Here is a 576,716-nt window from a genome sequence, read left to right as displayed (position 1 = left end):
GATGTGGGGGTCTGTGAGAAACCCCAGAATAGTCTGAGATTGAGGAGAAAGAGCTTTCATGTGGTGAGAATGGATTTTTGTTTCAATTGTCATTTCAGTGCTTTCTTTCCACTAAAAAAGTAACCATTTCATTCTTGGGTAAAAATAGGAGACTTTCACCCTAAACATGGCAGTGGGTACTGACAGTTCCAAAACCTGGCTTCACCCTGCCAACTGAAATCCCTTGGGCCAGCTGGGCCCATCTAGCTTTCCCCTAGAAGACCTTTGTCACTGTTTGCCAGACACAGGGGATTTGTACTGTTGACCTAAATTAGACTCTTCTCTACCTAACTTCCTCTTCCCCGGTCTGCTCACCTGTAACCTTTGCAGGTTTTCCCTCGGACACTGATTTCCATCTTTGAGGTGTCCGAGGACACTTGATCCAATTCTCATTTCTGCAACAGACAAAAAGAGAAATGTCCGTCAGCCAGGGGAGCAAACAGGACGCTGAAGCTGCACATCCTCTGCCCCAAATAAAGTGCTTCTGTCTGGATTTTCTCCCAGAATCCTTGGGAGAAGAGGCTGCTGCCAATGGGGTGTGCTTTCCAACATGGAGTTTGGCAAGTCAGAGATGGTCTCACTTCCCTCTGTGCGGTGGGAACACACAGGCTGGATTATAGGAAGCAGCCTCTCTGGGGTTTGCCCTCCAAACGCCTGGAGCACCTGGGGCTGGCGCTTTAATGTCTTATCTGCCCAGGGCTGGAGACAGCCAGGCTCCAGGCAGCTGAGGCCTGCCACTCAGCACTTTGCTTGCAAAGTCTTTGCAACCTGGCCCCCCTATGTTGACAGAGACAACCTATTTCTTTCTAAATGAATAGAAACTTGAGTTTATTTCCAGGGCACTTTTCCAAGACTTTTTCTCTGGTCTTGGGCCTAGAGAAATGATGCACTTGCTATTAATTGGAAATCTTTATATTCGTCTGTGTTTTGTTTTTGAAGGAAATAAGCATGGATTCTAATTTTTCTAACCACACTCTGGATACACTCACTTTATACCCACTTTGAAGAATTACAGCACAGGGATTCCTAATACAGCAAAGTAGAAAAATCTTGTTAAAATGCATACCTGATTGTGTTACTAGTGGGGTAGAAACAAAGACGACAGACTTCAACTTCTTTTTCTTTTTTCTTTTTATTCTTAAATCATAGCTGTGTACATTAATGTGATCATGGGGCACCATACACTGGTTTTATAGACTGTTTGATACATTTTCATCACACCAGTTAACATAGCCTTCCTGGCATTTTCTTAGTTATGACTTCAACTTCTAAATTGGTTCTCTGCTATCGTCAAACAGGTAGACAAAATGGGAGAGACGCACACAGCAGTGACTCCACATCCCCATCTGTTTGATGTTTGAGTTCTATCTCTAGTTCTGTTTGCTCTTTTGTGCAGAAGGCTTAGAAGTCTAAGCAAATGGTCAGGGTTTTTAATACAATAGCTGTCATTTTTTGTTGTTAGTGGTCTTCTTTAAGAATAGCGTTTTAAAAAAAACTTAGGTAAAAGGTAAAAGTATTTTTTGACATGGAAATTTGGGGTTTATTAAATTATAGGGAGGCTTTTAGGCAGAGCTTCTGTTTCCTTACAGGGTGGGGGTCTGTGAGCATTGCTGGAAGAGGAAGGGCAAAAGGGAACATCGTCCTGAGTCCGTGCTCCTACGTGTTGCTGTCAAAGATTTGACTCAACATAGCTCAAGCAATCAGAAGGCTGATGGGAAGGGAGGCTCAGGGCCAAGGAAATCCTTCAAGAAGCACATTTTACCATTGAGAAGGTAGGACACACCTCAGAGCCTTAAAGGAAGGCTTTGAAATTTGTCATAATTCTTTCTTTTTTCCCCATGTTCCTGCTTCTGTAATTCTAAAGCTTGCATCTTCAAAACAGTTTGTATGGGAACAATGTTTATAAATCAGACAGCAGTAATTGCAGAGCAAGCCTCAACATTGCATTCAAATTAATCAAGCTATACCTAGTCACTGATCTGCTTGGGGTAGAGGGGCAGTGGTTAGAATAGCTGAAAGATGGAGTACTATTCAGCCATAAGAAAAAGTAAGAGACTTTACATCTTTTGTCTTTATCTGGAAGGAGCTGAGACACATTGTTCTTAGTAAAGTATCTTAAGAATGAGGAAAAAAGTATGCAATGTACTCAATACTAATATGAAACCAACATATAAACAAGTACACGCCCACACTAAAGGAAAAACACAAGTATAGTCTATTGAGGGAGAGGGGAGAGAGGGAGGGCGTTTGGTGGGATCTCACCTCATGTGCACAATGTGACAGTGTTCAGTACACCTGCTGGGTGAAGAGCTCAACTCAACTGGAACTTTACCTTAGAAATGTAAACAATGTAAGCTATACATTCGCACCCTCATAGTAACCTGAAATAAAAAGGAATAGTTGAAAGATATAATTGCGGATAAGACAATCACAGGATTCCAGACAGAGGAAAAGATGCCTTTTGCATTTTCCGGGACAGTTATGTTTTTAAACATTCTGTCTCCTTGTCTCCTTAAGCATACTTAAGTTTCTGTTAGATTGTGGTTCTGATACCTAGGTAGGAAAATATGGCAATGATATGTAAAATTAACCTTTATAGTTGCTAGTAGAAAAGAGGCAGGAAAGGCAAGGTACAAAGGGACCGAATAGAATGATTAAGGATTTCTCCTAATTGAACTTTTCACTCTAGTGGAATAGTCTGGTGATATAAGGAAAAGAGATGATGTTTCAATCTAATTTTAACATTTAAGGACACAACATTAGGGTATAACATTTTATTAAGGAACTTGTTACCGTAAATAAATGTTCATTCTCATGAAGAAAAACCTATTATTTCTCTCTCACTATTTTTACCAGACTTATGAGAAGCTTGGCTCCTAAATCAAAGAATTAACTCTTACATGTTGATAATAATTTTTTAATTTTAGGGAAAAATAAAACTTCAAACAAAGGTTCTCAATTCTAGAGGAACTTTTAGATCTACTGCAGGGATACTCTTCCCTCATCCTTGATCCTCTCCTTTTGCTAGATTCTGGCTCTAAATAGTTTTTTAAGAAAAAAAAAAAGTTCAGATTTAAAGGATTGAGTTTGTAAACTAGTGTTTCTCCAGATATGGTCCTGGTTACCCCAATCTGAGTCCCTCCAGTGATTAAGAAAAAGGCTGATTCTTGTAATCCCAGCTACTCGGGAGACTGAGGCAAGAGAATTGCTTAAGCCCTAGAGTTGGAGGTTGCTGTGAGCTTTGATGCCCCAGCTTTCTATAGAGGGTAACATAATGTTTGATGCCACAGCTTTCGACAGAGGGTAACATAATGAGACTCTGTCTCAAAAAAAAAAAAAAAAAAAAAAAAAGAAAGAAAGAAAAAGGCTGATTCTTAGGCTCTGGATAAAGTCTGTGTAATTAGAGCCTCTGAGTGAAAAGTTCAAGAATCGGAGGCGGAGCAAGATGGTGGCTGAGTAACAGCTTCCTTGCATCTGGGCACCGTGAGTCTGGGGAGATAGGACTCCAGGCATCTCTGGCTGGTGGGAACTGCCTATCATCACTCCTATGAGGATACAGGGAGTCAGCGAGAGACTTCTGGACCCCAAGAGGAGGACTAAAACAGTGGAAAACCGGCAAGTGGTCGCGTGTGTTCAATCCGTCTAAACCCGCCCACAACTTCAGTAGCAGCGAGACTGCAAACCAGAAAGGCCTTACCTGTGAACTGTTTTGGTGTCCTTGGACTTGGCACTGAGTTGAACTGCCTAGGGGAGGGCCTGAGCCGGAGTGCGGAGAACTTTGGCCATTGTCTAGGGCCCCAGTCTGAGCCGCTGAGCCAGACGGAGCTAATAGTGTTTGGCAGTGGGTCACACGGAACCATTGTCAGTGATCTGCCTCCGCAAGCTCTGCCCTCAGGGTCGCAGAGCTAGAAACGGGTGGGAGCTGGTAACCCAGCAACCAAGTACCCTAAGGGTGGGGTCTGAGCCGCCTTGCAGCCCTAACCCTCAGGGGCAGAGTGAGACCGGTTTTGGCACACTGGGTAAGTGGATAGCCACTTCAGCAGTGATTCCAGCGAGAAAGCTGGGAAAGCTTCTGCTCAGCAAGTTTACAAGTTCAAAGTGCCTTTTAAGTGGGCTGAAGAGACATTTAGGGTGTCTACCTGCTGGGGTTTGAGAAATCAGCAGCCTCCAGTCGTATCAGAACTGTGATTAACATCTCATACCCCAGAAGACCACGTGTTGCTCAGACAATATTCAATAACATATAAAAACTGCTTTGTTTTTGGTTGTGTATTTTTTTTTTGTTTGGTTGTTTTTTTTTTGTTTATTTTGACGTTGTTGATGTTCTTTTGTTTTTTAATTTCAATCTTTTCCATACAGATCCCTTTTTCTTTCTCAATTTTTCTAGTTTAATTATAATTTCCCATTGCTGCCTTTTTTAATAACTAGAACTTCATTTTTGCTAGTGTTTCTACCGCTATCATTTGGTTTTTCACCCAATTTTATCCCCATAAAGTTTTCTGTTTGCTTGTTTTGGTTTGATTTATAGCATTTTTGTCTTTCCTCTCTACTTGGTGGAGGTGGGGTACTGTGTCTGATCAGGTTAGCAAAGAGCTGCCAACCTCAAGGGAACCACCCAACTGGGCACCCCCAGAAGGTGGGGGTTTTTAAGGTTGTGTCAAAGTAGCCTACTGTACACCTATATTTTCCTGTCTCCCTCTTTCTGTGCCTCTCTTCTTTTTGTCAATATTCCTTATACCCAGCCCCTTTCCTTTCTCTATCTTTCTTTTTTTTCTTATCACTCGGTCCTCCTTTCTTTCATCCCTATTTTGCTCTTGAACCTTCTCACCCTTCTGGTCCTGTAACCCTTAGTTCACAGGCACAAGAACTTAAAGAGCAAGAGGAAGTGAAAGGAAAATTAGGGCAAGGAAACAGATAAAAGAAATCACTCATGAGGAAGAATCAGCAGAAAACTCCAGGCAACATGAAGAACCAGTCTGGAACAACCCCACCAAGGGACCATGAGATAGCTACTTCAGATGATTCCACCTGTAAAGAAATGTTAGGAATGACAGAAAGGGAATTTAGAATACACATGATGAAAATAATGAAAGAAATGATGGAAACAATGAAGGAAATTACTAATAAAGTAGAAAATAACCAAAAGGAAAACCAAAAACAGAAGCAAATAAGAGATGAACGATATGAAGAATATAAAAAGGATATAGCAGACCTGAAGGAATTGAAACAGTCAATCAGGGAACTTAAAGATGCAATGGAAAGTATCAGCAACAGGTTAGACCATGCATAAGAAAGAATTTCAGAGGTAGAAGACAAAGTTCTTGAGATAACTCAGACAGTAAAAGAGGCAGAAAAGAAGAGAGAGAAAGCAGAACGTTCACTGTCAGAATTATGGGACTTTATGAAGCGTTCCAACATACGAGTTATAGGAATTCCAGAAGGAGAAGAAGAATGTCCCGGAGGAATGGAAGCCATACTAGAGAATATTATAAAAGAAAATTTCCCAAACATCACCAAAGATTCTGACACACTGCTTTCAGAGGGATATCGAACCCCAGGTCGCCTCAACTCTAACCGAGCTTCTCCAAGACACATTGTGATGAACCTGTCCAAAGTCAAGACAAAAGAAAAGATTCTGCAAGCTGCCAGGAGTAAGTGCCAGTTGACCTACAGGGGCAAATCCATCAGAGTGACCGCAGACTTCTCTAACGAAACTTTCCAAGCAAGAAGACAATGGTCATCTACCTTTAATCTACTTAAACAGAACAATTACCAGCCCAGAATTCTGTACCCTGCTAAGCTAAGCTTCAAAATTGATGGAGAAATCAAATCATTTACGGATATACAAACATTGAGAAAATTCGCCACAACAAGACCAGCTCTACAGGAAATACTTCAACCTGTTCTGCACACTGACCACCACAATGGATCAGCAGCAAAGTAAGAACTCAGAAATTAAAGGACAGAACCAAACCTCCACACTGATGCAAAAGATAAAACTAAGCAATGGACTCTCACAAAATAAGACGAATAGAATATTACCACACTTATCAATTATCTCAATAAATGTTAATGGCTTGAATTCCCCACTGAAGAGACATAGATTGGCTGACTGGATTAAAAAACACAAGCCATCCATTTGCTGTCTGCAAGAAACACACCTGGCTTCAAAAGACAAATTAAAGCTCCGAGTCAAGGGTTGGAAGACAATTTTTCAGGCAATGGAATTCAGAAGAAAAGAGGAGTTGCAATCTTATTTTCAGATACATGTGGATTTAAAGCAACTAAAGTCAAAAAAGACAAAGATGGTCACTTTATATTGGTCAAGGGAAAACTACAACAAGAAGACATTTCAATTCTAAATATTTATGCACCCAATTTAAATGCTCCCAGATTCTTCAAGCAGACCTTACTCAGTCTGAGCAATATGATATCTGATAATACCATCATAACAGGGGACTTTAACACTCCTCTTACAGAGCTGGACAGATCCTCTAAACAGAAATTAAACAAAGATATAAGAGATTTAAATGAGACCCTAGAACAACTATGCTTGATAGACGCATATAGAAAACTCCATCCCAAAGATAAAGAATATACATTCTTCTCATCACCCCATGGAACATTCTCCAAAATTGATCATATCCTGGGACACAAAACAAATATCAACAGAATCAAAAGAATTGAAATTTTACCTTGTATCTTTTCAGACCATAAGGCACTAAAGGTGGAGCTCAACTCTAACAAAAATGCTCAACCCCACCCAAAGGCATGGAAATTACACAATCTTCTGTTGAATAACAGTTGGGTGCAGGAAGAAATAAAACAGGAAATCATTAACTTCATTGAGCATAACAACAATGAAGACACAAGCTACCAAAACCTGTGGGATACTGCAAAAGCAGTTTTGAGAGGAAAATTCATCGCTTTAGATGCCTACATTTGAAAAACAGAAAGAGAGCACATCAAAAATCTCACAAGAGATCTTATGGAATTGGAAAAAGAAGAACAATCTAAGCCTAAACTCAGTAGAAGAAAAGAAATATCCAAAATCAAATCAGAGATCAATGAAATTGAAAACAAAAGAATCATTCAGAAAATTAATGAAACAAGGAGTTGGTTTTCTGAAAAAATAATAAAATAGATAAACCATTGGCCAGACTAACTAGAAATAGAAAAGTAAAATCTCTAGTAACCTCAAGCAGAAACGATAAAGGGGAAATAACAACTGATTCCACAGAGATACAAGAGATCATCTCTGAATACTACCAGAAACTCTATGCCCAGAAATTTGACAATGTGAAGGAAATGGATCAATATTTGGAATCACACCCTCTCCCTAGACTTAGCCAGGAAGAAATAGACCTCCTGAAAAGACCAATTTCAAGCACTGAGATCACAGAAACAATAAAAAGCTTCCAACTAAAAAATGCCCTGGTCCAGATGGCTTCACTCCAGAATTCTATCAAACCTTCAAGGAAGAGCTTATTCCTGTACTGCAGAAATTATTCCAAAAAACTGAGGAAGAAGGAATCTTCCCCAACACATTCTATGAAACAAACATCACCCTTATACCAAAAACAGGAAAAGACCCAAACAAAAAGGAGAATTTCAGAGCAATCTCACTCATGAATATAGATGCAAAAATTCTCAACAAATTCCTAGCCCATAGATTACAGCTTATCATCAAAAAAGTCATTCATCATGATCAAGTAGGCTTCATCCCAGGGATCCAAGGCTGGTTTAACATACGCAAGTCCATAAACGTTATCCACCATATTAACAGAGGCAAAAATAAAGATCACATGATCCTCTCAATAGATGCAGAAAAAGCATTTGATAAAATCCAGCATCCTTTTCTAATTAGAACTGAAGAGTATAGGCATAGGTGGCACATTTCTAAAACTGATTGAAGCTATCTATGACAAACCCACAGCCAATATTTTACTGAATGGAGTAAAACTGAAAGCTTTTCCTCTTAGAACTGGAACCAGACAAGGTCGTCCTCTGTCACCTTTACTATTCAACATAGTGCTGGAATTTCTAGCCAATACAATTAGGCAAGACAAGGAAATAAAGGGAATCCAAATGGGAGCAGAGGAGGTCAAACTCTCCCTCTTTGCTGACGACCTGATCTTATACTTAGAGAACCCCAAAGACTCAACCACAAGACTCCTAGAAGTCATCAAAAAATACAGTAATGTTTCAGGATATAAAATCAATGTCTACAAGTCAGTAGCCTTTGTATACACCAATAAGAGTCAAGATGAGAAGCTAATTAAGGACACAACTCCCTTCACCGTAGTCTCAAAGAAAATGAAATACCTAGGAGTATACCTAACGAAGGAGGTGAAGGACCTCTATAAAGAAAACTATGAAATCCTCAGAAAGGAAATAGCAGAGGATATTAACAAATGGAAGAACATACCATGCTCATGGATGGGAAGAATCAACATTGTTAAAATGTCTATACTTCCCAAAGCAATCTACCTATTCAATGCTATTCCTATCAAAGTACCTACATCGTACTTTCAAGATTTGGAAAAAATGATTCTGCGTTTTGTATGGAACCGGAAAAAACCCCGTATAGCTAAGGCAGTTCTCTGTAATAAAAATAAAGCTGGGGGCATCAGCATACCAGATTTTAGTCTGTACTACAAAGCCATAGTGCTCAAGACAGCATGGTACTGGCACAAAAACAGAGACATAGACACTTGGAATTTAATTGAAAACCAAGAAATGAAACTAACATCTTACAACCACCTAATCTTCGATAAACCAAACAAGAACATACCTTGGGGGAAAGACTCCCTATTCAATAAATGGTGTTGGGAGAACTGGATGTCTACATGTAAAAGACTGAAACTGGACCCATACCTTTCCCCACTCACAAAAATTGATTCAAGATGGATAAAGGACTTAAATTTAAGGCATGAAACAATAAAAATCGTCAAAGAAAACATAGGAAAAACACTGGAAGATATTGGCCTGGGGGAAGACTTCATGAAGAAGACTGCCATGGCAATTGCAACAACAACAAAAATAAACAAATGGGACTTCATTAAACTGAAAAGCTTCTGTACAGCTAAGGAGACAATAACCAAAGCAAAGAGACAACCTACACAATGGGAAAGGATATTTGCATATTTTCAATCCGACAAAAGCTTGATAACTAGGATCTATATAGAACTCAAATTAATCCATATGAAAAAAGCCAACAATCCCATATATCAATGGGCGAGAGACATGAATAGAACTTTCTCTAAAGATGACAGACGAATGGCTAACAAACACATGAAAAAATGTTCATCATCTCTATATATTAGAGAAATGCAAATCAAAACAACCCTGAGATATCATCTAATCCCAGTGAGAATGGCCCACATCACAAAATCTCAAAACTGTAGATGCTGGCATGGATGTGGAGAGAAGGGAACACTTTTACACTGCTGGTGGGACTGCAAACTAGTACAACCTTTCTGGAAGGAAGTATGGAGAAACCTCAAAGCACTCAAGCTAGACCTCCCATTTGATCCTGCAATCCCATTACTGGGCATCTACCCAGAAGGAAAAAAATCCTTTTATCATAAGGACACTTGTACTAGACTGTTTATTGCAGCTCAATTTACAATCGCCAAAATGTGGAAACAGCCTAAATGCCCACCAACCCAGGAATGGATTAACAAGCTGTGGTATATGTATACCATGGAATACTATTCAGACATTAAAAAAAATGGAGACTTTACATCCTTCGTATTAACCTGGATGGACATGGAAGACATTATTCTTAGTAAAGCATCACAAGAATGGAGAAGCATGAATCCTATGTACTCAATCTTGATATGAGGACAATTAATGACAATTAAGGTTATGGGGGGGGAAGCAGAAAGAGGGATGGAGGGAGGGGGTGGGGCCTTAGTGTGTGTCACACTTTATGGGGGCAAGACATGATTGCAAGAGGGACTTTACCTAACAATTGCAATCAGTGTAACTGGCTTATTGTACTCTCAATGAATCCCCAACAATAAAAAAAAAAAAAAAGAAAAGTTCAAGATTCTGCACATTAAATATGTTCCTAGGTGATTCTCAGGCACATATTCTCAGGTACAGTATTTGAACCATAGTAATATGTTTCTGACTTAGAATTAATAATTGTTGATGACTGCCAACGTCTACCTTGTAATGTATCTGTAGTAATATCTTGTTTAACCAGTATATTCAGAGAATTGAGATTTCTGGTTAGATTATTTTTATGGCATATGTGTCCTCAGTTGAACTAGGAGAGCTCTTATCATAAATTACGAAATTTCCAGAAAACTGATATTACAAACCCATCACAGTTTTCTTTGCACACAGGACCCATGAGCCTCCTGGGAAAGACCACGCTCAGAGAAGAGAATCTATACAGTCTCCACGTGGCCCAAAAGCAATGGGCTGATGTCGGGAGGGAGGGCAACCAGAGAGAGGGAGGTAGTAAAAATTAAACTTTATCCACCGAAAATGAAACCAGTAAAACTTGCCTAATATTCAGGTTCCTGATGTATATCACAGACTAAGCGCAAAGGGGATGAGGAGTGTTGACGGGGCTGGTTAAGTCACACTGTAAAACAGAAAAAAGTGATTTCTGCTCACCGTTTTCGCTGAGATGGAGAAGTGGGTGGGGAGACACGTAGACTCACTAAGGTGGTAAGAAGAAAGTCCACTGTGTCTAGAGCTTGAGGGGAAGAACTAGTGATACCTGCCTGATACTGAAAAGACAGCATTCTTCCCAGTGCATGGGAAGCAAACGCTGAGCACTTCCTGAAATAATTTCATTTTTAAATAATTTTAATTTTCTTGCATTTATGCTTCATGCAATTGAAGAAATACTCCTTTCCTTCTGTTTTCATGAAATTTCTAATGCTTAAGGAAACAGGAAAAGTATATGGTTCCCTCACTGGAAATTGTTCTAAAATGCCACGTTACTAACATCTGATTAGAGTCGACAGATTAATCTACGGCCAAGCTGAGAGCGAGCACTGGACTGGAAGTGAGAAGCCTCGTATCTACCAGCTAGTGTTCTACAATGCTTAAACTAAATAATAGATGGAAAATGCTACACAAATGTAAGTTGGGCTGACTTTAATTGAATTTGCTCTTCATTGAGGAGCTTTGGTGATTCCCTACAGCAATTGCTCTAGGGGTTGTAGCTAAGAGCCTGTAGAGCAAAATATGTGTTAAAAACATAACATATACTTGGTCGCTGGATATTCTGATAAAGGGGAGGGAAGGCACTTACATATATATTTAAAATTCTCTAGGTGGTTCGGAGCAAGATGGCAGCCGAGTAACAGCTTCCTTGCATCTGTGCACCGTGAGTCTGGGGAGATAGGACTCCAGGCATCTCTGGCTGGTGGGAACTGCCTATCATCACTCCTATGAGGATACAGGGAGTCAGCGAGAGACTTCTGGACCCCAAGAGGAGGACTAAAACAGTGGAAAACCGGCAAGTGGTCGCGTGTGTTCAACCCGTCTAAACCCGCCCACAACTGTAAGTTCAGTAGCAGCGAGACTGCAAACCAGAAAGGCCTTACCTGTGAACTCTTTTGATGTCCTTGGACTTGGCACTGAGTTGAACTGCCTTGGGGAAGGCCTGAGTGGGAGTGCGGAGAACTTTGGCCGTTGTCTAGGGCCCCAGTCTGAGCCGCTGAGCCAGACGGAGCTAATAGTGTTTGGCGGTGGGTCACACGGATCCATTGTCAGTGATCTGCCCCGGCAAGCTCCGCCCTCAGGGTCGCAGAGCTAGAAACGGGTGGGAGCTGGTAACCCACCAAGGGTTAGCCGCCTTGCAGCCCTAACCCTCAGGGGCAGAGTGAGACCGGTTTTGGCACACTGAGTAAGTGGATAGCCACTTCAGCAGTGATTTCAGCAAGAAAGCTGGGAAAGCTTCTGCTCAGCAAGTTTACAAGTTCAAAGTGCCTTTTAAGTGGGCTGAAGAGAGATTTAGGGTGTCTACCTGCTGGGGTTTGAGAAATCAGCAGCCTCCAGTCGTATCAGAACTGTGACTAACATCTCATACCCCAAAAGACCACGTGTTGCCCAGACAATATTCAACAACATATACAAACTGCTTTGTTTTTGGTTGTGTATTTTTTTTTTCTTTTTTTTTTTGTTTGGTTGGGTTTTTTTGTTTGTTTATTTTGACGTTGTTGATGTTCTTTTGTTTCTTAATTTCAATCTTTTCCATACAGATCCCTTTTCCTTTCTCAATTTTTCTAGTTTAATTATAATTTCCCATTGCTGCCTTTTTTAATAACTACAACTTCATTTTTGCTAGTGTTTCTACCGCTATCACTTGGTTTTTCACCCAATTTTATCGCCATAAAGTTTTCTGTTTGCTTGTTTTGGTTTGATTTATAGCATTTTTGTCTTTCCTCTCTACTTGGTGGAGGTGGGGTACTGTGTCTGACCAGGTTAGCAAAGAGCTGCTGACCTCAAGGGAACCACCCAACTGGGCACCCAACCCCCAGAAGGTGGGGTTTTTTAAGGTTGTGTCAAAGTACCCTACTGTACACCTATATTGCCCTGTCTCCCTCTTTCTGTGCCTCTCTTCTTTTTGTCAATATTCCTTATCCCTACCCCCTCTCCTTTCTCTATCTTTCTTTTTTTTCTTGTCACTCGGTCCTCCTTTCTTTCATCCCTTTTTTGCTCTTTAACCTTCTCAGCTTTCTGGTCCTGTAACCCTTAGTCCACAGGCACGAGAACTTAAAGAGCAAGAGGAAGTGAAAGGAAAATTAGGGCAAGGAAACAGATAAAAGAAATCACTCATGAGGAAGAATCAGCAGAAAACTCCAGGCAACATGAAGAACCAGTCCAGAACAACCCCGCCAAGGGACCATGAGGTAGCTACTGCAGAGGATTCCACCTATACAGAAATGTTAGGAATGACAGAAAGGGAATTTAGAATACACATGTTGAAAACAATGAAAGAAATGATGGAAACAATGAAGGAAACTGCTAATAAAGTGGAAAATAACCAAAAGGAAATCCAAAAACAGAATCAAATCAGAGATGAACGATATGAAGAATATAAAAAGGATATAGCAGAGCTGAAGGAAATGAAACAGTCAATCAGGGAACTTAAAGATGCAATGGAAAGTATCAGCAACAGGTTAGACCATGCAGAAGAAAGAATTTCAGAGGTAGAAGACAAAGTTTTTGAGATAACTCAGATAGTAAAAGAGGCAGAAAAGAAGAGAGAGAAAGCAGAACGTTCACTGTCAGAATTATGGGACTTTATGAAGCGTTCCAACATACGAGTTATAGGAATTCCAGAAGGGGAAGAAGAATGCCCCAGAGGAATGGAAGCCATACTAGAGAATATTATAAAAGAAAATTTCCCAAATATCACCAAAGATTCTGACACGCTGCTTTCAGAGGGATATCGGACCCCGGGTCGCCTCAACTCTAACCGAGCTTCTCCAAGACACATTGTGATGAACCTGTCCAAAGTCAAGACAAAAGAAAAGATTCTGCAAGCTGCCAGGAGTAAGCGCCAGTTGACCTACAGGGGCAAATCCATCAGAGTGACCGCAGACTTCTCTAATGAAACTTTCCAAGCAAGAAGACAATGGTCATCTACCTTTAATCTACTTAAACAGAACAATTTTCAGCCCAGAATTCTGTACCCTGCTAAGCTAAGCTTCAAAATTGACGGAGAAATCAAATCATTTACGGATATACAAACATTGAGGAAATTTGCCACAACAAGACCAGCTCTACAGGGAATACTTCAACCTGTTCTGCACACTGACCACCACAATGGATCAGCAGCAAAGTAAGAACTCAGAAATCAAAGGACAGAACCTAACCTCCACACTGATGCAAAAGATAAAACTAAGCAATGGACTCTCACCAAATAAGACGAATAGAATACTACCACACTTATCAATTATCTCCATAAATGTTAATGGCTTGAATTCCCCACTGAAGAGACATAGATTGGCTGACTGGATTAAAAAACACAAGCCATCCATTTGCTGTCTGCAAGAAACACACCTGGCTTCAAAAGACAAATTAAAGCTCCGAGTCAAGGGTTGGAAGACAATTTTTCAGGCAAATGGAATTCAGAAGAAAAGAGGAGTTGCAATCTTATTTTCAGATACATGTGGATTTAAAGCAACTAAAGTCAAAAAAGACAAAGATGGTCACTTTATATTGGTCAAGGGAAAACTACAACAAGAAGACATTTCAATTCTAAATATCTATGCACCAAATTTAAATGCTCCCAGATTCTTGAAACAGACCTTACTCAGTCTGAGCAATATGATATCTGATAATACCATCATAACAGGGGACTTTAACACACCTCTTACAGAGCTGGACAGATCCTCTAAACAGAAATTAAACAAAGATATAAGAGATTTAAATGAGACCCTAGAACAATTATGCTTGATAGACGCATATAGAACACTCCACCCCAAAGATAAAGAATATACATTCTTCTCATCACCCCATGGAACATTCTCCAAAATTGATCATATCCTGGGACACAAAACAAATATCAACAGAATCAAAAGAATTGAAATTTTACCTTGTATCTTTTCAGACCATAAGGCACTAAAGGTGGAACTCAACTCTAACAAAAATGCTCGACCCCATCCAAAGGCATGGAAATTAAACAATCTTCTGTTGAATAACAGATGGGTGCAGGAAGAAATCAAACAGGAAATCACTAACTTCCTTAAGCATAACAACAATGAAGACACAAGCTACCAAAACCTGTGGGATACTGCAAAAGCAGTTTTGAGAGGAAAATTCATCGCTTTAGATGCCTACATTCGAAAAACAGACAGAGAGCACATCAACAATCTCACAAGAGACCTTATGGAATTGGAAAAAGAAGAACAATCTAAGCCTAAACTCAGTAGAAGAAAAGAAATCTCCAAAATCAAATCAGAGATCAATGAAATTGAAAACAAAAGAATCATTCAGAATATTAATGAAACAAGGAGTTGGTTTTTTGAAAAAATAAATAAAATAGATAAACCATTGGCCAGACTAACTAGAAATAGAAAAGTAAAATCTCTAGTAACCTCAATCAGAAATGATAAAGGGGAAATAACAACTGATCCCACAGAGATACAAGAGATCATCTATGAATACTACCAGAAACTGTATGCCCAGAAATTTGACAATGTGAAGGAAATGGATCAATATTTGGAATCACACCCTCTCCCTAGACTTGGCCAGGAAGAAACAGACCTCCTCAACAGACCAATTTCAAGCACTGAGATCAAAGAAACAATAAAAAAGCTTCCAACTAAAAAATGCCCTGGTCCAGATGGCTTCACTCCAGAATTCTATCAAACCTTCAAGGAAGAGCTTATTCCTGTACTGCAGAAATTATTCCAAAAAATTGAGGAAGAAGGAATCTTCCCCAACACATTCTATGATGCAAACATCACCCTGATACCAAAACCAGGAAAAGACCCAAACAAAAAGGAGAATTTCAGACCAATCTCACTCATGAATATAGATGGAAAAATTCTCAACAAAATCCTAGCCAATAGATTACAGCTTATCATCAAAAAAGTCATTCATCATGATCAAGCAGGCTTCATCCCAGGGATGCAAGGCTGGTTCAACATACGCAAGTCCATAAACGTTATCCACCATATTAACAGAGGCAAAAATAAAGATCACATGATCCTCTCAATAGATGCAGAAAAAGCATTTGATAAAATCCAGCATCCTTTTCTAATTAGAACACTGAAGAGTATAGGCATAGGTGGCACATTTCTAAAACTGATTGAAGCTATCTATGACAAACCCACAGCCAATATTTTACTGAATGGAGTAAAACTCAAAGCTTTTCCTCTTAGAACTGGAACCAGACAAGGTTGTCCTCTGTCACCTTTACTATTCAACATAGTGCTGGAAGTTCTAGCCAATACAATTAGGCAAGACAAGGAAATAAAGGGAATCCAAATGGGAGCAGAGGAGGTCAAACTCTCCCTCTTTGCTGACGACATGATCTTATACTTAGAGAACCCCAAAGACTCAACCACAAGACTCCTAGAAGTCATCAAAAAATACAGTAATGTTTCAGGATATAAAATCAATGTCCACAAGTCAGTAGCCTTTGTATACACCAATAACAGTCAAGAGGAGAAGCTAATTAAGGACACAACTCCCTTCACCATAGTTTCAAAGAAAATGAAATACCTAGGAATATACCTAACGAAGGAGGTGAAGGACCTCTATAAAGAAAACTATGAACTCCTCAGAAAGGAAATAGCAGAGGATATTAACAAATGGAAGAACATACCATGCTCATGGATGGGAAGAATCAACATTGTTAAAATGTCTATACTTCCCAAAGCAATCTACCTATTCAATGCCATTCCTATCAAAGTACCTACATCGTACTTTCAAGATTTGGAAAAAATGATTCTGCGTTTTGTATGGAACCGGAAAAAACCCCGTATAGCTAAGGCAGTTCTCAGTAACAAAAATAAAGCTGGGGGCATCAGCATACCAGATTTTAGTCTGTACTACAAAGCCATAGTGCTCAAGACAGCATGGTACTGGCACAAAAACAGAGACATAGACACTTGGAATCGAATTGAACACCAAGAAATGAAACTAACATCTTACAACCACCTAATCTTCGATAAACCAAACAAGAACTTACCTTGGGGGAAAGACTCCCTATTCAATAAATGGTGTTGGGAGAATTGGATGTCTGCGTGTAAAAGACTGAAACTGGACCCACACCTTTCCCCACTCACAAAAATTGACTCAAGATGGATAAAGGACTTAAATTTAAGGCACGAAACAATAAAAATCCTCAAAGAAAGCATAGGAAAAACACTGGAAGATATTGGCCTGGGGGAAGACTTCATGAAGAAGACTGCCATGGCAATTGCAACAACAACAAAAATAAACAAATGGGACTTCATTAAACTGAAAAGCTTCTGTACAGCTAAGGTGACGATAACCAAAGCAAAGAGACAACCCACACAATGGGAAAGGATATTTGCATATTTTCAATCAGACAAAAGCTTGATAACCAGGATCTATAGAGAACTCAAATTAATCCACATGAAAAAAGCCAACAATCCCTTATATCAATGGGCAAGTGACATGAATAGAACTTTCTCTAAAGACGACAGACGAATGGCTAACAAACACATGAAAAAATGTTCATCATCTCTATATACTAGAGAAATGCAGATCAAAACATCCCTGAGATATCATCTAACCCCAGAGAGAATGGCCCACATCACAAAATCTCAGGACTGCAGATGCTGGCGTGGATGTGGAGAGAAGGGAACACTTTTACACTGCTGGTGGGACTGCAAACTAGTACAACCTTTCTGGAAGGAAGTATGGAGAAACCTCAAAGCACTTAACCTAGACCTCCCATTTGATCCTGCAATCCCATTACTGGGCATCTACCCAGAAGGAAAAAAATCCTTTTATCATAGGGACACTTGTACTAGACTGTTTATTGCAGCTCAATTTACAATCGCCAAAATGTGGAAACAGCCTAAATGCCCACCAACCCAGGAATGGATTAACAAGCTGTGGTATATGTATACCATGGAATACTATTCAGCCATTAAAAAAAATGGAGACTTTACATCCTTCGTATTAACCTGGATGGAAGTGGAAGACATTATTCTTAGTAAAGCATCACAAGAATGGAGAAGCATGAATCCTATGTACTCAATCTTGATATGAGGACAATTAATGACAATTAAGGTTATGGGGGGGGAAGCAGAAAGAGAGAGGGAGGGAGGGGGGTGGGGCCTTAGTGTGTGTCACACTTTATGGGGGCAAGACATGATTGCAAGAGGGACTTTACCTAACAATTGCAATCAGTGTAACTGGCTTATTGTACCCTCAATGAATCCCCAACAATAAAAAAAAAGAAAAAAAAAAAAAATAAATAAAAAAAATAAAATTCTCTAGGTGATGTTTAGGGACAGTAGAGGCAGAGAGTTTTAGTGTGGAGGCTGGTGGTGAGTGGACACAGCCTTGGCAACTGAAGTCCTGGCTCTGTCTCCAACAAACATTTTTGGGCTGTGGGAGGAAGCTCAGCAGATCTTGAAAGTGTGACTAAATTCTTTGTGCTTCATTTTCTCCATTTGTCAAATGCAGAGCTGGACTAATCAGTGAACATCTATCCTTTTGAAGCCACAGACTTCTTTATTCAATGAGAATTTTACTTGGAACATGTGAAACAGAACAAAGCAGCATTGCTTTGATTTCTGCTCAGTCGTCTCCCACATGGGACTTCAAAAACCTGGCCTGGATGGTCGATAACATCTCCTCTAGCACAGAACATTTGCCTGAATTTGTATTAGCTTTACTTGAGAAGTTAGAAGGTTCATGGTACTATATATATATACGCAAACACTGAAACTGCGAATGAAGGAGAGGAGGCAGACAAAGCTGGATTTTTACCTGTGTGTTTTCTTGTCTTTTCCCTGACCTTGTGCTCTGCTCTGTTTTCCAAATGTTCTTGCCAGCTGGATTCCAGACAGATTTGGAGAAAAGTCTATACTGGTAGGTATTGGAGGCTAGGAGAAAATGTAAACCAGAGTATCGGCACTTCTTTCTCTGAGTTGGTTGATGTCATGTGCTTTACCTATTGCCTGCTATAGCTTTTCTCAGGGGAATGTTTTTTTCTATCACATTGGGAGAATTCTGCCATCAAATGTATCTTGGCTACTGGATCCATCATGCTTTTTGACTTTGATTTTCCAAAGGATGAGTCAGATGGCATGTAAGAGTGGCCTGGGTCACCATGTTAAATTCCATGGTAAAGGAAGTGAGGGGAGACTTAAGAAAAACAATTTCACTCCTAGGTATCTACTGAAGAAAAATGAAAACGTATATCCACACCAAGACTTGCACACCAGAGTTTTTAGTGGCACTATTCATAGTAGTCAAAACCTGAAAACAACATAGAGGACCATCAACTGGTGAATGAAGGGACAAAACATGTTTATCAATACATTAGAATACTATTGAGCAACAGAGAGGGATGAAATGTGAATATATTCTGTAAATATATCCCGCAGCGTTGATAAACTTCAAAAACATTATGATAGGTGAAATATGCCAGGAGAGACCACATGTTGTATAAGTCCTTTTATATGAAATGTCCATAAAGACAAATCAATATAGAGAGAAAGTAGGTAAGTGGTTGCCTGGGCTGGAGTGGAGATGGGGAATCACCCATAAAATGGGCATGAAGAGTCCTACTGGGGTGATGGAAATGTTCTAAGACTGATTTATGGTGATGAATGCCCAACTTGGGAAATGTACTAAGAAGTCCTTGAATTGTACACTTGATGTGAGTGAATTTTATGAGAAGTAATATACGCGTCAACAGAGTTATTTTAAAAAGGAGGAGATAACAGACAGTAGCACCGTCATTAATCCAGGCCTTTTAAGAAAACTGTCAGGTAGTTACTGCGACCCTTTTAGCTCTATTATCTACATAGTTATGTCATTTTCATGGACTGTCATCACAAAGTGGTGTTGAGAGCACTGTGGAAGTCTAGATAGGCTATCATTACTCTGGTAGTCCTGCATACCCATGCAGTTCCAACCAAAGAGATGATATGGTCTGATGTAGTTTAAGCTATTACAAATGTGTACTGATTAGGGTGGTGCCTGTGGCTCAAAGGAGTAGGGTGCCAGCCCCATATGCGGGAGGTGGTGGATTCAAACCCAGCCCTGGCCAAAAACTGCAAAACATAAAAAACAAACAAACAACAACAACGAAAAACGTGTACTGATTTAAAAACAGAAAAGGAAAAAAAAAAACAAACAAACAGAAAAGGATCACTTACTTGGCAGCTCAGAACTTTAAACTCCCACCATACTCTAATCCCCCAGTGTTCCAGAAGCCAGTGGCTCTAATACTAATTCCTACTAGAGGCCTGAAGAAATATTAACTGGTGCTGGATAGTCTACCCTCAGAGGTTTGAGAGGGAACGCTCGCTTTTGTTCTCAGCACCTAATAGCTGGGAGATAGGTGATAAACAAGTGCTTTTAAAATTAATTTCTGCCCACATGGTAATAACTTTATTCCCTATGATCTGAAGAACAAGAAGCCCTCTTTGTCTTGCTGTGCTGTGGCACTAAGATGCTTGCTGTGAAAGACTGTTGCTCATAATAATGCCCAATGACTCACATAAGAATCTATTGATTCTCCCCACACTGGGTTTGTCATTACCTCCAGATTAAAGCTACCTTTTCTGATGTCAGTATTCCCAGATCTGCCAGCCCACTGAGTATTACACCATAATCTTTGAAACGGCTGAGCTGGATATTTAGTTTCTTAGTTTTATTATTCTTTCATGCTTTCTGTCTGGGAGGGAAAATAATAGGTCTCCACCTCTTCATGCTCAGCATGGCTAGACAAGGGGAGATTGCTCACTCAGCCATAGGTCTGTCATCGTTAATTGAGGTACCTAGGAAAATGACTGGACCTTAGATTCTTCATCTACAAAACTGAGACTTCTTACAGTGCCTGTCTCCTTCACAGCATGCTCGTGAAGAAGAAATGGAATAGATGCAAACATCTTTTAAAGATATTTGCTGGAGGAGAGGATCTGAGACATTTTGATTCTAGGCTGAAATCAAGCTGATTTTAGACCTTTAGGGGGATATAGGAGGAAATCAGACTATAGAATTAACCTGAAATTTTTGAAGAACTGCATCACTTTCAGACTCTGAAAGCTCTGTGCTAGGTGTTTCTCCCTCCAGATTCTTTGCAGCTGATCTGAGTAAAGGAAAGACAAGCTGCAAGTCCTACGGTAAGAGAATCTGAAGGGAACTAACTGATAACAGAGGACACTACACACCCCGCTTCAGCCACACATTCATCTCACTAGCAATCCTGTCCTCTGCACTCTTCTCATCTCCCCTTAATAGTTGTCTAAATGGCTGACGTGTGACAGCAACGACTGTTCCCATGGAGTCGCTGCTTCCAAGAAAGCTCAAAACAAAGAACAAGGCAGAAATGGCCTTGTCACTGGAGATGAAAAGAAGATGCTCTGATGAGAAAATCCGTTCCCAGCTCCTGCCACCAAGAGGCTCCTCTTCTGCCTCTGGTTGTCTTTATTGTACCCCCCCACAAGCGATGGCTCTGTCACAATAAAGTATTAATGCTCTAACCTGATTTTGGTAAATGTGACCACAGTGGAAAGAATGATCTGTACAAGGACAGGGCCTCCTGATTCAGACACTGAGATTACTTCCTCTTGTTATGTCTTTATAATGTTGGAAGAACTTGAAAGGTCAAAGCTATACTTTAGGGTATTTAGAAGAAAACAGCCTTCCTCGGTGTGTGTATCAGCTTGTGCAGATGTATCACATGGCTGTGTCTGTATCAGTTTGTGACATCAATGCATTTTTGAAGACTTAAAACATGTCAGATAAAAGTCTGGGCACCAAAGAAACAAAGTGACCCGGCCCCTACCTTCCAACCTACCTTCCAGGAGTACACACATTATAAAGACAGGTATAGGAATAGCTGTCTATATAACATTGTATTATTTAGAAAATGCAATAGGAGCTCAGATGTAGTACCCTGTTTTCCCGAAAATAAGACAGTGTCTTATTTTAAGGTATGCTCCCAAAGATGCGCTAGGTCTTATTTTCAGGGGACATCTTATCTTTCCTGTAAGTAGGTCTTATTTTTGGAGGATGTCTTATTTTTGGGGAAACAGGGTAGTGAAGAACAGGGGTAAATAGGAGAGAGTGCAGAGAAAGACCATTCATGTTGGGGTTTAAATGGTGGATTGAAATTTCAATTTTCATCCTTAGACAAGAACAGGAAGGGCATTTCTGCAGAGGCAAATTGAATAAAGGCCTTGAGATGGGGACATGCATGATACCTCAAAAAAAAAAAAAAACGTAAACTTAAAATGTTGGAGAGCTAGGCAATAATAATTCACTACACTTGGTCATCAAAATCATCATCATTTGGGGGGCATTTGTTATCTTTCCTGCTTCCTAAGCTCTAGCCCAAACCCACTGAATCAAAATATCTGAATGTGGGACCAGAAACTCAGCTTCCTCACACCTTCCATCGAAAGAGTGTGATGAACAAAGGCTGAGGACCATCTGTTTTAGGTTGTTTAGGTAAGTTGGGAAATGTAGAACACAAAATAAGTCTGTGACTCTAAGCTGCACTGCAGTTATGCGCCTGTACACTGTCAGACAGACTTGTCAGTTCAGTTCCAAACATGCTCAATCAAATAAGCAGAACTGTTAGCAAATTGTAAATTTATTATAAGCTGTAATACTTCTTCAAACTGCTTATTATAAATGGAAAGGGTCAAAAGGCAAAGGTGCAACTGAGCCTTTTTGAATTGGTAAAATGTTTTCTAGATCATTCTCAGCTCCAAGGAGAATCATCTTCTCATGTAACACAGGGCATCTTGATTAAAATCTCCCACTGCTCAGAGCAAAACTCTCTCAAGGAGTCTTAAAAAAGAGTCATCTCAGAGTTGCTTACAGTAGTCCTCCCACCCTCAAGCTTAGTTGTATGTCTGTCCAGGCGGACAGGAAAGCAGAGACACTGTGAGGGAGACTGGGTGGAGAGCAAGCTGGGAAGTTGATGGACTCCTTCTCTGACACACGAAGCCTGAACTGGATGTTTCAGAGAGATGGGCCTCTCCTCAACAGTCCTATCAGCATCAGTACAAATGGATGATTCCAGTTACATGCAAACACCACCAGTCAGACAGAGCAGCATAAAAAGGCCCTGAAGAGGCAATGTCTTGGTAGCCTCCCAGAGCTATGCACTTTCCCTTCCTGTCCTTGGGGTGATTCATTACTGATTGCAGAGCCCTATAGTGATTCTACCTATTACCCCAATACACCAACATGCACAATTTAGTTACTAGTTTACAAGCAATAAGCTGTAATTTATCCATACTGTTGACTTAACGTTTCTCAACGAAACCTATCCCCCCAGTAAGGTTACATTTTTCATATAATGGCCAAGGGACCCCTCTATCAGATCTTAGCTGAGATTGTTAAAATGCGGACTTTGCTGTCACCCAAGACTCCAAGGTTAGAGCTGAGGAATCTTCATTTTCACACACTCACTCAGAGTGTCATCCTTCATAAGGACCTTCAGTGAACTCCTGTTACACCAGTACTGAGTCATGTTCTGGTATTTTGGTTTTCCATTAGAATTTTGCTAGTGAGGCTTTGGTAGGCAATCTCATATGGTTGAAGGAGCGTAGGGATTTTAGCCTACATTGTTACCTAACTGCCTGGGTCCCCTGTGACATATGTCACAGGCATCTCTAGCTCAGTGACTGTCCTTCCCTCAATCTACCCAACCCCATTACCCTACATTAAAATCAATGAAGCCCTGCTCTGAACCTGCAAACAGCCTTCTTCAGGTACTGTGGAAATAAGATAACTGAACCAGGTGCCCTCACTGGGACTTGGGTAGGACTGGTATGAAAATCAAATGGAATTGGCACCTAAACAGGTACAGGTATACTCAGGTGAGCTGGGAAACTATTTGTATATTTAGCTGATTGAATTAAAATAATCACTGAGTTATTCTGACATTGTGGAAATACAGTTAAAATGCAGCTCTTTACAATGCTTTTGCATCACTAGAGCTGAGTGCATTGGGGAGACTAATAAATCAAGTATGGCTCATAAAGACCAAGAGGGAACCATAAAATAATAGAGCTGAAAAGGACCTTAAAGATGACCTAGTCTGGAGTTTTATTTTATAAGTGAAGAAACCAGAGCCTGAGGAAGCCTAGTGATCAAGGTCATATAGCTCATTAGTGGCTGAGAACCACAGTGTCCTAACTTCTTATGATTCCTCCCTGATACTAAAATAAATCTCTAGTATTAAAAAGGTAAAATGCTCTTTTTTTTTCCTTAAAAGTGTCCTCATCTTTTCATCGAAGGACAAAAAAAAAAAAAAAAAAAAAGCACTAAAATAATGTATAAACAGAGATGCTGATGCATGGACCAAAAGGAAACTTTAATGATTTGATGGTCCCAGTAAGCACTCAAGAAACATTATGGAATGATAGTTGTCCTCGTCTCCAGAGAGAGCAGGAACTGCCCTCAAGAGGTAAGCAGTGCCACTGGGTGGGAAGACGCTGCAGAAAGCTTGCTGTTTGGCTCTTGAGACCTTCATCACCCTATCGTCATCTGCCCCATCCAGTCTTCCCTTTCCCTGTTTCTCAGATTGACCTGTTCACCCCAGAAGGCCAGGCTCAGGCTCCTTCTACACCTTTCCTCCTGCTGCGTCCCAACCTGCTATTCCTAACTTCCCTCTGGTTCTCCAAATTCTGTCATTCAAAGACCTACCTCAAGAGTCTTTTCCTCATTCTTTAAAACTTCTCTTTCCTATTGTTTCACAGGAAACTTCCCTTCAGTGAACCCCTGTTATACTCTGTACTGAATCATATACTGATATTTTTGTTTTTCACTAGAATTTTTCTAGTGAGGGTTTGGTAGGCAATAGGATGTGACTGAAAAATTATCAGGATTATAGCCTACATTGCTATCTAACAGTCCAGGTTCCCTGTGATATGCGTCACAGGTATTCCTGGCTCAGCAACTTTTCTACATGCACCCAACCCCCATTTCCCACTCTCTCACCCTTGTCAAACCCATTCCTCTTTCTTTGTTCCCTATCTCACCAAATTTTGTGCCACCATCTAGCCAGAAAGTGGAGGAGATTTCTTACCATTACCTTAAGAATCATACAGTATAATTTTCCCTCCTGAACATCTCCAGAATCTTCCCAGTTCTCTTCACTACCCTCCCTGCTACCATCCTCAGGACTGCCACCCACTTCCCTAGACTGTTATAACTTCCAAACTCTAACCTTCCCTCCTTCAGTTGTTGCTCCATTCTTCAGCAAGGATAATCTTTCTTAAATTCTCATATTGTCACTTCTCTTGATAGTCTCACTTCTTTTGGTTCTCAGGATAAAGTGGCAACCCATTCAAAGCCCTTTCATGATCAAATCTTTTCCATGCCTCCAGCCCCATCTTTTCCTTCTTTTCCACTGTGTTATTAGTCAGAGTTCTTCAGAAAAGCAGGACCAATTGGGTATATAGAGAGAAATAAAAGGAGCTTATTATAGAAATTAGCTCATGCAATTATAGATGCCAAGAATTCCCACACTTTGCTGTCTACAAGCTGGAGAGCCAGAAAAGCTGGTGCTGTCCTTCCGTCCAAATTCCAAGGCCTGAGAATGAAGGAGCTGATGGTATAACTCCAGATTTAGTGTTGAAGTCTCGAGAACTGGTGAAGGCTGAGAACTTAGGGCCAGGGGAACAGTGCTATTGTTGTAATACGACCTGGAATCTGAATGTCCAAGGACCAGGAGCTACAATGTCCACAAGCAGGAACAGATGAATGTCAAGAAAAAAGAAAGAGAATTCAGCTTCCTCTACCTTTTTGTTGTATTTGAACCCTCAGTGGAGTGAATGATGCCCACCACATTGGTGAGGTAGATCTGCTTTACTCAATGTGCTGATTCAAATGCTTATTTCTTCCAAAAGCACTTTTACAGACTCACACAGAAAAAAAAAAAATGTTTTACCAGCCATCTGGGCATCCCTTAGCCCAATCATGTTGACACACCCTGAACTTCATCTCCAGCCAGGCTGACCTGTTTGCACAGTGCAGCAGACTCTACTGCTGCTGGCCATGTGCACATGCTTTTCCCTCTACCTGGAATGTCTTTCTTTCATGATTTCACTTGATTTCTTACTCCTGTTTTTGGGGGACTTAGCTTAGGAATTTCCTACCTTAGGAAATTTCTTTGACCCAGATGTCACTTCTGTGCACTTTCTAATATTCTGGGCTTGCTGCTTCTTTATATGGATTAAATTATGCTTCCTAAAAGATATGTTTAAGTTATAACCCCTGGTAACTGTGAACATGGCCTTATTTGGAAATAGGGCCTTTGCAGACGTCATCAAGTTCAGATGAGGTTATTAGGGTGAGCTCCAATCTAATATTCTGGTATCCTTATAAGAGAAAGATACCATGTGAAGGCAGAGATGCACAGGGTGAATTTTTTGTGATGACAGAGGTAGAGACCAGAATGATGTGGTTCAAGGCAAGGAACATCAGAGATTAACAGCCAGCACTAGAACCCAGGAAGAGGCAAGGAAAGATTCTACCCAGAGTCTCAAAGGACACATGGCCTTGCTGACACCTTAATTTCAGATTTCTAACTTTAAGAACTGTGAAAAAATGCAAATTCTGTTGTTTTAAGCCACCCAGTTTGTGGTACTTTTTCATAGAAGCCCTGGAAAACTCATAGATTCTTATTGTGATATTTATCACATTATATGGTATTGGCTAGTCAGTTTTTCTTATCTTCTTCCTTTCTCCTTGAAAGGTGGTATCGGGTCTTACAAATCTTTGAAATCCAGTGCACTTCTCAGTCTCTAGGAAATGGTAGTTGCTTCATGATTAGGTGTGGATGATAAATGCAGTGTTATATAAATGAACCGAAATGTTATAGAAGCCCTACCCAAGTACCTGTCGTGGAGAAGTTGTTGCTGAATGCCAGTGACCTTCCTTTCACCACCCTCATAGATTAAAGTCTTCTCTTTTTAAAACATTTTAGAATATCAGAGGGGTAAAAATGTTTTGGTTAAAAACTTCCCAGGGGCAGGATTCAGATTTCTTCTCACCTACGTCTCACCTCAGCACTTGGCTGTGCAATAGAAACAACTGGGGCCTCCAGGCCACCCACATGCTCCTTCATATCCTTCAGTCTTCCTGGCATTGGGTTAGCGTAATGTACTGGATTCTGGTCAGTATGCTATGAATAGAAATGGGATTAGGCACATCCATCCTGCTTAACCCTCTAGAGACTGTGTCCATGCCTGGCAACTTTGGGAGCCCCCATCCTAGACTGAGCAGCATGAGATAAAGAACAGTGACCCAACCTGCACAAGACTCTGCATGACAGGAAGTAAACCTTTACTGTGTTACCCTCCGAAATAAATGGGATTATTTATGACCATGACAGAGCCCAGTCTATCTCCACCAATATAAAAAAATATTCTCCAAAAATAAATACATAAATAACAGCGTTGACACATGGGAGATGCGTAGATGAGCCTGTTAGTTGGCTAATTAAATCATCACAGCAAATCAAGATATCAGGGAGTCCTGACTGAATAAAGACTATTTGAGAAATACAGGCATCTTTATGTTTCCTCTTGGCACACTTTGCCAGTTTTAAAGAAGTGTCTGGGGCTTGAATGTTTGGATTGAGACGAAGCTGCCCGGGCAAGACAGCTGCTGCAGTGAGGATGTCTCATCGTGACACTGAGGACTGGTCCACGTGCCTAGGCTTTAAAAGAAATTAGTTCAGTGGGACCAAAATTAATTGAATGCCACTTGCTTGGCCTTTCTCTTCTCTCTGCAGGTGAAAGGGGTATAATATTTTTATCATCAAGCATGTTTTTGTAAGAAATGATTGTTATGCTGCAGCTCTTGCCATAAAGTTAATAAGGATAGTTAATTAGGACATTAAAATCTAAGTCACAGTAATTAGCTGGAAGTAAAGTAAATGTCTAGCAAGCTAGGAAACAGAACATCACCAATAAAAAAACACAAATTGAACAGCCATTCTCTAGTAATGCAATTAAAATTTCACAATGCAAACAGAATAGCCACTTGTTACTAAAATGTAAATCTAAAGCTTTATTTGCACAGACACAACCTCTCAGAACATTTGGGCAAAAGTGCCGGGTGTAATTGGTGAATTAGACCCACCTGATTTGACTGTGTACTCCACATCCCCAGGGTGGGAAGGGAGACTTGTGGCCACAGTGGTTCATTAATGCTCAGAGGGCAAGAGTCACCAGCATTCATTTATGGTGACTGACTCATTAAGGGCAAGTGTGAGTACATCCTGCTAAGAGTCCTCTCTCTTAGTAAGAACTAGGACTGTAATAAGGCCCATCAATTCAACTACTTTTCTCTAGTGCATTCTCTCTCCTGTGCCCATGATTATTCTAACCTTTTCATCTCTTTAACCTCCAACCCACCTTGCAGCCCCTTGCTCAGCTAATGACAGTGCTTCTTTCACAGAGGAAACAAAAGCAATGGTAAGAAAATGTCCTCACACTGCCAGAAATGTAGTACTCACCTACTGGCCTCCATTTCCATTTACTCTGCCTGAGATCATATTCCTGGGCACCAGATCCTACTCCCTCTTGCCTACTCAAGGCATTGCTCTAGAAATCCTTCTTCTTCCTTCCTCTGTAATACTTTTTTCTCCTCTACTAGATGGTTTTTACCAATATACAAGTATCATGAACTGTGAAGGCTCTGGGATTACTTGCAAGACACAAGGTAGCCTTCCAGTTTCATGGCTGCTGGGAGAAGCCACCAAACTCTTGGGTCATTGACAAAAGACTTTATTGCTGACAGCAGTGGGAGTAACCAGAGGATAATAAGCATTTTATTGTGTTGGTTACCTGGGCCCCAATTCCCACAGTGTGATGCAAAAAGGGCCAGGTAGCACTTGCACATACAGTGAACTATAGTATAACAGAGGAACCCTGAGCTTAGGGAACCTGAATTATTTATTATACTGTTCAGTAAACATGCCTGCCCTTTGTTCTGGAGACAGACATCCTCTCTGTCTTCAAAAGGTATTCACTATACAAATACTCTTTTCAAGAAAGTTTGGAACCAAAGCAAAAATCAGTGTCTTTTATTACAAGACATGTAGAATGCAGGAGACCCATGGAAAACTGCCTTCTAAGAGTGAGTATGCTATAATTTCTCCCCCCATTAACAAAAAACCTCTTTCCTGACCCTCATATCCTGTGTACCACCTCATTTCTCTGTTCCTCTTTGATGGCTATAATCCTAACAGACTTGTCTATAATTGCTGTCTCAAATGTATCCCCTCTTGTTCTCTCTTAAATACACTTCCTTTAAGCTTTCATCCCTATACTTCTATTTTTTTTTAAATATTTAAATGTATTTTTTTAATTAATTTATTTTTATTGTTAAATCATAGCAGTGTACATTAAGATGCACCATAGATGTGGCCCCACCCATTACCCTCCCTCCACCAAAACCTCCCCCCTCCCTTCCCCTTCCTTGGCCCTTTCCCCATATTCTTGTGCTATAATAGAGCTTCATAGTAGAGCTGAGTACATTGGATACTTTTTCTTCCATTCCTGAGATACTTTGCTAAGAAGAATATGTTCCAGCTCCATCCATGTAAACATGAAAGAGGTAAAGTCTCCATCTTTCTTTAAGGCTGCATAATATTCCATGGTATACATGTACCACAATTTGCTAGTCCATTTGTGGGTCGATGGGCACTTGGGCTTCTTCCGTGATTTAGCAATTATGAATTGGGCTACAATAAACATTCTGGTACAGATGTCTTTGTTATATTGTGATTTTTGGTCTTCTGGGTATAAACCTAGTAAAGGAATTATAGGATCGAATGGCAGGTCTATTTTTAGGTCTCTAAGTATTCTCCAAACATCCTTCCAGAAGGAACGTATTAGTGTGCATTCCCGCCAGCAGTGTAGAAGTGTGCCCTTTTCTCCACATCCACACCAACATCTCTGGTTTTGGGATTTTGTTATGTGGGCTACTCTTACTGCGGTTAGGTGATATCTCAAAGTAGTTTTGATTTGCATTTCTCTGATGATTAAGGATGATGAGCATGTTTTCATGTGTTTGTAGATTGTGTGTCTGTCTTCTTTGGAGAAGTTTCTCTTAAAGTCCCTGGCCCACCCTGAGATGGGGTCATGTGTTCTTTTCTTGCTAACGCGTTTGAGTTCTCTGTGGATTCTGGTTATTAGACCTTTATCGGAGGCATAACCTGCAAATATTTTCTCCCATTCTGAGGGCTTTCTGCTTGCTTTACTTAGTATGTTCTTGGCTGTCAGAAGCTTTTTAGTTTGATCAGGTCCCAGTAGTGTATTTTTGACACTGCTTCAATTGCCTGGGGAGTTCTTATAAAATATTATAAGGACTTTCTTCAAGTATTTTTATAGTTTCATGTCTTAAGTTTGAATCTTTTATCCAGTGAGAGTCTATCTTAGTGAATGGTGAAAGGTGTGGGTCCAGTTTCAATCTTCTACAGGTTGCCAGCCAGTTCACCCAGCACCATTTGTTAAATAGGGAATCTTTTCTCCACTAAATGTTTTTAATTGGCTTGTCAAAGATCAAATAATGGTAAGTAGCTGGATTCATCTCTTGGTTCTCTATTCTGTTCCAGACATTTACTTCTCTGCTTTTGTGCCAGTACCATGCTGTTTTGATCACTATCGATTTATAGTACAGTCTCAGGTCTGGTAGTGGGATTCCTCCTGCTTTGTTTTTATTGCTGAGTAATGTCTTGGCTATTCAAGGTTTTTTCTGATTCCATATAAAACGAAGTATTATTTTTTCAAGATCTTTGAAATATGACAATGCAGCTTTAATCGGAATTGCATTAAAATTATATATTGTTTTGGGTAATATGGACATTTTAACAATGTTGATTCTTCCCAGCCATGAGCATGGTATGTTTTTCCATTTGTTAACATCTTCAGCTATTTCTTTTCTTAAAGTTTCATAGTTCTCTTTGTAGAGATCTTTCACATCCTTTGTTAGGTATACTCCCAAATATTTCATCTTCTTTGGCAGTACTGTGAAAGGAATAGAGTCTTTGACTGTTTTTTCAGCTTGGTTATTGTTGGTATATATAGAGGCTACAGATTTATGGGTGTTGATTTTGTAGCCTGAGACATTGCTGTATTCCTTGATCACTTCTAAAAGTTTTGTAGTAGAATCCCTAGTGTTTTCCAGATATACGATCATATCCTCTGTGAAGAGTGAAAGTTTGATCTATTCTGACCCTATGTGGATACCCTTGATCGCCTTTTCTTCCCTTATTGCAAAGGCTAAAACTTCCATTACAATGTTAAAGAGCAATAGAGACAATGGGCAACCTTGCCTGGTTCCTGATATAAGTGGAAATGATTTCAGTTTAACTCCATTCAATACGATATTGGCTGTGGGTTTGCTGTAGATGGCCTCTATTAGTTTAAGAAATATCCGTTCTATATCAATTATCTTAAGTGTTCTGATCATGAAGGGATGCTGGATATTATCAAAGCTCTTTCTGCATCAATTGAAAAAATAATATGGTCCTTATTCTTTAGTTTGTTTATGTGTTGAATTACATTTATAGATTTACATATATTGAACCAGCCTTGAGACCCTGGAATAAATCCCACTTGGTCATGGTGCATAATTTTTTTGATGTGTTGTTGGATTCTGTTTGTTAATTGAGTATTTTAGCATCAATATTCATTAGTGATAGTGGTCTATAATTTTCTTTGCTTGTTAGGTCTTTCCCTGGTTTGGGGCTCAAGGTGATGTTTGCTTCATAGAGTGTGTTGTGTAATATTCCTTCTTTTTCTATATTTTGGAAGAGGTTTAGTAGTATAGGTACAAGTTCTTCCTTAAAGGTTTGGTAGAGTTCTGATGTAAAGCCATCTCGTCCTGGGCTTTTCTTTTTAGGAAGATTTTGTATAGTTGATGCTATTCAAAAGCACCTACCTAAGTCTTGGTAGGTGGCATGCTTCCAGGTATTGGTCGATTTCTTTCAGATTTTCATATTTCTGAGAGTAGAGTTTCTTGTAATATTCATTAAGGATTTTTTGAATTTCTAAGGGGTCTGTTGTTATTTCATCTTTACCATTTCTGGTTGATGAAATTAGAGATTTTACTCTTTTTTTCCTGGTTAGGTTGGCCAAAGGTTTACCAATTTTATTGATCTTTTCAAAAAACCAACTTTTGGATTTATTGATCTGTTGTATAATTCTTTTGTTTTCAATTTCATTTAGTTCTGCTCTGATTTTGGTTATTTCTTTTCTTCTGCTGGGTTTGGGGTTTGAGTGTTCTTCCTTCTCCAGTTGCTTGAGATGTCCCATTAAGTTATTAACTTCCTCTCTTTCCGTTTTCTTGAGGAAGGCTTGCAGTGCTATAAACTTCCCTCTTAGGGCTGCCTTTGCAGTATCCCAGAGGTTCTGGTAGTTTGTGTCTTGTTGTTTTATTCCAAAAATTTGGTGATTTCCTTCTTAATCTCATCTATAACCCACCTATCCTTCAGCATAAGGTTGTTTAGCTTCCATGTTCTTGTATGGTTATGCGGGTTCCTGTTTTTATTGAGTTCAACTTTTACTCCATGATAGTCTAAGAAGATGCAAGGAATAATTTCTATTTTTTTAAATTTGCTGAGGTTATATTTGTGGCCTAGGATGTGTTCGATTTTGGAGTATGTTCCATGGGTGATGAGAAGAATGTGTATTCAGTTTTGTTGGGATGAAATGTTCTGTAGATGTCTGTTAAGTCCAGATGTTGAATGGTTGAGTTTAAATCTGAAATTTCTTTGCTTAGCTTCTTTTTGGAGGATCTATCCAGCACTGCTAAGGGGTGTTCAAATCTCCAACTACTGGGGGCGGCGCCTGTGGCTCAGTGAGTAGGGCGCCGGCCCCATATGCCGAGGGTGGCAGGTTCAAAGCCATCCCCAGCCAAACTGCAACAAAAAAATAGCCGGGTGTTGTGGCGGGCACCTGTAGTCCCAGCTGCTTGGGAGGCTGAGGCAAGAGAATCACGTAAGCCCAAGAGTTAGAGGTTGCCTTGAGCCGTGTGAAGCCATGGTACTCTACCCGAGGGTGGTACAGTGAGACTCTGTCTCTACAAAAAAAAAAAAAAAAAATCTCCAACTACTATGGAAGTGGAGGAAATTGAGTTGCTCATGTCTGTTAGAGTTTCTCTTATAAATTGAGGTGTGTTGTGGTTGCGTGCATAAATATTAATAATTGAAATCTCATCATATTGAGTATTACCTTTAACAAATATGAAGTGTCCATCCTTATCCTTAATTATTTTGGTTTGTTTAAAACCTATTGCGTCTGTGAACAGGATTGCAATGCCTGCTTTTTTCTGCTTTCCATTTTTCTGGAATATAGATGACCATCCCTTCACCTTGAGTCTATATTTGTCTTTTAATATGAGATGCGATTCTTGTATGCAGCAGATATCTGGATTGAGTTTTTGTATCCAGTCAGCCAACCTGTGCCTCTTTAGAGGACAGTTTAAACCATTCACATTAATTGAGAGTATTGATAAGCCTTTCAAGAGTCTGGTAGACATTTTTAATCCTTTTGCGATGGTGAAAGTTGGAATTTGATCAAAATTTTCTGGGTGAGTTTACTTTTGTGGTGGAGGATTACACTGGTCTTTATGGAGGATAGGTCTGAGAATATCCTAGAGAGCTGGTTTAGTTATGGCAAATTTCTTCAATATGTGAATGTCATTGAAGTATTTAATTTCTCCATCATAAATGAAACTCAGTTTAGCTTGGTGTAGGATCCTGGGTTGAAAGTTATTTTGTTTTAGGAGATTGAAAGTCGATGACCATCCTCTTGTGGCTTGAAAGATTTCAGCTGAGAGAGCTGCAGTTATTCTAATATTCTTCCCCTTGTAGGTAATGGTTTTCTTTCATCTGGCAGCTTTCAGAATTTTCTCCTTCATATTAACTTTAGTGAAATTGATTATGATGTGTCTGGGGGATGTCTTATTTGGGTTGAGTCGTGCTGGAGTTCTGAAACTGTCTGCTATCTGAATTTCAGAATCTCTTGGCATATCTGGAAAGTTCTCCTTTATAATCTCATGGAGAAGAGACTCTGCCTTGTGAAGCCACTTCATCGCTTTCAGGGATCCCTATAAGACAAATATTAGTTTTCTTCGCATTATCCTAGAGCTCTCTGAGAGAGTGATTTGTTTTTGCTCTCCATTTCTCATCCTCTTTGAGAGTTTGGGAGTGTTCGAAGACTTTGTCTTCAATGTCAGAAATCCTTTCTTCTGCTTGCTCCATTCTGTTACTGGGGGATTCTACTGTGTTTCTCAGATCTTTGAGGGATGCAACTTCTTGTCTCAATGTGTCAAAATCTTTGGTCATTTGGTCTTTGAATTTGTTGAATTCTTGAGATATCTTTTGGGTTACTGCTTGGAGTTCTAATTCAATCTTTTTTCCTATCCAGATTCTGAATTCGATTTCTGAGATCTCAGCTATTTGTTTGTGCATGGGATCTTGTGTTTTGTCTGCCCCATTGATCCTTGGGGGAGTTGATCTACTCTGATTATTTGTATTGCCAGAGTTTTTCTGTTGATTTTGCCTCATGATTGTTTTCACCATTGCCTCTGGCCATCCTCAGAGTTGGGGAGGTGTCTCTCCCAGATTAGACCCCAGCCGGATCACTCTATTGTTTCTGGATCTTTGTAGGGAGTGACCCTGTATAGTTCCTCTGGGGCTGCTCCAGCTAGAGAGTTCTGGTTGTGGAAGCAGCTCTGGCGTGTGACGCACCGTATCTAGCAACAGGGTGGAAGGTGGTGCACACAGTTCTGGGAGTGCCTGTCATCCAGTGACTTTGGCACAGAGAGCCCAAGGCTCCAGCAGTCTCTGGCCAGGAGAAGGGCTCTGCGCCGAGGCAGGATGGGTTTCAGAGAGCACATGGCTACCAGTATCCCTGGCCAGACAAGCGGGCCAGTGTGGAGGCTGGGAGGACACAAGAGGGAGGATGCAGGGTTGCGCAGCTCCTGCAGTTCCTGGTCAGGGCATGCGGGGGCCCGGTTGGTGTCAGGTCGTGGCGCAGATCTTATGGAGGTCCGGGTGGCGCCAAGCCCAGGGGTTTGAGGTTGCTATGAGCTGTGACACCACGGCACTCTACCCAGGGCAACAGCCCGAGCCTCCAGTGTGCCAAAACCGTCTCACTCTGCCCCTGAGGGTTAAGGCTATAAGGCAGCTCAGTCCCTGCCTTTAGGCTGCTCAGTCACTAGGTTACTAGGTCCCACCCGATCCTTGCTCTGGAACCCTGAGGGCGGAGCTTGCTGGGGCAGTTCTCTCACAATGGCTGCCTGCAGCCCAGCTCAGTGGCTCTGTCTGGGACCCCAGACAATGCCCAAAGTTCTCCGCACTACTGCTGAAGCTCTCCCCAAGGCAGTTCAACTGAGTGCCAAGTCCAAAAACACCAAAACAGTTCGCAGGTAAGGCCTTTCTGGTTTGCAGTCTCACTGCTGCTTGTACTTACAGTTGTCGGAGTGATTAGGTCAATCGAACACACACAACAACTTGCCAGTTTCCCACTGTTTTTGTCCTCCTCTTGGGGCCCATAAGTTCCTTGCTGACTCCCTGTATCCTCAAAGGGATGATTATAGGCAGATCCTGCCAGCCAGAGATGCCTGGAGTCTTATCTCCCCAGGCTCACCGTGCCTAGTTGCAGGGAAGTTGTTACTCGGCCGCCATCTTTAATCTCTCCTTCCATCCCTACACTTCTTTGTCAAGGTCATGCTGATCTTTGTGTTGCCAAATCCAAAGATAAATTCTCTTTTCATATTTCTCAACCCCTCAGGAATTGATCAATTGTGAGAATTTGACACAATTGATCACTTCCTTCTCCTTGAAATACTTTCTTCCCTGGTGGGGAAAAACCTTACTTTCCTGTTCCTGTCTTCTACTTCACCAACTGTTCCTTCTCAGTTTTCTTAGCTGTTTTCTTCCTTAAATCTTGCTGGAGTGCTTCCAAGGCCCAAAATTGGACCTCTTTTTTTTTTTTCTGTTTTTCAGGACAGATATGGCTGTCTATATTAAAATACAGATCCAGGATCAGCTATACATCACTTTTGGATATTCAGAATTATGGCTTTAAAACCATCATTGGAATGATGACTGTTCAGTCTGGGCCTATTCTCTGAAATTCAAACTAACATATGTCTTCCCAAGTGTCTCTTAGACATCTCAAAAGCAAAGAGTACAATATAGAACTTTTGTTCATAATTACCCCTAAAAACCTCTCCTTCCCACAAGTTTGTCTAGCTCATCAATTGCAACTCCAGTATTCTAGTTGCTTAAGCCTAAACCCTTGTCATCATTTTTGCTTCTTCTCTCTCTTTTATATTCCACATTTCATTAGCAGCAAATCCTGTTGGCTCTACCTTCAAAATATCTTGAGATTCCATTCCTCCTCACTACTCCCCCTGCTATCATCCAGGACTAAGCCACCACCAGTTCCTTGGATAATTGTATAAGCCTCCTAAATGGAATTCTTGCTTTCATTCTGGTTCCCTTTCCATCTGTTCTCAGCACAGAAGCTTCTGGTAAAGCATAAGTTAGATTGTATCATTTTCCAGTGTCTTTCCACTGCATTCAGAGGAAAAGCCACAGTCTTTGCAGGGTCTTTTGCTTCCTATTAAGTCTGACTTCTACTGCTTTTTTCTCTGCTCACTCCATGCCAGCTCCTCTGGCCTCCTCTGTTCCTTATTTCCATCCCCCTGACTGAGGGCCTTTGTACTTACCTTTCTATCTACTCTACTCTACTCTTCCCCCCAAAATAGTCTCATGATTTCTTCCCTCATCTCTTTTACATCTCTACTCAAATATCACCTGAACGTCTAGTTGTAAAGTGGAAGCTTACCCCCACCCTGAACATTCCCTATATCCCTTGGAACCTTATGTCTCATCCGTAACATTTACTAACATCCTCTTTTAATGTATACAGTCAGTTCTTAACATTCACTGGACTTATGTCACTGCAAACACTGAATTAGCAAATACGGAATCTTTACTTTTCCTGTAGGCCTCAGGTCTCAATGTATTTGTCAACCAATTAATACCTAATCTTGCTTTAATTTTTGTTAGGCATCTTTTTTAAAGATGCCTAACTTAGTATATATTGTTGATTCATTACCATTAAACCCATGGCCAACAGTTCTATCACTCATGCCTGAAGAAAGCTTATGTAACATGCTTATATTCTCCATAAGGGACATCACTATATTTCTGCACTACTGAACACCAAACACTACCTTATGAGTATTGGAGGCCATTTTTGCTGTTTTTAAACAGCAAAATTATTAGCCAAAAAAACCCCATGAAAATAAGAAAAATGTGGTACTAAATAAATCAAGAAAAGGACACTTGTTTTAGTCTGAGGATAGAAACAGGAAGGAAGAATATTGCCTTGTTTGACACCAGCTAGAAATAAGTAAGTTAGGCAAATCAAGTTTTTCACTGCTCTAGTATGTTTTCAGATAACCACAAAAACACTGTGAGCATTAATTTTGGGATTGCAAATAAATTTTAACAAGTAGGTGAATTTGCAAATATAGACTCTATGAATAATAAGGATTGACTCTGTTTATTACATACACTACTTATGTTTGTGTGCAAATGTAAATAGATAAGTGTGTGGATTTCTCCCTACTAAAATGTAAGCTCTATGAGCCTGGGAATTTTTGTCTGTTTTTCTCACTGATGTATTCCTGATACGTAGAATAGTATCTGACACACTCAATATTGTTGAATGAATCAATAAAAGAGTCTTTCTCTAAGTTGGGAACTGTTGTGCTACTAAGGATTTTGGAGGCCAGTAATGTGATGTTGGGGTCAGAATTCCAGGGGCACCAAAACCATTGGGACGTTTAGAGCCAAGGGGGAAATATGAGGTTCATATGCCAGAGCAGGAAGTCCAAATGGGTCACCAAACCCAAAGGAGGAAGAGCAAATATGGAGAGCGAGGGATGGAGCCAAGGAGCTGAGGGCCCACAGAGGAATGCAATGAGCACTGGGCTCAGAGACAAAATAGCAGAGCAGGTAAGTAAATGTCTGCAACTGTGGTTAGTGCCTTTGTCTAGACATTTCATGAGCATGATAGTGAGATTTCTGGGAGAGCCACCTGGGTGTAAACATCTAGCAATATGGAATATACTACTAGCTATGAGCTGTCTCAAATTAGCAGCTCATAGTCTGATCCATCTTTGTATCTCCATCTCCTGACAACACCTGGCATACAGTAGGTACTAAAATGTTTATTGTGTTGGAAAATGTCTATTACTTATTAGAGTTCTCTTGGGTCAGAGGCAAGAAGACTGGACTCAAGGTTGACCAGGACCCTAACTGGGCTTCCTCTTGCTTCCCCTTCTCACTCCCATCCTAACTCTCTGAGAGAGACTTCTCTGTATTTCCTTAGACCCTCTAAGTCCTAGAGTAGACTCTTCAAGCCAAAATATTTACTGAAGTTGATAGTCTCAGATCAACCTACCTTTGCTAGGGCACCAGTTCTTCATCTGACATATATGAATTGGCCTCAGACTGCAAACCTCCTAAAATGTAAAATATGCATATAGGCTTGAGTGAAATTTTCTAGGGAGGAGATGCATAGATTTCACTGAGGGGACCTCATTATTCAAATAATTTGAGGGCAACTCCTCAAAATGATTCTGATGGTTCCCATAGATAAGGGATAGAATTAAATAAGATCAGAGACACTGTATTTCTGATTCTGTCAATCGAGGTTAGGTTACAGTCCTGGAATTGGCCTTCTAAGTAAGTATCACAGGAGACTCTGAGATAGGTGTTTCCCAGAGCACACTTATGAATTGCTAAACTGGCCAAGTAAAGACGTCGCTCTCTTCTATCGTTTGATCAGTTGTTCAAGGAAATGGTTCCAAACCTGGATGGATGCAAGAAGTACCTGGCAAGGTGGTGGTTAGTGACGCTGGTGACAGTGGTTTTAAAATGCAGGTGCTCAGGCCATACCATAGACTCTTTTTTTTTTTTTTCTGGAGACAGAATCTCACTTTGTGCCCTGGGTAGAGGGTTGTGACATCGTCACAGCTCATAGCAACCTCAATGCCTTGGGCTCAAGCAAACATCCTGCCTCAGCCTCCTGAGTAGCTAAGACTACAGGTGCCCATCACAACTCTCAGCTAATTTTTTCTATTTTTAGTAGTTTCCATTCTTACTCAGGCTGGTCTCAAACTCCTGAGCTCAAGTGATCCACCTGCCTTGGCCTCCCGGAATGCTAGGATTATAGGAATGAGCCCCCACACGTGACTACAACACACCAGAGACTCTTATTAACTAGAGCTGCAGTGGGGGACTGAAAAGCTAGCTATGCTTTAAAAAATCTCCCAGGGGCATTCTACACAAAGCCACAGTTAGAACCCCTACAGTAAAGGCAGGACCAAGAGCATCCATGTTTAAATAATTCCTCACAGTGGAAAAAACTTTCCTCACAATACTTGTCCCAGAAACAAATTGGAAGTTTAATATTACAGACTCTGAGATAGGTGTTTAATATTACAGGCTCTGAGATAGGTGTTTCCCAGAGCACACTTTTCTGAGAAAACAGCAAAGTTCCCAAGCTTTGCTGAGAAAACATTTCCATTTTATTAACCTTCAGACCTCTCTTAAAAAGGCAAGTCGTCAAGTAACATTTTAACACTTGTTAATGTTTTACTTTTTAGAAGTTAGTGAAGGGAGACTTAGCCCATGACCTGAATTTCAAAATGGAATCTTAGCCATGTAAAGGCCAAAGTGAGGTTTATATTAGGACTGCCTATGGCATTATCATAGCTCCGAATCAAGTTCGATTAGTGAAAATGACTCAGTTAAGGACCTAAACAAAATCCCAGAAGGAACAATGGCACCAAGAACTCAAAGATTTTAGAACAGTGTGTTTTTCAAACACCAAATAAGACTTCAAATGCATCATCAAGGCTCAGAATCCCTTCCAGTTATAGACAGTTATCAGTAATTACTTTTGATTCTAATCTCAAAATTATGAAAAGAAGATACTTAATAAAGAAAAAAAACACAGCCACTACGTGCTATTTATACAAAGGCCATCGTAAACCAAAACCCTTAAAAAGGTTTTAGAATCATTTTGTGAGGCATTGAGTTCAAGTGAACTGACATGTATTCAGTGCTCCTGTACTATGATTCAAATGAGATAGTGTATATAGACCCCTTATAATGGTCTCATTGTATAGTAAGTGATTCTTCGACCTTGTGACAAGTCTGATGAGCATGAAAGCTCCCTGGTGACTTTGGACTGGACTTCATGACTGATGGCCTGGCCCCAAAATACTATGATTGAAGTTCTCAAAGCAAAGTGAGATGAAGACTGCCCTAACCTACTCCAGGAAGATAGAGATCTCTTTTCTATGGAAGAGTCAAGATACATATTCCCCACCTTAGAACACAGTTCTTGTGTTGGTAAAAAGCAAGATTCAAGTGGTTTCAGATTGTTTGTTCCAAGGCCCTAGGAAACTTGGTATAAAGTACCTGGGCAGAGAGAAATGTAAAGTGTATAAAGAAAATTAAATACCTGGGTGGCGCCTGTGGCTCAGTCGGTAAGGCGCCAGCCCCATATACTGAGGGTGGCGGGTTCAAACCCGGCCCCGGCCAAACTGCAACCAAAAAAAAAATAGCCGGGCGTTGTGGCGGGTGCCTGTAGTCCCTGCTACTAGGGCGGCTGAGGCAAGAGAATCGCTTAAGCCCAGGAGTTGGAGGTTGCTGTGAGCTGTGTGAGGCCACGGCACTCTACCGAGGGCCATAAAGCGAGACTCTGTCTCTACAAAAAAAAAAAAAAAAAGAAAGAAAGAAAATTAAATACCTGATCCCCGCTGGATTTGTCTACAAGATTTTAGTATTTGGAGGGAAAATCTCCAGTGTCTCTCTCCAAACATCTTCATCTCTTACTCCTATTTTGCACTGAGGCCCTTCATTTTTTACCCTACCTGGGATTTAATGCTTCCTTAATTTCTCATTAGCTAAGATCTTGCCATAGCTTTGCTCTGAACAACACTACTCCAGCCCTACTTAATCAGAATCAACTTTGATCAAGAGTCCCAGGGCATCCATATGTATAATAAAGTTTGAGAAACATTGGCCTAAGACATATCATTTTGTTTCTTTTTGCTTCAGGGTGCCCATGGAAAGCCTTAGATTGCCCATTAAGCAGTTTGTGGCTAATTCAGGAAATAGTGGGAAGCCATGGAAAATTTTGAGGAGAAACATGAAAAAGCACATGCTTAAAATTTGTTAATCTTGATGACCAATGATAGTCTTATTGCATTAAGGTTTCTAAATTTCTTTGGCTTGTAAGAAAATTTTACAATAGTAGATGCTGGTATTAGATATTGATATTAGAGCAAATGTGACCTATCATTTAAAAAAATTCACTGGCTTAGAACCTAATAACTGAGATCAAAATATACCTATGTCATGTTTTGTGTTCTGGTTAAACCAACATCTATCCTCTGGCAGAGGAAGTAAACTTGTGTTTAATTATTTTCTTTTCTTTTTTTTGAGACACAGTCTCACTATGTTGCCCTCGATTGAGTTCTGTGGAGTCATAGCTCACAGCAACCTCGAACTCTTGGGCTTAAGCAATTCTCTTGCCTCAGCCTCCCAAGTAGCTGGGAGGCACCTGCTATAACGCCCGGCTATTTTTGTGTTATAGTTGTCATTGTTGTTTAGTAGGCCTGGGACGGGTTTGAACACTCCAGCCTTGATGTATGTGGCCAGCGCCCTAACCACTGAGCAATGGGCACCAAGCCATGTTTAAATATTTTCAACCACAACCTGAAAAGGTCATAATAGTTATTTTTTCTGACACGCTTGTGATTTAGCCTTATGAGTCATCCTTCTTAGCAAAACAGAAATTAGATCCAAAGCCTTGGAACTGTACAGAAATAGCTGATGGTTCAGCTCCCCCGATCTCTCACTCTGCTTTGACTTTTTTTTAAAAAAAAAAAACTCCCTTAACTTTATGAGTTTTGACCCTAGAAACCATCAAATTTAGTTTTTTAACCACGGACCATATGACCTCCCAGTGAACTGATCACTCAGTTCAGAAAACAAACAAACAAAAAAGCCAAATCAACCAAATCAAAAACACCTTTAACAGCAATGGTTAGAGGCAGAATAACATGCAAGAACAATGTGAAAAATATAAAACAAGAGGTAAAGATTTAAATGATCAAGAGAAAAATGAGGATATGGAAATTCCCGGCCTAGTCAAAAGCTAGAACAGGAGAAGTTGGTATAGTATAATTTTAGCTTTGCTAAAATTATGAGCTTCTTCAATGTAAAATTAGCAGCTATAATTTGTTGCTTATGTATCAGACACTTCAAATATATTTTTTTCCTCAATTCTCCACCTACCCTGCAAGGTGGGCATGGTTATTTGCTTCTTGCAGATCAGCACACTGAGATCCAGCGTTTGCCTAACTTACTCCAAATCACAGATATACTAAGGCAGAATCAGGGTATTGTCTCAGTTGACTGTTCCTGAAACCATGACTCTACCACAAGGCCTACTTGGGAGAAAGGATCTTCTAGTTCTCTGTCTGCCAGGAGTTACCTTACTGTTGAAAAGATGAGCTCAGGGCTCCCTAAATCAGCATTTTCCAGGGTGCATTCAATGAAATATAACTCCTAAGAGATCATCTGTGCCAAAGGGATCCTAGAAGTAGAACTGGGTGAGCTAGGAAACAGGGAGTATGTAAGAGAATCCCAGGGCACATTTAAGACAGGATTGAAAATGTACTCGACATTGCAACATTTATTTTACCTATCTAGTATTTTAAAGAAAAACATATGAACCCTTACCTTAGTCTCTTTGAGGTACCTATGTCTGCTTGCTTGATAGCAAAACAAACTGAACAATCACTACTTGGCAGACAGGCCCTGTCTCATGGATGATGGGGAATCCTAGGTTAAGACGCGGGCAAGTTCCTTCACTTCTCCACACAAGCTTCAGTTTCCCAACCTGCATTTAATACTCTGATAAGATACTTTTACCTGGTAAGATATTTCAGAGTATTAAATGTGATAATGTAGGTAAAGTGCTTAGAACAAAACCTAGAACGATGTAAGTATTTACAAAAGTAAGAATTGCTATTCCTTTTTCCTTTTAATTTTTCTTAACTGTTTGCCTCCACGTGACATCATTTTAATTTCTTGTAGAAAGACTAAAGTCTCCATAAACCATCTTTTTCTTTTGGAGAAGATATCAGTCTGGAGAGCAACTTCTATCTTTGTTTTTTCTTTGACTCTCAGGGGAGCTAATGTTGAAATGGAAAGATCATAGTTTTAGGAGTTGGAAAGAACTGAATTAAAATCTTGGCTGTTCATAGTGGCCGCATACATTCCAGAATGTGTTGCCGCTCCTGCTCTATCTGTGGACTTGGGATCATCTTAACTACCTCTCGAGGTTTTCATAAGCATAAAGGGTCAGGCACACAATAGGTGCTCAGTAAATTCTGGTACTTTCCTCCACTGGAATATTCCCCTTTATCTCTATTTATATCACTGTAACCCTAGACCAAGACCTCTTTACATCCTCACCTCATCTCTTGCTGGATTTTTATAACAGCTTCTTGTTTTATTTTTTTCCTTGCTGTGTGCTTTATAACCTTCAATTAATACTAAGAATCTCTATGGAGTTTTCTAGAAACATTACTGAATTTTTTATAGCCTTTGATAATCTGGTTTCACCCTACATACGCAATCTTATTTTATGTTATTTCAAATTCTATTTTTCATGCATCCTCCATTTCCCGTCACACCAGATACCCAATTTTTGTATATTCCCTCCTCCCCAGCCATCCTGACATTTCTTCTGGACATTTTCATTTCTCTGTTCAAGCTTCCTCATCTGGAATATTTTCCCCTTTCCCTCTCAAACTCTAGCTTTCTCATTTCTCAGTTGCTACCACCTCCCTCTACTCTAGCTTAGTGTTAGGGAATTGGAACAGCAGCAAAGAATAACAACAAGGGGTCACCTGAGTAGAGGGGACCTAGAACAATTTATCCTCCCTGTCATTTCAATTTCACACAACCATCTAGTTTCATGGCAGGATTTGAAATAAGAAGTAGTTACTCACCAAGCAAACATCCTAAGGAATGTTGCCCAGGCAGAAGCATATTCCAGCAATTACTCTAATTCCACCTATACTTTTCTCAAAAGCAATTCTAAAAACTGAACAACTGTCTGTATTCATTTAATTTGCAAAGATGCTAAAGCCACAGATTTTTTTTTTTTTTTTTAAGACAGAGTTTCATTCTGTTGCCCTGGGTAGAGTGCCATGGTGTATAGCTCACAGCAACCTTGAACTCTTGGGCTAAAGCAATCCTCTTCCCTCAGTCTCCCAAGTAGCTGGGACTATAGATGCTCACCACAATACCAGGCTGCTTTTTCTATTTTTAATAGAGATGGGTCTTGCTCTTGCCCAGGTTGGTCTTGAACTTCTGAGCTCAAGGGATCTACCTGCCTCCGTCTCCAAGAGTGCTGGGATTCAGATGTGAGCTAAGGGAAAAATTTTAAATGCATGATTTTATGGCACTCTCTCCAGGCTGATGCTAGGTGACTGGGTGTGAGTGCCATCCAGGGTGCAAGTGACTTGTTTACCTAATAATATCTGCAGTAGCTTAGTGCTTTTTTATGCTCCGTCATAACCACTTTATTTTGGTGATGGGTTTGACACATATCTCAGGGAGATAACTTATAATGCCTTAAATCTTAATTCCAAATATTTATAATTCATGATCATTGCTTTATAATTTATAGTCTTCCTTCTTCCAAAAGTAATTTCAAATATCTCTCAAAAAAAATGAATATATATTCCTACATGGAGTTTCAAATCAATTAACAAATAAAAAAGGAGATCCAACATTACATAAAGGGAAGTCCCCTGTCTCCAAGAACCTCACTGAGAGGAGAGAAGTTTCCTTCACATAGTATTCTGGCCACCCTAACTATAATGGCAACTTCTGGGATCCTGGCTACGCCCAGCTTCAACCAGCTCCACAGATGATCTTTTCTTCACCCAGGCCATCTAGGAAATTAGTGAAATAAGATGAAGAAGTCGATGATTAAAGCAAGGATAAGCAAGTAGACAGTAATTAAATGCACAGTTAACTCCAAGTTCTTATTAGCCAAATCAAGAAGGAAAAAAAGAAGGCAAGTTAACAAAAGTTAGTTATAGGGCGGCACCTGTGGCTCAGTGGGTAGGGTGCTGGCCTCCTATACCGAGGGTGGTGGATTTGAACCTGGCACCGGCCAAACTGCAAGAAAAAAATAGCTGGGCATTGTGGCAGGTGCCTGTAGTCCCAGTTACTCAGGAGGCTGAGGTAAGAGAATTGCCTAAGCCCAGGAGTTGGAGGTTGCTGTAGCTGTGACCCCATGGCACTCTATTGAGGGGCGATAAAGTGAGACTCTGTCTCTAAAAAAAAAAAAAAAAAAAAAATCTGATTTTCAGATAAACTTTATTCATGATGTTGAGTTTTAGATAAATTAATTATAAGAGTAAATGTCATGAAGCCTAATAATGAGCAGTAACTTCAATAGCACTCAGCAGAGGATGAATTTTTGTGGCCACTTCTCATACAAACCCACAATTTTAAAAAACATAATATTGAATTGTGGTTGGAGAGAAACATTTCTACAGGAAGACATTTAGTGCAGATACATTTTGGTGGCACATTGAAAGTTCTTAACACATGGAAAATCAGGTTTATCTCAAATAGTTCATTTGTAGACTTGGGATCATCCTGCTCCTAATAGTTCATTGAAGGGCAGGTTGGTGGGAGCAGGATGAATAAAATATACAGATGGGCAGTAGTTGAAGAAGGCATCTCAGAACAGCAAGGAATTTTTCTCTGTGGGCTAGCAAAAAAAAAAAAAAAAAAATTATTCATAATCAAATTCTAAAACCACCAGAAGCAACACCAAAGCAAATCTGCTCCCCAATAGGATTTTTCCCCTGAAACCTGGAGTGTACTCCCTTAGGATAATTTTCTCTCTGGTTTTAATGTTGACTTTGTACTTTATCTACATAAGAATGGAGGTAAGAGATGGAGGGTGGCCATGTAGTAAAATTTTGCCTCAAATCAATATCCTTGTAGAGAATGATCTCCAGTATTTAAAAACCAAAATCCCTGGATTCCTAAGGACCCATTGCAAAATACTGTGTGAAATTTGAGTCTAGTTTTGAGAGACAATTAGCAGTGCTGGAATTTTTTTTTTTTTTTTTACAGATTCCTACAGACTTTTAAGGGGAAAGAGCTTATCTGAGGAACTCTCAACCTCGGAGTTTTTAGTCAACAGCAGAATATTAAAAATAGAGTGTGAAAGAAAGCAGTGTTGTGTGGTAGAAAAAAGCTAGTATTTGGATTCAAAAAATGTAATGTAACCTGGTTAAGGCCTGTTACCTCTTTGGACTCAATTTTCTCAAAATTCATAAAAAGCATGAATTATAGCTTCTGTAAGAGCCAGCTGTATTATGACATGATCATTCATAAATTATGGTTCTGAGTGTGGTGTGAGTCTGTGTGTGGGGTATGTTTGTGTGTGATCAGGTTACTGCACTACGTAATATCCTTTATTGGCTTTTGGGGTAGAGTCCACACTCCTTAGACTTAGCTTATAAAAATTTATCATGATCAGAATCAGTTTTATGTCTCCATCTTCTCTGGTGCCTTTCACCTTTTATATTTCATGCACACTAAGCTGTTCTAGCTCTTGTCTGTAGCCCGTCATACAAGCTATTCCTCAGACATGGTCTCCATTCTTTCCCTGACTTTCACCTACCCACCCTTCAAGTTCCAAATCATTATAAGAGTCAGAAGAACCCTAGCAATAGTATACTTGTAATAATAGTGTAAGAATAACAACAAAAGAATAACTCTGCCTTTGCAGAGCTTATTATTGCTCTATGCCAATAACGTTACACACATCATCTCACTTAACTTTTACTCCAAACATATGAAGTTACATTATTATTCCAATTTTTTTTGTTTGTTTTTTTTTTTTTGAGGAGACAGAGTGTCACTTTATGCCCTTCGGGTAGAGTGCCATGGCATCACACAGCTCACAGCAACTTCCAACTCCTAGGCTTAAGCGATTCTCTTGCCTCAGCCTCCCGAGTAGCTGGGACGACAGGAGCCTGCCACCATGCCCAGCTATTTTTGGTTGCAGTTCAGCCGGGGCCGGGTTTGAACCCGCCACCCTCGGTATGTGGGGCCGGCGCCTTACCGACTGAGCCACAGGCGCCGCCCAATTATTCCAATTTTAAAGATAAACAAAGGCCTGAAAAGGTGCCTTGCTCAAAGTTATTTCCTCCTGAAAGGCCTTCCTAATCTCTCAAACCTCCATTCATTAGTTGCTCATCCCATAGAGTCCCCTGCCACCAACAGCAATTAGCACACTAGATTATGACAGCCCCTGTGAGTCTTACTAGTGCATTCTCAAGGCCTAGCACAGTACTTTGCTATATAGCATACACTTACTAAATATTGATTTAATGGATGAATGAAATAATAAACTCAGAACCCTCCTTCTGCAAAATTGTGGATTAGGCCTCATTAAGCATCTGTGTATCCCATTGTCCTATCTCTTGCCCATCTTCCTTTCACTCGACTATTCCTAGTTAGCACCTACTTCTCATTTTTTGCTGCTCAGCATCTGAACCCTGATCAAGACTGTGTGTGTGGGATGTGGGGGTAAGGCCCTCTCATTAAAGGATTGTGAGGCCATTCCTTCAACTGTGGCTGTTCACTGCTTACTAACTACTGTAGATACAAGATGTGAAGCTGCCACCGCCTCTGCTGCTTTCCAGATTGTACTAACCTTTGTAGTTTTACTTCCTGAGCTGTGCATAAAGATCAGAGAGACACGCAAATAGAAGCCACCCACAAATACCACACAGTCCCTCTGAGTGGCCCCAGTGGGAATAGGAGAATATGAAAATTGAAGATTCAGCTTGCCTGACCCCTGGAGTGGTCCTAGGTGGGCAGGCACCCATCCCACTTGGCAGAAATTCCATATATATCAACGTAAATTATAAGTGGGATACAAAAAATTTCTCTGTTAAGGAATAAAAATAACATACCAAGGTTTGTCCCTCACTTGAGGTAGTCTTTCTGGCTAATTCCCTCTTTTCTTACAATTAGACTGCAGAGATTCCATTTGGATGATGAGGTGGTCGACCCCATTAGTCATCAGAGGCCCCAATCAGCAATCTCTAATTAAAGGTCAAGCTTCATTTAAACATTTTCTCTTTCAGAGGTACAGGTACAATAAAAAAAGAGTATTCAAGTTATGGTTTCCGAATCCACTGCTTATAAAGTATTCCCTTGTATGATCAGACTCCTCCGTGCAGGATCCTACTACAGTAGCTGCTTCAGATTATGAAATGGAAGTGAATTTCATAAATACGAAAATGTGGTGTGGTGGGATTAATGGGTGGGGTCTGAGGTCCTAAATGTAAATCTCTGATGGTTCTATAAGAATATTTTGGCCTCCACCTTTAGCACCTGTTTTCAGAAGAAACTGGGTTAGAATAAGGATCTAGGGAAATCCCTGAGAGACAAAAATTAAAAAAAATTAAATATAGTCTGAGAAGTGTGGAAGAAGGAAAGCCAGTTTCATGTCATGCCAGGTCATGGACAGGACATTCTCAGCAGTATCTGGAGTTCTGGCTGGTTCAAATATATAGTCTATGAGAATGGACTTAATCTTCCATCCCCTGGGGCAGCTCTGAGTAGGAATCAATCTGACTAGGAAAACATTTTGGCACATTATCTGAAGTAAGAAAAACACGGCTTCTGTGACGCTAAACCTTCCAACTCAAACAGGGGAATAAAGAGTCCTCAATCCAGATGTGTTGTCCATAACATTAAACAGTCAGATGTTAGGAAACAGCTGTCTCTTAGGAAGATTTGTCTCTTCCAATTTTTATCCAGATGTGTGCCAATGCTAGGATACAGCTGGAAACTCTTATTGTGATCTCCTTCCTCTTATAATTTCTCCATAAATGCTGGCAACAATACATGGTCCTGGGCGTGGGAGTGGGAGTGGGAAGCCACAGCACTAATGCTCTTTTAAAAAGTGAGGCGGAGGGAAGGATGCTGATGGCCTCTGGTCTGACGCATGACACCTTATGGGAGAGGAAAAACTTGGGAAGCCTGACTCTTCTGAGCTTTCTTGTCATAGTCAATAGCTGTTTGAGACATGTAATCTCAAGTTCAAGGTTTCTGAGACAGAATCACCTGAAATGCTAAAAATACATATTCAAGGTTCCTGCCCTTTGGAGTCTGGGCCAGCAAACATGCATTTTGAACAAGTTCCTCTACCAGCTTTTACTCCCAAATTCCAGTCTGCTATTGCCAAGCCTCACTCACATGATTCCTGGTGCCGGTCCAGGTTTCTTACCTGGTTTCCTGGCTCTGCTTAATTTCAGGAATGTAAAATCTTGAAGTGTCTGAGCTAGGGACTTTAGAGGTCAACCCTCCCAACAAACAGGTCCTGAGAGGTTAGCATTATTTTAAAGAGCTCAGTTCTGACAAGCCTGAGCCATGTTTTTCCAGAGGGAAGACTATATAAAATAAGCAATACACGGACTATCCTCTTTTTACCATTCTTCTCTTTGTGACTAGTTTTCCATGAGTATGAATTCTGAGTATTATCATCATTATAATCCCATATACAGGGTGGCCATAGAGTTCGTATGAAACTTAAAATAGTGTGCATGTGAAGTTTATGGCCACCCTGTATTTCAGTACAGGCCTGCATATTACAGGTTTATGGCAAAAGGCAGTTTAATATAAGAAAGAAGGATGGAAATAATTCTCTGACAGAATTCAGAGCTACCGTGATTTCTCATTACTGATTAGAACCCTAATTGCCTTCCACCTCAGACGTTTCCAATTCTTCTCTCAGTGCTACTGTGTGTCTCCATTGCTGGCTCCTCATAAATGTCCCACTGAACCTTCAAGGGCGCCTTTCATCAGGCCCTGGAAGTCACCCTCTAAGTCTGGTTTGCCAGTAAGTTCTTGGTACAGGTTATTTTCTTCTTTACCCACGTCAAAAATCATGGTGCGAGTGTTTATACCTCAGTTTTGGCTATCACGATCAGAGTTATTCTTTTCTTTTAAAAACGACCTTCACTAGTGTGGCTGGTAAATTCTTAACGACATGTTCTTTAAGAGAGGGGGAAGGAAAAGCCCTGATTGGTAGAGTTTGATAATCTCTGTGGTATAAATACTCCCACCATAAGCAATTTCAAGTTACCAATGTGATGTCACTGAATTCAGAATTGGGAAGAGTTGTGTGCCAGGGACTCAGGAGCCTGCGTGAGGCAGCTCCAGCACACCACTGCCTTAAAATTTAATTTGTCTCTTTCTGAAGAGCAATTACACTACATGTCACCCAGTTGCTCAAGATAAAACCCTCCTGTCTCCCAACATTTCCTGGAAAATGAACGATGCATTTTATATGAGAAAAGGTCTGAACTATTCAGAGAATGAAACTTGATGTTGGGGGCTGTGTCTGACTCTTTTTCTTCTTCACCTTTATGTTAATTGTTCACTAAATCTTAAATAGCTTGTTTCTTTAATATTTGATAAATTCATACTGTCTTCTTGTCTCCTAACATGCCATTTGGGGGCTACCTTATTTTTTTTCACCTGAATTGCTTAATTGATATTTTTGTCTTTAGCCTTGCCCCGTTTTAATCCACATATTGCTTTCTAAAATACAGTGTGGTCATACTATAACTTGGGTTAAAGTGTTTTCATAGTATCTCATTGACTATAGGAAAATATCATGCAGGGTCTCTTACAACCTTTCTTTAATCGACTTTGTCAGCTTCATCTGTCATTCTCCATCTCTTATTCTAGTTCTAGCGGAGCTGAAACACTTGAAGTTCCCCCACAAAGTTGTGTTCTCTTTGCACACGAGCCTTTACATACTGTATTCCTCTGCCTGGAATGACCTCTTCCTGCTTTTTTCATATTGCTAACATCTCTCCATTTTCCAATGGTCATTTAGACACTCCCTCCTCCTGGACGCCTCCTTGACATCCTCCAGGATGGTTTTATTTATTCATCTTCTATCCTTGTAGCACCTCATCGTGTGTGCTGATACTGACATCTGAATCTGTCAGTGTCTCAGCAGGAAACAGGTGACACTCCAACTGGGCAATTTGAGGAAAGTTTAATACAACAAAGGATAGGCAGGATTTAGGGTAACCAGCAATGGATAGTTCCATCTCCTGGTGCTAGCACATCAGCCCACCAACCTGGGCTGATGACGGACAGGGAAGAAGCAGTTACCACAATTCAGAAAGAGTATCTGAGCCTTATGCAGGTGTGGCCTTTGGTAGAAAGACCCACAGCAGCTTTACAAGGAGCCCAGGAAATGTATATTCAACCTCATATTTTTTTGTGCCCTGTAGCCCACTGCCAATGCTTCCAGTGGGCTGAATCCAACTGCAAGTCACATGTATGTAATTCATAAAGGTCAGTCTCCTCCCAAGTGATAGACTATTATTGAGAGAGGTAGACTGTGGCTCTGCAAGGACAAACACAAGGTACCCAGCACAGCCAGTGCCTATTTACTGAATGCCCACTTCACTTAACAAATGGAATCCCTGGTTTATAAATGTGCCCTCCATTATACATAAAGTTATTGCTACTTTATAAGTGGGAAAACTGAGGTTTGGTTAGTGAGACTAGATAATAGGTGGCAGAGCAAGGATTCAAATCCAGTTCTGCCTGAATCTGAAAGCTGAGTGCTTTCTGCTTTCCTATATCATCATTACTGGTGTAATATTTTGTCTCATCCACTCAGCTGTGGTCTACTCAAGTACAAGGCTAATATTTCATTTATCTTTATATGACCGGTGCCGTGTACAGTAGCTTGCCTATAATTAATAGAAAAAAGTTAATAGATATTTGTGAAACTGATTAACAAAATTAACAGAATGATTTAATATCTTAATTTATATGAGTGGGAATTGGGTAATGAGAGCATGCCAAGGACGGTTTATGAATTATATTTAAGGCACCTCTTCATAGCTCCTTATGAATAATTGCCTTCCTCTTAGAATCACAGAGAGAATGAAAGTTTGTCTGATCTCTTAGCTATAATGGAATATAACAAAAACTGACAATAAGAGGGTTCTCTGTATGCTGATCAGGTCTCACCTTCCCCTTCCTTGGCTGAAGGAAACAAACAATGGAGCTGGTTCTTGCCAGTCCTTTCCCTATGACTTCTCTTCTGAGTTGCCATGCCCCCCTTCAAATGGTTCACTTCTCTTTCCCTTTCACTTAACTTGGCTTTTATATATCTGTCCATCACTGACTCTCTAACTACCAGCTAGGATAGCCTGACTCTTTCTTAACTTTCAAAGGAAGCTGCCTGCTCTGAATGTGTGATGCTAGAAAATGGGTTTTGGTAAGGGCTTAAGAACATTTATTTATGTTATTTCAAAGGTTGCCAAGTAATAAATAGTTGTTTGAAAATGAAGGGTAAAGTGATATCTTACTACCCTGTTCTCTGCTGTTCGTGTGATAGCTCAAATCATGAAATATCATGTTTTGACCTTTCTAGGGAGATCTCACCAGCTTGGGGTTACTGAGTGGGCAGAGACAGTCACTTTCCTACTCAGTACCCTGGGCACTACTCCATCCTAGCCAGTTGGAACTCGGCTGTTTGAACCTTTGAAACTCTGAATCTGATTGAAGCTTCTGAGCCAACAAAAGAGGCAAAGGGCCTTTGTGCTTCAGCAAGGAAATGTTCCAGTTCTTTTACACTTTCATAATGAAGGCTGGTCTAGGAGCCCTGATGTCCCTGGCGCACAGAGGGGGGTTATATAAAGAACAAAGGGAACTTGACTCTTCAGGGTCACTCTTCTCTTCCCAGGGACTTTTATGAATTATTTTCTACCCATTGAGAGGTTTTATTCAGATGCCACAGGTTTGGGTTTGGATGAAATTTTTTTTTTTAAAAGAACTATCTTGTGTATTGCATCAGATAGCTATTCTGGTGTATAAATTATCATGTATACCTTGCCTTATTTACCATATCCCACCCAGTTTCACCCACTTAGGCAACCTGAGACAAGCCTTACAGGTATTTTAGTTTGTCATCTTGAATTTAATTTGTAAATTACAGTGTTATTAAATGTCAATTATTGACTAGTGTTGTTATTGTTGGATCGAGTTAAAGTGTTTCATGGTATGGATTCAGATACTAATTCTAGTACCATGCCTCTGGTAAGCTGAGTGAAGAGATGAGTCTTCTGTCCTGATACAACATTAGGAAATGTGAGATTTTTGACAACTCAGGACCCAAATTCCAAATTTCACTGTATATAAATATATAAACTATTGTGTTATATATCCGTATATGGTGATTAAGATAAATCACAGCAAGCATAAAAGAAGCTTTAGTATTTGACTCCCCAGTCTTCAATGTAATAAATTAACTATTTGGCACCCAGAGAGATTCTTGGACTTGAGTTAGTGTGTAAGGTGATAACTGTGTCCTACTGGTCACTAGAAGTCTAAAAATTTACAGAACCAATGAGACTAATTATGGGGTAGCATCTGAGTCTACAATGAAAGAATACAGTGTCCAAGACAGTTTTGATACCGCTTAGAAGAATCTGGTCTTAATCAGACTCCAATTTTAGATCTAGTCCTGCCTAAAGTGTTCTATAATTCATTACATCAGAAGACTCAAAGAGTTATTTTTATGCACAGAAAATTGGACTCAAGTAAAAGTTATTTTCATCACTTTCATCTAATTACAAAGCTGAGCACAGAACTATGACTATTCAAACATGTTGCAGATATAATAGAAGAGTGAATAGCAATGAAAGCTAATTTTGACTAACTGCCAGAGTAAGCGAAGATTGGGAAAATGACTCTGATGATTAGAAGGGAAAAGTAAAGAAGCAGTCATTTATTTTCAAAATATTCACACACTATTTAGTTAGATATTTTAAGGGTTTGGATTAATTATGATATTGATTATTTCTTAGTTGCACGTAGCTGAGCTGTGATTTTATTACAACTCGCTTCAAGGGATGCAGTCTCCTTTTGAGAAAAAGAAAGAGACAGGATTTATGGCCAAGGAATGTGAATTTGGACAAACATACATAATGAGTTTACACTTAAGCTATAGTCCACATCCCTTTGGATGATTTTTTTGCCCTTCCTTTGTGTTAGCACAAAACTACATAAATTGAGGAGGGAGTCATTAGCTTTGCAGAGAGAATATTCAGGCAAAAATAATACCCTAAAAATTTAGCATGACTAGGGAGAGATCACAAGTCACTCAACTATTTTGAGTGCTTTAAAAAAGCAAAGAATTCTCTTTGGTCCGAGCAAAGTCTTTAACTTCTTTCAACTTTAATTATCCCTGGGAAGATTAAATAGGTTATAATTTACCTAGTTTCCTCCTAATACATTGCTGCTGAAAAGCAGTTTGTACATAAGTCAGAGAAACAGGAATTAAACCTCATGGCCATGTGATGTTGAGCAAATCACAGCCTCATAAACTTCCTCATAAAATTGGATAAATAATGGCAATTTTTACAGGCAATGTGAAGGGTGAGAGCAGAAAGATAAACTTCAATAAAGTAGTTTTAGTTTCCAGTGAACAGATTGTTGTTTAAGACTCAATACTGTCAGTATACTTCCATTATCTCCGGAAGTGGCTGGAAGAGAAGCCATTGTCTTATTCATTTAGTCACTCTTACTGCCAAGAGACCAGAAAAACTTAGAATAAAAGGTGTCTGTGCTCAAGATGGTAGTTTGCACTAGCGCAAGATTAATTATTTCCCAGAAAACAGAAAGGGTGGGAAAGAGGTTGGAGCAAGTAACTTTTAGGATCCTAAGAGCTAGAGCCTTCCTATGCTTGCAGTTGGCAAATCCTCCATTTTGAGACACAGGCTTTTACCTTATTATGCAAACAGAAATGTCAGGTGGGGTGGGGGGATGTGCAATGCATCACTCCATGAGTATGGGCACCTTTATTTTGTTTTAAGTTCTTATTATTGATCATCTACTAAGTGATCAACACATTTTAGGTGCTTTATATATGCTATTTCATTGAATCCTCAAAATTATTCTATGGAATAGATATTATCTTTACTTTGCAGTTAAGGGAACTAACACTCAAAGAGATTAATGTGGATTTATTAGCAATGTCTATGTTGTAAAGTAGAAGTAGGAAGACCAGTTAGGATGCCTTTGCAGTCATCTACTTGAGAAAATTTGTTGGTCTATGGGGATAGAAAGCAAATCTCTTGGAAAGGAAAGATTCTACAATGTTGTTATTTTTGCCCAAAGTGGCACATTACAGAAGTCAACTAGCTCAGTGATCCTCTCACCTCAGCCTCCCAGAGTGGTAGGATTACAGGGATTAGCCACGGTGCCCGACCTCACCTATCTAATACTTATGGAGCAAATGATGCCCAAATTCCTCTTCAGTGAATACAATGCCTTTCTTTAATCTATATAAAATCCTAATCTTCAAGTTTTGTTTTCTCTCTGATTGTAAAAGTGAGGACATTTCACAGGTGTCATATAATCTAAGTAGATGCTCAAATTAGTATTACCTGAATGTTAAGCTCTGAATGCTTTTATGTGCAGCATGGAATGAGCTTTATCTCATTTAATCTTGACACAGCATCACAAAGAAGGTTATATGGCTATCCTTACTTTTAGTGCTTAGGAAAGCACAAAGCACTGAGGCTTAGAGAGGGTCAGCAAGCAACATGCCTAACACCACCCAGCTGTTAAACAGTAAAGTTGAGGTCTGAACTCAGGCAGGTTGGCTCTGAACCACAGGATGAGGCTGCACACATGTCTAACGCTCAGAGGATCTCAGAAGCATCGCGGATATCCTTAATGCATTTCCTCCTAAATTCTACACTTTGCCCTCCAGCTAATTAAGTTGCTTAGAATGCCTATTACCTAAATGAGGAGACCTCATCTTTGCTTCATAAAGATCCATAAGGAAATCTTCTTACAATGGCAGTTTAGTGGGTTTCTTTGTATTCAGGAGTTTTGTGCATCTATTTTTAACGATTTGATTTGGACAGCTGTGGCATACTACTAATGTGCTAGGAGCACTAACGTACTTATGTGAGGAGGCTGACTTTTTATGGTAAAGGAAGAGATGATTCTAATTTCGTTTGATTGTCAAAACTTACCACTCCCCTATAAAATACCCTAGGAGAGGAATTGCTTCTCTTTCGTTGTCTACATTAACCCACATGGAGCCAGAGGAAATTTACAAGCCATCTGGATTTAATTAGACAGTGTACCGTGTGAATATGCTAGTGGCAGCATTGCTGTAGGGAATTAGCTTTAATGGAGAGAATCTTAGATTTGGAATCAGGAATTCTGGTTTCTCTCTGGCCTCCATCACTAACTTCTCACTGTGTTATCAAAAGAAAACAATCTATCTGCTACCTCATTGGGTTTTACTTTGGAGATCAGATAATAATAAATCATTTAGGGATGATTCAAAAAGCACAACCCACTGCAGAAAGCCAAAGATTCTTTTGTTGTTATTATTATAGGACTGCAGAATTTCAACGACAGTTTTTTTAAAAGACAACTTTTACAATTATATGATAATTAACCCTCTTTGTCATTTGTGACAACTCAATTGGACCAAAGATGGGGAGTGTGGCATTTTGAAGCTCTAATTTTGGAATTCAGTCTCTGTATAGCTTTGCTCAGCTTTAAGCTCTCTATCATGCAATTAAGGCCTGGCTTTATTTGCAAACCTTCTCTGCTCTTTTTATTTCCTTCAGGTTTTAGAAGTTGAAATATTAAGGCATGATTCTTCAGGGTTGGCAAGAAGTCAGAGAGTTATTATTGATTCCATACTGGGCTGTGAATTCCAAAACAGTTCAAATGAGAGAAAAATAATTTATATAGAACTTGTAATTTGCCAGCTGTGGCGGAGGGGGAACCAGCTTCTATTAGGGGAAACTTCAGCAGGATTAAACAATAGCATTTCCCTGATTCTAGGCCCAGTTTGCAAGTGTGATGAGTCTGCACAGAGTTTACTCTTTTAAAGATATGGCCAAATATTTGAAAATTTGGGGCATGGAGTGTGTTCCTGAAAACACATCAACTACTGGGCAGCTCACAAGAGAAGCAGCAAAAAAATTCTATAAGATCCAGTTATGTTAGATTCATCACCAATCTTGCTCCTTTGGGAAGTCAGAGGGAAATGACAAAAACAAAACAAATAAACAGAAAACTAGCATGTGAGCACTGAAATCCTAGAAGTATCAAGAATTTTTTTTTAACCTAATTCACTCTTCCAAGAGTCTTAATCTGATTTTATGATGTGGAAGACAGATTTTCATTGATTTTCTTCCCCAGCATGGAATTTACTTATTTATTTTTCTAATTTCTTTATAAGATATTTTAAAATATTCTCGTAAGGGGATATGTAGTCTCTGCAGAAAACTATTATATGTATTTACAAACAAAGATGAAATGAATTGCAAAGAAAATTCATCAACATGGACAAACCCTGGAGTTAATCATCATCTTTGCTAAACTTACCTCACTGAATCACTGAAGAAGATCCGGTCACATAAATGATGTGACAGTACTTGAGAAGGTCCTTGTTGAAAATGGGCTGGTAAAAACTAAAGTCTCATTGAGAACTTACTGTGTGCTGGACACTGTTCTGACCACTATATGTGTGTCCTCCTAATAATTCCAAGTAGGTTCTTTTAACTCATTACAGAGGTAACAGATATAAAACCCAGAGATATTTAGTAATTATCGTAAGGTCACATAGCTGGTAAGTGGCAGAGAATGAATTCAAATCCAGCAGTCTTACTCCAGAGCCTATACCTTAACCAGAAGTCAAAAAATTACACCTCACAGACCAAATCTATTTTTTATAAAGTTTTATAGAGACATACACATATCAATCATAAACTTAAAACTCAGTGATTATTGGCAGATACATCCATTGTCTTCCAATTCTTTCTGATTTTTTTTTGGTGAGGGGGAAGAAAAGAGAAGATAAAAGCAAAGACTAAAGCACTTGTTAAACTTCCTTAATATTTATACCTATTCTGGACAACTACTACTCAAAGGATTTATAAGAAAAAAGTGCTCAATGCTACCTCAAGGAGTACTAAACAAGAGTTCATTAGAACTTTTGTATCAACTAGGAAGAGCTGAACTCTCATATTTTTATAACAGCCTTTCATTAGCACAGCTAGCTAAATAGGAAAGGAAAAGTAGTATCTTTTCTCCACCCATCACATGGTTCACAGCTGACATCCCTATAACAAAAGACAGATTAACAAGAGAAAAGCATAACAAGCTTACTTAACAAAAGTTTCATGTTACATAGGAGCTTTCAGAAATGAGACTCAAAAACCCTAGGGAAAACTGTTTTTACATTTTGTTTTGATGAAGAATGCACAGTCATGTAGAACTATTATTGGACAAAAAGCGTATAACCTAATGATAATAAACCAGGGATGGGAAAACTTAGCAAGACCTATTTGTTCAGATTCTTCTTGGCCTCCCTGTGTAGTATCTTTCCTCTGGGAACAGGGCAGGATACCTGTCATATGAGAATCTTCAAAACAGAGTGTGGGAGAAGGTCAGAGACATTTCTTCTGCACTTTTCTCAATTTCCTTCAGCTTAAAATAGTTAGGATGACAAGATGCTATGTTTGGGGGTAGCATTTCCTGCCTCCCGTCACTGTGTTGTTGTCATAGCTCAAGACTCAATGAAAGCACTGATTTATGTCTTGATCTTATGTGGGACTTCACTAGTTTGAGATTTGGATTTGGAAGCCAACAACTGTGTGATGTAAACTTATTTTAAAAATCTAAATATAGGTTATCCTGTAAAAACATAGACAAAATCCCAAAGGCCTGTGATTAATCAACAGGTGTTTATTAAGCCCTGCTTTGAGAACTACAAAGCAGATATTAGAAAGATACAGTCTATATGTATGCAGGAGCATAGAACCTTGCCCTAAGAAAGGTACAGTTTGTTTTCTTCATTCACATGGTTCCTGGCCAGTACATATGCATTGTTTAAAGCATATGCTTCCAAGTTATCTCATTCTATGGGCCCTGAGTCTTTGATTGCCTTTGAACTACTTTATAACTGTGTAAGTTGTAGGTAACTAATATCAGTACATAACAATTCTTGTCTATAGATATGCAAATAAATTCTGCACACTGCAAACTCAAAGATTTCCCTTTCCTACCATGGAAGCAGCCAGTTTTGTGTCCATTTGCAAATCTAATTTCTAATTTCTGTTCTTTGGATACTCTTTGGATCTGGTGGCAATATCTTAGTGGTTCCTTTATTTATTTATATATTTATTTATTTGAGACAGTCACAGTGCAAGCTTAAAGATTTCCCTTTCTCAATTTATTTATTGAGACATATGTTGCCCTCGGTAGAGTGCTATAGCGTCACAGCTCACAGCAGCCTCAAACTCTTGGGCTTAAACAATTTTCTTGCCTCAGCCTCCCAAGTAGCTTGGACTACAGTCACCTGCTACAACGCCTGGCTAGTTTGTTGTTGTTGTAGTTGTCATTGTTTAGCAGGCCCTGGCTGGGTTCAAACCCACCAGCCCCAGCATATGTGGCTGCACTGTAACCACTGAGCTACATGTGCCAAGCCTCCCTCAGGTATTTAATGAGTTAAATAAAATATTTGACATGTGTTCATTTTATATTTGTATGTGAGTCACGATTTTATGTTTGTTAAAAAAAATGATTCGTTACAAGCCCTGCATATCAGAGGCAGTGGGTTCAAGCATCACAGAGGGCTGCTTAACACAACAACAAAAAGATCCTTTAATATGAGCTTAGGTTCTAGAGTCAACCAGGCATAGATCCTAGTCCTAGTTTCTCTATTTGCCAGCTGTGTAATATTCAGCAGAGTACTTACGCTCTATATCAATAATACCTGCCTCATTGGATTGTTGTAGAAATTATGTGACATGTTACTATAAGTCTATTCTGAAATACAGAAGCACTCAATAAATATTGGAGTTTTGTTGTCTGTTCCTTTTGATTATTTTTTAAAGAATCAATACAGTCAATGTATCAAGTGGCCAACCTTATCACAATAATAAAGTTAATTCATTCAATCTACAACTCAGGAAGTACAATAAATGAGACTTCTCTTTTTTTATAACACCAAAGTTTGTGCCTTAAGGCTTAAGGCAAAAACTCTACCACCTAAATAGGTCAAAAATTTTATCCAAAGCCATATAAATGAAATAGGCTTATGACTTTCAAATTTCAGTTAGGCATATTCATCATGCAAAGGTTAATCAATGAGTAATCTTTGCAATCATATCTGTATTGGAACACACCTATAATAGTCAATTTCTTACCTTTCCTCTCTAAATAAGTTTTCTAGAAGTTCTTCCTCTAAAATGCAATTCTCATCTAGTACACTTTAACTATCAGGGTTTCCCCCCTCCCAGCAGATTAAAAACACAGGCTGTCCCCAAAAGATTAGTAACTCTTAGCCTTAATTCTAGCTCACATCATGAATATAATTAATTCCTCCTGCATTTACACTTTTACATTTAGAAATACTGAAACAATCCCATTTTTAGAAATTGGAATCAATCATGCATTATACTGTTGTAAGTGATGAAGAGTTAAATGACAAAACTTACTATCCTGTGTTATTACTGCCATTTATGCAAACAGCCATTCATTTCAATTTGAAGCCTCTGTCAAAATCCTTCAGAGATTAAGAAGCTCTCTGAATTTTAGATTTACTAACAATCTTCTTAACTTCCGGAACAAAATTATTCCACCTTCTCTACTTCAACACTCCCCACCCATCTAGTCCATTCTACTGTATATTTACATACAGGCAAGTAGTATTTCCTAGATAGGAAACATGAGAGTCTCCATATGCTCTGTGTAAAGCACAGTATCCATTGAGGAGATTCACATTAAATTATGGATAAGTCTGAGAAGGCTTATAGGAAAGAAACCTGTTTAACTTTGTTTAATCCAGTATTTATCAAATCCCAGGCCTTCCCTCATGATGCTTCTCTATGCCATCTTTGTCTACCATGCTTGGCTTCTTGCATTTCTTTGTATGTGTTACCACAGAGCCTACGTAAGTGCTATTTTCCCACTAGCTCCATCAGAGATCTCAGCTCTGGCAATTAGAATCCCATTCCCCAGACCAAAGTGCCTCAATGTATCAGTAGTTTATTGAAGTGCCCCAGGTGATCATGTTCTGCCATCATTGAGAGTACGCCCTGGGCTCTAAGCTTCCTGCAGACCTGGCCTAGTTTTGCTTACCCCTGCTATTTACATTGTAAGCACTCAATAAAAAATATTTGTCAAGTAAAAGAATGAATAGGTAAATACTAAATAGTGTCTCTTAGGAAACACTGCCTTACGCAAACATCTGCTGAGACATCACATTGCACAGGACACATTTTGTTGTAGGTAAAGAGGGGTGGTTCAATGTTAGCATTTCATAAAAGCTTAACTCATTTGAACGTCTTCTTACTGCATTAGTTCCAGATAAAAGTAATAAGGGGTTAGCCCAAAGCCTAAAACAAAGCATGATCTTGGTCATTCTCTGGAGTTAAGGGCTGATATCACAGCAGACCTTGAATGCTTTCCACATTTGAAAGCATTTGCTAGCCACAGTTGATCTAGCTTCTTTGAGGGCCTCAGAAGCCCCGAAGTTCATCTGATGAACTCCCCAAGTTTATCGTCTATCTATGTTTGAACTTCTTGTCGAGGCCAGCTAAAATCACACCAACAATGTTAAATACTTTCCTTGTTCATTACATCTCACAATATGATACTGTCTCCTCTGAACACCCACTGTTCTTTCACAATGTCCATGATATATGCTGTGGAGTCAGATTATCTGGCTTCAAATCCTTCCTGTGACATTTCTAGCTACCTAACCCTATATAAGTTACTCAGTCTTTTCATATCTTGGTTCCTTCATTTGTAAAATGAGGATAATAGGGCGGCGCCTGTGGCTCAGTCGGTAAGGCACCGGCCCCATATACCGAGGGTGGCGGGTTCGAGCGCGCCCCGGCCAAACTGCAACCAAAAAATAGCCGGGCGTTGTGGCGGGCGCCTGTAGTCCCAGCTACTCGGGAGGCTGAGGCAAGAGAATCGCTTAAGCCCAGGAGTTGGAGGTTGCTGTGAGCTGTGTGAGGCCACGGCACTCTACAGAGGGCCATAAAAAGTGAGACTCTGTCTTTACAAAAAAAAAAAATGAGGATAATAAAAAATGTCCCAGAGTCATCGAGTTCCAAGTATTAAATAGAATAATGAATGTAAACCTTGTGTTACCATGTTTAGCACATGGTAAATATCCAGTTATAAATATCCATTATCATTTCCCTATTGATGGTTGTAATGTTTGCATCTTATTTACTTGGTTTCATAGGTTTATATCATAATGTATCTTGATGGATTATAAACTCATTGAAAGTAGCATCTTGATATTGCACGCTATACATAATTGATTTTTGAAACATAATGGTTCTTTATTATATATGGCTTCTTGGTGGGGAACATATTTGAATTAGGATTTTCTTCTCACTCTCACATCTCCAAATGGACAAAACTTATAGTGTGTGAGGAAGAGTTACTTAGAGCTTTACAGGTGGTGTGACCCAAAGCAGAGACTTACGCTGGCCTGTAATCCCCATCCCAAGAGGAATGTGGCCCACTGAAGAATACTTCTAGCCAAGAATTCTTGTTTAGGGATACAAAATACGTATCTCTACAAAGTCCTGAACTGCCTAAGACATCTATATGTCTTGAGAAGTCAATGACATGTTAGAGAACTTTTAAGATTGCCAGATAATTGGTATCTGAGAACAACCTGGTCAACTTCTGGGCATGCCAGGTCGCTATGAAAACCCAGATTGCCTTCCTCGTACCACCCACCACAATTCTTTCTCTGCCCATTTTTATAGAAGAATCTCTCTTAAAAGAAAACAGGGAGCAGTGGTAGATTAAAATTAGCTGAGGAAGGTTGAGAAAATACAAATGCCCAGATTTCATCCAAGACTAAGTAAATTAGAATCACTAGAAATGGGACTGGACATGAGTATCTCATAAAATGTCTTCAGGCGAATGTAACATTCAGGCAGGTTTCACCAGCATAGAAGGAGATGCTCTCCTAAATAATATTCACCAATGTAGAAGGAAATGCTCCCCTAAATAATATTCACCAACGTAGAGGGAGATGCTCCCCTAAATAATGTTCATCAACGTAGAGGGAGATGCTCCCCTAAATAATATTCACCAACGTAGAGGGAGATGCTCCCCTAAATAATGTTCATCAACATAGAAGGAGACGCTCCCCTAAATAATGTTCACCAACATAGAAGGAGATGCTTTCCCTTACAGGAAATAAGTGAATCATCTGAGCACGACATCATGCTAGATACCAGAGGATATAAATCCAAAACTTATCTCTATCCCTAAGGAGCTGTCAGAAGCTGAAATCTACAGAAATTTAGAGGTGAAAGTCAGTGGAGGCTAGAATGATCAAGGGTTTCATGGCAGAGGAGGGCAGTGACTGAAGACGTTGATGGCTAAGAAGGCAACACAAGCTGCCCTGGACTTTTTCACATCAACTTTGGGACAAGTTTTCAGGAGCATAGGGGGCTGCCTCAGGTACTCACATGGTTATGGCCTGAATTTTCAAGACTCTACAAAAGGTTTGTGAGTACAACTTGTTGTTACTGTAAAGTTTCAATTCTCAGAACATCTCTTGAAGGTAATGTTATTGTTGTTTTCAGTTTAAGAAACGGACAGAAAAGGTTAAGTGATGGCATTAAAGATGGTATGTCTGCAGGTACACACTGGGCTTAGGAAAACAAGCAGGCAACCTCTGAGGAGCAAAGATTTAGGCCAGTTGTCAACATTTCTTAGAAACAAAAAATGCTCCTTTTGTCTTGTCAGTCTCTTCCTAGGTCATGTAGGAAGGACAGACTCCCCCATGAGTAGCTGAGCAAGGCTCTCATGGCATGATCCCCACTCTAGCAGCCTGCAGCCTCCTCCTTTGCACGTAACATTGAAATTCGTCCTTGGCAATGTGCTCCTCCTAGTAAGGACCTGGAATCTCATCTCTGCCTATTTTGACATAGTTTTCTCCCTACTGACCCTACGAGTTTTACACAGGAAAAAAATAAATAAATAAATAAGGCATGGGAATTAATGTACCTTTTGTCTTCTTTTAAGAGTACTTTTTTTTTTTTTCACATGGAGTTTGAAGTATCTAGACTTTCATTTTTCAGTATCACACCTTGGTAACACTTTAGTTTAAAGAAGCTCATTAACTTTCTCTAATGGAAAAGTTAGACGCATCTCATGCTTATTTGGAGCCAAAGTTTTATGCTAACAGAGGACACTGCACACCATATGCTGCTTGGCCTGAGATCCCTTTTGGGGGGATCTGACTGAACATTGACCCCAATTACTGGCATATTTTTGTGCTTCAGAGCTGCTGTTTCAGAACAAAAAGCAATAACTAAACTCTACAGAGAAGACTTTATAAGCTTTTCCAGTGAGTCTATAGTTCATTTCTCTTGTTTTCATGGTCACTGAATTGATTTTTCCTTGCTGCTTATACATGATGTTCAATTATAGTGAATTGCCAAAATCAGGTAACAGTCAGCTGTCAGAGAAATTCTGTGGAAATTGAGGAAAAAGTAAAAAATTTTAAGCCTTTCCATTTTAACATCTCTGCCTTTTGCTCTCTCATTAGGAGAGCTCATCATCATTTTTAGCTTGCTTTATCAGATTGTTTTGATTTTGCCATTTGTGAGAATGACCCTATTGTTACCATCAAGAGTAATGTGTAAATTGGTTTAATATTCTACTTTGAGAAATCTCTAAAATATAAATGGAGTAATTGTGTTTTAGAGATCCTTTGGAATTGATCTTAAAATCAGACTATTAAAAATGAGTTAGCCTCCACCAGAAGGAAGGAAGAAAACAAAAGAGAAGCAGCCAAGGGTCCCAGAAGAGGGATCAATGTGACTTCTAGGAAACCAGTTCAAATTGAAATGGGAAGCCCAAATTGACACTAGGAGAAAGGTCTCCAGAAAAAGTAAAAATGAGAAACTATCTTCCAAGCTGTATTTGTGGACAATTCTATTGAAATGGTGGCTGCTGGGAGAGGTAGAAAGACTTCAGAGAAAACCAAGTGAATTCCTCAGAAAGATGTAATAAATAACTCTAGGAAAAAAATATATATTCAGAAAATAAAATAAAATTGTACTATGTGACACGGCCCAGCAGCAAAACATATTGACATAAGTAAATAAAGTTAAACCTAAAATAACTTAGAAACATAGAAATAAATATTAGAAGAAACAGATAAGATATTTGAAAGTCATTGCCTTGGGAGAGTGGAGTTAATATTGCTGGAGATAGCAAGCAACTGTTCTTTTTTAGTATAAGCTACTTAGCACTTTTTAAAGTCTGTACCTGGTTTTGATAAAAATAAAAAATAACCATTTTAAAATATAAGCTTATATATTCTTTTAAATATAAGTTTATATTTGTAGCTCTTTTTAACATAAGTAGGAGCTTGGCATGATTTTCCCAGTGTTTTGTGGAGCAGTGCATGAGGCGAGAATGGCTTTTTTAAGCATTTGCATTAGGAAGGCTTTGTTGGGTTTGGCAGCACAGACAGAACCTGGTCAAATTTTATTTCAACCTCTTGGCTTTGATCCCACCCTGATAAATAAGGAAAGTGACTTTTGTAAACCTCAGAGGATTGGGTGCTGCGCTTTTAGGATGCTGAGCTTCTCCTTTCTATTATTGGCTATTGATCCTAGAATAATTCTTGTTTTGAAAAATGTTCTTTTGGGCTGGCTTGGCATGTATTGGGTTTAAAATCCTACACGTGTCAGAGGATCTTGCTGTATCTAAGACCTCTGGATGAATATAAAAACAAGAGGGGCTGAGAAATCAGAATGTACGTCCAAAAGAAAGGACAAGAATTTACCCTGGACTCTTGTCTATGAGCAGAAAGGCTCTGTGCCTTCAAATTTGTTCTTAAAGCGGTTTTTCTCATTTTGCAAAACAAAACCCACAGCAGGGTGGTAAGTATGGGTTAAAAAAATCACTTTCTTTTTACTTGAATAAGTTTCAGAATCTTACATCAGCTGGCTCTTGTACCATAGCTAATTATATCTATACCTCAATGTTTTGTCATGCCTCATTCAAAGAGCAAAAATATTTCTAGGACTGGCAACTCACCTGGTCATCTGAGTTAAGGTATGTAATTTTTTACAATCTTCAATATGTGAAATTGTTTATACCCAGGTTAATAATTAAGGGAGAAACACATTCTAGTTTAGGTTCATATTAAAAATAACATAGCATGTGTTAGGGAAAAGAAAATAACATTAATTGTCTACTCTGTACTGGTCACTTTATATACATTATTTTATTAATTCCCACCAAACTCTGTATTATTAGTCTTATTTTAAAAATAGGATATACAGAGGTCATTTGACTAGTGTAAGAAATCCTACCTAGCTAGTAAGCAGTGAAACTGGAATTTCAAGGCTTTACAGCAAAAAAAAAAAAAAAAGGAAAAAATTTGAGCAATTTTTATTAACATAAATCCACATGCAGCAAAGACTTGTGAAATTTGTTAAAAAGTAGAAATTGTGAGGCTTTACTCGTATTCACTAAATCAGAATTGTTTAGAGAAGGACCTGGGAATACCCTTTGATTCATGTATATCTCAAAATTTCAGAACCACTGCTTTAGCATAGTATTTATTTGGCAGAATGTATCATGCTATCCTGTGATTAAATGCACTTGAAGTGCAGCCTTATTTTATTACCTGCTACTTACCAATCCCTAGAGACTCAAGGAGAATTTCTGAAAAATCGGTATAAAAAATATGTCAGGTGATTAAACTTTATACTTAAATTGGGCCACAAGAACTAGCATTTTCTCCTAAGTTTAGGGGTAGTGGCACAAAAAAGGCGGAGTAAGAAGAACAAAAGTTGAGAAATAGTCTATGTGTGTGTTCAAGGCTAAATCCACAAGTGTTCTGCATCCATTTACTGTGGTTACTTAACCATTGATTCTAATGCTCAAATGATAACAGGCAGATTGTACTCCTCATTCTAATGGACTAGTAGTGGCACGAAAGTCCACCGCCACCACCTCTAGTTTTGGCAGCCCTTTTGCATAGTTTATGCCTTGAATAGCTTCAAGACGACTGAATGTTCCCAGAACATCAGAAAAGATTATTGCCCAAAATTTAATTAAAAGATATAGACAAAAATCAAGTACAGTGCAAAATGTAAAAACATAGGAAAGGTGGAGATAAGAATAGGAGAATTTGTACTGGCCCATTTATTTTTCATAAACCCAAATAGTAGGCCATGTCCTAAATATAATGGAGCAGAAATGCCAGGATGAAAAGAGAGGAGGGCAGTTTATATACTTCCCACAGTGTCCCTTTCCAAAAACAGAAACTGATTAATGTAGGAAGTCGGGGCCATGTGTGGTGGTTCATGCAAGAGGATAGCTAGATCCCAGGAGTTTGAGGTTGCTGTGAGCTATGATGACACCACGGTACTTCACCTGGCAACAGAGTGTGTCTTTGTCTCAAAATAAAAAAAAAAGAAAGAATGAATGTAGGAAATTGGAAAGTAAGGACTATTGTACCAGAGTGAACTTTTTCTTTGGTAACAACTCAGTGCATTTTATAATAAGATAAGATAAAATATGGTAAGGAATGTAATCTGGGATTATATATTTGTTCTGAGTTTACAAATACTTACTGAATAGGCTCTATATTGAAGCTCTCTGAATTTTGAAATACTGAACTTGGGCAGCGCCTGTGGCTCAAGGAGTAGGGCACTGGACCCATATACTGGGGGTGGTGGGTTCAAGTCCGGCCCCAGCCAAAACTGCAAAAAATAAAAAAATTAAAAAAAAAAGAAAGAAATACTGAATTTTAAAGCAGGCAAGTCAGGAGACACAAGTTCCAGCCCCATTTACTCACATAGCCTCAAACTGGTCACTCATTTACTCTGACATTTGACCTCTTCATCTGTAAGAGGAAGCAGCAAGCCAGATATGTTTTAGGTTCTTTCAAGCTCCAAGAGTCTGCGTCTGCATTTACAATCGTGCCACAAGGAAAATCTGAAGATTTCAAGTGAGGATATCACAAGTTTGTTTAAATTGATGAAAGATTACAATTGCACAGACAGAGTCTTAAAGCCAACATAATAGTCATCACTTTTTGACAATATATTCAGTTAGTGTGAGTCCAATCCAGGTCCCTGGTTAGCTTCTGCCTGTTTCTGAGACAGTTACCAAGTGAGTTGTTCTGCTGATAAAATAAAATGCTAACGCTCAAGGTGCAAAGCAGAGAGGAGAAACTGGTAAAACATTTGCATCCTGATCACCCTGAAGTATTGTATTCCTCTTATTTTGGAACAGCTTTACTCAGTTTAAATTGACAGACAAAAAGCCACACCTATTTAAATTATACAATTTTATGTTTTGACATTTGACATAGCCCACGTGTCCAATGGTGACCTATGAAACAATCACCACAATAAAGATAATGAACATGTACATTGTTCTGAAAAGATTCTTCATGCCTCTATGTCATTGTTTCCTTTCTCCCCCGACCATAGTACCCCTCCCACACACTCCCCTGGTGGTTTCCAAGCAACTGTTATCTGCTTTCTGTCACTATACATGGTTTGCATTTCCTAGAATGGTACATAAATAGAAATATATATATATGTACAGTATATACTCTTTTTTCTGTTTTCTTTCTAATCAAACAATTACTTTGAGATTCATCCATATTGTTGTATGTATAGAGGGTTCATTCCTTTTATTGCTAAGTAGTATTCCATTGGATGAATATAACATAATTTGTTTATCCATTCACCTATCGATGAACATTGGGATTGATTTCAGTTTGAAGCTATTACAAATATATGAGCCGGTAACTGTTATGAACCTTTGAATACAAGCTTTTGTATGGACATATGCTTAAATTTTTCTTGGGTAAATTTCAAGGAGTGGAATGGCTGGGTCATATGGCAGGTGCATGTTTAACTTTAAGAACTTCCAAACTATCTTCCAAAGGGGTTATTCCATTTTACATTTCTACCACGAGTGTGTGGCCCCTTTATAGTTATAAAATGACTTTTTGTTACTGATAATATCCTTTGCTCTGAAATCTACTTAACCTGCTTAGTCTGACACTAATATAGCCATTCCAGATTTCCTTTTTGTTAGTGTTAGCATGGCATATCTATTTCTATCTTTTTTTTTTGAGACAGTCTCACTCTGCTGCCTGGACTAGAGTGCCATGGCCTCAGCCTAGCTCATAGAAACCTTAAACTCCTAGGCTCAAGTGATCCTCCTGTCTCGGCCTCCCAAGTTTCTGGGACTACAGTCACATGCCACCATTCCCAGCTGTTTTTTGGGGTCTCATATTGCTCAGGCTGGTCTTGAACTCCTGACCTCAATCAGTCCTCCCATCTCAGGCTCCCAGGGAGCTAGGATTACAGGCATGAGCCACCACAGCCAGCTCCTTTTCCAAACTTTTAGCTTATTTGTGTTTTTATATTTGAAATGGGTCTTCATAGGCATTATATACTTGGGGGATAGGACAATGAGAAAACAAATAGAAGTTTGATTTATATCTTGCCTATTAATAATTACATGATGTGTATATAATCTAAGTACTCCCTGTAAAATGGGCAGATTATCATTTTGTATGCAAAACATCATGCTCAAGCACAAAAGGACATTACTTCTGCCAGACCTTGCAGTTTACTTCTATTTCTGCACTCTTGCTCTTTTTATTATTACCATCATAGGTTTTATTCCTATCTATCTTATAAACCTCATACTTCATTGTTATTCTTTTTGCTTATGCAGTAAATTATCTTTGAAATATATTTGAATAATAAAAAACAAATCATTATTTCCTGTGTAAAGATCCAGATTTCCAGGGGGTATCATTTTTCTTTTCCCTATAGGACTCCTAAGTACAGTAGTACAGATAAATTCATTCCACCTTTCTATGTTGGAAAAAAAACTTTAAGTCACAGTTTTTGGAAAGATGTTTTCACTGAGTATGGAAATTTAGCTTGAGAAAGAGTATTTTTTGCTAGGTTTTGTTTTTTTCTCTTTCAGTACTTTAAAAATATTGCTTTGCATTGTTTTTGACAAGATACTTACCATCATCTGTATTTGTTCCTCTATTGATGTTTAAACATTTTTCTCTGGCTGCTCATAAAACTTTCTCCTTTTGGTTATGATGTGCCTTGGTGTAGTGTACTTTACTTTTTTTGTTCTTGGGGGTTTTGACTGTCTTGAAGGTCTATAGATTTCATGAATTCAAAATAATAATTTCGAATTTTCAAATTTTTGACCACTATTTCTTCAACTGTCTTTTTCAGTTTTCTACCTTCCTTCAGTAATTCCGATAACAAACATACTACATCATGTGAGTTGCCCCACTGTCTGCTGATTTTCTGGGGTTTTTATGTTTTTGACTCATTTTCTCTTTTTCATTTGGATAATGTCTATTGTTAGGTCTTCAAATTCACCAAACTTCTGCAATGTTTAATCTGCAATTAATCCCAGAGATTTTTTTAATCTAGGTTTTATCTCTAGGATTTATTTTCTGGTTTTTTGTCTTTAGAAGTTTAATATGGGTCTTTTCAAAACTTTTTATCTCTCTTTTTAGCATGTTCAATATTTCCTGTAGCTTTTTTAGCATGAGAAACAAGTAAAGTTATAATAATTTTTTAACGTGCTTCTCTGCTAACCCTTACATCTCTTTCAGTTCTGTATTAGTGTTGCTTGATTTACTTTTCTCCCCATTATAGGAAGTATTTTCCTGCTTTTTTGCATACTTACTAATTTTTGATATAGTACAATATATTGCATATTTTAACTTGTTGGGTGTGGTATATTTTTGTATTCTAATTAACTATTCTTAAGCTTTGTTTTGGGACTGAGTTAAGTAATTTGGAATGCTTTAATCCTTTCTGCTCTTGCTTTTAAAAATTATTAGGCAAGACATAAGTAGTAGTATTTTCTCTAGGTCTAATTATTCTCCAATGTTGAGGCAAGACTATTCTGAGTACTCTATCCAATGGCCGTGAATTATAAAGTTTTCTTCTCAGGCAGGGGACTGGGCATTATTCTTGGCCCCATCTGGGATCTGAGGACCATTGCCTCTAATTTTCTTTCCCCAGCTTCGGGTAGTTCTGCACATGTATGCTCTGATCATTATTCAGCTCAATATTCCAGAAGAATCCTCTGCTGATCTCCAGATCACTCCTTCTCTCTTTACAGGAATACTGTCTTTTCAGTATTCTCCATATAAAGGCTAAGTGCTTTGTCTCCCAGGACTCTCAGTTTTGTCTCCTTAGCTCAGAGATTTCTCAGTGCTCTGCCTGTTTCTCCTCACTGCACCATGGTCTGGCAACTCTCTCAAGGCAGTGAGTTTTGGCAATCACAAGGTTCTCCTCATTTGTTTGCCATTTCTTAGGGATCACTATCCTTCAGTCCCTGATATCCAATGTATTTAAAATTATTCCTTTATTGACTTTGAGTTTTTTAGTTGTTTCAGGCAAGAGACTACATTTAATTCCTGTTTTCTTCTTATCCAGAATCAGAAGTATATTCTCCCCCTCCCCCTTTTTTGAGAGAGAGATGTCTAACAACACTAAATAGAAGAAATGGTGAGAGAACAGAAATCAATGGGGGAAAAATATTCTACAGCACTTTGGGGAAAGGAGTAACCCTATGAGTCTAGATGAACATATGTTTGAATGTATAAATGAAGTTATGATAGCCTTTCAAAATTTATCTTGCAGAAAAGTTCAAGAGTATCTTTAAGAAATGTATCATTTACAAGCATCCCTTGTAAATTTCTTTCAAGTAATCATTATTTTGTATGTTCTCAATGTGAATTATAAGAGTGAAAATACCATTCCAGGTGTAAAACTTTGTGTAGTGGTAGAACATGCAACTATTTCCTTTACCCCAGTTTGGCTGTGCTGATCCATTTACTATGGATCAGGTTACTTACACCTCAGGGAACTATTGATAGATGGCAATGAGACTTTGCATGCCTTCACATGAGACCCAAGTCACATCTTTTCTGGATGATGCAAGGGATAATTTCTGTTGATGAATTCTAAATAGAACAATCATGTTAATTGCTCTGCTGAAGTCTGACTCAGTAAAACAGCAAAAGCAGCTTTTCCATCATACAGAATCCTCAACAAACCTCAGGATTCTACCAGACATTTTCGTGAGAAAAATATGAAATATTTCTAGGGTTTCTCATAATATTACTAGGTCAGTGCAACCCCTTTTTCATTCACCATGGTATATAGGCATTAAATAGAAAGAGAATACAGAGTAATAGAGAATAACATTAGAGAGATTAAAATCAAACCTCAAATTTCGTAGTTAGCTTTTATATTCTATTTTATATTTCACTTTCTTTTCCCCTTCCCCTTTGTGAATTCCTTTTTTGAATTGTTAAAAATTATGTATTGTGTCTCAAATTCTTTTGGTAACAAAGGGACAATAATATAACCACTGTATGTAAGTGACAATCTAGTCAGTGACAGCAGGTGGCTGACCTACTTGGAGAGCAGACACTTCCCACCTTCAGCAAGTAGAGAATTGGTTATAGCCTGATATAGGAGCTGGAAAGACTTAGAAATTTTCTAGTCCATAGGATGACAAGCATGGGGCATGAGAGTCCTCATTCCTCTATCCTCTACTTATGGCTAATTTATCACAAAACAGTCTCCTATTGCACTGAGATTCATCTCAGCTGTCTCAACTCAGTACGCCAGGCAGCCACTACTAATCACTAAAAGTAGGACTGTAAAATAAATCCTATTTGCCACTGAAAATCTAGTCCATTCTCTTAATTTTATAAATATGGAAACTAAGACATCCAGTCAACTGTAGCACTAGGATTGGGACCAGGTCCCTAACTGTGTGCACAGTCATTCCAAAATATAAAATATCTCCATAGTCTTACAGGGGCCAACATTTTTGCATGACACAGAATGACAGGACTAGCCCAGAAAGAAGATTAAGAGTCTTTCATCCTGTTCTGCTCCTTGCTAGGCTGGACTCAAGTAGAAAATGAAAAATTTTACCAAAAGGAAGAAAAAGATTTTTAACTGATTTAGAAAATAAATCCTGTTGGTCAAGCAGGATACCATGACTTTTGTCTTTTTTTTTTTTTTCCTATCTAACTTCACGCAGAGCCAGGGAGGAAGAATATCCATATAAATGTATTTCAGAGTCATTGAAAGTCTGCAATACAATACTTCAAAACTTCCTTCTTTTGGTTCTTGACACCTGTAGTTCTTCTAGTACATATATAGACTATCAATACACACTGCACGATGATCCTGAAAAATAAATTTCTGCAAAGGGAAGGAACCCATTGACTAGGATGTCAACTAGTCTTAGCAGATTATTTTGTAGGACAATTTGTGATAAAGAAACATCAAAGAAAGTACATAGCAAGGGAGGGGATATGGAAAAGGAGAAAGGCACAACACAGAAACGTACATTTTTAACAATACTGAAGATAAGAGAGGATTAAGTGAATTGCCCAAGAACTTACAGGTAAAATTACGCTTTGAACCCCTACATCCCTTGATGTAATTCATGTTACACTCTATCCACTTTATACCCAGCCCTGGCCACTCGTCAGAGATCCTCTCCATTACTTGGCTAAAGTTCATAGTAACAACTGCTATTAAGTGAACACTTTTAGGTAGGCTATGTGGTAGGTGGTAGGCAATATATGTGGTAGGCTATGTGCTTACTGCTTTTCACAGGCACTACCTCACTTACACATAGAAAACTTACGAAGTACATTATTTTATTTTATCCATTTCATAGATAAAAAAATTGAATCTTAGAGAAGTTAAATAATTTGCCTAGGGACTCCTGGCTAGACAAGTAACAGTCACAGAGCAGAGATTTGAATTACAATCTAATTGCAAGCCAAACTTTCAGTTGTTGTACTAACCCACTTTCTATCTTTTCAGAACCAAATAGAAAAACCTTACCCTTGTTTTGGTATGTTCCTAAGTATTAATAATACAATTACAGGATAATGTAAGAATTACTGTGCAAAGTATTCATATTCTTTCCTCACTTTTGCTAAAAATCAACAGAAAATGTGAAAGTATAGGTAGATTTTTTAAATTCATTCATCCATTAATGGACATTTAGGTTGATTCTTTATCTTGGCTATTATGAATAATGCTATAATGAATGTGGAAGTACAAGTATTTCTTAGGCATGCTAATTTCATTTCTTTCGATTATATACCCTGCAGTAGTTTCACTGGATCATATTTTTAAGTTTTTGAGGAACCTTTCATTGTTTTCATTAATTCCCAAATATAAGCTTGCCAAATTTCTTTTTCTCCACATTCTCTGCAGAGTTTGTTATTTTTTGTCTTATTGATCATGGCCATTTTAACAAGTGTGAAGTTCTATCCCATGGTGGTATTAATTTTCATTTTTCTGATGATTAGAGATTTTGAGCATTTTTTCATATGCTTGTTGACCATTTGTATGTCTTCTTTTGAGAAATGTCTATACAGATCCTTTGCCTATTTATTTCTTTATTTTATTATTATTTTTTTTATTGTTGGGGATTCATTCAGGATACAATAAGCCAGGTTACACTGATTGCATTTTTTAGGTAAAGTCCCTCTTGCAATCGCGACTTGCCCCCAGACGATGTGGCATGCACCAAGGCCCCACTCCTCTCCCACCTTCACTCTCTCTGCTCTTCATTTCCCCACCCCTCCCTCCTTCCTTCTCTCTCTGGTCTCCCCTTCCCCCAAACCCACCATGACCTTAATTGTCATTAATTGTCCTCATATCAAAATTCAATACATAGGATTGTGATGCTTTACTAAGGATAATGTCTTCCACTTCCATCTAGGTTAATACAAAGGATGTAAAGTCTCCATTTTTTTTAATAGCTGAATAGTATTCCATGGTACACATATACCACAGCTGGTTAATCCATTCCTGGGTTGGTGGGCATTTAGGCTGTTTCCACATTTTGGCGATTGTAAATTGAGCTGCAATAAACACTCTAGTACAAGTGTCCTTATGATAAAAGGATTTTTTCCCTTCTGGGTAGATGCCCAGTAATAGGATTGCAGGATCAAATGGAAGGTCTAGCTTGAGTGCTTTGAGGTTTCTCCATACTTCCTTCCAGAAAGGCTGTACTAGTTTGCAGTCCCACCAGTAATGTAAAAGTGTTCCCTTCTCTCCACACCCACGCCAGCATCTGCAGTTTTGAGATTTTGTGATGTGGGCCATTCTTGCTGGGGTTAGATGGGATGTCAGGGTGGTTTTGATTTGCATTTCTCTAATAGATAGGGATGATGAACATTTTTTCATAGGTTTATTAGCACTTGTCTGTCATCTTTAGAGAAGGTTCTATTCATGTCTCTTGCCCATTGATATATGGGATTGTTGGCTTTTTTCATGTGGATTAATTGGAGTTCTCTATAGATCCTAGTTATCAAGCTTTTGTCTGAGTCAAAATATGCAAATATCCCTTCCCATTGTGTAGGTTGTCTCTTTGCTTTGGTTGTTGTCTCCTTGGCTGTACAGAAGCTTTTCAGTTTAATGAAGTCCCATTTGTTTATTTTTGTTGTTGTTGCAATTGCCATGGCAGTCTTCTTCATTAAGTCATTTCCCAGGCCAATATCTTCCAGTGTTTTTCCTATGCTTTCTTGGAGGATTTTTATTGTTTCATGCCTTAAATTTAAGTCCTTTATCCATCTTGAATCAATTTTTGTGAGTGGGGAAAGGTGTGTGTCCAGTTTCAGTCTTTTACATGTGGATATCCAGTTCTCCCAACACCATTTATTGAATAGGGAGTCTTTCCCCCAAGGTATGTTCTTGTTTGGTTTATTGAAGATTAGGTGGTTGTAAGATGTTAGTTTCATTTCTTGGTTTTCTATGCAATTCCAAGTGTCTACGTCTCTATTTTTGTGCCAGCACCATGCTGTCTTGACCACTATGGCTTTGTAGTACAGACTAAAATCTGCTATGCTGATGCCCCCAGCTTTATTTTTATTACTAAGAACTGCCTTAGCTATACGGGGTTTTTTCTGGTTCCATACAAAACGCAGAATCATTTTTTCCAAATCTTGAAAGTACAATGTTGGTATTTTGATAGGAATGGCATTGAATAGGTAGATTGCTTTGGGAAGTATAGACATTTTAACAATGTTGATTCTGCCCATCCATAAGCATGGTGTGTTCTTCCATTTGTTAAAATCCTCTGCTATTTCCTTTCTGAGGATTTCATAATTTTCTTTATAGAAGTCTTTCACCTCCTTCATTAGGTATATTGCTAGGTATTTCATTTTCTTTGAAACTATAGTGAAGGGAGTTGTATCCTTAATTAGCTTCTCATCTTCACTGTTACTGGCATATACAAAGGCTACTGACTTGTGGACATTGATTTTATATCCTGAAACATTACTGTATTTTTTGATGACTTCTAGAAGTCTTGTGGTTGAGTCTTTGGGATTCTCTAAGTATAAGATCATGTCATCAGCAAAGAGGGAGAGTTTGACCTCCTCTGCTCCCATTTGGATTCCCTTTATTTCCTTGTCTTGCCGAATTGTATTGTCTAGAACTTCTAGCACTATGTTGAATAGTAAAGGTGACAGAGGAAAACCTTGTCTGGTTCCAGTTCTAAGAGGAAAAGCTATCAGTTTTACTCCATTCAGTAAAATATTAGCTGTGGGTTTGTCATAGATAGCTTCAATCAGTTTTAGAAATGTGCACCTATGCCTATACTCTTCAGTGTTCTAATTAGAAAAGGATGCTGGATTTTATCAAATGCTTTTTCTGCATCTGTTGAGAGGATCATAAGATCTTTGTTTTTGACTCTCTTAATATAGTGGATAACGTATGGATTTGTGTATGTTAAACCATCCTTGCATCCCTGGGATGAAACCTACTTGATCATGATGAATGACTTTTTTGATGATAAGCTTTAATCTATTGGCTAGGATTTTGTTGAGAATTTTTGCATCTATATTTATGAGTGAAATTGGTCTGAAATTCTCCTTTTTGGTTGGGTCTTTTCCTGGTTTTGGTATCAGGGTGATGTTTACTTCATAGAACGTGTTGGGGAAGATTCCTTCTTCCTCAATTATTTGGAATAATTTCTGCAGTACAGGAATAAGCTCTTCCTTGAATGTTTGATAGAATTCTGGTGTGAAGCCATCTGGACCAGGGCATTTTTTGGTTGGAAGCTTTTTTATTATTTCTTTGATCTCAGTGCTTGAAATTGGTCTGTTCAGGAGCTCTATTTCTTCCTGGGTAAGTCTAGGGAGAGGGTGTGATTCCAAATATTGATCCATTTCCTTCACATTGTCAAATATCTGGGCATAGACTTTCTGGTAGTATTCAGAGATAATCTCTTATATCTCTGTGGGATCAGTTGTTATTTCCCCTTTATCATTTCTAGTTGAGGTTACTAGAGATTTTGCTTTTCTATTTCTCATTAGTCTGGCCAATAGTTTATCTTCAGAAAACCAACTCCTTCTTTCATCAATTTTCTGAATGATTCTTTTGTTTTCAATTTCATTGATCTCTGATCTGATTATGGAGATTTCTTTTCTTCTCCGGACATTAGGCTTAGATTGTTCTTTTCCATCTCCATAAGATGGCTTGTGAGTTTGTTGTTGCACTCTTTCTGTTTTTTGAATGTAGGCGTCTAAAGCAATTAATTTTCCTCTCAAAGCTGCTTTTGCAGTATCCCACAGGTTTTGGTAGCTTATGTCTTCATTGTTGTTATGCTCAAGGAAGTTAATGATTTCCTGTTTTATTTCTTCCTGCACCACTCTGTTATTCAACAGAAGGTTTTTTAATTTCCATGCCTTTGTGTGGGGTCGAACGTTTTTGTTAGAGTTGAGTTCCACTTTTAGTGCCTTATGGTCTGAGAAGATACAAGGTAAAATTTCAATTCTTTTGATTCTGTTGATATTTGTTTTGTGTCCCAGGATATGATCAATTTTGGAGAATGTTCCATGGGGTGATGAGAAGAATGTATATTCTTTATTTTTGGAATGGAGTGTTCTATATGTGTCTATCAAGCACAGTTGTTCTAGGGTCCCATTTAAATCTTTTATATCTTTGTTTAATTTCTGTTTAGAGGATCTGTCCATCTCTGTAAGAGGAGTGTTAAAGTCCCCTGTTATTATAATATTATCGGATATCGTATTACTCACACTGAGTAAGGTCTGTTTCAAGAATTTGGGAGCATTTAAATTGGGTGCATAAATATTTAGAATTGAAACATCTTGTTGTTGTATTTTTTCCCTTGACCAATATAAAGTGACCATCTTTGTCTTTTTTTGACCTTTGTTGCTTTAAATCCACATGAATCTGAAAATAAGATTGCAAATCCTCTTTTCTTCTGAATTCCATTTGCCTGAAAAATTGTCTTCCAATCCTTGACTCAGAGTTTTAATTTGTCTTTTGAAGCCAGGTGTGTTTCTTGCAGATAGCAAATGGATGGTTTGTGTTTTTTAATCCAGTCAGCCAATCTATGTCTTTTCAGTGGGGAATTCAAGCCATTAACATTTATTGAGATAATTGATAAGTGTGGTAGAGTTCTATTCATCTTATTTTATAAGAGTCCATTGCTTAGTTTTATCTTTTGCATCAGTGTGGAGGTTAGGTTCTCTTCTTTAATTTCTGAGTTCTTACTTTGCTGCTGATCCATTGTGATGGTCAGTGTGTAGAACAGTTTGAAGTATGTACTGTAGAGCTGGTCTTGTGGCAAATTTCCTCAATGTTTGTATATCTGTAAATGATTTGATTTCTACGTCAACTTTAAAGCTTAGCTTAGCAGGGTACAGAATTCTGGGCTGGAAATTCTTCTGTTTAAGTAGATTAAAGGTAGATGAGCATTTTCTTCTTGCTTGGAAAGTTTCATTAGAGAAGTCTGCACTCACTCGGATGGATTTGCCCCTGTAGGTCAATTGGCACTTACTCCTGGCAGCTTGTAGAATCTTTTCTTTTGTCTTGACTTTGGACAGGTTCATCACAATGTGTCTTTGAGATGCTCGGTTAGAGTTGAGGCGACCTGGGGTCCGATATCCCTCTGAAAGCAGTGTGTCAGCATCTTTGGTGATATTTGGGAAATTTTCATTTATAATATTCTCTAGTATGGCTTCCATTCCTCTGGGGCATTCTTCTTCCCCTTCTGGGATTCCTATAACTCATATGTTGGAACGTTTCATAAATTCCCATAATTCTGACAGTGAACGTTCTGCTTTCTCTCTCTTCTTTTCTGCCTCTTTAACTATTTGACTTATCTTAGGAACTTTGTCCTCTACCTCCAAAATTCTTTCTTGTGCATGGTCTAACCTGTTGCTGGTACTTTCCACTGCATCTTTAAGTTTCCTAATTGACTGCTTCAGTTCCTTCAGCTCTGCAATATCCTTTCTATATTCTTCATATTGTTCATCTTTTATTTGATCCTGTTTTGTTTTATTTCCTTTTGGTTATTTTCCACTTTATTAGCAGTTTCCTTCATTGTTTCCATCATTTCATTCATTGTTTTCATCATGTGTATTCTAAATTTTCTTTCTGTCATTCCTAACATTTCTTTATAGGTAGAATCCTCTACAGTAGCTACCATTGGTCCCTTGGAGGGGTTGCTCTTGACTGGTTCTTCTTGTTTCCTGGATTTTTCTGCTGATTCTTCCTCATGTGTGATTTCTTTTACCTGTTTCCTTGCCCTAATTTTCCTTTCACTTCCTGTTGCTCTTTAAGTTCCGGTGCCTGTGGACTAAGGTTTCGATGAGTCCTTTTGGTACAGGACCAGAAGGATGAGAAGGTTGAAGAACAAGAAGGGATAAAATAAAAAGAAAGAAAGAATGAATGAAAAGAAAATAGAGAAAGGAGAGGAGGTGGGTAAAAGGGAATATTGACAAAAAGAAGAGAGGCACAGAAAGAGGGAGTCAGAGCAATATAGGTGTACAGTAGGGTACTTTGACACAATCTTAAAAAAAAAACAACCTCTGGGGGTGCCCCATTGGGTGGTTTCCTTGAGGTCAGCAGCTCTTTGCTAACCTGATTGGACACAGTACCCTACATCCACCAAGTAGAGAGGAAAGACAAAAATGGGTTAAGGCTATAAATCAAATCAAAACAAGCAAACAGAAAACTTTATGGGATAAAATTGAGTGAAAACCCAAATAATAGGGGTAGAAACACTAGCAAAAATAACGTTGTAATTATTGAAAAAGGCGGCAATGGGAAATTGTATTTAAACTAGAAAAATGGAGAAAGAAAAGTAAGAAAAAAAAAGAAAAGAAAAAATTTGTATGGAAAAGGTTGAAATTAAAAAACAAAACAACAACAGCAAAATAAAGAAAATACAAACAAACAACAAACAACCAAAAACAAAGCAGTATATATATATCTTGTTGAATATTGTCTGGGCAACAGATGGTCTTCTGGGGTATGAGATGTTAATCACAATGCTGATACGACTGGAGGCCTCCACTGATTTCTCAAACCCCACAGGGTGAATACCCTAATCTCTCTTTAACCCTCTTAAAAGGCACTTTACATTTCTAAACGTGGCTAAGCAGAAGCTTTCCCAGGAAAGTGCTTGTCACTGGGATCACTGCTGAAGTGGCTATCCACTTACCCAGTGTGCCAAAACTGGTCTCACTCTGCCCCTGAGAGTTAAGGCTGTAAGGCGGCTCAGTCCCCACCTTTAGGCTGCTCAGTCACTAGGTTACCAGCTCCCGCCCGATCCTTGCTCTGCGACCCTAAGGGTGAAGCTTTCTGGGGCAGTTTTCTCACAATGGCTCCCTGCGGCCCACAGCCAAACACTATTAGCTCCATCCAGCTCAGCAACTCAGTCTGGGGTTCTAGACAATGCCCAAAGTTCTTTGCACTCCTGCTCAAGCTCTCCCCAAGGCAGTTCAACTGACTGCCAAGTCCAAAAACACCTAAACAGTTCACAAGTAAGGCCTTTCCAGTTTGCAGTCTTGCTGCTGCTGTACTTACAGCTGCTGGCGAGATTAGACCCATTGAAGACACACAACCACTTGCCAGTTTTCCACTGTTTTGTCCTCCTCTTGGAGTCCAGAAGTCTCTTGCTGACTCTCTGTACCTCAAAGGGATGATTATAGGCAGATCCCACCAACCAGAGATGCCTGGAGTCTTATCTCCCCAGACTCACGGTGCCCAGTTGCAGGGAAGCTGTTACTCGGCTGCCATCTTGCTCTCATGTCCTCCTTTGCCCATTTTTAAAATAGGTTATTTGTTGTCATATTATCACGTTGGATTCCCTACATGTTTTAGAATTAATCCCTTGTCAGATTTTTGTAAATGTTTGCAAAATTTTTCTCCCATCCCATGCGTTGTCTGTTCACTTTGTTTGTTTCATTGTGAAGAAACTTTTCGGTGTCATGAAATCTCATTTGTCTATTTTTGCTTTTGTTGACTGTGCCTTTGGGTTCATACCCCAAAATCCCAGACCAATGTTACAGAGCTTTTTTCCTATGCTTTCTTCTAGTGGTTTTACAGTTACAGGCATACATTTAAATCTTTAATCCATTTTAAATTAATTTTTAATATGGTGTGAGATAAAAGTCTAATTTCTTGTTTCTGTATATAGATACCCAGTTGTTCCAACACTATTTTTGAAGAGGTAGTCCTCTCCCCATTGTTGTGTTCATGGCACCTTTCTCAAAAATCAATTGAATGTAAATTCATGGATTTATTTATGGGTTCTCCATTGCTCCGTGGGTCTGTGTCTATTTTTATGCCATTTGTTTTGATTAGTATAGATTTATAGTATGTTTTGAAGTCAGATAATGTAATATATCCAGCTTTGTTCTTCTTGCTCCAGAAGTATTATTTTAACTTATCTGATGGAAGGACCAATGAATTCAGAAACTGAGAAAGAAGCATTAAAGAAAAGCTTTTGAGAAATATGCCCAGGCCTTTACTAGAAAATTGTCTTGGTGGAAAAAATTTGACACTTGATAACATTAAAATTATTTCTATTAAATCCATGGAAAGGGAATCATTTTATCTTGTAGAAAATGAGCCCCTATGAAATTCTTACATACTACTATAAGTTTTAGGATGCTTGTTTTAATTTAATGCCACAAGTCTCAAAAAAAAAAAAAAAGCACTGTTGCTTACTGTATATGCATATAATACAAATCAGATGCTTGCCCTTAAAAGCTGTAATATGTGTGTGTATGTTTATGTATACGCACACACCCATATAAAAATACCAAGCACAAATATAAAAGGATAAACATGATTAAAAAGTGTTATAATCAAAGTACCAAATGTCTAGGCCAACCAATAATGGCCACTCAGGTATCTAGGAAGAATTAGATAGGAGAATGGGCCTAGAATCCTACTCTATCTGTTTATCTGAGAGGAAACAAGATTCAGAGAGAACTTATTTGCCTAAAGCTTAAACTGCTTTAGTATTCCTTACTGAGCCCAAAGCTCCAGAATCTCCGGTCCTAAGCATTAGCCATTACATCAGACTATCAGGGAAAGACTCATCAAGTAGAAAGAATTAAACTGACCCTTTCAGGGAGAGTGAAGCATTAAAGATTTCATTGTTCTCATGGGCATTGCTTACTGCAGGTCGGTTAAATCTTGAGTCATCTGTGCCATCATCAATAGTAGATGAAATGGAAAGGATGACCAATATCTATTGCAGGACTTACATGACCTTAACCAAGTTGCAGATATATCTTTTAGTGAAGTCATTCCCTCAAAAGACACACAGTTATTCGAACATTTACTAAGTTCTAGAAATCATGCTAAGTTTTGAAGATTTAAAGGTAAAAAGTTGTGATCACTGAATTCAAGAAGTTCAGAGCCTCCCAAAGTGATAGACCCCCAAGTAATTACAATACTAAGAGTAACTGCTGTAATGGAAATAAATACATATTGCAGAGCCAGGCTCAGAAGAGGGGTTCCTAAATCTGCCAGCACAGTCTGGGAAGGCAAGAGAGAATATTCATTGAAGGTTTAGGCAGAGAATATGTGTCTGCTTTATCTGTTCTGGACAAATGCTTATAATATCCATCCTAGAGTCTTGCTTATTTCTTCTGGCTACTACTCTCTGCCACTGTTTTTTAGTTTAAAAAAAAACTGTATGATAAAATGTCAAACATGCAGATAATACACAGAATATCCACCACTCAGAATTATATCCATCACCCAAAGTCAACAAATATTAACATTTTCCTATATTTAGATTATTTCCCTCTTGGATTATTATCATAAAAAATGAAAATGAAACACACAGTTGAAGACTTTCCCCTTTTCCCCCCAAGGCAGCTTTCCTGAGGTTGTTATGCTTCCTTTCTGTAGTTCATTTCAAAATATTCACCACCCATATCTTTTCTCATAAAGTGTGTACTTTATTTTGTGAGTTTAACTTTGTTAAAAGATGATATCTTACTGCACACAGATTTTTTTCCATATTATGATTTATTCCATTTAAGATTCGTGTTGAAACATATAAATGTGTTTAATTCACTTTAACAACTGTTACTAGGCACATGACAATTATTTATCCATCCCCTATTGATGTACATATAGGTTGTTTACAAATATTTGCTATGACAAACTAGTTGGTACTGATTCTCCCTATATATGTCACCATGTGCACATTTTTATGAGTGTCTCAAAGGTACATATAAGAAATAAAATTTATAAGAAATTACCAAACCCCTCTCCAGATTTTTTGCTGTTCTCTCACATCTTCCTCTATATGTGTTACATTTTCACTTTTCAATTTTTGCTCTTCTTGGGATGAGAAATAAATCTCCTTATTTATATTTCACTGATTATTATGGGTTTGACCATCTTCTCTTAAGGTTTTTGGTCGTTCGCGTTGCTTCCTCTACAAATTTCCAATTCATGCCTTTTGCCAGTTTTCTATCTGTTGCTTTTCTTTCCTTTACCAATTTGTGAAAGTTCTTCATATTGAAGGAGCTCAGGATATTTCACTTCAAAATATGACTCCCTGCAATAAAGAATGCTTTGAATTGAAGGCCATTCAAGGTCAAGAAACATTGGAAGGGACTTTCTCTCCATCTGCATAAACTGGACTGATCTGATCAGATCAAAGGGAACTGAATTCCTTCTCTTTCCTATTATCTCAAAATATTGCAGGAGTAAAGGTCAAGATTGTAAGCAAACCTGGCCCAAATCATATAAGCCATAAATACCAGTTTATCAGGTTGATAAACAAGTCAGTCTACTTCCCCCACCCACTCATCCTCCCTTGCAACAATTTATCACCCTATATTCCTCGATTTCCCCCCTCCTTTCTAAAAGGCATGTATAAAAATATCTGAATGCCATTGGAAAATAGGATTATCACTCTGTGATTTTTCCCAATATATGTAGTAAATAAATAATTTCTCTTACTTATCTGTCTTAATTGTGAGTTGATATTTCAGTGAATGTTCAGGGTAAGAAGGAAGTTTCTCCTCACTCCTATAACATATTCTAAGTACTATTTCTATGTTTGGTTGTACATTTCCAAGTTGGAGACTTGTCTGTTAACATACCTAAAAAATATAATAAGATTTATCAATCTCTTCTTTATGGTTTTAACTTTTGCATCTTGTTTAAGAAATTTTTCCATGCCTTATCACAAAGATACTACTTTATATTTTATTAAAAATCTTGCTATTTTACTTTTTACATTCAGGTATTTATTCTTCATGGATATGGTTTGTCAATAGACCCAACTCTTTTCATGTGAATAGACAATTGGCCCAGTAACTATTACTAAATTGCCCCTTCTTTTCCAGTTTAATAAAATGTCACCTTTTACACCAAATTCTGTTTCTGCATTCTTTTTCTGTTTTATGTCTCTATTAAGTACTATAGCTATATAAAAGGTCTTGCAATCTGACAGGGGAAGTCCTCAGGCATAGGCTGGATTCCCAGGAGGAAAAAACCCTGAGATATAAGTTAGGATAAAGGAGAATTATTGGGGATTTCCTTTAGGATCAAAACTTGTGGAAGGGAGAGAAAGGAACCTGAATTGGGCAGAGGAAGAAGTTGATGTGTGATGCAATCCTAATGAAGGCCTCAGTGTCACAACCTCACAGGAAGTTCTGGATCTGAGCTAGCCTTTCAGAGTTGTCCCAAACATTAAGAGTAAAACACTCTGGATAAGGGCCACGACCTTGGGCTAGATGGCTCTTTTCACCCCAGGTAATATCCTATCTAGGGCAGCAGACATCTATGGAGGGTCTCTTGGCAGCACCATCAGGATTTGGGGCAATAAATCCTTCATTCCTAAAAAGGGATCTATGTTGTACATCAGACCCTCCTTTTTTTCCTATTCAAAATTACTTTACTGGTCTCAGTTCTTTATCGTTCACATGAATTTTACATCATTTCATAAATTTCACAGGAAACAAACCTGTTTAGGTTATAACTGAAATTTAGTTGAATGCATAAATTATCTGCTCATTTATAATACTGAGTTTACCCAATGACCATGGTCATTATTTAATTCCTCTTTTATGATCTATAACAATATTTTACTTTTCTGTAATGTTCCTGCATCATTCTTTTAGATTTATTCCTAGGTATATAGAGCATTTATTGCTATCTCAATTGTAACATTTTTTGTTATTATATTTTTATAATCACTTCTAGTGGTATGTAGGAATTCAACTTATTCTTCTGTCTTGATCTCATACATGGCAACTTTAATCAACTTATCATTTCTAACTATTGATCTGTAAATTCACTTGGGATTTTCATGCAGAGAAAAATATCACCAGTGCTATTTGTTTTTTCTTAGCTATTGTGGGAGTGAGAGAGAAACTTCCCCTTTCCCCTGAAGATTCGTTGAAAGATCATCTCACAACTAAGGCAGATTAGTAAGAGGGAAGAGGTTTATTTACTATGCACATGGAGAGAATCAAAATATTTACAAAAAATTCCCTATATGCTGGTCACCTCTTTTGTAAAATTTTGTAATGGATATTTTATAAATAAAGGTACATTTAGCTACAATTTCTCATTTTTCCTATGAATAGTGACTTAAAGGCAACTTTCGGGACACCCTATAGATAAGGTATGAATGTCCACAGTTAAAGAGCTAATCTGAGTGGGAGTCACCTCTACTTACTTGGTAAAAACAATTAAACTCCTTCAACATATATTTATTTATTTATTTGCATACATTAAAATTTACCTATTTGGGATAGTCATACCCTTGTCTCACCTGAAATCCACTCCCCAATCCCTATAGACACTGATCCATTTTCCATCACTATGGTTTTGCCTTTTCTAGACTGTTGTAGCAATACAGCATGTAAGTTTTTTAGAGACTGACTTATTCCGTTTAGTAGATATTCTTGGAATTCATCTTTATTTTTGTACATATCAATACCTTGTTCCTGTTTAATGCTGAATAATAAATATTTCATTATATGAATTTACTATAGTTTGTTTAGCCATTCACCTGTTGAAGAGAGTTTGGGTTGTTTTCAGTATCGGGTGGTTATTCATAATGCTGCTTAAATATTTTTTGTACAGGTTTTTATTTGAATGTACATGTTCATTTCTCTCTGGAGTAAAAACTTAGGAGTGGATTGCTGGGTCATATAAAAGTGTAGGTTTAACTTCACAAGAACCTGGCAAATCATTTTCTGAGTGGCCAGATCCATGAGCTTGCCCACTGAAATGTTTGAAAGCCCCAGTGGCTCCTCATCCTCACCATAACTTGATATAGCTTGTTGTGGACTGTTTTGTTGTTATTTTTTTTTTTTTAATTTAGGCATTCTGTGATCTTAGGTGTGGAGTAGTATGGATTGCAGATAAATGCACAAGAAGATGCTGAACGTCATTAATTGTTTGGAAGATGCAAATCGACCTCTTTTAAAGCTCTTTTATAAAGAAAATTAGGTTTTATGCTAAAGAGGTAAGAAGTATTTCTTTTCAGTAAGTAAATAGTGCAGTAATGTTGGAAGTATGACTCTCAACTACATATGACCTATGGGTGGAGGAAGAAAAAGGAGATGTAATAAAGATTCTGGAAGAGTGTCTGTTCCAAAAATAAGAAAATACACCCCATAGTGTTCTGAAAGTTACTTGCTGAGCATCTATAAGCTGCTGTTAAAAATCAGGTGTAGAATTGATTTGCCAATAATGGATTTTTAATAGCTATTTAAAAAGTATTATAGGCAGTCCCTGTACCTCAGTGGGTAGGGTGCCGGCCACATACATTGAGACTGGCAGGTTCGAACCCAGCCTGGGCCAGCTAAACAACAATGACAACTGCAACAAAAAATAGCCGGGTGTTGTGGCGGGTGCCTGTAGTCCTAGCTACTTGGGAGGCTGAGGCAAGACACTCACTTAAGCCCAAGAGTTTGAGGTTGCTGTGAGCTGTGATGCCCCCATAGTGAGACTCTGTCTCAAAAAATAAAAAATAAATAAAAATAAAAAGTATTATATTTGCAGCAAAAAGTATTTTTTTCTGTGGTGTCTGAAAATTCACTATATCTTCACTATAGGAAGCAATGTGTTATGTACAGATAGAGGGAAACTGAATATATGGGGCATCAGTCCCACCAAAGATTTCCATAAAGTTGAGACATTTCAATGGTTTGTGTAAGTGCCAGAAACTTGAGGTAAAATTATAGCCCTAGGCTTCAGATCTTGCCAAAAGAATTTTCCTGCATCAAGTTATCCTCCCCAGTGAGTTCCAAGAGCCTCTGTTCCCTTGGCTTTCTCTAGTTTCCCCTCAGCACTTTGGAACTGGGAACTTTTCCTTCCTGTTGATGTCTTTGTGAGCCTTGAAAGATTCAAGTCCAGACCTGCCAATCTCTGACCATCTTTGTGTCTCATCCTCCCTCTAACATTTTTCAAACCTCAGTCAAGCTCAGGCTGCTAGCAAGAGACACTTCCCACTCTTTCAGCCAGAGAGGCTTCCCCGGGTTGAAGGACCATTTTTCTCTGTGTGGTCTCTGAAGGCTCCCACAGAGCTTTTCTCATTTTGCCTTCCTACTCCCACGATTCTTTTTTCCATTTGTCAGCCCTGAGAGCACTTTCCTCTACTTTGAGCTTTGGCAGCGCTGTTAGCCAAATTCCACAGTTCACAGTGAAGTCTCACTTGACTGACTTTTCTTTTTCTCCCAGATTGCAGCGAGTTTTCAATTTGTTTCTTCCTGACTTATTTCATACCTTCTCAGCTTTCTTTGACCATTTTTGTGCTAATACACACTGCAGATTATTTATTTAAAGCTATTTAAAACTAATTCCAAATAGTGCCCCACTGTTCAACAAATAACTAGCACACTAAGCATGCATATGTTTTCCATTTGCTTCATCATAGGGCTGTTTCTATCGGGTATTGTATCAGGAAGTTACTTTGGAGTCAATTATTTTGATCTATTCATTCTGAAAATAAGAGATACTATTTTTGAAGAGGAAGGATAGCCTGAGAGAAGTAATGGTAAAAGCTTGGCACTTCAGGCACACAGAGATTCTGGTTCTTACTGTGCTGTTGACTCATGGTAGGACTTCAGGAAAGCTCATTAGAAGTGTGCTTGCCTGTCAAGTGAGGATGAACTGCCTCTCAGGTTTCAGACAAGGAAGAAACTCTAAATCAGGTTCCTAATACATTGTGCTTTCTAGTTCATCCATTCTCGGGGACCTGAGCAAAGAAAATGTAGGAATTTGGCTCTCTGCATACTGTCACCGGGTGAGTCCATTCTTTTAGTCAATAGAACTCACCCACGAAACCTAACTAGTTTTAAGCAACTCTCGAGGAATCTGTTTCTTAAGGGAATAGAATGTACACATGGAAATCAACCAAACAAGCCTTAGCCACAATTTCATATAATTTTGGGGTTAATCTAGCCTAGATTTCCCACTGTCAAAATAATTTAAGAATCTTCCTTCTTTTACCATGGAGCGGCACAGTAATTAATGAACCAATGATTTAATACCCACCAGCTGCTTATAGATTATCAGCTCCACCTGAGCAGAGATTGTATCTTATTTTGTTTAATTCATACTTGTTACGTGAATAAATAAGTGAATAAATGACTTTTTCATTAAACAGCCAAAATATAGTTGAAACATAAAACCAACATCAGGATTTTGTTGTGTCAGGTGTTCTGAGATGCTCAGGAGATGAACACTTGTCAAGGGCTGTTGACAGTTCCACTTGTCAAGTGCTGTCGGCACAGCTGAAAACTACCATTCAGTGTGTGCAGGCAGAGATCCTTACAGGGAATTATTTTAATTTTTAATGAGATGGAATGTTTCTTTCTTTTTCTCTCTCTCTTTTTTGGTGTTTAAGTCTTCTAAATAGAACATATTTACTGGCCTACAATTGTTGTCCAAAAATTACTCTATAAGCAAGTTAAATTAGAGGTTTCAATTGAGATAGGTCCACAGAATTTAATCATCAATAAAATAGACCCATTCCCACCAACTTGGCCTCTATTAAATATTGATCCTTTAAAGAGTCCTGTATATGGAAGGATCTATTTTTTTCTAATGAGTACTTGAGAGTACATAGTAACACCATTGTCTACCTACAGAATTCTGTTGTTTCTTGTGACTGGAAGTATAAAGGACTCCGTGTAGCTGCTGATTTTCCTTTGCACATAGCTGAGGTTCTTTCAGAGGTGGACATGGTAACAGCAATCCCATAACAAAACACAGTCCTTATTTTGTCGTGTGATGATTTGCAGGACCCTCTCACAGTGTTTAAAACAGCCGGCTCGGTTGTTCCCTCTGCCAGCTATCATTCCTTTCATCTTCATAATAAGTTTTGATAACTCTTCCAGCTCTCCAGTCTGAACCATCTAAATTGTAACCCCCAATTTCAAGATCAAAACTACTTGAAACTGCTTTAGATCATGAACCTCAAATTCTAGTCCATGAGTGTCATTTGTGTTGAGATGGAAAGAATAAGTAAAATTAGGTAAAAAGGAAAAATGATCCTTTTGATCACTGGGAGGACTCATCATGTCTAAATGACCAACACTGAGTGACAGAGAGTTCAAAAAATATTCAACATGACAAGGTAAAAGGTGACGGAGTAGAATCAAGGATTAAGATGCAAGAGGTATGCTGTATAGTGCAATAGAAGCCTCAGAAGCCACACTAAGACGTTTAGACTTTATCTCAAAGCTATTACAGGATTTTCCGCAGGGTTGTAACATAAAATTTACAATTTTGAAAGATCAATCTGGTTCTAGATGGGAGTAGGGATTTGAGGAAGATAAGACACATGTCCAAGAGATCTGCAGAAGGATGTTGCAAGAATATTTGAAAAACACTGTGGCCTAAACTTGAGTGTGGCAGTAGGAATAAAGAGAAATGGATGACTGGGAGGGTTTCAGGAGGGAGAATTGGCAAGTGTTGGTTACAAATAGAATCAAAGTGTGAAAGACATTTCACTCTTGCTAAAATGACTCCCAGGTATGTGGTTTAGTAACGGGATGATAGAAGAACATAGTTAGATTTTAGAGAAGTTTGAGGCATTTGTCAAAAATTCAAATAGAAATACTCATAGGACATTTAAACAGCTGTACCTCAAACACAGAATAAAGATTTTAGTTATATGTGTAGGTCAGGAACACATCTATACATAGGTGGCAGTTGAAACAAGAGGAGTAGATAACGTTGCTAAGTGAACAAACAAAAGACGGATGTTTATTTCTCAGACTTAGCTCTCTAGTAAAAACAGACCCTTAGGCAGATGCTTTTTCTTCTACAATAATTTTTAAGAGTATAATATCATGGAAGTAGAAGTAAAAAGGAGAGAATGAGGCACACACACACACACAAACCAAGCTGCTACTTAATATTAAGTAGACGTATTCTTCAAGAGACCTGAGTTCAGAACTGTAGAGGGGAGGGAGCAGAAAGGAAGAAGAGCGTATCACCCCCTAAATCCTTCATCAGTCAAAGGTTTTCTCCAATAACATTAACTTTTCTACCTTTCTCACCCTTCAACACACACATCTCCTTCACTTCTGAGTTGCTCCTGGCCTGAGTGACAAATAGAATCTGTGGTATCTTATGAATCATTGGCCATGGGTCAGCCACAGCTAGAGACAGTAGGCATGAGGCCAGGCACTGCAGGATGGACCCACAGAAAGTCAGCTGTGAAGCCACTGGCTAAGCCCATTCAAAGTTGGTCATTTTGGTAGTGGTAGGATTGAAATGAGTGGGCTAGGACTTCAGAGACAGATGAAGCCAAGAAGTACTAAACTGGTTCATACTATATAGGTCAGGTCAAGATGTCAGAAACACTAACTTAGGGGATAGGCAAGAGGAAGATAAATAATAAACAAGACTAAAGAAGGCTAATGAGAAACTTCTAGAAAGATGGAGATGAAGGAGTGGTTTCAAAGAAAGATGGGGAGTGGCTAGCAAATAGAGATAGCTATGCTATACTCCAGCAAAAAATGATTTTCCAAGTTTTTCCAGATCTGCACCATTATTAATGAAGTTCTTTCTTCATAAAGAATCTTCCCCCCTCAGTTCCACTCTTTCAAATCTTTCCTTATTATTTTACCCATTTGGCAAGTAATGAATTACTTTGTCACTCAGAAAGTTTTTCACTATTCTTCTCCATCCAAACCAGAGGTAATTTCCCCTTGTTAGAGCACTGATAGCTCTTAAAACTGAAACCTTTTCCTGTGGGCTGTTGTTTCTTATGTGTGTGTTTTAATCTGTTGGTCATCTGGAAGTCTCTTTCACTGCTTTGCCAGTCATAGGGATCCTAGGGATACTTACTGATTATAAATAATTTGAGGATGAAATTATCATCAAAAACTATGCTCAGAGGTTAATTATCTAGCTAATATTGCAAAGGGTGCAATTCCATGATGATAATTTCCTAAAGTCTAGAGACTAAGTGAGCAGTAGGTTTTCAAGGCCCCAAAGTGGAAATAAACTGGTTTTTTCTCCCTGTATCTTCTTCCGCCTCAAGTTTTGTTTCTTTTTGCCACTACCTTCTCTTATTTCCCCTTTCCCTATTTACTGATATCTCTTAATCCTTTGTGGGTATCACTTATTCTTTATCCATTCCTTTTCCTTTGCATCGCATATGCCCTTTTCCCTTCGTCTTTTGCCTCCCCATTTTAAGTGTTTATTTAGCACCTATTATGTATAAGATCCCTAAGGAAATCAAATTACTGATCTAAGTCAAATTACTGATCTGAAGGAAAAGGAAATCTAATTAAGTAAATGGAACACATACATCTTGATACAGTTTTCTACTACGAATCTGGAACTTGTCTCTCTACACCTTCTATTTCTGCTTTCCCTTCTCCCTCCTCTTGCTACCTCATCCTTGCCTCCCATTCCCAATAAAAGCATCTCATTTTCAACTGATCAATGGAGTACACGATAGCCTTAGGTTTGGGATCTTGGGCATTGCCCATAAGAAGGCTTTTGTGCAAGAGCAGTTCTACCACTCGCCAGCTAAGAAATTCAGGCCAATTTATTAATCTTCAGTTTCCTCATCATCAAAACAGTAATAACAATAGTGTATATTTCATAGTACTAATGTGACCTTTAGAGATAATGGCACAACAGTGTCTAGCTTAGAGGTACAGTTCAACAGAACTATGATAACAATAATCACTGTAATATATTATCAAGTAATATTGAGTCACATTCTGCATTTTATGTTTTAAAAAACAATTGAGATGATTATAGCTGTTAAAAATCATGGGTGACTAAACAAGGTTGCTCACATGTCATGTTTTTTGTAGCATTAGGGATGGATAGGGGAACTATCTCACTCTATGGGAATGAGTATGGGAGGCTTTTGACTGAATATCAATGGGTGAGAGGCAATATTCCAACCTCTTCATTCCCCTAACCTTCTGCCTTTCCCCTTCCAATGACTAGGTAAATTATGACTTCACAAATAAAAAGGGACAGTGTCTTCTTTATGTTTAGACATAGGTCCATGCTGTAAATTTTTAACTCACCCAAGAACACGGGCTGTTTCTGTTAAGGAGATACCACAAAAGGACCAAGCTAATGTGTTTCACAGACTTGTATCCTTGGTATGCTATCTGCACTGACAGTCTCTATGGTTACACACTCTGTTAGCAAGAGCACTTCCTTCAAGCAAGTGAGGTACAGGGAACAGAATGGAGGAGGCAGTAGGAAAATGCCCAGCAAGCATTCTTGTTGGGAAAAGTCATGGAGTTCAGAATGATGGATGAAAGAATGGCTATGAAATAGAGTCAGCCAAAGGCAGGAGGATTAATAACATGCAGAAAGGTCTCTGGAAATAAAGAGGGAAAAGAAAGAATTTACCAAAAAAAAAAAAAAAAAAGAAAGAAAGAAAGGAAAAAAGAAAAAACCATGGGTAGGAGTAGAAAATGTAATTAATGCAAAGATAAATCACCATGAACTTTTAAAGTTCCTAAATTATTACGTGGAGAAGAAATAACATTTAGTTTGTGAACTTAAAGAATTCAGAGTTATTTGAATACTCTAAATATTTTTTACACTAAAATTTAGATGTCAACACCTTCTGATGGTATAGATACCCCCACATCTCTAGCCCCAGAAAAATGGTTCTTCAGTTTTTTTTCTTTTTTGAAACCATGAGATAATTTTAAGGATTTACTGAGAGTTGTAAATCCTTTGCCCTAGAAAAAATGCACTTGTAAACAAAATATTATATGTATAATTTTAGGAGCTTATACATGTGGACATGTTAAAGCCTATTCATGGATGTCAATATTCTCTTTTAAAGAGACTGAAATGAAATAAAATCTTGTACTCTTATGTGAATGATGGCTTAGCTGAAATAAATCATTCTTTTAAGAAAAGAATAGCGACATCCTCAAATTGACCCCCAATTCTGACATTGGGAAAGACAGAAAGTTTCTACTTAATCCCAAACTCCAAGCAATATTAAGACCTTTACCCTTTTTATGTTACAATACAAATTAAATAAAACATTAACAGCGCTGTCAGATTGACTTGACAACCTCTGCTCATGTGTTTTCTCTAAGGGCCCAAATTATGTAAGGGAAAGTGAAAATTGTACATTTCAGCTGTTCTACTTTATATAGAATGCTTGTCTGGTCAGACGCACGATATTTTCAGAGAGAACAGGGAAAAGGGACGGTGGTGGCTGGAGGCGGCAGGGCAGAGAGAAACAAGGCCCATGACGGACAAGGAATTGGAGAGAGAGTTAGACACACACCTCCTGCACAGGGTGAATAAATGATGACTACAGGAAGTACAGACAATTAAATTCAGGAAATGGCTAACGCACGTAATCAACATAAGCAATTTGATATGAAGACTCAGTACAGAATAAATCTTAAGACTCAAAAGTAGAATTTAAAGGATTATGAGTTGCTAAATGTAATGTAAGACCCTAGATTAAATCCTGGAATAGAAATAGTTTATCAGTGGGAAGTCTGAATAAAGTCTATGATTAGTGCATAGTACTATTTTAGTGTTAATTTCTTAACACTAATAATTAACACTTAATTCTCATAAATGTACCATGGTTATGCAAGATGTTGACACTGGGGAAAGTTCAGTAAAGCCTGTATTGAAACTGTATATTATCTCTGCAACACTACTGTAAATCTAAAATTATTTTAAAACCACAGACTAAATATTTTTTTAAAAGAATACTGAATAGAAGAACTAAAATAGGTCTTGGAAAAAAATGATCAAATCATCAAATATGATTTCAGAAAACTAACAGTCAATCTATCTCACTTTGCAAGAAAGATTCTACCTGGTTTCTCAGTGAACCTTCCCTGGCATTTCACCTCCCTTTTGTCATAACCTACTTTACATCGAATCTGGCCCTTTTTAGGGGGCCTCATTTCATTCACAAGGAAAGGAAAATCAAATTCTTGATTAGCACTACTATTTCCTGAAGCAAATAGACTTCCCTTTAACCTTTCTCATTGATGAAATTAATACAGAAATTAACTGTTTCTATTATTTTCAAACTTTCTCCAAAATTTCAATTCCTCCTAGAATCCTATCTATGCATATTTAATTTAATTAGGTGGAAAGATATCCAATGTATACTATCAAATGGATGCCTTGGTGTGAGCATAGTAGGAAAGGACATATGGCTTTTCCAGTGCTTAAGGAAATAATTCAGCCAGCCAAAAAACAGATTGGCTGAACATTTTTATGTAACATAATACAATACATGTATTGAAAGTCTTTTATAAATCATGTGGTGGAAAAATAAGGCTAAATGAAATTCCTGACTTCAAGGAGATCTCATTCTAGAGAGGACACAGACAGGTAAAGAGACAATTTCAGTGTAAGTACTATCAGAGAAGTGTAGTATGGGGTCTTGTGGGATTGTACAAGAAAGGCACTGGGACAATAGCCAAATGCACATGTAATCATTCTTCTGCCCAGTGTTAAACATCTATAAAACAGGCTGAAGTGGTGCTTTCCCAGGGCTTTTTTAACAGATGCTTTTTTTCTTGCACACAAAGGATCTTTAAATTGCTCAACTCTGGACACAAAGCAGCTATGACATGCCATTTTCTGTGAAACACTTTGTTGCATTTTTGTCTAACATGTTATTTTCCCAATGACTATTTATCATCTGCTCTATGTTTGTCTAATGAACAAAAAGTGCAAAGCAAGGAAATAAACCTCAGTAAAACAATGAAATGGCAACCATGCTTCATCGATTTAGCAGGGAAAAAAAAGAACAAATGAAAAGAGCTGAGAGACTCAGTTGTTTCTGTCTACCAGGAAACAGCATCTGTGTTTCTCAACAAGTTAATAGAACCAACTGTGCTAACTAGTTGAAACAACTAAAAAATAAATAAATAAATAAATAAAGCCAGCTTTTAATTTGAATAAAAGAAAAAGCATTCATTTTTATGCAGGTGATCTGGCAGGATGCAATCCAGAGGCTAACAAAGCAGCAATTGTCAGATTCCACATGTCCACACACAGAAATTCTCTCACCACTACCACTACTTCAAGCAAGAGAAATATTTTAATATCTAAACTCATGTATCAGTCAGCTGAGGCTGCCGTTACAAAACACCCTAGATTGGGGAGCTTAAACAACAGAAGTCTATTTCTCACAGGGCTGATGCAAATCATCAGTAGAAAATGATATAAAACCATAGATTGAAAAATTAGTTCCTGGGTTGCGTATCTTCTAAAAGCAGTGTCAACGACAGCAGCATTTCTGGAGATGTTAGTGCCTCAGGCATTCCTTTCTGATTGTCAAAGTGAATAGAGTATCCTAGGGAACCCAGCGTATCACACATGAGAGGAAATAATGTAGTGGTTGGATTAGGGGTAGGAAAAAGGGCGTGGATGCGAAAAAGGTGCTAGTACTGAAGAATGTTCTACAGGAGAGAGGATTTAAAAACCTGAAAACTAACTTTCTAAACTTATATTCAAATTAAAATAATATGCTGATGACTTTCTGAAGTTAGCTTCAGATGAGCACATTTAAAAGCATATGAAGAGGACATGTGAGGTCAGGCATGGTGGCTCACGCCTGTAATCCTAGCAATTGGGAGGCCAAGATAGATGGACTGCTTGAGCTCAGGAGTTTGAGACAATCCTGCGCAAGTATGAGACCCCAATTTCTAAAAATAACCGGGCATTTTGCTGGGCACCTGTAATCCCAGCTACTTGAGAAGCTGAGGCAAGAGAATCACTTGAGTCCAGGAGTTTGAGGTTGCTGTGAGCTATGATGTGATAGCTCTCTACCTAGGGCAACATAGTGAAACACTGTCTCAAAAAAAAAAAAAAAAGGATTTGTGGGACTGGTGTGTGTGTATGTGTGTGTCCCTAGTTCCCTAGTTCTATCCTGAATGTATGGCATGGAGGCCTTAAGGTAGAACATTTTTGAGGTCTAGGCTCCACATTTATTATAGGGTATTAACAAATGCTTTTTTATAACTTATCAAAGTGAAATAGGGTAACACACATAATACCTTAATAATTATTTTTTTTTTAATTTGAGCAAAGGAACTCTAGCACAAACACAAAACAGCTCACACATTTGGACAATGCACTAAGTACCACTGGTCATCAGATTCCTCAATTGTAAAATAAGGACTTTAAGGGCAGTGCCTGTGGCTCAAAGGAGTGGGGCACCACCCCCATATACTGGAGGTGGCAGGTTCAAACCCGGCCCTGACCAAAAACTGCAGAAAAAAAAAATTAAAATTAAAAAATTACTTTTGTGTACCTTTTAAATTTTATAAAACTATTTCTCCCATTTTAAAATACCCTCACTACACCGTAAGAAGGATTTTAGCCACGATTTGGAAGATAAAGAAACTATAGAAAAGAGAGATGAAGTGACTTTCTTGAGGTTGTATCCCTGGCAAATGGCAGAGATGCAGATCTACCCTGGTGATGCTAAATACACTATTGTTTCTACTCTCCCTGTCCGTGCCTTGGGCATACCTTTCTGATAGGATGGTGTACTTTTCAGTCCGTGATGAATATAGTTTTTCAATGGAAAATAAAAAATTATTCTTCATTCATGTTATTCATAAGCATTTATTATATACCTATGATGAGCTTTTGGGTTATATTATTTAAATAATAATCTCTGCGGGATCTCTTCCTACAGAGCAAATATGAACTATAGACGTGTTTGTGAAACTGAAATTTTCACTTGTTCATATTTTCCACTCACACATCTTACTCATTTCTGCTCTTCGTAATTTCTACTCTTTGTATATGCTATGAGACAAAAAATGCCTTCTTTGACATTACTCAGAGTTTATCCACATATGTGCATTAAAGCCATGATAGCAGGTGCCTATAATCCCAGCTACTTGGGAGGCTGAGGTGAGAAGATTGTCTGAACCCAGGAATTCAAGATCAGACTGGACAATATAATAAGTCCCTATCTCAAAACAAAACAAATAAACAGAAACAACAACAACAACAAAAAGAAACCCATGCAATTGACTTGAAAATGTGGCCAGAGGTAAACATAAAAGGGAAATATGTGGTATTATAATTTCATTTTCTCTGTGTGGCTTTTTGCTTTTGATAGATGGAAACTGGCTACTTTGTGCTATCAGGCTAATTATGGAATAATATGTTTGGCTAAAAAATAATGTTTTATTTTCATATAAAATGATAGTGTTAAAGTCTTGATTACATTAGGAGTTATTCAAATAGGCATTCTAATGATGATGGATACCATGGAATTCTGATGAAGTAGGGAAATTTCACAAGTAAAAATAATTCACTAAAGGACTTTCCATAACATTGTACTGTCTCAATGTGATAGAAAGATCACCTGATCTTTGCAAGTTAGACAACTGGGAGTTGAACATTCAGGGTACCAGTATAATTACTGCACAGTGTGACTGCTGTTCAAAATACTATGAGTTGGGAAGCGCTTAAAATGACCCCCCTTATACTTCTCTTTATTATAAATAAATAATTGAAAAATACAAAGACTTTGAGGAAAGTGTACTAACTGGAGAGATGCAAGATACTCAAAGTAGTGTGCTGAGAAGGGAGTTGGATTTGGAAGTGAAGAAGTAAATTCTAAACTTAAACTTAACAAATTAAGGAGAGAGGAGGCTCTTTAGGGCCTGGGCTAGGCTGTGACTATAGGGTTGAAAGGAAGGGATGGCCTGGACTTGAGACAGGGTCACTGAAGAGGCTATCTAACTGGGGACTCTCATTCTTTTTCAATTAATTACTTATTAAAATTTATTGAGATCTACGTTCTGTTCAAATATCTTCATATATATAAACTGAAATTTCTAGCAAGTTTTACTTCCAAGCCTTTCCCTTCCCTTCCCTTCTTTTCCCTTCCCCAGGGAAGACAATTACATTTCTACTCATGTTAATTTGGCAGTTAAAGTCAGAGGAATAGTTCCTTGGGAATCTTGGGGTCAGAGAATATTGCTAAAAATATAATTCATTTCTGGCCCATAGAACTCTATATATTAAAATGAATTTCTTTGTTCCATTTGTAGGGAAAAACTACATTTTACATTGCTGAAACATAACTGAGAGGCATTTGTGTTAAATAGTTCTTAGGCACGACAGAAAAAGTATGAAAGTGCGCAGATTAAAAGGTAAGGGTTACTTTATTAGTATTCTTTCTTTGTAATCATTGATTTATGGAAAATTAAAAATAAAAAAATTGAAGCAAGGAAAAAGAAAATACTAGTGACTATTATGTTGTTTGTGTTTTTAACAACACTGTACGCACACTAACATCCCTAACTGTACTTAAATAATATGAGGTTATATAAAAAAAGGCCTTATAGAATAAGCCAGATCATAGTCTTACATTTACCATAGAAAGACCTATATTCTGCTCCTAAGGCTATGAAATGCTATTGTATGCCTTGAAGAAGGTAACAAATGAATAAGCTAGAAGTAAATTTTAATTTCCTTGGCATTCGTAACTAGTATTAATAATTTTCTGAATGTCCTCAAACTCCTTTGACAACAGAAAAATAGTCTTACTAAGGCAACTCCACCCACATGAAAGATATCTATTTCCTCTCTAGAATATCAACATTTAAATTTTGTTCTAGTGTATGTAACATAGATAAAATGATTCTGCATTTTAATTTCAGCATATCTATGTTTTAATTTATTGATTTATTGGTACTAATGGAACATTGAAATTTCCTTGAATATTTTATTGTACTATTTGTTTTATTTTACTGTTTGCATTTATATTTGAAAACATTTAAGCAATATGTATTTTCATTTTGCTTTTTATTATATGTATTTTGTTTTGTAACATAAATTTCGAACTATTACATTAAAAGCTAGGTAAAACAACCTACAATAATATCAATGTTTAATTAAGCTATTCTTCAGAAATGATCCTAAGAATAAGTTATTTAAGTATTACAAATTTTGGAATAGCATTCCCTGGAGATCATCAACAAGACTGCTCATGTCATAACCCAAGGAATCTAGCCATATTTAATAATAACTCAAATTTGTGAATGTGAGCTGTGATTGCAGTTGGTTATATTGCATTTCTATAATAGGATGAGTAGGATCATGTTTTTATTTTGCAATCCTGTATAAGATTTTCTAGGCACGAAAAATGAAAAGCATGGATGACAGTCCATGGGATATTTTTAGTTCACCTAATAGAACTTGGGAGTTTCAGTGTTAAAAATAAGCAAGTCATAGGCAAACTAGGATGAATTGTTCATCCTACTAGCTGTCCTTGGCTCTTCTGCCTACCTGGAAAAATGAATGTAATGCCTGGAGATATATGTTTCAACTTGAAACTATAAATGCAAAAGCTTTATTCTGATAGCAGAACAGATAGAAAAAAATAGGTCCTTAATGACCTTTGTGAGAAGCTACATCAGTTTTGAATTTTACATTAGGTAAGAAAAACAAACCCAGTTTTGTTCAAGTCACAGTAGTATTTTTCATTCAATGGAGCCAAATACATTTCCAATTTCTGGACACATCCAATTGAATCTAGATATTCAGAGAAGCTTTTGAAAAAGATGCTGATTAGGCTGAGTCTCGATTACTGACCAAGAATTAATGAGGCACAGAAAATCTTTTAGTCTGAAATCAAGTCACAATAGGCACTGTATGGAATAACCAAAACTCCAGTAGAAAACTCACAGTCTCTCTCATGAAGCAGCAGAGGTCAATGTACAGGATAAACACAGCCACTAAAATGTAAGTATGTGTGTGAGGGAAAGGAGGGAGCACTATTCCAGAAAAGAGAAATCCAGAAAATATTAAAGGTAGCCAGAAAAAAATGACCTATAAACACCAGAAAACAATAATTCAAATGACTGCTTATTTCTCTTCAGAAACAATGCAGGTCAGAAGAAAGTGAAATAAATTAGTGAAGTGCTGAAAGGAAAAATCTGTTAACCCAGAATTCTACATCATGTAAAAATAACCTTCAAAAATGAAGGCAACATAATGACATTTTCAGATAGGGGAAGATAATTCATTGTAATCTGACCTGTACTACAAGTAATTCTCAGGGAAGTTCTCGGGGTGATGAAAAATGATATTAGGCAGAAGCTCAGAACTTCAGGAAGAAATGGAGAAAAACCGAAATGATAAATATAAAAAACTATATTTTCTCTTATTTATTAAAATACATATTACTATTTTAAAAAGTATACCATTGTGTCATGGAGTTTAATTACATAGATGTAATTGATGTGACAACTATTGCATGAAAGATGAAGAGTTGCAGTAAATGGGCCTAAATAGGCATTGGTTTATGTATTTTGTATTGAGTAATATTAACCCTAAGTAGATAGTAAAAATTTATTGCGTATATTTAGGGGTACAACTAAAATATAAATAAATATGTTAAAATGAAATTCTAAAAAGATTCAAGTGATCCAAAAGAAGATAGTGAAAGAGGAACAAAGAAAAACAAAACAGAGAGTTCAAGCAAAAAATCAAATAAGGAAAACATGAGATCTAAATCTGGTCATATCAGCATTTACAATAAATGTTAATCAGCTAAAAACTTCAATTAAAAATTAGAGATCATCATGAAAGATTAACAAAAAAACTGTCAACTGCAGGCTCTCTATAAAAATGCCCGTTAACATAATAAATTTTAAAAGTACAGCCATAGATAACATTGAAAATAAATGATGGGAATGATATACTACACAAATAGTAAGCATAAGTAAGGGAAAGAGACTTCATATTAATATCAGATAAAATAAGTCTTCAAGAGAGTACAACTAGAGTTAAAAAAGGATGAAAGTTTCATTCATGTGAAATAAAATCATAAATATGTATATATTTAATAATATATCTTCAAAATATGTGAAACAAAAATTGAGAGCATGAAAAGGAGACGGAGATGATTTTAGAGTCATAGAGATATCAACACTCTTTCCTCAGCATTTGATAGAGCATCTAGGCAAAATTCATTAAAAATGTAATGGTCTAAACAACACTATGAAACACCTGGATCAAAATGGTACCCCCATCAACTATAAAAAATAAACATAATTTTTAAACATAAATAGTGCTTTCATCATCAAAGGATATAAACCACACAAACTATATTTTCTGACCACAATGGAATTAAATAAGAAATCAATAACTGTAAGATATCTAAGAATATATTGGAGACAGATCAGAAGAATATGAAAAGACAAACTCACTACGGGGTGGACTTATAAGATAGTAGTATTGAAACTTATATCCAAATTTTGTTACATTAAAAGTATTTATTAAAATAATAAAACAAAATATTATAAAATGCTCAAACTCCAAACTTCAGATAATAAAGCTTACAAAGAATACCTTAATGTGAAGATTCTTAAATAAAATATGAGAAATTCAGAAACAAGCCATTAAATAGACTAATTAGCACTGAAGGTGAGATCCACAGTTTAGAAAAGATAAACACTGGCCAATTCATTCAAAAGTCCTTGCAGAGTGTCTATACTGAGAAGAAGGACCTTTACAATTTTAGTTCCTATTCAGTTTGGGAAGCCTGAATACATGGATTGAACTCTTTGTATTTCAGTTTCCTGTTTATTCTTATCAACCTTGGCCATGGGCTTTTAAAGGGATTAGTGAATTGACTATCTGAAACTATTTGGGGTTATTTAAGAAGATGGTGTTCATTTAGGTTTTATGCCCTTAGAATAGAAATACTACTAGATGTTCAATAGTTACACTGCATGCCTTTCTTGTAGAGCAGAAATTTGTGAGTACAAATCTCGTCTGATCAGTCTCTTCTATCTGGTGGTGCATAAAGCTAACATTTACACTGAGAAGTCTAAGAAAAGGGAAACCCTAGAGACGAGAAGTACAGACTTTAATCATCTCTCAGCTGGCAGGCTGTAAGTGATATTTTCAAAGCTGGGCAAGTAGGTGGTGGTTGAATTCTCAGGTCTGGAATAGGCTTTTTTTCTCCCTAAGTGACCTTGTTAGCTAGTTCTTGACTAAAGGGTACAAAGCATAGAATCCTGATCCAATAAAGGATGGCAGTGTAGAGGCAGCCAGTTCTGCACATAAAAACAAAGTAAGGTTTTTATTTCTACCTTGGAAAACTAATTTAAAAATTGCAAGAGTGGCTTGAAAATGCTTATTGATTTCTTAATGTGCAATCATGTTTGGATGAAATATATTTATAAAACAGATTCAAATAAAGTAACTGTGCAATGTGTTTGTCAAAAAACCTGTAATCAGAACTGATTATATCAAATCCTTTTATTTCATGTTTTCATAGAAATATATGTCTTGATTTTGTTGCAGTTTTATAGTTGTTTTGTAATTTTTAATAATAATTTTCTATTCTACTAGATTATCAGTTATAAGGGCAAATGCATATTTGTTTTGCTAATAATTACATTTCTAGAACTTAGCATGGTGACTGGCACAAAATGGGCATTCAGTAAACATTTTTATACCCCATGAATATTTTCTTATTTCTATAATATGGATAATAAAACATTATTACCAAGTATTACAAAGATTAAATTAGATAACATAGGTTAAAATTCTTTATAAATAACAAATTGCTTTGCAAATCATATGCCATATTATTTTTATGATCCCCTTACTTCTCTCAATCTTTACCAACAGTCCTCATTCTTTTCTCAACTTTCTCTTCTTCCTTTGCTGTGTTCCTTTCTGTATCCTTATCCCACCAAGTTCATTACCTTCCTGAAATAGTAACGATGATGCTGATGGTGATGATGATAATCCCCACCACAGCCGAGGATGTAAGATAATGTGATATTTCATTAGGATAATCAGGGTGGGTGTACCAGAAATGAAACGTACACATAATCATGGTTCCTTAACTCTGTAGAACTGTACTTTTTTATCCTTTGCAGTTTTTCTAATTATATCATATTATTTAATACCTACATATTTTTCTCTTTGAAAAAAGAAAGAAAATAGTAATAATGCTAATGTCTCACCATTTAATCATGTCAGAAAAAGAAGGCTATTTTATAACCATCTGTCTCTTCATCTCAACTAGGTGCTATTGTACAAAACTGTATTTAACCTTACAGTTAGGGACTATCTCACTCTTTCAGACTTTTACAGAGTGTCTTTGAATTCAACAGTATGACTCTTTCCTCAATCTTTATATATTTGCAGCTAGTTGAATAGTAAAGCAAATCCTTCTTGGTCCAGTATATACATGGTGTCTATTGGTTTGTTGCCATTTGGACAGGAAAGAGGTTTAAATTAAGGTTAAATAAAAGACTTATAGTGGCCAACATCTGTTTTTTTATCCTGTGTATACTAGGTTAAATACTGATGCAGGGAAAACTGTCCCCAAATTAGTGACTTAAGGCAACAACCATTATGTTTTTTTCAGGAATTTAAATAGGATTCAGTTGAGTGGTTCTTTTTCTCCATGTGGAATTAGCCGCAGTCATTCTTGTGGTTGCACGGAACTGATGGGTCATTTGGACCCTGGGCTCAATATAGCACTGACACAGCTGGGGCTTAAATGTCCAGGATGATTTCAGTGGCACATGTAGCAGCTCAGCTCTGATGACTAATAGTTAGGGCTGGATAGGCATCTCTATCTCTTCACATGGTCTCTCTAATAAGGTAGCTGCATTTCTTTATGTGGTGGTTCAGGGCTTCAGAAGAAGGAAGAAGTTTTCTTAATACCTAGCATCAAAAGTCACACAGCCTCACTTTAGCTATATTCTATTTGTCAACATCCATCACAGGGACAGCCTAGATTCACACAGCAGAGAAATACTTCACTTCTTGAAGTGAAGTGTCAAGGACTCCTTGCAAAAGAGCATGTGGAATCAGAGATATAGTTGTGATAATCTTCAGAAACAAAATCTACCATCCTTGGGTATAGTTCTTATTGGATAGTTTTCTTTGAGTAAATCTGGAATTGTTATGTTCAAGAAGAAGGAATCTTAGAAGTTGCCTCGCCTGACATCTCAACCAATGTATAATCTCATATATGATATCTCAGTGAAGTGATACCCTTTCTATGCCCAGATACTTACTGTGACAGGACACATATCACTTCAGGTTCATTTTTGGATAACTCTAATTTCCTGCAATCTTCTTAATCAGGATTCCAAAAAAAAAAAAAAAAAATCTAAAAATTGCATTTGGTTAAAAAATGTCTCAGATATCTTTTAATCAATAACAAAACCCCTTTTTACCCACTTTCTTACTTGCTGTTTATATACTAAAGAAATTGGCTCACTGGGGGAGGAGACTAGATGGCTGACTGAAGCCAGCTTTCCACAGAGGCTCCCGTCCAGTAGGAGAGTTAAAGGACAAAAATTCAGCAAGTAACCTGGTGGATTTGAGCTGCACTAAGAGAGAAGGTTGAAGAATGCATGTCAACCCCACAGAGGTGAGCTGCGACCACAAGGATACAAACAAAAGGTACAAAATCCATCACCAAGCAGACGGGAGTCCCCTCCCCCATGAGAACGGCTCAGAGTGCCCCACAAACAATCAGGCAGAGTTCAAAGGTCCTCCCACTACACTCCACAGGAGAGACCCTCTAAAAACTGGACCTACCTCCCCTACTAGGGTGCCACGGCGTCCTCCTGCCAGGCATAAAACTGTATAAACTGTATATAGTCTCTACCTAGAATTCTGAGCTCCCAGCGCTCCCCTTTACTCACACTGAGGTCTGGAGGCCAGTCCCGGTTGGCAGAGAGGGGACCGCACTGGAGTGGCAGTTCCCTGAGGCACAGTGCGACAGCCGTCTTTTGGTGACAATATGGCCAGGCATAAAACTGTGTAAAGCTGTGTGTGTTCTCTGCCAGGAACCCCAGGCTCCCAGCGCTCCCTGCACTCCCCTCTGCTCTCACTCCAAGGTCTGGAGGCCTGTCCCCCAGGGGTCCAGACCGTTGGGCAATTGCTCAAGGGGTGTAGACAGGGCTGGGCTGCAGCTGGTCGGTGCAGACTCTGGGGTACGAGAGTGGAGAGAGGATGGTTGGCTGGAAGGGAGCTACACCAGAGCAGTGGTTGCCTGAGCCATAAAACAGCAGCCCTCTTTTGCTAGCAATATGGCTTACTACTGAATATTCTGAAGCCACACCCCCTGTCTCCCTGGGCAACCAGAGACTCTGAGTATAGGATTTGCCTGAGGCTACTCCAACTTGCAAACCGGGGAAACTCCCAGGGCGGGGCAGCGTCTCAGGTTACAAAATCAACATTCATAAATCAGTAGCCTTTATATATACCAACAATAGTCAAGTTGAAAAAACAGTTAAGGAATCTATCCCATTCACAGTAGTGCCAAAGAAGATGAAATATTTGGGAATTTATCTAACAAAGGATGTGAAAGATCTCTATAAAGAGAACTATGAAACTCTAAGAAAAGAAATAGCTGAAAATATGAACAAATGGAAAAATATACCATGCTCATGGCTGGGAAGAATCAACATTGTTAAAATGTCCATACTACCCAAAGCAATATATGATTTCAATGCAATCCCCATTAAAGCTCCACTGGTATACTTTAAACATCTTGAAAAAACAATACTTCGTTTTATATGGAATCAGAATAAACCTTGAATAGCCAAGACATTACTCAGAAATAAAAACAAAGCAGAAGGAATTACGCTACCAGACCTCAGACTATACTACAAATCGATAGTGATCAAAACAGCATCTGTATTGGCACAAAAACAGAGAAGTAGATGTCTGGAACAGAATAGAGAACCAAGAGATGAACCCAGCTACTTACCATTATTTAATCTTTGACAAGATTAATTAATTGACAAGCCAATTAAAAACATTCAGTGGGGAAAAGATTCCCTATTTAACAAATGGTGCTGGGTGAACTGGCTGGCAACCTGTAAAAGACTGAAACTGGACTCACACCTTTCACCATTAACTAAGATAGACTCTCACTGGATCAAAGATTTAAACTTAAGACATGAAACTATAAAGATACTAGAGGAGAGTGCAGGGAAAACCCTTGAAGAAATAGGTCTGGGAGAGTATTTTATGAGGAGGACCCCCCGGGCAATTGAAGCAGCTTCAAAAGTACACTACTGGGACTTGATCAAACTAAAAAGCTTCTGCACAGCCAAGAACACAGTAAGTAAAGCAAGCACACAGCCCTCAGAATGGGAGAAGGTATTTGCAGGTTATGTCTCCGACAAAGGTTTAATAACCAGAATCCACAGAGAACTCAAATGTATTAGCAAGAATAGAACAAGGGATCCCATCGCAGGCTGGGCAAGGGATTTGAAGAGAAACTTCTCTGAAGAAGACAGGCACGTGGCCTTGAGACGTATGAAAAAATGCTTATCATCTTTAATCATCAGAGAAATGCAAATCAAAACTACTTTGAGATACCATCTAACTCCAGTGAGACTAGCCTATATCACAAAATCCCAAGACCAGAGATGTTGGCGTGGATGTGGAGAAAAGGGAACACTTTTGCACTGCTGGTGGGAATGCAAATTAATACATTCCTTTTGGAAAGATATATGGAGAACACTTAGAGATCTAAAAATAGATCTGCCATTCAATCCTGTAATCCCTCTACTGGGCATATACCCAGAAGACCAAAAATCACATCATAACAAAGATATTTGTACCAGAATGTTTATTGCAGCCCAATTCATAATTGCTAAGTCATGGAAGGAGCCCAAGTGCCCATCGATCCACGAATGGATTAATAAATTGTGGTATATGTACACCATGGAATACTATGCAGCCTTAAAGAAAGACGGAGACCTCACCTCCTTCATGTTTACATGGATGGAGCTGGAACATATTCTTCTCCTTCATGTTTACATGGATGGAGCTGGAACATATTCTTCTCAGTAAAGTGTCTCAAGCATGGAAGAAAAAATATCCAATGTATTCACCCCTACTGTGAAACAAACTTAGGACCTTTATATGAAGCTATAACCAAGTTTCAACCTAAGAACAGGGGGAAGGGGGAAAGCGTGGGGAGGGACGCGGGATGTGGGTAGAGGGAGGCGGATTGAAAGGATCACACATGTGGTGCATCTTACAAAGGTACATGTGAGCCTTGGCAAATGTGGAATGTAAATGTCTTGACAAAGTAACCAGGATGATGCCAGAAGGGCTATGTCAACTAATGAGATGAAAATGTGTCAAATATTCTATGAAACAAGTGTATGATGCCCCATGATCATATTGATGTACACAGCTATGATTTAATAAAAAAAAATTAATTGTGGTATATGTACACCATGGTATATTATGCAGCCTTAAAGAAAGATGGAGACTTTACCTCTTTCATGTTTACATGGATGGAGCTGGAACATATTCTTCTTAGTAAAGTATCTCAAGAATGGAAGAAAAAGTACCGAATGTACTCAGCCTTACTATGAAACTAATTTAGGGTTTTCACATGAAAGGTATAACCCAGTTACAACCTAAGAATGGGGGAAGGGGCAAAGGGAGGGGAGGGAGGGAGGAGGTGGGTAGAGGGAAGGGGATTGGTGGGATTACACCAGCGGTGCATCTTACAAGGGTATATGTGAAACTTGGTAAACGGTCTGTGAAGCTAGTGAATGACTCCCCATGAATTTATCAATGTACACAGCTATGAGTTAATAAAAAAAAAAAAAGAAAGAAATTGGCTCATTTATAGAATTTTCCTCAGTCTGGACTTGGCTTATTGCATCCTTCACATGTTGCATAACATGTTCCTTTATCTTAAATGATAACTGATATCTAATTGAATTCAAATAAAATTTTCTTGACATGAATACATCATAGATGGTACTGAATACTTTTGATCACATTATGTCAAGAGGTATATAATGACTGGCTCTCTCCCATTTAGGGATTTAAAGTTTATCACTGGGTTCAGATCCTGTCAGCCAGTAATCCCCTAGTAAAACATTTCCCATGAATCTTTCTACTAATTGTTTCGGTGGTAAAATGTATTCTTTCAGTGGGTATTTCATCCTAATTCTGTCCTTCTGCATTTATTACCTGAAAATCTTCTAAGAATCTTTGTTAAACTTTTTGGTAACAAAGTTTGTATAGTGGGGCGGGGGGGGGGAGAATAAAGGCTTGATTTCTTTCCCTTTTATAAGTTTTGAGAATAATGATTTGGTTCCTTAACAGTCTTTAAAGGTAAACAATAAGTTCATTTCGTTTTCAATGCCTGCATTTTAATAAGCTTACTTCATTCCCTTGGAGTCATTATTCTTTAAATGCACAAGTGCTCATTTTTGGCCTGTAATAGCCCTGTCAAAGTTGTCTCCTGAGTCTTCTTGACTTAACCATGGTGGTCGTTGATTTTTTTTGTTTGTTTTGTTTTTTAGCCAGATAAGATGTCCCACGGTAATCTTCCACATTTCTTGCCAGAATATGGCACCAGCCATTTATTTCTTTATGAGCCTTAGCTCCTTGTAGTAAGAAAGGGGATTTAGAGAGCTTAGTCTGGACACAGTAATAACTGCTGCTGTGTTCACATTGTTTCCAGGAACTTTTCAGTGAATAGAGCTAGGACCTAATTATTTATTTATAGATGTACTTATTTTTAGAGATGGGGTCTATGTATGTCACCCAGACTGGATGCAAACTCCTAGACTTAAAAGATCATGGTGCCTCAGCCTCCTGAGTAGCTGGGACTACAGCATATGACATTGCACCTGGCTAATGTTTATTTTTAAAAAAGAAAAATGTATCATGAATTTATCCTGGTCTCAACAATTCAAAGTTAAGATAACCCATAAGTTAACCCATAATAGCAATATCCATATGATTACTAAGTATTTTTTATATCTTATTTTTGTCTTAAAGATATATCTCCTAGGAATGTACATTTAAATTACCAAGTTTTCAAATTGCTTGGAAGAATTTTTTTCTCTATGTGACTAAATCACCAATTTGAAATACAGTCTCATTTGTTTCACTTTGTTTATAATTTTTAAAGGAATTTCTTTTTCAGATTACTTTGACTTAGGTTGACTATACATATCTTCTTTATAAGATTATCTGGGGGGTTTGTTTGTTTGTTTGTGACAGGATTTTCTTCTGTCACCCAGGCTAGAGAGCAGTAGGGTCATCATAGCTCACTGCAACCTCATAACTTGTCCGCTCAAGCAACTTTTCTTCCTCAGCCTCCTGAGTAGCTGGGACTATAGCCACGCGCCACCATGTCCGGTAAATTTTCCTATTTTTTGTAGGCACGGTGTCTTGTTCTTGCTCAGGTTGGTCTTGAACTCCTGGGATAAAGCAATCCTCCCACCCTGGCTTCCCGAATTGCGAGGATTACAGGTGTGAGCCACCACACCTGGCTTATAAGATTATCTTTTAAAAACAGATATTTTGAGCTATAACTCACATAACATACAATTCAGCCATTTAAAGTGTAAGATAAAATGCTTTTTAGTATGTTCACACAATTATCCAACCATCACCACAATCTAAAAGAAACTCTGTGCTCATTAGCAATCACTACCTTTCCCTACCACCTTCATACTCTCAAGCACTAGGCAATCACTAATTTATTCTCCATCTTATTTATTTCAAATTGATATGAGGGTAAAAATGATTAGATCACATTTTGCCTTTGTTAGGTAAAATTCCAGTTGTAGTTTAGCCCCACCTGGGCATGTGCCTTACATTGTGCCCATTAGGTGAGAGCTTACCATCTCCCCCACCCCAACCCCCAGCTGTGCCCTCTTCCCTTCCTCTCCTCCCATTTGAATTTCATTGTTCTTTTCTCTCATACAGGGGTGTAGTTGTTTATCTATTGGTTTCATATTATTATTGCTCTTTGTCCCTATTCATCAGAGAAATGAAAATCAAAACCACCCTGAGATATCACCTAACCCCAGTGAAAACAGTCCTTATCACTAAGTCCCAAAGCTGCAGATTCTGGGACTGCTGCAGCAGCCGGATGCGGAGAAAAGGGAACACTTTTACACTGCTGGTGGGACTGCAAACTAATACAACCTATTTGGAAAGAAGTATGGAGAATCCTCAAAGAGCTAAAAGTAAACCTTCCATAGGTCCCTCAATCTCATTACTAGTATCTACCCAGAAGAAAAAAAAAAATCATTTTACCATAAGGACATTCACACTAGAACGTTCATTGTAGTTCAATGCACAATTGCCAAGATGTGGAATCAACCAAGTATTTCCCATCATTATAGATGTGCCTGTTCTGAACATTCCATATAAATGGAGTCATATGTAGCTTTTTTGACTGGTGTCTTTCACTCAATCTATTGTTTTCAACTTTCATCCAAGTTGTAGTACGTATCAGGACTGCATTTCTTTTTATGGATAAATAATTGTTCACTGTATGGCTATACTACATTTTATTTATCCATTAGTCAGTTGATAGGCATTTTGGCTGTTTCCATTTTCTGGCCTTTTCCATTTTGTGGCATACAGGTGTTTGTATGGATATATGTTTTCATTTCTTTTGGATATATATTGCTTCTCAGCCTTTTGGCTAAGATCAAGTGTAGTATCTTTTGGATATATACCTAGGAGTGATGTATATATGTAGCTATTTTTTGAGATACATTCCTTTATAAAAATAGTAGTGATGCTATTTTTTTACCATGTTATATTATATCAGACCTCGTACTGACTTAATGGGTATCATCTTACTTAATAGTTCAGAAAAATATCTTACGGAAGTTGTCTTTAGTGTCCAAAGAACAGGAGTTTCCCCCAAAAAAGAACAAAGAAAAGAAAACCCAATGTTCAGCTGTACTTTCCATGCTTCCTGGGGTTTCCTCCTGGCATCACACAGACATCAACTCAGATTGTTGACATGATTTCAGCTTTCAACTCATAGCTCTAAAATACCTTTGATAGATATTCATTTGTATTTCTTCCTGATTGATCAAAACATTAAAGGGTAGTAACTAAAATAGAGGAAATAAACAATAATGTAGCAGAAAAATAGGTGGTTGAAAGCCAGAGATCTGAGTGCAAATTATAGCTTTGCAACCCAGAGCAATTTACTTCTCTATGCCTGGGTTCCTTCTCTGTAAAATGAAGACAAAAGGATAATACAGACCTTGCTGATCTTGTGAGGATTAAATTTAAATATCATAAATCACATAATAGGATGTACACATGTTCTACATAGCTAACAAATGTTGATCAAAATTACTTGTATTGTATAATTCATTAAGAGTGTTATTAAGATTTAGGGAAAAGAGTTTATTATCCAACGGGAATCATTGGATTCTCATTCTACAGACTATATAATTTGTTATTACCAATCCAACAGAGGTTTGGAGCCGGCACAGTAATGGATTAGGAACTGAGTTGCCTTGACAAATCATTGCAGGAAATTTGTGAAGGTTCTGTTGCAAATGTTCTGCTTTCAGCAACTTGATTTCTTTCTTTCATTCACATACCATAATAAAGGATTCAAAGTGCTCAAGGGGACAAATGAGAAACAAATATTCTTTTTTTTTTTTTTTAATAGTTTTTGGCCGGGGGTGGGTTTGAACCTGCCACCTCTGACATATGGAACCGGCACCCTACTCTGTTGAGCCACAGGCGCCACCCAAGAGACAAATATTCTTAAAATTGGTTATTGATAAGACTCAGGCAAAGTGGCCCCAGAATTTCCTCATTAGTTAAGTGTAAATACATCCATTCAGTTTTCTTCATTGGGACTTAAACTTCTCCTTATAATAAAATAAAATTAATTTACCTAAGTTGAGTGCCTAGTAATATTGTAATAGACCCTTGTATTCAATCATTGAATCTAAGTTGGTCATGACCCAGTCCCATTTGTTTTAAATTATAATTATGTTTGCCAAGTTAAGTTCATTCATAAATCATCCCAGGTGTTCAAAGGTCTGCAATATGCTCATAAACTTGCTAAGAAGTGAAATGAAAATGTAAGCTTAGCATCATTTCAGATTTTATTTTCATCTATTTCCTTCAATGCTGTGCACTGCAGAGATGGCAATAAGCCAAAACATCTTTCATAATTCTGACAAAATCATTGTGTTTTGCCAAATTGCTCTCTAGTCGACATTTCCTTGTTTGCTAATGGAAGATAACACAAATTTTTTCTGAAATAAAAATTATTCTATAGCAATAAACTTGTCAGAGAACTTATCGTCACTTTTGTTTTCAAAATTATAAATGTAAACATATCCATAATACTCTGTAATGGGGGTCCATTGAACTAATCAATGTTTATCTCCTACAAATAAAATTTGTGATGTCAAATAATATTGGGCAAGATCAAATGCATAAATTTTAACTTTTTAAAAGTATATTTGACATACAATAAATGTGAAGTATACAATTTACTCCTTTGTAACCCATCCCTCTTGGTCTTCTCCCCACCCTCCCATGGCCACCTCAACCCTAGACAATAAATTTTTAAGAATGTATTCTATAAATGAAATCAGGAGGTGCTACTTTCTGTCTGTTTTCTTTCACTTTCCAGAATTATTCTGAGATTATCTCATGTTGTTATGTGTATCAATAGTTCATTCCTTATAGTGGTGAGCCCATTTTATCCATTCCCATGTTGATGAATATTGGGGTTGTTTCAGTTTGGGCTATTACACCCAATGCTACTCTGAACATTTGTTATAAGTCTTTATATGGTCCTAAGCTTTCTTTCCTCTTAGGTAAATAGAAGGAGTACAGTGGCCGCCACGCTGTTTTTCAAAGTGGTTGTACAATTGGGTTATCCCATCAGCAGTGTGTCAAAATTCCATATACTTATATGCTTTTCAACACTTGGTACAATCATTCTTTTTAATATTAGTCATTTTAATAGATGAATATTGGTAACTCACTGTGCTTTGGGTTTGCATTTTCCTAAAAACTAATGATGTCTTTTTAAGTGCTCATTTATCATCTTTATATCTTTATCTGGCCATTTGATTCCTCACTATTACATTTGGGGAGTTACTTATATATTCTGTATATAAGTCTTTTCTCAGTTACATGCCTTTCAAACTGCTGTTTTCCTCAGTGTGGTTTTTCTATTTATTTGACGAGCATAAGTTTTAAATTTTATGGTTTATTTAACCATATTTATTATTATAAAACCATATTTATTATGGTTTTAATTTTATGGTTTATTTTTTCTATTTATTTGACGAGCATAAGTTTCTTTCTCTTTCTTTTGAAGAGCATAAGTTTTTAATTTTGACAAAGATCGGTTTTTATGAATTGTGCTTTTGTGTCATGTTAAAGAAATCTTTGCTTAACACAGAATCACAAACCTTTTCTCCTATGTTTCCTTCTAGAAGGTTTATGATTTTAGGTCTTATATCTAAATTTGTGATTAATTTTGATTTAATTTTGGCATATAGTGTGAGAAAGGGATTAAAGTTCCCCTTTTATTCCTGCCTATAAATTTCAAATTGTTGCAGTTCGATTTGTTGAAAAAATTATCCTTTTTTCCCTGCATTACCTTTGAATCGTTGTTTAAAATCCATTTCCCAAATATGTGTGGGTTCATTACTGTCTGAAAATGAGACTTGCTTTTAGTCAATCTTTCAGTACATACATGTTTTATGATTTCCCACTAGGCCCTCGCTTCCCTGAGTAAACCCGCCAGTTATTTTAATTACTATTGCTATTCATAATACAATGATCAATATTTTCCCTGGCTAGAAATGGAAAGGATCAGATGAAGCAGTCTATTTATTGTGGCTTTTAATTCTGTTTTGTCTTGGTATTTTGTTGTTTTATTATTTGTTTTCTAAAAGCAACCATTTCATGATGGTTACCTCTATGTATATGATGATAACCAGGGCACTGGTTCAATTATTCAACGTCAAGCAGACACAAACTGAGGCATCAAAAGGCCTCTTATGCAGAGATGACACCTCTTTTGAAAAAATTTAGGCTGCTATGGCAGGAGGGCCCACATTTTCACAGACCTTTCTACATCAGTCTCCTACACCTGAAGTGGCCATGTCCTTTATAAGGAGAGAACAAAAATATACACAGAATTGAAAGTCTGCATAGAAACAGGAAGGAAGGTACAAAAGGGAAGATAAAGATGGTAAAAAGAGAGGCAAGGGCAAAATTGTGCCTATTCCTAACGTATGTGTTCTTATACAGTGTCTATTCCTGATGAATCAGCAATCTCTGACACCATGTGTATTTACTCAACCTTTCACGGGACAATGAAAAGATCGTGGAGCTACTGTAAAAATACAACATACCACCCATAACGCCTGTACATACCTACACACACAGACTGTTTCTGAAACAAATATTAGCTTTGACTCATAAGAAAGCTATTGAGTTGCCTAAGAGAAACAAAATTCCAGTAATGACATTGAACTGATAGCTAACTCCCTGTTTTTTCAGGGCCTTTGTAATATTCCTTTAACCTTATTTCTATATAAAAAAAGATTTCTTTCTCCCTACACTCATCTGATGGGTGATAAAGAAATATAAAAGAACTCAACAGATAAATTTTTATAAATAATTTCTTTAATTATGATTATGTCTGCTAAACACGGTGCAAGGGAAGAGTGCCATATAAATAATATAACCAACCTTTCCTTAAGTTATGCACATTTATTATATTGATTGTATTTATAGGTAAAGCCCAAACTGACTTATTGTGATTTTTCTTATATAAGGTTTTTATTATTCCAGGCATTTTTGCACCTTACCACAAAAAGTTGTCAGTTGGTGTCATTCTGCATTATCAGTAGTCAAAAATCACGATGATCACAATAATGTGATTAACACTATATGTATGAGATTCATAAATAGTATAACTTGGTAAGCAAATGTCTATAATATTAATCCTATGGTAACATCTCACCTAAAAAGCTGTATACATTCAATGCATAATTAATTATAATCTCTAAATGAGAAGAGAATAAGCTAGATTACAGTTGTAGCTAATGGGTTACTTACTAGCCTAGAACAAAAAAGTAAACAGCACATGGCCATTTTCATGAGTATTTCATAAAATGCCACTCAATTGTCCTTTACTTTATACAAGTTTTCATGTTTTTAAACTTTGGTTACATCTAAAACCTCAAATCAAATTATTCTTACCCATAATTAATTCTCAGTCACTAGATAATAGAGAAATGTTTTTTTAAAATAGGGACATCTCCATTGGGATGATATGTATTTAATTCTACAATAATTATTAAATAAAGATTCAGAGTTCTTTAATCACATTTTAAAATAGTAGTATTACACACTTTAGGACCAGTCCACTGTGCCCTTGTGTGTTTCGATCCCAAGTAAGTCATCTAAAGGGCTTTGTGAACATATGACCAAACAGCCACCTTCTTTCACAGGACGTCATTTAGTTAATTCTCTTAATAATCCACGTAGGTCACTGCACAATTGATTTCTACATAGGACATTTAGATGAATTGAATAAATTTGCCAGTTCCATTATGTTTGTCCATTTTCCAACAACAATAGCTCATGCAGTATACATAATTAAAAATTGAGGAATAGTAGTTTAGAATACTCTAGCCTCGAAGTTTAAATTTTTCAATAGAATAAGTATATGAGCTACATTAGATATTCTTAACTAAACAAAGTCTTGATGGAAAGTGTGTAACAAATGATAAACTCACCTCTTTGTTTTCAGGGAGAAAAATACCTCTTTTAAAAAGAGAGAATAACTATAAATACTTACATTTTCTGCATATTTTACATTTATTAACTCATTTACGTAGTAACTACATGAAATGAATTAAATTATTATCCCTGCACTGCAGAGGTGAAAACTATAAGGTACAGAGAGGCTAAGTAACTTGCTCAAAATCACACAGCAGTAATTGGCAAAGCTGGTATTTAGATCCTGACAGTTTTACTTCAGAGCCTGTGCCCTCATCCTCTATGTTGCCTCTCCTTATTTTAGCCTCCTGCTTCTACTCTTCCTCTTACTAAATTTAAGCTTCACTCTAGTTTCCAAAGAGACTTTTCACCTCCCTTTCCTAAAGTGGCCTTTTGTACATAGGTTACAGTGGGGTAAACCAGAATATAATTGAGTTGAGAAGAAATGAACTTAGTGATCAAAAATCATTTTTATAAATTAAAAAGCTAATAAAAAGTGAGATTTAAAAAAGCAGATATGGTAAAATCATAGGAAAATCAAAAATGGAAGTGTTATGATTAGCTTCTCCAAACAAAGGGAAAACAGTATCTCTGGATTTGAAAGAAAACAAATTGTGGTATATGTATACCATGGAATATTATGCAGCCTTAAAAAAGATGGAGACTTTACCTCCTTTACGTTTACATGGATGGAGCTGTAACATATCCTACTTAGTAAAGTATCTCAAGAATGGAAGAAAAATTATCCAATGTACTCAGTACTATTATGAAACCAATTTACAATCACTCAGACTTTCATATGAAGAATAGATCACAACTATGGCCCAGGATGAAGGAGGGAGGAGGGGCGTTAGGAGGGGAGGGAAGAGATCAGATTGATGGAGGGTAAATGGTGGGAATCACACCTATGGTGCATAATACAAGGGTACATGTCAGATGTATTAAGTATAGAGTATAAATGTCTAACACAATAATTAAGTGAGTATATATTAACCAGTGAGATGTAAATGCTCCTAATTCTATATGAAATCAGCACATTGTACCCCATAAATGCATTAATGTATACATGATCTATGTGTTCATGATTTAATAAAAAAATTATTTTGAAAAAAAAAGACAAGAAAATGGGCTATTCAATGATCTGGGACAGAGATGGCTCAGTAAGCAGTGTGAATTTTTAATAATACCAATGACTGAGAAATCAAGTTTTAAACATATTTCTGAAAGTCTACAAATGATTGTGTTAGATCACAATTACAGAATTGTAGATCACAATTACAGAAGTGTAGATCACAATCACAAAATACAGAATTCTACAGTCTGTTAATGTTCATGGGTGCATTGGTGATGGTATAACAATTAGCCAAGGATGATGTGGGGTCCCTGACTTTAGCTTCAGCTAACTTATTTCTGTGGAATAAATACTTCCATTATGACCAGGATCAAGCTGAACACAGAGTTTGGAAGAAATGCATACCAGAACACCATATATACACTTGGTCTTTTCTCCATATAGATAAAATAGATAGACATAACCTCAAGGATATAGATAACAGTAAAATGTAGAGAAATAATTAAGAAATTATGCATTCAGATTATTTATAACCTTTGTTTATACATACTTTATCTATTTTTATGTCTGCATAATTTGATTTTTAATAATGGCTACATTTAGTGTTCAGCTTGCAAAAATTCCTGAAAAATTAACAATTGCCTCTTGCAAACTGAAATGGGCTAACAGGAGCACTCCAGTGCCACCAAAAATATTTTAGATGACTTTGTAGGCCATAACAACAGAATAAAAGAAGTTCACTAAATTTTTCAGGGCTGATTTTAAGTAACTGATTCTTATATGGGTACAGCACATCTCCCAGATGTCTTACCCTGGATCCCAAAAACTTATCAATGAGAAGGTAAAACTGGAATGTTCTCCTGGACAAGAATATTCAATATAGAAGTGGCTGCTTGTACAAAACTATTTTTCCAGAATTTCATTAATTGAAATAACTCAGTGTTAAGAAATTTTATAGTTACTAAAAAAAGCTATAGATTCATTATTACAACCTAAATATATAGCTGATACCACACCATTGATTCTAAAAGAGAGATATAGCATAAGCATAGTACTGGAAACGATCAACATTAGAGTTAGGTAGCCTGGTTTTGAATCCTGGCCTTTGCACTTTGTTTTTTTCATTAGCAGTCTAGTTTCATTCCTTTTTATATTGTCTTACAGCAGTATTAACATCTGCTGTTTACGGAGCACCTACTTTTTGCGAAGGCTTTTATTTTGTGTGTGTGTTTGAGTGTGGTTGCTTATAACAACAACCAAAGTTAAGATTACATATTGCCATTCTTCACAGGTGGGGAAAATGAGGTTTAGTGAGGTAACATGACATTTATCACTGACACAGTTAGCAAGAGGTAGAGATAACACTTAAACCCAACTCTCTCTGCCTCTAACGCATAAATGTACCTTTGCCTTATTTAACACTGTTTCACTATGATTTCCCATCATTTGATGGTCTTGATCACAATTTATTTCTTAAAACATCCTATTTATGGATAGAATATTTAAATATTTAAATAGTTGTATTTAAATTGCACACAAACTTTATGGCTATATACATCGAAAAGGACAAACTAGACAGATAAAATAATAAATGTGAAGCTAAAGTGAGTATACAAAGATAAATCTGGAAGCTTCTTTTTATTTTACATGCCATATATCCTGCACACTAACAAGAAGTGAGTTGCAAATATGGAATATAATGATTTAATATTTTTGAGAACTTTCATGGCTATAAAAGTGACACATGTTTATTGCAGAAATTTTAAAAATACAAATAAGGCATTAAATCTATCCTTATTACCAGGGTGAACATTTTGAAATAGATCATCTCAGGCTATGCTATGTCAATAGATAGATACTTTTAAATTTTGAAGTTAATGTTAATTAACAATTTTATAGGCTACCTTTTTTACTTGTTATATAGTGTTATCCCATCATTCTATAGTTTATTAACATTACAAATCATAATTTATTTAACTCATGATTCAAATTTTATTGTAAATGAGTAGTTCAGAGCACTGTAATGTTTTTAGAGTTTGACTAAAGACTATAAAATTAGAAACTAGATGTTAAAACTCACTTTTCTCCAAACAGAACAGGCCGAGTTAGTTATAATTTAGCAAGATTACACTGAAAAATATAAATCACCAAAGACAGAATTTCAGCAGAATCTCATACACCAGAAGGAAACCAATAAAACCTGAAATACCCTGACCCCATTTAACTCATCAATAGTTTTCAAGACTACATTGAACAAAATTATTCAGGCATTATGTTCAGTAACTTTCTTTTTTTACATATGCCATTATATTCTGCTATTAGAACTATTTCTTATGATACCAATCCATTACTATCAAAAAGTATAAAAGGTCTGAAATATCACCCCACTTACAAACTTAAATCTATTACTGTTTCATAGATGTTGGCAAAAAGTTCAAGATTCCTGGATCAGAAACAAAGCACTTTTTCATGGCAAAGCAGTAGTCAGAGCTTCCTGTTGGTTTGCTTTGGTTCCCCATGTCCTTCTAAGTTACACAGGGGTAACACAAGTGGGCCTAAAGTAATGCCTTCATAGGCAGCAGGCTGCACTGGGAGAGGAACCACTGAGCCTTCATAGTAGAGAAAAGTAAATCTTCCACTCTTTGAGGAAAAACATCACCTTATCCCTCAAGGCTACTGGCTGTAAACACAACACTGAGGCATGGCCTAGGCAAAATTAGGTCAACATCTTGCGTTCTTGGCAAACCAAGCAAGAAAATGCAGGAACCCTCAGGGCCCATGGCAGATTGCTTTCCCAACAATTTCCATTTTATTTTTCAGTTATAAACCCAACTCACCAAGTCTTGGTATTTATGAAACTGTTTTTCCCTCTGTAGTTTAAATGTTTAATTTTTAATAGGTCTTTCAAAAAATAGGCAGTATTTTACAGGTTTTCTGTAGCCTTTATGTATATTTATCCCATCTATAAATAGTTACTGAGCACCTATTATGTCAAGCACCATGTTGCATTATGAACTCGCTTTGTTCCTGATTCTCATTTCTGCAATTTTCTCTCTCAAGAATTATTAGAGATGCAATATGATTGTTTTCCTTTAATGTTTTCAAAAAAAGTCTGATTTTGTAGTTTTTCCTCCATATGTTTCTTCCTCAAATACAATATAATTTAATTAGATTAAAAATGTAATGTATTCTCTTCTTCATCTTTTGTTGCTATTCCTTGCTTTAACAAGAATCCATCATTCTAGCATTAAAAAACTACCATGAAGAGATAAAAATCTATTTTCCAATACCATCTGCATAGACAGTTTTAACTTTTGTATCCTGCTTTGTGTGCCAAAGTTACAACCTTCAACTTGAGATCTAAATCCATCTGTGCCCCCCTTAGTTTTCCAGTTTCCCTCCCAAACCTCTAAGTCACTAAAGCCGCGTTCCAGGTTTCTTCTGGCTCCCTCATTTCTCCTATGTAAATCTGCCTCCACGGAGGAGTTGGTGGATTTTGTGTATCTTGGCAAGCTTGCTGATGTATCTTAGGTGCTTACTCCAGAAAGAGAGTACACATTTCAAATGGGAATCCAATTTCAGACCTATACATGCCTACAACCACACTCCACTTCTCGCTAAAGACGTACAAGACTATCCCATTTTTCTTTTCCTTTTTTTAACATGATGGCAAATACCCATTTTAGCTCGTGGTCTCCTATTCTTTGTAAGCAAGGAATATTGAGTTATCATCAGGATACACAGATTCACAATTAACTGTACTGAAGTCCTCTTCCTCTTTCTAGTCTGTTGGAAGTCCCACTCCATGTCAGCCTCTTGGCACTGGTTTTGTCTTTTATCATCTTAAACCCTTGTTCTTTCTGACCTGCTTCCTGATTTTTTAAACATATTTTTATCTAAAAAGCCTTCATCCTGACTCATAATCTGGGGTATTCACAGACATTCCTCAATTCAGTCAGTTTATCCACTAGCGAAAAATCTAGCTTGCATGAATGTGTTAAATAGGAAAGCAAAACCATCATATCCCTGCTAGCAATTTAAACAAATTTATACTTATGGGTTTCAAGTTGATATTAAGGTTCTTCCTGGAAGTTGTTAGAGTAATGATTTGGTGGGCCTGTTTTCTGGAGATCAAAGGGGTTCTACAAACATTGCTTTAACCTTGCCTGGTCACTCTGTTCCCCTCCCAGATTATCTCTGAAAGCATTAACAAAAAATTAATCAGTTTAGCTAATTTTACCAGATTATCAAGTTCATTTTTCTGTAGTAAAGAAATATATTTCATGATATTTACCATGTAAGGATTAAATGTTATGTGTTGGACGCTTTGTTTTATTTACCAAATTCTAGTATAAATAGCTCTTATACTATAAGTGAAAAATATATAATTCTAAGGGCTTTCAAATGTTAAAATGCCGCAACTGGGAATCAATCCCACATAGTCTGATTCCAGATCTGTGTTCTTCATCAGATACACACACACACACACACACACACACACACACACTTTGTGTGATAACTCTGGAAGGCTAATCATCTACGACTTAAAAATGAGATAACTGAGGCCCAGAGAAGTTAAATTAATTTCTCAGGGCTGTCTACTCTTAGATTCAAAGCCAGGCTTGACTAACTCTAAAGCATACACACACCACATTGCCTCTTGCATAAATTCTCTTTGCCCTAATTAAACTTTGCCAGATAATAACATCATTGTATCAGTTATCTATTGAAAAATAATCTTACATAATAAACAACCACAAAATTGCAATGAATATAATTTTTTAAATGTATTTTTTAAAATCTATGTGGCTCACACTACTTGTCTGGGCTTGGCTGACTTTAGCTGGACTTAACGTTTTTGCACTCAGCAGTAGGTCGAGTGGACATGTTTGGTGATTCTGGCTGTGTTCACTCACATATCTTGGGATTGGTGGCTGTCAACTAATTTAGGATAGTATTAGTTGCAGTGACAGGAGCAATTTGACTTTGCTTTCCCAGGTATGTTCTCCCAGCAATGGCAGAAGTCCAAGAGTAAAAATATAGAAGGTCTTTTTCAGCCTTCCACTGTGTCATGCCTGCTAACATCCTACTGGCCAAAGAAAATCAATTGGCTGGATCCAGAAAATCACTGAGAGATATTGCAAAGTTACCTGGCATAGGATGTAGATATATAAGATGTGAAGAATTGGGGCTATTAATACATCGCTCTATTGCATTCATCATCATTGTGACTAGGTAACTAAGTCACAGAGTCATAAATTCAGTTGTGTGTGAGAACTGATTACTAGATTTTCAGCAATTTTTTAAGTTGGTTATTAAACCACTGATAGCTTAAAATCAGCCCATAGTGGGAATATTTAAACCATAAAAACTTGCAAATTCTACAAATCAGGCCTTTTTAGAGTCAATTTGCCAGTATACCACGATAGGCATTTCACAACTTTCAGTCTAATGCTTCTCCTATGTATAGAAAATTCCAAGTGATTATGTAATCAAGTTACATTTCCATTTTGCATCAAAGAAAATAACATAGGCATAATGATCAGGTTGCTGTTTTGTTTTCCTTTCCTTGGTTATTTTTTATGTATGCAAATAGCCCAAAATTAATTGTTCTAAAGATAGATGGCTCATCATTTCTTAAACAGGTACAGTGAGAATAATACATAGTGATTAAGTAACCATCATCAAAGAAATTACTTGTGAAGGTAAAGATTCCAATATGCTATTTAAAGGCTATTTTCATTCTCATTCATTTTATATTTTCAGCAAATCTACATCAGGCAACCCAGAGGCAGCCTTGGATTACAGTAACTATTCATTGTTATCTTTAGACAATTGAAGCTGTAAGTTAGGTTGACCTAGAACCATAGATCATATAGGGCAGCAGTTCTCAACCTGTGGGTTGCAACCCCTTTTTAACAATGAAAATACATTGCGGCATTAAGAAGGTTGAGAACCACTGATATGGTTCTATTACTCAAACGAGGTGTGTATAGGTGTGTCTTTGCTTTATATAAAAGAAAATATAAATTCATTATATTTCAATAAAAGTAAATGCTTTTCCACATAACCCTAAGATTGATGAAGCTAGAGGTGGAGAAAATGCTAATCTTTCTAACCTTAGAGTCATTCTCCAAGTCTCTAGTCTGAAATCACTATCACAGAAAAATAAAAAATACCAACAGGCTGTGTGACTCCAAAAATTATATAACACTAAAAAGAGTTTAAAATGACTATGGATGGTGTTTTTATTTCCTCAGTAAGGAAATTGTAAAGTGATTATTCTTTGCAAAAATGTTAACTATAGTAGTGGTTGTGAAAGTGTACCCAGTATTGCTTTCTAATTAGAAATAAAAACGCTCAATTTGGATATATATATATATATATATATATATATGCTTTTTGTAGAATGTAAAGGTAAAGACTATGCCTATAGCCAAACTGAGTTCAAAGCCAAGGTCTGTGACTTTGAGCGAGTACTGAAACTCTCTGCACTCTTTTTCCTCTTCTGTAAAATGTGGATAGAAATCGTAACTACTTTGTAGACTTGTTATGAGCATTAAATGAGTTAATATGTGCAAAATACTTAGAAGAAATGTCTATTGATTCTCAATAAATGTTGCCGGTCATTTTATGCATCCCAAGCCATTTCTATTCAAGTCAGTTTTTAAAAACTAATCCATCAACACAAAAAGATTTTTCATACTAGTTGTCATTGCATTAATACGGTACTTTATTTATCCAGGACTTGTGTGTCATATTGGTACAAGTAAGGAGTAGGTAGATACAGGTTGAGGAAAGCATCAGCATCCCAGGCTTAAGGTGAAGAAAAGGACCTCTCACTCGACTTAAAAGCCAAATACAGTAGATACAGAAATACAGGTAAAAAAGATCTTAAGAAAACACATTTCTCTGTCACCTACAGTCCCATATGCCTGGGGTTATAGTCAATATATGATAGGATAGATCTGAGTGTGCTTAATACTTTTCTTTGTTCAGGTTCTTTTTTTTAACTAGAAAAAAAATCATAAATGTGTTAGAAATAATTTACTTTTTAAAAAATCTTTTCCAAACTATCTTTGACTTTACACTGGAGTCAAAGAAAAAAAGTGAGTTATATTTTGATGGTATCTGCCTAGCAAAAGTTCAGAAATCATAATGATAAAAGAGAAAAGTGGTCCTGCCACTTTATATGAATTATTATAAAAGATTACTTTACAATTTTAGCCTGGCACAGCTGCACATGCCTGTAGTCCCAGCTACTCAGGAAGCCAAGAGGGGAGGATCACTTGAGCCCAGGAATTCAAGGCTGTTGTGAGCTATGTTCATATTTAGGAATAGCTCTTGCACTTCAGCCTAAACAACACAGTGAGACTCTGTTTCTTAAGACAAAAAAAAATTATGAAACATGACTGCTTTATGATGTACTAAGCTAAGATACAAAGATTTTTATATTTTGTAAGCATGGAGCATAATTTTACAGATTAAATAACTGGAAATCTCACATATATAAATACATGCATATCTCAATTCGAAAAACCCACTAAGGTAAAAACTGGCAATTGAAAAGTTACATAATGTGGTTTCATTATATAGTGCTTATTGGTATAGCAAACTGGGTATGGACTAATGATGCTACTTGCAAATTTGGGAAGTCATGTGCTGTGTCAATGTTAGGCAGCATCTATAAAACATGTCCAGTTTATTTTTCTAGGCTTTATTTGAAGTTAACAGCAGAAAAGAGAATTATTGAAGTTATAAACATAGAAATTACTATGGTTTTGATTATTAGGAATATAATTCTTATAATTATAAAAGACAAAATAGCCTTATACACTTTTAATATAATAGTCATGGAATATATTGTAAGACAACGATACAAAATAACCAATTTTAACTATATAAAAATTAAAACATATGGTAGGGTACATAACCATTCAAAATCAACCAAACTTGAGTCCATATTCAGAAGCTCATATTTTCAAAAAATAGCACTGCCAGGCCAACCTGAGTAATTCTTACATTTAGATAAAATAAGAAAATAAAGAAGACTCTTTTTTTTTTTTTGTAGAGACAGAGTCTCACTTTATGGCCCTCGATAGAGTGCCATGGCCTCACACAGCTCACAGCAACCTCCAACTCCTGGGCTTAAGCCATTCTCTTGCCTCAGCCTCCCATGTAGCTGGGACTACAGGCACCCACCACAACGCCCGGCTATTTTTTGGTTGCAGTTTGGCCGGGGCTGGGTTTGAACCCGCCACTCTTGGTATATGGGGCCGGCGCCTTACTGACTGAGCCACAGGCGCCACCCAAGACTCTTAATTTTAGTCTTTAAAATAATATGAAGTTATTTTGCAGCATACACATGTACACATTAAATGAAATTAAAGTTGCAAATATTTGGTCTCATATTCATCATTGTTAAATAGCCATTGCATCTAGAGGAGGTATCCTCCCTGCCCATTAGAAGAACCTGATCTTTTCTGATATTACCACAGAAAAAGAAAATAAAAAGCATTTTCAGGGTTAAGATGAATGCTTTTGTGGATACCGCCACAGGTTAAAATGGGTGACTCAGCAGCACTTTCAGTGGTGCCTGAAGAAGCAACATGATGGCACTTTAGTTTATTACACTCACAGCACTCAGAACAAGTGTTTTATTCACATAAATTTCCCTTAGCCAAAATTAATTTCTCCCTTCTTACTGCTTGCACAGCACGTTTTTTTCTTGTCCTACAGCATTTGCCACATTTTGCCTTGTTCTAAGCTCTTTGTGCAAAAAGGTGAAACATCAATATTTACAAATATCTTGATAAACATTTTAATGTTTTCCTATTTCTTTCCTCCCTCTTTATTTGCCCTTCTCCTCTAAATTGATAGTCTTAAGCACCTGCTGGCTATGTAGACTGCCAAGTGTAGGGCAGCTGGTACCATTATCAAACAAACCAACAACATGGGAAATAAAAGAGAATAGTGGACGTAGAGTAAAGACACGATGTCATATTTTATACATGTTTAGTCTGGATATTGGTATGCTGGAAAACTGTCAATGTCTTTCTGTCTGACCAGAAAAGGTTTGTAATGTGTGCCATAACGTAAAAACCAAATTATTTTTGTGAAGTTGATGTTCCCTCTATAGCAGTAGTTCATATATTTTCATGGGTAAATTCACTCTAAAAAGAAAGTCTGAAACTTCTCTGTGTCCTAGTACTTACCACTTACACAGAGGAAGCACTAAAAATCTTGGTTAAATTGCATTTATCAAACCAATGGAGTTTATATTTGTTGATTCTAGTCTTTAAATAAATGATGTGGCAAATTCCTCCCTACTACCCATTATCCACAGGCCACTACCATCCAAATAAAGAAAAAGAAAGAAAAATTTTTAGTTCATTTGGGTTTAGCTGTCTTCTATGTAGTCTGGGTTGAGGGGCAGCAGATCATTTGGTCAAGGGGCCTAGGGTGAAACTGAAAGCTCTAAATTATCTTATAACTCAGATGTATAAACAATTCCACGAGTTTGCCCTTTCAAATAATTTAGGACCATTATGTTGACAAAGGCACTGAGGTTTTAGGAGTGAGAAAGAAAAGACAATAGCCTTAAAACAAGAAATTAACATATCCAAATTAAGTTCTGGCAAAAACAAACAAACAAAAAAACCCCAAAAGCAATCATAAGTGGTGGCCCATATGGATTTTGCTGCTCATTCATAGGAAGGTTAAGACCAGATTCTTTTTAGTAAAGTATCATAAGAATGGAGAAGCAAGACTCCAGTGTACTCAATTCTAATATGAAGCCAGTAGACAATCTAATACACACCCACATAAGAGAAAAACTCGTATCACTCAAGTTGGGAGCAGGGGAATGAGGGAGTGGGGAGAGGGGAGAAGGGAGAGGGATGGGAGGTATTACCGTGTATGGCACACCTCTTGGAGGTGGGACACAATTATAAGAGAGACTTTATCTAACAAATCATGTAACCTAATGTTTTGTACCCTCACTGAACCTGAAACAATAAATAAAAAGAAGAAGGTAAAACCAGTAAATATCATTTGTACCATCTGCTACTGTAAATTCACAGCCTCTTATGAATGGAACAAAGTCATCATGAGCTATGTTTTAGGAAACGCTTCAACAAGACCCTCAAAAAAATATTTAAATAATATAAAACAAATGAAATGTGCGATTTGTTTATATGACACTAGGCACATTGTTTGAATATATACTGATATTTCCTAAAGTAAACATTTGTTTGGGGTCACATTTATAAAGACACCTTTAGGAGAGAAAAAGAGATAAGCTGAGTAATGAAGGTCTGTAATAGTCATACTGAGTATCATAATTGTTTGCTTTTGCTTTCTTTTCCTGACCCTACCCATCTATCCACAAGGACATTGGGCTATTATGAAATATGAAATAAAAAAGAAAAAGATCTATAAGGAATGGTTGATCCATGTATATATGACAGTGAAATATTATTAAACATAAACCAGGGCAATAGAATGTGGGGCAAGAATGAACTGAATGTGCCTGGGCTGTGTCCAAAGCTCAGTTTTGGCAGGTGATAGCTTAGAATTTAACTTCGCATCAGTTTGGTTCCCTGCAATGTTAGGACTTTTTTTTCTGCAGTTCTCTATAGACTTAGTCTTTCTTTGGCTATGTTTAATTAAGGGCCTTTTATTCCTCAGTTTTGTGATCAGTCAAGTCACCATTTTTAGCTGTACACCATTTTAGTAAAGGAAAAATTAAATGCTGCAATAAGAGAAACACCAAATGAGAGACCAAAGAAATAATTTCTTTTATCACCACTGCAGTATTAACTACATCCATACAAGGCTGTCAGGTTTCCCCTGTGAATATCTGAAATAAGGCTTCTTGCTCCATTTCATGGACTGTCAACACCCTCTGTTCCATAGAAGATTAGCCCATGATCTATCCCACAAAATGTGTGAATCCACAAATACTTTGTGGTTATATAACACTTCTTATAAATAGGAAATCTCATCAAGCTTCATGACAAGTCCTGATGTAAAAGTCTAAAAGATCATAGAGTAACCAAAAGACTACATAAAATGTAACTACATTGTAGCAGTTATTTCATTTTTTATGTTATGCATAATTAACTTTAATATCATTCATGATTTATACAAATGAGAACTGTAATTATTTTTTAGCTTAGAAATACAAAACTTCAAGAAGGTTCTTGTAAGGAGTAACATATGAAAGTTATTATGAATGTGATGATGAATGTGAATAGCCATACATTGTCAAATAACAATCAAAGATCATTTTTGAATGTGAATAGACTGATTTGAATGTGAATAGACCAATTCAAAATATTTATTTATAATTGAATAGTTTGGATGGCTATAGAACTACTCTGTTGTGATCAGACCACCCCTTGTTTAGTTCTAGACATTATATTTTAAGAGGAAAATACATAATTTTAGAGAAAATTTAGAAGATAAGAAGGTCATAATATCTTTGAGACAGAGCTTCAGTATTTGGAAATATTTTGTCTGGAGGAAAGAACAATCAGAGATATTATGTTCTGAAGCACATATATACACAAATATATATGTATGTAGTTGTCATGTCAGAGAAAAATTAGCTGTTCTCGGTGTTGCCAAGATAAGAAAACACTAAGAGTGGAAAGTTTTTTATTCTGTATAATGAGACTAGAGCTCTCTGCAGATAGAACAAGGTTCCTCGAGAGGAAACAGTTTTATAGTTGCTAGATATATTGACATACAACTTGGCTTAGCTATTGTGGAGAAATTTCATATATGTGAAAGGCAGTGGTAAAAGAAATCGTCCAATGTTGCAAACATTTGACAACTTTATGAATATTATACAATGAATATGAACACAGATTGGAACCATAAAGTCTTGCATGTATCCTAATAATGAGGACTCTTATTATGTCATCATCTGTCAGTATCCATGGGTGATTGGTTTTAGGATCCCCCCCCCCAGTAGGTACCAAAATCCACAGATACTCAACTCCCTGATACAAAATGGCTAATATTTGCATATAACATATGTACATCCTCTTACATAGGTTAAATTATCTCTAGATTATACTTATAATACCTAATATAAATATTATATAAATACTCTTATAATGTATTGTTCAAAAAATAATGACAAGGAAAAAAAGGTCTGTACATCTTTAGTAAAGAATGAACTATTATTAAAATTTTTTTTAAATCCACAATCGGTTGAATCTACCAATTAATAACATGAAGATACTGAGAGCTGACCATACTCTTCTGTCTCTGTGGCCCTCATTATTGACACTTTCTAGTTGAATCTCTTTCTCTAAACATCTACTAAGCTAATGTTTAGGCAGATTGTCTTTCCTTACCAAGAATAGTTAACCAGAAGCAACTTAATTTATCTGAATTTTAAGAAAATAGCAATTAACTTGGGGAAGGGGGTGATGCTATCAAGGAAAGCGTTTCCTTTTGTATTGTAACAGAAAGCCCAATTGCTACTCAATAATATACATTGACTTTGTACATACATACATACACACATGCATATGTAACATTGGCTCATCATTCAGTAGATCCTATTGATGAGTAATCTCTTTAGTAAGCCTCTACCCACCCTGAAGTTTTTCTCATTTTGGACCTTGGAGCAAGCCTAGGTTGGATGAAGTCCTGAAAGTCAAACTCTAATTGAATGCAGTGTGGTAGTTTTGTTTACACAAATATTACAGAGAAAGTCCCAAGGCAAGATGTGGTTGTTAAATTAACCTTTCTTATTATACCAATGAGTGTATGGCAAATGTGATCTATATAACACCACTGATGTTACAATACAATTTGAGGAGGGTGGGGAATGTTCAGAAAAATGAAGGGGCTTTTAGAGATCCTGGAGGCATTTGTTTTAGCTTAGAAAGAACTTATGGAAACTAAAATGTGCTCCAAATTATAAAAGTCACATCCCTAATTCTACTAAGATAAAAATCCTTGAGAAAGACAAATCGGGAAATTTCTGTGGTTATATTTCAAGGGACACTAATAATTAAGGCTTCAGTGGAGCAGTTCTGAACTGTGTTCAAGGGGAATAGACTAAAGGGTATGTTTGTCAGTAATGTAAAGACCTAAGGGAATTAGTTTTAGCTTTGTGAAAAACTCAAAACTAGAAAGATAGATCTGTCAAGGCAAGAACAGCCTAGAACTTGTGCAAACTGATTGTGGCTATACACTTACGACTCTTCTGACCACCACATATAATTTATTTCCAAGATTTTCTGACCACGTATTTATGGATGGCTATGCACTTGAACACATTCTAAGAATGTTCCTTCGTAATAGGTACTGAGTAAGAGGGGCAGGATCAGAAAGAAGAAGAGAAAACTCCCTGAGTGGTTCTGTCTACAGAGTAATCCTTTGTTCTCCATCCTTCCCAAGATTTCTTCTTCCTGATACCAACGCCTTTCAAATTTTAACTAGTGTCAGCAGAGAATATTCCAAGACAGGCTATTTTGAGAGCCATTTTTCATTTAGTTTTGTTTATTCACAAATATGCAATGGCTCCAACTAAAGATTTCACTTTAGTTCTTAAGGATAATCTTCGTATCCTCAGAAAATAACTACTGGATGTTAAACACTGGGAAAGTGAATACCATATTTTTCATGGCCATATGATGCTGTATGATAGTATTAATATTCATTGTATATAAACGTCAGTATTGTGAGTGAACAATTTAATCTTTAACAGTATCATAATATTGAAGGACCTCTTTATGACTTAAAAAAATCTCAGATATCAAACAGTTTTATATCTATCTGCAAGTTTATTTCAAAATGCTTTTTTTTTTTTTTTTTATTGTTGGGGATTCATTGAGGGTAAAATAAGCCAGGTTACACTGATTGCAATTGTTAGGTAAAGTCCCTCTTGCAATCATGTCTTGCCCCCATAAAGTGTGACACACACCAAGGCCCCCCCCTCCTTCCGTCCCTCTTTCTGCTTCCCCCCCCATAACCTTAATTGTCATTAATTGTCCTCATATCAAAATTGAGTACATAGGATTCATGCTTCTCCATTCTTGTGATGCCTTACTAAGAATAATGTCTTCCACTTCCATCCAGGTTAATACAAAGGATGTAAAGTCTCCATTTTTTTTAATGGCTGAATAGTATTCCATGGTATACATATACCACAGCTTGTTAATCCATTCCTGGGTTGGTGGGCATTTAGGCTGTTTCCACATTTTGGCGATTGTAAATTGAGCTGCAATAAACAGTCTAGTACAAGTGTCCTTATGATAAAAGGATTTTTTTCCTTCTGGGTAGATGCCCAGTAATGGGATTGCAGGATCAAATGGGAGGTCTAGCTTGAGCGCTTTGAGGTTTCTCCATACTTCCTTCCAGAAAGGTTGTACTAGTTTGCAGTCCCACCGGCAGTGTAAAAGTGTTCCCTTCTCTCCACATCCACGCCAGCATCTGCAGTTTTGAGATTTTGTGATGTGGGCCATTCTCACTGGGGTTAGATGATATCTCAGGGTTGTTTTGATTTGCATTTCTCTAATATATAGAGATGATGAACATTTTTTCATGTGTTTGTTAGCCATTCGTCTGTCATCTTTAGAGAAGGTTCTATTCATGTCTCTTGCCCATTGATATATGGGATTGTTGGCTTTTTTCATGTGGATTAATTTGAGTTCTCTATAGATCCTAGTTATCAAGCTTTTGTCTGATTGAAAATATGCAAATATCCTTTCCCATGGTGTAGGTTGTCTCTTTGCTTTGGTTATTGTCTCCTTAGCTGTACAGAAGCTTTTCAGTTTAATGAAGTCCCATTTGTTTATTTTTGTTGTTGTTGCAATTGCCATGGCAGTCTACTTCATGAAGTCTTTCCCCAGGCCAATATCTTCCAGTGTTTTTCCTATGCTTCCTTGGAGGATTTTTTTTGTTTGTTTCATGCCTTAAATTTAAGTCCTTTATCCATCTTGAGTCAATTTTTGTGAGTGGGGAAAGGTGTGGGTCCAGTTTCAGTCTTTTACATGTAGACATCCAGTTCTCCCAACACCATTTATTGAATAGGGAGTCTTTCCTCCAAGATATGTTCTTGTTTGGTTTATCGAAGATTAGGTGGTTGTAAGATGTTAGTTTCATTTTTTGGTTTTCAATTCGATTCCAAGTGTCTATGTCTCTGTTTTTGTGCCAGTACCATGCTGTCTTGACCACTATGGCTTTGTAGTACAGACTAAAATCTGCTATGCTGTTGCCCCCAGCTTTATTTTTATTACTAAGAAATGCGTTAGCTATACGGGTTTTTTTCCGGTTCCATACAAAACGCAGAATCATTTTCTCCAAATCTTGAAAGTATGATGTTGGTATTTTGATAGGAATGGCATTGAATAGGTAGATTGCTTTGGGAAGTATAGACATTTTAATATTGTTGATTCTGCTCATCCATGAGCATGGTATGTTCTTCCATTTGTTAATATCCTCTGCTATTTCCTTTCTGAGGATTTCATAGTTTTCTTTACAGAGGGCCTTCACCTCCTTCGTTAGGTATATTTCTAGGTATTTCATTTTCTTTGAAACTATGGTGAAGGGAGTTGTGTCCTTAATTAGCTTCTCATCTTGACTGTTATTGGTGTATACAAAGGCTACTGACTTGTAGACATTGATTTTATATCCTGAAACATTACTGTATTTTTTGATGACTTCTAGGAGTCTTGTGGTTGAGTCTTTGGGGTTCTCTAAGTATAAGATCAGGTCGTCAGCAAAGAGGGAGAGTTTGACCTCCTCTGCTCCCATTTGGATTCCCTTTATTTCCTTGTCTTGCCTAATTGTATTGGCTAGAACTTCCAGCACTACGTTGAATAGTAAAGGTGACAGAGGACAACCTTGTCTGGTTCCAGTTTTAAGAGGAAAAGCTTTCAGTTTTACTCCATTCAGTAAAATATTGGCTGTGGGTTTGTCATAGATAGCTTCAATCAGTTTTAGAAATGTGCCACCTATGCCTATACTCTTCAGTGTTCTAATTAGAAAAGGATGCTGGATTTTATCAAATGCTTTTTCTGCATCTATTGAGAGGATCATATGATCTTTGTTTTTGCCTCTGTTAATATGGTGGATAACGTTTATGGACTTGCGTATGTTAAACCAGCCTTGCATCCCTGGGATGAAGCCTACTTGATCATGATGAATAACTCTTTTGATGATAAGCTGTAATCTATTGGCTAGGATTTTGTTGAGAATTTTTGCATCTATATTCATGAGTGAGATTGGTCTGAAATTCTCCTTTTTGGTTGGATCTTTTCCTGGTTTTGGTATCAGGTTGATGTTTGCTTCATGGAAGGTGTTGGGGAAGATTCCTTCTTCCTCAATTTTTTGGAATAATTTCTGCAGTACAGGAATAAGCTCTTCCTTGAAGGTTTGATAGAATTCTGGAGTGAAGCCATCTGGACCAGGGCATTTTTTGGTTGGAAGATTTTTTATTGTTTCTTTGATCTCAGTGCTTGAAATTGGTCTGTTCAGGAGCTCTATTTCTTCCTGGCTGAGTCTAGGGAGAGGGTGTGATTCCAAATATTGATCCATTTCCTTCACATTGTCAAATGTCTGGGTATAGAGTTTCTGGTAGTATTCAGAGATGATCTCTTGTATCTCTGTGGGATCAGTTGTTATTTTTCCTTTATCATTTCTGATTGAGGTTACTAGAGATTTTACTTTTCTATTCCTCGTTAGTCTGGCCAATGGTTTATCTATTTTATTTATTTTTTCAGAAAACCAACTCCTTGTTTCATTAATTTTCTGAATGATTCTTTTGTTTTCAATTTCATTGATCTCTGACTTGATTTTGGATATTTCTTTTCTTCTACTGAGTTTAGGCTTAGATTGTTCTTCTTTTTCCAATTCCATAAGATCTCTTGTGAGATTGTTGATGCGCTCTCTTTCTGTTTTTCAAATGTAGGCATCTAAAGCGATGAATTTTCCTCTCAAAACTGCTTTTGCAGTATCCCACAGGTTGTGGTAGCTTGTGTCTTCATTGTTGTTATGCTCAAGGAAGTTAATGATTTTCTGTTTTATTTCTTCCTGTACCCATCTGTTATTCAACAGAAGATTGTTTAATTTCCATGCCTTTGGGTGGGGTCGAGCGTTTTTGTTAGAGTTAAGTTCCACCTTTAGTGCCTTATGGTCTGAGAAGATACAAGGTAAAATTTCAATTCTTTTGATTCTGTTGATATTTGTTTTGTGTCCCAGGATATGATCAATTTTGGAGAATGTTCCATGGGGTGATGAGAAGAATGTATATTCTTTATCTTTCGGGTGGAGTGTTCTATATGCGTCTATGAAGCACAGTTGTTCTAGGGTCTCATTTAAATCTCTTATATCTTTGTTTAATTTCTATTTAGAGGATCTGTGCAGCTATGTAAGAGGAGTGTTAAAGTCCCCTGTTATTATGGTATTATCAGATATCATATTGCTCAGACTGAGTAAGGTCTGTTTCAAGAATCTGGGAGCATTTAAATTGGGTGCATAAGTATTTAGAATTGAAACGTCTTCTTGTTGTATTTTTCCCTTGACAAAGATAAAGTGACCATCTTTGCCTTTTTTGACTTTAGTTGCTTTAAATCCACATGTATCTGAAAATAAGATTGCAACTCCTCTTTTCTTCTGAATTCCATTTGCCTGAAAAATTGTCTTCCAACCCTTGACTCAGAGCTTTAATTTGTCTTTTGAAGCCAGGTGTGTTTCTTGCAGACAGCAAATGGATGGCTTGTATTTTTTAATCCAGTCAACCAATCTATGTCTCTTCAGTGGGGAATTCAAGCCATTAACATTTATTGAGATAATTGATAAGTGTGGTAGTATTCTATTCATCTTATTTTGTGAGAGTCCATTGCTTAGTTTTATCTTTTGCATCACTGTGGAGGTTAGGTTCTGTCCTTTAATTTCTGAGTTCTTACTTTGCTGCTGATCCATCGTGGTGGTCAGTGCGCAGAATAGGTTGAAGTATTTCCTGTAGAGCTGGTCTTGTTGTAGCGAATTTCCTCAATGTTTGTATATCCGTAAATGATTTGATTTTTCTGTCAATTTTGAAGCTTAGCTTAGCAGGGTACAGTCTTCTTGCTTGGAAAGTGTCATTAGAGAAGTCCGTTGTCACTCTGATGGATTTGCCCCTGTAGGTCAACTGGCGCTTACTCCTGGCAGCTTGCAGAATCTTTTCTTTTGTCTTGACTTTGGACAGGTTCATCACAATGTGTCTTGGAGAAGCTCGGTTAGAGTTGAGGCGACCTGGGGTCCGATAGCCCTCTGAAAGCAGTGTGTCAGAATTTTTGCTGATATATGGGAAATTTTCTTTTATAATATTCTCTAGTATGGCTTCCATTCCTCTGGGACATTCTTCTTCCCCTTCTGGAATTCCTATAACTCGTATGTTGGAACGCTTCATAAAGTCCCATAATTCTGACAGTGAACGTTCTGCTTTCTCTCTCTTCTTTTCTGCCTCTTTTACTATTTGAGTTATCTCAAGAACTTTGTCTTCTACCTCTGAAATTCTTTCTTCTGCATGGTCTAACCTGTTGCTGATACTTTCCATTGCATCTTTAAGTTCCCTAATTGACTGTTTCAGTTCCTTCAACTCTGCGATATCCTTTTTATATTCTTCATATCGTTCATCTCTTATTTGATTCTGTTTTTGGATTTCCTTTTGGTTATTTTCCACTTTATTAGCAGTTTCCTTCATTGTTTCCATCATTTCCCATTGTTTTCAACATGTGTATTCTAAATTCCCTTTCTGTCATTCCTAGCATTTGTTTATAGGTGGAATCATCTGCAATAGCTACCTATGTTCCCTTGGCGGGGTTGTTCTGGACTGGTTCTTCATGTTGCCTGGAGTTTTCTGCTGATTCTTCCTCCTGAGTGATTTCTTTTATCTGTTTCCTTACCCTAATTTTCCTTTCACTTCCTCTTTCTCTTTAAGTTCTCGTGCCAGTGGACTAAGGGTTACAGGACCAGAAGGGTGAGAAGGTTGAAGAGCAAAAAAGGGATGAAAGAAAGGAAGACCGAGTGATAAGAAAAAAAAAAAAAGAAAAATAGAGAAAGGAGAGGGGGTGGGTAAAAGGAATTATGACAAAAAGAAGAGAGGCACAGAAAGAGGGAGACAGAGCAATATAGGTGTACAGTAGGGTACTTTGACACAACCTTAAAAAAACCCCACCTTCTGGGGGTGCCCACTTGTGTGGTTCCCTTGAGGTCAGCAGCTCTTTGCTGACCTGATCAGACACAGTACCCCACCTCCACCAAGTACAGAGGAAAGACAAAAATGCTATAAATCAAACCAAAACAAGCAAACAGAAAACTTTACAGGATAAAATTGGGTGTAAAACCAAATAGTAGCAGTAGAAACACTAGCAAAAATGAAGTTTTAGTTATTTAAAAAGGCAGCAATGGGAAATTATAATTAAACTAGAAAAATTGAGAAAGAAAAAGTACCTGTATAGAAAAGGTTGAAATTAAAAAACAAAACAACATCAACAACATCAAAATAAACAAAAAAACAGAAAAAACAAACAAAAACACAACCAAAAACAAAGAAGTATGTATATGTTATTGAATATTGTCTGGGCAACACGTGGTCTTCTGGGGTATGAGGTGTTAATCACAGTTCTGATACGACTGGAGGCTGCTGATTTCTCAAACCCCAGCAGGTAGACACCCTAAATCTCTCTTCAGCCCACTTAAAAGACACTTTGAACTTGTATACTTGCTGAGCAGAAGCTTTCCCAGGAAAGTGCTTGTCGCTGGAATCACTGCTGAAGTGGCTATCCACTTACCCAGTGTGCCAAAAGCGGTCTCACTCTGCCCCTGAGGGTTAGGGATGCAAGGCGGCTCAGACCCCACCCTTAGGCTACTTGGTCGCTGGGTTACCAGCTCCCACCCGATTCTAGCTCTGCGACCCTGAGGGCGGAGCTTGCCGGGGCATATCACTCACAATGGCTCCCTGTGACCCACAGCCAAACACTATTAGCTCTGTCTGGCTCAGTGGCTCAGACTGGGGCCCTAGACACCGGCCAAAGTTCTCCGCACTCCCACTCAGGCTCTCCCCAAGGCAGTTCAACTGAGTGCCAAGTCCAAAGACACCAAAACAGTTCACAGGTAAGGCCTTTCTGGTTTGCAGTCTCGCTGCTACTGAACTTACAGTTGTGGGTGGGTTTAGACGGATTGAACACATGCGACCACTTGCCATTTTTCCATTGTTTTAGTCCTGCTCTTGGGGTCCAGAAGTCTCTCGCTGACTCCCTGTATCCTCTCAGGGGTGATGATAGGCAGATCTCACCAGCCAGAGATGCCTGGAGTCCTATCTCCCCAGACTCACGGTGCCCAGATGCAAGGAAGCTGTTACTCGGCCGCCATCTTCTCTCAAAGTCTATTTCAAAATTCTTTATTGGTTATATTCATGCCCATTTCTCTGAACCAGTCTTAATGTTTTACTAGTTTCTTTACTATTTATGAATTGAATGAAATCACTGACGTTTGTTCATTTTATGCTTGTATGTGGCATGTTTTTAAACTTTTAAATCTTTGCATTATGCTTTATATTTCATACTTCATCACAATAAAGACACATATAATAAAAAAAATCTGAGAAACACAATAGTGTTACAGCACTCTCTGAAATCCATTGTTTCCTTTCCTTCCACAATTATACTGTCTCAGTCTATAATACCTTATATTTTTTGGCATGTTCTAAACTATAATAATCTCCTGGTAAACTCCAGTTTACCTCAATTCCATTCAGTCTATGAAACAACGGCAGATTAATCTTCTTATAACTGCTTTGTAATTGTCATATACCTGCCTAAAATTCTTCAGCAGCTTCACATTAATTGTAGAACAAAAATAGATAGCCATTATAAATTATTGAGCAAGTTCTGATTTTACTGGGTTGGTATTCATAGTAGCATAGATTAAAGAAGAGAGGTAGGAGGACTATATACGTGGTAATTTCCATAATCTGACCAAAATTATGAAAACCTAATATGGTAGTAGTACTTCTAGTAATTCAGGAAAAGCCAAATGTCCAAGAAATAGTGCAAAATTGTAATGGTTTTGACGATAGTTTGATATGAAAAAGAAGAGAGAAAATCAAAAAGTTGAGTGATATGAGGTGACTGAAAAATAATGCTGTCAGTAACTATAATGGGGGAAATTAGAAAAGGAAATCAGTTTGGGGGAGGAGTTGATTATTAGAAATGATTACAGGAATGTAGATTAAAATGTTCATTACACAATTAGGAATGGATTTGTTTAGAGTTTTGGATTTGAAATAGGAATTTGACAATAGGGGTGAGAATTTAAACATTAAAAGAAGATTAAAATTCATAAGAATGCATGAATTCTCAGAGGAAATAGCTTTAAACAGAAAAGAACATAATGTCAAAGGTTGAACTTCAAAGAACACCTACACTCAAGGGAGCATCACAGAAGCTGGAGTTGATAAACTTAAGCACACAAGTAGGAAGAAATCCAGTAGAGTTTAACACTACAAAAGTTCAGCACGAATAAACTGCTGAAGTATCAAAGAGGGTGCAGGTAGTAAAAGGTCTTTATATTTGGTGATTTTAAAATCTTACCAAATCCAAATGACATGCTGAAAATGGATGATAAGTTGTATGAGTATTTAAAATAAATGGAAGCAATGAACAACACTTTGATAGCATTTCATATTTTACAATGAGTTTCTTAAATACATTAGGATATTAAGAAACTAGACAGCAACTATTTAGTTCAAGTAGGATAATTTTAAAAGTCAAAGCAATTTTTAAACAACGTGTAAAGACAGGAATCAGAAAAAAGAGAAAGGCTGAAGAAGAAAAACAGGAAGACAACTCTCCTGCATACAACTTCTCTCCTGAATAGGGGGCACAAGTGAGGGAACAAGTGGCATGTTTTACCTACTGAACTAAAGGAAAAAGCAAATGAGAAACTGTACTGTGCCTTCATTCCCTTATCCCCAGAAAAGAGGGGGTGAGATCATTAGAAATAATTTATGTTTTTCCAGCTCTATTGAGGTATGACCCACAAATAAAAATTATGTATATTTAGAATTTACAATGTGATATTTTGAAATATGCATACGTTGTGAAATTACCTACAAGCCAGCTAATCAACATATCTTTCAACTCATAGTTACCGTATATGTGTGTGGTGAAAACATTTGAGATCTACTACCTTAGCAAATTTCAAGTATACAACTCATTGTTATTAACTATAGCCACCATGCTGACCATTTAGGACTCCAGTACTCATTCATGTTACAGCTGAAGGTTTGTACTCTTTGACCAATTTCTTCTCTTTTCACCCAACCAGCAGGTCGTGGTAACCACTCTGGTACTATTAATTTGACTTCTTTTTAGGCTCTACATGTAAGTAAGATCATGCAGTATTTTTCTTTCTATGTCTGGTTTATTTCACTTGGCATAATTTCCTCAAGATTCATCCATGGTATTGCAAATGACTGCATCACCTTTCTTAGAGATATTTTACACACACACAAACACCCTAACTCCCACCATATTTTCCTTGTCCATTCATGCATCAACACTTAGGTTGTTTCCATATCCTGTCTATTGTGAATAATCCTGCAAGGAACTTGGGAGTACTACAAGGTACTGAATCATTCCTTTGGGGATATACCTAACAGGGGGATTGCTGGGTCATATGGTAGTCCTATTTTTAGTTTTTGAAAGAACCCTTATGCTGTTTTCTGTAAAGATTGTACTAATTTACATTCCCACCAACGATGTACAAGGGTTTCCTTTTCTCCATATCCTCTCCAACACGCATTATCTTTCATCTTATTGATAGTGGTCCTTTTACTTGCTGTGAAGTGGTATCTCATCGTCATTTTAATGTGTATTTCTCTGATGATTAATAATTTTGAGCATTTTTTCATATACTTGTTGACAATTTGTTTTCTTTTTTTTTTTTTTGGCCGGGGCTGGGCTTGAACCCGCCACCTCCGGCATATGGGACCGGCGCCCTACCCGTTGAGCCACAGGCGCCGCCCCTTGTTGACAATTTGTATGTCTTGAGAAATGTCTGTTCAGATATTACTGCCAAAAAAATTAATGTGCTCCTGGGATGAATTACAAGAGGTCTGGCACATAGAGCAAAGATGGTGATAACTTAATGTGTTTTCCCTTATATTCTTATTTTACTTCCATACCTGGTGTGTTTACCTATGGATTCTTAGAAAAATTGGAGCTATCCAGAGCAAAGTGTCCTGAGTGATAGACTCAAAACAATGTGATATTACAAATGTTTGAAAGAACTAGGAGTACCCACCCAGAGATTCGAATATAAATATGGGCAACAGGTGGAAGGATTATTGTTTTTTACCAACAGAGGGTAAAATTAAGGTCTTTGTATGCTCTTATAAGAGGCAATGTTTGGGCACAGAATGAGGAAGACTTTGGATTACTTCATGAAGACTTTAATTTACTATTTATTAATAAGTAAATAACTTGTTTTTTTTTTTTTTGGCCGGGGCTGGGTTTGAACCCACCACCTCTGGTATATGGGGCTAGCACCCTACTCCTTGAGCCACAGGAGCTTCCCATAAGAAGTAAATAACTTGTTAATGGCTTCGACACTGAATAAGGTATTTAATTAAAATATAATTAAGGTCCTTGTAAAATTTGAGTCTGATTCTTCATGTATACAAATAACTTATAAATCATAGTGGGGTTATATCTTTAAGATATATTATGGAAATAAAGCAAAATGGGTTTTAGAAGAAGAATTTTTACGTGGAATGTGCCATTTGAGTTGGGGCTTGAATGATTGATAGGATTTTGACTACAATGGTAGATACCTCAAGCTAACAATTAAGTGATGTTAAGTGTATGGTGACTATAATTACTCATACTGCAACTTAGATATAAAATGGTAGAATTTTTACTTTATCTAAAATCGATTTGGTGATCCTCATGAAATCTCATTCATGAGAAACAGAAGAGGGGAAATAATGTATTTTTACTCTAATCTAGGAACTTGGGTTCAATCAATATTTTAATCAGTTCCTTTGGTAAACTTCAACTTCATTAGTTAAGATTCTCAGTCTCTTAAGATTTCCAACTTTTCACCCACATCCTATTTTAGATGGTATCTTGGAAAATCAGAAGAAAGCTTCCATTACCCTTGAGGCATTGGGATAAAAGGTCTTTGGCTTTGAATGATGCCTTCTGCCTCCTATGGTTTCTAAGGTGACATCCCTTAGAAACCATCCCTTGTATGCCTAATTGCTTCTGGTCTTTCACTTGAAACTGGTAACTAAAGACAGTATGACTGATATGTCTCATCTCTTTGGCACTTTAGAAATACCTACTTTAGAAAGTCAACCCTACAGGCTTTGCTAAAAAACCACCTTGCTCTTTTGATATCTTGCTTCCTAGCAAGTGTGCTAGCTCTCAACTTGGCTACTTTCTGAGTACAGAGAAACTTTCATCAGTTCTGGAAATATACACTACCCTGTTTCTGCCTAATCATGGTGCTCTGTTCAAGGTTGCTTGAATGTGGTCCCTACTCAGCCTGACCAAAAGATATCCTCCCAGAGATCTGAGAACTGGGAAAGAAATTTCTTTGTCCTTGAGTTTTCCTATACCAATCTGGGTATTACTAAAGAGCCACAATTCCTTAGCCCCATCCTCAAGGTGGGAGTGAGTAAAAAATGTTTTTGGTTGCCTTTCCTGAGCTCTTCTACCCCTTTTCCATAATTCCCTGAGTGAAAGAGAGAAGGATTTTCTTCTACTTTACCTATATCATCACAACCAACTTCCTATATCAATCTCTGGCCTTAGCCTTTATAACAGACTAAATTATCTTGTCTTTGCCAAGAGGAGAAACTATCATTTGGTCCATTAGGTCTAATTTTAATAAGTTAGACTATAAACAACCTCTTGACAATGCCTTGATTTGATGCCTAAAAATCCTAACTTGGATATCAAACATTAAATATTAAACCCTTTGGGTATTTTGTATGTAATAATCCAAATACTCAGCAGAAAACTGCCTTGGATTGAAAAGGTCTGTTTCTCAAAACTTCACCCCCTTTCCAATTACACAAACATTCTAGCCTATAAATCTGATCTTGCTAATTCCCTATTTAAAGCCTTTCAATAATTGCCCATTCCCTTAATATTTTGGAGGTTTTCTTGACAATCCAAACTAGGTTATAACCCCTGTATATGCTTCCAAAAGCTCCCATACTTCCTCTTTCTTAATACCATCATACTTTTACTTTTCCAATGTCTATTTTTTCTTAGAGATTTGAACTCCAAATTTCTAACATGCAGCACATTGTCTTGTACATAGCAGGTGCTTAATACATATTGTATGAGTTACAGCTTTAATTATATGCATATTTCTCACTTATCAGTCAATTGTTATTTTAGTCTACAATTTTCAAGATTATAATTGGAGACTACTCTGCTCCAATTTACTGCTCTACTGTGATTGCACTAGCGGTATCAATTTTTAGTCCTACAGAGTCAAACTTTCAAACCCAGAAAAATCATCAATAAATATCCCCTTGCGATATTTCTTAATAGGAAATAATTTACCTTCTCCTTGGGGACACCCATACATTAACATAAGAATTCTTTGAAACTTCAAAAAGATCCATCTTCCTCACTACTAAGTTCATAATGAGGACATTTCACTTAAGGTACCTAATTATCTTTCATTTTTATTAACATGCTATTGGGCCAAATTTTTTCACAGGCTTATTTTTCAAGGCTCAAGCTGGTCATTCCATTTGCTGTGATGAATCAACTAGACTTAGTCATGTTATGGCTAACTGGAAGTGACTAGAAAGGGTAGCATATAGCAATCTATCTATATGTAAATTGTTGCTTATTAGTTAACATTTGTTCTAAATTATAAAATCAATAAAAAGTAACTTTAATTTACAACAAGCATACACTCTGAGAAAAGGAGAGGCACTATTTTTGGTCCTGAGATAGTAACAAAAATAAAAACTAGAAGCAAATGTGCACAGAGGTCAATAGTGTGTGACCACTCTGTTTATTTTTTAAAAATTTACACATCCAGTAAGTGCGCTGCAGAATCTTAAGTGTCATTAAAAGCAATGGGGGCACAAGTTTAGGGTAGCTTGAGGAAGCACAAATCAATCTTCATTTTCTATTGTAGCAAAGATTCCTTTCATGAGAGCAGGTGCTGTTTATCCTCCCTTCATTAGCGCCCACAACGATGTCTGGCACAGGGCGAGCCTTTAATAGTCATCTGCCGAATGCCGGAATGAATGAGAGCTAAGAAGGCGGGCTAAGTGGCTGTTGGCCTCGAAGCATGTCTGCTGCCTTTTTAGCAGGCTAGCTAGCATCTTCTCATGCCCTCACCTTCCCGGCGGTAATGAGTTTCCTTGTTTGCTCCTCCTTCGGGTGCCCGAAACGCTGTGCCTAACCGCCCCACCACCCCCACTCCCGGGTAATCCGCTCAGGTTGAGCTGGTAGGGTCCAGGCAGCGCACAGCCCGGGACCTTGAGAGGGGAAGGGAGCGCTCTGGCTCCAACACCGTGATACAGTCTGGGCTCTTACTTTTCATTTGCAGTCTTTGATGAACAACTAACCCGCTCGCCCTCGCCTCCTGGTTAAGACACCTCAGTGCCAACGCGGCTCCGCCTGACACTGTGAGCAAAGAGAAAACGCCAAATCGCCTTCACCAGAAAAGAAAGCGAGGCGCGCGCGCGGCCCCCACAGCCTCCCTGGCGCCAGCCCGCCGTTGCCGCGCACTCGGGCGTCGGACGCCTCACGCGCGAGGCTGCCTCAGCCTTGGCTCTGGGGCAGGCCGAGGCTCAAGCGCGCTGAAAGGGGGAGGAGAAGGGGCGCCGCGCGCCAGCAGGTGGGCGCGTCCTCCCGCGCGCGTGCGCGCGCCGCGCCTTCTCCCTCACGTTCCCCGCGCGCTGCGTCCCCTCCCCGCCGGGAACGCGCGCCTCCCGCCCTCGCGCCGGGTCCCGCTCGGTCTCTCAGAGCCGCACATTCACCGGAGCTGCTGCCCGGCAGTCGCCTTGGCCACGACTCGCTTCGAGGCTCAGCCTCGGTCCTTCAGCGCCGCGTCCCCGGCGCCCTCCCCTCCCTCCGCCACTCCTCCTCCCTTTCTCACCTTTCTTGCCCATCCGGCCCGCGGAGGGAGCCTGGATACTAAGCAGGTGGGCTTGAGAAAGGGGTTGGAAAAATGGAGGTGCCGCGCCTGGATCATGCCCTCAACAGCCCCACCAGCCCCTGTGAGGAGGTGATCAAAAACCTCAGCCTGGAGGCCATTCAGCTGTGCGACCGGGACGGTAAGAGCGGCCGGGATGGTGAGGAGAGGGACAGAGCCCGTCCGTTTGGGCGGTGGGGTCTTTTGTTGTCCCCCCTGTGCAAGTAAATGCAAGTGCGGGCTCCCCTCCGCCCACCGGCCCTACCTTTACCCTAGAAACAAAAGGACCCCGGGGCTCGCAGCTCGGTGCGGAAAGTGGCGGTGGTCGCGACCGCGGCGCCCCTCGCCGCCCTCGCCCGCCCGGCGTTCCCGCCAGTAGTTGCTGCCCCGACCGGGCGTTTCCGATCTTTGCCGCAGTCCGGATTTCCTGGGTCTCCTGGCACCGAGGGAATATGCCCTCTGGATGTTTCTAGCAGCACCTTCTCCCCGACACACTAGTTAGCAGTCTCAGTCTTGAAAGTTACCATTTCCTTTTTTAAACCGCCTATCATCAGACTCCCTCAATTAAGAAGTCATTTTATCTTCTCAAATTGGCATCAGATGACATTTTTTTAGTGAAGGAGCAGGAATAAAAGCCAGTACATTTCAGCACCAAGGACAGACACAAGGTTCTTGGTTTTGAGTCTGTCAAAAATCTGTGCAGGAATTGGCCTAATGTATCTGCGGTGGCTGGGAATGGGTGGCGAGTAAGGACCATTGTGTGTTGACGGTGTATCGTTGATTCTATTGTTAAAGTTGGCAGTCTCCTGAAGAGAGACATTGATTGAACACAGGTCTGAGTGTTACAGATACAGGCCAGTACTCCCTGCAGTGTGAGTAGTTAGCTTCTGTGTTAGTTGGACTGGTTGGAGAGTGAATGCTATTGCAGTAATGTGGAATAAAACTTCATTTGCAAAGAAGTCATCTGGTTAGTAATCGGTTGGCCAAATAATTGTAAATTTCTGCATCTGACAAAGGAAAAACAATTTGCGTGTTGTAAAGATGGCCCTGAACACTTTTGATTATAAATGCAGTTAATATTTAACTGTATGTAGAGGTAATGATTGTACAGCATTTTTTAGCCAAAGTTAGACACTGATATGCTCAGAGTAAGGTCATACATTTTATCAGTATAATCCAAATAGGGAGCAAAGGTCTCAAATGATAATAACTTGGTTAGGTATTGCTGTTCAGTACGTTTAGGTCAAGTGAGCACCCAGTTTCTGATTATTAGTAAATTTTCTATTTATACAAACTTAATAAAAACAAAATTCAAACTTGGAAAAACAAAAGCCACTTTAATCCGAAACAGACGTAGTGTGAATAAATCGATACTCTTACAGAGACAGCTTATTTATCCTGTATTCTTAAGTCTATTTTGGTCACCAGGATAGTAGGTGCACATATTTGTGCCATCTAAAAAATTCATCATTTGCTATTCCATATATAAGCTTGGGTGATTAGACCCTAAAGATTATTTTTAACATATCACATGCATCATTTAGATTTTAGTTTACATACTTTCATAAAATGATTTTCTGTGATGTTACTATTGTAAATTATAAGTATTTTTATTTTCTTAGATCGAGTCAAGAGAAAACTCAAAATCTAATAAAAGTAGATTTCATTTTTATTTACTTAATTTGTCAAAGGCTCATTTCTGTAGTAATTGGGAATGGGCACTTCTTTATTATTCTTTGGAACCCAGTAATATGTACTTAAAATTGCATTTACCGTGTGTCGCAAAGGTATTAGGGAAGTTAAAGTTCACAGAGTTAATAGATTAAAATAGTTAGATTAAATAGTTAATAAAAATTAATGCTGTGTTTGCTGTGTTTACTGTGGTCTTTTCTCCTAGAGTAGTAGCTGTTTTGTTCTGGTAATAGTTTTTAGTTCTTTCTGTTTTTGCATTATGAATCCTGCAAAATGAGTAAATTATGTAATTTTTAACTTTGGAGGGATGTTGGCACTAAGCAGTATCTGTGAAAATTAAAATCACTATTTTCAGATTTCTAGTTACTTTAACATAGACTAAATAGGATTTTATTTTGCAAAATAGTTTATGCCAATGAACATGAAGGGCTGACTCTTCTATTAGAAGATGTGGAAAAATTTGGAAATACATTTAGTGATGGTGTTACATGCTTAATATTTTGTGTGATCCTATCTTACATGTCAATTCCAAAAGTATTAAGTTGGCTTCATAGGAATAGTTTGGGGGGATAACATTTTTACGTAACAGTTTATAAAGTTTTTTATTAATCAATCAGACCTTATTTGGAATCATTTTTGATGGAGGAATTTTAAGCTTGATGCTGTTTGCTCCCTTCACTTCTTCCCTTTCACTTCCTTTCCCTTTCTTTCCTCTAATGTCTCATTTATAAATATATAGACAAGAATGTGAAAGAATATATGGCAGAAGATATGTTTATGTGCTTACTATATTTTCATAATTTTGTGATAGAAATACATTTGTCTTATTTTTAATTTTCTCACTTTATTTTTCTTTACTGTTAATTTGGTGATTTAAAAAGTGAGAGAAACAGCAATTCCTTGGCAGAATGAAATAGACTAGGGGAAAACTATATTATGGTTGTTAAGTGTGGATTTTCTTATTTCCTTTACCCTCTCCACTCATAAATGTTTTTAATTTTATGATGGTTTACATATTGTAATGACAAAGAACTATAGCTGCTGGTAAACATACCTATATGTCTCTCTTGTTTTCCTTGGGTTTTTTATGTTTTTGTCTGTTACTTGGCTATTTTCCTATAAATTGATGTTTTGCATTCTCAGTAAGAATTCACGTTTCTTTTTTTCATAGTTTCTCAAATTATTGAATAGCCTGAAGAATATGAGTTAGAGTCCACATGCTTATATAACTAGATTTTTAATTAATAAAAAGGATTCTTATGTACTCACACATTACCTCATGGATAGTATCTTCTAGGCATGTGTGTTTTGGTTACTAGGGCATGGTCCCTGCCTAGGTGTGTACTTGTAGTTCAAAATGAGGATTCTGGATAGGCTATTAGAAAACCTTCTGGAGATATAGATCTAGTAGTTTCTACTAATTCCTAATCAAGTAGAAGAGATTTCTGTTCCTCCATCTCTGCTGCACTGAAGTATACTGAAGTTGCATGCATAATGTAATTTCATTATGACTTTTCAAAAAAAATTGAAGGAGAAAAACAATTTCTCGTCTGGAAGTATCACTGATACTGGAACACGTTTCCCTTGCTGACGGGAAAGATTTGTCTACATATTGTCTTACATCTATATAAGCTCCCTTACCCTTGTTATAATGAAGAGGAAAATAGAAAATTAACTTGTTTCATAGCAATTAAATCTACCCCCAAGGCTTCCTAGCTTTCACAATTATTATTTCTATGATTAGGGCATTTTATGACTGTAGATGTGGTTTATGGGGTTTATGATACTAGTCAGCAAGAAAAATATTTTAAAGAAATTACACAGGCAGAAATTGACATTTTTTCCTGTCTTTGTCTTTAACAATAGTCCTGTGGAGAAAAAGAAAAAAGGTTTTCTCCCTTTTATATATTTAAAGTGATAGATTACTTTGAATGTGGACTTTATCATATCTATTAAAATTGTAAATCAATTGACACCTTCTTTATGCTTATTGACGTGAATTAAATAGATTTTAACTTTGGAAACAAAGTAAATACTTAGTGGCACTGAGGTATATTAAATAATTCTTAATGACATTTTCTGAAGAAAACATCTAGGAGGACTATTCATAACTATTATCTTTAATAGTCTTTATTACAAGAGTGTAAGGTAGTCATTACTCAGTCTCACTGACATGCAGTATAGTATAATGATAATACCATTTTAGATTAAACCAAACTGTTAGAACATTGATTCTTGATATTTAACCACAAATTAATTAACCTTTTTAGTTTTAAGCTTTCTTATGTAAAATGGATAAAATAATGTCAATCCTGTAGGATTGTTGAAATAAGCAAATAAAATATTTCTTATATACTATTTGTCACAAGTCTTGATATAAAAGAGTAATAATTATTATATTGAATAGAATATTATTCTCTACATATATTCTTGAGTTGAACAACTGACTTGTATTTCTTTGGGGTTTTTTGCTCTTTAGATCTTTGTTGTTTTTCATAATTTTGCTTATGTGTTGTTTAGTTAGGAAATCACTTCAATTTCATGAGTAATTAATGGAATCTGTAAATTTGAATTTTAAAAAATAGCATATTTAATAATCATTGTTTATAGTACTTTCATCTCTTGTTCTGTTTTAACATCTTATCAATAATATTCTTTTCAACCTTAGTCCAAAAAGCTATTTTCAGCTTCTAGTTGAAATCTTCTGTTTGCTGTTGAAAAACAGCAAATATAAAAATATGCCTTGTGAGCTTGATACCTACTCTGGCTTGGCATTTGCCTCACAGCCCTTCTCTGTTCTTAATTTACAATGTTTTTCTGTATTTTTTCCAAGGATAGTTCTGTATCAGGACATGTGACCTCTGGATTAATTTATTCAACCCAGATATGACTATAGAGATACTGTAAATTTTTATTAGTATGAAACAAAATAAAAAATAAAAGAAACAAAAAGCTTTAAAACCACCAGATTATGTTAAACCAGTTCATATTCTTGGTAGAAGTTCTAATGTATTCATTACCAGGGAAGACCAAGAAGTTACTCCAGTAAAAGTCACATCAAAGTTTATGTGACCAGACTCCCTCCAGTGGTAGGATGACTGATGTGTCTTAAGTAGTAACACTGGCAGTTTGCTTTGTTGGTAAAGTAGGCTGGTCATAAATTCACACTATTGATTGTTTAGAAAACTTACAAATCACTTGATATTCCCTTTTACTTTAGGCCTAATATTTCTTTTTCTTCTAATTTATGTGAATATGCTTTCCTGATTACTTTTGTGTTTTTTTTCCTGGGCTTCATTGATAATAGCAGCTGCATCACTTATTGCAGCAAGCATAATCCTCCCAGTTTCTAGTTTTCTGGTCTTATGATTTTCCTTCTCTGCCCTTAGTAGATGCACAATTCTAGTTTTGCCTTGTATAATGTGCTTCTTTCTTGGGTTTATTTTCCATTTCTTTAAATTTCTTAATATTTTTATCCTTTATTATTGAAATTCTGTTTTTACTAAAACATATGCCTTATTCTTTAACTTTTTAAAATATTTAATTATTGCTAGGTAGTAGTTAAAATTTCTTATTGAGCAAGCTATATTTTGTACACAAACATCTGAGAAGTAAAATCAGTGTGTGGGGAAGACTTCCAGCAGAAATGTGTAAAAGAGTAGGAGAGTGGGCAGAAAAAAATAGGTAGAAAGCTTCAGCATGTTTTTCATAGGTTAAGAATAGTCTCTGGAAATAGTGTAAAAGAAATCCAAACTATTCTTTGGGAGGCCAAGAAGGGAGGATCACTTGAGACCAGGAGTTTGAGACCCCTCTCCAAAAAAAAAAAAAGAAAAATGTTAGCTAGATATAATGAGACTGTAGTCCTAGCTAATTCAGAGGCTGAGGTAAGAGGATGGCTTGAGCTCAGGAGTTTGAAGTTGCCTTGAGCTGTGATCTGACCATTGCATTCCAGCCAGCCTCAAATACTGAGAGATTCTGGCTCCAAAATGAAAAAAAAAAAAAGAGAGAGAGAGATGGAGAGAAAGAAATCCAATATAATTAGTTTGTGATTTATTTTTCAGGCAAAATGGAAAGTGATCAGGACCAACTTTTCAAGACTGGTAAATCAGAAGAATAATTTACAGGAAAGAAAAACAGATAAAGGAAATAAAAAAAATGTCAGCGTAATGTTTAAATTTTAACATCTCAGATTTTAGGTCACAACAGATATCTAGGTGTGTCCTAAGCCCTTTTCCAGGGGCCCTTTTCTCTCTCATAGATACTATATTTTCAGAAGAATATTATATACTGTTTTGCCATTGTTTCAGTGTGGATCCCTGCAAGAGAACCTGCTTTTATTCTTTTTTTGACTCTTCTTTTCTTCCTTCCCATATCTCAAAAGCTACTCAAGATCTTATGATAGTACTTTGAGAATGGTAACTATGTAAAACCAATCTTTTGATAACATTAGAGAGGATGGTGAAATAGTGATTTCTATTCATCTCTGTAAAGATAGTGTTGGTATCTTAGGCGACATCTTATAAATTTGTAATAAACATCAATTCTTATGTTCTTCGAAAAAGAGTTCTAGAATGGGGAGAAGAATTGCTCATTAGAATATGTATTTCACTAAGGAGACTAGAATTTAAGTGAAAAGGAATGGTTAGGATTTGACTTCACTTTTAGAGTGACCTCTAATGAGCTTTGGATCTTATCGTTTGGAGGAAAGGAGTGATCACATCCTGGGGAAGGCTAACTTTGAACTCCAAAGATGAAATAAATACACAATCCAGGTTTGTTGTGGCAAACAAGAGCTCTGTATTTTGAAGTTGCTTGACCGATGTGAGTTAAACAATGAGCATCATAATTAGAATTGCAGTTAGTTTTGTTTGTCATATTATGACTATATGGGCCATATTTGTGGTTCATTAAAATGAGGCTGCTCTGTGGAAATTTTATATATATAAATAATATATATAAATTAGAGATTTTATATATATAAATAATATATATAGTATAAATATATAAATAATATATGTATATAGTATAAATAAATCTGTCCTTTTTTTATATAGCCTGTGGGAATGTTGCTATCTAATAATAGTATGAAAGGCTTATAGTTTCCCTAGACATATGTTATTAAAAGATAAGGCACAAAAAAGAATTTTCAGTGTATTCTGATTCTCTTGAAAAATAATGCCTCTTCCGTAAGCCTGGATGTTTACAAATTTCTCAGTTTTTAACATTTTAGAAGCTTATGATAAATAACAATAAGAATCCCGTATTTTCGAGTATCTACTATGTGATAGCTTCCTAATAAATGCATTTTAGAGTTATATCTATGATGTAGATCAGAGGTCTGGAAGTTATGATCTCTGGGTCAAATGCTGTTTTCATAAGAAAAATTTTATTGGAATACAGCTGTGCCCATTTGTTTACACATTGTCTATGGCTCCTGTCTTGCTACAGCAACAGGGCTGAGTAGCTGTGAGAAGAAAAAGTGGTTAATTCTGTCTTAAATTTGGGAAGCAACATTTATCTGGGTATTAAAAGTGATGTAAAATTTTACCAGGAGTGGGAGAAGAGCATTTCTAGCAGAAATAAGAGCATATCTAAAACCATAAAATCATGTATTTTCTGGGGATACATAGCAGTTGGTATTGCTGGGGGGAAAAAGTGTGCCTGGTGGGAAATTAAGCTGAAAAATATATCTAGGTAATAGTATGCTTGTTTGGATTTATCTTCCTACTAGATTTCAAGCCTTCTAACATGGAGAACCTTTATTTAAAAAATATTTTTTAAGAGCTCCATTTAATGAGTAAAAAGTAGTATTTGATGAGTATATTTATATCTTGTAATTTCATAATTACAGAATTTTTCAAATAAAGACAATCGGTGTTTGGAAATTTAAGTTGGCAGTTATTCTTAAAAGTTACTATTTTCTATCAAATTCACCACTTTATTTCTGTATTGTTATTGCATTGTATATAGAAAATTCTGGCTCTTACAAATAAATAGTGGCAAATTGCAATGTTATAAAGCATTTTTATTTCTTAGGATGTTTTTAGATGTAATAAATATTTCCAGATTTGCAGAGAAATAGTAAGATTTTTTTTTTCAAAGTTGAATCATGAAAGAATAAATGTTCCAGACAGAATGAAATAATAGCATAGATTAATCAGTCAGTTCATTTTATCATTATTTGATGATAAAATAGTGTATCTGTAACATTTTGAGATTCTTATTGATGACAATTTAAAAAAATACTCATGTTAATCTCTTAAAATTTCATTACAATTAATTTATTGTACTTGTATGGTGAATCTATAAGAATCAATTTCATCACTGAAAATATATTTGCATTTATAAGCTTGATAATACTGTGATTATATTCTCAAATTGACTTTTTCAGCTTATTAAAGAGCTAGATAATCAAATTGATTTGCCTAAGTTAGGAAAGATATTTATCAAAGTTTTTTTAATAAAAAATGTATTTCTTGAGGTTTTAAAAAATACTTTTACTTGGGTGGCGCCTGTGGCTCAAAGGAGTAGGGCACCAGCCCCATATGCCAGAGGTGGCAGGTTCAAGCCCAGCCCCGGCCAAAAACTGCAAAAAAAAAAAATACTTTTACTTTGCTTCAGGACACCCAGCTTAGTATGAAAATTGAATTTTGAAATCCCTATTTGTAGTATTACAATTAGTTCAGGAAAAAAGATGCAACAACTTCAATTTAATGTATAGTTTGTATGTGATCATCCAAAATGATTTTGAAATGCCTAGATATCTGATCTTTAATCCATATTAATGTTCATGTGATGAAATCTATCAACAACTTTTATAGGAGCTGTCATTCCTGAATTAAAATTTTTTTTTATTTTTTTTTTATTGTTGGGGATTCAATGAGGGTACAATAAGCCAGGTTACACTGATTGCATTTGTTAGGTAAAGTCCCTCTTGCAATCATGTCTTGCCCCCATAAGGTGTGACACACACCAAGGCCCCACCTCCCTCCTTCCGTCTCTCTTTCTGCTTTTCCTCCCCCCAATAACCTTAATTGTCATTAATTGTCCTCATATCAAAATTGAGTACATAGGATTCATGCTTCTCCATTCTTGTGATGCTTTACTAAGAATAATGTCTTCCACTTCCATCTAGGTTAATACGAAGGATGTAAAGTCTCCATTTTTTTTAATAGCTGAATAGTATTCCGTGGTATACATATACCACAGCTTGTTAATCCATTCCTGGGTTGGTGGGCATTTAGGCTGTTTCCACATTTTGGTGGTTGTAAATTGCGCTGCAGTAAACAGTCTAGTACAAGTGTCCTTATGATAAAAGGATTTTTTTCCTTCTGGGTAGATGCCCAGTAATGGGATTACAGGATCAAGTGGGAGAACATACCATGCTCATGGATGGGCAGAATCAACATTGTTAAAATGTCTATACTTCCCAAAGCAATCTACCTATTCAATGCCATTCCTATCAAAATACCAACATTGTACTTTCAAGATTTGGAAAAAATGATTCTGCGTTTTGTATGGAACCGGAAAAAACCCCGTATAGCTAAGGCAGTTCTTAGTAATAAAAATAAAGCTGGGGGCATCAGCATACCAGATTTTAGTCTGTAGTACAAAGCCATAGTGCTCAAGACAGCATGGTACTGGCACAAAAACAGAGACATAGACACTTGGAATCGAATTGAAAACCAAGAAATGAAACTAACATCTTACAACCACCTAATCTTCGATAAACCAAACAAGAACATACCTTGGGGGAAAGACTCCCTATTCAATAAATGGTGTTGGGAGAACTGGATGTCTACATGTAAAAGACTGAAACTGGACCCACACCTTTCCCCAGTCACAAAAATTGATTCAAAATGGATAAAGGACTTAAATTTAAGGCATGAAACAATAAAAATCCTCCAAGAAAGCATAGGAAAAACACTGGAAGATATTGGCCTGGGGAAAGACTTCATGAAGAAGACTGCCATGGCAATTGCAACAACAACAAAAATAAACAAATGGGACTTCATTAAACTGAAAAGCTTCTGTACAGCTAAGGAGACAATAACCAAAGCAAAGAGACAACCTACAGAATGGGAAAGGATATTCGCATATTTTGAATCAGACAAAAGCTTGATAACTAGGATCTATAGAGAACTCAAATTAATCCACATGAAAAAAGCCAACAATCCCATATATCAATGGGCAAGGGACATGAATAGAACCTTCTCTAAAGATGACACGAATGGCTAACAAACACATGAAAAAATGTTCATCATCTCTATATATTAGAGAAATGCAAATCAAAACAACCCTGAGATATCATCTAACCCCAGTGAGAATGGCCCACATCACAAAATCTCAAAACTGCAGATGCTGGCGTGGATGTGGAGAGAAGGGAACAGTTTTACACTGCTGGTGGGACTGCAAACTAGTACAACCTTTCTGGAAGGAAGTATGGATATTTAAAATTTTATCTATTTCCCTTAACGTAGTTGTTTCAACATTTTCTAACACTTTAGTTAATAGTGTGTTAAAAACTGAGTTAGAAATTAAAATTTTCTTCTCCATTGTATATTTTTTTCCTATTTCTGAATTTGCCTATTAAAAGCTTTTGCAAATGGATATGTCATATTCATATTTTCATTCAGTTAAATTGGAAATATTTTACATAATTTCAACATTTGAATTAATCAGTCAGGCGTATGTGATGAGTAATTTTTATATTCAATGTATTTTCAGAAATGTACCAAAGTTTTACTTCAGCTTTTTGACAGTGGCTTAACGTATTTGTTGTTGCAACATCAGAAATGCAGAATTTCATAAGCTTTTTTCACAATTATGTATGCTTTTCTTAGGTAATATGATGCTTTTGTTCTGAGTACATTTTAATTGTCAGATTTGTGATTATTTCAGCCCCTTCATATTTTGTTGCAAAATTATGGAACTTGTCAGATACCATATCACTATTTTGCAAAACCTTATAAAACCCAGTGAAAACTTGTCAGTGTTTATCACTGCAGTGTAAATCCTAACGACAGATGACTGTCATTGTATTTTAGCTTTGAGTGACTATATCTGGGACCTTCTAGCATATGTATTTCATCTTAAACATAGTTGCCAGAGCAGTCAATATTAGCTGAAAAGTCAACTGGTACTAATCAATAGTCAGACTTAATACATGTTGAGCCAAATTAGTCACAATACATCATGTTAATTTTTTTAATATTTCCTGTTTTAACTAGGAGTACATTGCTAGTTTATAGGTAATTATTTTGTTGCTTATATTGAGAAAAAGTATACCTTTATTCCAAAGTTAGAATAATTTCATCATAAATAGAAGAAACACAAGACTCATAGTATACTCTTAATCTAATTTGTTCTGATTCAAGAAAGGGCCAAATAGACAATTACTTGAACTCTGCATGGAAGTACATGTGTTTGTAAAATTGTACTTGAGCAAAATGTGCTGGCTTGAATTTAAACACATACACATGAAAAAGAGCCATCCTTTTTCATACATAGTGCCATTTTGGAAAGTGGCAGGCAAACTTCTATTTTGATGTTTACCAAAAATCACGTAATGTAGCATAATTTACTATGTGCTATTTGTATTACAGTTTTTCAAATAACAGTAGTTTAAAATAATTAAAAAGGAAGTTAAATGATATTTGCCAATCCCCTTAATCATCTCTCTGTTAAATAAAATCTAAATCATTGGTCAGTGGTTCTCAAAATTTATCACCTAGAGGGCTCGTTAAAACATAGATTGCTGGGCCCCATACCCTTAGATCTGATGAAACCCAAGAATTTGCATTTCTAACAACATTTCCAGGTGATGCTAATGTTAATGATCCAGGGTTCACACTTGAAGAAGTTGGGCTGTAGGTAGCATGACTGAAGAAGTGCTTAGGTAGGGGAGAGATTAGATATTTGGTGTTTAGATATAGTATTCTGGCATGCATTTGATAAATAGAACCACTGCTTTTTTAGTCATTTGATAAATGACCTGAGATACTGAGCTCAGGAAGTTTAACCACTTAAACAGCAATTATAGATAAAAGAGTTGTTAAGATATGGTAGATAAAAATTAGGGGTGGAATTGAACATTTCTGAAGCAAAAAGTTGTCTCAGACTGATAGTGTAAGATACAACAAAGGAGTTAAAGATGGCGATGTTTGCTAGATTGAGAGATTGGGTACCTTTTGACACCACCAAATAAAATAGAAATTGTTGATTGGAGGATTTGTAGGAGTAGTCTGAAAGACAAGCTATTAAAGCCGTTTCTGGACAAGTAGATTTGAAATATTTGTGTACTGTCTGGATGGAAATGTTCAGAAGGCGGTTAGAAACAACCACCTGTGTCTCTTGAGGATAAAGATGAAAACTTGGTAGTCCTTTCTGAGCTGTTTCTCAGTGGCCTGTATTTTTTAGTTATTACATATTCCTTCATTTTCTGGTGAGTCTTTGAGACTCATGTCAGGTTGTTGAACTGCTCATTAGTGTGAATAAATTAAAATGCTGGTATCATTTTAAAATTACTATTGATATAAGTACACTGGGCAAGACATTATTATTTGGGGTAGTTAACATGGAAGAAACATAATGAACATAAGCTCTGTACCTAATGTATTTGTCCCCCTTATTTTGGCTGGAAGGAAAACTAAGTGTATGGTTTTTCTGTGTTTACTATGAAATAAACTGGATTAATTTTTTCCTCCTTAGCAACTTAACCTGGAGTGCATAGATAAATGAATTCTTGGAACTCAAATCAGCAGAAAAGTAATGGTGCTAGGAGCCTAAAGAAAAACCAGTATCTTTACCAAATCTATTCCTGAGCATAGATATATACTGAGCATATATTTTCAAGATTTTCTTTTGCCTCAAATTCACTAATTATTTTTACTAAAGTGTTTGTTAAATGCTAGCCTAAATAAGGTCTGGTTTTTCTTACTTTTTTTTTTTTTTTGCAAAGCCTTTGTGTGTAAGGTTAGATGAACTTTCCATTTACTCAATACAGTTTTCTTGTGTTTTCAAGCTGTGCTAAGGCTGGTGTTTGGACCTATTTTTATGTATTTTCTTCTTGTATAATTCAGCATATCCGATGTTAATTTCTCTGGGACTTGCTAGCTTGATATGTATAGTTTTTTTGGTTGTTGTTTTTAGTGATTAAAAAAAGGAAAGCCTAGTGACTAAAAAAGCAGTGGTTCTTATATTTGCAAATAGTGTAAATAACACTATTCTGCTAAAGAACTTTACTCATTTAAATTCTAATGATAAAATTTATAGTAAGTAAATTTGAAATAATGGTAAATGTACCAAATACAATTTAACTTCTTCTGCTGTAACTTTTATTTTACACTAAGTGTTATAGAAGTCTATCTTTACCTGTATAAATACTTGTCAGGGCATTCATGTAGGGTTTCATGTAGCTCAACCAGTGAACTTTTTCTTTGGTATCCTCATTAGAGTTTGAAGAATGTTCTTTATTCTCTTTGCCTATAATATTCATACTTTTCAAATTTAACTTTCTGACATACAAAAACTACCTAGTTTCATTATTGTTTTATAACATTTTAACGAAAACCTTAAATATGTTTTTCTGGATACATTGTATAATGCTATTAACATGGGTTTTTTTTTGTGTGTGTGTGTGTGTATTTGCTTATTTTCATTACCCTTTGAAATATATATGTGCCATGCTTTAAGAAAATCTGAAATACTAAATCTAAACTTGTAAAACACATTAATCAGAGAATACTTATTTTTTCCACAATGTCTTGTGTCGGCGCTATAGTGTTCTTCATTGTTTCCTTCAGAAGGATTTGACAGACAAAATTTGTCAATAAAATTTGATACCAACTCAGTTGTCTTAAATAATAGTTTCTTAAATTATCTCTGAAATTTTTGTGAGAAGAAGTATATATTAGACTAAACATTGAAAATTCAAAGATGTAGCATTTTTAGATGCATCTATTTATAGTTCATGTCAAAGGAATCTAAATTGGACAATTTAATTGCTGACAAATTTCAGTAGCACAATAGAAGGCTGAATTTATGGCATTTACCTGTGAGTTTGCAAAGCTTATTGCCTATCATTTCTTTTTCTTTTTTTTTTTTTGGCCGGGGCTGGGTTTGAACTCACCACCTCCGGCATATGGGACCAGCACCCTACTCCTTGAGCCACAGGTGCCACCCTATTGCCTATCATTTCTATAAAGATGTCTTTATTTTTTCTTTTCTTTGAGCACACAGAACTCCCATGAAATATCAAATACTATTTTTAAGTAAAAACAAAAAGTGAGTCCTAAGAAAGTGTGGTAATGTAAGAAAAGAGAAAGGGAGAAAAATTTAACTAGAATAATTTTCATCGAATGAAAAAATACTTAGTAATATTTTTGTATTGACAAATGTTATTATAGTAATAATATAAATTAAGATATCATATAACTTATTTGGTGCCATAATTTAATTGCTTTTAAAATGACTTTTATCTTCTTAAACTATCATTAATTGTCTGAGTGCTTTATACAGGGAATGAAAAAATACCTTTTCCATCTTAGGTTCATGGCTGAAGCCTCTATAACAAAAGAGATTTATTTACTGTAAGTTATATGTGATACAAGACCCTTCATAAGGAATGAAGAGCCAAAGAAGTAGGTAACTTATGTATTTTTTTTATGCTTGGTTTGATGGAGAATGGACATCTCCATATCGAGAAGTATAATTGGAAGAAAAAGGATATGCTCTAATGGTAATAAACTGGGAGGAACTTAGCAAGGCTTGTTTGTACATATTATTTCTCTTGGTATAATATCTCTATACCCAGAGGAAAAACATGTCTATAGAAAAGAATGTTTTTCCTCTGGGTATAATATAAATTAAGATATGGCCTGCTTTAGGGGAGAAGGGTAGGAGAATGTCAGAGAATGACTTTTCTGCTTCTGTTTTATCAGATTCTTTCAGCTTAAAACATTTTAAGGCAGCATGTCCTGAAATCCATCACTTACTAATGTTTTTCTATTGTATGCTAGTAGTTGGGAAATGAATACATTTTAATTGTTTTTACGAATGTAAGAATTTTGAATAGTGTCTTTTGTAAATATTCGGGGCATATTGTAATGATCTTCAGGTGATGTATATAAGCCCTAGAGAGCATAATAGATAATCAGGCCATGAAAGAAATTAATAGATTTCCATTAATATCTATTTTTATTTATCTTATCTAAAATAAGAACAAGTAAGTTTTATGAACGTTACCTATATAGTTTAATACTTGGTATATCAAACTATCATGCATACTCTATATGCGTGGGGTGCCTTTGGGTAATTGATACACAGAATTGAGAAATGAAGAATACTGGGGTTTAATAATCACAGCCAGGAATGTTCTTTTCTAGTCCAGTGTACCCATTCTTTTTTTTTTTTTTTTTTTTTTTGTAGAGACAGAGTTTCACTTTATTGCCCTCGGTAGAGTGCCGTGGCGTCACACAGCTCACAGCAACCTCCAACTCCTGGGCTTAGGCGATTCTCCTGTCTCAGCCTCCCGAGCAGCTGGGACTATAGGCGCCCGCCACAACGCCCGGCTATTTTTTGGTTGCAGTTTGGCCGGGGCTGGGTTTGAACCCGCCACCCTCGGTATATGGGGCCGGCGCCCTGCTCACTGAGCCACAGGCGCCGCCCAGTGTACCCATTCTTACGTGTTATCTTTTTTAACTGTGGTAGCCCTTAAAACTAATTATCATTTGAATTGCTCTCTCATAAACTACTAAACCAGGATAATCAAAATAAGACCACATATTCATATGCCTTTTTTGGAAAAGGTTTTTATTCTGAAATAAATACATTATTTAAAATATCTATATTGTAAATTTCTATTTTGTCTATAGTCATTAATGGTCATAACTTACATGTTAGTATGTTATATATGTATGTTATTTATGAGAATTGGCTGTACTTTTAAGTAGATGCTCAACTTTTTTATATAAGGGTACAGGATTTTTAAAGAAGTTTTAAGGGCAAATTTTATTGTAATCCTTATATTTTTACACAGCTTGCTTTATACAGCAAGTATGACTATAATAAATAAATCCACCCAACATATTCAAAGGTGGATATTATGATTACCCTATCTATATTTGCTTTCTTTATTATCAAAAGCATTTTTTTTTTGATTGTTGGGGATTCATTGAGGGTACAGGAAACCAGGTTACACTGATTGCATTTGTTAGGTAAAGTGCCTTTTACAATCCTGTCTTGCCCCCAAAAGGTGTGGCACACACCAAGACCCCACCCCCTCCTTCCTTCCCTCTTTCTGCTTTTCCTTTCCCCACCTCTCCCTCCTTCTTTCTCTCTCTGCTCTCCCCTTCCCCCACCCCCACTGTGTCATTAATTGTCATTGATTTTCCTCATATCAAAATTGAGTACATAGGATTCATGCTTCTCCATTCTTGTGATGCTTTACTAAGAAGAAAGTGTTCCACTTCCATCCAGGTTAATACAAAGACTGTAAGGTCTCCATTTGTTTTTGTCCACTTTTTTTTTTTTATTGTTGGGGATTCATTGAGGGTACAATAAGCCAGGTTACACTGATTGCATTTGTTAGGTAAAGTCCCTCTTGCAATCATGTCTTGCCCCCAGAAGGTGTGGCACACACCAAGGCCCCACCCCTCTCCCTCCTTCCTTCTCTCTGCTTTTCCTCCCCCCCAATTAATTGTCAATTAATTAATGACAATTAATTGTCATTAACTGTCCTCATATCAAAATTGAGTACATAGGATTCATGCTTCTCCATTCTTGTGATGCTCTACTAAGAATAATGTCTTCCACTTCCATCCAGGTTAATACGAAGGATGTAAAGTCTCCATTTTTTTTAATAGCTGAATAGTATTCCATGGTATACATATACCACAGCTTGTTAATCCATTCCTGGATTGGTGGGCATTTAGGCTGTTTCCACATTTTGGCGATTGTAAATTGAGCTGCAATAAACAGTCTAGTACAAGTGTCCTTATGATAAAAGGATTTTTTTCCTTCTGGGTAGATGTCCAGTAATGGGATTGCAGGATCAAATGAGAGGTCTAGCTTGAGTTCTTTGAGGTTTCTCCATACTTCCTTCCAGAAAGGTTGTATTAGTTTGCAGTCCCACCACCAGTGTAAGAGTGTTCCCTTCTCTCCACATGCACGCCAGCATCTGCAGTTTTGAGATTTTGTGATGTGGGCCATTCTCCCTGGGGTTAGATGGTATCTCAGGGTGGTTTTCATTTGCATTTCTCTAATGTATAGGGATGATGAACATTTTTTCATATGTTTGTTAGCCATTCGTCTGTCTTCTTTAGAGAAGGTTCTATTCCTGTCTCTTGCCCATTGATATATGGGATTGTTGGCTTTTTTCATGTGGATTAATTTGAGTTCTCTATAGATCCTAGTTATCAAGCTTTTGTCTGATTCAAAATATGCAAATATCCTTTCCTTTGTGTAGGTTGTCTATTTGCTTTGGTTGTTGTCTCTTTAGCAGTAGAGAAGCTTTTCAATTTAATGAAGTCCCATTTGTTTATTTTTGTTGTTGTTGCAATTGCCATGGCAGTCTTCTTCATGAAGTCTTTCCTCAGGCCAATATCTTCCAGTGTTTTTCCTATGCTTTCTTGGAGGATTTTTATTGTTTCATGCCTTAAGTTTAAGTCCTTTATCCATTTTGAATCAATTTTTGTGAGTGGGGAAAGGTGTGGGTCCAGTTTCAGTCTTATACATGTGGATATCCAGTTCTCCCAACACCATTTATTGAATAGGGAGTCTTTCCCCCAAGGACTGTTCTTGTTTGGTTTATCAAAGATTAGGTGGTTGTAAGATGTTAGTTTCATTTCTTGGTTTCTATTTGATTCCAAGTGTCTATGTCTCTATTTTTGTGCCAGCACCATGCTGTCTTGACCACTATGGCTTTGTAGTACAGACTAAAATCTGGTATGCTGATGCCCCAGCTTTATTTTTATTACTAAGAACTGCCTTAGCTATACAGGTTTTTTTCTGGTTCCATACAAAACGCAGAATCATTTTTTCCAAATTTTGAAGGTACGATGTTGATATTTTGATAGGAATGGCATTGAATAGGTAGATTGCTTTGGGAAGTATAGACATTTTAACAATGTTGATTCTTCCCATCCATGAGCATGGTGTGTTCTTCCATTTGTTAATATCCTCTGCTATTTCCTATCTGAGGATTTCATAATTTTCTTTATAGAGGTCTTTACCTCCTTCATTAGGTATATTCCTAGGTATTTCATTTTCTTTGAAACAATGGTGAAGGGAGTTGTGTCCTTAATTAGCTTCTCATCTTCACTGTTATTGGCATATACAAAGGCTACTGACTTGTAGACATTGATTTTATATCCTGAAACATTACTGTATTTTTTGATGACTTCTAGGAGTCTTGTGGTTGAGTCTTTGGGATTCTCTAAGTATAAGATCATGTCATCAGCAAAGAGGGAGAGTTTGACCTCCTCTGCTCCCATTTGGATTCCCTTTATTTCCTTCTCTTGCTTAATTGTATTGTCTAGAACTTCCAGCACTATGTTGAATAGTAAAGGTAACAGAGGACAACCTTGTCTGGTTCCAGTTTTAAGAGGAAAAGCTTTCAGTTTTACTCCATTCAGTAAAATATTGGCTGTGGGTTTGTCATAGATAGCTTCAATCAGTTTTAGAAATGTGGCACTTATGCCTATACTCTTCAGTGTTCTAATTAGAAAAGGATGCTGGATTTTATCAAATGCTTTTTCTGCATCTATTGAGAGGATCATGTGATCTTTATTTTTGCCTCTGTTAATTTGGTGGATAATGTTTATGGATTTGTGTATGTTAAACCATCCTTGCATCCCTGGGATGAAACCTACTTGATCATGATGAATGACTTTTTTGATGATAAGCTGTAATCTACTGGCTAGGATTTTGTTGAGAATTTTTGCATCTATATTCATGAGTGAAATTGGTCTGAAATTCTCCTTTTTGTTTGGATCTTTTCCTGGTTTTGGTATCAGGGTGATGTTTGCTTCATAGAATATGTGTTGGGGAAGATTCCTTCTTCCTCATTTTTTTGGAAGAATTTCTGCAGTACAGGAATAAGCTCTTCCTTGAAGGTTTGATAGAATTCTGGTGTGAAGCCATCTGGACCAGGGCATTTTTTGGTTGGAAGATTTTTTTATTGTTTCTTTAATCTCAGTGCTCGAAATTGGTCTGTTCAGGAGCTCTGTTTCTTCCTGGCTAAGTCTAGGGAGAGGGTGTGATTCCAAATATTGATCCATTTCCTTCACATTGTCAAATTTCTGGGCATAGAGTTTCTGGTAGTATTCAGAGATGATCTCTTGTATCTCTGTGAGATCAGTTGTTATTTCCCCTTTATCATTTCTGATTGAGGTTACTAGAGATTTTACTTTTCTATTTCTCATTAGTCTGGCCAATGGTTTTTCTACTTTGTTTATTTTTTCAAAAAACCAACTCCCTGTTTCATTAATTTTCTGAATGATTCTTTTGTTTTCAATTTCATTGATCTCTGATTTGATTATGGAGATTTCTTTTCTTATCCTGACATTAGGCTTAGATTGTTCTTCTTTTTCCAACTCCATAAGATGGCTTGTGAGTTTGTTGATGCACTCTTGGTTTTTTGAATGTAGGCATCTAAAGCAATGAATTTTCCTCTCAAAACTGCTTTTGCAGTATCCCACAGGTTTTGGTAGCTTGTGTCTTCATTGTTGTTATGCTCAAGGAAGTTAATAATTTCCTGTTTTATTTCTTCCTTCACCCATCTGTTAGTCAACAGAAGATGGTTTAATTTCCATGTCTTTGTGTGGGGTTGAACGTTTTTATTAGAGTTGAGTTCCACCCTTAGTGCCTTATGGTCTGAGAAGATACAAGGTAAAATTTCAATTCTTTTGATTCTGTTGATATTTGTTTTGTGTCCCAGGATATGATCAATTTTGGAGAATGTTCCATGTGGTGATGAGAAGAATGTGTATTCTTTATCTTTGGGATGGAGTGTTCTATATGCGTCTGTCAAACACAGTTGTTCTAGGGTCTCATTTAAATCTCTTATGTCTTTGTTTAATTTCTGTTTAGAGGATCTGTCCATCTCTGTAAAAGGAGTGTTAAAGTCCCCTGTTATTATGGTATTATCAGATATCATATTGCTCAGACTGAGTAAGGTCTGTTTCAAGAATCTGGGAGCATTTAAATTGGGTGCATAAATATTTAGAATTGAAATGCCTTCTTGTTGTATTTTTCCCTTGACCAGTATAAAGTGACCATCTTTGTCTTTTTTGACTTTAGTTGCTTTAAATCCACATGTATCTGAAAATAAGATCGCGACAAATGGAACGTTTGCCTGAAAAATTGTCTTCCAACCCTTGACTCGGAGCTTTAATTTGTCTTTTGAAGCCAGGTGTGTTTCTTGCAGACAGCAAATGGATGGCTTGTGTTTTTTAATCCAGTCAGCCAATCTGTGTCTCTTCAGTGGTGGATTCAGCCTTTAACATTTATTGAGATAATTGATAAGTGTGGTAGTGTTCTATTCATCTTATTTTGTGAGAGTCCATTGCTTAGTTTTATCTTTTGCATCACTGTGGAGGTTAGGTTCTGTCCTTTAATTTCTGAGTTTTTACTTTGCTTCTGAACCATTGTGATGGTCAGTGTGTAGAACAGGTTGAAGTATTTCCTGTAGAACTGGTCTTGTTCTGGCGAATTTCCTCAATGTTTGTATATCCGTAAATGATTTGATTTCTCCGTCAATTTTAAAGCTTAGCAGGGTACAGAATTCTGGGCTGGAAATTGTTCTGTTTAAGTAGATTAAAGGTAGATGACCATTGTCTTCTTGCTTGGAAAGTTTCATTAGAGAAGTCTACAGTCACTCTGATGGATTTGCCCCTGTAGGTCAACTGGTGCTTACTTCTGGCAGCTTGTAGAATCTTTTGTCTTGACTTTGGACAGTTTCATCACAATGTATCTTTGAGAAGCTCGGTTAGAGTTGAGGCAACCTGGGGTCCGATATCCCTCTGAAAGCAGTGTGTCAGAATCTTTGGTGATATTTGGGAAATTTTCTTTTATAATATTCTCTAGTATGGCTTCTATTCTTCTGGGGCATTCTTCTTCCCCTTCTGGGATTTCTATAACTCGTATGTTGGAACGCTTCATAAAGTCCCATAATTCTGATAGTGAATGTTCTGCTTTCTTTCTCTTCTTTTCTGCCTCTTTTACTGTCTGAGTTATCTCAAGAACTTTGTCTTCTACCTCTGAAATGCTTTCTTCTGCATGGTCTAACCTGTTGCTGATACTTTCCATTGCATCTTTAAGTTCCCTAATTGACTGCTTCAGTTCCTTCAGCTCTGCTATATCCTTTCTATATTCTTCATACCATACATCTCTTATTTGATTCTGTTTTTGGATTTCCTTTTGGTTATTTTCCACTTTATTAGCAGTTTCCTTCATTTCCTTCATTGTTTTCATGATGTGTATTCTTAATTCCCTTTCTGTCATTCCTAACATTTCTTTATTGGTGGAATCCTCTGCAGTAGCTACCTCATGGTCCCTTGGAAGGGTTGTTCTGGACTGGTTCTTCATGAGTGATTTCTTTTATCTGTTTCTTTTCCTAATTTTCCTTTCACTTCCTCTTGCTCTTTAAGTTCCCGTTCCTGTGGACTAAGGTTTCAATGGGTCTTTTTGGTATAGGACCAGAAGGATGAGAAGGTTGAAAAGCAAGAAGGGATGAAAGAAAGAAGGAAAGAATGAAAAGAAAATAGAGAAAGGAGAGGGGGTGGGTAAAAGGAATATTGACAAAAAGAAGAGAAGCACAGAAAGAGGGAGACAGAGCAATATAGGTGTAGAGTTGGGTACTTTGACACAGCCTTAAAAAACCCAACCTCTGGGGGTTCCTGGTTGGGTGGTTCCCTTGAGGTCAGCAACTCTTTGCTAACCTGATCAGACACAGTACCCCTCCTCTACCAAGTAGAGAGGAAAGACAAAAATGCTATAAATCAAACCAAAACAAGTAAACAGAAAACTTTACGGAATAAAATTGGGTGAAAAATCAAAAAATAGGGGTAGAAACACTAGCAGAAATGAAGTTCTAGTTATTGAAAAAGGCAGCAATGGGAAATTGTATTTATACTAGAAAACTGGAGAAAGAAAAGAAAAAATCTGTACAGAAGAGGTTGAAATTAAAAACAAAACAATAACAAAGTAAACAAAAAACAAAACAAAACAAAAACAACCAAAAACAAAGCAGTATATATATCTTGTTGAATATTGTCTGGCAACAGGTAGTCTTCTGGGGTATGAGATATTAATTACAATGCTGATACAACTGGAGGCCTCTGCTGATTTCTCAAACCCCACAGGGTAGGCACCCTAAGTCTCTCTTCAGCCCTCTTAAAAGGCACTTTAAGCTTCTAAACTTGCTAAGCAGAAGCTTTCCCAGGAAAGTGCTTATTGCTAGAATCACTGGTGAAGTGGCTATCCACTTACCCAGTGTGCCAAAACCGGTCTCACTCTGCCCCTGAGGGTTAGGGTTGTAAGGAGGCTCAGACCCTGCCTTTAGGCTGCTCAGTCGCTGTGTTACTAGGTCCCACTCGATCCTTGCTCTGCAACCCCTAGGGTGGACCTTGTTGGGGCAGTTCTCTCACCCTGTGGCCCACAGCCAAACACTATTTGCTCCATTCGTCCAGCTCAGTGGCTCAGTCTGGGGTCTCAGACAACGCCCAAAGTTTTCTGCACTCCCGCTCAAGCTCTCCCCAAGGCAGTTCAACTGAGTTCCATGTCCAAAAACATCAAAACAGTTCACAGGTAAAGCCTTTCTGGTTTGCAGTCTCACTGCTACTGCACTTACAGGTGTTGGCAGGATTAGACCGATCAAACACATGTGATTACTTGCCAGTTTTCCACTGTTTTTGTCCTCCTCTTGAGGTCCAGAAGTCTCTTGCTGACTCCCTGTATCCTCAAAGGGATGATTATAGGCAGATCCCACCAACCAGAGATGCCTGGAGTCTTATCTCCCCAGACTCACGGTGCCCAGATGCAAGGAAGCTGTTACTCGGCTGCCATCTTGTTCTCCCCAAGTCTCCATTTTTTTTAATGGCTGAATAGTATTTCATGGTGTACATATACTACAGCTTGTTAATCAATTCCTGGGTTGGTGTGTTTAGGCTGTTTCCACATTTTGGCGATTGAGCTGCAATAAACAGTCTAGTACAAGTATCCTTATGATAAAAGGATTTTTTTCCTTCTGGGTAGAATGGAATTGCAAGATCAAATGGGATGTCTAGCTTGAGTTTTTTGAGGTTTCTCTATACTTCCAAACAAAAAGATTGTATTAGTTTGCAGTAGTGTAAAAGTGTTCCCTTCTCTCCACATCCACGCCAGCATCTTGCAGTTTTGAGATTGTGTGATGTGGGCCATTTTCGCTGGGTTTAGGTGGTATCTTAGGGTGGTTTTGATTTGCATTTCTCTAATAAATAGGGATGATGAGCATTTTTTCATATGTTTGTTAGCCATTCGTCTGTCTTCTTTTGAGAAGGTTCTATTCATGTCTCTTGCCCCTTGAGATATGGGATTATTGGCTTTTTTCATGTGGATTAATTTGAGTTCTGTATAGATCCTAGTTATCAAGCTTTTGTCTGATTCAAAATATGCAAATATACTTTCCCATTGTGTAGATTGTCTATTTGATCAAAAGCATTTCTTACATTTTTTTTTAAGTCATAGCTGTGTACATTAATGCAATCATGGGATAAAATGTGCTGGTTTTATATACAATCTGAAATATTTTCATCTAACTGGTTAAGATAGCCTTCACAGCATTTTCTTAGTTATCATGTTAAGACATTTATATTCTACATCTAGTAAGTTGCACATGTACCCTTGTAAGATGCACTGTAGGTGTGGTCCCACCAATTACCCTCGCTCCACCCATCCTTCCCCCTCCTCTCTCTTCCCTCTCCTCTTTCTACATTTTTTTTAACGTCATACTCTATGAAATAATTTAGATGAATTCCCTAGGCTCTAGAGGTAAATAAGAAAATCTGAAAGCTCAATCTAGGTGTTCATCAAAGAGCTACACCACCACCACAAATTTAGAAGCATCTTGTTATTTACTACTCCTGATGACAGTCCTCTTTTCCAAAAGTTGTTCTCATTTTCCTCCCCAATTTCCTAAGCACTGACCTTAAGGGCCATTGTTTACATAAAATCTTAAGATAAAAAATTCCTTGAATTCTTTCTCTTCATTGGTCTTATCTGATTTTATTTCTTACAACTTTAAAACTGAGAATCTTCTTGATCCCCATATCACCAGTTATATCTTCCTCTAATCATTTCTAATTCTTGACCTAGAAATTGTTTTGATGGCTCAGCACCTGTAGCTCAGTGAGCAGGGCACCGACCACATACACTGAGGCTGGTGGGTTCGAGTCCACCCCGGGCCTGCTAAACAACAACAACAAAAAATAGACAGGTGTTGTGGTGGGTGCCTGTAGTCCCAGCCACTCGGGAAGGTGAAGCAAGAGAAGTACTTAAGCCAAAGAGTTTGAGGTTACTGTGAGCTGTGACACCACAGCAGTCTACCAAGGGTGACATAGTAAAGCTGTCTCAAAAAAAAAAAAAAAATTATTTTGATGATAGGTTTTTAGTATCTGTCTGCTCTTTTAAGAAACCTTAATTCAAATGCATTATACAAGTATTTATGGACTTCCATGAATCTTACCTCAGCCTTTCCTCTTTTTGGGTCATTTAATTTTGGCACTGTCACCCTGTTGTCCACCAACTTCATGTTCCTGATGACTCAGCTGTATTCTTTTATCTCCTACATACTGTGTGTTTTCTTTATAAAATTTCATTAAATTTGAAGTGAGCTGCTATTCCATGTACAAGTTCCTGTACATTTCTGCCAGGGCCAACGTTCTTTGCTTTTCTCTCACAGATTACAAGCATATTCTTTTGTTCTGGCTGTGCTACCCTGTCTATTGTCTTTGGTTCAGCACTTTACTTTCTAATTCTCTAGGTTTGTACATGTTGTTTTCCCCAACAGTTTAAGGGCTTGTTTTCTTTTAAATTCGTCTTAAATTACTCCCTGTGTGAGTCAATTTCTATAAATGGTGAGAGGTACAGGTCTAATTTCAGTCTTTATTTATGGCTATGCAGTTGTCTCAGCACCACTTGTTAAATAGGGATTCTTTTTTTTATTTCAGATTAATATGAGGTTACAAATGATTAGGTTACAGTGTTTGTGTTTGTTAGGTAAAGTCCCTGTTATAGTTGTGTCCCACACTCAGGAGGTGTGCCATATATCCTTACATTTTACCCATTAGATAAGAGCTTACCAATTCCCTCTCCTCCCCGCCCCCCCCACTTGAATTTGTGTTTTTTTCTCATGTGGGCATCTATTTGTTCACCTACTGGTTTCATATTAGTATTGAGTACACTGGATACTTGCTTTTCTATTATTATGATACTTTTTCTTTCTTTTTTTTTGTTGTGAAATCATAGCCATGTACATTAGTGCAATCAAGGGGTACAATATGCTGGTTTCATATACAATCTGAAATATTCTCATCAAACTGTTCAACATAGCCTTCATGGCATTTTCTTAGTTATTGTATGTAAACATTTGTATTTGCATTTAGTAAGTTTCACCTGTACCCGTTCTAAGATGCACTGTAGGTGTGGCCCCACCCATTACCCTCCCTTCACCCCAACCTCCCCCCCTCCCTTGGCCTTTTCCCCATATTCTTGTGCTATGGTTGGGTTATAGCCTTCATATGAAAGCTATAAATTAGCTTCATAGTAGGGCTGAGTACATTGGATACTTTTTCTTCCATTCTTGAGATACTTTGCTAAGAAGAATATGGGAGACTAATTACTTCAATTCCATCCAGGTTAATACAAAAGATATAAAGTCTCCATCTTTTTATGGCTAAATGGTATTCCATGGTATACATATACCATAGTTTATTAATCCATGAGTTGATGGGCACTTGAAATACCACCTAACCCCAGTAAGAATAAAATCCCAATGCTGCGGATGCTTGCATGGATGTAGAGAGAAGGGAATGCTTTTACACTTTTAGTGGCTTGCCTCTATGGAAGGAAGTATGAAGAATCCTCAAAGAGCTAAAAGTAGACCTTCATTTGATGTTATAATCCTGTTACTAGAAGTAATCTAACCAGAAGTAAAAAAAGAAATCATTTAACTGCAAGGACATTTGCAGTAAAATATTTATTATAGCTCAATTCACAGTCACCAAGATGTGGAATTAAATAGGGATTCTTTTCCCCAGTATATGCTTTTGTTTGTTAATATGTCAGAGAGGGACAGGGAGAGGTAGTGTGGTAAGCTCTCTCCTATTGAGTATAACATGTACAATGTAGGAGTGTGTGGCATACCTTCTGGGTGCAGGACTCAACTGCAATTTGGACTTTACCTAATGTAAACAATGTAGCCTAATTGTATGTACCCTTATATTAATCAGAAATTAAAAAAAAAAAAAAGCTACACTTCTTTTCATTAACATTTACTCTGTTTCCAAATTATTTGTGCTCCTCTTATACATTATTTATATTCATTACTTTTTATTTTAACCTAGGTTGAATATTAAAGTTGTATTTGGGGGGTTTACAGCCAACTACTTAGGGTCTAGGGCTTGATTTGCATTTGTGTCCTGAATATAGAATGAAGTACAGAGGAAGAGTAGGCATAGGAAGGATTTTGATTTGATATCTGCTTTCTTAGTTTGGTAGGTGCCAGTACTTCTTAGATCAATGCTGCTGTGATACAATGATTTTGAAGAATTAGAACGTCATGAAGGAGTTCCCTATTCCAGTTTCAGCCATTAATTAATGAAATTTGGAATTAAACTGAAAAAGTTACAAATGATTTATCAAAATTATTAATTATAAATATTGAAGGCGAATCTAGGCCTTGATATTTTTCAAATTATAAATGTTTGAAACTTTATTTGAAGATCAGGTGTTTGTCATTTATTTTTTTATTCATCTAAGAGAGAAATCTGTTACTATGAGGGACATACTATAATTTTGAGGTGATAGTTCATAGCCATTCTGAATAGCTTAAGTGGTTATAATGTTAAATAAAGCCATGTTTTATTATATAATGAATCTAAGTGTGGTGACTTTTAACAGAAGCCTTTTTTATGGGGGCTTTAAATTTCCCTTGTCATTCAAATCAGAATTTGATTATTTAAAAAAGGATGAGAAGAATCATTAATTTCAAAGTCCTAAATTAGTACAAATTTAATTTGTTTCATTCCCATGTCAGCCAGGAAACTCAAGGACCAGATTTTCAGTTTACATTGGTTTCACTCCCTTTTGAGTATATGCTTTTTCTGTGTGTGACCTTTTAACAATGGCTTTTAATCTGAGATTTTTTTTTCTTAACATACTAAAGTAATGCCAACCTTGGTAGAAAATGCCATCTCCTATATGCTTTTAATCATGTATTTTATTTTTATGTTTTTATATTTCAATGGATTCCTACTTTGTCACTCAACAAGTATTTGTCAATGCTAGGTTATACATGGTCAGTAGAAAGGAATCTCTCAAAGTTGTTAAAAGATCATTAAACTGATAACACCTAGAGTACAATAATTTAAAATTATCCCAAGGCCAGTTGTGGTGGTTCACACCTATAATCTTAGCACCCTGGGATACTGAGGCAGGTGAATTGCTTGAGCTCAGGAGTTCAAGACAAGCTTGACAAGAGGGAGACCCCCATCTCTACTAAAAATAGAAAAAAACTAGCATTGTGGCAGGCACCTGTTGTCCTAGCTACTTGGGAGGCTGAGGCAAGAGGATCACTTGAGCCCAAGAGTTTGAGGTTGCTGTGTGCTGTGACACTGTGGAACAGGCTGACAAGAGTGAGACTCTCTCTTTAAAAAAAAATAATGATAATGATAATAAATAAAATTATTCCAATTCCTCATGGACATTTTATACATGTTATCCTGATGTAGCAGCTTTATTTCGCCCTTGTGACATTCTAGATGGGTGTCTTTCATGAGAGATTATGTATGTTGTACATGGGACCAAAAGTAATAGATCCACCTATTTCCTGTAAGATAATTTCTCTGATTTTATTTAAATCACAGCATTACTCTTCTTGCACCAACCATGAGATTTTCTAATTGTTCACATTACTAATATTGTATTCATTTTATTCTTTGAAGTCCTTAATTGTCACCTATTTTCTGAGCTCTTCAGGGAAAGTGTGTTTGTCAGTGTTCTTGTCATGTATTTTTATGTTCATGTCCCCTGCTTAAAGAATGGTATGATATGCTAATTACTAATATGCTAGAGAGTTTTATTTGTAACCTTTGTCCATAATTCTGCTTCAGCTAATTTTTCAGGCAAAAAGAGCAGTCACACTTAAAGTTTGACTTCTGGGTTGGTGGCAACAACAGTAATATTTCAATAAGTATTAAGCCGTAAGTTTTAGCCTGATAATTCTTTTGGCTTTCACAACTTAACTTTCTTGATTCTACTTGTAAGTTTAGCCTTTCTCTAATCACTGAGAGCAATTCCACATCTGAGAACAGAAACTGTAAGGAACTCAGGATTTTATGACCTTAGCACTAATTCTTGGCATTACTTTGTCCTGGTACTTTTATTCTAGTAATTAAGCTCTTGTTTATTTTGACCTCTTTAATCAAGTCACTTCTTTTTTTTTTTTTTTTTTTTTTAATCAAGTCACTTCTTATATCGATCTCTAACAATTGGATCCTTTTGTTTTCTTCTGTAAATCAATCAGCTTTATTTCTTACCCATTATCCTAGTCCTCCTAGCCTACAATGCTTTTTTGCATTTTTTATCTTTTGTGGTTCCTCGTGGGTAGAACTATACAACTTGCAGATAAGCTCCCTTGGTGCAACAACCTAATCATCTGCATGAACTTCCTATTACCTTCTATCAGACCACTTCCTCTCATTCCATGTCATTCTTTGCCCATTGAAAGGGACTTCTGCCATTTGTAGGCTGCCAAGTTTTTCTGGATTATCTCTCCCTTCCTTGCATTTAGAATTTCCCTGATTGATTTCTCTACTTCAAGGTCAGACTAATCTCTGGGTCTTTGCATTATGACACTCCATAGTGAAACTCACCCTTAATCTGAGTCTGCTTTTATCGTAACCAACTAGAAGGTAAAGATTGGCTACTTCTGGAAATTTAGTAGACCAAACAAGCCTGATGAATACAATTCATATTGTGTTCAGGTTTAGAAAAGCACTTTCAATTCAAACTTGTATGCTTTTATATAAGGGAGATAGAAAATCATAAAAGTAAGTAACTAAAAGATGCTCTGGGTTTGTTTTTTGTTTTGTTTTTTAGTAGTTCTTGGAGAACTTAAATCCAAACAGACAAGAAAAGGATAAAATCATTTGTTAATTCATGCCAAGTTATTACATTTTAAGTAATTAACTGTAAGTATAGTTTGTCTCCAGCACTAGTCATGTTTTATGACTTCCCTGAATTATGGAAAGCATGACATGATTCATTAACATTTCAAATAGGTAAAGGTGGGCTTCTTTAGTAAAACTCTACACAAGGACAAAAAAACTCTACAAAGGACAAAGAATCCTTTTCTTGATGAATGGCAGATAAAACAAAGGAGATCTTTCATTTAAAGAACAGAACATAGCTAATTTACCTTACTTAGAATATCACAAATAGATCCTTTTCTTAGTTCATTAAATATACATTTTGCTGCCTTATAGCTCAACATCTAAATAAACTAAAATGTTTAGGCTAGGTAAAGTTATTTTGGTTATAATCTATGTTTAATAACAATTGATTCCTTTCTTAAAGTGAAACTCATATTTCTGATTTCTTATTTTCCTTTCTTAGAAAAGGAATACTATGACTTGAATGTTTGCTCCCTTCAAAACTGATGTTGGAATCTTATCCCCAATGTTGTAGTATTGAGAAATGGAGCCTTTAAGAGGTGATTGGGTTCTAAGGGCTCTGATGCATGAATGGATTAAATCATTTTTGGATTAATGGGTTATCATGAAAATGGGACTGGTAGCTTTATAAGAAGGGAAGAGAAACCTGACCTAGCATTCTCAGCCCCCTCACCATATGATGCCCTCCACGGCTCTGGACTCTGCACAGCCCTCACTAGCAAGAAGTTCCTCACCCTCACCAGATACAACCCCTCAACCTTGGACTTAGCTTTCATAGATATAAGAAATTCTTATGTTATGTAAATTACCCAGTTTCAGATATTCGGTAATAAGCAACAGAAAGCAGAATAGGACAGGGCTGATTTTGTTTCTGATAATATTAAGTTTAGCCTAAAGCTGTCTCCACACATATTTTAAGTTTGTCCTTAAGCTTTCTCCGTACATAGTGACTGTAACCTAATTGGTTATCTAAACAGACTATAATTTATTCTTGTAGCAAATAGCCAAGTCTCAGCCAATCACTAGCAGATGGTCAACTGTTCAAACCATGTTCAAACAAGGTAAATGCTAGGCTGTAACCAATCTATTTCCTGTCTTGTCATTTTTATTTTTCTGTACATAAATCATCTCTGACTATGAGACAGTGCTGGAGTTAGACTTAACTATTCTGGTTCAGAAGGCTGCATGATTGTTGAATCATTCCTTGTTCAATTAAACTCTCTTTAATTTGTCTGAAGTTTTTCTTTCACTATTTTCATACAGGTACAACTGAACTGTGATTGAAGTATATATCCCCAAGTAGCTATGGCCCTTCTTATATTTAATGAAATTCACCCTGATGTAGCAGTTAAGATTATATGGTACATTACCCATATGTATTCTAAATGGTGCAATAGTTTTCCAAGTGCAGGATTTTATCTGTTTAATAAGTAGATAAAGTATAATTCATATGATTCTATTTGACTTCAGTACAGATCGTATTTGTTGCTTATGTCATTTTCAAGGTGTCATTTGGTTAGGAATCTTATATTCTCTGTCAGCTCATAATTATAAATTTTATTGTCAGCCATACTCTGATTTGGTTTCAAAGTGTGGCTTTTGATTAATAATTCACATAAGACTATTTAAAATATGTAAGAAGACCCTAAATATATTTGGATGAAAGGATTTTATTACCAAAAAAACCCCCTAATGTCATATCATCTGATATACTTTCTTCAGTGCTGCCAGAGTGATCCTCCTAACATAGAAATCCAATCATATCATTGATTTAGTTGTCTTTTGTCTGTGTTATTAAGTATTCCTTCTTTGATATTAAAAAAATTCTGTAATTTTGCCTCTACCTTCTATTGTAGCCTTATTTTCTATCATTCTTCCTGTCATTTTGTAGCCAGATCATTCTGTTTGCATTGTCCTTAACAACCCATGCTTTCTTTGAAAATTTAAGACTATTAGCGATCCGTGGGGCTTTATTCTTCCGGCGAGGCGGAGGTGGAGGCGTGAAAGTTTAAGGGAACCAGGACAGGCGCTGCCCACGTATTTTCATCCCTGGTGGCGAATTTCTCCCCCAGAGAGCAGCGGTAGAGCCACATTTAAAAAATTTTACATTTCTGAAGAAGGCACCCAAGTAACAGCTTCCTTGCATCTGCGCACCGCACGAGAACTTAAAGAGCAAGAGGAAGTGAAAGGAAAATTAGGGCAAAGAAACAGATAAAATAAATCACCCATGAGGAAGAATCAGCAGAAAACTCCAGGCAACATGAAGAACCAGTCCAGAACAGCCCCGCCAAGGGACCATGAGGTAGTTACTGCAGAGGATTCCACCTATACAGAAATGTTAGGAATGACAGAAAGGGAATTTAGAATACACATGTTGAAAATAATGAAAGAAATGATGGAAACAATGAAGGAAACTGCTAATAAAGTGGAAAATAACCAAAAGGAAATCCAAAAACAGAATCAAATCAGAGATGAACGATATGAAGAATATAAAAAGGATATAGCAGACCTGAAGGAAATGAAACAGTCAATCAGGGAACTTAAAGATGCAATGGAAAGTATCAGCAACAGGTTAGAGCATGCAGAAGAAAGAATTTCAGAGGTAGAAGACAAAGTTTTTGAGATAACTCAGATAGTAAAAGAGGCAGAAAAGAAGAGAGAGAAAGCAGAACGTTCACTGTCAGAATTATGGGACTTTATGAAGCGTTCCAACATACGAGTTATAGGAATTCCAGAAGGGGAAGAAGAATGCCCCAGAGGAATGGAAGCCATACTAGAGAATATTATAAAAGAAAATTTCCCAAATATCACCAAAGATTCTGACACATTGCTTTCAGAGGGCTATCGGACTCCAGGTCGCCTCAACTCTAACCGAGCTTCTCCAAGACACATTGTGATGAACCTGTCCAAAGTCAAGACAAAAGAAAAGATTCTGCAAGCTTCCAGGAGTAAGCGCCAGTTGACCTACAGGGGCAAATCCATCAGAGTGACCGCAGACTTCTCTAATGAAACTTTCCAAGCAAGAAGACAATGGTCATCTACCTTTAATCTATTAAAAACAGAACAATTTCCAGCCCAGAATTCTGTACCCTGCTAAGCTAAGCTTCAAAATTGACGGAGAAATCAAATCATTTACAGATATACAAACATTGAGGAAATTTGCCACAACAAGACCAGCTCTACAGGAAATACTTCAATCTGTTCTGCACACTGACCACCACAATGGATCAGCAGCAAAGTAAGAACTCAGAAATTGAAGGACAGAACCTAACCTCCACAGTGATGCAAAAGATAAAACTAAGCAATGGACTCTCACAAAATAAGACGAATGGAATTATTCGTATAATAACTTATAACTTATCAATTATCTCAATAAATGTTAATGGCTTGAATTCCCCACTGAAGAGACGTAGATTGGTTGACTGGATTAAAAAACACAAGCCATCCATTTGCTGTCTGCAAGAAACACACCTGGCTTCAAAAGACAAATTAAAGCTCCCAGTCAAGGGTTGGAAGACAATTTTTCAGGCAAATGGAATTCAGAAGAAAAGAGGAGTTGCAATCTTATTTTCAGATACATGTGGATTTAAAGCAACTAAAGTCAAAAAACACAAAGATGGTCACTTTATATTGGTCAAGGGAAAAATACAACAAGAAGACATTTCAATTGTAAATATCTATGCACCCAATTTAAATGCTCCCAGATTCTTGAAACAGACCTTACTCAGTCTGAGCAATATGATATCTGATAATACCATAATAACAGGGGACCTTAACACTCCTCTTACAGAGCTGAACAGATCCTCTAAACAGAAATTAAACAAGGATATAAGAGATTTAAATGAGACCCTAGAACAACTGTGCTTGATAGACGCATATAGAATACTCCATCCCAAAGATAAAGAATATACATTCTTCTCATCACCCCATGGAACATTCTCCAAAATTGATCATATCCTGGGACACAAAACAAATATCAACAGAATCAAAAGAATTGAAATTTTACCTTGTATCTTCTCAGACCATAAGGCACTAAAGGTGGAACTCAGCTCTAACAAAAATGCTCGACCCCACCCAAAGGCGTGGAAACTAAACAATCTTCTGTTGAATAACAGATGGGTGAAGGAAGAAATAAAACAGGAAATCATTAACTTCCTTGAGCATAACAACAATGAAGACACAAGCTACCAAAACCTGTGGGATACTGCAAAAGCAGTTTTGAGAGGAAAATTCATCACTTTAGATGCCTACATTCGAAAAACAGAAAGAGAGCACATCAACAATCTCACAAGAGATCTTATGGAATTGGAAAAAGAAGAACAATCTAAGCCTAAACTCAGTAGAAGAAAAGAAATATCCAAAATCAAATCAGAGATCAATGAAATTGAAAACAAAAGAATCATTCAGAAAATTAATGAAACAAGGAGTTGATTTTCTGAAAAAATAAATAAAATAGATAAACCATTGGCCAGACTAATGAGGAATAGAAAAGTAAAATCTCTAGTAACCTTAATCAGAAATGATAAAGGGGAAATAACAACTGATCCCACAGAGATACAAGAGATCATCTCTGAATACTACCAGAAACTCTATGCCCAGAAATTTGACAATGTGAAGGAAATGGATCAATATTTGGAATCACACCCTCTCCCTAGACTCAGCCAGGAAGAAATAGAGCTCCTGAACAGACCAATTTCAAACACTGAGATCAAAGAAACAATAAAAAATCTTCCAACCAAAAAATGCCCTGGTCCAGATGGCTTCACTCCAGAATTCTATCAAACCTTCAAGGAAGAGTTAATTCCTGTACTGCAGAAATTATTCCAAGTAATTGAGGAAGAAGGAATCTTCCCCAACACATTCTATGAAGCAAACATCACCCTGATACCAAAACCAGGAAAAGACCTAAACAAAAAGGAGAATTTCAGACCAATCTCACTCATGAACATAGACGCAAAAATTCTCAACAAAATCCTAGCCCATAGATTACAGCTTATCATCAAAAAAGTCATTCATCATGATCAAGTAGGCTTCATCCCAGGGATGCAAGGCTGGTTTAACATACGCAAGTCTATAAACGTTATCCACCATATTAACAGAGGCAAAAATAAAGATCACATGATCCTCTCAATAGATGCAGAAAAAGCATTTGATAAAATCCAGCATCCTTTTCTGATTAGAACACTGAAGAATATAGGCATAGGTGGCACATTTCTAAAACTGATTGAAGCTATCTATGACAAACCCACAGCCAATATTTTACTGAATGGAGTAAAACTGAAAGCTTTTCCTCTTAGAACTGGAACCAGACAAGGTTGTCCTCTGTCACCTTTACTATTCAACGTAGTGCTGGAAGTTCTAGCCAATACAATTAGGCAAGACAAGGAAATAAAGGGAATCCAAATGGGAGCAGAGGAGGTCAAACTCTCCCTCTTTGCTGACGACATGATCTTATACTTAGAGAACCCCAAAGACTCAACCACAAGACTCCTAGAAGTCATCAAAAAATACAGTAATGTTTCAGGATATAAAATCAATGTCCACAAGTCAGTAGCCTTTGTATACACCAATAACAGTCAAGATGAGAAGCTACTTAAGGACGCAACTCCCTTCACCATAGTCTCAAAGAAAATGAAATACCTAGGAATATACCTAACGAAGGAGGTGAAGGCCCTCTATAAAGAAAACTATGAAATCCTCAGAAAGGAAATAGCAGAGGATATTAACAAATGGAAGAACATACCATGCTCATGATGGGAAGAATCAACATTGTTAAAATGTCTATACTTCCCAAAGCAATCTACCTATTCAATGCCATTCCTATCAAAATACCAACATCGTACTTTTAAGATTTGGAAAAAATGATTCTGCATTTTATATGGAACCGGAAAAAACCCCGTATAGCTAAGGCAATTCTCTGTAACAAAAATAAAGCTGGGGGCATCAGCATACCAGATTTTAGTCTGTACTACAAAGCCATAGTGGTCAAGACAGCATGGTGCTGGCACAAAAACAGAGACATAGACACTTGGAATCGAATTGAAAACCAAGAAATGAAACTAACATTTTACAACCACCTAATCTTTGATAAACCAAACAAGAACATACCTTGGGGGAAAGACTCCCTATTCAATAAATGGTGTTGGGAGAACTGGATGTCTACATGTAAAAGACTGAAACTGGACCCACACCTTTCCCCACTCACAAAAATTGATTCAAGATGGATAAAGGACTTAAACTTAAGGCATGAAACAAAAAAATCCTCCAAGAAAGCATAGGAAAAACACTGGAAGATATTGGCCTGGGGAAAGACTTCATGAAGAAGACTGCCATGGCAATTGCAACAACAACAAAAATAAACAAATGGGACTTCATTAAACTGAAAAGCTTCTGTACAGCTAAGGAGACAATAGCCAAAGCAAAGAGACAACCTACAGAATGGGAAAGGATATTTGCATATTTTGAATCAGACAAAAGCTTGATAACTAGGATCTATAGAGAACTCAAATTAATCCACATGAAAAAAGCCAACAATCCCTTATATCAATGGGCAAGAGACATGAATAGAACTTTCTCTAAAGACGACAGACGAATGGCTAACAAACACATGAAAAAATGTTCATCATCTCTATATATTAGAGAAATGCAAATCAAAACAACCCTGAGATATCATCTAACCCCAGTGAGAATGGCCCACATCACAAAATCTCAAAACTGCAGATGCTGGCGTGGATGTGGAGAGAAGGGAACACTTTTACACTGCCGGTGGGACTGCAAACTAGTACAACCTTTCTGGAAGGAAGTATGGAGAAACCTCAAAGCACTCAAGCTTGACCTCCCATTTGATCCTGCAATCCCATTACTGGGCATCTACCCAGAAGGAAAGAAATCCTTTTATCATAAGGACACTTGTACTAGACTGTTTATTGCAGCTCAATTTATAATCGCCAAAATGTGGAAACAGCCTAAATGCCCACCAACCCAGGAATGGATTAACAAGCTGTGGTATATGTATACCATGGAATACTATTCAGCCATTAAAAAAAATGGAGACTTTACATCCTTTGTATTAACCTGGATGGACGTGGAAGACATTATTCTTAGTAAAGCATCACAAGAAAGGAGAAGCATGAATCCTATGTACTCAATTTTGATATGAGGACAATTAATGACAATTATGGTTATGGGGGGGGAAACAGAAAGAGGGAAGGAGGGAGGTGGGTGGGGCCTTGGTGTGTGTCACACTTCATGGCGGCAAGACATGATTGCAAGAGGGACTTTACCTAACAATTGCAATCAGTGTAACCTGGATTATTGTACCCTCAATGAATCCCCAACAATAAAAAAAAAAAAAAATTTTACATTTCTAATACCTAAAAAAAAAAAAGAAAGAAAACTTAAGACTATTTACAGAAAAATAATACTTACAAGATAGCTTTATATGTTAGGATAGCCAACTGAAAGTATGTTTACTTATCCTCTGAAATGAAAAATATAAAAGTAATGAGTTAATATGAGTTCATGGCTAATGATTATGTATAGAAGTCAATTCCTAGGGATGATTGTTAAAATTTTGGTAATTATAATCAGGAATATAAGTTTTAGCCACAGAATACACAGCAGAGAAAGAGCCAAGGGCTGAAGTTTTAAGAATGCCTACCATTATATTGGTGGGGGGGAGATCATATTGTATAAGTTAAGACTTTCTGGCTATTAATAGTCAAGAGTACTTTAATTAAAAAACAAAACACAATGTATTAGAAAAATTTCAAATACCTCTCAATCAGTGTTAAGGCTGAAGACTCTACATCAGGCAAAGAATGCAGCATGGCAAAGCTTTTGCCCCAAGAATAGTCTCCTTTATCTAATGCCACCAGGGGCATTGCCAGTGAATACTCTAAGCACTGACTTGTTTGCCACTGAAAACTCTAGTTATGCCTGTACACTCTTAATAAATGTTGGCGCAAATATCTAATCTCCGAGAGAAAAGGTGGATTATTTAATAAAGGATGATACTGAGACTACTGGGTAGTCATCTACATTTAAAAACATTTTTTAAACTGAAGTGGATGAGTGAATTCCTACTCCATTCTATAAATTTCACAGACAATAGTTTTAACATTTAGAGTGAAGTCATAGAAGCACAAGGAAAACAATGAATATTTAAAGGGGTGGGGCCTTGGTGTGTGCCACACCTTCTGGGGGCAAGACATGATTGCAAGAGGGACTTTACCTAACAAATGCAATCAGTGTAACCTGGCTTATTGTACCCTCAATGAATCCCCAACAATAAAAAAAAAAACATACTCTTACGTAAGAGATGTTCATGTATGATGCAAAGCCTAATATCATAACCAGAAAGGTTGATAAGTTTGAGTGAAATAAAAATAAAATTTTCTAAAATTTGATATGAAATGAATCAAATGAACCTCAAAGTTTATGTTTAATGGCATAATCACATAGAAAGGAATCATTCCAGGTGACTGGAAAACATGCACTTAGATCCCCAGTGACACATAACTTTACAGAAAAAAAAAGAACTGAAAAGGAAACTTTAAAAACTATAGTAATCATGTTGTTATAGTAATATTGGTGTTGTTATTCTGAGATTGTTAAATATGTGCTATGGGATTTAAAAAAATAAGCAAATAATAGTGTCTTAATTCTGTCATTCCTGGTCCCCTTGAAAACCATGCCTGGGAGGAAAAAAATACAAATAAGGAGGGAGGGAAGATAGCTGACTAGACACATCAGCTGCCAGATCTACCCAGAGGGAAGGAAAGGGGGAGGTGGGGAAAGGGAACAGCTCAGATGTACTTGAAAGGAAAAGGTAAAAGAACCTGCCAGAGATTTCATGAGAGGAAGTTGTGAAGCAGAAAAGGAAGAAAAAGATGTCAGCAGAGATCAACCATGGAAAAGATCTGAGCCTTGTGGAGAAGGAGAGTTTCCAGCAAAGAGAACAGGTGCCATGGATACCTAGTAGCCTAAAGCTGAGAGAAAAGGAATCAGATGATTAGGAAACAAACAAACAAAAAACAGCAAAAACCCTAGCAGCATGAAAAAATGAAACAGTTGGACAACCCCAAGGGATCACAGTGGAGCTATATTGGTGGACTCCAACCACGAGGAAATTGCCAAAATGACAGAAATGGAATTATTTAGAATATGAATGGCAAATATAAGGAATGGAATTGAAGAGAGAGTTAAAATCAAACAAAAGGAAGCCAAAAAAGATAATTCAGGAAGTCAGTGAAAAAATTTCTGAAGAGATAGACAATATCATCAATAAATCTATATTACCCCCACCACCATCCCAATGGTATAGGATATAGTATTTTGAAAACACCTCTGATCCTTTGTTAACTATTTCAATTGAAAACTGTCTTTGACAATACTGTTGTTCTTTGAATAAATTATTATTTTATTAAAATGTAAAAAAAAAAAAGAGAGACAATATAAGGAAGGCTATAATAATAGAACTTAATGAAATGAAATCATTTAGGTAATTTCAAAACATGGCAGAAAGCTTCGATGGCAGAATAAACCAAGGAGAAGAAAGAATCTCAGAACTTGAAGAAAGCCCTTTGAGCTAACTCAGTAACAAAGAGGCAAAGAAGAGAAGAAAAAAGACCGAGCAATCACTGAAGAGAGACTGTGGGACTATGCAAAGCAAACTAATATATGAATTGTGGGTATCCCAAGGGACTAGTCAAAAGCACTAAAACATGGAAAATCTACTTGAGGGAATCATTGAGGAAAACTTCTCTGGTATCACCATAGATTCATATATCCAGATAGAAGACAGTTACCAAACACCAGGAAAATTCATAGCAAATAGGTCATCTCCAAGACACATAGTAACCTGCCCAAAGTCAAAATGAAGGAGAAAATTCTGAAAGTAGCAGGACAAAAGCAACAATTACCTACAAAGGAAAACCTATCATGCTAACTGCAGAATTATCAGTGGAGACCTTATCAGCCAGAAAGGCTTGGGGCATCACCCTCAATCTTCTTAAACAGAACTGTGTGTAACACACAAACACACAGTTTGGGGGTGGGACACAATTTATAAGAGGGACTTTACCAAACGTTTGCAATCAATGTAACCTGGTTCTTCATACCCTCAATGAATCCCCAACAATTAAAAAAGAATGCACATGAAATTTATGGAAAAAAAAGAACAGAATAACAACCAGCATAGAATTTTTATATTCTGCAAAACTAAATTTAACAAATGAAGTTAAGTCTTTTACAGACAGGAAAACACTCAGGAATTTATTTAGACCTGACCTACAGGAAATACTAAGAACTACATTATATATGAATCAGAATAATGGATACCTACCAGCGTAAAATCACTCAAAATCCTAAAACTCACAACTGTTATGAAACAATAGCACAAGAAAGTAAATAAAACAATAAGGTGCCAACATGGTGAACAGATCAGCATCCCAAATATCAATTTTTTCACTCAATGTGAAAATGTTAATGGTCTGCTGCAGTCAAAGACATAGGTTGGCTGAATGTATGAAAAAAAAATCAAGTGTCTGATATTTCTAGGAAATACCTCACAAATGCATGTAGAGACTTAATATGAAAGGATAGAAAAAATATTTCATGTAGGGGCGGTGCCTGTGGCTCAAAGGAATAGGGTGCCGGCCCCATATGCTGGAGGTGGCAGGTTCAAACCCAGCCCTGGCTAAAAACTGCAAAAAAAAAAATCAACAAAGCTAAAGAAAGAAAAATATGGTCATTATATAATGGTAAAGGGACCAATACAGGAAAAAGACATAACAATACCCAAAATATATGCACCTAACACAGGAGCTCCCACAACATAAAGGAAATTTTACTAGAGCTAAGAAAAGAAATAGCATCATAGTTGCCAGAGACCTCAACACACTATTGTCAGAGCTGGGAAAATCATTGAAGCAGACAATAAATAAACAACACTGGACTTACACTGGACTCTAAATAAAATGTACATGATAGATATTTAGAAAATATGCTACCCAAAACTACTGAATATATATTCTTCTCATCAGCACAAGGGACATTCTCCAAGATTGATCATATCTTAGGACATAAAACAGATCTCAACAAATTAAAAAAAAAAATAGAAGTCACACCATGTTATCTTCTCAGAAAACAGAGCAACACTCAAGTCTGCATTAACTGGGGCAAGACATTATTGCAAGAGGGACTTTACCTAACAAATGCAATCAGTGTAACCTGGCTTATTGTACCCTCAATGAATCCCCAACAATTAAAAAAAAAGAAAGAAAGAAATTTAAAAATCTGCTGAATGATTATTGGATCAGGAATGAAGTCAAGATGGAAATCAAAAGATCTCTAATTGAAGAACAAAGGAGACACACATATCACAATCCATAGGACAGAAAAATAATTCTTTAGGAGAAAATCTATAGCTTTCAGTGCCTACATCAAAAAGACAGAAAAAAGAAAGATAAACTGACAAATGTCACATCTGAAGGAACTAGCAAAGGAAGAGCAAACTAAACCCACAGCCAGCAGAAGAAAAGAAATAACAAAGGTCCAAGCAAACTAAATGAAATGGAAAACAAACAAACAAAAATACTAATACAAAGATCAATGAAACAAAAAGTTGGTTATTTGGAGAAATAAAATCAACAGACCTCTTGCTAAATTAACCAGGAATAGAAGAGAAAGGACCCAAATAAGCTCAATAAAAAATGAAATATTACAACTGATAAAACAGAAACACAAACATTTCTGATTATTATGATTGCCAGTGGGGTCTTTTTCATAAATTCTTTCCCTAGAAAGATTAAGAGTGCTCACATTTTTTTTCTAGAGTTTTTATAGTTTCATGTCTTAGATTTAAATCTTTTATCCATCGTGAGTTATTTCTGTAAGTGGTGACAAGTGTAGGTCCAATTTCAGTCTTTTACATGTGGGTAACGAGTTCTCCCACCATTTATTGAATAGGGATTCTTTTCCCTAGTGTATGCTTTTGTTTGCTTTACCAAAGATGAGATGGTGATATGGGACTGGTTTCATCTCTAGATTCTCTGTTCTGTTCCATAGATCTATGTCTTTATTTTTATGCCAGTACAGTGCTGTTTCCATTACTACAGAATTATTGTATAACCTGGAGTCTGGTAAAGTGATGCCTCCACCTCCAGATTGGTTCTTATTTCATAGAATTGCCTTGTCTATTCAGGAATTTTCCAGTTGCGTATAAAACATAGAACGGTTCTCAAGATCTTCAAGGTATGTAATGAGTATTTTAGTGGGGAGTGCATTAAATCTGTAGATTGTTGTGGGTAGTATAGACATTTTAACAATGTGGGTTCTTCTCAACCATGAGCATGGTATGTTCTCCCACCTGTCAACATCCTCTTCTATTTCTTTTCTCAGCATAATTCTTTTTGTGGAGTTCCTTGACTTTCTTTGTTAAGTAAATTCCAAGATATTTCATTTTCTTTGGCAGTATTATGAAGGGTATTGTATCTTTGATTTGATTTCCAGTTTGCTTGTTCTTGGTGTACAAGAAGGCTACCGATTTGTGAACATTGGTTTTCTATCCCTAGATGTTGCTGTAGATCACTTCTAGGAGTCTCATGGTTGAGTCCTTGGGATTTTCTAAATGTTTTGTCAGCAAAGAGCAATAGTATGGCATCCTCTTTACCCATTTAGAAAACTTTTATATCCTCCTCTTGCCTGATTGCATTGTTTGTGACTTCCAGTGCTGTGTTGAATAGTAGTGGCAATAGTAGACATCTTTTTCTGATTCTAGTTCTAAACAGAAATGCTTTCAGTTTTTCTTCATTCAGTATGATGTTGGGTGTGGGTGTGTTGTAGATGTCTTTAGTCAGCTTACAAAATGTCTCATCTATGCAAATTTTCTTCAGTATTCTTATCAAAAAAGCATGCTGAATTTTTTCAAATGCTTTTTCAGCATCTATTGAGAGGATCATGTGGTCTTTGTTTTTACTTCTGTTTATGTAGTGAATTACATTTTTGGATTTGTGTATATTGAACCAGCTTTGCAACCCTGGAGTAAAACTGACAAAACTGACCTGATTGTGGTATCTTTTTTGATGTGTAGTTGAATAATATTTGCTAGGATTTTATTGAGTATTTTTGCATCCATATTAATAATATTTGTCTGTAGTTTGGGGGGTTTTGTTCTTGCTTTTGATTCCTTTCCTAGTTTTGATATCAGGGTGATATTTGCATCATAGAAGGAGTTGGGAGAAATCAAATCTTTTACTGACAAACAGAGATTTGATTTCTCCATCAAATATGTTAATTTTTACAGGATAACAATCTTTTGCAGGATACCAATCTTAGATACCTTCCTTATCAGTGATTTGGAAAAAAATCTGCAATATATGTACAAATTCTTAGAGGGGTTTAGTAGAATTCTGTTCTGAAGCAGTCTGGTCCTAGACTTTTTTGTTGTTAGAAGCTTTTTTATTGTTGTTTAAATTTTGATGCTTAATATTGGTCTATTCAAGAGTCTTTCCTATTTCTTCCTTTTTGAGTCTAAGGAGGAGGCATTGTGCTTCCAGGAATAGGTCCATTTTCTCCACATTTTCAAATTTCTGGGTATATAATGTTTTGTAGTATTTATGATGATCTTATGTATCTCTTGGTATCTGTTATTTCCCCTTTTTATTTCTGAATGAACTTATTTGAGATCTTTTCTGTTTTTAGTTTATCTGGCCACAGTTTATCAATTTTGTTTATCTTTTTAAAGAACCAAGTTTTTGTTTCATTAATCTTCTGAATGATTCTTTTGTTCTGGAATTCTTTTAGTTCTAATTGAATTTTGTTTTTCTCTTTTCTTCTACTAGGTTTGGGATTGCTATTCCTTTACCAATTCCTTGAGAATGATTCATTAGATTTTTAATTTGAGCTATTTAAGAGTTTTTGATGTGGGAATTAAGTGATAAATTTCCCTGTTAGAATTGCTTTTGCTGTATCCTACAAGTTTTGATAGCTTGTTGCTTCATTATCATTTTGTTTGAGAAATCTTATGATTTCTTCCTTGACCAGGCTGTTGTTCAGCATAAGGTTGTTTACTTTCCATGAATTTATGTGGGGATGAAGGTTTTTTTAGTGTTGAGTTCTACTTTTATTCCATGGCGTTCCAAAAAGATACAAGGTATAATTGCTATTTTAAATTTGTCGAGGTTTTATTTGTGTCATAGGATAATTGGTTTTGGAGAATGATACATGGACTGATGAGAAGAAAGTATATTCAATAATAGTGGGGTTAAATGTCCTATATAAGCCTGTTCATGCCATTTGTTCTAGGGTTATGTTTAAGTTCATCATTTATTTGTTTCCTGTCTACTTGGAGAATCTGGTTCTGTCAGTGGAGTGTTGAAGTGACCAATTATATGGTGTTGTAGGTTATTGTATTGTTTAAATCAAGTAGAGTTCATTTTATAAATCAAGGGACTGTTAATTTTGGGTGCATAAATATTTGGCATTGAAATGTATTCTTGTTGTATTGTTATCTAGACCAGTATATAATGCCCTTTTTTGTCTTTCTTTACTTTTGTTGCTTTAAAATCAGTTGTTTTTGCAAAAAGGATTATGATTCCTGCTTTCTTTTGATTTCCATTTGCCTGAAATATTTTCCAGCCCTTCACATTGAATTGTGATTTGTCCTTGGGAGGTAGATATGTTTCCTGAAGATCACAGGTATGTGGCTATTACTTTTTTATCCACTCAGCCAGCCTGTGCCTCTTCAGTGGAAAATTCAGGCTTATCATATTTTTTGAGAGAATTCATAAGTATGGAAGGATTCTGTTTATCTTGTTATGTGGAAATCTGTTCCTTTGTTTTATCACATTGACCATTGTGGAAAGTAGGCTTTGTTTTTTAGTTTCCAGGTGTCTTCACTTTTCTGGTTGTCCGTTGTGTTGGTCTTTGAATAGTGTGGGTATGAGTTTTTCCTGCAAAGCTGGTCTTGTAGTGGCAGATTTTCTCTTGTAATGTTTGTCAGTAAAAGATTTGATTTCTCCATCAAATATGTTGATTTTGCAGGATACCAATCTTAGGCTAGCAGTTGTTTTGTTTGAGAAGATTGAAGGTGGGAGCCCACTTTCTGCCCTAATGGTTTTGCCCTTGTAGGGCAGATGCTGCTTACACTTGGCTTCTTGCAGAATTTTCTCTTTCATTTTGACTAGGCGATGCTTTGTTCAAATTGAGTGGTCCTGGAGTTCTAGGAGATGCTTTGTTCAAATTGAGTGGTCCTGGAGTTCTAGTTCCTGCATGTCTAGGTCTTTGGCAATGCTTGGGTAATTTTCAGCCATAATGTGTTCAGTTAGAGCTTCCATGCTTTGGGGATTCTATTTTCTCCTTCAGGAATAGCTATGATTCATATATTTGTATGCTTTGCATGGTTCCAATTCTCTCCAAGAGTTTGCTGTGTTTTTCTCTCTCCTTTTCTGCCTCTTGAAATGATTGAGTAATTGCAAAAGTCTTGTTTATTATTTCTGAAATTTTTTTCTTCTGTATGGTTTAATCTGTTGCTAAAACTCTCTGCTCTGTTTTGAAACTCCCTGAATGCCTCTTTCAATTCTTTAAGCCCTGTTGAATCCTTCCTAATTATATCTAGAACCTTTGTGACTTTGTAATTTCATTGATTTCTTAAGACAATTGTTCGACTTCCAGTTTTCATTCTTCTTATTTGCCATCCATATTCTGAATTTCATTTCTGTCATTTCAACTACTTATGGATGGCATTTTCTGCTGTAACTCCATTGTAATCCTTTGGGGGAGTTAACCTGCTCTGAATTTTCATGTTTCCGGGGTTCTTTTGCTGATTCCTCCTGGTGTGTATTTTCTATTTATGTTTTTTAACTCTAAGCTAAAAGATTAGGTTGTCTGTGAATTATACATGAAACATATTCTTGTTGGGCTGTATTAGCCAGCTCACAGGAGGCAGTTAGGGGCTGGAGGGTAGAGTCTGGGCCAAGCAACTGGCACACCACCCTGCTGGCTTTAGTGTCATCCAGCAGTCTCTAGGGCTGTTTGGATGCCCAGTCAGGTGGGCTGATGTCAGGCACTAGCTACCCTGGAAGACAGAGCTCTCCATGCCCCTTCTAGGACTTGCCAAAGCAAAGTGGGAGTTCTTTGTTCCACCAGCTGCTCAACAACTTTTGGGGCTGCTTGGTTGCCAGATCTAGTAGGCTGATACCAGTTTCACAGGCCCCAGGCAGAGCTTTCCATACCAAGAAGCAAAGTGGCAACCTCCTGTTCTGATGAGGTTTAAGGTCTGTTTCGATACTAAATCCAAGGGGCTGATGTGAGTTTTAGAGGCCCCAGTATGTAGTGCTCACCACTGTCCTTCCAGGGCCTGCCAAGGCAAAGCAGCAGCTTGCTCTTCCACCAACCTGTTCAGCAGGGTTTTAGGGCTACATAGATACTAAATCTGGCAAGCGGATGGTAGCATTCACCACACGCCTTCTCTGCTTCTATTTAAGGGAGCTGCTGCTTTCTTCTGTGGCTCTTCCACTAATTGCTTGTGTTTTGGGAATATTTTTCTATTGTCTTTGTACATGAATAGTAATTTAATTAAATATAGTATTCTCTAGGTATAACATTTTTGCCTAAAAATTTTGTAGATATTGCTCTATTGCTACTTTGTCCTCCGGCATTGAAAATTGTTAAGAAATTTGAGGCTGGTCTGATTTTATTTCACCTTAACCTAAAATCTATGTGAAGAGAAGAACGAACCAGAGATATGGACAATCTCAGCAAAGAAACTTAATTCCAGTTCATTCTCTTGGTTTGGTTAATCTGCTCATCAGAGGCCAGCTTTTCACCTCTACAATTCTTTTTTTTACTTTTTCTTTTTTAGACAATGTCTCACTGGGTTGTCCTCGGTAAAGTGCTGTGGCAACACAGAGCAAACTCAAACTCTTGGGAGTAAGCAATTCTCTTGCCTCAGCCTCCCAAGTAGCTGGGACTACAGGTGCCCACCAAACACCTGGCTATTTTTAGAGATGAGGTCTCTCACTGGCTCAGGCCAGTCTCAAACTTGTAAGCTCAGGCAATCCACTCACCTCAGCTTCTCAGAGTGCTAGGAACAGACATGAGCCCCTGTGCCTGGCCTTCACTCTACTATTCTGCCTGGTCTGAATTCTTCCCCTAGTTATAATATGTAGCCAAATTTGGATTCATTCCTTGAACTACTGATTCCTATATCAGAGAAGAATCTTGCTATTTTAGAGATAAGCCTCTTTACCATTAGATGATTCTGTGGTCCCTACTAAATGATTGATAGCAACAAGGAAAACAGCTACCTATTGTGTGGTTATTATGTGGTTTTCTGTGGAGGAGGAGTTAAAATTTCTATAATGAGAACTTATTAAATTATACCAGATTGCTCAGTGTGTGTGATGTTGATGGAACTCTTACATAATTTTTATAGTAAAGGTAAGTTTTCCTTCATTTAAATTTTTAAATCTATCTTAGCCAAGGTCTTATGGAGGGGTTAGTTTGATACTATGTTCAAAAGTATCATCTTACTTGAAAGTTCTTTAATAAATTTTAAGAACAGTACCTTTTTATGAGACATTTTTTCTTATCATCCTTTTTGCTTTTTAAACTTGTCTTCTTTCTGGCAGCATTCACCAGATTACCCTTACATAGTTTATTATAATGTTAGCAGATAAAAGTAGAGTTAATATTTATATGTTACAGGTTTACACATTCCTTTTTCTTATTATGGTTTTATAGATCTAGTCAATATTTCTCAAGCTTTTTATTCAATAGACATGAGAATCTTTTTTTATGAAAAGCAAAAAAACGATATTCTGTTATAATTACAATGTAATTAAAGAAATATTTAATATCAAATATAGAAATATTTGATCTCAGAATAAAAAAGAGTTCTTTAAAATTGAATAAATTTAACTTCATGAAGGACTCACTAAATTTCCTCTGTTTATCTCATTTAACAGAAGGCTAATGAAAACTTCTTTATGGCTTGGCATTGGTTCAAAGGACAAGTATTTAAAAACCATCGATATAATTCAAATGCACTGCCTTATAGATAAGTAAGTCTGAGAAAGACTAAATGATGTGACTAAAGTTAAGGAATAGATAATGAAGAGAAACAATTATGAATTGTGTGTTTTTCCTTCAAGTCCGTGGACTTTTTCATTACCATATCATTTTCTCTCCCACTTATTTTTTTGTTGGGTTTCTATTTTGAACATTGTGTTACATGGCTGATCAGGGCAGTACAGGAAAATACGCTGGTGGTAAATATCAACTAAATTAATAACTTGGATGTTTTAGAATTTGTTTTGTGTAAAGCATAAAACAAATCAGAGCCTTTAATATCCTTGCGATCTAATTGAACAGCTTAATGATAGGTAATTCACACTCAAATTGTATAATTTCACATGGTACTGTTTCTTAGACTTTTACTTAATCACCTGTTAACTCCTAAAATCTGTAATTAAATTGAACGAGTTTCTAATAAAAAATGCAGGTTAGTATATACCTTTGCTGATTTTGATCTTCTATCCCTCACAAGGAAATCTTTTGCAATGTTTGGAAATTTTTTTTTTTTGAGATATTTTTGATTATCATAACTTAGGGAAAGAGCTGCTGATACCTAGTAGGTCTAAATTGTCATGCTTCATCTCTAAATTGGCACACTTCTGGCTGGGTGTGGTAGTTCATACCTGTAATCCTAGCACTCAGGGAGGCCGAGGTTGGTGGATTGCCTGAGCTCATGAGTTCAAGACCAGGCTGAGCCTAGAGCTAGACTGCCATCTCTAAAAAAAATTTGCATTTCATCTGTCTATGATATAAAACATCTAATCAATTCAATTAGTTATGTTAAGCTCAAATCAATTGCTTAATGTCAAGGTACATATTCTTTGGAAAATAAATAATTAAGAGGGCTAATGTTTCTGATATCATTAACTCAGTCATTGTTTTTATTTTTTATTTTACTATTTTTATTTCTATGCATTATTTGTGGTTTCTCATCCATTTGAATATGTGTTTTACAGATTACAATTTTAGATATTCAACTTTCAGAAGTAAAAAAGCTAGGGATGGTGATAAATACCTTGGGTATTGAAATAGAAAATAAGCTATAGAATTAAGGGCATGACAGAAAGTAAAGATTATGCTACTCTATGCAAGAGAGGTGGAAATAGACTTGCATATTAAGGCAGTACTCAAAAGAGAAGAGTAGATACTGGTCAGGAAGAGACAAGCCTGAATTGCAATACCAACACAGAAAGGGAAATGTGAAATAGAACACAGTTAAGGAGCAAAGTAATGGTCAGATTTCTGAGCTAATCCAAAGGCCAATCCAAATTTTTGAGTTGCATTTTCAATAAGGTAAATTGCTTTTATTTGGATAGTTCCGAATATTTTTCACAAATTACAATACCTCTGTTATGCTGATACCCAAGTTAATTTCCTATGCTCATTAGTATGTAATGCATGTGTGAATACACAACTATTAATTACAGAGTGGCTAAGAGTATGCCTATTCGTCAGGCAGACATGAACTTGAATTCTAGCTATGCTGCATGGAGTAAATCTTAATCCTCTAAGCCTGTGCTTCCTCATAGGGTAAATGAAATTAGGTTATGCAGACATGTAAAACATTTAATATAGCATCTGGCATGCACTTAACAATAAATGTTAGATGATTTGACATCATAAAAGGCAATTATTAATTCATTCTTTGTTCTAATTAATACATAACTTTTCTTTTTTTATTATTAAATCATAGCTGTGTATATTAATGTAATCATGGGGCACCATACACTGGTTTTATATACCATTTCACATGTTTTCATCACACTAGTTAACATAGCTTTCCTGGCATTTTCTTAGTTATTGTGTTAAGACATTTATATTCTACATTTACTAAGTTTCACATGTACCCTTGTAAGATGCACCATAGGTGTGATCCCACCAATCACCCACCCTCCACCCATCCTCCTCCTTTCCCTCCCCTCCCTCTCTCCCTTCCCCACATTCTTAGGTTATAACTGGGTTATAGCTTTCATATGAAAGTCATAAATTAGTTTCATAGTAGGGCTGAGTACATTGGATACTTCTGCCTCCATTCTTGAGATACTTTGCTAAGAAGAATATGTTCCAGCTCCATCCATGCAAACATGAAAGAGGTAAAGTCTCCATCTTTCTTTAAGGCTGCATAATATTACATGGTGTACATATACCACAATTTATTAATCCATTCGTGGATCGATGGGCACTTGGGCTTTTTCCATGATTTAGCAATTATGAATTGGGCTACAATAAAAATTCTGGTACAGATATTTTGTTATAATGTGATTTTGGTCTTCTGGGTATATACCTAGTAGAGGAATTATAGGATTGAATGGCAGGTCTATTTTTAGATCTCTAAGTGTTCTCCAAACATCTTTCCAAAAGGAATGTATTAATTTGCATTCCCACCAGCAGTATAGAAGTGTTCCCTTTTCTCCACATCCACGCCAACATCTCTGGTCTTGGGATTTTGTGATGGTGGGCTAATCTTACTGGAGTTAGATGATATGTCAGAGTAGTTTTGATTTGCATTTCTCTGATGATTAAGGATAATGAGCATTTTTTCATGTGTCTGTAGGCTATAAGCCTGTCTTCTTCAGAGAAGTTTCTCTTCAAGTTCCTTGCCCAGCCTGCAATGGGTTCACTTGTTCTTTTCTTGCTAATACTTTTGAATTCTCTGTGGATTCTAGTTATTAAACCTTTGTCGGAAACATAAACTGCAAATATCTTCTTCCATTCTGAGGGCTGTCTGCTTGCTTTACTTACTTTGTTCTTGGCTGTGCAGAAGCTTTTTAGTTTGATCAGGTCCCAGTAGTGTATTTTTGATGCTGCTTCAATTGCCCGGGGGGTCCTCTGCATAAAATATTCGCCCAGACTGATTTCTTCAAGAGTTTTCCCTGCACTTTCTTCTAGTATTTTTATAGTTTTATGTCTTAAGTTTAAATCTTTAATCCAGTGAGAGTCTATCATAGTTAATGGTGAAAGGTGCTTGGTCCAATTTCAGTCTTCTACAAGTAGCCAGCCAGTTCACCCAGCACCATTTGTTAAATAGGGAATCTTTTCCCCACTGAATGTTTTTAATTGGCTTGTCAAAGATTAAATATCCGTAAGTAGCTGGGTTCATCTCTTGGTTCTCTGTTCTGTTCCATAATCTACCTCTCAGTTTTTGTGCCAGTACCACGCTGTTTTGATCACTGTCAATTTATAGTATAGTCTGAGGTCTGGTAGCATGATTCCTCCTGCTGTGCTTTTATTTCTGAGTAATGTCTTGGCTATTCAAGGTTTTTTCTGATTCCACATAAAATGAGGTATTATTTTTTCAAGACCATAGAATTGCATTAAAATTGTATATTGCTTTGGGTAATATGGACATTTTAACAATGTTGATTCTTCCCAGCCATGAGCATGGTATGTTTTTCCATTTGTTAACATTTTCAGCTATTTCTTTTTCTTTTCTTTTTTTTTTTTTTTTTTTGTAGGGACAGAGTCTCACTGTACCATCCTCAGGTAGAGTGCCATGACGTCACACAGCTCACAGCAACCTCTAACTCTTGAACTTACGTGATTCTCTTGCCTCAGCCTCCCAAGGAGCTGGGACTACAGGCACCCGCCACTACACCCGGCTATTTTTTTGTTGCAGTTCGGCCAGGGCTGGGTTTGAACCCGTCACCCTCGGCATATGGGGCCGGTGCACTACTCACTGAGCCACAGGCACCATCCTTCAGCTATTTCTTTTCTTAGAGTTTCATAGTTCTCTTTATAGAGATCTTTTATGTCCTTTGGTAGATAAACGCCAAATATTTCATCTTTGGCACTACTGTGAATGGAATAGAGTCCTTAACTGTTTTTTCAGCTTGACTATTGTTGGTATATATAAAGGCTACCAATTTATGAATGTTGATTTTGTAACCTGAGATGCTACAGTATTCCTTGATCACTTCTAAGAGTTTTGTAGTAGAATCCCTGGTGTTTTCCAGATACACAATCATCTGCGAAGAGCAAAAGTTTGGCCTCTTCTGACCCTATAAGGATACCTTTTATCACCTTTTCTTCCCTAATTGCAATGGGTAAAACTTCCATTACAATGTTGAAGAGCAGTGGAGACAATGGGCAACCTTGCCTGGTTTCTGATCTGAGTGGAAATGATTTCAATTTAACTCCATTCAATAGGATATTGGCTGTGGGTTTGCTTTAGATGCCCTCTATCAGTTTAAGAAATGTCCCATCTATAGCAATTTTCTTAAGTGTTCTGATCATGAAGGAATCCTGGATATTATCAAAAGCTTTTTCTGCATCAATTGAGAGAATCATGTGGTCTTTGTTTTTTAATTTGTTTATGTGCTGAATTATATTTACAGATTTATGTATATTGAACCAGCCTTGAGCCCCTGGGATAAAACCGACATGGTCATGATGTATAATATGTTTGATGTATTGCTGGATTCTGTTTGTTAGGATCTTGTTGAATATTTTTGCATCTACATTCATTAGTGATATTGGTCTATAATTTTCTTTTCTGGTTGGGTCTTTTCCTGGTTTGGGGATCAGGGTGATGTTTGGTTCATAGAACGCATTGGGTAGTCTTCCTTCTTTTTCTATAGTTTGGAACAAGTTGAGTAATATAGGTACTAGTTCCTCTTTAAAGGTTTGGTAGAATTCTGACATGAAGCCATCTGTTCCCGGGCTTTGCTTTTTAGGGAGATTTTGTATGGTTGATGCTATTTCAGAACTTGATATAGGCCTGTTCAACCTTTCTGCTTGATTCTGGCTAAGTCTTGGAAAGTGATGTGCTTCCAAGTATTGGTCAGTTTCCTTCAGATTTTCATATTTCTGAGAATAATGTTTCTTGTAATATTCATTAAGGATTTTTTGAATTTCTGAGGAGTCTGTTGTTATTTCATCTTTGCCATTTCAGATTGGTGGAATTAGAGATTTTACTTTTTTTCCTGGTTAGGTTAGCCAAGGATATATCTATTTTATTGACCTTTTCAAAAAACCAACTTTTTGATTTATTGATCTGTTGTGTAATTCTTTTGTTTTCAATTTCATTTAATTCTGCTCTAATTTTGGTTATTTCTTTTCTTCTACTGGGTTTGGGGTTGGAATGTTCTTCCTTTTCCAGTTGCTTGAGATGTCCCATTAAGTTTTTAACTTCCTCTCTTTCCGTTTTCTTGAGGAATGCTTGCAGTGCTATAAATTTCCCTCTTAGGACTGCCTTTGTGGTATCCCAGAGGTTCTGATAATTCGTGCCTTCATTGTCGTTTTGTTCCAAAAATTTGGCAATTTACTTCTTAATCTCATCTATGATCCAGCTATCATTCATCATAAGGTTATTTAACTTCCATGTTTTTGTATGAGTATACAGATTCCTGTTGTTACTCAGTTCAACTTTTATTCCATGGTGGTCCGAGAAGATGCAAGGAATAATTTCTATTCCTTTAAATTTACTGAGGTTATACTTGTGACCTAAGATGTGATTGATTTGGGGTATATTCCATGGGCTGATGAGAAGTATGTGTATTCAGTTTTATTGGGATGAAATGCTCTGTAGATGTCTGCTAAATCCAAATGTTGGATGGTTAGGTTTAAATCTAAAATTTCTTTGTTCAGCTTCTTATTGGAGGATCAATCCAACACTGTTGAAATCTCCGACTAATAGGGAGCTGGAGGAAATCAAGTTGCTCATGTCTGTTAGAGTTTCTCTTTTGAATTGAGGCGTATTCGGGTTGGGTGTATAAATATTAATAATTGAAACCTCATCATATTGAGTATTACCCTTAACAAATATGAAGTGACCATTATCATCCTTCCTTCCTTTTGTTGGTTTAAAGCCTACTGTATCTGAAAATAAAATTGCAACACCTGCTTTATTCTGATTTCCATTTGCTGAAATATGGACAACCATTCTTTTACCCTGAGTCTATATTTATCTTTTAAGGTAAGATGTGATTCTTGTATGCAGCAGATATCTGGCCTGAGTTTTTGTATCCCGTCAGCCAACTTGTGCCTCTTTAGAGGACAGTTTAAGCCATTCACATTAATAGAGAATATTGATAAGCCTGGTAAAATTTTGGGTATCGAGTTTTTCGAAAGTCCAGACATTTTTAAGCCTTTCGCCACTGTGCAAGTTGGAGTTTGATCAAAAGTTTCTGAGTGAGTTTACTTTTGTGGTAGATGATTGGCTGGTCATTATGGAGGATAGGTCTGAGAATATCCTGAAGAGCTGGTTTGGTCATGGCAAATTTCTTCAACATGTGAATGTCATCAAAGTATTTAATTCCTTCATCATAAATGAAACTCAATTTGGCTGGATACAGGATCTTGGGTTGAAAGTTATTTTGTTTTAGGAGATGTAGAAATCGATGACCACCCTCTTCTGTCTGGAATGATTTCTGCAGAGAGATCTGCAGTCATTCTAATATTCTTCCCTTTGTAGGTTATGGTTTTCTTACATCTGGCTGCTTTCAGAATTTTCTCCTTTATATTAACTTTAGTGAAGTTAATTATGTTGTGCCTGAGGGATGTCTTATTTGGGTTGAGTTGTGCTGGGGCTTCGAATTATCCCAGAGCTCTCTGAGAGAATGATCGGTTTTTGCTCTCTGTTTCTCTTTCTCTTTGAGAGTTTGGGAGCGTTCAAAAGCTTTGTCTTCACTGTCAGAAATCCTTTCTTCTTCTTGCTTCACTGTGTTACTGAGGGATTCTATTGTATTTTTCAGATCTGTGAGGACTGCAAATTCTTGCTTCAATGTGTCAAAATCTTTGGTGATTTTGTCTAAATTTGTTGAATTCTTGGGACAACTTCTGAATTTCTCATCGAATTTCTAAATTCCAACTTTTGAATTGCTCCTCGTATTTCTAATTCCAACTTTTTCTCCATTCTATTAATCTTGTTTGCAATCCAAATTCTGAATTCGATTTTTGACATCTCAGCCATCTGTTTATGAATGGGATCTTCAGTTATATCTGCCATATCTTTCCTTGGAGAGGTTGATCTACTCTGGTTATTCATGTTACCAGAGTTCTTTTGCTGATTCCGCCACAGGATTATTTACACCGTTTGACTTTTCCTCTGGAGCTTTTCCGAGGACCCGTACAGTGTTACGGCCTGAGAAACTGGGGACCAGTTTGGTGTGGTGGGGCTAAGTGGCTCTTGTCTTGTTTTCAGCTGGTCTCTGTCCAACCCTAGTGAAACAGTTACTCTGGGTTGGAGTCTCAGCTGTGCAGAAATACCAGCAATTAAGTCACCCCGCTCCCCACAGGCAACAATTGGAAAAGGAAAATCAAACCTTCCTACAACCACACACCCAGGGCACCACTTCGAAAGTCCTCAGGTGATTGGCTCAGTTCAAAGGGTCCAAATCAATTGTCTCAGTCAGCAACTGTCTCAGGTAGAAGTGTTTAAAAGGTCTCTGGCAACTGGATAGCAGGGGTCTGCTGACAACTCAAATATGACTTGCTCCAGTGCTTTCTGAGGTCAGGAGGACCCACCCAGCGAATAGATTAGTCTGTTAAGGTTGATGCCTCCTTCCCCACCTTGCATCTCTGTCACACCCAGTCACTGATAACCCCACAGGGCTGAGAACCAGTTGCCTCCAATGAGCAGATACTCCATGAGTTTGCACCTGCCTAATCACAAGGAAATCTATGTCTCCTCAGCTGGGCTGCTGCTCTCTGCCACTATCCAGCAGGGGGAGGTGTGGCTTGATGGAGGCTGGCGGTGTTCACTCAGTTCCAGCCCCCCCCCCCCGTTGATGTTACTGACAGAGCAGAACAACAACTTTGCGTAATTTATTTCTGTCCTGGCTAAATTCCCCTGCAGAAGAGAAGCTGTTTTGAGTTCACAGAACCTGCGCCTCAGGCCCCATCTTTGTTACCTTAGGTTTGTATTCGCAGCATGGTTAACTGTTAGTTCTTGCCTCCTGCCCTCCTTTGTCTATGCTGATGATCCCCTGGGTGCTGGGTGCATCTTAGGCTCAGTAGCGGTCTTGTAGGTCAGCCCCACCCTGGGAGTCAGCCAGCACTGCGCATGCATTTTTTTAGTCCCCGCACTCCACCCAGGCCAGTACCTCCTCAGGCAAACCCTTTACTCACGGGCCTGCGTTTCTGTCCCAGATCTGTTCCGCAGGTGGTTGCCACCTGAGAAGATGCTCGGCCTCCTCTGGTTGCCCAGAGAGACAGGGGTATGACTCCAGAATATCCGGGGGTGAACCCTATTCTTGCCCAAAACGGCTGCTGCTCTGTGCCTCGGGGCACCGCCGCTCCGGCCTAGTTCCCTCTCAGCTGACCGTCCTCTCTTCACTCCCTTGCCACAGAATCATCACTGACCAGCTGCAGTCCAGGCCCTGTCCACACCCCTCACAAAATCACCCAAGGATCTGGATTCCTGGGGGATAGGCCTCCAGACCTCAGAGTGAGAGTGGAGGGGAGTTCTAGGAGCTCAGAATTGCAGGTAGAGAATATATACAGTTTTATACAGTTTTATGCCTGGCAAGAGAGCGCCATGGCACCCTAGTAGGGGAAGTAGGTCCATTTTTTAGAGAGTCTCTCCCATGGAGTATAATGGGAGGACTTTTGAACTCTGCTCATTTGTTTATGGGGTACTCCTAGCCATTCTCATGGGGGAGGGGACTCCTGTTCACTTGGTGATGGATTTTGTACCTTTTGTTTGTATCCTTGGGGTTGCAGGTCGCCTCCCCAGGGTTGATGTGTGTTCTTCAGTCTTTCTTGGCACAGCTCTAATCTGCCAGGTTATGTGTTAAATTTCTGTCCTTTTATTCTCCTTGTGGACGGGAGCCTCTGTGGGAAGCTGGCTTCAGTCAGCCATCTTGTCTCCACCCCACCAGAATATTCTTGAATGAGGAACTTTGCAAACTAGTCAGGGAACAGGAGTGATGATTCTTTTCTAACTTTGCAAGTTGAACTATCACATCAATCTGTAGCCATGTCTTGTAGGAAGACAAGGCACAACGGAGAGAAATAGCACCCAAACACCACGTTTATAAGACGAAGGACTTTATTCACCAGCCGGGAGCTTATGGCACATAAGAATTCCAAATGGCTGTGCTCCTAGGGCTGCAAATTCTTGCTTCAATGTGTCAAAATCTTTAGTGATCTTGTCTTTAAATTCATTGAATTCTCGAGACAACTTTTGAATTTCTCCTCGAATTTCCAATTTCCACTTTTCCTCTATTCTATTAGTCTTGTTTGCAATCCAACCTCTGAACTCAATTTCTGACATCTCGGCCTTCTGTTTATGAATGGGATCTTCGGTTACGTCTGCCATATCTTTCCTTGTGGGGGGTTGATCTACTCTGGTTATTCACGTTACCGGAGTTTTCCCACTGATTTCGCCCCTGATTATTTTACATCATTTGACTAGATGACTGGATAAAGAAAAGTTGGATTCAGAGCTCCAGGAGTAGTGATTAACCAGCCCTTTGTCCAAAAGCTGGGACTGGTGTCTGTACCTTTTCCCCTCGAGCTTTGCCAAGAATCCGTACAGTGCTACGGCCTGAGAAACTGGGGACCTGCTTGGTGTGGTGGGGCTCTGTCTTGTTTTTGGCTGTTCTCTGTCCAACCCTAGTGAATCAGTTACTCTGGGTTGAAGTCTCAGCTGTGGAGAAATACTAGCAATTAAGTCACCCTGCCCCCCACAGGCAACAATTGGAAAAGGAAAATCAAACCTTCCTATAGCCACATACCCAGGGTACCACTTGGATAGTCCTCAGGTGATCGGCCCAGTTCAAGAGGTCCAAATCAGTTGTCTCAGTCAGCACCTGTCTCAGGTGGGAGCATTTAAAAGGTCTCTGGCAACTAGATCGCAGGGGTCTGCTGACAACTCAATTCAAATAATGATTTGCTCCGGTGCTCCGTGAGGTCAAGAGGACCCACCCAGCAAATAGATTAGTCTGGAAAGGTTGATGCCTCCTTCCCCATCTTCCACCTCTGTCACACCCAGTCACTGATAGCCCCGCAGGGCTGTGACCCAGTTGCCTCCAATGAGCAGATATTCCAGGGGTTTGCACCCGCCTGAATCACAGGGATATCTATGTCTCCTCAGGCATGCTGCTGCTCTCTGCCTCTATCCAGCAGTGGGAGGTGAGCCCTGACAACTTCGGGCACTTGATGGAGGCTGGAGCTGTTCACTTAGTTCCAGCCCTGCCCCTGATTAATGTTACTGACAGATCAGAACAATTTTGTGGAATTTGTTTCTGTCCCAGCTAAATTCCCCTGCAGAAGAGAAGCTGTTTTGAGTTCACAGAACCTGTTCCTCAGGCCCTGTCTTTGTTGCTGCCCGGTAGTTTGTATTCGCAGCTCAGTTAGCTGTCAGTTCTAGCCTCCTGCCCTCCTTTGTCCAGGCTGATGATCCCCTGAGGGCTGGGTGCGTCTTAGGCTCAGTAAAGCGGTCCTCTGGGTCATTCCCGCCCTGGGAATCTGCCGGCTCTGCGCATACATTTTCTAGTCCCCTCACTCCACCCAGGCCAGTACCGCCTCAGGGAAACCCTTTACTCATGGGCCTGCGTTTCCATCCCAGATCTTTTCTGCCAGTGGCTGCCACTTGAGAAGATGCCCAACCTCCTCTGTTTGCCCAGAGAGACATGGGATGTGACTCCAGAATATCCAGGGGTGAGCTCTATTGTTGCCAAAATGGCTGCTGCTCTGCACCTCAGGGCACCGCCACTCTGGCGTGGTTCCCTCTCAGCTGACCATCCTCTCCTCACTCCCATGCCACAGAATCAGCACTGGCCAGCAGCAGTCCATGCCCTGTCCACACCTCTCGAGATAATACCCAAGAATCTGGGTCACCCTGCCCCCTGCACCCTGTCTGGGGACAGGCTTCCAGACCTCAGAGTGAGAGTGGAGGGGAGTGCTGGGAGCTCAGAATTGCAGGTAGAGAATATATACAGTTTTATGCCTGGCAGGAGAGCGCCATGGCACCCTAGTAGGGGAAGTAGGTCCAGTTTTTAGAGGGTCTCTCCCGTGGGATATAATTGGAGGACTTTTGAACTTGGCTCATTTGTTTATGGAGTACTCCGAACCGTTCTCATGGGGGAGGGGACTCCCTTCCGCTTGGCAATGGATTTTGTACCTTTTGTTTGTATTCCTGGGGTCGCAGCTACCTCAGCAGGGTTGATACGCATTCCTCAATCTTCTCTCTTGGCACAGCTCTAATCCACCATGTTACTTGCTAAATTTCTGTTCTTTAGCTCTCCTTCTGGATGGGAGCCTCTGTGGAAAGCTGGCTTCAGTCATCTATCTTGTCTCCGCCTACAATATATAACTTTTCTAATTCACGACAGAATGTCAATGCTTCCAGTAATCTTCAGCTTTTTTTTCTCTTGAAATTCCCCCAACTTGCTGACATTCATTAGTGTCCAGATATGTACAAGTATTTTTGCATAAATCTATACATGCTGAGAGAGCTATAATTTCCTAATTTTGATGTGATGTTTGAGTATAAACAATCTTTAAATCATTTCATGCTTCTCTTCCAAATATATTCTTCATTTTTTTTAACCAAATTACTTTTCAGATCACATCCAATTTCCTGTCTTTGAGAGGTCTCATTTAACCTTACAATTTTCTACCTTGCTTGATATGTTATTTCTTTCCACAGGCCTCTGCTTTTTATTTCTACACAATATAATTTGTTACTTTTTATTGCTTCTTGTCTGTGTACCTACCTAATTCCCTCTTTCTGAATTATTTCTCTCTTACATTTATGCTTGCAGCACCTCCTAATTATCTGCACATTTCACAGTCATTTTACATCCAAATTGTTAATAAAAATTTTTATAAAAACATATTTCCCTAATTAACCATAGTATCCAAATGGTATCATACTAAGCTAATAGCATTTCGCTCTAGTATTGGGTCTTAAATTCTCTAATTATTCTGTGACTATAGTTCCTGGGTTTGTTTTAAATACATGTAATAGTAATTCTTTAGTATGAGAATTCCAATTTACTTTTCAAGAAAGTTTTATGAGATATTATTTTATTCTTCACCAACAATGGACTGAATTTATTTAATCAGCTGCAGGAATAGGAAACCTCCTACTACCAACAATTTGTTACAGCTTCTCATTACTCCAAGGATTAGGAGTTACAAAATGAAGAACATAGAAATCAACTGTGACACTATTAGCAAAATAGTTTCATAAGGAATAGTCTGGCATCATAATTAATGAGAACTTTTCTTATCTGTAATGGCAACCTGTGTGGTCTAAATCAGGGGAATGTGACTGTCCTGTAACTTTAGACTCTGAAGCACAAGACACCAATATTTGAAAGAATATGAATGAAGTTTATTTACCAAAGTCATGGATTTGAGTCTTGAGCTTTTATGAAAAACCAACAAAAATTTTTATCTCTGAAATCCTGAATCTATATATATAGCATTGATTCTCAATTTCACAGAAGAAACACAAAATTTTGGCTTACTGACATAAGAAGCAGCAAAGATTAATGCTTCACACTCCTATTTATAGGCTTATCTCTCTTAGCCATATCCAGTGTTAAATTCCAAGTGGAATTATCTAATCATTTTAAAAATGGATTTGATTAGTGCCCCTAACATTGAACTAAAGCACTAGTAAATGAGCAGTAGATGAAAAAGTAAAACTTAATCAGTATCTAATCTGCAGTTATTCAAAATATATACATGTGAGCTAAAAAAATAGTAAAACAGGGATTTTTTTCATGACCTATCCTTATAAAAGCCAGTACAGCAATGGAAATGATAAAAGGAAGACATTTTGTTAAACATGTTTCAAAGATAAGGTAACTTGTTTTTCACTTGCTTCACTACTTAAAGAATATTAAAACTATTCAGCAAATAAAGTAGAAAAAGCCTTTTGAAGATGATGACATATAAAATAGAACAATTTTTCTAAAGTTAAACAAAAATTTGTAATAAAAGAAACAATTTCAGAGAATTTAAAAAAAATTCTACATACCAATTTTAGACACCAGGATCTAGCTTAGACACCAGGATAGTTTCCCACTATCTGGGAAAGTCAAGGTACAAAAGTTTCTAAGTTACGCACAGTAAGTGATATTTAAATATAGTGTTGAATCAAGGCCTTTTAATAACAGAAACAATTATTGAGTAAATACTGGCTAGGAAGTATTTTGGATGTTTCATATCATTTTTAATTCTTATAAAGTTTAAGAATTAAGTACTATTATTATTATCCCCATTTTAACAGATGAAGAAATAAAGTACAAAGAGATTTATATGACTTGCCCAATGTCAAATAACTGATATAAAAGCCAAATCTGTAATCCAAGAGGCCTAGCATTAAAGTGTAGGTTTCTAACTACTACACTTGTCTTAGAACTATTTGTATTGTTTGGGGCAAATTACCTAACTAGCTTTCATTCTTTTTTTTTTTTTTTAATATATAAAAGAGGAGAACTTACCTGCATTAGATACTCTCTGAAGTAACTTCCACTGCCTTGGTTTGGTGGAGTAGGAAAAGAGAAGTTTGTATCTGGTCCAAGTTGTCTCACTGACATTTTATGCATCCCTTAGCTAAGTCACTTAACTTCTCTTGAACTCATGTTCTTTAAATTGAGGTGACTTGTCAAGGTCTTCTATTCTTTTCAATGATGTTTTGTTATTCTTGATTTGAGAGAACTTAAATTCTAAAAAGCAGAACTGATCAACTTTACCTAATAGTTGACTATGCGTTATGCCTTTTGCCATTTTAAATTATGGCAAAGAGGCATAAATCCCTAATGAGGATGCTCAGGAGTGGATAAAAATAAGAGAGGACAAGATGCATATCTATTTTCATTTTCTTAGTTATTAGGAATTCAGCACAAAAAAATGGTGTGAAACTTAGGATCTGGCATGATTTTACCACTCCTCTTTTCCACTATTATAGGACATACACAAGTTGTTTGCATAATTTTATTTCTCTTCTTTTTTCGTTTATTTGTCCCTTTTTTATTGTTATGTGACTTAAGTGAAGACTGGTATTTCATGTTTAATAGCTTGTAGTTAAATAGAAACTCTGAGGAAGATATACATTTGAAATGAAATTATTGCATAAATCTCAATCTACCTTTGGGAAAATGCTGTCTATCCATTATTGATGTCAATTCAAATTTTTTCCCTCATTCTCTTTCTCTAATTAATTCTGATTTTTGTTCACCAAGTATACTTAGTAATCTTGAAAAAGTATCAATATAGTAAGTAGAAAATTAATTGACATATAAATTACATTAATGTCATAAAATAATGAACACCAATTAGCAAATCTAAAACATCTGTCTCTGAAATAGTGGTGATTATCTATATCAAAATGAAAATAAATTCTGAACCTACAAATATATCTGGCTTAGCATAATTTTGTCTGACTTAAATTACAGGTAGAACAGTTTGGGGCATAACATAAACCAGCTTCATGAATTTTTACCTATAGAGACTATTTACCCTCATTTTAATTCCTGCTTGTGTAACTAAAGACAATTTTATTGTAGGAAACATTTATGAGTATTTCATTTTTGCATACCACATTATAGAACATAAATATCAAACTATGTAAATAATACCTTTCATTTGTAATGTATTAGACACTCGAACAATTTATTCCTAATTGTATTGCTTTGGCTTCCTAAAAGCCTTTCCTGATAGCTACAGGGTCTATAGGTAGCTTTTCTTTCAAAACTCTTTGATACTGTTAGTACCTGTATAGGCCACATTTTATTCTACCCCCATTATTCTATTTTCTATGAACTTTAAAATCAGGTCTTTCGAATAGGTATCTTTGCTTCTGTTAGTTCTATCATCTAGAGGAGATGACTGAAATTATCTATACTCAAGTTATTCACCTTAAAAATGGGGATAATGATATCTTATACAACAAGATAGGTGAATTTACTAGAAAACTAATGAAGGGATGTCAGTTTTACTTGTTCTTGATACTTGATTTTGTATCTATAATCTTGTATTGTTTTTCTCAAATAGAGCACCCAAAATTGTATAAACTTCAAGCACAACAAAAATTAGAAAAATACAAATATGTAGGCCCAATTTGTTTAAAAACAAGAACAGGTAATTTACTAAAAATCCTTAGTTCAGATAACTGGATGGCTCAGAGTTATGGCACTGGTACTTCCTGGTCTGATTTCAACGTAATGTTATAATGTTAGAAAATTTTTGTTTGGACGGTCAATTGGAAAGTAACAATGAGTGAAAAGAGTATATAAGTTTTATTCCAAAGTTAATGCTGGCAGCATACCTGAGTACCTGGATATGAAGGATAAAGCGTATCTTCTGGTAAGTATCCTTAAAAAATAACTGCTTTTCCTTCTGGGATTGGGATTGGGTTGCACTTCCTTTTCCAGTTCCTTAAGATCATTCATTAGGTGGTTGTTTTTCACTCTTTCTGATTTTGGGGTTTTTAATGAGATTAATTTCCCTTTTAGGACTACTTTTGCAGTATCCCTCAGGTTTTGATAACTTGTGGCTTCATTGTCATTTTGTTCAAGGAATCAGATGATTTCCTTCTTTAGCTCCTACTTGACCTGGCAATACATTGTTTAGTTTCCATAACATTCTGTGGGGATGAGTGTTTCTGTTGGAATTGATTTCTACTTTTATTCCACTGTGGTCTGTAAAGATACTTGGTATAATTTCAAATTTAAAAAATTTGTTGAGGCTTCTTTTGTGACCTTGGATGTAATCACTCTTAGAAAATTATCCATGACCAGATGAGAAGAATGCATATTTAGTAGTATTGGGGTGAAATGTTCTAATAGATGTCTGTTATGCGCAGGTGTTCTAATGTCAAGTTTAAGTCCAGAGTTTCTTTGTTTAATTTCTATTTGTAGGATCTATCTCAGGGGTTCTCAAACTGCAGCCTGCGGGTCACATGAAACGGTGTGAATTGTATATGTTCCCATTTTGCTTTTTACTTCAAAATAAGATATGTACAGTGTGCATAGGAATTTGTTCATAGTTTTTTTGGTTTTTTTTTTTAACTATAGTCCGGCTCTCCAACAGTCTGAGGGACAGTGAATTGACCCCATTTAAAAAGTTTGAGGACGTCTGATCTATCTAGTTCTGTCAGTGAGGTATTGAAGTCCCCAACTATTATAGTATTGTTAGTTGTCATTTTGTTTAGATCAAGTACAATTTATTTTATAAATTTGGGAGTGCCTGAGTTGGGTACATAAATATTTAGGATTGATATGTCTTCTTGTTGAATTTTTTGCTTCATCAATATAAAACGTCCATCATTGTCTTTCTTTACTTTTGTTGCTTTAAAGTTAATGATGTCTGCTGTGAATATTGCAACTCTGGCTTTCTTTTCGTTTCCACTAGCATGAAATATTGTATTCCAGCACTTCATTCTGAGTCTTGATTTCTCCTTAGGGGTTAGATGTGTTTCCTAAGGACAGAACATACTTGCCTTGAAAGATTTTTTATCCAATCAGCAAGCTTATGTCTCTTTAGTGGGGAGTTTAAGCCATTCACATTAATTGAAAGCATTGGTAAGAAGGGTATATTTTTGTTGTCCTGTGTGAGGAATTCTGTGGCTTTTTTTTATTAATTGGAGCATTATGATAGGTAGGCTTTGTCCTTATTTTACTAGGTACTTTTTCTTTGCAGGGAGATAATTGCATTAGTTTGTGTATACTACAGTTCTGAAAACTTCCTACAGTCCAGGTCTGGTAGCAACAAATTTCTTCAAAGTTTGCATGTCAGGAAAATATTTGATTTCTCCATGCAATATGAAACTTATTTTTTCAAGATATAGAATCCTAGGTTTGCAATTGTTCTTTTTGAGAAGATTGAAGACAGGTGCCCACTCTCACCTGGCTTGAAAAGTTTTTGCTGAGAAATCAGCTGTTGATCTAATTGATTAACCCTTACAGGTCAGATACTGTTTATGCATGGAATTGTGTAAAATTTTTTTTTTATTTTAACTTTGATGAGGCTAATTAGAATACATCTAGGAGATGCTTTAAATTGAGTCATCTAGTACTAAACAAAATCACATAAGAATTACATGAAATCAAAGACACAAAGAACCATTCAGAAGATTAACAGAGATGAACAGAACAGAAGTTGGCTCTTTGAAGAGATAAAAAAATTAATAAACCCTTGGCCAGATTAACTAGAAACAGAAAAATAAGTTCAATCAGATATGAAAAGGGGGAAATAACAGATACCACAAAAATACAAAATATCATCATTGAATACTACAAAAATCTCTATGCCCAGAAATTTGAAAGTGTGTAGAAAATGGATTAATTCCTAGAATCACACTGTGCTGTAGACTTAACCAAGAAGAAATGGAACTCTTAATCAGACCAGTAACAAGCACCAAAATTCAAAAAACAATAAAAAAGCTTCCAACAAAAAAAGTCCTGGACCAGATGGTTTCATAGAAAACCTTAAAAAAGTCTGTACCTATATTACAGAATCTATTCTAAAACAATGAGAAGGAAGGAATCCTCCCAGCTCCCACCATGAAGCCAATATCACCTGATACCAAAACGAGGAAAAGACACAACAAAAAAAAGAAAACTATAGACCAATATCATTAATTAATAGTGACACAAAAATACTCAGTAAATTTTAGCAAAGAGAATTCAGTTACATATCAAAACATAATTCATCACAACCAGGTAGGTAGACTTTATCCTAAGGATGCAAGGCTGGTTCAACTTATGCAAATCCATAAATGTAATTCACCACATAAACAGAAGTAAAAACAAAGACCATGTGATCCTCTCAATAAATGCAGAAAAAGCATTTGACAAAATGCAGTATCCTTTTTGATAACAACACTGGAGAGAATTGGCACAAATGGAACATTTCTTAAACTGATAGAAGCCATTTTTGACAAGCTCACAGCTAACATCATAATGGATAATAACCAGAATCATTTCCACTTAGAACTGGAACCAAACATGAATGTCCACTATCACCCCTACTATTCAACATAGTACTGGAAGGCATAGCCAGTGCAATCAGACAAGAGAAGGCTACCAGGGGTATTGTAATGGGGACAGAGGTGGTCAAGCTATTGCTCTTTGCTGATGATATAATCTTAGACAACCCCAAGGACTCAGCCTTGAGACTCCTGGAAGTGACTGAGAAATACAGGAACATCTCAGGATGTAAAATTAATGTCCATAAATTAGTAGCCTTGATATCTGCCAGCAACAGCTGACTGTAGAGAATCAAATCAAAGATATAGTACCCTTCATAGTAGCATCAAAGAAAATTAAATACCTTGGAATATGTTCAACAAAAGATGTGAAAGATCTCTATAGAGAACTCGGAAACACTGAGAAAAGGAACAGCGGAGTATGTTAACAGATGGAAGAACTTACCATGCCCATGGCTTGGAAGAATGAACATTGTAAAAATGTCTATACTGCCCAAAGCAACCTACAAATTTAATGCAATCTGCATTAAAATACCAACATCATACATTAAAGATCTTAAAAAAATAGTTCTATGTTTTGTCAGAACCAGAAAAAACTCTGTATAGACAACATAATTCTACAAAATAAGAACAAATATGGAGGTATCAATTTAAGACTTCAGGTACTGCAAGTCTATAGTGATCAAAACAGCATAGTATTGGCATAAAAAGAAAGACATAGATCTATGGAACAGAACAAAGAGTCTAGAGAAGAAACCAGCTTCATTTTTCCATCTGAAATTTGATAAAGCAAACAAAAGCATACACTGGGGGAAGAATCCATATTCAATAAATGGTGTTGGGATAATGAGTTAGTCACATGTAAAAGACTAAAATTGAACGCACACCTCTCACCACTTAACAGAACTTAAGTCATGATGGATAAAAACTTAAATATAAGACATGAAACTATAAAAATCCTAGAAAAATATGTGGGAAGAACTTTTTTTTTTTTTAGAAACAGTCTTACTCTGTGCCCTGGGCAGAGTGCCATGGTGCCATAGCCCATAACAACCTGAAACTCCTAATTTTGAGAGGTCCTCTTGCCTCAGCCTCCGAGTTAGCTGGGACTGCAGGTGCCCGCCACAATGCCCAGCAAATTTTTCTTTTTTAGTAGAGATGGAGGTCTCCAGTTCAAACACCACCTGACCTGAGATGATCTCAAACACTACCTGACCTGAGGCTGGTCTCAAATACCACCTGACCTGAGGCAATCCACCCACCTCAGCTTGCCAGAACACTAGGATTACAGGAGTAAGCCACTGTACCCAGCCAGAACTCCTAATCTTATCAGCCTAGGGAAAGAATTTATGAAAAAGACCCCACTGGCAATCACAGCAACAACAAAAATAAATAAATTAGATCTAATGAAGTTAAAAAGTTGTTGTAACAATAAGGACATAATAAAGCAAAGAGATAACTTTCAGAATGGGAGAAGATATTTGCCTGCTACAGATCTGACAAAGGACTAAACTTTTCTCATGAGGACAGACAAATGGCCAAAAAATTCATGAAAAAATTCTCATTGTCCCTAATCATCAGAGAAATGCAAATCAAAATCACTTTGAGATACCACGTAACCCCAGTGAGAATGGCCCACGTCACAAAGTTCCAAAGCAACAGACACTGGCATGGGTGAGGACAGAAGGGAACACTCCGGTACTGTTGATGGGACTACAAACTAGTACAGCCTTTATGGAAAGAAGTAAAGTGATTTTTCAAAGAACTAAAAGTAGGCCTCCCGTTTGATCCTGCAATCCCATTACTAGGTATCTACCCAAAAGGAAAAAGGTCATTGTACCATAAAGACATTTGTGCTAGAATGTTTATGGCAGCACAATTCACAAAGGCAAAGATGTGGAAACAACCCAAGTGCCCTCCAACACTTGCGTGGATTAATAAATCATAATCATGGTATATGTACACCATGGATTCAGCCATAAAAAGATGCAGATTAGATTTTTTATCTTTTGTAGCAATTTGGAGAACATTCTCTGGAATTGGCTCTGGAGAACATTCTCCTAAACGAATTAAGTATATCTCATAAGAATGGAAAAACAAGCATCATGTATATTCAGTACTAACTTAAAACTTATAGATTAACAACTGTATGCTCATGTCACAGAAAAACTCAAATTCAAGTAGGGAGGAGAAGGCAAATGGGTTGGATAAATTCCCACCCAACAGGTATATTGCATGGGTATATGGGACACTTCCTGAGTGAAGTACACAAACTACAGTTATTCAAACTTTAACCATACCAAAGCAAACTGTGTGACCTCATATTAACCTGAATCTTTTTAAAATTGATTCACAAAGTATAAAGAAGTTACGTGCAAACTCATAACATTTGTTTAAATGAAGTTTATTAGTTACATTACCTATGAACGAAAGTTGCATAAAGGTTAATGTAGTGTCTTTGTTAAAACTGGGATAATGATGAGTAGTTTGTAAAGAGAGATTCTTTTTTTTTTTTTTTTTGAGACTCATCATGTTGCTCTCAGTAAAGTGTGATGGCGTCAAACCTCACAGCAACCTCAACCCTTGGGCTTACATGATTCTCTTGCCTCAGCCTACCAAGTAGCTGGGACTACAGGCACCTGCCACAATGCTGGACTATTTTTTGTTGCAGTTGTCATTGTTGTTTAGTAGGCCCAGGTTGGGTTTGAACCTGCCTGCCTCAGTGTATATGGTTGGTGCCCCTAACTGCTGAGCTACAGGCACCAAGCCTAAAGATTCTTAATATAACAAATCCTTTATGAATTTGAGCTTTGTATTTTTCCCAATGGGAAAAATTTGATTTGAGCAAAAGTTTTCACATTTTAATACAGGTAACTTTTTCTCAAATTTTAACAGTTAGAAGAAAAAAATGTATAAAACAAAGTATTAAATTCTACGAAATAATCATTTATGACTTTAAGATTGAATAAGATAACAATAGTGGAAAATTCATTAATTTGGCTCAAATGGAAAATAGCTTTATTTTCTTCTACATGAACCTAAATAATAATTTTAATTATGTTTTCACTCAGTTGTGAAATTATATAGACCTAGCTATGATGCAGATGAGTTCTGTAGAAATTTCTAATGTTAAAGTCTACAAAGTTGTTCATTAATATTACTGATATTTAAAGATAACTAAAATCAGAACAATATATTGAATGTAAGCTTCAAAATAGAACAAAAATTACTAATTACTAATGTTTCAGTGTTTGTTGCCTTTCCTTTTGCCAAGAGAATTAAAAGGATTTCCCTTGATTTCTTCCCTGCCTTAGACTTCTGAAAAGCTTTAGGCCAGAAGCAATTTAGGAATTCTGTAAAACCAGATGGAAGGAAAGTGAGGAGGAGAAGTGATTTTTTTAGAAATTTTGTGGAAAGGGAATACGGAGAAACTGGGTTCTGAAGAAAGAATGACTTTTTAAACTGTTGTTCCAGAAATAAAAACAAAGAACATAGATTATTTTGAAGTTAATTTTGATTGTCATTGGGTTCCTCTGGCCACAACACAGCTTGAGATGCAACAACATGGCTTAAAGGTTTAATAAAGGTGGGAATTGTTAAAAGTTTTATATTGATGATAGGGTTGAAAGTATAGGAAAAGGGAGAACAATCTAACCTGAAAATGGAAGGTATTGCAACAAGGCAACATTCATTGGTGTTGCTTTTTTTTGGGGGGGGGGGAGGTGTGGTTTTTGGCCAGGGCTGGGTTTGAACCCGCCACTTACGGCATATGGGACCGGCGCCCTACTCCTTGAGCCACAGGCGCCGCCCCATGTTGCTTTTAATATTTTTGTTAGTCAAGATTTGCTCTTTCGTTCTATTAATGAAAAAGTTATGTAGCTGATTTATGCCCTATCATTTTGCCACATTAATAAAAATTTTATTTATTCTTTTCCCTCTTGGGGGCTTTAAACATTATGTTGGCTTGGGAAAAGGGAACGTAGAAAGAAGTGGATTAAAATTTAATTCCAGTATGTCTTTTCTAAATACAAAACAAATTGCAACTCTTTTTGTCCTGTCACCTGTCATGTCCTCTGGTATACCATTAGCCAAATTGCTGGTATTTTTTCTGAATGGAAATATAGAGATTGTTGTTAAAGTAACCAGGTATCAGATCATTTCAAGATTTTAGTATCAACCAACATGGCAGTTGCCTTTTTTCTTTTAGCTTTTTCTGTTTGTTTTAGCACTCAAAATTAAACCTATCAAGATACCACAAGTAAAAGATTTCTTGAGTAATCTTTGACATAGTAACTTGTTAATGAATAGTATTAAATTTTATTTGTATATTAGTATAACCATTACATGCTATTTCTGTATATAATGTTTCCAGAATGAAAGATAAGGGATAATTTTTATAGACTTTTAAAGAAATGTTTCCTTACTTGACTGAACCCCTTCATTATCAATACTTCCATAAAGACATCTGACTTAAAACACTTGGTAATACTTTAGAGCATGTAGGAAAAAAAATGGTCTCTTGAGGCTTTTCAGAGGGAACCTAATTATTTATGGTTAATCTGTCATAGGTTAGAAAGATGGACATCAGTGTTTTCTTTCCTGTCTCTGTGAAAGCAGAAATTAGAAAAATAAATTGGAAATGTAGAAATGGTAAGAATTATGTTATCTCTGCTTTTATTGGTAATAATGACCTTATAAACATTATTTATTATCATTAATATTTAAATCACTTCCTGAATGAAATGAAATCTCAGATTTACTAATGAAGTGAGTTTAGAAATAAGTACACAGCTAAAGACCTTACAAACTGGGAAAATAGGTTAACTAGAATCTAACTTTCTGTGCGTTGTTTTCTTACAGGGAACAAGTCACAAGACAGTGGCATAGCAGAAATGGAAGAACTTCCTGTACCACATAACATCAAAATAAGTAATATTACATGTGACTCATTCAAGATTTCATGGGAAATGGATTCAAAATCAAAGGATCGTATTACACACTATTTCATTGACCTCAATAAGAAAGAGAACAAGAACTCCAATAAATTTAAACACAAGGTAAAATCTAACAAATACTCATATTAATTTGCATCTTAAAAACTTTCCAAGTATGAAGACATTTTGAAAGAACAGTGTTCTATTAATAAGTTAATATGATGTACTTGACATTGGGAAGAACAGACATAAAAATTAAATGTGATTTAAAAACCCTGTCCTTCTAATAAATTTTGTAAGCAAATGAAATCCCATGCTTATTTGTTAAAAGATAATTTTCAAAAAGTAAAAGGATGATTGTCATACAGACATAAAAACTAACAGGAGTCAATGATTTTATTTAACTCATCCAATGAGGACGCTGATGAGGTATTACAACCTGAGCAAAGAATAATCCAAAGAAAAGACTCATTTATAGATCCAGTATGTTAAAATGAGAAGTACAAGTGAGGCAAAACTGCTTGGAAGTGTTAGAGGTAAACGAAAGGGGAGGATTGTTGTCCACTAAATAGAGTTTTATTTGCATATATTTAGGCAAAAGTAACTGAATTCTTATGTTTCTACAGATTATGGAGTAGTAAAATAGCTTCCATTGCAGAAGCAGATAGGAAGAAGATAGTTTTCCATCGAAGTACATGTTTCCTCTTATAATACCCATCAAAAAGAAATCTGATACAGTTTATAAACTTAAAGTTATTTGTTAAAACACTTTAGGGCTGAAAATTGCTTTAAGTAGTCAGCTTTCTTTTGCTTTTTGTTTTTTTTGTTGGGTTTTTTTTTGTCTTTTGCTTTTTTGTTTTGAGAATGAAAAATTGCAAACTTCTAGAGGTTTTAGATATATAACATTTCTCTAGTATTTATTCACATCTATACCAATTATATCTTTTCTGAAACATATCTCCCCCCAGCAGTATGTATAGAGAAATTAACAATTATCTGGTTTTTGTATACTTTCTTAAGTTTCATTGTTTTCACTGATGAGGACAATATTTTTTATATTGATACTAAGTTTTTTGGGAAATATTTTGGAAGAACTGTCTTGTCTGGAAATTTTGATTTTTACTAGATGTGTAATTATACATATGAAAGATAAATAAAGATCAGACATATTACAGATAAGTGTGAAAGAGAGAACAAGATTCATCAGTCATTGTTTTTCCCCTGAGTTCCAATTCTAATTATGCTTTCTGGTAATGGATATTGTATTTTCAGACATTTGCCTTCTTGATGCAACATGTCACATTAAATGACAAATAGTTTAAGATATGACCGCCTTTCTTTGCTACACACTTAGGACTGTCTCCGTGATAATATAGTGAATGTTCAACTAGCAGATTTAATTGCCTTATTAATTGTTGTTTAGATATACCTAACCTTTGTGTGACACATAGACTCTATACTTGAATAAAAGTAAATCCAGTGTTACCTCATTACTCTATATGTGAATTAAAGTGAATCCAATATTACCTCACTTATATATAAAATACATTCATTTATTTTTAAAGTGTTATTTTTATTTTACATATAAAATATCTAGCAATGGGCAGCCTCTGTTAACATTATTGAGTAGTATATATTAAGCAAATATAGCATTTTTAATAGTAAATCTATTGGATTTTATCTTTTATGACTGTGAGAATGTTGCTTTCTGAGAAGCAATATATTGTACTGAGAACACTACACTAGAAATCAAGAAAACTGGAAACCAAGTACATTTATGTTATTTTAACTAACTGTATGACCTTGGGCATGTCTCTTGATCAAGTTGAGTCTTAGTTTTTTCATATGGAGAATAAGAAATTAAAATATAACAATTATCAAGTATCTTTAAACAAGAAAATTCTCTTGTCAGCTAGGAATTTAGTAAGTTCCTGTTCATTGTTTACAGGTGAGTAAAGTTATACTGCTCAATTAGCTTAGTTGCTTCCTTCCTTCTTTTACTCTCTTCCTCTCTCCCTTCCATCTTTCTTTCCTTCTTAGGATGTTCCAACAAAATTGGTGGCAAAAGCTGTCCCCTTGCCTATGACTGTCCGTGGACACTGGTTTTTGAGCCCAAGAACTGAATATACAGTAGCAGTACAGACTGCCTCAAAACAAGTTGATGGTGATTACGTTGTATCTGAATGGAGTGAAATTATAGAATTCTGCACAGCAGGTAAGAGAACTCATTACAAATATAGAAAAAAACATATTTAATTGTTCCTGACCGAAAAGTCAATGGCAGGGCGTTTTTTTTGGAGACAGAGTCTCACTATGTTGCCCTTGGTAGAGTGCCATGGCGTCACAGCTCACAGCAACCTCAAACTCTAGGGCTTAAGCAGTTCCCTTTCCTTAACTCCTAAGTATCTGGGAATACAGGCACCCACCACAATACCCAGCTATTTTTTTGTTGCAGTTGTTTAGTTGGCCCATGCCGGGTTTGAAGCCGCCACCCTAGGTGTATGTGGCTGGCGCCCTAATCACTGTGCTATGGGTGCTGAGCCAGAAAAATATTTTTTGGTGATTATATGGTGATATGTCATATCCTGTGTAACAGGATAAACCATTTTGTATTGATTCAAAGCAGCTAAGGTTCTCAGTAGCAAAATCTGGGTAATGGCTTCAAATTACTTTGCTTCATCCATAGCATAATTTTTTTTTTTCAAAGTGAAAGCTTTACAAATAAAAATAGATGCAATTTGAAAATGTACTCAGTGTATTTTTGAGCTTCATTTTGAGGAGAGATTCATTTTGTCTTTATCTTTTCTCTTTTTTCATTTTTTCATTTTCACAGATATTGAAAGAAGCAAGGAACTTCCTTCTCTAATTTAGAGAATGAAGACAGATCTCAATCACTTTCTCTACCAGAAATGTTCCTAGATTTTTCACTTGAATGCTTTTTAGTGAAAATTTTAATTTTCACTTAAAAACTCCCTAAACTGGCATCCTGAGTGTGTGTGTGTGTGTGTGTGTCTTTGCTTTAATGTGTCTTTGCACATTAAAAAGTGCATCAGAGTCATTTGACATTGGAAGATCTAAGGTGGAAAGCCTGTCCCCTTTGATCTTGAACTGTATCTTAATGTTCCATTAGATTGGAAATATTATTCATCTCATTTATCTGTTGTTTACACATTCATTCAAGAAAGATACATTTATTGAGTACTTAGATATTGAAGGGATACAAAGATGTCTTTACTGAGTGCTTCTGTCATCCTCTCCTTTTGTCTCTTAGAATGTGAATTTATTTACTCTTTTGCCTAGATGACTATTTCCTATAAAAACTTATAGGGAAAATATGAATCCAAGAGGATCTTAAGCTATTCAAAGCTACTGTTTTTGTTTATCAGATTAATATAGAGACTATTTCACCTAAGCTTTTTTTTTTTTTTTTTTTTTTGGAGACAGAGTCTCACTGTGTCCCCCTTGGTAGAGTGCTGTGGTGTCACACCGCACAGCAACTTCAAACTCCTGGGCTTAAGCGATTCTCTTGCCTGAGCCTCCCAAGTAGCTGGGACTACAAGCACCTGCCACAACACCTGGCCGTTTTTTTTTTTTGTTGTTGTTGTTGTTATTGTTGTTAGCAGGCTCTGGCTGGGTTTGAACCCACCAGCCCCGGTATGTGTGGCCGGTGCCCTAAACATTGAGCGATGGACAGAGAACCTGTTTCACTTAAGCTTCATCAGTAACCTTGACTCTATATTTTGATAAAGCCATTGTCTATAAGTAGCACTTTAATATGACCATCTAATTCACTCAATGTTTGTTGAGCCCACACTGTGAGCTAGTGCAAGGTATTGGAATAAAATACAATGCCAACACCTAATCTATTTCTAGTCTATGACAGGAATAAAACCCTGTGTTTACCCTAGGCTTAAAATATTTATACTTATCATAAGTCATTACTGTGTATTATCTCTTCTCTTTAGACTTTCAGTTCTTTGAAGGGAAGAATGTCTTTTTTTTCTTTTAACCTGATAACCTAATTTTGCACGGTGTTTTGTATATCATATATGTTCTAATTTAAATGTATGTTGTGCCAACAAATTAGTGAATAAACAAACTAGTTTGCTTCTGTTTGGAAAGTCTTATTAACCTTTATTGAAAAAAAATTTTCTTAGTTCTACTGCAGGACTTAGATAACAATGCTCAAACAACCTTCAAACAAAAAATTGGTTAAAAAATCAGATTACTTTGACAGATGCTTTAGATTTTCAAAAGTCTTGTGTACTGGAGCCTGTTTACTTATTACTTCTGCTGTTCAACTTTGCTGTCAGTTATGGGCTTCTTTTATTCATTTTATCAGTTGATTGAAGTAAAGCTAGTATAGTGTTGATAGACATAACTTGGGTTATGAAGAGTTATTTAACATATTTTTGTTTCATTATCTCTAATCTAGAAAGTGTAAAAGTTCATGGATATTCTAAGGAATAAGCATAAACCATAACAAAAATATTTTTGTAGAAAAAAATGTACTACACAAAGACAATGAATATTTCCTTTTTTTTAATATTTCCTTTTTAAAATGCAATTTCCTATTTACTAAGTTATATTCCCTACAGGGTAATTTTAATTATTTCTAATTTATTATATAGTTGATACTTTTGGTGCTATATTTTTATTAAGAGTCTTTTTTTGTTTTTTTCAGACTATTCAAAAGTTCATCTAACACAGCTATTGGAGAAAGCTGAAGTGATTTCAGGACGTATGCTTAAATTTTCTGTTTTTTATCGTAACCAGCACAAAGAATATTTTGACTATGTTCGGTAAGAATCAAAAAACATAGTTTTTGTTGTTGTTGTTGTTGTTTTTAACTAAACATGGTTTCAATTCTAGGTTCATTTTCCAGTTCTATCAAATAGCAATTCTAGTTTTCTTTTCAAAATAGTTAATTACAGTGATTTTTATTTAAAAAACAAAACAGAAAAAGTTAGATCATGGGATTTTTACCACTTCACTTAGGTTCCTTTCCATAATAATTAGCAGTGCTATTTTCTATTTCACTAGATGATCTTTAATGTGTGGTGTTTAGATTGAAAAGTATTTTATGTATATTCTGTTCTTCTAATTCCCAATAACTCAATGCCTTCTGCATCAAACTGACTGCCAGTTTTCTCCTCTTTTTGTGGGTCCCTTTGAGACATTGAAAATGAGAGAATAAAAGGGTGACTGTTTCATGATATAGTATGGTGAATAATGTAAGCTTCTCTCTAAGTGGAAATCTTTTCAGCCATTATTAATGAGGACATTCTCCTTTGTTTACTTTTTAACTCTAATAATTTGATCAGTCTTTCTGATATAGTCAATTTTTATCCCTGGAAGCAGTGCCCAAGACATAGAAAGAATTCTATCCCACAGGTAATTTTAATATGTATAGCACTTTTATATTTTTAAAAGAAAATTTCAAGAGGATAAATAGGCACATGTGTATTTTACAGTGACATGCAGGCTTTTAAAATGACAGATGCTATAGGTTCTAAAAATTCTACACAGTAATGCCTGTAGTTTGTCATTTTAAAAGCCTTTGTCTCACTTTAGATTCTAAAGGATTCTTCAGTTGATAGGACTATATAGAAAAATATTTAAGATTGTTTATTGTTCTTATTGTTTGTTTTTTCATACTTCTCTAAGTTTTTTTAAATTAAGATCATGATTCCAGATTTAAATCAGTTCTAAGCTGTGGAAGATACAAAGGGAATCACAGAGAAAGAATTATATTTAGTCCTTTATATTAAGTACTTTGCAGTATCATATATTTTTATACTAAAAAGCATTCTTGCCTTTTGTTTGAATATTTTGTAAATACAGAGCTTAGTCCATCATTCTCTTAACTGGTATTTACCCTAGAGTCTATATAATTCTTGGCAGATGCCATTCACCTAATTGACAGAGTACAAACTGATAGATACAACATAAATCATTTTGCTTGTCAATTGTTGATTGGAAATGAACATATATGCTCAGCAAGGAGTTTCTTTATACTGATCTCTTTGCCTTACAATGGGGTTATGACCCAATAAAACTCATCGTAAATTGAAAATATCATTAGTTGAAAATATGTTTAATACATATAACATACTAAACATCATAGCTTATCCTAGCCTGCCTTAAACATTCTCAGAACACTTCCTGTAGCCTACATATAGGCAAAATCATCTAACACAAAGCCAATTTTATAATAAAGTGTTGAAAAGATCAAAATCTGAAGTATGGTTTCCAATGAATTTATGTTGCTTTCTTACTACTGACTTTCTTACTTACTTCTGACTTCTTACATGAAGTCAAAATATTGTAAGTTACACAATTGTTAAGTTGGGGATTAGTTTATATTTGTTAAGCATAAATTTAAAAACAAAAGAAATCCACTATTGCTGTTGTGTTTAGTAAACAGAATAAATAATAACATCATTAGTACTAGTATTAGATTTCCTGAAGTATTGCTAATGTCTATTTTTCATTGGCCACTGGAGGTCAGTATTTCTCTATGATTTTTCTCTGTCCTTTTGATGGAAACTGGCCTTTGTTTTCAGGTCCTTTAGTAATCTAAATTTGGTTCATCTGTTTCAAAAAGGCTTGCAGAAAGAAAAAAAGATAAAGACAAAACACCTAGAAAATGGATAAAATTATGGTATATATTGTAGGACTTGATACTAAGCTTCTAGTTATGAGAGATGTATCTACTAATTTCTTTTTTTTTTTTTGCAGTTTTTGGCCAGGGCTAGGTTTGAACCCGCCACCTCTGGCATATGGGGCCAGCGCCCTACTCCTTTGAGCCACAGGCACCACCCCATATCTACTAATTTCTTTGTTGAATTTTCCATAATGATAGTTGTGAAATATATGTAAATTATGTCTTGATACAATAGATATAAATAAATATGTTTGGCAAGGCATGGATACAATTTTTCAACATAGCTTTTTTAAAAAAATTCTTATTAAAAAAATAATAGGCTTTAGCTTCAGTAGATTCTTATTTCATCTTTATGTAATAAACTCTAGTCAGGACATATTTCCTTGATTAGAATCCATTTAAAATATCATCTTGTTATCCAGAGTCCTTGAATAGAAAGGAACTTTTCAATACCTAATAAACTGTCCAAATCATGATAAATTATAAAAACTAGATAAATTTTTAGTCACTCTACAAGGAATTAACTTATTTTTATCTCTTATTTTATCTCTGGAAATGTTTTCCTAAATATTGCTTTCTCTTCTCAAAGTACCATTTCTGTCTTACCCTTTGTTCATGTTCCCTGGGTAGCCCAATTGTCCTTAAAACTTTTATATCTGAAAGTTTTCTCTTTAGAAACTCATTGAGTTTAGTAGATTCCTGCACTTTTGATGTCTTATAGTATATCCTCAAAGTTGAGGTGCTGTCACTAGTAGTAGGACACATCTAGTCTGAACGTCCGTTTATATGTTTATTGCTGTTACTATTCATATCATTGCACTTATAGACTGCATATCACACAGATCATATTCTTAGGTATTTGGTTTTTGTTAATGAGAATGTATCCAGGATAAGAAATTTTAATCAGGAACAACATGAAGGAAACTTGACTCCCCTCGCTATTCTTCCTGCTACGTTCAACTAAAACCCTGGATATTATATATAAAATTAAAAGACTCTGAAAGGTGGAAGGAAGATGGTAGACCAATTAGGAATCTTGGAACTAAATGAATAGCACAGTAATGAGTTCCCCAGTTTATCTCTTATATTCTGGACTAGGTGCTAGAGAAGCTGGCTACTCAGAAATGCAAATGGGCACAGATTAAAAAGTAAAAAAAAAAACTAAAGGAAACCAGAAAGTCTGATCTTTCTACCTTATGGATCAGGAAATGGACTTGCTTGAATACAGAACCTTTTAGACAATAAGCATCCTATACTAGCCAAATACATCAGGGGAAAAAACCCAAAAACTACAGTCCCACATCTGTCAGCCAGGCAAGTGGAAAACCTAGACCTTGATCCTGTCACAGATGTAAGGAGACATCCTTTTCCTGCCCTCATCCCCTGCTAGAGTGGCATCAGAGAAGGCTGAATGACGAACCTAGACTTTCTACATAGTACCACTGCCCAGCAGTAATGAGGCTTGCCCTTACAGTGTCAGTGGAGGCCACATGAGAAGGAGCATTGACAGTCTCCCTCCTGCAGCTACAGTGTGTTAGTAGAAGCCTAGTGGGAGCCTAAACTACAATCTCTTCTCAGTAGTAACTGATCCCTATCCTCATGTCTTTGCAGACAAGTGGGGAACTTGGATGTTCTTCTCCATCTAAAAGCAATGAAGTAACACTTACTACACTTCCCCCACTAGTCCATAGTCAGAAGAGGCCTACTAAAATATATTTAAATAAGATCCATATATATATAATATAGAATATATATTATAAAATATTATATTTAAATTAGACCCATCTAATAACATAATACCCAAAATATCTGGAATATAATTGAATTAACTCACCATACCAAGAACAAGAAAAATATTAAATGAATGAGATTTGAATGAGAAAAGATGAGCAAAGACACACAAAATTACATAGATCTTAATAATTACAGTTACACTTGGAACAAATCAAAAGAGAAGCAAAAAAAAATAGAAGATATAAAGTACTAAATGGAGATTTTGGAAATAAACATTCTAAATGGACTTAAAAAACTCAGTTGATATACTCAACAGCAAATTCAAGAGAACAAAGGGGGAAAAAATCAGTAAACTTTGAAGATAGAACAGAAATAACCCAAATTGAACAATAGAGATAAAACTGACAAAAAAAGTTTAAGCTACTTTGGATTATAACTGATCTAATATTCATGGAATTGAAGTCAAGATGGAAAAGAGAAAGAGAATAGGGCTGAAAAAGCATTCGTAGAAATAGCTGAGGTGTTCCTGAATTTGGCAAACAACATACACATAATCAAGATGAGAAAAATCCCTTGGGTGGCGCCTGTGGCTCAAGGAGTAGGGCACCAGTCCCATATGCCGGAGGTGGAGGGTTCAAACCCAGCCCCGCCAAAAAAAAAATGAGAAAAATCCCAAACAGAAAAAGCCAAAGAGATCCATGGCAAGACACATCATAGAAAACTGAAGATGAAAAGAAAATCTTGAAAGTGGTGATAAAGAATAGATGCCATATGTATAGGGGTGAAACACAATTTGAAATCACCATCAGAAAGAAACCTATTGAAGTCAAGAGAAAGTGGTATAATATTTTCAAGTTCTGAAAAGAGAACTGACAACCCAGAATACTATGTCCAGTAAAAATATCCTTCAAGAATAAAGGGAGAATCAAGACATGCTTAGATGAAGGAAAACTAAGGGAATCTGTTGCCAGTGTATCTACCCTAAAAGAATAGCTAAAGAATTGTGACACAGTAAGTAAGTAATAAAAGAAGGGATCTTGGAACATCAGAAAGAAGAAAAACAGTAGTAAGAGTGAAAATATAGGGTCTAATCCAAGTATCAACACTACATTTATTTGTCATGTCTCCTTATTCTATCTGTGACAGTTTCTCTTGGTCTTTCCTTGAGTCTGCATTTTTAATAAGCTCCCTAGGTGGTTTTTACTTGGTGGAATTTGAGACCCATTGATATTCTAGAGTCAAGGGCAGATTCTGAGCACCCTTCATTGACTCACAAACTCTTTAAGAAGCATGATGACAGGGGAAGTTGCCTTTGCCTGAATGGTAGCTTAAACTTTTCATCACAAGTCAATACATTTAAGAAAATTTAACAAAACTTTCATTAACAGAGGTATAATCAGGGTTGAGGTAACTAATAAGAGATGCTAAAGCAACCAGGAACTGTCAAGATTTCAAAGGTTTTATTCTTGCAAATGGGAGTAAGAGTCTGAGATGCATAAAGAAGAACCCAGTCCTGACGGAATCACAAGGCTCTGAAGCATGGAGGAAATAGAGGAAGACACGCCCAAAGCTTTACCTTCTCTACCCTGGATCTACTTGTGCCTCCCATTGGTAGAACTGAAAGGAAAGGGACCAAGTGACAAGGAAGAACTAGATAATGGAGTACCAAGGCATTGGACTTAGAAGGCAAGAAAGGTAGAGAATAGATGTGGGGGTGTGGTAAAGGGAGACTGACTAGTGCTGTTGTAAGCAGAATGCCAGAGAAATAATCTGATTAGTAAACTGTGAGTAAAAAACAAAATCACTGTTGTGTCATGTAAGCGCATAGCACTCATTTTATGACTAAATTCGGCATACTTTAAAGAAACATTTGATATATTTAAGCAATTATTTTCAATTCAGTTTTCTGTTCAGAAAGCAATTTCTAATTGTAGCATATAATTGATATGATTTCACTGATACGATTTCTAATTCAAGTTTGATTTTTCCAGTCAGGAAAATTACATTATTAGGTTAAAGTTCTCCCAAAGTTTGTAGGAGCTTATCCTTAACTTAAGATCACAGCTAAAATTCAGCCATCTATAGGTAATGCCAAAAGATGCATTTCCTTTGATCTGATAGGCATTCGGGCCTTTAATTTTAGATGATTGACTTTTGGGCTATTGAAATCTATAAATTGGTAGGTTTACTACTATTGTACTAAAGCATGACCTTTTGTTTTCTCTTGCAGAGACCATCATGGGAATGCTATGCAGCCTTCTGTCAAAGATAACAGTGGTAGCCATGGCTCTCCTATCAGTGGAAAATTAGAAGGCATCTTCTTCAGCTGCAGCACTGAATTCAATACTGGGAAGCCACCCCAGGACTCACCTTATGGAAGATACAGGTTTGAGATTGCAGCAGACAAACTTTTTAACCCCAATACTAACTTATATTTTGGGGACTTCTACTGTATGTACACTGCTTATCATTATGTGATTCTTGTTATTGCCCCTGAGGGATCACCAGGAGATGAATTTTGTAAGCAGCGCCTTCCTCAACTAAATTCCAAGGATAATAAATTCTTGACCTGTACAGAAGAAGATGGGGTGCTGATTTTCCACCATGCCCAGGATGTAATTTTAGAAGTCATTTACACTGACCCTGTGGATCTTTCTCTGGGCACCGTGGCAGAAATCACTGGTCATCAGCTCATGAGTTTGTCTACCGCAAATGCAAAGAAAGATCCCAGCTGCAAAACCTGTAATATAAGTGTTGGACGTTAATGCCCACTTCTCTTAATCAGCCCCTTTTCTTCCCTTAGGAACATTGATCCTCTGTTGTCCATTTTCATCACCAAATGTTTTCCACTGAAGCATGCATATGCCGCTATCACCAAAAGCAAACTACCACTTTTCAAATTTTATTCAGAGCCATTTTAGTGTTTCCTATACCCTACCCTTCTGACTATTTTCAATGATGAAATATCTTTTCCTTTTGACACTTTATTGCCTAGATGCTGCAATGTTTTTATTTTTCTTTATGCCAAACATAACAGTTATATAGACCGCTTTAGCAAAGTACGAAATAATGGCTTATAAATGGTGTTTAAACATGCATTCATTTTAATCTACTGAACAAATATTGGGATAACTCCAAACCGCATGAAAAGGTGTAATTGCAGCATGAGTTAAATCTTGAAGCCTAGAATCGTCAGCACTTCCAACTTGTTGTTTGACAGTGTTATTTATGTTATTTATATTAGCTAACAGGAAACAACTACTGTGTTTCAACATAATAAATATAATAGAAAAATATTTTATTTGCATTGTATAAAATATTTACAATCATATAGAATATATAGAGTTACATTTTAATAGCAATTGTATACATGTCACGAAACCATTTCCCTTATCAAAGATGTAATTTGTAAACCTCAAATAGTTGAGTATCTGTCCTGTTACAAGTAGATGTCTTCAATTAAACAAATTTATGAAGGACACTATTCTGATTCATAAAAGTTATAAAATGTCAGGTGAATACAGAAAAAACAATAAGCCTCTGAAATAGTCTGCTTCTGAAATTGTCAGTATTCTTCCCATCCAAACTATATGGAAATGTGAATTTCTTCAACATTACAGAAAATAGAACTACAAATGTGGTTGGTACATAAGAAAAATTGTTGACCTTTTACTTGTTTTTACAAAAACCAAAATAAATGTGTTTTAGTACAAAATAATATACACTAAAGCTGATGAGGCAAATAAAATATTCTGAATTCTTTTCCACGGTGTCATGGCAAACCTTTCATTTTGTATAGAATGACAAATTTCTCATGAACTGTAGTTAGTTTTTTGACTTTACAAAGTATAGACCTTAGAACATTAAGAAAAATTCATATTCCCAATGGAAAAATAGTTATATAATCTTATAGTAAACAAAAAGATTAGCAATAATACTATGGTCACATTATATTATATACTGCAGACACATATCTATCCAAAATACCTATTTTAAAATTTTAATACAATATTAATATAAATATCTGTCAGTTATAGACAAAGATAATTCACAAAGTACATGCTATTGGAATGAACTTTGGTAACCAGAAATGTAAAATTTTCAAATAACAGATAAAATAATGTATTTTTATATAGAAATAAAAAATCAGCAGTGACACATTCTAGTATGTTTTAGGGTACTAAAAGCCTCGCAGACTTAGCGGACAAGGTAGATGTTTTATCACTTAAAAATCTATTCTTTCTTACTATCTGTAATCCTCCCTACATAACAAGGAGAATTTATTTTACTCTTCTCACTCATTTTTTAAAATCGTGCTCTATTTCATACATCAACATAACAATCTTTGGACACTAAATAAACTTTACCTAACAAGTGGCCTAGCCATGTTGTTTAGATTTAATAAAACATTAGATGTTTTCTGGAATAATTGTATTGACTAAATTTTCTCCTTGACATGGAGGAGATATAGTTTCCAATTATGTAACTACCTGTTGTACTTTTCCCCCATTTAAATCCCTTCTCATCACCTCATAATTACTTGCTGTCTGTTCTTAAAAAAAGCTAAAGTGCATCCATTTTCAGTATGTCAAAACTGCTTAGCAAGAATAGCAAGGGAAATAAACTTGACTATCGTGGGTAAAAATGAGCATAAACATTTCCTGAAACTCAGATAGTTTTGGCCACATCTTGCTTGCTGATAAGGACCTCTAATAGTCTCAGTTTGGCTTTTATGTGCTTGTATTCATAATATTCATCTGCCATTGGTATTCTGTCTTCCTTTTGTGGACTTCTGCAAAACAGAAAATATAGTCTATTAGTTCCTAATAGTCATTAAATACACTTTTATAATTCATATGTGAGACAGTATAGGTTATGGCTTCCATTTGTTTTTTGTCCATGTTTACTTTCTCTTTCACCTTCATGTGTTAAGTTTCTAATAGAACTTGCATGTCATACGTGTTTTGTAAATATGTAGTCCACTGCCTAGACATATAATAATGATGCAAGTAAAAAGATCTGAGAGGGTAAAAAAAAGCAGTAGCCAGAATCTTCAATGAATTCCTTATCCAACATTCTATTAGCTGCCACAGTTCCACACCTTTGCAAAATGTTCAGCCCTTATAGTGAGTGTTGTTAAAAATAGCAATCTAAGAATACTACAGAAATTTGATTACACAATTTATGTTTTTATCGTGACAGGAAAAAACATGTAGTTAATACCTTTACCTTAAAAACTTGAGACATTTTCAAGTTTTTTTGTAATTATAATACCTATTTCTCCTAATGTGTAGTAGAATCACTAAGCTGTCTCTTGATTGTATTTGTATGTCTAAATTAGAGTGGTTATCTTCTACACACTAATACTAGACATGTAACAATGTATATATTTTTATATACAGTAGAACCTCCTTAGTTGACCAATTCCTTAATTTGACCTAATTTTCATAGACTGGTCAAGTACCACATATATGTTTCAGTGCACCAGGCTTAGTTCCACTTGTTTAACACCTCCGTGTATTGGCCAGTTTGTTACAGTACCTTGGGTGGTCAGCTTATACAGGCCCTACTGTATATGCAGTCTAATAATGCATGCTCTTGCTATTTACTCAGAAGAATAATTGGGTGATACCTGGAGTTAAAACCATTTGCCTTCCCACAAAAACATGTTGTCAGAATCGTTTCTAAAGGGAAAAAATTGATACAAAGTAAGGCTTTTGTCTTGTTCATTAATAATATAACCAATTATTTTTAAAACATTTGCACCCACGATTTTGAAATGTAAGGGGAAGACACAAATGTAGTCACTACAATTAAAACTGAATATAGACACAAATACTCTCCGTTATTAGCAGAACTGAAACTGGGTAAATAGCAAATATCTGTAACCCCCTTCTATTCTCCCAGGAGTGATAAAAAACTATTTCTATCTCTTACAAATTAAAAAAAAATCCTTTATCTATAAAGGATTATTAAGAATGTAGTCTCTACTTGTATTGCACCAGTGTTTACTGCCCTGAAATTCTACTGCAGAACTTAGCATAGTCCATAGACAGGGTTCCTCTTAAGTGTCGTCTAAATGATGTAAAATAAATATCTTGCCTTCATTCTGTGTTATGAGCCAAACATACTATGTGTGTCTGAATACTACCTTAATTTACGCAAACACATCTAAGTGAAGAAACTGTCTAATTATTGCAGAGAACTAGTAATTATTGATTATAATATATACTACTTTTCCTTAGTCCTACATGTTCCATTTTGGCTAATAAACAAAGGCACTTTGATGAAAATGAAAAATTTTGCTAAAAATTTTCTGAAGCAGTTTCCTCGTGATATAAGACATACTAATGTGCTTATTTAGCACAGTTCCTGGCTCATAATTTTTAATAATAATGCCATATACACATGGTTATCACGCTTCTTATGTGGTAACTATTTCCAAGAACACTTACAATGCCTTAAAACATTATTTTACCTTATGGATGGTTAGACCTTCCTAATAAAATGTCTTAGGTAAATAAAATTAAGGTCTGTATTTCCTAACCATTCAACTGTTTGATTTTAGTTATATATCAAAACATTTGCATTTAGTTGAAAAATACCACCACACGAGGGCACACAACTTCATAGCCAAATATAGGCATGTCTGAAGTTGGTTTAGGACTCTCAGATGCAGTAGAATACTATACATGAAATATAAGTAACTTCCCTGTATGTCAACAGGCATGCCAATTAACACTGCAGATATCCACCAGGCAGGTCTATTGCTCCCTGGAAGTTCTCAAACTCTTTAAAGTAAACTGCTGGGTTTAAATAGGTAAAAATGTAAATTTACTTAAGGAACTCAAAGTTAAAAGAATGTACATACATCTTAAAGTGATTAACTCATTTCTCATATGTAATGACTATTTAGAATACTTGCTAACATCTCCCCAAATATTTTCCTGAATGAAAAATTCTCACAGAATACCTTTAATCTGAAAGATGCAGAGATCAGGAAATTTAATGCAAGTCATATATATACCCAAAGCATAATATAGCAGCAGATAGACCAAAGTTACTATTCTAAGGAATGATCTACAAGGAAAGTTGTGTGAATGTTTTAAAAGAGAAAAAAGTACAGAAAAGAAAAAATAAGTAATCATGTTTTATATTCTAAATTAGTAGCCACATAACATTTCTTACTAGACTAATTTACTAATCTGCAGAAAGGTAAGTGGGACTGGTACCAATCAACTGGAAAGGAAGATTCCAAGTACAAAAATAAATAAATAAAAAATAAATGGGTTACATCTATCTATCTATCTATCTATCTATCTATCTATATATATATATATATTTGCTGAATGGAAAAAGTTCCTCGCTGAATAGGTCAAGTCCTAATGAATAGCCCTGGTAGACTGAAATGGAAAAGCTTCTAAGGAATAAGAGGTAAGTTTCTGGAGATTGAAAGTTCCAGAATCCCTTTTCTATCAGGTCAACCCTAAGGTTGCTGAACTGAGAACCTTTCAGGAAAGGCAGACATCTAAATGGACAGAAATATGGAGGAACCAGTGCAAAACTGATTCCCTTTGCTTATGCTCTAAAATTGAAAGGAAGAATTTCTACCACTTTGTGAATTTGGGAAATTTGTGCCCTTTACTTATTTACTTAAATATTTACTTTTCAAAGAGTGACGTCCCACATAACAGCTGTAGCTTCCTAATGTATCCCAGGAGTCCAGTCATTTCAGCTTGTAAAGGCAGAATCTGAGGCTCAGGATAGCTGAGTAGTTTGTCTCTCTTATAAAAGTAGATCAGAGACCCTTATCTCCTGATTATGTATGCAATTTTGTGGATGATAACCAAAATTTAAAGGAAACTAATAGAGTGCATGAGACTTGCGTTGACACAAAAAAATTAAGATAAATAGAGGATATAACTAAACATTTATTTAAAGAGTAGAAAAAATGCTATGAATTTTTTGGCTAAATCCTAAAATAAAATAATTAGGGCAGAATCTGAAGTTTAAAGGAGATACTTAAAGCAAAGGAATTATTTAATAAAGTAGGGAATAATTTGTGGAATTAAACCAAGAACAAAGCAATTACATGAGCTAAAAAGTCAAATCGTTTTTAAAGTTTAGATAAATTCAATAATCAATAATAAGATTTATCAAGCAAAATTTGGGATTTTATACTTTATCTTTTATTTCTTAAAGGTTTGTGTCATACTTGACAGCTATTGCCTCCCATAAATAATGTCCCCAACACTACCAGAATGTTACATTGAATCTAAGCTAGTATGGAAATTATATACATTTTGTATAAACTCATTGTTCCCTACAAAAAAAATTATAGCTTATACTTGACAATAGTTCTCTAAGAATATTAGCTTTAAAATTTTCGGTCCACACTTACCTTCCTGTTTGTTTAAAAAACTGTTCTTCAAATTCTCTTAAGGCTTTCCGCAATCTCTTCTTGTCAGCCCTAGTTTCTCGGAGGTGATCAAGAAGTACAGGCCTATGTCAGATAAAATACATATTTGCCATTACTGAGCACTGGCATAATTGAGAGGACATCATAAGCATACTTACCTAATCAGCAAAAAAAGAAAGAAAAAAAGCATATTAAGATTGAAAGTGTTCTGACCACAAAAGAATATCTTTCCAGTAAATATGGCACACACAACCTGACCATAGGGGTACACATAAGCAGGGAAAATCACCTGATGGGAACAGCATCATAGGAAAGAAGGACAGACAAGAGTCAAGTGGATTGAGTCCACTGTAAGAAGAGGGTGAGGGCAATGACAATAAGAATGGGCAAGGGCGAAACAGACATTTTGAAGGAATACTCATCACTATTTGGTAGACTAAAAATAAGAGACATGAAGAGATTTTAAAGAAAAGTCTAGCCTTAATCTATTTCTAGAGAAGGATAAAACCCTTGGGAATGGAATTTAGATACAGAATAAAGGCTTAATTACATTGCAAATTCTATTCTACTAAGAGAGAAAAGTCATATACTTTAGAACAGGAATTTGATATGCACAAGGATACCAAACTTGCCATGTGGTATCAGAGACTCTATGAACTTCCTGAAACTATATATGGTAATCTTCTTTAAAAAATTCCATGATGATTCTTAAAAAAAAAAAAAAATTCCACTGATTTCAAAAAGTCCAAAAAGTTTTGGACCTCCCAAAAAGTTGAGAGTAACTCCTTTGTACCAACCACCAAAAAACAAAAGAAGGATTTTCTGCTTCCAGCAGGTCAAACTTACTTAAATTAAGGTACTAACTGATTCTACAAGCACATTAAAATTTCAGTCTCAGCTTATAACTTAGTCCTTGATCTCAACTTCGCCTCTACCTGGTGAAAAAAGGTATGATTATGGTAAACTGAACATCAGAATTTATGGCATCTTTAGGACTTTACTAGGAGGTATGACACCTCATGGATTTGTCTTCTAGTTTCTCCAGTTAAGAGGACAACTGGATTTTGCTTTTAGGGCTACTCTTTGGTGCACAGCACTTTTTAGAGAGTCTAATAGCTCTTCTTAACTTTGTATGTACATACAAGGTATGAAAGGTCAAAAGGAGTTAAAAGGAGACCCCACACTTAGGCTTCATACGCACATGGTGGCCTCATGTAAATTGGACATGGAGAGAGCTGGTTGTTTTACTTCTTTCTTTTCATCTGGTAGCAGGACCCTAATAGGCTCAGTCTCAGTAGAGTAGCTGAGGTGGTCACCAACAGGAAGGTGAGATGCTGGATCTGGCAAAGAAGGTAGTTGGCTTCCCTGTGGACAGTCTTCATCAGAGTCTTCTTCCTCCTGCTTATTACAAGCAGAGTTAAAGAAAGTCACAAAATGCTAAGTGTCTCTTGAGGAAGCAAAAACAGGAAGGGGACCATAAATAGTATCATAAAAACTGGTAGCTGACCCATATGCCTACTAAGAACCAGGACAGAAGCAACCAAAAGGAGCTCTTTCTCAGTTGCATTTTTTAAAAATTGCGCAAGTTAATGAGTAAAAGGCTACCCATCACTGGCCTAAACCACATACCAAGTTTATTTGCATCATCTGGGAAAATGAAGGCACAGATACTTAGGACATGGTCCAGTCTAGACTGCACTACCAAGTGCTTCCTCCCTTTCACTTAGACCTTCTGGCCCCAGCATCATACCAGGGATATGAGTAAGCATGAGATGGACACAAACACCTTTTGTCATCCAGAAATAACCTAAAAGTCACATCCCATCATAAGCCACATTCAGATAAAAAGGTTAATCAAAATATTGACAAATTTAGGGAAGGGTTCTTTGAAGACCAAAGGAAGGTAGGACTACTCCTAACATGTTCTGATAATTCTTATCACAACAAAAGGATTTTCTTGCAAGGAAACCTGAGAATACTCGATTTTAAAATTTTTCTTTCATAATAGGAAAATTTCAAAGTCTCTAAATCATTATTCTCTTTAATAATCTTTAAAAATATGGAAATACAAATGTATTCAAGTATACTTAAATTTATATTTGTTAACATTTATTCCTTTTTATATCGATATTTGGAGCAAGTGATTGTTTTAATATTGATGGAGTAGGATTTGTGATGCTTTTCTAGTTCTGTATTCCCATAAATCATTTTTTATTAAAAGTGATTTTAATTTAAACAAATTTTAATTTGTTTCTATTGAAACAAATCAATTCATACCATATACAGTATGGTGAATGGTACCAAAAACAAATACTGTATTATATCAAAGACTATATTGTCGATTTTCTTATTAACAGAGAAAAAATTAACCAATGTACGCAGAATAGAAATGTTCTGTTTGGTCTAGCTGGATTATAAATTAGATAATACCAAGCTAAAACCCAGCATGTCTTCCCCTCACCCAGGGCAATGAAAGCAAATGTTAAAATTGGCACCAAACATACAAGTGCTATGTTGTCCTATTTTATAATAGTTCTAACTATCCGTCAGTGTTAAATATAGTTAGTATTAGTGTTAGAGAAAACCCACATTTTCACTTTTGAAATAACAGCTGGCCTTGTTATAAGTATATACTGCCATGAAGCCCCCTCTATAACTCTCACAAAGTTAACTATGACACAGTGCTAACTGAACAGCAGTACAAAGCACCAGTACAGGTTCTAGTTAATACAAGCATCCTGACTTACAATTGTTGGGATAAGGGAAGGTGTTGACAAGATTTGCTTGATAATTCTGTATCGGTCATAAAGAGGCTTTATGAGGTTCTTGTCTTGTTTGGTTACCTGAAAATCATAAAATTAATGATTATTCCTTTCTAAGACAAGAATGAAAACATGTCAATATTGTTAGCAGATAAAAAAAGTTTTGACACCTCAAAAGTAAAGAATTATAATACTATAACCACAACAGTAATTAGAAAAAAGGAAGTCTTTATAAGATACTGTATGTACAACATGCCAGTTTTTTTATGGAAAAAGTTTCTTAAGTGATAGGTCTAAGTTTAGAAAGTTTTTTTTTTTTTTAAAGATTTATGGTGGAATCTGCAATGTGTAAATTGTAAGGAACCTCTTCTTTAATTACTTCCTTTCTTCTGAACATCTACTTTACCTGAAGTTTCATGATTATAGATATTCACAAACACCAACCTGGTTCATTTCTTCATTGCTTCATGCCTGGATAATGTACTTGCTGGTTAGCTGTGACATAAACTAAGTCATTTTGACAAAACATTTAACTTCTCTGAATCCTTAATTTCCTACCCAAACAAGAAGTTAGAAAGATTCTGCCAATTAAAATATTCTATAACCTCTTCACCCACTAACATATTATCCCTCTGCTGTTTGACCCATCCTTAAGCACTGTTTTCAACAGGTCATATTGTACATAAAAAAATTAAATAGATTCTTTTTTATCTGTTTATCTACCTATCTATCCAAAATGACAAAATTCCCCTGCTTGTCTTGATTTTTCTCTCAACTATGTATCCTGCGTTAATTTGCTGTATATTTACTATACACAGCTTCACTTCACTCTAGTCCAGTAGTTTGTAGTCTTTGAGTAGTGGAAAGGGAATGGTAGAAACAGTGTATGGCATAATCACCCAGATGTCTTTCATCAAAGCACACATGCCTAGGCATGCCAGATAGCACAGCCTTCCAGGTGCCTCCGAGGGAATCTTCAGGGAAAGGAAAGTGGCTCAAGCATGTGTTAAGCTTCTCAGTTATCCTCATTCTACTCTACCTTCATCCCATCTGCAAACCATTCTGGTTCATAATGATCTCCCTTTTCTCCATCTCGGCCTCTCCATCTGGGCCTCTCCAAACTATTTTCTGTGCTTCAGCCTTGCCTGCCCACATAAATTAAGTTTCTTGAGGATGGAGATCATATCACATATTTCTTTAAATTCTCACAGTGTTCTACACATTCATAGTCCTACTACCATGATATCAACACAGGCTTATATGCAAAAAGAACTAATTTTTAACAATCTACATACAAGTTCCATACACTGTGACCCAAGGGTCTTTCATTTTTCATTATCTTTAATAGAAATACCATCTCTCTGTGTAGAAACCTAATAAAGTATTGGCTAAATAACCTCAAGGGCCTTTCATTTTCTAGCCCAATTATACCTTAAACATTCTCTACTCATAACACATTTTCCTACAAAATAAATAAATAAATAAATAAAAAATAAACTCCTACCAAGATGTTTTCTGTGGTATCTTAAGAAGTGATAGAAGAAAAAAAAAACAAAATAAAACTCAGTTTAAGTTTAGAAAACATCAAAATAATGGGTTTTTTTTGAAGTTTTTTTTTTTTTTTTTTTGGCCAGGGCTGGGTTTGAACCTGCCACCTCTGGCATATGGGGCCGGCGCCCTACCCCTTTGAGCCACAGGTGCCACCAAAATAATGTTTTTTATTCAGTATCTTACTTGGACTTACATTCCATAGAAAGAACTTCAGAATACATTATTAGTGTCTCTCTATTGCAGTTTGATTTCTGTGATTTTATTTTTAGTGTATTCCTTAGATTTTATAAAAGCTAAATTTACTCCTAAAAGAGAAAAAAAAATGACCAAAAAGCAAGTTAGAATGATGAATGCCAGGGCGGCGCCTCTGTAGCTCAAAGGAGTAGGGCACCGGCCCCATATACCGGAGGTGGCAGGTTCAAACCCAGCCCAGGCCAAAAAAAGAATGATGAATGCCACTAAAGAAAAATATGTTCCACAGATGCGAGATGAAAATTAGGGTACATGTGCAATGTATACACTCCTCTTTCACTTAGACTAAAGCAATCCCCAAAGGAAGTTGTGAGAGTTCAAGACACACATGTGTAGTAAGTACAAACACTGAAAGCTCATTAAGTCTGTAAGTGCTCATCCTCAGATAGACTTGGACAGGAAGGCAGACTGCCCGAGAAAGAAGGTTGGTGGTGGAATTACATGCCAGTGACTGTCTTCTGCTCACAGAGGAGATCTAGGAGAATGGGAACTGAGTCAAGAGGTAAGCTCTGCAGAATACCCGCAATCTAAGGAGCAGAAATACATGCAACCTTGCTATGCATCAGGCCCTTTCTGCTAAAAATAAGACTCTTTTCTCCTCTGAATTAAATGCATCCTCCCTTAATGCTACGTGTTGCTGTCTTTTAATGTAATTAAAAGTTAATTACATTAACTTTTTGTTAATGTAATTGAAGGAAACAAGGACTATGTTGAATAACCTAAAACAGTGAAAGATAGTTATTCAGAGTATGAGTAGGTTTTCATATTTTAAAGAAAAACACAAGGAGATTAAATCTCCAAGGATGATTAGCCTTACTTCTTGCTCCTCCAATTTTTTTTTTTTTTTGCAGTTTTTGGCCAGGGCCAGGTTTGAACCCACCACCTCCAGTATATGGGGCTGGCTCCCTACTCCTTTGAGCCACAGGTGCCGCTCCTTGCCCCTCTGTTTTTACAGCATCAGAAGGAGTAAAACTAACAAATTGTTGATAACTTAACAACTTCTCCATACAAAAACTCCTAGCCTATCTGGTAGGTAATTTGAATCATCAGGTTTGGAAATGAGCTGGATTTCCAAGAGACAGAGCTGGTACTGAGTGGCCAGCCTGGATGCATTCGTTTCTTGGGAGGGGGGAGTGGGGGGGAGGGTTGTTTGTTTTTCTGCTCAGAAAGTTGTTTGGGGAAAAGCTGCCATAGCTCCAGCATTTTACCACTGGTTTTCCTTTCTTGTCACGGGACTGGTGCCATGTATTATTTCATAGTAAACCACAGAAATTTATAAATAAAATCATTCTCTCTAGTCCTCCTCTTACATGAACTCTCTCTCATGGAGGGAAGTAAAACTGACATTGTCTTCTTTGTACAGTGAGCAAAGAACCCAAAGATACTTGGGTTCTATTACTCCTTAGAAGCCCAAAGAGTTGATTCCCATGATTCCCATGATTCCCATGTGTCTAAGTGTCCCTACCCTTTCACTGAGGGAGATGCTATCTGTGAAACAAGTGTGACTGTTTAACCAAAAACCATGGGATGCCAATAATGGACATTAAACAAAGCATTTGCTAAAGAGAATGGTTTAGATTTCTAAGCAAGGAAACGCAGATTAATATTGGCCTTGAAACTCAAGGATGTGAATTCATCTTCAAAACTTACAAGCTATTTTTAATATGGAAAACTATGTAATTTTTGAACCTCAGTTTCCTAATATACAGAATAAAGATTTCTTTCCATAATTTATCATATATAGAGGTTCCTAAGTTAATAACTGACATAATAAATGTTTTATGAGCTATTAAAACTAGTTGACACAAGGTAAATATCAATGTTGTCTTTTACTAAAAAAGGAAAATCACAGTGCTATTAATTTAAAAAATAAAAAGGAATGAGAAGCTCTCTCTGTCTCAATATAAAAAGCTATCCAGACCATAAGAAGTGAAAAAAGAATATATACTGCCTTTTGTTTAAAGGAGGCAAATTAAGATGATATATTGATAATTTCTTACATATGCTTCATATAGAAAATCCAAAAGGACTCAGAAGACATTAAAGATTATCTACTTGGGGTGGGAAGGAGGAATCTTTTTACTGTATAAACTTTTATATGTTTTCTTGTTCTTTCTTGCAAAATGTACAAATAGTTATATAGTAAGAAAGTATCACCTAGTCAGCAAATTAATTTTTTTTTAGAGAAGAAGGATAAATAGGCAGGCAAAATGTTGAATGGGATCTTCCTTTCCATGCCCTTTACTTCTAATTCTTCCCTCTTTCTAACCAACAAAACCCCACTAATCAGTTGTTAAATTATTTTTTTGTTGTTGTTGTTTTGTGTTTTTCTTGAGACAGAGTCTCAAGTTGTTACCCAGGGTAGAGTGCCATGGCATCATAGCTCACAAAAACCTCCAACTCTTGGGCTCCAGCAGTCCTCTTGCCTCAGTTTTTCTATTTTTAGTAAAATGGGGTCTTGCTTTTGCTCAGGCTGATCTTGAACCAGTGAGCTCAAGCAATCTACCTGCCTTCCAAAGTGCTAGGATTATAGGTGTGAGCCACCATGCCTGGCCAGATTATTTGATTTTTAAAGCTAAAATGAGAGCCACCATGCCTGGCCAGATTATTTGATTTTTAAAGCTAAAATGAATTACTATGTTTTTCAAAAATCTTCTCCCTCCTCAAAGATGCTACAATTGATGAGAGGCAAAAAGAAATGACTGCATTACTCTTCCCCTTGGTAATTTGTGGGGTGACTCTGACCCCAAAGTTCTCAGAAAAGGTAAAATGGGCATATACGCCAGCACCAGGTCAAGATTTTCAAAAGGAAAGGACATAAATAGTCACTACATTCAGACTCAGGAGATGACTCATTCATTTCCAGTGCACAGTGATGCCCTGTGACCCAGAAGTGATTATCCTCAAAAATCATTGGTAAATAAAAGAGGAAGAGAATTACCTATTAGCAGTATCGGCACATTTAGGGCAATGCTGTAGGGTTTATTCGCTTTTAATAGGAGCTGTGACTAAACACCAAATGCAGAAACTTTACAAAGAGTTACAATAAAAGTCTCACTAGAAAAAAAAAAGTGTCATCTTAGAAGTTTTTATATTTAATGCATTTTCAGCAGTAAGTCATTGACCCCAGATAGAGGTCATCTGCCAATTTGAATTCAAAGAAAGGGGATCTAATGAGATAATCTGAAATGCCACTACACTCATTGAGGAGGCAGGAGTAACAGTAGCTGCTTTGGAAATACACAGTCTTCCCCTTGGACTCTCCCTAAGGACCTCTCTTATAGCTGAATAGCCACTACATGGTTTACTGCCCTCCAAAAAATGGTACTTCAGCTTTATAAATCGAAGTTTACATGTTCTACCACAGATGCTCTCTGTTTAAAGGGTCTAACTTTGGCCTATTGCAAAGCTAAATAGTAAATATATTTGAAGAGGCATCTGACACTTATTGAAGAATTCAACAGATAACTTCATTTAAAATATCAAGATAGTAGAAATCATTGCCATATTTACACAGGATGACTTCTAAAGCACTCAAGAGTTTTTTCTCTGATCTTCAGACTCTCATTTGCATGTACCTATTTGATTTAGCTGCCTCTACAACCATCCCAGTTTGCTCAGACTGAAGCATTTCCTGGGACATGAGATTTTCAGTGATTAAAACCAGGAAAGTCTTGGGCAAGTTGGGTTGTTGGTCACCATATTCCTCAAAGACCTTAAATGTAATGTATCCCAGACTTTTAACGTTTTCGTCCCACCTCCCACCCACCCCCAATCTGCACCTTCTATAGTTTTCCCTATGTCAGAAAGTGGATCCACTGCCATCGTGGATTCTTCCTTTCCTTTGCTTCCTCCCATATGATGCTTCTGCATGTCCTTTCAATTCCTCTAAAATACACTTTTGAGTATGTTCACTTCTTTTCATCTCCAGGGCCATCATGCTCATCCAAGCAATCCATTTTATTTCCCCTTTTCCTCTGTGGTTTATTTTCCAATTGAGCAATCAGAAAGATATTTTAGATAGGAATCATGTCATGGCACTTTTCTGCTTATAACCTTCCAGGACTTTCCACAGGCTATAAGGTCCTGTGTGATGGGGTCCCAGTGTATCTCTCCAACTTTGTCTCATGCCATCCTGTGCTCTAGGCCTCAGATACCTCAGACCTGAGAATTGCAAGGGTATAACATGGTCTTCCATCCTTCAAGGCCTTCATACTTGCAATTCTGTCTAGAATGCTCTCTGCTGCTCTCTTGGCCTGCTGATTCTTTTTAAATGTCACCTTCTTGACCTTTATAATCACCTAATCTTAAGTAGCAACAATACCTGTTCTTTTCTGTCATATCACCTGTTTAATTCCCTGAATATACTTATCAAACTCTTTAATGATTTTGTTTCCTGAGTTGTTTATTGCTTGTTACATTCCAACTTCCAGGAGAACATGAGCTTCATGAGGGCAGTGACCTCCATGACTTCTCTAACTTGTTTATATTGTACATGCAATATAAAAAAATGAATGATTATCCATCAGTCACCAGACATCTCCCTTATTGTCACAGTAATTATGTAAGTAGGTAATTACAAATGAGGAAGTTGAATCTCAGAGTCTTTGTTCACTTGCCAAGTGTACATGGATAGAAAGTGGCTGCCTCAAGCCCTGAGCCCTATCCTAAGTCTTCTATACCAATCCCAACTCACCCCCCTGGTTAATTAAGTAAAATATACATTTAGGACTTAGATATTGACCAAAATGTGTCCATAGATACCGTTAAAGTAACTGTAAAATACAGGAAAGAAGCATCAATGGGTGGAAAACCATGTACTAACACACATGTATGTGCCATATGTGTACTTGTATGTGTAAATAGTAGAAATAACATGTAATACACATATAAGTTGTTTACTGGCTATCAGGAAACTCTAGAGCCTTTCATGGGGATGGGGATAGGTTAACCAATTGGATAAAAACCTTGCTATTCATTCCCCACAACATATATTAGGGTTTTTCTTTTACGTATAAAAGTATTTCATAAAGACAGAGTTGACCCTAGGCCCATTTCTACTTGTTGGTCACAAGTCCTAATGTGAAAGACAAAGCCAGGGGCATATGGTGGTGAGCCTTTTGAGATTGGGCATATGTTGCCACCTTACCATTAAAACCAGGTAATGTACAAAAGAACAGGTAAAATCAACATTCCCCTCAAAAAGACAGAAGTTAAATGTGCTAATTTGTCCATTCAAATGCACTCACCCAGCATTTATTCAATAGCTACTATGTGCCCACTAAGAGATCATGGACAAAACAGTCCTTCCACACAAGTTTAAGGTGTAGAAAGAGACAGAAATGAAACAGGAAGGAGCCCAGGAAAGTTTCCCTAGCTTAAGTGAAATGGAAGCATAGATATGGAGGACAAGCAGGGATTAGCCAGGTTAAATGCTAATTGCTCTTCTTTATAAAATATAATAAATCTTTTCTTTGAGCCCTAGGCTCATCTGCCCAAATGCCTAATTAACAACACTACCTGGATGTCTCAGAGATTTCAAAATGAAGATGTCTAAAGCTAAAGTCTTGAGTTCCAATTTAAACTATACCTTTTCTCTTCTTATATAAAATACTACACCACTTTCCTTACTATTAACCTCATCCCTGCCGTCTATTTTTTTAACAGAACATGGGAAGGGGCTACCACTGGAGCCTTTTCCTTTCACATAGTATGCTTATTCCCTAGTCTTAGGTTCATTTGCTAATTTAAGGAGGGTAGGAAGCTGGGAGAGAAAACAATACGATATATCTCAGCGTCTCTGCCATTTACTGGCTTCCATGTGCAACAATATGACCCCCAGAATAGTGGGACATCCTATAATCATGTGGCAATACCCAAAGATGATGGCCAATACCACCAGGATCTCATTTGACTGAAATTTCCATGCCAATCTTGTAAAGGTGTTTATATAGTGACAAAGTGCTCTGACAAACTGGTCCAAACCATGATCTCCTGGCACTGTGTGGCATACTGGGACCCCCCACATCACAAAATAAGATCAGGTACCTTAGCATCCTCCTGGTAGGGAAACTGCTCTCTCTTCTCCTTTAGGCCTGTCAGGGCAGCATCTGGAGTCTCCTCTCCAGAGGAGCTTGGCTCTGGGCCTGCAGCTTCTGGCTTCCCATTCTCTGGGGGCACTGTGGGTTGTTCGCAGGACACGTTTTTAGGTGGGCCTTTGGGAACACTCCCTTGTTCTTCTGACAGCTTCAGCTTTAGTTCTAAGAGAAATACCATGGATTATCATGAGCAAAGAGGACCCACTCGCCTTAATAAGAAGAGAGGTTTTAGGAGTTCATTCCCCTGATGTCAAATTGACAGAAATGAACTATGCTAATGATGGTTTTCCATGGGGCAAGGGCAGACTTAATAGCCAGAGCCAACAGCATAACCTCCCAATCAGGTGTGAAAACAGGGCTGTAAATGGTGGGATCCCAGGGAGGTAGAGGACGCTTGTGGGAGTAAGTGGTTTAAATTTCAGGGGAGAGAGGGTTTGGAGGAACATCAGAGGTACCTAGCCCCAAAGTTAACACCTGTTACCTACTGTAGCAGTTAATGAAGACTTATTTACTTAGGTTTTGAAAGTTGTTTTTCAAGAGCCCCTGTGGAAATACCAGTACTTCTGGCAGGCATTTCACATGCACAAAATTACAAAAGGGGATGGAGAGGGAAGACGGGAGTGCCATCCCCAACCTGACAGATTTCATAGTTTTCTCTATGCCAGCTTCTAAAATCCAGGAATCACCATTATTGCATCGTGGCTTTAGATGAACCTCGATAATTAACATTTAAAAGCCACCTGGGACTTATTAGGGAATTACATTTCAGAATATATGAGGGAACTGGTAGCTTGAATGAGGCCAATTATATTGATTTCTTAATTTCTTAGCTCATTTTCTTTATTTGATGTTTGTTTTTTAGTAAGACTCTGGCTTGGTGTTTGAACACTGCATATTTTATAAACTTGCTACCTCATTTATCACTTAATACTACTGAATTAATATCGCCTTCTAGTTCTTTTTAATCACCATCCTTCCAGAAACTTGAAAAAACTCCTGTGGCCCTAAGTGTTTACATTAGAGCATGGAGAGAGGAATAAAATAATTTTTTGTTGGTAAATAATGATAACCCTTTAAAAATGGCTCTTTGGCCTTAACACTGGCACTACCATCTACAGAGAGGTACAGAGGAGGAAAAGCACTGGACTGCAAGGGAGGAGAACCGCACTCCACACCAGCTCTCCACCGCCCGGCTGTGTAACCTTTCCCTTTCTCTGGACATAAATGTCCTCAGCCATGCTATGGGGTGTGTGGAATAAAGGATTTCTCAGGCCTCTTCTGTTTAACATCCATAGTCCAATAACCCAGGAGGCCAGTGTTCCACGTGTTGAGATGTTACTGGCATTGAAATGAATCATTCCACTTAGGAGCCTGGAAGTCCTCCGTGTCTCTGTAAGGAGGTTTATTAAATGGACCCAGACAATAAAGGAGATGCAGGACCCTTCATTTCAAAAGGGCCTCCAATCTAAGCAAAGCTCAAGAGGGCTCAGGTAGAAATGAATAAAAAAGAACTAAAGCACATTATCACTACTTTAACTGCATCCTTTCTGAGAAAAAGAGACCTTTGGCTGGCATTTACCTTTGAGCTGCTTACGACCTTTAGCCAAATCATTCATCCACTTCAGGACTTCGGGATTAGAAATCTTGTCACCATGTGAAGGCTACCGAGGGAAGAGGAAGGAGGGGGAGGAAGAAAGAAAAGAGAAAACAAAATTTTTAAACAGGTGAGCCACGCAAAGCCAGTTCAGGAATATATAAAGCTGGGAGAGATGTTTAGGTGTGAAATCTCCAGCTGATGGAGTTACTTCTGGGAAAGAGAAAACATTCTGACCTCCTCTATTTTTTCATTTTTGCCAGGGGCATTGCTTCTAAACCCCCCTGGTCACTCAGCATTTTCACACAGTCCCAACCATGCTGACGCCCCTGCAACCTACCCCTCCATCGCTTTGCAGCGCCCCCCCACAGCCCATACCCCGTTCCCAGGCCATTCTCTACAGCAATGCAGATGAGCACACCGATACAAACCAGTGCTTACTACCTTGCTTGCGGCCCACACACATGGCTTATGACCAGAGGCTCTGCTGAAGAATACTGACAAAAGTGGGAGATTTAACTCCTATCAGCCAAATCCCGCAAGCTGAAGAAAGGAGACCCCAGAATCTCTAACACCTGACAATAGTCCTGGGAAGTCAGTCAGGTGCCCAGATTCTGATCTTCTCATTATTGGCGGACTCAATATCCTACCAGGGCTGATATTAAAATGAAACTTAAGAGGTCATATGTGTGTGACCTTGGGCAAATTATTTGGCATCTCTGTGCCTCACTCTCATCTATCAAATGAGGACTATAACAGCATCTCCCTCACAGGGTTGCTGTGAGGGATTAATATCTGCAAAGCACTGAAAATAGTCCCAGGTTGATGCTAAACACTACAGAAAGTGTTAACCATAATAAATTACAAAATAAAAACTGTAATTCTAGATATTTCTATTACTAGCAGTAATGGTAGTAATAGTCAGACTACCAGACCTCTTCACTGACAAACATACATGTAGGGTATGCATATCCTACAGCAGCTAATCACACCTTAAATGTGGCAGTAAGAATATATATTTTTATTTTAAAAGGATATGACTCTGTCAATACAAGTTATTCACCTTTATTTCTGGATTTCTTCTCAGAGTACAAAGTGGACTCTTTTATAGAAAAGAGAGACCAAGAGAGAAGGGTAGTTAAATATACTCAACCTCAATTCCCAAATATTAATATGAAACATTCCAAGTCAAGCCTAAGATGGCAACGTAAATGCAGGCTCAGGAAAATGAATGGCCACTTTAAGTGCGAGATATACAAGGAACTATATAGTAAGGCTCAAGACAACATAATCATAAACATAATAGAGTGAAATTTGTGCATTGTTGGAGACCAAATCTAGGGCCTCTGTCATGTTTAAGGATCACTAAGTCCATATAACACCAGCAGGTTGTTGATGAGAGGGAGGCATAGGAACATAGAACATTTTTCAAGTTCAAAGGAAAAAATTACCTCTGTGACAAGATCATCACATGTACATGGGATTAGATATGTTCATTGTAAAACACAAGGTGTGGTTCTGTCAGTTCTAGAGTAACATAAAAAGCATCAGTTTTTAAAACAAGATAGAAAAGAAGACTGAAGGAAAATAACTATGATTCTTTCCTAGGTAGGAGACTGATTTCTACGAAAGAATCTCTGGCTTCAGGACCATGGACAGTAACAAGTGGGCACCAACTCCTACTTGCAAAACAGCTTTGCCTGGTCCTATCTATCTATGGTCTCCTAGAATGTGGCACTGGACCAGTTCCCTGATAAGATGGTCTAGTATTCTGGCTTTGGGTAAGAGTCTGGCTATCAGAACAGTCAGTGTTTTACATTTGGCTTCTCAAAATCCTCAGAGAATTCTCCAATCTGACAACGCATCATGTTAAACAGTGCTCCAGTGGATCTGCTCCACACAGTTAATTCTGTCTCTTGACAGATACAGCAAATGCAAACACACACACACACACACACACACACACACACGACCCTAAGCCAGCAACCATGAAAGAAATGGGCTTTCCCTATTGCACATAGGACATAGGAGAAATTTAAGGATGAGTTTTCTAAAAAAAAAAAAAAAAAAAAAATTTAAAGCCTGAAATCAGTTTCTGAAATGAATTTCTTCTTTCCCTACCTTTGGAGGAGCCAATAAAGGAGTTTACATAAATTCTGTAGGGATGCCAGCTTTCAAATCACATGGACAGTTTTCATATACAAGCTGTAGATTTTCAATATTCTGGTTTAATAACCCCCAAATTACATAGTTTAGGTTTTTTCAGTGCAATTAAAAAAGGGGTTCCTGAATCGTACAATTGAAAGTACCACTGGAACAGATTTGTGATCTACTAACAATGATTCATAAGATACATCAGAAAGATTTCTGGATGGGTAATAAGACCAGAGTTGTTTTCTTGGCTATGTCAATTTATATTTTTCTGTGGGATTCACTTCCCCTATCAGTACCTTAATTTCTTCAGTGGTCAGATAAGAACAAACATTGGCTGATCCCTCCCAAGTCCAACATTTTCTGATTCCATTAAAAATAATCTGTTTGAAGCAGCCATTTCTAAGCCCATAAGGCCAATAAGCAAATACATCAAATGCAAAATTATTGCATCTGTGAAGAATAAGCAGTTTGGGATAAGGGTACAAAACAGTCAGATTCAACAAAGATGGAAAGATATGTGTTTATACGTGGGTATTGGAAAAGCACAGAGGACCAGCAGGAGCTCGGATTCAAAAATTAGCAGCTGGTGCTATTAATTCCACATCAGGCTGCCAGGAAGAGAAACCTTACACACAGCAGCCATTTGAGGCCCACTGACATGTCAAACTTCTAACCATAGCCTGGCACCCTGACAGGAAGGGCAAAGGGAAGCCCTGTTTCCTGAGACATGTAAGGTTCTGATTATGTGAAAGACTTTTATGCACATTGAAGCAGCAAGCAGCAGTGCTCAGGAAGCTTCCTGCTCCAGCTATTCCCAAATCCCACCCGCAGCAGGAGTCCTCACACTTTTTAAACAGGGGGCCAGTTCACTGTCCCTCAGACTGTTAGAGGGCCGGACTATAGTTTAAAAAAAAAAACTGTGAACAAATTCCTATGCACACTGCTCATATCTTATTTTGAAGTAAAAAAACAAAATGGAAACGAATACAATCGCACCGCCTCATGTGGCCCACAGGCTGCAGTTTGAGGACCCCTGGAGAGAGAAAAAGAGAGAGAGTCAGTCTCTGGCTCTGGATTTAAAGATTATCTAGACAAAGGCAGAAGGTGCCAGGAAAAATTCTCTTCCCAAACAGGCATCCAAGGTATGTGGCTGCTGGTAAAAAACTCCAATGGAGGATTAATAGGCAGAGCCTGACATGGGGTAGGCTGTTCAAATGTCACTTATAGATTAAAAAGCTAGCAATATCTAGGATCACTTACTTACTTTGGGCCAAACACTGTAATAAGTGTTATATATGCCCTTCCTCATTTACAACTCATCAACTTAAGAAGTCACTACTAATATTGACTCCATTTTACAGATGGACAAACTGATATTAAGAAAGGTAAATAAGTCCAAAGTCACAAAGTTCTTCAGTAGCTACACTGAATTCAAATCCAGAATAGTCTGATTCAAGAGCCTCCAGCTTTTGCAAAAATAAACCACACTGGCTCAAACCTCCTCTTTTACTGAGTTGAAGGCCACTGTGGGAAACACAAGACAGAAAGACCAGAAGAGTGGAATATTACCCACTCTCACCGCCCTGCCCAGAATGTATCCCACACTCCCAGGAACTTTCTGATTGTCTCTGTACCAAGTGCTTGGTGAACCTTTAAATATTTCAAGATGTATGAGAGATTATTCCCTGTTCTCTTTTATTCTGATAACAAGCTGTTCTGGGCCCTCTGCCAAAGACCCAATTTATTGGTCCGATTCTACATGAATATGATTTTTCTCTATGCCAAAGTCACCATTAGAGAAAATAAAAGCAACGTTGGCCATTTCTTACATGAGAAAAAACAAGGCTCACGTTTGTGCCATTACAGTACCAGCATGAACACTGTTGTCTATCTGATGGGATAGGATAGTTCAAGGTTTGTTCTTGTGAGTGGGCCTTACCAAACGTCACTCAAGAGGTTCCACTCATCAACCAACAAGTACCTTAATGTCAAAGAAAAAATCTCCCACATTCTGCTGCACATTAGGAAATTCTGCTCTTGAGTCCTTAAGATCTTAACAAAATGCAATTGAGAAAAGATTTTTTTTAAAATGAGACCATAATTAAAAACTTCAGAAATTTTGGTCCTTGAGAAACTAGTGATAATAAGTTTCCTCCGGGGGAAGAAAAAGAAAATTAAAAATCAAATAAATGTGGAAATATGAGTTGTAATTAATCCACTCCTAGAAACTTTGTTAGCAGAGATCAACTGATAGCAGGTGAGAACAAGACAGACCCAGGATGAGAACTCAATTTACAACAGGTCTTAGGTTGGCCAATGGGAACAGTCCTGTCCCCTAGCAAAGAAAATCTACATACCTCTGACCCAATCCACCCCTACGTTCAACCCCAGGGTCCTTACCCGGTATTTCTTTTCTTGTTCAAATTTTTCCTCAAATTTCCTAATTTTCCGCTTGAGGCTCTGGATGTGCTTGGTGAGTTGGGTGATGGTCTGTGCCTCCTTACCATCTCCACAGCCACATCGCGAAGAACTCCGGGGCCTGAGATGATTACAAGGAGGAAAGAGCATCAGAAACAATGGCCTCCAGATAAACATTGCCGCTGCTTATACACCAAGATTGCTGGGTTATCAGAGACACCCAGAAGGCACGTCATTATTTGATGAGGCAACCATGGTGGCATCTGCTCATTGATGGAGACCCTTGATCCATTATGGGAAGATGTCATCAGGGACTTTAACTGTAAAACAGCAAAATACTAGTCAGGAAATGTATTTCCTAAAGCTTAGAGGAGGCCAATTTAAGAATCAGAAGAAACAGCCCTTTTGAGGCCTTATCCTCACTAGGACGCACGAGTTACACCAACATTGTCAAGGAAGATTTAAGCAAGTGGTTATTTATTTATTTATTTATTTTGACATAACAGAACCTTTTGAATATAGTGACAGGAATAGGCCCTTTGTTCAGAAAATGTGTACACCCTCTCACATGACACACTTTATAAGTGATAGTAATAATTCACTAACCCCCTCAAGTTCATCAGTAGATGTCTATGAACCCAAGTATGGATAAATTCAAGAATAACAGCATATGTTTTGAGAAACTAGGGGTTTCTTGGGCAGATTTTTAGCCAAAGAATTCTCAGTCTTAGCTACAGATCAAAGTTATCTGTGGAACTTAAAAATAAATAACATACAGTTCCTCAACTTCACTCTAATCTCAAGTGCAAATTCTAAATGGAGTGTCTGAGGGGGCTAGGCATCTGATACACAGATACATAAACATATATATTTTGGGGTGAGAGTAGCTATTGTAAACTACTACTTGTCTAGAAGCTAAGAAAACTTGAGGTGGACAACTCCCAAGTTTTCCCACAATCCTCTACTGATGCCGCCATCGCACATGGAAAGAATACAGAGTTCATCAAGAATGATGTTCCTAGGCCAGGCATGGTGGCTCACGCCTATAATCTCAGCAGTCTGGGAGGCTGAGAAGAGTGGACTGCTTGAGGTCAAGAGTTCGAGATCAGCCTGACCAAGAGGGAGACTTCATTTAAAAAAAAAAAAAATAGCTGGGCATTGTGGCGGGCGCCTGTAGTCCTTGCTACCTGGGGGGCTGAGGCAAGAGGATTGCTTGAGCCCAGGAGTTTGAGGTTGCTGTGAGCTATGATGTCTCGACACTCTACTGGGAGCAAGAAAGTGAGACTCTGTCTCAAAAAAAAAAAAAAAAAAAAAAAAAAGATGTTCCTGATAATTTGTACATACACATACTGAACTCAGGATTCTGGTTATTTCATCAAAAAATGTTCAGATATGTGAGCCCCAGGGGTTACCTGCCCCTCATGACCATTTCCTCCAGAGATACTAAGGCCTGAAACAGAATTCCCAACCCCAAGATATCCTTATGTTTGCCATTTACTGTCCACGTTTTGCAGTTACGTTAGGCTGGCATGTTTACACTATCTCAGACACACACGTCATTGTAGTTTATAAATATGGCATTTGGAAAACTGCATGAAATGAAGATTAAAAAAACAGTTTTCTTACATTATAAACTGCTGTGTGCTAGGTGGAGATGGGGCTGACTCAGGGTCTAGGTTGAATCTCTGGCTCTGGCTGAAGATGGAGCATCGGGGCGACAGCAGCGGGTTGTCACCGTCAGTGATGTGATAGAGCAGCCTGCTGGTCCCCACAGACTGGAGGTCGTCTGGTGTGCTGTCGGCTTCATTCTGCCCGTCTTTGTGGACTGGCGCAGGGTCTGGGGAAATAAGACAAATCATCAAGACTTAGAAGTGACAGAGGGCTTGAGACTGTCATGTTCCTAAATAAGCATCATAAACATTCATTATAATGGCTTGCTCTTTGTCATGACTTCTTTCTGGGGATATGAAAAGCTTTCAAAATACTGTCATGTTTGTTCTGACCAAACCTGGATGGAAAAGATTACAAAGCTGCCAACAAGAAGAAAATAGAAACAAATTATTTTGGGATGAGTTACACAGCCAGCATAGCCCCAGACTCTAAAAATCCTCTTTTTATTTCACACAATTCGCATAAGTTGGAGGATATGTAACCAAGCATTAGAGTAAATAAAAAGAAAACAATATAATAGAGTTAGAGCAAAAGATTACAGGTTATGAGGAAGAAAAGAGAAAACAGAATTGCCAGTGAAAAAAGGGAGAGAAGGGAGTGGGGAAGAAGAGAGTAGAAAATTCCAAGGAGGAAGAGAGGGAAGAAAAGTCCCCAGATAGCAAATTATTCCTCAGTCATCAAAAATGATGGCTAACTCTGCTTGTCACCCATGAATGACATTCAGAATATGCTAAAAGGAAACCACAATGTTCCAAACAATAATGATTCCATTTCCTATAACAAGCATACATTGATGTGTACAAAGAAATGCACTAAAAGATCAAAGAAGTTACATAGCTATTGCAAAGGATGATAGAATTAGGTATAATTCTGTTTTCTTCTCCAAAATTTCATGTAGCACTTTATTCTGGGCAAAACGAAGAAGAAAACCCACACCAAATCCTCTTCCTCAGCTGGCCAGTTTCTATGCCTGAATTCTCACTAGGATCATACCCTGTTGAGTTAGCTCCCCAGCCCAGGGTTAGACCAGAAGGTGGTCAGCCCTGTGCTGTGGAGGGAGGGGAGGGGCCTGCAGAATGTCAGCCAGGGAGCATTAGGACACTGAGTCAGGGTGGCCAGAGGAAGGGCCCAGTCTGAGCCCTGTACAGAAACAGCTTTCTTGATTTTGCGCAGCAGTCAAGTTAGAACAAGCCAAGGCTCCCTCTTAACCTCTACTTTCCTAAAGAAAGGGAAACAAAGATTTTCTAGATGAATAAGCAGAATCAGAAAATACAACAGGCTTTTCTAAAATAAACATTTATCACAATTTGGTATCAGATGAATCTTAATCAGATTTAGAATGGCTCCTTGTTCTCTAGAGCTTGAAATGCAATTTGCTTTATGTGATATCAAAGGTCTGATTAGGCCCCTCTGTGTTTTCAGTTGGCTTCTCCCCTGGTGGGCTGTAGACTAGGAGAGTTGATAACACTTCCCGTGGTGCCTCTGAAGCTCATGACAGCACTTCTGTCAGCAGCTGAGGCTGATCAGGAATGGACATGGTGAGGGCACATGGGCACACAAGGAAACGTGTGCCTATGTGACAGACAGAAATCACACAGGCAACACCCTTGCTGCTGAATAATTTACCCAGAAAACCCTGGTTTGGCAGGACTCCCCCACCCCACCCAGAGAAACAGGGATAAGATATATTAACCAGTAAGTCATAACATATAATAATAATCACCTTCAAAACCCACCGGGGGTATATGGGTGCCTCCCCAGATTCTTTTCTTAAACCATTAGGCTCTAAACACTGCATTTTTATTCATGTTATCTATTTCTTAGAAGTATCTTCTATAAGAGTAATAATAATGGGGAAGAAAATAATCCTTAGCAAGCACCTGGGGTCACCATATTTTTACTGAAATGGAAAAGCTCTGAGCCTTCTAGCCTTCAGCTCAGTTGTGGCCCCAGGGACAAAACTAATACAAGTCTCTGGTTGCTGCTTTGTAATGCCAAAGTGGAAGCACTTGAGATCCTAGCCACACAACCATGAAGGAGAGCCAGGGAAAGAGCCCACAGAATCCTACAATGTAACTTCACAGAATCACAGGTCACTACAAATGCATTTTTCTTTGAAATGCATTGCAAGAATTGTAAACCTCCATTTACATGGCATCTGCTTTCCCCTGGGTATTTGCATAATTTACCATGCTGCCTAATTAACACCCTAACCTCTCTTCCCTCCAATCCACTATTGAAGGAAGCTGTGAGCCAGAAAGATCCCAAAGCAACCAGTTGAAAAACAACGTCAAAAACCAGTAATTTGGTAGAGCTTCAGTCCTTTGTCCAAACTCACTATTGGTGATGAGAAGAAGCTTAATTAAATCAGTGTATTTGCATGTCCACTTGTGTAGACAGAATTATTGATGTCTTTGTTCAAAAGAGGCCTGTGTGGAGTAAGAGCCAGCAGTGTTGCTATCCTGGGAAGAGCCCAGGCCACCCTCCTAAATCCTGCTCCCTGACATGGAGCTGAGGGCAGGAATAAACTAGGGTGGCTTCCCGTGGTTCCCTGGGGGCACATTACTTTTTCTTCCAAAGGAAGGGACAGCTTGTCACAGTAGGTACAGGGCAGCATGTGACACAGTAGGTACAGTATATACCAGGCAGGAGGCCCTGTTCTTTCTGCAGGGCCCCAGCCAATGTCCCCCCACCCCTCCGTTTCTTTGCTTGGCCCATCATACAAGGCAGCAGTAAGAAAAATAACTGCCATACAACATGATGTCCATACAGTTGTCTCCCCTTTTTTCACGGGGTATCCGTTCCAAGACCCTCAGTGGATGTCCCCAACTGCTGATAATACCAAACCCCATATGTACTATGTTTTTTCCTATACATATATACATACTTATGATCAAGTTTAATTTACAAAGTAGGCACAGTTAAAGATTAACAATAACAATAGCAAAATAGAACAATTATGGTATAATAAAATCTATGTGACTGGAAAGAAATATGGAGAATCCTCAAAAAACTCAAAATAGACCTTCCATTTGATCCTGTGATCCCATTACTAGGCATCTACTCAAAAGAAAAAAACTATTTTACCATAAGGACAGTTGCATTCGATTGTTTATCACAGCTCAATTTACAATTGCCAAGATGTAGAATCAACCCAAGTGTCCATCAACCGGTGAATGGATTAATAAATTGTGATGTACATACACCATGGAATACCATGCAGCCACAAAAAATGATGGAGACTTTACATCTTTCGTATTAACCCGGACATAGTCAGAGAACATTCTCTTTGGTAAAGTCTCACAAGAATGAAAAAGTATCCAATGTACTCAATATGAAGCCAGTTGACAAACTAATACAAGCCCACACAAGAGAAAAACTCAACTTAATTCAAATTGGGGGGAGGAGGTCAGGGAGGGGGAGGATTAGTGTGCTCCCAACTCTCCCATATGGCACACCTCCTGAGTATGGGACACATCTACAACAGGAACCTTACTTAACAAATGCAAACATTGTTACCTAATATTTGTACCCTCATATTAATCTGAAATAAAAAAATAAAAATATTAAGACTTCATATCAATAAAACATTTAAACAGTGCCAAATAAATAAATAAATAAAAGCTATGTGAATGTGGTCTCTCTCTCTCAAAATAGTACTATACTGTAGTGTAGGTAACTGAAACTTCAGGAAGCAAAGCCATGGCTAAGGGGCGACTGTAGCTAAAAACACTATTTTGTACACTTAAAAATTCATTGAAAGGATAGATCTCACAGTACGTATTCTTATCATCAGCATAATAAAAAATTCTTCTTTTTGCTTCTCTGTATTTCTAAAATTTCCATAACAACTGTATCTTAATTTTATGAAAAGGAAAATATAATACATTAATACAAAATTTGAAGAACAATATTCCCAAGAGAAGAAGTGAGAAAATACCTTGGGGACGCACAATAGATAGCAGATTGTTAGCTTGAGTCCAGGTCTACCACCACTAAAGGGACTTTGGAAATGATGGACACTTCATTTCATCTGTCAAATAGGGAGAATAATGGTGCCTGCCTCACACGACTAAATGAAGATGAAAGGAAATAAAACTGTATCCCTACAAAATGTTTGCCATAACTACATAAACCCATTTTTTACTTTATATATATGTATACACATATATATACGTTTTTATATGTATATATACTTTTGTATGTATATACATACTTTATAGAAATGTATGTATATACATACAAAAGTTCAAAGCACATACATATTTTTTTTTATTTCAACGTAAAGAGTATTTTTTTAATTTCATCTTAATCCTAAGCAATGATGGCCAAGAAGTCATGAATTTGATGAACTAGTTACATTTTTAAAAATGGATACACATTAAAAATAAATTCTTCTTAAAATGAACAACGTTCATCCATGCATCGTGATATTGAGGTATTTCGTGAAACATTAGGATAAGGCATAGAAACTCCTAAACAGAGTCCATGAAAGCCATCATGTTCATAATTACAATTGTGAAAATAAAGAAGCTGAATATTGTCTTCTCTTACTGAACACCAATTCACCAGAAGCCCCTGTAGGGTTAATATGAGAAATGAGAACCAATATACCCCTTGCCTCTCCTATCAATCCTTATTTATAAATAATAATAATCATCATCTCAAATATTTATGGAAGGACTCACTCAGTCCTCAACCTTGTTCTAAGAATCTTGGCATGGATTTAATCTTTAAAACAACCACATGAGGTTGGGAGTAAAATGTTCCCCATTTAAATTCAGTAGGGAAGGTTGTATAACTCTACCGACTCCATGTAGGGAGAGTTTGGTTAGACAGTGGAAGCCACCATGTTTCTGGTGGCCCACACACTGAGCATGAGGGAACAGAGAGAAGAAAAGTAGTTATCATCAGTGTGTGAAGGCCAAGAGACCACTTCTGATCTGGCAGGAGTACATGCTACGTCATAGCTGTTAAATGAGTCAGCCAGATTTTAAAATATATCTTTCTAATGTGAAATTTTAAAGCAGTGCAAAATTTAAATAAATTTCTATCTGCAAAAGTTCAATATGGACTACTGAGATTTGCGCATTTGTTAATTTGTACTCATGGGTTTGTCCATCACGGTGGACTCATAGACAGCATTCAGTTACATTCCAAAATGGCAAACGCCAGCCTTTGTTGGTTTTAAAAGCTAAGTGAGCCAGAAGCATGTCCAAGATTCTAATGAGGTTCAAGCTTCTGAGTTCTGAGCCAGCCACTCTCAGGACCAGGAGAATAACAGTGTGGAACATACACAAAGAAGGCCACAAAACAAAGGCAAAAAACAACCCAAAAACACCTGATAGGTCCATGATGGGCTCTATTTTACGTATGTTGGATTTGAGTGCTTGAGGAACTAAAGGTTTAGCTACAGGGTCAAGGGAACGAGAACACGGGTAAACCTTAAGTCATCCTGATAACTAAGGTTTGGAAAATGACCCTGAAGTCATCCTGATAACTAAAGTTTGGAAAACAGATGAGCTTGCTTTGCTAGACATCACTGAGAGTATTGTCTGTTGAAAGGGCGAGGCAGGAAGGGGCAGATGGAAGGAATTATGAGCTGGACAGGCTGACCAAGCAGGCGGAGGTCAGCACTGTAAGCAGTTCTGTGTGCCAGCCTCTGTGAATGCCACCAGAAGTGATAGGGAGCTGGAGGGGTGGGCTTCAGAACAGGCACCCTACAGGTCCCAGGGGGCAATTTGGCCATCATGGATAAAAGCATGAGCTAACAGGCTTGAGAAGGCCCAGATTCAAGTCCCAGTTTTTATCACCTGTGTGACCTAGATGAATTGTTTACTCTCACTCAATCTCATTGAATTTGAGAAATAACCAAGGACAATGGCAGATGAACAGAGTTTGATCTCTGAGCACATCATTTTCCTTCCCTGTGTCACCATGACAGAGGAGACAACTGCTCAAACAACAACCAGGCTGAACAATGTCCTGTCCAGGGTCATGGCTCTGCCTGAGCTGTGGGGCTGAAGAAAGAGTACGCATCATCCATCAGGGTATGGAAGATTCCAAAGTGCCCTGCAGGCATAGAGAGACCCCTGGGTGCTGTGACACCCATTCTTTTTCAGCCTCAGGGACTCCCAGCTCCTCTAGCCAATTCCTGCACAACAGATCCCTGATGCAGCTGATAAAAATCTGTTATAAAGATAAGAGCCATATTCAACAGGGAGTTTTCATTTATGAGCAGAGTGCTCTGGAAAGCAGAAGGAACACTGAATATATAAAACAAACAGAAAGATGACTGAAGGAAATTCCAACCTTCAATGTGGGCGACACCTTTACCAGGCTTATCCAAAGTCAGGAGGCACAGTGAAGAATTATTAACCTCAAGTGTGTTACTTTACCTCAATTAACCAATTCAGGTAAAGAAGTTGCATAAACAGTTCCATATAGTCACAGGAACAGATTCTCAGGGAACTGCAAGAGATGAGAGAGGTTGCCCCCTTGGCGGTGTCCAGAGCAGTGTTAGACACCAAGCTTCTAGGCAGGCCATCTGGTCACTTCCAGACTGTAGTCTTTGAGCATCCAAGGGTGATACCAAAATAACCCAAAGGAAGACATTTTTAAAATACATTTATGGGAAACCTGTGTGCAAGGAGTGGTAAATGAGAACTCTTGGTACTATCTGCACAATTTTTTATAAACCTAAAACTGTTGTAAGAAATAAAGTCTTGGGGCGGCTCCTGTGGCTCAGTCGGTAAGGCACCGGCCCCAAATACCGAGGGTGGCGGGTTCAAACCCAGCCCCGGCCAAACTGCAACCAAAAAAATAGCCGGGCGTTGTGGCGGGCGCCTGTAGTCCCAGCTGCTTGGGAGGCTGAGGCAAGAGAATCGCTTGGGCCCAGGAGTTGGAGGTTGCTGTGAGCTGTGTGAGGCCACGGCACTCTACCTGAGGGCCATAAAGTGAGACTCTGTCTCTACAAAAAAAAAAAAAAGAAATAAAGTCTAGGGCGGTGCCTGTGGCTCAGTTGGTAAGGCGCCGGCCCCATATACCGAGGGTAGCGGGTTCAAACCCGGCCCCGGCCAAACTGCAACCAAAAAAATATAGCTGGGCGTTGTGGCGGGCGCCTGTAGTCCCAGCTACTCGGGAGGCTGAGGCAAGAGAATCGCTTAAGCCCAGGAGTTGGAGGTTGCTGTGAGCTGTGTGAGGCCACAGCACTCTACGGAGGGCCATAAAGTGAGACTGTCTCTACAAAAAAAAAAAAAAGAAATAAAGTCTATTAATTTTGTAAAAATTACTTTAGGGCAACTGATTAATGGCCTGGGTTCTGGAGTCAGAGGTCTGGGCTTGATCTGTGATACCATTTCTTTCCCCATGTCATATGGTTGGCTGGGCAAGTTTATCAAATCCAGAATCCTCATTTGTAAAGCAATGAGGACATATAGAATGAAGCACGTTAGCAGAGTACTTGGTCTGACCTAAAAAATCAAATTTAAAAATTTTCTAAAAATAATTTCCTGGCAATTTGGACAGCAAGCATGATTTTTGTCTTTCCTATAAAACAGTTGAAAGAATGGTCTCAGAGAATTATACTGTCATCTATAAATTTTGAAACTACTTTTTAATGCTTTCTTTGTAAAACGAGGGGTTCACGTGAAGCTCCCCCTTCAGAGATTATAAAGATGGTTATAAAAGCATCAGTGAAAAATTATTCATAGTAAAGATCTTTTCGGACCAAGTTATGTCACAGGTTTAGTGCAGGATAGATTTTATTGTAGCAAAAGTAGCTTCACATTTAATAGGTTGTAATTATTCAGCCATCCGCTCTACGGATTATTGCTGTTATAAATACCTTTTGCTTCAGGGAATTAGTGTAATGTCAATCATATGCCAGATTCTAGAGGGCACCTAGGGAATGAACAATATGAAATGTCATTTCTGCACCTTAAAAGTTGTTAGAAATTATGATAGAGTAGATATTCAAAGACAAAGTGATTTAATCTCTCCATGCCCAAATTTGATAATGCATGTATTATCAACCAGAGGGAAGGCAGTATGGGTCTTGAGTATGGAATGCTCAGCTTTTTAAATAATGACAGCTGACGTTGATTGCACATTTATATGAGTGATGTGCTGAAAGCTTCATATGTATTCTGCCATGTCATTCTCACAACAATCCTAAGATGTAGATACTATGCTTTGTCCAGTTTTAAAGAAAAGGAAATTTAGGCATGGAGAGATTAAATCACTTGCCCAAAATCACCCAACTAGCACAGGAAGTTCTGCAAGGTGCTATGTTTCTGAACAAGACAAAGGGCAGAGTTAATTAATATTTTTTTTAAGATACTAATTCAGTACTAATCCTTGCAAATGGATCCTGGATGAATCTTATTTTACACTTCAGAAATGATGTGGAAGAATTAATTACAGATAAATCTGAATTTGAAGATGATGTTAATATTTTTCCAACAGTAAAACACCAAGAAACCACAGACCAAGCTCACAAACCATGAGGATGTTCAACAGGTGCAGATGACTTGCTCTGTGGGCCAACAATACGGCTGAAGAAAAGTGATCCATCTACCCTTAACGAATCATAAGCACTAACCTGTTAGTTTAATAGGGAATAGGATTTTCAGAGCTCTTACAGAATATGCTGATAAGCTAAAAAAGCCAGGAAAATACTGTGCATTTCTAGGAAGGGTTTGGAAAACAATCCTACAGGCACAGTTATTTTGTAATTATTTTAAAAAATGTCCCTATTGCCACTTTTAATATATTAATTCATTTCTTTCATTGAGATCTTTGTAGATTCACAAGCCACTTTAAGAAATAGTACAGAAAGACCTCTTTCATACTTTGCCCAGTTTCCTGAGGACATTTTGCAAAACTATAGTACCTTTGCCCATATTAACAAATAAAATTATATTGGACTTCATCTGGGAGTCCTATGTAGATCAGGTAAACTCAAATAAGGAAAGACACAAAGGCCTAAAGATGCTTTAAATCAGAGAGCTAGAAATGACTCAAGAATAGAAGGGTTTGCAAAATTTAACCAACTACAAGTCTAGATCTCTTCAGTCTGCAAAACAAACTCAGGGTAAAATTTTTTAAAATGATTCAAAACGTATTATATACCATATACTATTAAATACTAAATAATATTTAGACTGCCCATGGCAGTCTTCTAAGAAAGAAACCGGCAAAGAAAACTATAGACCAATGTCACTAATGAATATTGATGCTAAAATATTCAATAAGATCCTAACAAACAGACTCCAACAACACATCAAAAAAATTATACATCATGACCAAGTGGGATTTATCCCAGGGTGTCAAGGCTGGTTCAATATACGTAAATCTATAAATGTAATTCAGCACATAAACAAACTAAAAAATAAAGACCATATGATTCTCTCAATTGACGCAGAAAAAGCTTTTGATAATATCCAGCATCCCTTCATGATCAGAACACTTAAGAAAATTGGTATAGAAGATGGCAGCCGAGTAACAGCTTCCTTGCATCTGGGCACCGTGAGTCTGGGGAGATAGGACTCCAGGCATCTCTGGCTGGTGGGAACTGCCTATCATCACTCCTATGAGGATACAGGGAGTCAGCGAGAGACTTCTGGACCCCAAGAGGAGGACTAAAACAGTGGAAAACCGGCAAGTGGTCGCGTGTGTTCAACCCGTCTAAACCCGCCCACAACTGTAAGTTCAGTAGCAGCAAGACTGCAAACCAGAAAGGCCTTACCTGTGAACTCTTTTGATGTCCTTGGACTTGGCACTGAGTTGAACTGCCTTGGGGAAGGCCTGAGTGGGAGTGCGGAGAACTTTGGCCGTTGTCTAGGGCCCCAGTCTGAGCCGCTGAGCCAGACGGAGCTAATAGTGTTTGGCGGTGGGTCACAGGGATCCATTGTCAGTGATCTGCCCCGGCAAGCTCCGCCCTCAGGGTAGCAGAGCTAGAAACGGGTGGGAGCTGGTAACCCAGCAACCAAGTAGCCTAAGGGTGGGGTCTGAGCCGCCTTGCAGCCCTAACCCTCAGGGGCAGAGTGAGACCGATTTTGGCACACTGAGTAAGTGGATAGCCACTTCAGCAGTGATTCCAGCAAGAAAGCTGGGAAAGCTTCTGCTCGGCAAGTTTACAAGTTCAAAGTGCCTTTTAAGTGGGCTGAAGAGAGATTTAGGGTGTCTACCTGCTGGGGTTTGAGAAATCAGCAGCCTCCAGTCGTATCAGAACTGTGACTAACATCTCATACCCCAAAAGACCACATGTTGCCCAGACAATATTCAACAACATATACAAACTGCTTTGTTTTTGGTTGTGTATTTTTTTTTCTTTTTTTTTTGTTTGGTTGGGTTTTTTTGTTTGTTTATTTTGACGTTGTTGATGTTCTTTTGTTTCTTAATTTCAATCTTTTCCATACAGATCCCTTTTTCTTTCTCAATTTTTCCAGTTTAATTATAATTTCCCATTGCTGCCTTTTTTAATAACTACAACTTCATTTTTGCTAGTGTTTCTACCACTATCACTTGGTTTTTCACCCAATTTTATCGCCATAAAGTTTTCTGTTTGCTTGTTTTAGTTTGATTTATAGCATTTTTGTCTTTCCTCTCTACTTGGTGGAGGTGGGGTACTGTGTCTGACCAGGTTAGCAAAGAGCTGCTGACCTCAAGGGAACCACCCAACTGGGCACCCAACCCCCAGAAGGTGGGGTTTTGTAAGGTTGTGTCAAAGTACCCTACTGTACACCTATATTGCCCTGTCTCCCTCTTTCTGTGCCTCTCTTCTTTTTGTCAATATTCCTTATCCCTACCCACTCTCCTTTCTCTATCTTTCTTTTTTTTTCTTATCACTCGGTCCTCCTTTCTTTCATCCCTTTTTTGCTCTTCAACCTTCTCACCTTTCTGGTCCTGTAACCCTTAGTCCACAGGCACAAGAACTTAAAGAGCAAGAGGAAGTGAAAGGAAAATTAGGGCAAGGAAACAGATAAAAGAAATCACTCATGAGGAAGAATCAGCAGAAAACTCCAGGCAACATGAAGAACCAGTCCAGAACAACCCCGCCAAGGGACCATGAGGTAGCTACTGCAGAGGATTCCACCTATACAGAAATGTTAGGAATGACAGAAAGGGAATTTAGAATACACATGTTGAAAACAATGAAAGAAATGATGGAAACAATGAAGGAAACTGCTAATAAAGTGGAAAATAACCAAAAGGAAATCCAAAAACAGAATCAAATCAGAGATGAACGATATGAAGAATATAAAAAGGATATAGCAGAGCTGAAGGAAATGAAACAGTCAATCAGGGAACTTAAAGATGCAATGGAAAGTATCAGCAACAGGTTAGACCATGCAGAAGAAAGAATTTCAGAGGTAGAAGACAAAGTTTTTGAGATAACTCAGATAGTAAAAGAGGCAGAAAAGAAGAGAGAGAAAGCAGAACGTTCACTGTCAGAATTATGGGACTTTATGAAACGTTCCAACATACGAGTTATAGGAATTCCAGAAGGGGAAGAAGAATGCCCCAGAGGAATGGAAGCCATACTAGAGAATATTATAAAAGAAAATTTCCCAAACATCACCAAAGATTCTGACACACTGCTTTCAGAGGGCTATCGGACCCCAGGTCGCCTCAACTCTAACCGAGCTTCTCCAAGACACATTGTGATGAACCTGTCCAAAGTCAAGACAAAAGAAAAGATTCTGCAAGCTGCCAGGAGTAAGCGCCAGTTGACCTACAGGGGCAAATCCATCAGAGTGACCTCAGACTTCTCTAATGAAACTTTCCAAGCAAGAAGACAATGGTCATCTACCTTTAATCTACTTAAACAGAACAATTTTCAGCCCAGAATTCTGTACCCTGCTAAGCTAAGCTTCAAAATTGATGGAGAAATCAAATCATTTACGGATATACAAACATTGAGGAAATTCGCCACAACAAGACCAGCTCTACAGGGAATACTTCAACCTGTTCTGCACACTGACCACCACAATGGATCAGCAGCAAAGTAAGAACTCAGAAATCAAAGGACAGAACCTAACCTCCACACTGATGCAAAAGATAAAACTAAGCAATGGACTCTCACCAAATAAGACGAATAGAATACTACCACACTTATCAATTATCTCCATAAATGTTAATGGCTTGAATTCCCCACTGAAGAGACACAGATTGGCTGACTGGATTAAAAAACACAAGCCATCCATTTGCTGTCTGCAAGAAACACACCTGGCTTCAAAAGACAAATTAAAGCTCCCAGTCAAGGGTTGGAAGACAATTTTTCAGGCAAATGGAATTCAGAAGAAAAGAGGAGTTGCAATCTTATTTTCAGATACATGTGGATTTAAAGCAACTAAAGTCAAAAAAGACAAAGATGGTCACTTTATATTGGTCAAGGGAAAACTACAACAAGAAGACATTTCAATTCTAAATATCTATGCACCAAATTTAAATGCTCCCAGATTCTTGAAACAGACCTTACTCAGTCTGAGCAATATGATATCTGATAATACCATCATAACAGGGGACTTTAACACACCTCTTACAGAGCTGGACAGATCCTCTAAACAGAAATTAAACAAAGATATAAGAGATTTAAATGAGACCCTAGAACAATTATGCTTGATAGACGCATATAGAACACTCCACCCCAAAGATAAAGAATATACATTCTTCTCATCACCCCATGGAACATTCTCCAAAATTGATCATATCCTGGGACACAAAACAAATATCAACAGAATCAAAAGAATTGAAATTTTACCTTGTATCTTTTCAGACCATAAGGCACTAAAGGTGGAACTCAACTGTAAAAAAAATGCTCGACCCCATCCAAAGGCATGGAAATTAAACAATCTTCTGTTGAATAACAGATGGGTGCAGGAAGAAATCAAACAGGAAATCACTAACTTCCTTAAGCATAACAACAATGAAGACACAAGCTACCAAAACCTGTGGGATACTGCAAAAGCAGTTTTGAGAGGAAAATTCATCGCTTTAGATGCCTACATTCGAAAAACAGACAGAGAGCACATCAACAATCTCACAAGAGACCTTATGGAATTGGAAAAAGAAGAACAATCTAAGCCTAAACTCAGTAAAAGAAAAGAAATCTCCAAAATCAAATCAGAGATCAATGAAATTGAAAACAAAAGAATCATTCAGAAAATTAATGAAACAAGGAGTTGGTTTTTTGAAAAAATAAATAAAATAGATAAACCATTGGCCAGACTAACTAGAAATAGAAAAGTAAAATCTCTAGTAACCTCAATCAGAAATGATAAAGGGGAAATAACAACTGATCCCACGGAGATACAAGAGATCATCTCTGAATACTACCAGAAACTGTATGCCCAGAAATTTGACAATGTGAAGGAAATGGATCAATATTTGGAATCACACCCTCTCCCTAGACTTGGCCAGGAAGAAATAGACCTCCTGAACAGACCAATTTCAAGCACTGAGATCACAGAAACAATAAAAAAGCTTCCAACTAAAAAATGCCCTGGTCCAGATGGCTTCACTCCAGAATTCTATCAAACCTTCAAGGAAGAGCTTATTCCTGTACTGCAGAAATTATTCCAAAAAATTGAGGAAGAAGGAATCTTCCCCAACACATTCTATGAAGCAAACATCACCCTGATACCAAAACCAGGAAAAGACCCAAACAAAAAGGAGAATTTCAGACCAATCTCACTCATGAATATAGATGGAAAAATTCTCAACAAAATCCTAGCCAATAGATTACAGCTTATCATCAAAAAAGTCATTCATCATGATCAAGCAGGCTTCATCCCAGGGATGCAAGGCTGGTTCAACATACGCAAGTCCATAAACGTTATCCACCATATTAACAGAGGCAAAAATAAAGATCACATGATCCTCTCAATAGATGCAGAAAAAGCATTTGATAAAATCCAGCATCCTTTTCTAATTAGAACACTGAAGAGTATAGGCATAGGTGGCACATTTCTAAAACTGATTGAAGCTATCTATGACAAACCCACAGCCAATATTTTACTGAATGGAGTAAAACTGAAAGCTTTTCCTCTTAGAACTGGAACCAGACAAGGTTGTCCTCTGTCACCTTTACTATTCAACATAGTGCTGGAAGTTCTAGCCAATACAATTAGGCAAGACAAGGAAATAAAGGGAATCCAAATGGGAGCAGAGGAGGTCAAACTCTCCCTCTTTGCTGACGACATGATCTTATACTTAGAGAACCCCAAAGACTCAACCACAAGACTACTAGAAGTCATCAAAAAATACAGTAATGTTTCAGGATATAAAATCAATGTCCACAAGTCAGTAGCCTTTGTATACACCAATAACAGTCAAGAGGAGAAGCTAATTAAGGACACAACTCCCTTCACCATAGTTTCAAAGAAAATGAAATACCTAGGAATATACCTAACGAAGGAGGTGAAGGACCTCTATAAAGAAAACTATGAACTCCTCAGAAAGGAAATAGCAGAGGATATTAACAAATGGAAGAACATACCATGCTCATGGATGGGAAGAATCAACATTGTTAAAATGTCTATACTTCCCAAAGCAATCTACCTATTCAATGCCATTCCTATCAAAGTACCTACATCGTACTTTCAAGATTTGGAAAAAATGATTCTGCGTTTTGTATGGAACCGGAAAAAACCCCGTATAGCTAAGGCAGTACTTAGTAACAAAAATAAAGCTGGGGGCATCAGCATACCAGATTTTAGTCTGTACTACAAAGCCATAGTGCTCAAGACAGCATGGTACTGGCACAAAAACAGAGACATAGACACTTGGAATCGAATTGAACACCAAGAAATGAAACTAACATCTTACAACCACCTAATCTTCGATAAACCAAACAAGAACTTACCTTGGGGGAAAGACTCCCTATTCAATAAATGGTGTTGGGAGAATTGGATGTCTGCGTGTAAAAGACTGAAACTGGACCCACACCTTTCCCCACTCACAAAAATTGATTCAAGATGGATAAAGGACTTAAATTTAAGGCACGAAACAATAAAAATCCTCAAAGAAAGCATAGGAAAAACACTGGAAGACATTGGCCTGGGGGAAGACTTCATGAAGAAGACTGCCATGGCAATTGCAACAACAACAAAAATAAACAAATGGGACTTCATTAAACTGAAAAGCTTCTGTACAGCTAAGGTGACGATAACCAAAGCAAAGAGACAACCCACACAATGGGAAAGGATATTTGCATATTTTCAATCAGACAAAAGCTTGATAACCAGGATCTATAGAGAACTCAAATTAATCCACATGAAAAAAGCCAACAATCCCTTATATCAATGGGCAAGAGACATGAATAGAACTTTCTCTAAAGACGACAGACGAATGGCTAACAAACACATGAAAAAATGTTCATCATCTCTATATATTAGAGAAATGCAAATCAAAACATCCCTGAGATATCATCTAACCCCAGAGAGAATGGCCCACATCACAAAATCTCAAAACTGCAGATGCTGGCGTGGATGTGGAGAGAAGGGAACACTTTTACACTGCTGGTGGGACTGCAAACTAGTACAACCTTTCTGGAAGGAAGTATGGAGAAACCTCAAAGCACTCAACCTAGACCTCCCATTCGATCCTGCAATCCCATTACTGGGCATCTACCCAGAAGGAAAAAAATCCTTTTATCATAAGGTCACTTGTACTAGACTGTTTATTGCAGCTCAATTTACAATCGCCAAAATGTGGAAACAGCCTAAATGCCCACCAACCCAGGAATGGATTAACAAGCTGTGGTATATGTATACCATGGAATACTATTCAGCCATTAAAAAAAATGGAGACTTTACATCCTTCGTATTAACCTGGATGGAAGTGGAAGACATTATTCTTAGTAAAGCATCACAAGAATGGAGAAGCATGAATCCTATGTACTCAATCTTGATATGAGGACAATTAATGACAATTAAGGTTATCGGGGGGGGGGGGAAGCAGAAAGAGAGAGGGAGGGAGTGAGGTGGGGCCTTAGTGTGTGTCACACTTTATGGGGGCAAGACATGATTGCAAGAGGGACTTTACCTAACAATTGCAATCAGTGTAACTGGCTTATTGTACCCTCAATGAATCCCCAACAATAAAAAAAAAAGAAAAAAAAAAAAAAAAAAAAGAAAATTGGTATAGAACGGACATTTCTTAAACTGATAGAGGCCATCTACAGCAAACCCACAGCCAATATCGTACTGAATGGAGTTAAATTGAAATCATTTCCACTTAGATCAGGAACGAGGCAAGGTTGCCCATTGTCTCCATTGCTCTTTAACCTTGTAATGGAAGTTTTAGCCATTGCAATTAGGGAAGAAAAGGCGATCAAGGGTATCCACATAGGGTCAGAAGAGATCAAACTTTCACTCTTCGCAGATGATATGATCGTATATCTGGAAAACAGTAGGGATTCTACTACAAAACTTTTAGAAGTGATCAAGGAATACAGCAATGTCTCAGGCTACAAAATCAACACCCATAAATCTGTAGCCTTTATATATACGAACAATAGCCAAGCCAAAAAAACAGTCAAGGACTTTATTCCTTTAACAGTAGTGCCAAAGAAAATGAAATATTTGGGAATTTATCTAACAAAGGACATGAAAGATCTCTACAAAGAGAACTATGAAACTTTAAGAAAAGAAATAGCTGAAGATGTTAACAAATGGAAAACCATACCATGCTCATGGCTGGGAAGAATCAACATTGTTAAAATGTCCATACTACACAAAGCAATATATAATTTTAATGCATTTCCTATTAAAGCTCCCTTGTCATATTTTAAAGATTTTTTTTTTTTTTGGCCGGGGCTGGGTTTGAACCCGCCACCTCCAGCATATGGGACCGGCACCCTACTCCTTGAGCCACAGGTGCCGCCCTATTTTAAAGATCTTGAAAAAAAAAATACTTCGTTTTATATGGAATCCGATAAAACCTCGAATAGCCAAAACATTACTCAGCAATAAAAACAAAGCAGGAGGAATCATGCTACCAGATCTGCAACTGTACTATAAATCAATAGTGATCGAAACAGCATGGTACTGGCACAAAAACAGAGAATTAGATGTCTGGAATAGAATAGAGAACCAAGAGATGAATCCAGCTACTTACCGTTATTTGATCTTTGACAAGCCAATTAAAAACATTCAGTGGGGAAAAGATTCCCTATTTAACAAATGGTGCTGAGTACACTGGCTGGCAACCTGTAGAAGATTGAAACTGGACCCACACCTTTCACCATTAACTAAGATAGATTCTCACTGGATAAAAGATTTAAAGTGCAGGGAAAACTCCTGAAGGAATCAGCCTGGGTGAATATTTTATGAGGAGGACTCCCCAGGCAATTGAAGCAGTATCAAAAATACACTACTGGGACCTGATCAAACTAAAAAGCTTCTGCACAGCCAAGAACATAGTAAGTAAAGCAAGAAGACAGCCCTCAGAATGGGAGAAAATATTTGCAGGTTATACCTCCAATAAAGGTCTAATAACCAGAATCCACAGAGAACTCAAACGTATTAGTAAGAAAAGAGCACGTGACCCCATCTCAGGGTGGGCAAGGGACTTGAAGAGAAACTTCTCTAAAGAAGACAGATGCATGATCTACAAACACATGAAAAAAAGCTCATCACCCTTATTCATCAGAGAAATGCAAATCAAAACTACTTTGAGATATCACCTAACCCTAGTAAGAGTAGCCCACATAACAAAATCCCAAAACCAGAGATGTTGGCATGGATGTGGAGAAAAGGGCACACTTCTACACTGCTGGTGGGAATGTACACTAATACGTTCCTTCTGGAAGGATGTTTGGAGAATACTTAGAGATCTAAAAATAGACCTGCCATTCAATCCTATAATTCCTTTACTAGGTATATACCCAGAAGACCAAAAATCACAATATAACAAAGACATCTGTACCAGAATGTTTATTGCAGCCCAATTCACAATTACTGAGTCATGGAAGAAGCCCAAGTGCCCATCGACCCACGAATGGACTAGCAAATTGTGGTACATGTATACCATGGAATATTATGCAGCCTTAAAGGAAGATGGAGACTTTACCTCTTTCATGTTTACATGGATGGAACTGGAACATAATCTTCTTAGCATAGTATCTCAGGAATGGAAGAAAAAGTATCCAATGTACTCAGCTCTACTATGAAGCTAAATTATAGCTTTCACATGAAGGCTATAACCCAACTATAGCACAAGACTATGGGGAAAGGGCCAAGGAAGGGGAAGGGAGGGGGGAGGTTTTGGTGGGGGAGGTTACGGGTGGGGCCACACCTACAGTGCATCTTAGAATGGGTATAGGTGAAACTTACTAAATGCAGAATACAAATGCCCACAACAGTGACTAAGAAAATGCCATGAAGGCTACGTCGAACAGTTTGATGAGAATATTTCAGACTGTATATGAAACCAGCACATTGTACCCCTTGATTGCACTAATGTACACAGCTATGATTTAACAATAAAAATAAATCAATTAAAAAAAATAAAAGGCACTAATCCCATTTAAAAGGGCTCCACCCTCATGATTTAATCATCTCCCCAAGATCTCATCTCCAAATATCATCATGTTGGGAATCAGATTTCAATATATGAATTTTGGAGGGGTACGTAAATATTCAGTTCATAACAGCTTCATCTCACATTATTTAGTTTGCAAGGCAAATCCAATCATCCTGGATTACCTGAGACTGAGGATTTCTCAGCACATGGAACTTTCAGTTTTAAAACTGGGATAATCCTGGGCCAACCAAGCCAGTTGGTTACCCTCTGTATAGGTCCAAGCTGCCTTGCAGCCAGCCTCCTCTCCATCATTTCTCCCTAAGGGCCCTACATCTCTCACATCTGTGTCCACATGCCTTGTCCATGTCCCCACCCCACCCACTCCCAGCCTGTATAGTTGGTATATGAACATATTTCTTCTTCTGAAGTGGATGGAGCCAACTGGCCACAGATCCTGAGTTAGAAGTCGCATGTGGTCTGTGAGCCTCTTCCTTTGATGAAACTGAGGTAGAGCACCAGCCAGAGAATTGGGACATTCTCTCCTAATTCAAGACTCTGTCCACTTGACCAGTGGTTCCCAGCACTTGGGAGTGTTTGTGAAATATACAGATTTCAGGACTTCCACCCCAGAGACCTCTCTGTTGGAAAAGCTTCCTGGTAATTATGATGTGTAAGAAGGGTCTGGAACCTTCTTTGGGGTGCCATTGAAACATGTTTTTTGCTGCAGATGCAGTTTAAATTGGATTTCTAAAGCAGGGGGAGGCTTTTGGGTATCTTACTAGGTGGGATCTTTGCAACCAATAAACCCAAGTTAAAGCACAATACTGGTTCTCAAGAACTAGAAACTACTATACTTTACTCAGACCATCATTTCAGATATATCCTGCAATAGTTAAATAGCTTTACTTAAGGCATGCTCTAATAAAGTCAAAGGAACATGAAAACTGCTTAAGTAACATCAACTTATATTTATGAATATTTGCTACTAATGGTTAATTTTTGGCATAATATCCAGACATTCATATAAAAATCACTTGTATTTTGTCCTTGACCAATAACTGATATCAATAAATACTAATTGAATATTTATATACATGCAAGTCTAGATGCTAGACTTTAAGAGAAAACTATTTTTAAATTACTATAAGCTTTCAAGAACTTATGACTATGTTAATCTTATGCAATCACCTTCTTACCTGCGACTTAGATGAAAAAAACAAAAACCAAAATCTACAGTTTCAAGGTGTTCAAAAATCACTTCAGAAATCCATTGATCTGAGCATAAATTTTTTCTCTGTGTGATACATAGATTAGAAAATGTATAGCCTCCCTATAAGATCGCCTTTGGAAGTGAACAAGACCAAACCATCCCAAATTTAAACCATGTAAGCATCTTACAAGTGCCTGTCATCGTTATGATATCCCTACCGAAAGCAGTGACTATTAGATCCCTGAAAACATCTTGTTTTCTAGATGTTTCTACAGTAAATTTTCCAGACTCTCTTGGAAGGGCTTCAGACACTTCAAATTCATCTACATTTTTAAAAAATCCAGCATCCAATCCATCAGCCTCCTCTGTAAATACCTTCTGCCCATTTCTGCCCTTTGACACTTAACATGGAATGCATTTATGGTTCCTTTGTGTGGAAAACCCAACATAAACCCAGTATTTATTTCCATTTTACAAGGAGTGATAATAAGTTGTTCAAAATTCTATCCATCCAGAATGAGAAAATGCAAAGCTGTTCTTGATCCTGGAGAAAACGAGACATATAAAAGTCATAATTAAAAAGAAAGAAAAAAATATATATCCATATCCAGCATATGACAAATACCTTATTAAACACTTTGCCAGATACTTGCTTAGCTAATCCAAAATGTCAGATGACTCCAAAGTTAATTTATATTTGACTTGAGACTTCTTTATGTGTTTCCTTTGCTGTTTGTTTGCAGGAGGTAGAAAATGAGGGTGGAGGAAGAAGAGGAAGGATGTCTACTTATCTGATCGAAATCCCTAATTGGCTTGACATTGGCTCTTGCCCAATTTCACTTGTATCTCATCCCAACTCAGTGGCCCACAGAGCAGGAGAGCTCTCTAGCAGCAAGGACAGCCACCGGCCACCTGCATCCATAGGAAAATAATTTACCAATGCCCCAGAGGGCTCTCCTAGGCCTCAGCGTCCTTAGTATGAGGAGTGTTACTTCACAGGTCAATTTAAGGATTTAATATAATATACATAAAATGCTAAGAACAGTACCTGGATCACAGCAAAGTTTTAAATAATAGTAGCTATTATTAGCTAATATGAGTAGCTATTACTAGCCAATATTATTAATATACATTCCAAAACTGGAAATGACTGATTTACCTCCTTATGCCACGTGGGTTATATTTTACACAGGAGTGTCTTAAGTGTACTATTGCTAATGGCACTGAAATAGATTCCCTTTGCAAATCTTTCCCTTCAGCTCCTGGAGATTAAGGGGCTGTCATGAAGCAAGCTCACCTAAGCCTATTTCTACCATCCATTCAGAAACCAGTCTGCAAACCTCTGGTTAGAAAACATAAGCTTTGCCCTCATTTCTACTCATTTCTTTCCTAAGTCTTCCTGGGGGCATTAATCTGACTCCTGTTTGCTGACCAGTTTACCATTCTGGGGATTAAAACTAAAGAAACTAACAAAAAACTGAGACCCAAATCTGCCATGTTTTGACACAGAAATTAATGCAAAATCAATTGAGACACAACAAGACATTGCAGGATGAGAATGAACTGCCCGTGGAGCGCTCCCCCCACTTGGCTCATGCTGCTGGATTGTCTTACAAGCAGTTAACAGGGAGGTAGGGTGCTCAAGCTTCCCCACCCCTCGATAGCTCACAAAGATCAGGAGTTTCAAGACAGCGGAGGTTATCTAAGTCTAGTGATGTTAAAATAAACATTCCACTAATTTGTCATGGGAGACCAGATAGGAAAATGAAGACTAGAGTGATGATGGGTGCTTTCACCTGATGCCCACGATGGGAGTCTTGCTCGTGGCCCCAACTGAAGAGGTCTTACAGCAAATCCTAACCCCTCCTGCTCCCTCTCAGTTCCCCCTGGGCAACTCACAAGCCCCTCTTGGGTCTTCATGTTTCACCAGGCACCATTTCCCCCAGGGTGACAGGTTGAGGATAATACTGCAAGAAGCTGAACTACTTGAGAGTACAATTTGGGACGACCCCCAGCCCTGCCTCTTACCTGCAGAATCCGCCCCATCGGCTGGCACGCTCTGGGTCAACACTGGGGCTGGGTCCTTCACTCCATGCACCTGGGCAGCTTCTTCCTGGTTTGTCAGAAATGCAGAGCACAGATCAGATTCAAGGGCTTGGAGCTTCAGCAAGGAATTCTGCCAGCAAAAGCAGAACATCAGGCTAGCTAAGGTAGAAGCCTGGCTTGCAACAGTGAGTGCGCAGCTCCTGCAAGCACCTTCCTCAGTGCCTGGCAGGAGGAGGGTGGCGGCCACAGCTGCTTCAGGGAAAGAGCTGGTTGTGCCAGAATCATCCACGCGTTATTCCACATGCAGGCTCAGGGGCTGCCTCATTTAAATCCTAACGTATATGGCTAATCAGTGACACATGGGACTGGTGATTTCGTCAGCAAGAGACGCCGCATCTGGAGAACCAATCTGAGACAGTATCTGCTTCCCGGGTGCTTGAGGTTTTATGCTTTGCAAGTGTTTCATTCATTGTGCTGACATCAAGAGTGAGGACATCAGGCCCCTCCCTAGTTACCATTCATAAAAGCCAGCGTCCCTCCAAAGCCAAGACTGCAGCAGACCGCAGTGCACAAAGAGTTACTGCTGCAGAGGCTGCCTGGCCTCTGGGAGGGGCTCCGAGGCTCCCTTATCCATCTCTGCACGTCAGGGGTTGGGGGGTGTGTCTTCTAAAGTTACTTCTCTCATGTGGGATGGCTGCGGCTGCCTTTTATCAAGAACAGGGGCCAAGGAGATGACCTTGGTCACTGAGCGTAAGGTCACTGAGGAAGAAGCAATTCACTTTTCATAGCCTCCGGCATAACCTCCCACCCGCCACTCCCTTCATTTCTCATTTTAAATTTCTCCCATGGTTCTTAATAAGAACAAAGTCACCCAGACTGACGCACACATCCTGCCATGATGCAGATGCCAGCAAATTAAATCCCCCAACCAGGTGAAAGTGAGTCAGCCCGAGTCCCTGGGCAGGCCTTGCTGACTCAAAACAAGAAAGTGATGCCGAGCTCAGCTGCTCTTCCACCTGCCAGACTCACAGAGGTGGCCACCAGGAGCAGAGCCATTGGTCCTTTTCTAGTCTGACCCCGCAGCACACATAGGCAGACACACGCCTACTCACACCCTCCCCTCCACAGCCCTGTTCCCCATTCCCCCATGCCCTGCTCCGCAGCCCCGTCCCCTACCCCTCACCCTCTGCCCTTACTCCACACACATTCTCTACCTATCCAGCCCACCTCATACATACCCATACCTCACAGCAGCCCCCCAAACCTCACGGCCCACTCCACATACCCACACAGCCCCCTAAACTCCACCTACCACAACTCCCATCCACCCCCCATGCCCGCACCCCCTATTACACCTGACCTCATATAAATACCTACCCAACTTCTCTTCACAGCCCAACCCCTCCCTTCCACGCACTACCAACACCCTCATTCATTCTGTTGTGTGAAGCATTGTTTTAAAAGCTGCTCACTGAGGAAAGTCTTAAATCTGCCTCTCAGCCTCTCTGAAAGGAGCAGGTGCTGGGGCAGGCTTGGAACCCCTCCTCTGCCATGCCCAGAGGTGGAGCAGGATGTGGCACAAACCTCCTCCCCTCCTCCACGCTCAGAGATGGCTGCCCACAGCTCGGATGAAGCACCTGCCTGAGACCAGCCCATTTTTTAATGGCCTCCTCCTTTCTGGGATGTTTTCCCAGGAGCCAAGTGTGGAAGTAAGAAGGTCATTGACAGGAGTTGCAGAAGGAGTAGGGGCACCAAGTTTCTGGAAGATTTAAAAACCAACCAGCGGGGAGGCAAAAACAATGATTTCAGGCAAGCTTCCTACTAGAGGAGGACCTTGAAAATCAGTGACCTTGCCAAAAGAGCAAATGACTCTGAAGATTAAGAAGTAATGCCATGGGAATGTAAAATGGTGCTGCTAGGATGACCATATGAAGGATTACCATATAATCCAGCAATTCCATTGCTAGGTATATAGCCAAAAGCATTGAAAATAGGGACTTGAACAGGTATCCACACATTCATATTCACAATAGCCTAGAGGTATGTTACGCATGAAATTTTGTCTCTCCAAAATTTGTATGCTGAGGTCCTACCTACCCCCTTGGTGTGACTGTATATGGAGACAGGGCCTGTAAGTTTAAATGAGGTCATAAAGGTGGGGCGCTGATCAGTAGGACAGGTGTCCTTATAAGAGGAAAAGGAGACACCAGGGTCATGGATGCACAGACACAAAGCCATGTGAGGACACGGTGAGAAGACAGTCGTCCACAAGCCATGGAGAGAGGCCTCAGGAGAAGCCAACCTGGCTGGCACCTTGGTCTTAAAGTTCCAGGCTCCAGGACTGTGAGAAAACAAATTTCTGTTGTTTAAGCCAGCAGTCTATGGTACCTTGTTACAAAAGCCTAGAGGATGAATATTACTGTAAGGTAGAAGCAGCCCAAATGTCAACCAGACAGATGAATAAATGAAACACAGTACACATGTGCAGTGGAACATGATTCAGCATGAAAAAGGGCAGCAATTCTGACACATCCCCCAACACGCATGAACCTCGAGGACACTGGTGCCAAGTGAAATAATGCCAGTCATGGAAGGAGAAATGCTGTATACTTCTACTTACATCAGGTAGAATTCATAAAACCTGGAAGGAGAGTGGTGGTTGCCAAAGGCCGACGGTGGCAGATGGGAGCTACTGTTTAATGGGTGCAGAGTTTCAGACTGCGGAGATGAAAAAGGTCTGGGGAAGGATGACAGCCACGGTTGCACACAGTGTGACTATACTTAATGCCACTAAACTACACACTTGAAAATGGGTAAAATGGTCAACTTTATATATATTTTACTATTATTATTTTTCAAAAGAAGAAAAGGTAAAGTAAAAAGAAAGACTGGCATTCTTGCTTCTTTCTACCTTACCTTTCATTCATTTTTTTTTTTTAATTGCGGAACCGACAGCCTGTGTGTGAGTGTTGTATATTCTGCAAAGCGGAAGAGGGCACAGCCCACAGGTTCCCACAGAAGCAGAAGGGATGTCAGCTCTGCTCCATATTCTGTGTCAGCCCTTGGCCAAGCATCCCAGCTATCCCACACCTTAATTTCTTCATCTGTAAAATGAGGCAATAATAATAGTAACAACAGCATCTGCTCTAAGGGCTGCTCTCAGAATTAAGGGAACTCACAGAAAGCTTTTGCAGAGCCCCAGCAGGTGGCGAGCACTCAGGGACTGGACTCCGTGGTTGTTATTTATCTGAATATCTCCAAACTCCAGAGGCTGCTTGGCAGAGCTCTGGCTGTGTGGCCAGGCCATCCTGCACACTGCCTGACACCCTGAGGCATCACTTTGCCTCCTAGGGTCTCATTTCTGCACCTGCCTAGTAAAGACCCCTTCGGACTGTGAAGGGGGAAAAAGCACACAGCTACCTAGACTGAGGGCATGGAGTGCGTGCTTGGATGCTTGGACGGTGTTTGTGGAACTGAACTGAGTGTTTGTGAAACACAAGTCAGTAGCAAAGAAATTCACTGCAGAGCAGTTCACACTCAGAGGTCCTTTCCCTGGAAGAAAGTTGTCATGCCCAGACTGAGTTATGCCTGGAGGTATTCACCATTGTTCTCATCCACTTTCCTCTGCCACCTTCTCCCTCACCTGCACTCACACAGAACAAGACCCCGAGTGCCAGAAGACATCTGTTTGTACGGCTGGCGTATTCCTCTGTGACCCACTAGATGGGACTTGACTTGGAGGAATGGAGAAGGAAAGAAGTGGCCAGTGGAACAGGAGGGAGAAGATAAAAGGCTGGAGAGACGAGGAGACATCCAAGGAGAAGGGACAACAAATTGCTGCAAACAGAGGACAGGAGGCCGAGTGGAAGGGACCCTGCAGAGCTGCTGTCCTCAGCTGGCCCCATTCCCACCCCGCACTGACCCACTAGTGACAACCTGCCTCTGGGCACCATGGGACATCTGTAAGTCCTCCCGAGCAGAGGGTGGGGTCGTGGACATCCTGTGTGGGATGGGTCTGTAAAGGAATATCTCTCCTGATCACCAAGGAACCCAGGACAAACAGGGTGGGGGGCAGGGGATTTACCTACGCAGAATCTACATCACTGTCACATACATGTCCTTCCAGTGGGTGACAGGAGGCATTCCACCTATAAAGCCACTCAGACAGCTTGCAGGGTACACACAGGGTGGTGTCCACCTTGTAGATGGGGGCTGCACGCGCGGCTCTAATGCTTGGGCAGACAGAGCTGTCGTAACTCTGGGACATGAGAATCCTCTCAGCTCCTTCCTTATGGGGCTTCCAGTCTAGTGGGGGAGAGAGCTAATAGCCAACAAACAAATCAAACAGTGATGACAGTTATTATGGTCACAGAGCTATGGAGGAAAAACCTGGCAAGCCTGGGGACAGAGTGGCAAGCAACCATTCTTGATTCCATCATGGCCTGACTTAGTGACCTTTAGTGCAGGAACATGCTTTTCCCTCTACAGAAAAATGAAGGCCAGTAAATCCTTAGAGTGCCACTGCTTCCTCAGCCCCAGCGCTTCCTGCAGGACCCCAGCCCACTGCTCAGGGCCAGCCTGCCAGCGATTTCCCAGGCTGGCAGGCAGCAGCTCCTCGAACGGGTATCTAGAATCTGTAGAAAACCTGAGCGAGGGCTAATGGGTCCTCTAAAAGACAACAGCTCCTCTGCTTCTCCATTTATCCCATCTGGTGAGCGAAGACGCCAGAGAGAAGTCTGAGAAACCTAGGTGTGGTATTCTTACAAAAGCTAATTTTTCTCTTTTACATAATGGAGAATATGCTACTTGTTTTAGAAAATACTCTACTCATTTTCTGTCCTCTACAATTACCAGGTCCCACTTTAGTTGGGTTGGAAAAGAGAACACCCACACAGGCTGGATGGTTAACTACTATTTTAGGGTGCCTTTGTCTGTAATTCTCCAGTTGCAAAAGCAGGGATAACTCATATTTAGTTTCTGTGAAGGGGGTTAGTGCTTTGCTCCCACTCTTTCATCTATCCAAGAACTGCACACAGAGTTCCTATGGTGGTAGGAAGCAAATCAAATAGGAAATCTGCACAAAACTGGGGATACAATGGGTCTCCAAACATCCCCATGACCACTCACCACTCTTTTTCCCTGAATTTTCACATTTCCCAAGTGTGCACTCCCTACCCACTCTCCAACACGCACATAATACCTTTCCTTCCCATCCGCTGATTCACCTGCTCCTCCCCCACTTCCCCAGGTCCACTCGGCTGTAGCTGCTTCACACTCAAAATTCCATCAAGTTACCCAGCCAGTTGTGATTACCTTCTCCCGACAGGGCCCACCTAGCTTATCTCTGAGCATCTTCTTTATTTCCTCTCCAACACTTGCCACAATATGTAATGTTTTTTTGTCTGCTTGTTTACTGATCTTTCCAGCTCCGTCAGGGCTAGAACCATGCCTCCCTAGTTCACGGCTGCATCTGGGCACTATGTGTAGGACAGAGCCCATCTAAACAAGATTTCCATTGTTTATTAGTTCTGTTTTTCTGGATTCTTTATCCAGTACTTGAGGGGCCCTCTGAGTATACAATTTCGAGCTCTGTTTCTTCCCTTATTCAAAAGCATGAAGTACTTAGAAATCACTGGGGAGTACTACACATTCCCCGGCAGGGACTGAGTTCCAGAGTTCCTGATTCATCAGTTCTTGGGCAAGGTTGTTTCAATGTGGGAGGTACAAGGTGCACACCTGGAGAAATAATGCCCTCTTCCTGGATCCCAGCCCTACTCTAAAAGGTGGTTTGGTTGCTTGCTTAGTCCACCTGCCCCAGGGGGAGCAGTTTTTCCCTGAGCCTCAGCCCTCTGACACCTTCACTGCCCTCTGGCCCCTGCCTCCCTTAGAGAGTGGGACCCCATACCAGATATAAAGTATCAATCACTCAGAAGCAAGACAGTGGTGCCTCCTGAACTACTGCTCTTGATGGATTCTCAATGGTCTTGCCAAAAGACATGAAACCTCTCCCATTGTTGATGGTTACAAGAAAGGCCAAATTCATTCCTCCCTTAAAGACAGTGGACCCTTGGCTAATCCCTCCAGGCACTGTGCCGCTGGCATCTTGGGATCTCTGCAGTTCTGCAAGCCCAGCCCAGCCCAGCCCAGCCCTTCCAGCCCTCCTAGGTGAGGTGTGGTCAGCCTTCATGTCCCATGCACTCTCAGTGGAGAAATTCAGTGGAAAAGAACAAGCTATTCACTTTAAGCAGCACTCTGTTGACAAGAGAGAGGATCCAGGTCCCATTTGGATTCTACTAGAAATTCTTTTTAAACAAGGGCAAACTAGCCACAATACTCAATAACACAAACCACATTTCCTTTCAGTCAAATGATTTCAACCAGGGAAGAAGGAGTCCTGTTCTCAGTTTTGGCTCATTGTGATATCCTTGTTATGTTCGCTTTATTAAATGAACACCAAAAACAAGATGTTCGGGAGAGAACAATACAGTTGTATAAATTCATGGTTTTAAATCAGAACTCTGAGCTTTTGCAGATGATAAGACTGATGTTTCTGAAATAGAATGCATCTCAGTTACAACTCACGGAATGAAATTCAACAGTTTCTCACTGGAATTGCTAGAACTTAAACCATCCAAAAGCACAGGGTTAAGATGGATAAAACCTTCTAACTAGTTGGTTTTTTCCAGAACACTAATTATATTCCAAGGGCTGAAGTTCAAAGCTAGTCAGGATTGCAGTCCATATGATTACTCCTTTACAGCTATTTTTGTTCCAATTTCTTTTAGCCTTGAAAGATGTTTTGCTTCAGAACCAACCTCAGTAAGATGCAGCAGGGGCCCATAGGGCCCTTATTCAGGCTCACTCTGTCCCTGGGCAACTGCCCAACTCTGCGGGGCCACATGCTCTTTGCTTTCTCTGATGACACTTCCTTAACACTTTCAATTTATAAAATTCAATGAATCAGTAACTACTAGAAATCATAAAATCACATTCCATATGAAATAAAGTATATACCTATGCCTGTAAAGATGGCAAGTCACACTGGGAAGCATTAGCCATTCCCTCAAATACTAATTTTTACATGTCTACTTTTAATTGACAAATAATTGTATATATGTATAGGGTAGATAGTAAGTTTTGATACACACAATAATCATCAAATCAGGATACTTAGTATATTCAACACCTCAAATATTTATCCTTTGCTTCTGTTGGGAACACTCAAAATCCTCTCTTCTAGCTATTTGAAAAATACAATATGGTACGATTGATTCTAGTCACCACACAGTGCTACCGAATACTAGGATTTATTCTTCCTACCTAGCTATAATTTTGTATCCATCCTTTAATCCAAAATTTTCTCTCTTTTTTTCTTTTCTTGCCTTTTTTTTTTTTTGAGACAAAGTCTCACCTATTGCCCTAGATAGAGTGTTGTGGAGTCATAGCTCACAGCAACCTCAAACTCTTGGGCTCACATGATACTCTTGTCTTAGCCTTCCAAGTAGCTGGAACTACAGGTACCCACCAAAGTGCTCAGCTATTTTCTTTATAGACAGGGTCTCACTCTTACTCAGACTGGTCTCAAACGCCTGAGCTCAAGCAATCCACTGGCCCCAACCTCCAACAAGTATACATCAGTGTGCCAGGAAAAACAAAATTTTTTAAAGATCGTTGATTAAATTATTTTTGGAAGAAGTTCAAAGCACAGTAAGTATATTCATTTTTTCACTCTTTTTTTTTTTTTCCTTTTGCAGTGTTTGGCTGGGGATGGGTTTGAACCTGCCACCTCTGGCATATGGGGCTGGCGCCCCACTCCTTTGAGCCACAGGTGTCGCCCTCCTTTTTTTTTTTTTTTTGAAAAACACTGCTTTACTCCATCTCTCCCTCCCCACCACGCTTTCCAGCCTCTAGGAGCCACTATTCTATTCTCTATCTCTACAAGATCAACTTTTGTAGCTTCCAAATATGACTGAGAACATGTAGCATTTATCTTTTTGTGCCATATTTCATTTAACTTGAGTCCTCTAGTCTCGTCATGTTGCCACAAATGAAAGGCTTTCCTTCTTTTTATGGCTAAATAGTGTTCTATTGTGTATATATACCACATTTTCTTTATCCATTCATCTGCTGACAGACACTTAGATTGTCAAATGCTAATATTTTGTTAGAAAAATGTGTATACATTTTTGACACCCTTGGTATTATTGAATATTCCTATTTGATATTTTGTTAAAGATCTTTGCTCTTATATTCATGAGGAATATTGATGTATAGATTTTTCATTTTGTGCTATCTTTGTCTGACTTTATTGCCCTAGTAAAACTGCCTTGATGAAATGATTGGGAAGTGTTCCCTACTCTTCTATTTTCTAGAAGAGATTGTCTAGAATTGGTGCTAGTTCATCATTGAGCAATTCAGCTTTTGTCTTCCTTAAAACTTGAGTATTAGAGACTGAGAAAGCCATAAATGTCCTAAAACATACAAGTGCCAAGGCTAAAAAGGCCAGACTATGGGATATTAAGTGTAGACTTGACATGTGCCCCTATAAAATTCTGGAAAGTGGGGACCACTTTCATTCTTGTCCTTCAGCTCCCCCACTCCACCCCTGTACCAAACCCTGAGCTGGATACACATTTGCTTCTCAATAAATCCTGTTGAAAGAAAAAAATTATTTCTTAGGAAGAAATATCGAAAAGGTCACAGCTCCCAGGTAAAATCTGGCCTGTGGACCAGCAGTAATATTTTTTAAAAGTTAGCAGGGAAGGGGAGAGCTTTCATATATATTGAAGCTGCCAACTGTATATGTATTTCTCCAAGTAACAACATGTGGGAAAAGAAACAAGACCCCGCCCACCATTTCATCACAAAATGAAAGTTCTAACAACAATCTCTAAATGAAAGAGTTGTTTGTGGACTTTAGCTTTATGAAAAATTCACTCCATTCATTGTTCTTACGTTTATCCTTTTGCTTTAAAGCAATGAAAACTACAACACAGGCTGGGAGCCACTGAACTGGATCCAATCCCTTGCAGCCTTCTTGGAGAGTAGGAAATTAGTAGCATGAAGATGAATCAATGAATGGGTAAATGACAAGAAAAAGGATGGATAGGTGCTATCACAGAAAGAACAGGGGCCAATGGGACAAAGCCACAGGGCAGAGGGGAGATAGTGAGGGCTGGCAGGCAGAGGGCACACCCAGGTGGAGCAAGTAGGCGAGGCCTGCAACAGCACCTCTGCACAGCCCAGCACCTCTAAGGCTTCTCCAAGGCAATTCACTCTAAGGATTTCATGGAGGGTGAGGACTACAGACCTGGTTGCCCTGGAAACAAAAAGCCAGGCTGGGTAGTCACCTCTGAATGACAGGGCAGAACAAGGCAGGCCTGGAAGCAGGTCAGAGTTCCTCCACTGCGCTGTTCATTCAGCCAGGAATGAGAACTGGGGTCCACACCATGACCATGCTGGATACAGAATGTCCTTGTCAAATCAACAATGAAGGTGGCTATAATTTAATGAATCATAGGACACTGTTCCAGCTGAGGAAGAAACCTTGGTAGGGAAGCAAGGTGACTTTATCTCAGCTCAGAAATCCATAGCAGAAAATGCCAAGTGGCATCCTGCAGTGGTCCAGCAGAGAGGAAAATTACCTTGGTGATCATGATTCCAGAGACCCACAGTATGCAGTCCACCATCCAAGTACCCATCGTCTGAGAACAGCACTCCCAGGTCCCACATGTGGCCTCTGTATACCAAATCAGCTTATTCTATACCATAAGGTCATAGTGACTGGTTCAGGAATGGGCACATGCCCCAAGCCAGATTAATGAGACTCAAGGATGGGACGTTTTAGAGCTAGAAAGAAGGATAGACTCTTATTCCAGTGTGTGGTAGGCAGAATCCTAAAGGTGGCCTCCAAGATTCCTGTACTCTGATTGTTCAGTCAAGCACTAATCTACTGACTGATAAGGAGGTATTCTGCAGGTATAACTGTAGCTTCAAATCAGCTGACCAAAAATGCAGAGGTTGTTTGGGTGGGCCTTGCCCAATCAAGTGAGCTCTTTAAAATGCAGAGAGTTTCTTGTAGCTGGCAGCAAAAGACAACATCGGAGAGAATCAAAGCACAAGAATTTGTTGTTTCTGTCTCAAAGATAACCCCAGGAGGAGACAAAGGAGGAGGGTTGGGGGAGGAGAGGAAGGAGAAGAAGAGGGTGGAGGGGGAGGAGGGGGAGCAAGGGGAGCAAGAGGAGAAGGAGGAACATACTGTGTTACTTCAACCTCTAAAAGCTGATAGCTGCCCCCAGCTGATAACCAGTAAAGAAGCAGTGACCACAGTCCTATAATTGCAAAGACTGATTTCAGGTAATAACCTAAAAGAGCTTGAATGTGAACTCTTTTCCAGAGCCTCATGAAAACCTATCCCAGCCAGTGCCTGGATTTCAGTTGTGTGACATCCTGAGCAGAGAACCCAGCTGAGCCCACTCAAACTTCTGTACTACATAACTATGAGCTAATAAATGGGGATTGAAGCCACTAAGCTTTTGGTAATTTATTACAAGTAATAGAAAACTAATATACATTGGAATGACTGGTTATAGTAATAATGTGTCCCTAGGGAGGGGCTGACCTAAAGATGGAGCCGGTATGGGAATGAAAAACCACCAGAGAAAAAGATGGCATGTCTTTGATGGGTTTTTAATCCCTGGATGAGCCAGGCATAGAGCCTGTCCCAATCCTAAATTTTCAGCTGTACGAGAATGTCAGTAAAATCCTGTTATTATTAAAGCCAGGTTGAATTAACTTTCAGTCACATGGGAAGAATGTCAGATAGTTTTTTAAAAATCCTCAATCAATTCTAAACTAAGACCCAACCCTAAAAACTGGGTTTGCATTTGAACAGAAAAATACAGCTGCCTATTCTTACATAAATAATACCATATGGCCAGCTCAGGAGTGTCTAGGAAGGCCTAACAAAGCCTCTTGCTAGACCATTTTCTCAAAATTAAAACAAGTTTGAGGGAGAAATACATCTTGAATAAAACAGTAAGTATAATCTTGAATTCTGATATGGCTTGATGCCAAAATATCTGTATGATAAACTATGAATGATAACTAAAAGGCGAGTCTTCCATATGGAGACAGACACAGGCATACACACATGCACATAGACTCAAGGAAAAACCCTGGAAATGTGCAAATTGTTTTACTTTTAACAAAATTAAAGTATTAAAGAATTCTTCATAGATTTTAAAGAGTAAAATATCTCTCTTTTTTTGGTGAAAGTCTCACTTTGTTGCCCTCAGTAGAGTGCCATGGTGTCATAGCTCACAGCAACCTCAAACTCTTGGGCTCAAGTGAGTCTCTTGCCTCAGACTCCCAAGTAGCTTGGACTACAGGCACCTGCCACAGTGCCCGGCTATTTTTAGAGATGGGGTCTCGCTCTTGCTCAGATTGGTTTCAAACCCATGAACTCAGGCAATCCATCTGCCTCAGCCTCCCAGAGTGCTAGGATTACAGGTGTGAGCCACTGCACCCAGCCAGAAAAACATCTTTAAAATTGAGGTTAATGGTGAGCTATTATAACTAGCATAATTCAACAAAAGATAACAATAGCATGTGAATAAAAGATTAATTTTTTATGTTGATTTCAGGACTGTGATTACAGATCCAAGGTTAAAGTTCTTGTAATTAATATTAGGTCATTACTGAGCACTTAATGCATGCTAGTAATATATCACATTTGTTTCTTATAACATAGACCCTTTCTATTAAAAAAAAAAAAATAGACCCTTTCTGAAGATTCCAATGATATTCCTGAGGGTTTTGTCCTTTCTGTAGGCCCATGATCAGAACACAGCACAGCCCAAGTCTAAATCTAGCCTCACTTTGAACACCTTCTTGTCCTCTGGCACTTCACCCATGTGGAAGAATGATGACCCCACATACAAATCTGGAAATCTCTCAGTTATTTTTAGATAAAGTGAAAAACTAAACTCCAAAGCAGCCACAGAGGTAGAACACACCTTTAGGATGACCTATAGGATCAATTTATAGCTAAAATATTTCTACTGGATTCTATAAACTCAAAGAGCACCAATAATGCAGTCTCCAGAATAGAACTGCACTAATATTCTTTCCATTCAAGAAATGCTTTTATCTCCCAGCTCTAAGTACTCACAAAAAGAGCAAACACAGTGTCTGAGAAATTGTGAGTATTTGCTTTTCTCAGATATTTTAGGTTTTATCAGTTACCAGGTGAAATAGAATAGCTAGTATAACAGAAGTAAATTTCCTCACAAGAAACAACAGGACTTGAATTTCCCTACCTTCACAAACAATTTCCTTTTTCTTTCTCCCCCTCACAGTGTCAGGAAGGAGGCAGCAGGGTGGGAAGGATAGATTATCATTACCCTTCAGACTCTCACTGCTGAGTCTAGCAATTTCCTGATGGCGTCATAGCTCACAGCAACCTCAAACTCTTGGGCTTAAGTGATTCTCTCACTGCTGAGTCTAGCAATTTCTTTTCAATTTCAAAAGATAATGCCATCTTCTCCCATTCCATGCCATGGACATATAGGACACAATGACCTCCATCTGGGTTGATTTCTTCCTCTCCATCAGTAGCTCCTTACATATTCTGTTACTTCAGCCTCCAAGCTACTAATCATGCAATTATCTGGCCCCATAATTCCTCAATGGCCTCAGTTCCAATGCCACTTCTGCTTAACCATGTTAAGCCATCTCAGCAAGCTGCCATACATTTCCAGGATCTCAAATCTTCTAAAGATAAGCCCCTGGGGTGGTGCCTGTGGCTCAAAGAGTAGGGCACCAGCCCCATGTGCTGGAGGTGACAGGTTCAAACCCAGCTCTGGCCATAAACTGCACAAAGAAAAAAAAAATCTCGTCCATCTTTACCACTCCCTGCTAATAAATTTATCCTGTTCTCCTTAGTATATTAAAGATCTGGGCTCCTTTTTGTTCTTAGACTCAACCATCCCACGTAGACTCCTTTACCTCGTGGGAAGAATATGAAGGGGGGACAGATGCTCCAGGATTTGATTCTTGGGGATACCAAAAAGTGTGTCCACATAGAAGCATTTCCCTCAATAGCCCCTTACGTCTTAGCTACCTCAAAATCCTCACCAGTAGAACTGTAGAGTTTATTGGTGGGAAAAAAACTTATGCAACATTTATTCATTTTCCTATTCCAAGATCTAGCAGCTGCTCCTTTGTGTTTGACACATCTCTCTTCCATAAACCCATTAAGCCATAACAAGAATTTTTTTTAGATTTATAAACTGGCTCCTTAGGCCTGGAGAGGATAAACTGTAGAATTAGTCCTGCCAGCACAAGACAGTTCCATAGCCAATAAGCCAAAAAGATGATGGAAATACTGATTCAGGCAGCTGCAAACCCCTGGAGTATGTACTCATTGGAGGCAACCGGGTCACAGCCCTGCAGGGGTGTCAGTGACTGGGTGTAACAGATGTGCAAGGTGGAAAAGGAGACATCAATCTTCCCAGACTAATCTATTTGCTGGGTGGGTCCTCCTGACTTCACAGAGCACCAGAACAAGTCATATTTGAGTTGTCAGCAGACCTCTGCAATACAGTTGCCAGAGACCTTTTAACCTCTCCCACCTGAGACAGGTGCTGACTGAGACAATTTATTTGGACCTTTTGAACTGAGCCAATTGCCCGAGGATTATCCAAATGGTGCCCTGGTTGTGTGGTTGTAGGAAGGTTTGATTTTCCTTTTCCAGTTGTTGCCTGTGGGGGGCGGGGTGACTTAATTGCTGGTATTTCTCCACAGTTAAGACTTCAACCCAGAGTAACTGTTTCACTAGGATTGGACAGAGACCAGCTGAAAACAAGACAAAACCACTTAGCCCCACCACACCAAACAGGTCCCAAGTTTCTCAGGCCGTAGCACTGTACGGGTTCTTGACAAAGCTCCAGGGGAAAAGTCAAACAGTGTAAAATAATCATGGATTGGAATCAGCAGAAGAACTCTGGTAACATGAATAACCAGAATAGATCAACCCCTCCCAGGAAAGACGTGGCAGATGTAACTGAAGATCCCATTCATAAACAGCTGGCTGAGATGTCAGAAATCAAATTCAGAATTTGGATTGCAAACAAGATTAATAGAATGGAGGAAAATTTAGAATTAGAAATTCAAGGAGCAATTCAAAAGTCAGAAATACAAATTTGAGGAGAAATTCAAAAGTTGTCTCAAGAATTTAACGAACTTAAAGACAAAACCACCAAAGATTTTGATACATTGACACATTGAAGCAAGAATGTGCAGCCCTCAAAGATCTGAAAAATACAGTAGAATCCCTCAATAACAGATTGGAGCAAGCAGAAGAAAGGATTTCTGACAATGAAGACAAAGCTTTTGAATGCTCCCAAACTCCTGAAGAGAAATGGAGAGCAAAAATGAATAATTCTCTCAGACAGCTCAAGGATAATTCGAAGGGAGCTAATATCCGCCTCATTGGAATCCCTGAAAATGATGAAGTGGCCTCGCAAGGCACAGAGGCCCTTCTCCATGAAATTATTAAAGAAAATTTTTGAGACATGCCAAGAGATTCTGAAATTCAGATAGCAGACAGTTTCAGAACCCCAGCATGACTCAATCTGAATAAGACATCCCCCAGGCATATCATAATTAACTTCACTAAAGTTAATATGAAGGAGAAAATTCTCAAAGTGGCCAGGCGAAAGAAAACTATTACCTTCAAAGGGAAGAACATTAGAATGACTGCAGATCTTTCTGCTGAAACTTTTCAAGTCTGAAGAGGGTGGTCATCAACGTTGAATCTCCTCAAGCAAAATAACTTTCAACCCCGGATCTTGTACCCAGCTAAACTGAGTTTCCTTTATGATGGAGAAATTAAATACTTTAATGACATTCATATGCTAAAGAAATTTGCCATAACCAAACCAGCTCTTCAGGATATTCTCAGACCAATCCTCCACAATGACCAACCCTCTACCACAAAAGTAAACTCACTCAGAAACTTCTGATCAAACTCCAACTTCCACAATGGCAAAAGGATTAAAAATGCCCATTGAACTTTCAAAAAACTCAATACCCAAAATTTCACTAAACTTATCAATACTCTCCATTAATGTGAATGGCTTAAACTGCCCTCTAAAGAGACATAGGTTAGCTGACTGGATACAAAAATTCAGGCCAGACATTTGTTACATACAAGAGTCATATCTTAACTTAAAAGACAAATACAGACTCAGGATGAAAGGATGTTCATCCATATTTCAGGCAAATGGTAATCAGAAAAAAGCAGGTGTTGCAATTTTATTTGTGGATACAATAGGCTTTAAACCAACAAAAGGAAGGAAGGACAAAAATGGTCACTTCATATTTGTTAAGGGTAAGACTCAATATGATGAGATTTCAATTATTAATATCTATGCACCCAACCAGAATGCACCTCAATTTATAAGAGAAACTCTAACAGACATGAGCAACTTGATTTCCTCCAACTCTATAATAGTCGGAGATTTTAACACTCCTTTGGCAGTGAGGGATCAATCCTCCAACAAAAAGCTGAGTAAAGGAATTCTAGATTTAAATCTAAACATCCAGCATTTAGATTTAGCAGACATCTACAGAACATTTCATCCCAACAAAACTGAATACAGATACTTCTCATCAGCCCATGAAACATACTCCAAAATCGATCACATCTTAGGTCACAAGTCTAGCCTCAGTAAATTTAAAGAAATAGAAATTATTTCTTGCATCTTCTTGGACCACCATGGAATAAAAGTTGAGCTCAGTAACAACAGGAATCTGCATACTCATACAAAAACATGGAAGTTAAATAACCTTATGCTGAAAGATAGCTGGGTCAGAGATGAGATTAAGAACTAAATTGCCAAATTTTTGGAACAAAACCACAATGAAGACACAAATTATCAGAACCTCTGGGATACCGCGAAGGCATTCCTAAGAGGGAAATTTATAGCACTGCAAGCCTTCATCAAGAGAATGGAAAGCAAGGAAGTTAACAACTTAATGGGACATCTCAAGCAACTGGAAAAGTAAGAACATTCCAACCCCAAACCTAGTAGAAGAAAAGAAATAACCAAAATTAGAGCAGAATTAAATGAAATTGAAAACAAAAGAAGTATACAATAGATCAATAAATCAAAAAGTTGGTTTTTTGAAAAGGTCAATAAAATAGATAAACCTTTGGCTAACCTAACCAGGAAAAAAAGAGTAAAATCTCTAATTTCATCAATCAGAAATGACAAAGACGAAATAACAACAGACTCCTCAGAAATTCAAAAAATCCTTAATGAATATTACAAGAAACTTTATTCTCAAAAATATGAAAATCTAAAGGAAATTGACCAATACTTGGAAGCACATCACCTACCAAGACTTAGCCAGAATCAAGTGGAAATATTGAACAAGCCAATATCAAGTTCTCAAATAGCATCAACCATACAAAATCTCCCTAAAAAGAAAACCTGGAAGCACATGGCTTCATGTAAGAATTCTACCAAAACTTTAAAGAGGAACTAGTACCTGTATTATTCAACCTGTTCTAAAATACAGAAAAAGAAAGAAGACTACCCAACATGTTCTATGAAGCAAACATCACCCTGATCCCCAAACCAGGAAAAGACCCAACAAGAAAAGAAAATTATAGACCAATATCACTAATGAATATAGATGCAAAAATATTCACCAAGATCCTAACAAACAGAATCCAGCAACACATCAAACAAATTATATATCATGACCAAGTCGGTTTTATCCCAGGGTCTCAAGGCTGGTTCAATATACATAAATCTATAAGTATAATTCAGCACATAAACAAATTAAGAAACAAAGACCACATGATTCTCTCAATTGATGCAGAAAAAGCTTTTGATGATATCCAGCATCCCTTCATGATCAGAACACTTAAGGAAATTGGTATAGACGGGACATTTCTTAAACTGATAGAGGCCATCTACAGCAAACCCACAGCCAATATAGTATTGAACGGAGTTAAATTGAAATCATTTCCACTCAGATCAGGAACCAGACAAGGCTGCCCATTGTCTCCTCTGCTCTTTAACATTGTAATGGAAGTTTTAGCCATTGCAATTAGGGAAGAAAAGGCGATCAAGGGTATCTGTATAGGGTCAGAAGAGATCAAACTTTTGCTCTTCACAGATGATATGATTGTATATCTGGAAAACACTAGGGACTCTACTACAAAACTCCTAGAAGTGATCAAGAAATATAGCAGCATCTCAGGTTACAAAATCAACATTCATAAATCGGTAGCCTTTATATATACCAACAATAGTCAAACTGAAAAAACAGTTAAGGATTCTATTCCATTCACAGTAGTGCCAAGGAAGATGAAATATTTGGGAGTTTAACAAAGGACATGAAAGATCTCTCTAAAGTTAACTATGAAACTCTAAGAAAAGAAATAGTGAAAATGTTAACAAATGGAAAAACATACCATGCTCATGGCTGGGAAGAATCAACATTGTTAAAATGTCCATACTACCCAAAGCAATATACACTTTTAATGCAATCCCTATAAAAGCTCCACTATCATACTTTAAAGATCTTGAAAAAATAATACTTCATTTTATATGGAATCAGAAAAAACCTCGAATAGCCAAGACATTACTCAGAAATAAAAACAAAGCAGGAGAAATCACACTACCAGCCCTCAGACTATTCTATAAATCGATAGTGATCAAAACAGCATGGTACTGGCACAAAAACAGAAAGGTAGATGTATGGAACAGAATAGAGAACCAAGAGATTAACCCAGCTACTTACCATTATTTGATTTTTGACAAGCCAATTAAAAATATTCAGTGGGGAAAAGATTTCCTATTTAACAAATGGTGCTGGGTGAACTGGCTGGCAACCTGTAGAAGGCTGAAAATGGACCCACACCTTTCATCATTAACTAAGACTCTCACTGGATTAAAGATTTAAACTTAAGACACGGAACTATAAAAATACTAAGAGAGTGCAGGGAAAACCCTTGAAGAAATCGGTCTGGGCAAGTATTTTATGAGGAGGACGCCCCGGGCAATTGAAACAGCTTCAAAAATACACTACTGGGACCTGATAAAACTAAAAAGCTTCTGCACAGCCAAGAACACTGTAAGTAAAGCAAACAAACAGCCCTCAGAATGGGAGAAGATATTTGCAGGTTATGTCTCTGACAAAGGTTTAATAACAAGAATCCACAGAGAACTCAAACGTGTAAGCAAGAAAAGAACAAATGATCCCATCGCAGGCTGGGCAAGGGACTTGAAGAGAAACTTCTCTGAAGAAGACAGGTGCATGGCCTACAGACATATGAAAAAATGCTCATCATCTTTAATCATCAGAGAAATGCAAATCAAAACTACTTTAAGATACCATCTAACTCCAGTAAGATTAGCCCTCATCATAAAATCCCAAGACCAGAGATGTTGGCGTGGATGTGGAGAAAAGGGAACACTTCTACACTGCTGGTGGGAAGGCAAATTAATACATTCCTTTTGGAAGGATGTTTGGAGAACACTTAGAGATCTAAAGATAGATCTGCCATTCAATCTTATAATTCCTCTACTAGGCATATACCCAGAAGACCAAAAATCACATTATAATAAAGATATTTGTACCAGAATGTTTATTGCAGCCCAATTCATAATTGCTAAGTCTTGGAAAAAGCCCAAGTGCCCATAGATCCACGAATGGATTAATAAATTGTGGTATATGTACACCATGGAATATTATGCAACCTTAAAGAAAGATGGAGACTTTACCTCTTTCATGTTTACATGGATGGAGCTGGAACATATTCTTCTTAGTAAAGTATCTCAAGAATGGAAGAAAAAGTATCCAATGTACTCAGCCCTACTATGAAACTAATTTATGGCTTTTATATGAAAGCTATAACCCAGTTATAACCTCAGAATATGGGGAAGGGGGAGAGGGAGGAGGGGGAAGGGGGAGGTTGGGCGGAGGGAGGGTGATTGGTAGGATTACACCTGCGGTGCATCTTACAAGGGTTCATGTGAAACTTAGTAAATGTAGAATATAAATGTCTTAACACAATAACTAAGAAAATGCCAGGAAGGCTATGTTAACCAGTGTGATGAACATGTGTCAAACGGTCTATAAAACTAGTGTATGGTGCCCCATGATCGCATTAATGTACACAGCTATGATTTAATAATAATAATAATAAAAAGATGATGGAAATAAGGAATCCATGTGAGGATACCAAAGCTCCTCTTTCAAGGTTGATTGGCTTGTGGCCGGCCTTACTCCATGACCCTGGAACTCCAGGTTAAAAAGTGAAATGGAAACAAACTCCTATTCACTCAGGTGATAACTTGTTTTGTCCAAAACTAAGTACAGAATACCTTTAAAGTATCTATCAGATAAGAAAACAAAACATATTTCCTCTGCAAAAAGGCCATGAACATTTTTGCAGTGACCATGTCTTTCTGTTGGATGATGACATAAAAACTGGGTTGGGTGAGTAGCATGGCAGAATAAGAAAGATGGCCCAAAGTGACACAGAGCTTCGGCCTGCTCCCTCGGACAACTGCACTACTACAGATCCTCAACTGAGCACAGTTCTTCCCTTACCATAACTTGGCCTCTCTCTCATGTAAGACTGACAAAGAATTATGCCAAGCACATACATCACTTTCATAGCACTGTTTATTATTCAGGACCCAAACTAGGCCTTCAGATGGCTGGTTGGTCATGAGGAGGCCTTAACCCTGAGTAACTCCAGAACAATTTGTCTCATTCTATTCCCAGCAGGAACTGATGGCTAAATGCTATAAGCCCTGGGAAAACAAAAATAGGGTAGAATCGATGAGTGTTAAAACGGAAAGGCCTCAATACTATATGATCTCACTAAGTGGAATCTGAAAAAGTCAGACTCAAATTAGAGGCTGGGGATGGAGCAGAGCACATGAGTGGGGAAAGGGGACACATCAGTCAACAGGCAGGAACGGTTAGTTTGCCAGGAGGAATGAGTTCTGGTATCTACATCGTATAGCACAGTGACTACAGTTAATAATAATCTCTCAGATATTTCAAGATAGCTAAAAGAGAGGATTTTAAATGTTCTCACTGCAAAGAAATGAGATGATGAATGTGCAATTAGCTGTCTTTGATCATTCCATAATGTATACATGTATTGAAACATCATGTTAGTTGTACCCCATAAATATATACAAGTATTTTTTTTATCAATTAAAAGTAAAATTAAACTTAAAAAACTCCAAAAATACCCTGATAGGGTTTTTCCTAGAGTTAGCCCAATTCAAACTCTCCTGACCTAATTTTATAAATGAAAACTACAAGAAGTTGATGTGATGCTCTAGACAGGCGTCCTCAAACTTTAAACAGGGGGCCAATTCACTGTCCCTCAGACCGTTGGAGGGCCGGACTATAGTTTAAAAAAACAAAAACTATGAACAAATTCCCATCCACACTGCACATATCTTATTTTGAAGTAAAAAAAAAAAAAACAGGAAAAATACAATCACACTGTCTCATGTGGCCTGTGGGCCGCAGTTCGAGGACCCCTGCTCTAGGACATACGGTCTGAGAGTGGAAAAAAGTAGTCTGAGGAATCAATATGGCACATTTCCTCAAGGAAGGGAATGTTTCGTTGTTTCAAAAATATAAATCTTATTTTCTTAATTGTAACTAAATCAGGAATGAGATATAGAAGGGTAAGAGAGTGAAAGCAATCATTTTTCCTCATTTTATCTTTCAAGCATCTTTCTGATCTATTGAATGTTTATCAGTTATATGGATGTGATGGACTGACTAAAACCAAGAATTACTATGGATGAGACACTGACAGATCTTAAGTCTAGAATATTTTCCAGTCAGGATTCAAGGGACGCCAACCAATAAAATTTCCTGACGTATTAGAGGTATAGTCAGATAGATCAGGTGAATGGTCACAGGGAAATTTAAACAGTTTTTCAGAAAAAGGAAAAAACAAACAAACTAATAGTCCCAGAGACACCAAAAATCATGGAATAGAGATGCAAATCCTATCAAGAGACCCAAGGTTAAAAACTGAGAGCTCTGGACTTACCAAAGATAAGTGAGACTGGAAAGAGTCAAGTCTGTACTCACACCAAATGAAAACAAGAAGTTAGCGAGCTTTTCATCCCACACACAGAGATGGCACGCCCAGCTACATCACGGCAGATATCACCCTACTGGGCACAGGGGAGCTCAGGTCAATACCAGCTCTGAACCAAAACACAGCTGAGCCCCATTTGTCTGTGACACAGCAAATGGAACAGGAAGCTCAAATAGCAGAACTGAAATACCAGATGTGAGATTTGGGGAAAGTGTAAGGCACATATGTAGCATCTTATAATTATTATTCACATCCGACACTGAGGTCCATGGAAACATCTGCAAAATGCTCGTGGACATGGTTTTCATGAGGCTTAAGAAACTCTTTTTTGACTTTAGACATACAAGTTGGTGGGGAAGAAAGAGGGTAGACATGGAACTGGTAAGTTCTTTCTGGAAAATTATAATGGGGAAGTAGTAAAAGAAAAGAACAAAGAACAAGTAAAGGGTAACATAACAAAAACTTCCACCTTACATGTCCATTTAGAGACAAAGGAGGACTGCTGTCCAAAGCTGTACAGGGCGGTGCCTGGGGCTCAGTGAGTAGAGCGCTGGCCCCATATATCGAGGGCGGTGGGTTGCAACAAAAAAATAGCCAGGCATTGTGGCGGGCGCCTGTAGTCCCAGCTACTCGGGAGGCTGAGGCAAGAGAATTGCCTAAGCCCAAGAGCTGGAGGTTGCTGTGAGTTGTGATGGCCATAGCACTCTACCGAGGGCGACAGAAAAAAAAAAAAGGCAGCTGTACAAAGAGGCAGAAAACAGCTCATAGTAATAAAAAAAAAAAAAATCATCAATAACAACTGATCATTACAGTCAAAGGCTAGACACAGCCATACAATAGGTTACAGCAAGGCAAATGACAACTACAGCTACATGCCAAGTGTGGATGAATTTCACAAACATAATATTGAGGTAATCAAGCCAGACACAAAAGAATACCTACAGCCCGTGCATAAAAAGCTCAAAAATGTAAAGGTTTTGGCACAGTAACTGAGATAACGCTGGAAAGGCTATGTTAACCACTGTGATAAAAATGTGTCAAATGGTCTATGAAGCGAGTGTATGATGCCCCATGATCATATCAATGTATACAGTTATGATTTAATAAAAAAAAAAAAAAAAAGGCTCAAAAATAGCCATTATCTCCCCAGGGAGTTATCTGAGATGCTGGTAACGCTGTTTATTGATCTATGTACTAGTTACACACTTTGTAAGAATTCATCCATACATACATTTATAATCTGTGTGCTTTTCTGTGTGATTTTGCATTTGCATTAAAAATATTACATCCATGTTTCCTATCTGTATTCCACAGAACTCTTATTGCCTAAAGAAGTGTTATGAGGTGGTTTTCCATATAAGAGTCTGGTGTTCAATACGTTTGAGAGATACTGGGAAAGTTAAGTATATTTCCATGCTGCAGGACACCTCCATCGATAAGTGTGAACACAATGATCCCCCTGCAGGGCCTCTCCCCACTCAAGCTGCACCCCCTTCAGGCTTCTCTAAGATACCTTACAGACTCCCAAATGTTGGCCAGAAAAGAAACTTCATGGAAGAAGATGGGTGTGCACATATAGTTAATCCCCTGACAGGGCCAAAACCACTTTCAGCACACAGTCAGTATATTCACCTAGTCTGGATCAGAGGTTAGCGCTGCCTGTGGTTGCAGACACAGGGCTCGATTCAGTGTTCTTGTGCTCACGCAACCCCCGAGCAGTGAGCTGGCACATTTCTTGTCATTTGCAAATGCAGTGTAGTGAAGGAATAAAGAAAAGCAGATTTTCAAATAGAGCTTTCAAAACTGTGATTTAGGAATGCTCAAGTAATCTCAGCATTCTTATGAGTTTCCAGCTCAACACAGTTTTTCCCAAATACTTAAGAGCTATCACGAGTTGACTCTTACAATCACTTCATTTTTCTAGTCACTTGTGTCAAAACAAACCATTGCTTCTTTACAACTAGCATTTTGCTTGTTCACAGGGGGGCAGACAGTTGTGTTCATTCATTTTCATAAACTCTTTTTCATTCTTGGTACCATGAGTGAGACTGCAGAATTTGAGAGTTGTCTCTGTATGTGCGCGCGCGCACACACACACACACACACACACCAAAAAAAAAAAAAAAAAACAAATAAACAAAATCCAGAATTCTATTATCTTATCTTTAGGATATTTTCACAACATTAGCTATTTTACTAGCTTAACCAGGAAGCTGGTTTACCTTTGGCTATTCGTTTCTACTAAAAAGGAAAAAAAGAAGAAAGCTACCTAAATTTAGTTAATATCTTTTTGGGGGAGTGGGGAGGCAGAGTACGAGTGCATTTTCTAAATGCCCAGTAAATAATTCACCAGAAGCACATTGGACATCTGATTGTCAAGTCTGTTCATTCTCTGTACCATGTTCCTCATCAGACAGACCACACACCACCTACTGCTCCTTAATTTATAGTGAGGACAAGAAAAGGCCAGAGTATTTCAAACCAATGTCTAAAGCCAAGGCATGTATAATAATAGGTATCCTAACTATATCATACTGATTTCAAATAGGAGAATTAAATTACATATTTCAAAGAAAATACAGAACAAGCTAATTAACATTGTGATGTCCATTTTGTAGGGAAATAATTTGGATTGGAAAATATGGCCTCATGTCTCAAAGTCTACCAAGAAAACCATATTGCAAACACTAAACTATATCATGTTCAGTGGATAAACAGTAAGCATGATTATGTTTGAGACTACAAAGGCCATTAGGAAAAAGAGAAAGAAAGAGAGAGAAAGATGCAGACAAAAAAAACCATTAAGAGAAAATTTTACAAATGTTAACTGTCACAACCATGGTCATACAATTCTGAAGCAAAATTGGAGACTCTGTCTAAAAAAAAAAAAGAAAAGAAAAGAAATAAAGAATATAATGAAATGACTGTTGGACTTGGATTAGGGACAAATTGTGGCATTTGTCTCACAAACAATATTTTAAATGTGTTTGCTCCATAGCAAAGAAAAACATTACCCATTGAACAAAGAACTTCAAGCATGACAAGTTCCCTTACAAGCATAAATACTTAAAGTTTTAATCAGAAAGAATTCCTGGTACTGTGAATAAGAATAATAAATCTTTTGATTGGCTAATTCATGTTCACATAACCAGCAATGATTGCACCTACCTCATTTAAGTCCTGCTGAGTTTCAAAAGCATCCTTTGGCCAAATGGCAGCCCTCTGGTCTATTCTATAAAATACAAAGGAAAATTATTTCCATTGAAAAGAAACCTTTCAGCAATGCACATTTGAAGCTGGCAGCTATAGATTTGGCCATCCCTCTGTTAAAAACTCTTAGTGGTGTCCCACTGTCTGGAATAAAATCTAGACTCCTTATAAAGGCCTGCAAGACAGTATAGCATTTGAACCTTGCCAGACTTCCTGGCCCCACCTCCTACGACTCTCACCCTTGTTCATCAGCCATGGCCTTCTCTGTTTCTTGAACAGATAGTGCTTGTTCCCTGTTCAAACCTTCACACTTGCTATCCCTGGGCCCCACAGCTCTCCTCCCAGATCTGCATACAACTGACTCTTCTTGTGAATGTATCAGCTAAGCTCACATGTCACCTCCCCAAGGAGGCCCTCCTGACTTCCCTAACTAGAAGTAGCCTTCCCGGTACCCTCCAGGGCCCTGCCCTGTATATTGTTTTCTTAGCACTTCTTACTATGTGAAATTATATGTGCATTTGCATTTCCATACTAAAACGTAAGCTCCAAGAAAGCACTGATTATATCTACTTCCTGTAGTGCTAAATCCTCAGTACCAATCCAAATTCAATGCAGTTGTCTTTGAGTGACTCAATGTGATCTGATATAGTTGTTACAGAAAGATACCATTTGTCCACTGAAGATGGCTTTTGGAAATTTCATCCTATCTCTTAATTTACAAAATACATTTTATACTCGTTGCTAAGCTATATGGTGCTATGGTTTGGATGTGGCCTGACCCCACCAAAACACAGGTTAAAATCTGATCCCCAATGCGGCAATACTGGGAGGTGAGACCTCATGAGAGATGTTTTGGTCTCGGGGGCAGATCCTTCATGAATAGATTAAGGGAATGAGTTCTCTTTACCTCAGAAATGGATTTGCTCCCTAGAGAGCTAGTTGTTCAAAAGTCTGGCTTCCTTTGAAGAGTATCTCTCTCTTGCCTCTTTTTCTTATCTTCTCACACCCTCTTGCTCCCCTTCTTCTTTCAACCATGAATAAAAGCAGCCTCAGGCACTCACCAGATACAGCTGCCCACTCTTGGACTTTGCAGTCACCAGAATCATGAGCCAAATAAAACCCATTTTCTTTATTACCCAGCCTCAGATTCTGTAATAGCAACACCAAATTGACTAAGACACATAATGAAGCTGGGTTTCTCACTACATAGTTCATAACAGAATAAAATGGACTTAAGGCACATCTGCTCTGAGTTGATTTTCTTTAGCTTAAAAGTACACACAAAAATTCTGCTTCTAGAAGATACTTAGGTCCAAATTATGATTTATCAAATGCCATGGTGCAGTGGCATCTATTAAACAGCATTCAAGTTTTTCCATAGCAGTTTACATGCTATTATATAATAAATGTATCAAATTATCATTATTATCTTTATACAAAGGCAGCCATCTTAATGACTAAGAGATTTAGTAAGTCATTTAGTCATTTAGAAAAAGATTTATTTTGGTACATAATTATTTTCAGTTATTATTCTGCCTCAATTTGAATCCTAAAGAAAGCATACACATCCTCTGAATGGGTAACATGATTGATTTCTAAATGTCATAGTGCACATTTAGGAAGGCCACAATCCTAACTTCTTCCAAATAGTCTTGAGAATGTAAAATTCTCTCAACCCGCAGGCATTGCTAATTGTGTAAACTATTTTCTAATGAGAAAAGGAGATGGTAAAAGAAGAAAAATATGAAGTTCAGACTAATGTCTTCTATGTGTGCACAAACCAGCATTCCCCTCCTGGGTGTCAGAGAAGGCTGAGGCTCTCAACCATGAGCTTAGTTGTAGACAGCTCAAGTGAGAGGATGGAGGAAGAAGGCTGCTGGCTCACCCACCAGGGCCCATCAACCCCATGAGCAACAAACATGGGGACTTCAGGCTTCAGAAAATATAAAGTAGCTCTTTCACACAAAACAGGGGAAAGGTCTTTTCCCAGCAGGGATTAATCCATCCAACCCAGTAACATTAAATACACTCTGAATGGCTCATAGTTTCCTTGTAACCTACCTTCTCAAACTATGTTTCTACAGAGTAACACCAAAAAAATGGAAGAGTGGCACTCTTTAATGTAAAATAGTATTTACCAGTTTACACTTTTCAAATGTAAATTTCTCTAGGACTTTGATGCAAGCTCCTTGTTGATGAGTGACAGCTGATAGTAAAGCAAATAAACGAGTAGCAAACTTTAATGGAAAGGAGCAGAAATGTACTTTGTTAAAAACATATAACACATATTACTGAGATATAGAGAAGAGCCTACATGAAATATGCATGCACAATGGTTAACCATTACATAACCCTTCAGAACAAGTTGGAGAACTGTATTTAGAAGCATCAAAGGTGCATGATTTTACTAAGCTTTTGGATGTCTACTATGTGCCTGGTCCGATATTGCAGAATAACAGTGTATGCTTAAGGATCCTTATAATCTTCAAGAGTAAAACAAAGAACACAGAGCCTTGAGGCTACGCCAGTAAATCCAGGATCAGGGCCTAAAAGCTCACAAGAGAATGGTGGGGAGGAGCTGGAGAGGGAGAAACAGATAAGAGATAGTTTCAAGGATAAAAGCAATTGAGAGATATGGGTGTGGATTCGAAGGATGGAATAAAAGAGAAGGAATAATCAAAATTGTAACAAACTTTTGAGCCTGTGTGATAAGGAGAATGGCAAGTGGTTTTCCAAATGGCAAGAGAAAAACATCAGATTTTGGAGGGAGGAGAGAATACCAGGCATAAGGAGAGGTGATTCATGAGTTCATATTTAGATACTGGAAGCTTGAGCTGAGGCTGAAACAGGGAAGGAGAAATACCTGGCTGGGCTTACCCTTAGAACTAGGGCCCTCAACAGCACAGCGCAAGTGATGATTATGACATGAGGCATGGTCGCCACAGGTAAGGTCATATGAGCAGGTCTGCATTATTTTTTTTTTCCTTCATTATGTGGCCAGAACTTAGGACGGTGCCCAGCACATTCTCAGCACACATCTTTTGGACAGACAAATAAAGGAAGGAAAAGGACCTGACCCAACTTTTTGATCTACCACTTATTAGGTGGTATACATTTGAGGCAATAAGTTAGCCTCTCTAAGCCTCTAAGTTTCTTCATCTGCCAAGTGAAGATAACAACAGGATAATTTATGACGCAAAGGATAGTTCACGAATGATTTTTACTACACTTGTTAACTATAGTAAATATAATAATACATACATTCGATGATCATAAACAAAATGATATTAAAATTATTATGTAATAACTAATGGTATGTTTTGTTAATAATAATTGAAGTCTCATTAATAAATAAGCTGAAAGAGAGAAGCAGTTGGATCTACTGTGTAGGTCTCCAGAACTGGCCAGTTAGGACACAAAAGAAAGACAAGAAAATACAGGAGTTAAGAAGCTTATCAGAACATACCCCTCTGAATACCAGAAAGAAAGAAGTTAGGAAGAAGAAGGAAGAAGGAAGGAGAGCAACAAGAAGAACTAACCATTCACCAGACCTTACCACACCAGGCTGGGCCTGCCAGGTGGTTTACGTACATTATTTCACTTAATCCTCACGGTAACCATCTGAGACTAACATTATTACATCCATTTGACCTAACAGGAGAAAGGTCAGTTAAATAACTTCATCTATTCATTCAACAAATATTTTTTTAAGCACCAACTATGTACCAGGTACTACTGCAGATATTGGGAATAAAGCAGCAGACAAAACAAAATCTACCCTCGTGGAATTTATAATCTCATGGAGGAAGAGATATCCTAAAGAAATAAACCATTGATGATCTGTAGGGTACTAGAAGCTAAGTATTAGAGAGAAAAAAAAAAAGCAAGACAAGAAAAAGAATATGACTTGCAGGTGAACTCCTCAAGCTTATACTGCCAGAAAGTGTCAAAGTTACCCACAGAAAATGAGCATGAAAGAGGAAAAAGAAAAGGTCACTGAATTAAAAAAAGATAAAAGTCTTAGGTAAAAGAGGAAAAAGAAACAAAAGCTTCTCACTGGAGAAGTTCAGCAATGAAAAGAGGAGAACTGGAACAGCAGCTAGCCATCTCATGTTCTCGTCTTTTAAAGATCTTTAAAGATGCTGCTTGAAACATTCACAACAGTGCCTGGAAGCTGACCCACACACAAAAACTGGGTCACAATGAACACTCCCTCCAACTCCCTTGCATCCCTGCACCTGAAACAATAATAGGAAAGTGACTAAGCAAATCTGTATCAAACGCATGCTTCTGAAGGGGACCAAGATGAATAAGCTAGTCAGAGCAGTCTGACAATTCCAACATAGCTTTGCTCCTCTAGCCCAGGCTCACACGATGGGAAATGTAGGCTGTACTCCTCAGAGACCAATTATAGTCCTCAGCAGTGAAGAGCAGGTAATGCCTCCAACCACCACCATCCAGTGCCACTAACGCTACCACCACCAGTGCCACCACCATAACCACAACCCACTATCAGTGCCACCACCATAACCACAACCCACCATCAGTGCCACCACCATTACCATAACCCACCATCAGTGCCACCACCATTACCACAACCCACCATTAGTGCCACCACCATTACCATTACCCACTATCAGTGCCATCACCATTACCACAACCCACCATCAGTGCCACCACCATTACAACAACCCACTCAGTGCCACCACCATTACCATTACCCACTATCAGTGCCACCACCATTACAACAACCCACCATCAGTGCCACCACCATTACCACAACCCACCATCAGTGCCACCACCACCATTACCACCACCCACCATCAGTGCCACTACCATTACTACAACCCACCATCAATGCCACCACCATAACCACAACCCACTATCAGTGTCACCACCATAACCACAACCCACTATCAGTGCCACCACCATTACCACAACCCACCATCTCCACCACCATTACCACAACCCACCATCAGTGCCACCACCATTACCACAACCCACCATTAGTGCCACCACCATTACCACAACCCACCATCAGTGCCACCACCATTACCACAACCCACCATCAGTGCCACCACCATTACCACAACCCACCATCAGTGCTACCGCCATTACCATAACCCACCATCAGTGCCACCGCCATAACCACAACCCACCATCTCCACCACCCATCATCACCACCATCACTACCATCAGCAATACAACCACCCACCACTGGAATTACCACCACCATCACCATCATTCTCACCAACATCACCATAACCACTACCCCATCATCACCACCACCAGCATCACACTATCATCACCATCGCTTACCACAACCACTCACCAGTATTGCCATCATATCACCTCCATCCCCACCATTACTAGTACCACCGTTGCCACTACTGCCACCACCATCACTAGCACTACTATATCATTCAAACTAAAAACACTTCTCAACAGAGAAATATAAAATTCAATTGTGTGCTGATATTAAAAGAGCTCCTCCATGGATTCAACGATTGCAAACTTGTGGATCACCCACTGAATTGCAAAAACTGTCTGCTAGAACCCTGAAGCATATGCTGAGTCTGCCTGTAGGGTCACCCTACAGTGGCCTTCTCTCAGGAGGTGCAACAAAATTCAAAATGCCAAGACCAACTAGGCATTAAACTATTTTTCTTAGCCTAAGGACTGTGTCAAATTATAAGATGTGACAATTTATGAAAAAGCCACATTTTAGCTTGGGATTTTATACTTATATCAACATTGTAACTACCAATAATTAAATGACCAGAGGAAAATGCTCCCTATCTGAGTGAAAACCTTCCCCAACCATCCGTGGGCTCATGGACGCCACCTGAGAGTTACCTGACACTCTCTCCTCCCTCAAGCACCACAGCCAATGTAACACCAAGCTCTACAGTTTCTTAACCCACATAACTTTTGCATCTGTTCCTACCCCTCTATCTCTACCACAGCTATCCTGAGCCAAGCCACCCTCACCTCTCACCTGAACTACCTGGATGACAGTAGTTTCCTCCCTGGTCTCCCTTCCTCTCCTCTACTTTTCGCACACCATCATCCACATAAGACCTTTCATTGCTCATCCACGCATTGCACTTAAAATAAAAGCCAAAAGCCTGAAAGTAGCCTATGAAGCCCTGAAGGATTTAGTCCCCGTCACCGCCACATCAACCTCAGCTTGAGAACTTCTCCTTCCCTGAGCTCCAGCTCCAGCGACATTCTCTTCTAGTCTCTTGGAGGCTCCGTGCTTCTTTCTAGCACAGGCCTTCAGCTGAGCTGTGCCTATACCCAGGATGCTCGTCCCTCTCCACTTTCTCTCCCAGTTCATACATTCATTCTTTAGATGTTAGGTAACTCCCCACTGGGTCTCTCTTGTATATGTTCTAACTCTATTCTCATCTTCTACTTCTGCATTGTAGCATGTCTCAGTTCCTAACCAGGTACATAACCTCTGTAAGTTGACCACCCAAGGGACTGTAGCATAGTGGTCAACCTATGGAGATGGTCAACATAAGGAACTAGGCCTGCTGTACTGATACGTACACGTGGTGCATGTCTGGTCTATGAAAATCAAGTCAACTTAAGGAGGTGGTCAATGTAGGGAGGTGGTCAACCATGGAGGTTCGACTGTATTTGTAGATTGGATTATCTTTCTCATGACAGTCAGCTCTGCAGAGCAAGAGCTGTATGAATCCTGCTCAACACTTTGGAGCTAATCCTGGCACATGACCCATAGTAGGCACTCACGTGTTCGTTAATAAAACATTAATCCTAGCTAGGGCGGTGGCATCTGCCAATGATGATACGTCCCTGAGTGTGCACAATGTCTGTAACACATGCAGTGCTCTTTCTTCCACCTGTAGTGTGCTAGGAGAGCCTGCAAGATGGAATGACTCTCATTCCCATAAGCGAATACATTTTTCTCTGAGGTGACCTGCCAAAATTTACTGAGTTTTTGAACCCATAATTTAGAAAACCTGGCCAGAAAGAATAAAAACAGAGCATCCAACACACTTTTCAGAATGCTTTGTTTAGAATCAGAGCCTTGGAATGCAACAGCACTGACCTCAGATAACATCTGAAGGTTTCGAGGTTTCCACGACATTCTACTGAGCCTCTGTCTTAGAAAGCAGCACTTGGGACCCGCTGATGTATACCCAGATGACTGCTGGCTGGCTGTGTGACTGCCGTTTCCTGAAACTCTTTAGAAAACAAAAGGTATATCCCAAGAGGACAGCCCTCTGAGCAAAACATGCTTTATATACAAACAATAGCTCTATATGCAGACATGGACAAGGTGCCAATACATTCCAGTAATATTATTAGCAACAACAACAACCCTCAATACCAGTAAATATAAAGCTCCTTTCTCTGGGGAGTCTAAGCCACATTGAAGACTTTCTCTTATTGGTTCTTACCCAATGCCTGCTAAAGTACTGAGGTTCAACCTCAGGCAGCCGACCTCAAAGATACAGAAACAGAGGCACAGAGTTTAAAATTACCCCCAAAGAGACAACTGAGAGAAAACAGAACTAGAAGTCAACAGAGGTTCATAAACGGACGTTCAGACCCACATTTCACTTGTCCAGATCGAAGAACTCCCACAGGGGAGACAAGGATGTTACGACCAGAAACAGAACATTGATCCCCAACAGTGTGCCCTCCTTGCAGCAGGGACCCCAGCCCTCCCCCTATCTTCCTGGGAAGATTGGAATCTATTATTAAAACAAGGATTTCTGGGCCCTAATCCAGACCTACTGAATCAGAATTTCTAGAGAAGAATGATAACTCCTAGCTAACATGCACTCCAGGGGAATCCTAACTGGGAAACATTACCCTAAAGGTCCAAATACAATAGCCTGAGAGGAAACCAGTGGCCAAAGGGTATAGGTCAGGGACTTCTGACCGTAGGAGAGACATGGTGTTTCTGGCCTGGCCTCCCAGTGGACACCTGTCTATAATGTGTCCTGGAGACACCTGGAGATACCTTGAGTCCTGGGAGACACTATGAGAAACTCCAAACAGCAGACAGCCTGGCTTCTCTGGAGTAGAACCCGCTCCTCACTCTGCCCGGCTGGAACAGAGACCAGACAGCCAGGACCACAGCCATGCCCAGAAAATGGGGGAAAAGTGAGGCAGGCCCACCAGGCCAGCACCAGATTCAGTAGGGGGAGAGTGGCTACGGGTGTGGTTTAAAACACCCCGTGAGACGGAAAGAATGAGTGCGAGGAAGGATGTTGAGGGCACAGGATCCTCAGGGGGACCAAGTGAGAGCAGAGACCCTAAGACCTTCGCAGGATCTGATCTGCTGAGCAAGATACGAAGCCCTGTGCTAGCATCAGCTCACTCATTCCAGTCACTGCGCAATAATAATCAGACGCCTGCTTCCTGTGCCAGGCAGGGCTCAGCCCAGGAGACAGGGGTTGAGCCGTCAGCTCCCAGGACAGCTCTGCTCACTCCTATCCTCCCACCCCCAGCACCTCCCAAGTCTTTCCACTCTTCTGCCTCAAGGTGTGTGCCGGGTGGAGCGGGAAATGTGCGGTAGAGTTACTCTCCTGGGGACAAGCAGCATCCAGAAGAAAGGGGCGTGTGTGGATAAACCCTGCAGCCCCAACCACCAGAGGATAGGTCGGAGGCACGGTCTAAACGCAGCAGTTCTCAGCCTGTGGGTCGCAACTCACAGGAACTGTATTAAAGGACCGCGGCATTAGGAAGGTTGAGAACCACAGGATGGGATTCCTGGGACTAAGCGACAAACCTGCTGTGGGCTCGTCCTCCTCCACCACTTCCTGTTTTCTGGGACGGTCTCCCTGTACCTGATTTCTCTTATCAGCTTCCGCCTTAAGAAAACCAAACCTGAGAACGTGGTGACAGATTCGACACAAGCTTTGTCTGCTCAGAGCTCACAGGGGAGGAAAGAGAAAAAGCTAATCACACAAATGAAGATTTAGATAACAGGGGATGACAACTGATGGGCAACTTGAAAGATAAATATTTCATGAATAGTTATAATTACTTATTATACTAAACCCTGCGATATTAGAACTGACACTTAGAACTTGGACTTCCATCACTTTAACTTTTAAAGTATCAATCAGCACAGCTCTAGGAACAAAAGAACTTAAAGGCACAAGGGATCTGTGTAGGCGTCAATATTAACCAAGGCCAAAGGCTACCTGTTCCCTATTAAAGATTTTCTTTCTTTCCCAAAAGGCAAGAGTCATGAGTCTCTATCCCTCACTTGCCATCTTCCCTCCATCTCCAGAAGATATATTATATATATTGCATATGACCCCATTTTGCAGTTACTTTAAAACTGGTGATCTGCTTACTGCCAAGGCCCTTACTCTTTACACTGCAGTATCTAGGATACAGTTACTAGGCCCTTCCCAGGGGCTCTGTTATGTACACTTGGATTTATTCAATAGGTTGGTTGTGGCCTAATTGTTTTCTTGTATTGGTGCTAAATTCAAGGCATTGTCTAAGAAGCCTCTGATGCCTGGCTTGTCCTGCTTACGCTCCTGCTCAACCTTCTTCCTCTTGAACCTCACCCCACTTGAATGGTCCCAGGTATTTTTCTTTTTTCTTTTTTTTTTTTTTTGTCTCTGGCATCTGCAGCATCCCAAGAGTGCTCTTGATTAATAACTTAGCACTACTGGACTTCTGGGAGGCTGGGTACTGTTCAAGAGTATGAGAAGACATTTTCTTCTGCTTTTATCCCTCAGAATATTTCTCAACAATTGGTTCACCAAATTCCTTCATCTAACAGTTACTATAAAAAATTAACTTACTAAAAAAGCCTACACGTACAACAAACATGATTAAACTTTTAAAAATTAAATAAAAAAAGCTATGAAACTTCGTTTTTACTTTTTACAAAAAGAAAGTTTCTGAAATAAAATTGTGAACAAATTCTAAAAAGAAAATGTATTTCAAGTTTTAGTTAACCAAAACCTGCAACAAATCCGTTCTCTCCTAATACTCTCCTAATATCCCTGTCTTCCCCAAAGTAAGATACAAGAGATAATAATAAATAAAACTAGAGAAATAGTAAGTGCAAATATTACTTCTCTTGCATTTATTAAAATTATCACTTTCCCCAATTACAAACTTAATAGAGACTCAGTGCGGGCAAAACTTGGAAAGCAAAAGCACAAAGAATATTTTTAAAATCACCCACATCTCACATCAAAATCACCACCAATAGAATATTGATTTATGTTTTTCCAGGATATGTATGTTTCTGTGTGTAATAATATATTAAGAAAAAATAGGAACACACTGCAACACTGTTAAGTAATTGCTTTTTTTCCCGACTGAAGAATAGATCATGGGCATGTGTCTGTGTTAATACGAACACATGTAAGACAGCAGTTTTAAAGAAGGTATCCATCATAAAAGTTGGTGTTTTTTATCAAGGTGACCATATGCCCCCAAGGGCACATTTAGAAAATGTAGGGGCTGTTTGGGACTGTCCCAGAGGCTGAGGATGCCTATTGGTATTCTGGGGGCTACAGCCAAAGAGGCCACACATGGACACGGGTGGGGCAGTCCCACGCAACAAGGAATTGTCCCATCTCCCGCTTGACTTTCAAATGTCCTCTGGGTATGTGAAAGCCAGATGCACTTTGCCTTTAGCACAATCTGAACTCTGAGGGCTGGTGGATGAAACAGAAATATCTAGTGAATGCATAGTAAGGGGGAAGGGATGGGATTGAATTCTCTCTGTCATTCTACCCAGAGACTCTTATCTGTCCTATGAGTTTAACACATACGGAAATCCAGCTGCATGACTTTCTGTATAGTTCTTCAAAATTATCAATTGTTCATTATATTCCTATATTCTTCCATGATCAGATAACTGAAACTGATAATTTGTATCCTAAGCCTCATTTCAGTTAGCCATTGCAAATTCTATGGCTTTAACCCTTAAGCACAAACCTAAGAAACTATAAGAGATGTACATAAAGATATTTTTAAAGATATTGCTACTTCCTATAGCAATATCTATAAATATAAATCCTAGAAGTAATCATAGTATCAAATATTTTGGAATTAGTTAAGTAAATGATGGTGTAACCACAGAATGAAATACAGTCACCTGTTGCTTCCTAACGTAGACCACCATTGTATAGGGTTTCATTGATCAGAGTGTCAAGTTGAAGAATATGACTGTATTTACAACCATTAAATATTATATCACATTTTATAATATGGAAAGATATAATATTAAGTGGTACAAACAAGTTACATGGTAATGCAATGTAATCACTTAAATATAATGTAATGTATAGCAATGTAGAATACAATGTAACATAAAGCAATGTAATTATATGTATATAATTTATTCTTAGAAACACATTTGTATATAATGTATAAGATACCCAAGATATTTTAATTCAACACCAATTAAGGATAAAAGAAACAAATGCATATGGAGGGGATGGATGGGAACTGTGTGTCACAATACACAATGTGTGTGTGGGGGGGGTATAGTATTTAATGTAAATCATGACAAGGAATAATCTTGTGGACAATTACTGTAACAGAAGCACGGGAATAGTTATTGCCCCACTGGGAAGATGAAGATTGAGTTAAAAAGCCTCATTCTAGTGGCCTTGGGCACAATGAATATTTAACCAGCTGGTCAAAGTCCTAAATTAGGTTTAAGTTTATACATGCTCTGTTTCCTTTAATCATTACTGAAATATCTCTCTTAAATCTATTTCATGTTAACCCGAAAAACAGTCCAAGATGTTCAGATGTTAAGGACAAAGTTTTCTGTTTGGTCTTCGAGAAATATCATTTCTAATGAAGGACTATAATGACACCAAAGCTTGAAAAACATGTTTTTTATGGAAACTGCATGTTAGAATGCCTGTTATAGAAAATTACATTTGCTCACTTTAGCCATAAATGAAAACACTAGCCTTGTGATAATTAAACTGCTACTTTATTACTCAGTGTACTGGTCTTATATCGAACAAGCACACTATTACGTATAAATATTGCATAGTCCTAATGCATTCTTGTCCAGCTTTCTACTCTGGGGCCTGCCTGAAATAAATGGTGCTTCTCGCAGACTCAAATGCCAATGCATCAAGAAGTCCCTTCCCTATATAATTCTTTATGCCAACATTAAAAAATAAGCAACAACACAAGGATGATTACTAAAATGATAAAGGTAGTAAAATCTGGGTGGTAAGATGACAGGACATTTTTATGTCCTTGGAATTTTCTGTATTTTTTCATTTTCATTTATTTTATTAGCAGTCATAGTAGTGGTATTTTTAATAAGAGAGTATCTGTGAGTTTCTTTATCCTTATGCCTAATCATTGTCTTGTGAAAATGCTAGCAATTTATCAAATGACTAAGAGCAGACTCCTTAAGAAAAAAAAAAGAAAGGCATTTGAAATTCAGAGTTTCATTTCCAAAATAATCAAGTGTGGTCTCTTTTCAATCAGCAGTTTAAGGATTTGGTGTGGGATTTTTGTGCCCTAAAGCAGGGTGGGGAAATTATTTTTATCTGTAAGAGCTTGTGTTCTTAAGCTAAAATCTTTTCATGTCTAATCCTTTAAATATGTAGAATGTTGAGCATTTTCAGCGTTAGAGCCAGAAGGAGCCTGAGAAGTCATTTGACCCAAACTCCTTACATTAGAGGAGGTCTCAGGAATTTGAGTGAAGTGACCAAGGTTGCATGATAGCTAGAAGACCCTACGTTTCTTAATTTGGATAGTCTTTTCATTCCACCAGATGGTTTTTGTGCCCATGACGAGGGGCAGTGGGAGGGAATAGCCCTCCCTGTGTGGCTCCCTCCCATGCAGTATGCTCAAAGTAAGCCCTGGTGGACCCCACTCGTTATCCAACTGCACCCCAGACAATCTCAAAACGTTGTGAAGATGAGTTATTTGATATACATATTTTTTATCTCTACTTCATCTATGCTCCCCTCATAAAAACACAAAACAAACAAAACCCTGGCCGAACACTAAGGAGGGGAAAGAACATGTTGGAAATATGCAGAGCTCCTGCTCTGGTGCAGTCCAGGAAGGGGAATCATTCTTTTGTATTATTGAAACTCTTTGGGTGCTCATTTTCTTATTCCTTCTTTTTTTAGCAGAATTAAGACTCTGCTTACTCTATGAAGAACATTTAAATAAGAAACAATTAGCTATTAAAACACACATTGTTTATCACAAAAACAAAAGATAAAAGGATTTATCCCCCCACTTCGCCCCCCCAACTCCCTAACCCATGGAAAAGTTAGTGCCAACAAAACTTCTTCTTTCTATAAAGCATGAAAGCCCCCAGTTTTTTCTTTCATCGGGAATGTTGCAAAAATAGTAGAAATCATCCAAGGCCATTATCCTTGCTAAGGATCTTCTGCTGCCTGTAACGGGACTTCTAGAAGAGGCCAGTGGGCTGGAACCTGCAATGTAATCACCAATCTAATTTTTTTTTTTTTTTTCTTTGGTGAGACACGGTCTCATTTTGTCCCCCTCGGTAGAGTGAGTGCCGTGGCGTGATGGCTTACAGCAAACTCAAACTCTTGGGCTCAAGCTATCCTCTTGCCTCATCCTCCCGAGTAGCTGGGACTACATACAGGCACACACCTATTTTTAGAGACGTGGTCTCTCTTACTCAGACTGGTCTTGAACCTGTGAGCTCAGGCGATACAACTGCCTTGGCCTCCCAGCACGCTAGGATTACAGGTGCGAGCCACTGTGCTGGCCCCACCGATCTAATTAATAATTAAAACAATGCTATAGAACAACTCCTGTTTATATAGACAAGTTCTTTAACAACATTAAACGTTTAATACTGTCATAAATTTTAATACAGTATTTTAAATATAAATGAGTTAATCATTCTCAGAAGTAAATTTACTTAGCTGAATAAGAAATCCCTGACTTCATTAGTATTCTCTTACACAAAAATTTCCCTTTGTCACATCTGAGGGTTACAGGATCGGCACTGGCTTTAGCTATAAAAACCAGTCAAATTGATGCATATTCAAGTGGCTGCTCTATACACACTGATGATGTTTGTCTGGGTTCTATTACCAAGGGGAGTGAGAACTTAAGCAAATCTCAGCCTGACTAGACGTCAAACTAGAAAATGAGAGAGTTGCATTAAATAATTACTAAGGCTTCTTCCAGTTTTAACTAAATGCAGCTCTGTAATTTTACATGTTTTGAAAACACCAGATACTGAGGAGTGTGCCAGAGAAGCGTAACACTCAGCCCTTCCACTCATATGCACGGAAGGTGCATGTTAAAATACAAACATGTCATCTGGGAAAAGATGGCATTAAAACATCATTAGCCATCACCGTAGGATAAGATATTCTCCAGCAGGAATTAGCTCCAGGCAGCTTCTGTAGTGCCCAGGAAGAGCAGTTGCCAGGAAGAAAAGGATGGAAGCAGGCATTATAAATCAAACACCTATAGAGGCTGGGCAAAGAGCCAAGTATGTCTCCACACCAGATACACCTGGAGGACACCACATTTGAGATCTCTTATGTGGGGCATTGTACTGCCAAGGATTATAATGTAGGGATGGGAGAAACATGGCAAATGAGAGGAAGGGTACAAGAGGATGGGGGCAGGCCAAGTGCAGTGGCTCACACCTGTAATCTTAGCACTCTGGGAGGCCAAGGCAGGTGGATTGCTTGAGCTCATCAGTTCAAGATCAGCCTGAGCAAGAGTGAGATCAACTATCTCTACTAAAAATAGAAAAATTAGTGGAGCATTGCAGCAGGGGTTTATAGTCCCAGTTACTTGGGAGGCTGAGGCAAGAGGATCACTTGAGCCCAGGAATTTGAGGTTGCTGTGAGCTATGATGCCAAGGCACTCTATCTATCCTCTATCCAGGACAAAAGAGTATCCACTGTCAAAAAAAAAAATCCAGGATGGAGACCGCCAAAACTATATCTGAGGTTGGCCATGCTGAGGGAATTCAGAGAAGCAGGCAAACTTGGAGGTAGGAAGAGATTAGGATGGGGGTTCTAAACCTTTGCTGGGGTCATGGGTTCCACATGAAATTCTGATAAATGTTTTAGAGTTTTTCTCTGGAAAAATAAACACATATGTAGTGGACAGAGTAATGGTCCCCAAAGATGTCCACATCCTCATCCTTGTCCCTCCCCTGCCATGTTATCTTACATAACAAAAGGGACTGTGCAGATGAGATTAAGTTAAGGACCTTGAGATAAGAAGATTGTATTAGATTTCCTGAGTGATCCCTATCTAATCACATGGATACTTAAAATCAGAAAATATTTCCTGCCCATGATCAAAGAGAGAGATGCTGTTGCTGGCTTTGAAAATGGAAGAAAGAACCATGAGCCATGGAATGTGGGCAGTCCCTGGAAACTGGAAAAAGCAAGGAAAAGAACTGATTCTTCCCTTCTTGACACCCTTCTTTTGGCCCAGTGAGACCTGCATTGGACTTCTATCCTAGAGGACTCTAGGATAATAAATCTGTGTTGTTTCAAGCTACGACTTTGTGATCATTTGTTACAGCAGCAATAAAAAAAAAAAAAAACAGCAGAGTATAAACACACTCCAACTCGCAAAAACATCCATAGACCTCCCGGAAGCTTATGCACAGACACAGAGAAAGGCTCCCTGTGCTAGAAAGAGCTCTCAGAGCTCTCAGAGCTGTAGGTATGAATCTATTTGGCATCCATAGAAAAGATCAATGCCCATCCCATGACTTCAGTCAACCTCAACATCTCACTTCTACAAGGATAAATTCATCCTCTGAACACTACTTCTTCAAGTATCACCGATATGATGTGTGACCCCTTGGTGGCATCTTGCTACGGAGAGATCTCACTACCTTTGCTCACAGTGTGCTTTACGTTAATAACATTCTCCCCTGTCCCACTCCCAAGAAGGTGGCATTTTACACCTGCTGAGATTTAGCCTGGCTTCTTCCCTCCCTACAAGACAAACCTAGGTCCCTCAATATCACGTTACAATATCACGTTTCAATCAAGACCCTGTTCAGCAAGATATGCCTGGACCTGGCCAGATGCTGGCTTAAAACAGAAAAGGAATGTTAGTTATCAGGAATGGGAGCTACCTGATTCAAAGTTGTTTTTAGCCTCAGATCTTATTTCACCAGTTCATCACATTTCACAATCCTTGTAATATTTTGAGATGGATTTTTTTTTTTAAGTTTCATTAGAATGTCCTTGGGTGACGCCACCATGGTTGTGATAAATAACTTTAGTTTAAAGGTTACCCACCCAATCTAAATACCAAACTTGACCGAACTAGACATAACCAGCTTAACAGCACCCCTGATCTGTGACTTAGCCCAGATCCTGCACTATGCACAGAACACTCTGAATGCTGCTAGCTCAGAAGTCTAGGTCCTGTGAACGTGAGGCATGGAGGCTGAGTGGGGAAAGCAGAAAAGGACAAGAAGGTACTTCAGATCCTGTGGTGGTTTGCTAAGGGGTACGGGAAGAGAGACCAGATCTGCTTTGACAAGGAGAAGCAGCCCATCTGCCGAGGACTGGAAGAAAATCCTGACTTAGGGAGGAACACTGTCCAGTAACCCTGTATTTGGTTTCTTTTCCTGATGTACAGAAAAGGTCTGAGAATCTTCTAAAATTTTACACAAAGTTTTGTGTATGTGTGTGTGTGTGTGCACACATCTTCTCCTGAGGAAAGATAGCATAGATCTCTGAGAATATAAATAAAGTGTCACTCCCCTGCCTGCCCACAATATAAGAATTGCTCCTCTGTTTTTAAGACCTAATCTCACTCAACAATACCGTTAGCTCTCAACTACTCATATGTGAATGATTTTCACTACAAAATCCTATTTAATTTCTGCATTGCCCTCTGACAACAGCAAAATTGCCAGTTAGCTTTTCTGCTGTAGGTGGAATACGAAATGGTTTTAAGCTTACAAGAACATCAAGCATCTTTGAGAAGGTTAATTACTAATCCCATTTTTCCTTGTTGGCCCCTGTTGAATATCTACCCCCAAAGGACCACTATATAGTCCATACACAAGCATGAATAATGCAGATGTTGGCTTTGTTTATTTTGTTTTGCTTTTATGTTATTTTGAAATATGCATGGGAATACACTTGACCCTATTCTTGCTGACAGGGGCAGTCATCAGGCTGGTAGATCTTTGCCTAAGCGTATTCCAGCCAGCCCAAAACAGTTTTATTACAATAAGGCCTCAAATAAAAGAGAGACTGTCCTGACCCGTGGAGAAATGACAAGTTTGAGTCCAACAGGTATTATCTGTCAAGTAAAAATAAAACAGAGCAGAGATGGCTACTTGTGAGGACGGTTATTAAATGTGCCCAGAAATCCACTTGGATTCTGATTCACCTCACCTTTGGGGTTCCGTGATGCCAAATTTAGCATACTGGACATTTTAATGCACAATTACAAAGCACAGCCAATCTTCTCTGTCATTGTTGAGTCATTTAGACTGTGATGCCTCAGAAAAAAATTCTAAAGGTCATGCTCAGAAGCGTAGCCTTCCCTTTGCACTAAGTAAGGGCTATGATTACACTGTACACAAGATCCTACAAAGACAGCTGACACAACTAGCGGTTGAATTCTTTCTTCTGTTTATTTCCAGAAGAGACTTTCCGTAGACAGCTGCAATGTCGGGCTCCCATCAGAATGTCATGCCAACTTTTCTGCAGGCAGCTTTTCACCCACATCCTTGCCCTGGATCCAGGGCAGTCTCCAGCAGGTCCAGTAGTCTAGAGAGGCCACCCTTGGGGCTACTTCAGGGCTAAGGTCGCTTGACAACAGGGCCACACTGGGGGCAGCACAGAGTCTGCACCTGCTGTGCTGTAATCAGACATTTGTCAATTGAAATTCTGGCTCATTTATTACTTGCAAGTGTCTTAATGTTTATGAGATTCAGGCTCCTCCATAAAATGAGATTATGGGTACTTAATTTTGAGAGGAAGTGGTAAAGGCCAAATGAAAGAATTTGTAAAAAGCAGTTGGCATGGTGCCTACAGAGTCATCATGAATATATCATAATCATAGAGGAAGCTAATCCCCTCTAGCATGGAATAAAGGGGACAGAATGAATGAAATTAGCATTTCTCTCCCAGGGCAGGACCTATCTCCACCCCTTCTTGGGCCTTAAGGTGGATTCTCTTCAAATAGAAGACAGAGAAAGTAGGTCATTTATATGTCTCTTACACTCACTCTGTGATTCTCTTTCCAGGCCCCTTTAAGCAGCTTCTCTGACTCTCAGGAATGCCCACAAAAATCAGAAAGCCTTGACTCTTGTGTGGGGAGCACATGAGTTCTCATTTCTGGGAAAGGAACCCCAGGCACAGTGCAGCTTCTGACAACAAGAGACCCACCTTGGTTGAAGTCGCTCTGTTTCTTGGCACCTGAAGGTTTTGTTTTGTGGACTCTCATGAGCTGGCGCTCCTGCTCTCTCCCGACACTCTGACTGGCTGGGCACCACATGCTCTGTCTCCTGCAAGAAGAAATAGCAAAAGTACGTGAGCTGTCCGCTGCAATCAGTTCCCTAGCATTCTTGGGGTAGGAGGTGGGTCTCAGGGAGAGAAGCAGAAATACACAACACACTGTGTGACTGCAGTGCAGGAAGAGAGTCCAAAATCTAAAAAGTCTTTCTTTCTACGAGTCAGCTGCTGCAAGATTACAGTATAAAGAAAAAATAATAATAAATCTAATGTCCAAAAGGTAGGACATAGCCATACAATGATAACTTTATAAACATCAAAAATGATTCTATAGAAGAATATGTAATGAATAGATATATCTGAAAATATAATTTATAGAACAATATTTAAAGCATAGGCTCATTTTTGCAAAACATATGTATGAATGTATACACACACACACACACACACAGATTAGAATAAGTTAAGCCAAAATCTTAACAGTGACTAACAACTCAGAGATATCACTTTGGTTTTTTTTTGGGGGGGGGGCATGTATGTTTTCTAAATATTCTACAATAAACAGACATTATTTCTATGATAAGAAAAAAGATTGTTAGTCTGGAAGCTAAGAAACAAACTGTTTCTATAAATTTCAGGGCTTAAACGTGTTTGGTGTCTCCTACCCCCGGCCCCTCCTCCCCAACACACTACAGCCACTGGCAACACGTCATCTAAAGAAACCACCACAGAGATCATCCGTGATGCAATCCACTCATCTATCTAGAAAACCTCCAGAGTGCTAAACAAACACGTCCCAGCTGAAAATAATCGGATTCAACACAAAGGCTCACGTGCACCAAAAAGAAAAGATTTACCTATGTCCAGCAGTAACATTATTACAATAGTGTTTTGAGCCATGCCAAACCTCTAACTGACAAATTTTCCTTGGAATAAAATAGCCCCTCTTTACATGATCAATGAGATACTAAAACAGAAATCCATGAGAAATTTAGTAAATGCAGATGGCTGCCATCCCAGGCAAAGTAGTCAAGTGATGCAGAGAATCTGGGGCTGACTGTGCAGTATATTGTGGTGGCAATAGAACCCCAGACCCTCTTTTAGGGATGTGGGATAAAGTCAATAAAAGTGCCAATATGTCAGGTGTCTTAAAAGTCATGTTTCCAAAATACTAGAATAACCCTGTGAGGCTATTTGCCTAGCAGTCATTATAAGCCTCTATAATAAAATGATACGAATGCCTCCATATCAGATGGGTAAAATGGGGAGGTGGGCAGAGCTGTGGGAAAAGAATGAATTAGGCCTATATAGATCCTTTCTTTTTTTTTTTTCCTGCATTTTTTATTTATTTATTTATTTTTTTTTTTTTTGTAGAGACAGTCTTACTTTATGGCCCTCGGTAGAGTGCCGTGGCCTCACACAGCTCACAGCAACCTCCAACTCCTGGGCTTAAGCGATTCTCTTGCCTCAGCCTCCCAAGTAGCTGGGACTACAGGTGCCCGCCACAACGCCCAGCTATTTTTTGGTTGCAGTTTGGCCAGGGCCGGGTTTGAACCCGCCACCCTCAGTATATGGGGCCAGCACCTTACCGACTGAGCCACAGGCGCCGCCCACAGATCCTTTCTTTAATTCTTCCAAGCCTCCAGCTTCAGGCAAGAAGACTAATTTCCACGAGTAGGCACTAATTCCCTACAGAGTTGGTAAAAAATTCTACAACTACCCAAATACTGACCAAATTCCCTGATACAATGGTTTTACCTGAGAAATCTCTGCTCGCTCATTACTTGCTAGATGTATGACCTTAGCAAATTACATAAATTATCTGGGCCTCAGTTTCCTTGTCTGCAAAATGGGGATAATACCACGAACCTTGTAAGGGTTTTAAACAAGATGCCATTTGAGTCTCTTACAGTGCCTGGCAGCTGGGGACAGACAGCAAACAGGAACAATCAGTAATTCCCTTAAAATTCAATATTCTGAAATACTGCTCAGTAGATCCTTGGAGACTCAACTCAAATGGGTTCAGCAAAATGAAGCCTATTTTTATAGTGAAATGCTGGTTTTAAGTTTCTGTACTAATCATGATATTATTTTAAATATTATATGTAGAAGCCTCAATAGCTGTAGGCCTTAAGAAACGGTCCTTTGGAACTCTTAAAAAATGTAAACCCCAAATTTCCATTTTATTAAAATTGTACCCTTTTAGGAAAGAGTAATATTGTTGTTTTGTTTTGGTTTTTTGAAGACTATATTTTATCGAATTCTTTGAACTCTCAGGGTAAAGAAGGATTAGAGAGGCCACTTGCTGCTGGCCATTGGATTCCCTTGGATCTAGGATTTATGTTAGAGATAAATAAGAGGAGCTTTGGACAAAGAGCTCCTGTAATCTGGTCAGGCTGGAGATCTCAAAGCACTGCAGGAGGAGAACTTTTCTCAGGAATTGGTGGAAAAAGAGTATTTGGAGACAGCTGACAATCAAGTCCCGGATTCAAATGGAGCAAAACATGGCACTGTCTGTCATGTTACTTCCCCCTATTGAGGAATTTCAAACCTCAGAATGGTATGGAGAGTTGGAGAAGAATGAAAAGGGAGTCTGGTGTAAATCATCTTGAATTCTGATGAACAGAGCAGCCTCTGATGTGAAATGTATGCCCAATAGTGCAGATCGCCCTTCCCAAGGCTCTAAAGTTCTGATGTCCAACTCTCCTCAGATCAGAAACCCAAGTGCAGCCTTTCTCAAAAAAAAAATGTTGGTCTTATGAGCTTGGAAAATCTGTCACTCATAAGAGAAATAATAAAGATTTTCTGTTTAGTGCCTTCCATTACATTATCTCTTCCTGGAATGACCCCACATGGACCAATAGCCCCAGAAAAGCTCTCATGGGAATCAGCAAATCTTCAAATGCTTCTAACTTCAAGGCTTTAAGTCTTACAAGTAATGCCCCAGACAGCACAGGCAGAGACAAGATCTCCCTAATGTAACCAAAGTGACTTTCTGACCCATAGAAACCATGAACTGTAATTATTGCTATTTTAAGTTTTGTGGTTATTTGTTATGCAACAATAGATAACAAAAACACGTTATCTTTCCTCTATTCTAAGATACCATCAATTATAAATGTCCTCGTCACTTTGATAAATAATAGCCTTTTAGGAAAAAAATATAATGCCACAGTAAATGCACCCATCCATTTTAAGGTACCTTCAGACATGAGTAAGCTGAAAGTCTGAAAGGATGTGTGCACTGGTGTGAGGAATTACACAGCATGTGATGACACAACTAGTCCTGTCTCCTGACACACCCAGAAAAAAAGCAACTCCAAGAGTCTAATGGGGAAGATGCAAGACCTCACAGGAAATACGAGAGGAAAACTCAGTCCTTCTTTATCCCAGTTTTAAAAAAAATACTTCATGTTTTCCTTTAAAGGAAGAAGATGGAAGGAAAAGGGATATCATCTCATTGAATTCATAGAACAGTCACTTTCAAAGGTATTGTGCTGCCATTTATTCATAAAGATACAAAGGAAAAGATACAAAATGAGAACAGCAGTATTCAGTCAAATTTATCTGTCTCCATCACAGAGATTTAGCCAGACATACTGGAAACGGAGGCTCACTCTCTTGGTGAACACACATCTATGTTCCAGTTAGATTTCACTGCTTTGCCAGTGTGCAGGTTCACCAGGGCGGACCAAAAAAGTCCCAAGTGTAAAAATCTACCTGTAGGTGACTGAGAGTTACCATTTTCTTCCCGTGTCCATCCCTTCTCCCAAAGGCAACAACATCTAAGCAAGAAATAAAGAACATGGCTCGGTGCCTATGGCTTAAGTGGCTCAGGCGGCTAAGGCACCAGCCACATACACCTGAGCTGGCAGGTTCGAATCCAGCCTGGGCCCACCAAACAACAATGATGGCTGCAACCTAAAAATAGCCCTTGGACATTCTGGGCAACACACATGTATCTTCCCGAGTCTTCGATTTGTATGTTAGATATTTCCAGAGTGCCTTCACTACTTAGCTTGTATTTTTCTGAAAGGGTTTCTATAGATATCTTATTGGGAGTGACCCAATAAATTAGAAGGTACCTTTGAACCTCAAAGATCTACACATGCTCTAACTCTTCATTCCAAGACATGGTCAATCAAAATAAATTTTTTCAGCTTTCCATACTTGAAGTTTTTTCTTTGTTCATTCTGATCCAAATTGATAAAACTTTATTTTCTTCATGGCCAGCTTAATTTTCAGATTCAATGGTTTTATAACTAACCACTCTGCCAGAAAGATGGCCTTTTATATAAGGGATGCCTTCCTGAAGACCTCGCAAAGTCTGACTTTTACTTATTTTAACATTATTCCCATGACAGAAGATACTGGTATCTGTGTTCACCAGCGAATGTGGAAATATTTTAGCAAAATAACCACAGCTTCCAATGCAGTGGACCCTAACAGCTTTGAAAGTATGCAGTTCTTCATCAATTTGGGGGAAACTGCATTATTTCAAGTTGTTTGCATTACAAGAGACAGTACTTTAAAATCAATGCTTACTTTAAAATTGCAAAGAATAGGACCACTCTGTATCACTTGACTGAGCCTGGTACCCAGACCCTTGCCCTAATCTCCTAAACCCAAATTCGGAATTCTTCCCAGGATATGCTTCAACAACCCAAGTTTATAACAGAACTGAGAAGCATCCCATGCAAATTCGCACAAACACAGTCACAGTTAAAAAGATGGAACAGCTGGGGTGGGTAGTATGCAAGAGTAAAATCAACAGAGTGTGCAATAGAGTATAAAAGAAAGTCACAAAGTCACGCATTTGGATTTCCAGTAGTATTTGTTTATTTTCTCTCCTGCGCCATGTAGGTGAAGGACAGGGGACTCTGAAGTGCGGGAGATTCATGAAAAAACTAGTCTTCTTTTTAACAAGCTTGAGACAGTGGGGCTGGAAGGCAGTGGGGAGAATTACCAGCTCTGTAAGAGGTAAGATTAGCCACCTTGGGTTCTCTGACGAGGGACTACCTGAAATCTAGCTACCTCTCGCCAAGAATCCTCACATCTCTGCTCCACCCCACTGAGGGGTTAAGGCCTTTTACAAGCCGCCAACTCTCCCCCAACACATTGCTGGGGCTACAGAAGGCCACAAAGAGGATGAAGCATGATGGAAAGAAAGGACAAGGCACACCGCTTCTGGTCCATGATCACATGGCTTCACTCCCTAGAAGCGCTGGTATCTCTGACTTCCAGGCCTGAGCCCTGTTTACACTGACCTTTGAACCAGCCTGATGTCTCAGGGCTAATGAGGCTTCCTAGACTTAACCATTGTAACCTCCAGCACTCGGGAGTTAGCCATCCAACCCTACAGCTATCTGGGCTTCCTGGATTTCTGTCTACATTCATTCATCCTTCAAACGGTGGGTTCCTATCAGGTGAACATTCGGTGCTCTTTCTAGTTCCTACCCTCAGGGAGCTCACCATCTTTCAGTGGCAGAGGTGGTGGTTTTAGTGGGGTGGGGGATGGGTGGCACAGACCATAAACAGACACTCGCAGTACAGTGTAATCAATGCTACAGTAGGATAGAGATGAAGTGTGAGCTGCTCTGGGGACATATAGGAAATGACACCAAGCCAGTTCTTGGAAGAAGTATCACTGAAGTGGCCTAAAGGATGAAGATGCATCAACTGGAGAAAACAGAGTGCTGAGGAGACCGAATGTACCAGGGCAAACATGTGTAAGTAAGAGGACAGCACACTGAAGGCACTCAGAGTGGGTGACTGTGTTTAGGCGTAGAGTCAAAGGTGGGCATGGTAACCGGTGAGGCAGGCAAGGCACAGCAGAAGTGAGACCCTATGAACACTAAAAGCATGAAGACCTCTGAGTCTCACAGAGTTTGGTCTTTATTCTGTCTGCAAACGCAAGCCACTGCATACGACAAGTAAGGCATATTTAGATTTGCCCTAGCAGAAGACCACCTCGGGCACAAGCAGCAAATGGATTAAAAGGTGAAGAGGTGACATCAAAGAAGAAAGGACAGTTAGAAAAGTAGAGCATCCCAAGCAAGTGACTGTCACATGGATTACAGAGGTGGAAGGTAGTAGGGAGGAAAACTAATTGGTTGAGAAAATATGAAAAAGGTAGAAACAACAGGCCTGGGGATTAGCAGGATGTGGTTTTAAAAAAAAGGGATAGATGGTGACGCCAAAGCCAAATCTCTAGCTGGGAAAATGGGATGAATGGTACAGCTGCTCCCTGAAATGGACACAGGAGGAGAAAATGCTCAGGGAGTGCTGGGTGAGAGGAGCCCATAAGGCCTGAATCTTACAGACAGATCAAGGCTAGGAATACACACTCATATTTGGGAATGAACACAAGTGGGATGACACCATCTTAGACTGTGCAGAAAAGGAAGAGAAACTCTGGGAGCAAACCCTGAGGAATGCCAATATTTATGGGCTGATGATATATTTTTAAATGAAATATCAAGCTGCAAAATAATGTATATATAGTAAGATCCCAGGGGGACAGATGGACGGGTAGATCAACCATGTGCGTGTGTCTCTTATTACCATGTACTTTTTAAAATGTGGAACATGTTAATCTGTAAATTACTCAATTGCTTGAATTTGTTTAACGAGTATGTGCTGCTTTTATAACGTAAAATAAGAATATTTAATTTAAAAAATGTAAGAGACAGGTGGAAAGGAGACTACTTGAGTCCAACACAGAGAAACTGGAAGAAAATATGGCGAAGAAAATGCAGAAAATGTTGTCATGGACACTTCAAGAAGGAAGATCATGGCTTGACCCTACTTGTTTCAGATGTCAATGGAATACTAAAGAATTTTAACTCCACAAGCAAAATCAAGGGAAAGCAATGAAACAAACATTTTATATTAATACTCAACAATATGACTGCTATCTTAAGCTGTTATAAATAATGTTCTTGAAAAAAGGGCCACTGTTCCCCACAGTCTATTTATGTTCCTTTTTAATAAAGACATGCAATTTTTTAAAGCAAGGAATCAAAATCATGGCTAAATGAGACAATGAGGCAGTGAGTCAGCACCTATAAATATGGCAGCACACACTTACGCCTGCCCACTAGAACTTGGTCCTTCCCACAGTGCAGAGGGGGAAAAAGAAGGCAGAATGACCCCTTCATCAAGTCTCCCCCCCGCCTTTCAGCCACATGGCCTCCCAGGCCAACTACAAAATCTAGGCAGTTACTTTAACTTAAGAGATTACTATAATTTTAAGACTATAAAATACTAATTTCTGTGACTCAAGGCTTAAACTCCTGGGCTCAAGCTACAATCCTCCTGCCTCAACCTCCTCAGTATCAAGGACTACAGGTGCATACTATCACACCAGGCATTAACTTCTTCTATGATTTTAACATAAAGTACATATGTATATTTTGAAATATCTCTCCCTGAGTTGAGGTTTAAATTCCCTTAAGTACCTTTTACTTAAAATAGACCAAATATCTTCCCAGGAAAAACCACCTTCCATTCCATTTTTGGCTGAGAAGGCAGACAGCCTGCTGATATGTAATCTCTACTATGCTATTTTCTGAAATTATTAAAACATGTCTGTTATTCTTTGTTTTCAAATCTCCCTCAGTGTTTCATTCACAAGCTCCCTTGCTTGTTTTATTTATTTTAGCAAGAATCAAATTATTCTTTTATTCCCAAAGCAGTCATGAAAAATACCCAAAATTACTATCAAAAAATTATCCCAGCTAGGGCGGCGCCTGTGGCTCAGTCGGTAAGGCACCGGCCCCATATACCGAGGGTGGCGGGTTCAAACCCGGCCCCGGCCAAACTGCAACCAAAAAATAGCTGGGCGTTGTGGCGGGCGCCTGTAGTCCCAGCTACTCGGGAGGCTGAGGCAAGAGAATCACTTAAGCCCAGGAGTTGGAGGTTGCTGTGAGCTGTGTGATGCCACGGCACTCTACCGAGGGCCATAAAGTGAGACTCTGTCTCTACAAAAAAAAAAAAAAAAATTATCCCAGCTACCATAGCTCTTCCACTAATGTCAAGCACAGGAGAATTAGAGAATTAGAACAGAGGAGCAAAGGGGGTCTTCTAATTCTAGTTATTAATAAATTTATTTATTTGTTTATTTATTTATTTATTTTAGTGGCTACTTATTGCAATATTTACAGAATACTTCCAACAGGGCCAGGGACAGTTACATCTGTGGGATTCCAGTAGCCAACAAAACAGATCACTCCAGAAGCAACAATAACAGCAATCAAAACCAGGAAAAATCCTAGGCTTTTGCCAAGTCAGTACAGCTTTGTTCTGATGTCCTACCTTCAATGATGGATGATCAAATCAATAAGCCTAAGAGCACCAGGACATGTCAAATATCTTTTACAGAGTTCCTTACATACACTGAGTTGCTTTCAATTCCCTCAGTCTGCATCCTTTGCCCTCTCAGCACAGACCCCATGGGTCCTGGATGGTCGCTCTCAAATCCAATCTCCCTGGAGAACCTGAGGCCTCATCAGCAGTCCTGTCTGGATGCTTCTCTCCTTCCCAAAGGTGTTTAATCCCACGCAGGCTTCCAGCACAGTATATGCAACATCTGTGTACTCGGTGTCTGTCCCCCAAGTTAAAATGTAAGCCCCACAAGGAGGATGTTTTTCACGTGTTTCTTTTACTCTCTCAAAGTGCTTCAGCATCTTAGAAAATATTTGTTCATTTGGCGAGTTGTAACAGGTCTGGCACAAAGAAATAGGCATTTATGTATTTGGGAAACATACACACACACACACACACTTTCACAACATAAAAACTCCAAAAATTTGGACTAATTTAAAGTAAATGCCAGTTGAATTATTCCTGGAAAATATTTTTGTTTTTACTGAAATGCCAGTTTCTCATTGCTCTCACGCTTATTCCTGCAACCAGAATGAAGCTAAGAAAGTTTGGCCTAAGGAAGGGCCTTGAACAGCTGCCAAACACTAGCAGCAGCTTGGCCCTACACCGTGTGCAAACTTTTCAAACTTCTTTCCCATCCATTAGCATGGCTTATCAAATACATCTCTTAAACAAGGGCATCTAAGTCCTTGGACAGTATTTTAAGTGCTTCTTCCGTTTACATTATTATCATACCTACCAATTCTTCATAGAGGGTGGCAGTGTAAAATTCAATCCAGACTTGTTCACGAAAATTCTGAACAAATTTCCATCTGACAGCTTTAGGTTTTCCTGTACCAGCACTGAACTCCATCCAGATGCTGAGCAAAACATGGTCTCAGACAAGGGTGTCTCACAGCTGTCAACACTGGACTCTCACCAGGGGCCCGTGTCAACAAGGGACATCTCTGCCCTCCATTCCATTGAACTAGTCACTGAGGATTTTAAGGCAAATCTAACTGTTGTCACAAAATGTGGAACAGTTAACAAAGAAGAGGCAAGCCATGCCAGCATTCCCTTTTAAAGACATTGTGAAGCTTCAGATCAGGCCTATCTCTGCCACACATGATTCCAGTTTTTTGTTTGTTTTTCCTTTTGAGGGAGGCAGGAGAAGAGAGGAAAAGGAAGATGGAAAATGATACTATCTCAGAAACCAAAATGCCCACATAGATTTCAATTCACAGAAACTTATTTAAGAAACATTTGATAAGTGGGATGTAAATAAACTAAGGTAGAAGTGGAATATTACATATCGTACTATTTCAAACTAAAAATAAATTAACAACGAGAAAGTAAATAAGAAAATTATTCTAAGATAACTACAGAGGGTAGACGTTTTGAAAACAGTGGTCTCTCGTGAATGCCTAACATTCACTTGCATTTTAACGGCAATTCCAAGTCTTTATCATTAGGTCAACAATACTCTCAGTAATACCCAAGCTGCTAGATCTAGAGAGCAGGGTTTGACAAATGTCCAAAATATTAACAGCCTGCTAAAAGGTCTCCACTTACAATGTTGGCATAAAGCTGGGCTAACTCTACAGAGACCAACTTTCATCTTATCAAAGCTGTACAAACAGCCTCTATGTCCAATTTCCCAATTAATAGTTATTAGGACCTTTTATCTCTAAGTCTTTTACCAGACTCTCTAGCCACAAGTGGAATATGTTGCCCCAAAAATGGTCCACTTTAGAAAGATGCTTCCTCCCACACAATAAGATCAGATGATACATTTGGACTGAATTGAATAGTCAAAGTAAAGATAACTCATGGAAAATGTTTATGTGGACCTGGAAAAACCCTACGACGGAACTTTTAGCTTCAAATATTAATTGTTGGACCACCTGCTCTGGGGAATTTTTTAATTTGAAAACCTATCTGGAATGAAGAAAGAGCCTAACAGCTAGAACATCTGAACTCAGAAATATTTAGCATTCCATCAACAGATACCCAGTGTCTCTAACTCAGAGCTCACAACCTCCTGTTTTGAACTAATACCCATATAGCTTTAAGATACAGGAAATCCAAAGGACATAGGATTCCACCAAGTGAATGATGTTGGAATAACTATAGAAAACCCATAAGAAGAAATTCTGAAATCCAGTCACATCTCTTTCCTAAATCAAAGTGTCTATCAGCTCTCCACGGCCTACATGGTATCTCTTCACTGGGGGTTAAGTCCCAGGGGACAGGAATGGCAGGCACTAGGGGCTCTGCCAGGGGGTGCAAACTCACAAGCTATGCAATGGAATGGAAGCTCCCTGAGGGCACGCTCTCTTTGGACTTATTTTCCATAATATCACACAGAGGTATGCAATAGATATTTCTTGAATGAGTTATGAATATGGCATAGTGCCCTGGAACATCAAATTTAAGTAAACATTCAGAGAGAAAAATACCTTTTTTCCTTAAAACAGACATGTTAATAAAATGTAGCATGCTTAAGACATTTTAAGATGATGTGAATGTTCCGATCAGGATTCTTAGCTTCCAACGATAGAAAAAATCTCTAAATAATTTAAGCAAAGAATGAAGTCACTGAAAAGCTTACAGAAAAACCCAAAGGGCTAGTAAACCAGAGAAGGGAATACTAAGCTAGGAGCACACCAAAACTGTGCTCAGAGCTGATGCAAGGTGGACACTCCTGCCACCCTGAGCATTCTGCATCTCTGATGACACTGTTGTGTGACTTTATTTTTTTTTCTTTCTTTTTTGTTTTTTTGTTTTGTTTTGTTTTGCAGTTTGTGGCTGGGGCCAGGCTTGAACCCACCACCTCAGGTATATGGGGCCAGCACCCCACTCCCATGAGCCACAGGCACTGCCCTGTGATTTTATTTTTTAAGAAAAAAGTAAATGATGCAGCTTATCATACTTTACCACAACACTGATTATAAGAAGCATGCTGACTTTAGTGATATTAAAGTGCTGGAAATATGTAATCTTAGGACACACAAAAAGTGATCGATTTTGCAGTATGCAAAGTTCACACCTGACAATGGGCACCACCACCATAATAACCACCACTCACATAACCAAGCTCACAGGTTTGTTGCATGCACTCCTACCCCCAGAAGTGACTTCTTTGGGCTACAGGCTCTCAACCCAGGTTAGGGTGGGCACTTCTGCCTGGCAGCACCTCAGTGGCACCCATGTCCTAACTGAAAGGGAGGCTGGAGAAGCAAATACTGGCGTTTTCAGCTTTTATAGTGGGAAAAAAAAAGTCTGCTTTTTTCTCTCCTGTGGGAAATTCTCTAAGCACAAGAACAGAGTTCAGATGCTTGGCAGCCAAAAACAGAATGACAAGTATCCCCTATAGGGAGATTTCAAAGAAACTCCCTCTTATGGTAAAACTTCAGTCTCCTCTGCTGTTCAAACTTAGAAACAAATAAATGTTTGAGAAGTACCAGAACAAGAAAATTCCTCAGGATGGAATCCAAGGCCCTTACAATCCAGCCCCTGCAAACGTCCTGTGTAGCCTCCATCACGCCACCTTACCTACATTTTACACTCTGGGGATGACAAGTTAGGTGGCAGCTCTTGAATTGCTCTATCACGCATGTCTTGTCCCATCATGTGATTGTTTCCTGGGCTTAGGAAACCTTCCTTATCCTGCCATGTTCCCTCCTTAGATTAACGCCCATTTCACAACTTGGACCAAAAAACACCTCCTGCATGAACTTTTCCACATAGCCCCCATTTCGTGGTCTTTTCAGTACATATATAATAACGTATATACCATTAAAGGAAGAGGTCCCCACTCGATAGCTAAACAAAATTGAATTCATCACTTGCTTGCTAAAGCAAAGGAAGTTATACTTGAAGAGACGGTCTCCCTGGGAAAGGCAAAGGTAGCTCTTTTATAGGGCTTGGAGACCCTTAGAATTCAGAGACTGGCAGACTCCTGTAATAGGCATTAGTTGACCCTTAGCTGTAGAGGCAAAGCTGAGCGAGAAAGTCACTGGCCAGCTGACTTGCAGAAGCTCGTGCACTGAAGTTAAGCCATTGTCAATCGTCTGGCTTTACAACTGCCTGATTGGCAGGGGCACTCACTGGCTAGCCTAGGGAAGCAGGAATGATTGCTGGAGCAAGTTGTTACTGATTAATCTAAACAGGTACGGAACAGGTTCTGATGTTACTGATCACCATTAGCACAGAACGATCGGAATTCTCCTAAGGGGAAAGGACCTCTTCATTTTTATTCTCACTATTGTGACAGTATGTTAGGATATCATAACGTTACTAATAGCTAACATTTAAACATTTACTGAGCCTTGCTATGTACCAGGTAGTTTACTAAGTACTTTAAAAGGATGATTTCATTTAGTTTTTTGAACAACCATTTAGGTGAGTACTGCTATGTCTCATTTTCCACATGGTCAACCGCAGGTACCTCACTGAGATGCAGGTGCAAACCAATGACAACAGAGGCTGTTTTCTTATAAGCACAAGATAAGGACTCCACTGCCCGTTCCTACCACTGTCTCCCCCACGATAGATAATACACCTGCCCCAAGCACAAGCCCCAGATCTCATCTCTCTTTGTGTCCAAACTACAGTGGTTCCTGGCCTCTCACACAGAGACACCCTCAAATGTCTGCTGCTCCAGGAATAAAGACAAGTGGTCTGGAATCTTTCTTTTACTTCCAACCCTGGTTTAAGAGGCAATAAACTCTTCATTTTGCCATCTAACAATGCCAAAGCTGATAACAAAACCAACATCCTGAATAAACTGTCAACTACACCCATGATTTTGAGAAAAGCAGACCATAAGACCACATATTCTACTTGGTTTCCAACTACTTTGTAGCTAAATCTTCATCGCTGATGCAACCACTAAAACTAAATGAGGAGCCATCAACCTACACCAGCTTCCCCGAAGTAGAAATCCTCAATTCTACCATTTCTACAAGGTGGACCACCTAGTAGTCCCTGGACCCTAGTCCCAGAGCCCCACACCTGCCAATATACTTAGTGCCACACATCCTCTTACATCAGAATCTCTCATTTGACGCAAAGAGAGATAAGAGATTCTCTTAGTACCACATATCCCCTTACATCAGAATCCTATCAGCACTGGCAGGAGCAGCAGTGAGCAGTCAGCCCGAGGCTAATTCAGGAAGACCCTTGCATTCATTTCCCAACTTACTGGCTTAAAAACAACAAAAATTAATTCTTTCACAGTTGTCAAGGCCAGAATTCCAAAATCAAGGTGTTAACAGGGCCATGCTCTCTCCAAAGGCAATAGGGGAAAATCCTTCCTTGCCTTTCCAGCTTCAGGTGGTCCCTGGCACTCTTTGGCTTGTGGCGACATCACGCCAACCTCCGCCCCTATCTTCACATGTTCTTATTCCCTGCACGTCTCGCTGTGTCTGTTCCTCTTCTGATAAGGAAACCAGGCATTGGCTTTAGAGCTCACACAAAATATTCAGGATGATCTCATCTGAATTCTTACATTAATTATGCCTGCAAAGAACCTATTTCCCAATAAGGTCTTATTCTGAGGTTCCAAGTGGACATGAATCTTGCAGAGAAACCATTCAACCTGTTACACCCTTTGTTTATAGGAGGCCCCAATGGAGGCCACCCTAGGCATACTCAACCCAGTCTTACCAATGAAGCACCATGTTATTGAACTTGATCTGGCCAACTTGATTGGTAAAATTATTGGCCAATTATAAGCAAAATTGGCCAATAATTTTACCTAGGAAAAGATTATTAGTGAAGCTGGCAGTTTGAGAAGGGAGAGAACAGGGCTGGTCAGTGTGTGTAGGGAAAACCATCTTCAAAATCCAGCACAGGTCCCAACAGAACTAAAGCTCAAAGAGCTGAACAATCCAAATCACACACTTCAAAATAAGGAGACACAGGATTATTCATGAGTGTGTTCAAGGCATGCTCTTTAGTCTCATTTACAATGGAAAAACCTCCTTCTAAAGAAAGAGACAAATCACCTTTAGCAATTAGCTTACAAGTAAATGAGAGGAAACCAAAATAAACTTCAAAAGCACCTTAGTCAACAGCACAATGTGTTCAAAGTTACAGCTCAGCCACCAAACACTGTAATAAATTTCAGGTGTGGCATTTCTGAAATTTGGGCCAGATAATGAAAATTTCAATGGAAGGAAAATAAAATAATGCTCAAGAATTATGGTAGGATGGGCAGGGCAGAGTGGCTCACACCTGTAATCCTAGCACTCTGGGAGGCAGAGGTAGGTGGATTGTATGAGCTCAGGAGTTCGAGACCAGCCTGAGCAGAGCGAGACCCGGTCTCTACTAAAAAAAAAAAAAAAAAAAGTGAGGCAAGATGATTGCTTGAGTCCAAGAACTCAAGGTTGCTATGAGCTAGGATGCCACAGCACTCTACCCAGAGTGACAGAGTGAGACTGTCTCAAAAAAGAAAGAAAAAAAAATTGTTGTAGGTACTGCATTTTCTGATAAAAATAAAATTATTTTGAAAAATAGTCTGCAAAGACTGTCATTATTTCTGCAATTAGAATTTTATCTCCACTGCTGCCTCCTCACGTCGAAGCCTCCCTGAGCCCACTCAATCTCTGCACAGATTTGGTCACCCCTTGGTGGACTGTCTGCCTGGGGCCCTTATTTGCCACCAGACCCTGGAGACAGCAGGGCTGCATCGCTAGAGTAGAGCACACTGGATTCCTGTCTGGCACCTGCCCTGGGGATGCTGCTGACATCTGGAGTGACCCTTGTTCCTTCACACTCTTCATCAAATCAGGAACCAATTGATGAGTCCCCATCCTGTTTTTCAGCACAAGGTGAGAATAGAATAAAGATTTAATAGGGGTTGTTGTTTTTGTCCCCCCTCTCTATTTCCATCTTTATCCTTTGTATTAGGTAGAAAAGGTCACAGCTATCAAAGTCTTTATAGGTAACCAGTGAAAATATAAACAAAATTGTAAACAAGAAGGCGGCTTAAATCAATAGCATTTGTCTGTTTTATATTTAGAGTTAAGTTAATTCAGGCTTTTGTTCATTCCTCTTGTCTTTCAGAGAGAGCACTATCTGGATATTCAGAGGACCAGGCTCTCGGCGTTTCTAAGCAAATGTCAGTTTCAATACAGCTGAGAAGACAGTACCAGGGAGAGGAAAGCTGACAGAGGGAAGAGAGGGAAGGGCATAATTCCCTCCTACGGATCCATGACCACAATATGCAGTCATTTGTTTTCTTGGCGATTTTCAAATCTGGTAGGTCCTGCCATTAGTATAGCCTGCGTTTTCTGGATTAAAACACATAAAAAGCCAACCCCTACCCCAACCATGCTGGCAAACTGACTTAGCTTTAGACCTAGAGAATCTCCCTTTGGTTATTTAATGTTAGTTTCAGCTAAAAAGCCTAAAAATGTAACATTGGAATGACCTTTCCTATTGGAAATTTTCCTGGCGTGCGTCAACATTACCAAGCCAGGCAATCATAATATGGTAGGTAGCTCAGCATATTAAAGAATAAAAGAGCCACTGCCAAACATCTTTGTTCTTGCAAGAAATTCTTTAATTGTAGCTACAACCTACTAAGCAGTATAAGCACAGAGGGTTCAGCTAAAAAAAAAGATTCATAACAAACCCAAGATGGGCTTTGTTGGGTGGGAAGGAAAAGTTCTATCATGATTTAAAGCCCTTCAGTTACGTGCCTACAGGCATCTATGTAATAAAATAAAGCTTAAAATAGTTAAGTCATCCTCACCTGCCACACTAGTCTCAGCCTAGAGCAGTGTTTTCAAAGCTACAAAGCTCTGGCTAGCTGCTTATCTGCAACAGGATTAACGCTCAAAATATGACACTATTGTTCTGTTTGTGCCAGATGCTATGTCACTCTTAATCGTTTTAACATTGGCTCAGAAAAGTCAGCCTTCCTATTGATTCAATGGCTCCACTGCTCTCAGCCAGCAGGGTCCCACGGGATAGGTGGTCTATGAACTTTGGTTTTTTTTTTATTATTATTATTAAATCATAGCTGTGTACATTAATGTGATCATGGGGCACCAAACACTGGTTTTATAACAGTTTGACACATTTTCATCACACTGGTTAACATAGCCTTCCTGGCATTTTCTTAGTTATTGCGTTAAGACAACTATATTCTACATTTACTAAGTTTCACATGTACCCTTGTAAGATGCACCACAGGTGTAATCCCACCAATCACCTTCCCTCCACCCATCCTCCCCGCTCCCTCCCCTCCCCCTCCCCTTTCCCCATATTCGTAGGTTGTAACTGGGTTATAGCTTTCATATGAAAGCCATAAATTAGTTTCATAGTAGGGCTGAGTACATTGGATACTTTTTTTTCCGTTCTTGAATGGACTTTGAGCGCACGTTTTCAAAATTTTTAAGTACTTCCATCCAATTTTCATGGTTTTACGATCTGAAGAGTGGGCAGCTTTTTCTAGAATATTTCAGGCTGTTTAAACACTAAAAGTAAAATAAATACTGAAAGAAGCTTCCTAGTATTAGGCAGCAGACTTCCTTTCCTGCGCTATCTTCACCCTTGAAGGTTCAAACTGAAAAAAAAAAAAAAAATAGAAAAGAAAAGAAATCCCGGCAGCTCTCAGGCTACATGGTGGAATGGGTTACTTCTACCTCAAGAGGAGAAGGTGCATTTGGTTAAATTTCTGTATCTTTCATTCATGATAAGGTCATCAAAGTTAACATAAAAATACAGGCCACCCAGTTAAATTTAAATCTCAGATAAATAAGGAATTTATGCTTAGTAAGTAATTTATGTAAGCATACCACATGCAATATTCGAGACATATCTAATCTAAAAATATTCTTTGTTGTTTTTCTGAAATTCAAATTTAACCAGGCATCCCATATTTTATCTGGCAACTACTTGTCTTGCAAAATAAGGGAGCCCAAATTGTAGCCTGGAGGTTAATATGCTATGTCTCAGTCCCACAGTGATATTTAACTATGTTTGATAAAGTTTAGACTGGCAATTCTTACTTACCTAAAATGTCAGTTTATTATGTTTCTGCCATCTAGACTTTCCAAATAGCTTTACTTCCAAGCTCCAAAACAGGCTTAAGTCCTTGCTAAGCTGTTTTCTCTGCCTAAAGAACACGCTGCTCTTGAATAAATATCACCAACTACAGAAGGATGTGAATCTGTATACGTACGTGTATCCAGAAACTAGCTCCCACAACTGACACTCTCCATCCACTTCCTATAAGAAAGATTTTTAGATCAAATTTAAAACCGCCTCCAAACACCACAGATGCAGTTGGCATAACCCAAAGGCACTACAATCTTCTGGCAAGAGTAAGAGCACAATTATGCCTAAATAAAATAGCCAAATTAATAAGCTCTGAGGTTTCCTTTGGCAATAGGAGACAAATCAGACAAATTAGATCCACTTTTTAGTTACCCATAATAAAGAAGCAGGATTTTAATTGAAGAGATGCTTGTATAAAACTCCAGTTCTTATTCAAAACAATATAATGGCATGTATATCCTTTGGTGATACTTAATTCATATTAATATTCTTTCTCTTCTTCTAGTCCTTAACGTTAATACCATTCATACTTCAGTAATGTGAAGGACTAGGAAAGTAAAAGTTAACTTCATGTTACTTAGATAATTTGGCTTAAAAGTGTTTAGGGGGTTTCGTATATGAGGAAAGATACAAAGGAAAATTTCACAATCAGACCTCGATCTCTTTCCAGGCTCTTAGAACATCTCCTGGAGCCAAGCAGAAGAAACTGACGCTGATGTACACCAGACAAACAGCTTGTCTCCCCAAGGAAGCGGATAATAGTACGCAGCTCACTGCAGAAAAGCTCTCTACATAGCCTCCTACCTTTTGTCTTCTGCTAAAATAGCCACCAGAGGGGAGGACAGAACGACAGTGTGCGCAGCACGATGCCAGAAGGCAGAGAGGAGGAATGACAGACTCCATATACTAAAGTCGAATGAATGCTCTCCAGTCATTATGAAGTCCACAACAGAAAGTTGGTTCAATTAGTCAAGTCTTATCTTCCCCAAATCGGATTTTCAGGAATTAATATTATGACTTGCATGGTAATCAAGACAAGATTATTTTTATTTTTTCACAAAATATTACAACATATAATCCATGCATTGAATCAGATTTCCTCCCTGGAAAACAGACAGTTTGCTATCTAACAAGACATTCCACATAAGAGCAAAATGTCATTAGGGTCAACTTTGATCAGGAATATATAGTTACCACCAACTCACACATCCTGTTTTAACTTCAAGTTAATCATATTGATGAACTCTAAAAATAGCATCCCTAAAACCTGGCCTTTCAGAAGATGGGTCATTAAATGATCCTTATCCAGATCCATTCTTTTGTATAAGACTATTGTCTAAGGGAAAAAGCATAAACAAGCAGAAAGGAAAACTAACTCTGGTTCAAAGAAACTGTCTCTTTATTTTACATATCTTAACTTCTTGTATTGCCTTCCAGGTTGGCTCCTGGTTCTGTTAGATAAGTGAATATACCTCAATCTCTCCCCTTTAAAATAATTCAGAGTGGGTGCAAATGAGTGGAACCAGTCGTTTATGTGTGCACACAAAATCTCAGTCTGCCACACCACCCATACATAGTTCATTTTCATAGATGTGGTCAAGATTTAAGAAAGTTATTCAAACATTCTCATAGATGTGGTCAAGATTTTAAAAAGTTGCTACAAGAAAGATTTGATTTGACCTTCCAGAAGTGGAAATTCTGATTCTAACTTTGGGGTTGATCATTAAGAATAGTAAGAAACATGAGCTATTAGGCAACATTTTCAACAGTTACCATCTGGCTCCTTCTCCCCACTCCATTCCCCCATTCCTAACCTGGTGAGAATCAGACTGAAGAGCTACTCTGAGGCCAGGCATATAAACTGTGAAAAGACAGGCCTGAAATGACAATAACTCAATACCTACAATGGTGCGCTTCAGTTTCAAAGAGGGCTATTTTTAATTTTATAAAGGTCGTGGCCAAAGATTTTCACAGGTGCTTTTGGGAAATGATAAACTCATAACCAACCAGTTAGAACTCAGTGGATTTTTGACAGCAGTGAGCATCAGGTAGAATTTTAGCTACGACATAAACTCAAGTTCCCCAAACAAGTCCAGCTTTACAAAGAGAGCCAGTCTCCCCACCACATTGCATGGTAAAACTAATTTATCCAACGCTTACCTTGTGATCAAAATTCTTATGGTATAGTTGTATCAAATTCTGCTATATTTGTCTAGGTTCTGATGGAGCTTTGCCTGATGATACTAGATAATAACACTATAGTATCGTCAGTGGTAAGTGAAGTTGTTATTTAAAATGTCGAGTGTTCACAGTGTCACTTCTTTCATTAGAATCTAGCATCCCCTAGATTTCTGATTTCAATCAGAAACACACATTAGACTTGCCTGTGGAGTTTAATAAAAATACAATGTCTGGGACTTACTCTAGACTTGACGAATCTTTTAGGATTACTATGTTATATTTGGAGGGTTTATTTCCCCTCTCTAAAAACTTTATTCATTCACTTTTGTATAATCAGAAGTGACATTCCCTGACTTCTTTGAAATAGGCCTGCTCATTATCCTTCAAGACAGTCTGTTTAATATGAGGGTAATGATTTTATGGTCTTCTTTTGCATGTCACATGATGCACTATTCTTATCATGAACTCTCATTAGACCTTTTGCACTTTAAAATTGTTGATAGCAAACCAACCATGGCCATTTCAGTTTCTGCCATCTCTAGATTATTTAGTTTTCCTCCAATGCTTGCTGAAGTTTTACTCAGCTCTAGGCCAGAGTTTGTGTTTGCAGCAGAGAAGACTCTTGGAAGCCCCCTGGTAAAGATACTTTAACAATACTTTAAACAAACGACACTTCAAAGGACAGACACTTGCTATCAATTAAAATTAATAAAAAAGAAAGGACAGACACTTGGACACAGGCATCTGGTGACCGCAGTGGGCTGAGGCAGGACTGGCAGAACTTTAGGGTAAAGCAGACAGTTTCACGATACTACGGTAACTCAAGATTGAGAGAAACAAGAATTAATGACATAACATGACATAACCCTGAGCGGACTGATAAGGGATATTTTTATCATAGTTATTTGTTTAGTGTATTGTTATATTGTTCTATGTTCTGCATATTTAAGAAGTCCTTTTTCTTTCCACTTCAACTATCTGTAACCCATAACATTATAGTAGACTCTGCTACTGTGAACTGAAATGAAACATTTTAAAATGATTATCTTGGGGGGAACCCATAGCTCAGGAGTTAAGGCACCGGTCACATGCTCCCAGGCTGGTAGGTTCGAACCTGGCTGGGCCTGCTAAACAAAACAAAACAAAACAAAAAATAGGTAGGCGTTGTGGCAGGCACCTGTAGTCCCAGCTACTATGGAGGCTGAGGCAAGAAAATTGTTTGAACCCAAGAGTTTGAGGTTGCTATGAGCTCTGACGCCATGGCATTCTACCTAGGGTGACAAAATGAGACTCTGTGTCAATAAAAAAAATAAAAAAGTAAATGAAATGATATCTGAGTCTCATTAATCACAGAGTTCAGAACCTTTATCAGGTGTCCTTACTTTTATGAAGCATTATGGTTATTTGTATGCATTCAATTATAATCTCTCTTCTTTTTAACCAGGATATAATTTGGAAAATCCGTTATGCAAACAATGTCTTACCTGAAATGCAAGGTATCATTAAATCAGATAAAACAAGCCACTTAATTTTCATTGGGAACTTTACCTGTAGCCCAGGATTCCAATGCTGTATTATGAGCAAAGACTATACAAGCCTATTTCTCTCCTAAAATCTCCCTGTATATGAGCAACAGGTTGGGAATTACATGCTCCATTAGCACCTTATTACGAGTGATGACTGTGTAATTTCTGTGAGGCCAGACTGCAGGATGACAAGAAATAGGGCACTCAGGAGAGATGGCTGATCACCCTGAGGTGATCACAGGTGAGCTCTGGAAGCAGACTGAAGGTCAGATGCTGGGGCAGTCCTTTGGGAAGTTGTGCCCTCCAGCACCACTCTTCTAATTAGAAAGGTGCTGCAATATGTTCCCATATGTTGCCTTAGTCAGGGTCTTGAGCTTATCATAACTCGAATGACAGTCCTTTTCACCTCTCTGCAGTGGAAGTGATACTCAGTTTAAGATAATCACAACACAATTTCATGAATGCAGAGGGTATTTTCATCTCACTGCAAAATTAACTTACCAACTAAGAGGTCACAATACCAAGGAAGAAGGAGATAAAAATCATAAGACAAATAACAAAATTGAAAGGTCAATTAATTTGCTCAGCCAAAGTTTGTGTGAACAGGAAGATTTCCTGGTGTGCCAAATAGGTGTAAACTTAAAATTTATTACATAATTAAGCTATTATACTTAGAGCCTCCTACCTCATTTTTAAGGTTAACAGCTCAATGTTAACCTTAAGGTTAACACAGAAGCTAAGTTAATATTTATGGAACATCCTCATCCCCGAAACTATGTTAGGTTCATTACAAGCATAATCTCAAGGTCAGGAATATTAACCTCCTAGTAAGATTAAAGTAGATTACATTCATTTAATCTCTATTAAAAGCATCATAAATTATATGAGGGACTTTTAGGATTAAACATATCACGTTCTTTGCTACAGTCCTGTATCACTAGAAAAAAATTGAAAAATGTATAAAATGTCAATTTATTACCAGAATTTATTGGAAAGATGCTTCCTTCATTCATTTCAATAGTTACTGAGTTCAGAAAACCAGATCCTACACACACATACAAACATGTACACAGACACTTTTGTGTTTACTCAAGGCTATAAATTGCGGTCCATAAAGAGTGGCTCTGAGTGAAACTGGGCCTCTTGATTTTGCTGAGCAGAATCCCCAAATCTGGGTCAAGAGCTATCAGAAATCATCCTGGATGAATGAAAACAGATCCTCCTCCACCCTCCCTCCAAAAGAACCTACCTGCTCCTTTAAATCAAAACCTAATATTTGATAGCATTAGTTTGAGAGGATGCAAAATAATTAGCCAGCTCAGAGCACCCAACTTTTTTTTTTTTTTTTTTTGAGACAGAGTCTCAAGCTATTGCCCTGGGCAGAGTGCAGTGGTGTCCGAGCTCACATCCAACTTTTAACCAACAAGAACATCCACGTGCCTCAGACCAGCAGCGCAGGCAATGAGTCACGTTTATAGCCTCCTACAAAATCATGCATCCTGGGAGAGTCTGTCAGACTGCCTGCCCGCCTGAGAAGCGGTGTCCCGTCGAGGCCCGAAGAAACAGAGCTGCTACCTGACTTTCTCCGTGGCTCCTCCCACTCTCTGCTCTGAAGACAGACTTGGGCTTCCGGGACTTGAAGTTGCCCATGCTGGGTCGCAGCACTCCGTCCACCAGCAGGGTCTGCTCTACATGCTGGGGGGCCTCGGCGCGGTCCTCTACCAGAGCCCCGGTGTCCGGGTAATTCTCCTTATTGTTTTCATCTCTAAAACAGGAAAGACCCGATTTAGAAAGCACTTTTAAAAATAAATGAATAAACTGCTGAGGGAAAAGGCGATATGCATTGCTGCTGTATTTGTAGGGTACCTAGCAAAATGTTTAGCTTGAACTTAGAGAATTTCACAGGAACAAGAATTTAAGAAATGTGAATTTCACTCTTTTAATCACTCCACCTTCCCCTACTCTCTTGTTAATTAGTTAACACAGTTTATGTAGTTGTAACTAGGCACATACCACCATTACTTGTTTTTAATTTTTCACTTTAAGACGTTAAGATTTACCTATATCCCAGGATTCCAATGCTGTGTTATGAGCAAACACAATACAAGCATATGTGTCTCCTAAATTTTCCTTGTATGAGCTTTTTCTTGTATATATTTTCTCACATAATGAGATATTAACATTACGTTAATATCTTTGAACATTAACAGTAATGTGTGTCCTGTCATCACAAATTTATAGACTCTCAGACCCAGTAATTAAATAACAAGCCTCTTGGAAGGATTCAGACAGACCCAAGGGGCTCAGGTAGTCGTCTAGACTCTCATGCCTGTGTTCTTAGATCAAGGCATGATGCTTCCTCTTCCCTGGCAATATCAGTTTATAATCATCTCTCTACAACTTTCAGAGCCATTTAAACGTCTAACAGGATCTGTTGTGACAGGTTACTTGTTATGTGGATATAATGTAAGGCAAGGGCCCAATTTGACCCAGGCAGGCCATGTGAACAGTGCCCTGAGGCAAAGTCCAACATCTCCCTGTCTGGGCACTATCAGTACTGAATCACTGAAGACCAGGTAGGGTGGTGTTTCCTCCATACGTTCTGTGCTAGGAGGGCACTTGAACCCTTCACTCAACAAACAAATTCTGCACCCACCCCTCTCAGTTTCAAATTCTGGAAAAATACTGATATTATAACAATCCTAGATGAAGCCATTTGTCTCACTCAAATCTAGACACATTATAATTTTCATGTTGCTAAGCATCAAGCAAATGCCATAGACATAACCAAATGGGACTTTCTCTTTACATGATCAATAGCATCAACTTACCCCATTGGCAATCATTAGCACTCAGTTATGCAGCTCACGAGGACTGGCCTCTTCCCCCAATGTTGTTTTTCCCACGGGCTCTCTTACCACCCAGCACCCATAAAGGAGCTTTTACAAGGTCAGCTAGGAAGCAATTCCTTGCTGCCTAAAGACATAAAAAGTCAAGAGGCAAGACCAGCTAAGGAGGGATATTTCCCTTTTTATAAATAAAAAGGAGAGTAAACTCACTAAACTGATTTCAGGGGAAGATGAGCTTTAGTTAGTTTCTGGGAAAAGACCAAAGCAAACATCAGGCTAGGTGGTCTGGAGCACAACCAGGTTATGGTGAGGTGTGAAAATAAAACTATATAAAACTGGAAAATAGTTAAACATAGGTCCAGGACAAACTTAGTACTGTCTGGTAAAGGAAAACCCCCCAAATCAAATAATTCTTCAATTGAAGAAAACAAAAACAAAAATCAATGCCATTAACACTGGTTGATATTCTTCCCTTAAGATCATTTACAATTTAAAAAAATTTTTCTAAGTCACAACTGGTTTTAGAGTTAATGTCAAACCATAAATTGGAAATTACAATAATTCGTTTCAAGTGCATTTCTTTTCACATGTTAGAAACAAAAGAAAGAAGAGCTGCCTTTAGAGTTACCTAAATGCTCATTCTAGTAGGATGCAGAACACTCAAGAATAAGGGGAGAAAAAGTCCTTTTCCAAATCTAAAATGACTCTTTTGATAGATTCATTCCCAAAATAATACCTAGCCTTTGTTTTTATATCCTATCTTCAAGTCACCTAAAATGTATAAATGTGATCTTCTTGTTCAGTTCCTTGACTTGAAAGGGAGGGAGGGAAAGGAGGAAGCAAAAAGCACCTTTGTCTCATTACACAAATGTAAAACCTGATTGCAAAATCTTTACAAATACATTTTTTTTTTTTTTTTTTGATAGAGACGGAGTCTCACTGTACCGCCCTCGGGTAGAGTGCCGTGGTGTCACACGGCTCACAGCAACCTCTAACTCTTGGGCTTAAGCGATTCTCTTGCCTCAGCCTCCCGAGCAGCTGGGACTAATGGCGCCCGCCACAATGCCCGGCTATTTTTTGGTTGCAGTTTGGCCGGGGCTGGGTTTAAACCCGCCACCCTCGGCATATGGGGCCGGCGCCCTACTCACTGAGCCACAGGCGCCACCCTACAAATACATTTTCTAACATATTACTGGTTCCCTAGGATCCTCAAAACCCAAAAGTACAGGTATGTAATTTATGCCACTACTTATTGGAATAAATCATAACTGAGAATGATCATAGTGCCCTGAAATCAGTCAGAGGCTATGTAGCCTGGGCCCCATCACTTTACCTCTGAGACCCTCATTCAGAAAAGATAGTAACATTATGAGAATAGTAACACATAGAGAATATTTTGTAAATCTTTTATAATGAATATTTTGTAAATAAAAATAGGTTTAGCTACAATGTCCTATTTTCCCTATGTATTGTGATTTTAGGGGTGACTTTTGGGACATGGTATAAATTCTTGCCTATCTCCTCTGCTGCATTCTAATGCATTCCTAGGAGCAGTTTGACTTCATTACACAAATTTTGACTGGTTTCTGGCACAAAAATAGGCCTTTAACATCTGTTTGTTATCCAGTAAGTGAACTTTAGAGTCAGACAGACCTGGGTCCAAATTCTGCCTCATAGTGTTCACTCTGCTATGTTACCTTGGATGAGCTATAATCTTTCTCAGCCTCAGACTAAAGAATGAAATGTAGTTTAAAGTGCTTGGAACAAAGTAAATGTGGGAAAAAAGTAGTTATCTGCAAAGGTCCTGCCACTATACCATGAGCCCTTGATGGCCAAGGCCACACTACATTCAATGCCATGTCCGGTGAATAATGTAGAACCTCTTCCTAATGGTGCATGATGGGAACATTGAGACGGGCTAATCAATGTTCAAATCAATAGGCATTTATTGAGCATCCCCCATATGTAAGGCACTGCCCTGGGTGCTAAGTGGGGTACCCAAAAGTGAACAAGACACAACTTCCTTCAAGAGCCAAAAACCAGCTGGGTGTGGTGGCTCGCACCTATAATCCTAGCACTCTGGGAGACAGAGGCAGGAGTTTGAGATCAGCTTGAGCAAGAGTGAGACCTTGTCTCTATTAGAAATAGAAAAACTAGCCGGGCATTGTGGCAGGCACCTATAGTCCCAGCTTCTTGAGAGGCTGAGGCAAGAGGATCTCTTGAGTCCAAGAGATTGAGGTTACTCTGAGCTATGATGCCACAGCACTCTACCAGAGTGACAGAGTGAGACTTTGTCTCAAAACAAAAAAGGAGCTGAAAACCTCATAGAAGAGATGAGGCAAGAGAACAAATAATTACAATTCAAAGAAGAGACTAGAAGTCAAAGGACAGCCACCAGACCCAGATGGCTTCTGTCTCTCACAAATATGAACCAAACAATGGTGGCTCGAACCTGAGACTGGAGCAATCAATCTGGTCTTCATGTAGGGAGACTGCGTCTTCGTCACACCTAGAGAGAGGGAACAAAAATCATATCATATCTGCTGCAGTAGTAGCAGCAATAACCTAGAATTGCCTCGAGATTAGCATGGTAAACTAAAAAGAGTAACAACCCTCACTACTCTTTCCCACACAAGCTCTGAGGCCCAGCATGTCTTCCAAGTAATGAACCAATGTTGCTACACCATGTGAGACTGAAAGCTCAGAGCCTGGTGGGGCTGTCTGTCGTCTCCACTGGCTGCTCTGCATCAGTAAGCTAACAAGGTCTTAGCAAGGCCCTAAGTGCTCACAGGACTTGAGGGGACAGGACGTCATGCCCCAAGATGGGTGAATTGCTGGCAATTCCACTACAGGCCTCCTTGTATTTTCTCCATTCAGGCAGTACCAAAGCATAGCAGCTCCCATTTGCTTTCTACATTGGCCTTATATTTTCTTGGGATACGTTTTCATAAAACTTCTTGATCAACCTTATGAAAAATATTTGGCTTTTCTTTATTGAAAAAACTCTGCAGGGCTCTACACTGCTTAGGAAGATGTGGGTAGGACCATTCTCTCACTCTAAGGTAGGAGGGAGCCTTTGTTCCTATTCTCAGCTATTCCCACCCTGCCCCACCCCATCCAGGAATGCTTTTCCTCTCTTCAACTCCTACTCATCCTTCACTGCCCAAGTCAGGTCCCACCAGCTCCATGAGCCTTCCCAGCCAAGTTCACCCTCGTGCCTTGTTCCCACTTTAATCTTAATGCATAATGTTTACTCTTCATTCTTAGATTGTGATTGCCAACTATATCTTATCTCACACTGCTATGTATTCCTTTTCCCCTCTGAGATCTTTTGATTGGGGCCTAATTCCATGAGTAGAAATAACTACAATTTCTTTTTCTAGGTACACTGCCATAGAACCAGAATACCCCAGCATAGAGACTAACAAAACATTCAAATTGAAATATTCACTCCATTCCCTCAGCAGGTCTGGCTCCTGAAATAATTTAATAAGCACTTATTGAGTGTTTACTGCATAGTGTATTAGGTGTTGAAACTGGGATTCTCAAACTCCTTGGGGTTCCTGGATCAACCCAGTTTATTTTTCATTTCCAATAGAATGTGGACAAATATTGTGGTAAAAATATCAGAGCATTGTCCAATTCCTATTAAAGTTGTTAAATGCTCACTATTTCTGTTTTTTTTTCCCTTGTCTCAGACAAGTTACACTTTGGAGACACACTTTGAGTAGCACTGCTTCTTATGGACAAAAAATTTGAAAAAGCTCTGGATCCTGCTCTGAGATGTTCAAAATGTAATGAGTAGACAAAAAGAAAAAGCAATAAATACCTGCATGCTTAAACATAGACGTAATACGGTGTTCATACTATACAAAATAATTTTAAAGTTTTGAATATTCTTCACTGGCAATGGTATATAATTAACCTATGGGACAAACTGAAGAAAGCTCCAGCCCTCTTTCCTCACAATCTCTTTTTAAATTTTGGTTTTGTAGTGAATTAAACAAAAGACAGATTCCGACCCTCTCTATTCGCTGAAATACATTGTTCCCCTTGGCAATTAAAAAAGCATTGGTTGACTTAACAAAATGTTTCTTTAAACAGAGTGAAAAAAATTTCCTTGCTTTCTTGCCAGTAACCTATTCTGTCCATCTCATAAAAAAAAAAAAAAAACAATTAAATTCACAAGTATTGCCTTCTCCTCCATTAGCCACATTCACCTAATAGATCATCTGGGCTTTGTAATGTAAATAGAAATGTTTTCCAATAACAAAGTAGAAAAATCAATGAACAACAGAAATCTAGAATTGTTGCTTCCAAAGAGCCAGAGCTCAACAATGCCTATTGTTTGGGAATTTGGCAAGAACTTAACTTTTCCCCCTCATTTGATTTACTAATCTTTCTCCTCAAAGGATACTCAGTTAAAAATGGAAAGTTGGCACCAGAACACACTAAGTCCGAGATGCTTTCTGAACTATGAGGCTGGACCTAATCGGTTGATCCAATTGTAATGCCTACTGACAACTCTGGTTGCCACTCAAGAAAACACAATTCCAAGCTCACAGGTACAGCAATTGAAGTAGATCTACCTACCAGCTTATGTGGCACATGTAAACAAGGTCTTGAAGTTCAGTTGAGTTTTTACTACTTTGATAAAGACCCATCAACTTTTCTTCAAATAGCTGCTCCTCTCTGTCCTTGTCCACGAGCCCCCTGCACATGTACAATACTGGCCCAAACATAAAACCAGATTCCACAGCGGGAATCTATATCCAGAAATTAGTACTCCTGGAAGAAAATCAGCTCAGACCAAATGGCCAATTGATCTGAGGCATAGCATTCTCTTTCGGCATGTTAGCCTTATATAGGAATTTAAAGACTGATCTCTTTAATGATTTCCCTTTTAGATATCCAAACCCGGGCATCTTCTAGTGCAATGTTTTTCACTGTTTATATGACCTATTAGTTAGTGGGTCTTAAAGTTAGACAGAGGCTACTAGCAATTTTTGTTGTTGTTGTTGTTAGCATTATTAGAAACAGAGCAGACAATGATGTCAGCATAGTAAAATTAATTGTTGGTCCATGGAACTTATTTAAATTACATATATGTATGTGTTATGGATTACAATATAGAATGTTTTTCTCATGGTTGTTTATAGCATAAAAATAATGTGAATGACACCTCTGTCAAATGAGTTTCTTTGTATTGGTTTTCATCAACCAGATTCTACATCCAAGAGTCCTTCATTTGTGGTGGCTAAGACAATGTGTGAATGGCTTAGCCTGATAATCAAAGCATTCTTTGTGAAATGCTCAGGGTTGTTTTTGGGTTTTTTTTTTTTTTTTTCTGTTTGGACTTTTACTCCCTTGATCACCAACCAGAAAAGCTGGTACAGTACTTCATAGTTCACCTGCTCTTTCACATCACCTCATGTGAGCCCGACGATGACAATGCTGGGAGGCAGGCGTTACCTTCATTTTTCTTAGGTGCTAGGGTTCAAGGCCTAAAGCAGTCAAGTCTGGATTGTTTCTGCTCCACCACAGAAGGGCATGAACTAAATAACCCCCTCCATCTATATCCTTAGAATCATGACAGTGAAAGAAGTGCCCATGAGAAGTTCTCTTTTCCAACTAAATAAGAAGAGAGGGCTCAAACTGGCTGTTAGATAACATGTAGTTGCTAAAAGGTTATTTCCATTCACCCTGTAATACCAAGTTCCCTAAAGGCAAAACTGCAGAGGTAGAGCCTCCAGTGGGAGCTCTCAAAGTATGGCCCAGAACTACTTGCACTAGCACTACTTGGATTACCTGATGAAAATAGCAGAGCCCAGGCCCACCCTGACCCCACACCCTCTACATCAACTCTCCTGAGGGCAGCCCAGGAATGTTGATTTTTAAACCAAATTGCCCACCCACATCACTACTATGCTTCTCAAACTTTTAACAGCGACCTAAAAGTTTCCAAATCTCAGATCATCAGTGGACTAACTTCAACACAATCACCTTTTCACATTTCCCACTTGGAGATAAATCCAGGGAGACTGTATTTTTCACAAGCGCCAATCCCCTTCCCCAGGTGATACCGATGATCTTTTGAGAACCACCGCTTAAAATGATAATCAATCAGAATTATTGCAGGCCAGGGTTCATTACAAATAGCAAGTTAACCTGGGCAATATAGGTAATGACCATGGAAAAATAATAGATTAAAAGGCACCACAGATATAGAGGAAAAGGCCAAGTCCATTCTGATTTTGAAAAAATTGAGATAGAAAAAGAAATTTAATTGGTTGAGAGCTTCACAGATAGTGCTAAGCCTGAGAAAAACCAAGAAGAGAATAAAATCTATCCTCGTATGTCTCCCGATTTCTTTTCCCTTTGACCCTTATGAGATCCCCAGCTGGCCAAGAAGAACTTTGGCAACTTAGAAAACAGTATAGATAAAATAATTCACATTAAAATACTAATGACAACTTGAATCTACCTCCTGGGGCACAAACTTTTTAATTTCTATTGTAACAAGGCTCACTATCAAAAGTTTTTATCCGAAAAAAATCATCTCTAGGTGGAATTTCAAGCACTAAGAAAAAGGAACTTTTCTTATATCCAAAACACATAAGAGAAGAAAGTCCTTCTTCATTGTAGGCCAAAAGCACTCCCAAACATTTAGGGGTACCTGCTATGTCTGTGTCTCAGGATCGTGCACCCTGGTCTTTCTGTATGGGGTCACGTCCAGAGAACCAAGGAACATGGTTCATACTACTGAAGGGAGGGGGAAATGTTATATTGGACAACAACTGGTTTTAAATGATTCCAGTCCATGCTATATTACACCTATTAAGCTTTTGGTGTATTTTCAGTATGCTCCTTAGATTTTTATATTAGCCAGATGGCATCCCAATTATCGCTCACTGCCTTTTAAAATAAATCACTGTCATGTCTTTGAAAGTAACAACATGATCTTATGCAATCAGAACTCCTTGGGGAGTGTCCAAAAACAAGGCACCAGACTCTCCCCAGCATTTAGCCATAAAACCTTTTAGGAAAAAAATGTCCATGTGAAATCTGGAACGAAGTGCCTCCATTTTGAACCTTCTATTCTGTGACTAACTCTGGAGAATCAGGGCCAGAAAACACTTGGTGCTTGGAAGCACAGGACGAGAGGAGAGCAGTACCTGTGCACCTGGACCAGGAAGTCGGGCCTTATCTCTGGCCCGCAGATGCCCCTTTTGGCACACCTCTCTCCCTTTTTCTGACACTTGTAGAAAGGCAATTTTGCAGCACAGCTTACCAAGCAATCTGATAAACAAGATGCAGGTCCAAATGAGTATTTTGTATTGCATTGTCTAAAGTCAATCCTGTTTGTTTGTTTTTTTTTTTTAAGTGGCTTTGAAGTGGACACTAAGATAACAGAATATCCAAACAGAGAAACAAAAGAATATGGGAAACAAGAGGGCCTGGGAAGTACTTTGGAATCTTACCCCTCCCTTCCCATGTCCCTGTGAAACTCACGAGATACCTACTTCTACATTTATTTGCTTTTTAGGAAACTCTAGCAAATAGCTCCCAAGTTAATGGGGTTTTCTATATCAAACTTGAAACATATTTTTGAGACATAGTTGAGTCTACAACTTTATACAGGCCTTTTTCCTGAAAAGCTGTTTAGAGTGACTTCTACAAAAGGTCCCAGGAGTAAACATGAATTAGCCTAGACAAAATACACTAGAGGAAGTATATTATATGTAAATTACATATAGTATTAGAAAAATATATTACCTATTAATTTTAATGTATATGTATAACACATATTAAAAAATATTAAGAGATGAATTAAAACTATGAATTGTAAATATCTAATAAAAAAAAAGTACTGTGTCTGCTGCCCTAACACCCTAAATGGTGTTAGTTGCCCTAATCAACAGCGTTAACTATAAGAACAAGTGACTCACTCCTCCTATAGGGGAGATCTTTCAAGCCAGAGGCTAAAAATGACAAAGGCATGCAAGAAAAGTTTACTCTGTGTGTCTTAAAAATCTGTAGACAAGAGAGGGCAAAGGTAAGTTTAGCCTGTTTATCACATGCTGGAATTCAACTCAAGTCATTTCACATCCATTTCCTATTGCTGCAAATATACATGGCGTGCACTCCACGAAAACTGACGCCAATGTTGGCAAAATACAACAAAGCTTCCTTTCTGATGTGTCAAATAGATTTTTTAACATTCTGAGCTCCCAGAACACATCCCAGTGCATCAAGCTCCCGCAAGCAATCAGCTAGTTTTCACCTCTCTCCCGCATCTGCCAAGATGCTAATTTCAACCTGTAAAGATTTGGGGCCCCCAACCAAGAGCATGTCTGGGCCGAGGTCTTCACAGCCCCAGATCATAGGAGACAATGCATCTAATGTGAACAGCGGCTGGGGCCGGCGAGAATACCTTCGCGATAGTTGCTTCCAGAGAAAGGCATGCAGTCTAATTTTAACAGGGACAATCACTTACTCTGTTACAGCGGTGCTGCTGAAGGAATTATCCTGAAGGCTGAAACAGAAACAAGAAAACATCAGCCAAGTCCGGCCCGGGAGCCGTCTCCCTGGTTGCTCTCCGGGAGTTAGAGCGCATAAACAAACATGGCATTGCAAAGCAAGTCTCAGGGCTCGCCCGGCACGCTCGCTCTACCTTGGGCTGCTGTCTGCACATGCTCGTAACGACACCCCCAGCAGGGGCCCAGCCGCACCGGCGAACCACAAAGCCCGGCAGCCCACTAGGCTGCGGGTGCACGGCGGGGCGGGGCGCGGCGGCGGGGCCGGGACCGGGATCCAGCACCGAGCCGCTGGAGAGTTACCGCGCCGCCCCAACCTTGCCAGCCGCAGTTAAGCCCGGGCTGCCTGTGCCAGTCACCCCCAGGGCCGGCAGGAAGCAGGCCCCCACCATGTCTGCCGAAGTGCTGAAATACCCGGGAGACTTGCTTTCTCCCAGACGTCTCCTACCAATTTCCCCGACTTCACCCTCCTGAGCCCATCCCCCCAGGGAGGAAGGCTCGGAGAGGTTCATCCACCCTTCAGAAAAAGCTAGGAGGGAAAGAGAAGGGGGAGGGGGACGTGACTGGTGCTTTGTATTTTATTTTTATTGTGCGATTTTTTTTTTTTTTTTTTTTTTTGCCTAGGAAGAAGAGCCACCGAAGGAGGGCTGGCTGCATCACACCCGATCTGTCTGCGATCTGTTATTTCAGTCCCAATGAGGAAGCGCCCAGCCCCGGACTACAGAGCTGTGAATGAGCCCACGCAGGGCGAGTGGAGAATTTACTCCAGGCGATAGCTGATGAGGACACTGTGCAAGGGGAGGGCCTTGCCGAGCCCGGAGCAGCCCGCCAGAGCTGGGATCCTTAGCCCCTAAGCAAAGGGCTGAAGAGGCGAATCCAGGAAAGCTATCCTTTGAATAAAGGAAGCCCATTTGGGACAAGGAAAGACGGTCAGCTCCCACTGGGGATACTGGTCCTGCCTTCTTTCCATTGTTCATGCCTCCTGCCATGTTGATTGACCTGGATATGGAATGAACAGACATCTATGAAAGATGTTAATTTGTATTTTGAAATAAGATCCCCATCCCCTCTTTTTAATCTTTCCACTCCCAGAAGCAGCTGGGATTGTAGTCCAAACTATATAAGCCAATGAGTTAACTTATAACAAAAACACTCATAATTTTTTTTATTTTTGGCTAATTAGAAAAAATACCAAAACTTGGAAATAAGGAGGAAGACCTTTTGGTGTCACACTGAGACACACTGGTTAACAGGTCCACCCAAGAGCTAATTAATTCTCTAGGAAAATGTAGTAATGTAGTTGGGTTTGACTTTGCTACTCACTATTGATCAGATCCCAGCCAAAGTGAAGTTACATGTTAACTTGCACATTTGTTCAACCTGTCCAAAGGAACACTGTAGGAAGTTAACCGGTTTTGCATCTAACCAAAGTGACATCCTTTCTAAACGACTATCCTCAAAATGTTCTTAGAACTAGCTTCACCATCTTAAGGTTTTCCTTATTAATAAGTGAATAGATCACTGATGCCTGCCTGTATTTGTATGAGAGTTATGTTTTTAACTTTGAAAAATCAAAACTGAGTTATAATTTAAAAATCAAAATTGAGTTTTCATAGAAAAAAATAGCTTTCATTAATGTTCTTTGAAATTTCAGTTTTCTCTCTCCCATCTTTTTAAAATCAGCCAAATGAGAAACCTAATATGGTCTCAGACTTGAATCTATAGACTAAAATAAGTTCAAAAATATTAATACTTTGAATGTTTGACCATATAGTACATATATGCTCCTATGCCACCTACGATCTGGAGGTATGAGTTAGATTCAGAAGAGACAGACACGGCTTATTCACTGTATTCATTATTTAACCATCTCAGATTGAGATCTGTTCTTGGTTTACTAAGTCTGATAAAGGTAAGACTATATTCAACCTTCTTGGATTCATAGACTTACAAGTTATCAAAACTCCTATACTCACTCACTATAGTACTGATTCCAAATTTTCCAGAGTTAAGAATGGTCATACTTTTCTCATACAAATGTTCCCAGTGATTCATTTGGAATGGAAAAGTATAAGCTTTTAACTTTGAAATAGGACTCAGATAAGTGTATGAAATAATGTGGACTCTTTGAAAATAACAAATGTACTCAATAAATACAGTGTTCAATAATGTCCAAAGAAAGGAAATAATTCTCAGCAACTCATGAATAGTAAGGACTAAAATTAAGTTTTAGGTAGTACTCACATACAAAGTAAACAATTGGTTGATACAGATGATTATGGTTAAACACCAAAAACATCTCCAGAGGGAAATCTGTTATTTAACAGTGTAAAAGAAAATCAACCATTTTAATTTTTACTTCCCAATTAATTCTTAATAACAGTTGTTTTCATCTTAAATCAGGCTTAGAAATTGTCTTTATCAGTGTTTTTTTAAAGTGTTTTGCACTATTCAACTTGGAATAGGACATTACTGATGAATATCATACAACATACCACTATTTTGGAGACATTCAACTTGATGAACACAATTTAAGGATGGTACAAAGAGAGAAGCGGAGAAATTAATATCGGAGTTTCTGAAGAAGTAAATTCTAGACCAGTATTTTCCAAGTGGCAGTGAAATTCTAGTCTCCAGATAGTCCAGGAAATTTTTTAAAAAGTGACATGGTCAAAAATAAGTTTTAGATAGGAGGTATATTGTTCAGTACACATTAGGCAGCATTCATCTGCTTTTAACCAGTGTTCCTCAAACTCATTGAATATCACAGTAATTTTGTGTTAAATATATCATCAGTTAACATCATGTGTAACTAGAAATTTTGAGAAAAGAGCTCCTGAGTATGTCTAGAAAAAAAATGCAAAGGGGATTAACTGTATAGTTATTTACTGAATAAATGAATAAATGATTCTACACACTTATCACTGTCCCATTATTATGAGCAAGACAGACATAGTCCCTGTCATCATAAAGTTTTTAGTATAAATATACATGATATAAGTATGAATATATAATATATGCCATATATATTATGTATACAACCTTATTTTATGTAAGTAAAGGGGGAAAATGTAGACATTAGATTTAAATATGATTAATTTGGTTATATGCTACAAGTTTTAATGCTTTACTTTTTCTATCAATGTTCTTAAAACCAACATCTGAATTTCAGATTTAACACTAATAGTTTCTCTATTACAATTGGAAAATTTTAAATTCTAGTGTATTGACTTGGCTATATGCAAAATATAAAACAATAGTGTGGTAGTCAAGAAAGAAATTTCTAGATTTGCTGGAGGTCAAGATGTCAGATTCCAGGCAACTCTCTTCCTTGGTTCTTGGGAAGCCTTTGGCCAAAGAATATTCAGGCACCCCCAAGTAAGGTAAGCATTAAACAAAATTTATTGAGAAAGAAAAACGTAGGTTTACAGAGTAAGGAGCAAGGTATAGGCTTACAGAGCAAGATATATTATCATAGACAACCAACAGGCCTCCTTTGACACAAGAAAGGGGTTGGTTATGGCTGGGGGTTCTATTTTATGCTGCCTACTGAGTGATTGGGCCTGCCTTGTGGTTCAGCGGTCACCTTGGAACCAGAGTTGTACTGTACATGCAAACCTCCCATGAGTCTCTCTGAAAGCCCATTGTAGGGAGTGGGGGGACCACAAGGTAGATTTCAGTACTGATGTGATAATTAGCCTTAAGGCTGTTCTAGTTCACCTTCAAGACTCTTTTGTACCTATGACTTTGGCCTGTGAGCTAGAGTCCTCTTCATCCTTTTACACTTGGTATGCTAAGTTCTGATTGGTAGATTGGTAAAGTGGTCCCTCCTCCCCAGGTGCGAGCAATCATTCAAGACAGGATTAAGGTGACATAGGCACTTGGAGGCCCTGCCCTTGCCCTTTTTCCCTAGAGAACCCAGTTTCTAGCTATCTGCCTAACAAAGTCAATGCCTCAGTTTTTGCATCTGTATTATGAACACAATAATGAACTGTCTTCATAGGAAGACTAAATGACATGCCTGGCAAACAAACCAAAACAAACAAACAAACAAAAAAGTAACTAGATTCTAGCTTTTCATTGTTATTATTATAAGAATATATAAACAAAGTTTGGAACAGGATGAACAACACGGCTGAGCTTAGGTAGTAGGCTTACAGATAATTATTTTCTTTCTACTTCCTATGATGACACATCCTATGATGTTTATTGTTTATTTTTTAAAGAGCAGTAAAATTTAAAAGTTTATTAACTATAGATAGGCTTCATGCAGAATGGCTTTGTGATCTCTTTACAACTCTTCAATTTAAAATACTTGCACATCCCTGGAGGAACAGACAATTCTGAGAAATCACTTTCTGTAAGACACTGGGGCAAGAAGCCAGAGTCTTTACAATGCCAGGAAGTCAACAGAAGCCTGCTCTGCTGGCCTGGACACAGTGACTCGTAGCTTCCTGTCAGTATCCTTGGGAATGACCAGGCTTCCTTGTGATTGGACTTTTGCCCAAAAAGATAATTTTCCATCAAAAAGAAAAAGAAAAAACACTCTCCCTGTTTTTTTTTCCTCCTTTACTTCTTTTCTTCCCCAACTCTGATAAATGACACCATAAAAAGAGAGTTCTCATTACCTGAGCAGTTAACATCTGAGCTCCTAAAGATTCCAAGGTATCCAGGGAAGCAAAGTCATGATACCAAATTCATCTCCATTCAAACATCCCTCCCCAATTAATGCTCGTACGCTAAGCTGCATCAAGTCCAGCTTTGTCTGGCAGTCTCTCTCTGATTTATCCAATTATAAAACTAAGATGCAATGTAAATTAATTACTAAGTAAAATCTCAATTTTTGCAGAAGAGTCAGGATTTCATGAAGTCGGTGGAAGTGATGTTGCAGAACAGCTTATATCACATTCAGAACTGGGGACGAGTGAGGCTTTGGCAGATAAAGAATAAAACATTGGCAAGGATGGTGACGTGTCAGTTCCAAAGGGAATGAAGCAGCTATCAAAGGATTAAGAGTGCCTTCGAAAAATTTATAAATCCCTTAATTAATTTTGTACCTTTAATTTAATGTTACCTTTTGGAATACAGAGTGTCAAATGGGAAGTAAAGGTTATCATTTTTAGCTATTAAAATATTTTTAGAAAAATTATATATAACCTCTCAAATGAGAAAGTATAGTCTTTATGATTTCTAGGAATTATCTAATCATTTTAATTATATCCAGAATATAAAATAAGAATATTTTTGTAATTTCTTTACTTTACATGCTTACCATGGCCTATCAGTTCCTTTGTGCTCTGGCCCTGGAAACAGCTAAACTGGCCTCCCTGCTGTCCTTATAGTGGATAAATCTGATCCTGCCCCAGGAGTTTTGCCCTCTCTAGTCGCTTTGCTGGGAACACCATCCCCAAGACCCCCTCCCTAAATTAATCCTCCTATTCTGCTTGATTTTCTTCATAGAATCTGTCACTACTTTACATTCAATATTTATGTGTCTGTTTGTCTTACAATTGCCTCTACTATAATGTAAACATTTTGAGAATGAAGATTTTGGGGTCTTACTATGGTATCCCTTGGTAGGTATCCAGTAAGTATCTGTGGAATAAAACCAACAAGTGAATATTTAGTTTCATTTTTTCAAGACAATGGCTCATTCATCCCCTTTTTTTTGAGACTAGAGTCTCACATTTTGCCCTTGGTAGAGTACCATGTATCACAGCTCACAGCAACCTCTAACTCTAACTTTTGATCACTCAAGTGATCAGCCTCCCCAGTAATTAAGACTACGGTGCCCACCACAATGCCCCAGCTATTTTTAGAGATAGGGTCTCGCTTTTGCTCAGGCTGATCTCGAACTCCTAAGCTCAGGCCATCCTCCTGCTTTGGCCTCCCAGAGTGCTAAGATTACAAGCATGAGCCACTGCACTTTTTTTTTCTATTTACTATGAAATGTTAGCTCCTGTTTAAGTGATTCATTATAACTGAGGTTTTTCTGAGACAAGTTATCTTCGGGTAAGAGGCTCTCCTGTATTAAACATCCCTTCTTTTGCTTTGCTGAGATAACAGATTTCATGCTGCTATGCCAAGCTGACTGATGATACTGGGTGCCCAGAACATTATTTTTTTCTGAGGTATGGTCCAAGTTCAGCCAGAAAGAGCACTGGGATGGATTGCACAGCAATATTTGGTGTGGGAGCAGACTGTGGGCATATTAGTGAAATTACCAACTTAGAATACTCCATTAAAAATTTCTTTTCCCTTGGGAAAAATTACATTTCCTCAGTAAAATCTAAATGCAAATTAATTTTAAGACAACAAAATACATCCTTGCTATTGATGTGATCCGTAGGAACCTCAGGAATTATCTGGTCTAATTCTTTTTTTAATACCTAAAAATCTAGGATAATCTCTAACTGCCACTTCCAATCATCAGAAACCAGAAATTCATACTTTACATAACTCCTGATTGGATCCTCCAGATAGTGCGGGGGAAGTGGGGAGACACAAAACTTTTACTTGAACCCTCCCCTGCCTCTAGGTATCCGTGGCTCAGTGCCCTCTCAGAATTAATCTATTCCATCTTTTCATGTCCCAGCCAAATATTCCCACTTCCCTTGCGAGATTCTCATCTGACATGACTTTGAATCCCTTCAGCATCCTGGGTAGCACTGGATGAAGTGGGGGAGTGTTCTCCTGAAGTTCAGCCCATGCACTGGGCACATTACTCCAGGGTTGGTCTGTTCAGTGACGAGTGAAATGGGATTCTTGCTTCTTCCTTCTGCTTAACATTATACTCTTTTTTTTTTTTTTTTTTTTTTTTTTTTTTGTAGAGACAGAGTCTCACTTTATGGCCCTCGGGTAGAGTGCCGTGGCGTCACACGGCTCACAGCAACCCCTAACTCCTGGGCTTACGCGATTCTCTTGCCTCAGCCTCCCGAGTAGCTGGGACTACAGGCGCCCGCCACAACGCCCGGCTATTTTTTGGTTGCAGTTTGGCCGGGGCTGGGTTTGAACCCGCCACCCTCGGCATATGGGGCCGGTGCCCTACTCACTGAGCCACAGGCGCCGCCCCAACATTATACTCTTGCATGTGGCCCAACATCATTTCAAGTGGTTTAGGCAGTGACAGCGTACCACTGACCCAGATTATTGAAGTCAGCTGATACTTCAGAACCACATTTGTGCCATCCAGGGAGAAAGCAATTGGTTCATGGAAGCCAAGCAACTTTGTGTGTATTCCTCTGAAATTCTATATTGTGTGATCTGATATTTAATACTATTAAATCCAACTTTTCAGGTCTTTCAGAATATACATTTTGGCAAAAATTACATTAGCTAAGCCTCCCAAGCTGTCCTTCCAAAAAGGTGTAGCATATAAGAAATACACTTTAATTCAATTCCTAATGTTTTCTTGTTTATAGGTATCAAGGGAAAATGTTAAATAATTATTTAGTATATTAGAATTAGAATTCTTTTCAAACGTAGGGGTGGTAGGTGGGAATCAATGATATAAAAGAGTTTAGACCTAATATTTGAGGTGGGGGCCCCAGGGTTACAGGTGGCAGCAGGAAGGCACCGGTCCTTGGAAGGTGGGAGTGGCATTCTTTCCTCTTCAGCACCCTCCCTCCTAGCAAAGTGGCCAAAAAAAAAAAAAAAAAAAAGCCCCAGTTAAGCACAGATAGTAATTTACTGAGTCATCTGGTTGAAGAATGATGGTTTCACACTTCCTTGGGTACACGCTGGGCCTCCCTCAGCAAAACCTCCCCTGGTCTATGAAGGAGAAAGTATATTTTCTCCCCCAAATTCTTCCTACACCTTCAAAGAGAAGTTTTTGAGTTTTCTTTTTTTTTTCTCCTTCCATGGTTTCATTTGACTTTTCCTCTGTTTTTAAATCTTAATAGCAACCTCATTCTTTACACATGCTGTGTGAGCTCTGGGCCAGGTAAATCTACCCATGTTTTTACTGGTAATCTCCTTACATATATGGCTTTGTCTGCTCTCTTTAAAATTCCCAACCAGGGATGTTATTCTGGCTATCTATTGTTTTAATAGCTATTGACTTAATTGCTCATGATTTTGAGGGTCTGGGAGAGTTCAGCTGGGCAATTCCTCTCTGACGCATGTAGTGTGAGTTGGAGCAGCTGGAACCGGAGGATCATCTCCCAAGATCACCTCCCAAGGCTTCCTCACTCACTTAGCAAGTAACTCAATGTTTTCTGCCTTCTCTCTCCACATGGCATCTCTTCCTTCAGGGCCTCTCATGTGCTTTGAGCTTCTCACCACATTTTATAATCTGACATAGCCACTGATGTCCAACAGACTAAGGCAGAAGCTGCCAGTCTACTTAGGGGCATGGCCTAAAACTGGCATCATGTCACCTCTGCTGTTCCATTGGTCAACGTAGACAGAAGTCAGCCCAGATTCAAGGGCAGGATAATAGACCGCACTTCCCGATGAGAAGAGTGTCAAAGAATTTGTTACTATCTTTAATATGCCACAATCATTTACAATGATGCATCTTGGAATCATTATTGTTATTATCTACTTATTTCAGTGGGCCATTAATTTATACTTTTGGGTTGCCCATATATACAGACATATGTCGCTTAACAATAGGGATGTGTTCTGAGAAATATATCATTAGGTTATTTTATTGCTGTATGAACATCACAGAGTATGCTCATATAACCTGGATCAGCATATAAACCATAGCCTGCTCCACATCTACGCTATATGGCATAGACTATTGCTTCCAGTCTATACCATGCACAGTATGTTACTGTGCTGAAATCTGAAGGCAATTGTAACACAAAGGTAAGTTTTTACACATCCAAACATAGAAAAGGTACTGTAAAATTACAGTATTAAAGATAAAAAAGTGGTAAACCTGTGCAGGGAACTTACTGTGACTAGAGCTTGCAGGACTAGAAGTTGCCCTAGCTGAGTCAGTGAGTGAGTGGTGAGTGGGTGTGAAGGCCAAGAACATTAGATTACTTTATAAACACTGCACACGTAGACCATGCTAAAATTATTAAAAATGTTTTCTTGGGAGGGGAGATATGGGAGGAGGGAGGGTATTTGGGGGGACCTCACCTAATGTGCATGATGCAATGGTACATTTCAAAACTTTTAAGAAACAAGTATAATTGTGATGGATGTGTTACTTGGTTCAGTGTAAGCATTTCACATTGTATATCGAAGCAGTACCCTGAACCCCATAAATGCATCAATGTACAAAGTTATGATTTAATAAAAAATAATTTAAAATGTTTTCTTTTTTAATAATAAATTAACCTTAAATTACTGTAACTTTCTTTACATTTTACAGTTTTTAACTTTTGTCTCTTTTGTAATAGCACTTAGCTTAAAACACAAACACATTGTGGAGTACACAAATATTTTATTTTATATTCTTATTCTTCAAGCTTTTTTATTATTAAACTTCTAAAAATGTTTTTATTCATTTTGTTGAAAAACTAAGACACAAATGCCCAGAATAGCCTCGGCCTACACAAGGTCAGGATCATCAATATCACTGTCTTCCCTCTCCCTGTCTTATCCCACTGGAAGGTCTTCAGGGCAAAAATGTGCACCTGACCTAACCTTAGCTAAGTATAACTTGGAGTTATTGTTCAAACATGATTTGTAGATCTTGTTAGTCCACATCTGTGGGCTCTCTTGGGAAAGAGCTCAGGGAAGGAGGAGAGGAGGGCAAAGCACTTCCTACCATAACAATACTATCTTTGTCTCTTATGATAACAACACCTTCTGGAATACCTCCTGAAGGACCTGCCCAAGGCTGTTTTGCAGTTTTGTTTTGTTTTATAAGTAGAAGAGAACACTTTAAAATAATGACAAGCATGGCAAATACATAAATCAGTAACATAGTCATTTATTTTCATCATCAAGTTATTATGTACGGTACACAATTGCGTGTGCTATACTTTTATGCAACCTGCAGCACATTAGACTCATTTATTCCAACATCACCACAAACATGTGAGGGATGTGTTGCTCTACCTCACTAGGTGATAGATTTTTCAGCTCCATTATAATCTTAGGGAACAACTGTTGGATATGTGGTCCATCTTTACTGAAACACTGTTATGCACATGACTGTGTAGTGTATACATTAATATGCACATAGGTACGAATGGGTAAGTGGATGGAAAAAATAGCTGTTAAGAAGAGAGACAAAATTTCTGGTATTCCCAAGGATCAAAAATTTAGTTAATTCAAGCAATAGTCTTTAACAGTGTTGCTTCTACACACTGGCATGCTGTAAGGAATACTGCAATTTACAATTCATTCCTCAAATATTGGCCTTTGTGAATAATTTAATTTCTAAATAATAAATTAGAGTAGATCCATATTTTCCCCTACAATAGCATCCTTCTTCCTCATATGCATTCCTGACTATTCTTCAGTGGGTATGAAAGAGTGGAGTTGCTGCGGCTCTTCCACTGGGAAGTGCTCATAATTCTGGCACACTGAGGAGAACGTTCCACACCCCAGCCATCATCCATCTTGTATGACTTGGAGAAGGAAAAAAAAATATTAAGAACTCAGAGCTTAAAGCATATTGCCAATGACGCCAGTGTCAGCTAGCTGGATAAAAGCTGCATATAATTCAAACGTGAAGCAATTTTAAAGTTTGTTTTGCTTGGTAGCAAAAGAGAAAAATCTCACAGTGTTGTTCTCCCTTCTCTCTTCTGCCTTGCCCTTTTCTTTTCTGTCTTTCTCCTTCCATGACCTCTTTCTCAAGCAGACTTACAGATATCGACTAGCAAGACTTAGTAAAAATCTATCATCTACCAATCACGCTGGAAAAATAACTCAGTCATACTTTGCTAAGGTTAGAGCAGGAATATTGTTTCCTAATACTGAAAACAGTAGATGTATTTATACTTCTAAAAGCATAATACCTCACTCTACAACTATTTCTAATGACTAAGTGCATATCAGTATAAAATAAAATTTGCCCTTAATACCTCCTTGAGACAATGAGTTGGTTCTGTCTCCTGTGGACCTTGCGAGCTGCTCGTCACTTGTAGGCAGTTTACACACGTCTAGAAAAAGCAGCGTTCCCTTGGGCCCCAGAGCAGTCAGGGCAGCTGCGTTTCTATATTTGGCATCAATCCCTCAGCGCAGGATTCAGCTCAGATCACTGCTGGGCCTGTTGTAATTGGGCTTGACTTTGCACAGCAACCAACCAACTTCTATTTAATGATCCTCGAGAAATCATTAAAAATCCATGTGCAACACTGTGACATTCAACTGAATAGGAAATATCAGGTCCTAGAACTAGTAGGACATGAATAACTGCCACAAAATTGATCAGAAATGCTCAATCTAGGTGTTAAAAACAGGATGTTCAGAATCAACATATAAGGAAAATAGCAATAAATTTTAATATGTGCATCACCTGCTAGAGATACATTTCACTTCATAAATAAAATGCTGAAAGGTTAAAAGCCCAGAAAGTAGCATAATATAAGGAAAAATATGCAAGACAGGGAGTTCTGGGGCCTGGAAACTGCCTCTGTAGCACACTTGACCTCTCAGGGTGAGGCAGCTAAACTGAATTATCTTCAGTGGCTTGACCAGCTTCAAAATTCCATAGTTCTATAATTCTTGGGAAATGTAAAAATAAAGTCACATGGACCATTCAAATAAGGAAGGAAGGGAGAGAGAGAAGGATATAAGAGAACAGAAAAGGATAGGGCGGCACCTGTGGCTCAAAGGAGTAAGGCACCAGCCTCATATACCGGAGGTGGCGGGTTCAAAACCAGCCCCTGCCAAAAACTGCAAATAAATAAATAAATAACCAGCCCTGGCCAAAAAACTGCAAATAAATAAATAAATAAAAATAAAATTAAAAAAGAGTTTTAAAAAAGAAAAAAAAATCGTGGGATAAGGCTTTGAAGTTAAACTCCATATAGGTGTATAGGTAATGATGACATCTATACAATAAACATCCTAATGAAAGTGGTAGAGGTCTGGCCAATGATTATGAATTTGAATCAATGGTCTCACAATAGTATTCAACATTGATTGGCTCATTAAATAGAATGTTAGTTTATGGCTCTAAAAAGATTCAATAACCTAATCAAAAATGCATTCTATTTTTAAAAATAGAACAAGACTATTTCAGTGATGTTTGCCTCAGCTTCCCACCGGGTGACTTGAATTTCTGCAATATTATGGGTAAATTGGCTTCTATGGGCCACCTTAGGCATGTATGACTCTCCATGCATGAATCTGTTCCTATTTGAGCAAGCGAAAGGGACTAAGATATAGCCCCCTCCACTATAGGCATTGAAGGTATGAGAGTAGAAGTGAAGGAAGGGAACATTTTGGAGGCTACCAAGGTCATAAGAAAAAAAACTGATATTGAGAGGAATCAAAGAACAAGATGCAAAGTATGTGTGGTTATTGAGAGATAATGGGGCTATCTGGATTTTCAGTCAGGCCCTGGGATTCTCCAAACTGCCTGACTCCTATGATTTTTCCTACAGCAAAGAGCCCTTATCTCACCTATTTGCTATGCACCTTCTTCCTACTGTCATGAGAAATGACGCAGTGGGAAAGGATTCATTTCACACTCTCTAGGCCTGGCAATGACCTTGGCCCACTGACAGGTTCCATGCACCTGCCACGGGTGTTGGGGACTTGGGTCTGCCTCATACCATTCATGAGTGGGCGAAGAGACCTTGTTGTGGTGTATGTTGTTAAGAATTGGGATGGGAATTTCATGTTCACCCTCCTTCAATTGAGGACAACCACATCATGGGCCATGGGAAGCTGATGCCAGGGCTGCATTTTCTAGTCCACTTATCACATTGTCTTGAGCTCTCATCACTCACTCAGCCCTGGCCTTTCCCTGGCCACCAGCCCAGCTAGGTTTTAACACAAGGATTTTTAGCTTTTTTAAAAAAGATTTTCCAATATACACCAAAGTATAGAAACTAGAATGATCACCTCCCATATACCTAGCACCTAGCTTCAACAATTATCTGCATTTAGCCATTCTCCTTTTGCCAAATACTGGGTGCCCCCAAATGTCATCAAAACAACCTACAGATGAAACAAAGCTGAGTTTATTACCATATGGTAAGGTGAGAGCTGGAAATTATCTTGGCGGAGTTTTAATACTCTCTTGAAGAAAGGATGGCAAAGGTGGGCTATGTATAGTATACGAGTTTCTGGGGTTTGCTTTAAGGTGGGTCTCTCAATGGAAGAACAACATTATTTGGATTAAGTTAAGGACTGTGATAAAATAATTTATGATCTATAGGTACAAGATGAGGATTTCCAGGTGAGGATTTTAAGGTAAAGGATTCAAAGAGTCTTGGAGCAGAAACAGTGGCTCGATGCTATCTGATGAAGAGTTTAACATTTATTTAAATTCATGAGAAGTTCCTGAAACAGACAGTATATTTATTTACAACAAGAATACCTTAGAATAATGAAATAGTATTGACAAGGGCAGAGGAACAGTGAAGCAGCAGAGTAGTAAAGTCATGTTACTGTATACACAAAGTTCTTTGGGTTCTCAGTCCCAACTAACCCTCACTCGCATTTATTGCTATTGTTATTAGCTAGTGTATTTTAAATTGTTGCTTTTTTAAATTGCTAATGGCATACAGTTCATAGACACCCTTTGTAATTTGGCAAAGTTTCTAATAACCACCACTTGCATATACATGGCATTTCTTTTTTATTTTCAGTTGGTCTCTTCTTAGCTTTATTAAGGAAGCCAAAGAAATAACTCTCATGCTAAAAATTCACTGTCACACTCTGGAATAAAAAATGCTGAGGACTGTTCAGAATCTCAAAGAGCTCTAAACAGAAATCATCGCCTTATTAGGCAAACAGCCAGTCTAAGCCATGATAACAGGAGCAGAGAGAACCAGCAAGTATAAATTTAATGTGGGCTTTGTGGGGTGTGCGACGGGTAAAGTTAGCTCCTTTTTAGTAAATTAAGCCATTCTTAGGAAAGGAAAAGCTGTCTTCAAGAAAATGTAGCCTGGCTTTTGACATCTACTCCTTTAGGGTTCTGGTAAACACACAAGTGTATTTGGCCCACAGACATTAATTGAGCATGTTTTAAATGCAGGGCAAGGAGGAAAAACGCGAGGTTTTTGAGAGAGGCCTATCTCGGTGGGAAAAGCTCCACATTTGAAACAACATCTGGATGAGACCCTTGAAGAAATTACTTAATATCTAATTTTTTAACATCTTTTTTTTTAATTTATTTATTTTACAGTTTTTGGCCGGGGCTGGGTTTGAACCCGCCACCTTGGGCATATGGGGCCAGCACCCTACCCCTTTGAGCCACAGGCGCCGCCCCAAATTTCTTAACATCTTTTAAATTTCAATCTACTACACACAATCTCACAAGCCTTTAGAGACAGGATGGAATCATGTACATACAGCACCTGGTATGGAGAATGCATTATCATTTTGATTGTAATCCCTGCCCTTGAGGAGGCTGCTGAAGGCCAAGTGTAGTAGGAGAGAATAGCAGACTGCATCGGGGTCTAATCATCTGGGGTCCACAATGCCATGTTTCACTATATTCTGAAACATGAACACTGGGAATAAACATGAATATATGGTGAATATTTTGAGTGGGATCAGAGCCATGGTTTAGGAATTTGAATTTGATATTCCTAAGTCCATGTCACTCTTAGACTTGCAGAAGGGGGCCCAGGCTTTGGAGGATCATCAGCAAACACATGGCAATGCTGTCTCTCAGCTCTGCCTCGGCACTGGCAGAGAGTGCCCCTCGGCTGCTGAGTCTCTCACTGCCTCCCTCTCAGGGAAACACTCCTCCCTCATCCTTGCCTTATATTCTTGAAAACAAAGGTGACTGTGTCCATATACTCTCACAGTTTACGTGTTTTTCCACAGACATTGCTCCAGAGAGCTGGGAGAATTTGAATGACAGAACAGCTTGAGTAAGAGAAAAGACAAATTAGTTAACTTGTGGCTCATTCCTCTCAGAGAACCCAAAGGCACTAGACTTGCATAATGAAGTATTTCCTAGGGGTGCTGATTATCCATTTTGCCTCTCTTCTTTCCTATCCGCTGTTCTGGAAGCACTCACAAATGAGTGTGGTATTGGCTGCTGAGGTATATTTTACAATATGAAACAATTAATATACCTCTGAAATATGTATTAAGTTAAACCATATAAAACTATCCCCTTTTTTGAAGGTCAGCCTGCATGGTTTGAACACGTGCATGCATATGCACCTCTACCTTAGGACGAGACATACGGGAAGCATGATAGCAATTCTTTATATTCCTGTATGGACCTAACATTGCCTAAGCTATGGTAAAAACTAAAGAATATGTGTTATATATAAATTATATATGTGTTATATAATTAAAGTATTTTGTAATATTTCCTGCAATCATCTTTTACCATATGCAATCTTATTGCGATGTTTGAACAGGTATATAAATTCATGACTTTGATATGATATATAAAATTCATGATTACTTCCAAATCAAAATATTGCCTTAGGAATTTTGTTGACCATCCCAATTTCTGTTGTTGAGGGGAATGAGTTTTCTCTGAAATTAAATTAATAAAAAAAACTATCTAAAACTATAATAATTCACCAGAAAAAGCAGAACTAAGACAAGACCACAAATTACTTAAAACTTTTTTGTTTGATTAATATAAAAGCAAGAAACATAAGTATTTACAGGATAAATATAGACATAATTTGGACAGGACATAGGTCTTCATTTTGCCACTTGTATCACCAGCCCATTCAAACAACAACCATACAGGTGCAAAACTAAAGTCAGTCATCCTTGACATGTTGCCAGATGTAATTCTATTAGAACTATAGCTTAAAAGATATTCTTGATTTTTTTTATTCTGAAGCAGTATTTGCCATAGTAGGAATATAGAAAAGATTTTACTTAACAGTTTGTTATTTTGCTTTCTAACTTTAAAATCTTGGTACTTCTTCACCAGCCCTCTCAGATGTGAGGGGCAGGCCTATTTCCAGCAATATCTTTATTCATTAATCACAATTAGGCGGTAGTACCTATGACATAACAAGTGAATTGGAGAGAATAAATATTTAAAGATGATTCGACTATAGAAGAGCCTTCTGCAAGCATCTTTAATTAAAAAGCCAAGAAAGCAAGGCAGGTTTCATAAACAAGTAAAGCCGATGGGAAGGGCGATGACAGCGAGGGGTGGTGATGGAGATGGACTGGGCAGTTTTACGCTGTGTCCAGTGGGGACCCCTAGGCTCACGCCCAGCCACAGTTGCCACCTAGGAATGTGGGGCAAGGCTTGCCAGACCTTATGCTTTTTTTGAAGAGAAGCTAGACATGTGAATGTGTTTTCAAACCTTTCAGTTTGAAATAAAAAAAAAAATTTAAGCTATGTAGAAGGAACAAAATATGGCTATGGGCTGGATTTCACCCATAGGTGACCACTCTGCAATCTCTGCTCTAGATTAAGGGAACAAGGCTGTGAACTATACTTGCCTGGTACTCTTTTGCCATTTCCAATTTATTCTCCACGCTCCTTCCTCTCCCTCTCCCTCTTCCCCTTCCCCTCCTCAGGCCCCTCCTCCTCCTCTCTCCTCCCCCTCTTCCTTCTCTTCCTCCCCTCCTTTCCTCTCTCCCTTCCCTGTTGGACTCTCTCTGTTTTTCTGTTCTCATTGTGAAATGTGGCTGCCACACACATTGTCACTCCAGTTCCAATTAGAAACTAACTAGCTGAGGAGAGAGAAGTGTCACTGTACCACCTGTGTGTGAACAGAGAGAAGAGTCTCTAGAAAATGAGGTTTGGGCACCAAAGATTTCCCCTAGAGGATAATGGCTAATGTACTGATTTAAGATTAAACTGCCTTTAGGTACCATATTTGGACAGAATAATCAAAGGAATGTTTTTACTTAAATGACCAATTTTTTTCTATTTCTCAAGTTTATTATTTTATATACAAAGCTACCAAACTTCTCAACCTCACACACTTTCACCTTGAAATAACAAAAACCCAACTTGGGATATTAATGATTATTATTAGTACTCATCTGTGTATACACTATATAGTGTAATCTAATTACAATTGTAGCATACTCTCAGGCTTAATGGTAATTAACTGAGAAGATTTATTCTCTATACCAGGCAGAGTTGAGTCCATTTAGGGCTCGATTCTGTGCATTAACACATCTGCGCCCATACAAAGGCAATGGGATAGGAAGCAACAGGGACAAGAAGATATGAATGCTGAGAAAATCATCACAAAGAACCCAGTGAGAGAATGGTAAACTAAATGCCATTTGTTTTAGCGAGTAGCCACAAAAGACTGCATAGGATAGGCAAATTCCATTTTGCTCCATATTCCAACGATTGCTCTTTCCAAATCTCTTTCTACAATTTCCTCTCTGAAATCTTCATTTCCATTTGTTTGTAGTAGCTTCCTTTCTCTGTTCAGAGCAGCTATTTGTAGATCGGACATTTAAAATGTCCAAAAATATTTTAAATGGCAAACATTTAAAAATAAAATATATAATTTGTAGAAATTGTTATCAGGGCTCGGTGCCCGTAGCTCAGTGAGTAGGTGGTTTCGAGCCCAACCCAGGCCTGCTAAACAGCAAAGGCAACTACAACCAAAAAATAGCTGGGCATTGTGGCAGGCGCCTATAGTTCCAGCTACTCAGGAGGCTGAGGCTAGAGAATCGCTTAAGCCCAAGAGTTTGACGTTGCTATGAGCTGTGATGTCACAGCACTCTGCCATGAGCAACATAGTGAGGCTCCATCTACAAAAAAAAAAAAAGAAAATGAAATCGTTATCAGGAATTACAGCGGTGTCTTGAATCACAGCCCGAAAGGACTGGCCCTGCTTTAAGTAAAAACAATATACCATCAGAAAGCAGAGGTCTCATTGTCTCCCCAGTCTTACCCAGTTAACCACTTTTCTAGAAGGAGCTTGCAAACGTAATTCTCAGACCTCAAACAACGACAGCTCTGGTGGAAAAAGAGTTCCAAAATTGCTTTAAAGAGTGGACCAGGCACTGACATCAGTGCATACCGTCCCAAAGGGTGTACCTTGAAGGTGACTTATAGCAATATTCAGCAATGAGGTATGTAGCACTTTTTCTAGGAGGAGTTCACAAACTAACTTCATTGTCTGACCTCGTATATCTATTTTCCCACATAATAATCATTTTCATACTCTTCTTTTGGTTGTTCTAAATTTCTCATATTACAAGCTTCAGTTGGACAGAATTGTTTTGGCAACTAAACCACGTATGCCAACTTGAATTGGCTTGACTTCCCCCTGCCTTCTATGGCAATGTCTACCTTCTAGACCACAGCACTGCTGCTGCCTTCACAGAGGTCCCTGGGATGGAAGGTGTGAGTTAAATTCTCAGGCCATGGCCCCCTTGTACCTCCTGCCAAATCACCCCTTACACAATGGGCAATGCAGGGGTGGTAATGCAGGTAATGGCACAATGCAGGAGAGTGGAGGGTTAAATTCCTGCAGAGTAGAACTTGACCCATGGAAAATGGGGATCAGAAGAGAGCCAGACAGATACATCTGCCCTTGTTTCCCACTTCCATGGATGACTTTGAGGTACATGTCCTCCTCACAGCCCTTCTGGAGAGTCCTTTGTGCTAAATAAACATTCTTTCTGAATGACAGGCCATTTCTCTTTGTGGTTCATTGGGACTTAGTAAAAAGCATGGAAACACATTACATTACGTAGCTTCACATCTCTCTTTGACTCACTTCCCTCTTCCTCACTCTAACCACCTCAGGTTGATGCCTCTCAAAATTTCAGCACTTTAATCCTTGCCTTAGTCTCTGCTTCCTAATTGGTCAAGAAAAAGACACTTTTTCTAAATTAGGATTGATGAATACTTAACAATAGATTGGTTTGGGAGGTAAAGAAGAGTTAAATTCATCTAAGAATTGGCTATTTTAAAAATTAAATAGAAGTTGTATGTTTTCTACTAGCCAGATAATGTCTTGATAAAATATTTAGGGAATGGAAGATCCTGATTACATAAAATTCCTGGCTTGCTCATAATTAAAATCTCTTCACTTCAAAATAAAGTGAAAACCTTTTTAGTTTATGAGTCCAGGTTTATGAATTTATACTGAGAACATACCACATATTGACTCTTCGGTGTCTAAAGATTTTACAGGGCTGTGAACAACGTTTCCAATGTTACTGATGATTTGGTGTGGTACAAGCACAAACACCATATGTGAGGTTGAGTGGATGACCATAGTGGGACTGTGTGAGATCCTTTTATCCAAACAAATCTGTGATCTATCTTCTCTCTTTAACTAGCTGAAGGTTATAATCTGGTAAGTATAAACTAATCAAGGATTTCGTGACTATTACAGGCTGAATGTTTGTGTCTTCCCCCCAAATTTATATATTAAACCCCCCAAAACAATAATGTGATAGTATTTGAGGGTGAAGCCTTTGTAGATGATCAGATTTGGAAAAAGCCTTAAGCCTAAGGGTCCTCATGATAGGTGTATTGCTTCTATGAGACCAAAATGCTAGTGCTCTCTCTACCATGCAAGAAATTAGCCACTTGCAAGCCAAGAAGAATGCCTTCACCAGAAACAGAATTGACCAGTACCTTGATCTTGGACTTTCCAGCCTCGAGAACAGTGAGAAATAAATGTCTATGCTCAAACTGAATATAATGTGTTTTATATAGCAGACCTCACAGACTAATACATTGATATCGATAACCTACCTAGATTGAAACTTCTTGACACTTGCTTCTCACTGAAACAGTCTTTGAAAACAGTCAAAATTAATGGAGAGAGTAAAAATAAGAAAGGCAGATGATTGATGAGGAGTTCAGAGTGAAGCTGAAATGCAATAATTCTTTTCAAAATCTTCCCTAAACACAAACCACTAAAGAAAGAAACTTTCCCTAAAACTCAGAATTGCTGATGTTAAACTTGGCCTCCCCAAATACCTTAGGACGTCAGAGCTGAACATTCTGGACTGAGTCCCATGGAAACAGGATTGAATAGTCTCATCCAAAGTCACAGTTAGGGCATACTCTGGTCAGCAAAGGGAACAAAAATACCATCTGTATCTCCTTAATTATATTTGCCCCAAGAGTTAATTTAAATTTGTTTAGTTTATTATGCAGAGGGAAAAAAACATTATCTAAAAATCACAGCTTTTCACAAAGCCAGGGATCACAGAAGTCAAACCACAGATTCAGCCACTTACATCACCAATAATAGAGATTCTATAATTAGAGATTAGCCAGCTGCTATCATTTCTGCTGCTTCAGACATCTGGATCAAGCTGATTTCATCTCAGTTGTGTCAAGCTAGACTGACCTATTTTTTTTCCTTTTAAAAAGAAATCAGCAATTAGTGTGACTCAGACACACAGAGAATTTCTTTCTGTCACCTAAATCTCTAACAAAATATTGTTTGTACCTATACATCTTTCCTAGCTTCAACCTTTCTCAGCTAAAACACTTCTATCAACATGTAACGGCTGGTGAAATGCCTAGAGAATCTTTTTATCTTAATTTCAAATTGATGACATTAGGAATGGCTCCTCTGAACTAAATCCTATGTTTAAAACATCACAAAAAGAACCACTCCACTTATTTCACAGATGGTTGAGAAACCTTCAGATTAATAATGGTGGCAAGAGCAGTGATAATGACAACATCGATCGATCATTTCATTATTGGTGGAAAAGTAAACATTCTGAGTCAGATGCTCCCTCCTCCTCATCGTTGTAAGTCATTGAGAGTCCCAGGTAGTATGAATGCTCAGTGTTCTTTGTTGCAAGATGGGAAGTTGGCAAAGCTGAGAATGTAACACCAAAATATTACCCAATATTATTTGTTTCTAAGATAGCATTAAAACACTAAAGAGCAGCCACAATTTGGTAATTTCCTTATTTCACAGTTATTAGAAGCAAGGTTTTTAAGAATAACCAACTCCACTCCAAGGGTATCCAGGAATACTTGCTAGAAATATATTCTTCCATTTCATATTACATTGTTAATGATTATCAACCAGCTGTACCAAATATTAAGCAAAGACTAAAGAAGTATACTGAGATCCCAGGACACAGATATTCCAGCAAAAAGAATTATTCTAACCCACCTTATTTAAACAGTTAACACCAAAAATAAATATATAATCTCTGAGAACCATTCAGTTGCCATGAGTTGGCCTATTTTCTTTGAAGGATCCATGTGAGAGCAAATGTTCTAATTTTTTTCTAACTTTTATAGTCAATATGACTTTATGCTCTTGCTTCTACAAATTAAATATCTCACCTTTGCTGCTAGGATTGTATCTATTCATAGAGTTGTATGATACTAAATGGAATATTGGAGGTGGAGGCACATTCCTCATTGTATAGGTTGGTGCTTCCCAAACGTTGTCAAAGCCAAGAATTCCTTTAATTTTCTTCACAAACCTTATATTTTGCAACATGTTGTCAATCCAACAAGTTATTTTTATTAATAATTTCTTTTTTATAATTTTTAATTAATCAAAGTCAAATCTATTGCCACTTAAAGCAGAAGATGAGGTCAGTTCAATTTAAATGATTTGAACTAAAAACGGGGGAGAAGAATTTCTCGGAGTTGCTAGGCAGATAAAAATGTATCCATCACAAATCTCAGACTAAATGTCCTTATTTCTTACAAAACCTCTTTTGTGTGTCCTGCTCTAGAATGACCTATTCTCTTTTCTCTAGACTTCATGTATGTTCACCTCCTAGTTAAGGAGAAGCATTCCTCATTCTTTGCATATACAAGACTTTCTCAAGTGCCATGTTTTGGGGGTCATCTTTGATGACCCTTCCCCATGCCCATCTACAACCGCCACTGGTCAGAATTACTACTTTCTTATCTTTGTTCCTTCAGATGTTTGTACTATGGTTGTAAGATTGTGTTTTCACATCAGATTTCCACACCAGACTCTGTGCTCCTGGAGATCAATTTCTCTACCTTTACTTACATTTTATCCTTACAGCTTTGCACAGTATCTGACATAATGGGACAGTCACTAATATTTCATTTAATGAATAAATGAGTAAATGCATAACTATATAAATCTACTGCCATTACTTACAAAAGTAAATTTTCCACAAAATTCTAAGCCAGCACTGATCTGGCAATTTGTAAGAGATGTGCAAAGTACTATAACACAAAAACATCTTTCCCGAACTAGGACAGAGTGTTGGACTTGAGGCTTTTGTGGTATAAGAATGTACTGATCGTTGTTTTCAAATGCTCCACTTGCCATTTTTTCCACTTTAAAAATTCTTTTACTTATTAGCCAACAATGATATAATACTTCTGTCACATTTTACTTTTCATGTACATTATTCCATTTGGTCCCCAACTCTGCAAAGTAGGTACTGTTGTCACTTGTGCTCTATAGATCCAGAAACTAAAGCTCAAGGAGCCTGAATTTTGCCCAAGGTCACAGAGTTAGTAAACAAGAGTATGGAGTTTGGCTTCGCTTCTGCTTCATCCACAGACCACAGCCAATACTCCACATACTCCATCTTCACTATTACCATAGGACCAAGAGACTGGGTAAGACTACAGTGTAAGGGAGGCCCACAGATCGCTATAGATAATGCACATCCTCACAAATAAACTGCGTACCCCCAGGCTTGATCATCGTAGGACAACTGCCATGAAAATAGTATAAGTTTAATCATACGGAAGAAAATAAAAATACACACAAATATGTGGGTCCTTATGAAAGTTTTGAGGTACACAAAAATCAAGAAACATTAAATCTATGTGCACAGAAACAAATGAAGCCTTCCCAGCAACACTGATGAGCTGAGCAAGGTGAAACTCTCATGGGTGAATCAGAAAAGGCGCTGTCAACTGTGCTTCCTAAACCTTACTTTTTTTTTTGCAGTTTTTGGCCAAGGCTGGGTTTGAACCCGCCACCTCGGGTATATGGGGCCGGTGCCCTACTCTTTTGAGCCATAGGCACTGCCCCAACTGTGCTTTGAAAGTGAAATAACAGACTATAACACAGTCTGTCTCAAAACTATACTGATCCAGGTATACACACTGAGATAAAAATATGCCCAAAAGTTAAGCATAGACAGTGTTAAATCATTTTAACTTTTTTCTTATAATTTCCTAGGTTTTCTATAGTTTGCAATAAATATATCTATATATTCATATCAATGTATTTGAATAAATAATAACATGTAAAATTAGATAGATAGTTATATGTAATAGGTTAGAGGCAGACACCATATCTAAGAATTAAGCATACAAGCTTACCTGCTTATGAAATTTCAACTTAAAGACTTAGATAAAGATAAAGAACCCTCATCTTTGCCTACCATCAATAGATGGTAGTAGCCTTGCTGGTTCTTTTGAACTTCAGAACAAAGGGCCTTACACATAATCTTTAGAACTAATCTATTTTTTTTTTTTTTTTTTTGAGACAGAGTCTTACTCTGTTGCCCTGGGTAGAGTGCTGCAGCGTCAAGCTCACATCAATCTCAAACTCCTGGGTTCAAGTAATCCTCTTGTCTCAGCCTTCTCAAGAGCTAGGACTACAGGTGCCTACCACAATGCTAGTTTTTTCGTACTTTTAGTAGAGATGAGGGTTCCCTCTTGCTTACACTGGTCTCAAACCCCTGACCTCAAGCAATGCACCTGCCTTGGCCTTCCAGAGTGCTAGGATTACAGGCATGAGCCACCCCACTCAGCCTAGAATTAATCTATCTGTAAGTAAAAGAATCTTCATATATGGTAAAAGAAATTCCACAAAGAAATGAGAAATTCTTTTGAAAGAGTAATGATTTTTATGAACAAATATTACTCACTGCATATTTATAATAGCAAATAGGGTAATAATGAAATGTAAATGGATTTTATGGATTATTTCATAGATGTTAATTGTCTTTACAAAGAATTTTAATGACTTTGGGAAATTATTAAGATGTGATATTATTTTCAAAAGCTGGGATGCAGGATTGTATAGATGCATAAACTCAACTATATTAATATATTTAGAAAAGAAACTCACAGCTAACAGTATTTCTTTGTGGGAAAATTATGTAGTAAATTTTAATTTATATAAATATTTTCTGCATAGTCTGTATTTACTCAGTGAGCATTTATCATAAGGGAAAATTTAAAAATTGATGATCATGAGCAAAACAGCATTTATGTGCTCCTTGTTTAGATTCCCAGCCCTAAGAGCTCATATTTACAATCAAGAAAGAAACAGATATTTTATATGAATAGGTAAAATAAATGTATAATAAGGTAATTTCAGTTTTACAGAATAAAGGATGGCCTTTCTTTCTTTTTTCTTTTTTAGAGACGAGTCTCATTTTGTTGCCCTTGGTAGAGTTCTGTGGCATCACACAGCTCACAGCAACCTCCAGCTCTTGGGCTTAGGCCATTCTCTTGTGTCAGCCTCCCAAATAGCTGGGACTACAGGCACCTGCCACAACACCTGGCTACTTTTTGTTGCAGTCTGGCTGGTGCCGGGTTCGAACCTGCCACTGTTGGTATATGGGGCTAGCACCCTACTCACTGAGCCACAGACACTGCCCAAGATGCCCTTTCAAAACATGAAAAATTATGCAGTGGGTTGCACCTGTAGTCCTAGTTACTTGGGACTGTAAGGTGGAAAGATCGCTTGAGCCCGGGAGTTTGAGACTGCCGTGAGCTATGATCATGCCTGTGAATAGCCACCATGCTCTAGCCTGGGTGACAGACCAAGACTACAAATTAGCCGGGCGTTGTGGCGGGCGCCTGTAGTCCCAGCTACTCGGGAGGCTGAGGCAAGAGAATCGCTTAAGCCCAGGAGTTGGAGGTTGCTGTGAGCTGTGTGAGGCCATGGCACTCTACCGAGGGCCATAAAGTGAGACTCTGTCTCTACAAAAAAAGAAAAAAAAAAAAAAAAAAAAAAAAGAAAAATTATTACTTGACACCTTAAGTAATGTATGTGTTCTTTATAAAGGAAAAAAATGCATAGTGAGCCCTCCAGTGTGAGTTACATACAAGCCCAACCTGCATCCATGTTTTAATGTAAAGCTATGCTTATATTAGCTATTACAACTTTTCCCAATTCAATCTCTCAAAGCATTCTCAGTGATGGAAGAGACATCTCTATCTTGTGTGTGTTTCACAGCCCAGCTTACTGCAAATAATCCTTGAAATATACTCAATGAATCTCTATTATTTCTATTTTGTACTATCCTCCTTCTGGATGAAGAATCCAAAAGTCATAAAAAAAATTCCTCAAATATTTTCTTTGAAAATTTGCATGTTGGTGGTTAGTCTCCCTATTGCTTTCTTATTGGATTCTATTGCCTCTTGATAGCTCAATGTAAATTTCCTGCTGCTAAGACATTAATAGGATTACCAAGATGGGCACTGAGCTCTCATGGATATTTTTAGTTACCAAGATGTCATCGAGATAATCCAGACAGTGTTTATATGGAGGGCTCATTTAATTTTAATCTTTAAAAATTTTTCATTGAAACAAATACAAAATACTTTCAAAATTCTCATGGAAAATTTATGGACCTTCTGGATTCTGTTTCTGGATGTAGTTTGAGAAACACTGAAATAGACTAGCCAGGTGGGTATAGCTAAATGGGACTCTGCCATTGTATTGGTAAAGGTGAGTGCATTGGCAAGACATCTTTCCAAGTTGTTTTATCTGGATTGAAAGATTTTCTGTTTGCTTGCTTACTTGGTTGGCTGTGCAACAAAAGACCTGATTAGCAAGAAGCTTTAGATACTTAAAACTGTGCAATGCTGAGTTTAATCTATACATGTGAAAAACTGAATTCTTCCTGCTCAGCCGCCGTCAAGACCTTAGAGTCACACCTTCACTCCCACTCCCCACAGGCTGCTCTTATGGCCAAATGTGCTATCTGATCAGTTCTTGCTTCATTAATTTATTAACCCTGACAGTTTTTGAAGATGATAAGAAATTTATAATAATATTTAAATTTGATTTAAAGCAAAGGCTTAGATGGTCTTTTTGGGTTCCTATTTCCCTCTAAACTGGCCAAGGTTTATTTTTAAACAGGAATGTAGATGAGTACCACTTTTGCTGTGACATGAGGAACAGGGATCTATTTTAAGCTGAAATCAAATATTGATAAAAGAGGAAGGAATAAGCTTTCCACTGAGACTTCAGGGGCAGAGTTTTAAACAGACTTCAGGGAGCCAGTCACAACAGCATTATAAAGCCTTAGTTCCCTTCATTTCTCTCAACTCTGCAAGTCCCTGACCTGGCATGAAAATAAACTGTGGAACAGATTGGCTATACATTAAAATGCTGTGTTTATTTTTCCTGGGGAAAAAAGTACTGAGGATGCTGATTAGTAGACAGGTTATCTTGACCCAAAGATGATGCTGACATCAAAATTAGCCATGCATGTTGCTGGAGTTGTGCAAACCCAGGAGGCCATACTTACATTATATGGGGCCTGTGTGGATGACACAAGCCTGGAAAGTTCTACAATATAGCGGCCCCAGGAGTGTACTTTTCTAGAATGTTTTCCACAACAATCATATAAACACCACCATCATCTCGGTTCACAGGTACATATTGAGAGAAATGTTTAATTTAAAGAATGTTTCATAGCATATCAATTTTCTTATTCCCTTTAATTCTGAGTGAGTCCTCATCAAACCACTGCTAAGCTTAAATTTCAAGCCCTAGATAAAAGTAACTCTTCTGTAGTAGATACACAAGAAATAAATAAATGCTAAATGCTCCTATGAAATTGTAAGAAAAAAGATGAATAGCAAAGTAGAAGTATGAGCAAATGATATTCCCAAGAGAGGGCTTGTGAACACAGGATGGGAGAGATAAGGCTCCCCTTTTCCCATCTCTTGCCCCTCTGTGGCTACTTCCTCTGTGATCATCCACCTTGTCAGCTGTGACAAAAAATTAAGGGAAAATATGTAATCAATTCTTAATAGTCAAAAAAAGCATAGGAGATCAGAAATTAAGTAATATTAAAATGCAGAGAACAAGGGGGAAAGAAAGAGAAATAAATAAAGTATAGATTCAAATAGGTAAAAAAAAAAATCCCAATGAAGACAAGAGATTATATAGTTAAAAATAATAATAGAAAATACATGATGCTTAAAATATGAAAAGCTGGAGGTCAATGAGATTAAGACCAAATACCTAAAAGCAAAAGAGAGAAAGGATAAAAACCCATGAAACAGAATTTTAGACAAAACCCATATAAATGTAGGAAATTAAGGATTAGGACTAGGAATTGGGAAATAAAAAGGTGAAAGTAGAAAATACAGTATATGCAAAAAGGAGGATTAAGGAAAATTATGTTTAAAGGCCTGAAAAAGAAAATATACGTAAATCTATAAGTATAATTCAGCACATAAACAAATTAAAAAACAAAGACCATATGATTCTCTCAATTGATGCAGAAAAAGCTTCTGACAATATCCAGCATCCCTTTATGATCAGAACACTTAAGAAAATTGGTATAGAAGGGACATTTCTTAAACTGATAGAGGCCATCTACAGCAAACCCACAGCCAATATCGTATTGAATGGAGTTAAATTGAAATCATTTCCTCTCAGATCAGGAACCAAACAAGGCTGCCCATTGTCTCCACTGCTCTTTAACATTGTAATGGAAGTTTTAGCCATTGCAATTAGGGAAGAAAAGGCCATCAAGGGTATCCATATAGGGTCAGAAGAGATCAAACTTTTGCTCTTCGCAGATGATATGATTGTATATCTGGAAAACACCAGGGATTCTACTACAAAACTCTTAGAAGTGATCAGGGAATACAGCAGTGTCTCAGGTTACAAAATCAATATTCATAAATCAGTAGCCTTTATATATACCAACAATAGTCAAGCTGAAAAACAGTTAAGGACTCTAGTAGTACCAAAGAAGATGAAATATTTGGGAGTTTATCTAATAAAGGATGTGAAAAATCTCTATAAAGAGAACTATGAAACTCTAAGAAAAGAAAAGTTAAACTTTAGAGAAATAATTGACTAGAAGTGGTAGGGCGCTAGGGGAGGTCCCGGTAGAGGTCGACAGAGCACAGCCAGCAGTTCTTAGGCCCAGCCTTTTGCCCCTCATAAGGGGCTTCCCTTTAAGGGGATTGGTTCCTCAGCTGGGACATCAAGGACATGGAGAGCAAATTTACAAACCTATATCCCTTCATATATGTTTAAAACAGAATAAAAACATAAAACAGAAAAACCTGTAGCCAACTACCCTCTCAATCCTTCCAAGGCAGGTCCTACGCAAAAAATAGAGTTCTTTTTTCCAAAAAACAAAGGCAAAGGAGAAACAATTTAAGCCTATAAAATAAGAAGCTGTAGAGAGGGATGGGTATGGCTTTATTTTTCAATCAATTTTTTAAACAAATCTCCTTATACCATCCATGGGAAAGAGTCAAATTTAAGACTATATACAAGGCGTTTTTACACAGAGGTTAATAAACATCAAACTTATAGTGTAAAGAATTAATATAGATCATACTTAGATAGTTGTCAAAAGGATTTACAAAACATGTAAAATTAGCAGAATGTAGAATAAAGAATTGGCAGACATGAGAGGGTTCTAGTCCCAGTTTGGCCACTAGCTGGCTAAGTGACCACAGGCAAAGCATTTTATGTTCTTGTATCTTACTTCATGTGTGCTCTGTGTGTATGAGAAAGAAGAAGGTTTGGATTTAATATTCACTAAAACTAACATTTGAAGTTGATATTAAGAAAAAAGAGCTTTGTTGTACACTAAATATTGGCCTGAATGGGTCATGTAATTCAAATTCTATAAACAGAAATTGTAAATAAAATGCTTAGAAGCGCTGGAAGATTGACTAAATGGGAAAAATGAGCTGGCATCAGCAGGACTGATGGGGCTATGAATGACCGGAAATGTGTGCCTCCTCTACAGGGCAGATGCTTTTCAGTATACGTGATGTTGTCATGTTAAAGGCAGGCAACCAAATCTTGTTTCTTTTTAGAGAAGACAAATTTTCTATAATGTGAAATCTGATTATTAAATATCATTAGCTTATTTAAAATTTTAAAAAAAAAATCATTGAGTGAGCCCGCTGAAAAACAATTGTGAGCTTAACTCAGTCTATGGATCACTATCTACAATGCACCGATCTTTAATGCCTCAATCCTTACATCTGCCTCAAAGGCTCAGGTCAGGTCTTATCCAAGCATGACTGGGCCAAGACAGAAGTGAACACATGGACACTTCATTTCTTCACCCACTAGATTTATTCCTGTAATGTCAGAAATAATGCCCCTCTTTTATTCCATATTATGCTGAGTATGCTTTCTTTTCTCATGTTCAATCTAGCTAAAAGTTTGCAAATTCTTTTTTTTTTTTTCTTTTTTTGAGACAGAGTCTCACTTTGTTACCCTTGGTAGAGTACCCTGGTGTCATAGCTCACAGCAACCTCAAATTCCTGGCCCCAAGCAATCTTCTTGCCTCAGGCTCCCTCATATCTGGCTCTTGTGGAGGCTTGTCTTGAACTCCTGAGTTCAGGTAATCAACCGGCCTCTGCCTCCCAGAGTGCTAGGATTATAAGCGTGAGAGCCCCCAGGTAAGTTTGTCAATTATGTTTATTTCCGAAGACTAATTTTTGATATCATTTATTTGTTCTATTGCTTTTCTCTTCTCTATTTTACTTGTTTCAATGAATTTTTTTAAACTGCTTGCCTTGGGTCTACTCTTCATTTACTACTTTTTTTGTTTTCTATTTTTTTTTTTTTTTTTTTGGTTTTTGGCTGGGGCTAGGTTTGAACCCACCACCTCCGTCATATGGGACCAGCGCCCTACTCCTTGAGCCACAGGCGCCACCCATTTTGTTTTCTATTTTTAAGATAGAAATTTAGGTTATTAATTTGAAATTTTCTTGGTTCTTAATTTACGTGTTTATAAATTATTTACCTCTGAAAACTGCTTCAGTTGCATATATAAGTTTTGATATGTTGGGTTTTCATTTTCATTCACCTAAGTGTATTTTCTAACTTCTCTTGTGGTTTCTTCTGTGACTCATTGGTTATTTAGGAGTGTGTTATTTAATTTCCACCTACTTGTGAATTTCCCGAATTTCTCCTATTATAAATTTTTAATTTCTTTCCATTGTGGTCATAAAATATAATTTGTATACTTTCAATCCTTTAAAAATTATTTAGGTTTGTTTTATAGCCTAACATATTGTCTATCCGAAAGAACATTATATGTGCATCAAGAATAATATGTATTCTGTGATTGCTGGGTTTTATCGATATCTTGTCGATCTATTGGGTTATAATGTTTTCAAATCTTCTATTTTTTCTGTTGGTCTTCTGCCTGGTTGTTTTATTTGTTGTTGAAAGTGAGATATTAAAGTCTCTAACTATTACTGTTTATAAAAGCATCTTACTTTGTTATGCAGCCTCAGTTTATAGCTTTAAATTGTAGTTTCAAATACACTTTTATATAAGTAACTATTGAAATGGTTACTATTTGATTTTTATTTGTTGCCTTTGGTTTTTCCCCCTTTTATCACTTTCTTCTATCTTTTGAATTATTTCTTACTATTTTATCTACTTTACTGATGTTTTAAACATAACTCTGTGTATCATTTCTAGTGCTTGCTCTAGGAAGTTCAAAATAAATCCCTAACCACCTCTTGTATAATGTAAAAATCTTAGTACAATATAATTTCATCTCTCTTCTATCTTTTGTTATACATTTTACTTCAATGTATGTTATTGACTTTGCAATATATCATTGTAAATATTGCCAAAACCAATCATTTTTTAAAGAAATTAAGAAATGAGAAAAATCTTCTTCATATTTACCCACCCATGTATTTTCAGCACCCTTTACTCCTTCATGTTATCCAAATTTTTATCTCATTTTTTCTCTTTATCCTGAAAAATTACCATTAACACTTCTTATAGTCTAAGTACGTTGGTGTCTTCTTTCTCAGCTTTGGTTGACATAAAAACACGTACCTGGACATAATTTCTTTCTTTTTTCTTTCTTTAATTTCAAATTAATATGAGGATACAAATTTTTAGGTTACATTTTTCTTACTTGAAAGATAAAGCTCAACTTGTAGTTGAGCTCTTCACCCAGGGGCATGCTGAACACCCTCACGTTGTGCACATTAGGTGAGATTCCACCTATCACCTTCCCTCCTCCCCTTTCCCCCTCGCTCCTCTCCCTTACTCGACTGTATTTGTGTTTTATCATTTGTGTGGATGTATAATTATTTACATATTGGTTTCATATTAGTATTGAGTACATCAAGTACTTTTTTTTCCCTTCTTGAGATAATTTACTAAGAAGAATGTGTTTCAACTCTATCCATGTAAACGCAAAAGATGTAAAGTCTCCATCTTTTCTTATAGCTGAATAGTAGTCTGTGGTATACATATGCCACAGTTTGTTAATCTTCAGTGGGTTGATGGGCACTTGGATTAGTTTCCACAACTTGGCAATTATGAATTGAGCTGCAATAAACATTCTGGTTCAAATGACTTTCTGGTCAAATGATTTTTTTTCTTCTTGGTAGATACCTAGTGATGGAATTGCAGGATCAAATGGAAGGTCAACTTTCAGTTCTTTACGAATTTTTCATACTTTTTCCCATACAGGTTGTATAGTTTGCAATCCCACCAGTGATCCCCTCTCTCCACAGCCATGCCGTCATCTGAAGTTTTGGGACTTTTTTATGCGAGCTAATCTTGCTGCAGTCAGGTGATACCTCAGAGTGGTTTTGATTTGCATTTCTCTCATGATTAGGGACAATGAACATTTTTTTCCATGTGTTTGTTGGCCATTTGCACATTGGACACAACTTCTAAAAGATATTTTGCTAGAAAGAGAACATAGTTTGATGAGGTTTTTTAAATTTTTCTTTTCTTTCAGAAGTCTAAAAGTGTAATTCTACTTTTCTGAGAATTATATTGTTTCTGTTTAGAAAATGTCAGTCATTATCATTGTTTGTTCTTGTGTATGTAATATGTGTTGTGTTGCTTTTGTTGTTGTTGCTTTGGCATTTTTTGGTTTGGTCTGGCTAAAATTAAAATTTTCACATTGTCTTTGGTTGTTACTAATTTGAGTATGGTGTGCTTAAGTTGGGTTTTTTTGTGTTTATATTGAGCTTCTTGGATTTGTTCAAAGCTTTTAATAAATGTAGAAATTTTATAGATGTTTATTGCTTCAAATATTTTTTCTTCTCAATTGCTCTCTACACTGTTTTGGGAATCCTAATTACCTATATGTTACATTCTTTTATGCTATCTCATATATAGCAATGTTTCTGTTCTTTAAAAAGAAATGATTGGATGGTTTCTATTGTCATGTCTGTCTCCAAGTTCACTATTTTCTTCTGTTGTTAATCATCTAGTGAATTTTTATTTCAGTTATTTTATTTTCGGGTGCTAAAATTTTATTTGCTTTCTTTTTTATTGTTTACATTTTTCTGTTGATACTCAGTCTGATTTTTCCTTTGCACCTTTACCTATGTTTAGGATAATTCTAATGTGTTTTAGCAACTCTGGTTCTATTGCCTATTTATTTTCCTGGTTATAAGTCACATTTTCTGGGTCTCTATGTAATAATTTTGTTTTTATTTTTTTTGAGACAGAGTCTCACTTTGTCACCCTCCATAGAGTGCTGTGCCATCATAGCTCACAGCAACCTCAAACTCTTGGTCTCAAGCAATTCTCTTGCCTCAGCCACCCAAGTAGCTGGAACTATAGGCACCCACCACAATGCCCAGCTGTTTTTAGAAACGGGGTCTTGGTCTAGCTCAGGCTGTTCTCAAACTCGTGAGCTCAGGAGATCTGCCTGCCTTGGCCTCCCGAGTGCTGGGATTACAGGCATGAGCCACCATGCCCAGTCATATAATAGTCTTTTAATCCACGTGAGGCATTGTAGTTACTACATGTATACTGACAAAACTCTCTATGGTGTTGGGAAATCATGCCATCAAGATGACAGAATAGCAGCTCAGCGCCTGTAGCTCAGTGGCTAGGGCACCAACCACATACAATGGAGCTGGCAGGTTCAAATCCAGCCCTGGCCAACTACAACCAAAAAATAGCCGGGTGTTATGGCGGGCACCTGTTGTTCCAGCTACTTGGGAGGCTGAGGCAAGAGAATAGCTTAAGCCCAAGAGTTTGAGCTTGCTGTGAACTGTGACTCCACAGCACTCTACCCAGGGCAACAGCTTGAGACTCTGTCTCAAAAAAAAAAAAAAAAAAATATGTCAGACTAGAAAGCTCCAGGCCCTTATATCCCCATAGAAACACTGTCTTAGCTATACTATTTGGAACAAATAGGTTTTATGAAAACTCCAGGATCCAATTAAGAAATTGCAACATCACAGGTAAGTGTAAAGCTAAAGAGAACCATAGGAAATGAGTAGGAAAGTTTATTGTGTTTGCCAACTATACTACTCTCCCACCCCAGCACAATGAGTCATTGAAAGAAAACTTTCTATTCCCAGCTGAGAAGAATGGAAAGTGCATCCCAAACTATGACTTTTCAAAGGTCTGTCCAGGGGACCTATTTCTATCTTGCCTGGCTTGAAGGAGAGGTCAGTATACATTGGATACCAGGTTTCTGAAAACAAAGGTGAGCACTGAACTTGTTATAGCACTAGAAAGATTGTAATACTGCAGGAAGACACCAGGGGGAGGAAGAGATTACAGGTTTGTATCAGGGTTCTCCAAAGAAACAGAACCTCTTTGTGTGTGTGTGTGATGATACAAAGGGTGGCAAAAAATGTACATGCATTTTTTAAAAAGGAAAATTGTTAAAATTATAATAATCAATATAACAAAGGGTGAATACAAATCATGTCTGAGCACCTCTTGCCATTGCAGAAATCAAACATATCTTTAGTATTACAATTTTAATATAGTTTTTTTCCTTTATTAAAATAGGTATACATATTTTTATCACCCTCCATATTTATTATAAGGAACTGGCTCTCAATAAGGAAACAAACAAGTTTGAAGACCTGCAGGACGCTTTTGCAAGCTGTAAACCCAAGAGAGCTAATAGTGTAGTTCTTATCTGAGTCTGAAGGCCTGAGAATGAGAATAACAGATCTTATAGTTCTTGTATGACGGGTGGCAGTTTCGAGAGGCAGGAAGAGACAGTTTCAATTCAAGGCCTAAGGTAGGAAGAAGCTAATTTTCCAATTCAGAGACAGTCTGATTGGAGAAATTCTCTCTAACCCAAAAGAGGGTTGGTGTTTTTGTTTTATTAAGTTCTTCAATTGAGTAGATAAGGCTGAGGTACCTTATGGAAGACAATCTACTTTATTTGGTCTACTGTCTAAATATCAATATCATCTTGAAATGCTTTCAAGATTAACACAGAATAATGTTTGACCAAAAGTTTGGGCACTCTCTGGCCCAGTCCAGCTGACATATAGAATTAATCATCACAGGAGCCTTCAGAAGAAACATGGCAATCCTTTGTAATAAGGAAGTTACATGTGTAAACCCAGAGACTGTTTACTTTTGAGAAGCCTTGGAAGTCCACAATAATTTGTAGACAGGTGATTGGTAAAGATCTTCCTTTGTATAAAGCAGATGTGGCAGTTTTTGCAAATGACTAAATGTTAATAAAAGATCACTGACATACAAAGAAACAAGGAGATATGGCTCAATCAAAGGACAGAAATTAATTTCCAGAAATCAATTTTAAAAAATAGAGATCTACAAATTGCCTGACAAAGAATTCAAAATGACCAAATTTATAGATGCTCAAGGAGCAAAAAGGGAACACAGAAAAATGTCTAAACAAAATCAGGAAAACAATGTAGAAACAAGGTGAGAATGTTGACAAAGTATAAAAAACTGCTAAAAAGAACCAAACAGAAACTCTCAAACTAAAAAATATAGGAACTGAATTGAAAAATTCACTAGATGGGTTCAAGGGCAAACCTGATCAATCAGAATAAAGAATCAACAAACTCAAAGAGGGGGCAAAGAAAGAAAGAAAAGAATGAAAAAAACTAAAGAGACCCTATGTTATTTATGGGATACCACCAATCAGACCAATATATGCATCATGGGAGTTCAGAAGAAGAAAAAGAGAGAAAGAGACAAAGAATCTGTATAAAGAAATAATAGCCGAAAATTTCCCAAACTGGAAGAAGGAAATCGACGACCAAATTCAAGAAGTTCAATGAATCACAACTGAAATAAACCCAAAGATCCCATACTGAAACATATTACAATCAAACATCAAAAGTCACAAAAAGAGAATCTTGGGAGTAGCAAGAGAAAAGTAACTTGTTATATACAAAGGAACAATATTACAGGCCAGAAGGTAGTGTGAGATATATTCAAAGTGCTTTAAAAAAATGACAATGAAAAATTTATTACATTAAAAAATTAAGGATAAAGGAGGTCATCATCATTATACCTGCCCTACAAGAAATGCTGAAGGGAAGCCATGCCTGATGGCATGTGCTTGTAGTCCCAGCTACTCAAGAGAGTGAAGCATGAGGATTGATGGACAGGACTGCAAGGCTTCAGGGAGCTATGATCATGCCACTGAACTCCATCTACAAGTGGAGTATCTTATTATTATATTACTATAAAATAGAATAAAGAAATGCTAAGTGGGTCCTTCACATTCAAATAGAAGAAGGACACTAGACAACAACATGAAAGCACATGAGATTCTTTTAGTATCATGTTATTGGTGGAAAAATCACGTTTAATTCTGGCATAGAATTCAAAGAGCAAAGTATAGAATGGAAAAGCAATGAAAAAAGATGTAATTTAGGCATCAATAAAATAAAATGAGAGAGACAGATGTAAATGAGTAAAAATTTTGTATGTGATTGAAATTAAATGATCAGTTTGAAAAAGATTATTATAGCTTTAAGGCATTTTATGTAATTCTCATGGCAATCACAAAGAAAATAACTACAGAAGATGCACAAAAGGAAAGGAGAGTTAAATCAAAGCATACCATTATTTAAAATAAAGGAAAAAAAAGAAAGAAAAAGAATAAAACAATGAAATAGTTATAGGACATATAAAAAACAACTAAGTAAATGGCACTAGTATGTCTTTCCCTATCAGTAATTACTTTAAATGTAAATGGATTAAGCCCCCTTAAATTGGTATTAAGCCCAATTTAACGAATTAAATTGGCTTAATGGATTCAAAAAATAGATACAACTCTGTGCCATTTATAAGAGACATTATAGATTTAAGGGCACACATAGACTGAAAGTGAAAGGACAGAAAAATATATTCTATGAATATGCTAAACAAGAGGGCAGCAGTGGTCAAATTTACATCAGATAAAATATACTTAAAGTTAAAAACAGTGACAAGAATAAAAAAAGGACATGACAGTTATTAAAGAGGCAATTCATTAGGAATATATAAAAAGCAGAAATATACATACACCTTAAAACTCCCAAATACACTAAGCAAATATTGACAGAATTGCAGAAAGACACAGATAGCAACAAAAACAGTAACAGTAATAGACTTTGATATCCCATTTTCCATAATGCAAAGAACAGCCAAATAGAAGAACTACATGGACAGGGAAGTTTAAGAACACAATAGACCAACACTCCTTCTAACAATAGCAACATATACATTTTTCTTATTTTTCTTACATGCACAGGGCCCTTTCTCCAAGGCAGACCACATATTAGACCACAAAGCAAAGAGTAACAAATTTAAGAAGACTGAAATCATACAATTCCAATCATAATGAAATGAAACTAGAAATCAATACCAAGAAGCAAAACTAGAATATCCATAAATATGTGAAAATTAAACAACCTACTTTTATTTTTTTGACTTTTTTATTTTATTTTTTATTATTAAATCATAGCTGTGTACATTAATGCAATCATGGGTAAATGTAGAATATAAATGTCTTAACACAATAACTAAGAAAATGCCAGGAAGGCTATGTTAACCAGTGTGATGAAAATATGTCAAATGGTCTGTAAAACCAGTGTATGGTGCCCCATGAATAACCTACTTTTAAATAATCAATCAGTCAAAGAAAAAAAAAAACACAAGGGAAATTAGAAAATATCTGGAAACAAATGAGAATGAAAACACAACATACCAAAACTATAGAATGCAGTGAAAACAGTGCTTAAAGGGAGGTTTATACCAGTAAGGCTTCTATTAAAAAAGAAGAAAGACACGAAATAAAATACCTAACTTCACACATCAAGGAAACAGAAAAGAAGAGCAAATGAAACCCAAAGTTAGAATGAAAGAAATAATAAAGATCAGAGTGAAAATTTAAAAAAACAGAAAACATCAGTGAAACAAAGAATTTGTTTTTAAAAAAGATAAAAAACATAGACACTTACCTAAACTAAGAAAAAAGAGAAGATGCAAATAAATAAAATCAGAAATGAAAGAGGAGACATTAAAACTGATGCTACAGAAATTAAAAGGACTGTCACAGACTATCATATGCCAATATACAGCATACCAAGACTGAATCATGAAGAAATAAAAAGTCAAAACAGTAAATATTCACGTAATGAAATCAAATAAAACAAATGAGTGAATTGTGGAATAATTACAGAATGTCAAAATTTGCTTCCAAACATGTTAAACATGTTAACAATAAAAATATAAAAGAATAGGTGAATAAATGCTAAAAATTTTATACTAAACTTATAATATTGAAAATGAAAAAAAGGGGGCAGAGAAAGCAGTGAAGAAGAAAAAATGAAGAAGAAATGGAAAGACAGGAAAGGGGAAATGAGAAAGAAGAAAGTTTGTAGAATTGCAAAGGAGGAAACAAGACACCCAGAAAAAAAATTAAGACTAGAAATAAAGAAAATAAATAACACAAGGTGGGGGAGTAGAGGAATGAGGGATCAGGGAGAGGGAAGAATGGAGCGGGATAGGAGGTCACAGTGTATGGCACATCTCTTGGGGGTGGGACACAATTATAAAAGCGACTTTATCAAACACACACAATCAGTATAACCCAATTCTTTGTACCCTCAATGAATCCCAAACAATAAAATGAAAGGAAGGAAAGAGAGAGAGAAGAAAAAAGACAAGAGAGGTATAATTTTAATTCTCTAATGCAGCAAGCATATTGTTTTTCATTTTGGCAGCAAACCTTGCCTTTGTATTTTAAGGAAAAATTCTAGGGCTATATTGGCAAAATGGTCTAGTTGCTCTCCCCAAACACCATTGTCCTCTAGTAGAAGGAAAGACATATAAAAAACTCACACATAAATATAATCCAACAGAGATTACAATGAGTGCCATAAGGAAGTGCTATAGGAAAACAGAGATATCAAAATGTTGTCTGGGGATCTGGGTAGGTTAGACAAAGCAACTCATTTTGAAGCATGAGTAGAATTTCAACAGCTGATATGGAAGAAAACAGTTTGAAGAAAAGGTTTGGGGGCAGGTTAGGGACATGGGGGTGGGGTAAGGATGTGAATCTGACATTATGAAATTTTCTGATTGGTTTTCTTTTTCTTTTTTTTTATTGTTAAATCATAGCTGTGTACATTAGTGCAGTCAAGGGGTACAATGTGGTGGTTTCATATATAATCTGAAATATTTTCATCAAACTGTTCAATGTAGCCTTCATGGCATTTTCTTAGTTATTGTATGTAGACATTTGTATTCTGCATTTAGTAGGTTTCACCTGTACCCATTCTAAGATGCACCGTAGGTGTGGCCCCACCCATTACCCTCCCTCCATTCTAACCTCCCCGCTCCCTTCCCCTCCTTGGCTCTTTCCTCATAGTCTTGTGCTATAGTTGGTTTACAGTCTTCATGTGAAAGCTATAATTTAGCTACGTAGTAGGGCTGAGTACATTGGATACTTTTTCTTCCATTCTTGAGATACTTTGCTAAGAAGAATATGTTCCAGCTCCGTCCATGTAAACATGAAAGAGGTAAAGTCTCCATCTTTCTTTAAGGCTGCATAGTATTCCATGGTATACATGTACCACAATTTGCTAGTCCACTCATGGGTAGATGGGCACTTGGGCTTCTTCCATGACTTAGCAAATATGAATTGGGCTGCAATAAACATTCTGGTACAGATATCTTTGTTATATTGTGATTTTTGGTCTTCTGGGTATATACCTAGTAAAGGAATTATAGGATCGAATGGCAGGTCTATTTTTAGATCTCTAAGTATTCTCCAAACATCCTTCCAGAAGGAATGTATTAGTGTACATTCCCACCAGCAGTGTAGAAGTGTGCCCTTTTCTCCACATCCATGCCAACATCTCTGGTTTTGGGATTTTGTTATGTGGGCTACTCTTACTGGGGTTAGGTGATATCTCAAAGTAGTTTTGATTTGATTCTCTGATGATTAAGGATGATGAGCTTTTTTTCATGTGTTTGTAGATCATGTGTCTGTCTCCTTTAGAGAAGTTTCTCTTCAAGTCCCTTGCCCACCCTGAGATGGAATCAAGTGTTCTTTTCTTGCTAATACGTTTGAGTTCTCTGTGGATTCTAGTTATTAAACCTTTATCAGAGGTATAACCTGCAAATATTTTCTCCCATTCTGAGGGCTGTCTTCTTGCTTTCCTTACTATGTTCTTGGCTGTGCAAAAGCTTTTTAGTTTGATCAGGTCCCAGTAGTGTATTTTTGACACTGCTTCAATTGCCTGGGGAGTCGTCCTTATAAAATATTCACCCAGGCCGATTACTTCAAGAGTTTTCCCTGCACTTTCTTCAAGTATTTTTATAGTTTCACGTCTTAAGTTTAAATCTTTTATCCAGTGAGAGTCTATCTTAGTGAATGGTGAAAGGTGTGGGTCCAGTTTCAATCTTCTACAGGTTGCCAGCCAGTTCACCCAGCACCATTTGTTAAATAGGGAATCTTTGCTCCACTAAATGTTTTTAATTGGCTTGTCAAAGATCAAATAATGGTAAGTAGCTGGATTCATCTCTTGGTTCTCTATTCTGTTCCAGACATCTACTTCTCTGCTTTTGTGCCAGTACCATGCTGTTTTGATCACTATCGATTTATAGTACAGTCTCAAGTCTGGTAGCGTGATTCCTCCTGCTGTGGTTTTATTGCTGAGTAATGTTTTGGCTATTTAAGGTTTTTTTCTGATTCCATATAAAACAAAGTATTATTTTTTCAAGATCTTTAAAATATGACAATGGAGCTTTAATAGGAATTGCATTAAAATTATATATTGCTTTGTGTAGTATAGACATTTTAACAATGTTGATTCTTCCCAGCCATGAGCATGGTATGGTTTCCCATTTGTTAACATCTTCAGCTATTTCTTTTTTTAAAGTTTCATAGTTCTCTTTGTACAGATCTTTCACGTCCTTTGTTAGGTATACTCCCCAATATTTTATCTTCTTTGGCACTACTGTGAAAGGAATAGAGTCCTTGACTGTTATTTCAGCTTGGTTATTGTTGGTATATATAAAGGCTACAGAAATATGGGTATTGATTTTGTAGCCTGAGACATTGCTGTATTCCTTGATCACTTCTAAAAGTTTTGTAGTAGAATCCCTAGTGTTTTCCAGATATATGATCATGTCATCTGCGAAGAATGAAAGTTTGATCTCTTCTGACCCTATGTGGATACCCTTAATCGCTTTTTCTTCCCTAATTGCAATGGCTAAAACTTCCATTACAAGTTAAAGTTTGATCTCTTCTGATCAAGAAGAAATGTCCCTTCTATACCAATTTTCTTAAGTGTTCTGATCATGAAGGGATGCTGGATATTATCAAAAGCTTTTTCTGCATCAATTGAAAGAATCATATGGTCCTTATTTTTTAGTTTGTTTATATGCTGAATTACATTTATAGATTTATGTATATTGAACCAGCCTTGAGACCCTGGGATAAATCCCACTTGGTCATGGTGTATAAATTTTTTGATGTATTGTTGATTCTGTTTGTTAGGATCTTATTGAGTATTTTAGCATCAATATTCATTAGTGATATTGGTCTATAATTTTCTTTCCTTGTTGGGTTTTTCCCTGGTTTGGGGATCAAGGTGATGGTTTTCTTAATAATGTCTCCCACACAGGTGGGAGTATATGTTGGGAAGGAGAGTTTAAGTCTTATGTCGAGAGTCTTGAATATTGTACTAGGAATATGAACTTTGAGTGCCTTTTAGTCTTTGGAAAACTTAGCGAGTTTTTTAATAAGGAAGTAATAAGTTCAGAGAGGTGATTTTAGAACATAAAATAGAATGAAAAAGCAGAGAAATAAACACAAAAGGCAACTTTGGGCAATTTTCTTTCCTTCAAAAAGCATTTTTTGGCATTTAGTTATAGACATGATAGAAAAACAGATGGAAAAGATGTTGGTGCTTAAAATTATTTTATCAGTCTGCTTTCATCCTGCTTGCTAAGGAAGGGCTTGGCTTTTTAACCATGTATCTAAGAATTGATTTCTTTTACTTAGAGCCATCTTCATTTGTACACACTGCAGCCCAGAGCTGACATTACTGACTGCTGCCTCCCTAAGTCCCTTCACTCCAATAGGAATTAAAGCTTGTGGGCCTGAGTATCTGAAAACTGTTCTTCTACCGTGGAAAATCAAATTGAAAGAAAATGAAAAACCACTGATTCTTAGGACTCTGCCTTTCTCTGCAACAAAAGAAGTTAGGGGATCACTTTCTCCCACTCTGTATTATTTATAGGAATTAAGTTTGATTTGGTGTATAGAATATCTCTATCTCAACAAATTTCAAGTGCTGCACAGATAAAGGACTTTTACTTTTAAGTGGAATTGCTTTCCATATTGGCTTCAGGGTAGACAAGGTCCGTGTAGAGATGTATTCTAGCTAAGGAGTTTGTCTCTCCAAAAAGGAAGATTATTTCTATGTCATTTCAAATATTTATTAATATATTCCAATTATATTCATTCGTATTGATTTGGTAATCTATAGGCAATAATAATTTGGGTGTAATATTCTATAAGTGTTAAAAAAATAAACACTGACCCTAGAACTATTTGAAAAAAATGATAATAGGATATTGGACTAGTTTATTTATAATAAAATTTAGACTCTTACTTGCCTAAACATTAACCAGCATCTTAACACATTGTTTCTCCCTGTACTAAGTCCCTGAACAGCCTTCACTTGGAGTTACTTAATTTTACTAACTCATAAATTTCCTGTTTTCTATCTCTCTTTTATATAAATTTCTATATGGACAGATAGATACCTATGTTTAGATAGATAGATAGACAGATTCCCTAGCTCTGTGCTAGGAACTATTTATTTATTATACTTATTAACTAACAGTTCCTAGCATGTACCTGGGACATCTATCTATCCACCTATTTAACAGTCTATCCATCTATCTACCTTTCTATTTATTGGTATCTACATATATCTACCATTGTCTATTTATATCTATCCATGTTTAAGTCTATAGTTACATCTATACATAAATATAAATAGACAAGAATAGATATAAGTAAATAGCTCCTAGTTTTTTACTAGTCATGCATACATTAATGTTAATAATAATGAATATTTTATGTTGGTCCATCTGAGACGTCAGCATTTGGACTTTCTTCTGCTACACTTTACCTTTCTCTTTTAGCCACTATCTTTGCTATTCAGACCTTAGTCATAAATAATTTGCAATCATGTCTCCCTATGAATAATTTTTATTTAATGTATTCTGTACCATCCTGATCGATCTCTAACTTGTAGATATCTTCAATTCACTGTCTGACTAGATTATATAGTTTAAAATCCCCTTAGGGAAAAATATGACTGAAGAAATATATAGAAAACTGAATGGTTGAGTCATTTAATGTTCAAATCAAATTCACTATGTGGCCAACCCTGTTAACTGGGCAGATGCTGTGAGAAAAGCCAGAAAAATAAAATAAAATAAGAAATAGAGTCAAGGGGCAGAGACAAGATGGCTGACTGAAGCTAGCTTTCCACACAGGCTCCCATCTAGAAGGAGAGTTAAAGGACAAAAATTTAGCGAGTAACCTGGTGGATTAGAGCTGCACCAAGAGAGAAGGTTGAAGAACGTACATCAACTCCGCTGAGGTGAGCTATGACCCCAGGGATACAAACAAAAGGTACAAAATCCATCGCCAAGTGGACGGGAGTCCCCTCCCCCATTAGAATGGCTCAGAGTGCCTCACAAACAAATGAGCAGAGTTCACAGTTCAAAGGTCTTCCCACTACACTCCACAGGAGAGACCCTCTAAAAACTGTACCTACCTCCCCTACTAGGGTGCCCTGAAAGTGATGAAGTAACCCCACAAGGCACAGAGGCCTTTCTCCATGAAATTATGAAAGAGAATTTTCCAGGCATGCCAAGAGATTCTAAAATTCAGATAGCAGACAGTTTGAGAACCACAGCATGACTCAATCCCAATAAGACATCCCCCAGACATATCATAATTAACTTCACTAAAGTTAATATGAAGGAGAAAATTCTAAAAGCAGCCAGACGTAAGAAATCCATTACCTACAAAGGGAAGAATATTAGAATGACTGCAGATCTCTCTGCTGAAACTTTTTGAGCCAGAAGAGGGTGGTCATCGACTTTTAATCTCCTAAAGCAAAATAACTTTCAACCCCAGATCCTGTATCCAGCTATACTTAGTTTCATTTATGATGGAGAAATTAAATACTTTAATGACATTCATATGTTGAAGAAATTTGCCATAACCAAACCAGCTCTTCAGGATATTCTCAGACCTATCCTCCATAATGACCAGCCCAATCCTCTACCACAAAAGTAAACTCACTCAGAAACTTTTGATCAAACTCCAACTTCCACAGTGGAGAAAGGGTTAAAAATGTCCACTGGACTTTCAAAAAACTCAATACCCAAAATTTTACCAGACTTATCAATATTCTCTATTAATGTGAATGGCTTAAACTGTCCTCTAAAGAGGCACAGGTTAGCTGACTAGATACAAAAACTCAGGCCAGATATTTGCTGTATACAAGAGTCACATCATAACTTAAAAGACAAATATAGACTCAGGGTGAAAGGATGGTCATCCACATTTCAGGCAAATGGTAATCATAAAAAAGCAAGTGTTGCAATTCTATTTGCAGATACAATAGGCTTTGAACCAACAAACATAAGGAAGGATAAGAATGGTCATTTCATATTTCATAAGGGTAATAATATGATGAGATTTCAATTATTAATATCTATGCACCCAACCAGAATGCACCTCAATTTATAAGAGAAACTCAAACAAACATGAGCAACTTGATTTCCTCCAGCTCCATAATAGTTGGAGATTTCAACACTCCTTTGGCAGTAATGGATCGATCCTCCAATAAGAAGCTGAGCAAACAAATTTTAGATTTAAACCTAACCATCCAACATTTGGATTTAGCAGACATCTACAGAACATTTCATCCCAACAAAACTGAATACACATACTTCTCATCAGCCCACAGAACATACTCCAAAATTGATCACATCTTGGGTCACAAGTCTAACCTCAGTAAAAATAAAGGAATAGAAATTATTCCTTGCATCTTCTCAGATCACCAAGGAATAAAAATTGAACTCAGTAACAACAGGAATCTGTATAGTCATACAAAAACATGGAAGTTAAATAACCTTATGCTGAATGATAGCTGGATCAGAGATGAGATTAAAAAGGAAATTGCCAAATTTTTGGAACAAAACAACAATGAAGACATGAATTATCAGAACCTCTGTGATATCACAAAGGCAGTCCTAAGAGGGAAATTTATAGCACTGCAAGCCTTCCTCAAGAGAACGGAAAGAGAGGAAGTGAACAACTTAATGGGACATCTCAAGCAATTGGAAAAGGAAGAACATTCCAACCCCAAACCCAGTAGAAGAAAATAAATAAACAAAATTAGAGCAGAATTAAATGAAATTGAAAACAAAAGAATAATACAACAGATCAATAAATCAAAAAGTTGGTTTTTTGAAAAGGTCAATAAAATAGATAAACCTTTGGCTAACCTAACCAGGAAAAAAAGAATAAAATCTCTAATCTCATCAATTTGAAATGACAAAGACGAAATAACAATAGACTCCTCAGAAATCCAAAAAATCCTTAATGAATATTACGAGAAACTTTATTCTCAGAAAAATGAAAATCTGAAGGAAATTGACCAATACTTCAAAGCACGTCACCTTCCAAGACTTAGCCAGAATCAAGTGGAAATGTTGAACAAGCCAATATCAAGTTCTCAAATAGCATCAACCATACAAAATCTCCCTAAAAAGAAAAGCCTGGTACCAGATGGCTTCACGTCAGAATTCTACCAAACCTTAAAAGAGGAACTAGTACCTATATTACTCAACCTGTTCCAAAATGTAGAAAAAGAAGAAAGACTACCCAACACGTTCTATGAAGCAAACATCACCCTGATCCCCAAACCAGGAACAGATCCAACAAGAAAAGAAAATTATAGACCAATATCACTAATGAATATAGATGCAAAAATATTCAACAAGATCGTAACAAACAGAATCCAACAACACATCAAACAAATTATACATCATGACCAAGTCGGTTTTATCCCAGGGTCTCAAGGCTGGTTCAATATACGTAAATTTATAAGTATAATTCAGCACATAAACAAATTAAGAAACAAAGACCATATGATTCTCTCAATTGATGCAGAAAAAGCTTTTGATGATATCCAGCATCCCTTCATGATCAGAACACTTAAGAAAATTGGTATAGAAGGGACATTTCTTAAACTGATAGAGGCCATCTACAGCAAACCCATAGCTAATATTGTATTGAATGGAGTTAAATTGAAATCATTTCCACTCAGATCAGGAACCAGATAAGGCTGCCCATTGTCTCCACTGCTCTTTAACATTATAATGGAAGTTTTAGCCATTGCAATTAGGGAAGAAAAGGCGATCAAGGGTATCCATATAGGGTCAGAAGAGATGGAACTTTCGCTCTTTGCAGATGATACAATTGTATATCTGGAAAACACCAAGGCTTCTACTATAAAACTCTTGGAAGTGATCAAGGAATACAGCAGCGTCTCAGGTTACAAAATCAACATTCATAAATTGGTAGCCTTTATATATACCAACAATAGTCAAGGTGAAAAAACAGTTAAGGACTCTATTCCATTCACAGTAGTGCCAAAGAAGATGAAATATTTGGGAGTTTATCTAACAAAGGACGTGAAAGATCTCTATAAAGAGAACTATGAAACTCTAAGAAAAGAAATAGCCGAAAATGTTAACAAATGGAAAAACATACCATGCTCATGGCTGGGAAGAATCAACATTGTTAAAATGTCCATACTACCCAAAGCAATATACAATTTTAATGCAATTCCTATTAAAGCTCCACTGTCATACTTTAAAGATCTTGAAAAAAATAATACTTCATTTTATATGGAATCAGAAAAAAACCTCGAATAGCCAAGACATTACACAGAAATAAATACAAAGCAGGAGGAATCACGCTACCAGACCTCAGACTATTCTATAAATCAATAGTGATCAAAACAGCATGGTACTGGCACAAAAACAGAGAAGTAGATGTCTGGAACAGAATAGAGAACCAAGAGATGAATCCAGCTACTTACCGTTATTAGATCTTTGACAAGCCAATTAAAAACATTCAGTGGGGAAAAGATTCCCTATTTAACAAATGGTGCTGGGTGAACTGGCTGGCAACCTGTAGAAGACTGAAACTGGACCCACACCTTTCACCATTCACTAAGATAGACTCTCACTGGATTGAACATTTAAACTTAAGGCATGAAACTATAAAAATACTAGAAGAGAGTGCAGGGAAAACCCTTGAAGAAATTGGTCTGGGCGAGTATTTTATGAGGTGGATGCCCCAGGCAATTGAAGCAGCTTTAAAAATATACTACTAGGATCTGATCAAACTAAAAGCTTCTGCACAGCCAAGAACACAGTAAGTAAAGCAAGCAAACAGCCTTCAGAATGGGAGAAGATATTTGCAGGTTATTTCTCCAACAAAGGTTTAATAATCAGAATCCACAGAGAACTCAAATGTATAAGCAAGAAAAGAACAAGTGATCCCATCACAGGTTGGGCAAGAGACTTGAAGAGAAACTTCTCTGAAGAAGACAGGCACACAGCCTACAGATATATGAAAAAATGCTCATCATCTTTAATCATTAGAGAAATGCAAATCAAAACTACTTTGAGGTATCATCTAACTCCAGAAAGATTAGCCCATATCACAAAATTCCAAGACCAGAGATGTTGGCATGGATGTGGAGAAAAGGGAACATTTCTATACTGCTGGTGGGAATGGAAATTAATACCTTCCTGTTGGAAAGATTTTTGGAGAACACTTAGAGATCTAAAAATAGATCTGCCATTCAATCCTATAATTCCTCTACTAGGCATATACCCAGAAGACCAAAAATCACATCATAGCAAAGATATTTGTACCAGAATGTTTATTGCAGCCCAATTGATAATTGCTAAGTCATGGAAAAAGCCTAAGTGCCCATCAATCCACAAATGGATTAATTGTGGTATATGTACACCATGAAATATTATGTAAAAAGCCCAAGTGCCCATCGATCCACAATTAATAAATTGTGGTATATGTACACCATGAAATATTATGCAGCCTTAAAGAAAGATGGAGACTTTACCTCTTTCATGTTTACATGGATGGAGTTGGAACATATTCTTCTTAAAGTATCTCAAGAATGGAAGAAAAAGTATCCAATGTACTCAGCCCTACTATGAAACTAATTTAGGGCTCACATGAAAGCTATAACCCAGTTATAACCTAAGAATAAGGGGAAGGGGAAAGGGAGGGGAGGGAGGTGGGCAGAGGGAGGGTGATTGGTGGGATTTCACCTGCGGTGCCTCTTACAAAGGTATATGTGAAACTTAGTAAATGTAGAATGTAAATGTCTTAACACAATAACTAAGAAAATACCAGGAAGGCTATGTTAACCAGTGTGATGAAAATGTGTCAAACGGTCTATGAAACCAGTGTATGGTGCCCCATGATCGCATTAATGTACACAACTATGATTTAATAATAAAAGAAAAATAGAGTCACTGAAAAGTGAAAGATTCAGTAATTACTCATGTGACTCTAACTGTTCTTTATTAATTGAACCTTTTATTTCCCAAAAGATGGTTGCTAGGATTCTTGCAGCCAACTCTTCCTGTACAGGAAGAATAAAGCATTGCAAGCCTCTTACTTTGGAACTAAGTAGTTTTTACATTTGTAAATAGTTGAAAACTCAAAAAAATATATATTTTTAAGACACAAGAAAATTATATGAAATGCATATTTCAGTGTCCATAAATAAAACTTTATTGGAACACAGCCATACTCATTTACCTCTTAATTGTCTATGACTGTTATTTTTCTTTTTCTTTTCTGTTTTTTTTTTTTTTTTTTTTTTTTTTTGCTAGAGTTCAGTAGCAGTGGTAGAGTTCAGTAGTTGTGACAGATCCAGGAACCCATAAATCTTAAATATTTACTATCTGGTCCTTTACCAAAAAGGTTTGCCAAACCCTGCTATAGATCAAGAGTCATCATTCATGGAATTCTTTTCAATGCTCTTGCAAACTCTCATTAGTTGGAAGCTTCTTATCTGTATGTGACAGAAAAACAAACCAAATATATAAAGTTTAAGTAAAATAGGAGGATTTATCAGATTGTGTAGCTTAAAAGTAGATCTGGTAACAGTTGTGACCAGATTCAAGAATGGGTTCCTGACCCAATCAGGGTCAACCAGTAATCTTTTCTGTGACTGACAGGAATATCCTGAAAGAAAGTTGCTGATTACATCCTTCTGCTGGTCTTGTTACTCACTGTATCTAGGCTGGCAGCCCTCTCCATGTAGTAGCAAAGAAGGTCTCTGGCCCCTTTAGTTACTAGTAGAAAGATTTCACCTCTTTTCTAGAAGTTGCAGAAAAAATCCCAAGGCTACCTCTAACTGTTCTAGATTGAGTGGGGTCCATGGTACCATCAAAAACATAGGGACTGAGTATGAGGAGGGATGTTTGTGAAAAGGAAAATGGGGAAGGAGAAGAAATGGCTGCCAAGCAAAACCAGTAGATGGTCACTGTAGTAAGAAAAGAAAATATTAGTTCTGGCGGCGCCTATGGCTCAGCTGGTAGGGTGCCGGCCCCATATGCCGAGGGTGGTGGGTTCAAACCCAGCCCCGGCCAAACTGCAACAAAAAAATAGCCGAGCGTTGTGGCGGGCGCCTGTGGTCCCAGCTGCTCGGGAGGCTGAGGCAGGAGAATCGCCTAAGCCCAAGAGTTGGAGGTTGCTGTGAGCTGTGTGATGCCATGGAACTCTACTGAGGGTGATAAGGTGAGACTCTGTCTCTACAAAAAAAATATATATATATATTAGTTGTTTCCATTTGTACAGGTAAGAATACCTAATCTCAAAAAGTTGAAATTTATTTAAAATTACCCAGAGGGAGAACACAATCTGGATACCTTCAAGTCTGTTCTCTCTACCACATCATGATGCCTTCCAAACAGTAGTTTTCAAGGTCCAAGTGTACACATCTCAGCCTGATGGAAAGTTTTGAGCCTTCCCTAAATTTAGTCTCTCTGATGTTATGTAAGTATCTCTTACGTAACATCGTCAACTGCACAATACTCTAATCCATCTTTATCAAAATAATTTTAGCCACTTAGCAAAACCCAAAGAAGGTGGACTTAGAGAACAGATTAGTTTGGTGCAGAGTGAAAGAGAGGGAAAGAGTGAAAGAGTGGGGAAAGTTTCAGAGCAGAAGGTGGCACCTGGTGAGAGAGACACGGGGTTCCACCATTAGCACCTAGGATGTGATTTGTTGTGTCTACAGGAGTGTGGGGGGGGGGAGGAGGGAGAAGAGAGAAAGGAAAGAGAGAAGAATAAGGAAGAGGAGGAAAAGAAAAAGAAAAGAAGAGGGAAGAGATAGGAAGAGAGAGGAGAGGAGCAAATGTGGGCTCCTGAGAGGTGGGGGTAAATAGGGTAAATAGAAGGGGACTTGAGAAGAGCTTCTGGAAAACAATTTCTTCCTCTTTTATGATTTTACCCCAGCAGGATCCTGGCATGCTTCCCAGGTATAGATTGGTCTCTATCCAGAACATAAACCGGGAGGAGAATCAATATGCTAGGCATTTCCACTTGCATTAGGCAAACAATGAAACCATCTCTTAATAGATTTCTGAGGATAATGAAAGTGCACAGCTCAGCAAAGATGACTCACCTGGTGAGTCGGTTGTTTAATGCTGTCTCTTTATAAGTCATCACTCAAATCAAGTCCCACAGTTATGCCAGTGATTGAGGCCTCAGCTCAACTCAGGGAGAAATCTTCAGCTCAACCTACCAGCCACCTGCCAAGTTCATCCTTTACTTTAGGAGAAGGCACTTGGCATCTGTGTGTATAGAACATGACAATCTTGGGAGCTATAGCCAAAGCAGTTAAAAATTGTTATCATTGTGGCTTTGTATTCAGTTTCCAGATCAGAAAAATGCCTTAGCGCCTTCAGTGTGAATTCAATCCAATTCTCAAACATTTAAAACAGCAGGGATTTAACAAAGCAGAAAACAAGCTAGATGTTAAATAAATGTCAATATCAGAGTGTTCTCCATTTCTAGACTCTAAAATTTCAACTCTCCATAAATTCCTTAAGAGTAAAAGTTAACCATAAGCAGACCTTTTATTAATTCAGCTCATCTGGCTTCTGTTTGAGCTCTGACATTTCTTGAAAAAATGTAATTCTTTTAAATCTAAGAAAAATATTTCAATATCTATTAGACAAAGTTAAGTCTGGCACATCAAAGTTGTAAACAAAGATAAATCATGCTACAGTCCAATTCCTGACTCTTTAGCCACTTTTATTAGTCATATTTGTGTTAGTTGCTCCAGATTGACAGCGGAATTAGACTCTCAGGAAAGGAAATGCAATGACCATGAATTCTTGTAAAACGGTAGGAAGAAAAATGTTTCCCTCTTCACTCTCTGCCTAGGTTCATTCTTCTCAAACTTAATAGTGGTGCATCCCAAGCAGGTTAGAAAAAGGATTCTGTTGTAGACTGATTGGGCTGTGATGAAATCGGCAAGGGGCCAGACAAATGAGACAGAATCTGGGCCCAAGACTTGATTAAGATGGAGCAGAGCAGAAGCTGCAAAGAGGAACAGAATGAGGGTCTCCAGGATCCATCTTCCTCATTGGGAGCAATGTCATAAGACAGAAGAGTTTTCTCTGGGCAACAGGGAAGCATTTTGGGACTCAAAAATTGGTCATTGGCAGGGTATGCAACAAACATTGTTAATTGTCTATTCCTCTCTTCTTCCAATAATAGAAAACATGGACTCCTCCCCTACTTTCAGTCCACAGGGATTCTCAAAGGGCTAACCTTACTCACCCCATCACCCAACTCTCTACTAATCATGGTGATCACATGACCCTCCAGGCCCAGATATTAACATAATCTATTTTCTTAACTTTAGAAATTATCAGGGCTGGGTGTGCAACCCGAGAACACCAGTGTGTCTTTTGATTTATTGGGAAAGATCCAACGGGGTTTTCCCTCAGGTTGCTGGTAGATTGGAAGTCGGGTGAAGTAAAATTTTCTCATTTTCATGGAAAATCCTACCTCAGAATGAGACCAATGTGGGGAAAGTAGACCCGAGTGACAGGTCCCCCCAGACATAAAAGGATACTAGCATACTTTGAGCTCCTGAACCAAACATGCCTGGTTTCCCTAAAATATCCAGTTATACAAGCCAATAAATCACTCTTTACATTTTAATCTAGTCTGAGATGAGTTTTTTTTTAATTACTGACCCGATTTATACAATGATCTATTTTCATTTCATCCTGGATTATAATCAAAAATGTACAAAAGAAAAAAGAAATATGGAAAGGATAAGGAAAGATTCTGCATTGGTGTCAAATACCAGATATCCTTCAAATAATCTTAAGAAACTAAGAGAGGATGTATTTTTTTTATAGCAAGCTGTTTTTCTTTCCGTTGAAGCTGTTGGGGGAGGATTATTATCCCAAGAGAATTTTCTTCTGCACATTGTATTACTCATGCCATCATCTAGCACACTCTCGGTTTGAATGAATTCTGATACTTTAAGATACCCACTCTAATTTGTGTTATGACAATTTAATCTTCAAAATATACTGTAGGTTTTGAATGTCACCTGGGTTAAGACTGAGTTATAGCTATAGAAAAGCTTATGAATAATTGTGATCAGTTACAATATGACCCTATTCCTTATTTTTTCAAAAGCCTCTCATCCATAGCTATTCTTTACAAAAATAACTATTATAAATTTTCTTATATGTATAAACCCAGAAAGTTCTATTACCATGCAATTTAGGTAATAAAGACTTAAATATTTATGCTTTCTTAAGCATTCTAGCTGACAGTAGTACTGTTGTTTTTACAAAAGAAAGAGATGAAAGTGGTTGAAACAACTGGCCGGTTTTGAATAAAAACCAATATTTCCTTGGAATCTTGTTCTTTTCCAAGAGCTATGAGTCATGAAGCAAATGAGATTGTGAGTCACGATGTGCAACACAGGACACATTTATAATAAGGTTATATTCAGTTGCATTTATTTTTTATATTAAAAAGATTTTCTCAGAGCAATCCAAAATTCTAGCTATAACCTATCTACTATTCTCAAGGAAGTACATAATTTACTTAGACCCTCATCCTGACCCTAAAATAAGAATCTAGGACATAAGTTTATGTCCTGGTTCTGAATAAACTGTTGAATGCCTCTGGAACTATTTCCTCTGTGAATTTGATGTAGGACCAAATTGTACATTGAACTTTGATTATATCTACAAAAAAATAAAGCAGGTAATGAATGTAATTTACTTGACTTTTGTCATTGAGATAGTGGTATTTAAATATTCCTTCATTAAGACCAAAAATCACATTATAACAAAGATACTTGTACCAGACTGTCCATTGCAGCCCAATTCATAATTGCTAAGTCATGGAAAAAGCCCAAATGCCCATCGATCCATGAATGGATTAATAAATTGTGGTATATGTACACCATGGAATACTATGCAGCCTTAAAGAAAGATGGAGACTTTACCTCTTTCATGTTTACATGGATGGAGCTGGAACATATTCTTCTTAGTAAAGGATCTCAAGAATGGAAGAAAAAGTATCCAATGTACTCAGCCCTACTATAAAACTAATTTATGGCTTTCATATGAAAGCTATAACCTAGTTATAACCTAAGAATATGGAGAAGAGGGAGGGGAGGGAGTGGGGAGGATGGCCAGAGGGAAGGTGATTGGTGGGATTACACCTATGGTGCATCTTACAAGGGTACATGTGAAACTTACTAAATATAGAATATAAATGTCCTAACACAATAACTAAGAAAATTCCAGGAAGGCTATGTTAACCAGTGTGATGAAAATATGTCAATTGGTCTATAAAACCAGTGTATGGTGCCCCATGATCGCATTAATGTACACAGCTATGATTTAATAAAAAAATAAATAAATATTCCTTCATGAGAATCTGGGTAAGCAAGATAGTAACTTACATCTCTTCAACTTCTAGAGTCTATATACATTACACCAAGCATTTAATTTAAAAGTGAAAAAAATCAACTAATGCATTTCTACACAATTTCCATTCAATAAATTGGCTGACAATTTCCTACAATGCAGTGGATGTAACTGTAGTGACAATGTTAAGGTGATGGTTTTTGTTTGGTGAGAATGAAGAGCCTCCCCAAGATCAAGCTGAATATCCGCTCAGACATGGAGTCACAATCTATGGTTCTCTGGCCTCCTGCTGACTTTCTCACTTGGATGATAGACAAGTTTGGTTTCCCCCTTATCTTCTATAATTAATCTAGCTATCTCAGGCTTTGTAACATTGGGCAAGACATTTTGTCTCACTGAACTAACTCACATAGAAAATGGGAATAACAATGTTATTCACCTTGGAGCAAAGTTGAAACTGTTAAGTAAAGTAAACATATGTTATATTGCAATAACAATGACTGGTTGACAGAGGCTGATGTCTAGTCCACTATACTCCCATCCTGCAATGATGCAATACTTTACTGTTTAGTAAATGTTATAGAGCCCTTTTCATCCAGGGTAGGAGCAACTGGGGAGACTGTACCTCTGTTGCTTAGCATATCTGCTTTCCAGAAACTTTGAGAGGTTATCAAGAGCACTGACTTGTTTGAGGTAGGCTATCTTCTCCCACATGGTCTCTCAGTCAGATCTACCAGTTAGGTCCTAAGGTTACTTAATGTTTTGAGTGCAACTCCACACATTAATGAAATCATCTCATAGCTAAATTTCTATCCCATTTTCATAGCCAAATCATGACAGGTGTTCAAAGATCCTTTCTTGGTTGCCTCATCCTCCAACTCGGTGGTTTTCAAAGTAACTGCACATCAGCAGTTACCACGGTGTTAGATTTCTTGGACCTTCTCCCTGACCTACTGAATCAGAATCTCTCAAAATGGGGCTACCTCTATCAACAAGATCTTCAGTCCGGTGATTACTTTGGGACTTAATTCTCTTCCTTTCGGTCATTATCTATTTGCTTTCTGATTATTACACAATCTGACAAGCACACTGATCTCATGAAGCGGAAACCATGGCATAGCTTTTGGTTTTATTATTATCTCTATTCCACAGATGACTCAGAGATGTTAAGTTCAGATCAGATAAAGAACAGGGACAATGGTGTGACTGTAACCCAGGTTGTCTAGTGTCAAACCCTGCTCCTTTGCTGTGCCATAGAAGCCTCTGCCTCCTCCCAGGCATTTGATCTCTCTGGCATGGGTGATAAGTCCACATTCATTGTGCCCAGGTCAATGGAGGATTTCATACTTATCCTTTATCCCCTCTCTTCACCTACCATGGATTAACAGGAGGGTCTGAAGAACTCAAGGAAAACTTCAGACCACTCTGAAGCAGGCCAAGCAAAAGAGATATATCATGCAGCAGACTTTTCTCAGGGACCACACCCCACCACATGTGTGATCAAAATTGCTTCAATGCTTTTTTACTGAACACTTTCATACAAGTTGATAAAATAAATTGGAAGTATAGTATATTATCCCATTTTACTTTCTTTTTTATTAATTTTAATGACTTTATTTTTGTTTTAATTCATATTAAATTGACATTATTTTATGAAAAAAATTATTTAAGATACTCTATAACCTTTGCTTATCATGACCTCCTGATACTTCCAAGGCTAACAAACATCTGTTTCTTTTAGGACCCCCCCCCAGTTATATAAGCATACAGATGACCCCAAAACAAAGATTAGTTAAGTAATATATTCAGTACCTGGCATAACCTTACATACAGGTTTGTAATTTTACTTCACTCTAAGCTTCTTTCTCCCTCATAAGTTCCAAGAAATAAACATTAGTCAATAAATGTAATTATAAACATTTAGGTTAATTAGCAGGAAGTGAAGGCCCTATTTGAAGATTAATAATAATTATAAAAAGTAAAATATGTTAAGTAAGTGAATGGAAAAATCAGTCCTAAGACTATATAATTGCTTAGCTGTTGATGAAAAATTCCAGCAACGATCCAGATTCTCAACTGACCAGCAGTAAGTACCATTTAAGATTAGGATTGAGACTATACACTATCCATTATTGTTCTTAGCACAAAGCAGGTCACATAGAAATTTTTCAATAAATTCTTTTTGGTTAGTAATAATATTTGTTAGTCATATAGATGAAAGATCTGGTCAACCAAATCATTAATTCTTCATTAATTCCATTCTACATAAGCGGAATTCAAGCAATGAGAAAATCAAAATATATCCACTCTCTACTGTTTGTTTCACTTGCTCTTGGGGAATAGTTCTTCCCCATCCATTTATTGTAATCTAAAGCAGGTTTCATGATTTTTCTGGTGAATATAAGAGAACAAATTACCCTCTGATCATTTTTAGTCCAGCATGACACATTTCAAGCATTAACATGCCTAGTCCAGCAAAAGTAAAAACTCAAAACTCTATTTAAATGTAGAATTTTTCCCTTTTCTCAATTTGAGGCTGTTGCAAATGAGAAGTCTTCAGTAAGAAGGGGACAGGTTGGGATTATTCTCAGTTTTCCAGGTTGGTGTTTATTATACTCTTCCCTGCAAAACTATGATTGACACCTCCAGAGCTCAAGTAGGTAAAGGAAAGGAGGTCCAGCAACTGGTGTCACTAACCTGCCCATAAACCCTCACTCTCAGTCCAGGATACCAATGGCCTCCATCAGCAAGCACCATGACACTTTACCAATGAGGTCTCTATGCCTTCTGGTGGCTGCTCTTTCTATATGCAGAGTGGACCAGAATCTGCTAAGGAAATAGTGCTTCTAGAAGAGCTCTCAAAAAACAGATGATAAGAATTGATGAAGACCCAGCTGTCTTGGTTGAAATAACTCCAAGGTACATTCTTTACTGTGTTTAAGAGTAGAGGATTGTGCTCCATTTCCCATAGCTATATCCAACTCAATTTCTTATGTGTTGCTGGCTTCTTTCCTTTCCCTATCTCACTAACAATTACCCTCCTGTGCCTGTTGGATTCATTTCCCAAACTATGTTTTAGAGTCTGCTCCTGTGGGAACCCAAAATAAAAGAGGAAAATGGAGAGCAATATCTTATTTGTATACACCTTCTATTGGTTTTCTCTGGCTTTGGTAGATAGTTTAAGTTAACTATCTTGGAATAATTATCTTTCTTGAGGCATATATACAGGTTCTTCAGAATCTGCCATTTCTGGAGGTATCTACCCTTTATAAAATATTTCTATATTGAAGTAATACTCTCCTTTAGCTGGTTGCTTATATTTCTTCATCAGTCCTTCGTTTGGTGAGCCACACCCTGCAAAACTTAGAATCCTATTGTCTCTATAAATGCTTTTCTAGTCCAAAGTCTCTTTAAAATGGCTAGAAACCTGCCCTCTATACCCAAAACCCATTTCTCATTCATCTTTCTCCCTGACAAGCCCTGGAATTTCAGGTCACTCCAAAAGCAGCAATCTCTTTTTGTTAGCTAGTCTGACTCTCTTGGCTTTAGGCTTTTTATGATAGGGATTTTAAGTCAGCCTGTTGTCCTACAATTTCCGTGGATCACAGGTCAAGATTCCAAGTCATCTTACAATCTTCCAAGCTTGTGTAGTATGAGAAGATCGCCCTCCTTTCTTTCCTCATCAAAGCACATTGCATCTCCCTCTAAAGACATGTTATCTCTAATTTCCCACTCCTTGGCCAATTTATCTAAAAATCTTATTTTAGATGTTTTCAAGGAGGCAAGTCCCCTTTAGTTATAAAACTGATTTTCAGCCACATATTTTCATGCTTAGCATTAATTTTCCAGGATTAAATATATAGGAGTTCTTATCCACTATCATCTTGGGGCCTTAGGCAAAACTGAGACAGAACAAGCCTTATTTAGGGAGTGATGTCGACAAAATGGTAGAGTAAAAAGTCCCAGGTTCCACTGCCCCCACTGAAAATTGAACTAGCAACTATCTGCAGACTAGAACAGCCCTGTGAAGATTTCAACACTAGGAAATAAGTCTGAGACACCTTTATCATCCATAGAACTGAATAAAATTTGAATTAGAAGGACAAGAAAAACAGTCACATCCTTACCATGCTGCTCATATTCCTTTCCCAAAGTCTGCACAATGCCAGGTGGAGAGAGTTTCCACAGGCTCACAGTTTCTTTTTCTTTGTTGTTGTTTTTGTTTTTAGAGACAAAGCCCCATTATGTCACCCTTGGTAGAATACCATCGCATCACAACTCACAGTAACCTCCAACTCTTGGGCTTCAGCACTTCTCTTCAAGCCTCAGCCTCCCAAGTAGCTAGGACTACAGGCACCCGTCACAACATCTGGCTATTTTTTTGTTGAAGTTGTCATTGTTGTTTTAGCTGGCCTGGGCTAGGTTCAAACCCACCAGCCTCAGTGTATGTGGCCGGCACCCTACCCACTGAGCTATAGGCACCACCAAGGCTCACAGTTTCAACAGGGGAAATAGTACTGGAGGTATTCTTTCAGCTTTCTTAGCATTCTGAGGCACTTCCAAAGAAGTACACCCACTTCAGTCTCACATCAAGCAGAGCACTAGAGGAAAGGGCATGGCTAGATAACCCCTTCTTTAAAGGAGGGAGAGGTCGGAATATAGATCCTGGTGGTACCTCTGTGTTCCTGTCAGCTGTGGCTCCCAATCAGAAATATCAGCCAACTTCATAGTCTACTTACAAAGCTGAGCTGCTTGCCTTCAAAAGCATGGTGGGAAAAACAATCTAGTTTTTTTACCCCTACACGCTAATTTTCCTGCACAGTCACAGATTCCATTCCAATGACCCCACTCAGGCAAGAAAACATCTACCTCTGCCTATCTTGGAGAAGCAAACAGACTAGACAGGCTCTGCCCTGGAAGTCAAACAGCAGCTCCACTCAGCCAAAAAGCACCCCCGACAACCCCACTGATGCAGGGAGACTATTTCCTATGTGAATTTCAGAATATAGTGAAGTAGAAGAATATAAAATCAAAATACTACCCTAAAAGGAAGTCAAAAGAACAATCTCATTTACAAAAGTTACGAAAAAAATGCTTAGAAATAAATTTAACCAAGGAAGTAAAATATTTATACACTGAAAATCATAAAACATTGACAAAAGAAATTGAAGAAGACACAAATAAACAGAAAGACATCCCATGTTCATGGATTGGAAGTATTAAAATTGGTAAAATTTCCATACTATCCAAAGCTATATACAGATTCAATGCAATGCTGATCAAAATTCCAATGTCTACGGGCAGGACTTGAGCGGCTTTGGACAGGGCTTCTCGGACCCCAGCCAGCAGCCCCCCTCCTATGGGGGCCCCTCGATGCCAGGGTCTGGGGGCCCCCCAGCCGGCAGCAGTGGCTTTGGACGAGGCCAAAACCATAACGTGCAAGGATTCCACCCCTACCGACACTAGCCTGCAGCATGTGGACATCTGCATGGCTGAGACCCAGGATTTGAAACTTGTGAACTCGTGACAATCACAAACTTGGTGGAAAAGTACCAACTCAACCTTGGGGGGTGGGGGGAGGGGTGCAAGGCTTTTGCAGGTGGCTGTGGGTGTCTGGACTGAGGTTTTTAAATATATTTCTTTCTCTAACCCATCAGCACAATAAAAAAGTCACTGGTTCAAAAAAAAATAAATTCCAACATCATTTTTCATAAAAATTTTTAAAAGGCAATCCTGAAATTCATGTGCAACCAGTCAAAAAACCCTGAATATCCAAAGGCAATCATGAGCAAAAGAATAAAGCTTTAGGTATTACACTACCTGATTTCCAACTATACTACAAAAGTATAGTGATTAAAACAGCATTGTTTGGGTAGAAACAGAAAGAAAAGGAGCTGAGAAATGAACTCATGCATGTATAGGGTCAATTGATTTTCATTGACGGTGCCAAGAATATGAAAAGGATAAAAGATAGTCTGTTCAATCAATCTTGTTAGGAAAACTGGATATCTACATGCAGAAGAATGATATTGAACCTATACAAAAGTCGATTCAAAATGAATTAAAAACTTATATGTAAGATAAGAAACTATAAAAATACTAGAAGAAAACATAAGAAAAAACTGCAGAACATTCATCTGGTTAATGACTTTTTAAAAAATTTCACCTTAAAAGCATGTGACAAAAACAAAATTAGAAAAAATAAAATTAAAATGCTTTTGCACAACAAAAGAAACAATTAACTGTATGCAGAGACAACCTATGAATTACCCTGTTTCCCTGAAAATAAGACAGTGTCTTATTTTAAGGTGTGCTCCCAAAGATGCGCTAGGTCTTATTTTCAGGGGACATCTTATCTTTCCTGTAAGTAGGTCTTATTTTTGGAGGATGTCTTATTTTTGGGGAAACAGGGTAGAAGAAAATATTTGCAATCTGTGCCTCTGATAAAGAGTTAATAACTGTTGTGGTGGGCGCCTGTAATCCCAGCTACTCGGGAGGCTGAGGCAAGAGAATCGCTCAGGCCCAGGAGTTGGAGGTTGCTGTGAGCTGGGTGAGGCCACGGCACTCTACCAAGGGCCATAAAGTGAGACTCTGTCTCTACAAAAAAAAAAAAAAGTTAATAACTGAAATGTTATAAGGAGCTGAAACAACTCAACAGCAACAAAACAACAACCTAATTAAAAATGGGCAAAAGACCTGAAAAGATATTTCTCAAAAGAAGACATACAAATGGCCAAAAGACATATTAAAAAAACTGTTCAACATAATTACTCATCACAGAAATGCAAATTAAAGCTACAATAATCATATTATCTTAATCTGTCAAATGGACATTATCAAAAAGACAAAAGAGAACAAGAGTTGGCAAAAATGTGAAGAAGAGGGAATCTTCAGACACTGCTGGTATATTATAAATTAGCACAGCCATTGTGGAAGATTGTATGGAGGTTCCTAGTGAAACTAAAAGTAAAATTGGTATATGATCCAGAAATCCCATGTATGGCTATTTAGGTAAAAGATCTGAAAACAGTTTGTTTAAGAGATACAATTTAACAGTTTGTGTACTCCCATGTTTATTGCAGCACTATTCACAGTAGCTAAGTTATGGAATTAGCCAAAGTGTCCATCAACAGATAAAGAAAATGTGGCACACATACACAGTGGAATACGATATAGCCTTAGAAATGAGGTGATTGTGTCATTTGTGACAACATGGATGAAAATGAAGAAGTGAAATAAGTCAGGCACAAAAGACAAATACTTCCTTTTCTCACATATGTGGAACCTAAAATAAACTAATAAAGCAGAGATACAATAGTGGGTATAGAGGCTGGGTATAGAAGGAATTGGGAGATGATGGTTAAAGGGTACAAAATCTCAAGAGAAACATTATTTTTAAGTTCTATCTGATAATGTGGTGGATATAGTTAATAATAGGGTATTGTACATTTAAAATTGCTATGAGTAAATTTCATATGTTCTTTCCAAAAAAAAAAAGTTAAGATTTGAGGCAACAGATATGTCAACTAGCTTGATTTAATGATTCCATATTGTATTCATAAATCATAATATCACTTTGTACCCTATGAATTTATACAATTATACATTTTCAATGCACAATTTAAAAAAAACAAGCCTCATTTGAACATTGTTATGTATATATTATCATTAAATTTTTATAAACGTCAACAAAGTTTGAGCTCATATTATGTACATGCACTGTGCTAGGTGAAGAATAAGACCCTTTCCCTGCTCTAATAGATCCTCTGCTTTACTAGAAGACAAAAATGTAGATAAATTAATCTAGGATCACACGAAATATACAATTGTAGAGTTCTACAAGACATGAAATTATACAAAGGAATTTATGATTAGTTCTTTCAAAGTCAGGGAAGGCAGAATATCCATGAACTTATGGGATGTTGGCAGGCACACAGGGAGAAAAGTCTATGCAGACACACAAAGATGAAAGGGATTAGGGGCCATGCTGGGGTGTGAAGTTTGTAGGGGAGCCTAGAAAGAGATGATGGTAAAGAAACAGATAGGAAAGCAATCAAAGTCTAAGTAGTTTAGACTTAATCCTGTAGGTTTGGAGGAACTTTTGAAGGGTTTTAAGTAGGAAATGGCTTGGTAAGATTTAGAGCTTAGAATAATTAATCCACTGTTCAATGCAAAAGGAACTGGAGGAGACCAATATTAGGGGCAGAAGTCTGGGAGATAGTTAGAAATCTGGGAGATAGAATTGGTACCATGTAAAGCATCACAAGAATGGCGAAGCACGAATCCTATGTACTCAATTTTGATATGAGGACAATTAATGACAATTAAGGTCATGGAGGCGGGGAGGAAAAGCAGAGAGAGGAAAGGAGGGAGAGGGATGGGGCCTTGGTGTGTGCCACACCTTCTGGGGGCAAGACATGATTGCAAGAGGGACTTTACCTAACAAATGCAATCAGTGTAACCTGGCTTATTGTACCCTCAATGAATCCCCAACAATAAAAAAAAAAAAGTTCTATTCAAAAAAAAAAAAAAGAATTGGTACCATAGTTTGATAATATAATGCCTGTGTGAAGATGGAAAGAAAAGTGTAAATTGCATACCAATCAGGGTAAGCCTTCTATTCTATTCATTTTATGCCCCCAGTACTAAGAAAAGTGCCTGGTATATGGTAGGATATCAGTAGAAATTATTGAATAAATTAGTGAATGGATGATCTGTTGTTTGACTACATGCCCTGCATGCAAAATTAGAAATCAAGATTGAATTACCTAGGTAGAGTCAGGAATTGAAGCTCAAGATTTAGGTAAATAATGGAGCTATATACAATAGGCCCATCTTAACCTTAGTTTTGCAGGTCAACTGCAGCCCAAAAGTAGATTAATATGGTACAGTAAGACATTTTGAAGAGAGAGAGAGAAATTATGACTTTTTTCATATAACTTTTGTTTCAACATGTTGTTATAATTGTTCTATTTTATTATTGTTGTTAATATCCTACAGTGCCTAGCTTATAAATTAAATTTTCTCATTAGCATGTATTTATAGGAGAAATAATATTTGTAGAGTTTGGTACTATGGGCAGTTTCAGGCATCTACTGGGGACCTTGACAAACTCCCCCTCACCCCCAGATGAAGGGAGACTACTGTACTTGAGAAACCATGGACGCAAATAAAATCACCCATGAAAAGCCCTTAGAGTGAAGAAATAAAAAAGATGTTTAACTTACGCAGATTTAGCCATAATCATCATACACTTTTTGAACACATCTTATGAGCTCTGTGTAAAGGACTTTATAGTCATTATTGCAGTTTTATGCCTACAGCACCAGTGAAGGAGATACTGTTACTTCATAGAAGGAAACATAGGTTTAGAGGTCACGTATCTGATGGGGTGGCAGAACAGACACCAAATTGATTTTGATGGACTCTAAGCTTGTGCTTTCAACTCTGTGAGATACAGAATCAAACGCACAGCTCATGTACCTCAACTGCCCTTCTCAGGTACAATTTTCAATGAAACACTTGGGTTGTGTTTTCTTCTGGTTACTTGTGAGGAGCAGCTCTTCTGAGTGGCTCCTAGGATCAGAGCCTAGGTGTGAGCGAAAAGGTCTCATATTCTAGCCAGGAATTCCCCCTTTAACAAAAACAGAACCAATAAGTTTGAAGGGATGAAATGCAGATTCCCGAGGAACTGACTTTAACCGGGTAAGACATTTATTTCAGAGATTGGGGAAAATGAAAATGGGTCCTGGCTAAACTCAAAATCATCTGGTGAGTTTTTTAAAACTCCCAATACCATCTTGACAAATTGAATCAGAATCTCAGGGTGAAGCACAGACAGACTTTAAAAAGCCCCCAAGTAATTCCAAGGTGCAGCCAATGTTAATCTGTTACAGATGGAGGCAAATTCAAGATGGGGGAGGTAGGCTATTTAGGTATTTCATAGGAGATGACTTTCATTTTCTTGGACAAACTAGTTGTCAAGGATATGTGCTGAATACAATGTTGAAGAGAATGGCTAGTTTAGAACAGCACTAGCAGAAAATTAATACCTGACCAAGGACAAAAGAGCAGTAAAATAGATCAATAAGGTTAGCTGGAGTTGAAAATCCTTAACTGTTGGTGGCCCCAATTTAATTATGTCATGTGCTTTAGAAGCACCTGCAAAAAAGAGGTATTTTTTGCATTTATCCAGGATGGTCATCACAAGGTTGGAGAGTTGGAGAGACAGAAGTTTCAAGGGAACCAAAACAGCCATTGAAGTGAGGCACTCTATAGTCCTATGATCAATTAGTCTACACTGAAAAAATGTCTAAGGAAAATGGATGAATTAAATGCTCCTATCTGCAGATTTTTTGGGAATTATCAATATTTCTTTACTGACACATCAGGAACATTTAGTATTTATGATAGCAAATAATTGCCTACAGACTGTCTATTGATTAGTTTCTCCTGATTATAAGGTTCAGGACTCCCCTGTCCCCAAAGACAGCATAATGCTATGACCTCAGTGAGTTTCTCTTTCTGTCCTTACTGGCTTGTGTTGTACCAGAACCCAACTACACTCCTGTTGCATCGTCTCAGTATGGCCCAGCACTCTAAACTGAAGTTGTTTTTGATTGCCCACTGCTTTTCACATGGATTCTCTTGGTAGCTATGGTACAAATTTCCTGGATTATCTCTTCTAGTTAGCATCTGAGTACTCTTTCGCTTGTTTTTAGAATGACACCCAGAGGGTAACTTAAGCTTGTACTTACTCATTAACTGAACAAATGTTTATTTTCTTCTCTTTATTTAATGTAATTTTATTTATTTATTTAGAGACCAGAGTCTTATTCTGTCACCCCAGGTTGAATGCCATAGTGTTATAGATCACAGCAACCTCAGACTCTTGGACTTAAGCAATCCTTTGCCTTAGCCTTCCAAGTACCCAGGACTACAGGTGTATATGACTACACCTGGCTAGGTTCTCTATTTTTAGTAGAGATGGGGTCTCACTCTTTTTCAGGGTGGTCTCAAACTCCTGAGCTCAAATTATCTGCCCACCTCAGCCTCCTGTTGGGATGATAGGCATGAGCCACTGCACTCGGCCCCAACAGATGTTTATTGAGCACGTATTTGCCAATTTATTAAATATGATATTTTTCTCATTCCACAGTTATTCATGGAGCACCTTGAGGGAGGACAACTTGTAAGGCTTTCAGGATCACACACACATGCACACACAGACATGCAAACAGATATGCACGTGCACACACTTACACAGTCATACAGCTCCAACCCACCCTGATACTTCTTGGGTGTCCCTCACTCAGAACTTTATACTTCATTCTAATCATATTTTTTATTTCAGAACTGCTAAGAAGGGATTATGCCCACCTCTAAAGAACCAACTTCTCCCTATTACGGGGATCTTGGATCATATGAATTTATGATGAACACTGACTGTTTTTGTACATCCTCATTTCTTCTAGAAATATAGCTGTCCTTTCATTTGATGTTTTCTGTAGAAGCTGCCATATCCATGGGTAACCCAACCCATCCCCAACTCAGTCAGAATTTATTAGAACTTGGTGATAGGGACACCAGGATTAAGCTGGATCAAAAAACCCTTCCATAAAATATCTGGACTTTCTGGGCAATCTCTCCTCAAAAACTGAAGTTGTAAGATATGAACTTGGGGGCCAGGGAATAGCAATTGTGTAGCGAAAATTCACCTGTGGAGAAAGAGGATGAAGCAAAGCTCAGGTGCTCGGAGAACCAGAGATTGGATTTGGTGAGAGAACATTCTAGTAACATGAGGTTTGAGTGGTCCTGTGCTCTGAGCCCAGCTGAAGCCCCGCTCTTTTCTTTTCCTCACTACTCTACCCTTCTATTCCATTTATGCTTAAGTAGTAAATTCCACTTTTAGCTTGAGATAGTGCAAGATGGATTACAAAAAATAATCCCTAATTAAAATGCATTTGTTCTTTATGCACACAGACCAGAACCTGAACTCAATGTTCATCCAGATGATAAGCTGAATTTTATAAGTAATAATTAAAATAACAATAATAATTATTACTTGTTGGGCACTTCCTTTATGTTGCATGGTGGTAAGTATTTTATATACTTGACTTTTAATCCTTACAACAGCTATGCAATGTACATGTTCTTATCTCCAGTTTATAGGTGACAAATTTGAAGCCCAAAGAAGCTTAATGAACATCCATCACTATCACAAAGGCAGTTGTTGGGGATTAAGAAGCCCCAGTAGTTTTCCTGGCTTATTTTTCTCTGTTGGATTATATTAAATAACAAAAATCTATAATCACATGTAGAAGGGGGAATTTAATTCATAAGAACAGATAAAATTCACCATAAAAATGGTAGTAATTTAAAATAGGAGATGATGCATATAGTAGATAAATTACATTTTAAAAATCAAAAATTCCAGCCTGGGCAATATAGTGAGATCTGTCTCTACAAAAATTTTTAAAAATCAGCTGGGCATAACAGCACACACCAGCAACTCAGAAGGCTGAGGTAGGAGGACTGCTTGATTCCAGGAGTTTGGAGTTACAGTGAGCTAGAAGCAAGCTACTAGACTCACTCTGGTGACACAGCAAGATCCTGTCTCTTAAAACAAACCAAAAAACACAAAAAAAGCATCTACCTCAAGCTATAATTTTACATCTACTAAATTGCAAAGCAGAACAAAAGAAAATACTGCACAAACATAGACAGTGTTGTGGTAAAATGATTCTCTTATATGTTGCTTGCAGTTGCAGAAACTGGTAAAAACTTTTTTGGAGAACAATCTGGAAAAACATTTCAATTGCCATTAAGTGTTCACATCCTTTGACTCATTTAATTTCACTCCTGGAAAAATAACCTTAGGAAATAACCCAAAACTATATTCATCAAGATGTTTATTGAAGGTATATTTAGCTTTAATTGGACACCTCCAAATGTGCAAAACTTGAAACCTGTTTAAACACAAATTTACGGATTTGCTAATTCATTTGATTAACAAGTAAAGACATACCTACCATGTGCCAGATGCTACGCAAAATGCAGAGGCTTACAAAGGTAAACAAGGCCAACACACAGTCCTGCCCTGGGTAAATACTACACGTTTATGTAAACAGAGAAAGCCAGAACATAAAAAATAATGTTTGTATTTTTATTTGTAACTCCTTTTATTCCTCAAGGAGTATGAAGACGTTTATAACACCATTAAATAGAATAGATCAATGCAGGACCAGGAAGAATTTACATTTCATAAAAAAAGAGTCCAGATCCACAGGCTCCTGTTGGGTTAGTAAGAACTCAAATTTGGTTCTACGTTTCCAGGCAAAGTAAAAGAGAAAGATTATTAGTGACTGATTTATCTTGTTCATGAGAAGGTAGCACAAGAATTTCTCAGGAGAAAGAAGTGATTCTTTTTATTTAGTTCTAAATGATGTGTTTTTCTTCTGTAAATGTTCAGTAGGTAATATTACTGGTATCTCTTTGGAGTTGTGGAAGATTTTTAGAAATAAAATGTTTCAGGCATACAAAAAGTCTATAAAATAACATAATGGACATATACTGGGGGGTGCCTAAAATATGTACACAAATTTTAAGCAATGGTACATATGTATTACTTTCGAAGTTGAATTGAATTACAGTAGCAACGTGTAGTATGGCATTTGCTCAAAAGACGGTGTTCATCAAGAGAATGCTACTGTCACCATGACACAGGCAGGACAGTGGAAGGAAATGGCAGAAGCAAGGTTGTTCTTTGAGGAGCACAAGACCATTTTGAAGTGTTAACTGAAATTCGAGAATGTTGTGGAAGTATAATGACAAAGGAGGCGTAACTATGGGGGACCATAAAGGACATGGTGTGCCTGTACTGTTGGAAACCAGCTACACTGGCAGAACTTCAGGAAGAAACTGAACCTTCAGTAATGTAAGCCAACACTTGGTCAATATTGCTCCAGCAGTAGACTGCTGCAATCAGAAGTGTCTGGACGCTGATGGTAACCACTTTGAGCACCTCACGTTGAGCAGAATTAAACATGACTTGTATTCATCCTTTGTTATCAAAGTATGTTGAGCATTATAATTTTAATACAGTTTTTCCTTTCTAAAAGTGTGTATACATTTTTTGGTACCCTCTGAATATGTGTATCCCACACATGGCCTAAAAATAGAAAATATTATAATTGAATCCCTTTTGTACCTTTCTGCGATTCTATTTCTTGGCATTTCTACCCAGAATTAATTATTCTTCTGAACTTAGTGTCTCTTATTTTCATTCAGCTCAATTCATATGCATGTATCCATTGAAATACATAGCATTGTTTTCATGATATCTGTGGCATTTTGATAAACGAGAGGTGTGAGCCTCTAACTCATTCACTTTTTGCTGCCGAATAATATTGTATTCTATGAATAATCCACAATTTATCTATTTTCCTACCTATGGGCATGTGAATTGATTCCATTATCTCATTATTACATAGCTGCCAACAAACTTTCTCATACAATGTCTTCTTGTGATCCATGAGGAGTCTTCACTAGCCCTTTATCTAGTTGAAATCGCACACCCAAAGGGATGTGCATATTCATCTTTGCTGGATATTCTAATCCACCTGGCTCTCCAAACTGGGCAAACCAATTTACATAGAGAATCATTAAATTTAAAGGTAGTCTATGGTAGTACAGTCAGGGGTGCAGTAATGCTCTGCTGACCACCTTCTGCCCCAACAAGTCCCTACTTAAGAACCAAGAGTGGAATTGAAATTGACAAAGTACTCTTAAAGCCAGTATCTCATCCTGTTCAAAGCAGAAGTGTATAAATGAAATCAGAGCAAAGGGTCTTCTACTACCTCCTGAGTATCAATGTTGAATTCTCATGGACATATGTGTAGAGAGAGCTCATTTGCAGGATAGGGCCTGAGCCCACACAACCCAGGAAAAGAAGTCCAAGCTTGGAGAGCAAAACTTCTCAACTCACCCACCCTACACCCACACACAGTGGATTGAAGAATAAGATAGAGCCTACAAGAAGCAGGCCAGATAGAGAATTTCTGGCAAATGCGGACTCCTTCATGATTGAGAGATAAGAAACTGCTCCTCCCTGGAGGAGCTAGCCCTTGGGCTGTTGGGGAGAATATTGAAAAACAGGGCAAAGCAAAGACCCCACCGACTAAAGGTATACATGATTTTGCTCCCACACTGATAGTTCAATAACCAACATTTTAAAAGTTTTCTTTAAACCCTGGTAGGGGCTGAGACTTTCATATCTTCTTCCCTCATGAAATTATAAAAGTCATCTTGATGGAAGAAATTGCTTGGAAACTTTAGGCAGAGGTGAATTCCCTGCACAGACCCCCAGTTTTTGCTCTGGGAAGCTTCCTTTTTAAAGTTATAGTGAAGAATAGAATTAATGTTCAGTATAACTATATCAACAATCTTAGAATATCTTGAAGGTCCCTAACTCTAATTTTGCAAACCTTACATGACTTGGCTAATTTTAGCATTGAAGTTTACGTCCCCTTTTCTTTGATAATTGTCAGTATTCAAACAATCTGTCCTTATCTGTGAGCTTATTAGTTCACCCTATCTACAATGTCATTTCTACTGTCATAAGAACTCTGAAAGATCTTCAGGCCGCTATGTATAATTATAAATGAAGAACATTTGTGGAAAAGGGTTTTTTGCTTTGCTTCCTGCCCATTTGTGACCACCAAATATTACTAACAGGCTCTCGTTTTTCTTTCTTTCCTCTTAAGATATTAGAGAGAAAAGAGATATATAGTCATTGCCAAAAATCCTTGTGTTAATGGGCACTAAATAACCATTACAAAATATATTTCCTGTTCCTTACACTTTCCAACTCCAATTACAGATGCAATCAATAGACAGCAAAGGATCTGAAGTGGTCTGAGGCTGAGAGGTTTAGGTGGCTCCTCACGCGACAGTCTGACCTCTCTCAAAGTCATTCCTAGAATGGCAAACACCTCTGCAAGTGTTATTTATTGTTGAGAAACTCTTGAAAGTTCCTAAGGAAATTATTCTGCCAGCCTCTTCTCTTTTGAAAGGGAAACTTTTGTCTTGTACACATGCCTTCCTTTTCTTTATTTCTAAAAAAACGTTGATCTGAATCCCAACAGCTTATTACACCCATCCAGACTTTGCTGTAAGGTCTTAGGAAGAATTGCTTTATGTGAACTCACAGCTGCTTCCCTTCCATCTCTGTGTTATGGGAGAAAATAAATAGCTTTTATTCCATTGGAGTTTCTATTCCTTGTAGCACAAATACAGTCAATCTCGAGGCGTATACCTCTTTAGAGTGACTCGGTGATTAAACGCTGGCAGTTCTTTCTTCACATGGTTTCCAGCTTCTGCCTCTTTTATTACACCCACCACAAGTTAAACGCACACTTGATCAGCACTATCACATAATAAATGCTTAGATGACTTTGTTACAGAAAAGCATATTGGATTATAATAATAATGACAGCTAAAATAATAGCTCAACAGTCATCAAAAGCATCTGTATATGTACGATAGTGAGTCCTTCTGAGAAACAACATTGGGTACTCCTATACACCAGCTTAAGTGATACCAACATTTCCCACAGTAGAAACACAACTTACAGTGTTCTTTACCACTCATTTGATGCTTATAATACAAGGTCTTGATTATTCTAATGGCCCAATCTCTTTAGCTGTACTCGAAGCTTCCTTAAATCTGTATATTTCCTCCCTCCACCATCTGTTTCCCCCACCCCACTTCCAGCACATAGTACCATGCTCTTTCTAGGTTTTTTGTTCAGAAACTATTTAATTTATTGAAGACTACCTGTTTGAAGCTGCACAAATAAACACTAAGAAAATGATAATTTATGTTACAGTAAAGTTAAGTTTTCTTATTTCACTCATGTGCTCAGACAAGCAAAAACAGGAAGGAACGGGTCAATGCCAACTCACAAAAATTTTAATTTCTATGACTCTGGTACCCTAATTTGGAAGAAAATTGGTACATATTACCCAGTATCAGTTCCACTTTCTGGCACGAAAAATCAAATTCGTAAAAATCTAAGAATTCTTTTCCTGTAATGATCTTAAGCTGATTCATTTCCTCTGGGACGCAGGGTAGAATTAATTTTTTGTGAATAGAAATGTAAGTTTTATCTCAAATTGAAATTTCCCCCAAAGACTTTGCTTAATAGATCTCAAAAGAAAAATGAAAGAAGCACTAAAGTTATATGTAGCAAAATGGAATAATGGCATTTTAATTCACATGTGGGATTCTTCAAACATAATGGATTCATTTAGTAATGATTTGTAGGTGGAGCTTCAAAATACCAATGCAAAGCAAAAGGGGATAGTTGCCATTAGTCTTTTAAATGTTACTCCAGTGAAGTCTTTAAAGGTGGTGTATCATTTTCACAACAGAATGTTTTTAATCAATAAAACCAGGACAAAGATGATTACACAAATATTTAGGTATTGAATTATGGCTGTTGGCATTCAGTCTTGACTCCAGCTGTTCTCCAAAGGTCAAATTGTTATGTACTTTTAATTTATTTTTATTTGTTTTGGTTAACTAGGTGGCATAAAGTGAACAAATGCAAAGGAATCTAGTCGCTATGTTCCATGGACATCTTGATTTTAAAATTCACTATTAGTCCATAGGGGAATGGAAATAGAAGAAATTATGTTTGGGGTACCATAATTCTCAGTTACTAAGTTTTTTTGTTGTTGGCTTTGTTTTGCTTTGAATCATGTACCCAAAGAAAAACAAGTTTCTTTTTTAAAACCTCCCTTTTATGAGATGAGATTCTTAAATTGTGGAGTATGGGAAGTGAAAAAAGGTGAGTCTTCATTTCTTCAATCCCAAATAGCCAAAAAAGCTCTAAAAAAAGATTATGGAGGAAAAGACGTGAACTTTTGAACAAGGTTGCTATAATGATTTGGTTCATCTGTTATACCAAATATCCCTCATTAATATACATGTCACAAAAACCTGTGTATTTGGTAGAGAATGGTAAGAAGATAAACACAACAAATTTTGTAGCTAAAATAAAAATATTTTATGTTCTCAAACATAAAAAAAACAATAATATTTAACTTTCGTTTGGTTTGAGTAACACTTCAAGCATTTTTATATCTATCATCTCCTTAAAACCAAACAGTAACTAGTGAAGCTCATAATATTGTCGTCATCGTCATTCTGGCTATATGGATACAAAAAGTAGAGAGATGAAGTAACTAGAATAGCATCGCACAGCTCTGATTGGAAGAGCTAAGACATGACCCTGGGCTTTCTGCCTCCAGAGCCTGAGCACATAATCACAACGGCACAGTCGTGTGAAGACGGAGACAACGCGGCTAACACCGTCTGTCTAGTGATTATAACGTATATCATCATCCTTTTGGATTTTGAGTTTGTGTTAATGTTCCTATAAAAATGCCATGTGTTCCAAAAGACCCACAGTGATACTGTCCTTATGAATTTTGCTATTTATCATTACAAAAGTCACACTCTCTGTGCCATGAAATGCTTTGATCTGTGAATCAAGGGTTGCCTGATGTTGACCCCGTGATGCCTACTTTCCTTTATTTTTGCAATTGTCAGGTGTATCTTTGCCTATTTTTTAACAATCAATCTTTTTGAATCACCTGTTTAGATATGTGGAAGAAACCTACCACATTGCTATGGTAACTACACAGGATCAGACAGTGAAGGGATAGACGGATTCCTCAGGTTATATGGATAAAAAGCTTTAAGGAAGGGAAGAGATGACAATACAATGGCAGAAATAAAGCGTAGGAAAACAGCAGAAAGTAATGAGATTTCCAGGCACAGGCTCCTGTGTCCTTTCTTTCTGTCTCAGAGGATGTGCTTTGTCTTCAGGGCCTTCCCGTCCCAAGATATATGCAAGATTCTTGGTCTCAGAACAACCACTTTTTCAAAGGGGAGTTGGGACACAGAGCCAAAACCCAGTCACTGTTCAGACTCAACAAAAATCAAGGAAGTATAAACCAGGTGCAAATAATCTCTCTGTATATTTTCTATAAGCAGTAATGAATGGATAGGTGGCCTTGATCTATCTTGCATCAGACATAGGCACACATGTGGTTAACCCAGTACTGACCTAGTCTACTCCTGCCCCTTGGTCAAGCTTTTGAAATTATAAGCTTATCCATAATTTTTCTTCCTGCACCTTTTCCCACCATTTGTAAACTAGAAAAATCAGAAGGATATACGCTCAGATGCTAATCGTTTGTGTCATCCAGGGAGATGTGGGACTGATTTAAAGAAAAATTTTAGTTTATCAAATCATTTATCAGTTACATAGACTTATTGTTAACTATGCACAGGCTTCACAATCTTAGACCTCCCTCTACTACTGAAATTGGAACTTTATGCGAGATATTGTCAATAGTTTGATTCAAAGCAATAACTAATTGATTGTTAACAAAATCTGGTTCTTTTTTTTTGGCCAGTTGAATTTCATCAGACCTGATGGGAGTTTGACGGAGTTTAGTTTGCAGTTGCCTGATATATCTTTGCTATTCTTTCACAGTCAATCCTTCTGAATCACTTTGCTTAAGTGTGTGGAAGAAAACTGACACACTGCCCTGCCGTCATTATAAATAAGTGTGTACATCATGACCCACCTTCAGAAAGGAAAAAAAGCCACTTGGCACTGAGATAAACCAAAAATAACAGATCAGCTTGTCAAGTTCTAATCCCTGAAATGAATGAAACATTGAGCATTTCCTGTTCGAGAAAACAATTTTATCCTTGGCTTTTGCAATGCTAATGTCTCAAGAACTGCCCTGGCCTTTGTAGCTAAAATAACTGCAAAAAACTTCTGTTTTCTCAACATGGTCATATGGTTATGAATCAGCAACCTTTGAGTTATTGGGGTTTTTTTCTTTAAATGCGTATTGTATTTTTATTTGGTAAGATAGTACTTCTCATCCCTGACTCCCTTGTACCTCTTTGCAAGTAACAGATTTCTCTTTTCTAAACTGTTGATAAGGCTGAGTTTTCCTTTGAAAAGAATGCCTCTGATAGATCGTGTTATAAGACACTTTTTTTTTTTTTTGAGACAGAGTCTCACTATATCACCCTGGGTAGAGTGCTGTGGCATTACAACTCACAGCAACTTCAAACTCTTGGGCTTAAGCAATTCTCTTGCCTCAGCCTCCCAAGTAGCTAGGAATACAGGCACCCAGAACACCTGGCTATTTTCTTATTGCAGTTGTCATTGTTGTTTAGCTGGCCTGGGCTGGGCTTGAACCTGCCAGCCTCAGTGCATGTGCCTGGCGCTGTAACCACTGTACTACAGGTGCCAAGCCATAAGACACCTTGAATAAATGATTTTGGACCATTTATTTATCCTTAGTTTCTCTTTACTAAAAAATTGGAACTTTCTTTTTGTGAAGATAAAACTAAAGAGCGATGCTCTTTCCTACTATAATTTCTGCTAAATTCCTGCTATAAAAAATAGAAATTTAGGAAACAAGATTTATAGCCTTGCAGGCTCCTTACTTTAATTCCTGTCTTCTTAAATTTATTCAGCACCTATTAAATGTCAGACAAAGCTTTAGGCTTTCTGTATACACCAATGAGCTGAACAAGTAATCTCTGCTCTTACTGCATGTCCATTCATTTGAATTTAGAGAGCAATAAAGAAGTAAATACTTATGCAATGATATTCAGGTTAAGTGCCCTGAAGAAAAATAATGCAAAGAAAGGAAATAGAATGTGATGGTGGCAAGGTACATTTGTGATCTTTCTGGTAAGGAGACATGAGTGAAGGAAGAAGGTCATCCCTGCGGATAAAATATTCTGGAAAGAAGCAATGAGTACAGATGTCATGAAACAGGGGCTTGCTTGGCCTGTACAGTGGAAATGGAGAAAGCCAGGGGACAGTGCCAGCAGGTGGGATTAGAAAGTTAGTGGGGTGCAATGCTGAGTGTTTAAGACCTGTAGTTTATGATGAGGCCTTGAGCATTTATTCTAAGGTAGAAAGCCTTTAGAGGTGAGAAATGACAGGAGCTTACAATTGAAAGGAACACTGAGTGCCCTGCGGAGAATAGTCTGGAGCAAAGGAGGAACCCTAGCCGGGAGCCAGCTGGGAGGCTGCTGCAACTATCCAGATGAGAGAGGATGATAACAGTGGAAGTCCGGAGCATTCATTAGATTTTGGACTTGGAGCTTTTCTCCTTTTCTTCTTTTCAATGGTAGCCTATGGTGAAGAAAGTGGCAACTATAATCTAGTTGGGTCATAGGGATGGTGGATGAAGGAAAACAAGCGATCTTTAAGAAGCTCATGCAGGTGGTGGTGTTGTGTCCTCTCTTCCTCCTTTGTCTAATTACTGAAAATGGAAGGTCTAAGCACCTGGACTGTCATGAGGATACCAGGGTGAGGAAGTGGAAAAATCAAACAAAGCAAAATTATCTGTTTAAGTAAATAAACCCTTCTTGGACAATTCCCAATAGTAATTTGTACAAAAGTCTTATTGAGATATAATTCACATACCATACAACTTATCTATTTCAGGTATAAGAATCAATGACATTTAGTATATCCACAGAGTTCTACAACGGGTTTTAGAACATTTCATCACCCTAAAATGAAACACTGTAACTATTATCCGTCATTTCCCGTTTTCCCCCAAACTGTTCCCTCCAGACTGGGTAACCACTCGGCTACCTTTTCTGTCCCTATGTATTTGCTTATTCTGGATATTTCATATAAATGGAGTGATCTAATCTGTGGTCCTTCGTGACTGGCTTTTTACCTGACATACTGTTTCAAGTTCCATCCATATTGTACTACATATTCGTCTTCCATTTCTTTTTATAGCCATATAATATTCCGTTAGATGGGATATGTGGAACATGTACATGGGCATACGTTTTGTCTGTGTCTCCTCAGCTGAGGGATGGTTGGGTGGTTCTCACCTTTGATGTTATGAATAATGAGCTACTCACCTTCCTGTACAAAAGTACAAGTTTGTGCATGAACATGTTTTCATTTCTCCTGGATGGAATTGCTGGATCATATAGTTAATCTATAGTTAACTCTTTGAGGCATTGCCAACTGTTTTCCAAAAAGGCTGTACCATTTACATTTCAACCAGAAATGTGTGAACATTTTGATTTCTCCATATCTTACCAACCACTGTTCCTATCTTTTTGACTGTAGCCTGCCAGTGGATACAAAGTACTATCTATTGGAGTTTTGATTCGAATTTCCCTAATAAATAATAACATTAAGATTCCTTTCATGTACTCACTGGCCATTTACATATCTTACTTGAAGAAATATTTCTTCAGATCCTTTGCCTATTTTTTAATTGGGCAATTTCTCTTTGTTTGGGTGTAATCATTTTTTGTATAGTCTGGATACGAATCCTTTATCAGATATATGATTTAAAACATTTCCTCCCATGCTGGGGTTTATCTTTCTCCTTTCTTGATAGTTCTTTGAAGCACAATAGTTTTTAAATTTTGATTAAGTTGGGGGGTTTTTTGTTTATTTTTTGGTTTGGTGCTTTATGCTTTTGGTGTCATATGAAATAAACTTAACTAATACAAAGCTATGAAAATTTACACCTACAGTTTCTTCTCACAGTTTTATACATACCTAAGTCTTTTGTCTATTTTGAATTAATTTCACAGATTTGTATAGAAGGGTCCCACTTTATTCCTTTGCAGGTGGATGCCAAAGTGTCCCAGGACTACTTATGGAAAAAATTATTCTTTCCCTCATTGAATTATCTTGTCTGCCTTGCTGAAAATTAATTGTCCATAAGCATATGGGGTCATTGTGATTTTAAAATAAAATTTAATGTGAATTTTTATTATGAAAATAATACATGTGCCATATAGAGGGCTGGAAAATGCAAAAGAACAAAATAATCAAGCCTACTTTTTTTTTTACTATCTATGGATTTATATTTAACAGTGTATATATATATGTGTGTGTGTGTATGTATAGATATGTACTAACTTATATGGTTACTGTTATGATCTAAAGCAATCAAACAATCTACAATAAAATGCTGATGAGAAAATATTAGTTACAGCAAACATTTGTTAAGTGCTAATAGGTTAAACAGTCTGTCCTCAGCATTATAAATAACTACCTAATGTAATCTTCTTAATAGCCCCAGCAGGTAGGCTCTATACTTAGACTTATTTTACAGCTGAGGAAATGGAAACCGACTTCCAAGTCCTGACTGACCACTTACTTGAAAAAAACTCTTTTAATTATGTCCTTAATATTCTATAGCATGGTTTCACTCTTTAATATTTGGGTCTTCTCTATGCCTATGCTGGGCACACTTATCTGTATATACTCACCAATCCCCTTTAATGTCAAAAAGAATTGGAAAATTAGAGGAAACAACCCTCTCAGGGGTATTTTATTTACTATTTTATAGTTAAGGAAACAAAGTCAGAGGTTTGGTGAGTTACATGGCAGAACCCACGTTGAAATGTAGAACTTCTCACTCCAATCTCAATAATTCCCTGAAACATCAAAAGTGGTTCAAAAATTATGTTGATAGGCATTAGAAATGCTGAATTTATATTTGACTAGGTTACTATAAGTAATTTAAACAATTATAGAAGCTGACTCAAAATCTGCCTTGAACAAAGTTTCTGAATTTCAGTTTGTTCCTTTTCAAAATGAGGACTTTGAGTGATTTTTTAAAAACCATTTTTTCCATCATGGATTCCATTGGGAATGCAAAGAAAACTTCAGACATTTGGGGCTCGAGAAGAATGGACACACATACATGCATATATACACACAAGTTTGCAAATTATTTTTCAGGCTATGAATTCCTTAAGTTCATTCAAGTATACCAGATTAAGGACTCACAGCTCCGTGGCTTCTAAACTCCTTTTAGCTCCAGACTTATAAGATTTCCGTGATGTCAAAATGGAATCTAGTAAAATATTTATAAAAGTATTTAGAAACTAGTTTTTCTTCCCATTTCAGCAGCAAAATCAGAGTGATGCAAGTCAGAGTTAAATCAGCAAATGCATTTATCTCCAAAAGGAAAAAAAAGATAATTGAAGAACAACCCACACGCCAATCCCACGTGGCAAGTCCTCCTGCAGAAGAACCCTGGTGTCTAAATTTGAAGTGTCCCCCTCCTACTGCACATAAGATAATATTATTATTAGCAGGCAGAAAATTCATCGTGACATGGATTTCAGTCAATATTTATTTGGTATTTCTGGAAAGTGGGATGTTTCTATAGGAAAAGTAAGAGCTATGGGGACAAATGTAAAAGAGTTTCCAAATCCTTTGGGGTAAGCAAGATAAGAAGCAAGATAGGCACTTTTTTAAGATACCTGAAAACTAATTTCCATTTCTCATAGAGCCCTGCCCCATGGGGAAGGGACAGCATCTTCCATTCTGAAAAGGGGGAACCTAAAATTCAATATTCAAAAAAAAATTTCTGAAAAAAATAAAGGAATGGAAATTTATCCACAAAAATGCCAGTGATGGCTATATCTAAATGGTAGTGTTTTTTTTTTAACTTTTGCATGTAAATATTTATTGTCTAATTTGTGTTACCTCCATAACCAGAAAGAAAAAAATAATAATAAAATAAGTGTCATGAGAAGAACAAAAGGTCCTGTTTCATAAAACTATCATTGGCTAGGTTTTTCCTTTGGTGTTTTGGTTTTTGTTTTAAGAAACAAGAGTCTCCCTTTGTTGCCAGGCTGGAGGGCAGGGGTGTAATCAATCCTAGCTTACTGCGGCCTCAAACTCCTGGACTCAAGCCACCCTCCCGCCTCAGCCTACCAAGTCACTATGATAACATTCATGAGCTACTGCGCCTGGCAGTTTTTAAGTTTTACCAAAGTTAAAAAATTGAAATTGTTTTCCTTTTATGCATTGATTTTCCTCTATCTTGGTATACTCCATTTTTAACAGTCAAGTCCTTATCCAAAATAAATTTCGCTACTGATAAATTGAAATCAAATCAAAGGAAGCAATCATCTTTGATTTATTGGTCCCTGATGTTGAATTCACATAGACAAAAATTGAGGAAGAGATACAAGGTATTTCCGTCTGATGAAAAGAGCAGCCACTAACTGTCTTTATAACTCCTAGATACCAAGGAATTATTGAACACCCTATACGTATAAAGTAGCTTAGAATATTCATAGTTTTATAAGCCTGTGCTTAGAGAATACTTTATAATCTATAATTTTCAAATGCCAAACTTGGAACTGATTCAGAATTCGACCCAATAGGATTTATCCTGAATGCACTCTCAAGAATAGCTTTAGTGCATTCTCCCACTCATCTCCCAACTCAGCTGAATGCACTATATGCCAGAGTCTGAAGGAACTGTCAGCAGACAAGTCCTGCATACAAAGAGGGTCAATTGTGCCTTAATTTCAGGCAGAAGGAGCGATGGATCACTTGATGTAGGAATGAGGTGTAGCACATCATCTTCTAAACAAAAAGAAATCTCTACCAACACTTCAAATAACCTGAAATTCTAGAACTAGAGATTTATTCCTTTGACTCTTAAAGATGTTTTACCCTTCAAATATTTCCCACAAATAGGAAAACATTCTGTAAGTGACAACAGCTAAGAGGCTGTCAGTTCATATCTTGGGAACATGTAAATACATGGACCATGCTTTTACAACCTTAAATCAGGGTACGTGATAAGTGTGGAAATACTTTAGTGGATAATGATAGATTATTCAAAATGTTACATTTTGTTAGAAATTTAGGATAGAGAATTACTGGATCTATTGTTCCTCTTTTTTTATTGGCTTGGAAAAACTCAAGAGACCTCACTAGAAGACAGCCCAATCCATTCTTTCATTTAAGGTTCAGCCTTTCTAGCTGTCCAGGCATTCAAGTAAGGGAGATGGTCATCTGATTTGAGCTGCTTGATTTCTGCTTGGTGCATAAAAGCCTTTAGGTCTGGAGTGTAGATGTTTAGGGAGGAAAGGAAGAAGAATAGGGTAGCCAGGGAAAGTTTAATGGGGATGCTGAGGACGTCATGGATTGTTGTGAACCCACACCCAGGGGATTCTGCCAGGACCAGCTCAAGCAATGGAAAGGTCTGTACACTCTACACCTTATATCCCTTTATTCTTTACCAGTAAACACTTGCTAATTAGTAAATAATAACTGATGCCAACAATCAGTAGTGGTTTTTCAGATGTGTATGAAAAGGGGACAGAGGAAGCAGGGGGAAAAGAGAATAGTCATGTCTGTGTTTCGCCCTTACAGACATTCGAAGAACATTTACTGAATTAAAGAATTAAATAAGTGGGAAAATGATGTCGGATATAATAACAGTAAGACTGCAGTGATAATCACATTAAGATGCAAGAGGTGAAAGTTCCATAAGTAGTTTCCATATGCCATTGAGTTAAGCACACTCTTGTCTTCATGTTTATTTTTTGAAAGAGTGAGACATGCCAGCTCGTTCTACAGGAAAAAAAATCTAATACACAAATTAAAATACTAAGCCTTGATCCCTTGCCTCTATCATTGTTATTTTTAACTGATCCCTTTTCCAAAATGAATAACTGCAGGCATTCTGGGCTTCATAAATTGGCCCGGAGCTAAGATTTCCACTGGTTGACCTTAACATGAATCAGAAGCAACCAAAGTATTTTACTTTAGTTAATTGCAGGTTCTGTACTGATCAAAAACTTCATTTGAAGTAAGGCCAGTTAGCAGAAAGTCTGAAACTCAGACTTAAGTGAGGCATCTGTCAGAAAGGGAAAAATATGCTTCTCCATCACATTTAGAAAGAGGCACACCTTCTATTTAGGAAAAGTGCTTTGCACATGTGTTGTGAAGAAACTAAGCAACTCACATCAGATAACCAACTCTGTGTGCATACTTAGACATCAGAGAAAGCCGAGTCTTAAGTGAGTGGATGAATTAGGCAGTCTCTTAATGAGGGTCTACAGACTTTTACAAGCCAATGGAAAAGAGTAATGGTGGATCCAGTGACTATCCATTCTGAATTTCTAGGAAAATTCAACATTCTCAATAATCTGTCATTCTCTGCAAAAGTATTCTCACGCTTATCATGCATCCTGATTTAGGATTTGGAAAAAAATGACCCAGATATTTATGGATCAAGTTCTTCCCTAGACAATAGCTCATGATTACAGAATGATGCAAAAGGATTGTTAGCTTTAGCTTAAATTTATTACGTTGTTATAAACCAAGGAGAATTAATCTTGATTTAACCCACTTTGTTTCATAGACTAAATGTTACAACCTAAATGCCCTTGAATGTAACTTAATATGGTCCAGGCAAAAGGACAATGGATAAAAGGAATACACTAACTAAAATACCAAAGAATAATGGAATTTTCTCTTAATCAGATTTTCTGATTACCTAAGGATTAGGCAGAAACAACTTTTGCAAAAATAAACTTTCTGGAATGTATGAGTCATTCTTAAAAGCACTAATCTGGTGAATAAAATTAAGTCTGGTTTAATGGGCTCAGCGTCATTATTAGATCTTTAATTTTTTACAGGTCATTTCTGAGAGTAGCCAGGCATATAGTGCAAAGCCCCTGGACTTATACTGGTCTGACTTTAAAACAGCCTCTAAAATGTGCTGGAGCTAGTGACTTTTAAAAAATGATATACATTTTTTAACCTTTATTTTCTTTTTTAACTTTTCTCTAAAAGATTCCTGTGCTATTTAAGAGGAGAGTTTCTTTTCAAAACAATGATATTTAATAAATCTGCCAGCTTTTTTCCTACCTGCTATGATTGCTGAATTTATTGCCCTTTTTTTAATAGTCAGTTGCTCTGAATTCTAGATGTCTCTTCCTATTCTCATTTGATTGCCTGGTTATATCTTTGTCTGGTGTTTGTGGGAGGCGTCTGTGAACCTTGAATAAGAAACACCATCTGTAGTTCATTTCTTTGGCACAGAAAGGGTCTGTTCGAAAACCTTTTCTGGCATTTAAAACCAAACTGCTGTGCTGCCCTCTGGCTGCTTCTGGTAAAATCTAACGGAAGGAATCACTACATTTCCCTTCAGCTCTTACTCAGTCTGAAATGTCATGGTTATATCACAGTCTAGTTGAATATCCATTAATCACATCAGCTTGTCATGTTTTATTTCTCACCAATAGGACTGTAGGCACACTTTGAAAGAAATTATCCTGATCTTGCTTCCTATTACAGTCCAAACTGCATATACACACCTGTGATAATTTTCTAGCTAGTAAGCTTGAGCATATTTCATGACAAGTCAGATATTCTGTTATTTGCCATTTTCACTTCCTTTTGTTTGACACCTGCAGATTAGGGAAGGACCAGGTGAAATGCCACTTTATTTGCTATACATTTTGCCAAAGGTGTAGGATATTTAAAGATCTGTCTCTGTAACCATCCAGACAAGGATAAATAACCTGTGCTGCTGCACTCACAATTTAATTGTGATAAAATATCATTTCTTTACCCAATGTATTCAGCCCTACTATGAAACTAATTTGGGGCTCTCACATGAAAGCTATAACCCAGTTACAACCTAACAATAGGGGGAAGTGGGAAAGGAAGGGGGTGGTGGGTAGAGGGAGGGGGATCGGTGGGATCACACCTGTGGTGCATCTTACAGGGGTATTTGCGAAACTTGGTAAATGTAGAATGTAAATGTTTTGGCACAGTAACTGAGATAACGCCGGAAAGGCTATGTTAACAATTGTGATAAAAATGTGTCAAATGGTCTATGAAGCGAGTGTATGATGCCCCATGATCATATCAATGTATACAGTTATGATTTAATAAAAAAATATATATACAATTTCTTTCCAATTTGCTTCATCTCAGATTCCTGCCCACCAGAGAGCAGAAGTCTTTTCTTTCAAACTTCAACATGATGAAATTTTTTCTTCCTCTCCAAGATGACAATAATCTATCACGTTCAGAAAATTTTAACAATAATTGTACTTTAAATTTAGAGAGGACCATTTGTCAAAGCCTCCTGTTTAAGAAGTGTTTTAAATACTAAAAAGTGAATGTAAGAGACTTTTATGTTTAGTTCCAACACGCGAAAAGCTTAGAGGTTGTCACTCTCGTCTTTAGAACAACACAATAAAAAAAGAAAAGTTGAATGAACGTAAAGTCAATGACTTGTGTACCATACTAAAATTGGGGTTGCGGGACAGATAGCCACTCTGAAATCAGGGTAGACAGAAGAATATAAAGAAATAGAGCCAAGGTCAGCTTCACACAGAAGAGGAGCCACTGGCGCTATAAATCTGTAGGAGCACTTCATTATTTGAAAGAGTTACTATAAGCTGACTGTAGACCAACATGAGAATGATAAAGTGTGGGGACTCAAAACTCAGGAATGACACATATTTTGTAATTATCAGGACTTGAATTTAAAATAACTTTGATTATTTTGTTAGAAACCATAATGGAAAAAGTAAGCAACTTGCAAGAACAGATACATAATATAAGCCTAATAAATGAAATTTCTAAGAAAGAATAAAAAAGAAAAGCTAGAAAGAAAAAACACTGTAATAGAAATGAAGAATGCCTTTAATTGAGACAGCACCTGTGGCTCAGTGAGTAGGGTGCCGGCCCCATACACCAAGGGTGGTGGGTTCGAACCCAGCCCCAGTCAAACTGCAACAACAACAAAAAAAAGAATGCCTTTGATGGATAGACTCCTTAGTAGACTGAATAGAGCTAAGGGGAAAAAAAATCAGCAAACTTAAAAATACATCAAAATGAAGCTTTCCAAAATGAAATGTGGAAAAAAACAAAATATCCAAGAACTGTGGAGTAATTTCATAAGATTTAACATAGAATAGTTGACATATCAGTAAAAAAAGAAATAGACAAGAGAGCATAAACAATATTTGAAATATTATTATTTTAAAACTTAATGAAAGATATAAAACCACAGATTCAGAAACTCAAAGAACACCAACAGAATAAATATCAAAAACTCTACACTTAGAAATACCATGTTCAACTACAGAAAAACAGATAAATACAAAATCTTGAAAGAAGTCAGAGGAGAATAAAAAGATTATAAAGTAAAAAGATGGAGATTTACAGGACTCTTCTTCAGAAACCATGCGAGCAAGAAGGGAATGGAGTGAAATATTCATAGTACTGAAAGAAAAACATCCCTAGAATTTTTACTTTCAGCAAAATTAGCCTTCAAAAGTTAAGGAGAAATGCCTTCTCAAATGAACAAAAACTGAGAGAATTTATCACCACTAGACATTCCATGAAAGATATGTTTGAAAAAAATAACTTTTTCAGAGAAAAGCAAACTGATACAGATCAAATACTCAGATCTAAGTTTCAAAAAGTAGAGCATCAAAGAAGAAATAAATGAAGACAAAATCTTTCATATTTCTCTCTCTTTTTTTTTTTTTAAGACAGAGTCTTGCTCTTTCACCCTGGGTAGAGTACTGTAGCATCATAGCTCACAGCAACTTCAAATTCTTGGACTCAAGTGTTTCCCTTGCTTCAGCTTTCTAAGTAGCATGTACCACCATGCCCAACTAGTTTTTCTTTAGTAAAGACAAGGTCTGGTGGGTCTCTAACTCCTGCGCTCAAACAATCCACCTGCCTGGGCCTTAAAGATTGCTAGGATTGTAAGTGTGAGCCACTGCACTGGGCCTATCTTTCTTATTCTTAATTGACCAAATAAATTTTTTTCCAAAGTAATAATAGTAACAATGTATTATGGGATTATAGCATTTACACAAGTGATATAAATAAAAATACAGTGATTTATAAGAGACAGTGTAGAGTAATTTGGAATACTCTGTTACAAAGTATCTGCATCACCTTCCGAGGGGCATGGTAGCATTTGAAAGTAGTTGTAAATGTGATCACAAATTTTAGGGCTATCATTAAAGTAATTTTTTAATAAGTATAATTGATATGCTAAGAGAGAAGAGAAAGAAATAACATAAAATGTTTTATTAAAACCATAGAAGATGGGGGCGACGCTTGTGGCTCAGTTGGTAGGGCGCCAGCCCCATACACCGAGGGTGACGGGTTCAAACCCGAACCCGGCCAAACTGCAACCAAACAATAGCTGGGCATTGTGGCGGGTGCTTGTAGTCCCAGCTACTCGGGAGGCTGAGGCAAGAGAATCACTTAAGCCCAGGAGTTGGAGGTTGCTGTGAGCTGTGTGAGGCCACGGCACTCTACCGAGGGCCATAAAGTGAGACACTGTTTCTACGAAAAAGAAAAAAAAAAAAAAAAACCATAGAAGGTGAAAAAAAGAAGTAAAAAGAAAAAAAATAATAAGTATAGTAAACAGTGTCAATATGGCCAATATAGTACATATTACCCTTACTATATCAATAGTCATCTTAAATGTGAATATTCTAAATATTACAATTAGAAGTCAGAGGTTGTCAGGGTACATGAGAACAATGAGACCCAACTATATGTTGTCTATGGAAACCCACTCTACTGTTAAGACACAGGTTTAAAAGTTAAGTGCTGTTCAATGTTTTATCTTAATGTAATTTCATTTGCCTATTTTTGCTTTGATGGCCTGTGTGTTTGGGGTCATACACACACAAAAAAACTTTGCTCAGCTCAATGTCCTGAAGTTTCCCCTAAGTTTTCTTCTAGAAGTTTCATAGTTCCAAGTCCTAGATTTAAGTCTTTAATGATTTTTTCTTAATTTTTGTATATGGTAGGAGATAAGGGTCTAGTTTCATTCTTTTGCATATGCTTATCTACTTTCCCAACACCATTAATTGAAGAAGATCAGTGCTGTGTTCTGATACTTTAAGGAGTACAGGGCCAGCATTTTGTAGGGTTAGCCTGTATGGTATCTTGTCTGATATTTGCCTGAAAAATAGATTGGGATTATGGGTTTTAGAGAGGAGGATCACAGAAATAAGAGGCCATTTCATCACATTATTATATAAAGAGAACTTCCTGTCAACATGGCTTACACTGCTGGTATTGACCTGTATCATCTGGCCGAGGTAGTGTTTGTCAGGGTTCTCCACTGGAAAGTTATTTTTCCCCTTCTTTTCATGCTGCACACTCTGGAAGTCACTATGCACAGCCTACACTTAGGGAAAAGGGACATATGCTTCCTTTTTTGAAGGTAGAGTACCTGCACAAACTATCTGCCATGTTTCTGCCTGGGAGATTTATCTGTTCTTCCCCTTCTATTTATTTATATCAGTGTGGACTGATAGATATTCATTTTATGCTTTGGGTTATATTACTTATTTTGTTTTATTGTTTTATTTATTTTGTCACTCAACCATTCTGGCTTTTGCCATTGGAACATCTTTCATTTGACTCCTGTATCCCTTTGACATGCAGCTGTCCATGTGAAGTTTTTCTGGGTGTGGTTTTATTTTTGTTTTTAGTATGTCCTTACTTTCTTGGCAGCACAAGGTGCACCAGTCTCTTTTGTTATATTACCTGTCCAACTTGTCCCAGCCTCAGACATGTCCCAAATCAGACATTTCTCCAAGAATCTCTGATTCTTTTAATTAGGGCATGGTACTAGAAACAAAGATTTGGGTCCCAGGCATACCCACAGCTCCTGGGGTATCATTGCTTCCAGGCTCTCTCAGCTGACTAACCAAAGAAAAATATGCAGAAAGACTTACATATATACACTTCATATGCGACCGTCTGTATCTATACAGGCAGTCCCTGAGTTACAAACATCTGTCTGATGTATGACATGCACTTGCTCATGTAGGCTATTACAGGTAGTGGTAAATGTACTTGTTCCAACTTACATACAAATTCAAATAAAGAACAGACCTACAGAACCTGTCTTGTTCATAACCCGGGGACTGCCTACATTAAGCATAAGTTCTTATTACTATCTCTCACATTAATCTATTACCACATGGATCCTCATTCTAACCTCCTTCCCATTCCAAGGGTGAGACCCCTGGCTCCCATTTTTCACCATCCATTTACTTAATTTTTCCAGCATACAGTATAGCAATATTAAAACTCATGTTCCTATAGAAAATAACATTATGACTAGAGCACAAAGTTTATATGTAGTTTCTCCTGGACTATATAGTAGTCTTATGAACATCACTCATTTTCAAAAATACTTAAGTCAGCACTTTTTGCTCATATTGTTGGGCAATTCTCACCCGTGTTTATTTCCAGAACTTTTCATCATCCCCAAGGGAAACTCTATACATTAAGCAATATTTCCCATTCTTCTTTCATCTAAACTCTGTTAAACTTTCTGCCTCTATATTACTTATTCTAGGACCCTCACGTAAATGAAATCATGGAATATTTATCCTTTTACATCTGACTTGTTCCACTTAGTGTAATGTTTTTAAGGATCACCTATGTTATAGCATGTGACAAAATTTCATTCCTTTGTAAGGCTGAATAATATTCCATTGGACATATATACAACCTTGAGATTATTTATTAATCAGTTGATGACTTACTTGGCTTGTTTCCACTTTGGGACTACTATGAATACTGATGCTCATTTCATTTGACTACCAAATAACATTCCACTCACCTATTGAAGAGCATAAAGTTGTTAGAAACTTTTTTTTTTTTTTTGTAGAGATAGAGTCTCACTTTATGGCCCTCGGTAGAGTGCCATGGCGTCACACAGTTCACAGCAACCTCCAACTCCTGGGCTTAGGCGATTCTCCTGCCTCAGCCTCCCGAGTAGCTGGGACTACAGGCGCCCGCCACAACACCCAGCTATTTTTTTGTTGCAGTTTGGCCAGGGCTGTGTTTGAACCGGCCACCCTCAGTATATGGGGCCGGCGCTCTGCTAACTGAGCCACAGGTGCCACCCTGTTATAAACTTTTGCATGTAGGTTTTTGTGTAGGCTTAAGTTTCCAAATCAGTTAGACAAATACCTGGTAGTGTAATTTCTGGATCATATGGTAAGACTGTGTTTGGATTTTTAAAATGCTAAACTCTCTTACAAAGTCACTGTACCATTTCACATTCCCACCAGCAGTGAATAGGAATTTATGTTGCTCCATATCACCAGCATTGGGCATAGTTACTGTTTTGAATTTTGATAGGTATATAGTGGCCTTTCACAGCTGTTTTAATTTGTAATTCCTTAATGATATGTGATGTTGAACATATTTTGTGTGCTTATTTTCCACCTGCATATCTTCTCTGATGAGTTGTCTCTTCAGATCTTTTGCTCATTTTTAAAAATGGGGTTGTTTTATTGAGTTTTAAGAGGTTTTTGTGTATTCCATATACAACCTGTGTGATCAGGTATGTTCGCAAATATTTTTGCCCAATATTTGGCTTGCTATTTTATCTTCTTCACACAGTCTTTCACAGAGTAAGACATTTCTAATTTTAATTAGGCCTATCTTTTTCAATTTTTCTTTCATTGATTATACTTTTGATATTGTATCTAAACACTCATTGCCAAACCCAAGGTCAGTTAGATTTTCTCTTATATTTTTTTCTTTAAGTTTTATAGTTTTGCATTTTTTTATTATCCACTTTAAGTTAATTTTTATTAGGGGTGCAAGAGCTGTGTCTGGGTTATTATCTGCATATGAATGTTTACTTGTTCCAGCACCATTTGTTTTTTGAATTACTTCTGCTCCTTGGTCAAAGTTCTGTTTACTATATCTGGTTTATTTCTGAATCTCTATTCTGTTCTATTGATTTATGCATATCTTATTGTGACCATACTATGCTGTTTTTATTGCTTTATGGTAAGTCTTGAAGTTCAATAGTATCAGTCCTCTAAGTCTGTTCTTCTTCAGTATTGTGTTGACTATTCTGGGGCTTTTGCCTTTCCATATAAACTTTAGAATCAGTTGGTTAATATTTGCAATGTGTTTTGCTGAGATTTTCATTGGGATTGCATTGAATCAATAGATAAAGTTGGAAAACACTGACATCTTAAAGAGTCATCAAAAATTAAGAAAAATCTGGGTAACTGTCATAGCCTAAAGAAGACCTGACAACTTATCTTTCTGGCACAGGATACAAACAAAATAGGTCTGTAGACCTACTGAACACAGCAGAAGGAACCTGTTTCTAATAGCAAGTTCCCAGATTCCAGGGTTAGAGCTTACTTTGCAACATGACATTCCATCGTCCAAAGCCTGAGAGCTCTACGGCATGGTGCTATGCCCACCATCAATGTAACTTCATAAGCAAATCAGAGTCACCAACTTTTTTGTGTTAAAGATGATCTATTTGTTGTTTCCCTCAAAAGCCTGCTATTTCCAGAAGGCTGAGAGCAGATAGAAAGTGTGCTTGAGCAAGCAGAAGGAGGTAGTTGGGAGAAAAATGTGTCTTTATCAGTGTTGCATCTTGTCACTAGAAGTTCTATCAAAGAACCTAGAGGGGATTTTTAGCACAGTCACCTTTGAGATCAACCTCATACTGCTCTCTTAAATCCTAACTGTGGATTCTGTTCTGCTGGTTGAGGATTTTTGTGGGAGTTAGAACCACATAGCATTATCTTTGGACAACAGGGAACATCAAGTGTTATATTACATAATCCCAGCATGAATAGGAAAATGAAATTTAGGTTATGAGGACGCTCCGCTAAACCCTAGATTCACATTTCCAATGCAGGAGATTTCTGTGGCTCTACCCGCCATGTTTCTTCAGGTCCTCAGCAGGGCTTCACTCACTTTCCACTGAGGCAAGGGAGACGCTTCCATGCCCATCTCTCTTCCTACCCTTACTCATTCCTTGCCAAGGAAGGATGGGGCACTCACTGGACTAAGAAGAGCTTGGCATTTATGGAGGCGTTTTTCTGGCCCTTTTTTTTTTGTTGTTGTTGTTTGTTTGTTTGTTTTTTACTTGTTGATTTTGCTGCTGCTGCTACTGTTTTAGTCAAGATGGGGAAATTGAAGAGGCAACACAGACCTTCTTCCACCTCCTCTGTGCTGTGTACCTCACAGGGCAGTGTCCCTCCACTTTTTGTTACTCTCAAGCAGAAGGTCCAGGGGAGTGGGCCCTGCCTGCTTCTGCACACAAAACCAAAGGTTTGTATCTCCCTGGTGCTTCTGAATCTTCTAGCAACTCTGTGAAGAGGTTTGTGATCCTCCACTTTTAGGCAAGTGAACTCAGGGTCTATTTTCACTCCAGCTCTCCCCACCAGTGGCTAAGTATGAGAAAGCTGAAAACAGAACATCACCACTTTGACCTTCAACTGGGTCACTTTCACCTGGTCAGCTTTCCCAGGCAGTCTGTATTTGGGGGAACCAATGGGCAATCATTCATAAAGCTGATGTACTAATAATCCCCGTCTGACTCTTGGTTCTGTTCTCTACCAGGAGAACCCACAGGGAGGAGTGATCAGAGGATGAGAACCCAACTCTTCAAGGCAGGTAAGTGAGGTGAATAACAAGTACAAAATTACCCTACTCTATAGTACTATACCCCAAATCCAAAATACAATCAATTATATAGAAATAGTACCACTTTAAGGCACTTTGTTCTACCTCTTTATCTTACTAAATATTTAGAACCATAACATTTGACATAAATATACTTCAGAGAAAGTAAAGAAATGACAGGAGATATATTACCTGCTGCTTCTGGGTACCAGTCTGAATATTTGGTGAACACACACTTAGGATGTGACATTTGTCTTAGGTAGCCTCAATGAGTCCCCTTGGGCTACGTTTGGGGTGATGCACCCCTGAACTAGGCCTGCTCATGACACCCCCTCCCCCTATTTCACTGCTGCTGGAACCTTTCTTCCATCCCCAATGCCTGCCCGATGTGCAGTCCTGAGTCCAAAAGGGAATGCTGGGTGAAGAAAGGAATAAAAAACTGAAGAGTTTGCCTCGTTCACTCACACCAAGCAAACGCTTTGGGATAGTCCATGACTTTTCCAAACTCATGTCTTCTTTCATGGATTTCCTCCAACTAACAATTTATAGTACTAAACCTGGAAAAAAAATGCTATAAATGTAAGATTGTATGTCCTAAGCTTTATGAGTAAAAATAGGCCAAGCAGCAACTGAAATTCATGTTTGTTAAGAAAGTAGCAGGAACGGGGTCAGTACAGAAATACCCTCAGGAGCCCTGGCGCCAGTTCTGCCCGTTACCTTGTGGATACTTTTGCTGCTTTTATCTTTTTTTTTAACTATGGAATGTATTTGCAAAGTCACTGCATGCTCCCTTTGTAGAAAAATAAAGAAAGCAACAAAGATACCCACTGTGACAGAAAAGAACACGTAATACTCTGTCAGCTAGAGAAGCTCATCCAGCCCCTACAAGAGCAAGATCACTTTGGCCTCCAAATAGGAGTTAAGACAAAAAAAAAAAAAGAAGTAAGGCATAATAGAAGGGCAAGGGTGAGAAAAAGAGAGAAAAAGCAAGTGGAAGGGAATGAAAGGGGATAGGCAGAGGGAGGGGTAGGATGGAGGAGAGAGTATGTGTTTAGTGGGTTAAAATCACAGCATCGAGCATGTGCCTGTAAGACAGGAAGAGGGTGCATGGTGAGGCCTTGCTTCTGTTAACAATGAATACCGTTCAAGTGAACTACTAAACCAGGGCGTAGAATCCATTTTTTGTCACTCTGTTACTGAGGAAACTTCAGTGGCTCCACATGGCCTGTGACTCCAGGGACAAACACTGAGGTGGCAGACCTGAAGCTGTTTCATAGCATGTCTCCATATTCCCAAATACTGCTGGCTAATCCTTTATTCCCCAATGTGGACCTCTACTCCCACCCATGCTTACTTTCTGCAAATCCCAGAGTCATTCATGGTGCCATATGTTTGGGCACACTGTGGCTCCTGCCTGGAATCCCAGCCTCATTCTTCACACACCTCCCCCCAGAATTCCTACCCAACTATTAGGACACACGTCACGTTCCACCTCTTCCAGAAGTCTTCACTAAACACTCAACTGACCTTCCCCATTTTTTTGAAACCTGGTTAAGCTAGGCCTGGATTATTATTTTCCTAAACGAAGTTGGGGGACAAATGAACAAATAGATGAATGAAGCAAATAAACCATTTGTACCAATTGTGTCTGTTCTTAGTTACACGTTGCCTGGCTCTGTTGATTATTGTATGTATAAATCTTTCTCTTTTCATATAGAAAAGAGATTATGTGCAAGACAAGTCTATCTTGCCCTATCAACCTTCACCACTATAGTTGTTGCTTTTGACTTTTTCACCTGATAATCCATTGTAATTACACTGCCACAAGTTTTACACTGACATGTATACGAAAGTAGAATCCTTCCATCTAAAACACGGCCCCAATTCAGGAGGAAGTAGCTCAAGACTCCATCACTTCTCTTGCATAGATACAGAAGGGTATAACTGAGAGTGTGGAACATGCAACAGAGGAAATGGCCTCATGTTTTCTGTTTCTTTCAAACTTCCCTCACTCTTTGGAAACTGAAATCTGCATACCTGCCGTGGGCAGTCACTGTGAGGGGCAAGAGAATGTTTTTTGCTCTTTGTGCTACAGAACAGGGGCCTGGAGGCCAGTGCCTGGATGACTAGTGGAGATGTGGAAGCCTCCCAAGTAGGCAGAGATCACAGTTTTGTCTTTTGCAGAAATAGGACAGAGATGAGATGATGATAATCATTAACCATAGTTGAATGACAATAGGCCCTCCCTTTTAAAATGTCTGGGTTTCTGCTTATGTCCAGGAAAATTTGGTATTTTAAGATGAATGGTCTTGCCATTTTTCCTCCTTTCCTTATTCTATGAAGGGAGGGAGTGAAAGAGGAAAGGATGGAGGGAAGGGATGGGAGGAAGGGAGGAGAGGGAGGGAGGGAGAGAAGGGAGATTGCACACTCTGAAAAAGTAAGAACATAATAGACCAAGCATCAGGAAAGGAAGGAAGGAAGGAAGGAAGGAAGGAAGGAAGGAAGGAAGGGAGGGAGGGAGGGAGGGAGGGAGGGAGGGAGGGAGATTATACACTCTGAAAAAAGAAAGAACATAATAGACCAAGCATCAGAAAAAAGGACTTTTAACACTGGAGATTTTCTGCATCTCTGCCTTCAACGGATAATACTTTGTTTGTGCAATCAAAGAAAGCCACATTTTCACTGTGAATTTCATATTTAAAAAAGAAAAGGTTTGATTGTGACTTTGTCATAAAAATGCCTAAAAAATATTTCTAAATTTTTGAAAGTGAGTTTATTTTATTTTAGATTTAAGCACACTAGATAAGACTACAAATACACTCGAGTTATTATAAAAGAGAATGAATCATACATCGATGGGGAGACAGCAAAGATTTCTGAAAAAGCTGACATACTCAATATCTTTTATCATACATTTACTTTTACTCATGACTATGAAGAGAATTATTTTTGCAAAAGTATTTGAATGTGGCATTAATTTTCTAAGGAATATTTTCTCAATTTTTGATAGGCAAATACTGCACCTTCTTTTTAAGGTGTCACATCATCAACCTCATTGATTTTCTCCTCCACCATTTCCTGGTCAAATACTGGAAGATTTTCTTCATGAATGACTTTGAGGGTGATCTGCCCAGTTCTCCAGTATCTTACTACCTTCATGAAATCCTGCATCTCTTGTAAGATTAAAAATTTTCACATTATAATTGCTTCATATGCCTTTAGACTGTATCAAATTTAAATCAAAAAGACATTGACCTGTTGGGCCAACTTACATGACAGTGATAAGTAGGAAGGAATAACTGGATGGACTAATTTAGTACAAGTGTTTATCATATGGTTCTTGCTTCCCCCTAGAGCTAAGTAATGTCTGGGTCTCACATCTCAGAAAATAAACATGAGACCACTAGGATACTCTACTGTATTTTCTACTCCAGTGCCCTTAAAGATTGGAGAATGGGGACAGCGTCTGTGGCTCAGTGAGTAGGGTGCCAGCCCCATATACCAAGGGTGGCAGGTTCAAACCTGGCCTGGCCAAACTGCAACAAAAAAATAGCCAGGCGTTGTGGCAGGCACCTGTAGTCCCGGCTACTTGGGAGGCTGAGGCAAGAGAATCACCTAAGCCCAAGAGCTGGAGGTTGCTGTGAGCTGTGATGCCACACACTCTACTTAGGCCAATAAAGTGAGACTCTGTCTCTAAAGAAAAAAAAAAAGAAGAAGAAAGAAAGAAAGAAAAGAACAACAACAACAACAACAAAAACAATTGGAGAATGAACCAACTTACAAACTATTTGTTTCTAGTCTGTGAAAAGATAAATACAGAAATTAAGAATAAGTAAGTAAAGTTAACTTTTTTAAAAGTTTGGCATTGCTCTAATAGCCCAGTATGTGATCAGTGAACTTGTCTCATTTAATAAGATATAGACCATTTTGGTTGTTGAATGTATGTCATAAGCCAACATACTGCAAGCTGTACACTAGGCATGTGCAATCAAGTAGAAAAACCATATGTTAATCTATGGTCAGTTAATTATTCCTAGAGGGACTTTGATTATCCCCTTTTTCTTCTATAAAGTGACAAACCCCTTGCTCTTTTTTTTTCTCATTTCATTTGATATCTGTAAATACATTTCACCATATCATCACTTTCTGAAATGAGCTGTCTCACAATAGAATTCCTGACCTCGCAGATAGTGAGCATGCTTCCTGTTGCTAGAGTTAGTCAAGCAGAAGCAGAAAAATTGCTCGGGGCGATTTTGTTAAAGGAGATGTACAGACACGCATCAGATGAATTCTGGAGTTGCAAAATTTCTTCTGAGAAATTTTCTGAGAGATGCTGCAGCTGCACAAAGAAACTTCAAAAAGTGCATTGGAAATGGAATTCAAAGATAAAAATAAAAAATTATTAACTTTATTTCTCAACTTAATCTCCCATCAGGTTTTCGACACTTTTGTAAGCAATGGTACTAGCCATTTAGCCCATCCCTAAAGAACTGAGGATCCTGGGAATTTAATCATGTCAACACACACTTTTTCACATTATTAACTAAAGAAAAAATTACAGATTTTTTAATATTAGGGAACACAAAGAAATCAGAACAAGTCAAATCAGGACTGTAAGTTGCCTAATGATTTCTCATGGAAACTCTCTCAAAACTGCCCTTGTTTGGGGTGATGCTTATGGCTCAAAGGAGTAGGGTGACAGCCTCATAGGCTGGAGGTTGCAGGTTCAAACCCAGCCCTGGACAAAAACTGCAAGAAACAAACAACAACAACAACAAAAACCCTGCCCTTGTTTGGTAAGAGGAATGAGCAAGAACATTGTCTCAGTGGAGAAGGACTCACTGGTGAATATTTCCTGATCATTAATCAGCTAAAGTTTTGGCTAACATTAGCAAAACACTGTCATAATAAGAAGATGCTATCATTATTTGACTCTCCAGAAAGTCGACAAGCAAAATGCCATGGACATTTCAAAAAATCATTGCCAAGACCTTTACTCTTGATCAGTCTGCTTTTGCTTTTACCAGTCCACTTTCACCTCTGGGTAGTCCCATCACTTTGATTATACTTTGTCTTCAGGATCATACTGGTAAAGCCATGTTTCATCTCATGTTACAGTTCTTCAAAGAAATGCTTCAGGATCTTGATCTCACTTGTTTAAAATTTCCACTGAAAGTTCTGCCCTTGTCTGCAACTGCTCTGGTCATAATATTTGGCACCCAATGACTTGGAAGTGTGTTCATCTTTAATTTTCAGTCAGAATTGTGTAAGTTGAACCAATAGAGATACCTATGGTGTTGGCTATTGTTTCTGCTGTTAATTATTGATCCTCTTCAATTAGGGCAGAAACAAGATTAAATTTTTTCTTACAAAACTGATGTTAATGATCACTTCTGTGAGTTTCATCTTCAACATCATCTTATTCCTTCTTAAAATGTTACCCATTTGTAAACTGCTGATTTCTTTGGGAGCATTATCATTCTTCCACCCAAGCTTCCTTATAAATCTGATGTCTACTCTTTCTTCAGTTTTAGCAGAATTCATGTTGTTTTGATAAGGGTTCTTTCCAAACTGACCTCTTATCCTTCTTAGGTCCCTCAAACTAAATTCTATTCAGGCATGTTATAACAAGTTACTATGAGTTTATTTTGGTACCAAAAACCTGAAATGCATGCATGGTTTTCTCATAATATTCATTTTCCATAAACTTTTAAAAGACCCCATATACTTCATCACTGAGTCCAACTAAAATAATGTCCAGGTAATTATCTAGAAGAAAGAAGTAAAACACAAGAAAGACCTGTAAGCAAAGAAACTATAACTGCATCAGACCAATATGGTTCAAATTTTATGTAGTGAAGCTATGAGTTGTTTTTCAGTTGTTGGGGACCCCCAAGTTGAAGGTCATTTAACTTGAGCACTCCCAGATGAACCAAGCCTATAACCACAGGCAGAAGCTAAATAAATGTTTGGACCCAAGAGCATGAACTGAATGAAGTGGACCCCACATGGCAGGACCCAGTCAGATCTTGCCTCCTGGCATAATCTCATGGCAATATCCAATCAGATCTTGCTTTATTGCCCTACCAATACTTATAAAACCCAACCTTATAGCCCTCAGCACAGAGAGACAGATTTGAGCATTTCCTCCAGTGTCCTTACAGGCAACTTAACGACAGAATTTTTCTTTTCTCAAAGACCAGTCCCATAGTATTGGCTTCTATGTACATCAAGTAGTGAGCCCACTGAGTGCTCAGTAACAAAATTTGGAAAGAAGTGGAGAACTTTAAACAACCACTGAACATATAGATATAAGTAATAACGATAAAGGTTTTTTTCATGTTAAACCCATTATTTAGGTATGTGATTTGGGCCCCTGTAACCATTGCCCTGAACCTTGCCTAGTTTGTTTTGTCTCTTTTCTCTTAGAATAAACTCTCATATACTGATAAAGTTTGGGGGGCATAGGCTGACCAGCTCCTAGTGGAATAGGATTAGCACCTCCCTCATTCTGGATTTCAGGGCTACATCTGACACCTCTGATAGACCTCTTCAGACCTTGACTGCACGTGTCTTTGAACCTTCTAGACACTTGCTCCAGTGTTCTGTGTGTACTGGTCAAGTTTGTGCAAGTGCAACCTCCCAGCATCTTGCCCCATTGTGCATCTTTTGCCTCCCTTATCATGATTTACTGTGATGCTAAGGCTTGGTGATATTGCAGACCTGTTTAGCACCCACCTGCAAAACTCCCACAGGACAACCATTCTATCAACATATGACAAGAGCTGACAGTTAAATTCTTCTACTTCCAGGGCAAAAGACATCAACAGAAGCTTTTCAAAAGGTTATAGACAAATGGTCAAAAAAATATGAAAATGCTCAATATCACTAATCATCAGGGAAACACCAATTAAAACCATGAGGTATCACCTGCCAGTTAGAATGGCTTTTATTGAAAAGTTTGAAAACAATAGATATTGGCATTGGATGCAGAGAGAAAAGAACACGCATACACTGTTGGTGGAACTATAAATTAGTACAACCCTATGGAAAACAGTGTGGTGATTCCTCAAAGTATTAAAAGTAGAATTATCATTCAATCCAGCAATCCTTCTATTGGGTATCTACAAAAGGGAAAAGAAGTCACTTCATCAAAAAGATGCCTGTGCTCAAATGTTTATTGCAGCATAATTCATAATTACAAAGATGTGGAATCGACTCAAGTGCCCATCAATTCATGAGTGGATTAACAAAATACGGTATATGTATACCATGGAGCACTACTCAGCCATAAAAAGGATGAATTCCTGCCTTTTGCAACAATATGGGTGGAACTAAAGATCGTCACCCTTAGTGAAGAATCTCAAGAATGGAAAAACACACACCACATATACTCACTATTAAACTGGAACTAACTGACAAGTACACAAGTTCACAAAAGGAGGTTAAACTCATTAGAAATCAAGCAGTGGAAAAGGAGAGACAAAAGGGGGCAAAAGTCCACCTAACAAGTACAATGAACACTATTTGAGTGATGGGCACCATTATAACTGACTCAAGCATTACGAAGGTGATCCATGTAACAAAAAACATTTGTACCCCTTAAATATTCTAAAATCAAAGGAAAAATTCCACCACTTCCTCTACCCACATGGACCACTCTGAGATACTGTGGTTCATAAGTCCATCAGAAGATACTCCACAGTGGCTCACACCTATAATACTAGCACTCAGGGAGGCCGAGGTGGGTGGATTGCCTGAGCTCATGGGTTCGAGACCAGTCTGAGCAAGAGTAAGACCCCATCTGTAAAAATAGCCAGGCATTATGGTGGGCGCCTGTAGTCCCAGCTACTCAGGAGGCTGAGGCAAGAAAATTGCTTGAACCCAAGAGTTTGAGGTTGCTGTGAGTTGTGACACCATGGAACTCTACCAAGGGTGGGGGGAGGAGGAGAGGAAGATGAGGAAGAAGAAGAGGAGGAGGGGAAGAGGAAGAGGAAGGAGAAGGAGAAGAAACAACTCCATGAAATCTCACAAGGTCAAGCCATCAGTCTTTCTGGATACCAAGCAGTGGCCAGATTAATAAGCACCCTCATGCCATCTCTCTTTCCTTTCCAGCTTTACTTCTCACTCTCTTCATTCCCATTTCTCTGATAAAAAATACACCTTCAGTGCATCTTACAAGGGTATATGTGAAACTTAGTAAATGTGGAATGTAAATGTCTTAGCACAATAACTAAGAAAATACCAGGAAGGCTATGTTAACCAGTGTGATGAAAATGTGTCAAACAGTCTATGAAACTAGTGTATGGTGCCCCATGATCGCATTAATGTACACAGCTATGATTTAATAAAAAAAAGAAAAAAAAATAGTACACAAGCTTTTGCATTGGTCTCTGCTTTGGGGGGGTACCTAAGCTAAAAACAATAATTATATTAATTTAAGCCGAGTTTCATGGGTTTTTTGGTCCATCCTACCATGCCACTAACCCCGACTGAAAATGAAATCTGTTGTTTTCTTGCAACAATAATAACAACAATATGACTAGCATGCACAGTGTTTACTATTAGCTAGGTTAGTATAGATGCTATCTAGCTATTAACTTGTTTAAACCTCACAATCACCTAAGAGGCATCCACTGTTAAGATCCCAAATTTACAGTTGAGGAAACTGAGGCACAGAGCAGTAAAGTAACTTGCCCAAGATCACCAGCTGGTAAACGGCAGAGCCTGGATCTGGACCCAGGCAGAGTCTGCAAGTTTGTGCTGCATTTCCACTGCTAGTTTTTTTAAATCAAGCATGGAACTTTCTATTTATTTCTCTTCAATTTTACCTTGTTAGAGTCCAGTTTATCATTTAAATCAGTCAAGAATTTTTAGATATTCATTTATCACAGCCTCTTTTAAATGCCTTTCCAGCTTCTTACTGCCTTGAAACTTAACTGAACTTCCATTAATATAGTTTGCTAAATCATTAATAACATGATTAATTAGGCAGGCAGGGATGAGAGCAGAATCCTATGACAAATTAGCAGGGATTTGTTTCCAAGTTCATTGATTTTGATGAAACAATAACAAATTTCAAGTAACTATAACATAGTCTCTACTTATTTATCTCATCTACATGGACAACAAGAAAGATATCATTAATCACCTTGTTAACATCTAGTCATACTATATCAAAGCACTCTCTGAATCTACTGCTCTAATAATCTTATCAAGAAAGGAATTTAACTCAGTGGAATAGATTTCACTTTTAGTGAATTCTTACCAACTCTAAATGATGATCTTGCTTCTTGAATCACCTGTTTCATTCATGGATATTTCATGCCAGAAGTTTGCTTCGAAGTTATCCCCAGTATACTAATAGGAAATGCCCTCTGTCTTATGAAAAAGATGAAAAGTTAATGTATTTTTTCCTTAGCAGTCTTTTCATATATCATCCAGTACATAGGGTTCCTTAAAGAATATAAAAAATGCTTATACCCAAATTCTCTTTCTCCTCTGCAGAGTCATTTCTTCATATCAGAGGACTTGAATTTATTTAGGGTTGAAAAGCACTCAACAGAAATCATTGCTGCCTAGACTTTCAGATGTCTGCCATGAATTGGCCCTGGTTTTGGGCCATTTTTTTTATACGGGGAGTCAAGGAGAATCTGTGTAGCTCTGCTTCCTCTTCAAACCTAGCCTCTTTCAGAGTCCTCATTTACTTGGAGTTACCTGGTAAACATACCTCACAATTAATCTGAGCCCTGGGAGACTGGGCTGAGGGCAAGTGAGGGGAAGGAGACCATCACTTATTGGTGATTACTAGGCTTTAGGCACCATACTACATTTTTTTCCTTTAAAATAAATTTTAGGCTCAGTGCCAGTGGCACAGTGGTTATGGTGCCAGCCACATGCACTGAGGCTGGCGGGTTCAAATCTGGCCCAGGCCAGCTGAACAACAATGACAACTGCAACAACAAAAACAAATAGCTGGGTGTTGTAGTGGGCACCTGTAGTCCCAACTACTTAGGAGGCTGAGGCAAGAGAATCACTTAAGCCCAAGAATTTGAGGGTGCTGTGAGCTGTAACAGGATGGCACAGCACTCTACAGAGGGTGACGTAGTGAGACTCTATCTCAAAATAAACAAATAATTTTAAAAAATGTAATTGTGAAATAATTGTCCGCTCAGAAGAAAATGTAAAATTAATACAAGGCACCCTATGTACTTTTTACCCAGATTCCCTCCACGTGGATAGGCTGGGAAGCACACAGGCAGGTGCACGTCCTCGTTAGTGCCCCTGTTCTCAGTCGGGGTGGTAGACTTGTGGTAGCCAATGCATTATTATTTCAGTTGCCTATTAATATGCAACAAACTACCATTAAATATGGTGGCTTCAAACAATATTTTATTATTCCTGTTAAAATAAATAATTAGTGGAGAGGCCGTTAGACTCTGCATAAACAGGCTGAAACAATCAGAAATCACCAACTAACTTCTAACTAGGGACTTCCCATGGATATGATCCAAATAAGGATAAGACTCCACTTTAAACAAGCAAGTATTTTCTTTGCCTTGCTTTCGCGTTCACCTTTTAAAACTTTCCCTTCCAGCCTGATTAGCAAAGCTCCAAATTACTTGTGGTCTGGAACTGCCTGATTCCTGAATTGCTGTCTGCTCAAATAAACTCTTTAAAATTTTCATGTGTCAATGTTTATCTTATAATATTTCTCACAGGTGTCTGGCTTGACTGGGACTCAGCTGGACAGTTCTCCTGGTTGTTATCCCTGGGGTCAAATTGCAATCAGGACTGGAACATCTGAAATGGCTTGACTCATATGTCTTGGGTCTTGATGAAGATAGATGGCAGTCTGGCCTTCATTTGGGACACTGGGATGCTGGGCCTCTCTCTCTCCCCAGGTGGTGTAGACCCCTCCTTCTCCACTGAGCTTTCCACATGGTCTTATCAGTAGAATCCTTGCACTTATGTGGCAACTCAGTGGTCTTGAGACCACAAAGCAGAAGTCACTGTTAGCAGCCTCTGAGTGAGGGTTTTTGGTTCTCGGTGATTGTTGGGAGAAAAGAATTTTAGGATGTACCACATAAGCCAAAGTGAGCAGCTAAACAGCTTCCATTGAAATTTCTATTGAAAGTCTCTTTCTCTCTCTCTTTCCCTTCCTCCCTGTCTGGAATTGGGATCACTGAAATGGCTTCACTCATATGTCCAGAGCCTTACTGAGGCTGGATGGAAGTCTGGGCTTTAGCTGGGACACTGGGATGCTGCCCACCTCCCCTCTCTTTGTGGTCTTGAGACTTCTTCTCCTCTGGGCCTTTCACATGGTCTCTCTGGAGATAGAAAGAGAAAGTGGGTTCAAAAAGATCAGCTATCCAGGGAGGAAGTGGTTTTGGTCATTTGGAGTTGTACTAATTGAGGGGAGAAATATTTAAGACTAAGGGGTTGGCTTTTATGAAGAATTTGGGTTGTAATCTGTAAAACTGAGTTCCCTCCCATTTTTATACTTATTGTCTTAGAACTTTCTAGTGATTTCAAGGATGGAAAAATTTTAAAACCATAATGTAAATGATATGATAATTAGCCCAAGTTCATATACAGTGGCAGAGATTAATGACAAGCCAGTTGAAGCTGATTCTTGCCTGTGGTTCACAGCCCTTCTAGTTAGCTTCTACTTGACAGTTGTTTACTTTAACACCTGTGCGCACACTGCAAACCCCAGCATCCAGCCTCGGCCCAGCGTCGTCCTCGCTCACTCTAACATCACCAGGCCCTTGTAAGACAGTGACCCTTTTTGCTGTATTCTCCTGGCTACCATGAGACATAGCACTGGTGCTGATTCAACAATTAATAGATATGACATGAAAACCAAGAGGGGTGGTTCCATGGGGGCTATGTTTGAAGAATGACTTTCACATTTGAAATATGAAAGAGTATCAGTGTTGATCCCCAAAAGTATTGTATCATATATATATATATTATATATTAATATATACAAACAAAATCTAGAAGAAGCAACACCATGCTGTTAACACTGGTTATTTCTACAATTGGAATTATAAGACTCTTACTTTCTATGTTACATATTTTTCTAATATTGTGATTTTTAACTTGTAATTGTGAAGATAGGCTGAACAGGGAGACAGTCATAGAATTTGAGAAGGTAAGTACTTTATCAGGGGCCTAAGGCCCAGTTTTATCTGGCTGAAGACAAGACATCAGCTGTGGGCTTGGACAGTCTGGCAGTCTGACACTGTGAAGTAACTATGCCCACTACCCCCATTCACTGCATCTTTGTAGGTGGACATCCATCTGTACTACAATATTCAAAGACTGCTAAACAACTGCTTCCTCTAAATTAGCTAACCCAGTTATAAAATGAAGACATCCAATATATTATTTAAAAGTTAAAATAAGAAAAATAAATAACTTGCCAATGCTGTCAAAAATATCTTTGTCCTGTGCAGTAGCTCACATTTGTAATCCCAGCACTTTGGAGGCTGAGGCAGGTGGATTGCCTGAGATCACAGGTTCAAGACCAGCCTGAGCCAGAGCGAGACCCCATCTCTAAAAAATAGCCCTGCACTGTGGCAGGCACCTGTAGTCCCAGCTACTTGGGAGGCTGAGGCAAGAGAATCGCTTGAGCACAAGAGTTTGAGTTTGCTGTGAGCTGTGACTTCACAGTACTCTAATGAGGGTGACAAAGTGAGAGCCCCTCTCAAAAAAAAAAAAGAAATCCTCATTGTATTATTAGTATGTATGGAATTTCCTTGTGATATGCATTCACCTTTCTGTTACAGGAAGAGTTGTGTATTACTGGTAATTACATGTAAAAAGCAGAAATGTAAAAGTTAAAGGCATTGATGTTTTCCTACTGATTCACTCACTATTTTGGGTTTAATCAAGTGAATGTTTAAAAAAAAAAAAAAAAACCTAAGCAATTCCAAATTCCCCTCATGCACTCTTTCATTTCTTTTTTAAATGATTCTGATGAAGATGGTAGAGTGATCCATTGCCTTTTCCATGTTTTAGATGTCCATTTCACAAACACCTTCCAATTTCGCCTGTGTTTTAGGATATTGTGCTTGGCAAGATCGATGGCAATGACTTGCAATGGTAGCAACCGATAATATTTAGATAGAAGATTAAAATAGAAAGATAGAAATAAAATAGAAAATTACAACAAGATAGAAATTAGATAGATGACAGTGAAACATAATGCTGCCCCACATTTGTAACATATTTTATTACTGTATTCTGGCGGTATAGTCTGAACAGGGCTTGCTATCAAGACATAAGACGGAGCGTTAACAGAGTACTTACTCTGCTTTGGGACACACTTTGCTTGAAAGAATTGGCAAGAAAAAGGAAAATTAAAGGAAAGGGGAAGAGGTAGGTAAATTAGCAGCTACAACTCCTGGTGTTTGAAGCAAGGCAACGAACTAAGACTTCAATTTTGCTATTGCACCATAGACTCTGGGGAGTGCATTGCTCCCTGCACACAACACTTTTGCAAGTTTTTTATTCTGCACTGCACAATTCTCTATGCTGAATTCTTAGATGTGTCCAGCTGAAATTCTTACAGTCTATACCTTTGTATCTTCTTTTGCTTTCATATGACTCAATGTTTTTTTGTTTGTTTGTTTGTTTGGTCGTTCAGTTTGAGGAGTCAAACTGAGTTCAGATAATGTGACCTAGATCAGGCCTTTATTGTCTTCGTGAAAACTGTGATGGGGAAATTTTATATAATCGATGCTCCTTAATTTGGGGGCCAGTGATTAGACTGGGTTTTCTGTAGGCAATATACCTGAGTACTAACTTGTTGCTAAATCTGAGTGTATCACAATCATTTGGGGAACTATTCTAAAATACAGATTTCCTCGCCCCACTCCAGAGCAGATCTAACTCAAAATATATCAACTTTGCCAGGGAATCTGTGTGTTTATTATTTTCAAACAGCTTCACAGGTGATTACAGCTACCACAGGCCAGATGAGGCGGGATCTGTTAAGACTTGCACAAGATGCAGAGTGGTTGGTCCCAGCCCTGGTGTTCACTGCTGTGTGAACTTGCTCAGTTTTACACTCTCTGGATCTCAGTTTTATACTGTCTGGGCCTCATTTTTACCATCTGTAAAATAATAAAAATGAATGACCTGTCCTTTGTGATCTCTGCAAGTCTAACTTTCTGTAGAGCTAAAAAGTCAATAATCAAGATACTAGGGAAATCAATGGGTGCACATTTTCAGGGGCATAAGAAACTGACCAAAAAGAAATCATTAGTGAAGTGGGTAAAGATTGACTCATCTGCATTTTTGTTTTTAAAACATTCTGTTGAACTCATGAGCACGTGCTTGTGTGCATAAAATACAAAGCAAATTCAATGAAGATATAGAATTTGCATTAAAACTCTGACCGCCAGGTTGAACTGAAATCCCCTTTATAAGACATTTTGTTGATTAAAGGTTTTATTGTCGCTGTTTAAAAAAAAAAAAAAACTCTGACCGCATATTAATTTGGTTGGAATGCATCATTTTTTTCCATTGTCATAAAGGTATATAGTCATACATTGTTTAACAGCTGGGACACATTTGAAAAAAATCATCATTAGGCTCTTTCATCATGTAAACTCATAGAGTGTACTTGGAATCTATGCTATATGGTATAGCCTACCATTCCCAAGATGCAAACATGTCACTGTACCGAACACTGTAGGCAACACAATTATAAGTATTCATATATCTAAACACATCTAAACATAGATGTACAGTAAAAATATAGTATTTTAATCTTACAGGAGCCCCCTTGTATATGCGGTCCATTATGGATCTAACATCATTATTCAACACATGTATGTGCTATCATATAAATCAAGACTTTCTGGTGATTAGCCCTAAGAGCTGTGAAAGCTCAGAATTAGTAACCATAATTTAGTAGGCCAATGGCTGAAGATGGGATATTAAAAGGAAAGTCCTGCATAGAGTTAAATAAACTTATATTTCAAGTTAAGTGAACAGAATCTGTGGCCAGCAGCAGGGGCAGGTGGTGCTGCTATGCCTACCTTGGAAGGTAATGGGGTCTTACAGGGGTCCATAGTGAGGTAGCTATGGGTTGATGAGGAGTGGAGGGTAATCCCAGAACTTATTTGGAAAATAAAGCAGAAATAACAGGTAAGTACTTTAGATTGAGCCTCAGATAAGCAAAACACAGCAAAAGAGAAAAAATCTTGTTAAAATGAGCAAGCGGCAAGCTACAATTTGAAAGACAAACCAAAGGGTTATTAGAACCATCTACTTAACAGCACCCTTATACATGGTCCAGCAGAAACTCCACGACTGAGTGTGGATTCCTAAAGAGATCAAGCTGTCAGACAGACTCAGCCACTTGGAGCTGGAAAATAACACAATAGTCTCAGATAAGCAACGTAAAAAAGAAAGGTGAAATTGAACAGAAAAAAATGAAAGATCTAACGCTGAGGTCAACTACTTCAAGGGCAAGGATACAGAACAGAAGTGACGTAGCTTAGCAGCAGACTGTGAGACAACTCAGATTTGGTTTGGGGGAGACGAAAACGTCACAGGTGTGCTGCCTCTCTTAGCCAGTGAACTTGTGGAACCCAAAATACATGAAGCACTTGTATCGCCACCTAGAATGATGACTAATACTTGCCAGGCCTGCGTTATGTGCCAGGTACTTGGCATCTCCCATTTCATCTTCTGGGCTTGGTAGCACAGGATTAAAGTAGCCATTCTGCTGCAGAGGCTGTCATGCTCCCTTGTCTTCACCTACTTTTGAGGGCTCCAGCTCCGAATGTAGTTGGATTAAATGACCCTAGTCACCCTGCCCATCCTATGCCTCTAAGTCCTGCTCTGTCAGTTGATGTGTGGACTTTGATGAGTCTTCCCTGAGATCACCTCCATTGTCTATAGAATTAGAAATCGAATCAGTCTTAAATATTTGTTAGCTGCTGAATTCTTCACATGAAATCTTGCTAAAGCTGCTCTGATTAAAGGAGTAGCAAGAGCCCACCCTGCCTAGTTAGTCACCTGCCTCACTTCCCCTCCCTGCCCCAAGGCTCCTGCTCCAGATTCTACCAAACACATCTGAAATCCACTGAGCTGGATTGTTTCCAGGATCTCTTCCAAATGTATGATTCATCACTCCCTGGTCTAGATGTTATCAAAGGCTCACAAATTTAGCAAATTAAAGTTGGCTCTTGAGCATTCAGAGTAAGCTCTAAGGGTGTAAGTTAAAATTATCACTCCCTCCTTTCCTTCCACAGCCTGGGGAGAAAGCTAGTGGCACGACTGTTATGGGAGATACTTGTAAAAATGATGGTTTTGCATCCTAGAAAAGTAATTAGCTTGGAAGAGCAGCCAGTTATCAGCAATTTGCACAAAGAAGCATCAATGAAATATATGACCAAAAGATAACATTCATTTCTTGGAGACAGTGCATAAGAGCAGGGGTCAGCAAATTATACTCCTATACCTGTTGGGAGTGTGGGAGCAATTGCTTAATTGAGATATAATTCACATGCTATCCAATTCATCTATTAAGGATATTCAATTCAATTTTTTTAGTGTATTCAGAGAATCCTGCAAACATCACCACAATCAATTCTAGAACATTCTTATGCCAAATAGAAGCCCCTTACTTTTAAGCAGTCACTAAGCCCCCACCCCACCCCCTGACCAATGCCAGGCAAACACTAATCTATTTCCTGTCTGTATAGATTTGCCTATTCTGGACATTTCATTTAAATGTAATGATACAATAAGATGATTTGTGACTGGTTTCTGTCACTTAGCATATCATTTTCAAGGCTCAACCATGTTGTAGCATGCAAGAGTATTTCTTTTTTTTCTCTCTCTCTCTCTCTTTTCTTAATAGTTTTGAAATGTACCATTCCATCATGCACATTAGGTGAGGTTCCCCCAAATACCCTCCATCCTTCCGCCTCCCCCAACCCCTTCCCTCTGTCTCCTCTTGCCTTCTATTTTCTGGACTATAGTTATGTGTTACCATTTGTATGAACATGTAGGTGTTTATATATTGATTTTGTAGTAGTATTGAGTACATTGGATACTTCTTTTCCATTATTGAGATATTTTACTAAGAACAGTATCTTCCAGTTCCATCAAGGTAAACATAAAAGATGTGAAGTCTCCATCTTTTTTATGGCTGCATAGTATTCCATGGTGTACATATACCATAATTTGTTAATCCATTCATGGGTTGATGGGCACTTGGGCTATTTCCATGTCTTGACAATTATGAATTAGGCTGAAATAAACATTTTGGTGCAAATGTCTTTGTTGTAAAATGATTTTTGATCATCCGGGTATAAACCTAACCAGGAATTGCAGGATTGAACGGTAGTTCTACTTTTAGTTCCTTTGAGTGTTCTCCAAACCTCTTTCCAAAAAGGTCATATTAGCTTGCACTCCCACCAGCAACGTAGAAGTGAGTGTTCCCTTCTATCCATATCCATGCCAACATCTGTAGGCTAATCTTACTAGAGTCAGATGATATCTCAAAGTGGTTTTGATTTGCATTTCTCTGGTGATTAAAGATAATGAGCATTTTTTCATGTGCTCGGAGACCATGCACCTGTCTTCATCAGAGAAGTTTTTGTTCAAGTTTCTTGCCCACATAGAAATGGGTTATTTGTTCTTTTCTTATTGATTAGTTTGAGGTCTCTGTGGATTCTAGTTATCAGACCTTTGTTGAAGGCATAACCTGCAAAAATCTTCTCCCATTACTTACTGTCAGGCAAGAGTATTTCATTCCTTTACACGGATGAGTAAACCATCCGTGTTGTATGAATATACTACATTTGTATTGATGGACATCAGGGTACGTCCACCTTTTGGAGATGGAGCAAGTGTCAATGGTCCAAAGCTGGTCCTCCACCACTATTTGCTATCACTGCCACAGGCAAGCAGGTTCTGTGCTTTCTGCCCAGAGAGAGTTTATGGGAAAGAGGTTAAGAACCTTGGCTTCCTGCCCGAATTCATTTATAAGTATATGCAATGTATCCTGGGGGAAGAAGTAAGCTTCCAGAGAGGCACCAGAGAAAGAAAGGTAACCTTCCCTGTTTCTAAGGACATGAGTGCAGAGACTGAAAAGACCACTAAGCCTAGGGAGTTAGTGGGGCCCCTCTCTGGCAGTGTCCTGGGGCTCTAATGTGACCAGCAATCAGTGGAGGAGGGCCCTGGGTCAGTGGGCAATTTGGAAGGGAGATCCCTAGTAGAGATTGCAATTTAATTTCTCCCCTGACTATTGGCCTAGAGGCTCAGAGCTAATGTCATGTTGGTCTGAAATTGCATTGAATGCTGAGTTTTTGGACTGATATTCATTATCAAAGAGACAGAAATGACTACAGGAATGTGTCCTAATCTGTGATTAGGAGTCAGAAGAGCAGCTCCTAAGCTCTCCCTATGAGGTAAGCAATAGCAGAAGGAAAACAAGTTAATTCAGAGAAACCCAGAATGGCAGTCAGTCTCTAATATCTAGGATGAGATTCAAGAAATGACCAGTGATGGCAGCTCCAATAACTAACCAGCATTCTGAAGGAGCTAAGGAAATCTCACCCCAAAATATGATTCCTTGGTATAAAGAATATTTTAAATTAAAGGCCATTCTTGATCAGAAAGCACTGGCCTCTCTATAAAACCTGAGTAACCTGATTTAGAATCAGAAAAGGTTGTTGGCCTCCTTATCACATGCTAGTAGACCTAACTACAAGGTCATTTGAAGTACAATACCTGTCTCTCAGGTTAATTTACCAATCAATCTATTTCCTTCCATCTACCCATGGTCCCCAGGAACAACTTGCTACAGGTATACTTTCTAGTTTTTCTTCCCCCTCCCTTCTAAAAGGAATCTTTAAAAGCCACTATCTCTGAGACTTTGGGAAATCATTCTTGTGGCTCCCACCCATGCTCATGGTATTTGGAAATAAACCTTCCTCTTATTAATCTACCATAACTGTGAGTTGATCTTTTCAGTGAACCAACTTAAGGGAAAAGGGCAACTTTTGCCATGATCCCTTCAGTTCAAAGACAAGATCCGAGCATGTCTTTCACATTAATTTTCTTTGTAATTTGTACTCTATCCTGAGCTTTATTGCTGCATTGCAGGCTTTTGTTGTTGTTTAATTAAGAGATTATAGAATAAAAGCTACATATTGTATTGAAAATCATGTTTATATATACATACATATGCGCATATATATCTATATATATAAAATCTGATGACCATTTGCAATTCTTTTGCTCTGTCATAGTGATGAATTTCTATAATCACAGCTATTCCACTCTTGCCAAAACTTATTTCACAGTCAGTTTGCTGGCACCAAAGACCAAAAGTGGGTGGATAAATGTGAATTTGGAAGTAAATTTCAGTAATGTCTTACGACATGCTTTTAACAGAAAATTCCCCTCCCACGGGAGGCAAAATCATCACTTTTGTCCTTTCCACTAAAAGAGATTTTATTTCTTTATTTACATTTTTCCTTAACCGGGTCTTCTTACCTCTGCAGCTGTATCACTGTGACTCCCCTACACCCACAGTCTTCACCTGCAGGAACTGTTTAGCCTCTTTCATTGACATACCAGTACATGTCTTTGTACATAATGTTCCATTTGTTCCACTGTCCACATAGGCCTTCCCTTCTAGGTTCACCCAGAGCACTTTATACTTTTATCTCTGTCCACATTTTTCTGATAGAAGCCAAATTCTCTTTTTTTGTAAAAAAAAAAAAAAAAAAAAAAGAGTCCATTGAACTGAATAATTTGAGTATTCAGTTTCAGAATTTTATGACAATTCTAAAAACAAACCAATTCTAAAAATGTAATGTGGCGACTATGAGATCTTAGGGCAGAGATGGCAACAACAAGATCTTAAGGCAGGAGACTGATCTGTCTTGTTCATTGTATCTCCAGTCCCTGGAATAGCATCTGATGCACAGCAGATGTTCAATAATATCTGTTGAATGAAAATATGAAATTAAATAATTCAAATTTAAAGCTTTTGGAACTTTAAATTATTTTGAGCATTGAGAAAAGTATAACTACGTGGCCTAAGTTATGTAGCATGCAGCTGCAACTTCTACTTTTTCTTCTAAATTATTAGAAATAACTGTATAATGCCAGAGATAATACCCTTTCAGATCATTGCCCCCACTAATGGAATGGTAAAGCAATCTTCCTTGAAATGTAGCAAACAGTACCCAATCAAATCCCTTAACCTACATTACTGGCCTTGTGTAAAAATATTGAACCCTGTTAAACTTCTCCTTTTCTACCCATATAAGTGAAACCTTAACTTTCCCTCTTAGGAACACTGACCCCTTTTCTTGGGAATCTGTGTTTCCCAGATGGCTATTTGCAAACTTGGTGCTCAGATAAACCCAATCATATTTTCTAACTCAATATTTAAAGTTGACCAAAAAATGAAAACCTATGCTTTACTCTATCCTATTGCTTTTACTCTACCCCTCTCTATCATTTAGGGGTTATGAAAGACCATATTAGTATTTCCCTTTTTCTAAGCCATCATTGTGAATGTTTTGCTTCACCCAACTGCCCTCTTCCTATTCCTCTTCCAGAAGTCACATGACCTTGAGCATTTTGCAGACAGACAACAGGTAATAGAATCTGATTGTTATTATAAAAATACAAAGTTCAGTACCATGAGTTATCTTCGAGGACAGGAAAAACTATTAGAAAAGCATGCCTTTAGCTTTCTCTACCTTATTAGTGTCCCAATGAGAGAAGTGTGTTTCTATCTTTGTGGCTTTTCTCCTAGCTCATATTACCCTTCACTACTTAGAAACCCATCACACAACTAATGCACTTTATTAACATGCAGCAAACCAAGGAAAAAGAATATTTTAACTTGTCAGGCACTTCAAAGGAAAGGAAATAATTTGCAGTCTTCAGAGCTACCCAGAAGCACATACTGCTCTTCATTAGAGAAAGGCAATTTTGGCAGGCATTATGTTGGCTCAACATTTTCTTAAACAAAACCTTGATGCTAATTTCTCCCTGGCTAGCAAATTTATCATGACAATTAGTCTGCTCAGCATTTCACTTGCAAATAGCAACCCAACTTGAGAATTGTCCTACAGATCAGTTCCTGAAAGCAGGCGGGGAGTATGCAGAAAGAAACTCCATAAGGCAAATGGCATCAAAACATAAGTTTGGGAAGGTGGAACAGTGGAAGGGAAGCTCAGCATAACTAGCTCTATTCTGCTTCTGATCCCCTGTGGTAATATCCTATAGGTTAAACTCAGTACTGACATGAAGCCAAGTAGACAAGAGAAAAACTCAATTAAATTCAAGTTGGAGGGGAAAAAGAGGGAGAGGGATTGGTGTGCTCTTACCTAACAGGCACAATGTAAGGTATGCGGCTCATGGGTGAGGCACACAACTACAACAGGGACTTTACCTAACAAATGCAAACATTTGTAATTACAAATGTAATCATTTGTAACCTCATATTTATCTGAAATTTAAAACAAAAATGAAATTCGAGAAAAAAAAAATTCTACTGAGTTCTGAACTTGGGGTAGAAGAAAGGTTGACAATTATCCCTTTTCCAAAATTAATTCCCAGGAAGATAAGAAAGGTATAAACACAGTAACAATACCATACTAAAGATTTTTAGAAACATCTTAACCCTCATCCTCCAAATTTAACTGATGAAGAGCAAAAATGTTCTATAACCTCCTCAGACCCTCAATGATGCCCAGATGTCCACTGTCCTCAGTTATCTCTTGTGACCCAATCCTCTTCTTCCCCTTAAGATAACTAGGAGCCTAAAGTTCATACAGACTTAAGATGGTTCATTGAGACATTAGTCCGCCATCTTACTGGTTCTTAGGCTCTCTGAATAAAAATCACTTTTCTTGCCCCAACACCTTGCCGATACAGGGTTCCCCTCCCCCCATTTAGGGCTGGACAGGGAACCCTCATTTCCTAGGCCTGGGCAATTTCATGTAAACTGCATGGGGCTTCTTCTCAAGGGAATGCCCTGCCATTTTGCCCAAAACTGGAGGGACTGCATTCATTCATTTGCTAATATACTCATTAACATTGAAAAGATCTTCCATCTACCAAATCCTGGCCAAATGTAATTCTCAAGACCTTATACCCCTAGACAAAGAACCACACAGAGACTTCCCACTTGGGTCTTTCCCTCTGCCAGAGGTTCTGGTGCTTTTTATTCTTTCTGTATTCCTTTCTATCTCATAAATCCTATCTTACCACTGATTTGTGGTCCGTGGGTTCATTTGTCGAATCCCTCAGACCAGGAACCTACTTCAGAAGGAAATTCCAGTATCATTGCCTCTCAGCTTACTATCTTGTGGGGAATGGTACAAACACTTGAACATGTTTACAAAGGGATGCATGGGCAGGTCTCTAGCTCTCTTTTTGGCAGCTTTTGTTCCTCAATTCTTCATCTAATGTCAGGGAGTAAACTCCCAAACCATTCTTTTATGCCATTCTAACATTTTTACCCCAAACCAACTTCCCCTTTCCTACACCAATGAAGCAGCCCAGCAGTGGGTTCAATGGTCAGTATGGGAGGCACCATTCTCATTTCCCATGATTCTCTGCCCCCAGCCCTAAATGACTCTGATTGTCAGCAGTTAAATTCACAAATTGGGCAAATATCCCTGGATGGTTATTGAGACTATACTCAGTTAAGGCCAAGACAACAGGGAGCAGTAGAAGCCAAGGTAGAATACACAAGACCAATGTTCCCAAGCATAATTCATCAGTCTAAGGCTGAGAGTCCATAAGCCAAGAAATCTCAATCAAGCCATCTAACTTCTCTGATTTTCCTTTTTTCCTCAACTAAAACTTGGGGAAAATAAAATACAGCCTTGCTCTTTTGTTATGAGAGCCAGAATGAAACATGATGTTTAGTAATTGAGCAATGTCATTAGCTATGGATGCTGCTAAGTGTAGCTTTCGTAAGTTAATTGACGGTCAAGAAATGGTGCTCCCTCTGTCCTATATAGCGCAATTTTTGAATTGAGCTATATTATTAATATACCATAAAAGTCACCATTTTAAAGGGTATAATTCAATTGTTTTTAATAAATTCACAAGGCTATGCAAACATCACCAATATTTAATTCTAGTACGTCCAAAAAGAAACCTTATACCAATTAACAGTCACTCCCAATTCCCTCCATCCCCTTAGCCCTAAGCAATTTCAGTCTTTATGGATTTTCCTATTCTGGACATCTCTTATAAATGGAATCATAACATTTGACCTTCTATTTTTTCACTTATCATAATGTTTTCAAGGCTCATTCATGTTGTACTTCATAGCATGTATCAGTACTTTCTTCACTTTTATATCTGAATAATATTCCATCATATGGACATAACACATTTACTCTATTTGTTCATCAATTGATGGACATTTGGCTATTACGAATAATGTTGCCAAGAATATTCATTTACAAGTTTTGTGTGGATGTATATTTCCATTTCCTCTGAGATTATACCTAGGAGTGGAATTGCTGGATTATATGGCAGTTCTACGTTTAACTTTTTGAAGAACTGCAGAATTGTTTTTCTGTAGCAACTGCACCATTTTACAGTCCTACCAGCGCTATGTGAGGGCTCCTGATCTTTCCACATCCTTACCAGGTTCACTGACTGTTAAAAGGTGATAGAATATTTCCAAGACTAGAAATGTCATCTTTTTCTTTCTTCTTCCTCTTTTTCATTTCTGTTCCTCTTCTTTCCCTCCATCCCTTCCTTTCTTCCTCCATTCTTCTATCTTTACAAAATCTCTTCCCAAATCAAACTTAAGCACTATTTAAGCAACTCCAATTCTCACTGGACTGTAGCTGGAAAAGGAGGGAAATTTTTGTAGCTAACACAGCTCAACAATTTTCCTTAATGTGACTGAATGACCTGCTCAAAAAATTAGCTACTTTGTCATCTCTGCTGAAGTCCCAAATAAAAGAGAAAGATGCCATTTGAAAATCTACACTTTTCTCACTCCCAGCAGAAAATTACCAATCTTCTGTTTAAGACCCTTGAACACCTAAGCCTGGGTATATGGGAAGGGGGTTGTTGTCTTCAAATGCCTGCAGAAGAAGGGGTCCAATCCCTGAATGTGGTTTCCCCAAGATGTTGAGGATCAAGAATGGGAAAGTTACAAGTTTTACAAAGGGGTGTGTGTCTGGTATGGGGGCAACTGTTAAGGGTCCCTGGGGAACATTAGTGAGGGTCACTCTGGCCAACCTGGCACACAGGGGTGGTCTCTACCATGATTAAAGCCACCTACCTGTATAAATTCCAGTAGTGACAATAATAGATTGAAATCCCTGGCCTCAAGACAACCCTTCCCCATTATCTTAATATTGGGCTTAATAGAAACTTTGAGAAGTAGAACTCAGAGCTGGATTCCATTTCTAAAATAAAGGAGTCATCTTGCACCGTGAGCATTACAAAGCAGTTCACATTTGTTTACATCTGCATAGCTTGTGGAAAACATATTATCATCCTCCTTATGTTTTAAAAAACAACAAAGGTTCAGAGTGTTTAAGAAATTTGCAAAGTTTACATAATTAGCAAGTGTAAGAGCTGGAATCACAGGTAGGTGGGGTGAAAAACAAACACTTTCTTTTCCTGCCAGTCTATCCTTAGGATTCTATGGCATGCAATCTACAATTTAAAACTGAAGGCAATTTGGGAAAGAAAAGGACTCCCTGTCAAGCAGCTGGTTCCTCTGGCCTGCATTTCCCTGTCTCTCTCCTTGCAATACAATGGGTTGTTTGGCTGTCCTCACTTTAAAAAGGCCATCTTAGAACTTATTTGCAACCAAGACAGCTAACTTCATAAGAAGAGAGATTATAAGTGAAGGAGCTAAGGAAATTTCAGCCCAAAATGTGCCTCCTTCGTATAAAAAATATTTTGGATTCAAGGCCATTCAAGACAAGGAAGCATTAAAGGGGGCTTTTCCTCTATTTGCATAAATCAGACTGACCTAATCAAAAGATCAAAGGGGGCAACTGACTTCCTTTCTTCTCCCTGTTTATCTCAATATATTGCAGGAAAGAAAATCAAGAAAACTAGTATAGCTGGAATTTCTCTGCAGGTCCTTGATCTCAAGGTTCAAAGAATGAAACCATAGACCATTCAAGTAAGGTCAAGGACATAGTTTATTGAAAGATAAAAGAGATAGATAAAAAAAGAGGAAAACAGAACTTCTGGCAATGGAATGGGTAGCCCAAGTGGGCAGCCCACATGGCTTCTGTCTAGGGGTTTATATACTGCTTTTCCTATCCTGCAGGCAGGAAGGTATGGGAGATGTATGTATGTCTGGAACATGTCACAATTGACCAGCGGCTAGCAGGCAGAAAATAATCCTAAAATTAGCAAAGGAATGTGGTCCTTGCAGTCCCTGACCCAGGCAAGGCATTAGGGTATGTGTTCCCTACTCTAAGAGGAACCGCCCAGGTGAGACCAAACAGGCTGCTTTTTTTGGTGACCTTGCTTGAGTCCAGAGAATGCAGCCTGGAAAGGGCCTGTTTGTGCCTAGAGATGGGGTCTGTGATGAGACTTATTTCTGAGCTTACCCAGGCCTAGAAAATGGAAGTCCCTGTCCAGTCATAAAGGGGTAACCCTGTATCAGTAGCTAACCTGGTCCAAATCATTTTAAAGACAATACTTGTCTCTCATATTAATTTACAAGTCACTCTGCATCCTCCCTAGCAACCACTTGTTGCACCCATGCTCCCCATTCACCCCCCCTTCTAAAAGGAAGGTATAAAAATATCTGAATGACATCAAGATGTTGAAGTAATCACTCTTGTGATTTTCTCCATATACACGGTATTTGGAAATAAACACTCTTATTAATTTGCCTTAATTGGGACTTGATCTTTCAGCACACTTTTGGGGGAAAAGAGCAAGTTTGCCCTTGCCCCTACTGTTTGGTGCAGACAACAGGATCTAAAAGCAGTTCTACTCTTCTGAAAGCCATAACAAGGAAAATTAGAACTCTGACCAGCCAGTAACATGGTAAGATTCCTTATTTACCAGTGTTGATGGAAAATAAGCCTCTGTGAAATAATTTAAAGAGGTTTATTCTGAGCGAAATTTAAAAACAATGTCCCAGGGCCACACCCAAGAAGCCTTTAGCAAAAGGTGATGATTTGAAGACTGCTATGCAGTTGGCATAATTTGAAAATCTTATTTCTAAATTTCTCCTGACATTCCTATTATCAATAGACCTGTAATATCAGATAGATTGTATACTAGGTCAAAAACGTGCCTATGGCCCTTTCTTTAACTTTTTGATCTGCATTTCTCTCCCATCACATGGAACATATGTGTGAATGGAGGTTCCTTAGGAAAAGACAATATTAATATATACTTAGTACTTCCTTGGGATCTATAGTATCTCTGACCAAATTATTTCCAAGTACAGTTAATTTGTCAGTAAATTTCTTCAAACCTCTGGAGAAAACTGGTCTCCCAAAGACCTTTTTAGCACTCCAAATTGATTTGACTTTATAAATTTACCTCCAGATTTAGACTTTTCTTACTGTTTGGTCATTGTCTACATGATTCATGAGCAGACTGAATTCTATCTAACTAGACTGCTAACACTACAACAGTGGTAAGAAAATTATTAACTGAAATTATTTTTTGTTTTGGTATTCCTTTATGGATTGAGTCTAATCAGGGGACTCATTCTAAACCACTTGCTTGCAAAGACTCTGGGGTACTCATTAGAATTTCATAACCGATGTCATTCCCAATACTCATGACAAGTGGAACATAAAAAATCTAGAAATAAAAATTATTTAAAAAAGCCTTTCAAGACACTAGACTTAAATGGCCAGAAGCGATTACCTTTGGCCCTTACAAAAATCCAGAACGCTCCAATTGTTTAACCACTTTTGAAATAGTGTTCTCTCACCTTATGCCTCCTGATGCCTATAAACCTATTCCTGGACTGACTGAAGACTATGAGGATTTAAGTGGACAATTTGATACCATGACTAGCTACCCTGTTTCCCCGAAAATAAGACATCCTCCAAAAATAAGACCTACTTACAGGAAAGATAAGATGTCCCCTGAAAATAAGACCTAGTGAATCTTTGGGAGCACACCTTAAAATAAGACACTGTCTTATTTTTGGGGAAATGGGGTACATACAGATGCTAATTTATATGCTTGGAGCATGTTATCACCTGGTGAAAGAAGCATGGCCTCCATCAACTGACAGTCCTTGTCATCCTGTCTGACTGAGATTATATGAGAGAGATTTTGAAGAAGACACTCACTGTCACCCCACTGAAAATGTCCTTATGAAGTACACTGTTAAACACCTACACTGCCATAAAAACTAAAAAAAAATCCTACTGGATTCATGAACCACAACAAATTACACCAAGATGATTGAATGACTCCTACAGGTGACCTGAAAGTAAGGACTTCCAGGGCCAGTTCCCAGGCCCTGAAAGCAGACATGTTCATGAAGTAGACATTTTTTTCTCTAATACGGTAGATCAAGAAACCCCATTCTTTCACCTATAAATTCCTTTTTGTTTTTTAATCTCCTCATTCAAATAGTCCTTTTGAAACATTTCTTATAAGCCTCCCCTTTGAGAACTGCACATTAGAAGCACCTCAATCTATCCCATTCTTTCTTTAATCTTTCAAACTATGCCTTGCTCTTACCAACCTTTACTGTTTTTCTAAAAGGGCACAAACCCAGCATCTAGATATATTACATTTTTTAAAACCACTTTTTTATATCATAATTCTAAGTTCTTTCTGGTGCTAAGAGCTGTTTTCCCACCATTTAGAACTCATGAAATTAAAAAGACAGTTTGAAATCTCTACATGGTATTGGAACAAGGGTTCAAAATCACTGTGCAGGGAATTCTGGGGAAATGGCTGACTAGTAGCAACCCTCAACAGAGGCTCCTGACCAGAGGGAGAAAAACTGGACAGAATCAGACTCTATGAAGCCAGAGGTGGGGAGGTAAACCAAGAAAGACGTTTGCAAGCTGTGATTCCAAGGAAGAGCCTTCAAGAAAACAAATTATAGGTACAAAGCCTATGTAGACTAGAGGATGAGAGACCACTCCCCCAAGCAGGGCTGCTGCAGGCTCTCTGCCAATGAGCAGGTAATAAAATACCTCTCATTTTACCTCACTGAAGAGAGCCACTAACCAACAGGTTTCTTTGTCCAGGGAGGTCCCATTTAACCTAGACACCATGGTGCCAGGCATAAAATTGAACAAATATTTCCCCCCACAATTCCAAACTCCCAGTTCACCCTTCCCCCCTCACATGGCAGTCTGAAGTTCTGCCCCCTGCACAGCACAGTTTTTGGTCTTATCCTGAGAGATCTGGGCATAGTGTGGACTGCCAAACATCAAGACAGACTCTGTGACTAGTGGGGAAGAAAGAGGGTGTGGGAAGAAAGGGACATTCCACAGTAGGAGGAGCAGTCCCCTGTTTATGACTTTGCCTGGCCAGAGGTGGTGTTGACCCTCAGTTTGGGGGTCACTTTGGTAAGGGGCTGACTATCTCTACTACCTGGGAACACCAATTCAATCTCACCCTACCAGTTCTAATAACTAAATGGTGGGAGAAGTGCAGAACCCCTGGGCTTATGTGTCCACAAGCTGGAGAGAGGTTACCTGGGGTAGACTGAGTTTGCCAGGCAGGGCTTGTCCCCAGGCCTAGATGGGCCAGTGAGCAGAGGCTTGCCAGGTGTGGTCTGAGATCTGAGAGCAAGAGCGTGGTCCCCTGACTCCAACAGAACCCTTGAGCAGAGGCTTGCTGGGTGTGGACTGAGCCCTGAGGGAAAAGGCACAGTCTCCTGACTCTGACTGTGGACTGAGACCTGCAGATGGGGTCATGGTCCCCTGACTCCAACAGAGCTGGCTACCAAAGGTTTGCTAGGTGTGGACTGAGACCTGTGGGTGGGGGCATGTTCCCCTGACTCCAACTGGGCAGGCAAGAAGAGGCTTGCTGGGTGTGAACTGAGACTGGTGGGTAGGGGGCAGGGTCCCTGGTTCCAACTGGGCTGGTGAGCAGAGAAGCAGACACCAGTATGGACTGAGTCTGGCAGGTGGCAGCATGGACCACTGGCTCCAATTGTGCTGTTGGAGACATTTAGATCCCTCTCTGTTGAGCAGGAGTTGTACTGCCTGAGATAATTTGATTGGAACTTGTGTCTGGGGTTTTCCACCTGGGGTCACTCTGAGGTTGACCTTTGAAGTTCTGTAGTGGAAAATAACTGAATGATGGGGGCAGGCCACTGCAGCTATCTGTATCTCTCCACAGCCAGGATTTAAACCTAATACTGTGGCTTCTTAGGATAGGGTAGAAGTTGGCTGATATCAAACAGAGCTAGTTTGCATTATCTCACCAAATAGGGCCTCAGAGTCTCTGGCCAAAACTCTGAAAGAGGCCTTTGTAAGGTTGTAGGGGATAAGCCACAAGCACTTTGGTAAGAGGCTGACTATCTCTACTACCTGGGAACACCAATTCAATCTCACCCTACCAGTTCTAATAACTAAATGGTGGAAAATAAACATGGTATGGAACCAAAAAAAGAACTCTGGCAACATGAATAACCAGAGTAGATCACCCCCTTGCCAACCAAGGAATGACAAAGGAGATATAACTGAAGATGCCATGCACAGACAAATGGCTGAAATGTCAGAAATAGAATTAAGAATATGGGTGGCAAATAAGATAATAGAACGGAAGGAAAGTTAGAAACTGAAATCCAAAGAGTAGTTCTAAAGTTGTCTCAAGAAAATGATGAATTCAAATACAAAGTCACCAAAGATATGGACACAATGAGAGAATAGATAGCAGAGCTCAAGGCAATGAAAAAGTTATTCGAGGAGCTCCAAAATATAGTAGAATCCCTCAGTAATAGAGTTGACCAGGCAGAAGAAAGGATCTATGAAATTGAAGACAAAGCTTTTGAACATTCCCAAATGCTCAAAAAGGCAGACAAATGGAAATCAAAAACTAATCATTCCCTGAGAGAGTTGTGGGACCACTCCAAAAGATCAAATATTCACCTTATAGGAATTCCTGAAGGAGAATAGGATGGTCCTAATGGTACAGATGCTCTACTCCAAGAGAGTATGGAGCAGAATTTCCCAAGCATTGCAAGAGATACAGAAATTTCAGAAGCCCAGCAAGACTCAACCCAAATAAAGCATTTTCTAGACACATTGTGATTAACTTTGCCAAAGTTAAGATGAAGGAGAAAATTCTGCAAGCAGCCAGACATAAGAAAAGCATCACTTACAAAGGGAGAAATATCAGAATGACTGCAGATCTCTCAGCTGAAATGTTTCAAGCCAGAAGAGGATGGTCATTGACCTTCAATCTCCTGAAACAAAACAACTTTTAGCCTAGGATCCTATATCCCCCTAACCTGAGTTTCATTTGTGATGTAAAAATCAAATACTTTAATGACAATACTTTGAAGAAATTTGCCATAACTAAACCAGCTCTCCAGGATATTCTCAGACCCATCCTCCACAATGAGCAGAACAATGCTCTACCACCAAAGTAAGCTCACTCAGAAATTTTTGAACAAAATCCAACTTCCACAGTGGTGAAAGGATTAAAAATGTTCACTGGAGATTCGAAAAACATAACACCCAAAACACTACTAAGCTTACCAATTCTCTCAATTAATGTGAATGGTTTAAATTGTCCTCTAAAGAGGCACAGGTTGACTGACTGGATACATAAACTCAGACCAGATATCTGTTGCATAAAGAATCTCATCTCACCTTAAAAGATAAAAATAGAATCAGTGTGAAGGGATGGACACCTATAATCCAGGCAAATAGAAATCAGAAAAAAGCAGGGGTTGCGATTTTATTTACAGATACAATTGGCTTTAAACCAATGAAGATAAAGAAAGATAAGGATGATCACTACATATTTGTCAAGGGAAACACCCAACATTAAGAGATTTTGATAATCAACATTTATGCACCCTACCAAAATGCTCCTTAACATATAAAGCAAACCCTAATGGAGATGAACAACTTGATATCTTCCTGTATTTTATAGTAGTTGGAGATTTTAACAACCCTTAGACAGTTTTGGATAGATCCTCCAAGAAGAAACTAAACAAAGAAATATTAGACCTAAACCTAACCATAGAACAAATGGACTTAACAGACATACACGAAACTTTTCATCCCAATAAAACTGAGTATACATTCTTCTCATCACCCTATGGATCATCCTCCAAATTTGTTCATATCTTAGGACACAAGTCTAACTTCAGCAAATTTAAAACAATAGAAATTATTCCTTGTATCTTCTCAGATCACCATGGAATAAAAGTTGAACTCAACAGCAACAGGAATCTTCATACTCAAAGTCATGGAAATTAAAGAATGTTAGACTGAATGATAGCTGGGTCAAAGACAAGATTAAGAAGGAAATCACTAAATTTTTGGAACAAAATGATAATGAAGACACAAATTATCAAAATCTGTGGGATACTGCAAAGGCAGTCCTAAGAGGGAAATTTATAGCATTGGAAGCCTCATCAAGAAAACAGAAAGAGAGAAAGCCAACAACTTAATGGATCATCTCCAGCAACTGGAAAAGGAAGAACATTCCAACCCTAAAACAGCAGAAGAAAAGAAAGAACCAAAATTAGGGCAGAATTACATGAAATTGAAAACAAAAGAATCATTTAGAAGATTAACGAAAAAAACATAGGGTGTTTTTTGAAAAGATTAATAAAAATTGATAAAACTTTGGCCAACCTAACCAGAAACAGAAAAGTAAAATCTCTAACATTGCCTATCAGAAACAATAAAGGAGAAATAACAGACATTTCAGAAATTCAAAAAAAAAAAAAAAAATCCTCAATGATTACTACAAAAAACTCTATTCCCAGAAATATGAAAATCTGAAGGAAATGGACCACTACCTGGAAGCACACCACCTTCCTAGACTCAAACAGAAAGAATTAGAAATCTTGAATAGACCTATATCAATCATTGAAATAGCATCAACAATACAAAATCTCCCAAAATAGAAAAGTCTAGGACCAGATGGCTTCACATCTCAATTCTATCAAACCTTTCAAGATAAACTAGTACCTATATTATATAACCTTTTCCAAAGCACAGAAAAAGAAGGAATAATTCCCAACACATTCTAAGAAGCAAATACCACCCTGACCCCCAAGCCAAGAAAGAATCCAACAAAGTAGGAAAATTATTGGCTCAGCACCTGTAACCCAAGTGGCTAAGGCACCAGCCACATACACCAGAGCTGGCAGGTTTGAATCCAGCCCGGGCCCTCCAAACAACAATGACAACTACAACCAAAAAATAGCCAGGCACTGTGGTGGGTGCCTGTAGTCCCACCTACTTGGGAGGCTGAGGCAAGAGAATCGCTTAAGCCCAAGGGTTGGAGGTTGCTGTGACCTGTGACGCCATGACACTCTACCCAGGGCAACAGCTAGAGGCTCTGTCTCAAAAATAATAATAATAATAATAATAATAAAGAAAGAAAGAAAATTATTGACCAATATCACTAATGAATATCGATGCAAAAATATTCAATAAGATCTTAGCAAACAGAATTCAACAACACATCAAAAAAATTATATGCCATAATCAAGTTGGTTTTATTCCAGGGTTACAGGGTTGGTTCAACATACACGAATCTATAAATACAATATATTACATAAATAAAATAAAAGACAAAGTCCATATGATTCTCTCAATGGATGCGGGAAAAGGTTTTGATAATAACCAGCAACCTTTCATGATCAGAAAACTTAAGAAAATAGGCATAGAAGGGACATTTCTTAAAGTGATAGAGTCCATCTACAGCAAACCCACAGCCAATATCATATTGAATGGAGTAAAATTGAAAACATTTCCACTTAGATTAGGAACTAGGTAAGGATGCTCATTGTCTCTACTGCTACTCAACCTAGTAATGGAAGTCTTAGCTATTGCAATCAGGCAAGACAAGGCAATCAAGGTTATCTAAATGGGGTCAGAGGAGATCAAACTCTCACTCTTCTTGATAATATGATCCTATACCCAGAAAATCACAAGAACTCAACTACAAAACTCTTAGAAGTAATCAAGGAATACAGCAGCGTCTCAGGATAAATAATCAATACTTAACAAATCAGTAGCTTTTATATATGCCAACAATAGTCAAACTGAAAATACAAAGACTCTATTCCTTTTACAATAGTGCCAAAGTAGATGAAATATCTGAGAATTTACCTAACAAAGGATGTGAAAGATTTCTATAAAAAAAATTATAAAACTCTGAGAAAAGAAATAGCTGAAGATGTTAACAAATGGAAAAACACACCATGCTCATGGCTGGGAAGAATCAACATTGTTAAAATGTCCATACTACCCAAAGCAATCTACAGATTTAATGCAATCATGGTCATACTTTAAAGAGCTTGAAAAAATAGTGCTTTGTTTCATATGGAATCAGAAAAAACTTCAAATAGCCAATACATTAATTAGAAATAAAAACAAATCAGAAGGTATCATGTTACCAGACTTCAGGCTATACTACAAATCTATAGTGATCAAAACAGCATGGTAGTGGCACAAAAACAGATATGGAATGGAATAGAAAACCAAGAGATGAACCCAGCAACTTATTATTTGATCTTTGATAAGCCTATCAAAAACATTCAGTGGGGGGAAGATTCCCTATTTAATAAATGGTGCTGGGTGAACTGGCTGTTAACCTATAGAAGATTGAAACTGGACTCTCACCTTTCACCATTAACAAAAATTGATTCCCACTGGATAAAAGATTTAAACTTAAGATATGAAACTATAAAAATACTAGAAGAGAATGCAGGAAAACACTTGAAGAAATCAGCCTGAGAGGGGCAGTGCCTGTGGCTCAAAGGAGTAGGCTGCCAGCCCCATATACCAGAGGTGGCAGGTTCAAACCTGGCCCCAGCCCAAAACTGCAAAAGAAAAGAAAGAAAGAAATCGGCCTGAGAGAATATTTTATGAGAAGGATACCTCGGGCAATTGAAGCAACACTAAAAATACATTACTGGGATCTGATCAAACTAAAAGCTTTTGCACGGCCAAGAACACCGTAAGTAAGTAAATTAAAGCAGAGAGACAACCTACAGAATGGGAGAAGATTTTTGCAGGTTATGCCTAGAATCTACAGAGAACTCAAACTAATCAATAAGAAAAGAACAAATAACCACATTTCTACGTGGGCAAGAAACTTGAAAAGAAACTTCTCTGATGAAGACAGGCACATGGCCTCCAAACACGTGAAAAAATGCTCATCATCTTTAATCAGAGAAATGCAAATCAAAACCACTTTGAGATATCATCTAACTCTAGTAAAATTAACCCACATAACAAAATCCTGAAACTACAGACATTGGCATGGATGTGGGTAGAAGGGAACACTTCTGCACTGATGGTGGGAATGCCAGCTAATACGACATTTTTGGAAAAAAGTTTGGAGAATACTCAAGGAACTAAAAGTAGACCTACCATTTGATCCTACAATTCCTGTACTAGTTGTATACCCAGATGATCAAAAGTTATTTTACAACAAAGACATTTGCACCAGAATGTTTATTGCAGCCCAATTCATAATTGCCAAGACATAGCAATAGCCCAAGTGCCCATCAACCCATGAATGGATTAACAAATTGTGGTATATGTACACCATGGAATACTATGTGACCATAAAAAAGATGGAAACTATACATCTTTTATGTTTACCTGGATGGAGCTGGAAGATATTCTTCTTAGTAAAGTATCTTAAGAATGGGGAAAAAGGGCGGCGCCTGTGGCTCAGTGAGCAGGGCGCCGGCCCCATATACTGAGGGTGGCAGGTTCAAACCCAGCCCCGGTCAAACTGCAACAACAAAAAAAAATAGCCGGGCGTTGTGGTGGGCACCTGTAGTCCCAACTACTCGGGACGCTGAGGCAAGAGAATCGCCTCAGCCCAGGAGTTGGAGGTTGCTGTGAGCTGTTTGATGCCACGGCACTCTACCGAGGGCAATAAAGTGAAACTCTGTCTCTACAAAAAAAAAAAGAATGGGGAAAAAAGTATCCAATGTACTCAATACTACTATGAAATCAATATATAATAACCTACACATTCATACAAATGGTAAAACATAACTATAGTCTAGAAAAGTAGAAGGCAAGAGGAGAGAGGGGAGGAGGGAGGAAGGAGGAAGGATGGTATTTGGGGGTACATTACCTAATGTGCCTGATGCAATGGTCCTTTTCAAAACTGTTAAGAAAAGAGTATAATTGTGATGGATGTGTTAATCACTTCAAAGTAAGCATTTCACATTGTATATCAAATCAGTACACTGAACCCCCTAAATGCATCAATGTACACAATTATGATTGAATAAAAACAGAAAATTTTTTTTAAAAATCACTGTGCAAGCATTAGAAGCACTTCAGTTGGAGGTAAACATACTAGTCTCTGTTATATTTAAAAACTGCTGCATCTTGGATGATTTGACATTCTAACAGGGAGGAGCCTGCATGATTATAGGAGAAAATGGTTGCTGCTCAGGGCAAGTAGAGACTGTGATCTATACTATACTTTTTAAAACAAAAGATAAATATTCTCCATCAGATTAATGAATACCTATAATCAAGAAAGGGAGACTAGTTTAATGGGGTGAGGGGGAAATGTGCCTAGATCTATTCATTTCTATTTATTTATGCTCATTCTAATCTGTGTTGACTACTAATCTTCTCTCTTTCTCTCTACAGCTACTGACTCAGTTTTTAGTATGTGAAACTAGGGAAGTTCCAGACAGGATGCATGAAGGGGCTAAGGAATTTTTACACCAAGTTATGACCCTTGGTATAAAAATTATTTTGAATTAAAGGCAATTCAAGATCAGAAAGAATTGGAAGAGGCTTTCCCTCTAGCTGCCTAAACAGATTGACCTGACCAAAAGATCACAAGGGGCAACTGATGTCCTTTCTTCTCCTTTCTATATCAAAATATTGTAGGAAATTAGATCAAAAGTACAAGCAGATCTGGCCCAAATCATTTCAAACACAATATCTGTCCCTGAGGTTAATTTACAAGTCAACCTATTTCTCTCTGTATCTATCATTCTCCCTAGCAGCCACTTGTTGCACTTGTACTCCTCATTCCCCCACCTCTTTTAAAAGGCAGGTAATAAAAATATCTGACCATCATTGAGATATTGAAGTAATCATTTTTATGATTCTCCCCATGTACCCAGTATTAGGAAATAAACATTTTTCTTATTAATCTGCTTTAATTGTGAGCTGATATTTCTGTGAACTTTTAGGGGTAAAGGGCAAGTTTTTCCTCACCTCAACATAAGCAAGTTGTTGTGTCATTTTTACAGGATCAGGAAAATGTAATGCACCATGAAAGGAGCATACAGTTTCCTATTGCTCTTCAAACAAAAAGCAATCTTTAATTTTTCCTATAATTGCATTCATCAACTTTGATTATACATTTTAATTTTGTTTAGAATTTTATTTCATCTCTTACTTTTTAAAAAACATTCTAACTTTCCCAATTTTCTCTGTCTTTTTTGAGGCCAGAAAGATGCACTCATTTTTAAAATTACATAGCTGCATTCATCATTTTCTTAATTCACACTCTTTTGCCTAAGCAAAAAGCCATCTGGCAGGATCCTGACCATGAGAAAGAACATTAATCAAACCCCAAATTTTGAGATGATACATTTATAATGTAATGGCAAATTATTAATAACATCCTCTTCATGAAGCAGAATCAGACATTAACACAAAAAAAAATTGAGGAGAGAAATACAGGAGAAAGATCTGTACTAAAATGAAATGTAAAATTAACTTTGTTAGAAAATGAAAATTTTTTCCTAAAAATTTGCATCTTTTCATAATTATTTTATCTTTTATTGGCATATTCTAGAATCTACAAACCCATTTTTATTTAGTGATTAAGTTTTAATATTTCCTTTTTAATTTCCTTTTGAATTTTCCTCAGCTCTTTTCTGAAAGTTCTCAATAACTTTTTGCCCTCGTGTTTATTCAAGGAAGGACAGAGAATACAGGACATGCATTACACATGATGAGAGGGACTCACTAGATAAAGTCACTATTTGAACAACCAAGTTAGGAAAATTCCCATTATAAATGTATTCTTAGTTATTTAATTATATAATCTTACACTATAATAATTTTTGGAACACCTTCAAAAGAGTAGTGAATTAACCAGTATTCTTTCTGTTGCAAGTGACAACAACCCAACCTAAAATATGTTAATCAAGAGAAAAACTTTACTGACCCATGGAATTGGGAGGGAAAGTTTTTTTGAGAAATAAAAATTTCATCTTTTCTTCTACCTCCTTCTTTTTGTTGATTCATTTCTTCCTTTCTCCCTTCTTTTTGCCTTCCTCTAATTTACTCTAAGATCTCTTTCCAACTGTTATGGACTGAATGTTTGTGTCCCACCCCCTGCTCAGTTTGATATGTTAAAGCCTGATTCCCCAGTGTAAAAGTATTCAGAGATGAGGTCTTTGGAAAGTAATTAGGTTTATATGTAAGTTGTAATGGTGGAGTACCCATGATGGGATTGGTGTACTTATGCATACAAACTGGAAGAGAAACCAAAGCTGGCTTCTACTCTCACACATTTCCTCAAGCTCTCTCTCTCCCACGTGAGGGAACAGTGTGAACATGGCCATCTGCAAATGAGGGAGAGAGCCCCTACCAGACACTGACCTTAATGGGACCTTGATCTTAGATTTCTCAGCCTCTAGAACTATGAGATAAATATTTATTTTTTAAGCTAAACAGTCTGTTGTATTTCATTATAGTCACCAAGGCTGATTAAGACACCAAGCTAAGTCACACTTCTCTACATTTTGTAATAATTTAAGCAGTTGATATTTTCACTGAATCAAAGTACGAAGGTTAATGGATTTTATATAGAATGGCAATTTTTTAAAAGTTAATGTTTACAACATTTAAGGATGAGATTCAGAAACCTGGGTCTCATGAATCAGAACTAGAGAATAAATTTATGTCTTTCTTTTATATCACCTTATCTCAGCTCACTTTTGTGTTTTGACAAACCTCATTACTTTCAAAGCAGACAAGTCTTTCCTGGGTGACAGGGACATGGTGATTGATAGTTTTCCAGTCCTACTGAGAAAAAAGAGTATGTTTTTTCCAGTCATGAAAACTCAACATAATCCCAGGGAAGGCCTCTGATTGGCCTACTCAGATGACATGCACATCCCTGTGGCCAGAGGGGAAGTGGAAGGTTTGATGTACATATCAAATTAGCTACACAGTCCACAACAAATGAAAGTTCCTTTTGCTCCCCACCCCCACCATGGTGGCTAAGTATAACACAAAATTTTAGAATGTAAAGAATCTTAGGTCTATCCCCACATTTTCCTGGTAACTCACTGGCCTTTATACACATGTCCCCATTGCCATTTCAAACTCTGCAATAAACCACACCACTTTAGTGGACCCCGAACAGCCTTCCTATGCACTAAATGCTACACATCTTGAGAAATTGTTTATGTTAAAATGACAGAAGTTACTATAACCTTCAACAAAAGTATTAATTTATAGCCCCATTCTGTGGTCTGAATGTTTGTGCCACACCCCCACCCCCAAATATCTATATATTGAAAACTAATCCCCCAGTAAGATAGTATAAGGAGGTGGTGACTTTTGGAGGTGATTAGATCATAAGAGTGGAGCCTACATATACATGATTGGTGCCCTTATAAAAGAGGACCAAGAGAACCTGTTAGCCCCTTCCATCCATGAGGAATGGCCCTCAACAGACATTGAATTTGCTAGTTCAGCCTCAAGAACTGTAAGAAATAAGTTTCTGTTGTTCATAAGCCACCCAGTTCATTATGATGCGTTTATTTAGCAGCCTGAGCAGACTAAATCACCTTTTATATTCCTCTACACTTCAACAAAATCTGGGTATTCTTATACATTTTTTAATATGGCACGTCATGTTGCATGTTCAGGCCTCCAGCAATATCATATATTGAGAGAGTATTTTTTTTTAAGATTTTCATCATAGAAATTAATATTAAGAGACCCCAGCCATTGCCACCTGATCCATCTGCTTATTATGGGTGGTGGGAATTAAACAAACCAACAGCAGCAGAAGTGACTTTTTCACTATGAAACCACTTTCAAACATCACATCACACATATTCAACCATCATCATGAAGTCATGAAATTTCTACCAAACTTTGAAACAACCTGTTAGATTGGTAACTGGTTGCTTTGGCCTTAAAAAAAAGAGAGAGAGAGAATAAAATTTTCACCTGATATTTTGGCATGTTTGAAGTTTTCTAGACTGTACCAGTGATGAGCTTAAATTCAACTTTGAGGTTGGGTAAGAACTTTTAATTTAGAGCCACCAATAGCAGAACATGGCTCAATGGTTAACACCATGGACAATGGTGTGGAGAAGACAAAGTCACCTGCCAGTGGCAATTTTATCTCACACCATACTTTGATAGTTCAGAAGCAATACAGAGAATGTCCAGGAAATTGCTTCCCAGAGAACATTATAACTTTTTTGGAAGGCAATTACAAGAGAAAAAAAGAGCACAAACTTAGTTGAAAGTAAGCCTTGTACTACTTCTGTGGTATTATTACTTCCTCTTTCAGAGACCCTGAAAAGTTGGCATAATTACTTCACAATATTGTTGTGAGGAGTAGATGAATACATGAATGTACTTAGTATCACATACAGCATATTTTAAAAGTGCAATAAATACTAGCTTCTTTCCACTCTTTGAAACTGAGAAGCAGGCCAAGAGGAAAAAAAAGAAAAAAAGGTTTGTGCTCAACTATTCAAGAAGAACATCTGCTCTGTTGTTTTCGTCCTATTAGAAAACCCCCCACTTGATCCAACCAAAGCCTTACTCCAGTTATTTGCCCATTTCTTTCCTTTCCCTTAGCACAAAACTCCAAATAATTAACTATTGTTGCTGTTGCCAATTTTTTTTTCCTCAGATTCCTTCTCAAATTTATTGTAATTAGTCTCCCATGCCAAGAGAAAACACTCTCAGTGAGGTCAATAATGACCTCTCATATCATCCTCCTCTTCTCTGGTTATGGTTACTCTCTTGATGATCTTAATCAATCATATGGCCATAGAAAACTCTATGCTAAGGAACCCCAAACTTTTGTCCCCAGCCTGACCTCTCCCCTGAACTTCAGATCCTTTTTTTTCTTTTTTTTTTATTGTTAAATCATAGCTGTGTACATTAGTGCAATCACCTGTATCCATTCCAAGATGCACCATAGATGTGGCCCCACCAATTACCCTCCCTCCACCAAAACTTCCCCCCTACCTTCCCCTTCCTTGGCCCTTTCCCCATAGTCTTGTCCTATAGTTGGGTTATAGTCTTCATGTGAAAGCTATAATTTAGCTTCATAGTAGGGCTGAGTACATTGGATACTTTTTCTTCCATTCCTGAGATACTTTGCTAAGAAGAATATGTTCCAGCTCCATCCATGTAAACATGAAAGAGGTAAAGTCTCCATCTTTCTTTAAGGCTGCATAGTATTCCATGGTATACATGTACCACAATTTGCTAGTCCACTCGTGGGTCGATGGGCACTTGGGCTTCTTCCATGACTGAGCAATTATGAATTGGGCTGCAATAAACATTCTGGTACAGATGTCTTTGTTATATTGTGATTTTTGGTCTTCTGGGTATAAACCTAGTAAAGGAATTATAGGATCAAATGGCAGGTCTATTTTTAGGTCTCTAAGTATTCTCCAAACATCCTTCCAGAAGGAACGTATTAGTGGGCATTCCCACCAGCAGTGTAGAAGTGTGCCCTTTCCTCCACATCCACGCCAACATTTCTGGTTTTGGGATTTTGTTATGTGGGCTACTCTTACTGGGGTTAGGTGATATCTCAGAGTAGTTTTGATTTGCATTTCTCTGATGATTAAGAATGATGAGCTTTTTTTCATGTGTTTGTAGATTGTGCGTCGGTCTTCTTTAGAGAAGTTTCTCTTCAAGTCCCTTGCCCACCCTGAGATGGGGTCATGTGTTCTTTTCTTGTTAATACGTTTGAGTTCTCTGTGGATTCTGGTTATTAGACCTTTATCGGAGGTATAACCTGCAAATATTTTCTCCCATTCTGAGGGCTGTCTACTTGCTTTACTCACTATGTTCTTGGCTGTGCAGAAGCTTTTTAGTTTGATCAGGTCCCAGTAGTGTATTTTTGATACTGCTTCAATTGCCTGGGGAGACCTCCTCATAAAATATTCACTCAGGCTGATTCCTTCAAGAGTTTTCCCTGCACTTTCTTCAAGTGTTTTTATAGTTTCATGTCTTAAGTTTAAATCTTGTATCCAGTGAGAGTCTATCTTAGTTAATGGTGAAAGGTGTGGGTCCAGTTTCAATCTTCTACAGGTTGCCAGCCAGTTTACACAGCACCATTTGTTAAATAGGGAATCTTTTCCCCACTGAATGTTTTTAATTGGCTTGTCAAAGATCAAATAATGGTAAGTAGCTGGATCCATCTCTTGGTTCTCTATTCTGTTCCAGACATCTACTTCTCTGCTTTTGTGTCAATACCATGCTGTTTTGATCACTATCAATTTATAGTACAGTCTCAGGTCTGGTAGCGTGATTCCTCCTGCTTTGTTTTTATTTCTGAGTAATGTTTTGGCTATTCGAGGTTTTTTCTGATTCCATATAAAATGAAGTATTATTTTTTCAAGATCTTTAAAGTATGACAATGGAACTTTAATAGGGATTGCATTAAAATTATATATTGCTTTGGGCAGTATGGACATTTTAACAATGTTGATTCTTCCCAGCCATGAGCATGGTATGTTTTTCCATCTGTTAACATCTTCGGCTATTTCTTTTCTTAGAGTTTCATAGTTCTCTTTGTAGAGCTCTTTCACGTCCTTTGTTAGGTATACTCCCAAATATTTCATCTTCTTTGGCACTACTGTGAAAGGAATAGAGTGCTTGACTGTTTGTTCGGCTTGCTTATTGTTGGTATATATAAAGGCTACAGATTTATGGGTGTTGATTTTGTAGCCTGAGACACTGCTATGTTCCTTGATCACTTCTAAAAGTTTTGTAGTAGAATCCCTAGTGTTTTCCAGATATAAGATCATATCATCTGCGAAGAGTGAAAGTTTGATCTCTTCTGACCCTATGTGGATACCCTTGATCGCCTTTTCTTCCCTAATTGCAATGGCTAAAACTTCCATTACAATGTTAAAGAGCAATGGAGACAATGGGCAACCTTGCCTGGTTCCTGATCTAAATGGGAATGATTTCAATTTAACTCCATTCAATACGATATTGGCTGTGGGTTTGCTGTAGATGGCCTCTATTAGTTTAAGAAATGTCCCTTCTACACCAATTTTCTTAAGTGGTCTGATCATGAAGGGATGCTGGATATTATCAAAAGCTTTTTTTGCATCAATTGAGAGAATCATATGGTCTTTATTTTTAAGTTTGTTTATGTGCTGAATTACATTTATAGATTTATGTATATTGAACCAGCCTTGAGACCCTGGGATAAATCGGACTTGGTCATGGTGTATAATTTTTTTCATGTGTTGCTGGATTCTGTTTGTTAGGATCTTATTGAGTATTTTAGCATCTATATTCATTAGTGATATTGGTCTATAATTTTCTTTTCTTGTTGGGTCTTTCCCTGGTTTGGGGATCAAGGTAATGTTTGCTTTGTAGAATGTGCTGGGTAATATTCCTTCTTTTTCTATATTTTGGAAGAGGTTTAGAAGTATAGGTACTAGTTCTTCTGTAAATGTTTGGTAGAATTCTGACGTAAAGCCATCTGGTCCTGGGCTTTTCTTTTTAGGAAGATTTTGTACAGTTGATGCTATTTCAGAACTTGATATAGGCCTGTTCAACATTTCCACTTCATTCTGGCTAAGTCTTGGTAGGTGGTGTGCTTCCAGGTATTGGTCGATTTCTTTCAGATTTTCATATTTCTGAGAGTAGAGTTTCTTGTAGTATTCGTTAAGGATTTTTTGAATTTCTGAGGGGTCTGTTGTTATTTCATCATTACCATTTCTGAGTGATGAAATTAGAGATTTTACTCTTTTTTTTCCTGGTTAGGTTGGCCAAAGGTTTATCTATTTTATTGATCTTTTCAAAAAACCAGCTTTTGGATTTATTGATCTGTTGTGTAATTCTTTTGTCTTCAATTTAATTTAATTCTGCTCTGATTTTGGTTATTTCTTTTCTTCTGCTGCATTTGGGGTTGAAGTGTTCTTCTTTCTCCAGTTGCTTGAGATGTTCCATTAAGTTATTAACTTCCTCTCTTTCCTTTCCTGAGGAAGGCTTGCAGTGCTATAAATTTCCCTCTTAGGACTGCCTTTGCAGTATCCCAGAGGTTCTGGTAATTCGTGTCTTGATTGCTGTTTTGTTCCAAAAATATGGTGATTTCCTTCTTAATCTCGTCTATAACCCATGTATCCTTCAGCATAAGGTTGTTTAGCTTCCATGTTTTTGTATGGGTATGCAGGTTCCTATTGTTATTTAGTTCAACTTTTATTCCATGATGGTCTGAGAAGATGCAAGGAATAATTTCTATTTTTTTTAATTTGCTGGGGTTAGATTTGTGGCCTAGGATGTGGTCGATTTTGGAGTATGTTCCGTGGGCTGATGAGAAGAATGTGTATTCAGTTTTTTTAGGATGAAATGTTCTGTAGATGTCTGTTAAGTCCAGATGTTGAATGGTTGAGTTTAAATCTAAAATTTCGTTGCTTAGCTTCTTTTTGGAGGATCTATCCAGCACTGCTAATGGGGTATTAAAATCTCCAACTACCATGGAACTGGAGGAAATGAAGTTGCTCATGTCTGTTAGAGTTTCTCTTATAAATTGAGGTGCGTTCTCGTTGGGTGCATAAATATTAATAATTGAAATCTCATCATATTGAGTATTACCTTTAACAAGTATGAAGTGTCCATCCTTATCCTTAATTATTTTGGTTGGTTTAAAGCCTATTGTGTCTGCGAAGAGGATTGCAACGCCTCCTTTTTTCTGCTTTCCATTTGCCTGGAATATAGATGACCATCCCTTCACCTTGAGTCTATATCTGTCTTTTAATGTAAGATGCGATGCTTGGATGCAGCAGATATCTGACTTGAGTTTTTTTATCCAGTCCGTCAACCTATGCCTCTTTAGAGGACAATTTAAACCATTCACATTAATTGAGAGTATTGATAAGCCTTTCGAGAGACTGGTGGACATTTTTAATCCTTTTGCAACTGTGGAAGTTGGAATTTGATCAAAAATTTTTTGGGTGGGTTTACTTTTGTGGTGGAGAATTACGCTTGTCTTTATGGAGGATAGGTCTAGAGAATATCCTGGAGAGCTGGTTTAGTTGTGGCAAATTTCTTCAATGTGTGAATTTCGTTGAAGTATTTAATTTCTCCATCATAAATAAAGCTCAGTTTAGCTGGGTACAGGATCCTCCTGGGTTGAAAGTTATTTTGTTTTAGGAGATTAAAAGTCAATGACCATCCTCTTCTAGCTTGAAAGGTTTCAGCAGAGAGATCTGCAGTTATTCTGATATTCTTCCCCTTGTAGGTAATGGTTTTCTTTCGTCTGGCAGCTTTCAGAATTTTCTCCTTCATATTAACTTTAGTGAAATTGATTATGATGTGTCTGGGGGATGTCTTATTCGGGTTGAATCATGCTGGAGTTCTGAAACTGTCTGCTATCTGAATTTCAGAATCTCTTGGCATGTCTGGAAAGTTCTCCTTCATAATCTCATGGAGAAGAGACTCTGTGCCTTGTGAAGCCACTTTGTTACTTTCGGGGATCCCTATAAGACGAATATTGCTTTTCTTCAAATTATCCAAGAACTCTCTGAGAGAGTGGTCTGTTTTTGCTCTCCATTTCTCTTCTTCTTTGAGGGTTTGGGAGTGTTCAAAAGCTTTGTGTTCAATGTCAGAAATCCTTTCTTCTGCTTGCTCCATTCTGTTACCGAGGGATTCTACTGTGTTTCTCAGATTTTGAGGGATGCAACTTCTTGTCTCAATGTGTCGAAATCTTTGGTCTTTGAATCCATTGAATTCTTGAGATAACTTTTGGAATTCTAATTCGATCTTATTTGCTATCCAGATCCTGAATTCAATTTCTGACATCTCAGCTATTTGTTTGTGCATGGGGTCTTGTGCTGTTTCTGCCCCATTGATCTTTGGGGGAGTTGATCTACTCTGATTATTCATATTTCCAGAGTTTTTCTGTTGATTTTGTCTCATGATTGTTTTTCACCATTGCCTCTGGCTGTCCTCAGAGTTGGGGAGGTTTCTCTCCAAGATTAGACCTCAGCGGGATCACTCTATTGTTGCTGGATCTTTGTAGGGAGTGACCCTGTGTAGTTCCTCTGGGGCTGCTCTAGCTAGGGAGTTCTGGTTGTGGAAGCAGCTCCAGTTTGTGACACACCTGGATCCAGCAACAGGGCTGGGGGTGGTGCACACAGTTCTGGGAGTGCCAGGCGCCCAGTGACTTTGGCACAGAGAGCCCAAGGCTCCAGCAGTCTCTGGCCAGGAGAAGAGCTCTGTGCAGAGGCAGGGAGGGTTCCAAGGGGCACACAGCTACCAGAGTCCCTGTCCAGATGAACGGGCTAGTGTGGAAGCTGGGAGGACACAGGAGGGAGGACACAGGGTTGCGTGACTCCCGCAGTTCCTGGTCAGGGAATGTGGAGGTCCAGTGGGTGTGGGTCACCGGTCCAGGATAGCTGCACAGCTCTTATGGAGGTCTGGGTGGCACCAAGCCCAGGAGTTTGAGGTTGCTATGAGCTATGATGTCACGGCACTCTACCCAGGGCAACAGCCCAAGGCTCCAGTGTGCCAAAACCGTCTCACTCTGCCCCTAAGGATTAAGGTTGTAAGGCAGCTCAGTAACCGCCTTTAGGCTGCTCAGTCAGTAGGTTACTTTGACCTGCCCAATCCTTGCTCTGAGACCCTGAGGGCGGAGCTTGCTGGTGCAGTTCATTCACAATGGCTTCCTGCGCCCAGCTCAGTGGCTCAGTCTGGGGTCCCAGACAATGCCCAAAGTTCTCCACACTCCTGCTCAAGCTCTCCCCAAGGCAGTTCAACTGAGTGCCAAATCCAGGAACACCAAAACAGTTCACAAGTAAGGCCTTTCCGGTTTGCAGTCTCACTGCTGCCTGTACTTATGGTTGCCGGCATGATTAGGTCGATCGAACACACGCAACCACTTGCCTGTTTTCCACTGTTTTTGTCCTCCTCTTGGGGTCCAGAAGTCCCTTGCTGGCTCCCTGTATCCTCAAAGGGATGATTATAGGCACATCCCACTGGCCAGAGATGCCTGGAGTCTTGTCTCCCCAGACTCGCTATTCCCAGTTGCAGGGAAGCTGTTACTCGGCTGCCATCTTTAATCTCTCTCCACTTCAGATTCTTTTTTTTTTTTTTTGTAGAGACAGAGTCTCACTTTATGGCCCTCGGGAGAGTGCCGTGGCATCACACAGCTCACAGCAACCTCCAACTCCTGGGCTTAAGCGATTCTCTTGCCTCAGCCTCCCAAGTAGCTGGGACTACAGGCGCCCGCCACAATGCCCGGCTATTTTTTGGTTGCAGTTTGGCCGGGGCCAGATTTGAACCCACCACCCTCGGTATATGGGGCCGGCGCCTTACCGACTGAGCCACAGGCGCCGCCCCTCCATTTCAAATTCTTAATCCAATGGCCTACTCAATATCCCTACCAGAATGTACAACAAACATCTCAAACTTAACATGTTCAAAATTGAACTCTTAGTGTTCCCTTTGAAACCTACTCCTACCCCTACCCCCATAATCTCATTTCAGCCAATGGAAACTCCATTTTTTCAGTTGCTAAGGACAAAGGCATTTATAACCATGAACTTTCACTGAATTCACTGGAATTTCACTGAATTCCACAATAACAAAAAAAAAAAAAAATCTGAGAAGCTTACAACAGTGTTTTTTGCCTGGTCATGTCACATATCAGCGAAAGACAGGTTGTGGCTGTTTCTTGTCTTTTTCACTCCAGGATCTAGGCTGAAGGAGCAGCCCCATCTGGGAAAATGCCTTTCTCATGACAGAGAATAGGAAAAGTATCATATGGTGGTGCTTACAGATTCTGCTGGAAAGGGGCACATCACTTCCCAATTCACTGGACAGACCAAGTCCCATATCCAACCCTCATGTCAGAGGGGGTACAAAGACAATTCTCCCAAAGGGATGGGTACAGCAGGAAGGAAGGATCGGCACATATTTTGGCAATGATACAAGCTACCACAGAATCTTTAAGTCCTCTCTCTCAGATCTCTTATCCAATCCATCAGGAAATCCTTTAGGTTCTATTTATATAACATATCCAGAATGCAATGATTTCTCATCACCTTCACTACCACTCCCTTGTCCAACACACCACCATCTGGTGCCTGGAATACTGCTTTTGCCCTTGTTTTCCTGCTGCCTATTCTTAACACAGCCTGAATGATCATGCAGAAATGTAGGAATGTCACCCCTCTGCTTAAACTCTTTCTAGGGACCTCTATTTCCCTCAAAATAAAAGTCAGTCTTTACTGTGAGCAACATTCTCCAAGACTTTGCATTAAATTTCTAACATCCCTCATTTCCTTTCTAACTTCATTCCTTTCTATCTACCCACTATAGCTTCAATTCAACCACTTTTCCTTTCTCTCTGTTCTTCAAATCATACGTACATCTCAGCCTCAGGCCCTTGTGCTGATTCCTTTCACTAGAAATCTCCTCCTTTTGATCTATACGTGGCTCACTTCTTCCTGTCCATTAAGTGTTGCATGCACCTTCTCAGACCTACCCTGGTCACCTCATTTAATATATATCTCCTTACTGCACACTAATTTTTACTCTAAATGATGCATTTATAATGTAATCACAGATTATTAATAACATTCTCTTCATAAGGCAGAGTAGGATATTTATCACAATTCAACTTACTATGTAATTTATGTACTTATTATTCTTATTGTCACATTAGGCTAAAAATTTAAGCCTCACAAAAAGAGGAATCTTTGTTTCATTCACCACTGCATTCCAAGCTAAAGGCTTCTAGACCCCTAAATATATGTAACTAACTAGACTCTGACTAGAACAGTACTGGGCACATGCTAGGTAATTCAGTATTTATTAAGTAAATGAAGTGAATGAATGAATGAATCCTGCACAATTTCCTTACTCTACTTCAACAATCTTCCCCCACAACATTGTGAAATTTACCTGGCCTGTGGCTTAGGAGACAGTCCAATGACATATCTATGGCTGACATGAAAATGTCTTGTTCTTCATTAAGCTTTATTATACCCTTTAATTTCCGAAAGGAAAAATAGGACTGGATCAACTATAATTGAGACTCATTTTGGCTAAGCAAAAATTTTGCTATTTCTTTAACAGCATTATAGCAATAATATTAACATTTAAACATTTGTAAGGATTTTTGTTTAGATGGTGGAAGAGATGGGTGGAAGAAGTAGGGATGATTTAAAACCAATGCTTAAGTCTCAGAGTCTTTAAAAAAGAAGCCCCAAAATTATTTATCCAGAAAGAGTGACATCTTAATTATAATCATTTTTGAAAGTAACAGCAGACGTATACAAAATAACTAGCTCAGGAAAAAGGGAAATGATGAATGAAAATATTCCAGATAATAAGAAGCTATTTTTTATTTTGAATAAGAACCTATAGTTAAGCTGAGATATTTTTGCAGTTCTGAATCTCCTTGGAGGAAAACCAATTTCTTTGGTTATTGGCTTCCATTTAATCTTTTCCAAATCAGTTGAGCTGATCTTTCCTGCTGTTTTACATGCCATTATTGAGATAAAGTTTCAACCAGTTTCTCCATATAGTAACAGATGTCAAAATAATTCAACAGTTATGAAAGGATTAAGCCAAAAGGTGACAAGTAGAATTAGCCCAAGAAAAATAAAATTGTAATAGTAGCTACATTAGTTCTGCAAATAATGCACGTCCTATGAATAGATTAGTGGAATTGATTAAGACCATTTTCATGTCTTCTTTTATAATCAGAAGTAAATAAAATTTACTTGAAATAAAATAAAAAAAAATAAAATTTACTTGAAATAAAATAAAATTTCAATGGGAGTAGAAGAGCTATTGAGTAAAATGTATCAAGTGATCCAATGAAAAATCATTATACAACTAAAAGTCTATAATAGCAGAGAATTCCAACTTTCCACCCAAAATTCATTATCCTCATTTGAGAATATACAGTTGTATGGTCATCCAGACCCTCATGCATCCAGGTAAGGACAGCAGACAAGTTCCCATCAGTAGAATGTAAATAGAAAGGATGCCATTTTCTGGCATGTAACAGCATGGAGGCCACTTCTAAGCAATGTGGTCTTTGAGGGCTGAAAAATGTACTTGATTCTTAACCACATTGCCTAGAAGTGGCCTCCATGCTGTTACATGCCAGAAAATGGCATCCTTTCTATGATGAAGCTGGAACATATTCTTCTTAGTAAAGTATCTCAAGAATGGAAGAAAAAGTGTCCAATGTACTCAGCCCTACTATGAAACTAATTTATGGCTTTCATATGAAAGCTATAACCCAGTTATAAGAATAGGGAGAAGGAGTGGGGGGGAGGATGGGCAAAAGGAGGATGATTGGTGGGATTACACCTACGGTGCATCTTATAAGGGTACATGTGAAACTTACTAAATATAGAATATAAATGTCCTAACGCAATAACTAAGAAAATGCCAGGAAGGCTATGTTAACCAGTGCGATGAAAATATGTCAAATGGTATATAAAACCAGTGTATGATGCCCCATGATCACAATAATGTACACAGCTATGATTTAATAATAAAAAAAAAAAGAATCAAGTACATTTTCCCAACTCTTTTCCCTTCTGTTAGCTGGAATCAGGCTTGGAGTCCCTGGGGTATGATCACCTACAGATGCAAGGGGACGGGGTCTGTGAATCACCACAAAGAGATGTCCAAGAACTCAACTGAACTTTATCTTCTTTAATAATCCAAATTAGAAAAAGGAAAAATCATAAACATGTTCATTTGCTCTTTGCTTATAACAAAATTAAAATAAATCTTAGTAGCAAGAAAATTACTAAGAAAATCATGGTTCATTCACTTAGATTAGTCATCAGGTAGTCAATCTGCAGCAAATTATCTAAAATATACCCTAGAGCTGATGGGATTGTTGTTGGAGAGGTGATGAGAATAGACAGGTAGACAGGAGAGAGAGAGAGATTAAGAGAGAAAGAGAATAGGAGGAGGGAGAGAAAAGAAGAGAGGCAAGGAGAGAAAAAGGAATAAAGAAAACAGGCAAATCACTAAAAAACTATACTCCGAGCACCAAACCCTCCTCCATACTCCCAATCACCAACATAAGATGCCGTAATGTCTGGAAAGGTTTCAGCTGTGGTGGGGAAAGTTTTCTCATTCATACAGTTTGGGTCACTAGTGATTGCCCCCTTGTTGGGTACCTAGTTTACCCCAACCTGGGACAGTGGTCAGCAAGGCAGACGGTGCTGGGGAAATCATGAGACTTTACACTAGACTTATTACATGAAGCCTGGAAGCCTGGAAGGGCACACACTGTTTGATGTGCCAGGCAGCAGCCTAAAAACAATGCAGCAAACTGCCCTGCTTCCTGGAATCTTCTTTTTTTTTTTTTTTTTTTTATTGTTGGGGATTCATTGAGGGTACAATAAGCCAGGTTACACTGATTGCAATTGTTAGGTAAAGTCCCTCTTGCAATCATGTCTTGCCCCCATAAAGTGTGACACACACCAAGGCCCCACCCACCTCCCTCCTTCCCTCTTTCTGTTTCCCCCCCCATAACCATAATTGTCATTAATTGTCCTCATATCAAAATTGAGTACATAGGATTCATGCTTCTCCATTCTTGTGATGCTTTACTAAGAATAATATCTTCCACGTCCATCCAGGTTAATACGAAGGATGTAAAGTCTCCATTTTTTTTAATGGCTGAATAGTATTCCATGGTATACATATACCACAGCTTGTTAATCCATTCCTGGGTTGGTGGGCATTTAGGCTGTTTCCACATTTTGGCGACTGTAAATTGAGCTGCAATAAACAGTCTAGTACAAGTGTCCTTATGATAAAAGGATTTCTTTCCTTCTGGGTAGATGCCCAGTAATGGGATTGCAGGATCAAATGGGAGGTCTAGCTTGAGTGCTTTGAGGATTCTCCATACTTCCTTCCAGAAAGGTTGTACTAGTTTGCAGTCCCACCAGCAGTGTAAAAGTGTTCCCTTCTCTCCACATCCACGCCAGCATCTGCAGTTTTGAGATTTTGTGATGTGGGCCATTCTCACTGGGGTTAGATGATATCTCAGGGTTGTTTTGATTTGCATTTCTCTAATATATAGAGATGATGAACATTTTTTCATGTGTTTGTTAGCCATTCGTCTGTCGTCTTTAGAGAAAGTTCTATTCATGTCTCTTGCCCATTGATATAAGGGATTGTTGGCTTTTTTCATGTGGATTAATTTGAGTTCTCTATAGATCCTAGTTATCAAGCTTTTGTCTGATTGAAAATATGCAAATATCCTTTCCCATTGTGTAGGTTGTCTCTTTGCTTTGGTTATTGTCTCCTTAGCTGTACAGAAGCTTTTCAGTTTAATGAAGTCCCATTTGTTTATTTTTGTTGTTGCTGCAATTGCCATGGCAGTCTTCTTCATGAAGTCTTTCCCCAGGCCAATATCTTCCAGTGTTTTTCCTATGCTTTCTTGGAGGGTTTTTATTGTTTCATGCCTTAAGTTTAAGTCCTTTATCCATCTTGAATCAATTTTTGTGAGTGGGGAAAGGTGTGGGTCCAGTTTCAGTCTTTTACATGTAGACATCCAGTTCTCCAAACACCATTTATTGAATAGGGAGTCTTTCCCCCAGGGTATGTTCTTGTTTGGTTTATCAAAGATTAGGTGGTTGTAAGATGTTAGTTTCATTTCTTGGTTTTCAATTCGATTCCAAGTGTCTATGTCTCTGTTTTTGTGCCAGTACCATGCTGTCTTGAGCACTATGGCTTTGTAGTACAGACTAAAATCTGGTATGCTGATGCCCCCAGCTTTATTTTTATTACAGAGAACTGCCTTAGCTATACGGGGTTTTTTCCAGTTCCATACAAAACGCAGAATCATTTTTTCCAAATCTTGAAAGTATGATGTTGGTATTTTGATAGGAATGGCATTGAATAGGTAGATTGCTTTGGGAAGTATGGACATTTTAACAATGTTGATTCTTCCCATCCATGAGCATGGTATGTTCTTCCATTTGTTAATATCCTCTGCTATTTCCTTTCTGAGGATTTCATAGTTTTCTTTATAGAGGTCCTTCACCTCCTTCGTTAGGTATATTCCTAGGTATTTGATTTTCTTTGAGACTATGGTTAAGGGAGTTGTGTCCTTAATTAGCTTCTCATCTTGACTGTTATTGGTGTACACAAAGGCTACTGACTTGTGGACATTGATTTTATATCCTGAAACATTACTGTATTTTTTGATGACTTCTAGGAGTCTTGTGGTTGAGTCTTTGGGGTTCTCTAAGTATAAGATCATGTCGTCAGCAAAGAGGGAGAGTTTGACCTCCTCTGCTCCCATTTGGATTCCCTTTATTTCCTTGTCTTGCCTAATTGTATTGGCTAGAACTTCCAGCACTATGTTGAATAGTAAAGGTGACAGAGGACAACCTTGTCTGGTTCCAGTTCTAAGAGGAAAAGCTTTCAGTTTTACTCCATTCAGTAAAATATTGGCTGTGGGTTTGTCATAGGTAGCTTCAATCAGTTTTAGAAATGTGCCACCTATGCCTATACTCTTCAGAGTTCTAATTAGAAAAGGATGCTGGATTTTATCAAATGCTTTTTCTGCATCTATTGAGAGGATCATGTGATCTTTATTTTTGCCTCTGTTAATATGGTGGATAATGTTTATAGACTTGCGTATGTTAAACCAGCCTTGCATCCCTGGGATGAAGCCTACTTGATCATGATGAATGACTTTTTTGATGATAAGCTGTAATCTATTGGCTAGGATTTTGTTGAGAATTTTTGCATCTATGTTCATGAGTGAGATTGGTCTGAAATTCTCCTTTTTGTTTGGGTCTTTTCCTGGTTTTGGTATCAGGGTGATGTTTGCTTCATAGAATGTGTTGGGGAAGATTCCTTCTTCCTCAATTTTTTGGAATAATTTCTGCAGTACAGGAATAAGCTCTTCCTTGAAGGTTTGATAGAATTCTGGAGTGAAGCCATCTGGACCAGGGCATTTTTTGGTTGGAAGCTTTTTTATTGTTTCTTTGATCTCAGTGCTTGAAATTGGTCTGTTCAGGAGCTCTATTTCTTCCTGGCTGAGTCTAGGGAGAGGGTGTGATTCCAAATATTGATCCATTTCTTTCATATTGTCAAATTTCTGGGCATAGAGTTTCTGGTAGTATTCAGAGATGATCTCTTGTATCTCTGTGGGATCAGTTGTTATTTCCCCTTTATCATTTCTGATTGAGGTTACTAGAGATTTTACTTTTCTATTCCTTGTTAGTCTGGCCAATGGTTTATCTATTTTATTTATTTTTTCAAAAAACCAACTCCTTGTTTCATTAATTTTCTGAATGATTCTTTTGTTTTCAATTTCATTGATCTCTGATTTGATTTTGGATATTTCTTTTCTTCTACTGAGTTTAGGCTTAGATTGTTCTTCTTTTTCCAATTCCATAAGATCTCTTGTGAGATTGTTGATGTGCTCTCTTTCAGTTTTTCGAATGTAGGCATCTAAAGCGATGAATTTTCCTCTCAAAACTGGTTTTGCAGTATCCCACAGGTTTTGGTAGCTTGTGTCTTCATTGTTGTTATGCTCAAGGAAGTTAATGATTTCCTGTTTTATTTCTTCCTGCGCCCATCTGTTATTCAACAGAAGATTGTTTAATTTCCATGCCTTTGGGTGGGGTCGAGCAATTTTGTTAGAGTTGAGTTCCACCTTTAGTGCCTTATGGTCTGAGAAGATACAAGGTAAAATTTCAATTCTTTTGATTCTGTTGATATTTGTTTTGTGTCCCAGGATATGATCAATTTTGGAGAATGTTCCATGGGGTGATGAGAAGAATGTATATTCTTTATCCTTGGGGTGGAGTGTTCTATATGCGTCTATCAAGCACAGTTGTTCTAGAGTCTCATTTAAGTCTCTTATATCCTTGTTTAATTTCTGTTTAGAGGATCTGTCCAGCTCTGTAAGAGGAGTGTTAAAGTCCCCTGTTATGATGGTATTATCAGATATCATATTGCTCAGACTGAGTAAGGTCTGCTTCAAGAATCTGGGAGCATTTAAATTGGGTGCATAGATATTTAGAATTGAAATGTCTTCTTGTTGTATTTTTCCCTTGACCAATATAAAGTGACCATCTTTGTCTTTTTTGACTTTAGTTGCTTTAAATCCACATGTGTCTGAAAATAAGATTGCAACTCCTCTTTTCTTCTGAATTCCATTTGCCTGAAAAATTGTCTTCCAACCCTTGACTCAGAGCTTTAATTTGTCTTTTGAAGCCAGGTGTGTTTCTTGCAGACAGCAAATGGATGGCTTGTGTTTTTTAATCCAGTCAACCAATCTATGTCTCTTCAGTGGGGAATTCAAGCCATTAACATTTATTGAGATAATTGACAAGTGTGGTAGTATTCTATTCATCTTATTTTGTGAGAGTCCATTGCTTAGTTTTATCTTTTGCATCAGTGTGGAGGTTAGGTTCTGTCCTTTAATTTCTGAGTTCTTACTTTGCTGCTGATCCATTGTGGTGGTCAGTGTGCAGAACAGGTTGAAGTATTTCCTGTAGAGCTGGTCTTGTTGTGGCGAATTTCCTCAATGTTTGTATATCCGTAAATGCTTTGATTTCTCCGTCAATTTTGAAGCTTAGCTTAGCAGGGTACAGAATTCTGGGCTGAAAATTGTTCTGTTTAAGTAGATTAAAGGTAGATGACCATTGTCTTCTTGCTTGGAAAGTTTCATTAGAGAAGTCTGCGGTCACTCTGATGGATTTGCCCCTGTAGGTCAATTGGCGCTTACTCCTGGCAGCTTGCAGAATCTTTTCTTTTGTCTTGACTTTGGACAGGTTCATCACAATGTGTCTTGGAGAAGCTCGGTTAGAGTTGAGGCGACCTGGGGTCCGATATCCCTCTGAAAGCAGTGTGTCAGAATCTTTGGTGATATTTGGGAAATTTTCTTTTATAATATTCTCTAGTATGGCTTCCATTCCTCTGGGGCATTCTTCTTCCCCTTCTGGAATTCCTATAACTCGTATGTTGGAACGCTTCATAAAGTCCCATAATTCTGACAGTGAACGTTCTGCTTTCTCTCTCTTCTTTTCTGCCTCTTTTACTATCTGAGTTATCTCAAAAACTTTGTCTTCTACCTCTGAAATTCTTTCTTCTGCATGGTCTAACCTGTTGCTGATACTTTCCATTGCATCTTTAAGTTCCCTGATTGACTGTTTCATTTCCTTCAGCTCTGCTATATCCTTTTTATATTCTTCATATCGTTCATCTCTTATTTGATTCTGTTTTTGAATTTCCTTTTGGTTATTTTCCACTTTATTAACAGTTTCCTTCATTGTTTCCACCATTTCCTTCATTGTTTTCAACATGTGTATTTTAAATTCCCTTTCTGTCATTCCTAACATTTCTGTATAGGTGGAATCCTCTGCAGTAGCTACCTCATGGTCCCTTGGCGGGGTAGTTCTGGACTGGTTCTTCATGTTGCCTGGAGTTTTCTGCTGTTTCTTCCTCATGGGTGATTTCTTTTATCTGTTTACTTGCCCTAATTTTCCTTTCAATTCCTCTTGCTCTTTAAGTTCTTGTGCCTGTGGACTAAGGGTTACAGGACCAGAAGGGTGAGAAGGTTTAAGAGCAAAAAAGCGATGAAAGAAATGAGGACCGAGTGATAAGAAAAGAAAAAAAAAATGAAAAAAAAGAAAAATAGAGAAAGGAGAGTGGTTGAGTGAAAGGAATATTGACAAAAAGAAGAGAGGCACAGAAAGAGGAAGACAGAGCAATATAGGTGTACAGTAGGGTACTTTGATACAACCTTAAAAAAAAAAAAAAACACCTTCTGGGGGTGCCAAGTGGGGTGGTTCCCTTGAGGTCAGCAGCTCTTTGCTAACCTGATCAGACACAGTACCCCACCTCCACCAAGTAGAGAGGAAAGACAAAAATGCTATAAATCAAACCAAAACAAGGAAACAGAAAACTTTACGGGATAAAATTGGCTGGAAAAACCAAATAATAGTGGTAGAAACACGAACAAAAATGAAGTTCTGATTATTGAAATAGGCAGCAATGGGAAATTATAATTAAACTAGAAAAATTGAGAAAGAAAAAGGATCTGTATGGAAAAGGTTGAACTTAAAAAACAAAACAACAATCTAGAACGTCAAAATAAACAAAAAAAACAACCAAACCAAAAAAAAAAAACCAAACAAACAAACAAAAAAAAAAAACACACACGCAACCAAAAACAAAGCAGTATGTATATGGAATTGAATATTGTCTGGGCAACACGTGGTCTTCTGGGGTATGAGATGTTAATCACAGTTCTGATACGACTGGAGGCTGCTAGTTTCTCGAACCCCAGCAGGTAGACACCCTAAATCTCTCTTCAGCCCACTTAAAAGGCACTTTGAACTTGTTCGCTTACTGAGCAGAAGCTTTCTCAGGGAAGTGCTTGTTGCTGGAATCACTGCTGAAGTGGCTATCCACTTACCCTGTGTGTCAAAACTGGTCTCCCTCTGCCCCCGAGGGTTAGGGCTGCAAGGCGGCTCAGACCCCGCCCTTAGGCTACTTGGTCGCTGGGTTACCAGCTCCCACCCAATTCCAGCTCTGCGACCCTGAGGGCGGAGCTTGCCAGGGCAGATCGCTCACAATGTCTGCCTGTGACCCAGAGCCAAACTCCATTAGCTCCGTCTGGCTCAGCGGCTCAGACTGGGGCCCTAGACAAAGGCCAAAGTTCTCCGCACTCCCGCTCAGGCTCTCCCCAAGGCAGTTCAGCTGAGTGCCAAGTCCAAAGACACCAAAACAGTTCACAGGTAAGGCCTTTCTGGTTTGCAGTCTCGCTGCTACTGAACTTACAGTTGCGGGCGGGTTTAGGCGGGTTGAACACACGCGACCACTTGCCGGTTTTCCACTGTTTTAGTCCTCCTCTTGGGGTCCAGAAGTCTCTCGCTGACTCCCTGTATCCTCTCAGGGGTGATGATAGGCAGATCCCACCAGCCAGAGATGCCTGGAGTCCTATATCCCCAGATTCACGGTGCCCAGATGCAAGGAAGCTGTTACTCGGCTGCCATCTTGCTCCACCCTCCCCTGGAATCTTCTTATCAGACACATAACAGAATATATATGCAAGAATGCACAGAGATCAGTAGTCAGCCATCAAGGTTAAAAATGAGAGAGGGGAGATTACAGTCCCCAGGAAGACTGAGTAAAGAGTAAGCAAGGGCATAGGGTAATGGAACATCTGAGGTGGCCAAATAATGGTGCGAGTGGAAAAGAGAGGGTGGAGAGCAAGTCTCATCACCTCAGATAGACATCTCAGTTTCTGTAGCCTAAGCTACTAGTTGATGGTTTCAGCTGCCAGCACTGCTGATTTCCCCACACAGGGATAGACATGCAGACATTCCCCTGACATTCCCCTGAGTTGGAAGGTCTGTGAGGAATTCAGCATGCCTGCCTCCCAAACCCCCACCCCACAATTTCCTGGAAACCAGACTTTACAAATCAGGCTGAGAGCAAAGGAACCCAGATGTTAACCTTCTATACTTCAGTAGCTTACAAATGAGTACATGCTCCCCTACCATGTACCTCTCCCTATCATCAGTAACCTCCTTTCAGGAAAAATAACATTCTCTCTCCTTCCAGAGGGTAAGCCCCTTGAGAGCAGGGCCATGTCTTTTGTAACCTCTGTATCCATACCAGTGCTAGTTCACAGTAAGTTCTCCATGGGCTTTTTTATTCTACAAATGTTTAACATCCCTTCTATGTGCTTGGCCTTATTTTAGACACTAGAGTAAGGGCCAGTGAGCAGTCACTGTCCTCCAGCAGCACACATTCAATGGAAGCACATGTCACATCGATGCTCCCTGCTTTCCTTTCTTCTTGGCAGAGAATCCATCATTAGAATACTTGTAAAATATTTTGAAGACGTCTTCACCAATATACAATCTGTAGGAAGACAGATAATAAGTGCTGGTGAAGACGTGGGAAACTTGGAACCCCTATACATTGATAGTAGAAATGTACGATGGGACAGCCACCTTGGAAAATAGTCTGGCTATTTCTCAAAAGGTCAAAGATATAGTTACCATGTGACCCACGTTTACCACTCCAACGTAAATACCAAAGATAAATGAAAATATATGTCCACACAAAAACTTATACGAAATGTTCATAGCAACATTAGTCACAACAGCTAAAAGTGAAAACAACTCAAATTTCCATCAATAGGAGAATATATAAACAAAATGTGGTATATCTGTGCCATGAAATAGTATATAGCTCTAAAAATGAATGAAGAATTGGTACATGTTACCATGTGAATAAACTTTGAAAACATTATGCTAAGTGAAAGAAGCCAGTCGCAAAGGACCACCTACTATGTATATAATTCCATTCATAAGACGTGCCCAGAATAGGCAAAGCCATAGCCACAGAAAGCACATGAGTGGTACCCTAAGCCTTGGGGCAAGCTGGGGGATGGAGAGTGGTTTTAGCTAAGGGGAATGTGGCTTCTAAGCTAAGGGGAATCTGGCTTCTTTGGAGGAGTATAATAAAAATGTGCTAAAATTAATTGTGGTGATGATTGCACAACTCTGTAAAGATACATAATACCACTTAATTGCAATTTTAAATGAGTGAATTGTATGGTATGTCAATTATATATTAGTAAAATTTTTAATAGTTAAAAAGGCCTTCGATGTATAGCTTATCAAGGGAAGAGGAGAATAGAGAGAGGGGAGAGGAGAAAAAGGGGAGGGAGGAGGAAGGAGGGTGATTGGCAGGATCTCACCTAATGTGCACAATGTGAGAATGTTCAGCATAAACCCTGGGTGAAGGGCTCAACTACAGCTTGAACTTTACCTTAGAATTCAAAACAATGTAACCTAAGCATTTGTACCTTCATATTAATTTAAAATTTTTAAAAAAGCCCTCAGGGACTAAAATGTCAGTCTTTGGTTTGGAAGTGGATGTTGGGAGTCACCATGAAAGCATGTACATGAAGTCTAGCAATTATTTTGATGATTTAAAGCTCCTTTCAATACAACTTAATTGTGTCAGCAAAAGAGTGATTCATCATTTATTTCTAATTTTTTTTGAAAAACAAAAATAAGCATCCCACAACTACAAACTGTCTTTTTTCTTTTTTTAATGGCAAGGGAATTAGAAAAAGTCACCCATTCTTTTTTCAGTAGAAATCCAATATCCAAAGTTGCACAGCTGGAACACATCAATAGACTGAAGGCAGATTCTGCTTCCCTGACAACTGTTAGCAACAGTGAGTCAGACAGAAAACAGATCTGTCTTTCTGTCCAGCTGGAATACACTCCTTGAATAATAGATGAGAAGAACAATAATGTTAGACTTCTTTCAATATAAGCCTTAAAGCAAAATAATCAAAAAATCCTTATTGGTTAATGCAATATGTATGTTACATAATAATGTTTGGGGAACCGATTTCTCTCTATTACAAAAATGCAAATGAAAACTTGAGTTTGATCATTTGCAGCATTCTAAAGTTAATCCATTAGCTGAATTATTACACTGAAGGTCAAACCAGCCCAGAGGGGAACTGGCTATTTGTGTCCTGACCACATGGAGTCTGCCCTTCCCAGACGATGGGGGAGGAAGGAGCCATGGCCTGTGGCCTCCAGGGGACTCAATTCAATGCCTGGCATAGCTACAGCTTTCCAGCTTGCTCAGAGGGGTGGTGTGTCATGCCCTGGGACATACCAGGCTGAGGAACACTAAGTTCCATCACCATGCACACTATCCCATGGCAGCAAACCCTTGTAACGTTTACTTTTTAGTTTTGCTGATATGATCTCAACACCATTTCCATGTTTGATTCTGACAGGGCCTTCCTCTGGATTCTGTGTCTGTTGATTTATGTGTCCACACTACACAGAGATCACAAAGTCTCCTTTCTGTAAGTGAGGCCACCTAGGATGTAAGACAAACTGGTTCAAACATCACTCTGGCTTTTGAATTTAAAGAAACAAGAGGACAAGTCCTCTTGGGTGCTAATGCTGCACATATGCATTATTTCTTTATTTTCAACTTTTAGTTCTAAAAAATAAAATTTTATTCTTGCCATATTCCTATGTATATAATGGCAGAGAGTCTTTCTGGTAGCAGAAAGATCAGGGAATTGATACTGCTGGTTGAGAAGTCCAGGATTAAGACAAAATTCTCCCTGAACATCCAGGCTGCTGTGCAATCTCAGGAAAGGTTCTCACCCTCTCTGGGCTTATAAAATGAAAGCATTAAATTAGATGCTTTCAAAATTCCTCTCTGGCTCTAATGTATTTTTCCTTTAACTCAGCCAGAATTGACCTCTGTAGATCCCAATCAATTCTGTTTCTCATTAATATGCAAAAATATTATATGAGAAATTGGTTCTTGGTTATTCATTCAAGAGAAATAATCAGAATTCATAGCAAACAGTCTTTATCTTTTTGCATTTTGGATTTTGGCTTTACATAATAATGTTGAGACTCATTTTGTGCAAAATGAAAGAATTTAAAGCAAGCAGCAGCCAAAAGATTCCTGGCCACGAAATTGCTTCAGCAGCATCTTGATTTCTTGAGTCACTTTTTAGATATTCCCCTGCAGTTGTGTTCTGGCAAATTTGACCAAATCAATATGTCCTTTATGGCCAGACTCTTTTCTGCCTTTATCTATCATCTGTTCTAGAAAAAGCCATTGATTCAGTAAAAGGAAGTTGTGGGAGGCTATACAGCAGAAAATGAGTTTTTCTTTTTCAACAAAAAAACACTGACCCAACTAGAAAAGTGTTAATGTAGCAGTTTTAGAGATCAAAGTCAAGATCAGTCTTAACCATTAGCAGAATAAGTTGTGGCCCTGTGATGTATTGGTCTAGTGAAGACTACCTCAAGCAAATTTTTCTCTCCTGACTCTCACCCAACCTCAGACTACAACAGAAAATATCTCCTTTGGATCAGCCAGCATCCTATTTTAAAGTGTAAAGTTTTCTGTAAGATGTCAGGGAAGAAGCTGAGAACAGGTGGGGAACTGAGGGCATTGCCAAGATCGGTGAGACTGTGGTGCTGGGTGTCTAGAAAAATCCCCCAAGAATGACAAAGAGCAGGAAAGAAAGAACTCCTGAGACAAACCTCCCTACATTTGGGGGTTTGTTTCTTTCTCAACAATCTTGATATTTGTCTTTTATTTCAAACCATCTCGTGTACTTCTAGGAAGCAGGCAAAGTATAACATTGCATTATTAACTACGGTTTGGTGATAGCTGAAGTGGAAAAATCAAAGCTCTTTGTTAAAGTTGAAAGGAAAAGCCGTCATCCTTCCTTATCTGATCAGATTCTGTATCAACAAAAGACTTTAGAGGCCTCAACTATAAAGAGGCCTGCAATTTCTTCCTTTTTCCTACCAGACATGTCTCTAAACAAACCAATACAACAGCTCTTCTTGAGGGTAGGTAAGGGACCATCTCAATAGCTTCTGCCTCTAAGAGTCTTAAGAGGCTCAGGCCTCCAAATGTACAATAGTGTGAATGCACCACATGGCTTGAGGCCCTATTCAGGTCACAGAGAAGCTCCAGCCCTGGGGGCACTGCGGGGTGAGGATTCTGGCAGCTGGTTGTCTGCCCTTTCAGAGATGCTTCACTTGGAGAAGTCAGTGCTCTAGCACATTAAATAGGCAGGCAGAACACCTCAGCTGGGTTTGGGTTATGAGCAGCTCTTGAAGCCAGACTTGTCCCCTGCATGGTCAACAAACACCTCCCTCAGGGACAGCTTTGGCTTAGAGGACAGACAGCACCAGAGCTTGGTAGGAATAGAGCCTATTGACAGCACAGCCCCTAAGATGCTGAGCTGAAGTGCCCATGGATGCTCTAGGCTTCCAGAATGAGGCCCTGAGATCTACAGCTGGTACAGAGCCCCACGTGGGAGGCTGTGATTTATGTTCCCATCAATTTACCTTCTCTCACCTCTAAAACCTACATCAATCTCCTCCTGACCGTCTTTCTTCAACTTTTATGCTTTCACTGTTATCTCACCTACAGATTCCAGTTGTCTGGTGTGGTTCTCCCCAGGACCATGTGAGAAAATCCCCTGACCTGGTGTGGGGCTGAGTAGGAAAGAGTCTGGTGACTCCACAATGGAGTGACAATGCCCACCCTGAGCAAAAGGAAGCAGAGTAGTGATATTCCAGCTACTTTTCCCTGCAGTGCCCCTATTACATTCTTGTTTATCTTCCCAGTAGGAAGATGAAGTCCTTCAGCCCAAAGACTATATATTCTGCCACTCCTGTTTTCTCCCCGAATGCCCAGCACAATACTAGGTAAAGTTACTTCCTTGGCTTGAACTATCACTGCAAACTTCCAGCAGGTCTAGAATAACTGGTATAGAGTATGCAGGGTCATCACATAATTTGCTACACAATCTCTAATCATCTCAGAACCTCTTAACTCACATATCTGCTCTCACTCTTACTTGATCGCTTGCTGCATTAGTGTAGATGATTGGGGTGATAAAGTGCCACACATTAGAGAACATTACCATATGCTATATAATCAAATACTGAATTATGTAGCACGAACTGCAAGAATTTGGGGATAATGAATATCAACATGTAGACATACCTGATTTGTAAGTGGATTTTCTTATTTCACAAGTATTTATTGAGGAACTGTTCTGAGCCAGGTACAGTGGCAGACACTAGAAAACAATGGCAAGCAATACTGGCACAGACCTTGTCTTTGTGGCATTCACAGGTGCCCCCATTCCCAACTGTGTACACATATACGGTTTCCCAGAGTGCAGAGAGGTCTTGGACCTGTCGCCACTACCCTGAGACAATGAACAGGGACCTCAGTCCCCAGTGCCCAGCAGAATATGCCACATGGCCAGCAACAACTGTTTTGCTTTTTTTCTACCATAGATTAGTTATGCTTGTTCTAAACTTTATATAAATGGAATCATACAGTATGTACGCTCATGCATACAGCTAGCTTCTTTCACTCAGCATGCTGCATTTGAGATCCATCCACATTGCTCTGTGTCTCTAGTGGTTTGCGCCTTTGTATTACTGAGTAGCATTCCATTGTATGGATGTACCACAATCTGTTTCTCCATTCTGCTACTCCGGCTGCTCCCTTCTGGTCTGTCATTTTGCCTTCTACTCTCTATATGGGGTATCCTTTCATTTAAGAGAATGGTCCAGGGAGTCATCTTAGTAAGTGTTTGAACAATATTAAACATGTTGTTAGGCCTCTCTGACTCTCAGTTTGTTCCTCTGGAGATAATAGTGATAAAATGTGTGTCATTATGAAACTTTTGAGATACACGAAAATCATGGAACTTAAAATCTGTGCAGGCAAGAAAACACAAAGCCCTCACAGCAACACCAATAATCCCAACAAGCTGAAACTTGCACAGGTGAATCAGAAAGGACACTACTGACTGAGTTTCTTTGAAGTAAAATAATAGACCATAACACAGTCTGCCTCAAACTTTTATAGTGACCTGCATAGATATATGTATTACGTTATAAGTGGGAAAGAACTAAGACCAGGATCTGAAACATAATCAGTGCTTAATAATAGCTTTATTTTTTATAATTACTGTATTCGTTTCCAAGGGCTGCCACAACAAAGTACCACAAAATTGATGACTTAAAACAATAGAAATGTATTCTCTCATAGTTCTGGAGGCTGTTAAGTCCAAAATCAAGGCATAGACAGTTATATTCTCCTTTTAGTTGTGAAAGAAAAATGTGCTTCATGCATATCTCTGAGCTTCTGGAGTAGCAGGCACACTCTGGAGTTCCTTGGCTTGTGGATACTTTGTTCCAAACACTGCCTCCATCTTCATAAGGTGATCTTCTGTCTCTGTGTCTCTTCTCTTTTTGTCATGAGGACACCAACCATATTGGAATAAGGATCTACCCTCCTCCACTATGACCTCATCTTAAGTAATTACAACCACACTTACTCTATTTCCAAATAAGGGTCACATCCTGAGGTCCCAGGGAGGTCATGAATTTGAGGGGCATACTAGCCAGCCCAGCACAACTATCTTCCTAACTAAATTGTTAAATCATTTATTTAAAGGACTGTGCCTATGCCATATTGTTCTGCATCCCTCATACACACTCAGAGGTTAATAAATGTTTTGTTTACTGACAAAATCTTACTCTGTTGCCCTGGGTAGAGTGATGTGGCGTCATAGCTCACAGCAACATCAAGCTCTTGAGCTCAAGTGATCCTCTTGCCTCAGCCTCTCAAGTAGCTGGGACTCCAGGTGCCCGCCACACTGACTGGCTAGTAATAAATGTTTGATAAAACAGAAATTGAGAATGGTAATCAATTTAAGCTGTATTTGGTAAAGCATATAATTTTAGCCTCAGTTGCAGTAGGTTTTGTTGTATCCTTTTAGAAGCTTTAAAGTCAAGAAACGAATATGCTTCCCAACAAGTTGGCATTTTCATGTAGCTAATCAGAGATCCATGTTATTCCACCTAGAGGACTTGATAAAAAATAAAGTTAAAAAAAGATTGAAAATGATTTTCAGATTTTATTTCAGCTGTAGTAAGACATTTCTTTAACATTTTTTCTCAGATTAAAAAAAAATATTGCTGCAGCTTTCTCCTAGACCTGGCAAACTCCCCCTAAGAGGCAGAGACTGCTGAAATAACACAAACAGTTTGCTGCAGAATCATTCACTTCTCACTTCTATTGCTAAGAAGGGAAAAAAAAATCAAGCTCAAATTCCTTACTTACACAAGGATGGATATAATTTTTTATTCTATTCTACTTTACTTTATACTGTCTCTGTTTACATACTTTGCCCTTATGGCCAATTTCCATAGGACAAGTATATATCAAGCATCAGAGTCAGTTACATATAAATAAGACAAAGTTACAGTCTTATTATCTATGGTAGCCAATGGGTAGGATATGTTAAGCCTGCCTAGTTTCTTCTTAATGGTCTTCAATCACTTTTTAGAGTAAAAAGATGCAAATCCTCCCCAGTGGTATAATTTTCAAAGATGCTGAAATATTAAGATTTTAGAGCCCCCCCAAAAAAAAAATTCAACCGTTTTTCTCTTTGGCAGTCTTCTATGTCTTCCATGTAGTTCTGCAAGTAACCTGGTTGTAAGAATATACATTTTTTCCTAAAGGAATCAATAAAATGCTTTCATATTTGAGTGTAAAAAAAAGAAAACTAAAAGCAACTTTTATTTTTTCTGAACTCTCTATAGCTCTAAAGTAGATTCTTTTCACCCCCCCCCCCAAAATAATTGCTTATGGCTCAGCACACATAGCTCAGTGAGTAGGGCACCAGCCACATACACCACAGCTGATAGGTTCAAGCCCGCCCAGAGCCTGCTAAACAACAATGACAACTGCAACCAAAAATGGCCAGGCATTGTGGTGGGCACCTGGAGTCCCAGATATTCAGAAGACTGAGGCAAGAGAATCACTTAAGCCAAAGAGTTTGAGGTTACTGTGAGCTGTGACATGACAACACTCTACCAAGGGTGACATAGTGAGACTCTGTCTCAAAAAAAGAAAAAATTGCGTAAAAATTAGCCTAATTCCTCCCAGACCTCTGAAAGAGCTGTGCTGGGACCAGCGATCGGCACCCTCCCAGACCACCATAAGAGCTGCGCCTGCCTGGACCCTGGTAAGAGCTATGCTGGGACCCTCCCAGACCTCCAGAAGAGCTGCGCCTGCCCAGAACTTGGTAAGAGCTGCGCCGGGACCCACTACCCCACCTTCCAGGCCTCCCCATGCCCTGACCAGGAAATCCGGGAGCCACACAACCCTGCATCCTCCCTCCTGTACCTTCCCTGCATCCACACTGCCTGCTCAACTGTCCAGTGACTCTGGTAGCCCTGTGCCATCCAGAGCCCTCCCTGCCACTGTGTGGAGCCCTTCTCCTGGCCAGAAACTACTACAGCCTTAAGCCCTCTGTGCCAAAGTCACTGGGCACCAGGCACTCCCACAATCATTGCACCACCCCCCGCCCTGTTGCTGGGGTGTCACACTCCAGAGCTGCTCCCACAACCAGAACTCCCTGGATGGGGCAGCCCCAGAAGAGCTACACAAGGTCATTCCCTAAAAACATCCAGCAACAATAGAGTTATCTCCTAGGGTCTAATCTCAGAGAGACACCACCCCAACTCTGAGGACGGCCAGAGGCACTGGTGAAAAATAATCATGAGAGGAAATCAAAGGAAAAACTCTAGCAATATGAATAATCAGAGTAGATCAACTCCCCCAAGGAACAATGGGGCAGACACAGCCCAAGATCCCATGCGCAAACAAATAGCTGAAATCTCAGAAATCGAATTCAGAATCCGGACAGCAAATAAGATCAAATTAGAATTCCAAGCAGTAACCCAAAAGATATCTCAAGAATTCAGTGAATTCAAAGACCAAATAACCAAAGATTTTGACACAATGAGACGAGAAGTTACAGCACTCAAAGATCTACGAAACACAGTACAATCCCTCAGAACAGAATGGAACAAACAGAAGAAAGGATTTCTGACATTGAAGACAAAGTTTTCGAATGCTCCCAAACTCTCAAAGAGGAAGAGAAATGGAGGGCAAAAACAGATCACTCTCTCAGAGGGCTCTGGGATAATTCAAAGAAAATCAATATTCGTCTCATAGGGATCCCCAAAAGTGATGAAGTGACTTCACAAGGCACAGACTCTCTTCTCCATGAGATTATGAAGGAGAACTTTCCAGACATGCCAAGAGATTCTGAATTTTAGATAGCAGACAGTTTCATAACTCCAGCATGCCACAACCCAAATAAGACATCCCACAGACACATCATAATCAATTTCACTAAAGTTAATATGAAGGAGAAAATTCTGAAAGCAGCCAGACGAAAGAAAACCATCACCTACAAGGTCAAGAATATTAGAATAGGGTGGCGCCTGTGGCTCAAGGAGTAGAGTGCAAGTCCCATATGCCAGAGGTGGCAGGTTCAAACCCAGCCCCGGCCAAAAGCCACAAAAAAAAAAAAAAAAAAAGAATATCAGAATAACTGCAGATCTCTCTGCTGAAACCTATCAAGCTAGAAGAGGATGGTCATTGACTTTGAATCTCCTAAAACAAAATAACTTTCAACCCAGGATCCTGTACCCAGCTAAACTCAGTTTCACTTAGAATGGAGAAATTAAATACATTAATGACATTCACATGCTGAAGAAATTTGCCACAACTAAACCAGCTCTCCAGGATATACTCAGACCTATCCTCCATAAAGACCAGAATAATCCACCACCACAAAAGTAAACCAACCCTGAAAATTTGGATCAAATTCCAACTTCCACAGTCGCAAAAGGATTAAAAATGTCCACCGGACTCTCGAAAGGCTTATCAATATTCTCAATTAATGTGAATGGTTTAAATTGTCCTCTAAAGAGGCACAGGTTGGCTGACTGGATACAAAAAATCAAGCCAGATATCTGCTGCATACAAGAATCTCACCTTACATTAAAAGACAAATATAGACTCAAGGTGAAAAGATGGTCATCTATACTCCAGGCAAATGGAAACCAGAAAAAAGCAGGCATTGCAATCCTATTTGCAGATGCGATAGGTTTTAACCAACCAAAATAAGGAAGGATAAGGATGGACACTTCATATTTGTTAAAGGTAATACTCAATATGTTGAGATTTCAATTATTAATATTTATGCACCCAACCAGAACGTACCTCAATTTATAAGAGAAACTCTAACAGACATGAGCAACTTGATTTCCTCCAGTTCCATAGTAGTTGGAGATTTTAACACTCCTTTAGCAGTGCTGGATAGATCCTCCAAAAAGAAGCTAAGCAAAGAAATCTTACATTTAAACTTAACCATTCAACATCTGGACATAACAGACATCTACAGAACATTTTATCCCAACAAAATGGAATACACATTCTTCTCATCAGCCCATGGAAAATACTCCAAAATCGACCACATCCTGGTCCACAAATCTAACCTCAGCAAATTTAAAAAAATAGAAAATATTCCTTGCATCTTCTCAGACCATCATGGAATAAAAGTTGAACTCAGCAACAACAGGAATCTGCATACCCATACAAGAACACAGAAGCTAAATAACCTTATGCTGCAGGATAGGTGGGTTATAGACGAGATTAAGAAGGAAATCACCAAATTTTGGAACAAAAAAACAATGAAGACACAAATTATCAGAACCTCTGGGATACTGCAAAGGCAGTCCTAAGAGGGAAATTTATAGCACTGCAAGCCTTCCTCAAGAAAATGGAAAGAGAGGAAGTTAATAACTTAATAAGACATCTCAAGCAACTGGAGAAGGAAGAACTTTCCAACCCCAAATCCAGCAGAAGAAAAGAAACAACCAAAATCAGAGCAGAATTAAATGAAATTGAAAACAAAAGAATTATACAATAGATCAATAAATCAAAAAGTTGGTTTTCTGAATGGTCAATAAAATAGATAAACCTCTAGCCAACCTAACCAGGAAAAAAAAGAGTAAAATCTCTAATTTCATCACTCTTTCATGGTAAAGACGAAATAACAACAGACCCCTCAGAAATTCAAAAAATCTTTAACGAATATTATAAGAAACTTTACTCTCAGAAATACGAAAATCTGAAAGAAATTGACCAATACCTGGAAGTATGCCACCTACCAAGACTTAGCCAGAATGAAGTGGAAATGTTGAACAGGCGCATATCAAGTTCTGCAATAGTATCAACTATACAAAATCTCCCTAAAAAGAAAATCCCAGGACCAGATGGCTTTATGTCAGAATTCTACCAAACCTTTAAAGAAGAACTAGTACTTATACTACTAAACCTCTTCCAAAATACAGAAAAAGAAGGAATACTACCCAACACATTCTACGAAGCAAAGATCACCTTGATCCCTAAACCAAGAAAACACCCAATAAGAAAAAAAAATTATAGACCACTATCACTAATGAATATTGATGCAAAACTACTCAATAAGATCCTAACAAACAGAATCCAACAACACATCAAAAAAAGGATACACCATGACCAAGTGGGATTTATCCCAGGCTCTCACGGCTGGTTCAATATACTTAAATCTATAAATGTAATCTAGCACATAAACAAACTAAAAAATAAAGACCATATGATTCTCTCAATTGATGCAGAAAAAGCTTTTGATAATATCTAGCATCCCTTCATGATTAGAACACTTAAGAAAATTGGTATAGAAGGGACATTTCTTAAACTGATAGAGACCATCTACAGCAAACCCACAGCCAATATTGTATCAAATGGAGTAAATTGAAATCATTTCCACTTAGATCAGGAACCAGGCAAGGTTGCCCATTGTCTCCATTGCTCTTTAACATTGTAATGGAAGTTTTAGCCATTGCAATTAGGGAAGAAAAGGCGATTAAGGGTATCCACATAGGGTCAGAAGAGATGAAACTTTCACTCTTCACAGATGACATGATCGTATATCTGAAAGACACTAGGGAGTCTACTACAAAACTTTTAGAAGTGATCAAGGAATACAGCAATGTCTCAGGTTACAAAATCAACACCCATAAAACTGTAGCCTTTATATACACCAACAATAGCCAAGCCGAAAAAAGTCAAGGACTCTTTTCCTTTCACAGTAGTGCCAAAGAAGATGAAATATTTGGGAATTTATCTAACAAAGGACGTGAAAGATCTCTACAAAGAGAACTATGAAACTTTAAGAAAAGAAATAGCTAAAGATGTTAACAAATGGAAAAACATACCATGCTCATGGCTGGGAAGAATCAACATTGTTAAAATGTCTATACTACCCAAAGCAATACATAATTTTAATGCAATTCCTATTAAAGCTCCATTGTCATATTTTAAAGATCTTGAAAAAATAATAGTTCAAGAAATCAGAAAAAAATTCGAATACCTAAAACATGACTCAGAAATAAAAACAAAGCAGGAGGAATCACGCTACCAGACCCGAGACTGTACTATAAATTGATAGTGATCAAAACAGCATGGTATTGGCACAAAAACAGAGATGTAGATGTCTGGAACAGAATAGAGAACCAAGAGATGAATCCAGCTACTTACCATTATTTGATCTTTGACAAGCCAATTAAAAACATTCAGTGGGGAAAAGATTCCCTTTTTAACAAATGGGGCTGGGTGAACTGGCTGACAATCTGTAAAAGACTGAAACTGAACTCACACCTTTCACCATTAACTAAGATAGACTCTCACTGGATAAATGATTTAAACTTAAGATATGAAACTATAAAAATACTTGAAGAAAGTGCAGGGAAAACTCTTGAAGGAATCGGCCTGAGTGAATATTTTATAAGGAGGACTCCCCAGGCAATTGAAGCAGTATCAAAAATACATTACTGGGACCTGCTTAAACTAAAAAGCTTCTGCACAGCCAAGAACATAGTAAATAAAGCAAGCAGACAGCCCTGAGGATGGGAGAAAATATTTGCAGGTTATACCTCTGATAAAGGTTTAATAACCAGAATCCACACAGAACTCAAATGTATTAGCAAGAAAAGAAAAAGTGATCCCATCTTAGTGTGGGAAAAGAACTTGAAGAGAAACTTCTCTAAAGAAGACAGATGCACGATCTACAGACACATGAAAAAAAACTCATCATCGTTAATCATCAGAGAAATGCAAATCAAAACTACTTTGAGATATCACCTAACCCCAGTAAGAGTAGCCCACATAACAAAATCCCAAAACCAGAGATGTTGGCGTGGATGTGGAGAAAAGGGCACACTTCTAAACTGCTGGTAGGAATGCACAATAATACGTTCCTTTTGGAAGGATGTTTGGAGAATACTTAGAGATTTAAAAATAGACCTGCCATTCAATCCTATAATTCCTTTACTAGGTTTATACCCAGAAGACCAAAAATCACAACATAACAAAGACATCTGTACCAGAATGTTAATTGCAGCCCAATTCATAATTGCTAAGTCATGGAAGAAGCCCAAGTGACCATCAACCCAGGAATGGACTAGCAAATTGTGGTACATGTATACCATGGAATATGATGCACGCTTAAAGAAAGATGGAGACTTTACCTCTTTCATCCTTACATGGATGGAGCTGGAACGTATTCTTAGCAAAGTATCTCAAGAATGGGAAAAAAAGTGTCCAATGTACTCAGCCCTACTATGAAGCTAATTTATAGCTTTCATATGAAGGCTATAACCCAACTATAGCACAAGAATATGGGGTAAGGGCCAAGGGAGGGTAATGGGTGGGGCCACACCTACAGTGCATCTTAGAATAGGTATAGGCGAAACCTACTTTATGCAGAATACAAATGTCTACATACAATAACTAAGAAAATGCCATGAAGGCTATGTTGAACAGATTGATGAGAATATTTCAGATTATATATGAAACCAGAACATTGTACCCCTTGATTGCACAAATATACACAGCTATGATTTAACAATAAAAAAAACTTACAAATAAATAAATAAAAACATAAAAGAAAAATAAATTAGCCTAATTATCCAAAGTAATTCTCACATCCCAGAATAGACAACAATAAAGCCAACTATACAGATAAGCAAAACTGCCAGCTGCTGGCATAGTGAGGTATGAAGCTGAGACAAGAACATTATTCCATGAAGACCGATGTCTGCTCTTCTGATTTTACTAAATTTCTTCCACTATAATCCAGTTTGATTTAAGTTCCAAAGACTTGGATTAAAATGCAAACTCTCGCTGAGAAAGATAAAATATGTCACATGTCTAGGTAAATTTATAATATTAGATTATTATGCATTGGTAGGGACTTGAGATCCCGTGCAGGTGCATTTTACAAGCACGCTGCATTTGCAATACTCCTTATGGTTCACACTGTACATCTTTCTCTCTCTCAATATATCTTCTCAGGAATCCAATATAAATGCTTTCATTGAGATAAAGTTAAGAAATTTAAAATGTATCAATCAATGACAATACATTAAAAAGGTGGTGAAGGCCATTGTGGCTCACACCTGTAATCCTAGCACTCTGAAAGGCTGAGGCAGGAGGATCACTTGAGTTCAGGAGTTTGAGACCAGCCTGAGCAAGAGGAGACACCATCTAAAAATAGAAAAAAGTTATCTGGGTGTTCTGGTGCATGCCTGTAGCACCTATTCAGGAGGCTGAGGCAGGAGGATCACTTGAACCCAGGAGTGTAAGTTTTCTCTGATCTAGGCTGAGGCCATTGCACTCTAGTCTGGGCAATAGAGTGAGGCTCTTTTAAGAAAAAAAATAATTAACATTTACACACCCAACCTCAAAACTCCTTGATATATTAAATAAACCCTAAAGGATCTGAACAATATGATATCTTCCTGAACCATAATAGTTGGAGATTTCAATGCTCCTTTGACAGTACTGGACAGATCCTCCATGCAGAAAATAAACAAAGAAATGACAGACTTAAGCATACCTGGAACAAATAGAATTAACAGACGTACAGAACATTCCATCCTAACAAAACTGAATACACATTCATCTCATCAACCCACAGATCATGCTCCAAGATTGATCATATCTTAGGGCACAAGTCTAATCTCAACAAATTCAAAAGAGTAGAAATTATTCCTTATATCTTCTTGGACCATCATGGAATAAAAACAGAACTCAATAGCAACAGAAATCTTCACACCCAAATAAAGTCATGGAAAATAAAATCCTTATGCTGAATAACAGCTGGTCAAAGATGAGATTAAGAGGGAAATAATTAGATTTCTTGAACAAAATAATAAAGAAATCACAAGCTATCAAGACCTGTGGGATATGGCAAAGGCAATCCTAAAAGACAAATTTATAGCCTTAGAAGCCTTCATCAAAACACAGAAAGAGAGCAAGTCAGCAACCTAATGGATCATCTCAAGCAACTGCAAAAGGAAGAAAAACCTAACCCCAAACCCAGCAAAGGAAAAGAAATAACCAAACTCAGAGCAGAATTAAATGAAACTGAGAACAAAAGAGTCATTCAGAAGATTAGCAAAACAAAAAGTTGGTTCTTTGAAAAGATTAATAAAATTGATAAACCCTTGGACAGACTAACAAGAAACAGAAAAGTAAGATCTCTAATAATTTCAGTCAGAAATGAAAAAGGGGAAATAACAACAGGTACCACAGAAATACAGGAGATCTCAATGATTACTACAAAAATTTCTATGGCCAGAAATAAGAAAATGTAGAGGAAATGGACCAATACCTAGAATCATGCCACCTTCCTAAACTCAACCAAAAAGAATTAGAAATTTTGGACATACCTATATCAAGCACTAAAATTGTATGAACAATACAAAATCTTCCAAAAAAGAAAATCCCTGGACCAGACGGTTTCATACAAGATTTCTATCAAACCTTCAAAGAGGAGCTAGTACTATTTGTAACCTATTCCAAAATATAGGCAAGGAAGGAATCATCTCCAACACATTCTACAAGCAAATATCACCCTGATTCCAAAACCAGGAAACAACCCGACAACAACAAAAAGAGACTATAGGTTAATATCATTAATGAATATTGATGCAAAATATTCAATAAGATCCTAGCAAACATAATACAGCAACACATTAAAACATTTATACATCATGATCAAGTAGAATTTATTCCAGGGATGCAAGGTTGGTTCAACATACTTAAATCCATAAATGTAATTAACCACATAAATAAAATAAAAAAGAAAGATCATATGATTCTCTCAATCAATGCAGAAAAGGCTATTGACAATATCTAGCATCCTTTTTTGATTAAAAAAAAAAGCACTTAAGAAAATAGGCTTTGGTGGGACATTTCTTAAACTGATAGAGGTCATAATTAAAAGCATTCCCACTCAGAACTGGAACTAGACAAGGATGCCCACTATTTTTTTTTTTTTAAGAGACAGAGTCTCACTTTGTCACCCTTCGTAGAGTGCTGTTGTGTCACAGCTCACAGCAACCTCCAGCTCTTGGGCTTAGGCAATTCTCTTGCCTTAGCCTCCCGAGTAGCTGGGACTACAGGGGCCCGCCATAATGCCCGGCTATTTGTTGTTGTTGTTGTTGTTGCGGTTTGGCTGGGGCCCACCACCCTTGGCATATGGCTGCACCCTACTCACTAAGCCACAGGAACTGCCCAGGATGCCCACTATTGCCACTGCTATTCACCATAGTGCTAAAGGTCATAGCCTGTGCAATCAGGCAGGAGAAAGAGATCAAGGGTATTTAAATGGAGGCAAACGAGGTCAAACTCTATCTTTGCAGGTGACATGATCTTATACCTGGAGAACCCATGGACTCAACTACAAAGCTCTTAGAGGTTATCAAGGAATATAGCAGTGTCTTAGAGTACAAAATCAATACCTACAAATTGGTAGCCTTTATATTTGCTAATAACTGTCAATCTGTGAATAAAATCAAAGACTCTATACCTATTACATAGCTCCAAAGAAAATTCAATACCTGGGAATATACCTAACAAAGAACATGAAAGATCTCTGTAAAAAGACCTATCAAACCCTAAGAAAAGACACAGCAGAAGATATTAACAAATGGCTGGGAAGAATCAACATTGTTAAAATGTGCATACTACCCAAAGAAATCCACAGATTTAATGCAATCCCCATCAAAACATCAACCTCATACTTGAAGAACTTGAAAAAATAGTGCTTCATTTCATATGGAACCAGAAAAAAACCCAAACAGCCAATACAATTTTTAGAAATAAAAAAAATCAGGAGGCATCATGTTACCAGACTTCAGGTTATACTACAAAATCTATTGTGATCAAAACAGCATGGCACTGGCACAAAAATAGAGATATAGATCTACAGAATAGAATAGAAAATTTATTTTCACATATCACCATCTGATTTTTGATAAACCGAACAAAAGCATGCACTGGGGAAAAGCATCCATTTAATAAATGGTGCTGGAAAAACTGGTTAGCCTCATGTAGAAGACTGAAGCTGGACCCACACTTCTCATCTTTGACAAAAATTGACTCTCACTGGATTAAAGGACTTAAACATAAGACATGAAACAATAAAAATGCTAGAGAAGAGTGTGGGGGGAAATGCTTGATAATACTGGTCTGGAAAGAGATTTTATGAAGAAGGCCCCCTGAGAAATTGCAGCAATACGAAAAATAACGGGAACTGATCAAGTTAAAAAGCTTCTGCACTAGATCTGCCATTCAATCCTATAATTCCTCTACTAGATATATATCCAGAAGACCAAAAATCACATCATAATAAAGTTATTTGTATCAGAATGTTTATTGCAGCCCAATTCATAATTGCTAAGTCATGGAAAAAACCCAAGTACCCATAGATCCACGAATGGATTAATAAATTGTCGTATATGTACACCATGGAATATTTTGCAGCCTTAAAGAAAGATGGAGACTTTACCTCTTTCATGTTTACATGAATGGAGCTGGAACATATTCTTCTTAGTAAAGTATCTCAAGAATGGAATAAAAAGTATCCAATGTACTCAGCCCTACTATGAAACTAATTTATGGCTTTCCCATGAAAGCTATAACCCAGTTATTATGTAAGAATAGGGGCAAGGGAGAAAGGGAAGGTAGGAAGGGGCCAGGTGGGTGGAGGGAGGGTGATTGGTGGGATTTCACCTGTGGTGCATCTTACAAGGGTATATGTGAAACTTAGTAAATGTAGAATATAAATGTCTTAACACAATAACTAAGAAAATGGCAGGAAGGCTATGTTAACCAGTGTGATGAAAATGTGTCAAACGGTCTAGAAAACCAGTGTATAGTGCCCTATGATCACATTAATGTACACAGCTATGATTTAATAAATAAAAAAAAAAAGGCTTCTGCACTATTCTGAGATATTACCTAACTCCAGTGAGATTAGCCCACATCACAAAGTCCCAGAGTGGAAAATGCTGGTGTGCATGTGGAGAGAAGGGAACACTTCTACACTGCTTGTGGAATTGCAAACTAATACAATCTTTATAGAAAGAAGTATGGAGAATTTTAAAGAACTAAAAGTTAACCTTTCATTTAATCCTGCAATTCCATTACTAGGTATCTACTCAAAAGAACAAAAAGCATTATACCACAAAGACATTTGCACTAAAATGTTTATTGCACCTCAATTCGTAATTGCCAAGTCATGGAAACAACCCAAATTCCCCTCAACCCATGAATGGATTAACAAACTGTGGCATATGTATACCATGGAGTACTATTCAGCCATAAGAAAAGATGAGACTTTTTGTCTTTTATGTTTACTTGGATGGAATTCCAACACATTTTTCTTAGTAAAGCATCTCAAGAATGGAAAAAAACATAACCAATGTATTCAATACTAACATGACCAATATGTAGACAAGTACAAGCCCACATGAATGATGAAATACAAATATAGTATAGCAAGAAGGAGGAGGGAAGAAGGAAGAGGAGGGGCTAAAAGGGAGGGTGACTGGCAGGAGGAGGGAGGGCAACTGGAGGGATCTCACCTAATGTGCACAATGTGAGGGTATTTAGCACGCCCCCTGGGTGAAGGGTTCAACTACAACTTGAACTTTATCTTAGAATTGAAAACAACGTAACCTAAAAATTTGTACACTCATATTAATTTAAAATTTTTTTAAAAAGTTAACATAACCTGAAAACAAAAGTGGTAAAGTTACCATCTCTAACTAGTTCCAAAACATTTCATTATTCCAAAACAAAAGCCCGAGGCAACCATGAGTCTGCTTTTGGTCTCTATAGATTTACCTGTTCTATTGTGCCATGTCTATAGCCATTACATTATGAATAACACAAAACACCAAGGAAATATTCTTTCAATATTCAGAAACTATTATCTGATTCAACAATCACTCATATCATTGGCAAATGGAATGAGTGGAATTATAAGGCATGACATTATATTCAGTTTAATGAATTTGTATGCATGTGAGAAATAGGGTAACAGTATACCAAATATCATATTTATATGGCAATAAATTAATTGCAAAAAGAGCTAGAGGATTGGGTACAATTCTATTTGTCAAATCATCATTGAACATTTGGCTTTGGATACAAGAATTAAACAAAAATCAATAAGAAAAGTTCTGGCAAAATCAAATTGACTATTTCAAATTTATAGTAAAGAGTATTATTTTCATCATTATTTTAAAATTGTGGCTAAAAATTATTTACAACAATAAATAATAATACATTTACATATTCACACTTTTGGCAAGCCAGTTATTAGACATTCACCAGGCTCAATGAATTGTGGTCTTTGAAAAGAGAAAAATAATATGTTGTATTATTGATTGCATAGGCTTGGTGTGAGTTTCTCCGAGTGCAATCCTTGGCAAAGGGTAAGCGCAGTAAGCATTACCTATTATAATCTACAGATGGCAAAAATGAAGTTCATTGGAGTTAAGTCACAGCCTAAGATTGTTTAGTTTGTAAACCTATACACTATACTGTAAGTTTCTTAAAAGCATGGACGGACTTCATCTCCTTTAACTGGGGGACATTCTCAGCACCTTGAGAAAAAAATCACATATTTGATATTCCATTGTACTGCAGAAAATTATTTTTTAAGATCCTATTCTAGAGGAAAAGCATTATATTAGTTGTTGGGAAGACTGGGCTCAGGTGTCACCATTACCACTAACTAATTCAAGAGAGAACTTTGGAAATGATTTATTAAACACCTTGAACATTTCATGATTGTGTTCAATTTTGATCACTCTGTAAAATTTGTTTTCAGAGTGTTCATATGGTTATAGAAACATCAGTCAAACTGAGTATTAAGCTTGGAAGGTCAGGTGATGCTTTGGATTATGGACTATAACTTGTTAAAAGTCAAGGTTAATAGTTACAGAATTAAGTTGATGCCAGTGAAAACTTAAGTATTAGAACATGCAAGAACTTTACAATGTGGCTGTGTAAAGAGAGAGTGGTCAGTGTAGAAATGGTTCTACTTAAATAATAACAGCATTATGAGAGTATTTCAGTATCACAATAAAAATATCACTTCTTGGTCTTTTGTCTAAGATTAAGTGTTAAGTATCACAATAAAGTTGGATGATTTTATGTTAATAGCAGGCTATATTGCATTATAATTACTGCACTTTTGATATATACAGACTATTACACATACATTAAAAAGATTATTTATTACAAATGCTGTAATTATATTTCACATATTTGATTATATAATTATGTATATTATATAATATTACAATATTGTAAATTATATTAATATAATAATGTAAGTTATATTAATAAAATTATAATTTTATTGATTTCTTTACTACTTAATCACAACAAAACTTCTGCATAAATACCAGCATTGAAAACTGCTGAGAACACACAGAAGTGAGAAGCATTATGCTAGTCTGTGCTTTTCTAGTATTTTTTTTATATTTTCCCATCGAGCTTTCCTTCTGTGGGTGTTTTTTCTTCATCCTAATATTGCCCAACCACAGGTTCCTTCAGGTGATGAACACCACCCCCAAAACATCAAAACCTAATCAGCTTCTTCTACCACCACCTCTGTCAGGTTGAACAATAGGAAACTGCCAATTTTTGACTACTAATAACCTTCATAGAGTTCAACCTAAAACTTTTATTTATTCTCAAGAAAACTTCATGAGAGAATAGGTTTTACTATCTCACTTCTCTTCATATGTAATATTCTGTTTCGTTTGTAACTTGAAAAAGCAAGTTCCCTGTGTGTGCTTCTAAGATGTATTTTCTAAACCAACAGAATTCTTTTCTCATATTCAAGTATTAACTAGCTAGAATCTCTTTAAACAACACATGATAGCTATTCAATATGAAAATGTAGATGGGGAACTAGAACATAAAATATCAACAACTTCTTGATGGCAAACAATTTGAAGAAAGACCACAGATTAGATCATGCATATCTATTCAGTCATGACTAAATATGACTTTGTCCTAAAAATATTTTAAGTAATTAAATTGAATCAATAAAAAAAAAAATGTAGGGATACACAATGAATGCAACATGGGTATCCATACATACAAGAAATAGCAAATTCATTTCCTAACTCTGACCAATGAGAGGGGCTAGAAACAATAACACTGCAATAGTAATGAGCTCACTTAGTGCCCAGATCTTGGTTTCTAAGTGCCATTCTCCAATAAAAGAACCAGGGATCTTTGGAGAGATGGTTGATTTTAGGACTATACTCAGCAAAACATAAAAATAAGCCTTGGATTTATTGTGATACCAGAAAGTAAGGAAATGCTCAAAAGAAACAAATGATGAAGACATGACATGATGAAAGGCACAGAAGCCAACCCAAAAGAGCTCCCAATAGCCAAAGCTGCAAAATGTGAGCAAAATAAATAATGAAAGTGTTGGATTAGAACACAAAGGATAAAGTCAACATTTATGTGTTTACAATGATATTAATAAAAATTTGAGTAAGTAAATAAGAGAGAGAAAGTGGGAACCACTGTTTCTTTCAGAAAGATCAAAATCAGTTTAGAAAGTATGAGAAAAATGGTTCCTAGATTCATCTATCAACAGTAAGATTAGTGGTCAAAAGAAACAGTATTTTCATAGTATCAATGTATCTCCTTTAAAACAAATATTCACTAATTACAATGAGAAAATAGTAACTCCATTGTGGAGAAATTTGGTAGATGCCACCTAACCACGTAATCAAGGTGGGCATCATTGGTAACAAGATTTTTTTGAGACTACATAGCTCTTATAATATGAAGCAGTGAAAGGAATCATTGCCTCTCTGGTATCATTCCCAAAATGTGAAACCCCAATCTAGTCATGAGAAAACATCAGACAAGCCCAAACTGAGGGACTTGCTACCAAATATCTGAGCAGAATTCTTCAAAATGGCTGAAGAAACACTGAGAAACTCTCACAGATTGGAAGAGAGATGATTAAAAGTAATGTGGGATGCTGGATGAGATCAGAAAATAGTGAAAAATCTGATGAGATTCAAATAAAGTCTAAAAGCATGTTAATACCAACATCATACTTTCAAGATTTGGAAAACATAATTCTTCATTTTGTATGAAATCAGAAAAACACCCATACAGCTTAAGGCAATTCGTAGTAACAAAAACAAGGCCATGGACATCAGCCTAACAGACTTTAGTCTATGCTACAAGACCATAGTGATCAAAACAGCATGGTATTGGCACAAAAATAGAGACATAGATATCTGAAACTGAATAGAAAACCATAAGATGACACAAATATCTTACAGCCATCTGATCTTTGTTAAAGCCAAACAAGAACATACACTGGGGGAAAGAATCCCTATTCAATAAATGGTACTGGGAGAACTAGACAACCACATGTAAAAGACTAAAACTGGACCCACACCATTCTTCACTCACTAAAATTGATTCAAGATGGATAAAAGATCTAAATCTAAGGCAGGAAACAATAAAAATCCTTGAAGAAGTAAACATTTGAAGATATCGGCATGGGGAAAAACTTTATGAAGAAGACTAGTGGCAATTGCAACAACAAAAATAAAAAAAATGAGACTTAAATTGAATAGCTTCTGTACAGCTAAGGAAAAAACAACCAAAGCAAATAGACAACCTTCAGAATGGGAAAAGATATTTGCATATTATGAATTGGACAAAAGCTTGATAACTAGAATCTACAAAGAACTCAAATTAAGCAAAAAACAACAATAAAAAAAAGAGCCAACAATCCCTTATATCAATGGACACGTGAGATGAATAGAACCTTTTCTAAAGAAGACAGACGAATGGCTAACAAACATATAAGAAAATCTCATCCTCACTAAATATCAGAGAAATGCAAGTCAATATCACCCAACCCCAGTGAGAATGGCCCACATCACAAAGTCTCAAAACTGCAGATGCTGGCATGGATATAAAGAGAAGGGAACACTTTTTATACTGCTGGTGGGACTGCAAACTAATACAACCTTTTTGGAAGGAAGAATGGAGAATCCTCAAAGAACTCAAACTAGACCTTCCATTTGATCCTGCAATCCCATTACTGGGCATCTACCCAGAAGAAAAAAAATCATTTTGGGAGAGGCGGAGTAAGATGGCGGCCGAGTGATAGCTTCCTTGCATCTGGGCATCGTGAGTCTCGGGAGATAGGACTCCAGGCATCTCTGGCTGGTGAGATCTGCCTATCATCAACCCGTGAGGATACAGGGAGTCAGCGAGAGACTTCTGGACCCCAAGAGGAGGACTAAAACAGTGGAAAAACGGCAAGTGGTTGCATGTGTTCAATCCGTCTAAACCCGCCCACAACTGTAAGTTCAGTAGCAGCAAGACTGCAAACCAGAAAGACCTTACCTGTGAACTGTTTTGGTGTCTTTGGACTTGGCACTCAGTTGAACTGCCTTGGGGAGAGCCTGAGCAGGAGTGCAGAGAACTTTGGCCATTGTCTAGGGCCCCAGTCTGAGCCGCTGAGCCAGACGGAGCTAATAGTGTTTGGCTGTGGGTCACGGGGAGCCATTGTGAGCAATCTGCCCCAGCAAGCTCCACCCTCAGGGTCGCAGAGCTAGAATTGGGTGTGAGCTGGTAACCCAGTGACCAAGTAGCCTAAGGGTGGGTTCTGAGCCACCTTGCAGCCCTAACCCTCAGGGGCAGAGTGAGACCGCTTTTGGCACACTGGGTAAGTGGATAGCCACTTCAGCAGTGATTCCAGCAACAAGAACTTTCCTGGGAAAGCTTCTGCTCAGCAAGTTTACAAGTTCAAAGTGCCTTTTAAGTGGGCTGAAGAGAGATTTAAGGTGTCTACCTGCTGGGGTTTGAGAAATCAGCAGCCTCCAGTCGTGTCAGAACTGTGATTAACATCTCATACCCCAGAAGACCATGTGTTGCCCAGACAATATTCAATAACATATACATACTGCTTTGTTTTTGGTTGTGTTTTTTTTTTGTTTTTTGTTTTTTGTTTTTTTTGTTTGGTTGTTTGTTTTAATGTTATTGATGTTGTTTTGTTTTTTAATTTCAAGCTTTTCCATACAGATCCTTTTTCTTTCTCAATTTTTCTAGTTTAATCATAATTTCCCATTGCCGCCTTTTTCAATAACTAGAACTTCATTTTTGCTAGTGTTTTTACCTCTATTATTTGGTTTTTCACCCAATTTTATCCTTTAAAGTTTTCTGTTTGCTTGTTTTGGTTTGATTTATAGCATTTTTGTCTTTCCTCTCTACTTGGTGGAGGTGGGGTACTGTGTCTGATCAGGTTAGCAAAGAGCTGCTGACCTCAAGGGAACCACCCTACTGGGCACCCCCAGAATGTGGGTTTTTTTTAAGGTTATGTCAAAGTACTCTACTGTACACCTATATTACTCTGCCTCCCTCTTTCTGTGCCTCTCTTCTTTTTGTCAATAGTCCTTTTACCCACCCCCTCTCCTTTCTCTATTTTCTTTTCTTATCACTCAGTGATACTTTCTTTCATCCCTTTTTTGCTCTCCAACCTTCTCACCCTTCTGGTCCTGTAACCCTTAGTCCACAGGCACGAGAGCTTAAAGAGCAAGAGGAAGTGAAAGGAAAATTAGGGCAAGGAAACAGATAACAGAAATAACTCATGAGGAAGAATCGGCAGAAAACTCCAGGCAACATGAAGAACTAGTCCAGAACAACCCCGCGAAGGGACCATGAGGTAGCTACTGCAGAGGATTCCACCTATAAAGAAATGTTAGGAATGACAGAAAGGGAATTTAGAATACACATGTTGAAAACAATGAAAGAAATGATGGAAACAATGAAGGAAACTGCTAATAAAGTGGAAAATAACCAAAAGGAAATACAAAAACAGAATCAAATAAGAGATGAACGATATGAAGAATATAAAAAGGATATAGCAGAGCTGAAGGAAATGAAACAGTCAATTAGGGAACTTAAAGATGCAATGGAAAGTATCAGCAACAGGTTAGACCATGCAGAAGAAAGAATTTCAGAGGGAGAAGACAAAGTTCTTGAGATAACTCAGATAGTAAAAGAGGCAGAAAAGAAGAGAGAGAAACCAGAACATTCACTGTCAGAATTATGGGACTTTATGAAGACTTCCAACATATGAGTTATAGGAATTCCAGAAGGGGAAGAAGAATGCCCCAGATGAATGGAAGTCATACTAGAGAATATGATAAAAGAAAATTTTCCAAATATCACCAAAGATTCTGACACACTGCTTTCAGAGGGATATCGGACCCCAGAATGCTTCAACTCTAACCAAGCTTCTCAAAGACACATTGTGATGAACCTGTCCAAAGTCAAGACAAAAGAAAAGATTCTGCAAGCTGACAGGAGTATGTGCCAGTTGACCTACAGGGGCAAATCCATCAGAGTGACTGCAGACTTCTCTAATGAAACTTTCAAGCAAGAAGACAATGATCATCTACCTTTAATCTACTTAAACAAAACAATTTCCAGCCCAGAATTCTGTACCCTGCTAAGCTAAGCTTCAAAATTGACGAAGAAATCAAATCATTTACAGATATACAAACATTGAGAAAATTCGCCACAACAAGACCAGCTCTACAGGAAATACTTCAACCTGTTCTGCACACTGACCACCACAATGGATCGGCAGCAAAGTAAGAACTCAGAAATTAAAGGACAGAACCTAACCTCCACAATGATGCAAAAGATAAAACTAAGCAATGGACTCTCACAAAATAAGACGAATAGAATACTACCACACTTATCAATTATCTCAATAAATGTTAATGGCTGGAATTCCCCACTGAAGAGACATAGATTGGCTGATTGGATTAAAAAACACAAGCCATCCATTTACTGTCTGCAAGAAACACACCTGGCTTCAAAAGACAAATTAAAGCTCCCAGTCAAGGGTTGGAAGACAATTTTTCAGGCAAATGGAATTCAGAAGAAAAGAGGAGTTGCAATCTTATTTTCAGATACATGTGGATTTAAAGCAACCAAAGTCAAAAAAGACAAAGATGGTCACTTTATATTGGTCAAGGGAAAAATACAACAAGAAGACATTTCAATTCTAAATGTCTATGCACCCAATTTAAATGCTCCCAGATTCTTGAAACAGACCTTACTCAGTCTGAGCAATATGACATCTGATAATACCAAAATAACAGGGGACTTTAACACTCCTCTTACAAAGCTGGACAGATCCTCTAAACAGAAATTAAACAAAGATATAAGAGATTTAAATGAGACCCTAGAACAACTGTGCTTGATAGACGCATATAGAACACTCCACCCCAAAGATAAAGAACATACATTCCTCTCATCACCCCATGGAACATTCTCCAAAATTGATCATATCCTGAGACACAAAACAAATATCAACAGAATCAAAAGAATTGAAATTTTACCTTGTATCTTCTCAGACCATAAGGCACTAAAGGTGGAACTCAACTCTAACAAAAACGTTCGGCCCCACACAAAGGCATGGAAATTAAACAATCTTCTGTTGAATAACAGATGGGTGCAGGAAGAAATAAAACAGGAAATCATTAACTTCCTTGAGCATAACAACAATGAAGACACAAGCTACCAAAACCTGTGGGATACTGCAAAAGCAGTTTTGAGAGGAAACTTCATCGCTTCAGATGCCTACATTTGAAAAACAGAAAGAGAGCACATCAACAATCTCACAAGAGATCTTATGGAATTGGAAAAAGAAGAACAATCTAAGCCTAAACTCAGTAGAAGAAAAGAAATATCCAAAATCAAATCAGAGATCAATGAAATTGAAAACAAAAGAATCATTCAGAAAATGAATGAAACAAGGAGTTGGTTTTTTGAAAAAAGAAATAAAATAGATAAACCATTGGCCAGACTAATGAGGAATAGAAAAGTAAAATCTCTAGTAACCTCAATCAGAAATGATAAAGGGGAAATAACAACTGATCCCACAGAGATACAAGAGATCATCTCTGAATACTACCAGAAACTCTATGCCCAGAAATTTGACAATGTGAAAGAAATGGATCAATATTTGGAATCACACCCTCTCCCTAGACTCAGCCAGGAAGAAATAGAGCTCCTGAACAGACCAATTTCAAGCCCTGAGATCAAAGAAACAATAAAAAAGCTTCCAACCAAAAAATGCCCTGGTCCAGATGGCTTCACTCCAGAATTCTATCAAACCTTCAAGGAAGAGCTTATTCCTGTACTGCAGAAATTATTCCAAAAAATTGAGGAAGAAGGAATCTTCCCCAACACATTCTATGAAGCAAACATCACCCTGATACCAAAACCAGGAAAAGACCCAAACAAAAAGGAGAATTTCAGAGTAATCTCACTCATGAACATAGACGCAAAAATTCTCAACAAAATCCTAACCAATAGATTACAGCTTATCATCAAAAAAGTCATTCATCATGATCAAGTAGGCTTCATCCCAGGGATGCAAGGCTGGTTTAACATACGCAAGTCTATAAACGTTATCCACCATATTAACGGAGGCAAAAATAAAGATCACATGATCCTCTCAATAGATGCAGAAAAAGCATTTGATAAAATCCAGCATCCTTTTCTAATTAGAACACTGAAGAGTATAGGCATAGGTGGCACATTTCTAAAACTGATTGAAGCTACCTATGACAAACCCACAGCCAATATTTTACTGAATGGAGTAAAACTCAAAGCTTTTCCTCTTAGAACTGGAACCAGACAAGGTTGTCCTCTGTCACCTTTACTATTCAACATAGTGCTGGAAGTTCTAGCCAATACAATTAGGCAAGACAAGGAAATAAAGGGAATCCAAATGGGAGCAGAGGAGGTCAAACTCTCCCTCTTTGCTGACGACATGATCTTATACTTAGAGAACCCCAAAGACTCAACCACAAGACTCCTAGAAGTCATCAAAAAATACAGTAATGTTTCAGGATATAAAACCAATGTCCACAAGTCAGTAGCCTTTGTATACACCAATAACAGTCAAGATGAGAAGCTAATTAAGGACACAACTCCCTTCACCATAGTTTCAAAGAAAATGAAATACCTAGGAGTATACCTAACGAAGGAGGTGAAGGACCTCTATAAAGAAAACTATGAAATCCTCAGAAAGGAAATAGCAGAGGATATTAACAAATGGAAGAACATACCATGCTCATGGACGGGAAGAATCAACATTGTTAAAATGTCTATACTTCCCAAAGCAGTCTACCTATTCAATGCCATTCCTATCAAAATACCAACATCATACTTTCAAGATTTGGAAAAAATGATTCTCCGTTTTGTATGGAACCAGAAAAAACCCCGTATAGCTAAGGCAGTTCTTAGTAATAAAAATAAAGCTGGGGGCATCAGCATACCAGATTTTTAGTCTGTACTACAAAGCCGTAGTGCTCAAGACAGCATGGTACTGGCACAAAAACAGAGACATAGACACTTGGAATCGAATTGAAAACCAAGAAATGAAACTAACATCTTACAACCACCTAATCTTTGATAAACCAAACAAGAACATACCTTGGGGGAAAGACGCCCTATTCAATAAATGGTCTTGGGAGAACTGGATGTCTACATGTAAAAGACTGAAACTGGACCCACACCTTTCCCCACTCACAAAAATTGATTCAAGATGGATAAAGGACTTAAATTTAAGGCATGAAACAATAAAAATCCTCCAAGAAAGCATAGGAAAAACACTGGAAGACATTGGCCTGGGGAAAGACTTCATGAAGAAGACTACCATGGCAATTGCAACAACAACAAAAATAAACAAATGGGACTTCATTAAACTGAAATGCTTCTGTACAGCTAAGGAGACAATAACCAAAGCAAAGAGACAACCTACACAATGGGAAAGGATATTTGCAATTTTTGAATAAGACAAAAGCTTGATAACTAGGATCTATAGAGAACTATAAATTAATCCACATGAAAAAAGCCAACAATCCCATATATCAATGGGCAAGAGACATGAATAGAACTTTCTCTAAAGACGACAGACGAATGGCTAACAAACACATGAAAAAATGTTCATCATCTCTATATATTAGAGAAATGCAAATCAAAACAACCCTGAGATATCATCTAACCCCAGTGAGAATGGCCCACATCACAAAATCTCAAAACTGCAGATGCTGGCGTGGATGTGGAGAGAAGGGAACACTTTTACACTGCTGGTGGGACTGCAAACTAGTACAACCTTTCTGGAAGGAAGTATGGAGAAACCTCAAAGCACTCAAGCTAGACCTCCCATTTGATCCTGCAATCCCATTACTGGGCATCTACCCAGAAGGAAAAAAATCCTTTTATCATAAGGACATTTGTACTAGACTGTTTATTGCAGCTCAATTTACAATCACCAAAATGTGGAAACAGCCTAAATGCCCACCAACCCAGGAATGGATTAACAAGCTGTGGTATATGTATACCATGGAATACTATTCAGACATTAAAAAAAATGGAGACTTTACATCTTTCGTATTAACCTTGATGGAAGTGGAAGACATTATTCTTAGTAAAGCATCACAAGAATGGAGAAGCATGAATCCTATGTACTCAATTTTGAAATGAGGACAAGTAATGACAATTAAAGTTATGGGGGGAAAGCAGAAAGAGGGACGGAGGGAGGGGGGTGGAGCCTTGGTGTGTGTCACACTTTATGGGGGCAAGACGTGATTGCAAGAGGGACTTTACCTAACAATTGCAATCAGTGTAACCTGGCTTATTGTACCCTCAATGAATCCCCAACAATAAAAAAAAGAAAAAAAATCATTTTATCATAAGGACATTTGCAATAGACTGTTTATTGCAATTCAATTTACAATTGCCAAAGTGTGGAAACAACCTATATGCCTACCAATCCAGGAATGGTTCAACAAGCTATGGTATATGTATACCATGGAACACAATTTAGCCACTAAAAAAGATGGTGATTTTACATCTGTTGTATTAACCTGGATGGAGCTGAAACACATTCTTCTTAGTAAATCATCACAAAAAATGGAGAAAAATCCAATGTACTCAATTCTGATATGAGGACAAATTGATGCTAGTACATGGTGGGGGAGGGAGAAAGAGAAGGACAGAAGGGGGTTGGGGGTCATGGTGTGTGACACACCATGTGTGACAATTATAAGAGGGACTTTACCTAACAAATGCAAGCAGCGTAACCTGGTTCTTTGTACCCTCAATGTTTCCCCAACAATAAAAATAAATAAATAAAAGCATGTTAATAGGATTGGACCAATGTTAATTTCTTAGTTTTCATAACATTTCACATGGACACCAGCAGTATGTGAGACTTCTAGTATGTCATTATATGGTTATATGGTTATAAAAGATGTTAGCATTAGGAAAATTTGGGTGAAAGACATGAAAACTCTATAATACTTGAAAAGTATCTTTAAGTCTAAAATCATGTCAAAATTAAGTTAAAATGTAATTTAAAATAAACAAAAGAAAATATAGTACAGTAGAACAAACCCTATAAAAGATGTCCCCAGACTTACATTTTATTCAGAATAGTGTCATTGTTTTATTCTGTACTTTTAGGCAAGTTATTTTCCTTCCTGGATATTCCGTTTTCTCTTTTTTTTAAATGAGGAAAGAAATCGGATAGTCTTTAAAATACTACAATTAATTCAAAGAGTCTAGTTCATTGTCTTAGTGTATGAGAATGTTGCCTATTCTCCCCCCACTGGATTAATTTTAATTGATTCTCATTACAAAGAAATACATCATCATTATAGAGAATTTGGAAAATTAAGAAAATGGGAAATAAATCTGTTAATATTTTAGCTGTTAATATTTTAGAAAATATACAAGAGAATAGATATTTTCTAATTCTTTATGAATACATGTACATGTGTGATGAGTTTTTTTGTTTGTTTTTTGAGGCAGAATCTCACTTTGTCACTCTGGGTAGAGTGCTGTGGCATCATAGCTCACAGCAACCTCCAACTCTTGGGCTAAAGCAATCCTTTTGCCTCAGCATCCAGAGTAGTGGGGATTACAGACGCCCACCACAAAACCCAGCTATTTTTTACTGATGGAGTCTCCCTTTTGCTCAAGCTGGTCTCCAACTCCTGAGCACAAGCAATCTACCTGCCTCAGCTTCCCAGAGTGCTAGGATTACAGGAGTGAGCCACTGCATCTGGCCTGAGATGAGATTTTTAGAAAGTGGGATCACGGAGCACATAATGTTTTTCTTGCTTTTTAAAACTTTTCCCTAGTTCTACTGTAATATAATTGATCAATAAACTATATATATTTACTGCATACATTTGGATGATTTTTGATATATTTATATACCATTGAAAGCCAAACCATGATCAATGTAATAAACATACTCACGGCAAAAAGTTTTCTTTGTTATCTCTTCATAATTCCTCACTCCTCCCCTCAAGGCTTCTCCTTCTGTCTACCTCTCCACCTTCTTCTGAAGCAACCTCTTGTCTCCTTTCTATACACTTGATTTGTTTGCATATTTCAAATTTTTACATAAATGAAATCAGAAACAATATACTGTTTTGTTTGGCTTCCTTATTTTGAAATTCAACCATGTTATTGTGGGTATCAAGAGCTTATCCTGGTTATGCCTGAGCAATATTCCATTATGTGTCTGTAGCACTATTTGTTTACCCATCCACCTGTTGATAAACCATTTGAGTTGTTTTCAGCTTGCAGCTATTATGAAGAGAGTCACTATAAATATTCATGTGCCAATCTTTGTTTGGACACATGCTTTCTTTCTTGGGTATGTATCTAAGAGTGGAATGGCTGAGTCATGTTGTAGGTGTATGTTTAACTTTTTCACTGCCAAATTGTTTTCTAAACAATTGGTTAGAAACAAATGGTTATAACATTTGTTCCCATCAGCAGTAGATGAGACTTTTATTAACTTTCCACATACATACACAATTGGAAGTCTATGAGGCTCCATATACATACACAATTGGTACCGCCAGTCACTTTGATTTCAACCCTTCTAAGAAGAGTGTAGAAATATCTCATTATGAATTTAATTTGCATTTTCCCAAGACTAAGTCAATAAGCTTCTTTATGTGTGCTTATTTGCCATTCTTATGTGATATTTGATGAAGAGTCTGTTTAAATCTGGATGATTTTTAGTTGGTTGTTCCTCTTTTAATTATTGAGTCGTAAGAGGTCTTTTATATATTCTGGGCACATGTGATTTATTAGACAATATTTTACAAATATTTTTTTCCAATCTGTAATTTGTCTTTTCATTTTCTTAAAAGTGTTATAGAATTCATATTTTTATAATACGTAAGTGCTTACAAAGCCAAGGTCACTAAGATGTTCTTCTGTTTTCCTCCAGAAGTTTAGTAGCTTCAGATTTGACGATTGGTCTATAATCCATTGGAGTTGATTTTTATATGTAATATAAGGCGTAGATCAAAGTTCTGGTGGGTTTTTGTTTGTTTCTTTTTTGGTTTCTTTGTTTGTTTGTTTTTTGCTTTGCTGTGGTTTTTTTGCATATGAAAGCTAACTATTCCAGCACCATTTCTTGAAAAAAATCATCCTTTACTAATTTGCTTGACTTAACACCATTATCAAAAATCAGTCACTATATATTGATTACTTCTGGATTCTCTGTTCTGTTCCATTGATCTATCTGTTTACCTTGACACCAACACCACACTGTCTTGACTACGATAGTTGTGTAGTAAGTCTTGAAATTAGATACTAATAGTCATTCAACTTTGTTCCTTTTTTCCAATTTGTTTTGCCTACTCAAGGCCCCTTGAATTTCTACATAAACTTTAAAATCAATCTGTCAATATCTACAAAAAAGCCTCCAGAGATTTCAGTTTAAGTGTACTGAATGTATAGATAACTTTGGAGAGAACTGACATCTTAACTATATTATCTTTTGTTACATAAACATGATATATTTTCCCCATTTAAGGTCTTTTCTAATTTCTCTCAGCAATGTTTTATAGTTTTTAGTATGCAGTTCTTGCACACTGTTGTCAAATTTACTCTAAGTATTTCTTGTTTTTTGATATTACCGTAAATAATATTTTAATTTTCAATTGTTCATTTCTAATATAAAAAAATATGACTAACTTTCATATATAACCTTGTATCCTATAACCTTAATGAATTCATTTATTAGAGAAACTTTTTTTGTAGCTTCCATAGAATTTTCTATATAGATAATCATGTTGTCTTCAAGTATAAAACAATTTTACTTCATTTCTAAAGTGTTTGCCTTCAAATTAATTTCCAGGCAGCTTGGTTCTCACTATTTGAATTAATACAAATGTATGAAGTTTCCTGGGTCAAATAGACTTGCTCAAAGTAACTAGGCTTGAATATTTTTCTGGAAGCCACCTAAGGATCTCAACTGAAGAAGGGAACCACAGTAGGAACAGCATATGAGGTGGATGGTCTAGAGTAGGAGCTGGGAGCAGGGAAAGTAGAAGAGATTGAATTAGAGCCTCATCTTCCATGCCAAGGAATCAGCACTGGGGAGGCTTCTCCCTGGCCTCTTTTACCCCATGAAATCCAGCACTTAGGCAGTTGCCAGCCAGTGGGTCAGTGGTCAGACAGTCAGCAATGGCCAGAAAAGCACTGACACCAACAGAGAGAACAACACACCCAGTTAGTTAAATAGGAGACTCTTTCTCCCTCCTTCCTGTTCTAACACAATGAAGGGTTTGATCCCAGAAGAGGAGGGGTAGAGGCTAAATGAGCTCACTATGCTTCCCCCAGTGTGAGGGAAATGAAGGCTGAGTAAAAGATCACATCATGCATCCACACACACACACAGACACTACAGCGCCTAGTGCCACAAGCCTGTCCCATGACAGGGGAAATAGTTTAAATCAGATATGAGATTGGAATTTCAAGCCAATCAGACTTCTAATAACCAAAGTGACCAGGAAATTATAAATTTTTCCCAAGATGCCATATAGGATCTGCTATGTATCATGGAGGAGAGATTCAACATAGGTCAATGGGTGGCCGTGACAGCAGAAAAATAACAACTCAATGTGTCCTCCAGCCAGTTGAAAGGTCAATAAACCAGATATATCTAATTTAAAGGTGTCTTTCTATTAAATTTGTTGATTATGTATAAATAATGAATTTGTCTGGATAAAACCTATTAGAAAGACTTTTGTGTTTGTTGCCTCCCCTGGAAGCAGCAGACACCATAACCAGAGACCCTTGACTAGGGCTGCAGGAAACACTTGCAAGCTATCTCCAAGCAAGTGGTCTTATGGAGTCAGAGGATTCGATTAATATGCATTTGTTGACCCTCGGTCTCCTTGACAGTAAGGTGAAAAAGATGACATTGAATTTTCTCTGATCTCACAAAATGGCCAATTGCTATTCTCTTCTTGCTTCCTCGTGTTTGGAATTTATCTCAGAAAGATCCATTTATTCCTCAAATATACCATGCCCGTGCACGCCCGTGAACTTCAGCGTATATTGCTCCTTTTGCTGGGAATGCCTCTTTCACCATCTGGAAAACACTCTCTCATCCTTCCAGCCAAGCCCCCCTCTCCACAGATGAAATGCCTGGAATGCCTGCTGCCCTCTTCCAACTCCCACAGTGTTCAGTGTATTCCTTCATGGCAGAGATTTTTGTAAAGGAAATGCTGAGTCATGTCTGCTCTCTTCTTCCTAACCCGTCTCTCTTTTCACAAGACAACCTAGCTTCCGGCCAGTTCACAAGCAATTCTTCATCATGTAAAATTTAGGTAATGAAAGAACAAAAAAAGTGAAAGCCATCAGGAGAGGCTGTGTTGGTCTATAATACATGTATATAATAAAATGAAGCCCTGAGAGGGACTAGAGGGCATCATGGAAGCCTGCAGGAGCCACGTTTGGGGGAAAGTTGTTGGGAGTAGTTTCTGATGAAATAAGAAAGAGCTTTCAACAAATGGTACAGGAATAGACATCCATATGCAAAAATGATACCTGATCAAACTAAAAATCTTCTGCACAGCCAAGAACACAGTAAGTAAAGCAAGCAAGCAGCCCTCAGCCTTCTCTTCAGGGAGAAGATATTTGCAGGTTATGTCTCCGACAAACGTTTAATAACCAGAATCCACAGAGAACTCAAACATATAAGCAAGAAAAGAACAAGTGATCCCATCACAGGCTGGGCAAAGGACTTGAAGAGAAACTTCTCTGAGAAAGACAGGTGCACGGCCTACAGACATATGAAAAAATGCTCATCATCTTTAATCACCAAAGAAATGCAAATCAAAACTACTTTGAGATATCATCTAACTCCAGTAAGATTAGCCCATATCACAAAATCCCAAGACCAGAGATGTTGGCGTGGATGTGGAGAAAAGGGAACACTTCTTTCTACACTGCTGGTGGGAATGCAAATTAATACATTCCTTTTGGAAAGATGTTTGGAGAACACTTAGAATTCTAAAAATAGATCTGCCATTCAATCCTATAATTCCTCTACTAGGTATATACCCAGAAGACCAAAAATCACATTATAACAAAGATATTTGTATCAGAATGTTTATTGCAGCCCAATACATAATTGCTAAGTCATGGAAAAAGACCAAGTGCCCATCGATCCATGAATGGATTAATAAATTGTGGTATATGTACACCATGGAATATTATGCAGCCTTAAAGAAAGATGAAGACTTACCTCTTTCATGTTTACATGGATGGAGCTGGAACATATTCTTCTTAGTAAAGTATCTCAAGAATGGAAGAAAAAGTATCCAATGTACTCAGCCCTATTATGAAACTAATTTATGGCTTTCACATGAAAGCTATAACCCAGTTATAACCTAAGAATAGGGGGAAGGGGCAAAGGGAGGGGAGGGAGGGGGGAGGATAGTCGGAGGGAGGGAGATTGGTGGGATTACACCCGCGGTGCATCTTACAAGGGTACATGTGAAACTTAGTAAATGTAGAATGGAAAAGTCTTAACACAATAACTAAGAAAATGCCAGGAAGGCTATGTTAACCAGTATGATGAAAATGTGTCAAACGGTCTATAAAACCAGTATATGGTAGCCATGATCACATTAATGTACACAGCTATGATTCAATAATAATAAAAAATAAATTAAAAAATTAAAAATAAAAAAGAAAAACAAAAATGATACCTCTGTACCACACAGCGATTGCAAATGTGAGGTATGTGGGTAAGGGAGGAAGCAGATGTTTTGTTATGCTATACAAATGAGATTGCATTTAGCACTCTCAAAGAACCTACAAAAGTGTTCAAATTGGTTTTTGATCATTCTTCATTCAAGCTATTGTCTCACAATAGCAGCTTTACATTAGGGACCCCTGTCTTGTAAGTCTTAGGAACACAAATTTATTTTCATGCTGTTTCCTTCTTTCATTCCCCCAACCCTGTGCCAGACTCTCCTTGAGACATTGCCTGGGAACTAACTAACTGGGTACAAATGGAAGGCTTCTAAACTCTGGAATCAAACAAGTTTGGATTCTAATCCCAATTCTGCCACTTAGGAGTTGTGAAACCTCTAACTCCTGAAGTCCCAATTCCCCCAACTGTAAAATGCTGGCTATCACTGTGCCAGCTACGTGGAGTTGTTATGAGGGCTAAATACATTAAGACATGTGAAATACCAAGGATAGCACCTGACACATGCAACTGTGTATATTATAGATAAATATAGAGTATCTAAATATATCCAAACATATACAGACCTATTCAGTTTCTGCTCTGAAACTTCTCTTAGAAATGACCTTATCGCAGCCTAGGCAAAAGCGAGACCCCATCTCTACTGAAAATAGCAAAACCAGCCAAGTGTTAGGGTGGACACCTGTAGTCTCAGCTGCTTGAGAGCCTGAGGAAAGAGGATCTCTCAAGCCCAGGAGTTTGAGGGTTGCTATCAGCTATGACACCATGGCACTCTACTCAGGGCAACAGGGTGAGACTCTGTCTTCCCCACCAAAAAAAAGGAGTGACCTTATCTTTTAGATATGTATGTATTAAATCTGGCATCTAATGTGTATGTATTAGGTATATGTATAATATACATATAATTTCTAAAAAGGAAGAAACACAACAATAACACTATCACAATTATTTATAAGTATGTCTAATTGGCTGAAAGAGAGCATTAGACACATGAAACATGAATGTGAACACCGCTTTAAACTACTCATCTCCTAATCTTACTCATTTTGCATCATATGCATCTCCATCAGGCAAAGGTTAAAAGAGAGTTTATGAAAGTCAGAATGCAATTAAGTCTCACAGGAATCTCAGCTGGAAACCATGCCAGTTTCCATGGCAACCAAAGGGCTCAGGCAAAAAGTGGGGGAGGGGGACTAATTTCAAGGCAAGATAAGCACATAAATATAGCCCTTGTCTACCTTTTCTTCTGAGCTCCAACAAGCAAACCTTGCTGCATTTTAATTATTATGCAAAGCAGAGTATATGTCAGATTGACTTTTTCATTTCTTAGAATTAAATACATTTTGCCAACCATTCAAAGGTGATTCTAGTTTTTAAAAATGTATCACTTCTCTGGATGTTTGGTTTATAAGTGTGTCAGGTGTGAGTCTCAAATTCCTAGGGGAAGGACGTGGAAGGAGAAGGAAAGATGAAAAGAACAGAACAAGACGATGAGGATGATTAGAGTATATTGTAAATAACCTTCTCAGCACTAGCTAATGAGGTTTTACTTATGATGTCAAGAGTTGCAATCAAGCCAGAAGGAGAAAAAATATGGTCACAAGAAGGATTGGTTTTCCTGTCATGAATTCCATAGCTACATTGAATTAACAGAAACTGAACAATCACCTAGTCAAAAACTTTAATTTTGCCACCAAAACACTTAAACCTTGAGGAAATTAACTAAGCACAACCATGGCTAGAACCCAGGACTCTGGAGTCCTGGCTCTACCTCCTCTGTATTCTGTGAACCACTTACTTCTTTCTCCTATGCAGATTTAGGACCATTTTTAACTATTTCCCATCCCAAGGAATTTCCAACTGTTTAATTCCTTGATCTCCAAATTATTGCAAATGGTCTGATTTGGTTTTATTAACCAAATGAATCTCATTTTGGTATACTCCATCTAAGTTCCAAATTTGGTTCACATTTGGCAAATAATTTCAGATTTGCCATGAACATGGCTTTATGGAAGTTCTGAAATCATTCTATTTTATGCTGTCAGTCCAGCAGCTCCATGTTCACTGGCAGCAACGTTCACCAGTACAAGCCCCATGTAGTCTGCATAAGGAGAGCCTGAAAGACAGAATAGGCTAGAGAAATTCATGTCATAGCTACAACATAGTGACAAAAAATAGATGTCATGGCTGTTCCAAATCCAAGTCTCTAAGGAGAAAACTTACACATGGAAATCATCCCCTGTGCTTTTAAAACTGGGTTCTGGTTGTATTTCTTATGATGTTATAAGGACCTCAAGATTTTGACAGTAAAGGAAATTAAGTTGCCAGAAGAAAGAACCATCTGTAATGACTACAGTCTGCCTGAGGAATCCCTCCCGTGTCCAGGGGTTATCAGCTCTGTTGAGGCTGGGCTGGCTTTAGGGCACTTTTCCTTAGCACCAACATCATGGAATGTTTGGGATCTCTGTGGAAATCTAACAGGAATGAAGCAAGCTTTGCCCTGGTAAAATTGAGAATCAAGACACAGAAGGGCTAAAGACTCTTGGGAAATTCAGGAAAATCCTGTTGCATAGCTCATGTTTTCATTCTGTGACCTCAAGTTCTTCTTTTGTAAAGGAAGAAGAAAATAGAGTAAGGAAAAATAGAATAGCATTATAATTCAGCCAGCATTGTTATAACGTACGCTTCTGCTACTTTGCCAAAGTTTGCATTGAATGAAATCTATTTCAAATAAATAGAATAAATGCCATGACTTCTCTGGGTCTCTGCCCATGTTTAAGAAGGATGCTTGATACAAGTGAGGAGATAGGTATCTGGACTAGAATCCAAATCTTTATCTCTAACATTCTAAAACTAAAAAAAGACATAAAAAGTAAACAAACCACATTCTGTCTGACTGTCTTTCTTCTTTCATAAAATAGGAATCAACCCTGCCAAACATACCTTGCAATGTTATTATGTGGATAAACTGAGGCTGTGATTGGAAATGTTTCTCTTTTTTTAATGAAACACACCCTGGGGGTGGAGTTGCTGTATTTGTCCCCCCTTTTTGTTTTTCCAAGGGACCCTTCCCCACCCACAGCCTCCACTTAAGAGGCAGCCCCATTTTCTCATGTGACCATTTCGACTTTCACATCCCACTCAGCCCCAGCTAGTGCAAGAGCCACTACTCCAACATTTGGTGGAAGACCTGTGTGGCATTGCTTGAAACAACAAATGAGGTCCATCAGACTAAATTTCCCAGAAATCTGAACCAAGACACGTGGAAAACAATGAGTGTGTGAGTGGTGGGAACTGTCACTAAAGGGTACAAGTGAACTGAGCGAGTCAAGTAGAAGCTCAGAGTGCGAGGAAGGAGGAGTGAGTTGGCAGCAGGACAGAAGGGAGATCTGAGGGGGTCAGGAGTGGAGGCCCAGGAGCTGCTGCCACCAGGGCTTCTAGAAGCTCCTTGGAAACAACATCACCAAATCTCGCTTATCTCACATCCTCTATAGCTCTCCACAGCCACCTTGGCCCATTATGATGAAATTCGTTTATTAATTAATTAATGTCCCCCTATCATTCAACATAAATTCTTAGATCTACTTCACGTGAGCTAATCTGTTCGGGTCTTTGCAACCAAAGAGTCTGAAAAAAGCTTGCTGTTTAATCCTCCCCCTGGGCCCAGAGAAATGATTTTGTTCAAGTGTTGCAATAACACTTGGCCTAAGTAAGTGCCTAGACCGGTAAGTCTGTGCACAGGCGAATAGGCAGCAGCTTGGTGGGTTGAGCCTGACAGATAAAATGCACACGAGTGCTACACACATTCTACTATCGCCTGGAGTTTTCAGCATTGTTATGCCTTATCATGAACTAGGTTTTGGTTTGTTTTTTTTTCCTATTTGGGAAGGTAACACTCTAGTTAAACTAATCCAGTGGAGGGGATTTGCTTATAGAATCAGACCTTTTCCTGTCTGTTAAAACAAAAACAGTACATGGAACAGCAACCTAGAGATAAAGTTAGAGGTCAGGTGAGTTGCCAATGGCCAAATAAAGATACCAAGATGGTGGGAATGTGGCTTTTACCTGCAGATCTGATATTACCACAAATCCATGGAAAAAGCATAGAGGAAAGTATCCTAGAATGTGAGAGTCAGAAGAGACTTCTGAAATCACCTGTTCTACCCTTCCCAGGGAAGAAAATGAGCTCGATGAGTAGGTTACGTGACTTGCCCAACACACGACGTTATGAGAGGAGGCCTATGAGAGAGCTCAGGCAGAACTCAAGAGCAGAACCCGCTCCTCTGGCTGAGACCCTCCTACCATGCCACACAACCCTGCTCTAAGCTCAGCTCCATTTTGCTATCTCCTTCCACTATTGACAAAGTTTTAATCAAGGTCCACAAAGCCAATGTTTCAGAAATAAGAATTTCACCTCTGTGAGCACAGTGGTCATCCAAAAATGGAAGCTCGTTACTCGAGAGGGACTTATCAAGGCTGACAGAGGTTCTGTATGTGACCTTTCACCATCCGGTTGGATTTGCAGGGGCTGACTTATGTTTACAGCTAGATAAAAGACAATGAAGCAAATTCAGTAACTTATTTCCCAGTTTCCATTTCTCTAGCTCTGAGCAGAGCTGCTTCTATTATACCTTATTTTTAGTTTGAGAGAAAAGCAGATAACGACCGTGAACTTTCCGATTTTCTGATTTGAATCTCCTACTCAGCCTCTGCTGATACATTGATGGCCTTTGGCTTTTTTCTCTGCTTTCATTCTTTCTCCTTGCAATACTCAGAGGATGGTGGCTCTCTCCCACGGATGTTTCCATTTTTCTGCCTTCTCTATCTCACAACATACAAAGAGTCACTCTCACTTTGCTCTGCATTCTCAGGTTATCCCATAATTGGGTCCCTAAGAAAGTTTTCTGAGTATTTCGGGATATTTCCAGATGGCTCTGTGTGATTCATACTCTCAACTACTTAACAATTTTCATTGTTCCAAGCTTCTCTCCAAAAATATTTTTAAGTATAATCTTCCAAACTCTCAGTTATGACAGAATCATGATGACAATCGTGATGAATAAATTGCAAAATCTCCAGGGCAAGTATTCTGGGTGAGTTCTTAATGAGGCCTTCATATCATTCAATAATCTCTCTGAAGTCTGAAAAACTTCAGTTGAGTTTGCAAAGTTACATGTTACTTATCCAGAAAGCATATAAATATTGCACTGCTAACTGCATTGCATTTGATAAATGCAACATGGAGTATGTGTTACTGAGTATGTATTTCTGTGGAAGTTGGTGCTTAGTGGAATACAAAGCCTTAGTTAACTGTGATGTTCATTGTTTCTGGGGAGCACCAAACCAAGAGCAGGGAGTTGAGGCTTCCAGCACCAGCTACCAGGAGCTTGTGTGACCTGTGGCAAAGTATTTAACTGCTATAGGTATAAATTTTGTCACTTTCCAAATCATGGGGCATTTACAAGTTGTCTAAAGTTCCCCTTAGCTCTATAATTCCATTAAGAAGAGACTGAATGAGGACTTTAAAATCACCTAGTACCTAAAAGTCATCATTATGCAATTCCATAAATGTTTATTGAAGATCTTTTAAGGCACGATATTAGAGAAAAAAATATGAGAGAATAAGGGGCTACATAGGACCTGATCTCTACCCTCTGCTCTTCCCCAGCCCAGTGCAGAGGAGGGAAGGATGGGAATCATCATCCACAATGCTTTGTGTCCACTCCAAAGTTTGGGGTCAGCCTGCTGCCTCCACCACTGCACCTAACCTGACCCCTGGTCCAGTTGGTATAGGCTCAACAGCCATGGGGTTGAGGCTCCAATTGGAGTTCATATGATATAGAGTGACACAGACTGATACCTTCCTGATAGATTGCAGAAGAAAGAGCCACCAATGTATTTGAGAAATCAGCACGATTTTGGATGGGAGAAGTAACTGCTTTCTTCATCTATTCCTTAGCTGTGTGCTAAGTCAGCCAGCAATATGAGTAGCCTGGGAGCTGAGAGAAATAAAGAGGACTCTGACCCAATTTGGGATGAAAAAGGCATGAATGCTGGGGACAAAGAAGACTATTAGGGGGTTGGGGGAGTAGTAAGCAGTGATTTGGAGCAGCAGGCAGCTGATGTCTTTGAGCTCAATGCCTACCAAGAGTCTGTGGGTGCCTTCAACAAGTACATGACCAGCTTAGCCTCTATGCTAAAGGCCAGAGATACTCACTACCATCATCTGCAGCTTTTAGCAAGTGATGAGTCCCAATAAAAGGAGGAGGAAATACACACTGACTAAAGTTGAAGGGTAGATCTTAGCAGCAAGTCACAAAATTACTAGAGGATAAGCCCATCCCCCACTAAACCACTGTTGGAGTTGTCTTATCTAAGCTTGTGGGAAATCCTAGAGCTATCCCCTTACAGAGAGCAAGTCAGGGGCCACGATGGCCCAGAAGTTTTATCTTACCAAGGTGATCTCCTTCCCAAGCCAACAGATTAATGTTAACATTGCTTCAATTTTCTAGTCTCTGGAGTCACTATGTCATTGAAGAAAGTGCCTCTGGAATACCCATGAAATTCGTATGAAATGCTGTGGTTGTGGATTGGTTGTGGTGTTTGCCACATCTGGCAACAGAGGCTAAAGCACGCATACACCTGGTCTTCATTACGCCTGTGAGGACTACATCCTGCATTTCCCCCACTTCCACACTTCCACTTCCCTGCCCCATTTTGAACTAGGGATAGAATTATATGACACATTCACTTTACCCTTGTATGAAACGCAGTGGGAACCAGGCTCCTCAAAACCTTTGGAGAAGAGATACGATCACAGGTGGTAACTGGTGAACATGTTTTCAGGGCCTGTCCCGGGCAGATGCCTTTGAGCTTCTGTGGTCAGCCTGGAGTCCAGACAGGACCTTTGGTAACATCTTTCTTGGGCATCACTAATGAACAGCAGAAAAGTCTTTTTAGACCCACGTGTAGCTAAGTACTTCTTGAGATACAGATCTGGAAACTATTTGAAGTAACAAAACAAAGCCAGACTAGATTGAGGCCTGTGGGTCATTGGGTCTGTGTCCAGAGTGAGGGGAAACTATCAGAGGTGACCCCACAGTTCTGTGCACTGAGCAAGGACTCCCAGTTTCTTCCTTCTAATGGCGTAAGGGTTGGAGGGCACAAAGAGCCTGAGTAAGAGCGAGATTCCATCTCTAAAAATAGCTGGGCATTGTGGAGGGTATCTGTGTCCCAGCTACTTGGGAGGCTGGGGCAAGAGGACCAGTTGAGTCCAAGAGTTTGAGGTTGCTGTGAGCTGTGACACCATGGTACTCTGCTGCATGTGACAAAGTGAGACTCTGTCTCAAAATAAATAAATAAGTCCACAATCTTTGATCATAAAAATTCTACTTCTAATGATTTATTCTAAAGAAATAATCAAGTTTGCAAATGGTATAAAATATGTTTATTTCTACTGAGAAAATAGAGTGGGAGTTCCAGTTTCAAATCTGGCACAGCTTAGTCTCTCCTGTTCTCATAAGAAAAAAACTGGTCAAATAAAAAATCAACATTTCTTAGCGTCATCATAGAATTGAGATTATAGGGCAAACTGCCAACTTGAAATTTAGAAAGATAGGCAAATACAGAGGATCACAACTGCAATCGGCTTAAAATAGCAGAAGCCACTCAAGCCAGTAACTGGTAGAAATACTTTAATGGTAACACTGATGAATTGCTGGAGGCTGAGTGTGGTCTAACAGAGAGTTAAAACCTCCAGAGTGCCCAGTCTTACATGTCCCCACACTTTCAGAAATTTTAAATCCAGGTGCCCCACCAGGTTCTCATGTTGAAGATAGAAGAAATATCCTTTCAGGGAAATTTATATATAAATAAAATTATTATAAAATATAATAATTTTAAAATATATTCAGAGGGTTTCCTATACTATGAAATAAAACTAAAATCCTAAACCCCTCACCTGACTAAATGGATCCTCTACTGGCCAAGAGGACACCAGAGAAACCTTAAAAACTTGAGTTCTGGCTGGATACAATGGCTCATGCCTGTAATATTAGCTCTTTGGGAGGCAGAGGTGGGAAGATGGCTTGAGGCCAGGAGTTTGAGACCAACCTGGGCAAGAAACATTTAGAGGAAAAAGAACTCTTAGGAAGTAACAAACATAATTGCATTAAAATTTAAACATCCACGGGAGGTGGAGCAAGAGGCAGCCGAGTAACAGCTTCCTTGCATCTGGGCACCGTGAGTCTGGGGAGCTAGGACTCCAGGCATCTCTGGCTGGTGGGATCTGCCTATCATCAGCCCTGAGAGGATACAGGAAGTCAGCGAGAGACTTCTGGACCCCAAGAGGAGGACTAAAACAGTGGAAAACCGGCAAGTGGTCACATGTGTTCAATCCGTCTAAACCCGCCCGCACTTCCACAGGCACGAGAACTTAAAGAGCAAGAGGAAGTGAAAGGAAAATTAGGGCAAGGAAACAGATAAAAGAAATCACCCATGAGGAAGAATCAGCAGAAAACTCCAGGCAACATGAAGAACCAGTTCAGAACAACACCGCCAAGGGACCATGAGGTAGCTACGGCAGAGGATTCCACCTATACAGAAATGTTAGGAATGACAGAAAGGGAATTTAGAATACACATGTTGAAAACAATGAAAGAAATGATGGAAACAATGAAAGGAACTGCTAATAAAGTGGAAATTAACCAAAAGGAAATTCAAAAACAGAATCAAATAAGAGATGAATGATATGAAGAATATAAAAAGGATATAGCAGAGCTGAAGGAAATGAAACAGTCAATCAGGGAACTTAAAGACGCAATGGAAAGTATCAGCAACAGGTTAGACCATGCAGAAGAAAGAATTTCAGAGGTAGAAGACAAAGTTTTTGAGATAATTCAGATAGTAAAAGAGGCAGAAAAGAAGAGAGAGAAAGCAGAACATTCACTGTCAGAAATATGGGACTTTATGAAGCGTTCCAACATACGAGTTATAGGAATTCCAGAAGGGGAAGAAGAATGCCCCAGAGGAATGGAAGCCATACTAGAGAATATTATAAAAGAAAATTTCCCAAATATCACCAAAGATTCTGACACTCTGCTTTCAGAGGGCTATCGGACCCCAGGTCGCCTCAACTCTAACCGAGCTTCTCCAAGACACATTGTGATGAACCTGTCCAAAGTCAAGACAAAAGAAAAGATTCTGCAAGCTGCCAGGAGTAAGCGCCAGTTGACCTACAGGGGTAAATCCATCAGAGTGACCGCAGACTTTTCTAATGAAACTTTCCAATCAAGAAGACAATGGTCATCTACCTTTAATCTACTTAAACAGAACAATTTCCAGCCCAGAATTCTGTACCCTGCTAAGCTAAGCTTCAAAATTGATGGAGAAATCAAATCATTTACGGATATACAAACATTGAGGAAATTCGCCACAACAAGACCAGCTCTACAGGAAATACTTCAACCTGTTCTGCACACTGACCACCACAATGGATCAGCAGCAAAGTAAGAACTCAGAAATTAAAGGACAGAACCTAACCTCCACACTGATGCAAAAGATAAAACTAAGCAATGGACTCTCACAAAATAAGACGAATAGAATACTACCACACTTATCAATTATCTCAATAAATGTTAATGGCTTGAATTCCCCACTGAAGAGACATAGATTGGTTGACTGGATTAAAAAACACAAGCCATCCATTTGCTGTCTGCAAGAAACACACCTGGCTTCAAAAGACAAATTAAAGCTCCGAGTCAAGGGTTGGAAGACAATTTTTCAGGCAAATGGCATTCAGAAGAAAAGAGGAGTTGCAATCTTATTTTCAGATACATGTGGATTTAAAGCAACTAAATCAAAAAAGACAAAGATGGTCACTTTATATTGGTCAAGGGAAAAATACAACAAGAAGACATTTCAATTCTAAATATCTATGCATCCAATTTAAATGCTCCCAGATTCTTGAAACAGACCTTACTCAGTCTGAGCAATATGATATCTGATAATACCATAATAACAGGGGACCTTAACACTCCTCTTACAGAGCTGGACAGATCCTCTAAACAGAAATTAAACAAGGATATAAGAGATTTAAATGAGACCCTAGAACAACTGTGCTTGATAGACGCATATAGAACACTCCATCGCAAAGATAAAGAATATACATTCTTCTCATCACCCCATGGAACATTCTCCAAAATTGATCATATCCTGGGACACAAAACAAATATCAACAGAATCAAAAGAATTGAAATTTTACCTTGTATCTTCTCAGACCATAAGGCACTAAAGGTGGAACTCAACTCTAACAAAAATGCTCGACCCCACCCAAAGGCATGGAAATTAAACAATCTTCTGTTGAATAACAGATGGATGCAGGAAGAAATAAAACAGGAAATCATTAACTTCCTTGAGCATAACAACAATGAAGACACAAGCTACCAAAACCTGTGGGATACTGCAAAAGCAGTTTTGAGAGGAAAATTCATCGCTTTAGATGCCTACATTCCAAATACAGAAAGAGAGCACATCAACAATCTCACAAGAGATCTTATGGAATTGGAAAAAGAAGAACAATCTAAGCCTAAACTCAGTAGAAGAAAAGAAATATCCAAAATCAAATCAGAGATCAATGAAATTGAAAACAAAAGAATCATTCAGAAAATGAATGAAACAAGGAGTTGGTTTTTTGAAAAAAGAAATAAAATAGATAAACCATTGGCCAGACTAACGAGGAATAGAAAAGTAAAATCTCTAGTAACCTCAATCAGAAATGATAAAGGGGAAATAACAACTGATCCCACAGAGATACAAGAGATCATCTCTGAATACTACCAGAAACTCTATGCCCAGAAATTTGACAATGTGAAAGAAATGGATCAATATTTGGAATCACACCCTCTCCCTAGACTCAGCCAGGAAGAAATAGAGCTCCTGAACAGACCAATTTCAAGCACTGAGATCAAAGAAACAATAAAAAATCTTCCAACCAAAAAATGCCCTGGTCCAGATGGCTTCACTCCAGAATTCTATCAAACCTTCAAGGAAGAGTTTATTCCTGTACTGCAGAAATTATTCCAAAAAATTGAGGAAGAAGGAATCTTCCCCAACACATTCTATGAAGCAAACATCACCCTGATACCAAAACCAGGAAAAGACCCAAACAAAAAGGAGAATTTCAGACCAATCTACTCATGAACATAGACGCAAAAATTCTCAACAAAATCCTAGCCAATAGATTACAGCTTATCATCAAAAAAGTCATTCATCATCATCACAAGAATGGAGAAGCATGAATCCTATGTACTCAATCTTGATATGAGGACAATTAATGACAATTAAGGTTATGGGGGGGGGAAGCAGAAAGAGGGATGGAAGGAGGGGGGTGGGGCCTTAGTGTGTGTCACACTTTATGGGGGCAAGACATGATTGCAAGAGGGACTTTACCTAACAATTGTAATCAGTGTAACTGGCTTATTGTACCCTCAATGAATCCCCAACAATAAAAAAAAAAAGAAAAAAAATAATAATAATAGGCTGGAAAAATGAAAGACTTGAGTTTAGGAAGTGTCCTTTTATTTCCTATTGATGATAAAGAATCAAGAAAACAAGGACAAGATTTGTTGGCCTTGATTGTGGCTCAGCTCCGGGATCGCTCCAATGTCCTGTCTGGTATTAAGATGGCAGCCCTAGAAGAAGGCCTGAAGAAGATATTTTTAGCAGCAAAGAAAAGGAAAGTTTTTTTGGCCAGGGCTGGGTTTGAACCCGTCACCCTCGGTGTATGGGGCTGGCGCCTTACCGACTGAGCCACAGGCGCCGCCCTGTCCTTTTCTTTTTAATAGCAAGTGTTCATCTTCCACGCTTTGGACATGCTACAAAAGATTTTAACTGGTATGGTACTGAGCGACTTATTCGGAAACATCTGGCTGCGCGAGGCATCCCAACGTACATATACTACTTTCCTAGAAGCAAGGCTGCTGTCCTTCATTCGCAAGCTTCATCTTCCTTCTTATGACAGCTGGTGCCTTAACAATTGGCCTTGCATCTGATCCAATCTTCAGCAACTAGAGCCACTTGTAATACAGTATTTCAAAAAGGAATTAGGATTTTAATTTTGTTCTCCTGGATGTGTCACTCTGGTCCAGTACTTTGTAATACAGGGAAGCAAAACTTACTTTGGAAAGCCCTTTGTCCCCAATTTCCATAGCTATTTGTGTGATAATAAATTTTCTACCTCTGGTAAAAAAAATAAAAAATAAAAAAAAAAAAATAATAATAATAATAAATCTGGTATTTGAAATTAAAAAAAAAAAAAAAAGTCATTCATCATGATCAAGTAGGCTTCATCCCAGGGATGCAAGGCTGGTTTAACATACGCAAGTCTATAAACGTTATCCACCATATTAACGGAGGCAAAAATAAAGATCACATGATCCTCTCAATAGATGCAGAAAAAGCATTTGATAAAATCCAGCATCCTTTTCTAATTAGAACACTGAAGAGTATAGGCATAGGTGGCACATTTCTAAAACTGATTGAAGCTACCTATGACAAACCCACAGCCAATATTTTACTGAATGGAGTAAAACTGAAAGCTTTTCCTCTTAGAACTGGAACCAGACAAGGTTGTCCTCTGTCACCTTTACTATTCAACGTAGTGCTGGAAGTTCTAGCCAATACAATTAGGCAAGACAAGGAAATAAAGGGAATCCAAATGGGAGCAGAGGAGGTCAAACTCTCCCTCTTTGCTGACGACATGATCTTATACTTAGAGAACCCCAAAGACTCAACCACAAGACTCCTAGAAGTCATCAAAAAATACAGTAATGTTTCAGGATATAAAACCAATGTGCACAAGTCAGTAGCCTTTGTATACACCAATAACAGTCAAGATGAGAAGCTAATTAAGGACACAACTCCCTTCACCATAGTTTCAAAGAAAATGAAATACCTAGGAGTATACCTAACGAAGGAGGTGAAGGACCTCTATAAAGAAAACTATGAAATCCTCAGAAAGGAAATAGCAGAGGATATTAACAAATGGAAGAACATACCATGCTCATGGACGGGAAGAATCAACATTGTTAAAATGTCTATACTTCCCAAAACAATCTACCTATTCAATGCCATTCCTATCAAAATACCAACATCGTACTTTCAAGATTTGGAAAAACTGATTCTCTGTTTTGTATGGAACCAGACAAAAACCCGTATAGCTAAGGCAGTTCTTAGTAATAAAAATAAAGCTGGGGGCATCAGCATACCAGATTTTTAGTCTGTACTACAAAGCCATAGTGCTCAAGACAGCATGGTACTGGCACAAAAACAGAGACATAGACACTTGGAATCGAATTGAAAACCAAGAAATGAAACTAACATCTTACAACCACCTAATCTTCGATAAACCAAACAAGAACATACCTTGGGGGAAAGACGCCCTATTCAATAAATGGTGTTGGGAGAACTGGATGTCTACATGTAAAAGACTGAAACTGGACCCACACCTTTCCCCACTCACAAAAATTGATTCAAGATGGATAAAGGACTTAAACTTAAGGCATGAAACAATAAAAATCCTCCAAGAAAGCATAGGAAAAACACTGGAAGATATTGGCCTGGGGAAAGACTTCATGAAGAAGACTGCCATGGCAATTGCAACAACAACAAAAATAAACAAATGGGACTTCATTAAACTGAAAAGCTTCTGTACAGCTAAGGAGACAATAACCAAAGCAAAGAGACAACCTACACAATGGGAAAGGATATTTGCATATTTTCAATTAGACAAAAGCTTGATAACTAGGATCTATAGAGAACTCAAATTAATCCACATGAAGAAAGCCAACAATCCCTTATATCAATGGGCAAGAGACATGAATAGAACTTTCTCTAAAGATGACAGACGAATGGCTAACAAACACATGAAAAAATGTTCATCATCTCTATATATTAGAGAAATGCAAATCAAAACAACCCTGAGATATCATCTAACCCCAGTGAGAATGGCCCACATCACAAAATCTCAAAACTACAGATGCTGGCGTGGATGTGGAGAGAAGGGAACACTTTTACACTGCTGGTGGGACTGCAAACTAGTACAACCTTTCTGGAAGGAAGTATGGAGAAACCTCAAAGCACTCAAGCTAGACCTTCCATTTGATCCTGCAATCCCATTACTGGGCATCTACCCAGAAGGGAAACACTTATACGAGACTGTTTATTGCAGCTCAATTTATAATCGCCAAAATGTGGAAACAGCCTAAATGCCCACCAACCCAGGAATGGATTAACAAGCTGTGGTATATGTATACCATGGAATACTATTCAGACATTAAAAAAAATGGAGACTTTACATCCTTCGTATTAACCTGGATGGACGTGGAAGACGTTATTCTTAGTAAAGCATCACAAGAATGGAGAAGCATGAATCCTATGTACTCAATTTTGATATGAGGACAATTAATGACAATTATGGTTATGGGGGGGGAACAGAAAGAGGGAAGGAGGGAGGGGGGTGGGGCCTTGGTGTGTGTCACACTTTATGGGGGCAAGACATGATTGCAAGAGGGACTTTACCTAACAATTGCAATCAGTGTAACCTGGCTTATTGTACCCTCAATGAATCCCCAACAATAAAAAAAAAAAGGGAGAAAAAAAAAAAAAGAAAATGAATTGACTATTAATGTGTGGGTTACTTGATCTATGTGTCTGTGCTTACACCGATGACCCACTGTATCAATGTTGTAGCTTTATAATAAGTCTTAAAGTGAGGCGGTTTTCCAACTTTGCAGTGGAAAATTTTTTTCCAAAATTGCTCTGTTTCTGGATACTTGATATGCCCACTAATTTCAGGATCAACTGCTAAATCTGAATTTAAAAAACTCTACTGGGATTTTTAATGGAATTGTATTCATTCACTAGCTGTGCTGTTGAAATGGCAGCCATGAGCCACATGTGGTCACCAAGGACTTGAAAGGTTGCTATCTAAATTGAGATATGCTATGAGTGTAAAATATACACTGGATTGAAAAGACTTGGTATTTTAAAAAGCATGGAAAATAGTTCATAAGTAATTTGTTATTGATTACATGTAAAAATAATGTTTATTGGGGTAAGTGAAATATAACCAAATTAAGATTGAAAGGAGTACCATTCCTTTTTTTACAGCCTACTCAAGAAATTGTGTTGTGGGAAAGGAAGGAGTGAAAATCATCAACCACTGGAATAGGCATTCTTGCGCTTCCTGTGGGCACTAAAAGTTCTTGACACTGCCATTCCTGCAGGCACTAAAAGTTCCTTGGATTCACGTGTATTTCCTAAGAACAATGATACTCTCTCACATTAACCACAGGGCAATTACAGAGGGATCATTTTAAAAAGCAAATACACTCTTTCGCTCTCTTCCTACCTTCTGTTCTTAAAACAAGAGACCAAAGTCCTTAACTTAGCCTACAAGATGGGCATGAACTAGCCTGCCCCTCCCTCCATCTTTGGCCACTTGCCGGCTGCTTCTGTTCCAGCCACACTGACCATCTTTTGATGTGTGTACAGCTGTGCCCCTTCCCAACTTCAGCAACAGCCAGTGTAGGTCTCTTTGCATAGCTACATATATCCACCCTTGGCACCTACCTTCTTCCACTTAGCTAACCTCTACATATGGTTCAGGTCTTGTTTTCCTCTTCTGCCTATTAAAGTATGCACTTTCTAAATTACTTTCTCCATCAAATTATGAACTCCTTAGGATAGAGACTCCATCTTTCATGTTTCTCTTGTATCCTGAGATCCTAGAGCAGTGCTTGGCACATGGAAGGTCCTCAAATAATATTTGTGCATAAGTGAGTGAAAAGGTCTTCCTGGATTAATGAGCAATGATAATTTACTCATTTATCATTCCCTGTGAATTGCATACTCCTCACATTCATAGACCATTTTTAATATGATGCTTTATATCCAGTGCTTAGTACCTGACCTGACACATGATAGGTACTAATAAATATTTATTGAGTGAATGAACTAAGAAACATGGATTTGTTGAATGCTTAGAGTGTACTCAGGCTGTACTAGGCATAATAATGGATAATGTATTCACAATCCTCAAACATTTTTAAATCTTTCATTTTCTACATATAATATTTTTTAAGAATTCAGTCAGATTGTAAGCAATATTTCTTTCTTGGTTTGGGGTTATAATTTTCTCACTGAGGGCTTGATCCAAAAGCAGTATCAGTTCAGTGACATTGTGGATATATATAAATTTGATTTCCATAACTTTTGTTCTGGTTAAAGTAGTCAGATATCTTGTTTGAAATAGAAAAAAAAAATCTATAACTCTTTCAGGCAAAAAGGATAAATTTTCTGAAAGTCCTTGGTTATCCAACATAATCAATGTTACCTGCAGAAATTCTCAAAGTTCAAGTACATTGCAAACTCCTAACAAGGACAATATTATTTATAAATTTCCTAGTCTTATCTTACCATGAAAAGATATTCTGTGGTTGGTATATTTATTAATATCCTGTGAAACATTGGAGTTTTATGGAACACACACTAGATAATGCTGTGTATGGATTACAGAAGAACTCCTTTATTATTTCCAAACTCCCCACCCACCTTAAGTTCACTGGTATGTGTTTAGACTGCCTCATATATTCAAAAAAGCAAAGTAAGGGTCCTAGAACTAACAATCAGATCTGGAGAATGAATGCAAAGTTCAACATCATTCATTGTGCACAGTGAAATTGCAATTTCCTTGGCTTGCTTTGCTTCATGATACAGGTCCTCCTGCTCACTGCCTTTCAATAATTTACATAATGAAAACAAATTGATCTTTCATAAAGAAAGAATATATCAAAAATTCACTTTTCTTGTATGAGCTTATAACTTTTGAAAGGGATCAGCATTTTGAGGACTTATGGTATAACAGATGGTGTAACTCCCATCTGAAACTACTAAAAAACTGGACAGAAGAAATAAATTCTCAAAACATTTACTATCACACAAGAGAGTGGTCCCAAGATATGGTAAATGAATGAGATGAAGTTTACGATTGTCCCAGCTTACTACTTGGAAAAGTTTTCAGGCCAGAGAGCAGGAAAGGAGACACAAGCTAAGCCAGAAAATGTCCAGTGTTCATGGGTTGGGAAGAGTGAACTGGGTCTAAGAAGACCAAGGCAACCAGAATTTGGAAGCCACAGGAAACAAATGGAAATACATAAAGAACTCTGAATATTTGAAGAGAATTTTCCTCAAATACTCAGTTGAGTACTGATTAGCACACGTATATAGGGAAGTATCTGAGGCCAGAAAAAGAACCACTCAAAACAGGCAGAGTAGAAAACCTCATAGTCCATGGAGTTTGGGGCACTGCACTCAAAAGTGTGGTTCCTCAGTTAAAAGGGAAAAAGTGAACCCTAGAATAAATGCTTCTCTGGTTCTATGTAAAAGCCTTTAAAAGCAGTATCTGAACAGATCAAACTGTTTTCAACTTAAATACACCCTCGAACATATAAATTCACAAAGTCTATATCCAAAAAGAAATTAACATGCATTGCAAAGAAGAAGGAAAATATGACCCATAATGAGGAGAAAAATTATCCAATCAAAACTGACCCAGAAATGACATAAGTGATAGAATTACCAGATAGGGACATTAAAATTGTTCTCAGAACTCTATTCCAAATATTCAAAAAGTAAGAAGAAAGACTGAACAAGTAAAGTAGAGACACGTAAGATACAACAGAAGACTCAAATCAAACATCTGGGGATGAAAACAACAACATCTAAGATGAAAAATATACTGGATTTTGAAGGACAAATTAGAAATTGCAGGAGGATGAAAGGTTAGAAAACTTAAAAGCATGGTAATATAAACTGTCCAAAATGAACATACAACCAACTAGTTACTGAGTTAACTAGAGTACTCAGTTAAGTACATATACCTTGGCAAATACAAATTCTAAATAAAATGTTCCTCCAAAAGGTAGAGGAACATTATCCACTGTGCACTGACCTGACCCCCAACTTTCACTCTGGAAGCTCACCCAGTCCCTAGAGGACAGCTGAACCCAGTCCCTGGAGGACAGCTGATTGTCCAGAGAATTTTGGGCCATGGAACAGCCCATGGCCTGAAGAATACTGCTAAGAATGAATAGTTTATTGCTATTTTGAGGTTTGACAAGACTAAGAACAATTTTGTCTTGTTTTAAGCAACAGTTTATAGCCTGAAACTAAACGCATGGTGGGCAGTGATCGCCCACCACAGGGAGGCCACAGGAATCTGATCGGGCAGGAACTGTAGAGTTGGAAATGTGAGGTGCCTCAGTCGCACCCTGGGCTGGGCACATCACAAGTGTTCATATTTCTCAGTGATTTCTCTCTCTTCCCTTCAAAGTCAGGTTGGCAGGAAGCAACCTTTTCATTCACAGGTACTGAGAACATAGGAAAACAGCAATTTTGGTTGGCCCTAGTTGGAAAAGGGGAACTCAGAGGCTTTATGGCAGAACTTGTCCTTTCTCCCCAAGCACAGAACCCTTTCAGGTTTCATAAACCTCAGTTTTAATGCTCTCAGTGGTGAGAATCTAGGTGGAACTCAGTCACTTTTTAAATGTATCCTAAAGAGGAAGGAAGCCAGATGACAGATGTGTTTTATTAATGGAATGCATGCTTAGATAGGTTAATAACATTAATATTTTCAAAAGAAAACACAGCCTCAAGCTTCCTTGGGTGTTTTAAAGGTAGGAGTTGGAGGCCTAGGAAGGAGGCAGCTGGGCAGGACCTGGGGCAGGTGGGTGGAAGATTTCCACAGAAGAGAGACTGGGAGAGTTTCTAAGGACCTGAGTTAGAATTCTCACTAAAGTAGCAGAGGAAGGAGAAGGAAGGGTATCCAGTCTCCTCATTCTTTCCCCACTTCCTCCAATTGACATTGAAATGACCATCACTGAGTCATCCACCAAACTCTGGGGGAAATAGTAAGGAGATGGTAGAAGGGCCATGAAGAGAAGAGGTGGTCCCTGCTAAGGATGTCACTTAAGTTAGAGATCAGCAAGTCAGAGACATCTGTAATTGAATTCTATATGTAAAGCAAAGTCATTATTTGGCTCCTAAAACCAACCCCCCATTAGGAACTGGGCCACACAGCATTACCACCTGAGCTTCACCTGTCCCATCACCCCAGCTCCCCGTCAATGGAAAAATTATCTTCCATGAAACCAGTCCTTTGTACCAGAAAGATTTCAGTCTGTGGCCTGGTAGGAACAGACAGCATGGCAGAAGGCTGGTGAGCAAAGGTTCATTTGTATTCACAGGTGCTTCCCATCAACCACATCACTGCCCGAGCCCTGCCTCCTGTCCCATCCTCACCACACCCAGTCCACAGAAAAAAATGTCTTACATGAAACAGGTTCCTGATGCCAAAAGGTTGGGGAACACTGCCTTAAACCTTTAGTTATAATGATCAAAAAGGTTGAATATCATATGTGCCTCTATTCAGTCTATTTTGGTTTAACATGATTGCCTAGAGGTAAGTTGGAAGAAATCAGGAGGTATTTAACATCAAGCAGCCCTAGGTCCTTGTAGAAAATGTTTAGAGTTTGAAAAACAAAAACCTAGTTGGCTGACTGCCTGCTCTTTTAAAAAGAAGCCTGCACTCCCTGCAATGGAGGTTTTCATACATTGGTGGGCACAAACACCACCAGAACAGGTTGTTTTTGTTTGTTTCAGGCACATTCAAAAATGCTCATTAAAGCATGTTTAAGGAGCTTTCTTTTTTTTTTTTTTTTTTGTAGAGACAGGGTCTCACTTTATGGCCGTCGGTAGAGTGCCGTGGCCTCACACAGCTCACAGCAACCTTCAACTCCTGGGCTTAAGCGATTCTCCTGCCTCAGCCTCCCGAGTAGCTGGGACTACAGGTGCCCGCCACAACGCACGGCTATTTTTTGGTTGCAGTTTGGCCGGGGCGGGGTTTGAACCCGTCACCCTGAGCATATGGGGCCAGCGCCCTACCGACTGAGCCATAGGCGCCACCCCTTAGGGAGCTTTCTTTAAAATACTTATCAGATAATTCCAACATCTGTGTTATCTCAAGGAAGGCTTCTGTTCATTTTCTTCTCTCATTCAAGTTGAGCGTTTCCTGGTTCTTCGTGTGATGACTGGTTTTTTATCATAGTCTAGCTATTTGGGGTGTTATGTTATGAAGCTCTAGATCAGCAGTTCTCAACCTGTGGGTTGCGACCCCTTTAGGGGTCAAATAACCCTTTCACGGGGGTCACCTAAGACCATCCTGCATATCAGATATTTCCATTATGATTCCTAACATAGCAAAATTACAGTTATGAAGTAGCAACAAAAATAATTTTATGGTTGGGGGTCCACCACAACATGAGAAACTATATTAAAGAGTCACAGCATTAGGAAGGTTGAGAACCACTGCTCTAGATCTTATTGAAGCCTTTGTTTCAGCTGGTGAAGGAGAGGCACTAATTCTTCGTCTCTTTACCTCTGGCAGTATGTGGAAGTCTAGACTCCTCTGAGGCAGAGAGGTGGGAGCCCCTCACAAGTGCTCCCTGGTAGCCTCCACTGAACTGCAGGGAAGGGGTAGCCTGTCACCACAGGCTGGAGGTAGAAACCCAGGCACCCTCCTAGACCTCCTGGGAGACCCCCTCAGTGTGGAGGGGCAGAGCACCTCATTCCCTCCAGGTGAACATGGATACCTAGGTTTTCCAACCCTATCCTTTGCAACAGTTAAGGGTGAGACATGGCTTCTTTCTTCTTTTGCTGGTGTTTATCCTCAAAAAAATTTATACATAATATTTCATACATAATGTCCAGGGGTTTTAGTTGTAACTTAGTGGTTAATCCTAACCGGTCTACTTTCTTTTCTCCACCTCTCAGAGATTTTTAATGATTTTTTAATACAAGAGCTTTAGCTGTGCTTTGTAGGAAGATTAGGGAGTAATGGATTTATTCCATTTATCTAGAACTAGAAGTCCTACAGCTAGTTTTCTAAAGTGCAGATTACTGTTCTCCAGCCATCTAGGAAATACTGCTTTCATGATGTCAGCATGGAGTCCAGGAAACCCTAAAGAATTCAAAGCCAAAAAAAGGGAAGAGGACACAGTTTAAGATCCATAAATATGGCTCAGCACCCGTAGCTCAGTGGTTAGGGCACTGGCCACATACACCAAGGCTGGCGGGTTTGAACCCGAGCCCGGTCTGCTAAACAACAATGACAACTGCAACAAAAAAATAGGCAGGTGTCGTGGCAGGCGCCTGAGGCATGAGAATCACTTAAGCCCAAGAGTTGGATGTTGCTGTGTGCTGTGATGCCATGGCACTCTACCAAGGGTGACATAATGAGACTTTGTCTCAAGAAAAAAAAAAAAATCCATAAATGTAGCAGCCCATATGGCATCTGGCAAGGAGGGGCAAGAGTTATAAGAAACACCTGTATAGCTCAGCAATGTAACACTTTGGTGAAAAGGGCATGGGGAGGGATATGGCTCTCCTAACAAACAGGAGAGCTCGTGAGACGAGAGCATCAATGATTGGCAGTCTCTACACCTGGGGTGTTAAGAGCCACGGGAGTGTCTATAAGAGGCTGGAGGCGAAGGCAGTCAGGAACGAGCATTCTATCATAGACCTACTAACTCTGACTCTGTCGATTTTCCTGCCTGCAAAACGCCTGCACGGCCTCTCTCTCTACAAAAGACTGCTAAGATGTTTTCTTCTTACTAAGACTGTTTTACTCCCTCAAATACTGTCTCTCGCTCTCTCCTTTCTGCTAAAGCAAATAGGCCTCAGGCACCTAAGAGCAATTGTATCCGAGCAAGGTAGCCTAGCACTCTGGTCCAGAACCTAGATAAGCCAGGGGCTGGAGACCTGGCCAGTCCCAGGCCCCGTAAGTAGCAACCACGAAGGGACCCCAATATATAAATACAATGTAACTGAACACTGTGGTTATAAAAATGACCGTAATACAGACACAAATCTGTTTTCAAATGATTATAAGATTCCATGACATTTGGTCCTTATACCATCCACAAAAGAAAAACCCAAGGTAATGACATGACTTTCTCAAAGCCACATCGATAATTTAATAACAAAAGGAACTACAACCCAGTTTTTCTGATTTCTGGGTCATTTTCAGCCCACCTCACTGGAATTCTTTTCTGTTTATGGGCAGCTCCAGCCTTCCAAATGTTTTAGGTGAGTGATTCTCAATCTGGCCACACATGGAAATTATCTGAGGAGCTTTAAAAAATGCTTATACATAAGACCCATCCTACTCTCTCCAGAGATTCCATCTCTACTCTAGGTTTTGGCCTGAGTGTCAGGGTTTTATTTAACTCCTTAGTTGACTGTAATGTACAGCTGAGGATGAGAACCACCGTTTTTGTGTGTTCTTCTACCTCAAACAATTAATTGTAATCTCTTTCCTTTAAAGAAAAACACCAGCAATGTTTTTGCTAACTGCAAGAAGGAGAAATAGCTGGAAGTAAAATTTGCTTCTGGGCCCCCTTTAGCTAAGCCTTTGTCACAATTGTGGAGATGCTAAGCCGTCATGGCAAGTCATGACATTTAAGAGCATTTAGGAGGATGAAAATGTTCTGGAGGGTGCAGAGAAAGGGAATGATAATGAAACCCACAAAGTTTGCTGCAAAGTGAGTGTGCAGCTGGCAGTCACGGGGCCTAGAAGTGACAGCAGCCAGGGCTCGATCAGCCTCGCATCTTCCAGTTTTTTCACTATATGGATGTTCCCACTGAGATTTCCAAATTAACATTTTTAAATCACAAAAGAAAGAACACAGCAGCCATCAGGAGCACAATACTGACCCCATGTGGAATGAAACCTAAATGGCACGTCTAGGTCTCTGCAGGTGTGAAAGTCATAGGTTCTGATGCAGGACAAAGCTGCTGAGTTTTTAAGGTGCTTGGAAGAAACCAATGTATTCATTTCTTTGTCTGAAATATTTTTAGCTATAGAAGATAGTAGTAATTCACAAGGGACTATTGACTTCCAGGTAAATGTCCTACAGGGCCATTATGCACACAAATAAATTTCCAGTTATCAGTGTATATGGATAAGGCTCACAATCTTTAGGTAGATACAATCTGAATCTCTCTTCTGAAAAAACAAAAGCAACATGTGAAAACTCTCAATTTCCTAAGCAGAAATTAATTTTTGTGCCAAATTATTAAAAGGAGTTGTATAATTTGGTTTTTCAAATTTTTGAAATTTTGAAAACACTGGGCTTAGTGTTTTCACTGGGCTTAGAGTCAATGCTGGAAAGCAGAAGAGGCAAGTGCTCCAAAGAAGATGGGATCAGGTGCTCCTGAGACAAACATCAGAGACTGCAAGCCCACCTCTGGCACTCCTCCAACTCCTTCCTTGCTCATGCAGATGTGTTCACTTACCTGAGTGTATTAAGGGGAAGAGAAATGGTGGCTCAGCACCCCTAGCTCAGCGGTTAGGGCGCCAGCCATGTACACTGGGGCTGGCAGGTTTGAACCTGGCCCGGGCCTGCTAAACAACAACAAAAAATAACTGGACGCCTGTAGTCCCAGCTACTTGGAGGTTGCTGTGAGCTGTGAAAACACAGCACTCTACTGAGGGTGAGTCTGTCTCAAAAAAAAAAAAAAGAAAAGGAAAGGAAAGAAATGCTAGATTTGTGGAGTAATCGAATGAGCTTGTAAAGTCACTCTAAAAAAGCCCTCTTGGGGTGGCGCCCATGGCTCAAAAGAGTAAGGCACCAGCCCCATATGCCGGAGGTGGTGGGTTCAAACCCAGTCCCGGCCAGAAACTGCAAAAAAAAAAAAAAAAAGCCCTTTTGCTCTCTGCATCAGATTTAGCCCAGTCGAGTGGAAAACACCCATCTCTCAGGGAAAGTTCTGTAGACATTGAACTCTCCAAAACTTCTTTGACCAAATATCCTATTTGTTCCCTCAGGGCTCCTTGAAATCATAACATAGGGCACAATAGGAGGGAGAACCTTAGCTACAAGGAACTCTAAATGAGGAGGATGCCAACCAGGATCATCTGCAGAAACAGGAAAGGAACACTTGGAGTGGTGCCTCTGGCTCATTGGGTAGGGCACCGGCCCCATACACAAACCCGGCCCCCGCCAAACCGCAACAACAACAAAAAAAATAGCCGGGGGCGGCGCCTGTGGCTCAGTCGGTGGGGCGCCGGCCCCATATGCCGAGGGTGGAGGGTTCAAACCCGGCCCCGGCCAAACTGCAACCAAAAAATAGCCGGGCGCTGTGGCGGGCGCCTGTAGTCCCAGCTACTTGGGAGGCTGAGGCAAGAGAATCTCTTAAGCCCAGGAGTTGGAGGTTGCTGTGAGCTGTGTGAGGCCACAGCACTCTACCAAGGGCCATAAAGTGAGACTCTGTCTCTACAAAAAAAAAAAAAAAAATAGCCGGGCGTTGTGGCCGGCACTTGTAGTCCCAGCTGCTTGGGAGGCTGAGGCAAGAGAATCGCGTAAGCCCAAGAGTTAGAGGTTGCTGTGAGCTGTGTGATGCCACGGCACTCTACCGAGGGCGGTACAGTGAGACTCTGTCTCTACAAAAAAAAAAAAAGAATGGCCTAAGCCCAGGAGCTGGAGGTTGCTGTGAGCTGTAATGCCACAGCACTCTACTGAGGGCAATGAAGTAAGACTCTGTCTCTATGAAAAAAAAAAAAAAAAAGGAAAGGTACAGTAGTTAGAACAGATGGGATTAAAATTCTCAATGAGAAAAAGTTGCTGCTATGAACTCTTCTTCTCACCTGACAGATATTCTCATCAGCCTTGATCTAAAAAGTAACATATTATGAGAAATGGGCAAGCTTTTTATAAAATACATGAAACTGAACCAAAAACTAGATTTCAAAAATATAATCTCTTCTAATATTACAAGTCTCTGCCCTAGACCAATTAAGTCAGGATCTCTGGGGAGCTGGGCAGCAGCTCACAAGTTTTCTTGATGATAAGAATCTCCTGGGTCCTTGCTGGACCTAGAAACTCCCAGGCTTCCCAGGATCTACCCCAGACCCCCCACAGTCTAAAGAATCCAGGAAGAGTTCTCAGGAACCGCCCCTTTTGAACACCGATTTAAAGATGAATAAGAGTCAATTCGGTGTGATGAGGGCAAGGGGGTATGCAAAGACTGTAGGGAGTCTAGTCGCAGAAGTAGACATCTAGTCGCAGATGTACCCCAAACACGGGAAGACAGGGTAATGTTAGTCTTCTCTCCCTCCAGGAGATCTGATATTCTTTAAGCAAAGAATAGAACTCTCCTGGCTTTTCTAGTTCTGTTAAAACCTTCCAGATGACAGAAGACTTCTAGCAGATAACCCTCAGACCTTTTACAAAGCCTCCAGCAGAAGACCCGTGACCCCTGTCATAGCACGACCCGCCACCACCTCTGAGCTCACGTGCACCACACCCTGAATTGCTTTAAAAGAGGTCCTGACCCTGACTCAGCACTATCACCATTTTCTATTGTCAGTGGCAGCCCATGTGCTTGTAGATGCTCTTAATAAATTGCTGCTCTTAACTCTACTTTGCCTGGCTCTTTCTGGCACCTTTCCACCTATTGACATCTAACAGGTTTTAAGTGTCATGGGGTGAGGAACCTTATAAAATATAATAAATATTTGGGATGATAATAGTGATTGGGAAAGTGCAGAGATTTCTGCTTCCTGAGTCAAAGGGAAAAGATAAGCAGAGATTAGTGGGAGGATAGCAGGAGCTACTGGCATAGAAAAGAGGGCAGAGAGAATGAGGCAGTCTCGAGGCTGATCCCAGAGTGCTGTATATGACAGATAGCCTTAGAGATTTTTTTCTCTACTGAGTGTTTTTTCTCTCCTGCGTACTTTTTCTCTCAGTGTTGCAACACTCTGAAACACTTTTTCAGAAAAAGTGAGAAAACACTTTTTCTCAGAGTGTTGCAACACTCTGAAACACCATTGCCCTTAGAATAATTTCACCTACCACCAATATCCCTACTTAAAGTTTTTTCGTCTCTATCAGTCTTTGGTATTTCTAATTTGGGTACATTTAATAATCATTTGAAAAGACTCAATGGAAAGACAGATCTTTCGCCAGCGATCCTCAGTTCCCCAGGAAATAAGAAACTACGGCTCGGCTAAGTAGGTATGGGTGCATGGGTTTGAAAGCCGTAGTTCTAAGTCTCTTCTGTTGGTTATTTTCCATTGTTACTTGTATTTAACTGGACTTGAATTAACTATGATTTTATTTTCAAATTAGTGTTCTCAAAGGAAAATGCATTAGACTGCGGCTTTTCATTTGGAAAACCATAACATTCTCATTACCATTTCAATGCCCATTTGGTTATTAAAAGTGATCATTCATGCTCATGGGCAGCAGGCCTGAATCAAGGCCAACAATGAGAGAGGAGAGCATTTCTTAGGCTTCTAGGCTTCCATTGCTAACTTCTAACTCATCGCAGTGAGGATCTGTCTTCTCATAGTGCCCGGGATAGTCAAAGATGCAATCAAAGATATCCATGGTAGTATGTGTGTGGTGCAGCTCACAATAGATTGTGTGATTTAAATGCACCTCTGTAGTCTAATTTAAATGGGATAAAAGACTCTTGGCTTGAAGCCATACTGATTTGTCTGACTCTTATTTCAAGGAACAGATTCATTCAGGAAAAGGGATTTGGTTTAAGCACCTATAGGAAGTCTGCTATGGTCTGAATATGTCCCTCAAAATACATCTATTGGAAAACTTAATCTCCAATGCAACGATCTTGGGATGAGAAGCTTTGGGGAGGTGTTTGGGTCATGGGGGCTCTGACCTCATGAAATGATTAGTGCTTTATAAAAGGGCTTGATGAACAAAGTTTGTCCTTTTTTTATCTTCCACTTTCTTCCACTTCCCTTTCTGCCAGGTGAAGATGCAGCAAGAGGAGGCACCAGATGCCTATGACTTACTCCTGGATGTCCCACCTCCAGAACTGCAAGAAATAAATTTTGGCTCTTTACAGATCACCCAGTCCTTGGTATTCTATCCATGTTATAGCAGCACAAATAGACTGAGAATCTAAGAAGTAAAAATGATCAACACCTAAGATGGATCTTAGGACCAGCTGTTCCCGGGCTAGTGGCTGCTCCATGTCAGGTGTCTGTGTCTCTCTGTAGATGTCCTCCACCTCCACCCTCTTCCCTCCAGCCCCCACTGCTCAGTCATTCCAGTGATCTTCCCACTTCAGCCTCACGGGTGGTTTATTGTAAGATATGAGCAAAGCAGAGATACAAGCAGTGCCAGCTTCAAAAGATGGAGGATGTCAGGGGACTATGAAGACCCCAGCCCCGGTTTAGGCTTTCTGTGGATGCTACTAGAAAACAGCCCCCAGAAGCTGAAAGCATTTTGAGTTTGCCAGCACAAAAAGAAGAAACCAAGCAGCAGCAGCAGATCCAGCATGAAAAGAGGAAGTTAGGCAGCAGTGGCAATTTAACAGAGAAGTTTAATTCTTTTCATCTTTTTTGTTTGTTTGTTTTTTGCAGTTTTTGGCTAGGGCTGGCTTTGAACCCACCACCTCCAGCACATGGGGCTGGTGCCCTATCCCTTTGAGCCACAGGCACCACTCTGGAAGTTTAATTCTTTTAAGCAGATAGAACACATCTGAGAGGGAGGTGCGGGTCTCTTCCTAGCAAATGAGGAAAGACAGCTTACAACTTTTTCCTTTCTATTTATTCTCAATTCCTAGCTTTGCTCCTGCTACTTCTAATGCTTATGCATTTTCTAACTCATGTTTATGCATTTCTTCCACCTAGGGTCTTGATCAAGCTCACGCCACACTATTCTTAATTAACTTCACCTTTGGAAAGTCTAGATACCCTGTTTCCCTGAAAACAAGACAGTGTCTTATTTTAAAGCTCCCAAAGATGTACTAGGTCTTATTTTCAGGGGACGGCTCATCTTTCCTGTAAGTAGGTCTTATTTTCGGAGGATGTCTTATTTTCGGGAAAACAGGGTATTAATAGGGCATTGAATAATCATGGGATACTGACTAGGTTTTTCTTTAAGAAGTTCTTATTGGTCAATCCCTTTGTGTGGGGTCTTAGGAGTTCAGCAGTGTCTGCAAAACTTTCCAACCACAATCTTGGCTAGTTTTGATTTTGTAGTAGCCCAGAATAGTCTATGTTCCCTACCCTGCTTATGTCTAAGCTAAGGAACTGTCTGTCTCCTCTGCCTCAGCAATTGTCCACTTTTCTTTTTCTTCTTACTCTGTTCCCCACTTGTCCTTAGCAAAGGCAGAAATACAACTTTATTTGGATAAATTTAGCTCAGCAATGAAGAACATAGCCTCTGAAATCAAATCCTAACTAAATGAATTGAGTTGACAACCTTGGACAAAGTACCATTTCTCATCTTTAGAAAGAGACTAATAAAAAGACTTCACAATGTTATGATAAAGAATAAATAAGAAAATCCATGTAAAGTATTTAAATCAGTGCCTAGCACACAGCAAGCACTCAATAAATGTTAGCCAATACTATGTATTATCATTTTGAAGCCATGCTAGGAAATTTCAATCAACTACCTCATTTAAATATTTTAATAACCATACAAAATAGGTGCTATTAAGTCCATATTATCAATAAGAAAAACTGAGACTGAGAAAGATATTTCGATTCATCTAAGGATTGGATTGGTCGATATTTTCTTCAAGGGCCAGGTAGTAAATATTTTAGGCTTAACAGGCCATACAGTCTCTGTGATAAGTACTTAACTGCCATTATAGCTGCAAATAGCCATAGACAATAATTACTGAAAGGGAGAGGCTGTGTTCCAATAAAACTTTACAGAAACTCTCTAGCTGACCCTTAGCTACTGGCCATCATTTGCCAACCCTTAGCTTTAGGTCGCACAAACAAGCAGCTAGTGGCCAGAATTTTAACTCAAGAGAGTCATTCTCTACCTGCTACCCCAGATATTTTATAATTCTTTAAGTTGTGAAAACTTTTTTTTTTTTTTTTTTTGAGACAGTCTCACTATGTCACCCTTGGTAGAATGCCATGGCATCACAGCTCACAGCAACAACAAACTCCTGGGCTGGAGCAATTCTTTTGCCTCAGCCTCCCAGGTAGCTGGGACTATAGGTGCCCACCACTACACCTGGCTATTTGTTGTTGTTGTTGTTGTAGTTGTTGTTGTCATTGTTGTTTAGCTGGCCCAGGGCAGGTTCGAACCTGCCAGCCTTGGTGCATATGGCTGGCGCCATAGCCACTATAATACAGGCGCTGAGCCTGAAAACATTTCTTGCTATGAAATTTTATGAAGATCACAGGATACAAACTACAGCAGAAACCACTCAAACAAGCTTCTCTTAACCCTCCCAGCTTCTTCTCTTGAATAAGTCTGTGGTTCTCAAAGCACATGGGTTTCTTTTTTTTTTTTTTTTTTTTTCCTGGTACACCATACACTTTATCTGGATGAAAAGTAAAAGTAGAAGAGGTTCTCCGTATATTTCATCTGTAATTCAAACGCAGAGATAATGACCTCTGTTAGGTGATCCAGATGGTTTTTCTTTTAATTATAATAAAAAACATATGAACCATGATTGAAGCTTAGGAAAAAGTTTAGTCAAATATACAAATACTGTTCACTCAGTCATTAAGGAGAGCCATAAACAAAGGATCATTTAAATGATTTTTCAAATAGAAAAACTAAAGAACTGAACTATTACAGGAATCTTCTTCATCGCAGAAGCTGAGATGTTCCAGAAGGAGATATCTTCACTTGATAGGAAAATAAACACCAGAGCTGAAGTCTCTGCTGAATACTTTTAAAAATTTGATGAGATTCATCCCTGTCATTTTCCCTGTCATTTTTCCAGCATTGCTGTAAAATCCTTATAATACATTCCAAAGTAAACCACCCATTCCAAATCTACAGTCACTCTGCTCTTTAATTCAATTCACAAAACTGCTGAAAAAGTAGACATTTCTCTCTAAAAGTAGAAAAAAAGGTTTGTATTGAAGATATTTCTACTATACAAGTATATTACACAGCTTGGGGCAGTAACAGGTCTGAAAAGCTCTTCTCAACCACTGATTTAAAGCACATGGGTTTCTTCTGAGCCCTGTCTCTTTAGGCTTTACCTTAAAGCACATGGGTTTCTTCTGAGCCCTGTCTCTTTAAAACATAAACAAACAACAGCCAGGAAGATGCTTGTTCCCCAGCATCCTTCTTGGCCAGACAAATAGTGCAAGCCTTCCCACTCCCCTCTCAAGCCCATAGTTTTGCAACCCCTACCCTTCTACCTGCCCAGTCAGAGGCTGCTACACACCCAGGAACATAATGTCCTCCATCTTTAAACACAGACTCAGAAACCCAATTACACACTTTGTACCGTGGACTGAAGTCTGTTCCCCGCCCACCACCACCAAATTCTTATATTGAAGCCCTAACCTCCAATGTGATATTTCGTAAAGGGGCCTTTGGGAGGTAATTAAGATAAGATGAAGTTATAAGAACAGAAGCCTCATGATGGAATTAGTGTAATTAAGCCCACACAAGAAGAGACAGCAGAAAGTTTGTTCTCTGTCTCGCTACTACCCTGTTTCCCTGAAAATAAGACATCCTCTGAAAATAAGACCTACTTACAGGAAAGATAAGACATCCCCTGAAAATAAGACCTAGCGCATCTTTGGGAGCACACCTTAAAATAAGACACTATCTTATTTTCGGGGAAACAGGGTATGGGAGGACATAGCAAGAAGGTGACCCATCTGCAAGCCAGGAAGAGTACCCTCACAGCAGAGAACCAAGTCAGCCAGAACTCTGATCTTGATCCCAGCCTCCAGAATTATGAGAAATAAATTCTTGCTGCTTAAAAAAAAAAAAATGCAGATATCTATAAGAAATTGATTGGGGGTTTAAAAAATGCAGATTAAGAGGTCTCTACTTCCCTAAGCTTTGGTGATGTGTCCAGTGATGTGTGTTATTCACAAGCTAGCTACCCAGGTGATTCAGACCCGAGGGTGGTCTTCAGACCACTCTTTGAGAAACACAGATCTAGAATATTCCAAGAAACGTAAAAGAATTTAATTCTCAAGGCTGACTTTATTGAATATAGGGGAGCAAAACAGGAGACACCAAATACAGAAACTGAGTTTCACTGACTTCAAAGTTTTGCCTTGGATTTGGGACAGAGATTAATCTATTTTTTATGATGAGTGCCACTGCTTAAAAAGCTTGGACTGCTTTGAAAAGCAACGAGTCTCTCCTACTGTATGTCAGATTTCCTTAGCTCCTGATCTGATTAATGTAATGTATGCACAGAGTCTTACCTTAAACCTCCTGAGACTCTTAACAGGAATCTCCACCAGTACTACAAGAATTCTCTCAAGGTATGGAAGATAGGTGACAAGAATTTACTCCAATAGCTTCCCCTTAAAAAGAATTTCCAAGCATTCTGATATACCTCTAGAGAGTAAAGGCAATATTGAGTGATATGACAATGATATCAAATAAGTTTGTGCCCCAAGCAGCACAGAGCAGGAAGACGCCTGAGAAACTTAGGCTAATATCTATTTCCACTTCTAAAAGAATACTGTTAGCTGAGTAAAGCACAGGCATTAAATTTTTAACACACTGTAAGTGCTGAAATGTCCTCATAAAACTTGAAGATCTGTGCTTTATGGGCCTGCAGAGAACAGTCTGCACTTTTCTGGGCTATAAATTTGGCCTACAGGGACAGAGGATGAGAGGCTCCTGTCCTTCTGGCTGGTCTCCCTCTTTCTTTGCCCCTTTGAGGCACCTTCAAGAGAGATTTTCCAACAACACTGGATGTCCCATATGTGGCTTGTCCCCAGCAGCTGGAGCTGCTAAAGACAAACCCACTAACTAACCCATCCCTGAATAACTAAAAGCTAGAAACAGCCTGCAGACCCTGCCTATAGGGGTCTCCAAATTTTTCCTTCTACTTTGGAGAATCTCCCTCCCAGTCCTGCTAAGTCTTACCAGGACACAGCTCCATAAGCACTTTGTCAAAAGGCTCTTGCCTCTCCTGAAAAGCAGCCAATCTGACTCCCTTAAGGCTGTATTAGGGAATAAACTGGAGAGACAACTAGCCTGGAAGTTGAAATAGAATAGTAATGACAGTAATTGACAGCAGCCTGTCATGTGCAGACTACATGCTAAGCACTTTATCTATGCTTAATCTCACCACAACCTTTAGAGGTTGCATTGCGTAGGTTCTTGCTACAAAAAATTTGTTGCAGGAGCTGGAGTGTCTTGGCCCCACCCAAACCTACTAAACCAGATTCAGCATTTTTAACAGGTTCCCCAGTTGACGTTTGTGCACATTGAAGCACTGCTGTCATTACAAGTGAGCAGCTGATTCATCTACCTCCTTAGCACTAGTTTTCTTACCTAAAAAAAATGAGGGAGCTCATAATCACTCCCACTTGTTAAACACTGCCAGGTGCCTGTGGTCACTCATCCTCACAATAGCCTTGAAGGGCTGGTCGTCAGATTCCCATCTGATAGATGGGGAAACAAACGCCACAGGCAGTGAAACTCTCCCCATTTGGAGAGTTAGGAAGCAGCAAGGGTGCAAATCTTTGTATGACTGAAAGGTAATGCTTTTCCCTCCCACCATGCGTCCTCTCACAGATGATCCTCGAGATTGGCCAACATCTCACTTCACTCATTTGCTTACCAGCCATGTCACCTGTCCTCCCTCCAGACAGCTGAACAATTGCCTTTTCTTGCTCACCTCCTCCACTGCCTGAGCTAATCTCATCCATCCACCCTGTAAAGGTCTGGGCTTTTCAGGGCTCTTTGGAGCTCAGATCAGCAGCCTGCTGATTGACCTCGTGCACACTTTCCTTAGAGCCTCACTGTGCCTCTTTACTGCGAATTATTGACTCCCAATAACACCTGTTCTGCAGGTAAAGGCCCAGCCTCACTTAAAAACTCTAGTTGGGGGTGGCAGACACAAGATGGCTGACTGAAGCCAGTTTTCCCCAGAGGCTCCCGTCTAGAAGGAGAGTTAAAGGACAGAAATTTAGCAAGTAACCTGGTGGATTAGAGCTGCACCAAGAGAGAAGGTTGAAGAATGCACATCAACCCCGCTAGGCTAGCTGTGACACCAAGGATATAAAAAAAAGGTACAAAATCCATCACCAAGTGGACAGGAGTCCCCTCCCCCACAGAGTGCCCCACAAACAAACGAGCAGAGTACAAAGGTCCTCCCACTACACTCCACGGGAGAGACCCTCTAAAAACTGGACCTACCTCCCCTACTAGGGTAACAAGGCATTCTCCTGCCAGGCATAAAACTGTATAAAACTGTATATATTCTCTACCCGCAATTCTGAGCTCCCAGCACTCCCCTCCACTCTCACTCTGAGGTCTGAAGGCCTGTCCCCCAGGAGTCCAGATTCCTGGATGATTTCTCGAGGGGTGTGGACAGGGCCTGGACTGCAGTTGGTCTAGAGCTGATTCTGCAGCATGGGAGTGAGGAGAGGATGGTTGGCTGAGAGGGAACCACACCAGGGCAGCGGGGCCCCGAGGTGCAGAGCAGCAGCCATTTTTGGCAATAATAGGGCTCACCCCTGGATATTTCGAAGTCACACCCCCTGTCTCTCTGTCTGGCCAACCAAAGGAGGCCAGGCATCTTCTCTGGTGGGCAACAGATGGAACAGAGATGGAACAGATCTGGGATGAAAACGCAGGCTCCATGAGTAAAGGGTTTGCCTGAGGCAGTACGGGCCTAGGTGGAGCACGGGGATTAGAAAATGCACACACAGTGCCGGCTGACTCCCCAGGTGGGGATGACCCAGAGGATTGCTTTACTTAGCCTAAGACGCACCCAGCCATCAGGGGACCATCAACATAGACAAAGGAGTGCAAGAGGCTAGAACTGACAGCTAATCAAGCTGCGAATACAAACCTCTGCAGCAGCAAAGATAGGGCCCGAGGCGCAGGTTCTGTGAACTGAAAACAGCTTCTCTTCAGCAGGGGAATTTAACAGGGACAGAAACAAATTCTGCAAAGTTGTTCTATTCGGTCAGTAACATCATCAGGCACAGGGCTAGAACTGAGTGAACACCCCCCAGCCTCCATCAAGCGCCCGAGGTTGTCAGGCCTCACCTCCCCCTACTGGATAGAGGCAGAGAGCAGCGCCCTGGCTGAGCAGATATGGATTTCCTTGTGATTCAGGCAGGTGCAAACCCCTGGAGTACCTGCTCATTGGAGGCAACTGGGTCACAGACCTGCAGGGCTATCAGTGACTGGGTGTGACAGAGGTGCAAGGTGGGGAAGGAGGCATCAACCTTCCCAGACTAATCTATTTGCTGGGGGGGGGGGTCCTCCTGACTTCACAGAGCACTGGAGAAAGTCATACTTGAGTTGTCAGCAGACCCCTGCGATCCAGTTGCCAGAGATCCTTTAAACTCTCCCACCTGAGACAGGTGCTGACTGACACAATTGATATGGACATTTTGAACTGAGCCAATCACCCAAGGACTATACAAGTGGTGCCCTGGATGTGTGGTTATAGGAAGGTTTGCTTTTCCTTTTCCAATTGTTAACCTGTGGGGGGTGGGGTGACTTTTGCTGGTATTTCTCCACAGCTGAGACTTCTACCCAGAGTAACTGTTTCAATAGGGTTGGACAAAGACCAGCTGAAAACAAGACAGAAACACTTAGCCCCACCACACCAAACAGGTTCCCAGTTTCTCAGGCCATAGCACTATATGGGTCCTCGACAGAGCTCCAGGAGAAAAGTCAATTGGTGTAAAATGATCATGGGGTGGAATCAGCGGAAAAACTCTGGTAACATGAATAACCAGAATAGATCAACCACCCCAAGGAAAGATATGGCAGATGTAACTGAAGATCCCATTCATAAACAGCTGGCTGAGATGTCAGAAATCGAATTCAGAATTTGGATTGCAAACAAGATTAATAGAATGGAGGAAAATTTGGAATTAGAAACTCAAGGAGCAATTCAAAAGTCAGAATTAGAAATTCAAGGAGAAATTCAAAAGTTGGCTCAAGAATTTAATGAATTTAAAGACAAAACCACCAAATATTTTGACACACTGAAGCAAGAATTTGTAGCCCTCAAAGATCTGAAAAATACAGTAGAAACTGTCAGTAACAGAGTGGAGCAAGCAGAAGAAAGGATTTCTGACATTGAAGACAAAGCCTTTGAATGCTCCCAAACTCTCAAAGAGGAAGAGAAATGGAGAGCAAAAATGGATCATTCTCTCAGAGAGCTCTGGGACAATTCGAAGAAGGTCAATATCCGCCTCATTGGAATCCCTGAAAGTGATGAAGTGGCCTCGCAAGGCACAGAAGCCATTCTCCATGAAATTATGAAAGAGAATTTTCCAGACATGCCAACAGATTCTGAAATTCAGATAGCAGACAGTTTCAGAATCCAGCATGACTCAACCACAATAACACATCCCCCAGGCATATCATAATTAATTTCACTAAAGTTAATATGAAGGAGAAAATTCTCAAAGCTTCCAGGAGAAAGAAAACCATTACCTTCCAAGGGAAGAATATTAGAATGACTGTAGATCTCTCTGCTGAAACTCTTCAAACCAGAAGAGGGTGTTCATCGACTTTTAATCTCCTAAAGCAAAATAACTTTCAACCCCAGATCCTGTATCCAGCTATACTTAGTTTCATTTATGATGGAGAAATTAAATACTTTAATGACATTCATATGTTGAAGAAATTTGCCATAACCAAACCAGCTCTTCAGGATATTCTCAGACCTATCCTCCATAATGACCAGCTCAAACCACTACCACAAAAGTAAATTCACTCAGAAACTTTTGATCAAACTCCAACTTCCACAGTGGCAAAAGGATTAAAAATGTCCACTTGACTTTCAAAAAAATCAATACCCAAATTTCACCAGACTTATCAATATTCTCCATTAATGTGAATGGCTCAAACTGTCCTCAAAAGAGGCACAGGTTAACTGACTGGATACAAAAACTCAGGCCAGATATATGCTGCATACAAGAGTCACATGTTAAAAGATAAATATAGACTCAGGGTGAAAGGATGGTCGTCCGTCTTTCAGGCAAATGTTAATCAGAAAAAAGCAGGTGTTGCAATTCTATTTGCAGACACAATACGCTTTAAACCAACAAAAGTGAGGAAGGATAAGAACGGTCACTTCATATTTGTTCAGAACAATACACAATATGATGAGATTTCAATTATTAATATTTATGTATCCAACCAGAATGCACCTCATTTTATAAGAGAAACTCTAACAGACATGAGCAACATGATTTCCTTCAGCTCCATAATAGTCGGAGATTTCAACACTCCTTTGGCAGTGTTGGATAGATGCTCCAATAAGAAGGTGAGCAAAGAAATTCTAGATTTAAACATAACCATCCATCATTTGGACTTAGAGATATCTACAGAACATTCCCCGACAATACTGAATACACATACTTCTCATCAGCCCATGGAACATACTCCAAAATCGATCACATCTTAGGTCACAAGTCTAACCCCAGTAAATATAAAGGAACAGAAATTATTCCTTGCATCTTCTCAGACCACCATGGAATAAAAGTTGAACTCAGAAACAACAGGAATCTGCATACTCATACAAAAACATAGAAGTTAAATAACCTTATGCTGAATGATAGCTGGGTCATAGATGAGATTATAGGAAATCGCCAAATTTTTTGAACAAAATGACAATGAAGACACAAATTATCAGAACCTCTGGGATAACATGAAGGCAGTCCTAAGAGGGAAATTTATACCACTGCAAGCCTTCCTCAAGAAAATAGAAAGAGAGGAAGTTAATAACTTAATGGGACAGCTCAAGCAACTGGAGAAGGAAGAACATTTCAACACCAAACACAGCAGAAGAAAAGAAATAACCAAAATCAGAGCAGAACTAAATGAAATTGAAAAAAAAAAAGAATTATACAACAGATCAACAAATCAAAAAGCTGGTTGTCTGAAAAGGTCAATAAAATAGATAAACCTTTGGCTAACCTAACCAGAAAAAATAGAGTAAAATCTCTAATTTCATCAGTCAGAAATGACAAAGACAAAACAACAACAGACTCCTCAGAAATTCAAAAAATCCTTAATTAATATTACAAGAAACTTTATTCTCAGAAATATGAAAATCTGAAGGAAATTGACCAATACTTGGAAGCATGTCACCTTCCATGAAGTAGCCAGAATCAAGTGGAAATGTTGAACAGGCCCATATCAAGTTCTGAAATAGCATCAACCACACGAAATCTCCCTAAAAAGAAAAGCCCGGAACGAGATGGCTTCATGTCAGAATTCTATCAAACCTTAAAAGAGGAACTAGTACCTATATTACTCAACCTGTTCCAAAAGGTAGAAAAAGAAAGAAGACTACCCAACACGTTCTATGAAGCAAACATCACCCTGATCCCCAAACCAGGAAAAGACCCAACAAGAAAAGAAAATTATAGACCAATATCACTAATGAATATAGATGCAAAAATACTCAACAAGATCCTAACAAACAGATTCCAGCAACACATCAAATAAATTATATATCATGACAAAGTCGGTTTTATCCCAGGGTCTCAAGGTTGGCTCAATATACATAAATCTATAAGTATAATTCAGCACATAAACAAATTAAGAAACAAAGACCATATGATTCTCTCAATTGATACAGAAAAAGCTTTTGATAATATCCAGCATCCCTTCATGATAAGAACACTTAAGAAAATTGGTATAGAAGGGATATTTCTTAAATGATAGAGGCCATCTACAGCAAACCCACAGCCAATATCATATTGAATGGAGTTAAATTGAAATCATTTCCACTCAGATCAGGAACCAGACAAGGCTGCCCATTCTCCCCACTGCCCTTTAACACTGTAATGGAAGTTTTAGCCATCGCAATTAGGGAAGAAAAGGCGATCAAGGGAATCCATATAGGGACAGAAGAGATCAAACTTTCACTCTACACAGATGATATGATCGTATATCTGGAAAACACCAGGGATTCTACTACAAAACTCTTAGAAGTGATCAAGGAATACAGCAGTGTCTCAGGTTACAAAATCAACATTCATAAACTGGTAGCCTTTATATATACCAACAATAGTCAAGGTGAAAAAACAGTTAAGGACTCTATTCCATTCACAGTAGTGGCAAAGAAGATGAAATATTTGGGAGTTCATCTAACAAAGGACGTGAAAGATCTCTATAAAGAGAACTATGAAACTCTAAGAAAAGAAATAGCTGAAAATGTTAACAAATGGAAAAACATACCATGCTCATGGCTGGGAAGAATCAACATTGTTAAAATGTCCATACTACCCAAAGCAATATACAATTTTAATGCAATCCCTATTAAAGCTCCACTGTCATACTTTAAAGATCTTGAAATAATAATACTTTGTTTTATATGGAATCAGAAAAAACCTCGAATAGCCAAGACATTACTCAGAAATAAAAACAAAGCAGGAGGAATCACACTACCAGACCTCAGACTATACTATAAATCAATAGTGATCAAAAAAGCATGGTACTGGCACAAAAACAGAGAGGTAATGTGTGGAACAGAATAGAGAACCAAGAGATGAACACAGCTACTTACCGTTGTTTGATCTTTGACAAGCCAATTAAAAACATTCAGTGGGGAAAAGATTCCCTATTTAACAAATGGTGCTCGGTGAACTGGCTGGCAACATGTAGAAGACTGAAAATGGACCCACACCTTTCACCATTAACTAAGATAGACTCTCACTGGATTAAAGATTTAAACTTAAGACATGAAACTATAAAAATACTAGAAGAGGGTGGCACCTGTGGCTCAAGGAGTAGGGCGCCTGTCCCATATGCCGGAGGTGGCGGGTTCAAACCCAGCCCCGGCCAAAAAAACCAAAAAAAAAAAAAAAAAAATACTGGAAGAGAGTGCAGGGAAAACCCTTGACGAAATCGGTCTGGGCGAGTATTTTATGAGAAGGACCCCTCGGGCAATTGATGCAGCTTCAAAAATACACTACTGGGACCTGATCAAACTAAAAAGTTCTGCACAACCAAGAACACAGTAAGTAAAGCAAGCATACAGCCCTCAGAATGGGAGAAGATATTTGCAGGTTATGTCTCCGACAAAGGTTTAATAATCAGAATTCATAGGGAACTCAAATGTATAAGCAAGAAAAGAACAAGTGATCCCATCGCAGGCTGGGCAAGGGACTTGAAGAGAAACTTCCCTGAGAAAGACAGGCACATGGCCTACAGACATATGAAAAAATGCTCATTATCCTTAATCATCAGAGAAATGCAAATCAAAACTACTTTGAGATATCATCTAACTCCAGTAAAGTTAGCCATATCACAAAATCCCAAGACCAGAGATGTTGGCGTGGATGTGGAGAAAAGGGAACACTTCTACACTGCTGGTGGAAATGCAAATTAATACATTCCTTTTGGAAAGATGTTTGGAGAACACTTAGAGATCTAAATATAGATCTGCCATTCAATCCTATAATTCCTCTACTAGGTATATACCCAGAAGACCAAAAATCACATTATAACAAAGATACTTGTACCAGAATGTTTATTGCAGCCCAATACATAATTGCTAAGTCATAGGAAAAACCCAAGTGCCCATCGATCCATGATTGGATTAATAAGTTGTGGTATATGTACACCATGGAATATTATGCAGCCTTAAAAAAGATGGAGACTTTACCTCTTTCATGTTTATATGGATGGAGCTGGAACATATTCTTCTTAGTAAAGTATCTCAAGAATGGAAGAAAAAGTATCCAATGTACTCAGCCCTACTATGAAACTAATTTATGGCTTTCATATGAAAGCTATAACCCAGTTATAACCTACGAATATGGGAAAAGGGGAGAGGGAGTGGAGGGAGGGGGGAGGATGGGCAGAGGGAGGGTGATTGGTGGGTTTACACCTGCGGTGCATCTTATAAGAGTACATGTGAAATTTAGTAAATGTAGAATATAAATGTCTTAACACAATAACTAAGAAAATGGCAGGAAGGCTATGTTAACCAGTGTGATGAAAATGTGTCAAACGGTCTATAAAACCAGTGTATGGTGCCCCATGATCACATTAATATACACAGCTATGATTTAATAAAAAAAAAAAAAGAAAAGAAAAGAAAGAAAGAAAACTCTAGTTGGATCTCCCATTTCCTACCCCCTTTTAGAGTTCAGGGTACTAATAAACTAGTTTCTCATTTGAATGAGTCACTATGAACGTTTTGAGACAGACTATGTTATGTTCCATTATTTTACTTTCAAGAAACACAGTCCTTTTTGATTCATGCACATTTCAATTTGCTCAGCTTATCTGCACAGATTTTACATTTCTTGACTTTTGTGTATCTCAGAACTTTCATAATGACCCACATGTAGACAGTCAGAGCTAGTGTAGGTCCAGTTTATCACTCTCCCTGATCCATTCACAATGAGGGGGAAATGCCAACACATTTGAAGCCCTGCCACATGTCATCTAGCCCGACCTTTCATTTTACAGTAGGGCAGTTCAAGGTCCAGAAGGCAAAAGTCTCATTTTCTCTTTTCTCAGGGTCAGAAGATCTTTGTAATGGTTGCCTTAAGTTCCTTGAAATGAAATTTTAGTGCATGTGATTATATCCAACAACATTATCCTTAGTTATTGATTTATTGTTCACATTTAATAACAAGCAACAAATAAACTACTATGCGTCCTATTCCTCTAGGAAGCCTAATAGAATTATAAATACTTATAGAGGAGAAAAAGTAGAAGAGGCAGAAAGAAAGATGGAAGGAAGGAGAAAATATAAGAATTTTCGATATGTTTTCACCAATTCAGAAAGAAGGAAGTTAATTAAAACTCTTCCACATTAGTAGTAAAAATAGTTCCCATCTATTATAAATATACTGGGCATTAGGCACTCTTAAGCATTCTCTAACTATAGTTGTATTTAATATTTATAATTCCATGGACTGGGAACTATTATCAGCCCCAAGAAAAGTGAGACCTGGTGGTAGAGCAACTAACCAAAGTCAGGGATAGGATTAAGACTCAAATCCTGGACTAAAGCCTACTCTCTTCACTCCAAGGCTGTAAAAACCCTTCACTACAAACTTCTATAGGTATCCAGGAATGCTAAGTTTCCCAAGACCCAGTAACAGTGTGATTGTAAAGAGAAGAGATGTAACTTGGGACAGCTTGCCTAAAAAGACAACATTCTCTCTCTTAGAGATGTTGAACACTGCTTAACTCCTGCCCTTCCCCCTCTAAAAAAACAGAAGCTTCTCTTGTTTCACGTTAGCTGGTTTCCCATTATCTAGGCTGCCCAAGCCATCTTCATTCAATTTATTGCTACATTAGTTCCAAACCTGCCAATGGGAAATACATTAACTTTTAATAACACGACTTTGATGACTTGTAGAAATCAGTCCCTGCCAACTTCCCTCTCACATTTATCCTGTGAATCAGGAACAATGGGGGAAAGTGGCAAATTTAACTCTGTGTTCTTCTGCAACTGAGGGAAAGAAAGGAATTTGGAATTCATAGCAGAACTTAAAAAAATATATGTAGTGTTTAATCATTTGCTGAAAGCATATGGTCGTAAGTAGTCACTTGTTAGCAGATTCCTCGTACTGCACATATCTATGCTCAAAATCCTGAGATAGTGCCAACACGCCACAGGGAAAAGAAGGAAATTACCTAGGAGTAATTTCTCCTAGAGAAATCTAGGAGCTACTCTTCCTAATCACAGCCCTGCTTTTCAAGGAGGGGAGCAATTTGGGTTTTATGGATTACTATAACAGACCTGAAATTAATTCAGAATCTAATTATATACAAGAGCCTTGAGACTCAATCCAAATTTAGTCAACATCATTATCATCACTATCAAGAAATATTTCTTGAGCATCTAGGACACAGAGTGCTAGAAATACAAAGAACCCTGAGCTCCTCTTCATGCCCTGAAGAGGATTCAATAGAGGAAGAAAATAACAACACATATTAGAATTTGCTCAAGATAAAAGATATTACAGAAGATGGCTGACTGGAGGCATGTGGTACTTGCTTCCTCCATCCAAATAAGGACCAAAATAGTGAGCAGATAATCACATTTTAATAGATTGACTAAAAGAGAAAACTGAGATTCCGTAGAGGAGTAATAGGAAACACCTAAAGCTAGGACAAAGAGAGAGGCAAGGCAATCTGCTCAGCCAGGACGAGCTGGGAGCCTAGGGAAGCTCCCCAGTGCAGGAAAAGGGTCCGTGAAAGACCTTCCATGGTCCACACTCCCACCACAGACTCCTGCATCTTAGCCATGGGAAAGCCCCTAGACCAGCGGTTTTCAACCTTTATCGTCTCATGGCTCTCTTGAATCTATAGTTAAATCTCCACAGCACACTTAACATTATGTTGATCAAGAAAAAATGGTAAAAAATATATATATACTTACTGTGTGTTGAACTTCTTTCAAAAATAATTTAATTAATGATCTTTAAAATTTTTGCAGCATACCTAAGATCCTCTCACAGCATACTGGTTGAAAATCACCACCCTCAGGGCCGGAGATTCACATCAGGAGCTGCCTGGAGACTGCGGAATGACATTGCTCCAGAGGAGGGTGCTCATGCCGGGCCCCCACACACCCCTGATCCCCAAACAGCTACCATAAGATGCCACAGTGGGAGCCCGGCCACCACCAGACTGCATCCTGCCTTGGGGGCTGACCACCCCTGCAGCTCCCCATCTCTGGAGCCCTACTGACATTTCCCACTTGCAGCCACCTCTATAGCTGGCTGTGGTCTCCAGGGATAAAGTGCAAAGCAATGGCAAAGACCACTCTGCCCAGTAGCAAAGACTCTGTGCTTTTTCAGTGCCCCAAGGAAAAACTCCCCAGGCTGGAAGCAGCCTCTGCTGTGGAGCTATAATAATGGGCAAAGCACAGGTGAAGTGTGCATGCCCTCACTGCCTGCACACACCTGCTGCCACTGAAAGCAACCCTGCCCTGATATGCCCCACACAAGCATTCTGTTTTGAGTCTAAAGATCACCCTGCTCCTGCTTACTGCGGTCAGTATCTGCACAAATCACTGAGCAAGGGGAGAGGAAGACTGAGGACAGGTTCACCCAGCCCAAGTATACAGGCATACCATCTGGGGTCCTACGGATCACCCACCCCAGTCCAACACAGGTGGTATCTAAGCACTCTTCTTAGGGACCTCAAGTCAAGCCTGCCCAACCTACACTACCACCGCAGCTGTCCCCACCCACACATAGCACCTGCAGGCCTGGGTAATGGCCCACCTAGAGGTTGCAGCCACCACCAACATTAGTGTGGACTGCTTGGGACCCAAAGATAGTCCCATCACTGCTACTGCCACCACCCATTTTATGCTGGCTAACCTGTGGCCCAGGAACCCACCCACCCACCCAAAACACTGCTGCAACTGCTGGTACCCAAGCAAGCTCACAGGGACCCAAGAATTAGCCTTCCCAGACCCACTAACACAATGCCAGCATATGCCACACTGGGGCCAAAGAGCAGGCACTCTTAGAGTCACTATTTCCACCACTAGTGCCTGAGGAGAGGCCAACCTAGTGTCCCCATCCCCAGAAAACTTCATCACAGCCTCTACTAACAACCACATTCTAAGCCACTTAAAATCACAGACAGCACTGGTACTATCTACAGATGAAGAAATCATATGAAGACTATAATACATGACATAAACAGTAAAAAAGATAAAGAAAGTCATATAATGATAAAAAAAAATCAACTCTGCAAAAGGACATAGCAGCTCTAAACATACATATACCCCAAAAGAAAGGATTTGAACATATAAAGCAAATATTATCACTTCTAGATGGAGAGATGGACTCCAATACAATAACAGTTGTATTGTACTTTCAACATTAGATAGGTCATCTAGTCAGAAAATTCACAAATAAACATTGGATTTAAACTGGACATTAGACCAAATGAACCTAATACACATTTACAGAACATTTTATGCAACAGTTAGCACAGGGAACACTCTCCAGGATAGACTATATGTTAGGCCATAAAACAAGTTTCAATGATTTTTAAAAATTTAAACCATGTCAGGTATTCTCTCAGATCAAAATGGAAAATAAAAACTAGGAATCAGTAATAAAAGGAACTCAGGAAAATTGTACATGGAAATTAAACAATATGCTCCGGAATGAACACTGAGTCAAAGAAGAAATTAGGAAGAAAATTTTTAAAATCTTTTGAAATAAAAAAAATAGAAGCACAAGGTACCAAAATCTATGTGACATACCCACTGCAGTCCTAAGAGGGAATTCTTTAGCAATAAATGCCTACATTAAAAAAAGTAGAAAGATTGATTCCAAATATAAAGCACTTCAACAAACTAGAAAAGCAAGAACAAACCAAACCCAAAGTTAGCAGAAGAAAAGAAATAATAAAAAAACAGAGAACTAAAGGAAATACAAACTAAAAAATAAAAAGACTCAATGAAATAGAAAGCAAAAGTGATAAGCCACCAGCTAGACTAACCAAGGGTGGATTGTCTGAGCTTACAGGTTTGAGACTAACCTGAGCCAGAGCAAGACCTCATCTCAAAAAATAGCCAGGCATTGTGGTGGGCTCATGTACTCCCAGCTGCTTGGGAGGCTGAGGCAAGAGAATCACTTGAGCCCAAGAGTTTGAGGATGCTGTGAGCTATGACACCATGCACTCTACCAAGGGTGACAAAGTGAGACTCTGTCTCAAAAAAAATAAAGACTCCACAAAAAAATACCAAAAAAACAAAAAAGGAAAAGCAAAACTTTTAGATCTAATAAATAAACTCAGTAAATTCCAGGACACAAAAATCAATAATATTTCTATACACCAACAATGAACTAGCTAAAAAAAAAAAAATCAAGAAGACAATTCCATTTAAAATAGCTCTTATGGACCCCTCCTGGACCACCGTAAGAGCTGCACCATGACCCATGATTTGTGCCCACCCGGACCTCCAGAAGAGCTGCACTGTGCCCAACGATAGGAGTCCACCCAGACCTCCGGTAGAGCTGAGCCACGACATGCCATCGGCCCACCCGGATCACAGTAAAAGTTGCGCCATGACCCGCAACCTGTGCCCAATGGGGCTCCGGGAGCCGTGCAACCCTGCCTCCTCCCTTCTGTACTCTCCCTGCCTCCACACCGGCCCACTCATCTTGCCAGGGACTCTGGTAACCGCGTGTCCTCCGGAGCCCTCCCTGCCTCTGCGTGGAGCCCTTCTCCTGGCCAGAGACTGCTGGAGCCTTGGGTCCTCTGTGCAAAAGTTGCTGGGCACCAG

At 38.3% G+C, this 576,716-nt stretch overlaps 2 protein-coding genes and 1 pseudogene across 6 annotated transcripts; 2 read left to right on the top strand and 1 right to left on the bottom strand.

Annotated features, from left to right (window-relative positions):
- The first annotated feature begins 111,290 nt into the window (after positions 1 to 111,290).
- Positions 111,291 to 111,390, top strand: LOC128582963 (uncharacterized; annotated as a pseudogene).
- Positions 111,391 to 144,436: 33,046 nt separating this feature from the next.
- On the top strand, positions 144,437 to 226,377 carry PHYHIPL (phytanoyl-CoA 2-hydroxylase interacting protein like). The gene is made up of 5 exons (XM_053583879.1): positions 144,437 to 144,800; positions 214,607 to 214,803; positions 216,721 to 216,895; positions 219,365 to 219,482; positions 225,312 to 226,377. The coding sequence occupies exons 1-5, from the start codon at positions 144,695 to 144,697 to the stop codon at positions 225,844 to 225,846; spliced, it is 1,131 nt and encodes a 376-aa protein (XP_053439854.1). The 5' UTR covers positions 144,437 to 144,694; the 3' UTR covers positions 225,847 to 226,377.
- Positions 226,359 to 574,165, bottom strand: FAM13C (family with sequence similarity 13 member C). 5 transcript variants are annotated; one of them, XM_053583875.1, is made up of 15 exons: positions 573,905 to 574,165; positions 347,096 to 347,134; positions 341,051 to 341,107; positions 337,325 to 337,514; positions 314,541 to 314,659; positions 296,119 to 296,182; positions 271,770 to 271,854; positions 249,956 to 250,166; positions 248,312 to 248,450; positions 243,743 to 243,824; positions 242,114 to 242,325; positions 234,248 to 234,343; positions 232,702 to 232,901; positions 231,483 to 231,584; positions 226,359 to 227,873 (listed from the first exon to the last, which is right to left on the bottom strand). In XM_053583875.1, exons 4-15 carry the CDS (start codon positions 337,397 to 337,399, stop codon positions 227,750 to 227,752), a joined length of 1,509 nt encoding a protein of 502 aa, XP_053439850.1. In that variant the 5' UTR covers positions 337,400 to 337,514; positions 341,051 to 341,107; positions 347,096 to 347,134; positions 573,905 to 574,165; the 3' UTR covers positions 226,359 to 227,749. The 5 variants fall into 5 exon arrangements, with proteins under 5 accessions (XP_053439850.1, XP_053439849.1, XP_053439846.1 ...); XM_053583874.1 differs by lacking the exon at positions 573,905 to 574,165 and adding an exon at positions 347,273 to 347,457; XM_053583871.1 differs by lacking the exon at positions 573,905 to 574,165 and having other exon boundaries at positions 347,096 to 347,293.
- Positions 574,166 to 576,716: the final 2,551 nt, after the last annotated feature.

This window comes from Nycticebus coucang, chromosome 3 (assembly GCF_027406575.1).
Source record: "Nycticebus coucang isolate mNycCou1 chromosome 3, mNycCou1.pri, whole genome shotgun sequence".
Lineage (NCBI taxonomy): Eukaryota > Metazoa > Chordata > Mammalia > Primates > Lorisidae > Nycticebus > Nycticebus coucang.
This window is presented reverse-complemented; position numbering and strand designations above follow the sequence as displayed.

Excerpts from the sequence above, each read along its gene's own strand:
- PHYHIPL (XM_053583879.1), top strand. The coding sequence starts at position 144,695 with ATGGAGGTGCCGCGCCTGGATCATGCCCTCAACAGCCCCACCAGCCCC. Across the intron at positions 144,801-214,606 it reads TCAGCTGTGCGACCGGGACG|GGAACAAGTCACAAGACAGT; the intron begins GTAAGAGCGGCC and ends GTTTTCTTACAG. Across the intron at positions 219,483-225,311 it reads GAATATTTTGACTATGTTCG|AGACCATCATGGGAATGCTA; the intron begins GTAAGAATCAAA and ends TTTCTCTTGCAG.
- FAM13C (XM_053583871.1), bottom strand. The coding sequence starts at position 347,157 with ATGTTTTCTTGTTTCTGTTTCAGCCTTCAGGATAATTCCTTCAGCAGC. Across the intron at positions 341,108-347,095 it reads AGCAGCACCGCTGTAACAGA|GTGTGACGAAGACGCAGTCT; the intron begins GTAAGTGATTGT and ends CCCTCTCTCTAG. Across the intron at positions 231,585-232,701 it reads AATTTACATGAGGCCACCAT|GCCTGTACTTCTTGATCACC; the intron begins GTGCGTATGAAG and ends TATCTGACATAG.